Source organism: Myiozetetes cayanensis, unplaced genomic scaffold (assembly GCF_022539395.1).
Source record: "Myiozetetes cayanensis isolate MyiCay16 unplaced genomic scaffold, myiCay2020 scf4, whole genome shotgun sequence".
NCBI lineage: Eukaryota > Metazoa > Chordata > Aves > Passeriformes > Tyrannidae > Myiozetetes > Myiozetetes cayanensis.
Window position 1 is genome coordinate 34,705,729 of NW_026087631.1, and position 576,716 is coordinate 35,282,444.

The 576,716-nt window shown below is 40.0% G+C and overlaps 12 protein-coding genes and 1 pseudogene across 29 annotated transcripts in view; 6 read left to right on the forward strand and 7 right to left on the reverse strand.

The window, feature by feature from the left end:
* The first annotated feature begins 27,043 nt into the window (after positions 1 to 27,043).
* SSBP2 (single stranded DNA binding protein 2) lies at positions 27,044 to 159,107 on the forward strand. 4 transcript variants are annotated; one of them, XM_050328738.1, is made up of 17 exons: positions 27,044 to 27,206; positions 57,859 to 57,931; positions 61,911 to 61,972; positions 63,603 to 63,687; positions 115,649 to 115,738; positions 128,263 to 128,322; positions 129,727 to 129,793; positions 129,947 to 130,017; positions 132,021 to 132,112; positions 136,218 to 136,266; positions 137,342 to 137,377; positions 139,294 to 139,348; positions 140,808 to 140,878; positions 141,594 to 141,672; positions 142,865 to 142,893; positions 145,495 to 145,593; positions 147,931 to 159,107. In XM_050328738.1, exons 1-17 carry the CDS (start codon positions 27,148 to 27,150, stop codon positions 147,958 to 147,960), a joined length of 1,107 nt encoding a protein of 368 aa, XP_050184695.1. In that variant the 5' UTR covers positions 27,044 to 27,147; the 3' UTR covers positions 147,961 to 159,107. The 4 variants fall into 4 exon arrangements, with proteins under 4 accessions (XP_050184695.1, XP_050184696.1, XP_050184697.1 ...); XM_050328739.1 differs by having other exon boundaries at positions 132,045 to 132,112; XM_050328740.1 differs by lacking the exon at positions 115,649 to 115,738.
* Positions 159,108 to 162,991: 3,884 nt separating this feature from the next.
* Positions 162,992 to 186,460, forward strand: ACOT12 (acyl-CoA thioesterase 12). 6 transcript variants are annotated; one of them, XM_050329741.1, is made up of 15 exons: positions 162,993 to 163,129; positions 165,772 to 165,841; positions 169,033 to 169,093; positions 170,074 to 170,175; positions 172,115 to 172,247; positions 173,819 to 173,969; positions 176,397 to 176,516; positions 177,118 to 177,268; positions 178,275 to 178,330; positions 178,724 to 178,791; positions 179,660 to 179,763; positions 180,992 to 181,125; positions 182,123 to 182,251; positions 183,213 to 183,339; positions 184,126 to 186,460. In XM_050329741.1, exons 1-15 carry the CDS (start codon positions 163,021 to 163,023, stop codon positions 184,258 to 184,260), a joined length of 1,650 nt encoding a protein of 549 aa, XP_050185698.1. In that variant the 5' UTR covers positions 162,993 to 163,020; the 3' UTR covers positions 184,261 to 186,460. The 6 variants fall into 6 exon arrangements, with proteins under 6 accessions (XP_050185703.1, XP_050185698.1, XP_050185699.1 ...); XM_050329742.1 differs by having other exon boundaries at positions 162,994 to 163,129; positions 178,724 to 178,784; positions 179,680 to 179,763; XM_050329745.1 differs by lacking the exon at positions 165,772 to 165,841 and adding an exon at positions 165,630 to 165,712 and having other exon boundaries at positions 163,023 to 163,129.
* Positions 186,402 to 191,814, reverse strand: ZCCHC9 (zinc finger CCHC-type containing 9). The gene is made up of 5 exons (XM_050329787.1): positions 191,440 to 191,814; positions 189,961 to 190,111; positions 189,647 to 189,739; positions 188,686 to 188,754; positions 186,402 to 187,380 (listed from the first exon to the last, which is right to left on the reverse strand). Exons 1-5 carry the CDS (start codon positions 191,716 to 191,718, stop codon positions 187,265 to 187,267), a joined length of 708 nt encoding a protein of 235 aa, XP_050185744.1. The 5' UTR covers positions 191,719 to 191,814; the 3' UTR covers positions 186,402 to 187,264.
* Positions 191,815 to 194,451: 2,637 nt separating this feature from the next.
* Positions 194,452 to 208,631, reverse strand: CKMT2 (creatine kinase, mitochondrial 2). Its single transcript, XM_050329773.1, has 9 exons — positions 208,480 to 208,631; positions 207,579 to 207,777; positions 206,459 to 206,554; positions 204,767 to 204,988; positions 202,389 to 202,474; positions 200,345 to 200,468; positions 198,216 to 198,350; positions 197,744 to 197,869; positions 194,452 to 194,625 (listed from the first exon to the last, which is right to left on the reverse strand). The coding sequence occupies exons 1-9, from the start codon at positions 208,629 to 208,631 to the stop codon at positions 194,506 to 194,508; spliced, it is 1,260 nt and encodes a 419-aa protein (XP_050185730.1). The 3' UTR covers positions 194,452 to 194,505.
* A 10,739-nt stretch (positions 208,632 to 219,370) lies between these two features.
* Positions 219,371 to 335,382, reverse strand: RASGRF2 (Ras protein specific guanine nucleotide releasing factor 2). Of its 2 annotated transcripts, none has more exons than XM_050329700.1 (27): positions 335,046 to 335,382; positions 299,238 to 299,344; positions 291,950 to 292,097; positions 291,238 to 291,327; positions 289,608 to 289,861; positions 288,638 to 288,717; positions 288,015 to 288,208; positions 286,792 to 286,901; positions 285,684 to 285,802; positions 277,824 to 277,984; positions 275,687 to 275,753; positions 274,721 to 274,857; positions 272,640 to 272,722; positions 270,381 to 270,629; positions 269,695 to 270,083; positions 267,042 to 267,167; positions 265,661 to 265,750; positions 247,194 to 247,300; positions 237,524 to 237,636; positions 230,326 to 230,386; positions 229,722 to 229,825; positions 229,298 to 229,382; positions 228,196 to 228,393; positions 226,568 to 226,647; positions 225,483 to 225,600; positions 224,658 to 224,726; positions 219,371 to 224,017 (listed from the first exon to the last, which is right to left on the reverse strand). In XM_050329700.1, the coding sequence occupies exons 1-27, from the start codon at positions 335,328 to 335,330 to the stop codon at positions 223,925 to 223,927; spliced, it is 3,717 nt and encodes a 1,238-aa protein (XP_050185657.1). In that variant the 5' UTR covers positions 335,331 to 335,382; the 3' UTR covers positions 219,371 to 223,924. The 2 variants fall into 2 exon arrangements, with proteins under 2 accessions (XP_050185657.1, XP_050185656.1); XM_050329699.1 differs by having other exon boundaries at positions 267,042 to 267,170.
* Positions 335,383 to 355,174: 19,792 nt separating this feature from the next.
* On the reverse strand, positions 355,175 to 452,589 carry MSH3 (mutS homolog 3). 2 transcript variants are annotated; one of them, XM_050329713.1, is made up of 24 exons: positions 452,464 to 452,589; positions 449,626 to 449,746; positions 448,414 to 448,637; positions 445,855 to 446,067; positions 444,479 to 444,595; positions 443,591 to 443,710; positions 442,906 to 443,049; positions 441,766 to 441,932; positions 418,898 to 419,010; positions 415,799 to 415,913; positions 408,738 to 408,822; positions 408,064 to 408,173; positions 398,712 to 398,844; positions 391,252 to 391,439; positions 388,668 to 388,836; positions 386,430 to 386,494; positions 385,012 to 385,128; positions 383,270 to 383,377; positions 381,284 to 381,398; positions 377,176 to 377,333; positions 362,786 to 362,972; positions 362,464 to 362,593; positions 361,416 to 361,590; positions 355,175 to 359,443 (listed from the first exon to the last, which is right to left on the reverse strand). In XM_050329713.1, the coding sequence occupies exons 1-24, from the start codon at positions 452,575 to 452,577 to the stop codon at positions 359,335 to 359,337; spliced, it is 3,297 nt and encodes a 1,098-aa protein (XP_050185670.1). In that variant the 5' UTR covers positions 452,578 to 452,589; the 3' UTR covers positions 355,175 to 359,334. The 2 variants fall into 2 exon arrangements, with proteins under 2 accessions (XP_050185670.1, XP_050185671.1); XM_050329714.1 differs by lacking the exons at positions 388,668 to 388,836; positions 391,252 to 391,439.
* Positions 452,590 to 452,624: 35 nt separating this feature from the next.
* Positions 452,625 to 464,034, forward strand: DHFR (dihydrofolate reductase). Its single transcript, XM_050329788.1, has 6 exons — positions 452,625 to 452,770; positions 453,209 to 453,258; positions 454,690 to 454,795; positions 455,674 to 455,800; positions 462,141 to 462,256; positions 463,851 to 464,034. The coding sequence occupies exons 1-6, from the start codon at positions 452,685 to 452,687 to the stop codon at positions 463,936 to 463,938; spliced, it is 573 nt and encodes a 190-aa protein (XP_050185745.1). The 5' UTR covers positions 452,625 to 452,684; the 3' UTR covers positions 463,939 to 464,034.
* An 11,130-nt stretch (positions 464,035 to 475,164) lies between these two features.
* ANKRD34B (ankyrin repeat domain 34B) lies at positions 475,165 to 480,107 on the forward strand. Of its 2 annotated transcripts, none has more exons than XM_050329751.1 (2): positions 475,165 to 475,231; positions 476,438 to 480,107. In XM_050329751.1, exon 2 carries the CDS (start codon positions 478,005 to 478,007, stop codon positions 479,508 to 479,510), a length of 1,506 nt encoding a protein of 501 aa, XP_050185708.1. In that variant the 5' UTR covers positions 475,165 to 475,231; positions 476,438 to 478,004; the 3' UTR covers positions 479,511 to 480,107. The 2 variants fall into 2 exon arrangements, with proteins under 2 accessions (XP_050185708.1, XP_050185707.1); XM_050329750.1 differs by lacking the exon at positions 475,165 to 475,231 and adding an exon at positions 475,331 to 475,511.
* Positions 480,108 to 485,117: 5,010 nt separating this feature from the next.
* FAM151B (family with sequence similarity 151 member B) lies at positions 485,118 to 493,976 on the reverse strand. 3 transcript variants are annotated; one of them, XM_050329784.1, is made up of 6 exons: positions 493,917 to 493,962; positions 493,518 to 493,643; positions 492,214 to 492,379; positions 489,857 to 490,074; positions 488,218 to 488,353; positions 485,118 to 487,244 (listed from the first exon to the last, which is right to left on the reverse strand). In XM_050329784.1, the coding sequence occupies exons 1-6, from the start codon at positions 493,933 to 493,935 to the stop codon at positions 487,094 to 487,096; spliced, it is 816 nt and encodes a 271-aa protein (XP_050185741.1). In that variant the 5' UTR covers positions 493,936 to 493,962; the 3' UTR covers positions 485,118 to 487,093. The 3 variants fall into 3 exon arrangements, with proteins under 3 accessions (XP_050185741.1, XP_050185742.1, XP_050185743.1); XM_050329785.1 differs by lacking the exon at positions 493,518 to 493,643 and having other exon boundaries at positions 493,917 to 493,976; XM_050329786.1 differs by lacking the exons at positions 493,518 to 493,643; positions 493,917 to 493,962 and adding an exon at positions 493,234 to 493,434.
* Positions 493,977 to 494,978: 1,002 nt separating this feature from the next.
* Positions 494,979 to 519,150, reverse strand: ZFYVE16 (zinc finger FYVE-type containing 16). 5 transcript variants are annotated; one of them, XM_050329687.1, is made up of 19 exons: positions 518,984 to 519,125; positions 516,851 to 516,958; positions 513,734 to 513,842; positions 511,385 to 513,555; positions 508,322 to 508,418; positions 507,337 to 507,510; positions 506,372 to 506,523; positions 504,082 to 504,457; positions 503,253 to 503,375; positions 503,015 to 503,170; positions 502,183 to 502,407; positions 501,229 to 501,311; positions 499,531 to 499,635; positions 498,926 to 499,076; positions 498,657 to 498,737; positions 497,976 to 498,138; positions 497,602 to 497,707; positions 497,027 to 497,191; positions 494,979 to 496,780 (listed from the first exon to the last, which is right to left on the reverse strand). In XM_050329687.1, the coding sequence occupies exons 3-19, from the start codon at positions 513,801 to 513,803 to the stop codon at positions 496,619 to 496,621; spliced, it is 4,560 nt and encodes a 1,519-aa protein (XP_050185644.1). In that variant the 5' UTR covers positions 513,804 to 513,842; positions 516,851 to 516,958; positions 518,984 to 519,125; the 3' UTR covers positions 494,979 to 496,618. The 5 variants fall into 5 exon arrangements, with proteins under 5 accessions (XP_050185644.1, XP_050185645.1, XP_050185646.1 ...); XM_050329688.1 differs by having other exon boundaries at positions 516,825 to 516,958; XM_050329689.1 differs by lacking the exon at positions 516,851 to 516,958 and having other exon boundaries at positions 519,081 to 519,150.
* A 1,817-nt stretch (positions 519,151 to 520,967) lies between these two features.
* LOC126647511 (coiled-coil domain-containing protein 125-like) lies at positions 520,968 to 538,868 on the reverse strand (annotated as a pseudogene).
* Positions 538,869 to 546,372: 7,504 nt separating this feature from the next.
* Positions 546,373 to 556,066, forward strand: LOC126647479 (fructose-1,6-bisphosphatase 1-like). The gene is made up of 7 exons (XM_050329778.1): positions 546,373 to 546,577; positions 548,921 to 549,083; positions 550,734 to 550,826; positions 551,859 to 552,002; positions 553,238 to 553,375; positions 554,573 to 554,692; positions 555,654 to 556,066. The coding sequence occupies exons 1-7, from the start codon at positions 546,408 to 546,410 to the stop codon at positions 555,843 to 555,845; spliced, it is 1,020 nt and encodes a 339-aa protein (XP_050185735.1). The 5' UTR covers positions 546,373 to 546,407; the 3' UTR covers positions 555,846 to 556,066.
* A 4,772-nt stretch (positions 556,067 to 560,838) lies between these two features.
* Positions 560,839 to 576,716, forward strand: part of LOC126647482 (fructose-1,6-bisphosphatase isozyme 2) — a 16,379-nt gene continuing 501 nt past the window's right edge. The window contains exons 1-7 of the mRNA XM_050329781.1: positions 560,839 to 561,011; positions 563,604 to 563,766; positions 564,669 to 564,761; positions 570,321 to 570,461; positions 571,679 to 571,816; positions 573,941 to 574,060; positions 576,461 to 576,716. The exon at positions 576,461 to 576,716 is cut by the window's right edge and continues 501 nt beyond it. Of these exons, the coding sequence (XP_050185738.1) occupies positions 560,839 to 561,011; positions 563,604 to 563,766; positions 564,669 to 564,761; positions 570,321 to 570,461; positions 571,679 to 571,816; positions 573,941 to 574,060; positions 576,461 to 576,655 (1,023 nt within the window). The 3' untranslated portion in view covers positions 576,656 to 576,716. The remainder of the gene's footprint in view (positions 561,012 to 563,603; positions 563,767 to 564,668; positions 564,762 to 570,320; positions 570,462 to 571,678; positions 571,817 to 573,940; positions 574,061 to 576,460) is intronic.

The following is a 576,716-nucleotide window of genomic DNA, read 5'->3' on the forward strand; positions in this document are numbered from 1 at the left end:
AGCACGGTATGAGACTTCAAATACCTAAGAAGTAGCTGTGAATCTACCTCCACTGTGTCATTTTGCTTTGGGTTAATATAATCACAAAGCACTATAGTAACTGGATAAAACCCTTTCCAGACCTGCCACAGACCAATGAGTGCTGCAAGTTGACATTTTAGAAGTTGTGTAGTCATTTCTCCCCATTCATAGATCTCAAGGTTTTAATAACTTTACCTAAACAAATGCAGGAATTTTATTTAATCTGGTTTTTTTAGTCTCTGATGAGTGCTGCAGATCTCTAGATCTCATTGGCTTAGTACATTAGTACATATACTAATGAAAAGCAAATTGATGAGCTTTGATCTCCCTCCTTGTGTTCCTTCCTCTCTCTGATCAACTCCACCAATGAACTGATAGAAACAGAGATTTTCACATCACTATCTGCCTGTCTGTTGCAGAGTATAAAACATATGGATAGGCTGAAGAACTGGATGAGGTGCTGCAAAAAATTCCCAGGTGCAGGGAATGCATGAAAGGAGAAAACCATGTTTGCTGTTAAGGAATCTGATTGTAGTATTTGGTATTTGTGATACTTTACTGAGGTCCAGCATTAAAACACATTTAATCACTGGCATCCACAAAACAACATATGACTTAAATTATTTGAGCAAAGGCATTTTGCACAAATATTTAGTCTGTTGCCTTTCTTGAGTCAGGTAGTAGCTGAAGTTTGTAATCCTACAAGTTTTGTCATCAAGGAAAGAAACAGATGCAGGAGCTGTCAGCTCCGACAGGATCCAGTTTATTTACCAACAGTGTACACAAGATGAATTAAAAAAAAAAAATTGTTTCTTTGCCTTTTTTTTTTTTTTCCCCAAAATATGTGATGCTGTGCCTGGTGTTTTCTTGCACCCAGCTTCCCTGCCTTTTTGTTTGTTGCATTCCTAGGCAGGAAAGCAAAACCCAGGGATTTCTAATGCCCAACCTCCATCATTCCCTGCATTACATCAGCTCCAGTGTGGCCCTATCACAGATCCTTGTTCCTCACAGTGGTCTCTATTTTACCTGCACAGCCACAACTGGTGACTTTAACAGCTTTTTTACATTTGGACCACGTGGAGGATGCCTCCTGGACTGATGGGGTTCAAGTGTGCTGAAACAAACCAGTAGCACCATGTGTTGCCTGCACTGAGAAGCATCTCAAACGTATTCACAACAATTATGGGAAAAACGTTGGGAATTGTGGGGGCTCAGGCAAATACACCTGCACTGTTTGCCCTGGGCCTGATCCAAACCTCTCTGAACTCTATAGAAATATCCCCACCGATGTCAGTGGGCTTTGGATGCGGACTAAGGCTGCTCCAGAGACCTTCCTCTGGCAGTGCTCCCATTGAAGTTGACGAGATTATTTCCTGGCATAATAGACCTCACTGTCAGGAAGATTTTAATGATATTCAACCTGTGTCTTCCATGCCTTCTGATCACCCCATTATTCCTAGTTATGGCTCGTTATCTTCCTTTTCCAGGGACCCAATACTAACCTCCTTACTCAGGCACAACTCGTGCCAGTTCCGATGAAGGAAGCAGGATTTCACTGACACCTTAACATTCAGAGGCTGCTGCAATGCCCTCCTGTGATGTCATCACACAGGCAAAAAACACATGGTATTTTTGGCTGCAGAGACCACAGAGCTGAGCCTGTGGCCATACTGAAGAAAAATGAAACAACTTGCCAGTGCAATTTCAAGACATAAAGCAATATGAATTTTTAAATAACATTTGATCTTATAAAAACATTTCATCATCTTTCTATCAGATATAGGTCCTCATAGCTATGTAAAAATCTGTAGCAAAATTATCGAGGGTAGTTTTCTTTGGTTAAGAACTCAACATTTGTGGTTTAGAATAGCTTTTTAATTTGCTGTGGACAAGACAGATAACAGGATATTTCTCCTCAACAATCATTTATTATATATAATTTAGCCTTTCTGGATAGTTGGAATGGAACGCATCCTAAATTACCAATAGTTAAATACTTCTGATACATACTTAAAATTGTAATTTCCTATAAAATTGTATTCAAATCTTGGATTTTATTTAGAATTGAAACATTACATATCTCCTATGGTGTTGGGACAAGAGTCCTCTCTTTGTGCATGATTTTGCAGCAATGGGCATGCAATGACAGGGATTTTGTGGCAGTACAATAACACTAAGGATAATATTTATTGTAGATAAAATAATAATACCAGGTAAAAGGAAGTGTGTATGGACATTACACAGTATATATTAAATACTGCAAAATATGTTACCATCCCTGACACCGTGGGCTTCCCTACTCTGTTCTGAAGAAATGGCATGAATTCCTCCAGCATGGATACTTGGGACTCCCTAGTGATTTTTCCAGTTAGGGATGTCATTGATAGCAAAACACTTTTTTTCCTCTACGTGCTTGATTTCATCTTTTTTCTTTCATATCTCAGTGATTAGTCATTGTAGATTTACATGTGCATTCCCTTTGCTATCAGTTATAGTCACTTTTCAGTAACTGCCCAGACATCACATACATTAAGAATTAAAAATGTAAGGTATTATTTCTGCTCCGTGTCCATCACTGTGGCCCTGACTTGCTCTGCCCACCCTAATGTTACACTGGATTATGGCAGATGGAGCTCCTTGAACCATTCAGGGTTAATGAGATAAACAAAAACACCCTCATGTTTGTGCAGTTATGGAACAGTTCTCACTGAAATTCAGTGTATTCCAGAGCCTATGAGCCCATCCAGCCTGCTTTCAATACAGCATTCTGTCCGTGGGAGCAGAGTTGGGTTAGTTTTTAAGTGAAATTAGACAGTCACATTAACCATTGTGTGAAAATCTACTCGTTATTCTAAACACAGTCTTTTGTGACATACTAAAAACTGTCCGGTTAAATTTAGACGTATTTGAAAAGTGACTGGTTTTGAAGCCAGTGTGACATGAACACCATTTTTATCTGATATTACATGGATTTCACAGAATAAATGTTGGGCTGCCAGAATCTCCTATTACCATTAAGCTTCTTTTCCTCATTAGTAACCAATCTGAAGCTGAGGGAGCCACCCATGGGTTCAAGCAAACCAACCAATCCCCTTCCCCAGGCTTTGAGGCTGAGCAGAGTAAGAAGAGATATGCCTGCTACAAACTATTTACAATCCACAGACAACAGCTTTTTACTGCATTTCTTTGGTTTCACCCATTTAGCCATTTCATCTCTAATAGAATAACCTAATCCATGCATACCAAAAGTGCTGTTAATATCCTGGACCTGGAAAATTAGCCAAAAATCCACAGAAAGATAAGCATAATAGGACATTGGTGATTAACATGTACATTTAGCATAATGGATCCCAGCATCAACATCTCCTGTACATTCTTCCCAATTCAAACCAGTTTTGTACATCTCGACAGTGGTGGTTATATCTGATGAGACAGCGGAGCTACAGCAAAGAAACAGTGCACAAAGAATGTTTGTAATGTAATATGAAAATGGTGTTCAGGATTTTAATACACTGTAATTGACCGCACTGATTTTTTTTTTCTGTGAAAAGATAATTTGGTATGAAAATCGTGCAGTACTTAAATAATGTAATTTTGATAATGACAGTGAAATACAATTTCTGTAAGGCAAGTGAATCACAAACTTTTTCTCATTCAAATGGAGTGTGTAATATGTCTGAATACTGTCACTATTATACATTTCAAAAATAACTCTGCCATGAACTATTATCAAATATCATTGTATTTCAAATACATAACAAAAACTAGCGAAGTCACAATACAAACATGTTGAAATGCCATTTTGAATTTATTGGGGAAGTAATGAATCCTGCAGGAGTGCGTCAAACTTCTTCTTCTAGACAGTTTTATCACAGTTTTTTTAAAGAGCTGAACCTTAGCAGCACCTTCCCCATGTTGAGCTGAAAACTGAACCTGGGATAGGTTTTGACCTTCCAGAGATAAACATGAATTCCTATGGGTAGTCAGGGTTCCTATTGCTTCTTGTGTTGTGCCAGACTTTGAGGACATAGGGGTTTGATCTATTAGGGGTGAAATTGCACTACTGATAAAAATGGTCTTTATCTGTGCCATCCGTCCTGAGACTCTGGAGGAAGCGGCATCACTCCAATTCTGGGACACCTTAAAGGAAGTTGGCGGCACAGAGAGGTCAGAATGCAGGAAGGTGTCTGAGCAATTTCTGCAAGTTAGTAGCTCATTTAGGTTTTTAATATCTAACATTCTTGCCTTTTTTTTTTTTTTTCTCAGGTCTCCCTCCTCCACCCCCTCACTGGAGACCCACACTGCTCCTGCTTCTCGAGAAAAGGCTCTTGGAGGAGGCTTGTGCTGTCCCCACACATACTTTGATGTTTGTAACTGATGGGGCTCCTCTTTTTGCAGCTGGGAAGAGGAGAGGAGCAGAGAAGCTGCAGCACATCACGGGGGTCGCTGTGTAAACTAAGGTTGAGTGTCGGGTGGATGATGAGTTGGTTGTGCCCCCTTTGATCTGTGCTCGTATCTGACCCCTGCACAGATCAGCCCTTCGTCCAAGGCTCCTGGAGACACTGGGCATCCTCTGCTCTTTCCTCCAATGTGTGTTTAAAGTGGAATATATATATGTAATGTTCCCTTATGCTTCTCTGTTCCACTCCCAACAATGTATTTTATATACTGCAAATTTTAGTCCTTACCAAAAATACATCGTCCTGGAAGCAAACTGAGTCAAGTGTTGTCAATGTGCCCATAATTCCTTTGCAATTGTGTGAGGTGTGAAATTCGCTCGACTGTTCTCACTGGAAGATCTGAAGGGTGGGAGATAAAAAAATTGTTTAATTTCTGCCAAGTGGGCAAGGACAAATATAGATTATGTATATCTTATTTCTCTGGAATGAAGATGGAGGAGTTGTGGTTCCAAGAGGTATTCTCAGAAGAAAAAGGAAAGGAACTAGGACAAATATTTTCTTTCCTTTTTCATCATATATATGGTACGTGCAAAGAGACAGTAACGGTTTATTGCACCAAAAGGGAAAATAAATGGTTGATTCAGCTAAATTGAAGTTCGAAGTAGAAAAAAAGATGCAGAATGTCCACGGTACAAACTTCTTAAAACAAGGTGTTTCTCTAACTCATGAAGGAAACCAGAAATAACATTTTTTGTGGTGGATGGATGGTCTTTTTGATTTTTTCAAAATGGTTTTAAGATAATTTTACTCTTTACTTGAAAATTATGATCCACTCATAAAAGCAGGCATTCATAATGAGAAATTTAGTCATGAATGAAAGCTGGGATTCACAATAAAACACCCACTGGTGTTGGTGATTTTTTGCCTCTCAGTCATTACCTGAGCATGGCACTAGGAGGCAATCTACTATTAGAGGTGTCACCCCTCAAACATCAAAGTCTGGGAGTACCAAGATATTTCAGCACCAAATGGTACTGTTCGCGACCAGTTGAATGGCACACTGGTGATTAAAAATACCTTCCTGAGACTCTGGTCACACTTTTGGCCAATAATTCCAATTTCTAATATCCCAAATAAAGGAGTGAGGTTAAGTGAGGTGATATTTAGACTCAGGTGGTGACAGGGCTGTCACAGCCAAGCTGCCTGAGTTGACAAGACACAGGTGTTCCCAGCTACAGCCATAAGCAAACCATCTCAGAAAACCTGTACAAGGAATATTTATACACCTCTCTCTGCCGTGGACATCTCTAGGGCAGAAAGCAGCCAAAAAGTGGCTGGGGTTGAAAACTGATAGTTTGGATTCAGGTACAAAGGCAAGAGCCATGTCAGCTCTTCCTGGATGTTGACTGCTTGACTTTTCTGTCTTACATAATCTTATTTTGATAGATGTTCTTTTGTTGTTGTTTGGGAGCAAATGTATATTTATATACTTTTATTAATTCTGTAAAGTATTGGGAAGTTCTGAAAGTACCAAGACAGAGCTGGAAACATGCTTTTAAAAATGCTCCCACAAATGTTTACTAAGACAGAAAGTTGAATTTGACTTGGCTGTGTTTGTGCTCCTTTTGTTTACTTTATGTGAATATTTTAGCTAATAGGTTTACTATTAAGATTGTTTATGGGAAAAGCACATTTTAAGCAAATATTTCAAAAAAATTCATGTATATTTTAGACTGACAAAGTCAAATGCTTTCACTAGAAATCTAATTGTAAGCTTTATTGTTTCCAATGTATGCTTTATTACACAGGCATTAAATCGGAAAGTATGTCTATGGACACGTGGGTTTATGTTTAGTCAGAAACTACTAACCCTTGGGTTAAACAGCAGCTACACAAAAGACATCACAGATCACCAAGGACTCCCCAGAATTCTAGATATTAAGCACTTCCATTTATTTATACATTTATAAATGTATAAATCCCCAGAACTTTCCATTCCCTCTAAAGCTTCCCTTTGCATAAGCCACTCTTAAAGTTTGTGTTCCAAGTGCTGGGATGTGTTGTGGTATCATTGGGTACATCAAACAATGCAAGAAAATAGATACTGCACAGTTTCCAGACAAAACAGAGAGTTTTGAACTGGGACCATGACAGAGTAAAAACTCACAATAAATTCATTGTTAGTCTGCTTAATGCAATTCTTCATCTGCAAATTCTCTGGCAGCTTTGAAATCTTATCTGGCATCTTGTCTTTTAAAACCACTCCCTTCACATTTTGGAAAAAAAAACCAAAACAATCCTGTTTGTGTGTCTGTAATATAAACATAATTAACATAGGTGGTATATGGAATTAACACTGCCTGTAAGTAAAGAGCTTCACAATTAAATCAGAGATTTGCTGCTATGCAGGTTCAAGACATGAGCTTGGCTCAGCAGACAGTGGGTTTTTTCCACGGTCCATAGATTGTTGTTCCATGCCTTGTGTCAGCACAAATTGCATTAGGAACATCACCACTTGTATCAGCTCACATTAATATTATTTTTAAGACAAAATGGTCCTTGATATGACACTGCCACCCATCAACAGAAACAATTGTGCTGTGGAATGTTAATATGAAAGTTTATATATGATAACATTACCGTTTGTTTTTAATAATTTTTCCAATGGAAACAACTACTGTTTCAGTGAGTCATTTTATTTTCTTGCATTTCCTGGCAAGTGCTGCAGGACTGTTTAAGGAATAGAAAAACAAGCTGGCTGCAGCTCAGCAGAGAGGCTGATTCCATGGGCTGTGCTAGGTGGAGAATTCCATTTAAACCAGTGGTCTGGACTGGGCATACAAGATGGGCTGCCTTTTTGAGCTTCTAAACTATGCCCTTCTGTACTGAAACACTGTAAAACAACATTAATTAAGACTTCAAATTCAAACCAGAGCTCTCAGTGAACATATGTATTTCCAGATCATTCCACGTTATGTAATACTAGAAATATTGAAGCTTACTTACAAAAGGAAAGTAATGGAAAATGTAATCATGTTGGTGTATTTTGGGAAATACATCAGATTTTGTTAATAGTTTGAAGAAAATTTTAAACTGAGGGATACAAATCTAGTTCTATTTACTACCCTATCAAGGATATGTTGGGGAAAAGAAATTAATTGCAAGCTTTTATAAATTATTTTTGGCCCATTTTAATGCATTTATAATTGGCCACTGTGATTTAGGACAGTAAACATTTTCACTGTTATCTCTTCTCAGAAAGAAGCAAAACATTCTGACCCAAAATTGATAGGTGTTTTTACTCTGTTCAGATCTGAACAAGAATGTGAATGTTTTTTTCTTTCAGCTCTACTGTGCTCATCTGGTCTATATTTCCACCTAAACTGGACAAATTCTGCAGCCATTTAAATCCACCAACCCTATCGACCTCAACCATACTCTTATCCTGATTTACAGCCTCATTAGGATTTTAATGATGTAAATGGAAGTAGAGTTTGCTCCTAAATCTTCCCTCTAAACTGGAGAGCGTGTTCACCTCTGTGTGCAGGATGTGCCTCAAACAGGGAATGCACAGTTAAAACTTGGCAGGCCAGGCCAGGGGTAGAGGGTGGATTTCTTTTTTAAAGCTGAGCTCCCACCTTTCCCAAGATAAGCAGCCGCACATTCCCGTGTATCTTGTAAAATCTTTAACAGTCCTACACATGCATGTACAAGTGTAGCACTGTTTTTACAAGATAGACTACAATTCCTTCTCACATATCTTTGTGATGAGGGAATCGAGTCATCAGTCTAAATATATTTGGGGTTACTGAAGCTGCAAGACTGCAGGAAGAACAGGCACTTCCCAGCTTCTGGTACCTGTGGAACAAAAACAGGTTCAGGCATAAAATATCTAAATGGGTGACAAATAAGAAAGGACAGAGGGGCTTTATCTATCTATTTATCATCTATCTATCTATCTATCTATCTATCTATCTATCTATCTATCTATCTATCTATCTATCTATCTATCTATCTATCCATACATCTTGCCTTACAACTTGTTCCAGAGCTCAGAAAAGCAGAAGTCTCATTAACGTCAGTGGCCCGAATCAGTTCCTGAAAAAGAAAACAGTGTATCACTTTCAGTATCTTCTATAAATTTAACCCAGAGAACCTTTGTGACTCCTAACACCCTGTATATTAAACAGTGTTGTGAAAGATTTAATATTTATGTTACACAAATCCCCATGAGTTTAAATTGTTTAAAGGTGCCATAACCAGCACGTTTATTCTGACCCAATGCTCGCTGTAGCTCAGATGTGTAGTTCCTCATAGAGACTCACATTACCCAAAATCATTCTCCTCCCACCCTCAAAACTGCACCAGAAAAAAACATTTGCCAGAACTTGCTCCAGAAGGCTCATTTCCATATAGCCTTCTCTTAAATAAAAAACTAGGAAAGCAGAATGATTGGGGATCAGAATGACCATGGGCCACTGGTTTGATATGTTGAGCCTGGAGTTTACTCAGCCATTGCCCTCCCAATGCCAATAAATTGTAAACAGTGTCACATATGTTATATATCATTAATGGAGAACGATACACAGTTTTATATGCATAAAAGAACGATATATAATAATGCCCCCTCTATGGTTGGGGGGGTGCCTGACCAGGGACACAAACTCACAAGATTATTAGTGCAAGATCAGGCTGTGCATCACGTGGACAGATCCAAATAATTCTGCCCAAGAGGAGGGAGTTAATAATTTCTTCCTTCTATTAAATTAGGGCTGTTTGGGTTTTGAGTTTATTTTAAAGCACATTGGAGCTTGATGACTTTTAGTCACAGGTGAAGTGCTGCGAAGTCAAGAAGCAGAAGGATTTTTAAAGATCTTACATAACTTCAGTGATATTTTTAAGCATATTAATTGGCAGGTGCTTCACACAAACACGGAGGTGACTTTCTGAAAATATAAACCTGCCCCTTGAGTGCAGCAATTTTATTTTGTGGCTTCTATAAACAACCAAATTCATCACCTGTAAAATCGAAGAAGGTGGCACTCGTTTTTAGAAAGAAGTAATCAGGTGGAAGCTTTTCTCCCTAAAACAAAATGAAGCTGTGAATAGACCAAATCAAGATGGGAACATGATCAAAATTAGGCAGTTTATAAATATACAGTGCACAGGAATACATCAAGCCCGTAGGTGGTGGGCAGCCCCATCACTCACCTGCCTGTGGATCTCACAGCTGGAAAAGGCTGTGGAAAGAAGTGGAAAAAATCCAAGTGTTTAATAATAGTGCTGTGAGTCGCTGGGTTTTATTAATTTTCACTCTATTGCTGGGTGCAGGCTTAATACCAACACAGAAACCCTCAGCTCACATGGGAGCTGGAGGAATCGGGTGCTGTTACACCTCACCTTGAAGGTGACAGGCAGGGCTGTGCAATACCCATGTTTATGCATTAAAAAGCAGAAACCTGATTTAGTAGGTTTGGGTTTTGGGGCTTTTTTCTTTTTTTTTCCCTGGATATCTTAATTCTGCTGATGCAAAGCGCAAGTGAAATTACAGGTGCCCGTCTGCGGTGCAGGATGCTGATAAACAACTCACCACTTCGCAGTGGCTGGTCACATCTGGAGCCTTTTGGGATGCAAAAAGTACTGGAGGATTATTGCAAAACTTAGAGGCACTTGCGTTTGTCATAACTTTTGTTTTTAACCTAAATTTGTAGTCCCCCCCACCCCCTGTTAGAGGATTTTTCTTATTATTTGTATTATATTATACTTATTTAGCTAACCAGCTCAGTCAGCAGCGAAGCAGAGAGTCAGACCTATAGCTCTTGTCAGGAAACTTTTCCAGTTTGACCTTAGACTGAGACAGGCTGGTATAAAACCATGGATCGGTGGATTCTGTTCCATTAATTCCAGCATATTTTAAAACTCCACAACCCTCAGTCCCCAACTCTGACTGAGTTAGCATACAGTGTTAGACGCCACTGTTCCCTCGCAGGAAAAAAAAAAATGGCATGATAAATTTGAAATTTTTTCCACCTTTAAGTTGTCATAATACTTCCATAACAGAAAATCAACACACAAAGAGAGATGGATAGGTGGATCCACAATACAGACTGTGAAGTCTGTATGGATCTGGAGTTCCTTACTCTGGTATTTTCTTCTTTGTATAGTTATTCCTGTATGGAATAGGTGGATTTAACACTCAGTTTGATGCAGTCTTCCACCATTTTCAAAGCACTCAGTCTGTCTTGAAAAAATCCCTGCTGCAATTCAAGAGGCTGTAATGAACTAACACCTATTTATAATATTTGCCATTTCTACTTGCCAGTGTGTGCACAGAAACACAAAGGGGGCTCAAGGAAGGTTTCACCTTTCGCGTTCCTCACACACATTTTGAAATCCTTGCAAAATTTCCATCAGGTCACTGTAGCAATAATTATGCATGTATGCAGTTAATGTTCCCTGACTGCTTCTGATCCTCTGTGTCTGTTCCCTTTCTGTGCTCTCCTGTGGAGATCATACAGGCAGGATGGAACACACAGACTGGTCAGAACTCCACACCCTGGAAAATCTCTAAGCCCTGCTCCTGGAGGAAATATTTCAACCAATGCAAAATAATAATAATGATTAAAAAAAGAAAAAAAAAACACCCACAAACAAACCACAAAAACCCAACCCTAAATGGTCATCTGCACATTTATTCCCCCCCCCCAACATTTAGTACGTGTTGAGTTAGAAATATCTGAAATGGCTTTGATGTATTTTCTGTGATTATCCACAATTTCCTGTTATGTAAGGTATCTCTCAGGAGACTTCAGACTCAAGAATAGGTTGCACTGGGAATTATCACTAAGATCTGGCCCAGTCCAGCTTTTTAGCTCACTGAGCATTGCTGTTGTGCAGAGCACTGTATTTTTCCTATACTGTTTAGTCTGTTTATATAAAATATTCACTCTGAAACTGAGAATGCTCCAAATTTATCCTCTTGTGGCACACGTGATCTTTCATGAGAATCCAGTTAAATATAGGGTGTTTTATGCTTTTTTGCTTCAGAGAAGATATTGTCAAGTTGGGTCTGGCTTTCTTCCCCTCCTGTTTGAAGGTCAGTGATCATTTAGGACAGATTTCTATCATGCATTTCAGATGCTAAGGCAGTGTCTGTAGCAGGAGACAGGCCAGTGAATCTCCAGCTGTTCTCCAACCCCTTCCTGGAGAGGAGGTGCAGGGAAGCCTGGTTTCATTAAAGCTCCCACTTGATGATGGTAAATGTCTATTTTAGTCTTCAGTCCTACATGTTAATCCTGACCTATGAGGAATTATTTGCCTGCACATTGACAGCTGTGGGAAGAGAACAGATCCTTCTTCCCCCAACCATGTGCTGATGTCACCTTTGGGAACTACCTTGGGGAGAAGTTGGACATGTGCCTTTGAGAGAACTCCTCCATCCAAGCATAAGACCATCCTTCTTCCACTTCCATGTGTTTATTGTAGCATCCCCTTCTCACATTCACACCTGGCAGTTTGTGTTCTCTTACTGTCCTCTCACAGCTGCTGCATTCCAAGTCTGGTCCTCTCCCAGCTTCATCCTGGTGTACTGCTCTTGCACAAAGAGCGCATGTCTGTGTACATGCTTTTACAAAGAATTATATGCATATCCAGGGCTTTTTTCCCCATTGTTTCCCACACCTTCTTGCCTTTCTTGACACCTTCTACGCACAAAACATCACAAGACAGCTCCTTCCCAGCTCCACAGCTCAGTGCAGAAATACCTATGGCATTCAGATCTCGACAGTAAAATGTTTTAAGAGATATTTAAACTGTTAAATGAGTCAAATATATGAAGTTTTTATTAACCAAGCTGGCTACTAACACATAGATTTCCTTTGTGATTTTTTGTCCTACCTACCTGCAGACAACCAGGACCCACTCAAGCTCTGCTTTTAGTCTCCATTCCTGCATTCCAAAAGGAAACAAAGAAACTTTCACATTCAGTCAAAATCGACTGAAAAAACTGTATTTCTGGCTGAGACACAAATGCAAACAGAACAAAAACAAGATGTGGGTGCCTTGTTGCACCTTCAGGGGAACCAGGCACCTGTGTTGTTGTGCTGTTGGCCAGTGCCACCCATCCCACACACCATTACATCAGATCTGACCTCTCCGAGGAGCCCTTCCTGACCCTGGCTCCCATGGCTCTGATCCAGAACTCTCCCAGCGAAGCCCTGGCTCAACTATGTCTCCAGCACCATCCTGCACTGTCAGCAGGCAGGGAGCAAGAACCACCAGGATTTACAGCTCTCCAAATTCTGCTGATTCATGGGCACGGCTGGAATTGAATTGTGCCATATCAGTGCTATTCATAGCCCTTCCACCCCTGGAGCAGCCTGCAATATTTCTGAAGACACTGCTGCTGGTGACAGGGGCTGAGCATCACCTCTGCATCTCCCTCACCACACAGGACCAGAAATCACCACCAGTTTCTCACCCACAACTTTACTCTGGTTCATAGTTGGGATTTTGCCATGGAAATGTGGTGCCTGGGTAATCTACTGAGTATGGCATCCAGATTTATGGATGAATGTAAGAATAAAAATATAAAAATTGAAGGCTGCTGTTCAACCAAAATGCATTTTGGGTTGGTGTGGTGCAGGAACTTCATCCCGCAACATGAATTTCCCTGTTACTATTCACTCCAGAAACTCCAGGGCTGGATGCCCAGATGTTCCATTTGACCCTCAAGTCTTTCCTGACTGTGGCTGTTGCACCTCTGTGGACTGGTAAATGATATAAGGACCATGGTTAAAGGAGGAGGATATGACAGTTAACAAGCTGCTGGCATTTCTCCTCAGCTTTGTGATCTGCTGAGTGCACAAAACAACCCCATGCCCAAGTAAGTACGTTTGGGGGTCCTCATCAGGAAGGAATCTAAACTTGGGCCTAGAAGATTTATGGCAAAATGGGGATCCCTCTGAAACACGTAGCTGCAAAGAGTTCACTGATACTGCTATTGTGACAGGGAAACAAAGATCTCTGTGGCTTCCCAGCCCCATCCCCAAGAAGGGAGTGTGGGACTGGTTGTCAGCACGGGGGTTGCGAGCCCACACCTACCAGAAGCTGGAAGGGGACATTTTAGACCATAGTATCTTACTTAGCCCTTCAGTTCCAAACAAACACTTTTTTTGGGTACCTATGTTCAACCTTTACCGAATGGAGCCCAACCAGTGTACTTAAAACTTCGAGCAATTAAACTGCAGCGCAATTAGTGCTGGTGTTGTGATTGTTCAGGCAGGATCAGGGCTGAGTTGTGTTAAGCTCTTCCAGACGGGTAGATAAAAGTCTCTGATCCACAAAGTAGACAAGCATTAGTAGAAATACAAGAGATAAAGCTGAAAAAACAAAAGAAAGCCTTGACAGCAGCTCATGCTTGTCCAGGCTGAGGGACTGGCATGGAGAAGAGGGCAAGGAGAGGTGGCTCTGCTTGGCCTCACAGAGCACTAACTGCCATTACAGTCACTATCAAAGTTAGAGGAAATTGCATCCATTTTACTGTTGAAATGTACAAAACATACAAAGCTTTCCCAGCATCCATAAAAAGTTAAGTATATTAGAAAACAGAGGACATGAGCTTGCTGTTGTTCTTCAGCCTCAACTTGTATTGCTTTCAGTGGCCATTTCACCTCAATAAAGACAGAACACAGGCACAATGTTTCTAATTACAAGTGGCATTTCTAAGCCTTCTGTGGTCAGTGCCCAATCCAAAAAAGTGACTTCACTTTTGACTCTGGCAGTACAGATGCTCTGTGCAGGAGACAAGCTGCAAACTAGTTTCCATCCTACTTCAATAACAGATTCATGATCCAAAAAGGAACTTAAAACACTTTACTCTAATATTCAGACTTGAAGATTTCCTTCTGCAAAGGGTTTTATAACCCAGCCATAAAAGACTGCCTTTGGAAGTTGACTTAAAAGGTCTTAGGAAAGCTGTGGATTTTTAGATTTGAAGTTTCCAGTACTTAACTGTTAAAGGAGAGATAAACAAATTGGCAGCTTGCATGACCAAATCTGCCCTGACCAGTTGAAATGAGTCAGAATAGAGTCAACTTTGCACAGTCAAAATGTGCAGGATGCTTCAATGCAGAAACTCTTTCAGCTGTGCTTCCTGCAAGGTGAAACAGGTGGGGATGGATGTTGCTGGGAGGAAGGTTTGTGGAGCATGACCCCTGGCCCTTACCTGTGGGGCAAGGGCACACAGAACAAGAGGGGAAAGACAGATAGAGTGCCAGAAATGTAAAGAAAGAACCAGAATGAACGCTGAGATCTGTTTTCTGCGTGGCAGACAGCCAGGAGAAATATTTCTGTACTGGGTGGATAAGGGCTCGTCTTCTGCTGAGGTGTAACCAAACCCCACTGAGACTCCTGTAAGCTTTCAAGGAATTGGCAGGGGCCAGGGGAATCCACATGGAAAAAACTCCAGGTTTTATCCAAATGAGATGTAGATGTTCTCATGGATGAGTTCTTCACCATTTCCTTCGAGAACACTGTTGGATGTTCTGTTAGGAGTTCTCCCTTTACTTCAATGACTTATTTATATTATTGATTTCCACCCAGTTTGCCTAGTTATACCATTTTCTCTGCAGTCAGCTATTCTGTGTAAACCCCAAGGATCCATCTTTCCCTCAGGAAGCTCCTACTGGAGTCAGCTGCAGTATCCCTGAATTGACTGGTAAAAGCCATTTGTGCTTCTATTCTCAATTCTCATGGCCTCTAAATGCTGGTACCTTGCCAAACTCCCATGGTTGCCTTTTAACCAAGCTATTTTTTTTTACAGATATATATATATATATATAAGACCCAGAAATTCTATCGCATCAGCATCTGGACATTTTCCTTTGTTCCTTCTCTGAAATTACCTCTGTTTGTCAATATTTTTTCTAAGGTTGATGCCTTCGGAAAGAGATGTGAAACCACAGCAGAATATTTTATGTAACGCTGTAGTGTCTCTTTTCCTTGACATGCAGGAGAAAACCAGTCTTAGGATAGTTTGAAATTTGAAAAGGGCTTTAATGAGAGTCCTTAATGCATGTAACTGCTCACAGAAGGGAATTCTTAGGACTTGTTGGGAACTTAGGCACTAAACTCAGGATTCATAAAAGATTATTTCTGCAGAAAAAAACTGCTGACAAATAGAATAGTGGGACAGAAATATAACTGGAAAGGGGTTTAAAAAAAGGGAATACAACATGTATTATTGAGTGAGGGAGGAGATTCCTTAAGGATGAGCCTTCTGCATGCAGGAGGGAACGTGCCCACAGCCTGCCTTGTTTACTTCTCTCCAAACACACTTGGTCAGCAGCTGCTTCTTCCCTGCCAGGTCCTGGGAAGTGAACGGATGGTCTCTGATTTGCAGTCAAGCAATTCCTCAGTGCCTTGGAGAGCCATTGTATCCATACCCAAACACACAGGCAGCCCTTCTGTAGAAAAATGGGTACGTAATTGTATAATCATTTCTATGGTGACGAGTGAGAACATAACTTCGAGACGTTCAGAATAATAATGTGCCTAAGCAAGGGCATATTTTAAAACCCACTTCTTGTGTATGAAAAGGTCCTGTGCAACTTCTGGTAGTCAGGAGAGACGCTCTGCCATAAACCTCCTCACAGTAGCCTGGAAATTAATTTCCAAAAACACAACTGACCATGGAGCAATGTTAGCAGTAGTTTCTTTGCTGAGCCTTTTGTGGTAAACAACACTGTCAGCTTAGCAAGGAGTGACTACACTTCAAAATGAAGAGCCAGGCCTAGAGGCAAGTGTGGAAACACTGCTCCAGCATCCTTCATTCTGGGTTACACTGACCCTTGAATCCCCACACCAAAAGCAGAACAGGAGAATTTTACATGCAGTACCTACTCAGGTTCATCTGCTTGCCTGAATTGCTTCTGAAAAATAAGTCCTAAAATATTTCTAGTAAGTCGGTGTAAAGATGGGCTTCAAGCCCGCTGTCAACAGATAATAAGAGTTTACAACCAGTAAATAAATGCTTTTGGTAACTTGGGTCTGAGTGTGAAACTTCCTTGGGAAATCCAGTTGATTGGATTCAAACTCAAAATGGAAGACAAGGACTAAAACATACATATATATAATTTTCAGGGTAAGATGCACCAGGTTATTCTTAAAAGGAATAGCAAAAGGAATAGAAAGGAAAAAAAATAGAAACAAATATGAACGAACAGAGTGAATATTGCCTTCCCCGAGTTTTTTTTGCTTTGGCCTAGTCATTTTAGCTCAAGTCTTGACATGGCTGGCTCCTAATGTTCACTGAAACAACAAATATAGCACATATCTTAAAGTCTAATGTGCTTTTCATTAAGTAAGACATTCTCTGTGTTTCAGATAGCTTGGACAATGTCACTAAACTTGTCAGATTTCCCTTCTGTTTCTCATAAACTCACACAATACTGTTGAGTTAGGCTTCATACTGATGCAGAGAAACATCCAGATCCATCCAAAAAATTGTTTACATTGACATCAGAGGAGATGGAAATCAAATTATGACATTTGTATTTGTATTACGAGCCAGATACTGCTGGAGACTCAGAAATCAGGAACAACATTCTGATTGGATGCTTGCATTTGTAAATCCATTTTTAATTTTTAAGCAGACCTAATCTGAGAACCTTAAACCAGTTTATTAGTCCCCTACTGCTCTGACTTCCATCTGATCCACGTACTTCTTGAATGAGAAGAATGCTGGGGAATGGCTGTTGAAGATCTGTATATATGTGGTAGATTCACTGGAAGGGGTTAAGAGAAAGATTTTCTTCATAGTTTCCCTCACGTCCACTTCCAAAAATTTCAAGTTTGTTGTTTCTTTGTTCCTTAGCAATAATTCCTATTATTGGACAGTCCTATACACTGTCCCAAATGGTCCTGGTTTCAATGGGAAACATGATCAGACAACATGATCAGACCTGCTACATCTGAATTTAGAGTGTATTGTTTCCCCAGACATGGCAAGCACCTATGGAGGTGAAAAGGCATTCAAAAAAGTCAGTGAAAGAGGAAAAAAAAGTCCCGCTGGAAAAAAAAAGGAAATTTCTTAAAATTGATTTTAAACAATCAGCATGCAAGGAGAAAGAGAAATATAATATAAACCAGCCTCTCTTTATTATTGTGTATTTCTTTGCAGGATTAATTTGTCATTTCCATTAACGTGAAAGTTACCTTTAATACTGACAGCTTTTTAAAAAAAGGGCTGTGTTTGTCAGGATTGAATATGCTCAAACCACAGAATCAAATCCAGAACAATTTGCAGGAGCAGCCATTGATTGAGGATGGAAAAGTGGAGTGTTAGGGAAGTCACATCACTGCCTACTCCTCATTCCCCTTAAGGACACAAGAAATCAAGACCAAACTCTTTAAAGAATGGTAGTCTTGCAAAAGGAAGTTTAGTGTTAAAGGCTCTCTGATTCCTTGGTTTTCCAGGCAACTGAGAGATCTTCTCCTAGTGAAACATTTTTATGCCCTCAGTAAGAGATAACACTTTTTCCATTCTAAGGTGGGCCACTTCAGGCTTACAAGAAATTTGAATATGCTGAATGCTTAAAACCTGAGGTATGGCCCAGATTTTTGCCAAGAACACATAAAACAATGCAGCTCTTCAGAACCACAAATATACATCTCACCAGTCTGGCATGTCAACATGCTGGAAAAGGCTCAATATTGGGACTGACTGAAAAATGGCATCAGAAGGACCAGCCACGCAGGGAAATTAAGGTGGTCTCTTTAAGAGAAGGCTCACAATCAGAGATGCCAGTCTCAGGATTTCTACAAGGGTTTTGTGCTGGGCAAAGAGTAATAACAAACTAAAGAACTTTTGGCATTTCAACTTTATTGAAAAAGGGTACAAAGGAACCACCTCTGGATATTGTAAAACTCACAAATAAATTCTTTACAGCTGCACGAAGAAAGATAACAATGAGAACCTGATATTTCATTCCTAGCACAGTAAAAAATCCTATTATAGCCAATGCAGTTACGGGTGCACCAGCTGTATTCTGGGAATTCTATATAAATCCTGCCTGTTTCTGAACCAAAACCCCTGAGGCCAGTGTGCAAGATTAAAAAGCCCCTCTCTTCCATACAGATGCCTTTCCACATCCCTGGTTTGTTGGCCAGTGTCTGGAATTAAGTAAGTTGCCATAATGGGACATGATGCCCTCCCAGGTCACAGAGGTGGTTTTCCAGACCTGCCTTCCTGCCCTGCACTCTTGTCTGGTAGCAACAGTCACATAAAAAATGCATGTCTGCCTTCCTCACTGAAATCCATACCTTGGGATGCACTAGTCAGACATATCTTGTGCTGCTGGAAGAACGTTTTGGAGTTGTTTGGGTTTGTTTGGTTTTTTTGGGTTTTTTTTTAAGAGCAGAAGAAAATGAAGGGAAAAATAGGAAAAAAAACGAAATGGAAGAAATAAAAATATCTCTGCTTCTCAAGGTCACTTTTAAATCATCAAGGGAAAAATGCTACCACAGGTCAGGAGGCAAGCATCACAAAGCTGGGCTATAAATTTTGACCATAAAAGAAGGATATTTTAAATCACACAATTTGCCTTAAATTTCAGGCCCCTCCCTCCTCAGATATCCTAGGAAAGCACTATGCCAGGCAGTAAGAATGTGGAGAACTCAACAGGAGAGAACTTATGGGAGAAGGCTCTGTTTGTTACACAGCCTGAAGGCATCTTTGTTCCCTCATTCAGGACCCGGTTTTGTGCCGATCCCTGTTCCAGCCACTCAGACCAGGCCTTGGTTCTCCTCACAGACCCACAGTACCACATTTCTTTGGACAGAAAGACCACCTGGGGAGAAACCAAGTGGCTTCAGCCCTAAGAACCACACTCGGCCGGTGTAAACAGATCTCTCACAAGAGGTCAGAGGATTCAGCTCCCTAAATACCAATACTGGGCTTAGACATGGGAAGCACAGCTCAAACACCAGCAGAGAAGTCATTGGCAAAGGCTTTTGTTCAAATATACCATTTACATGCATAAGTGGAGAAGAAGAAAGCCTTTCGGAACTCTTAGTTGAGTCCCACAGCTTCTGTGGGCTCTCAACAGGCTCTCACATCCCTTTGCGTGCCAAGAGCTCCTTCATGCTAGAAAGCCCAAAAAGGGTTAACTTTATGTTTACCTTAGACCTAGAGATGCCACTTTGGGGTTGTCCTCTCTTATCCATCATATCAGATTTCCAGCAGCTGGCTTAAATGAAGAAGTGTCCTTTAACATAAAAAAGTGGTGATGTTCTAAATCTCAGTAGTTAACTTCAATTTCTCGCTGAACTTGTTTGGGAAGTGAAGCCAGGATGGACCCGGAGTAGATATACACCACATTACAGACACTGTGCTGCTCTTTACTTCTCTTAAAGTTCAGTCATTTGTGCCAATTCATTCTCAATAAACATTTAATCCTTTTCTTCCCTTAGAAGCCAGAAGTGATTATTTCTATACCTTCCCCTGGCATGGTGCTGGCATGGCACTTAAAAACTATTTTAGAAGGAAAGTCTGCAGATTCATGTGGTATTAGTTTCTCAGTTAAATAAATAATTATGGATACATCAATGTATCTGATTTTTCCTATCCAGAATATTCACAGGTTGGTGTCATATGACACTCACTGCAGTCATTAAATGGGATTTTGAAAAACTAGGCTCTACTCCTGATTTTGTAGTTCATCCCAGACTTCAACAAAGGCAGTTTCGGGATAGGGACCTTGGAGAAAGAAATGATGAAGAAGAAGTGTAGATAAGAAAGGAGAGAGAAAGGAGAAGAGTTTGTTCTTTCCATTAATATTAAACTGTCCATTTCCCAGCTGCAGGCTCATGAAAAGGAGACTTCTTGGTGATTACCCAGTAATTCAAACCTTACAAACCCACCTCGGAACACACAAAGACAAGGTAAAAAAAGGATTTTTTTTTATTGCAGTTTCATGAAATCTGATCCCCAGCAGAGCTTGAAGAATTCACTAAGCTTTTGAACACATATGCACACTGGTATCAATTTCTTTTTTTATTTCTTCCTTACCAGATGAACAATATATATGAACGATGTCATGTGTGTGTCTGTGTGTGTATGAGTTAAGAGAAATAAAACATATATAAGTATAAATTAATGAATAATGCTGTGATTTCCTTCCTTGCTTTTAACACTGCTATTGGCCAGCTGGTATATCTGATTTGATACATATCAGAGTTTTTAATCATCACCACCCTCTCCTTGGGCCACAGGTCCAAAACAGGGCGAAATTTTCTCACTTTTCAAAGTGTCTATTCTTAACTGAAACTGAAAAGCTCAAGTAGTTCACAAAATGTAGAAGCTGCAATCTTGGTGTTGAAAACAAATGAAGTAACACTCAGTTATCAAAGTCCACCGGCACATTTTGTACTCATTGAGAAGAAAAGCAACACCACAGACAATTGTTCTGTTTTCTATGATTCTTGAGATCCAGAGAAACTAGCTCCTTGGAATATCAAGCCCACAGAACAGGCTGAATGATCTCCATCTTCTAGGGGGTACACACCTAAACGAAGGTAGAAAAGCTGCACAAAGCAGCTGTAGTTTGGATGGGCTGATATAGTACAGCACTTAATTCACCAATATGTGCTCAGTAAATATGTGGAGAGAGAGAGAAAGAACCATTTTATTCATCTTTTGAGTTAAGTATGAACTTCTAATGTAAAGACCAACCCAGAGAATAGAACATCACACATGTTTGTTTTATAAAATTGTGTAAAGGTTTGCCAAGGCTGTCATAGTATGACAGGCTTTGGGCCATTTGTTTTCCCAGATCTTCACTCTGAGCATTGCTGCTTGCCTTGGAATCTCTTTTTTATGAACAGAATTCAATATATGTAAAAATCTTGAGCACTCTGAAGAGGATATTTGCCCTAATCGTGGCTAACTCTTGGCTAAAGTCAAAGTCTTTCTGCTGTTATACTGGTGCAACCTAAGTCCTGCCAGGCCTACAGCCCACAACCGGCAAGCTCCTCAGTACAGCTTCACAAAATTGCATTTTGAGTAATCCTAAACCCAAAAGAAACAAATGTGTTAAATAAGCCTGTTGAAGTCGACAGCAGTCTGCATATGTCAAACCAACTCAGGAATTATCAGCAGCTCTATACTGTGATCAACCTTTTCCTGCAACATATTGCTGAGGGTAGTGACCCTGAAAATAAAAGCAATTTTGATTTTGCTAATGTGATTTCTGGTTGTTTTTGTTTTGTTTTGTTTTTTTGTTGTTGTTTGTTTTTTTAGCACAGCACTAACTGCTAAAAGTGGCAGTGAAGGCAGTGTAGCAGAGAAGTCCTTTGTCACAAATCCCTGCACCCACATCATGTTAAGATAGATCTGCCCATGTAGAGCTTCGTGTGGAATTGGGGTCCCATTTAGCCTCACATCCACTTATATCCCCAATTCTCAAGCTGTTTTTTTTCTGGCCATTGCCACACAGAGCACAAAGAATCACATTCCTGATGTGACACATCACTGAACCAGCAATGGTGACTTTCATCTATCCTTCAAATGATTAATAACAGAGGCTATGTACTTTTTTTTTTTATTACTTTTTTTTTTTTTCCCACAGACTGGGTTGTCTGGTAAAACACAGTTTTAGTCAGATGGCTTAAAACCACCAGCTAAACAGTGACCTCACATGCCACGGGTGTTTATGTATATGTCAGAAATAATTTTAATCTCATTATTAACTAAATTTGAGGAAAAAAAGAGTGGCAATTACAGTTCTAGAAGTAAAAATATGTGATTGGAGAGAGAAGGGAGACTGTTTCTGAACTTTTCTTCATGAGAGACAACACGAGTTTTCTTAGCAAGCCCCAAAAACACACACGTGAGTGTCCATGTGTAAGAGCCCCTCCAGTGGAAACAGCATCAGGGAGAGCTGAAACCACATGAAACACCAGACAACAAAGTCGTGACAGCTAAAGTGGAGGAAACCAGGACACACAAATGTGAGGTTTTTTCCACTGTAGGGTTCAGACTGTGTGCCCTTTATAGATAATTTCCCTTATTCTGAATTGCACATGTTTGCAAACTGGGAGCTTGAGCACTCACGTGTAATCAAACCTTGTATCACAGCCAGTGAGAGCAATACAGGTTTATTCTCACCAAGTTTTGTTTCTAAGCTGGTCATATTTGTGTGGGCTCTTAGTGGATGAACTGTGTAACAGGAGTAACTGTGTAACTGCTCCTTCTCCAAAGCCAGAAGAAAATTTTGGTCTTCGCTGGAAAAAGAAAGTGAAAGAGGCTACTGGGTTATTAGTAAGCCTTTCTCTGAGACTCAGAATCACAGAATATATGGAAGGCACCCATAAGGATCATCCATCCCTACCCTGAGCTATAAGGACTTTCATTTCCTCCTGAGTAGAAAAGAGGGGCAAATAAAGATTTTGTTTGGACCTACATATTCCTCCTACCTTCATTCTGCAGTAACAATTGAGGACTCATCTCACTTACCTGAGGAATTCTTACTCATCTGTATGGCAAAGGAATGGAATTCTCAGAGTGAGTCTCATAGTTAGACACTCCACAGGAAGATTAAACATTCTACAGAAGGAAGGAGGATTTTTCAGAAAGGCTTCAAAGCTGCCTCGGTCATGTATCCGTTGAAAAAGACTAAACAAAAGCGTCCCTTTTCCATGATATCTTGTCCAAAAAATCTTCCCAGCTACACAACAATAAGTATAGATAACTAGAATTAAAATAAGGGAGTACCATTTAATGACTTAATTTCCTGAATAGCCCTTTGTTAGGAGCTGTGTGAAACCTGCCAGTTAATTTAATCAATGATTTTGAAAATCAACAAAATGGACAGAAATATAAAGTAATTGTACATATTATTGCACCAGGAAAATCATGATTCTGTAATATAAGTGGCATTGTTTAAGTGAGTCCTACATAGCCACACAAGTAATGTTTCACTGCAGATATCCTTAACGTTAATCCATACTGTAACTAGCTGCAGCAAGACAGAGGGGGAAAAAAACCCCACCCAGTTTGTAGCTATCCTATATCTCAGACAGGGTGATAACATAACATAACATAACATATGCTTTAAAATGATAAAGACTTCCAAGAATATGATGCAGTTTCCAGAAAAATATTCATACACACCCAAACAAAAGCAAAATCCTGTAATAATTGAATAATTGCAGCTTTCTGTATCCAAAAGAAAGTTAAAGGGGAAAAAAAAAATCCAGCCCAAACCAGCCCTTTTCAGTGGCTTAGCTGGTCAACACTCTTATACACAAAGCCTAGCGCTCTTCCCTAAAACCTAAGAATTAATCAGCATTATGTAAGAGATTTTTATAACACTCTAAAAATACATTGTGAATTCCTTTCCAATGTCGGTTAGAGAAGCTTTAAAGTACTGCCACCCCTTATCCCCTTTTTTACCAAAGACTGGATCTTCATTTCTGATATTGGAAACTTAAATTTTGTCTCAGTAGTTGTGCCTCAAATCTCATTAATTACAGGGTTGGCCTCGTGATATACAACTGCTGCTGCTGAGAGCAGTGTTTGTGCTCAGAATGACTGGAGCAAGGGCAGGCATACACGGATATTACACGAGTATCCACACTTTGAGAAAGAACCAATGACACATCAAACTTGGTTAGACTCTTTTGGTGTTCTTTCTTAATTTACCTGCTTATTAAGCAAAGTTTTGCATTCACTTGATGAGATTTTGTTAGTGTGGTGCTGGTAGATAAAACTCCATGATATCATTCCTCCAAAGGCAGTGGTAACATCAGCCAGGCAAACCCACAGCAGTGCCCTGCAAGCACCTTATTCCTTTTTGTGCTCTAGTTTTCATATGCATAATAAATAACTGTTAGCACTATTTCTGCGTTTTTCCACTGAAGGATCTCTAAGCAAAATTACAAAGTCGTCACCTGAATTTTAATGGCAGCTTGGGAAGCAGAGAAGGGAGTTTTACCAGCCTCACTGGGAAAGGGGCCATTCTGATCCTGTCTCAGCGTCCAGCCCTGCCCTCCTGAAGTTCCTTCTGCTCTGCCCCAGATCACATCTTAATCTGCGAGTCATTTGGGGTCCTTGAGACCAAAATAAATCACAGAAATGCAAATAAATCACATGAAAAACGGGAACAAAGCATTTTTAGCTGTGCCGCATATCGAAAGGACATTAACAGCTATCTCACCATCACATTTTTGGGAAACACCTCAACATTGTCCTTTTCAAGAACAAAACTACTCCCCTTCCAGGGCTGACACAACACAGATACAGCCACCTTCTCAAAATATCCCACTCCCCCGCCCCCTCCCCCACCGAACCACAAATAAATCAACCAAAGCTATTGAGGCAAACAAAACAACAGATTTCGAGGATTGTCCTGCCCGGGAAGGATTTCGCCAAGGTTATCAGTCTGGTGTGAAAGCCTTGCTAAAACCACGGGTCAGGGTGGCAGCATAAAGCCTTGAACAAGAGAAACTCATCGTATCTGATGGGGTGATAATGGCTCTTCCCCAAGGGCAAGCAAATATTCGGATGGGAACTGTATTCTGGATTACGATGATCTGTACTTGTGTCATTTACCTTTGTAGTTTGGCCAAGGGCATCCACGCTCACTCCTTTCCTTCCCACACCCAATCTTTCTTATGCCTTACCTACAATCCAAGTCTTTTTCTTGTTCTATGCCCTGATTCTTTCCCAGCCTTTCTTTACACCATTTTCTGCTGCCCACGGTCACCCTGAATGCCATCAGCTTCATGTCCAACCTAAATTCCATGGTACAACACATGTAAGCATTATTCTGTCTAAATGAGGCCAAAACTCCTCCCATCGGTTCACGTTTCATTAACTTCTCATATTCTCTTCCTTGTCTTTCCCCACTTTTATCACCCAAATTCCTCGTGCACTGTGCTTGGGCTTTGCTTCCTCATTTCCTCCTCCTTCATTTCCTATGTGAGCTTTCCCTACCCTTTTCTCCTTCCCCCCCTCTTTTTCTGTTTTCCCTCTTTCTCCTCACACCACAACACACTGTTGCCACCTTGTTCGTTGTTCTTCCTCTGGTCTCATCGGTGTAATTTGGGAGCCTTGATCTCACCAGGGTGGCTGATGTCAGCCTCATTTACTTCTCTCCCTAGATTCACTCCAACCACTCTCTCCACTGTTAATAAAAAAAAAATAAATAAAAAAATTAGGTATAAGCTTAAAACAACCAACTTTAGCACAAGATGGGATTTGTGGTGTGCTCTAATCTGATGAATTACTGTGGCGGGTTGCAACAGCACAGACATCCCACACAACCCACACCGTGTAGGGAACTGCTACAAGCACCTCGGATTCTCCAGCCTCCCTTGCTTCTTCCTGTTGTCTCTGCTGACATCGCTAATTTGTTCCAGTCGCTCATCAATACTCTTATTTATCCCCCTTCCCCCCCTCAATTTCACCTCACCAACCATTCCCTTCGCTCTGGCAGCTCAAAATCCAGAGGATGTTTTTTTTTCCCTTGCAGCTCCAGCAATGATAAACAGATGCTGGTGGTCCACGTCTGGCACAACTTCCCTCCTCCAATCTTGGTTGGTTTTTTTTGTGGCGCTGGTTGCCCGTGACCTTTGCCTGCCGACAGGACGTGGAGATTGGCACATTTACAACCTGGCCCGACCTGAGAAAGGGCTTGACATTAAATACAAAACATTAAAGCACTAAAAGCCCCTACCCAGGAGTTACGCACGTGAGTGGGTTTACAAGGTTAGTCGCACTTTAAACATAACCAGGTTATCAAAACCTGCACAAATTCAAATTGGGACTGTGGTTTAGGAGGAAGAGCAAAAAAAAAAAAAAATTCAAGCAATAAATGGCCCCAGTGGCTGCTCCCTTCCTACCACCTCTTGTGAGCACGCAATTATTGCGATATAACTCTAAAGAAAAAAACCAAAGCATTTCCTTGAATTTTCTTTAGAGAGCGTGGGGCAGTTTGGGGTTTTTTTACTTTTTTTTTTTTTTAGCCTCTCTAAAAGTCACGCTGCTTTGGTTCAGGAAACGTTTCCTCCCCACCTCCTGCCGCCTAAGGCCGGTCCCGGCACTCGCCCTCCCGTCGCAAAGGAGGAAGCTGTCCCTCCCCCCGTGGGGGAACAGGGGGACCCTCGGTGGGGTGGGACCCGCTGCCGGGGGAGACCCTCGGGGCTGTGTTTGGCCGGGGTGGGGGGTCCCCGTGAGGGCTGAGGGCGGACGATGTGAGGGAGGAGAGGGCAAGAAGTGCCCCCCGCCCTGGTGGGGACGCGGAGGGTGGTCGGGGGTCTCGGTGCGCGGGTGGGAGGCCGTGGACACGGGGCTGGCATCGAATCCGGTCCGCAGTTTGCGTCTCTCCTTGGCGCTCCCCCATCGGCGGCGGCAGCGGCGGCGGCAGCGGCGGCGGGCGGGCGGCCGGCGCCGGGAACAGCCGGTTGTTTAAAAATCCTTCTAGAACCGTTTCTAATTCCCCCTTGCGCCGGGGAGAGGCGGTGAGAGCGGCGCGGAGCAGGGGCGCGGGGCGGGCGGGGGCGGGGGCCTGCTCGGCCCCTCCGTGCGCCCCGTCCATCACGGCGCCGGGGGCGGGCCCGGCCAATGGCGCGCGCGAGTGGCGCGGTCGCCGTGGCGACGGGGCCGGTCCCGGGGAGGCGGTGATGGGTTGACAGGTGCGTGACAGTCGGGAGCTTCTCCGCAGGCATGTACGGCAAAGGCAAGAGCAACAGCAGCGTCCCGTCTGACAGCCAGGCCAGGGAGAAGTGAGTACGCGCCCTGCGCGAACCCCCGCGCAAACCCCGCGCAAACCCCCGCGCACCCCGCAACTAAACTTTGCGGCGCAGCCCCCTCCCTCAACCCCCCGGGCCGGACCCCGCGGAGTGCGAGGGTAGCGCCCGCGCTCGGGGGTCCCGGCCCTGCGGGGTCGCTGAGCGCCCCGTCCAGGGTGGTCCCGCGAGGGTCCCCGCCGCCCCATCGCCGGCCCGTCAAGGTGCGGGACAGCCCCGCTAACAAAGAGCCCCGCGCGGGGGGCTGCGGGTCCCGCCGCGTCCCAACTCGCCGCCTCGCAACTTTTGGCCGGCCCCGCATTGTCGGTACCCGGGGGACTCGGGCGCACACAAAGGGGGTGCGAGCATCGGGGGTGCCTGGCGCGACCCCTGGCCTGGGTCCGGCCGGGCCCCGCCGCCTAACAAAACTACTGTTAGTAGTAGTATTGTTATTATTATCCTTTATTTGTAATCGCGCTCAAAACCCCCCATCCGAGCCGCGCTCTGGGAGCTCCGTCCCCGCTTCCCGCGGGGATCCCGACGGGGAGCGCTGGGGATGCCCCCGCCCCGCGAGGGAATTGGGGGGAAGACCGGGTTTTTCGGAATGGACGGCGGCTCCTCAAGTTGTCCTGTGGTGTCGGCGACTTGGCGTGACCGGGGCTGGTTTGTCACCGCCGTGGAGGGGGAGGAAAAGCTCCTTGCGAGGAGCAGGAGGAGGACAAGGAGGGGGACGAAGTGTGTCGGAGGTGAGAAGGTCGGGGGCAGGCTGCGCGGGGTGTCCGGACGTGCAAACCTCCGTCGAGAGCCCGGGTTTGCACCTTTCTGGTCCGAAAATCGCATCGCTCCGGAGGTGGTTCAGCACCGGGATCTGTGCTCCGGGCATGGCCGCTGACTTTCCCTTCAGGCAGTTTGCCCTGAACCTTCACCTAAAAGTTTTTTTGTTGTTGTTGTTAGTTGGTTTGTTGTATTTGTTGTTTGAGATTTTGTTTGTTTGTTTGTTTGTTTTTCGTGGGTTTGGGGTTTTTTTTTTGCTTTTAATTTTCTTTTTTTTTTTAATGCTGGATTGGGTTAGTTGGTGGGTTGTTTTTTTTTTTTCTTTTTTTTAAGGAAGTTCCTAATTCCAGAGGCTGGCATGCACGCTTCCTGGAACAGGAACAGGCCAGGCATCTCTCTTGCTGCAGGAGAGGGAGATGGTGGGGGAAGTTTAAAGTGTCAATTTCGCACTTAACTTTTCTATTGGAAAGTGGAGATAGGCGGAGGCCGCACTGGGGAAGCGTTAATTGCTGAAATAGAGCGGGAGACACAACTTGGGCATTAAAATCTGATCAACTAGTGGCACTTCTTACTCCCAGTGTAGGGATAATTTTAAAAATAATTGCTTAAAAATAATTGCTTAACTGGCTAGTGCAAGAGTTGTTTATTTCCTTTTACAAAATTAGCGAATTAAACCATTTCCTTGTGCTGCGTGTTTGCTGGTGTTTGTTAATACACTTGGTAAATCACTGAAGGGCACAGTGGGACCTCGCAGTGGGACTAAAAACAAATCCATAGGACTGCTGTGTGTTGGATCAGATGAAGATCATGTCCTTTTAGTTCTGCTCTGCAAAAACTACCTAATACCAGCCATATACACAAGTGCTTCGGTCGTGGGGTTGAAACTTCAAACTGTTTTCAGTCTAATTCTTTCACTGCAGCTGATTTTTCTTCATGGTTTTTGGTGTCCTAGAGGACGTAATATTTAATGTGGTATGAAAATACTTAACAATTTTCAGGGCAAGCTCGCTAAACTGACTTACTACCAAGTAGCAACTGCCCTCCTAAGTAAAGTTGTAGGGGACCTGCTAGATGGTGCTGTTCGATTTAAATACACGTTGTCTCCCATTCGTAACTAACAGCTGGAAATGTGGATTCTTCACGTGTAGATTATTTTATGCAAAACACTGAAATGGTGTGTTTTTACACCATGGACTTGACAGATAAGAAGCTTTACGGTAGCATCTACTTGAAAATGAACGGAGCTGGGAATTCAGAAACATCCTATTTCCCCCCTTTTCCTTTACCGAAACGAACAAAAGAAAAAAAAAAGCGTTTAGACTTGGTTTATGATGTGGAATACCATTATATAGACAACATTTCAGATTTTTATTGTATTACATCTATTAAAGTTGCTTCTTAGTAGATAATACCACATTCTGGCTATTTTCTTATGCTTTCTTTCTGACATAAAAAAAGCAGTGATTGCTTTTTTTTTTCCCTGTAACTACACTGTTTTACAGCTATGCAATGCTTGTCCCAAGGTAATGCGTGAGTTTTTGCTGTGCTCAAAAAAAAGTTTGCCTTCCAATTAAATATCTCTACAAAAATATAGCGCCGACTTCTGCGTGAGATTGTGTTACTTTGTAAACAACACAGAAAAATATGTCTGTTGACTGATTCATTAAGTACTTACTTAATCAAGAGAGGAATTATAATTATGTTTAGTTTCAAAGTTTTTTAGAACAGAATATGCAGCTAAAGGCTGGTGTGTCTCCTCAAGCTTGTAAGTATCTAAAATGTGTAGCCAGTAACATGTCTCCAAAATACACTTGCAATAACTAAGGAAATAATTAAAAAAAATATTACACTACTTCAAGTTTTGTATGGCCTGATTGTGTGGAACATGTTTATTCCCCATGAGGATGTGTGCCAGTGACAGGACTACAGTGTGAAAAGAGTATTTATCAAGTGTGGAAAAGATGTGTGTTGTTCAGATGTTTGCAATATTTATCGTCATGTATTTTACAGAACAGTGCAGTGCCAGGTATGTTTTGTAGTATGTACATCTCACTGTATTCTGCCTTTAGTTTATGTCCTTTGAGGTTATGTAATTGCCAATAAAATGAACCAAGTTTTGCCAGTCATTTATAGTAGCCCTTGGCAAACTTTCAGTTCCAACATGGCATTTGTTTTATGGTCTTTGTCCCTTCTGCTTGGTCTCTGGGGCAAATTGTCTGTATTATGTAGCTTAAAAACCCGTGTGAATTGTGGGTAGATGAATTTAGGGGGAAAAAAACCCCTAATTCTTTGCCAGGGAGGCACAGTTGGGGAGCACAAGAAATAAGGTTACACGATACCTGTGAGGCATGAAAAGATGAAGAGACAAAAATCACAAGAGTTGTTGTACCCCCTCCTCTCATTTGGTGCCTTAATTTTGGGCTCAGGCCTCCCTGTTACATAAAGGATGGAATAGTTGTGTTAAACAGTAGTTCTTCCGCACTGTGAGGGCACCATATAAGACCATCTACATTGTCAAAGGAGAAAAGCCCTAAAAGTTTTCTATGCATCATCTTTTGTTATCTCTTCACAACAACTGGAGATACTTTTTTATTTTTATTTTTTGTCCTTATTCCTTAAAATGAGACTGTTTCAGATTAGGACCTATTGACATTTCATTGAATGGTGAAACTGTAAACTTCTAATCTTGGAGAAAGGAGGACCAGACCATGGAGGTTCCATTTGCAAATGCAACTCTCTGTTTATATATAAAAAAATATTTTAATTTGAAAATATAAGTAGTTGAACATATAAGGCAAAACTAAGTTCTTACTGGATTCTGTGTTTTCAGTTGTCTTGATCTTCCAGTGGTCTTCTAAACTAGTTATTTTCCCAGGATGCCCTTAACCCTATTGGGGCTCAGCAGATTTTGGTAAAAAAATAAAAGGATGACTAGACTGTGATTTAATTGCTTATAGAAGGAGATGGGATCAAAATGTTGGTTCTCTTTAGATCTCTTTTGAGTGGTTAGCTATTTGAACGTACAGCTCCTTTATATGAGTGATGTTGTTGTTGTGGGGGTGAGGGGGAGTGTTACATGGTTTTTGGTTGTTGTTTCCCCCCCCCCCCTTCAGATTCCGAAAGACTGCATTGCATGAGTTTACATAGTTAACTTACTTTTCCCCCACTAGTGTTCGAAGACTACAAAAAAAAAAAGTAAGGTACAGATAAAACTTAAGTGTTAAATTTGTTGCTCTTCTCTAGGAAATGGTGAGCATCAGGTTCAGATGCTGAAAGATACATTATCTCTTTTTTTTTTTTCCCCCTTTGAAAACAAAACTGGTAGTTTAATCCAGCCTATTTTATACCATGATTTCATCCATCAGGTCTAACTTGTGAAAGTTGAGTTGTACTGATCAGGGAGTCTATGAACAGAATATTTCTTGTCATTTTAGAGCAATATACTTTTTAATGAAGTGCACAGAAGGGAAGGTTCTGGAAATAAGAACTATTTGTCAGTATTTATTGTTGACCATAGTGTTTCAGGTGCTCCCTTACAGTAGTGCACAGGTGTCTTGGGCAGCACGTGAAGGTGTTTCAAATAATGTATGTACTGTAGTTCAGACCACTGATAGTAATGGCCTTTGCCCTGGAGATCAAACAGAAACTATTAATTCTGCTTAAGTATTAAAGTATCTAAAAAAAGATTTTCATAACTTTGACGAACTTCTACTGTTTATGGGGAAAATTTATAATGGCATACCTAAGCCTTGTTCTAGTTTATTTAATTTGTGTGTAAAAGTTCTGTTGAAGTGTGGCTCGCTTTGAGAATTAGGCTGAGAAAAAAACGTGTTTCCCAATGCTTTAAAAGTTTTTGCAACTTTTACCATGTGCCCCTCTCCTTGAAGTGGAGTTGAAAAAGAATGAGGGATTTGATTCCAGGGATGTCTTTCTTCCATTTGCATGACAAAGCATCTGTATTTAGCCAGGATACAAGCCTTTTCAAAAAGATGCATTTGCATATGCTTAGGGCTTACTAACTGTAATCTCTGAATATTTCATCTTTCCTGAGAGCTCAGCAGATACCAGGATCAGAGGGGAGAAAAACTGGGACTGGGTAGATACTGGGATCAGAGGGAAGAAAAATTGGGAGTGGGCAGATACTGGGATTACAGGAGAGCAGAATTGGGACTGAGCAGATCCCGGAGTCAGAGGAGAGAATTGGGAGTGGGCAGATCTTGGGATCAGAGAGGAGAAAAACTGGGACTGGGCATGCTGGTGGTAAGGAAAGTGTAAATATGAGCAGTTGGAGGCTGCAGCTGTGAGATGCCAGGACACAGAGATAACCGGGGCTCGCTCCTGAAGGAGGATGGAAGAAGGCAGGGTGGAAATGGCTGGTCTGGAGAGAGGAGACAAAGAATTGCTCCCTAAGGGAGCTGGCATTAAGATCAGAGATCTGAGTGGGGGCTGGTGCATCCAGACAAGGGAAGCAGACCTGGTGCAGAGCAGGGAGCAGAGCCAGGACAGCAGAGGAGGCAGGTCAGGAAGTGGAGGGTTTTTGATAAGTTAGGAGGAACATTCTGTCCCTCTAGGTGCTGGAAAATGACCATTTCTTTGCTGTCCGTGGGAGACTGAGAGGTAAATTTCTTATCTTCAAGGCAAAACCTACCAACATGTATTGAAATACTGACTGACCAAGGTAGTCCTGAAATCTGCAGCTCAGAGATGTCAGAGCTTTGGAAGGGAAAGATGGGATTTGCCATTCTAAATCAGCTGGAACAGTGTGTCTCTGTGTCTGAGTGCAGTGGCTGGGTGCTGTGCTTGCATTCCCAATAAGATTCTCTTAACTTGGAAAATGCGAGTATATACCAAGCTCTGTTCTCACTTTGCCCTCATTTGCATGTTCACTGATTTTTTTTCCCATCTGGAAAAAAAACCCCCACACCAACTCTAGGGTTTTTATTGTGCAGAAAAGAGCATTGTTTTCATAATGAGTAGCTATTTGATAATTTGCTATTTCTCTGTCATGCAGTATGTGCCTTATGGCTGACTTGCTGTTTCATAGTACTGCTGTACAGGAGGAATATAGTGTTTCTTTTGTGCCCAGCACCATGGTGTCTGAGCTTCACCTTAAAAATAGGTATTGAGACACTCCTGCCCAACAACCAGTTTTAGAATTGGCACTAAGGTGCAAAAAGTGAAAGGCAAACCACTTCTCAATTATTGGGTACTCAATTTGAGCTCAGTAGCCCTGATTTTTTTTTATTTTTGAATATCACATAAACCAGAAGTCCATATTTACAACTTCCAGCATCTCTCTTGCCACTGGTTCCAAGGACAAGATACCAAAGGAACTTAAATATAATGTTTTTTGCCATCTTTCTTTTGGACACATTGGAAATTGGAAGATGCACTCTAAAGATATCCAGCGTGGACCGTTCATACTTACCTGCAGTGCAGTCTCACCAACCTGCTGTACTTATGGAGGGAGGCTTACAAATCCATGATTGTGCGATTCAGGGTGGCACTGTAATGGGGTAGAGCCACTACTTGAGAGGGTCAGGGTCCTGCACTGCCTCAGGTGATGCTCTTCGAGGGCAGGAATCAGCAATTGATCAAAACACCACACCACCTTTTAAGAGTTTTCTGCTGAAGCTCCTCTTTAAAGCTCCTCCTTTAATGCACCATCAAGAACACAGTCAGGTTTTTCTCCATGAATGTTCAGTAGCTGCATCTGCAGGGCTATCCAGCTGCCTTGCTTGGGGTTGGGAGCAGTTGTTCTCTGCTTTTATTGGTGTACAAACAGTCCAGGTCACAACTAAAGTTTTTTTATTCCTAGTGTCTGATTAGTTAAACCACAAACCCCTAAGTCCAGGTTGTTTAGGCAGTGGTCAGGTGGTGTTTCAAATCCTAAGAGAAAATCTTTCTCAGATAGCAACTAACATATTAATTCAGAAATCTTGATGACCTCTGTCCCTGCTTCTCTCTAGTCTCTAGGATATTTCGCACTTCCAGGCCCAGGAAGGTAACAGGTGAGAACATAAAATGTCGTGTTATGAGAAACTGAAAGATGGCACCAAGACAAGACCATTGTGTCTCAGCTCTTCTCTTTCCAGCTTTATCAAATGTAAAAATACTCTGAAAATTTTTGTAGTGGGTAATTTTTTCCTCCCCTTGAAACCTTCTGTGATTCTTGCCTCTGGATCATTTTTATTTTGTCCCTATGTTATTAGTAGCATGTCCAGATCATGGAGTGGAGCAGAGATAAAACGTATATTAACCGGTGCTGATAAGACTCCCTGGAACACTTGCCTTTTTATTGTTGGTTTTGTTGGGGTTTTTTGTTTGTTGCTTTTTTTGTTTTGTTTTAGTTTTGTTTTGTATTTTAAATAATCCGTTTTGCAGTCCACATGCCCTCCAGGTTCTTTTTACAACACAGCTGCCTAGCCAATTATTTCTTATTTCATATTTGTATATTGTATGTTTGATTTCTTATTTCTGAGCACAGTACTGTACATTTGCCTGTATTGAATTTTCTTTTATTAACATTCCTTATTCTTTTTGTGTCCCAAGAATGTCTTATAATCTTTACTCATTTATCACGTATGCTTTTGTTTTTCTACATACCACTCATTAATGGAAATATTTTAGTGGAATTGGCTCAGGGTAGCAAGAACTTTCTTGAAACATTCTCTCGCTTGTAGAAACATTCTGTTAATGACTCTTGCATTATTTATTTCATGTGATTGTACACTGTTTTTTCATTTCATGAAGGTGTTAGGTGACATAGATGGGATGTGATAGGCTAACAATCAAAACTCTTAATACGTTAACTTTCCCCGTGTGTTCCTCCCTACCCACTGCACAATCTCCCAACTGAATCAGAGCTGAAACCAATCACACTTTTCCCCCCAATTTATTTTCTATGTTAATATCAGTTAGGAAATGACAAATTGGGAAAATCCGGATTTCAAAATCACATTTCTGATGGCAGGTATAGTTTGTCAGATGTGGTTGCAAACAGTGAGGGTGGTTGGCTCCTCTGTGCATTGAATTCATGGGCTTCTCCATCCCATCCTTTTAGGCTTTATGTCTACCTTTGGACTTGTCTTTTGGTGTTTTTTTTGGTGTAAGTTTATATGGATCTGGTTGAACTATAACCCTTGATATTAACCCCAAACTCTTGGGGTTGATCAGGCCTAAGTGGCCAATGAAAGTGCTGGTTTGCTATTTACACTTGATTATTTTGTTTCCTGTGTCCCATTCCTAAATAAAATACTGTCTTTGAAAGAGAAATTTCAGTCTTGAAGAAGAAATTAGGAAATTACTGATTACACGGTGTCCCATGTTTTATATTAATTTCCATTTTATTTCAAATGGTTTTGATTTTTAGTGAAATTTCACCTTAAAACAAGCCCTCAACCCCCTATAACTTTTACAGAAAGAAGTCAGTGTTCTGAAGATACAGGAGTAAGTAATCAGTAGTAATAAGTAGTCAGTGTCTGTAAACTCCAGTGCATGTAATTATTTTTTTAATATTGATACTGATAATGTCTTGTTACCAGCAGATGCATTTTTATATTGATCTTATAAGTTTGGAAAAATTGATAAGAATGTTTCACTCTTGGAATTAAATGCCTTTGCGGCTAAACAGAGAAAGGTAAAATGCTATATTTTCTGTAATAAACAGCTTAGTGCTTATAAATGTCAGTCTTGAAAACCATTTTTATAGTTTAAAAAAAATTCCAGCAACATTAGTGGCAACCTGAGGTAGCCTCTGTTGGCCTTCCTCTGGGAGGGAAAGGCCAGCTCTGAGAAAGATACTTGAGTACAGGAATGGAACTATATAGTTCCGTAATAAATATTTTACTCTTGACAGCGTTGGGACAGAATGCATCATGGGCTGACAGGCTGCAGGATTGTGTCGTTAACACAGTGATTTATGAGGCTGAAAGTGAAGATGTCACCTGATGCTTCTACCACAGAGCATTTGATAAACCAAAGCCCTTTGATTTCTCCATGCTAAATATTCTATTTATATTCTTCTCCCAGCTGACCCTCAAAGGGTGGGGTCCAGTCTTGGATGGCTCCAGTTGCTCCTGTTAGGTCTGCCCTTCAGTTGAGGTGGTGGTGGTGAGTTGCAGGAGGTTTTTGTGTGGATGGAGTGTGGATGAGTTATTGAAATTTCATCAGTTGTATCAAGAATAATGAAGCTCATTTGCCAAATCTGCAAGTGCTGCCCTGGAAGTGAAGGTTACAGCTTCCATTGTCTGTCTCTTGAACTGTTTGATTCCTTAAGTTACTGCTAAAATCCTTTTAAGTCATTGTAACCTGTTAAATATTTCTTGAATATGAATCTGGAAAGGATATATACATGTGGAGATGATATTTTAAAAACCTAAAGGCATATATCCCAGCCTGAGGAATTAAGTTTGGTTTTCCTCTGTGTTTATGTAATAAAAACAAAATACTACAAATGAAAGTTGATTTTCTACATTGGAATAGAAGTGTATGATGAACAAATAAACATCCAGACCTTGCACACAGGACTGTTTGTTCAAAGTACTCCAAGCTGTGAAGCATGAAGGAGAGTTTCTGATCAGAAGATGAAGAGCAGTGTTGGAAGTATGGAAATGTGCCTCTGGTAATGGTAATGGGCTTGACAAGCAGATCTGAGAGGTGCAACACACTGGTGTTTCTGACTTGTGCTGCACCTCCTCAAATGCAGTGTCACTTCTCATTTTACTATCTGCACATCTAATTCTTTTTAAAATAAAGATGTTTACTCTTACAAGACCAAAAACTATAGATATGTGCAATTTCAAGCCTAGTTATACATACTTCAAAATATTTTTAGAAATAATATAAGGTACTATATAATATATAAGATAATATAATGGCCAGTCTTCACGAGTGAAGATCTGGGGAAGGTCTTTCCACCTTCCAGCCTGCGCATTGGATTTTTTAGGTGAGACACAGTGTGCGCGGAACTGAGCCCACCCTTTAATCCTAAGGTTCATCTGCCGGGGCCAAGCGAGCTTGGACGGTGGCAGCGAGGTCCTCAGGATGTAGATGGGTTGCCTTTAAGGGCTAATGAGCTCCATCTGCCCCGGGGAGTGTCCCTGACTGGGAATCGAACCCGGGCCTCGGCGGTGACAGCGCCGCGCCCTTAACCACTAGGCCACCAGGGGCTCCATAAGGTACTATAATGCAGCAAAAACAAACCAACCAACCCCCTCCCCCAATAAAACTGTGTCTTATGCTTTAAAGGTGCAAGACTTAAATAATTTGTCCAACTGTAGCTGGGGAACATGAAACAAGTGATTGAAAAAAATTACTTTGAATGATTTCACAGAACATCTTAAATAGATGTTTAAAAAGAAAAGCAGACTAGAGCACTAGATGCCGGTGTTTTCGTAAAAATTCTAGTAATTGAGAAAATTATTTATAAATTTTTACGAGTATTCCCCAAACAGATCTGTATTTCTGTAGTTAATTATTCAAAATTGGAGAAAAAGAGAAAGGTTAGAGTTGCTTGGTGTCAGCCTCCAGTTCTGTGTGGGATTACTCATTTGGAAAAAAAAAAAGGGGTTAATAGAAGAAGCTTTTCTTGTCATAAAACCATAAATATTTTTCCTGTAAAACAATGTAAGGGGATTGAACAGTCTTTCACTCATATCACTATCTAATAAAGCTGTTATGCAATACTTCAAAAAGGTCAAAAAAGTACTCAATGGTTTTAATATTTAGACTGTGAGCCAAAGAAATGCATTTGAAAATGTAGGGTCATGCCTACATTGTGGGTGTACCTGTTCCGTATTTCACAGAGAAGGTTGTGCAGGAGGGGCTGGGGAAGATAATCTGTTTAATTTCTCTTTGCACAGTGTATACATTCAGTAGACAAAGCACAATTAGAGGGGCTCTCTGGTACAGTGTGTTTTTATTGAGAGAGCTTTGACTTCTGTAAGTAGTTGTGGGCTTGTAGTACTCTACACAAACATCAGAAATCCTCAGTAATTTAGGACACAAGTGAGAAACTGAAGAGGTAAATGAAGGGAAACCTGACCTGTGACAATGTCATATACGCATTCACACTTTATTTTGTAGAATTCCAGTGGTGTTGTAAAGGGAGCTAAGAAACTACATTGAAGAGACCATTAGTGGAATTTGGCAAAGTAGTTGCTATGTATTCTGCAGTATCAGACTGGAAATGTTTTTTGTGTTCTCCCTGCAGTTGTGATTCAGTTGTGGGTTTTGGCTGAACTTAGGGCCTGATCTGTGGATGTTACTTTAAAGCATGCCCAAAACTTCCTTGGAACTTTTTGTTTTCCAATATAGTAGCATGCTTTAATGATTAACATAACTGAAGAAAGGTGACCATTACATTCTCTCAGCACTGATAATTTTCACTGTGTTGTCTGTGTGTGTTTTTATGTGTATGTTTGTATAGATCCATGTATGTAACTTGGAAGGGAGGGTAGAACAGACAACTGGGCATCACTTGCACGTGTTGAAGCGCACAAACAGGTTGATGAAAAAAACCCCCACAAAATAAACAACAAATAGTTTCGATTCAAATATGGAAGAGGAGAAGCCTCTCTGAGAAGAGGCTTTCTCAGAGGTAATAGACTGTACTCTTGGTCCACTTTTGGCGTTATTCAGTGTCACCCTTACATCTGTTGGTGTTACTGTGTCCTACCTGTTGAGTGTGTAATAATTGTAGTTACCTCACCAAGGCTGATTTTAAATTCAACACCGGCATTAACTCCTTTTTAGGAGCACCCAACAACCAAACATCTTAAAGTATTTCTTTAGATCAGTGTCAGTGAAAGCATCTGAAAACACCAAAAGTAGTCCATATGTGTAATTTCTTTCTGCCTAAGAATGTACTACTCCCCTAGTGCTTATCTGGTAAAAAAAGCTTTTGATTCATCCAAAAAGCTTCCATCCCTGTTTCTCCCTGGATAGAACCCTTAGCCATTAACACAAGCTTACCCAAAAAAAAAAAAGAGTTTTTTCTTCCCTTTTGGCAGCCCAAGTGACCTGAAAAAGCTTTTGTGCCCAAAGGGTTTATTCCTTTTTTGATTGTCTGTTTTTGACTTCCCAGCTCTTTTGGACCTAGGGAATGATAGAACCCCACAGTTGGTTCTGTTCTTGGGGGAATTCTGAAAGCAATGTGAAAACCAGGATGAAGTATGTGGTTCTGTTCTGTTTTCTTCCTGATGGGGCTGGAAGTAGAGAACTGGTGCTTTGGGAAAGATGAGATTAATGTATGGACATGGGGAACTGGATCACATGAATGCAGTGGGTCTTCTTCTCTTGAACTACCCACAGGTATTTTAGCTAGACATAAATGTTTGAAGAGGTCAGGCCACTTTTTGAAACAATACAGAAACCGTCTTAAGTATCAAGGTGTGTTTAAACTCTCTTTGCCCCACAGTCTTATGGCTATGATGATAGTAAGATAAAGATTCTGTGTGTTAGTGTTCTACACTAATGCATGATGTGCCTGGATACTCAGAGGGGCTTCTTGGACCAGTATTACTGACTCCTCTTCCTTCAACCCTCTGTATAGCACAGGGAGCTTTTCAGCGTCTCCGTGTTTTGCATGTTTTCATTCAAAATGTAAAATTGAAAAGTGAGTGGTATAAATTGGTAGAAAAAGATCATTCAGTGATGTGATATAATCCACGAGTTACGCTGTGACATTCCTCAGGTGTCCTTACATAGTACTCAAGCTTTCTGTTGTTTACATTCAAAGATTCAAATCCAGTAAACTCTTTTTCCAACCCACTCTTAATATTCTGTATTTGTAATCTAGAGTCCGAGAATGTTTTTGCCTGAAATGACTGCAATATCACTATTTCCCTGTATTTTTTTTTGTTTATGTCATACAGTTTGTAAAAGTAAGTACATTGATCTCTTGGGCATTCGTGTAGGTGATATTCAACTACAGTATTCCCAGGATTCTGCTTTCTTTAGTATTCTCTTTCTTCTCTGGGCTTTTATTTCTCCAGATAATGGAGATTTTGGTGGACAGAAGCATCCTAGTCTTCTGTTGGATGCTGTGTGAAAGGAGGTGCTTGAGATGGTTCTGAAAGATTCAGACCCTTTTGGCTGTCTCTGGTGTATGACCCAACATGACGTAGAAGTGTCAGTTTTGTGATTATGAAATGGTGAGACTGTGTGAATATGCTTTAGCTCATTATGCGGTTCCTCCAGCATTTTAAGAATTTTCCATGCAAAATGAAGCAGAGGGATGTTGTAGTCCCCTGTTGTACCATTATTTGCTGCTTTAGTTGTCCTAAATTGTCATGGTTGCTGTGTTTCTTCTATAGTTGAGACAAGACTACCCTGCTGGTCTCCTTTACTTTCCTGAGTGTGGGAGACTGTTAAATATAGGTGGTTTGGCCTTGCTTTGGGATACCCTTCCTGGCTCCCAAAAAACCAAAAGAACTGAATGGTATGCATGCAAACCAAAACAAAGCTGGCTCTTCTAGTTCTGGCTTTTCTCATTTGACTGTGCAAAGGTAAATGTGAGAAATATGTAAGAACTAAAAAATACAGCCCAGGTCTGGAAATCTTGATGTTCAAGAAGTGAATTTAAAATATTCATAGCATTGCAGTCCTGCAGTAGGTGTCAGCAGTCTTCTGGAGGACCATCCCAGTAACCTCTGAAGGCTCCAGGAGCGATCATTTATTCAGTTTGGTCTTTTACCTGTCTCTGGAGACCCTCAAGAGCCACAGGTCATCTTTCAGGGCAGGAGTGGTGTCTGTATTAAAGAACACTCAATGGTGTGGGGGGCTAGGAATTGCTGTTCTCCCACCAGGACTTCATGGTTGGGTTTGGATCCCTGTTCCCTCTCCCTTCTTTCCAGTGCATGCTGCATGTTGAAAGGGGTGAGTCACCTCTTTTATTATTGTTTTGAATACTTTCCTCCCAAATGTAGTTTTATTTTTTGCAGGGAAAGGAAAGAATTTATACTGCCCTGGTTCCTTATTTTTATCAGAGCTCTTGCTAACAGCTTCCAGCTGAGGGAGTTCTTAGTATTTTTAGCCCAAGATATTTTGCTATTTGAGCCTCTTTACATGTTTTCCCCCTGATATACATTAACTGGAATGGGGGGATGGTTCTTGTCAGTTAATGTAGTCACAAGCATGCTTGTCAAATTGCCCACACTTGCTCCCAGGAATCTGAACACTTCTGGAATTGCGAAGTTTGAGTCCTGGTCTGAGGTGTTTGATTCAGCTTCATTATTCCATTCCCTGACTGATACTGTTGTCACTGAATTTCCTTTTATATTTTAGAAGGGGTTTGAATTAAAAAGTATATGTAATTGATATTCTACTTAAAAACACAAAGAAGTAAATAAACTGAAATGCAGAGAATTCTAAAATGGAATATTACATTACTAAATATAATTTCTTTAAAATCTCTGTTCTTTTTTTTTTTCCAAGCAGCAGAATCCTCGAATCCTCAGTCTTATTACTAATGTTACTATTCTGTGGGTTGTCTGGCTTACGGTCTGATGAAGTTCTTTGATATTGCAAATACTTGATGGCACATCTTGTGTACACAATATCTTCAAGTTTCTGAATAAACTTACCCTTCCATGAAACCCACATGAACATTGCTTTGAAAGAAAAAAAATAATTCTCTCTGACCTTCAAGAACCGTTTCAACCCGTTTAGGCATAATTTCACAGATCTCACTATCATCAGTTCTTTTCCCTTTTTCTAACGAAGTTTCAGACTAAAGATGAAAAGTTACAGTGAAATGTGGTATTTCCAGCAACTACTCCAACACTGTGTCTCTGTAGGGCTGGGGAAGTTGGGGGTGAGAGGGGCAGATAGTGGAAATCATGCACAGTTTAAATTGAGGATTAAATGGCATTTGCTGTAGAGTATAAATTGTCCATAGAACCTTTTCTCTGTGTCCCCTCCAGATGTGACAATACATCACATTTCTCTGCTCCTACTCCCTTAACTCCCTGCTCTGCAGAGTGAGGAGGTGACTGTGCAGAGTCTTTGTCTGAATGCTCTGGTTTCCAGCCTGGGCTGTGGCAGAAGTTGGAGCCTCTTGGAGGCTGCCAGCAACCACCAGGATGGATCCTATTAATTGGAACCAGCTGGATACAAGTATGTGTTGGCAGGTCTGCAGCAGCTCTCCACCACCCAACTGTAAATGTATATGTTCATGTCAGTCTCTACCTCATGATGAGTGATGCTGCTGAGAAGCTGTGGAGCAACATTACCACCTCAAGAATGCTGTCTGGTCTCTGTTAGGACTTCTCAGTGGGACTGAAGGATTAACTAAATACTAATCTTAAGCTTCTTAACACTTAGTGAGAAGTCAGAATTTCATTACTTTTAATTGTTTTGTAACAGGCTAATATAATTATACTGTTGGCATCTTGGATGGGATTTTCTTTACCTTTTTTTCTTTACAAATCCAGCCCTAATAAAGTTTTTTTATTTCACAGATTGAATTTCCTGTATAACTTGTTTTAAACTACTCTGTGAGTGCAGGGATCCTAAATAAACTTGAGCAGCTGACTCATTATTTTTGCCATTCGTACAACTAATTTTTCCAGTGATCCTCGAACATGAAAAGTTCAGTAAAATCCTTGGAGGAAAGGGAGATGTTGCAGAGAAGCTGCATGGAGTGACTTCAACTCAGCGTACTGCAAGTTTCCTAGTCTTGTTGCAAGCTTATCTCTTAAATCTCTTTATTCTAATAATGATCAAGGCTAACTCTTGCTTTGCTGATGAGATATGACAAGATCACCGTCCATGTGATTTCATTTGTTGTATTCATGGCAGCCCTGGGGAGGGAAATAACTGGAGCAGGAATGAAGCTTTGCTCTTCTACAGAGCTCTAGAGCAACTTGGGCACTCTGAAACAGTAGAGATTTTAAACAGATAAAATGTATTTATGTAAAATGCACACTTAACATGCAAGCATCAGCCTGACCCTTCAGCACAGGTAGGATAAAAGAGAGATAATAGCTCTCCCAGGTACCAGGTGGAGCACCTGAGCTGGAATTTGGGAAACTGTGAGTGCTTTGTCAAACCAGTTACCAAGCGACTCCTGATAACCTTCATCTCCACAGTTACTGGGTTTGAAATTTAGTCCTGATGTTGTAAAGTTTGCGCCTGCCCATTGTTCACCTTGGACCAAGTGTGAAAAGCACCTCAGGGGGCTGATCTCCTTCTTACCTGAAAGGTCATAGAATGCATGTGAAGGGGAAATGCATCAGCCTGAAGAGCTTCCAGTTGGCTCTGAAAAGTTGTTTTTAGAATTAGCACACAAATACTTGGAATAGAAGCATTAGGGGAACATGTTCCCAGTTTAGGGTAGCCTGTACTGAATGCTTAAGTTTGAGATTGAAGTCACAATCAGTAATTTGGGTGTTCAATTGCACAATTTTTTTGTTTGTTTGTTTTGGTTTTTGTTTTGTGTTTTTGATTTTGTTTTATTTGTTTGATTTTTATTTGTGTGTGTGTTAGCTTGATTTGAGAATGGTGATGCCACCTTTGCATGTCATTATGTCGTGTTCAAATCACTCAAGTTTTATAGTCCCATCTATGCACGTGATGGATTCTGCTTGAACAGTGCAGGTATATTGAATCTGTAACTGAGATTAGTAACTTTCTGAAACAAAAAATCACATACTTTGTGAGCATTTCTTGCAGGAACAGATGATACATCTTGAAATGAGAAGTGATAGTATTCTTGCATTTGTTCTACTGTTTTAAATGAAGTTCTTTTAGGGGCTTTTGACTGGAAAAAATGGGAAAGCGCGTTCTGATCTGAGGTGAATGATGAAAAATTTCAGCATCTAGATAACATTTACTCTTGCATTCCTTATAATTATTTCAATAATGTTGTCTAAGGATGAATATAAAAAAAATTGTTACTCCTTATATTTTCCTTTCATAGAAAAAAATATAGTATTTCAGTGGTTTAATGAAATTGTCACTGTAAAATTGTGATCAAACTCACAGAAAAGCAACAAATGTTGCTACTTTGAATCTGATGTGAGGTTTTCACAAACAAACAATGGCTTATTTTTCTTAATATCATAGGTAAAATTACTAAAATAGTTGGGCACTGGGAAAAGTTTTCTCTGAATTAATAAGTGTCCTCCCAGTGGAATGAAGCAGTGGCAATGACTTTTTTTTTTTGCATGATTACATTTTCAAGTGTTATACCGAAAATTCATCAAATGAAATGTAAGTCTTGGCTTCCTGAGGAATATTTGAGCCCAGTGCTGGTGTTCCCAGCAGGTCTGGAAGGGACATGAGTTAGGGTTTGCCCTCTGATCTCCACTTCTTTAGGATCCTAAGTCTTTAGGATTTGCTTTCCGTGGAACTACAATAGTCCCCCCTGCCTCTGGGTGAGCAGCATTCAGCAATTAGCTAGTATGGAACAAACTACTCCTCCAAAAAATGTAGCAAAAGAAACATGGGATCCTGGTGATAGCAGCCAGGATTTATCTTTCTGTGCACCCCCAGTGCTGTCTGTGTGTGGAGATGGGGTTGTGTGGTGTGGGCTTTGTGAGGAGATACTGCTTCCCTTTGTTGGCCATAACGGATCTGATTGGTAAAAGGTTTGGTTGTATTTTTTTTGTGTGGTTGTCAGGAGGTCTTGATAAAAGTCCTAACAGAAGATAAGCATTGTAACTTTGCTCACCACCAATCCCAAAACTTTCACAGGGCTTAAGTTCAGTCTAATGGTTGATGCCCTTAACAAGATACTTTGGAAAAAAAAATATTTCAGTAAGAATTATCCTTCTATTCCATGCCCATTGCACCTCCAGGGAGATTAGGGAAATTACAGGATTTCCATTAGAAATACGTTATCAAGGTAGGCTGTGTGGAGCACAGACTTCTTTTGATTTCAGTGTAGCAAGACTTGTGTATCTCCAGGTACTCCCTTTACCCCTCATGCTACTCCCTGTTTTCCACATTTCTGGGAATGAGGAGTGACCACACAGTCTGACAGAAAGCGCTGTAGTGATTAACATGTTTTCGGGTGCCTCTCCCCATCTGTTGCAGTTTCATGCCTGATGCAGGTAAGAGGTTTACCTGCCTCCTGTTGTCCCTCATATGCTTTTCACAGGCATTTCATTTCAGAGTTTTTCCTCTTTTTTTTGAGACATAGCTGAGTCCCCGGGTTTGGGTTTCAACCCCTTTACTGTGATTATCATAGTGAGGCTTGTGCTCTCCTGGAGAGAGGGAGCAATGAGGAACCACTGAGTAGCCACCTTCTGAAAAGCAACGGCGTTATTGTTATTCAGGTCAGATGCGCTGCAAAGGGAACATTTTTGTAAGGGAACAATATTGCAAAATAATGAGCAGTTTTTAACTGTGCTGGTCTTGCTAGGGTTGTCTTGAGTTTCCCACTGAATTTTACAGATTTTTATCTCAGGCTTGCTTGTTCATTTGTTATTCCCATTTCCCCTCCCCCCACCCCCATCTGATTGTTGTTTTATAGTCTAAGGACACCTTCAAAGCCGATCTTCAAAGGATTAGATACCTGCATGAGAGTCCTGAAAGAGTTGTATTCATCACTCTGAAGGGTGCTTAAGACCTTTTTAGTGACTCCAAATTCCAGATGGACTTGGCTTGTTGACTGAGCATTAGAAAGGTTACATCACCTATACAGACATGGTCATCTGTGAAAATAGTCTGCTGTCTTTTCCTCACTAGAAAGAGACCAGAAGATGCTGGGGGTGTTGGAAGTTCCTTGCACCCCAGTGTTGTTTCTTGCTAACCAGTGTGGTCACTCTGCAAATTCCCACCTGGTACCTCCATCCATCCAACCTAGGCTGTCTTGGACCAGGGATCTTGAATGCCACCTATTGTGTGTCATGCGGGAGTTATTTCCTCAGAAAGTGTAATTCCTAATGTTTTCTCTTACCTGGATGTACATGGTTATTGCCTCCTATGTTTGCTCTGTTTCGTTTTTCCTCACATATCTTAAGAAGCAACGATTATTCAGTCTTCTTTTTATGAACTTCTTTTTTCTTTTATTCAAACTATATAGTTGTTCCTTTGTGAACTTTCCTGCGAGCTTCCTAGGGCAAGAACTTGGGTGTGTTTTACTGTTTGTGCTTTCGTGTTGAAATGCCACATAGGAGGCATAATTTAGGTGTGAAAAGGACATTTTATCTTTAAGGACAGACATTTTTTCAAATGTACAAAGAGCAGCCTTGACTGTGACTTATGTTTCTCTTTGACTTAAAATCGATGAGTAGTTTTGAACTGCACGAGTTAATTCTACACTATGAGCCTTTTTTTATGTGTGTGTATTTTATGTTTCCCTGGTGCAGCGTCTCTTTCCTGAATGGATCTAGACTGCTGGGATCAGGGAGTTGAAGGCTGTACTGTGTTACTTTTGGTTGGGGAATTTTTTTGTATATGGTCTTACTTGCAGTTGATGTTTGTTCTCCTGAACATGCTTTCAGAGATAACCAGCACGGGTGACACGTGTTGCACCACTGATATTTGGGGTTGATGCTCCTTGTGTTGTTCTGAAAATATCTGTTCCATAAGGATAATTCTGATTTTAATCACAAAAATTTTTAAGCAGTGTTACAAAGCTGTGGTTAATTACTCACTGAGTTGGAGAAAAATCCCAGGGAAAGGAAGTGCAAACAGCAGACTGGAAAACTTGTGGAAGTGTTTTTCCTTGTGTCTTGCTATTAAGGAACTTTTCTTGTATTTTGCTGAAAGAATTTGCTTTAAATTTAATGCAGCTCTCATGTGAGAGGAATTAACATATATACAAAAAACCAGAAGGAGTCAGAAAACATCTTATACATACTAAAACTATTATCTGATTTTCATACTAAAAATATAAAGAACGCCAGCCACTTTGAAAAAGAAGACTGACACTCAATTAACATTCAGTATTATTTCCAAAGTCTTAAAACCTAGAGCAGCAAAATATACAGTTTTCCTAAAATTTTCACTCCCATTTGGGCAAGCAGGACACCATAGGCAGCCTTGGCTGAGGTATCTTGTTATAAAAAAATACTTATTAGGACACTCCAAGGTGAAAAGCTAAACTTATCCAACAGTTGCATAAAGTTGGAGAAGTTGCAGAAGTATAAAAAGTATAAAAAGTATAAAAAACTTCTTCTATTGCACCTAAACATGACTTCCAGTTTTGCTAACTGTGGCATTGTAGCCAATTCGGATAAATATTTTGGGAAATCCACTGCATAATACTGAATTCTGACCTAAATGTTAGGTTATACTATTTGGTTATGGTTTTGTATCACAAAATGTATCTCTGTTAGGCTCTTTATGAGAAGGGTTTGCTTCTTAATGCAGCAGTTAAAATACTGCAGACACCTTCGTTGTGGGAGCAAAGGCCAGTCCAGCCATGCTTTATGGTGAGGGTACATTTATAAATTGTTTATAGAGAGGCAATAAATAATTAATGTCTGTTATTAAATAGGTTACAGGCATGAAGAGTGTGTATTATGTATGACAGCAAGCACACTGTAGAAGGTGTTAAAGACAGGGTTTTGTCTAACTGCTGCCCTAAAATCCATAACAAATGACCCTTTTGTTAAAATATATATTAAACATTTGATTTACTCGATGCAGATTTATAAATACTTTATATTTAGTACTAAATATAATTCCAGCACTTGACTCCAGCCCTCCAGTAAAATCCTGCTGAGGAGGCAATGGAGCAGGGTTGGCTTTTTGAGGTGAAAGTGAAATCCAGAACTGTGAATGCCTGGTGCTGTCTTTTTGTAATATACTAATAAAAGGATATTTTTAAAAACTAATTGATGTGTTTTCTAAATAGACATAAGGCCAGGTTGATTACCACAGGCCATCAGTAATTTGGAAGATAATGCAGGGTATTATAACTTGAGTACAAGACTTAGTTTCAAAGCTCACTTTGAGTCATGTCGAGGGTAAGAAATGGTGTTCCTAATGAAAATCACTTTCTGTATTTAAACAGGTAGTTGAACATTTTGTTTATCTTTGGTTTTAATGCAACCATCTGCTGATGCAAATAAAAATGTTGCATTTAATGCAGATTTGTGTATATGTGTCAGTTTCTTGTGAGATATGTTTCTAATTTCTCCTTTTGTTTCAAAGACAGAGTTCTGCAGATACATTTTGCGTAACACTGAATTAATATGACAGAGGTATCATGAATAGTTTTTTCCTAGTCATCAGTGTTTGTGGTACCCCTTCCCAAACATCTTTAATGGTAGCTGGTTGATTTTGTTCATTTCAGGTACAGTCTGTTTTTTTCTCTATTTTCAGTCTGTCTCAGCAAAGTGTGAGACAAGTCTGAAGGATATTCAGCACTTACCTGAGAACTGAAGTTTTTGTGTTTATTTATTCCATTCAATATCAAGGGAACAGTTCATACAGAAACATGAGAGTTCCTTAATAAATCACAGGTGTTGCCTTTCTTTCACTTTATTGCTATTCAAGTTTAGTGCCTTTTTCTTCCCTCATAGTTTTTGCAGTTATTCAGAAACCTGTATCAACACTTTTCTGAAAAAGTGTATACATGCTGCAAGAGAGTAAAGTTTGAGTCATAATCTTAATTTCTCATCATAAAAGTTCTATATAACATAGTTTCATAATAATTTGAACATTATGCCTTGTAAAACTTAAGTGGTTGTGTCTGGAAAGACCTATCTTCTGCCTTTCTGTATATAAAAAATGAAACAGGGAAGTCATGAATTGATTTATTTACATAAGCTAGTAAAAAATCTGTAGGTTGGTAGAAACAATAAAGAATGTCACAAGTCTTTTTTCCATCAGCTGTTACTGGGAGTGACTTGTGCAGTATCTTTGGTGGAGTCTTGCAGTGTCCCCCTCCTCTCTTTCCCACCCATTGTAATTTCATTACAGTGTTTGGAGATAATGCTGTTAGCCTGTAGAAAAAACAGCAATTAAAAATAGTATTTTGCCCTTGCTTCTGCAGGTAAATCTTACTTGGGATAAGGATCAGCAAGGGCAGGTCCCCTGCTCTCTGCTATTCGTAATTTCTGTATGCTGAGCAGACTCCAGCTTCTTACACTGGAATCTGCTTCTAAGAGTTTCCAGAGTAATTCCAGATTAGTTTCTCTTTTACTGATGAGAAACAGGAAAAATGAAGAAAGGATGATGAAGGTAATAAGTGAAGAATTAACTATTGAAATGTCAAGGAAGGCCAGGTTGGACGGGGCTTGGAGCAACCTGGGATAGTGAAAGGTGTCCCTGCCCATTGAACAAGATGGGTGTCAAGGTCCCTTCCCACTCAAACCAATCTGGGATTCTTTGTGTGTAATTGAGATCCAGATCTCTTTAACACCATATAAATATCTCAAGTCCATTTCAAATAGCGTGAAAACAGCATCTTAAATACAAATATTTGCTGAACCTTAATATTCTATTCATATTTCACTGAGAAATGGAAAATGCATGGAAGTTTTGTAAGTTTCTTTTAATCAACTTTTCTGTGTTCTCAAGCAATTTGATCAGAATTCTTCAAAATGTCACTGAGAAAAAATGAGAAATGCTGCCTAGGCAGGAGTTTGAACATGAGCAATAAGAAAGTAGTGTTTATATTTAATAAAACATTTTGAAATACATTTTGAAGCCTTTTTTATTTTATTTTTGGCACTATTATTGTAGAGGATTTTCACATAAAATTCTTTATCATTCATTGTTTATTGGAAAATGTTTTCTGAAATCTCCTAGCAAAACTACTTCCACACTTTCTTTTTTCCCTCCTCTTTTCCCCCCTTCTCCTCTTAATTTATTTATTTTTACTTTTACTTTTTAGTACCAACTCCTGGCATTTTTTAGTACCAACTCCTGGCATCTTAAAACCTGTCCACGCCCTGTTGAAGTCTCCCATTTGTCCGTTTACTGTCCTGCTGCAGCAATTGAATCTCGACAATGTGACATTGACTTATATCCTGTATTTACTGACTTGCCTGCCTCTGAAGTCATCCATGAAGCTAACTCAAAAACTGGTTCAAGGATGGATTATAGTATTCCAGTAATACATACTTTAAAACCTTGTAAAATAGAAAATTATCTCTTTTCCAGAGTAATTGGAAGACAACTTTTTCTGAATTGAAGATGCGCTATACAGGAATGCATTCGTAATTGCTAAGAGCAGAAGAGCCAGTCTGAGTTATGTGCTGCACATGGTGGAACTTCAGTCTTTTGAATGCTCAAGTCCTTGAAATTTTGATTTAGAAATAAGTGCTCAGCCAGAGATGGTGTGAGAAGTGATTTTGCCTATTTCCCCTGTTTCAATTATGAGCAAATACATGTTTGGTTCTTCTTCCAAACATCAGCTGTCAGTATAGAATCAAATTCTTTCCATCCTTTTTGTCCAGTACCTACTTTCTGCCTTTCAAACGCTATCCAGTGCAAGAAGTTTGGAGAGTTAGAATTCAGATATTCTAGAATGACAGTCAAACATCTGGCACTATAGCTTCAGTACTGCAAGATTTTATTGTTGCTGGAGGGGTTTTTTTGTTTACATTTTTTTAATGTGTGGGTCAGCTCTTTGTTAGCCAGATTTTCAAACATCTTCATTCTGTTGCTGAAATTCTTTCTGCTTGGAAAGTATCCTCACTGTAAAAATATGGTGGGAGGATACAGAAACCAGTATTGGGGGGGGGCGGTTTATGACCTGCATTTAAAAAGACGACATTTCTTGTAACTTACAGTCTAGAGTCCAAGCAAAATAGCTGTAAAGTTGTAAAATATGTGTATTTGGGTAGTAGACCATCCCCTGGGCAGTGTGAGAGAGGAGTGAAGACTCAGCAAACTTGTAATACAGGAACTGTAGCTCGAGGCTGGTGCTCCAGCTAATCTGGAGTGGTAATAGAGACTGAGCTGGGGGTCTGGGCTGGTCCGTCTTGGCTGTGGACCAGTCTGGGAGAGCAGCAAGAGATCCCCTCCAGTACCTCTCTATCAGCAGTGGCTGGGCATGAATAGCAGTTTTTTGAGGAGGAACACAGTGCTTCAAGTTCTGTACCATCAGTTCAGGTGTGCTGAGGATTTCCGTAGGTGTATTTACATATAACACCTATGTTTATAAAGACCTCCTTTTATTTGGGCTGGATGCTCTTGTTTTGTTTTTTCTTTCTCTTTAAGAGAAATTCCATGAGTTCTCGCACGTCAGAACCAGTACAATGCCCCTTTTGGAAGGGGAGCTTTATGGCTCAGGCAGATGCTTAGTTGTCATCTACTGGACCCAAATACTTAATTGGGGCTAATACCATTGTGTGTCTTTACTTTCTTCATTGTTGTTGTAATTTTTTCTTGAATCACTGAGGGAGTTACCTCATATTGTTTTCTGTCTTGTCTTCCATTGATATTTGCCGTGAGTTTTTTAATATAGCCTGAAGCACCTGATGTTTGTCTTGAGTTTCTTTTCTTCGGGTTATCTCTTTTTTTGAAAAAACTCTTTCCACCAGTTCCCTGAATTTGTTTGACTTCTGAGGTCTGTTAGCTTTACTCTGATCTTTTCAGGACTTACTCTCTCCAGAATAAAATATTATTGGTTAATAATAAGTCAGACAAATTACTTTCACCATTACTTTTTAGGAAGATACTCAGAGAAATTCATCTTCTGTTTCATCATCCCATATGATTCCCATAAAATTTATGAGGTGACCCGTTACTACTTGTCTCTTCAGAGTGCCCTACCAAGGTATAAATAAGGAGTTTGTTCTTAAGAGAGAACACAGAACTGCAGCAAGCAGTGAGTGGGGAGGGATGATACAGTCTTTATTTAACTTATTATCTGCAGCTGGGTTGTCACCTGGTCCAGGTGACCCTACCTTGGCAGGGGATTGGACTGGATCACCTCCAAAGGTCCCAAAGCATTTTGTGATTCTGTGAATAGGATATTCAACCTGTACTTCCTACAAAAAGAGAGGAGCTGTTTTTGCTGTTGGCAAAAACATGGATCCCTGTAGGAGCCAGATACTCAGAAACACTGATTTATTTGTATGAATGAAAATCAAATTACGTGGTGCTTGCTTTGTGAGGCTGATGGGCCCTGCATGATCAGTCAGTGCTCATTTGGTGTAAGTCACCCTTGGGGATCTGAGTGTATTATATTCATGCTTCCTCCTCTTTCTCAGCCTTTTCCAGGTGATGCTGTAGACAGTTTTTTCTACTCCAAGCAGGCAGCTGCTTTAGGAACAGCTGTAATGTTTAAGATGTCATACACCACTTGCGTTAAACACCGTGTGAAAACCCATTGCTATCCTGTTGAAAGCAGCAGGGAGGACCAGAGTTACCACCTTTGTTATCAGGAAGAGGTGGAACCTCATGTATTTTTATAAAAGTCTCAGCTTGCACTTTAAAATATATTTTGTCAAATAACTGGTTTTTTAGCTGCCATTTTGGAATATATGTGCCAAACATAGTTGTAAAAAGGACAGAGTTATTTGTTTGAAATCTTGGAGGTCATCAGGAAGATCCATCTTTTGATGACGTATTTGGAAGTGGATGGAAATTATCCCATTCCAGATGAAGTCTACAGAAGAGTGTTTTGAGTTTGGAATACTTTGAATCTGTACTAATTTCTACAAGCTGAGGCCTGAGACAAAAATGAATATTAAATTCAACCAGAGTCAGATGATAAAGTGGGGAACATTGAGCAGTGTGACATCTTAACACAAACCAAGACATCCTTAGCAGATGAAAATATGCAAAACCATGCAATTAAGTGCCTGTGGGAGAGACTACAAATACCACCACTGCACACATCTTTAATCTTTTCCAAGAGATCAATGGATACCAAATACCTGCTCAGTTATTTACTGGTGAACGAGTTAATGTGTTGTTGAGAATAGTCGTGACAGCACTTGAAGCTTGCAGGAGTTTAAGTAGGAAAAGCATGTGAAATTAGGACACAATTTGTGAGCTGCAAGTGTATGGGTGGCCTGAAAAACCCTGCCCTTGTTTTTAATGCTTTTAGAGTAATAACGGAACTCAATAGATGGCAATTGTTTTAACACTTGAAGCAATAAATGAAGGGGAGGGTGACCAGACTTTAAGAGGCATTGTCTCAGGGCGTCTTGCAAGGAATCAAGTGGAGGAGAGACTAGAGGTGAGTCTATCCGCCCAGAGTTGTGGTAGATGAAGGCTCTTCCTGTCTTTAAAATGGGGATAAACAGAAAGGATCAGCTTACTTGGGAAGCACCATCAACCTAATGCAAGGCACCAAGGCCACTGTTCATTGTAGCACCAAGTGTAAACCCCACATATTTAGGGGCATGCAGGAATGTTTTCTGCTGTCTACGGAGAGAGGGAGAAAGAAATGGGTGTGAGTCATGTTGAATCCATTCACTTTTTTTCTGGCTGTGTTTGCAGGGGTGTGCAGGAGCTCTCAGAGCAGTCATTTCACATTCCCAAATGATCATTGAGTAACTCCTCCGGGACTTACTGTTTCCTCAGCCAGTGTTTGGGTTTCATTTCATACCCAGGTGTTTCCAAGAAAACCAGTCACGTTTTTGAAGGCGTACAGAGGACTAACATTAACATAGATAATGTTTTGAGCTGTAAAAAAAAAAAAAAAAAGGCAACAGACTGGCATGATTAGAGGCTCTTGGAAAGGGCAGCCTGCTGGACTCAGGGTACAAAACCAGAAATATCAGTGGTGTGTAGGTGAAACAATGTGTCTGGGAGAGCTGGTGTGCTGGAGGGTGTGTGAGGTGAATCTGTGAGGGGAAATTATATTAGCATATTATTAATACACTAAACAATATAATATAAATAATATATACTCTCAGTATGATCAAATAGGCCAGAAAGAGTGGTTTGGCATGCATGTTAAAAAAAAACCACACCACACCTTCCTTGAAAATATTGTTTGCCATTGTTAATTGAAATTTAGTAAAACCAGCTCATTATCAAGAGCTTCAGAACAGGTTTTAAAATACTGGATCATCAGATTCAAGAAAATTTATTCAAGAAACTCCCAGTTTTAAGATATGGATTCAGTGCTACACTCTCTTATTTCAGAGAGTGAGGTTTGTATTTTGATTATGAAATGAGCGAGATTCTAAGGAGTCTCTGGATTTGAAATGGAGTCTATATCCCTTTTTGCAAATAACAAAATAGCTGCTTCTCTGCATTGGTCAGAGTAATGATTTTAGAATACTTCAAGTCTTCTGAAATGTGGATAGGAATTTAGGATTTTCTATGGAGTTATTTTTCACTGTTGTTCACTCAAAATTATATATGAGTATTGATTTGCTAGTTTTTAAATTACTGGTAAAAAACCAGGGGTTAAAAAGACAGTGTACCATATGCAGAACTTTCCATGCATGTACAGTTTTTTAAAAAGTAAGTCTTTCCAGTCCAAAAATGTTAAATGTATCATGATGATGCTCAGATATAGAACATTCTAGGTACTTTACATTATAGGTACTTTATTTTTTTTACATCCAGCATCAGATGTTAACAGCAAAATATCTGTTGATGACAGAGGAGGTGCTAGCATCTTAGGGACATTTCTGTAATGTGCAGTTGTAGTCTTCTGGATTGGAATTGAGTGAGTTAACCACCTTTTCATCTATGGAAATACTGCGGCAAGGCTTCAGTTCTAAGCTCTTATTAAGCTAATTGCATCTTCCCACCTTAACACGTAAGAATGTCATTACCAAAGCACAGCAAAAGGGATTGCTGTTTATTTCCTGGTAATATTTATAACTGGTTGACTCGAACCACTTAGATGGTTCATTTCTTTGGAATTCAGTAGGTGCTTGTAGGATGTAAAAATGCTTTGTCCAATTAGAGCAGAAACTTCAGGCAAAGTGCACTAGGTTAGCAAAATGAGGTAGACAGTAACCTTTTTTGTTTGTTAATGAAGTGAATGTTTCATCAGGCTACTGATGAACGTGTGCTCTAATTGTCTTGGCCGGGAACAAGGAATTCTGGCCTATATCATGTCTTTAAAAAAATTCCTTCAGCATTGTCATAAATTGATAGGAAATATTTTTTCCTCACATTACTTGTAGTATGTCAACAAGTATGCAAATGTGAAAATTTAATATATGTCTGCTTGCTGCTTTTACTTGGTTTCTCACACCAGTTTAATGATTAAAAACTGTCTTCTAAAATGTCACTTCAAAACCCAGTCCTTTATTGTCAAAGACCACCTCACAGTTATTTTCTGCCCAGATGTTAAGTAGTTTATTCATTTCTTCATTTTACACATTTGAAATGTAGCCTGGTTTTTATCTTATTCTGGTCTGACCCTGTAGTTAGTGTATCTGGTATTCCTCCTTGTTACACAGTGTTGCATCTTTTGGGCTGCCTTTTCTCAGAGCATCAGTTTGCATTGATCCTTTTTGCTGCAACACCGTTAAACATTAGTATCTTTCTTTTGATCTCTGTGGTAAATGCATTTATTTCTGAATGAAGCTATAACATTGTTAAATTCTGTAAAGACTTCCTGACAGCATAATAACAAGGGATGGACCAGAGATACAGATCTAATAAGACTCAATCAGGTTATTTTGTGTTGTGCCTTCTGTCTCACAGCTGTTCGTGGAAGGTGGTCCTGGCTTTCCTGGCACAGGAGGTGGGCAGTCCCCTTGCCAGCATGGGTTTTACCACAGGTGGATCAACTTGGAAGCCTACAACCCAGCATATTTATTGTTTACCTGAAATCTGTCTCGTTTACCCGCACACACACACTTACTAAACACCATTTTATTTCACTGCTAGTATGTTTAGCACAAGAGGTAAAGGGCGTATCAAAGAGTTGGAGATGTTAGAGTTACATAATGCTTAATTAGCACATTCTGTATGTTTAAGTCAAAGTTTTAGGTCTGTCTTTTTTGCAGTGTTAAAATATCTTGGATTTTTGGACCAGAGATGATGGGAACAGGGTGGGGGTGTTGGGCTGTGCTGAAGCTTTTCTGTGTTTCACAAGTAGCCTCTGGAGGCCCTGAGGTGAGAGTCACAAATCTCGCTGGCTATTACAGTCTTGTGCTGTCAGTTTTGGGCATCGTGGTGCTGTATTTGCTAAAGCTTTCAATGGATGGCAGTCTTGTGGAGGTGGTGAAAACCCCTGCAATAAACTCTGGGGTTTTGTGCTGTTTTACTTTCATTTGCAGGGCAGAAAGGATATGATCACACAAATCCTTTTATCTGGACTGCAGGCTTCATGCTTTGATAAGAAAAAAAAAAGGAGTCCCATAAGACAAATGAGGTGCTTTAAAGCATTACTGGGTATTCAGGATATCTTGGCTGTGGAAGAAAAGTGCTTCCTCTCTGCCCGTTATGTCTGTCTTAGATTTCATCTACAACCATTTATTGCTTAAAATTTGCGTGACAATCAAACTGGGAAGAATTGAGTCAACTTTTAAGAGATCCTCTCTTCCCACAGTACTCACAGAGTGCAAACTACAACCAGTCATGTTTGAATATATGTATTTGTTTTAAGTGTCAGGAAAAAAAGTACATTCTTGCTTTTGAAGTTAAACAGAGAGTAATGTGTGTGTGTGTGTGTGTATTGCACGTACAAAGTATAAACAACAAACAAAAATAATTTCTCTGGAATGCCTCTCAGGTTTTAAAATTTCACACTTAGTAGGTCACTGCAATAACTACTGCTCTGTCAGTACCATGATGACAGTGATCACATCTAGCATTGCGTGGGGTTTTGAACTGTAACAGGAAGACACATACTCTCCCTCTCTGCTGTGTGTAATTAACGGCAAGTTTGTGAATATGATAACTAAGAATGTTTCAAATAAAAATAGCCATGTATCAATAAGTGCATACAAGTACATTTTACTTAAAAGCAGTTCAGCTAATAAAGGACAGTCCCTCTCCCTCTTCCTTCTCTTTTTCTTCTTCCTCATCATCCTCTTCCTCCTCTTCTTCCTCACTTTCCTTTTTTCCCTTTTCCCTTTTCCTCCCAAAATGTTTTATAGACCAATTCCAATCAGTATTATTAAATCATTCTTTTACACAGCATTTCATTTTGAAAGACTTAGGTGCACTGACAGATGGGAGCCCCTCTAGAGAATCAGAGGAATAGGAGGTGTTATTTCTTTTGTTTTCTAATTTAAATCTTGCCTACATGGCCTGTATCAATTGGATCTGGTTGCTGTTCCTGATCCACTGTTCCTGAGCTGCTGCACGGGCCTTCCCAGCCCAGGTTGTGGTGGTTGGTTGTTCAGGGAATGAGTCCCCTTGCTGCAGTGAGATCCTTAATGCAGCTCTTTGTCCTTCCTTGGAGATGTGTCTGGAAATGGCTCTTTGGGAAGCTCCTTTGGGAGCTGTGATAGTTGTTTGTAGCTCTGTTGTCATCAGAGCACAAGTTCGAATGAATCTGAAAGCCTGTTTGCGCTTCACTTGAGAGATGTGGTGGTACTGCATTGATGCTGAGATTGCTTTTCCTGATGTAGCCTGAGGTTTGTGTGTTCTTTGGATAAACACAGGCTATTTTTCAAGTATGCTAACAACTTGACACATTCCACTTGTAAAAAAATTTGCTCTGGAAAAGTCATCAGTGTTGCTGTACGAATATCTTGTATTTACAGTAAGCATGCTCCCAGAGAGCAGTGGTGGTCGGTCAGTTGTTAGCTCACTGAGCAGTTGTCCAAATATCATTAAAAATGTTGACGTTAAGTAATTTAGGGGTCTAATAATACTTAATTAACTACTATTTAAACACCTCTGGTCAGATTGACCTACATGTCTAGTTTAAAACTTCTGGTACAGGTGATAGGTTTGACACATTCATTACATCGTGGGCTGTGGGAGGCAGTGGGGTGCACCTTGTGCAACTTGTGATAATCCTTTGTCTCTATAAAGAAGAGGAGCAACAAATGCACAGTACTAAATATTGTCCTTTCTGTTTGTTTTTCAGATTAGCGCTGTATGTATATGAATATCTGCTCCATGTAGGAGCACAGAAATCAGCCCAGACGTTTTTGTCAGAGGTACGTTTCCTTGCACGACTTCCCAGCGAGATAAACTCTATTGGGTCTAGAACAACAGTAGTGAGAACCTTGAATACCAGTTTGCCTCAACCAGCACAGGTTTCTCATTCTTTGGAAGCCAGTTTGCCGTGTCATTTTACATGACTTTGTGTAACTGCTTTTGCTATGGTTTGTTATCCCCATTCCATGTTGGGGAAAGATTAATCTATTTTCTCTAATAAATGTGCACGTTACAGAACACACCAATGGTACTCTCTTTTTATGACTTTTCAACTTACTATTGATATCTCCAGTTGTGAATGATGGGCCCTTCCAAAATACACCACCATAATGTATTCTAAATCCTACTGTCACGCAACTGTCAGTTCTCCTGTTGAGCTTCTCTCTGTACTCTTACCATGCTTTTAACCACTTCAGTTCTTTTCATCTGTCGAATCAATGTTGCCTACAACCATTTAGGTCCCGTTTTTTAAAACGTTTTCAACTGTTAATGGAATTTTTACCTTTACTTAATAAGGTTTTTTTTTTTTCATAGTCTTTCAAAGGCTTTGTATGCATCTTTTGAAGATTGAAGTAAATTATGTCTCCTTATCATTTTACATTTGACCTAGGATATAAATGTGTGCCGAACATAGTGAGGTCTTTTGGATTTATTGTTGTTTTTAATCTTTCTTTGACAGGAATATTTAAGATAATAATAACAGTTGAATAATGAGCAGAAGTCATGAAAAAAATAGGCAAGTTGTATTATGAAAATTTGCTGATTCAGCCAATCCTCCTCCAAAAGCTAATAAAATCACTATGCTGGTGATGCCATTTTGGAGGTTGAAGAGGGAAGGATGAGAACCCAGAGTGTTATTTGTGATGTTTATACAAAATTCATGGAGCAGAGATAAGGAAAAGGGGCAGAATTGTGGTAGTATCAGTTTGAGTTTATAGTAAAGTATATTTTTGACAATTTTTTTCTCTTTGGTAAAGCAGTGGAAAAATAAGAAAGAAAATAATGTATCATTTTGACTTTCCCAAAACAGCTGCCATTTGTAAATACTACATTGCACAAGATAAATTTTGCTCACTTTGTTTTTATGATGTATTTGCAAAATGAGCACTTGGCAGAAGTGTAACTGGTATGACATTTGGATTTCTAGAAAACATTAAATACAGGGTCTGTAAATGTAGCTTTTAAAACTAATTCAGTCTTGAGTTCCAAAGGAACTCCCAGGTCTGAACAGCGTAATGTGAGGATATAACAAATCTTTCAAATTAAAACTGGTACTATCCGAGAGTTACCAAATGTGGGTCAGGGACAATTAAAAGTGTATGGAGTTGATGAGAGCTGTGAGTTTATTTACCTGATTAATTAGCAGTGCAGAAGGGTAAATGTGGTGCTGACAATACTTGTGAGTGGTTGTGTGGCTGTTGGGGCTCAGTGCCCTCCTGCTCTGTCATTTTGGGTGGATTTCATTAAAGATTAAATGGTTCAGAGTAGCTCCAAAACTGAATGTATACAGCAGTCAGTGGTATGTATATATGTATAAATTACAAAGGTTAGGAGCCCTTCCTTAAAGATCTACCAGGCAGTGTGGCTCAGAGTCATGGAACCAAATTAAAGGAAAATTTAAGTTGGGTATCATGGAGTGCACTCTGATACTGGATAACTTAGAGATAGTTGTCCTGAGCATCCCTATATTTTTGTGATGCTTTGTGTATACTTTGTATTACGTACATCTCCCTTGAGGATCTGATCCTTATCCCATGTCTTGTCTATCCTGAAAGTTAGATTTTAGCCTTGGAGGAATAATTCCTTTAGCTTGGACCAGGAGGGTGGGCATTTCCCAGTTAATTATTCCCTGGCTATGAGCTTAACCAATACAGATGACAATGAGGGATTTTTTTTCTAAGGTTAATAATTCATTGTAAGTGTCTGTGGTCAGACTGACATCTGCCATGTGAGGCAAGTGTGTGAATATTTTGAAAAAACAAAACAAAAGTCCTTGAAAAGAGCCCCAAAACTTCCACATTCCCCTCAGATTCCTCCAACTCAGTTTCTCTAGGTGAAATATGTCCTAGGACGTAAGAGGAATTGGGTAATTTCCTTACTAAGCCCTGCTTTGAAGAGCACAAATACTGCTTAGACATAGGGAGGGTGTCCTACAGAAAAAATTTTTACTCCTAACTGAATCATTTTTCGACTTCAGAACCCCCTTTTCCCTTTGATTGTGCAGTGCATCTCTTCATAATGTTATTTTGGAATTTCTCAGAGTTACTGTGCATTCCAGATTATTAATACAGGTCTTTCCAAGCCATTCCCAGTGTACATGAGGAGCAGTCCTGCCTCAGATAAGTGTTTTTGAAGAATGTGTAATACCTTTGTAGTAGCTTTGGCCTTTATCTTAGATTTTTATTATTTTTTTTTTCAGCCAGCACTTAAGCAGAAGCTTTTTTAATTATGTTTTTTATATATTAGCTGCTAATGTGTGTGAGGGGGGTTGGTTCATTCTACCACCTTTACCAACACAAGTGATAGTGCCTCAAGGTTATCTTTTCAAAACAATTTAAACCAGCAAAATTATGTTTGAATAGTTGTATTCGTGTAATATATCAAAATTGTATTGGGTTTCTTCACGTGATTGTTAGATTTTCTGTATGTATTTTCTTATGAATGTGAACAATATTTTTGGGTGTATGAACAACATAGTCTTCTGCAATCTATTGACAGAACTTGTATGTGTTTAAATTTCTCAAGAACTGGATGTAGAAATCAAACTGAAGTTAAGAATCAAAGTTTTAGTCTCCTTTGGAAAATTAATAATATCAAGCTTTTATATACTTTTACATATATGTATCTTTAAATATATGTCCTATTAAGGCTGTTTAAGCATATAACCCTCCTTTTGTCTGCCACTACTTCTGTCCCTAGAGAAGAATACGGTTTGAGTTTTTAACTTTCTCTTTTTAAAAAAAAACAAACAAAACAAAACAAACAAACAAAACAAAACAAAACAAAAACAACAAAAACCAAACCAAACCAACCAACCAAACAAAAAAACCCACACCAACCAACCAACCAACCAAAACCACCAAAATTGGACAGGAAATAGTGCTGTGTGTCCTTGTAACTGGAGGAATTTGGAATGCTCACAATGCCCCAGTTTCCACCCAGTTCTGACAGACATTCTTCTGGACAGTGCGGTGTGGGCTGTGTTATAGCACAAACTACTTAATTTTGGATTTAAGGACAAGTTAATGGCTGGTGTTAATAAGATTGTGTTATTATAGTTTAGGTACAACATTTGGGAAGTCTTGCAGAACACAATCACTGCGGAAGTGTGAAGTCAAGAGTTAAGAGTTCTTAAACTGCATTTCCTTTGAAAACAGTGCTAAACAAATCAGGTTTCCTGGGTGGGAATGAAGTCACAGCCAGTATAGGCATTCAGGAGAGCTTGCCAGTACAGAAAACCAAGCCAAAAGAGCTTTACATTTTCTTTGTGTGGTGGGAGCCTGGGTTATAACTGTGATGCTACTTGTAATTTCCACATTGCCTCTGACTAAAGCACTCCTTAAGGATTATAAAATACTGGCTGGCTGTGGCTGTGGGGGGGAACACTGCCACCTGCTGAATCCGTAACACGAGTTCTGTGCAAATTGCAAAATATTCAAGATTTTAAGGGTATTTTATAATCACTTTTTTTTGGTCCTGCATTTTTCGCCTTAAAATAGCACACATTGTATTCATAACCCCTTTCCCCCCCAAAAGACAACCCCTAAAATATGCTTCCCTAGAATAAAAAAAACCCTAAATTTAAGTATCAGCTGTATCTATAGGTGTAATAAAGTAATATGGCTATCCAGATTGATGATCATAAAGCCTTTAGTAACTGTGAAAATTGTTTGTCCTTTTGATACCTGAATTATGTAGTGCCTTTTAGTCACAATGATCACAAAAATGTACATCTCTGTCTTTATTGTTTTGTTTTAGATAAGATGGGAAAAAAACATCACACTGGGGGAGCCCCCAGGATTCTTGCATTCTTGGTGGTGGTAAGTACCAATTTTCTTTTCCTCTGATGTTTTAGGATATGTTGAGTTGATTGCTGGTTCCAGCAGCTGGAGGCAAGAAATTCAGGTGAACGTAGTAAAAGGAATGGGAGGATGAGGATTAAGAACCATTTTCTTGTAAAGGAATGACATAACAGAGAATTAGATTTATCTTTAGAAAAAGATACTGATATTAGATACAGAAAAAAAAGAAATACTGCTTGTGTACTGTTAAAAAAACATCTTCTGGAGAGAATGGCCTGCATTTCTTTCTTCACCTTCCAGTAAGTTTTGCAAGTAAGGAATTATTCTGCATATCCTAAATAATTGAATTTGGGAAAAAAAAAACCCAATATACAGAACCTCTGCACAGGTGAGAACTTTCTCAGCCTACAGTCCACATTTGTGTGTGTAGAATTCTCACAGTCACTGCTGTGTAGCCTTGGCATTTATTCATTGTCACATGGTTTGAATATATCCAATATGCCTGTGTTTGAAAGAATGCATGTCCAGCTGTCAGCAGCACAAGAATTTACAAGTTTTAAAATGGTCCCATTTGAACCCAGCTGATCTGTACAGTTGCATGGAAGGTGGCATATTTTTCACTGACCATTCTTTCATAGCTTTCACCTGTGTGATGGAAGCCTGGCAAGAAGAATGTGTCCCTTTTATCTCATTTCTGCATTATCCCTAATTCTGATGGTCTGCAGCAGAGTGCTCAAATTGTCCACAAAGCCCTGGACTGAGTTATAAATGAAGGATTTATAGGATTATAAAGCTGGTGCTGGACTAAGTTATAAAGCATTAAGTCTAAACCATTAAAGAACTACTATGACATATTTTATTATTTTAATCATTCTAGCATGCATAAAGTTTCATTCCAGAAACTTTGTGTTATATCTGATTTGTGTATAACTCTGAAGAGGTTTGGGGGAAGAGCAGTGGGAGTAGGTACCTTAATTTCCTTTCTTTATGTCCCAAGAACTTGCCCATCTATTTTCTACACTTGTCCAAACACTAGATTCTCTGGAACTTTTGTTTAAGGACAATATTGGACATTTTCCCAGAGAAGCTGAGACTGCCTGATCCCTGGAAGTGCCCAAGGCCAGGTTGGATTGGGCTTGGAGCAACCTGGGATAGTGGAAGGTGTCCCTCATGGCACGGGATGGGACTGGATGGACTTTAAAGTCACTTCCAACCCAAACCATTCTGGGATTCTATGAACCTTGACTTTGGAAGGACTCCCAGTTATCTCTCCAGTTTCTTTCCTTTCCGTGTTATTACAAATCCATCCTTGTGGAAGTTAACTGGAGCAGTAGCAGAGGGGTGAGGTTAAATACAGACTAATACACATTACATTCTTAAGCCGTGTATGTTGGACTACATTTTTGGTTTGTACTACAGTGCTATTAAAGGAATAGCACTACTTGCCTCAGAGATCAGACAGCAGGACTTGATTCCTCACAGGTGTTTTACAAAGCTAAATTCTTCCTCAGAGGTGTTTTCATCCCTTGGAGAGAAAGTGATTTGTCTGTTTCTACACAGGGACATGCACGTGGGGGGAGGTGTGTACACCATAGAATGTACATGAACATTACAATGACACTGTCACCATCTCTGTAACTTCTTGCAGTGTATTTTGGGATCTCTACTGTGCAGCTCCAGAAAGACGAGAAACATGTGAACACTCAAGTGAAGCAAAAGCCTTCCATGACTATGTAAGTTTTGTGTCTTTATCTTTTTTGTTAGTTGCATATGATAAAATGTGTTGGAGAAGTATTTCTACATCAGAGTGGCTCAGAAACACGGGTGTCAGTCCTGTGTAAGTAATTCAGTTTTCTGGGAATTAGGCCTGCCTAATTCTTTGATTGTCAGCACAACACTGGTAACTCCTTGAAGCCATCTCAGAGGTCAAGGTGCTGTCCCAGGTGTTTCTGCGGAATAAAGAATGTCCTTCTGTGCATGGACGTGTCAGGCTGGTCACAAAGGCAAATGGAAGTATAGATGCGACCTGTCCAAATACCCAATTAGCTCTGCCAGTGCTAAAGAAAAGGCTGTTCAGCAGTTAGAATTGATCCCCTGGCTTCTGTCAGGACCCCACAGCCTAAGAGTGTGGTTTTTCAGATATTTTTGTATCCTGGAGTAACTCTTTTTCATCCTAATAAACAATTAAGCATCACAGAATTAGTTAAATGCAAAATCATGTGGTCCAAGAGAATGGGAGTATTAAAGGGCAGAAGTTTTATGCCAGCTTTGCTGCCTTTGAGACTTGGTTTAAAACCCAGCAGGAAGTTCGGTGGTGTTTTGAGGGAGAAAAATTCTCACAGTACAGTTGTGAAACCTCTCTCCTTGAGTCTTTACTAAGTCTGTCTTAGAAATATTTTCTAGGTACTGCTGAAATACATTTCTACAGATAAAACTGAAATCAGACCGACACAACTCAATGTCTTACAAACACAGATTTGCAACAACAGGAATGAATCAACCAAGCCATTACCATTTTCTTTTGTAATGGTTTGGTGTCTTACAGTATATAAGCTAATGGTGATCTTGCCTTATTTGTAGTAAACAACAGCTTATATTGTAAATGCACCACAGATCTGTTCAGCATATTTTACCAATGCCTCTTTAACACCCTGTACTTTGTTAAATTATGAGGGTAACCGTTAAAGGAGCTTGGACAACGTTGCACAGTCATGTCCAGGCTACGTTAATCCTTAGACATAATTAATGACAAAAAAAAAAGGTATCAGAGAAAGGAACAAAGTTTCAAGGAAGTTTTGCACCCACAGAGATGTTAAGGTCAGCCAACTTATTGAAACACATTCTCAAATTAGAAATTAAGTAACTCTTGCATATACAAGTGCTGTAATCATTTTTACCTGATCTATTTTAAATATAAAATTGTTGGAAAAGTAAAATATTTAGCTGTATGTTTTGAATCCTTGTTTCATTCCTCACAAGGAGCAATAGTTTTACAGGAGTACTTTAATACTGGGGAATGACAGTAGAGATTTAAATTTGGGGAGATCAGAATCCACAGCACAGTAGTTGACTTTAGTGGGGGACATTGTGCTCTCAAAAGGTACTGTGTTTAACAAAAGCCAAAAATTCAAAAACTGTAAATGTTGTGAAACAATTGTGAAACAGAATGATCAGCAAGAGGAGATTTTCAGTGAGAAAGTACTTGAAAGTCTAAAGAGGAGGTGAGTCCACAAATCTTTAAACTCAGGAGAGTTTCACTGATCAGCAAGTTCATTACTGAATTAAATTTTGAGGTATACTAAGCTTTTGAGTAAGTGAATGAAAATAGTGTAAAATCTAAGAAGTTGTCTTAGCATCACCCTTTATGGTTTCTAACTTGTACAGGTCTTGGACTATTATATGGCTTTACTGCTCAGTTCTGTTGCATTATGATGTGTATTATCATAGTTCAAGAAAAGTGAAAAAATACGAGTTCTGTGTGCAATACAATTTCGAGATTTCTGAATGTTTAGGTTAGTGTATGAAGTCGTGCTGGGGGAAAAAAAGATAAAATCGTGGCATGATTCTATGTGCACATCCAGACAGGATGTGTACTTATTTCAGAAATTAACTCACCAGTTATTTCTAAAAACCTTTCTCTCAATCTTTTAAGGTGGCAGGGAAAACTTTGCATTATTTTTGTCACAGTAGGGATAAACTCATTTAACATCCTGCAAGACTCTAGGTGTTCCTAAGCATCACCTGCTTTTTGCTTAGCAGGACAGTCTGCATCATATATTTGTGTGTAGTATTTTATGAGTGTATTGTATGCTCATGTTAAAGAATATGAAAAATCATTATAAAATACGGCCAAACAAATTTCACAGCAGAGGAAGATGAACATTTATTAAGTGAAATCCTGACCCATGTAGTGTTTTGCAACTGACTTCAGAGGGGTCAAAACTCCACCATCAGTGAAGACCCATCAGGAAGCTGCTTGTTGGATTCAGGCTTCTCCACAAGGTTGAGGGGTCTGGTAAATCAAAACCCTGCTGGTCACGTTGCAGGTCAAGTGGAGCATTTGCAGCAGTGCTGTCATATCTGAAGGCTATAATTGTAAGTACAAAACAGCACAGAAGGCTTGTTTATTAATTCATATGAGCAATTCAGAATTTTTTATTAGGCATGTGTTCCACTTGAGCTAAGAAAAGTCATTCCTGCTGAAGGGGTGTGTGGTCTGGATGCACCAGACATGTCATCTCTAACAGTGAGTGGGCTGTGTTAGCTGAGGGAATAATCTTTTCTGTCTTTGCCTTTGTGGAGAGAGAAAGGTTTGAGGATGTTTGATGGAGGAGGAAATCACTTGCAGATGATTTAATGGTTTGTGAACTATTGCTGCCTCCGAGTCAGTCAGGAACACATAGGTTGACTCATAGAATGAATATACATAAAAATGTAGTTTCTTTAACTTTATTTTAAAGTTCTACAGTATCTCAAGTGCAATTGTAAAAATAATGCCTTTTGAGTTCTCTGTCTCCTTCTCAGACAGCGCTTTGTTGCTTGCAGTGCTACAATGCTCATCTTACTAAAAATACAATAAATAGAAAAGCAAAGGCCTGTTCGGGCTTTATAGAGAAGATTTTCTATGCTCATTCCAAGTTTTTGGAATTTGCAGCTTCTCTGTGTTTGAAGTGGATTATATGTTTATTTTTTATTGAGATTTGCCATTGGATATATTTTGTTCTGAGTGAACAAGGTTCTGAGCTCATTAGGTACATTCATGAAATCTGTTTTAGGCTTGAAAAGAGGGATGCATGGATAGGTTCTGCCTGGAAGTTTTAACATATATGGCATAAAACTGGAAATGGTTTATGTTTCAGGTAACTCAGGAAAGAAGGCTGGTGCTTGCACACCCAGCTTCTAAATATTGCAGGTGTTTCAGTAGGAGTAGCTTTATTTGGAGGAGAAAAATCCCCATGATTATTTTCCAGGTTCCTGTTACTTTTCCTGGAGGAAAACTTCTCTACACTTCGAAGTCTTGTGAAAAATCACATACGTGAATGCTCTGAGGCAGAATTTAGTCTTTGCTGTAGAGTAGGTTTGTCTTTCTTCACAGTATCCTAAGGAGATCTCATCATCTCTCTAGTTCAGAGCTCGTTTTTCTAGGTTTTGAGATCTTCTGTTGAGAGAGGCGAGTTCCAATGTGCATCTTCTTCCACTTCTTCCCAACCTGAAAACTTAGTGAAAAGGGGAAATAAAACATAAACTGGATTTTTAACAGCACCTCTACTTCAGAAAACCACAATTGATCGGGCTCCTCTTCCTCAGGCTTCTCTTCCTTGAGCCTGACCACTTATTCACATCTATGGACCTTGCGTTTGGAGGGGTAATACCTGAAAAGTCCTTTCTTACAAGATGATTTCTGTGCATAACAGTTAAGATATTGTTACTGCCCAGAAGTTCCTGTGCCTGTCTCACCTTCTTGGCAGTGGAAGTTTTTTTCCGTGTGGCATTGGTGCATAGAAGGTATTTGCTGTTTCTAACGAGTAGCTATAGTCAAATGTTGATTATTTTCCAGGTGTGGTTTTTACTGGTATCTTCTCCATAGCTCCTTGAAAGACCACTCTTAGTATGAGCAGGGGTCTCTTGTTTGTGTTTATGTCTCCCAAAAGAGTGCCACGTCATTTATAGGATAAGAAAAAAGCGACATTCATTGTCCGAGAGACCATCCGGTCTCATGAGCTGGTACCACATTTCCATCTGACTTCTTAGCACAGTTTGTGGTGAGCTTTGTGACACAGAGTTGGGTTTGTGTGAAGGTTGTAGAGTGTATCAAAGGCAATGTTATAATCAGTTCTGTCCAGATTATGCCTTTTACAGGTTATAACTATATAAATCAATCTTTTCTAGAAGTTACTGAGCGTAATGTTTGGACATTTGAGATGGTTGACCAACCTGTTTGTGAGATTTTCTTAAGGAAAGTTGGGTGCCTGCATTTATTGCTGTGTTTTATGGGGAGAAAAATTACCACTTTCTTTCCTTTCTGTCTTCATTCAGCAGAACTAAAAAAGCACATGCATTCCCTAAATGCCCCAACCCCCCTTAATTAATCATTATCAGTACTTAGAATTTGAGGGATTATGAATATTTTTATGTCTGTTTTGGACTAAAGATTACCATGAAAAGCCTGTGTGACTATTTTCCCACAAGGACTGTTTTTTTTTCTAGTTTCATTAAACTTCTGTCTTCCCTCTCTACCTTTTGTTTATTGGGGATGGAAGAACTTGTTTTCACTTTTGGTTTTCTTGCCTTCCCCATCTCCTGCTGGAGAAGCCTAGTTAGGGCAGCTTCTGGGTCCTCACAGGTTTCTTGATGAAAATGGAATTCTAGATCTGTTTTCCAGCTGCCAGTTTCTGTGGAGAATGCACATTAAACTCCTTCTACTTAAAACAGAAATAAAAATTAAACCGCTGCTTTGCTCAGGACTGTTGTGCCAAAAGCAGTGCTGCTGGTCTGAGTAACCTATTAATTCCATACCTGAGTTCCACACAGATGTGCAAGACCCTTTACATGTTTACTGATCATCACTTAATCTGCAATTTCACCTTCAGAGTATGTTCTTCCAACATATGATTAATCTTGCTATGTAGAAATTACTTGTGTCCATGTAGACAGTGAGTTATTTCTTAAAACTGGAAGAAATTAAGTGACCATGGCATTCTTTTTGTAAGTAATATGAAAATAAAAAGCATTTCCTTCCATACATTCATTGTCAAAATAATATCCTTTGCTTTTTGTGTAAATAGCATGCATTTTTAAATAAAATACCTTACTTTACTGCCCTTTTCATTCCGTGGAGATCATGCCTTACACTGTTCAGGTATTATATATATAGAAAAATGTGTTTGTACTTATGGAAGCTTGAAGAAGAGTAAGGAAGCCTGACATCTGCCTTGAAATCACATACCTGAGCACATTATATGGTTAAAAATTGCACAATAATGAACAATTAATAAATCATATTTTGTGCAGAATATTCTTGATATGTCTCACAAGATAGTAGGTCCTTGGCTCTCTCCAATGTGCAGCCAGAAAGCTGTAAATGTGAAAAAACGTGATAAATGTTTACCATTCATATCTTGTCAGTCCTGTAGGAACATGTTTTGTCTTGTGGGAGGCCAGTACTTACTGAGAGGTTTGGAGAGGACAGTGTGGTTCAGAATTCCAGGGTCTTAAACAGAACTGTACAGAGGCAAGCTGAAGTTTTTCAGTCTCTTCAGCTCCTTAATTTTATTACTTAGTAGCTGTTCTTAAATGCAGTTGTGTGGAAAGGATTAATTAAAAGCATCCTCCAGCCCCCATTCAAAATAGGCATCACTTTCTGCAAACAGCAGTGACTTGTGTCACGTATTTATAGGTGTATCTCAAAATATTGCACTGGCATCTCCAAGGGTGTGAAACTCTTGTTGTTTGCTAGTCAGAAATTTTCAGAGTTGAGAAATTGGTACTTCCTTTGGATTGTAGAGACTCCTTTTGCAGGAAAATAGGGATTGATTCTCTATTTGTTTCCTGCTAAGAAATTCCCTAAGAGAATTCTCATTCACACATTTTCATGAAGAAGGAAGATGTGCTTGTTCTGCATATCACCACTATCCTCCTTCATCATTCCTTTCCATAAATGGTTGGATTTGAAATACTCTGTGTCACAAATGTTAATTGAAAGCTCCAATACAGAAATGTGTTGTTTCTTACGACCAATATAATTTTTCTCTTCATAGAGGTGATTTCCCAGGTAATTTTGTGCTGTGCTTCTCTTAACGTTAGGGCTAACCCACTTGTTTCAGAGAGCACAAGCAGCATTTCCTCCCCAAAATTTCAATACCACTTCTTTGAGTGGATATTTAATTGCCTTAGTATGTAGAAGTAAAATGTTTAATTATTTTAGCTCAGCGGAAGCCTATGACAGGATAAGGAACCACCATTTTCCCAAAGGTATTTAGCTCCTCTTTCATGGTTCCCAGAGAGAGGCACTGGACATGTTGCTTTCTTTTGCCTCTCTTTTGAGAACCATTATAGGTTCGTTTTCATTGAAAACAATAGGAGATAACAACCGTTTTAATTAGGGGAGGCTTTCCAGGAATATTCAGTGTGAAAAATAGTATTTATTCAGAATGGAGCACTAAAAAGATTTATGTACACTGTGTGTAGAACCATGCCAAATTTATTAAATGGGGCAAAATCTGGTTTTTCTTTTGGGAGAAGAGGAGGAGTGTGCAAAAATTCAGCAAGTAAGGAAGAAGTCAGTGGATTAAGAGATAATGTGGAGGGCACAAGAGGAGGAAGAGGTCAAATACTGAGAGAAGTGGCTTGGATGCTCAAACTGCTTCACAGCCTTCCAGTGTAGTTTATTATTTTGCAAAACACAGGTAAAATCTGGTTGTAAGATTATTTTTTAAATTGTTGATAGACATACTGTTAAATTCATAGTTGCTTTAGTCTGTGGTATTTGTCTCCATGGATTAATTTCTCTGTGTTCTGAAGTCAAGGGCTTTCTTTATAATTAAAATAAAGCCAAGGCACTCCTGCTCTGAAGTTGTGATGTGTCACTGCCTGTAAGAAGGCTCCAGTGGAAATTTTTGACCAGTTCAGTGGAAATCCCAGGATAAAGTTTCTTTTCCTATTTTTTTGTCCTGATGAGCAACTGTTAACTTCAACCATTTCTCAGAGTAATGTTGTTAAATGTGTCTTGTGCAAAATTCCTTGCAACTAGATGAACTCTGTTCTTTCATATTTTATTTTTTTCATTTGCTGTAATGGATTTAATGGATTATTTATGCTACCATAGTGAAAGCTGCATTGCAGTTTAAATTTTAAACTTTATAATTTGGATTGGACACAAAATCAAGGTTTCAGTGGAGAGAGGGTATTTTTCCTTTTACAAATGAAGGCACTTACACATTGATATGTAATTTAATAATTTATTATGTAGAATGGTAAACCTTCTAGACTTTGAACATTCCCTCAAAATTTGTAGAAACTTTGTTTCTTTGAAATTTATTTCTCTTCTAAAATTGAAAAAAAAATCCTACCATGAATTTAAGTGTAATTGAGAAATGCTGTGTTTCAAAACTTTTGTTTTAGTAGTTGTTTTTAAAAACAATTTATTTCTTGCTGTTGACATACAGATCATTCTCATTCATTGCATAATGTACACAGTATGTTTTTACAGCACTCCAGAACATTATTAAAGGAGGTCGAGTTGTAGCTCGGTTACGCTGGGAATATTAAAATGACTAACAAAGGCTCTGGATTTAGAGTTAGAGATCTTCTGACATTAATATTTAACACTGATTGTACATAATGCTTCACATCAATAAAGTGCTGCACAAACATTTGATCAATCGGAGCAAATGTTGCATTAAAGCCTTAGCATGACGCGTTTCCTCCACGCTCCTTCCTCCTGGTGATTCATTTTCCATACCAGGATTTCACCTGATGATTATAATGCCAAATGATTCAGGTATCCTCCTGTCAGGAGTTTGCACTAAGTACGTCCAGTTTATCCAGTGAGCTTTCTCTCTAGGCTAACGGTGAGGAGGAGTTCTGGAGCTGCGCAAAGGTTCTCCTGTGCGTGGGCATACCTTTGTCTCCAGCAGAATAGAGTCATTTCTCTTTTCCTGGTGCCAGTACTTGGTTAGATTTGAGGCACTTTGCCTAAATGCATTCTTCTCTAGCCTCATAAAAAGTAAAAGTGAAAGTGAGAGCCTTATTTCTGCACAATATACCAAACACAGATTTTGTTATCGGCTCGACTGCTCCGTTAATACGTCTAAGTGACTCATTTCAGACTTGCTTAACACATGCCTGGAAAAACCGAAGACTTACAACTTCCATCTGCTCTCTAATATGATGAAAGATGAATCCTGAAGATCACAAATTGCAGGAGACATGCAGCTCTTAATAAGAACAGCTGAACAACAAATGTCTTATGAGAGGTGGTGAAAAATGAAGTAATGAGGAGGAAAGGCAGGCAGGCCTCTGGAGGGAACAGGAATATCCATGGCTGACTAAAACTGTCACATCCAAACACGGCACTAAATATGAAATGCACATTATGTAACACGAGTCACAGGGAACAGATAATAGTCTTTTTGAATTTTCTGCCAAATTGATGCTACAAGCAGTTGTACCAACATGGGTTCTTGAGCCTGCACAGAATGTGTTGCTTGAGAATAAAAGTGCAGATCTGCTTACTGGAATGCATGTAGAATGGGATTTTAAAATCTTGTTTCTAATTCTGAAATCTCGGCATCCCAAACACATTAACTTAGCCACTGAAAATAGCAAACCTTCAGTGTATACAAACAGAGAAAATACATCCTTTCATCTCCATTTTCGCTCTCCCTAGAAAAGAACAGAGGTTGTGGCATAATAAAGGAGAATCAAAACCAGTAAGCTTGTCTTAAGGTGAAAAATCTGCGTTGTACATTTTCATTGCAGGCTCTTTTATTGTGACCCCTCCTTAACTTAAGTGTACATCTTCACAGTGCTGTCACAGTAACATCCACAAATCAGATTTACCCGAGTTAGGGAGGATATCTATAACAAAACTCAGATGCACCATCTGCAACCCATCAGAGGCTCATTTACCCTGCCAAGAAAGTAGTTCTCTGCATAATTCACACCAGAAGAGATGCATGACCTGTCTAGTTTACTCCGACATAGGAAGAGGAAGAAAAAATTCTTTATAAGGTGTGTAATAAATATTACATTCTGAGCTGTAAAGAGTCTGGAAAACGTTTTCCAGTTCTGCTTTCAGATCTGATTTCCATAAGCATATTGCAGACCTAAATTTTTAGCGTATTGCATGTACAGAGTTCTTAAAAACTAAATAACTAAGAGAGTAAAGTCCAGGAGGTGAGTTTTAATATCTTTTCTGTTTTAAGAGAATGGCAGAAAAATATACAGAGTGTGTATATCCATATAGTTGAGTATGACATTGTACTTAATAAAACAATTTTACATGAGTAAGATTTGCAGTGGGATTTGTAAAGGCAGGCACATGAAAGCCTGCGGAGCATGACCTTATTGGCTTTATCACAGATCTGCACAGATGTTGAGATCTGCCTGTGCAGATCAGGGACTTTGGCCCTAATCTGGCAAACGGTTTCATGGGCGAGTGGCATTTCATGTGTCAACACTCAGATTACACTCACAAGTGTCTGCAGTGCCAGGGTCATAGAAAATGGTGCTAATACAGTGGATCATTCTTGTTTACTGTCCAATTTCAGAGTTATTTCTCAGTACAGGAACCAAGTATTATTATTTAGTCTGCTTTTGTCTTTTTCTTTTCTGCGTATTTGCGGCAAAGAGACCTTTCTCAAGTTCTTTTCTCTTGTGAAGAAAATACCAAATTTTCTGTTTATAAGGACAAAACGTTTGAAGGGGGGTTCAGTGGACAGCTCTCAAATATCACTGCAGAAAGCTTTTCACTCCATGCTAGTAGTGAATTTAAAAAAGGTTTGATTTTTTATTTTGCCAGTATTTTGATGGGTTTGTGTTACTTTGTATATAGCAACAGGGTGTTTTGTGGCACCCATTGCAGTTTTTCTTGCTTCAGCTGCTTTCCCCCCATTGCTCTGTGCAGGACATGACTTGGATTTCCCCTTAATAGGGACAGAGGGAGCTCCTTGGCATTCCTACTGTCTTATCCTGATAATTTGCAGAATTTCTTCTTCCTGGAATCACAATTGGTATTGTTATTTCTTTTTGAAGCACTACAGTATGTGGAGGGTTTTGTTGAAGCTTCTTCTGTTCCCTTATATCATGTTTCTTAAATTGTACAAGGAACCAATCTTATCATTATTTTTAAAAGTTATGTTTTTAGATTGATTGCTTAGAAAGCATGACCTGACTGAATGATGGAAAATATTTAAGTACCAAAAAAAAAAAAATCCAAATGAGCACAAGAAGATGATACTGAAGGCCAAAATATCACAGAGAATGATTTCCAAAAAGGAATTTAATAGGTTTTTAATGTTGCTAGATGTCATCTCACCCCAGAGTGGTAGTTCTGGAAGGTTTATTGTTAATACATTTTTCTGTTGCCACTAAAACACAAGTGTAATTTTCCATTTTCATCCAGTATGGGTAATAATTTTACAAAGTGGAATCTGTAATTTAAGATTCTTCTTAAAAGCCTGGTTTTTAGCTGCTTAAAGTTTTCCTGAATTTCAACAGTTGCAGCTGAGTTATCTGTCCAACAACAGACAAGTGTTGACTCTCTTTGACCCAGCCTCAGTCTTTGCAGTTTTTGTCAATAACAATTTGGGTTATTCCATGTTTCTGTGGATTAGAAACCTCTAAAAAACAGTACATTCACTACCTGTGACTTTGGGAAAAAAAAAAAAAAAAGATAAAAAATTAACAACTTGGTATGTTAATTTTCTGCTTTCTTCCTAATTTGTCAACTACCCGATTGCAAAACAATGATTTGTTAATAGTGTTAATTGGAAATAGCCCAGTTAACATTATTAACATCAAACCTAGGGTTGAATGATGGTAAAACCTTTTGTTTTGTTACGTGGTGTCTTAAAATTACATTTAAAGAGAGCAAGAGCTGAAAGAGCTGGTGGTTTGGGCTGAGATGGTTTTGACATTAGGAATTAAATCTCGGACCTGTGTGCCTAAAGATTAACTACAAGTTCTTATTAATATGTTAAGTACCCTGGTTTTTTTTCTTTCTTGTCTGTTTTTTTACCTTCCAAATCTCTGGAGATAAAGCGGTTGTTCCTGATCTGAGATGAACTCCAGAGGTGCTCCAGCTGCCATAAATCCAGTTCCCTGTTCAAGAGGCTGAGTTAGGATATTTATCCTTGTAAATCTCAGGGTTAATACTTTCAAGCTTTCATACCTTTGTCTGTAGTAATAATCTTTGTTCTTAACAAAGAGGTTTTTTTTTTTGATACAGGGCTAATACTGGATTAACCAAACTCTATAAACCACTCACATAAAATACGTGGAATATCCTGATTTTGTCAGGAACTTATTAATTGAAAAAAGTTACAGTAAAACACGGTAATTCCAGTACCTTTTCTGTTTCTGGGTTGCTCACAGTTTTTAGGATTTCAGGTTGAGGTCAGAGCAAATATATCAAGAAACAAACAGCATTTGCATACTATATTTATTAGTGACTAGAAGCTACCTCAGAAAATGTATCCCAGCTTTATTTAATGGGGACTGGAAAATGTTGCAGCTGTTGAGATATATTGCCTCGCTAGAAGTTATGTTGATGTGTGTGTGCGGTTGTAAGCAATTATACACAATCATTACCTAAACAGGAGAAGAATTCTGCAAGTGAAAATTGCCTTTCTTTTTTTTTTTAGTAATTCCTATGTTACACTTCTGTTGAACAAGGAAACCAAGTGAATTGTGTCCATTTTTTTCTTGTGGATAATACCTTTACTGGAACATTTTAAATCATGTACCATTGCACAGCCATGGTGCTTTATTTCATATTTAGGTGTGGTGACATTTGATTCCTCTGGAGAATCAGAGGAACTTCAGAGGAACTTCATGTGCCCCAAGGCACAAAATACTTTTGGAGTTTTTTGTCCTAAAATGTGACTTCCATGGGAGATACAGAGGCTTGGCAAACCTGTGGTGGTGCTGGTGCAGAAGTTACTTTACACATGGTCAGGAGTTGTGCTGCAGTATTTGGTATTCTAGAATTCTTTGTAAAATAAATGTAATTAACAGAGCTGGTCATGAAACTGGGTGAAGTTGAGAGGTGCAAAGGAAAAAACAGTAACAGGACAATGTTTTTCAAGTGCCATTTGTGATTTGTTTTCAAGACCAACATGTAGTAAATAAAACTTTGAAATCTACAAATTGGTTTATTTCTTGAGCAGAAAAAGTAGAAGACTTTCATAAAAGGTCTTTTCCTGACACAGAAGAAGTGTCCTAGAGACTCCTCAAGTTTTCCCCATAATTTATCTGAAATTTTAGTGCTGCTTACCTTTAAGAGTCCTTCCTTAGTATGAAGGAGAAGGAAGTGTTGAACCTGCTGCTCCTGGTAGCCCTGTGGCTCACAAGCTCTAACAAGCATTTGGCTACTCCTTAAAAAGGCATTTTCAGGCTGGTTAATTGGTATTTCACCAGTTGCCAGAGTAAAATGGGGTGGTGCAGTTGTGGCATGTCTAAAGCTGATGTTCTGGGTTTTAATCTTCCACGTGTGAAGAATGTTTTAGAGTAACTGAGTCAGAATCTCACTATGATTATCCTGCCTATTTTTGGGAAATCAGTTAAATACCTGTCTCTAGAGCCATCATTTGTATTTGTCCATAAATCAAGCAGCAGGAGGTGGTAGAAATTACCTCTCACCCTTTGGGCTTATGAAACACAGTTTTCATTAACCCAGGATCTGTCGGCTTCGAATCTCCACATGGGTGGAGGAAGAACACACATTATTTGGAAATGCCAGTCCATTAACACAGTTTTCCACTGTTAGCTTTACCTTGGTTTAGCTTTTTGTTGCATCACTTAAGGAGAAAAAAGTAATTATGTGATAAAATACACAAATGATAGCATGCAAGCACACTTTATTATTAAAAAGTGTTGATAAGAGTGCTACACTGAGCAGAAGTTTTCATATTTGTTAGTGCACAGTAGTTGCAAACTTTAATGTTAGCAGTCGTGCTTCAGGACCTTTTTACTTTGCAATATTTACTTTGAAAGATTTGCACAGAAATGGTCCTTTTAAATGTGTAGTGGAGGAGCACAAAAGAAGGCTCCATAATCACAAAATGACCAATATTTTTTCTTACATATTTTATTTGTTTTAAAAATAAATCGAAAGCAGTGGACCAAAACAATGTTCCACTTGCTCAGTATTGATGTTGTTGAGAAGACCAGGAGTGCTACTTTTCAAGCAAGAAGGTGTTTGGTAAAGCTCAGGAATTGAGCTGAAATTCTAGTTTAACTAATTAGCATATATTGTGTGAATTAGTTTTGGTTTCCCCTTCCCTGATTCCTACCAACCTATGAAACACTATGACCTCTTCTATAGATCAGGGAAATTTAAAATGTAAATTTAAAATTTATTTTAAATATTTTTTGAAATTACTGTTTTTATTTATTTGAATTTAAAGAATGTTTTGGGATGCAGAGATGAGGTGATGACTCTGAGCACTCTTTTGTGCTTGCCTTAGTAAATAAGCCAAGGCACAGATTCTTATTTTACCTGTGTTTTACTTGCACAATTTTCATTCTTAAACCTGTGCTTTTATTTTCCTTTGTTTGAGAGCTTAATCCTGACTTCTCATAAATTAATGTAAGTTAGTTAATAGCTCTATATTATGTCAGCTTTGCTGTGTGCAGACATATATACCATTTAATGATGTAGCAATCCACTTGTATTTTTATAAAAAGAGTAAAGAAAAGTCTGAAGTATTACTCTCAGGCATTCTCAAATGTCTGACTCAAAACTGGCTGTCGGCCTTGTCAAAATACACAAATTTTCTTCCTTTTCTCACCCCACTGTCACCATTGTGGTGATCGTCTGCTGATCAATGATTCTGCTTTTTAAATATATGCTTACCTTTTATCGTCCCCTTAATAACATGAATCCCTGATATGGCAAGACCTCTGCTTTAATTTTTAATCCTGACCTGACAGGCATTCAAACTCACTCCCTGTAGCTGCACTGAATCAACATACTACTGAGTATGTTTGATGAACCATAGAATTGGTTCAAGTCTTGTTTCCAGTTACTTGGTTTCTAAATGTTCTCTTTGGGGACCCAGCCAGTGCTGTCAATATTCTTTGTTCCAGTTGCTCAGCAGTTTGCAGCTTAATTTTGTCGAGGGTTTTTTTTGTATTGCAGCAGCTGTTGAAGTTGAAACTTGTTACAGACTGGAAGAAATTTAGAAATGGGACCCATATCCAGTGTCAGAGTGTGGCTGACACTGTGGAAAATGGTTTTACTGTCATTTTTTTGCTGGATATAGGTCAAGTACAACCATATTTTTCCTATCTGTGGTCTTCTTGGTAGTTTCCTAATTAAACAGCACCCTCGAAGTTAATCAGTTCCTCAGTATATCCAGAAAGTTGTATCTACTTCTTAAAGTAGCTGACATTTTTTTAATGTGTTTAAGTTTTTCCAGTGTTTTTTTCCCCCTTTTATTTCTAAAGCCGTGCAATCAGCACATGCTGTACCACTGCAGTGCTTTTGTATTTTTAGTTGCAAATTGGAATGGTGAATTGTGTTGAGTAATTCAGGTGCTGAGATACTTTTGTACTGTGTGCTGGAATCAACTTTTCATTTGCTGATGAGTATAAAACCCCTCTTATTAAGTTGTACTGTGTATGTACCTGGTCCTGAAACACTGCTCCCAGTATGAAGTCTATCTAATATGTATAAATTAGGAAATTAATTCCTCTCCAACATAATCTGACTTCCTGTACTATAGCAAAATTCTTGGGAATTTCAGGAGGAATAGAGAATAAATAAGGACCTAAATTATCAGGTCCCAATTTGCATGTCTGCTGCTTTAATGCCACTGTATTGGAGATTTGGAGAGTGCTGCACGGTTGCTTCAGAATTGGGAGGTTTCAGAAGAAAGGCTGCAGTTTAGACTCCCAGAACAATTGATGACGATCTAAGATAGTATTTTTCATAGGATAATGTATGGTCTCCTTACACAAAAGATCAGTGTTGCTGCACCTGAAGCTGAATTTTCAAGGTGACTACTGAAAAAGTAGTTTTTAGAGATGGTTTTAGAGAAGCTTTTTTTTAATAATTTTTTTTATACTTTTTTTTTTACTATTATTATTTTTCCCCAGTAAAGATAGCATTGGCTGCTGGACTGTACTACAGTGAAACTGGAATTACATTTCCAAGATGTATAAACATACATATGTATATATATCTGATGGATGCAGGCATTATAATCTATACGTCTCACAACGGAGCTGTCCCCAGTTCCAGTTTTTAATTGGTGAAATAATGTCAAGCGCTATATGTTTCAGCAGCACTTGTGTTGGAAACAATCCCATAATTTCTTTCATATTACTCTTCTCAGGATGAGTGAAGGAGGAGGAGCAAATATTTAAGTGTGGTTGATGGGAGCAGAAACTGCTCGAATGTTGACATGCTGGTATGTGAAACTGAAAGTTGAAAATTCACTGTTCTTGGTGAGGACTTCTTGTAAAGAGTGTGGGATCAAAACCATTTCTGCATCAAGGGACAAGTGGCTTAGACATGCTCATAAGCCTCCAAATCCAAATGTAAATATTCTATCCCATTGGGAAAGTGGGATTCCCCAGATCAAAGGGGAGGTTTTCTGGAGATAATTGTTATTTTAAGGTAATTAACATTTCAGTTTTCTGCATGCTCATCCATCTTTTTCTCCCTTTACCCCTCCTATATGTCTCAGATGCCAAATCCCCTGCAAATTTTGCACTGCAGGAGCAAACACTGTGGGTCCTTGCTCCTGTTTGCTCCCACTCCTGGGTTTGTCCTCCTTTAAACACATATTTGAACAGAGCGCTTGGGTAAACTATGCTGTTCTCTCTCTTTTTTCCCCCCCCTCTACCAACTGCTGGTCCTGGCAGCCTCCCAGCATCCGCTTCCTCCAGCCCTGCTCTCATGGAGCACAGAATCCCTTGCGGAAATCCTGTGACCATCCCCACTTCCCTTGGCTACAGACTCATCGCTTTTTTTCCAGCCCTGCCATCTTTGTCCTGGAGCAGATTTACACTCAGACATCATCAGATTCACATCTCTTTCCCATCTTGGTGGTCTGTTCCCTGTTTCTGGATCCTTGCATAAGTCTTTACCTTCTCTATCTCATGCTTCTCCATATGTAATCTCACAGAATTTAAAAAAAAAAAAAAAAAAAAATAGCAGCATGGTACCATACAGTGTGATCTCTACTCTCCTTTGGTTTGCCTTCTCTCCTTTCCTTGTTTAGTTTTATGCCATGGCAGGCTCAGGAAGGGGTTGTAGCTCTCCTGCTGCTTGTTCCAGTTGTTCAGTTCCCTTCTTTTTCATTCTCTCTGTAATTCTTTACCTTTCTCTTCTTAATCTCCATTCTCACCTGATTTACAGCTAAAGGTTTTCAATCCTCATTGTCTTTAGGAACATGCATGAAAAAATCTTGATTTCATTTTCCTTGAGCCACATCATTGTGTGTCACCAGCTTTTCAGGCCTCACTGTATGTGTGGGGTGTCTCTCTCCTTCAGAGGCATGAGGGACCTTCAACCCAGATGTCACCTGTTTTTTAAGATGGAGTGGAATCTTATCCACTCTGGATTTGATTCAGCCCATCCCACCTTCAGTGCCATTGATGGCTTGGCTGTGCTCACCTCATTCACCTCCTACTTGTCAGATGCTCCTTTCTTTTTTTTCCTGTTTCCTGTGATGACTTTTCCTCATCTTTTTACCTCTGTTATCTTTCTGCCATTTTCCTCTTGGTATATTCACTCTTAGGTCAATTCCAAACACAAACACAAACTCAGCTATTATCTTCATAACTCTACCTATTCATTTCTCTAAAAAATTATTTTCTCCAAATCAGCATCTTGACTGGTTTTTGCATCTTTACAAGCTCATTTTGAAGGAAGTGGGGGAATTAAGATTCCTGTTTTCATCTTCTTCTTTGCCGATTTAAAGCAATAGACTGTTTGACCCTCGGGCTTTCAAACTTTGTGTCCTCTTTGCCTTGTTCTTTTCATAGCCAGATATGATTTGAAATCTGCAGGTGTTTTTCAGTTCGCTGCATATATACTCATTTTAGTATTCCTGTAGAGCTAAAATCACTGTCTCTGTACTTAACCAGTGTATTGATTACAGAATTGTTCTTTTCTCTGACCTTCAAATATTTGGGTTTGCTATACAAGTATTCATCCAGAACACCTCTGTAAAGATCCTGTTTCTGACTTGCTACTCACTTCCCATCCTACATGCTGCTGGTTGTCAATCCTGTATTTCAGATAATAATATCCTTCTTACCATTCTTCAGATTAATCCTTAAAATGTGATTGCAGTGTTTTGGTTGGGTTTTTGTTTGTTTTCCTTTTTTAATACATTATATATTTTTAATATTTTAATTTTAATTTAAATAATATACATTTTAATATATTTAATATTTTAATAATTTAATAAATTTAATATTTTTAATTTAATAAATTTATATTAATATATTTTTAATAAAAATTAATATATATTTTAAATATATAATTTTTAATACATTATATATTTTTAATATATATTTTTAATTAATAATACAATATATATTTTTAATAATTTTAATAATAATTTATGTATTTATATAAGCCTTGTACAGACACCTCAACCTTCTCCACCATCAGTTTTTAAAAAAATGTTCATTTTGCTATCATCATGTATATCAATCACCAAATAAGTCAATAGCAAGACAAAAACCTTTGACATAATTATATGTTAGCTCTTTTTAGCTTTAAACCAGAAGAGTACACACTGTTTTCAGTTTTGCAGAAAAGTTTGTATTTTCCCAGATACTTACACCTCTGTTAGTTGCAAATATTTAGGCCTTGTAATTGATTATATCATAGGTACTAAATGGGGGTAAAAAAATAAAAGCTGTTAATAATCAAATGGAGACTTCTGGAGTCTAATATAGTTGGTCCTCTAGGCTGGAGAAGGAATAAGACCTTATGACCAGAGGTGGTGCATGGAAAATGGATAAACCAGTAAATTGAATTAAAATAAATCAGAGGAGTCAAAGACATACCCTGTTATATTACTGTGTTTTTTGAAAACAAACAAACAAACAAACCACTGAATTGCCAAATAGCAAATCCTCAGTAGAGGTGTGATCAGTAGTGTCTTTAATAGTTCAAATAATGCTTTTGAAAATGAGGTACAAACCGAACAAAAAGTATAAATCATACGGAGAGATTGAGACAGCTATGGAGAAAGGGCTCAGAGAATGATACCAACCCCAAGGGGAGATGATTTTATGAGTGTTGTCATAGCTAATGTAACTTGAATTTGAAGAATTTTAGCTGTTACTCAATATTCTGTTTGTGTTAGGAACTTTCTTACCAATTCACTGCTGAGTGCTGTGTGGTTCAAATATGGTAACAACATTGATTTGGAATTTAACATAGATCCCTGTTTGTGATTTAACACCTCTTCTGTTTTTAATCCTATTAAGTGTTGTCAGGTTTCCCAAGAAAGTCTTGTTAGTGTCATTAACAATGCTATTGGAGAATACAAAGGGTACCATTAAAGGTATTAGATTTTTTCCCCTAAAATTCATAGATTTGCTTTCAACAGTCTTTGTTTTGTTCATTCTTTGCAGCTGCAAGTGCCCTGATTATGAGTCGGCTCCATCAGTCCTATCTAGACAAACTGGTTTTCTCTTCTTTCTCTTATGACTCTTTACCTGCCACTTTTGTACCAGTTCTGCCACTTTTATACCAATTCTGCCAGTTTCATACCCATTCCATGCAGAGGAAGCGAGATGATCCCTTAACTCCCAGGGATGAAAACCTCTAACCAATCAACCTATCACATTCCTCTTCAAGTGCAACTTAAGTGGGTCTCAACCTTCGCAGAGATAACACAAAAAATTAACATTAGTTTGATTTGCCTGTCCTTTCCAGCAAGGATATTGAGGGAAAATTAATCCCTCTTAGAAAGAAGAAGTTGGAAAAGCCTATTTTTTTAAGGTTATAGTTGAAACTCCTCAAGGAATTCCAAACATCAACTGAAAATAAATGAGAAAACCCTAAACATGAAGAATCAAGAGTGTGTGCATCTGTTTCTCTCATTTGTAGGAGAAGAAGAGTTCTCAGAATTGGATCTGGATAGATCTAAGGAAGAAATTCAGGAAGGATTATTCCCCTCGGGTGCACATGTTTGTTTTTTAAAACAATGATTGAGTTATTTTAATACTCTGGATATTCATCCTCATGTACAGCACAGGAAAAATAGAATAAACAAAGGAGAAAATATTTTCCACTCGGCATCATTAAAAAAAAAGAGTTGAATCCTTCTCTATGCAGATTTGGAAGAGCTTGTCTGATTAGAATAGGAACACAGTAAAAATAGAAGCCCTCAAGCTTTTATATAATAATTATAATAATAAAAATATAAGATAGAAAAGATTGTTTGAACATGGCTTTAATCCCTTTAGTTAACCATAATACAGCCTGAAAGTCAGTTCTCTCCCAGAGATTCAACTCTGGAAGAATAGATCTCAGGTAATATCTTATCATCAATGTATTTTAGGTGAGACATTCTCAGATTTTCCTGCTCTGTGGCCATTGCTGTCTGTTTCCTCTTCAAAGGCTTACTTAAATAGCAACAAAACTCTGTAAAGTTTTCTCTTGCTACACTGGAGGGTGAATTAAATTTCTGTTTATCCTAATATAATTCTAATTACTGTTCTGCAACAGAAAAAAACCCAGCATTTTTTAAAAGTTAAAGTGGAGTCATGTTATACAGAGACTTACAAAGTCCTCCAGGAAGCTATTTCTGGTATTGTCAGTGACACTTTTTTCCAATTTCAAAATCAGTCACTTCAGTGTGTGTGTGACTGATTTCTTTCATAATTCACAATCAGATTTTTAAGTATCAGCATCACTGTGTCTCATATATTGCAGAAATTGTATTGGAGACGGCACACAGAATGAGGAACATGGAATATGATTGCATTTATAACATTTAATCAAAGAATGTGGAAAGAAATTAAGGCAGTAAAAAAGGCAAGTGATTGTTGACACTGGTCTTTTCAAGTAGTCTGGGTATAAGAGATTCACTAAATTCTTGAAATGGCAAAAGTGTAAATGTTAAAAGCCATAAAGGAGTGTACTCAGATGTTGTTATGTGTAGTTTTCAGTTCTTGTGTATGTTAATGAACTTCTCCATTAGAAAACTGCTGGTTTAGAGGTAGTGGGAGGACTTCCAGTGATTTCATTTTATTCCTTCCCTTATAATGCAGAAAGAAAGCTTAATCTGTATTTAAATATATATAAATGTATAGGAGTCAAGTGAGGAGGACTGAAGAAAAAGCCCAGCTTTGAGGCAGAATTATGTGTAAAGAGAACTTAATTTCTTTGCTTCAGTTTTTGATCTGCAAACTAGGCACAACTGTCTTTTTCTCAGATCTCTTGTCTCTAATATTTAAAGTGTAAATTACTTGGGGTAAGAATTACCTCTTCCTCTTTTATTATACAGCATCTCTAATCAAATTCTGTTTTGGCTGATTTTTTAATTGAAGTGCAAACAGTAAGAAATAATAGGCATAGGGAGCTCATTGCATATTAAAAAAAACCTTAAGAGAGGCTGAAATATATTAGCCCCTGGAGACAAAGATTATAGAGAATATACAGGGTTTTGGCCACATTTTCATCTGTGGAATGCATGTACATGTGGGAATGAGAAGTGAGGAGTGGCAGTCAGTCCTGTAGCTCAAGAAATACTTATTTTATTCAGGTTTCACTTATTTCTTTACACAGCTGTTGTTAGCTGGTGGATTTAAAGCTCTTGGTTTTCAGATTTTCATTCCCAGCTAAAAGAAGCTGCATAATTCAGACATGAGCCAAGGAAAGGGTTTTGATATACCAGCAGAGAGAGATGAAGAGTCTGTGCAATGTTGTCTAAATTGTTACAGTAATGCAGGACTTCAGTCAGTCAGAATTGAAGCTCAGAAACTTCTGGTATGCTCTTTAGCACATTAAAGAACTTCTCCAGAACAGTTAGTTGCAGAGCCAACATTATTCTCAATTTAATATTAAATAGCTAACTGAAGTTAATTTGAGATGGAATGGCTGAGCCACCAATAATAATTGCAGTATAATTAAATTCAACATCCTAGGGGGAGATACAGAACCAAAAGGCAGCAGAGAGGGAGACTAAGCTTTAGAGGAAGTGATTTCAATAAAATGAGATAGAGAGACACTGAGGTTAAAAGTTAAAAGGGAAAAAACAACTAGAGGCGTGGTCTAAGAAGAAACCAGTTTCTTAGAAGTCTGTTCCATGGAACAGAAAGGAAAGGTGAGGTGTTCAGCTCAGCCAGTAAAGTGTAAAATGCTTTTCAAAGAAAAGCATGTGGAAATTTGAAATATTTTCATGAGATAAACACTGAGGAATGTTAATTTCAGCAAGAAGTGTTCAGGGAAAACAAGAAGAGAATGGATTTTCAGGATTAGGTGGGAAAAAATTGAAAACTAAACCAGTGTTTTACATTTGTTCAAACAACCTGGAAAACAATCAATTCTTTAAAAATTAGGATTAACAGTTAAAGTACTAAACTGTCACAATAAGGTATAGTAATAGAGAAGAAGGTCTGGACATGGATGTTTAGTATCATAAATACTTGTTTCATAACCTGTGTGGTTCAACATCTTATAATAACAACTTTTCATAATTTTCCTTGAAAAGTTCCAGGATTCCTGAGTGAAGTATTTTAATTGTGGCCACACTGCTGTTAGGTTTGCACTTCTAACACTGAAATGTGTAATCTTTCTTAGATTTAAACAATTGCATGTTAATATAACTACTGCATAAATTAATATAGACAGAAGTTATTTTCAGAAAGTTTGACAAAACACACCATCTGAGAAGAAGACTAGTTAATTGTTCACATGATGTATGAACCCAGGGCTCAAATTAACCAGCGTTTCTGACACAAACCTTTTGTATTTAATGTTCTCATGTTCTATCTGTGAAACAGTTTTTTCACTTTCTTTTTTTCCCCCCACAAATAATATTTGTGAAACTCGAATTTGAGAAAGTTTGCTCCTTATATATTAAAAATAAATTCTTCAGTTTGTAATCATTTTTGAGAACACAGGAAAATAAGCTGGTGTAAGGCATAATAAACAGAGGGGGAAACAGTATGGAAAATTTATAACCTCATAATGAAAAATGTATGTTATGGCCTCATCTGGGTTCTCTGCAGTAGTGGTCACTGCAACCATGAGAAATTTTCTTCCTTCCAACTCCCTTGTACATACTCTTATGATAAAGTAAGTCTTTTTGGACCATTCAGAATAATACAGAACCAGCTTTGATTTGGGATTCTTTTCCAGAAAGGATTCTAAACAGTTATTCCAAATGTTACATTTGTTATGGGAAATAATTGCACAATGAGCCAGATTTACAAAATTAGATGTTAGCGAGTTTTTTAAAAATTGAGAGTAATTTTGATACTTTTAGGCTGGGTGGGTAATTGGATTTTGAATGGTGAAGGAGGATGTTAATTTTCTCGAAAGTGTACATGCAGTGCCTGTTCCTGCTGGTGGCTTAGCTCATTAAATTATTAATGTTGGAGGGCTGGAGTGTGCTCAAGAGTTCAAGTTGCCTGTGTTCACACAATGGGATGCTCTTCAGTGGAGAGACTAAACTCACAGAAGCCATGGAAAGGTTCTGATACCCAGGCACGACCATATAATTTTAGCATAAGGTTCATTTTTTAATGCCCACAGTAGGAAAAGAAATTTTCTAGTTTAACTGTGACACATTTTTTCATTTAACCCTTTCTCTGATGAGTTACTTGTGCCAACAGTTGATAACCTCTTAAAACCTATCTTCTATAAAGATAATATTTTCTGTTCAAAACCATTCCTTGGCATACTTCTGTGTAGCAGCACACCAGGGTTTTCTTCACTGTCCAAAGAAGTGTCTGATTATTTTGTTTTCACATAAAAATGTTCTTAAGATATTCTTTGCATTTTAAAATACTCTTTTATATTTGATACTTGCAGCTGGCTTTGGGTGGAAAATAAATAGTGCGATTTCTGGCAGTGGAAGGACTTTGTTTTTCTTTAAGGTAGTGTTTGTGCCCCAAACCCCTTGTATAAGGTAATACTTAAGGTAAGTGCAGACAGTCCCTTCAAGAGTGAGTTTTCTCCTGAATAGAGGTGCGGTGGTACAGGGAGAAGAGAAGAAGAAGGAGAACAAGACGACGACGACGACGAAGAAGAAGAAGAAGAAGAAGAAGAAGAGGAGGAGAAGGAGAAAAAAACCATTCTTGACTATTATTGTTTGGATCGTTTATAGGAAATTGTACTTTATTACAAGCTCAGGTATTACAAGCTCATCAGGATATTATGGCGGGGATTTTTGCTGTTCCTTTACTTATTGTACTGTAATTCTAGTATTTAGGGTTTGGTTTTTTTACCCTAAGAAGAACATAAGTAGGCATCTTTCCATGTTTTGTGTCTTATCTTTTAGAAACAAGTAACTATTTAATTGGAGTTTATTTTCTGTTATTATGTAAAATAAATAGAAGCACAGAATCAAAAAATAGTTTGAATTGGAAGGGGCTTTAAAGCTTATCTTACTCCACTATCCTAGGTTTCTCCAAGCCCTGTCCAGCCTGGCCTTTGACACTTACAGGGATGGGGCAGCCACAGCTTCTCTGGGCGACCTGTGCCAGGGCAGCATGAAGCCATTCCTCCTTGTTCTGTCACCAGGCTCTTGTAAATAGTCTCTCTCCATCTTTCCTGTAGCCCCTTCAGGTCCTGGAAGGCCAGAATTAGGTCACACCAAAACTTCTCTTCTCCAGGCTGAACAATTCCAACTCTTCCAGCTTTTCCTCACAGCAGAGCTGCTCCTTCAGGTGTGTCACCGCACCCTCAGCTTGAGGTCACCTGCAGACCTTCTGAGGGTCCCTCACTCCCTTCATCTGTGTCATTAATGAAGATGTTAAATAACACTGCTCCCAGTACAGACCCCTGAGGGCACCACTGGTCAGTGATGTCCATCTGACTCTGAGCCATTGACCACTGCCCTGCATGTGACCATCCAACCAATTCTTGATCGACCTCGCATTCCACCTATCAAATCCGTCTCTCTCCAGTTTAGAGAGAAGGATGTTGTGGGGGACCCTGGCAAAGGCTTTTCAGAAAGATAAATGATGCCTGCAGCCCTCCATCTTGGAGGGCCACTGCATTGGTCAGGCAGGACTTGCCTCCGGTGAAGCCATACTGGCTGTCCCAAATCAACTCCCACTCCTCCATGTGTCTCAGCAGAGCTTCTGGGGGGATCTTTTCCAGGGTCTTCCCAGGCACATAGGTGAGGCTGATGGGGCATTGGTTCCCAGAGTCCTCCTTTCCGCCCTTTTTAAAGATGGGTACAATGTTTCCCCTTTTTCCAATCACCTGGGACTTTCTCTGGCTGCCAGGACTTTTCAGATTTCCCAGGCAGTGGCTTGGCAACTCCATCAGCCAGTTCCCTCAGGACTCTGGGATGCATCTCTTGGGTCCCACAGATGTGTACTTATGAAACCCCGTTCAGGTTTTTCAGATGGTGGTGAATCTGATCTTTACTCTATGGATGGCTTACTTAAAGATCCTTAAAATACTCATATTTAACATTGAAATACAGTTACTGGCATTTCCAGCATATCAGCTGTAATATTTTATTTTAGAAGACAACATTATATATTTATATGGGAATTCAAGAGTATTCACTGGATTTTGGAGCCTCAAATTACTTAAGTGACTTTCACTGAAATGGAATTTTCTGCTTCTCTAGGTTGGTATTAGGAAAAAAGTAATTTTGTTTTTAATACCTTCCACTCCTGCAAAAGGGGGGAAGTGATTATTACCACTTCCAGAGGTGCTTGGAATTTTTTACTAGTCTTAAATATTAAAGAACAAACATTACTAGCATTATATATAAGTATTGATGGAAATAATCTAATTTGAGGACTAACTTCCAGGAAAAAGTGCTTGGGTTTAATTTTCAAAAAATACCGTCCCTTAATTATCTCAGACTTCTGGTTTTCTTTTCCCTCTCTGTTCTGTGCTGCTGGAAACAGAGTTTGACATTAATATTTTGGGGCAGCTTTTCAGCCAGGGTAATGCAGTGTAGTTTGATCAAAGTCAAAAGAAGTACAACAATATTTACAGTTCTGTTTGCTTGGAATGTATTTGGAGTTATTTTGGTCACAAGAGCCTGTGACCATATTTCACAAGAGCGTTACAAAATCCTGTAGTATGGGAACACAGGCATGAGTGTCTTTAGCATTTTTTTCAACTTAAAGGGAAGTGGCAGATGTGAAGGAGATGGAATTGTTCATGCTACCCTTTCATGCAAAATATGGAAGCTGAAACAAACTTTTCTGATAGTCTATATTTGTTTTCATTTTAATTGCTGATTTTGTAATGTCCTTTAGGTAAACCTGTTGTCACACTCCCACCTAAAGCAAGAAAGGGGCTGCATTTGTTAATTTTTGTTTGATTTTATACAGATGTTTTGCTTCAAAAGATGTCAAAGTAAGAAGAAAATTACTCCATCTGAAAATGTACCATCTTAAATTGGTTCTGCCAGGTTTCTCAATGTACATTGTGAAAATAGTCATTGTTAATAAATGGCCATATAAGCCTGATTATATCTCAACCACCACTTAATGATCAGCCTCTTCTCATTGTGTTTCTTTGATTCTGTACCACCCCAAATTAATTCTGTTTAGACTGAGTGGTCACAGTTTTCACACTGCCCCAGCTGGCATCTCCTTTCTGGATTGACATCAGTGTTTTCCTGTGCTTACCAAAGGGCTGTAAAATTTTAGATTTCTATTTGATTGCATTATCTCATAATCAATTTTTATTATTACAGGTTTATCCCATTATAGTTTAATGACTGAATCAAAAAATACTTTCTATTAATTTGTAGGTGTGCTATCCATCTTCAGGTTTCAAGTTTACACTTATTAAATTTTATCCCTTTGAGGGTCATCCTGTTTATCTGTTTCCTCACCTCTGTTCTTTCATTACTGAAATGTCCAGCTTCGTGAAACTGTGCACTCAAATTGTCCATAAATACATGAATATTTTTCACATTTCCTGTGTTTTGCAGTGTTTGATAAAGGGTTTGCACAGATCTCTGAGCTGCCATAGGCTTGACCTCCCTTGGGAAGGAAGAGTTGTGACAGTTGTTTGAGTTTTTAATTATGTGAAAAATTTCTTCTTGAGCTATAAACTTAAAATTTCCTGAATAGAGAAAATATTCAATGTTTTCCCAAGCTGAAAGACATAGTAAATAAAAGGGAATATAAGTAAGGGAAACAAAGCTTTTCTTTCTCTAAAATTGCTCACATACTACTCCTCTGAAAGTCTCAGCCATAAAGCAGACTGGTTCCTGTTGTATCAGTAAATGACGTGCTTCAAAGCATGAGTTGTTTATTTTATTAATAATAATAAAAATCCATTTTATATACTAGAAGAATCTGAATAGTTTGACATTAATAATCTACATATTCAGATCTGTTGCCAGAAAAAAAGTGTATTACTGTGAATTTTATTTTTAGTTCAGTCTTGCCTAATATTTACAAATAAGATCAAAAGGAAGGTGCCATTCTTAATCCATTTATTTATTAGTCCTAGTAAAATGGTAACATTTGCCGGTTCTGGCATGTCCATCTGCCTGCATGTTCATACTATACTTTAATCTCCTTTTTTAAATGCCCACCTACAAGTTTTTCACTCAAAGCAGATTTTTAGCACAAAATCAAGAGCTGAAGTCTTGACCAGGCTCACACCAGAACTTCTCCTTACATCCATGAGTTCAGAATTTACAAGGATTTTGTACTGAATTCTTGCAGCCCTGTCCTTATATAATAAAATCCTTAAATATGGGAAGATAAGGTTTTGAAGCTTTTCCTTTACAGTATATTTTCATGTCTGAGCCATTGAATCAGTTCCTTGTATTTAATAATCTAAAAACCAACAAGAAAAAAAAAAAACCAAAACACAAACCCCATAAACGTGCCTTCGAAGAGGATAAAAAGAGAATTCCATTTAATGTTGGCAGATTGTGGGAGGTGTAATGGCCACTGGGATCCTGTGTCAGATGAGCTGCACTGACAATGGTTGTCAGGGAGCAGCTGCCAAAACTGACATATGATGGGGCAAGAGGAATCATTACAGGATGTTAAAGCTTCTTGGGAACAGAACCATTGGAGATTTTGGTGTGCACTTCATTTCTCGGCACCATTTTTAACTTATGCAATTGCTACATAGTTCAAATATTTTTCTTCTTTCACCACGTAAAATAATCAGTTATTTCATTTCTTTGTGTTTTGTAATGAGATACTTTAGTTCAACAGTAAGTTACCTGAAGAAATCATATTTGTTAATTACTTAATTTGGAGGTGTGAATTTTAATAGGTGTTTTTACCTTGTTCCTTTCTTCCCAGTGAAATGGGATTTTAAATTCAACTTCCTGTATCTTGGATGGAATCAGTGCAGTTGAAGCCTTAAGTTAGTTGCATGAAAACATAAGAATGGTTTTGTTACACTTTGCACCCTGAAACGCTCCCCTCTGATCTCTGCTCATATTCTTGCCTGTCAATTACAGTGTGTTCAATTAGTCTAAGATTCTCATAAAGAAAACTGGAGTGTAAACTAAATACTCAGAGAATATGTTTTATATATTTTCAGGTAGTATAAATAGTGAAAATTAAGTGGGCAAATTATTTGAAGAATCACTCCTACAAGGTGAATTGACTTACATAAGGTTTTACTGGAACATAAGACATTCTAGATAAATATAAGGAAAACCTCTTTTACAACAGCTGTGATAAAACACTGGCACAGGTTGCCCAGAGCAGTCCTAGTGTTGCTTTTTGAGATACTCAGGACTTGTCTGGGCAAGTCCCTGTTCAGCTGAACCAGCTTTGTAGATGAACTCAACAAGTGTCTTCCAACCTAAATTACTTTGTAATTGTATAATAAATCTTAAGATGGGGATATTTCTTCTCAGTAGCAGTAATGCTGCTAGCACTGCAAGTTTTGCAGGAATCAAAAATGTATATATTTTAAGGAGAAGAAGAAGACCAATTGGAAGAAACTTGGTTTCAAGTGATAGAAAATTTATGGAAGCAAAGGAACTAGTTACTATTTTTTTCTTAAAAAAAAAAAAAAAAAAAAGAAAAAAAGGAATCCATGTAATATTAATTTTATTTAGATTATTTCATTCTGTGTGATAATTTAAAAGAATTAATTTCAGTTTATTATGTGCCTTCCTGTTGTCTGAGGCTACCTCATATTAACCAAACTACTGGTTCTGGGCTAACTCACCCAGTCTTGAGAGATTTTACATGATATGCTTATCAGAAGAACTCTGACTGGGCAGTAGCAAGAGTTCAGAGCAGGAGACATTGAAGTGGACATTTTTACAGTTTATGTGAGGCATTAAGGACAATTAGGATAGTAAAATTCTACCTGTGAATAATTCAAAGACAGTTACTGCCAGTTTTCAGTGCAATGTGTTATTAAAAGTAAAGCATAATGTGATTGAACTGTGTGTTATACACACACACATATATATGTGTATTCATATGGGAATTTTAAAATTTGTTTTGGCTATATAAATGTAAAGGTGTGCATCATAAATCACATTAAGTGAAAATCATGCTATTCATACAGTAGTGTTTTATATAAGAATGGCAAATCCTAATTGAGATCGCTGCAAATATTTGCATTAGTGCTTCTTGCTGCCATCTGCTTGTAATCTCCAGCTCTGTAAACTATTCTGTTTTGGTTATGATGCTCCTTACCTGTGTTCTACTCAGGTGTGATGCTTAGGTTCAACTTTTTTTTTTTATCTGAAAAATACAAAATAATGCCATGATTAAAAAACTCAACCATTTTAGCAATTTGGGATAGTTATTTACAGAAATCTGAACTTTGACAAAGGGATACCTTGGTTTAATTAAAGATTCATGTTTTTTTCTTAAAAGCCAGTGATGTTTCATCTACTCAGGTAGTACAATTTAGCAAAAATATAGCATGTTGTGGATCTGCAGGATTGTTACCATGACATGTTCTCTTGTACTCCTGTAAAAGTACGGCTGCTTTATTGAGTTTGGGTTGTAAGATTTTTTTAGAACCCTTGGAAGTACATGTATTTGTCAAAATCTCGCATTTAGCTGATGTTGGAGAATTTTTCCTCCAATTTAAATCCATGAAAATTTAAAGGGAACAGAAGCAACAGCATCTGAATGCTGGTTTTATGAGCAGCAGTTGGATATTTCTGCTTCTGTGCTAAATGTGTTCTGTTGCTCTGCTGTCGTGGCTGCTGAAATCACTCTGAGGTCACATCAAAAAAAGTATTTGCTGAGTTTGATACAAAATCATCTTGGATACCAGAACATCAAGTGGTTAAAAGTGTCAGCGGGGGTTTGCTTATTGATGTGATCTTGCAGTCTTTTCTGAAGGGAACTATTCCTACCACACTCACCTTGAAATGGAATTATAAATCTTCAGAGTGATCATTTATTATGGAAATAAGCCCCAGAAAACAACAATTGCAAAACAAATTGTTGTAACATGGTATGCTGACTTGCTGTCACATGATCTGTTATTTTGGGTGACGGTTTACATTATTTTCATCATATTTTGTCTTATGTTCCTTATGTAAAAATACAGATGTTAGAGATGCGATCAGCTCATGATTTTCTTAAACCTCATCAAGGGCTGTAATTTTTTTAATTAATAGGTGATAGGTAGCAGAGGTATAATTAATTTTAATTTCAGAAGACACAGTCTCTAAGTACCATTTAAACACGTTATACTGCCATTATTATGACAGTAATGAGCTTTAATTTATTTTCACTTTAAATTTTGGCCATCTTATCCAGCAGCACTAAAAGAAATCCTCTTGTGTTTAAAAATACGCAGCAACAGCTGTTGCTCTACCAGTATGGTAAAAAAAAAAGTCACAAAGAATCTGACAAGAAGAGGTTTAGATGCTGGATTTTGAGTTTAAATTTGTTCTTTTGTTTGTTGGGTGAAGGCACAAGGAGGTTCAGGTTCAATACTTTGTTAAATAGTGAAATGTTGACTTAATGTTTTAAGTAGTGCAAAGAATACATGTATGGAAACACAACCTGAAACAAAAAGAAGTGAAACAGAAACAAACTGGGAAGAAAGTTGAAAATATAGAAGGAATCAAATGCAAAAGGCAGAAAAATAAGAGGAAAGAAATTCCAACCATTTAAATAGCAGTAAGCATAGAGTCAGAGGAATCCTAATGTATCTAATTGCCATCAATACTCCCTTTGCTTCAGATAATTTTCTGCTTTTCTCACTGTAACTCTTTTCTATTTGCTGCTTTTACTGAATTTGTGGGGGAATGACACAATTGTCCATTCGCTGTCAGTCAGTGTGGACTCTGCTACATTTCAGTGCTCAGTGTAGAGCCGTCAGAGATGAATATTGAATGTTGTTGAGCAAACAATTACTTTGGGTTTGGTTTGGCTGTAATGTAAATTTGATAGACTGTGTATTCCCCAATCCCACATTATTCCAAGAGTAGAAATGTGCTTGCAGAAGCTTAAATATCAGCAAGTTAGACTCTAATCCATGTGACAAGTTCTGCGATCTGGCTGTTTTCAGGTCTTGCTTATATTAATAAATAGATTATCCATATGTGATTAATGGTTTTACATGCCTTGGACTGTGCATGCTTAAATTCCGAAAAAAAAAATAAACAAGGTTATCTATCTCTTGCTTTTACAAAAGGTTGTAGTATTTATAACTGCTGGGCAGTCCTGAGTTGGAACTTTGTTTTCCATAATTCTAAGAATCAAAGTGTACTTATCTTAGTTTAGTTAATAGGCATTACTTAGAAACAGATGAAGGATATTGGGGAGATTTGGAAAAAAAATGTAATTTGTTTAAATATTACCTAAAGAACATCCATTCTGGATTGTTAGCAACCACAAACATGACGTTAGCTGTAGTATGTCAAACCTTAGGGTGGAAATTCCAGTGAGTGAACTTTGCAGACTTTAGAAAACTCAGTAGAAATCTCGAGTAAAATTTTCACCAGTTTCAGATACTTCCATGACAGGCTTGTGAAATTGCAGACTGTATGAAAAGTTTTATTTGAAACTCTGTAAGCAATGCTTGGGTAGAATCTGTAGGTTACTTGGGTATGATAAGTCTTACAGTTTAAAATTTTTATTAGTCTTACAGAAGTCAGCTGTTGACAGTTTGACTGTCAGGTTTTAATCTTTAAAGTTATTTAAAATTACATTTCTGTTCAAGTTCTCACTGAGCATCCAAAATGCTATTTAAAGAATAAGTTAAACCATGCCCACACAAAGTATATTACTTCTTTTACAACATCATTTGGGGTTTCTTGAAAGTCAGTAGAGAGGGAGAAGAGTGTGGAACAAAAAACCACTATTATTGATTCTGATAATTGCAGTTATTGTAAAAAAAAAAAAGTACTCTCTGTTTCTAGTGAACACCTTCAATAAATTGTTGTTTTTTCTTGCCTTAGAACTAAAGTTCAGAAGAGGTTCCCCGACAAAATCATAGGCAACCTGATGCAGTTCGGTCACTTCAAGATGATTTTGAAAGGAATACCCTTAAAATAACCACAGGCTTGGATTGCCAGCCATATGTGGCATTTTAAAGTTTGAAATGGGGGCTCAAACTAACCCCCAGATTGGCAGCCACTTCATAACCATCTTGATTATTCATTTCTGGGTAAACAGATGTCAGTGGAGCAAAACCACTGTGTAACTTTTGGCACTAATTGCCTAAACTCTCATGGAAAAGCACAGTGAAATATTCATGCCCTGGGAGGGAGGGTGTTTCTTTGTAACTGTACTACCTAGTGACTTTATTTTTGTAAGAAAGGTAGGATTCTTTGTGGCTGTGGAAACTGAATTACTGGGAACATCAGATTGATTTCCTCCTTTAGGTCATTTTCAGCAGAGACGTTCAAACCATTGTTCCACAAAAGCTCCGAAAGCAGCACGGGTCACTGAAGTAATGTTACATTTAGATATATAAATATTATCTGTTGAAGTAAAATAATTTCTAGAGTTGCCTATCCATGTATTTCACAGTGACTACTAGGTGTTTCACCACCAGGAGTTCAGAGGCTTTCAAGGCTCCCCAGTCCCATCACCACTGCTTCTCTACCAACGAGAAAGTTCTTTTGTGATGTTTCTGTGGGATTTTGGCAGGTTTTGTGCAAAATTCCTGGACTGGGACATGCCATGCAGAGGTTGACCACGTCTAGGTGTACTTTTTGAGCATTCTGGTGTCAGCCAGTGAGTCAGAAAGAATTAAAACTTGACCCTCAGAGTCGTCTTCTGCCTCTCTTCTTATTTTACCTTTTTGGTTGCTTGGCATTTTGTCTTCCCCTATGGAGGCTGAAACTACTGTCCTTCAGAGGAATGTTTTTTGAGACTATGTCTCCTGGAGCTGGGAGTCGAGCAAGCAGACATTTTACATTTTCACCAGGCTCTTAATAAATGCATTGCTGCACGAATGTTCTTGACACAGTCTTTAATTAAAATATTGTATTAATTACATTAAAAATAATTTAATTAAAATATTTGAGAAGCTTCTTTTTATCTACTCAGTAGTCAGGCTGGTATTACTTTCCATCAGCCTGCTTCCCTGCTTAACCATAATTTACCTGGATTCAGGAAGCTCTTCTGGTATTTTTCTTTCTGTGGTACAATGGGGCATTTAGTGTCAAATATCTGAGGGAGAATAAGTCTGAACTAGGATGCCATGTACTGTCCAAGAGGACTGAAAACCTCTAAGAATGAGAATTTGAGGAAAGCTGTTTTGTTTTGTTTGAGAGGTAATATCCTCCTGCAGAGCCTGCACTTGCTCTAGGTTGATGTAATCATCACCTCAGGTATCAGTTTTGCGCAGTGCTTCTTGAAGTGCAAAGAAAAAACTTTATTTTTGCTTTAAAATTGCATGATCTGAGAAAACTTTTGCCATTTGGAATGAATCTTGAGTAGTGTTCGTAGTACTGGGCAAAGCAAGTACACTGGGCACTCTTCAGCTTTTGTTTTTTCTTTTATCTAAAGATTTTGAATTGGTGCAACAAATGCATAGTATTCTGTAGTAAATATAAGCACTGAGGTCCAGAAATGAGTCAGAACAATGTGTAAATTTGAAGGTGGTGGATAATTAGCCAGAGGCTAACATCAGCACTCGGAGTCTTCCCAAATTTTTTGAGATTTTGTAATTTTCCTTTTGTGATTTTTCAGTTACTTGGTCCTTTCTGTCCTCTTCTATGGTTTGCCATTCATCATCATATTTACTTGGAGATTTTGTAACTTCACACATTTGCAAACTCATCATTTAAATAAATTTCTTACCTTTACTTAGTAATTTGTTTTAAAAATTTGGCTGGTTTTTAGTGGTGTTGAATGGTGGCCATGCTTGGTGTGATGTGGCAAAGAATTTGTCTCTGCCGTTGAGGGAGTGTGGATGCTAGTATAATTTGGATCTAGCAAAATGCAGTATACCTTTGGGATAGACTGGTTTCCATGACATTTTCTTTTGTGTTTTTTTAGGCTACAAAAGATGGTCAGAAAGTTCTTTATTCAGCAGTGATTAGGTCAATCTCTGATTTCGGTTAATAAAACAATGCCAAAATTGCTTCCTTATGGCCTCCCTTTAATCTGGCTAGTAGTCGGGTAGATTGGAAAGGCCCAGTCTTAAGGGGAATTGATTAAATATTGGCAATTCTTTTACACTGATCATTGTTTAGCTTGGAAACAAATGGATAATCTTTCTTTTTCCAGTTCTTTAATCAATCTTTTCAGTACGACAGTACAGGTCAAGGTGCTTTTAGTACTGTAGTTGCTTTAAAGCACCATGTAAGCCTGAGATTTTAATTTCTAATATCCTAGTGACCCATATTTATTTTTGTTCTTTAACATTTTAAATTTTTTTATCTTTGCTTACCTACTGTAAATTGTTGTCATATCCTGTGCATACACAGATATTGCAAAAACATAAAGTACCACAGTGAATTTTCCAGATTCTTGTGACTCGATGTATTTCTCCCCATGGATTTGAAATTCCCGTTGTTGTTAATGAGATTCCCATATATGTATAGAAAGATAATGATAGTACGTAGTTTCCTATATAGCTGTAAAATAAATTGAATATAATGACACAAGTGACCTCATTTGATGAGAGTGGGATACTAATTTTCTGTATCAGTTAGACTTGGAGAACTGCTTTGCCATATTTCAGAAGACTTTTACCTAGTGTAGTTTTGTTACAGATCCATAATTTCTACAGCTACAGAGGGTGTTCGCCACCTATACACAAGTGACTCTGTGGACTGAATTGCACAAGATTCCTTTTGTAAAAAACCCAAGTTTTTTAGGGTTATTCCTTCTTATTATGAAGGTTCTTCAGATGTTGTCAAGGGTTCAGTTTCTTTCCTTTTAAATCTGATCACAGAAGGTGTAAATTGCAGACACAATGTTAATAATACTTGTTCAAATGGTGGTGGTGGGGGGGGAAGCACTCTTTAGATTTAATGGATTCTATCCATGATTTTTGTACTTGTCCCCATACAACACCTTAGCATTGATACATGATAATGTTTTAGCATCAGATGAGACTCTGATTTTAGTTGTTTCTCAGGGAATCATGTGCTTCCAGATACTTCTGTAGCCTTTGAGGAATAAAGGTACTGCATGATAATTAAAAGCTACTTTTTAAAATAATCTAATAAACAGTGTAAAGTTTTTTAGTTCTGTTTTAGGACTTCCTTTGCATAACTTCAGATTCATACCTGTTCAGTTAAAGACTTAAACATGTCTTTAAACACTAAATTAAGTTTAATTACAAAGAAAAGGCACTATTGATGATGTAATAGTCTTAGGCATGCTTGTACTTTCCTTTGTATTTTACACTTCTAGGGAGTTCTTCTTACCTTTCTCTCTTTGGAATTGGAGAACTTTGTTTCATCTTACTTTCAAGCTTATGTAAACTTCACAACTCCATAATACTTTCCTGGAAGGTGTTTTTATTTACCAGCTGGTTTCTTCCTGCTGTGTTTAGATCCTCACAGCACAGCTGTGAGGAACTGGAACTTTGCTCAGTAAGATTCTTCTTTTCTTTCCTTTGCTTGGATTCAGACTTCTGAGCTGGACCACCAGCCCTGGAAGGGCTGGTTTGTTGTCTTTGTGAGGCCAACAAAAATGCTTTCTTCCCTTTCTGTTTGAAGTTTGGTGAAAAACCATCTCTTCTCAAAACTCTACGTGAATTGTACTGGTTACCCGAGGAAACTCCTTCAGGACTGTTTATTTTACTAGCATTTGACCACATTTTACTCTTTTACATAAGATGAGAGCTATTCATGTAGAATTTACCGATTTTTTATAAGCAATGCCATGTGGAACATTGGAAACTCGCAGGAGTACAGTGTTTTAATTTATTTGGATGCATGGTTATTGTAACTTTAATATTGGGCACAGATTAATGCAAAATCTTGCTAATTGAGGTGAGTTAATACACAATGCATAAACTGAAATACAAGAAATTCTATTTAGGCAGCACAAGAAACTGTTTTACTGTGGCAGTAGTAGAAATTGAGCTTGTCTTCATCTGTTTCTCCTAGAAGAAGAGCAATCTGTTGTGGTGATCATCCAGAGCCAAGTTTTGGTAAAATTCTCCTTTGTCTTTCTATCATTTCATCATAGTCTTTGAAGTTTATCCTTTAATCCTCTCAAATTAGGCTACTTCCAAGTTTTCTTGAATAAAAAAAAATCTGGAGAAGCCTCTGTGGGACATGTAACATCTTTTAATGGTGACAAAGTCCTTCATATCCTCATTGATTTTGCAGAGAGAACCATCAAAGATTGATGGTACTCACACCTGGGCACAGCCACAGGTGTCAGGTTCCCAACTGAAGGTGCTTTTCATGGTGTAAAGGTTCATGCCACAGAGGTTTTATCCCTTCCATGAACAAAGACTTCAAGTAAATGTCTTTGAAACAAATATGGTCTTTAAAATCTCTCTTGAAACCCTGTTGTGAAAGGAAATCTCTCTGAAATTGCTGCGAAACCACCACCGGCACGAGCTGCTGCCTGGGGGCCTGTGTTGATCTGTCACAGACACATTGACTTTGTTAAAACCAGAGTGAAAGTTTACACCAAGAATCAAATGTTTCTCTTAGACAGTATCGAGTTGCTCCTTGGACCTTTCTAAAACTGTCTCTCAAAATTCTTAATTTCACTCACTCACTTTAGGGAAAGTAAATATCTTGGGAGGTCAGATGTTCTCTGCTTTCACTCTTGTCTCCATAGCACCTGTGACCTCAGGAACTATTTGACTTGTAAGTCATAAATTAAATCATTTCAGATCAAGAAGTTCCTTTTCCAACATAACTTAATATTGAATGAAATTGACTTAAATCTCATTAAGTGAGATGTAGCTGGCACAGATGTAAGCACTGTGTATGGTTGTAAGTCCATTCTCTTCCCTTAAATTTTGGGAGGGTTTTTACTCTTCAAGTTGCTCCATTTCTTAGAAACAAGTTTATCTTAAGGGTTTATTTTCCCCTTTGCTACCAAGCAGTAAAGTTGAACGTATTTATATTTACATGGTGACTGCATTTGCTCCACCCCTCTCTTCGTTAGCCATATTGTAATTACAGGACTTTTATTTTTCTCTCTTCTGAATAAAATAAATCATTTCTGGTCATGATACAGGTATTTTTTTCTGTCATATCTCTGATCCCTGGCATTTTTTTGTAAGAGAAGTAAGTGATGTCCCACCCTTAATGTTCCTTTCCTACTGCTGAGGTAAGAGGAAGGAGTTGACAGTTTACACATAAGGTCTCCTCAGTCCCAAGAGAAGTTATATCCTGCTTGGTTTAGATTTTTATTTTTCCCAAGTACAGACTGCTGATTTATATTAAGATACTCCTTATTGTTATTAGTACACCAAAGAACTGTTATTTATTTAAATGCATAATGGATGTGCAAGGTTGTAGCTGCTAGAAACCATGTAAATAAGAAAGTGACTTCTCAGGGAAGCTTGGATTGCTGTTTTTGAAAATATAAAAAAAGGCTTTAATTTCTCTTTAATGATAAAGGTTTTTTATTTATTTATTTATTTATTTAAGTCTTAAATAGCCATTGCAATCATAGCCATTGCTATGAAGCTGAAATAGTCATTACTATTATGTACCACTGTCTCAAAGTACTCGATTTAGCTTCAGAGCAACCCTGTAAAAGGACACTATTAGCTGTAAATATTAGCATTGCAGTTTCAGTGGTATTATTTAAAATCTTAACTGCAGTAGCTAAGTGCAATTTGACTCAATTTTTCGGGACTGTTAAATATCTTAGTTCTGGAAGTTGAGTTCACAAGGTTTTTGCTGTATCTTGTGGCTCTGAAACAGTGATTTAGTTCTGCATAAATCCTGTGTTTATGCCTTACAAAGCAGTTGAGGTGACGCAGAACAGGTGGGACTCCCCCTGAGATGGAGTAAGAAGTATGAGGACAAAATGAACCTCATGTTAAAAAAGGGTTAAAATATTTTCTGAGCTTTAATGAAATCATTGTTCAGTCTTTTCCATCTTCTGAAGTAAAAACAGTGCACTCAGAAATTCAGAAATTCAAAACTGCTATCTCCGGAGTTCAAAATATACAATGGGAATGAAACATCACTATCTTTAGGTTCAGTGTGGGAGGTAGCTATTTGAATATTCGCATTTTAATTTCAAAAATGTTAAATACCAGAAAGATAAACAGAATTCTGTGCCCAGCTCTTTGGGGTTCTCCAGGTAAAAGGAAACTTGCTCTTCATATGGGTATTAGGTGAAAATGTCAGTATAATAGTCCAAAATGAAAAACCTTACTGAATTAAAAATGGACTTGGAAGCAATTCAGATTTTTTTTTTTAATTTTTTTAAAAAAATTTTATTTCTCTTAGCAATACTGGAGCAATTTTCTCAACAAAAAACATGACAGGGCATGTGAAATGATTGATAATATAAGGGTGCAAGAGTAATTACAGCTTCATCACTTTACTATTAGGAAGTACTTTCTTTCTGGGGGGAACAAAAAAAATCAGAATAAATTTTTCTTACTGCCCTCATCTTTTTATATACTCATAATTTATCTGTATCTGGGAATGCACAGTTTCTGTTTGGACTCCAGAGTTTGTGTTTTGGGCTGGGGCTGCAGGCTCAGCGTCACCTGCAGGCCAGGTGAAGGACTATCCTCTGGAGAACAGAAGAGTTTAAAAATCCCTGTGCTACTTAAAAAGCCATTCTTATTTTGGGATGATCTGTAGTTCCTTTTGCTGTTTTTGCAACATGGGGGGGGGGGTGAAGAATAATGAACCCAACCAAAACAGAGAAATTGAATGGTTTAGTACATTCATTTTTTAACATACAATGTTCATTGGCTTTTAAATGAAGAAAAAGATGGTTGCTAAGTAGTGGAGGTAGCAATTTGGGGGCCCGTGTGAAGGTTAGATTTTGTTTTTGCTTAGCTGCAACTGATAAGAAAAATTGTGGGTAAACGTTCTGTGTATTTACAGTTTAGTCTGGTATTAGGACAATATGCTGGTATCGGGAACCACAGATGCAGAGGGTCTGTGCTGTGAGAAGCTGTAAACTCTGAGATGTTTGGCAGGTGATTAGTGACAGGCTTTATGAGGAGTGTGAAACAACACGCTTAAACAGATATATTTGCGTACAAATTTAGAGTATAAAACGTTTTGAGTGATGCAAACATAAAGAAAAAAGCAGTCCGTTTCAGAGGGAAAGAGAAAATACAATTTTTGGTTCATTAGTTCCTTACAGAGTTATCGTGGGTTTTTTGTAGAATTAACATGTGCTGAAATTTAACTCTTCACTAACATTTAATTTTTGGAGAGTAAGAAACATGAAAGGTTTTACGCATGTATATACTTTTAATTTTGCTGAGAGTGATTTATTGACTCTTTTTGTCCAATAATTCTGAATCTGCAGGACTCCAGCTTAGGCAGGGTGGCCGTGATGAAACGTGATTAGAACTGACCAGTTTTGTTGGTCCAGCTTGTCTTTCTGCTTCACAGAGGATTCCTCTTCAACAATTTAGACTTGTTTTGTTGTTCAAAACACTGTAGATATGTTTAGAAGAGTAGCCGGTTTGGCCTAGAAGTCGTAGATGTGCTTCTTAGGATGGGTGAACAAATTGGAAGAAATATTTTGGGCTTTTTTTCTCTTTTATTTTTGCTTTTTTCCCCCCTTTTAAATGTTGTACATTAATGTCACTGGCACAGTGTTGATCTGCAATGAGTAGCAAAGGAATTTAGTCAACACGAGTTAAATCACACATTTCTGATGCTTTTAAATGTGTTGTAGGGACTCGTGTGGTTTTTCTTTTAAAAAATAAAATCATATAATTAAATCTTGAGGCTCCACACGCTCCTGTGTCGTGGTGGAAAATTTCCAAATTTTATCTTAGTTTCCTCGGAAAGACAAAAAGCCAGGTGTCTCAGCTACTGGTGAAACATGAAGATCCCAGTGTGAGACACACTCCAAAATGCCTCAGTCTGATTATGAAATGGTCCTGCTTTATAGTTAGTATAAGTAGAATAAAATAATGTGTGTATTGTAACAACAGGGAGAAGTGTAAAATTAAAATTACGTAAGTTAAGCTCTTAATTATTTTCTTTTCTGCATTTTTAGGTCTTGTTTGAAATGGAAACTTAGCTGGATGGCACGTAAAATAGTTCTGAGCCAGTGTTTAGGTACAGAAGAAGAGAATGCAAATACCGGGAGGAGCTGTGGCAAAAAACCACTCTCTTACTAATTTTATCTTCTTTTATGATGAGGCCTGTGTGTGTGGCCCAGAGTACCAGTAGTGACGCTTTTATTCATTTTTGCCAGTAGGAGTTAAAACTCAAAAAATGTGGTTCATTTTTCGAGAATCATGTTAATTAAATCTTAGCAACTAAACTCAGTCAGAAGAGGTGAAAGGACTAGTGGATCGAGGAATTGGGAGGAGCAAGAAAACAAGAAGTTTTAAAAGGAAGTGAAAAAATAGTAAGCTAAAGCAGAAAAAGTGGGTTTTGCAAGTGCTGTAGCCTTCACTGGTCCTGCTGAGGTGGTCAGAAAAGCCCAACTCTGCCGAGTAGCCCTAAACTCACATATTTTGTGTCTGGTACTTCGCTGCAGGGAAGGTTTGCTCCTGTGAGGATTTTAAACAGGTGCAAAATGTCACTCTTTTAGCTTCAGGTGGTAGTTGCTTACTTTTTTTGCCAAATTACCCCTTCAATTACTTACTGTAACCTGATTTTAAAATGAAAACAGCATGCCAAGAATGAATTGAAGTAACTGCAGTCCAAAATACATTATACAGATGAACTGTGTGGAAATTTGGTGATTTTGACACAAGTCTTGATATAATTAAATATAGATCGACACAAAAAGTACTCACATTCTGTTCACTGAAAAAGTCGTGCTGAATAATGCTGAATGTTAGTAACACAGTGGGGTCAGTCACTGAGCCTCTGTAAACGTGGCATTTGATGTTTTGTTTATTTTTCAGGCTTTGGATGTTTCCCAGGTTGGGAAATCCCTCAGACCTAAAGAACATCCAAAACAAACCAAACAACAAAAACCCAGTTTTGGGGGTTTTTTGAAGCGGCCTCTAATTTCAAAACAATAAACTAAATGAATAGAGTAAGTCATGTGAGTAAGCGCATGGAAAATACTCCTTAAAAGGAGTTGTTTTACCTCCTGCACGTTCTCCCAGAGGAACTGATGAAAACATGTCTGATTTTGAGATGTTTAAAAGCAGAATGGACAAAGCACCCTGGCAGAGGCATTTTGAGCTGGTGCATCGTAGTTGCTGACCTGGTATTCGTCGTCCATCCAAAGATAGAATGTGCCTTTAACTGTGAAGCAGCTCAGCCCCTGGTCCTTCATATTAATGTGCTGCTCCTTTATTCAGGAAGTGTCTAATGGCGTTTGGGGGAGGGGAAACTCATTAACTTCCTTCCTGAGTAATATAATTTTTATTTCCTGTTGTAACAGCCGCCTCAGCCAAAAGCAACAGCCTCAGAAGTGCAGGGGGAAGGGTTTGCCTGTGCAAAACGTTCCCATCTATGAAGGGAAATCTTGGTTACGAGACAATTTTAGGCCCATGGGCAGTTTTAAAATACCCTTTGCAGGGGTATTTTGAACTTTCCATCCTTATTTCTGAAGTTGTGGGGCATGGAGGTGACTCAGAACTGCACTTATGGGAACGTTTGCATTCACCTTCCATTCTGTGAGCCCTGGTTACCTCCCCATTCTCTCCTCCTCCTGTGACCCCCAAATGCCACCCAAAATAATTCCCCCCTCAGGCTCCAGGTGCTCATGGGAACTGTTGGGTCAAAGCCTAGGCAGGAACACCCCAAATTTGGGGTTTTGGATGTGCTCTGAGCCTCCCTGCAGACAAACGCATTGTTAGCTTTGCATGCCGACTGTGGCACAATTTAAATCAGAAAACTTGGAACAGCCCATCTTTTCCTCTTGTAATGTTGCCTTGACATTGTATCATGGAAAAATCACTGTGTTTTTTTAATTTTAAAACCTTGCTTACCCCCTCAAAGTAATCAATACATTCACAACTTGAGGGCTTGAGGAGTATCACAAGAATGGACACTGGGAGAGTTCAGGGGTTTTGACACTGAGGAGGATTTAACAGTTACACTGAATGAGGTAATAAAATACTGGGGTTTTTTTACAGTGCTTCATGAAGTGTGCCTATGTCATTGTCATGCTAAAACTGCACAGTGTTCTGGGCATAAAGGAGGATTTTAAAAATAATTGGAAAGCTGTGTAAGTTCGTTGCTGTGGCTGATAAAAGTAGTGACAGTGTTACCTCAGCCTGAGAAGTTAAGAATTTTGTCCACGCTTCATATTGTATATGTTTAAACCCAGACGTTTGTCACCTTTTCATACAATTATTACTGTGTTTGGGACTAGTTTTCTGGAAATTACAGTTTATTTCATTCAGTCTGCTATAGCAAGACTTACACTAATCTGAAATAATTGAGCTGAATGTGCTACAGCCATAAGTTTACAAAGGAACTGGGGCCACTAACAGAAAAAAATAAGGCATGGATTATCCTTTACTGTACAATCTCTGCACCTTCTCTTGGATTCTCAGGCTTGAGTGGTAACATTTTGATCAGACAGCAGATGAAACAGACCTGAATAGGAATTAAATACTCCAGACATTTTAAAGAGGTAGCAAATGGAGTGCTTAGAAAGTAAGAACAGGCTTTATTGTATTTGATTTTGATTAGCAAGAAATCCATGCAAATAGCAATCTCAAAGAATAGCAAAAGAGGCTGTTTTCTGGAAACAGAACCTGGAAAGTCCTTTCCATGAAGTGGTGCATTACTGTTGGGAGTGGTGCTTACAAAGAAAATTATGTTAGCTGCTCATTTCACATGAAGTTGAGGGATGAGGGACATCAAGCACATGGGTGGGCAAGTTTAAGGTAATTTGGAGAAGAACCAACCTCACCATCCTGAAAATCTATGTCCTTCCATCAGCACTTGCTATGTTGAGGCTATTAGGGTAGATTAAGCAGTTAAATGAAGTAATAGTTAATTATCCACTGTTACCTGACACTTAAGTTTTGTCAGCTTTTGTAGGAAGGCTGGGTATCCCTCCCATGGGACCCTCTACCTGCAGAAAATTGCTTATTTTTGTGTGATGGGCTGGATTCCCTGGAGGGTGAAAAGCCTAGAGTTGCTTTGAGGGGTTGGAAGACTTAAAAAAGTGGAAGTGAAGAAGAAGAAATGGTGGGATAGGTGAGGTTTAAAGTTCTATGCCTTGGCTGTTGCTCAGGAAACCACAATAAATGCCATGTTTTCCTCATCCCACTGACAGAACACCTCGTGTCTGGAGCTCTGTCTCTTTTAAATGGGGGTCTTATTTTGTCATAGCCTCCCCTGTTTCAAACTGAGGAATCACTGGGTTTTCTCTCTCAGAGAGAGGAGAAACAGAAGGATGTGCTGGAGCTGGGAAAGAAAAGAGAGGAAATGGCTCTGCTGCAGTTTAGAATGGGAAGAATGCTTCAAGTTATTTTAATTCTTATTTTCTCTTGTTTCCAGCCTGTACATTACATAGTTCTCAGACTGCTGTATTTTAACCTGAGCTTAAACTTGTAATAGCACCATAGACCAGGAGGTGTTAAGGTGGCACTCGGGTGTCTCATGGCTCTCCTCCATTTTAGATCTTTTTTTTTTTTAAATTAACAAAGCTAAACTGGGTCTGTCTGTACTTTCCTTTCTGCAAGCCTCTCTATGCTAGCTGAGAGTTTTTTTAATACACAGTGAAATATGGATTATTTGTCTCTAGTCTTTTAGGTCAGCTTGGACAAGGTGCTGAAGCGAAGGTGACACTGGGAGCCTTGCACTCCCAGACTTTGTCAGGGACCTTGGGTAAACATGCTTCTTTTGTTTTGGTTTGGTTTGGTGTTAGTGCTGTCTTATTTATATAAATTATGGGGTTTATACTTGCTTTACTTTATAAAGGTTCCTTCTCTGCAGTATGTGCATTTTCAGTGAAGATACATATACCAATAATTCACATTTAAACCCAATCTGTGTCTATCTGCAATCTGTGCCTGTATAAATGTTTATTAAGGCAATTTTTCATACTGTATTTCTGGTTTTATCTGATTTTCTTTTTTATCATGAAGTGCAGTGAAAGATTACATGGTGAAGCAGTTTTGGTGATCACTCTTACATCAGCTGAATTTTGTTTCTTGTTCCCTGTATAGCACAAGTATTTAAAAATACCAGTTTTGGTGTTTTCCTGGTGGGTGACCTGGTAGTCCATGGACCAACCAGGTTGGATTGTTGTGCATGGATCAGCATCCTCCCAGTGCCTGCGTGGGCACAACCTATCAAGAGGAATGAGAATAAAAAAGCAAAGTATTAAGATATTAAAGATGTGTTTAAGAGATGTAGGAGGTAATTAACCCTGAAAGAGTTGAGTTCTCATTATCACCACTATGGATTTTCACACCAAAGGGTGTAAAACAATTGGTTCTTTATGGAGAAGCCACCTGAGACACCCCCTTGGGTTCACCTGTTCTGCCGTGTAACTTGGAAACAGAGAGGGTTTAGTCTCGAGGGTTTTTCGTCTTTGCTCCTTGCCCAAATCCTCAGCCAGCCATGGGCATCACTGGTTTTGTTTTCTTTCATGTAATTCCCAAAGAAAGGGAAGGGTTTAGGGTTTTTCCCAGCAGGACATCCCAAAAAGCCTTCCTGAGGCGGTCCTTAGAGGACTGAGCCCTCCTTTGCTGTCACTGGAGGATGGATGGATGGGATGGATGCATGGATGGATGCCAGTTTCTTGAAATCTGGTACCCCTTGGGGTACCATTTTGTAATCCAGTTACCCACAGACTACTCCATTTAACTACTTTATAGCAAATAAACACCAGCATGAAAATGTTAGGTTTTCATAAGCACAGTGTCTAATTATGTTTTAGCACTTAGAGGTGTTAACTCTCTGCTCAACAAGTTACATTTATCCAAAGATAGATGTTCAGGCAACTTGAGAAAAATGAGATACTTTACAGGACAGCTTTCCATGAGTTTTAAATTTATCATGTTTTTTCTTCAAATGAACACGTACTTGTTATGGAATTAAGTATTTATTTTTCAGCACCTGCATACACAAGAAATAACACTGGTTTTAAAGTTATGAAATTCAGGCTAGAAACTCTAAACTGTGTGTTGTTCTGTGTGCCACTAACTTAAGCAATAATAGAGCCAGTGTTAAAAAAAAAGTCACCAAATGGCTGCTTCAGTAAGTTTTCTCTATGGAAGTGTGCTGTCAGTATTACAATATTATGAAATCACATATTTTCATGTTTTGGGGCAGAGTAATAACATTTAGAGCACAGCCTTGAAAAGCAGTGATATATATGTATTTGGTGTTTTAGTAAGTAGTTCTTAAAGAAGAATTTCATGACATGAATGTACAGACAAGGACACACAAATATGAAATTTCTTGAGCGGAGGAAGAGGTTTCTTCATGAAGTAAATTCTGCAGTTCATCTCCCTCTGAAAATTTTGGTTGGGGGTTTGTGCATATGACTTTTCCAGCTAGCTGCTTATGCAGACAAAAATCCATTTTGAATAGAGAGGGAATTACTAGGGAGCTTTTTTTGTTTTGTTTTGTTTTGTTTTGTTTTGTTTTGTTTTCCCCTGAAGTTGTGTGTATATTGCCAGCATTGCTGAATCACTCCCGGGCAACCCAAGGATAACCCTTAACAGGGCTACTTTCCATTTCATAATCAAATTTCAGTCTTTCAGCTCACAGCATATTTCTTCATTGGTTTCATAACTTGGAAAGAACAAAGAATACAGATAAACTTTTATCTTATTAATCACTATATTCCTAAAATGGGAAAGCACTTGACTGTTGTGTGGAGTGCTGGGGCATGAGAACTGGAATAAAACAGTCTGGAAATCTCAAAAATCTTTGGAAAACAAAATGGATTTAACAATTAGATTAATTAAATGATTAAAAGACACTGTGCCAACCACTTAATTACTAGAGAAAGTCAGGGTGTAAGATAGTCTTGTCATAGCAGTCCAATTAGCACAATTGTACCAACTGTGAATTTTCCATAGAGCATCAAAAAAAAAAAAATGGAGTGTGTTTGGAAAGAAGGGAAAGATAAGTAGTGATCATAGTGCTGCTTTGTGCAGCATGCCATGTCTTGAGCGTAGTGAGTATCTGGGAATTCAAAGATCCAGCGGGATATATGTAACAGGTTGTGGTCATGAAAATCCAACAACTCCGGCCAAGTTGGTTTGAGGAGAAGCATCTCCCATCCCCACCCAGATTCCTTGTGGTGAGGGGAAGGCAGAGGGTTAAACCTGTATTCTGTGTTGCCAGTGGTTCAACAGAGACATGATCTTGGGGACGAGACAGCACGCAGAGTATTTTGTGGTTGTCAAGCGGTGGGATAGGAGATGCCTCAGTCCCTGGGGGAGCTGGAGGGAGGGTTGTCAGTGTCACTGCTGGAAGAGAAGTCGTTTTGTTGAAATATCACTGCAGCTTGGCCCTGAGCTCTGACAGCAGCGTTTGGTGTCCTTAAGTGCCTTTTGTTGTCAGCAGGGTGGTTTTTGCTGATGGGTCTGATGGTGCTGCAGGAGCACCTCAGCTGGGTGGCACCCAGAGCTCCCCCTGTACCCAAACACACATCCCTGGATAACACAGGACTGAGCTGAAATGAACACTGCTGCTCTCACAGAACACAGTCAGAAATTATTATCTGAAGTATCATTTTTTGAATCTTCATAAAGAAGCGGGAAAGCCCAGTATTCTGCTTTTAAGGGTAATTCTGTTGTGGGGGGAAAAAAAAAGATTGGGCAGAAATTCAAAAGAATTTCATACTTTTATCCCATATTTAAAACATAAATTATTTTTGCTCTTTTGTAAGTGAACATTCTGTTGCTACTTATGTCTAATACTGATCTTAGTAACTTCCAGTCAGTAATGCAGGTTCCTTTTAAAATGACTTGTCCTTATAACCATAACCAGACAACGAAAAAAACCTTTGTCTGGAAGTTATGTCCTAAATAATCCAAGAAGAAGCAAGCAGCTGAGAGACAGGACTGAAGTGCTGTCTTTTGACAAGAATTTGAAGTCCTTTTATTCCTTGATGACAGAGCTTTCCTTACAGATAATTTCTGTTCAACCCAGTACCTGGTTTTCAGCACTGTAATATAATTTCACTGGGCACCGGGGTACAGTCAGACAAAGTGTGATCCTGCCTCAGATATGGGGAGGATTTGCTCAGAGTGAGTTTGTTTTGGGGGTAGATTTCTTTGGAAAGGAGAAGGGATGGAGTCCCAGAGTGTACCATCAACATTAACAGGTCTGTTCTTCCTTAAGTGAAGAGCTCTCCTGGTGCAACTCTTTTTTTTTTTTACCCAAAAAAACGATTATGTGTGATTTTTTTCATCTACATTGATTGCATTATTATTCTTTATCACTCATAATAATGTGTAAGATGCGATGGGCGGAAATACAATGCCAGAGTCCCCATCAAACCATAAGAAGCTGCAGTTTGAGGAGAACTGAGAATTTACAAGGAATGACCTTCCACAATTACACTTCTCAGACTGCTGCTGTCATGTGAATGCCTTCTTGTTACACAACAGAATTACAAAGTTTAGACAAATGCATAGCAGTGGAGCTGCGCCAAGGTTTAATTAGGCCTTGTGATCAAGATCTTTGTAATTACTCGCTTCTTTCAGTGTGATGAATTCACCTTTTTGGGCACAACCTTACAATTCAATTTTGAGTAAACCAAGGCCACTCATTTTATGGCTCTTTTGTGTACAGCTCAGTGTTCAGAGGCTTTGTAAAAGGAATGGAAGCTTGTTTAAATTTTTTTTTTTTAAATTTAATTTATTTTTTTGTACAGAGTGATGAGTACTTTTGTGTTCTATATTGAAGAAAATGAGGTTTCTAGTGGTTATTCATTGAAGTTCCTCTTGGTACTCTTTTCTCTAACTTGTGGTAGGTAAAAATAGTGAAGGACTATTACAGTAACTGGCTGATGGCTTAGAAACACTTGACAAGTTACAAGTTGAAGTGTTTACAAATGGAAATTTGCCTTTTTTTTTTTTTTTTTTTTTTTACAATATTGACTACAGTATGTCTGGCACTTCAAAGCTGTCAATGATCAGAAATTAAGCAAGTGGTAAATATGATTAGAAATAGTAATCATCCATCATTTGTCTTTCTAGAGGAAAAAAACCCCTAGCTTTAAATTCCTTAATTCCCATCATTTCCTAAATTAATGAACTTGAAAACGTAATACTGAATATTTACTCTTTGTCCTTAGGAAAAAAAGGAGAAACTGCAGTTTTTAAAGTGCTCTCCTAAAGAAGACAACATAGTTGTATCAAAAATACTCAGTAAAATGTGATACAACTGAATTAATCATGTCTGTGTCTGTTCAGTTAGTTTCCTGTTTGTTTGCAGTAAGTGGAGAGGGCATGAAGTACTGTGAATTAGAAGTTATTTTTTAGGATAACAGCTAGTAAGTTAGAAATATGGATGTAGGGCTGGTTTAGGAGGTTTGTGGAGGGTTGGATGATGAATTGAGTGGCCAGCAGTGGCCATAATAATTTTTACGTATAGGGTCCAACTTCTCCATCATCAAGTAGATGTCATCATTTTTCTTCAGTCAGACTTCTTAAAAACAGAACTCTCACTTGACTGGACAAATTTAGTAACATGTGAAAAACTGCTAACAGGGGATAAAAATGAGGATATCTTACTGTAGGCAAATTACCTGGAATTAAATGCCCTGATCAAAGAATGAGCCAGATAAGGATTTCTGTAAGTTCAAGACATTTTTTGTAGCATTCTTTGGTTTCAAATCAAATTCTTCTGGGAGCTTCCATCATAAAGAACTTCTTGTGATGGCCTCAAAAATGACCTGTATCTTGCAGACTTCTCTCTGGATTTTTATACTTTAGATACTGTACTAATGAAGTAGCCAAATGATTCTGTTTTTTATTTATCGTCGATTTCCGTATTGTAAAATCCACCCTAAACCATATCTGGTTTTATTTTTTAATATATTCATCTACTTAAGCATTGTGGAGAGTAGCTTGGGTAGAGCAAGGAGTGACCACAATAACTTTCATTCAAGCACACCATTTTAATTAATAATTGTAAATTTTACAAATTCTGTATTTTAGCTACAAAAGCAAATAAAGTTTTCCATTTTTAAGGAGATAAGATACTGTACAAAAAGATTATACCATTTAAATTTTCCTATTTCATCATTTTATGGAAAGAAGGGAAACAAATTGCAAAAATTTAAAATGTCAAACTAATGAAGTTATAAATGATGAACAACTTGTAAGGCATGCAAACGAAAGCCATGGTTTGCTGTGGGACTGTGAAAAAAGAACTGAATAATTCATCAGGATAGAATAAATAAGAATATTTCCATACAGCAGTTGCAGGTTTGTTTATTGATCTATATGGTATAAGTTCTTAAAAGAGGCATTATTTAGCACAAGGGAGAAAGTGTAATGTACCTACAATACTGAAAATACTTTATTTCTGATTTTGGGACTTCATTGCCTGTCAGGGAAGAAAATCCCAGGGAAACATGAAAACTGAAAAAAACCCACAGTACATTGCATAATGAAGGGGGGAAATGGAAGTTTCTGTAACACCCGAGACTGGACTGTGGCAAAATTTTTGCAACTACAGAATTCTAGCAATTATTAAGTAGCACCAGAAATGTCAGTACAACTGACCTGCTGTTATGGCCTTGTCCTGTCCTCCCTCCCACTCAGAAATACAGGGAAGAGAAGGTTTTGATCAAGTGTCTGTGAACTGCATGGTGTAATCAAGTCTCAAATAACCTGGTAAACAAATAATTAAACCCAACACAATGCAGTATCTCCCAGGGAATCCCTGTGAATTCACCAGGGGTCAGAGCTGTGTTCCTCCGGGATCAGTGCTATGGCAAATTCAAAAAAAAAAAGGAAAAAAAACCACCCCAAATTTAAAATTCTGAAAAACCCACTTCAATTGAGACAATTATGAAAATGTTATTTTTAGGTATATTTCTTATAAGGTCGTCTTAGGACATTTAATGGCTAACAGTTATAACTGTAATCCTTTTCACCCCCTGTTTTGGAATAATCGTTATTTCTTTCTCTGTTTTTTAAAGTACTGAGTATATTTTGCCATTTTACTTTTTTAAAGTTGTTTTCTAAGTGAGGAAGAGCATGAACTCATCAGGGGCAGGTCCCTATATCCCTGTGGGAGCTCTGCATGCCCAGAGGTTGTTCCCTTCTAACAGAGACCTCAACCTGCTGGGACATGTTTGTCCAGTGATTTGTTGGATTCTGTTCCAATGCTTTGTGCTCCACTGGACATCCCACAGTGCACATTCCAAGGCCATCAGAGGTAGGCTCAGCTTGGGCAGCACAGGGACAATCAGGAATTGCAGTGCAGGGAGATGTGATGCTGTAATAAGGCTCATCTTTATTAGTGCCCTTTAATGGGCTACTCCTTCCTGGTCAGGGACTGCAGCACAGGCTCTGCTGGACATTTTAAAATGTGCAGGCTTTTAACATTTTTCTCCATCAGTGATGCCACTGCTGTCATCCTTCACCTAGAAAACTTGCACGTACAGAAATAACATGCAACATACTTCACTCAAACTGTGCCTGTCATGGTTTTATTGGACATGGTTGCCTGATGCTCAGCTTAAACAGGTCGTATTTTGCTTAAAATAAACCCAACAAACCAACCCTAAAAACTTTCTATTCTGTTTTCCTTTGGAAATGGAGATAATCTGAAAGCAACTCTTGGACATGAATGGCCGTTCCTCTTGGAGAACCACATTTATTTGCCACAGCTCCACCGTTTGTTTGGTTTGTGGTGGTCTCTCTCATAAGGAGTGTATTATGATTGCAAAGTACTTGCTATACGAAATTCACCTAGCTGACTTTCTCTTGTCAGTTGCAATTATACAGTGTTTTAACACCGATCCATGCATAAGTTTTTTTATTACAGGCTTTTTAATGAATCAAAGCCTTACACTCATATTGAAAGCCAGCACTTTCTGCAGGTTTTACATTTAAGTGGTATTTCTAGACTTTTCCAAACAACTTGGAATGGAATCCAGTCAGCTTGGATGCTAAATATGCTGCTGCTAGTTACTCATAACTTTGACTCTAAAACACAGTTTAAGCCATTGAAAAAGAAATAAATCTGTGGTAATTAACAGAATATTTGCTTTTTGCTTGGTTTCAAAAGGTCAGCCCTCCTTTGTGCCAGTTTTCAGATCTTTCCAGCACTATTCCTTAGTTTCCTAGGTAGTGTACCAAACACCTGGATTTCCATATCTGCATCTTTTGGACATAAAGTGTAAGCACACAATAAGTGGGGTGATAATTTAATAAGCATCAACCATGTGTGTTCTGCAGGGCAGGTATTGGCGGGTCATTAGTAACCTACCAGTGGCTCAGGGTGCATTTTGTGGGCTGGAGTACTTTCACAGGAGATTTTCAAGCCTTTATAGGTGTTTCAGCCTCATGCCCTACAGAAACACATTTCAGGAAGGAAGACTGCTTGAAATTAAAAGTAATTGAAGTTCCAACACATGACAACAGAAACAGTTTGGCTTTGCTTTTTGTGTGACAATCTCCTGCTTTGTAAATTGCCAGGAGCAATATTCTTTACTTGCTTATTCCAGCTGAAGGATTTGCAAAGGTAACTAATTTCATCCTCTGATTCACTCCTTAGAAATCCCTTTTTTCTTTTCCCTTCCAAAAACATAACCGAAATTCTTCTAATTTGTCATGGTGTTTATTTTTGGGGTTGGTAAAATCCATAGGCATTACCAGCAGAATCATGAGCATCCCTTCTTGTGCTGTTTGTTCCAGAATCCTGTTTTGGAGCTTGTTGTTTTGAGGAAGTATTACAGTCTGATGAAATTAGAGTGCTTGAAAATCATTGATAAAATACATAAATTACTTAGTTTATGCTGTATGTGTATCCTTGTGCATGTGTGAGGCTGTTTATGCACGTAATACGAGAGAAAGTGTGCAAGTTGCACTCACAGTTGTGTATGTAGTCACACTCAGGTACAATATTTCAAAAAAATTTAGTCAATCTATTTAATGGATGCATGCAGCCTCTGGCATCCTTCCCCTCATTTGTTATTTTTACAAATCATGATACTTGTATAGGCGAAACTAAACAATTTTAATTCAGCTTCAGATGAAACAATGACAAAATGACATATCCAGAGAATTACTTTCTGCGCTTTGGTGAGGTTTTGGGGTTTTTTTGGGGCGGGGGGTTTAATGCCTACCAATGCAATGACAAAGGTTTATTTTCCCTTTGTTCTTTTCAGAGTGCTGCAGCAGCTCCCAGTCCAGTGCTAGGAAACATTCCCCCAGGAGATGGCATGCCAGTAGGTCCTGTACCACCGGGGTTTTTTCAGGTATTCAGAAAAAATTACGATTACAGGCATTTCAGGATAGCACATCCTCTGTAATACTGTTTGCAAGTCTGTAGAAAAGGTTCTTTCCTAAACTATGTCTCACTATATGGTGCAATATTTGAGTTTATTTTAAACAAGAGTGAATAGGTGGAAAGGAAGGGACCTGACTGTAGTTTATGAAATAGTACAGCACAACTCCTCTCAAGAACAAGAAACGGTGCCATTTTATTAGTAGAGATTGAAAATACTTGAGTGAGTATAATATTAAAATAATTTCTTATGATAATATACATGACATTACATGGAAATTTTAAAGTGAGAAGGTTGTTGGTTGTATTCAGCTCTGTGCTAAGCCACAGGCCAGATCTCTGAGGTCTTCAGGCTTCAGTGGGAATTAAGCCCGGGCAATTAATAGTATCCCATTGGGCATCTCCTTGCATGTTGAAGATGCCAACCCCAGTGCCCAAAAAAACAAGTCCAGGATTTATACCATGTGTTGCTTTTATTATGTTTTGTCATCAGTGAAACTAAACACCCAGTGAGGATTTCGAGCATTGATAGTGCAGAATATTATGGTGGAAAAAATGGCATCTTTTAATGCTGGGTCAACCTGATACTTGTAATCTGAGTCTGGACTTCTCCTGGGGTGAGGTTGTGTCTCCTCTTCACCAAAACTCCCTTCGTTTTCTCCACATTGGCAAACTCGGGCATGATTTTTGATATGTGAATGAGAAGATACATGCAAGTGAAGTGGAAAATATCTGACTACTGCCAGTCACAAAATCCTCAGGAGCTGGTAGAACTGATTAATTAATTTATTTCTACTTTTCCTGCTTTCAACAGCTGGTTAGGTATATTTTTTTAACACACAGTTTTATCTTACTTTTTAGAGTGTATCAATACTTTGCTTTTTTTTTCTTTCTTTTTTTTTTTTACTTCAGTCACCCACTCCAGTTGTGATGTCAAAGGAATTAATTTTTTTTCTGTTACTGTCTGGGATGACAATTAAGTGGAGGAAGGGGCACCAATAGCACAAGTATGTGAAGTGCAGAGGAGAGAGTAACTATTTTAAAGGTTTTACAGAAGGAGGATGTGGGAGTTTTGTTTTTAGAAGCATGAAAAGACTTCCAGCCACTCTAGATCTTTTAAAGATGTCAGAAAGACAAGATGACAGAAAGTTAAGTGTGGGTAAAATTTCCTTGTCTGCCAGTATCTGACTTGAGTCTTACTTGAAGCCACAACAACAGCCTGCTCTTTTTGCAAGGCCTGGGATTGAAAATTAACCTTTTTTTTTTTTTTTAAAGATTATTAATTTTTGCTGCAGTCATCTTCTTAAGAATACGCGTAGGTTTGTAAATCCAAGTGCGGATTTGATAGTGGGTGTATCGATATGGTTGGGAGCAATCCCACCAAAGAATTGGGAGCTGAGCCAAAATCCAGTCATTTACATCCCAGTGTGCTGGAAACTGTAAGGTGTGTGTAAAGCTGATGAACGCAGACAGCCCCTGACAAGGTGTGGTGGTGTTGGAGTGAGTGTTGTCAGGCAGCAGTTTAATACCAGATTGCGAAACCCTCAGTGGGAGCTGAGTCTCACCAAGGTCAATTCATCTGACAAGAAAATGTATTGGCAGACACAGCTCTGCCTGTGAAACCTGAAAATTGGGGAACATCATCTGCTGCCCTGAAACACAGGTGAAATCACAAGCTAGACAGGGAAACTCATGACGAAAACTTCCTACTTCCTTCGTAGGTACTGTTTTCCTTGTACACCTTTAATTAGGCAGTGCATTTTTCTGTTCTCTCCTTGCCATTTCTCTGGTCCCAGCTGGTCCTGAGGTCAACCAAACCACAGAAAACATCTTCATGTGCCTTGATCTGAGTACTGACAAACTCCAGTCCTCTTTCACCAGGAGTTTGCAGTTCAGACCTGCAGCTCCCTCTTGGATGATGAAAGCAAACAATTTTGTTCTTCGGGAGAGGGAAGATTACGGGGAGAGCAGAGAGTGGTGCTTATGTCTATATTTAGTTCTCTGAGACTTTGCACTACAAAAGCGTTGTAGCACTTCAACTTCTTTTAACCTAAAATTTATCTAGAAGGTCATCCTGGAATGATAAGGATGCCTTTTGTTGCTTTCATGAGTTGTTTGGATTGGCCTAAGCTGAAGCTTTCGACAGCCACTGCTGCCCAGCTCTGCTTGGAGAGCTCAGATGATTTAGAGTAATTGCTTTTCTTTTGGTTTTGCACTGAAACTGTGTTTCAAGTGGTCATAAACCACTCATAGTGATGTAACCAAACTGGAAGTCATTGCTGCTGCAGTGGCTTCTTATCAGACAGGTCAGGGGAACATGGAAGTCCAGATGGGGACTGTGCTGCAAACAAAGGATCGTTACTGGGGCTCCCTTATGGCTGGCTCTGATGACCATTAACATTTCTGAGAACTTTGGGGTTTTTTTTTAATAAAATAAATATTTTTCTTTTTTTTTTTAAGAAAATAAATATATTTTAATTTTATAAAATAACATAGTGTGTTAGTGTAGCAGATGGAGGTAGCTAAATAAGGGAGAATTATGGTTTCTCAGACAGTGTGTGGTAAAACTCTGCTCTTTGTAAAGCGAGGTTTTCTTGCATATTTAGACCACCAGCACTGAAGTTAATTAGCAACCTCAGGCATTTCTTGCCTGGTCCACAGAGGTGTAGTTTCTGAAGCCATCAGCTGAATTTTTCTTGTGTCTGTGTGTACCTGTACTTTTATACTTCAGTTCAGGTGATGGATGATGGCCACTACAGTGCTGACAGTCCGAAACAATGATACAGTGAAGGGAAGGTGGTGGAATTGAACACTGCTGTTTTCAACTAAATGACTTCTTCAGTTGAAGAAGTTAAAGGCTTTTTTAGTTCAAAAAAAAAAAAAAAAAAAAAGAGAATTGTTTACAATATCAGTGACATTTGAGAAGTCAAGAAAACAAGTTTATGTGGTGGAGGTAGGATGTGCCTCAGTTTCCTCCTCCTTTGTATGTGCTTTAATGTCACAAGTGTGTATTTTTTGCCCTCATCTTCTTTTAGTCTGTACAGTAGTGAGACTCTGGAAATAAACAGGTGTGATACAATAACTGAGACTGTTCTTGGTTCATTAGCAGCAAAACTTGAATGTGTGGGACTACAGGAGCAGTGAAGGCATTAGTTCTAGGAGAGCCCAAACAGTTACTTGGGCAACATAAATCGTAAAACTATATTACACTGCATAAGGTTAAGATGACATTACGTGTTTATGAAATGCTCATCTAACTCTGATCTGAGTCTGGAAATCATTTTAGCAGTTTTCCCTTGGACCACTTCCTGTCTATGGAGCTCAGGTGTGAGGAAGGCACTTTGCTACTGTGTTAGTAAAATAAAGTCATTTGGGAAATTTTCTGTGTAATTTTTTAGACATTTTTTAGTCTGTGTTATTTGTAAGTTTCTTCTTATGTCTAGCCACAGAGATCAACATGACCTGGTCTGCGTTCCTCTCTTTGTAGCCTGATCCTGACATGGGGCAACTGAAAAACTGAATAAAATTGTAATAAATAATTACCTTTGGATCTGGGTGTTAGTAGATGCATAAATTGTCGCCAACCAGAGCTTTACACGAGGCTCTAAAAACTCATTTGCAGTGAGTTAAAATCTTTCACCTGTGATCAGAGAGGATTTGGTCATAGAGTTCAAAGACTCTCATACTTTCACATCCAGTCCTGCAGGTGCAAACTGGTGCTCTTCAGGTCCTGACCTGTTTACATCCATCCCTTCATTGATATTTCAAAGTTGGCTAAAACACTTGAGAAAAGTTACATTTGGGTTTTTTCAGAATATAACTACATATTTAATTGTATATATTGAGAGATATATATAGCTACAGTATATATAGTTATATTATAAATAAAATAAATAATTATTTCTTTGATCTTTGTGGGCAATATTCGTCTTAGTAAGGAAATAAACAGAGGCCAGAGATAAGTTTCAGGGTGTGCTTTCACTGAAGTATTTTGAATTTTTAAAAAGAATGGAAAGTATTGATTTCTCAGGATTTTATTTGCCTTTTAGTTAATTTTCCAGTTTTAGCACGCCTAAATGCTAACTTGAAAACAGAGTAGCCTTTTAAGTGTGGAAGGGACCTTAAAGACTGTAGGGGGAAGCAGGTTGTTTTATAAATTGACAGTCCACTTGTTTAGTTTGGTAATTTTGTTGAAAGTGAAGTTTACCACTGTCTATACCTTTTCACATACTTTTTGTTTTAAACTCACTAATTTTTCAGCAAATCTGTTAAAATTTGTTCTAAATGAGTTTACCCACTAAACATTATTTCCATGGTGCCTGTGTTTTCTAAAGGGATTTTCAAGTGGTTTGCCTCATTCACCAATTTAAGATCATCAGATAAACTTGGAATGTCATGGGAAAGAAGTGTCGACACCACGTTTGAAATACAAATGTTACATATTCCTCTTATATAAAGGGGAAAAAACCACCCAAAACAGACCAAACCAAGCCCTCTAAATTACTGTGAGCCTGTCTTGCCATCTAGTGGCAGCTGTTCATCCTCGTTTTAGCTCAATCCATGTTATTCTAAAGTATTATTTTTCACCTTGTTTGTCATAGTAGAACTGACATAATGCTTCAGGAGAGCATCATTACATGAGGCACATAAGCAGAAAGGACTCTTCCATTTATCTTTCTACCTAGCATTACTATTTATATAAATACATAAATATATAAATATATATAGAAAAAAAGAAATATATGTAAAGTTAAACATTTAGATAGTGGTAATAAGCAAAGTCAGTGAATTAAAAAATCAGTAACATATATCTCTTACATTTTGAAACAGAAATAGTGAACTACTTACCTATGTAAAGGAGAGAGGTTTCTAAGCTGCAGTGTAAGGCTGTAAAACACCTCTGTGATGTTCTGTTTTACCTCACACTTAACACTGACAATATTTACAGTGAAGTCATGGCATGATGCACTTTTAAACAATAAAGCTGCTGTTACAGACTCAGTAAATGCAGCATTTGATGAAAACAGTTGCAGTAGGGAAGATGAGAAGGGAGGAGTCCTCCAGCACCCCTTTAAAATCATTTTGGAGTGAATTGTCCACAGAAGGGATCGTTGTCTGTGCAAGGGGTGAGGATTCCTGTTTCCAAATGTTTAAAAACATTTTGTTTATTTTTAACCCCCTGTGATCTGTTCCAACTCTTGTCTTCCCTTTAACACTCAAGAAGTTTCCTGGTTTTCCAGGAGTTTCTCCGTATTTTGTCTTCAAAATACGGAAAAACTCAACTTCAAAATACAGTTTCAAACAGAAACACGTCACTGTCCTCAGATCCTGGTCCATCATTCACCTCTTGAGTGCTGACCTTCATGTTTTCCCAATTTTTGCAGCATCGCCTATGCCTTTTTTCTTTTAAAGCTAAAATCCTTGAAACGAACTGGGACACAACTGCAGAATTAGCTGGATTTGGCACATATCCACTCCCAGCCTCAGTTCCAGTGGAGCAAATGGGGCAGTTGCAGGTGAAGGAGTGAACAGTTTTAAGAATTATGAGCAGAGCAGGGACAGTAAAGTCCCAGAAACTTTGAAAAGCATCCTGGATATTGTGAAAATACTGTTACAAAAGAATGAAACATCACCAAACCTACAAACACAGCTTGTGGGCAAAGATAGCAGCTTTGGTAGGCCTTCAGAAGCTGTGAATAGAATTTAAAGATTTTTTTTTTTCACCCTGGGTTTATGTAATTATAGATGGTAAGAAGAATTTTATTTTATTTTTGGCATCTCCATTGTTTGTAACTGCATCCAGCTCAGTGTATCAGACTGGGAATACCCAAGTACATAATAATATTGGTATGCCTGATTTTTGCAGAATTTGGATCTGTGCATTTTTGTCCTCACTAGTATCATGCTGCATTTTAAAGTATCCAATTTTTAATATTATGACTTCTTAGACTATGTGAGAGGGTATTATCATTTGGCAAGATTTTTTTGTCTTTTTTATGTGTGTGTGATGGTTTTTCTCTAAAATACAAGGAGTAAAGTCATCTTTAAAGAGATAAAGATACCCAACATCTGCTGGCTTCGATAATTCTTTCCTGCAGTTGTGGTAATGGTTTTACTGCTCGTAACTGTTGGAACAAATTAAAACTGCTCAGCTTGAGCAGCTAAATCAGCTGTGAGCCCCCACCTCCCCTTCCAGCAGTAGAGGGCACAAGTCATCTTCCCAGGAGGTCTGTTCTCAGCTTTGTAATTTCAGCCTGAAAATTGAAATTCTCTGTAAGATAAATCTTAGAAATCTAAGGCTAGTGACCATACATGAGAATTAGTCTTGTATTTGCTGCTGAAGTGGTGCTGGAGAGAGCAGGGGAAGGGTTGTTGTTTGTGAGTGATGCTCCTCTCTGCTGAGGTTGGTTCAGTTCCTGTCATAATCTCACTTTTTGCAGGAGCCACAAGTGCTTGGGTTGGAAGCCAAAAGGGATGACAGTGCTTTGGAATGTTTTATTTATTAAATGCAAAAGCAGGAGTAACAAACCTCAACTTGTCATTGTCAAAGCTGCTCCAAAAGATCAATCGTGTATCACAATCAGGTTCACTAAATTTAAGGAAGTGCTTTCTCAAGCTCAAGTGGTCTGTCTGTGTGTTGTCTAAATTTTGAAAATGCAGGGTTTTTTTATTTTTAAATTTGATACATCTTGGGATGTTCTGGCTTGACAGGTTTGAAATACTGTATTTTCTGTAGTATTTGCATTTATTAAAAATTAAAATAAAAATATTAACTTGGTTTAAGGTGCATGTAGATAATAATAACCCTTCTAAAACTTGCATTTCTTTCAAAAATTCCTTTAAGTCTCGTGCAGAACTTGGCCACTTCATCTCTCAGTTACTAAATCTTGAGCATGAGATAATGATGTTTCCCATAAAGTGAGACAGGTGTAATCACCGTGCAATTCCTAAAGATTATCAATTCCTAAAGATCATGTAAGAGCACACCTGGCTTTAGGTTTGTTTCTTTTAAATAAGGTTTTGTTTCTTCATTTTTCTATACCTAACAAGGTATATATTGCAATATTCTTCCATGTGGTGGAAGAATATTGCAATATATAAACTCCTGCATTTCTTGACAAGGGATAAATCATGGAATTTGTTTGAAATGCTGGCATTGCTGTAACTTGGAATTTGAGATGTGGAAGTTCAAATGTCTCTTGAAGGCTTTTCAGTTCAGGAAAAAAATACTAATTTTGCTCTATACTCTGAATTAAATTAGACCTCTTACCTCTTCTTGTTGCTGTTCATAGGTTGTCATTCTGACTTGGAAAACTATAAATATGGGAATGAATTTTCTAAGGGATCTTTTTCAGAAGGACAGAGAAGAACTTGCTCATAGTAGTAGGTTTGGTCATCAGGAAAGGCCAACATAGACAGAAATCCTGTGTGAGTGCTGAGAAAACACAATTTTGTGGAAAATAGCAGAGTTAAAACCAGCTAGTTTGGTTTGCACTGGTAGATTGCAAGATGAGTAGTATATAACCCAAATTTCTCTGCTGAAATGCTTCAGTAAAATACAAACCAAAGCCCTCTAAAACTGTGGTTGCCACTGGGGGAGCAGAGCAGGCCAAGAAGGGTACTGTAATTAGCAGTGTAATTAACAGTAAAATGCAGTCGAATAGGAAAACAACTTCTGGTTCAGATTGGTGATGGCCTGTCCCAGCCTCACAGAGGGTAAGTTACATGTTTGCACTGATCTGATCTCAGAATGTGTAGTTTTGGGAGCTAATTGAGTTTAGTCTTGGTTAGAATTAAAAATGTGTTAATGACAAGTGTCTTTAACACTGTGGTGACTGTTCTGCTGATGGAGATTGCACAAAAAAAACAAACAACCACAAAACAAAACAAAAAACCCACGGTGAAAAGTTCTCCACTGGTCCTTTTCAGGAGTTCAAACTCCATTCCTCTGAGAGGGGTTTAAATTTCCATTTCAGATGGAAGTAGTAGTTGTAAAACACCTCGAAAGCATTTTCTAAAATATAGGAGTCTTAAGGAGTTACATCATTCATAGATAGATAGATAGATAGATAGATAGATAGATAGATAACCTAATAAGAAAATTAAATAAAAATATCCAGCAGTCTTATTTTTTATCATTTGGATGGAAAAGAGGAGGAGGAGGAGAAGTAAAGGAAGAGGAGAAGTAATAATAATAATAATAATAATAATAATAATACTGTAATACCAAACCTTTTAACCAGGAGTAGAACTTGAAAACAAAAAAGGTGAAGGTTAGTTGTATTTTCACAGACAGAATGTGTAACTTGGTAAATTCATTTTTTAACGGGGGAGAGGATAACGAAGATTTTTGGCTTGTTTCACTTGTTAAAATGTAGAACTTTAACTGAAAAAAGGAAGAGATTGGGTCGTTTTCAGAATTCCCATATGGGATATAAACCCTGTCTCTGGCAGCTTGAACCCTATTCCAGTATCTGCTCTTCAAGTAGCTGCGCAATTAATTTAAAATTATTTGTTGTAGTGTGTACAAATGAAGCCTGTGTTCCATTTTCAGCTTCTAGTGATAAGTAGTGTTTACTGTTTGTGCTGGTAGTGGTGACTGAATTACACAAACCAATTAATACCATTTCATACCAAGTGCTAAAGCTCTGTCTCACTGTGTGTTTTTTAATTTGTGGTGTGTTGTTCTCCTGAGAGATGTTTTTCATTTTAAAAGCATCATCTATCTCTCAGGGTGTGTGTTGAAACATGTAATCTGAGGAGATAGATCTCAATTTGATAATTGAGCTTAAAAAAAAAAAAGTATTATGGTCAACGTCAATAGGAATTTAAATATTCAAGATTATTTATTTGGCCATGGATTATTGTACGTGTTGCAAGTTTACATGAATGAAAATATGATTGATAAAGGTAAGGATATGAGAGCAAAAGAAAAGATAAGAATGTCAATGCAAAAAACACCCATGTCTGGAAGTAATTCCAGCTTCTGGAAGGGAAGTAAATTCAAAATCAGAATAGATTTATTGAAATCTGCTATGCTTAGTAGAACACCATTTTTTAAATCCTTTGTTCCACCACTGTTAGGTAAAGATGAAAACTAAACCACACCATATTTTGTAGCTGCCTGAACAACTAAGAGAGAGTAAGAATTGGCAGAGAAACATCCCAACTTCTGTGCCTTTATGACATCAGCTTCCTGCTGGATATTTTTTTGTGAAATTACATTTTCTGCCACCCACACATGGGCAGTGAGACCACTGTGCTGCAACATTGATTCTTCAAAGACCCATACTCAGAAACTTGTTTTCTGTTCATCCCCTTGTGTTGTGAACTAAGACAAATAGAATTTTACAAGACTTTCACATTGTATATGCACACACAACTCATAAAATTGCATTAAATACACAGATTATGAGATACCCTTTACTGTGCCTGTACACAGTTGGATTGTTCTTTAGCAGAAAGATAACAAAAAAGTTCTGTAACTTCTGACACATCATTCATGTTCTTGAATTTGTCCTCTTTTAAAGTATCTTTAAGAATTCAACATTACAGGATTCCGTAGATAAGAGCAAGGTGATTACTAAAGTCAGCATTTCACATCTTGATTTTAGCTTGTGTAGTCTCTCTCATTTTAGTATTTTTTTTTTTTTTGTATTCTAATTATTTTCTCCTTATAGGTTTTTGGGTTTTTCTTTTTTCACTTTAGGTTGATAAATACAAATGTTCTGTGGTGATTACACAAAAGGTTTTTCCTTTCTGGCTTCATTTTCACCCAGTTAAGTAGAAGCTCCTGCTCTCTTTGGTCTTAATTGCCTGATGGCAGACTAGAAGATACTTTTTGTGGTGCCAAATTACTGAATTTCATACCTGCAGGCAAGAATAATGATATACTGGTGTCAGTAGGTGTGTTGGTGGCATCTCCATCTCATCCATGACTTAGATGTGGCATATCATAGATATTTTGGTTTATTCATATTGTTTGTGTTTTTTCCGTTGTTTGGTATTTGGTTTGGGGTTTTTTCCTATTTTTCAGTTTGGTTTGGGTTACTTTTGTTCTGCTTTGGGGTTTTGTTTGTGGTTTTTTTTTGTTTGGTTGGTTTTTGTTGTTGTTGGTTTTGGTTGGGTTTTTTTGTTGTGGTGGTGGTGGTGGTGGTTGTTGGTTGGTTGGTTGGTTGGTTGGTTTTAGTTTAGAGGTTTTTGGGGGAATGGCCGGTCATTTGTGTTTGGGTCACAGGTGTATTGTGTTTGGGTCCAAGTTTTCAGTGTGCAATGAATTAATTTTTATCTTCAGAAACAAGTGCTTAGAGACCACTTCAAAGTCTGTGGCCACTGATTTTGGTTTAGTACCAGGATTTTGGACCCACTGAGTTTTGGAGTGTTTGTGCTGCAAGAGGAGGGCAAGACAGAGTTAGTGAGAGAGGGATTCCTGTCATAAGAAATGTAAAGCCTCCCTAGACCATGGTAGTGTCACCAACTCCTAACAAAGAGCTAGCAGAAGCTAATTCAGAGACTAAATGTCAAGTGCTCTTATTAATGACAAAGGAGGGAGTGAAAAAACATGTGTCACAAACTTTCTCCTGCTTCATGGCTTCTAGAATCCTGGTGCTTAATAATGTGTTTGTGGAGACTTCAAAAAATGTTCCCACTGTAGGGAAAAGCTTTAATATTTAATATTTTCTTTAAAATGTTGGACAGAATTTCTTTGTTGTCTCGAGACATCTTGGTAGAACCTTTTTGTGGACAACCATGACATTAGTGGTGGAGAGGAAGAAGTTCAGTACAAATGACAAAAATGAGAATATTTAAGTTTTTAGCAGTAAAATTTTTGGGGTAAGCCAAACCATAGGAACTATTTGAAATCTCTTAGTTATTGAGGGTGGTTCCACCTGGGTTCTCTTGTTGAAGATCAGAAGCCCTTCCACAAGCATGTTTAAGAGGAATACACAGATAAATGAATATTTACAGTATATAAACCTTCATGTAAGCTTGGAAGGATCAGATTTTTTGCAAATCACATAGTATTACGTAATATTAGTAGTGTGGTTCTACTCTAAGACACAGTTGAGTTTAGAGGCACTTCTGATTTCCCCTTTATGAGCTGTAAAGAAAGGTGAGTTTTGTTTGCTGGATGAAGCAATCCAAACCCAAGGTCCTCACTGGAGTGGCTGCGCTTGGTTGACCTTTGTAGAAATTGTTGAAATTCTGATTTCCTCACACTTTTACTGTTTTACAAGGGCCTGGCCACATGCACAGTCCTTTTCTCTTTCTTTCTTTCTTATCAGAGATTCTCCCCATCAGATGGTGCACAAAGAAGTCTCCCTCTTCTACAGCACATCAAGTGCCTTTTCTTTAATCTTTTCACAATTATTATTGAACTTTCTTCTCCAGTTTGTAAACACTCTGTACTTTTAATTGCTTTCTCCTACTTACTTTGTGTGTGTGTTTATGTAGGTTATACTATTTTAGCTTTCATCTGATTCCAGGATGTGAAAGGTTTCATTAATTTATTTATGCAAGATCATAGGAAAAATTCCAGCAGTAATTATTGATGATGTGATGGCATTTTCTCTGCTTAGCTGTTGCTGGACTTTATAAGTCTTTTTGTCCCCGTGCTCAGTCAAATCAGTTTTAGCTCCTTATTTTCTCCTGGAGTTACAGGTACCCTGCCTGCCAAAGCCATCCTCTTCATCATCTGTTCAGTCAGATGTTTGTACCTTTCTCCTGTAGTTTTCACACTTAGCACTAATCTTTGTAGATTTCTGGATTATTGTCGCACTTTGGGATGGAATAAGCAGAGACGTTAGATGTGTTTGCTGGCAGTACCGTTTGTTTATCATGGGGGACTGATGGGGACTGACATTGATCATGGGCCGTAGGGGAGTTCAGGAGTAGCCAAGAGGCTTTAGAACCTGGTGGGATGGTACAGCAGATTTGCATATAAATTTGGGTTTGAGAGACGAGTGTGAACATGGAGGGATAGGAGGAGTGCAGCACTGAATTTATAGGGTTGATGAAACCACCAGATTCTAAGTATTTGCAACAAAAACTTGGAGTGTGTGTCCTTACAGGTTAAATTTTGTGGTTTACACTATTATGAAAAAATGAATGAAAAATATTAGTGAATTATTATACTGTTCTTTACCTCTGGATTCTCCCAAGAATACTTTTCTATTCCAGGGTTCCCATCTTCCCCCCTTCTCCAGTATAGGTGTCTGATTATATGATCTGAATGATTTGTTATTCTTCCTTGTAATGCATTAAGTTACTTATATTCTGCATTCACAGCTGCTTAATGAAGTTCTAAGCAACATACCTTGATAGATGTATTGGCTAAGAATTTTTAAATTTATTTAATTCTGCTAAACACTGTGGGACAATATCCTGAATACTCTATTTAGACTGGATACTCCAGCTGTGAGTGTAACAATGACCCAGCGTGGTATTTACAAGCTAAGTGGAATTATTTAGCAGTATTTCTTTTTTTTTCCACAGCCTTTCATGTCCCCTCGGTACCCTGGAGGTCCAAGGCCACCTTTAAGAATACCCAATCAGGTAAGAATTCATCACTCCAGAGTGAGTGTTTGCTGTTTTACTTAATTCTGTGTAAAATGCATCAATCCCTCTACATACAAATTATATTTACTTCACAGTAAATATGGAGATTTTTGGTGAAAAACAGATACCATGAAGTACTCTGTGGCTCTTACAGACACTCTGAGGACTTTATAAAAGCATTGAATTCCCAGTTTACTCTCTCCCCTACGAAAGGATGCGTCTGCCAGCAAGACAGGGATGAGTAATGAGCTGCTGTTCGTCAGCAGGGACCATCAGTGGCCCATCTGTGACATGATGGTTCTGGAAGTGTAGAGAGCATTTGCATTTTTAAGTTCTCCATAGTGCAGATAGAGGAGCAGGAAGTCATCAACAGATGAGAAGTTAAAGACAAGGAGACAGAAAAATGCCAGTGGAGCTCTGAGAGGAAAACTGGGTCATTTACAATATTGTGAAAGGTTGATAGGATATATGAAATGGGTGTTTTTCTTCCAGGGCTACCTTTCTTTTTGTCACACTATACCCCAATGTCATTTGTGGCTATTTTTTATATCCGTGTGATACAGTGTCAACAAATTTGTCTCTATTTTTGGCATAATATCACCAGAAAGGATGAAATTTAAATAGTGTCTTAGCAAAGGTATTTGAGTCCCTTATCCAAGTATTTGGGTTCCACATTCTCTGTGTTCCTGAGCACTGCAAATCCTGGCAGCTGGGAGCTGGACATGCTCAGTAGAAGCACTACCAACCTGCAGGTTTAGTTTCAGGAGTGTTGTTTTGTCTGCACACTGTGATATTTTCAGTTCACAGCTGGAATGTAATCACATAATCTCAGTGAATAACAGGTCTGGCTTCATTCTCATTATGCCATGTTCATGAATTGCTTTTAGCAGCACTACCATGACTTGGGTTACAGTGTGGATGGGCAGTGTGTGAAAGCAATGAACTATTGTAATGCAGCTTTAAGGCTCAAATGAGGTGGTAGTTTGGTCCTGGTTTAGTGGGAAGTGCCCCTGCCCATGGCAGGCAGTTGGAACAAGATTATCTTTAAGGTAACTTCCAACCCTAACCACTCTGTGGTTTCCTCATTCTGTGATTTACATTTGTACTTGAAAATGTGGTGGTGTTTTGGAATGCTAAATAGCACCCAGTGGATCAGCCATGAAGATCCCTTAATAAAAACTTTTTTCTACTTGGCCAAACTTCAGTTAAGATCCTGTGAAAATGAGCCTTAACCCTAGTTCATCAAACCCAAAGGGCAGATTAACAAGTGGGGACATTAAAGCACATTACTCTTGGCTCAGAAGAAACAGACAGGAATTAAAAAATAAAATATATGTGTTATGTCTTTAAGATAAATTTCTAAGCATTAAATGGTTTCCCCTGTGGTTCCCCTTCCTTCAGGCCCTGGGAGGTGTCCCTGGAAGTCAACCACTCCTGCCCAGCGGGATGGACCCCACACGGCAGCAGGGTGAGTTCAGCCACTCCAAATTATTACCCTCACAAACTTGCATATTTCTCCCTGTATTTCAAACCCTACTCTACCTCTTAAAGCTTTTTTTTTTTTTTGCTAGAAGTTGCTTGTGTATTGTGTAATTTTTAATGTGATGTGATTTTATTGCAGGGCATCCAAACATGGGAGGGCCGATGCAGAGGATGACTCCTCCGAGGGGAATGGTGCCATTAGGACCACAGGTACCCTCTACAAATGGGTTATTCTTACTTGACAGACCTATGCTTATATTCCTCTCACTTTCCGTAACTTGAAGGTGCTCAGGATTTGTTTTCATAATCCCCTTCTAAAATAAACTTTCAGTTTTACAAAAAATATTTAGCTCTGAGTTGCAACTCTGCAAAATCCAAAATGAAAAATCTGTCATTTTTGTTAAGATTTGGAATTAAAAGGGGAATCCCTTCACTTGCTTATTTCAGAAAAGTGTGTTCTCATCAAAGATGACATTGGTAAGGGAGACCAAGGGTGTTTCCTCATCGTCCTCATGGATAATTATGCTGATCAGGATGAATAATACTTCTAACTTAGGAAAACTCTTTGTACCAAAAATACCCCTGGAAATTCTGTGAAGTTTTTCTTTCAAACACTACTGATCTAAACTTTTGGTGCGTGCTGGAGAGGTTTTAATGTAAAATGAGATTCTCCTGTTGCCATTTCTCACCCTTGTCCATCTCGAGCAGATCTTTGGCTCTGTTTCAGCAGTGGACCAAGGCAGGAAACAAATGATTCTGGTGCACACCTGAAACACAAACCCAAAATACTGTTCTGCATTTTGTCAGCACTCTCAGTGAGGGAAAGTGTAGGTGGTGGTGTTTCATGTTGGTGCTGCCAGTGTTTTGTTTCACAGTGTGCTTGTTGTGCCTACACTTGGCGTTTTCACTTCCCCGTTTCAGATAATCTCTTGTGGCTTCTTGTTTGAATAACAGCTACATTTTTAATGATTTAATAGCTTTGCCTTTCCAGTTCTGTCCATAACTGTCTCTACAATTTTGGGTTTTCTTGGTACAAACCAGTTGTGCAGTTCTGCACATCTGCTGTGTGACCAACAAAACATTATTAAATACATTTATCAATTTTTTCTGTAGCACTGAAATACATTTACCATTTTTGGAGATAGAAGGGCAAGCTTTACTGTCCTGCCATATGAGATGGAGCTGATCCTTTATGCAGCACCATTAGTCACACAGCAGGCAAATCTCATGCCAGTTTTTTTATGAGGATAATTTTTCCATTTTTGCTGTTGCTTAAAATCCAGTGGTTTTGTAAGTTTCTCCTTTCTTGTGCCAAAATCCCTCTTACAAGGTAACGTACACCAAGCTTAAGTTCACAAATCATTCTATAAATGGGAGTGCTCTTATTTTAGGGCAAAGGAGTATATTTGTTTAGCAGTAGCTGTAATTATAGTTAAAAGTTAGAGTGTGAGGTGGGACAGACTATTCTCTTGTATCCCACTGAATAAAACCAGGCATAGTTCACATTTTTGTGTAAGTAGTAGAGTTCAACTTCTGTCACGATATCAGGGCAGAAACTCAGGCTTTATGGGCATCAGGTAATTAATTTATTAGCATTGCTGTGATATTAAGTATCATATGAAATACTCTTGATATTGATTATTGTAAACCTGGCTTAGTGGAAGGTGTCCCTGCCCAGGTGGTTGCAACTGGGTGGTCTTTAAGGTCCCTTCCAACACAAACCATTATGGGATTCTATGATTTATTAGAATGGAATAATTGGAAGAGAGATGTAATGATTATGCTGTATGTTATTAAAGTTATATCACATGGTATAATTTTATACAAGCATAACAAAACCTAATTTAAGAGACTACAAATTGACTTCCATAATATAGAAACCTCAGAACCTTAGACCAGATTTTTGGTTTTCAACTCCCTTTGTTTAAAAGTCGAATTAATTATAAAACTTTCTTTGCTGGCCATCAGGTTGTCCTCAGCATGTGTAAATAATTCCTTCTGGAACAACTTTAACCATTCTTAGCCTATTTCTGTCATTTGTAAACCTTCCTCCATGGGGTTAACAATATCGGGTTTTCAAGTCAACAATCAGGGAACTCCTGAAAGCATGAAAGGCACTGGCGTGTGCAGGCAGGAGTTCCATGGGGACATCATTAACCTGCTGTCCTTTCTTTCCCCCTCCTCTTTGGTTTTGTTTTTTTGTTTTGTGGTAGTCTGACCCTTGGTTGTCGTTGCAGAACTATGGAGGTGCCATGAGACCCCCACTCAACGCTTTAGGTGGCCCGGGGATGCCTGGGATGAACATGTAAGCACAATAATAACTCCGTTACACTATCTAGAAAATATAATTATTTTGCTGTAGAAGTATCATTTGGGATAAATCAGGCAAGGAGAACATGCTTTGATAACTAACAAATGAAATTTTATGAAATGAGCCCATAGTCTCTCACAGGAAGCTTTGCTGTCCCAATAAGTCTGTACAAATACTCAGTTTCTTTCACAGACCAAACTTCAAATATTGGGAATATTTTGTCAGTATAATCACTGAAGAATGCTACAACTAAAGTTCTTCTCTGCAGAATAAATCATTACTTAATTTTAGCAAAATACCCATTGTCTGGAACTATTAAAAAAAAAAAAGATACATTTGAAAGAAGAAGTGGTGATGATTTTTTCTCAATTGCTGTTTTAATTTCCATAATTACATTAATTTCCCCTCTAAACAGAAGAGCTTTATAGATATGAGTGTACCTTTTCAGTTTTTCTGTGTAGTTCTGGGGGTGGATCATCATCTGGTAAAATTAGGAAAACACAGTGATATACTTTTTATTGTTATATTATAGACATGCATTTTTGCTCTTGTTTTTATAGAAAACATAAATAAATTATAATTTTCATTTCAAGTAGAGCTACCATCTTGAAAAAGTAAAAGAGGTGTTGAGATTGATAATAACATCGTAAAAGAATAAACCTAATCCACCATATTCATAATTTATTCTGGTTTCCAGACATACCTTGAGTTTTTGAAGTAAAATCTAAAGTTGTGTGTTACTCTAATCATAGACATTACATATCAGACTCACTAATTCTAGGAGCCTTCCCAAGGGTAGGCATTTATGCTTTTAAATTAAATTGACGTAAAACAAATATTTAGATATTTGAAATTCAGTGTGAGTGTAGTATAAGCACTATAGAGGATTTCCTCAGCAGAAGTCTGAATTATAAGGATAGAAAATTAACTTCCCAAAATAAAATGTGGTAGAAGTAAAACTGAGGATAGATATTTTGAAGGTATTTGTCCACATAAATCAGTGTTTATGTAGGAAAAATAAGAGGTTTCTGGATGACAAAAAGAATTCCTGGCCTACCAAAAGAGAGAAGATGAACAGAAATGCTAATGTTGCAGCATTTAATAAGCATGTTCCATCAAACAACAAAATTGCTGTGATCCGGTTTTCTTTAAATTTTATTTTCAGGACATGAGGGTTTTTCAGAGTTCAGTTAACACTGAAATTTCAGTGAAGACTTGTTGTCTGGTCAGTTCCAACATTCAGGATCAGAGTTCATCAGGGATGGCCCATGGGCAGTGGCAGTGGATGGACTCAGCTGTGCTAAATGTGTTCTCTGTTTTATCCCTTGCAATTTGTCTAATGCTCAGTTCAGGAAACAACAGTGTGAATCATTTAGGGAAATTAAAATTCCAGGAAACAGGATAACTGCACTTAAGGGCTGTTGACTTTTTGTAACCTACAGGCATCTTTACATACCTGTGTATTTTCTTTACATGACAATTTTTCACTCTTCCATTCATGTTTTTGGACCAAAAATGTGTGCCTGCAGAAGCAGCTGCCATTTAATAATCCGTCTTTTTCTCCTTGAAAGGCTCAAAAGGAAACTGCTTTGGTTAAGAGCAGACCATCTGCCAAATATAATTGTGCAGTTTTCTAGGTGAAAACATCTCCTTTGTGGTCAGAAATGGCAGCCTGGGGGCTCATAGGCAGAATTTCAGTCCATGTACTCCAGGAGTGCAGCACTGCTAAGTAATTCTCTCCCAGTCATCAGTAATACTGTCAGATTTCTGTTTGAAACAGCTGATACATAACCCATGTTCTTCTGCAGAATAACTTTATTTTAGCTCTAGGTTTTTAAGCTAAGATTTGGTGTAGCCATTTTTGGAAAACGTCCTGTCTTTATGGGAGAAGAAAGCACCATTTTTTGGAACAAAGAGGCAGATTTCAGGGAGCAGTGTTAAATTTCACTGGTGCTTTTTAACACCCTTTGTGACCTGTAGTGCTGTCTCAAGCACTAAGAATATCTCAGTCATGCCTCAAAACCAAAAAAAGTATGATTTTATCTTTTGACTTCAATTCACAAACTTGTGCCTGGATGTTTAATTGTTTAATTTCCTGATGGAATATATTTGCCCCTTGGGAAACTAAAATTTCAGATTTTTATTTTTCTAAGCACCAGGATTGACATGACAGGACAACTAAGCTGAAATTGGTCCTAGTGGTAAATACTTCATTAATAATAATATATAAATATATTATTATTATTATTATAATATTATTATTATTAATGACTCTGTTGATGCTTGCAAAATAAACATTTATTGAAAGGCAAAAAAACTACAAGTTGGGTTTTTTCAGGTGTGTTTTATAAGCATTTGGCTCCAGAAAATCCATATGGCTTTACAGCAGAATCTACTGCAGTGATTTTTGTGTCTATTCTGAGAGCTGGCCAATAAATTTGAAAATTCTAACAGCTTTTTAGATTAAAGGTGAGTTTCCTGATCTCAGGGTAAATTCCTAAATTTATCTGAGTTACTTAATTGGCACAGAAACAAGTGCAGGGTTTTGGGGTGAAAACAGACTTTTAAGTGTTGTTACAGATATTCCTGATTTCTTTCTTGGAGAGGACGCAATAAACTAAATAATTATAGGAAGAAGAACAATGAGTGGGACTTAAAGAACACTAATATTTCACCGTTTCATGTTAGCATTGGAGAAATTTCTGAATGTTTGACATGCCAAGTATTTCCTCCCAATGAATAAAGCAGAAAAGACCCTCACCAACATTCCTGATTTCCAACATTCCAATAATAACACCAGTGGAAATAAATCAGTTTTCAGTTGATTTTTTTTTTCTTTTGAGCTAATTCCTTTACAGTTTCATCCACAGTGTAATATATAAAATTATAAAAAATGTAAGATTAAGTATTAAATCCTTCAGGCAACATAGGCACTTAATAGTTTTTAGTTTCAGAAGACTTAAAAAAAGGATAGGAAGCTCTATGAAGTCATTAATCAGACATGATTTTTTTTCTCTCTGTTTAAATCTCTCCCCCGTGCCTGGTGAGCTGTGGTGGTTAATGTTGCTTTTCTGCTGCTAATGAGACCAAAATACCATTTTAAATGTGGAAATTTTGTCATCTGCTCTGTTGTCAGGGCCTTCAAGAAGTGATTCTGTCTTGTTTATAAATAACAAGGAGCTCTTAATGCTCCCAGAAATAATTATCGTTACTGAGACACTGTAACTGTAAATATGGAGATTTTACCTCTTGTATGGCTTTGGTTCCCTCAGGATTATTGAGAGGTGAAGCCTCACCCCCAAACTATTTTTCTGAGCTCAGCTGAGAGTGAGAAACTTAAAAGAACAGCAAGAATTGTAGAAAAATGCGCTCAATCTGAAGAGTTTTCTGGTTTTAATAAATGAAATTTATTATTGTTGTTATGATTATTACCATTATTACTGGGTAATTTTTTTGATGTTTTTATCATCATCAACATCATCATCATCTAGGGGTTATAGCAACATATTTTTCATGGCCTGTTCTTTTATAAATTAGATGTTCTCAAAACATGTCTCATATAGCATAATTTTATATTTTATTTTTATTTTTATTTATTTACATTTAATTTATATATTTATTTTTTAGTTTTACTTATTTCTGTTTCCATTTTATAATATATTATCATATATAATATATAATAATGTAATTTTCTCTTTTACGTAGCATATTAATAGCATAATTTCTACTGGTGAAACGTTACTGTATTGCAGTGTTCTAGATCCATAATGAATTGCCTGCATCCTCAGTTCTTTAGAGAGGCTTAATTATGTGAGCAAGATTACTTGTTTTATGACTGAAAGTGTATTTATTTTATGACTTAATATTAATTGCACAGTAAAAAAAATTAATGAACTCAACAACTAATTAAATGGCAGTGCAACACTGAGAGTTCTGCTCTAGCATTGTAACTTGGTGTAGTTATGGTTTATAAACTCACTGTACTTTGAAAAGAACAGACTTCTTCCTTCCCTGGAGACAGATCATTTAGATTTTGTTCCCCAGAGGTGGTCAGAGGACAAGCATGGTTCTGTGTCTCATCATTCATCTTCTGTTACAGGGGTCCTGGGGGTGGCAGACCTTGGCCAAACCCAACCAATGCTAATTCTGTAAGTAAATATTAAACATGTATTTGACATCTTCTTGTATTTAGAGAAATATCCTCGTGTCAGGTCCACCACTTCCATAGCGTAAAGGTTATCCTGGGATTCCCACATGAGCAGCAGCACCCGGTGTTTCTTCAGAAAACACAAAATTTTCATTGTCATTCAGGGATCACACATCATTAGTTTAAAATGTCCATTTTTGGCATTTGCATTTGGATGAGGTGAGTCTGGCTTGTCCTGTTAAACAGTTCTTCCTGTTTTCTCAGTTTTGTTATTTTAATTCTATTAATGACAATTGGGGAAGGGGAGAGCTGAAACTCTTTTCTTTTTCAGGTATGTATGTGATTAAAATGGATATTTTTCAACTGATAGTTGAAATACGTTCGTTCTCTGAAATTAATTGAGTAGTCCAGTAATAGGTGTATTTGTAACAATCAGTGGATTGACAAGTTGTCTATCAAGAAATGTGTATTTGTCAGTACAATTGCTCCTCCTGCATAAGCACTGCCTGGAGCTGCTTTGGAAAGAATAATTGCAAAGGTTGTCATAAAGAAGAAAATCAGATTATTCACAGGATTTCTCCAGATATCCTCTTTAACAAACACCACACTTGAATTTGAAGTGAAAACTGTCCTTGGGGGAAAAAAAAAAAAAAAAAAAAAGATAATGCAAAGAAACAGAGGTGTCTTCTGGGGTGAAAGATATGATAGTTTTCTTTCCTTTTATGGTCAAGATTTTAATCAAAATTATGTATCTATAAGAACGGGCAAATTCATTTCATGCTTGGATGACTCTGAAGTCCTGTGGACTGAAATGCAAGTGTGTGCTGCTGAAGCTTATAAACCTTATAAAGTGTATTGCCTTAATAATATTAAAGCTTTTGATATTTTAATATTTTTATAATTAATATTTTAATAGTGCTGAATAGTGTTTATTTTGATGATGGAGTAATTTCCCCCATAATTTTAACTGTGTGCTTTAATTACCCCAATTAAAAAAATAAGCATTAACCTGCAGCTACGGGGTCTCCCATGTTACTGCAGAGGAAATCACTGTCTTATCTCTGTTGATATTACAGATACCTTATTCTTCAGCCTCTCCTGGGAACTACGTAGTAAGTACATTTGTGTGTGTTTGTTTGTTTGACGTCACATTTTATTTGGGCAAAAAACCCCAGTCCAGATGTTGAGAGGAGCCTCTGTTCATTGGTTGGGAGCAGCACATCTGATCTGTACCGAGGTGTTTTTTCAACCATTCCTGGTACAGATGGAGGTGTTCCTTAGTAGGGCCATTATCAATCTGGTCAGAATTGCCCTGAGTGCCTTTTGATTCCACCAGACCTTTTTGTAACTAATACAAATGTATGGTCTTCAGTAAAAATGGGCAAAAAACCGCCTCAGCTTTCCAAGTAACACAGCGTTTTGTCTGAGCTTCTGAACTTCTCCAGGAAAAGAATATTTATGTATAGCGCTGATATTTGTCTCTGTCTCCAGAGACTGATTTTGTTTATTGTTTCAGGCTCTTCATTGTTGTAGTTACTGTTGTGCTTGGATTATTTGTGTGTCTGATGAACTTTCTAAGGAAGATTGTTTGTATTGTTTTTATCACGTGTATAGAACCGGTGTCACAGGGTAATGGGGCAGAATTACATATTTAAAAGCAATTTATCTTGTCCTTTATTTATGCAGTTAGCTGTGGGAAAGATTATGATTCCCACAAGTGTCCATAACTATGGTCCTCCTTTTGCCAACATGTTTAGGGGAAACAGCCCAAACCTGCTGATCTCCAAAGCAGTTCTTTTAACTCAGAACTTCACAAATTTCTTTCTTTGTGGAAGAGGTTTGTGGATTCGCTCTCAACATTAGTGACCAGTTATTATTCGAGATTTTAAAGGTATTTAGGGAATATTTGGCTTCATGGAAAGCAAGTGTTTGGGGATGAGGGAAGGCCAGAGAACTCCTAAGAGAAGGCTTTTTGTCAAAGGATTTGTGATCTGGAAGTACACACTTCAAGAACTTCATAAAAATAATCATTTTACAATATATTAATATATAAGAATTTCTAGAAATATATGAATTTATATAACATATATAAATGCACAAATATAGAAAATATATCAATATAAATATATTCTCAGGGTGAAAATAGTTGATACCGGAAGGGTTTATAAGAGAAGAAAATCAACAAACAATGAAAGTACATGCAAATTTACAATTAGAGGCAAAAGTTAATGAAGACAAGTAACTTTTCTGATAAATGGTCAGTGGTTTCCACATGTCTTTATGTGATGTTGAAAAATACATAGAGAGAGAGACATTAAAAAAATCAGTGAACTTTATTGCACAGGTATATGGATAAAAAGCATGTGGGTAGCATTTCATGCCTAGATATGGATAAAATATGGATATATTTGTATGGATAAAAGCTTATGGATGAAAAGTATAGGGATAGATACCCTGAAAGCAGACAGGAACAACCAACCCCTTATATTTGCTGCCACTGAAAAAAAATATTCCCCTCTGAAATAGTGTATCTACTGTTTTGAATTATAACAAAATATATAAAGTAATAGTCACATGGCAATGGAAAAATAATGTATTACTAGAAATCTGACTGGTTTTTATTATGGAAAGGCAGTATTTAACTTTTATTGACATTTTTACCACAGTGGAAGTTGGTAGTTTTTCATGTTACTTAAAGATATTAGCTCTGCAAACATAGGAAGCAAAATGTTATGGTTCTGTTCTTACTAAATGATTAGGATTATTAGAATAAAATTCCTAGAGGAATTCTGTAAGAACCTTAAAACTCCTGTTTAACAAGCAGAGCGGTTTGTGTTCTTAGTCCTGAACAGATTTGTGATCCAGCTTTAAACAGGTGTTCCTCGATGTTGTGGGTGTGCTGTTTTGGTTTTTTTTTGTGTGGGTTGTGTTTTGTGTGTTTGTGTGTGTGTGTGTGTGTGTGTGTTTGTTTGTTTGTTTGTTTTTAATCTTTGATTTCAGGCTAACTGACATTTTTTACTGTCTCCAGGGTCCCCCGGGAGGTGGAGGGCCACCAGGAACACCCATCATGCCTAGTCCTGCAGGTACTGAAATGTACTTGGAAATTATAAAACATAAGAGATTTTTAGGAAGCACACAAATTATATTTTTTAATAAAGAAACAGTTAAAAATAGATTATTTGATTTATATTTTCTGCATCAGGTTTTTCCTGCTTGCTGTTGTCTGCAGCACTAGAGGGCAGGAAACTTTCTTAACTGGCCATAAAAACTTACCACACCATAATATTATTTCCATTAAATACAATTCCACAGATTTTTGTTTTTTAAGAAAAAGCAACCTAAGGTAAAGATGTTTTGAAAGTTCTATTTTCCAAAGTGTGAAGACACTTAGGAATTGACCACCCATGAATTTTGCCAAGATATTTACTCTCCCCTGAGACAAACAATTCAGGGATTCCCACAGCCCATCCATCCCATATGTATTTTGACAGGAGCCAGCAGGACATGGGCAGAGCCAGGGATGTATCTTGGATAAACTTTTTTCCTACCTCATTGAATATTAAAATATATAAACTTAAAATGCTAATTAATGTAAACTTAAAATGCTGATTTTATTTTAGACTGAAAGCCTTTTGTTTCCCCCTTTTCCTTGGACAGCATGTTTGAATGTTCTAGTGATATACAATGCTCTGTATATAACTCAATCATTTGCTTTAATTAATGCTTAGAGAGTTATCTTGGGAAGATGAAGCCATAGATAAAAACCTTGATTTAAGTTCCCTGTGTATACACAAATGCATTGGACGTGGAATGGCCTTGTGCAGGATCTGGGTACAGAGTGCTGAGCTCTCTTTATTCTCTCTGCAGAAAAAAATTATTTTCCAGGATTGCCAATATTTTCTTTTAAATCATACTGTGCCCTTAGGGATGTATTTTGACTTCCTTAGGTTTTCAACATTTTGGGGTTTTTTTTTGAAGCATTACACCACACTGCACTGTGAAGATCCATCAGACAAAGCCTCCTTCAAGACTGAGGATTGTTGCACAGTGTCCCACTGAGGAGCTGGATATACCCAAAATCAAATAGACTGACAGGCATGAGAGTAAAAAACTTTCACTAACTCACAGTCTATGTAAGGAAGAGTTGTTTATCTTTTATTACAGATGGAAAACAAATTGCAGGAGGCATTGGTAAGAAACAAACTGCTGTTTTATAGAGAATATTGAAGATGAGTGAAGTAATTTAGGACTCCAGGAAACAGCATTATGGAATTAAATAGTTACAGATACTTGGTGATTTATAAACCTTTTAACAGTCACGCATAAAAACTAGAGCCCAGAAGTAGTCACTGAGGGACCGTGGCAATTTTTTTCTTTTCATAGCTCTGTTGTGTGGCAGCAATGGGTAGAAAGGGAATAAAATCTTCCATTATATTGCCACTGTGTTTCAGGGATCCAGGCATAGAAATTACAGGAAATGTATTAGGTGAGTAGTTTTATTGAAAAGTGTATATTAGCGCTTAAAATAATGTCTTATTACAGATTCAACCAACTCTGGAGACAACATGTACACTTTAATGAATGCTGTACCTCCTGGACCCAACAGACCTAATGTAAATATGAGTTTAGCTGTATATTTCTTTGAATTATGTAGCCCTTTGTTTATCCAAACATTGCATTTCCATCAGGTGTCATTATTGCTAAGTGTTCCATTTTTATGGGTGGGCCTTCAGTTGCGGACCTTTTGGGAAAAATCACCAGTTGAACTTAAAAATAATTTTCTATAAATACTGATAAATCATTATGCAGTAAATTGTAGATTGTTTGGCATAATGTTAATGTCTTTAATTTTGTGAAGAGCTAAATTTAAGGTTAATATCTGAAATTGGACAGCAACTCAAGTTACAAAGGTAATGTGGCGCAGTCAGGGTTTGAAAGCTGTTAATTAATGATTTAATAATTCAAGGGAGTAATAAAGTTCCCTGTAACTTCAATGGGAGTAGGGCTGGGTCAGCACCAGCAAGTTGGAAAGTTGTACACATAGCGTTGAACTAAATAATAAATTATTCCTAAGTTATAGACCAGCCTACAGAGATGACTATCTCCAAAAATCATTAAAGTGACCAAAAGCAGTGATGGTTTTCTGGCTTCACAGGAAAGACCTTCTCTTAAAGGTCTGAATGGAACTTGAGACTCCCTTCCCATTCAGAGTTGAGACTGTAAATTTTTCCTTTACTGTTTTTTTTAATTCCTCTTGAGGAACATTTTCCCTTTATTAGGTTATCTAAAAAATATTTGTACGCTTTTTAATGTCTGCTCCTTTTGTAGTTTCCCCTGGGACCAGGGTCAGATGGGCCAATGAGTGGACTGGGTGGAATGGATTCACATCATATGAATGGATCATTAGGTAATGACAGTAAATATTGACAACATGGTGAATTCAGTGGCAGTGTTATTTTCAGTGACTGGTTCTTGGAGTTCTGTGGATGACAGTGTGTAAAAATCTCCTGAAAACTGGAAAAGCTGAAACAAAGGGAGAAATTTAAAGATAAGATTAGGGGGAAAAAAAAATCATCACCTCCCTTAGCAGACTTTTTTGAACAATTAAAATTCATCAGTATGCACCTATCTGCTAATAAAATTACATCTTTTTAAAGAATGTCTGTGAAATTATAGATTACTTTGCAGCCTTTATTTATCTATTTCAATACTGAAATGGATTCTTGGTTTAATTAATATTGATGCACATTGCATTCAGATCAATGAAAACCTGTGTAAAAGGCAGCCACACCTTTTTTTCTTTCACTTTCTACATCCTGGTTGCTTAGCTAAAGTGAAAAATTAAATTGAAACAGTTGTGGAAGGATTTTACATGTACCTACCACGCGCTTATTATTTTCATGGACCTCTCCAGCTTTTTGACCACAACCCTTTTGTTGGATATCTGTTCACAGCTCTTGATGATTAGAAAGAAATATTTTCCCTATTTCCACCAAAAATTATCCTTTGGACCATGAGAAAAGAACTCTTGAAAACATCTATGTATATGATGATTTTATAGAGAGGAGAAATTGTTCTCCTTCTCAGCTTTAATTTGCCTGGCTGTATCAAATAGTGACCTATTTCAGTCTTCTCCCTCAGCTCCATTTTTTGATTGTTTTCCTGGGATACTCTTCTAGTTTTGCATTCAGTGGTCTTCCAGAATTTGTCTTTCCTGAAAATAGGTGTCTTTTGCTGCTAAAATAAGCTTTTCTTGCTGCATCCATCCTAAAGTTGCATTTCCTTTATTCTTGGCTTTACCTGAGAGCTACAGCATGTGAAAAAAATTGTCATACTGATTATATTTAATTTCATTTGGTTTCTGTTACTGTAGTTCTCAGGATCATCTGGTTACTTCTAAGAGATACTGTCATCAGTATGTGTAATGCAGCAAAAATTGATGTAACCCCAAATTAATTGATTGAATTGATTATATTGACTATAAACTTTTACTAAGTGGGTATGGTTTAAAGTATTTCTGATACACTATATATTTTCTATGAAAAAAGTACAGGATTAACCTAATTTCAAAACTGATTAATTGTCTGTTTTAATTTAAGGTTCAGGAGATATGGACAGTATTTCCAAAGTGAGTATCAGATCAAATATTTGGAATTTTTAGAATGTTCCACTCTAAACTATTTTCCCTTGTCTTTGTTATGAAGCTCTTTGTAATGCACCTTTATTTTATTATATCTATATTATATCTAAGTGTACCCAGTCCATAATCTGATTTATCATGTTGTAGTCTTCAGTACTATTAAGATAAATGAAAACAGTTCTGATAGTCAATTCTAGTTAACTATAAATTTGGGACAGTGTCTTTAGGATGTTGCAGGATTGCTTTTGTCACCTCTGTAAGGTAGTGTTAACATCCTTATCATTAGGTTAAGTTCCCAAAAGCTGGATTTAGTAGTTTCAGGAGAAGTGCTATTTTGATATCACAACCATTAGTTGAAAACGGTTGTGAGTTTAACCTGCAGGGGGTTTGCATCTACAGAAATAATGCTGTGCTTGAGTGCATCACTTCTGTAAAAATAAAACTGTTACATACGTGATCATCATTAACTTGGGAATTAATAAGCTTGTTTGGTAAAGTGGCATAAATAACAGGGACCCTGTATTCTTATATTTTGTTACATCTTCAGACTCTGCAAAAAGTTAAATGATGGATGGAAATGACCACGTTGCCCTGGTTGTGCTGAGTTGTGCAGTGATGGATTCAGTAAAATCCTCCACTGAGATAATCACCATACAGCACCTTTTTAATTAATGCCCATGGTTTTTCTTCAGTATCTGATTGCAAACTGCAGCATTTTTAAGGAAAAAAAAAGCCCAAGCAGTTCCGTTTCCATGGGATCATTTTTAAAGCTGTTATTCAATTCACAGGTATTAAGTATGTGCTAGTACAGGTGGCAGGAGCCCTGAAAATTTGGGTACAAAAATTTACCTGGAAGTCTCTTAACGTGTTAACCTTAATGAATAACGCATGGGAATCACATTTGCTCCATGTCTGTTCCACATAACTGAAAGAAAAATGCTGCTAATTTCAGGTGTAGAGAGTTGTCCATGGAAAATTAATTCAGTCAGAATCAGTACAGCTCACAGAATCTACAATTTTCTACAGAAGATTTTGATTTAACTGGCTGAATGGCAGAACATAACGATTTTATGAAGTAAATTGGAGGGGATGGGAATAAATTAAAGGAAATTATGCATATTAAATAAACATTAATAACCAGTGTTTATTGCAAGGCCCATGGAATTTCTGCAGGCATCAAGGACACACTTCGTTTGGAAAAGACCAGTTAGTGCTCCTGTGCTGGACCCCAACTGGCCATAAAAACAGCCTGGAGTCACTATGAAAGGGATTTTGTGAGGAATTTGACCCTTTAAGACTCCTGTGCTGTAGCAGTGGCAGAATTTCAAAGCTTAATGCCACACAGAGCAAGATAAAATAGGGGCAAATTCCCCAGGAATGAGCAAAAGTGCAGGAGCATCATTAAAATAAATGTGACAAGGCCTTAGTGGGATTTAAACTTTATATTCATGGATTGTAAGTCCAGAGGGACTGACGGTTTTGTAGTATGACCTCCTGCATCACATAAGCAACAGGGCTTCCCTGAATTAATTCCTGCTTAAGGTACAGTAACTGTAGTTGAGCTAAAGCAATAGATATCAACGTTTTTGATCTGTGGCTTCCTAAATATTTGCTATATACTGGCTTCACTCAATAGCAGACTTAATTGTCTGATGTTAATAAACTCATTAGGCTCTTAATTGTCATGTGCGTAATTAATTTTGTATTTATATTGATACTGCATTCGAGTTTTTCTGGGTTAAAAAAAAGCCAAGGGAAGAACTATGATAGATGTAAGCACTTGATCATGAAGCTCATGACTTCACTCCTCCCTTTCTCTGACTTTTCTTTTTCCATCACGATTCTTCTAAACATCCCTGTCTTTAACAGGCTGTGCTCCAGGCATGGTAGGGGACTGCAAATCAGCTTTGTAAAGGCACCTGACTAATTGTAGTGTGTGCAATATGTGAGCTGTTGACTCAGAATAATTTCTGTGACAATTATCTTGTTTAACCCATTCTCTTCCTGAATGTTGCAGAGGTAGTTGTGCACTTCGGTAAGAAAAGGAAAAAAAAATATTTTCAGGAGTCTTTGGGTTGTTATTATTTCAGTAAATTATGACCACAGTGAGCAAAGACTCCAAGGACAGGCCCTTGAAAAGGTCTGTGCAGACCAGATCCATCCTGTGTCTTCCTCTGAGTACCTATTTCATAACTCACATGTGTCAAGGCACACGCTCACAGACATGGCTGCATTTAACCACATGATTTAATGTTGTGGCAGAATTTCCTCATACACCTGCTGCAGCCTTTTATAGATTTTCCTGACTTCAGCAGAAGCGAATGCTGGCTATGACCTGAAAACAAGAGTTACAGGTAAACAATCCTTGCTTCAGGGAAGAAAATATTACTTTACAGGCTAAAATTAGTGAGTGAATCATGCAGAACCCTGCAGGGGCTGATTTTTCATCCTTGAAAGCCCTGTTGCATTTCACAGTGCACCTGAGTGCACCACAATGCTGAGTGAAACATGTTTGGTACATGTGGTGAGGCTGAGAAGTGAACTGGAATCTTCAACACTTTATATGTGCTTTAAATTCTTATTTAACAGAACTCTCCCAGTAATATGAGCATGAGCAACCAGCCTGGCACTCCCAGAGATGACAGTGAGATGGGTGGAAACTTCCTAAACCCTTTCCAGAGTGAGAGCGTAAGTATTTCATTACACTGGTCAGTGGCTTTTTTTACTTTGTGAACTTTTATTTCTGACTTCTTGTTTTAGAAAACAGAAAAACTACCAGTTTTGTAGTGTGCTTGTGTTGCATGTTTTTTAATAGCTTCTAAATTTGAATAAAAAACAAAAGTTGGGAGGTGTATGTTTACTGCAGAAACCATTTTTCTGGGTTAAGAGGTCAGTTGTCAGTGAAAGAGCAGGGTTTACACTGAATATGTGATTAGAGCATCAGTAGATTCTGTGTTGTAAAGATGCCATGTGCTATTAGAGCCATAAAGGCAAAGGTTCCCTCTAGCGTTCGTTCTGGGGAAAATTATGCTTTTTTTTTTTTTTAATGAATAATGCTTGAGGCGGTAAAATATATATATATATTTTTATATATATATAAAAACACATTACAGACCAAGACTGTGGTATTTACATATTCATGTGCCTGAAGCTGGGTTTCTGTATCCATGTTTAGGTCCCTAAATAGGAGTAGGTCACTACTAAGTGCTGACCTGAAGCTCAGGAATTATAGCGAGTAAACAGCTTCTGTTAGATCTCAACACAGTTAAACTCCAGGGCAGATTTCATGGGAATCAAATTTAGAGGGTTTTTTTTGGGTTTTCTTCTTTCACTAGGGAAGAGTTTCTGCATGTTAGCTGTTGGTGGGCACACATTCAGGTTGTGTGGAGTGTTAGAGAAAATTGTCTTGTACAACCCAAAAAGACCAGTGTTTCACTGTCTGCCAAAACCACAGAGCCTCCATTAAATGTGATCCCCCTTCATGGTAGCCCCTGACTCTCAGTTTGGCTGAGGTTGGTGTGCTGAGGGCAGGCAGGCCAGGTCACCAAGACCTGGGTCATGGGAAGAAGAGGACATCAGTTTTGCTCCAGAGGAAATCAATGTTCTCAGACACTTACTGGATTCTAGGTGCTCCTGGATGCTGTTTTCCTGCCTGGAGGAATCAGAGACCCAGTTTTCTCAGGGTTTGTTGAGTTGTGTGCCTACAAGGCTTCTGTTACACAACCCAGGTGCACTCTGGTTTGCTCTAGGTACTGGTTCCTCTCCAACACAGGTCACACTGTTGTCCTTGGGAACTACCTTCTTTCTGATTCATATTTTGCCACCTGGCCACTCATAAAAGGCATTATTATAAAGTCCTTTCTCAGGCATATTGGCTGTTCCCTAAGAGTTTTTATTGGGGTGAGGAAAAGTGCTTGGCTAATAACAAGTTAAAAATCCTAAACACCTTGAGACTGTCAGTTGATTCCTTGTCCAAAGTGTTTCCCCACTTGAACAGGTACTTTGCTTTAAGCCCTTTGAGCTGGAGTCCATTCAGTGTACACTACATTCCAGTGTACACTACATTCCAGTGTAGCTCACATGACAGAGAAGACCCACCCAAAACACTTTTTCTATATACTTGGCCACTTGGAAATGGCCAGCTTAAAGCTCAAGCATTGGCAGGATATTTATGGCATACCTCGTTTTACAAAAGCAAATTTATCTTTGTGTTTTTCAATTACTTTTCAAAATGCTGATTCTTCTTGCACTTGAACATTTTCCTCTACTTAGAGGATTCTAGGCCAAATTAAGTGCTTCTGCAGTCCATAGCTTGCAATTCAAAAACAAATCAGGTGTGCAGCTTTTCTAGGCATTGTGGTGTCCCGTTGATTATTCTAATGAAGTACTGCTAACCTGAGGGCAGCTGTAGCTTGTGTGAGGGCTGCAATTTAATTTGTGTCACTGTAATAATGTGACTGTGTGGTGATTGAATTTTTGGTTCACGCCAAGGAGAGTGGCCACTGGTCCCAAAGTCAGCATGGAATGACCACTGGTCCCTGATGCAGCTTGCCTCTTAAAACTGTCAACACAAAATAATACAGACTAAAAGCCTAATTTAATCACAGTCATACATATCTTTAATCCTTTCTTCTCACAAAGTAATGAAAAGCTCCCCAAAATATTTCTGTGGTTCAGCTAACCATAAATGCAGCCAGTCTGCCCAGCTAAATTCCCCCAGTAGCCAACACAGGCCAGGAAGGGGTGTGGAAGGCAGCAGTGATGTTTTGGTTCATCACATCACCCAGTTAACACCAAAACAGCCTCCAAGGGAGTTGCCTTTATCAGCAACAGCTTTATTTATACATGAGAGAAGTACAACGGTAGTTATGATGCCACAAAGTGAACTGCAGCCTTAGCAAAGGCTGCAGCACAAATTGAAGAGGAAACTCAAGGAGTGAAACCATTGCTGTGGTGTGGACGTGGTTTTGGTTCCCTGGGGTGGGGGAGAAGAGGTTGTTAAAATGTGGATTGCTCTCTTTGCAGTACTCCCCTAGCATGACAATGAGTGTGTGACCCGCTCACCAGTGTCACCATGAAGACCACAGTGAGTTGGCCCTCTCCAGAGAGCTACTGCAGAAGAAAATTGCTCGTCCCAGTGTACAGTTTAACTAAAGGATCTCAGACACAATCAGACCCACCTGGCTTGTTTTTCTTTTCCTACCATCTCCCTCGTTTTGTCAAGGAAGTGGGTCCCATGCTTGAGACAACTGTAAAGAGTGCTGTGACAGACCTGCCCAAGGTGGAACTGCAAGATTGTCTGTGTGTGACACATGTGGGTTGACGTCGTGTGTGTGTGTATGTGTGACACAGAAACACACACACACACATCCAGACACCCACAGGACATTGTAAAATAGTATCACATCACATCTTAAGTAGAAATGAGAAGTAGGGACTTCTATTCCATCTTTTTTTTTTTTTTTCACATTTACATTTTAATTGTTAAAATTTGCTTTCCCTGTCCCCTCTTGAACTGTTCTACATTGCATATATCACTGCTTTATAAGTTATTTTTTAAGTTGAACTCAAATGATAAATTCTTTTGATTTTGTTAATGTCTGCCATTATGGATAGGAATAAAATTGCTTATAAGAGCTTTCATTAACTTGTGTTTGATACCAGCTACCCTGTGAATCACAACTTGTACTGTCTCAAGAAATAGAAGAAAGCTCATCTTAATTTTTTTGAGAAATTGAATAACTTTCACATAGTTTGGGGATTTTTTTTAATACTTTGCCTTTAAAAAAAAAAAAAAAAGAAGCACTGAAGGTTATTTTCTTCTTTAATTGAAGCCTAATATCTGCAATATCTATTTTAAATGGAAGCCTGAATTTGATACAAGCTTCTCAGTTTATATAGAGTACTATAAGGTTACTGTAAGTGAGCTCCAATTGCTTTAGAATCTAGCAATAAAGGACAGGGCTTCCCCTGCCCTTGGAAATGAGTTTTCTATTTAGCATGGTTTTCTGTAGGGGTGGTAGTTAGTGGAAATACAGTAGAGTCCTTATCACCAAAACCCTTTCTAACAACTTACAATTATGTTTTCCGTTTTCAGTGATTCTCAAACAAATAGTAACAGTTCATGCTCCTAATTATAAACAGCATTTCACAAGCCCATTCAGTGAATCAGGTCACCATGCTGCTGCTTGGGTGTGTGTTTTCCACCATGTCTGCCAGAATTAATTCCCCCAAAACTTTCCAGTCAGCAGCCTTTTTTTGAGCCAAAATGTTGCAGTACTTTTTGCCACGAACAGAAGAGGAACAAAGGTCTGGGCCATTTTAAGAGTGGGACAGCCTGTTTGGTGTGAAAGCTGGGAACAGAAAGGTTTAGAAAAGGTCCTAAAGGAAATGCTTCTGGAAGCCATCCATGTATCTTCAGGCAGAGCTCTGAAACCAAGATTATGGTACATATATTTAATTCCTAGTGATTCACAGCTCCCCCCAAGAAAACAGAAGTTTTCAGTTTGTAGTGATCAAAAGGGTGATGATCAGCAATGTGGGCACAAAGTGGCTCAGCAAAAATTCAGGCTACAGACAAAAAGCAAATTCCCCTCCTTGGACTTAGAGATAGAAGAGCCACTTAGAGAGGAGGAGCAGTTTTGGGGTGTGGTATGTCCATGTGCAAGGGGATTTTTTTTTATGAATTGTGATAAGCATATGGGACGGGCTTGTTGTGATGGCAGCTGCATGTACCGGGATGCGTAAGGAATACTACAATCTCCTAACTCATTTTTATTTCCATGTGTATATATGTGTATATAATATATGGAAATAAAAAAGATATAACACTTCACTCTCTTGTTAGGGCTATTCAAAGATGAAATGCTCAGAGGCTTAAAATTATGTTAAAGTATCAAAGATTCTGGTAAGCTTTACCTTTTGGTAATAAAAACTGCTTTGATTAGTTGAAAACATCAACTATATAGTCATTTTATGGTTTTGTAGACTGTATTCCCAGTGATTATGAAGGTCATATTCATCTGCTTCTCTTTGGATAACACTTTGTTGTGGTCTCCAAAGATGGAGACACTACTGACTTGAGTTAGAAACACAAAATCAAGTGTTAATTTCCTCAGACCCTTTGTTGTCGTCACTCACACCACTGGTGTGTTCCCAGAGTCCAAGTGTCCTTGCAGCCTGTGTTGACACCTGTATTATCCATGGTAGCCTTCCAGGAAGGACCTGGGGACTCTTTTCTGCCCAGGTTCAGTCAAGTGATGTCACTGGCTCCTGGACTGAGGTAGATGGGGGGCTGTGAATCAGGTGCCAAAGCCTGTTCACACCCCAGATAATTGTCCTCTCGGACACCTTTGAAGGGTGAAAGTCTGACCACCAAAGCTGTCAGGGAAGCCCCTTGAATGGAATTGCCAACGTATATTGGATATTGCTATCAAAATATGGTATCCTCATTTTTATACAAAAGTAAAATGTCCTTTCAGGCACCTAATTTACTTGGTGTGTCCCGCATTTCTCATAACCACAGAGTCCCACAGACAGCAGCTCTTTTTTTTGTTATTGTTTTAAATACGCAGTGGGCTTTTTGCTTGTTCGTTTTTCTTTCTTTTGCTTACAAATCCTTGTAGGGTTTTCATCATATCTGGAGTATCAGTGTGGAAAGAAAGACTATTCCCAAGCCCTGGGCTTTTGCTCCTATTTATGTTTCTTATGCTCTAGATATCAACAATGTAATTCCTGTTTGTATCTGTCCTTGTGCAACAGCATTATTGGTAATGTCAGAACTTGTCCAACTCTGGGAGCAATTTTATTTTAAGTGGTGCAGGATAGTGTTTTTTTCTCTCAGCTTTTAGATAGATTTTGCTCTTTAATGTAGAAATAAATAACGGTGAATCTGTAAATGGGTCTTTCAGACAAGGTTAAAGAAGCCTTTTTAAAAAACAAAGTGATTAGAGCAGCAAAAATAGGGAGTAGGGCATCTCTCATACTGTGAGAACTCTGGCAAGTATTCTGGCCTGAAATCAGCTGAAATTGGGATTCACTTGTGAACTTCACAGTGAAACCAGTATTTAACATGCAGCATAAACCAATGAAAATGAGTATTCTTACCCAGATCTATCTGCACATCACCCAGATTTTATCACCATGTCTAAACCTTGTACAGGCAAGAACAGAGCTTGGGGCAAGGAAGAAGCTGTCTGAATCACAGGTAAAAGCACATGGCCTGACATGTGCATCAACAAAATACCCAGATAATTTGTTAACTCAATAACTCAATGTATGCATTGAGTTATTTTCTTAATTGCCTGAGCAAGAGGAAGATCTGCAGTTGCACTCAAAAAAAGTGCCATTTTTTATTTGGTTGCAGAGCCCTAGCAGGTTCAGTATTGAACTATTTATTCCTTTCTTTCCCCCCCTTACCAGTCAAAATGATTTTTCAGCTGATACCTGTTGCACCTAATTTCTATTTCTCATATCAGTTAATTATTTTGGAGTGTTTTCTTCTGTTCCCAGTCAGCCCTGATCTGTTGTTATGATGGCTAAATATGGACTGAATTCTTCAATATTTGACCCTACACATTAACATTTCAATAATGTAAGATATAGCTTAATAATGTAAAAAGAACGGGTAAATTTTTTTTTCTTTAAATTCACTGCAAGTGACAATATAACTGTGGCTCCTGTATTGCTTGGACCTTAAGGATAGGAATCTTGACAAAGTACAGTTCTCAAATAAACCCCAAAGAATTATTTCAGCAGTGACATCTCACACCAAGGATGTAATTCAGGATTTAATGATCCAAAACAACTATAAAAATTAAAAGAGAGATGAGTTAGTTTTATATTTTACTGTATGCAGCTCTCTTTCCAGTTATTATTGGCACAGTCCTATAGGCTGCTGCTCGTGCTGCTGAAACTTGGATGAAACCACTCACATAAGGTCATTTTTGGGGTAGGACTTCACCCTGATCTGGGTCAAATCTATAACTTGCCTAAGCTGTGGCATTATTTGGTAGATGTGTAAACTGAGTACTTTGAACAAAATACAGAGGGTCTGTTGAAATTACTGAAATGATGTTTCAACCTGAAAAAAAAAAAAAGGAAAAAAGTATTTAAAATACTGCTTTGAGTGCATGTTTGCATATTGTCTATATACTGGGAACAAATTACAGTACCAAATTTAGAGATAAAAATGGTCTAGAGCTCAAATTTAAGTCTTTCCTAAGCAGACATTATTTTAAAGATGTCACCAATGCAGGAGCATGTTCATGTGTCAATACTGACATGCAGTGCAGATTTGGCTTTCTTCTGTTTCTTACTTTGTTAGAGCTTTGTTCACTTTGTTCACTACTACATTGACTGTTTTTGTGAATTTGTCCTTCCACCTTGTTTTCAATTGTGCAGCCATAGTTTCCCCAACACAGCCAACAGCTTTGCAGTTTTAGTCCAAACTTCTCTTTGGTCGCTGTTCTTCATTTAAGCTTGAAGTGTTTAAGAAAGCCTCTCATGTAATGGGAAAACTTGCCATAAAAATGTATAAAGGTTTTCTTGGGTACATGTTTTCACATTTAATAAAAAGGCAGTTTTTGATTATAATTTGAAGTGGTCAGTTTCTAGCCACTATTTAATTTTTGTGGGCAGAAGAAATTGAGAGAGGAAAAAAACCACCTTTTTTTGGTTTTTGGTTTGGTTTGGTGTTGGTGTTTTTTTGTGGTTTTTTTTTGTATTTGTTTGAATTCAGCATCATAAATGTTTGCTGAAAGATGTGTTTTTTGGGGGAAATCAGATCAAAACCACATTTGCTGCCTAGTTTTAAGTAGTACAGGAGGACTTGGTCTTGAAAGCTCCTGCCATATCCCCAAAAGTGTATCTCTTGACATCTGATTTGTGTGGCTTTGTACGAGCCTGATTCACAAGCAGTGATTTAATTTGTCTGTCCTGTGTTTTCAGTATGTCTTGTGGGAGGTCCAGGGTTCTGTGGTCTCAGGAGAGCGACTGAGGGGTCGAGCAGGCTTGTTCCCAGGGTCAGGGGGTTCAGGACCGGGGGATTATCCACCAGAAACAAGATGTTCGTTCGCTACCTCGCTGTTCTTTTGAGAACTTGCACAACTCTTCTTGCCAGTAGGTTCTGGGGATCCTTTAAAATTTTACATTGCTGAAACAAGAAGCTTAGTTTTGCTAAGAGAAAATCCTGGCAGTTTTTAGCAATGGTTTTCGTAGGGAAACAGCTCAGAACATGGAGATTTAGAAAGGTGATGTGTTTTCTCAGTATCCTGGGTGTGCTAGGAAATAAATAGTACAATTTAGGAGTTTGGGCTGTTACAGAGATAACTGAAATCATCAGTAATTGCTTTTGATGGGAAAAATTATTGGCTGTGGAACAACTGCTCTGATCCTTGAGGAGTGAACTGGATGTGAACTGGATGTTTTAGGCTTTTTTTTCTATTGTTTAACCTTCATGTTTTATCCTCTCTCATTTGGATTTCCCATTAAATGTACTGTGCCAGATCTTTGCACAAAAATAAGAACATTTTGCCCAATAAACATATAGAAAGTTTTCCGCATCTGTAACTACAGCTCTGCTGTAGAGAGTTTATTTCATTATAGAGACTTTTGAGCATAAAAACAGATAAGGTGTGGCAGTGCAGCATCCAGAGAGCTGTCACTGCTCCAGATCAGGAAGGCTAGCATCCCACAGACTCCCAAATTAGGTGAGACGGTTCCTAAAAATGACATAAAATAGCTTGAAATAAAAACTGATTTTTGGCATGCGGATTGGAGGAAATAAAATCCCAAATACAGGATGTATTTAATTGAGGTAGAAATTCACTAAAGCCATCTCTAGCAGGAGCACAGAGCACATCGAGCAACTTAGAGGGAAAGCAAAGCTAAATTGTGTTGCTAACGTCTTGTCAATAAGCATAACATTCAAAAGCAGGTATAAGCTATTTTTTGTTTTCATTTTTCAAGTCTATTTTAATTTTTCTGATTAACTCATAGTTTTGATTTGATTTGAATTTACATTAATGGATAAGGAAGAGAACACAAGTTCCTAAACTAGAGCTGGAATTACAGACATGAAATAGTGGCTTGAGTAAAGCTGGAGCTTTCTGTTAGTTAAGAATCAAGTAAATTTTTATATTATTCTTTTTCCAGGTCAAAAAGCATCCAAACAATAAACATTTTCAGCCTTGTTGTGGCTGTCTAAAGAAATGTGAATCAAAATGCTATGCTCAGAGACCAGTTTTCAGGGCTTTTTTTTTTTTTTTTTGTGGCAAGTATCCCCTTGCAGTGCATCTATTTTGTGCATGTTTGTCTAAAACTACCAAAAAAACTCACCTTCTTTTTTTCTGAATTTCTGTACATACATCTGGTTCTGGTGGGAAGAGCAGGAAGATTTGGTAGCTGGTGGGTTAGCATATTTATGTGGATTACTTAAAGCATTAGTAAACTATTAACAACTCTGTTCACATTGCACAAGATACTCTGTGTAGTCTACTGCTGGCATTATAACCTCGGTGATCAGTGCATATTCTGTAAATTCCTGTAGGTTTTGTGTAAGAAATCTTGTCACCACTGCTTACTACTGTAAATTCTTGTTTTGAAGCAGGAGGTGGCATTTAATTGTACAGCCATGTGTATTATATACTACAGCAGTCCTTTGTTCTGTCCTCTAGACTTGCTGTCCACATAGAGTTGAAGCTCTGTTAAGCACGTGTAGTGGTTTCAGAATTTATTTCAGACAGCAGATCTATAAGCCATTTACAGGAATATTAAATGTAATGTAAGAGAATCCAACCCAGTTTGTACCCTTTCTTGAGAGCTGGGGGTTGGATTTTGGCAGGCAGCTGCAGGTCAGCGGGCTCCGTGGCATCCCTGCTGCGGGTGCCTGCACACCTGGGAGGTGTCACACCTGGGCAGGTGTCCCCTGGCAAAGGGGTGCCCCAGGCACAGTGTCTGGGCAGGCTGCTGCCTTACAAAGACGTATGAGATGGTGTCTTTGTTTTTTTCCAAAAACTGCATCAGTGCCAAGACTGAAACCCATCTTTGAGGGCATGCAGGAGGTGCGGTGCTGCCTCCCTATTGTGTCCTCCTCCCCACCCACCACAGGCTCCACCTGAGGTGGTGTTTTAAGGAGAATTTAACTCTCTGTCTGTTTGTCGAGAGAGAAAAATAACCTGAACTCTTGGACTGTGGATTCTTTTTTATAGTATTTTATGATGTACAACAAAGACCTGAAAATGTCTGTGTGTTCTTCGCTGGTTTCTGACATCAGAAATTCAAGTCCTGTCTAGTCTGAAAGGCAGTGATGGGAAAGGTGGAAAAGCTTGGAAAGTTGAAGGGGATTCTTACTTGGATTATTTTAAATGTTTTTATGGATAGTTTAAATGACTAGGTTAATCTCTTGAATCAAGGCAGTCTTAATGACTTTGCACCTTCACCGTTTCATGTAAGACTTTGAGAACTTGCAATAAATATTCCTCACACTTACAGTCCAATATGTAGATAAATTCCCTATATTTCTAAAATCAAAAAATATTTCTACAGTAACTTCAGCCCTTCTACAGAGAACAACAGGGCAATTCCAATCCCATAATCCCAAGTATTTGTAAGTGTATTTTAGACAAAGAATGACTTTCAACATCATAAATGAAACAAATGTTCAGTGTTCCAGTCTCTGGAAGTAAAGGAAACCTCAGTAATTTTGCAAACCAGCAAGAATTAAACTTGTCAATATAAATATTAATGTAGAAAGTGCATGCAAAACTTGATACTGCCTCTGACCTTAAGCATTAATATTGATAATATTGGGGATCTCACAAATGTTGTGTGTTTCAGAACCACTGTATTTCTCTTCAGTGTGTGCTTCATCTTCATTACCGACAGCTACTGCAAAGAGCCAATCTATGCCATAACCAAGGCATGGAGATACAAACTTCCCACAGCATCATAAATACGTGGACATGTGTGTGTGTTGTGTTAGGATGAGTAACCACTCCAGCTACAAACTCCTCCAGACCTTGTGTGTGTATTTTCAGAGCAGCCTGTGGGATGGGTTTGGGAGGGCAGCAGCCTGTGTGGATGCTACCTGCCAGCAATCCCATCCCACATGGCTTTGGGTCTGGCTTTGGGGGATCGTCATGAAGTCAAGCCTCACTGGTTTATCTATGAAAAGTTCCTTGCCAGACTGGGAGCTGTAAAAACACGGATGGTGTGGGTCACTGACCCAGAGTGTGTCTGCACTGGAGCCTCAGGCAGGACTGTGACAGACTGTTTGTCATGGTGATACCGTGCCGCCACAGCAGACTTGTTTCCGCTCCACACCGTGGCCTGATTCATCCTGCCATAATCTCAGCTGGCTAAAAATTACCATCCTGGGTCTCCTGTGTATGTCAGAGGAGGGACAGGAGAGGAGATGCCTCTGTAAGATTGTATGATGGCATCAGCTGCCCCACCACTGATGAACAGCTGGAATTAGGCGGGATGAATCCATGGGTTTATGATCGGCTTACATACCTCTGCACAAAAGTGTATTTATTTGAGCTTGGTAAGGGCAAGAATAATGCAGGTCCTTTGAACCCAAATCCAAGTGGCTTACAGATGAGTTTCTGAATTCGATCTCAAACATTAGATTTCTGCCCCATAGTTGCTCTTTTATTTTTACTTCAGTTTTTATGAACCAGTGTAACGTCAGCTAACTCGTTGGAACATTTCCTCACCTTTACTTGTTAAGTGGGCTCCCTCGTTGCCTGCACCAATTCATTTATTGTAAGCAACACATGAAGAAACCTTTGCATAGATCAGTCAACACCACCAATAGCATTTGCAGATTTTAAATTCAGCTGTGAGCTCGGAACTAAGGTATTAATGTTCATGCTTCCCAGGTGTGGCTAAAGATTCCTTTCCTGAGAGCTTTAAGGAATAAATCTAGGAGCTCCTGATTGAAGATTGAGAGAATACATGTAGCAATGGCAGTTTATGTTAGTTTGTTTTCTTTCTGTAAACGTGTGATAAATGCATTGCGATTTCATGTGCTGGTTTGGAGACGAGGGAATATCCCGTGCCAGACAGAGCAGATCTCTGCAGGCAGCATTACGGTGGGTTGGCAAAGCCTGTTTACAGCAGGTTCCACCTCAGGCCTGCACCACACTTCATTCTAGTTCACTTTGATACCTTTCTTCACTCTCTGCCGGTACGAAATCCTGACAGCAGTTGTACAAGTTCATATTGAGAGCTGAGGAACAGCTGAAGTTTAAAAACAAAAATGTTGTAGCTTGCACTCTTCTCCTTCTTGGAGTGTCCATGTTCTCACAGCTGGGCTGGGACAGCAGCCACCTCCACAGTTGCCATGCAGCTCCATCCCACAAAATTGGGTCTCATTTTTTATGAGTTTAACAGGAGCAGTATTGATCCATTCACGTTATTTCCTAAGTTGTGAGTCACTCGGTGCTGGAAATGATATGCATCTTGTGTAACTATGAACAGAAAAACTGAGAGTTGTGTTTAGGATGTGCTGGTACAATCCCTGCTCTGCTGTTCAGTGTTTTGAGTGCTGAAGTTTACCAAAATGTTACCTTTGTGGATTATCTCAGCTGTGCGTGAAAATGGGTATGAATTTCCTATTGCTGTTCCTGGTTTCTCAGTGATTTCTGAGCCAAAGGTAAAACAGTGGGAAAGATGGTTGTGGCAGCTACTCATTGACAGCTTTTCAGACACATAAGGCCATTCTGTCTGTCATCCGACACTGTTCCAGTTTTTTCACTGGATCACTGTGCTGCTGTATATCTCGATGGGTGTTGTCAACCAGTGGAGGGAAGATGAACAAGCTCAACCACCCAAGAAGGGTAGAAATGTAGCAAGTAACAAACTGTCTTCTCCAGCAGTCATTTATTTGTAGTGCTTCATTTTCAATTAACATTTGTACCTTCAATTATTACTGTACCGTTCAGTATCTTGAGGTGGTATGAGCAGAAATATATGAGTATATATAATTTACAAGACATATAGGCTTGTATTGTGCCTTTGTAATTCTCTTCAGCTTCAATATCTAAACGCTACAAGCAGACAAACTTCCCTCTTTTGGGGTGTTCTTTACTACAACAGTAGCTGATGGCTTCATTAATACTGACTATTTTAGTCTTCTGGGGCTAACATTTATGTTTTTCTGGGTGAAAATGCCATAGTGCCCTCAGCAGACATAAGCACAACAACATAACACTGCAGTGCATGCTGTCTCTTAGCTTCTCTCTACATGTGCTTGCATGTTGGAAATTCAGAAGTGCTGCTGTATAAAATTGCTACATTATTTACCCAGTACAGGTGTTCTTCTGAATCCCTTTTTTGCTTAAAACTCCCGTTGTCTTGGAAGTGAGTGATGGTTCAAAAGGGGGTTTTGGCTGCACAAAGGATGCAGGGAGCAACTCCTAACTAGTTTACAGGATGCTGTAAATGTCTTTTCTGCAAAGAAATGTAGCATTATAGCTGTAATTTCCTAGTGAAAACACTGAGCGTGCTTATCACTTAATATTTTAAGGGAAAAAAAAAGGGGTCAGACTGTGTAATTGTATCTCATCTAACTTTGACACTTAACCAGTTTTACCTGCGTGTTCATGCTACACCAACCAACACAAAGCTGAATGGTGACAGCCTTGTTTTACTACTGCAGCTACACAAGAAGTCACAGTTTTCCAGAGGTTCCGTTTGGATTTTTTGTTCCCTTAACACATTTTCACTGCAGGCTTATTTTTCTGTAGTGACGTGAGGCTTGCTTTCACCAACGCAAGAGTCTGTAGCCCTCTGTACTGTGAAAGGCAAGGCCATGTGGGGACACTCGGGCTTCGTGCTTGCCCAGCAAATCAGCAGAAATTTCACCCAAGCCATAAAAGCCTCTTATGTTAATCTCTAGTTATATAATTAAAGCAATTAGGGGTAGGAGCTTCAGGCATAATGAGGTCTCTCTATCATTCATTTACTCTCTCTCTGTACTTCATAGGGATTTAAGGGTTCTTTTTCCAAGGCTCACCTGTGTCTCTTAACAAACCAGTGCAGTCCAAGCATCGTGTGAGGTGCAGTTTATGGAGATAGCATTGGAGTGTGAAAGATTTACTTTTGGTAGCAAGGAATAACCTGTGTCCCTGTGGACAACATGGACACTTGCAAACGAGTCTGATACCGAGAATTAAAAAAAAAAAAAAAAAAAAAAATTCAAGATGGTACCAGTACATCAGACGCTGTTCTACAGTGGGGTTTTTAGCTTTTGTCATTTGTATTTTATTTTGTGAAAAAAGGAGTTGGGGGGATCTCAGATCACATGGGGAATATTAGAAGTATATCACTCAACAATCATTTTATAAAGTCTAACTTCAAAATGCACTATGATTTATTACAAAAGTATATTTTCTTCTGTTTGCCGACATGGTGGTTCCATTTTGTGATAAGTTAAACTCAGCAGTTAATTTGTTGCACTGCCTGGCTGCATGACTTCATCCAGTGTACATATGTACCTGTGCAGCATTACTTTTTGGGGTTTGTATTTGAATTTGCAGTATTGATTATTATTTTTGTATTTTACTTTGCCTCTGTTATTGGGATTGTAGTAAACATAATTTATACATATGATTTTACAACTGTTTTGCAACTGAAAAGTCTCCTTTAAATTGTAAAGTTTTATTGATGGATACTCATTAAAATGGTATAAGAATTATATTAACAATTGTTTTGTGTTTTGATGCTCTCTGTACATAAATATATGTCTATTTATCTGTTTAATGGTGCTTGTGTCTTGCAATTTTGGATACATTTTAGAATAAAGTTTCATTTTACAAGAAGTAGTTGTATTTTCACAAGCTGTGTCAAAAAAACCCCCCTCACCTTTTTTCTCTTACTAACTAGGGTTATGAAAGACGCATACATAAAATATTCGTAACGTCAGGCAGTTATATATTTATGTCAAGAATATAGAAGTATGCAGTCGATAGAGATGCACAGCTGTATGTTGCAGTTGATTGCAGTTACTGACATCTGTATTTAAAATGTTAACAAAAGGATGCATTTTGGAGCACTTCATACTAGCTCTCATGGCTTTGCAGAAGATTTATTCCTGTCTAATACTGAGCTCATCTTGTATTAACAGGAAAAGGAGCACAAAGATGCTTCGCAGAGGCTGCCTTAGGTCCAGCTACCTTGACCTTTTGGTATTGCCACAGGTGCTGGTGTAACTGTGCCACAAAAGGTACTTTTTCGACTGGGAAACCATTGAAAAGCACAAATCCGCTCTGTGAACTGGTGCCAGTAACTTAATTTCTGTTAATTTTTCAGCTGTGAAAGGAGAACAGTATTGACTTTGCCGGTTATCTTCTGAGCACAACTGCACCAAAGGTTGTAAAATACTCCATTACTGTAGTGGAGACTGTGTAAAAAGCTTCAGTGGTTCCTTTGCAGTCCATTGCACTCCTTTACCTTCTTGCTCCTTGAGCTGGAGCACAGGAGAAATGCAGCTTAGGAAGGAGAGACTCATTTGGGAAAGTTTTTCAAATATCAGCTTTCCCTTGCTCCTAACAGAAATGAGAGAAGTTACCTTTCCTGTTTCTCTAAAACTCCTCAACCCCAGCATCTGCTCCTTCACACACTCTACATAAAGTTATGAATTTGGATTTATAGAGGAAATTTAAAGAGCAAATTTAGATTTTACTTTACTTATCTGTGATTCTAGAGGCTGTGTAGCTCCTCATCTCACAGCAGAGAACAGATCTATACTGGGCCAAACACCTGATCCCTGGGACAGTGTGAAATGGAGGTGAAAGCCACCTGTGGAAGAACAAAAAATGAGCATTATCTTAGAGAACACCTGAGTGTGACAAGGTAAACCTGAAAACAAATTTTAAAATTACTGGTCCAGACAGGCGAAACACAAGTTAATGGGTTTTTTAAATAGGAAAAGGTTTATTTCTGTTTACAGATTCTTCCATCTGGCATCCAGGATCCGTGGTGTGAAAAGCTGCTAACTTGAGATTTTGTCATCTGGACTGAGCAGATGAGGAAGGAGAAAACACTGGCTGCACACCTTTCATAAACCCTGTTCAGGTAGTGACACTGAGGTGTGCCACTGCTACTGTCAACAAGGTCTGTTTCTTCCCTTCACAGAAGCCAAAGGAAAGATACCCGTACAAACTTTTCTTTTTCTGAAGCAACAGAATGAAAATAAAGGTAGAGAATAGCACATCATGCTAATTTTCACAGTCAGGATCCTCTGGAATGCAACTAGTGTGATGGTACAGCCATCTTGTTGCTTGCTAAAAGGGTATGTGACAGAGAAACAGAGCTTGCAATAGCTGTGCAGTGATAGTAACAAGACTGTGTGGGAAGAAAATCCCTACTGCACTGAGAAACTCTCTCTTGATTGGTTAAAACTCACATTTTCCTGTCTGTTAAGGTTAAAGCTTGACATTGTTAAAGCTGGATCTTTAACATTGTTTAAATGAACAAGTGTTCACAATATAAACTCATGTATGTTTTTAAGAAACATGGGAAGCGTGTCATTGGAATAATAACTACCAAGAGGAAAGGCTGTAAGGAAGGGCTACAGAAAGCAAAGCCTTGCTGCTGTATTAAAACCGTGCAGGAGCAGAGAGTCATATAAGCCCTGCAGTCTTTCCTGAAAACCATTTACAGTTAACACCCTCTCCTATGTTGCAGTAACACATCAGCCCCATGGACAACCGGTGACAAGCCCAGGGCATCCCCAAAGTGGTTGAGTCCTCAGTAGCAATAGAACTGTATCCATGCCAGTGGTAAAACGTTGACCCTCCTGACTGGTCTAAAAGCAGTGGCTCTGCTCTTCCTCAGGTGGTATTTTCACGGTGTGCAGCAATATCTATACAAGCCGTGTATAGAGAGGGAGGTAAGAGAAGGATCTCTCTGTGAACTCTCCACTATTACTCCTGCAGGAATAGGTGACTGGGGCCATGGTTACTGAGGTGGGCATTAAAACTTCTGTACCAGCACTGCCAGTGGCTCACCTGCATGTGGAGAGGGGAACGTGTCTTCCCTGTACACAATGTGCTGGCTATCAAGTTGGTGACAGTGTGAGAGAGTAAGACTTCAAAAAGAGGAAATAAAAATGAAAACACGAAGCTGATTATTACAGAGATTTTGGTGGCAGTGCACACACCAAATGCACTGCGGGCTGGTGCCAGGCCATGGGTGATCCCAGGGATCCTGGAGCAGGAGTGGTCCATGGTGCCCCGAAAATATCCAGCACCCCTTCACTGGACTTGTTCAGCTTGCAGAGCCAAAGGCTGCAGGGAGACCTTAGACCACCTTCCAATGCCTCAAGGGTCTACAAGAAAGCTGGAGAGGAACTTTATACCAGGGCATGCAGTGATAGGATGGGAGGGAATGGCTTCAAACTGAGAGTACATTTAGATTAGATAGATATCAGGAAGAATTTCCTCCCTGTGAGGGTGGTGAGGCCCTTGGCACAGGTTGCTCAGAGAAGCTGTGGCTGCCCCATCCCTGGAGCTTGGAGCAACCTGGGATAGTGGAAGGTGCTATTCATGCTCATCCATGGCAAGGGATGAGCTTTGACGTCTCCCAATCCAAACCACTCCACGATTCCCCTCAGCCCCACCACGTCATCCCCTCAGCCCCAACACCCCCTCTTCCCTCATCTTGGGCATCCCTTTTCCCTCAGCCCCATCCTCCCATTCCCTCCCCCCCGGGAAGCCCTGTCCCCTCATCTCCGGGCACCCTTTCTCCCTCATCCTCATCACGCCGTTCTTCTAATCCCAGGGGCCTCCTTCGCTCATCCCCGGGCAACTCTTTTTCCTCATCCACAGGCACTCCCTGCCCTCACCCCCGCCCTCCCTTTCCCCTCACCCCGGCCTCCCTTTCCCTTCACCCCGTCCCCCGTCTGCCCTCACCCCTCTCCTCTCAGCCCTGGCCCCCTTCCCTCACTTCCTCACCCCTGCCCCCAGCCCAGCATTGCCCTCCCGCAGCCAGAAAAGGCGATCCCGGCCGATCCCGCGGAGTCGGGGCGGGCCCGTCCCGCCCACCGCGGCGGGCGGCGGTGATCCCGCAGCTTGGAGGCTGCTGGTGCCGGGAGAGTCGCATTCCCCCATGGCTGTGTGCATGTGCCAGGGGGTCCTGCCGGCCCACGCCGACCCCCGCGGGGAGCTGAGCGCCGGGCAGCTGCTCCGCTGGATGGACGCCGCTGCATGCCTCGCAGGTACCGGGAACCTCGTCCCGCTGTTCGCCCAGGAGGCGGCGAGATCACTTCCCGCCTTGGGGGCCGGGGAGGCTTGAGGGAAGGTTTCAGACGGTGGGAGGAAAGAGTGTTCGAGATTTCCCAGTCACGGGGGGTGAGGAAGGGACCGCACAGGCTCACGTGGCCCTGCCTCGGTGTCGTCCCCGAGCACATGGCACAGCGCTGTGTCCGGGCACGGCGCTGTGGACGGGCGCTTCTGGGATGTCTTCACAGCTTCTCTGGACAGCCTGTTACGGTACTCACGGTGAAGTTCTTCCTCATGGAATTATATAATCTCATGAGCTGGAAGCGACCCACAGGGATCATCCAGTCTTACTCCTGGCCCTGCCCAGGACACTCCAACAATCCCTCCCTGTCCCTGAGAGTGTTGTCCAAACGCTCTTTGAGCTCTGGCAGCCTTGGGACCGTGACTACTTCCCTGGGGAGCCTGTTCAATGCCGACCACCCTCTGGGGGAAGAACCTTTTCCTGAGATACAGCCTGAACCTTCCCTGACACAGCTTCCCATTCAGGTGGAACATCCTGAGCATCAGTTTCTGCCCCTTGCGTCATGTCCTATTGCTGGGCACTTCTGAGCAGAGCCTGGGCCATCCTCTTGGCACCCACCCTTTAGGTATTCCTATACATTCATGAGGTCCCCTCTCAGCCATCTCTTCACAAGGCTGAACAGCCCTAACTCCTCCCTCAGCTTCTCGTAAGAGATGTGCTCCAGTCCCTTCATCATCCTTGTCACTCTCCACTGGACCCACTCCAGGAGCTCCCTACCTCTCTTGAGGACTCCACTAGGTTTGGGGATCCAGTTAGGAACAGGAACAATGAGAGTGAGGGAGCTGGTGGGGTTGGGGAGGAACACCAGATCTCAGGGGAGAGCAAAAAAGATAATGAGGATGTGAGGGTGAGGACAATTAAAAAAGAGAGCAGCAGAAGTGGGGGAAAGGGATGGGAAAAGAGAACTAAGAGGAGAAAGAAAAGTACTAATTTAAGAATATTAGCGCATGGATCAAAAAAAAAAAAAGGAGTGACCCTGCCTTGGCAGGGTGTTGGACTAGATGATCTCCAGAGGTCCCTTCCAACCCTTCACAATTCTGAGATGCTGTGGTTCTGTGAAACGACCACAAATCCAGCCAGCAGAGCATTCTATGATCTAACTCAGCTTTGAAAACCTCTAAAATCTCCTATCTAACTTCTGGAACTGACTTATGGAAGCACAAGCCGCCTGGGAAGCACAAAGAGAACCCCGGGCTGTGCCATCGCTGCTGCCAGTGATCTCCATTTCCAGTGCATACGTTAGCAGCCCATAATGAACCATGTGGGTATTTCTGGGGAGCTCATGTCTGGGTGCAGCTTCATGCCATCCACTCTTTCTGTGTGGAAAAACTTGGGATTCTGGAGAACTTGTCCCACACAATAATCACTTAGCGTGTGGCAACTTCCCAATATGATCACACTTCTTTTTTTTTTTTTTTTTTTTAAGATCTATGGAGGGGAGATTTGATTTCAGCCCATCAGTGATTTACTCCTAAACAGTCCTTTTTGGGTAGGGACTGTGGTTTCCCCTGATATTTTCAAAGGGAACTCCTCAGATACTGATATAAATCCTCTAATTCCTTTTCTTTTGTCATGCTTACTAAAAATATAGGGCTGCTTAAGAATGAGAAGTCCTGCCTGTTGTACAGTGCTATTCTCCAGGTTTCCCGCTGCTCTTCTCCTTTGCCTCTGTCACTCAGGAAACTTTGTGGAGCACAGGTTCCCTACCTTCATGCAGCTCCCAGTTCAGTGGAGATTTAGCTTCTGACTGGAAGCTCTAGGTGCTATGGTCAAATAAATAACATATCACAATAACTTGCTATAAGAGCTATCAGGCTATTAACAGTAAAGAAAATGTTTACCTATTCCAGATTGATTTTCATAATTAATACAAAAAGATTGCATTCTTTTCCACAACCAAATGCATCCCAGGGAGATGAAGAACACAGTTTTGGTAAAAATATTTTACAGTACGTAAGTAAGTACTGGTTTTGATTTTTTAAAATCTCGTTTGCGTTTGTTTTTATTTAATCCATGAAGTTTTGGTACAGGAGTGAGGACATGTACTTACCTGCTTTCCACTGCTGTGACCATGCTAATAAGGCAGCGGATTTTTCTCCCGTATCTGAAAATCCTCAACTGTCATAAAACTTACATGCTGTTTAATCCCAGCTGATATTAATGACACACTGTTTTGAGGGAGAATGCTGAGATTTCTGTAAGCTGTTTAACACTTTTTGACTCTTTAACAAGCTTGTTAATGCTTTCTTGGAGGATGTTTGTTCATTGTTAGAGAAGGACATTTAAATATCAAACTGAGTAGCATCATTGTCATAATGTAGTTTCATTTCCCAATGTTACCCTTAAATATGAATACCCTTTACCATGAAATCGTAGTAAATACTAATCTTATTTAGCTTCTGTTTTTTTCTAAGGGGCCCACTGCAGACTTGCATTTTGGTGTTCACACGAAGAGCTGGGATCTGCTATTTGTGATCTCTCTGTCTGAAGTCTACAGGTGAATAGCTCACTGCACATGCCCTGTGGTAACTGTGTGCCCCTGTGTCTCTTTTGAAGCTGAGAAACATGCTGGTGTGTCCTGCGTGACAGCGTCCATGGATGACATACAGTTTGAGGAGGCTGCCAGGTACAGAACCAGCTGACAACAGTCAGGTGTTTTCATTCCAGAGATCCTTGCCTGGCAGAGATAAAATTACAAAATCAGAGATAGCAGGCTGATGAACTCACCTGAGTTACAGGGCTAAGTCCTAAAATTGCTCCTTTCTACCTGTGATAGTCTGCCCCACCTAGAAAACAGATTGATTTCATAGGTCAAAAATAAACTGTTGTTTGACTTGGTAGCAGAGATGAGAAACCTATGGCATGGTGTCTTTGGCTCTAGTGAAAGTGAATGATGCAGGGCACTACATATCTCTGTTAAATGAGGAATGCATACCTATAAAAGTTACTGTATTAATGTTTGTATTGCTGCAAGTGCTCTTTTGGTTTATTTCTTACTATCTCTTTCTTTCAGTTCTTGTAGAAAAGGCAGAAATGTTTTGCATTCCTTAATCATTGAATTGTCTGACTCTTACAAGATAACACAGGACTTAACTTGTTTTAAACATTTTTCATGATTTTCAGAGGGATAAAAGACACTCTAAGAAGAAATAGCACCTTTATTCCTAAATCGTGTCTTTACATTAACTTAAAGCTGTTATTTTGTATTTTTTGTATGTGTTTGACACGTTGTAGTCTGGGAATTAAGGAGAGCTTAGATGGGATAGACCTGATTGCACAGACCAATGCCCATGTCTTGGCTGTGAACAAAAGCAGCACTGGCTGTCAGAGGTACAGCTGGTGTCAATTTAAAACTGTTTGCTGTACAAGTGTAAAATCAGCATCCACTCACACTTACGATTTTTACAACAGTGGCCATTAGGATGAGAACTAGAATCAGTGACAAAGAAGAGAACAGAATCATATCAGATCTAGAACCCAGAAGAGCATTTCTTGGTCTGTTTTGCAGTAATGAAGTGTTTGTCCTACCTGTTATTGCTCTATGTTTTTAATTTTGCCCTTAGGAAAAAAATCCTGTTGTGAAAACTAATCAAAATTTCTCTTTTAGGCATAATACTTCAGACTTCGTAGCTTCATAGCAATTTCCTGTCTTTCTTCTGAGAGCAGAACAGAGCTTCTGAAATAAAATGAAAATACTTTTCCTTCCAAATTTGTTTCCAGTTGCATGTCTAGTTCTTCTTCCACCTGTGACATCAATATTTCATTCTTACAAGAATTTAGAGCACAAGTCTAGTAACTGTGGAGTAGTTAAAGAAATTATTTTTCAGTGTCAGGTCATCCTTAACATCCTGCAGTTTCCTAAATTGTGCCTGATCCAGTTGCTTATACAAACATCTTACATAAGTAACAGAGCTGTTGCTGCTCTCTCTAGTAAATTAATATGATGTTTTGTAAGTAAGTGACTTACTGTAAGGTTTCATTTACCTAACTCCAGTGACTAAATGTTCTGTAAGAATTAAGTCTTCTGTGCTTCTTTCTTTCCAGTTGACATGGAAACAGAAATTTCCACAACACTCTGTAGTTCAAAACTCAGTTTGTGCCATGATATCAAGTAAACCCCTCTTCCTTGTCTTTTAATATGCAGCAGTTCAATGGTACTGATTTTCAATTACATCTAATTTTAAATTACATTAATTTCAATTTCATTAGTGTTCCATGTGTAAATCATAATCAGTTCATTCTGTTAAGTTTCTGGCAGTTTTAGGTGTAAGTGTGGTGTTCTGTGACTTCTGCCCCTGTGTACCTATTGTTACTGTTCTGAACATTCCCCTTTCTGAAAATGAGCTATGCAGCTGAGAACTGTTACCTTAGTGATTGTGCTTTTTCTTTGCAGTGAATAATGGAAAAACTGTTTCTGAATACCTTTTTCAAAAGCTAATAAGGGCTGTGTACCTGCAGATGGTCTTGATTTTTCCCACTGACCATTTTTCCCCTTTGTCTACTCAAAAACTTCCACTTGTGCTCTTAAATGTGAACAAGAAAGTTGCTATGTAGTTTGTTGCTTCCTTTAGAGGAAGAGGTTTCCTATTTCCCATTCTAGCGTTTGTCAACAAAATTTTTGTAGTTCTGGCATTGAAAAAAAAAAACAAATGACCAAACCCTATTTATTAAATTAGGAAGAATTTTTTTTTTTTTGGTATGAACCAGAGTCAAAACTGTGCAAAATACCTGTTTCACAGGTACTCAAGTGCTCTGAGCTATATTTTACATCAGTCTTGGATGTAGTTAGCAGCACTTTGCCTGCCCCAGGGCGGACCTTTAGCAGTTGTAAGTCAGTTTAAATTTCCTGGAGGCAGTGGCCTGATGCCCAGCTATTTTGGCTATGGCTCTGACTTACCATACACAATGTGTCCTTTCACTACTCTGCTCAGTGGGAGAACTGAGGCGAAACTGCCTTCCTTCCACCTTCCCAGCACTGTCTTATGGTAGGATTTTAGGGGTTTGGAAACAAGATTTATTCCTGGTATCAACACGTAACAGGTACTTTAGAAATCCCAGAAGGAAAACAGATATTTCTTCATTAAATTTGATTTGATGATATAAGAAGAAGAAAAAAATAGAATAAATAATAAAATAAGTAATACAATAAAACATTAATAAATAATGTAATAAAATAACAAATATAAAAGAGAAATATGCAGTTCTGTTTAGGTATTTTATGCAGGTAGATGGGGAAGACTGGTTTTTAGAGTTATACTGCTAGGACAGAGGGGACATGCTGCAGTCCTATTCTTGTCCAAGACTTGGAATATGAATTCTTTCTCCATCCTTTAAAGATGTCAAAGAGCACTTTTTGACCTGGGATTATTTCCTCATATACATCTATCTGGATGCCAGAGGTGCTTGTGGAGTGTATCTGTGTGCTTTGCGGCCAGATGTAATCAGTGATTTGATGTAACTCACAGTAGGATTTTGAGCAAAAGCAAAATCTAAGCCAAAATTTCTTAGTGTATCTGGGGCTTGGAGCATACCTGGGTCATACAGACATCAGCAAGGAGAAGGAATGTTAGCATAAAGGCTATGCAGTTCTCTGAGTAACTATAATTTTATTGAGCGTGAACAAAGTCTGACTGGTGAATAACAGTGCTAACCTGAAAACGTGAAAAATTAACTTTTTCAGTGAATTTTCAGGGCAGCATGGAAGACACCAGGTGATTAATGAGATTTTCTTCACTTTCAGGAATACCCAGAGAGGCACATTCAAGCCCTTACAAAGCTGCATGTTTGCATTCTCTAAGGTGTTATTCTTCTTAACAGGGTGGGACAAATTATTACCATCAAAGCAAAGGTGAACAGAGCATTCAGAACCAGCATGGAGGTAAGAGATCACCACTCTTATTTCCAATGATATCGAACGAATAGAACAGAGGTGGGAGCAGACATGGGTGCACATTTGTTTGTTCCATATACCTGTGCAGGTATCTAAACGATAACACTGTCTAATGAAACTCTGGTTTTGAAGTATTGTAGTTACATTTCCTGGAGAATAATCAATGTCAAAGTAGAAACTGGACCCTGAAGAATTAAAGTCTTTGGGTAGGGTTGGTGGTGTTGGTCCAGTCCAAAGCTGTTGACTTCCAAGCAGCCTTTAGGTGAGATGCACTGAATAGGTGGAGTTCTAAGTATTTTTGAAACTTCTGGTACAAAAATAGTTAAATCAGGTGTAAATATGTTCTTACGCTTCATATTGTAACAAGTATGCAGTGCATTGTCAAGTGACTTGAAATCAGAATTGAAAATCAGAAAATTGGAAATAAGAATTGAAAATCAGAATTGAAATCAGAACATTAGGGATACTTTTTCTGCACTGTGCCCGAGTCCAATTCCATTAACAGGAATGATGCATCTCACAGAGAATGTGTTCAAAAAGGCTCTAAAAATTAGGAAAAAACCCAGAAGCTTTGGTGCATGTCAGGTCTATCCATGGGAACAAATACAGTGTTTCATCTTCAAGTGTTTCATTGTGTTTTGTACATTTAGACAGACGTCTTAGCCCATACAGACCTTAGAAAGATTCAAATGGGGATTCCAAATGGCACACAAGTAAATGGAAAGAAGTATCTATAAAACTACATCTAAGTGTCTTTCCTGAGTGATGCTAAACAGTGATTGTACTAAAAAAACCTTCAGAGCTCAGCAGTGTGATGTTCTCTAGTGTTCAGAAGTGTATCAGTGATAGCAAAGCAGTTTTTTACCTTTTCTAAGTGGAGAGACTGAACGTGATTAATTTAATAAAAACTGCACCATTTTGTCTCAACTGACAATGATGTAGATACCTTTTTTTCTCCTTCCTTTTAGGTTGGCATCAAGGTTACAGTACAGGATGTTTTTACTAAGGTTGAAAAAACTGTCAGTGTGGCATACGCAACATATGTAGCCAAACCAGTTGGTTCTGGAAAGGTATTCTTTCAGTTTCCTTCTAAGCTTGAAGTGACTGAGTTTCTGTGAAATAACCCAACTTTCTTGCTTGTGAAACCCAGTGAAAACATTCATACCTTTTTATTTTGGTCAGTAATAGGAAAAGAGCGTGAAGTCCAGACTTTATACAGATGAAGTTGTTTTGTTTTGTTTTGAATTCTCTGCTCTGAAATTGTTAGGGTATTACTTTTATTATTATTACTACTACTATTATTATTTTTGCACTTTCTTTTGCACATTTATTTTTCATAGAACTGTACTAAGGGGTGCAGTATTGACAGAGGCAAGCACTGGAAGAGATTCCACAGTCTCCTTTTCAGAGGCTGATCTAAATAAACCCTGAAACTGCAAGGGGGTGGGGGTGGGGTTTCTTTATCCTTTGCTTCCCCTTCTGAGGAGGTTGTTCAGACATCATTGTTCAGATAGAAGGCGTTATTTTTAAGCTAGCTTCCAATCCAAATTAATTCTTTGCCACTTATGTTAATTAGTTTTCATGCCAATGTTGTTTCTTCTCCCCAGTGTTTGGCTCCCTGGAGGTATTTAGAAATCAGTTACGGTACTTTCGGCCTTCACATCACTGTACCGTGACAGGCACAGTCCCTTTAAAGTTTTCTTATGAGAAAGGCCAAATATTCTCCAGATTCTCTTAATAAAATCCCTCTGTACATAGAATTCTACTTTCTTGAATGTGGCCAGAATCATATATCTGACTTTCTGGTCTTATTGAACATGTTATGACAGTGCATTTGCCTTTTTAACATCCACTGGAGGCTGGCAGAGTCATCCCATGAGCCACTAATATATCCAATCATTTCTACTTTCTCTTCTGTGATGGTATATTACCATTTGCAGAAGAAACAGACTGGAACAGTTTTACCAGAACTAAAGCCCAACTTGTCTCTGAAAGGCTAATGGTCAAATTGCTTCCCTGAAAGCACTGAAATACTGTAAAGTAAGAATTGTTTATTACTGGTTTGATATCATACCCATGGCATCAACGTGTTTACCTTTTGCCCAAATTTCCAGGCAGATTAATTAATGATTAAATTGGTGGTGATTAACTAAGATTAGGCTTAAGGCAGGAATGTCCCAGAGGGAGTTTGAGAGCTCAGTTCAAATTCCACCACAAAGTCTTGGAGAAATTAAAGAACTTTTTTTTTTTTTTTCCAAATCCACTTTTCTGAACAACTGTTTCTAAAATTGTGGAGAGAGAACCACTATGCACCCACCACCTTAATCTGTTAGCTGGGCCATCTGAAAGAAGATGGGAAGTTCTTGAGGAGAAGCAGAAAGAAAGCAAGGAAATGGCAAGAGGGTTTGAGGGAAGAGTCAAAGGCTGAGAAACATTAGCAGCAAGGCAAGACACAAAATGTTGAATTTCTGTGTGTATTGCAGTGCTTTGTGCATTATTTCTGAGGCTAGATCTTGTAGAAAAATTACACAAGTGACTGTTCAGTGACACCTCTGCTGTACTTAACCAAATGTAATAATTTTCTTAAGCCAGCACATATTTGTTATCAGCTTGTCATTGAACTGACGAACATGGGAATTTGCACTTACACCACTGATCAATGCAACTGGATTAATTTTATAATTCAAAAATTCAATACTCAAACCTTCATATTAAGTTTGTCTTTTTTTTTTTTTAATTAAATGAGAACTGTTTTAAACTCTCACAGATGTTTGCATTTAAAAGCTAAAAGCACTTTGAAATTGAGTTTTAATGAATGATTCTGAAAGGATAATGCAGAATCTCTCGAACCTTAAATTCTGTACTTGTTTGTATTAATAAGCTTGTCATCTTGGACAGCTGATAGCAAAAGGTTGTAGAAAATTCTGATGCCATTCTAAGTTCTAAGTTGACTTTGTTATGATTGTGAAATTAAGAACTGTTGGGTTTTTTTCTTTTTCATCTGCATAGGTTGAGTTAGAACCTGTAAAGCTTCTGTCTGCAGAAGACTGCCTGGAGCACAGCCTGGCTATTGAGAGGAGAAGAATCAGGCTGGGCTATTTCCAGGCTTTTCAGAACCTAATGAAGAGGAGTAATAAGGAAGGTGATTGCCTGAAAGATGGAACAAAAGACTTGTGGGCAGCTGGTAGGGAGTAAAAAAAAGCAGACAAAACATGTAGATCTCCTTGAGGTTGTGTTGTCAAGTAGAAAAGCATGTGCTAGATTTGTGAAGGTAAGACAGTTACCCTAATAGAGTGGCATTTCTTTGTCTTTCAGAAGTTCCAGATTTAAAATTGCAGGATTGAAGGCCATGCATGCACTAAATAGATGTGAAATACAGATCTTCACCTAGGTTCCATGTGCAAGGTTTAACCATTCACACAGAAATTTACAATGAAGTAATAAAGTCCTGTGACACTCATTGTAGTGTAGATGGAGGGATAAAATTTGCTCGGGTTTATGACCATGTATTTGAGGAAAGCACTAAGAACTGTGTTTATGTCCTGAGATCATTCCCAACAAGCAGGAGAAATTTCATAACATGGGTATCAAAACAGGTAAATAAAATTTTTTTTAAACACCTAATGATCAAATTAGAAAAGCTGAGCTAAGAAATAGGTTCATCTTTTATTCTGACGGTAATTTCTGTTCTTCAAGAGACTTGTGCTCAAAAGTTGCTGTCTTCCCCTGCAAAAGAAATTATTCCCAAATACACTGGTATTTTGAAAATGTACTCCATGTATAAATAACAGGCATTATGTGGTTTTACTGAGGAGAGATTAAACCTGTTGTAAACATAGATTCTAGTCTTAACTTTTTAAAACTGAAGAGTCTTATTTGCTACAAGCAAAGAAGCTTAATGGTAATTGTTTCACAGGGTACAGTCAGATACCCTGACAGACAAATCAGAGGTTGATGGGTTTTATCTCCACTGCATTTCCTGGAAACTTCCTTCAAGAGTATTTGTTGTAGCACTAATTCACCTTCTTACAAGCGAAATAGGGGAAAGAGAGGAGAAAACATTTCATGGAAAGGCTGCTAGGTAGCAAAATAGGTACAAATCATACCCAGGAAATGATGCTTATCTGCTGAGTGGATCTTGGGCAACAACTTAAGTAGGTCCAAAGTACAAGTTAGTCATGCATTTCCACACATTTATGTAATCACAAAGATAGTTAATTATGCTGAAAGTCAGAAGTACCATTCAGGTCAAGCAGCCCTAGCACAGATACGCACTTGTAAAATAACTGATGTAATGTCGTGCCTAAGTGTTCCTACAAAACACTACTGAGAAGAACAAAGATCAGAGTGAGGATGTAGGGCTAATCATTTGAAAGTGATACTGGGTATGCTCAGATAATGGAGGGTGATCTCTGATCCAGATCCTTTTTCTCTCTTTTGTCTGTTTTGTGTTGTCTCAGATAATCACAAGATTTGTAACAAGTTACGACATAATCATGTCATACTCTAACCTTAATTAGACACATTTGCACATGTGCCAGTCATACACAGTGGCAAAGTCTTTGAAAGACATTTGAATAACTGATGAAGAGGGCTCTTCTTTTTCTCTGTCTTTCTGGTTTTTTTTTTCTTGCCTGAAGGAAATGCACACTTCAGTAATAGGGTGCATTTTCTTCTGAAAAAATTCATTGATACATCGCTGCCATATTTCAGATACTTTTGAAGAGGAAGATGCAGTTTCAACTGAACTTACTCATGTACAGAGTATTGAGCTTGTCCTGCCTCCTCATGCAAACCATCATGGAAACACTTTTGGTGGCCAGATCATGGCTTGGATGGAGACAGTGGCGGGTATTTCAGCAAGGTACTTCCTACACCACAATCTTTGCATATGATTCTAAATAGATGTGCTTTGGATATTAAGGGTTTCTCAGGGATTTATTTAATGAAGAATACAGATCCAGACCTTTGTGACTTTTCTTCCTCCTCACGTTGCAGGAGACCCTTGAACTATTTATATGATACAAATCCCACAGCCACTGTCAGAGTCAAATATTACACATACAGACCCTAAGGCCAAAGAGACTGTGTTATCCTTTGAATCTCTGCAGAAAGTCAGCACTGGACACAGGAACCAAAACTTGCCCTACTTGTGGTTGGTACAGGGTTTAAAAGCAAAGTTAGTTGTTAAATCAGGATAAAACCCAGTACAAAGTATTTTTTGTGACACTGCTAGTCAGTGTGGCCTCATAATAAAATCATTTAATTCCTCCTCTCCTGGAGTCAAAACAGTTGTTTTTCTTCCTTCCTGTTCTTGGACACTGCACAAAGCTTCTTTGTGAGCACCGCTCAAGTTTCAGTTTGAATTCTCCTTGCACAGCAAGTGACCTAATTCACTGCAGGGATATTAGATATGTCTTTGCTTTTTAACTTAAATAATTAAATGGCTTCGCCATTCATTATTCATGTGGTTTTGATTTGTAGTCAGTAGTTGTACTGATAACAACAGATTTTCTGTAGTGGTTGGGTAAACAGCTTGTTTTAGTAACAACAGTGCACTGGCCTTACCCCAGTGTGCAGCTCCATTAGTGTGAAGGGATTGTTGCAGGTTTTTGCCATAATATGACCCCAAATATTTACCTGTTTTCATCTGATAAGTTTTACCTATTGAGAGTCACATTTAGATTTAAAAAGGGAAGGAAAATATCAGCAAATGGAGTATTGAACAGATTTGCTTTGAGCTAATGATTGTCAAACATGATTTGGCATACTGAAAAATTCAGGAATAATAGCTACTGTCAGAGGCTGGTTGAAAACAAAAATTTTGTATTTTTTTGCTTGAAAGATAACTAGTCTCACTATGAATCTTTTGTGGGGCCACTCAGTGCAAGACCTGACCTTTGAAGGTGCGAGGCAAGAGTTGCCATGGCTGCAAACTCTGATGGAGGAATGGAAAAGGATGGATAACCCTTGACAAATTAATTTCTAAGGACATTTTAAAGTTTAGTCATCTTCCTTCTGTCCTCTCCCATCCCCACCACTTTTGTTTTTACTGACAATACATGAAAATCTTGGAGATAGAAATAAAACCAGTTGAATGTTAGTAGTATTAGTTGGAACTTGATACGTATTTTCTTATTTTTACACTTGCAGTAAAAGCATTCAAAGCAAACTTTACCATGAAAAATTGAATATTTAGACCAGATTTCTATTTTGTTCTTCTCTTGTTTTCAATAATATTATGTTTGCATCCTTAACATTGTAAATAAAATCAGTGTTTAACATTTTAAATCAGAAGAGCAAGTTATTTTTAGTTTCATAACAAAGTCATTTGAGTGTATTAGGCTGTTACATAGATGTACTAGTCAATTAATTAGCTACAGATAATTGTGTGCATTTAACAATACTGGTACATTAGTTTTCAAAGTGCAGTTGAGTTAAAGGTTAGGAGTGCTGCAAAACTGTGTTTTCAAATTTAAAAGGTGCACAATGAAAAGTCTATTTTCAGATGTGCACATGGGCTTCTCACTGAGAACAGCGTGTTTTTTCAGAGTCTAAAAATAAATGGCATTATTGTATATTGTTCCCAATTTGTGTAATGCACAGAGATCCCAGTAGAAAGAAAGGGCTTTGACTGCATTTAGAACTGATGAAGAAACCTAATTTTTGCCCACTCCAGAGAGCTTACAGACTAGATCCCATTTACACAAACTGCATTTGGCAACAACATGAGTAGTTTTTTATTCTTATTTATTATCACACCAGCAGAAAGTGTCTAGCAAACAAGCAAAAAAAAATACAAATATTAAAAAGAATACACAGACTTACATTGGTTTGCTTGAACACTGTTTCTGGTACTCAGCTTTTCTGCTCAGGTTTCTTTTAATTGTTCAACGGCTTTATGATCTGGCATTTTTATGTACTTCTTATGCATACAGAAATTAATGAAACAGTGAAATAAGTGGTTACTCTCTAGGTAAGAGATTCATGGTCTGGCTCTGAAAGAGGGTAGTATCAAGCAGTGAGAATTAATTGGTGTTTGTAAAATGTGTTGAAAAGCAAACAGCTTGACATAAGTGGCATTATTATGTTTGAAGCTCAAATTATGTGCTCTTGGAGCTGAACATGGTCAGTGTATTCGAGTGGGTTATGGAGTAAATTAGTGTAATGTAGTGACCTTCTGGGTTGTGCAAACCTTGTTGCTCTAATCCCTTCCCACCCCAGACCTAACAAAGGAGGTTCTTCAGTGTGGCTGTGTGTTTTGCTCTTTCTCTCTCGCTTTCTTTCCCAGTCGCCTTTGTCATTCATACCCTGTCCTGAAATCAGTGAACATGTTTAAGTTCTGGGGACCCTCCTTTGTGGGCGACCGCCTCGTCTTCAATGCTATTGTGAACAACACCTTCCAGAACAGGTGAATCTCCTTATCTGTTTGTCTTCCTTGACTTCTCTAGCACCGGCCTAAATTGTGTTTCAGGTTTCAGCCTGAAATCCAGGAAGACTGTGTTCCTAAATGAATTATTTTTTCAGCTGGAACTTTGAAGAATGTATCTGTGTCTAAAACTGTCTGTATATATGTGGGATTTTTTTTGCTTTTCTTACTGGAAGTTTTAAAAAATTTATTCCCTGACTTTCATTTTAAAGATCATTTGTAACCAAATCCCACTCTTGTAAATGCAGTCACTAAATATTCCTCTAAAATTCATGGATTTCCAAAGGTTCAGTTGGTCCCAGAGCTCTCATTCTTCAGAATATTCCAGCTTGCCCATCGTGACATCTGTTGACAGATCTGGGCTCTATTTTATTGCTTATTTTTGTTAATGCTACTTAGCTGCTACCATTTTTTATTTTATTTCTGAAATATGTCTGTCCAGATTGAGTAATTTATTTGGTTTGTTACACAAGATATTTCAGTCAGGCACACCTAGGTGCACAGCAGCCCTTTTTAGCATGTCTCAGGGCTTCTTCTGCACCACTTGAAGTAGTTCAATAATTAATATAATCTTTTCTTTCAGTGTGGAGGTTGGTGTCCGTGTTGAGGCTTATGACTGTGAGGAGTGGATCAAGGACCAGCCACGGCACATTAACAGTGCATTCCTTATCTTTAGTGCTGTGAATGACAAAGGAGAGCTGCTTCCCTTCCCCAGAGTCAAACCCAGGACAGAGGTGAGGTCACATCCTCAGGGGCAGCAAGGATGCATATTTGAGGTGCTGTGGTCCAGCCCAGCACACTCTGTGTGCCACAGACTATCACTACAACCAGGACAGGGAAGAAAAATCTGCTTTTTGGAGATTTTTCCACTTGTCTATATGTTTTATGCCATTTTCACTGACTGTAGATGAAACTCTATAGTGTCAATAGTTATTTTTAGAAATCCTTCACAAAGGTGAGAAATAGAGTTAATAAAGAAGGGTGGAGGAATCAAACAAATCCCATGATGTGGGTGGGCTTTCAAGTCCCTTGGACATGGAGGTCTCAGCATGTGTTTCCCTGAAAGCAGTTGATGAAGCAATTGAAGCAGTTTGAATACTTTGTTAAATTATTTGCTGTGATGTCACCTGTCACTAACCTTCCTGCTCCAATTAGAAGAATTTTAGAGAGCCAGTATGAGCAGAAATGAAGGAATTGTTTAACATCAGGGATCTTATCTTTTATAGGATGGCAACTAGACAAATAAATCAAGGTGTCCCAAGTACTAACTGAGGCAGTAAAGTTCACTGCACACTTTACAGGCTGTTCCAAGAGGAAAAACTGACTTTAAAAAAATAAAATAAAATTTTTCCATGCTTCCGTTGTACTTCAGACACCAGATGATGATGAACTGGGTTGATAGTTTATTTGGTGGGTGGCACATTTAGAAAATGTAAAATGTTTGGTTCACTGCCCAGCTGCCACTAGTTTAGGACCACAAAGCACTAAGAGCAAGCAACTGTGATACAACTCTTTTATCTCATTGTTTTCTGAAATTTAAGGGAATATTTCTAAGCCAGAAGTAAACCACTGACTTGGGTTAATCTGGGGAAAGGTGAGGTACAGAGTACAGTTTTTTACTTGCCTGTATTACTTCTCTGGCATTTGTTCATCTGTAAAAAAATAATTTTCAGTGGTCTTTTTTTAGACTTTATTCTAAAATAATCATATGTGTTACTGTCTGGTTTACTTTTGATGAAGGATGATATGAGAAGATACCATGGAGCTATAGCCCGAAGGAGAATTCGTCTAACCAGGTATAGCTGGGTTACAAGGAGGACTTGGTTTTGAAAACTTAATTTTATAATGCATCCTTTAAAAAATCTGACCATTTGTTAAGTAACCAACTCTCCTTAATATATATATGATGTTATAGTATTAAATTTCCAAATAATTTTGCTTCAGATGCACTGAAATTATTAGAGGCTACTTGTTTCAAAATTACTTTGCTCTACAGGTTATTTTGTCTCTCCATCTTCCTTGAGAAGAAAAAGGGTGTTATTGCATGTCTGTATTGCATCCAAAAATTGATATAATACCTGTATTTAGAAGACACTTAAGCCTACAGAAAACAATTGCTTTTAGCATACGTAGAAGTAAGTGTAAAGAACCAATTCATGCTATTATTGCTCTTTTTAATTGTGTTTTAGAAAATGCATGCTGTCTGCTAAAGGAGGCAAACCTTCTGAACTGTGGGAGAGAAGCAACCAGGTAATCTGTAGGTGCATAAAAAGGTGGGTTTTTTAGACTTTTGGGTGTGTAAGACTATGCCTGTGTCATGCAGTGAATAGTGATGAACTTGAATTTAGGTGGACTTACAGTCAACTTTTCAGTGCCCAGTTTTTGTAGCTAAATTTTAATTGCATTTAAGATCTCAGTGGCTCACAGAAATTTTCATTCATCTACTCCCATTAAATGAAAAAATAAGTAGTTGAGAATTATAATGCAGGAAGGGAAATGATGTTTGAAGCAGCATGTTTATTTTTCTGAAAAACAGTGATTGTAAACATGCACACACTGATAAAAATGGCTTATCTAAGATTTATTTACTATGAAATTAAAACCTGTTGTGAAAGACTCAAGGCTGTATTCTCTTTATATAGTGGTTAAATGAGAACTCCATCCACTGTAGCCAAGCATAAATAATGGATATATTTGCACTTTCTCTACTCTGAGCCTGCTGTGTAAAGCAATTGCCAAGATGGACCACAGCTTGATAGCAAAGAAGAGGTTAATTTTCTAGTAGATTCTAATTACTTAGGAAGAAGATGGACAAAACCATTAATTTAGTGGTCTGAGAGGTTGCTTGTGTTATCTCCCTGGTGGTCACAGTTTTTCTGCACTGCTTTATAACTGCAGAAGCTGAAAGTAGTATTTTGCTGTTCTTTAATTAAGGTTGCTTTGCCAACAGCCATGTGAGCACATAATCTAGCCATTGGAAGTGTTTAATTCAGAAACTACTGGGCTGTGTTTTCACTTATAAGGAAAATAAACATTTGTTTGCAGTTGAGAGGTAACGATAGGAAAAAAGAGCATCTCCTTTCTACAATGTTTAGTGAAATGTGCTTTTACCCCTTCATTTTCAGACCTGTGTCTTACGTTTCAGGCATATTTGAGTTATAGCAATGTAGCAGCACTGACACATCTGGCAGCAAAACCAGGATGGGAAATAACCAGGACACTGGATGATGTAAGTGCATCATTGTGGAGTCACTGCACAGCCACTTGAGCTGTGCTCCACCACAAGAGCTGGGCAAGGAAAAGCAGTGTTTCACTTTATGTATATCTGTAATACACTGCCTTCACCAGCTCTGCAGAGGTTTCTAAGCAGCAGGGCACTATCTTATGATAGTTCCAAGTGGACACTGTCAGTCAGACAGCAATTTATATACCATACTTTTCATATATACCATATTATCTGTCTTCTCAAAAGACCACTTGAGGCTGTTCCTATTCATGATTTTCCTCTCAGATATTCTTCTTCTGACCTTTTTTCTATTAAAAGATTACAGAAGTCTGAAAGCAAAGCATCTCTCTGTTCACCTACTATTGTTATAAACTTAAAATCAGCAAGAAAACTTCTATAAGCCACTTCTAATAGAGGAATATCCTGCTAAGAAAACCAGCAGCAAGGCAGCTGAGCTGGGAGAACTTGGTGTTAACGCAGTTGCAGTGTGTATTTCCCAAACCACTGAGAGGCATCACATATATGTTAAGGTTGGATTTCTGAAATAAGGTTAGTGACTGGCAGATCACTTTAAAATCATGTAAATCCAGAGATGTTTAGGGGCAAGAAAAGGTAGTTGCAGTATTTTAGTCTGACTTCCTGCACATCGCAGGCTATGAAACTTCACTGAGACGTGCTTGCATCTGGTCAATGAGCTGCTTGAGTAAGAGCAGACACAAATAATAAGGAATTCTAGTGCTCTGGGAATAAAACCTACTAACTCTAAGTACTCTCTTTTACCCGTCTTGTTCCATTTTACAGGGTTTATGGAATGTGCCCAACCCTTCATTGTTAGGTACAACTTGTTCCTTTTGAATTCTCAACGTTAGGGTTTAGGCCTATGACTGGAAATAGACCCAAAATAATCAAGACGAGATACTACAAGTGTGGGACAAGAGAGGCAAACCCATGTGCTGAAATAGTTTTTCAGTATGTCATTGACTCTGGGTGCTCTGCTTCACAGAAAAGAGAAAAGTAGGGTATTTTGGAAAGAGAAATGCTGAGTCACTTTTGTGGAAGGGGGCATAGGCCAAGGTGTGTCTGATTTGCGTGGACAAAGGCATCTGGGATTTGGTGTACATTGGGTACTCTTGAGAAAATCCGCTGAAGTTCAAATCTGTAACATTTATAAATCTTAAAATATTCATGCAATCATTCTTTGGTTTCAGTACGTGCTCATTTTTTCTTTCAGATAAAAATATGGACTCATGAGGAGGGTGATGCGTTGTCTTTCAAGGTTGAAATGCAGGTGAAGATCCCATCCCATGTGGCTTTTTCCCTTCTGTCTGACTTCACGTTGCGCCAGCAATGGGACAAACATTTCCTGTAAGAATCTGCCTTTCTTCAGGGCCTTGAATCCACTAACAACTAACCCTTTCTAACACAAATATTTCCTGAGATGGTGGCGCTTTTCTACCTAGTTAAGAAGAAACTGTTTTAAGAAGCTGACATCAAAGATTCTTTAGTTAAAAGTGTGGATTTTGTTTTTTACATTAAAATTTGGTTTACACTCAATCTGATTCCAAATTATAGGTGCCCTGGACTGTCAAAAGAGAGGGATGGGACAGAGGTGACCCCTTTCTAAAATGAACACAATTGTATGCTTAGAGATGTGTGTTAAAAGTGACAAAAAACAAAACAAAAGTGAAAAAAAAAAGTTGCTAGTAAAAACTTCAAGTTGCATACAACTGTAGATGGATATATTGTGCATGCTGTCTGTGAAAATTAAGGAAAACTCTGGATTTCCTCAGGTTTGTGCTCTTAAGGACACAGATGCTCAGATTCAATGTACAGTCAAAGTGAAAAATCAAGAAATGGTGTTCTTCAAAAATGTGTATTTTCAGAAAAAAACCCATCTTTTAAAGTGTATCTGAAAAGGATAAGATTTTGGAATTGCTGTAAAAGGTGTTTGGGGGTTTTTATTTACCTTATATGGTGTAAAATAATTATTAGAGACAGTTGAATTAATATGATATTAATTGGTTTTGGTGGATACTTTCTTAAAGGAGAAGCACTTTCAGCTAATTATTTCATCCTGAAAGGTTTTTATGAGGTAGAAGCGGGAGTTTAGGGATATTTGAAAAAGTAACAGTCTCTACTGAATTGATGGCTTGTAACAAGTGAAATCTAAAGAAATACCGTGTTGATGAGATGTTGCAGAAAACCTAGATTTTTTGGTCTGTGTTCCTCTCTCTCCCTTGCCGCCTGACTGTGAAAATCAAAAGTTTAATGTTAGGATGAAACACATTTGCCCTGTGGTTTTTCAAAAGGGATGCTGTTGCACACATCAGGGCCTGCATGTGTGTGCTAAATGTATTTGCAGGACTTGTGAGGTCCTGCAGGCTGTGAGTGAAGAGGAGAAAATATATTATGTGACGTCACCTTCCACAAGGGGCCACGAATCCAGAGACTTTGTGATTCTCGTGTCTCAAAGGCAACCCTGCAAGCCATGGTGAGTAGGGCTTTTGCATTTCACTGTGAGCACTTTAGGGCTACAGTTTTGGGTTCTGTTGACCTTCTCCTGTCATTGGGGGACGAAGATTTCATTTTTTAAGAAGGTTGATTAGTATGTTGACGCCTTCATTTGTACAACCAGATTTTTTTGGCAACATGAACGTGCAGTGAAATAAATCCAGATTATCGCAAATTTGCAGCATAGTCCAGTATTGCTTCTCTGATGTTGACTCTTTGGGAGTAGTCTTATCTACAGGGAAAATAGGCCAGAGTTCCAAATGGGCAAATTAGGAAAAAATACCATGTCCCAGAAGGCCTGTCAGTGCGCTGAGGCACCGAACTGGGATTTTGTCTTGTTATTTAACTGACTTTGTAGTCCCATTCAATGTGTTTCTGGAGATCTTATTCAAGGAAGTGCTTGAAACCTCACACAATTATTTTATCTGTAAATTTTGCCAAGTCCCTTGATCAGTTTAACATACACTGCTTTTTATTTCGTTTTTTATTGGATTTCCTTTTGGTCTTGCGTAATGAAACATAGGACCATTTGGTGTAACTTATCCTTGTTTAGTCTCAATTTCTTTTCTTATATTCATTTATTCTTCAAGGTAACAGTAAAAGGCAGTGTTCTGCACTGTGCTTGCTTTCTACGCTCACATCAGGGAATTTAATGAATTTGAATACCTTTGTTGGGGCTGCTTCTTAGTAAGAGCTGTTCTGTAAACATGGGTTGTGGAGAGCAGGATAAATTAAAAAAAGGACATTCTGTATGTGGGTGCTTGTTCTTTGGCTTTCCACAGAGGTCTGATAAAGCCTCAGTGAGATCCAGGAGAGCCCAGCCCTTTGACAAGTACAGTTGAACACACAGGAGCTTGTTTACCTTCATATGAAAGGGACACAGCTGTGTATGTTGTAGTCGCTTCCAAGAAGAAGTGTTTGATGGTTGCCCTTGCCCACAGTGAACCCTACACCGTGGCTGTGAGGTCGGTGACCCTCAGCGCAGTGCCCCCATCCCCAAAGTTCTCCAGGAGTGAAGTCCTTTGTGCCGGGTTCCAGATACACAGCAGCACCAGCAGCTCCTGTACTGTGAGTAGCTCTGAGGCCTCAGCTCTGCGTCCCTTCCTGGGGCATCACCTGTGCATGTCACTGACAATCAGTGAAGGCAATAGCAAAATACAAACCAAAAAATGGGTCTGTTCCCCTAGTCCGGTTGTGTGGAACCTGCCCTGCCCAACTTTGGCCAATCTGACTGTCAGGAATGAGATCTAAACTAGGCACTGGAGGTTACTGTGCACCTCCAGAGTAATTCATTCACTTCTAAAACACATTTCTAGAAGGTGTGCATTAAACTGGTCTCTGGGGGTGTCCATCTCTTTTCACTGACTAAAGAGGAAGTCTATGGAAAACAGTTCAGACTAAATTCCTAATTTTAACTGTCATATGCCAGAAATCACACAATCTGAATCCCATCTCTGGACGAGTGACAATGTTCTTTTCTTATTCTTTTCCATGGGAAGGCCAAAACTTTTCCATTTAAGAAAACTGAAAATATTCAGTAGCATTCAGTGGCTGTGATTGCTTTTTTCAGGCAACAGCTTTGTTCACAAAGCACATATATTTAACAGGGTATGCCTAATGTTTCTTGCTGCACTGCTCTGTACATCTACCTGCAGATGCTTGGGATCTGAGAGCAGCGAGGATACTGAGATCACTGAAGTGCTGTGAAAAAGACACCCTTTTTACAAATTATTGCCTTCAGTTTCAGAAGCACTATGTGTTTCTATTCACATCCATAAAAACTTTGATGCTCATCTAGGCTCTGCAAAAAAAAGGCTAACTCCTGCAATCCATAGGCTTTTTTTGTTCAAACAGGTGTGTTACTTCAATCAAGTGACATCAGGAGTGATGCCTTACTTAGCTGCAAATCTCGCAGGCTCATCAAAATCCATTGAAGACACTGCTTTGGAATGTATAAAGTTCTTGGAGATGAAAGGCTCCAAGTGCTGAAGTTAAAAACAGATTTCTGAAGGGACATCTGAAGATTATCCAGCAGTTCTTGTTTAAATTCCTGCGTGTTGATAATTTTTCTACAGGTTACTTACCTTAGATCGTGTAGCCAATATTGGGCTTGAACCTGAGAATACCTAGTACAAGCATCTGCTATCAAATTGAGCTTAGGCCTTAGGCTCCAAATTCAGTTTTTAATTTAAAAAAGATTAAGGGACAGATTCTGATTTTGATTGCATTAATTTTGTATAAATGGAGGCAGAACGTGGCTCAGTGGAGCTGTAGCTCATGAGACTATTTCCCCATTTTAATGTTATACTGCATGAAAAGGCATCCAGGCAGTTTTAAATCTTGTAACCTGCAGAAACCAGTGTTGCCAAGTAGCTTTGCCTGTGCTCTGACCTGGCTGTCCAGGTCTTTGCACCCCCATTATTTATGACCTGATTACAGCCCATGTAAATTAGAGTTTGCTGCTTTTAATACTTGTCTGTTTATGTGTGACTTCCAATAAATTATTGTTTCTGAGGTTAAAAATTCATCACAAATTTTATTACAGGATCTCTGGGCTGCGGAAAGGCTGCTTTGTAGTGGTGATGGGGACTGCTGGCAACCTCAGTGCCTAGCTGTGGAGTAGAACAGTAACTCTTGGATCCACTCCCTCGCAGATGAAAAGGGGGGATGGTTTCAGAGGTTTGATTGTGGTGTGTGTGCTTTGTTTTCTGCTCTTATTTTTGCTTAAAAAAGCCTTGTTGAGAAAAATGAGTGTGCTCATCAGCAGTTAGATCCTGGCATGGACAGGGGTGTGAGGGGGATCAAAGCATGAGCTGCAGCAGGGTCACTTGATCTCTCTGCAGAATCACAACTGGTACAGGGAGAGCTCTCAGGGTCTGGCACAGTTCCCACTTTAACACATCCTCAGTTCAGCCTACAGCTAAACCAGAGCTCTGTTCAGGGATTCACAGGATGCAGCACATTTTGCATATGGGAAGTACAGCAGGAGAGACACCAAGGGAAGCCCTGGAAGCCCTCAGGGTGCCACAACACCTGAGTCACCTGGGCTCTCCACAGCTCTGGCTTAGCTTGGGTACAAAGTCTTTGTGGAACCAGCTCTGTCTGCAGGGGCTGGCTACTCTGAGCCCCACACAGCTGTTCCTTCCACCTGGAAGAGGGGCAAGGCAGGTCCTGGCCTCTGGCTCTGGAGGAGCAACCATAGACCCAGATCCTGATTTTGAATCAGCATTGTCATCACGAGGGTGAAGTGCAGCCTCTGATTCTGGGGAGCAGGGACAGCTCCCCCCAGGACATGGGAGCCACTGAGGCCCTGCTTGTCACCTCCTGGCTCAGCTGGCCCTGGGAAGGTCCAGATCCCTTCTGGACCAAGAGCTTAGCTCCCCAAGTCCTGCTGGGTGCTGATGAGGGCAGACAGGCACTGGACTAGGCAGAGAAGCCTCCAAGATCCCAATCTCTGGTGAAGAGAGACATCTAATGTTCGCTCTGAACATGGGCAGTGGGGACAGAGCCTGCCTGGATGGTGCCTGCACCAAGCACTGTACATTTATTTACACCTTTACATGCAGCACCTTTTACAGCTGCTTTTCAAACACCTTTCTTCATCTACACCTGCCTCTGTGAAATCATCAGTGGGTGCATTTAAGGTGTAGTTTTGTCCAACAATTACTGAGGATGGCTCTGAGTGAGCTGACAATTGACCCACAGCTCACCTCCAACTGCCTACACCAGCCCTCACAGGGATGTATTGGTAACACCAGGACAGTCAAAGTCTGTGGCTCCAGGTTCCTATGCATAAAAGAACATGTTACAAAGCCAAAGACTTGAGAAATTACTTTAAAAGATCCTTTTTGGACAATGTATTTAATTCATAGAATAGAAAGGGAAAACACTGGGATGCCTGTTGCAAAATGTCCACATAAAAGTGACACTGCTTTGAGTTTTAATCCAATAGTTAATTAAAACTCCATAATTAATCCTTGATTTCATTCACATCCACTCTCCTTCCCCATTTAAATGCGTGCTCCGATGAATACAAACTGAATATACAGCCCCCCAGCTCAGTCAGCTTAGTGTGCCTTTGTCTCCACAGCAGAACTAGGAAACCTGAAATAAGAGCTCTAACCACTGTATTCTTTAGCAGCATTTTTATTAAAAATAATTAACTTGTACAAATATAAAATATATCCACACAAATTAACTCCCCGTATTTGTTTTTTTGCTTCAAGAAAAGCTTGTGAGAGAAGCTCAGGGTGCTCTTCTCTGGTAGCACAAGATGCTGCAGGAACTCTCTTTTTAGTCAGTTTCCTAGATTTTTTTTTTTAATATGCCTCAGTTTTTTTAAGGCTGTAGTCTCCATTTAAAAACAGTAGATCTCCCAGGTAGTAGGAGGTGTACACATTCCCAACTTGCCGAGGGATAGAAAGAATGAAGATTTTTGAGCATTTTCCTTGGAAAAAAGTAAAGAAACTAAGCAAACTTCTCACTTGTTCTCCAACTCTTCTATGGTGTTTTTCACCACAGCTATCAAAGGCAGGGCATGATTCTGTTACTTTTCGTGAACAAATAAACAATCCAACGTGCACAGTCAAGTTAATGATTGTTAATTACAACCACGAGTAGCAGGAATTGCACCCCCAAGCTCAACAGGCTGTAGAGTTTACCTGTAATTTCACCACAAGAAGTTACATATGTGCCAAGCTGGCACATATGGAGGAATAAATCGATTATTCCTAAAAGGAGAAGGCAAAACCATGCCAGAACCCAACAAGAACCTTTAAAAAATATGCAGAATCCCTTTAGTAAAATACCCACTTGCTGTATTTGTGTTGTTCCTAGCTTTTCAGGGAGCTAGGGGAATCTGGGAGGCAAACTGGAAAAATGAAGGGACACAAAAAAAAATAAAACAATTCAGCAGCAGTCTGCTTGATTTTCTGGAACAGCTCTCTGTAGTCACTCTTCTGCAGCAAAGCAGCAGTGAAGAGCCAAGAGACCTTCAAAAAGTCACAACTTTGGGTACTTTGGCTTTTGGCTTCTGCAGATTTGGTGCTTCAGTGACTTCCTCATGGTCTGCGCTCATTCCAGCGACCCATCGCCCAACTGTGACCTGGTCTGCAGGGGGACACACAGGGTGGGGAAAGGCTCAGCACTGCCAGAATCAAACCTTCACACCTGGGCAAGGCTGGGCCCACAAGGGCAACAAATCATACGAAGAGTATCGCACAGATAAATCCAAGTTTATATTAAAGCAGGCCCAATAAATCCACATGAAAAAATTAGACGCTGCAGTCCCTGAAGCTCTTTGCCAGCTGTAATTCTTCCTGTAGTCTAAAAGTACTCTGCATGGTACAAACTGATTTCACAGAATATCACAGTTCTTACCAACGGTGTCACAGTTCCAATTAATTCAACTGTTTTTAACGAGCAGTACCAGTTTTGAAATACCACTGTAGGGACAAAGATGTCCCTTGAGAAATTGAACAGCACTAGTCAGTCTTATTGTGGATGTAAAACTTAACCAGAAAAAGGCAGAAAGGAATTGGTTACAGGCTTTCAGTGCAGCAGTCACCGGAGTGGGCACTGCCCAACTACCTGCTGATGAGTTTGGGGAGATTTCAAGTATTTTTGTGTCAGAATCTTCTCTTCAGACTCAATCCCACCCACTCTAGGCCGGCTAAGCAGCAGGTACCTAGAATGTTACATTTGGTGTAACAGATCTAACAATATTATATAAGTAAGATTAGAGACAGAAATTGCCTCTACTGCCTCCATAAATATTTCTTACATAAATTTCACCAAAGTGGCTTATTATTAACCCAGAAATTCTATGCACCGTAAAAAATAAGTAGAAAAAAATCACACATGTTGTCACCACTTCAGGTGGTAACAGAGTCATTCTTCAACCTTTTGATGCTTTTGCCTTCCACCCACACTGGAAAACTGAAGGACATGTAACAAAGCAGCTCATTAGCTGTGGATCCAACTGGACACACATCCTGTCTCCTCTTTCTCCACCATCCCTGACACACCTGCCTGCACACACCACCACCTTGCACCTGACATTGTGTTCACTTCCACCACCTCACACTGGAACTATCAAAAATCAGCAGCCAGTTTGGTTGCACAGCTGCCAAGGTATGAAGAGCAGCACAAACACTGGCCAAAAAAATACAGATTATCTCATATCACCTTCAGCAATACACAAGATAACTTTCTGTTAAGCAAGATCTTAGTTTTGTACTGCAGTTTACTGCCTTCCTCCACACTCCCCTGAATATCAGCACTCGCTGCCAAAGAAAGGTCACCTTTGCTGTTCCAAGTTCTCCTCCCAAACCCCTTTTCCTGACCTAGGTCAGGCAAAGCAGTAAATGGACACTGCTGGCCTCAAACTTCACCGCACAGTTCCCTGCAGCTCACCTGTGTTCTGTTTCTCTGGACAGTCCTTTTTGAAGTGCTCCACAGACCCACAAAGTTTGCAGCCTCCACCTGTTCACAGAGAAAGTTGTTCTTCATGAGGAAAACAAAAACCAAACCAACCAAAAAAATGTCTTCCTCCATGTCTCTGAAGGATGGAGCTGCTTGTGATCTACTTGTGTACTGCTCTGTACAGCATCACATACCATTTCTGATTTGTTGGAAGCTCTCTTTTTAAGAAACCAGCTGCATTCTGCCAAAATTCATACTCAAAGGAACTTTTGAAGTTGACAGGAGCTCCTGAGAGGCAGATAATCCAACTGCAGGAACTGAGATATGAAATTTAAATTCTCTACTCCTAATCCAAACATTTCAAAGTGAAGTGATTCTTTTCCCCCTTTCACCGTGCTGCGAGATCACCATTTGGAATTTGCCAGACCCCACATTTGTACTGGGGAAACAGGTTGCTGGTTGTTGGTGCCAATGGGGAAGTCAGGAAGAGCAGAATCTGAGCAAAACCTTCAAACTTAGATCCCATTTCTCATTAAAGTCACTCAAACTGAAGATATCCTTCTTCTAGTGAGAGCCTGTGATTTGCCACCTCCCAAAATCTTAATAGGGTGACAGTACGTTTTTACCACCTAATTTGGTGCATGTACATGTAAATAAACACTGACTACAACATGATTTTGTTTCTTTGTGTATCTCTTGATATTGAAGCACAAGCAAACTCTCACGCTTTGCACCTCATCTTGTTGTTTAATGCCAACCTTACCTTTAAAACAGAAATCCCCAGGTAATTAATTGACAATGAATTCCCTAGAATTCCCTGCTTTCACCAAAAAAGACACAGAAATTCCTTTTAGCCAAGTCTTCATTCACTTGCAATGTTACTTTGCTCTGTATCAGGTAAGAACGACACAGAAATTAGATTTTACTTAATTTAGTAAATCAGCACACTCACCTTCAGCATACAATCCTTTTGGATTATCCGGACACGACCTTGACAGGTGCCCCATCTCACCACAGATGAAACATTTTGCATATGGAAATGGCCCTGCAAAATCCCACGGGGTTTATGATGCACATCAAAACCTTTGTGAAGCCGCAGACTGAACACAGTGTAATGACAGTATCTTACTTTATGTACAAAACACATGTCAGGTTTCTCATTATCATAGTGCAAGAGTTAAATTACTAACACAAAAAGCTGATGTTTCAGTAGTCAGACAACTCAGACCAAAGCTCCTCAAAACACCACAAATTTCTGAGACCCACCAGTGGCTGGATCCACTTTGGCTCTGCATTTGCTGATGTCGTGTTCCGTGGATCCACACCGGTAGCAGATACCCGTCCCCATGTCTTGGCTTTCCAGGACTGCAGGACAGTCAGCCACACCATGCCCAGGTTCTCTGCAGTGGAAACACACCTTTGAAGAGAAAAATTCAGTGATTCTGTGAATGGCAACCAAAGACCTGTAAATCCCAGCATTACAAGGCCTAAAAGGCAGATGCACCAAGGGATTTTCTCCTGAGGGAAAGACAGCCAGGAAAGGAGACTCTGTGGTCTGCCACAGAAATAACTGTGAGTGCTCTGTGCCATCAAACTACATTACCATGGGCATTTTTCTCCTTTTACTAGCAACACACTGTTTGGGGCATTCACCCACTGACAACTGCACACCCTGGACCATGGAATCATGGAATGCTTTGTGTTGGAAGGGACCTTTAAAGCCCATGTCATAACACCCCCCACCATAGGCAGGGACACCTTCCACCAGACCAGGTTGTTCCAAACACCATCCAACCTGGCCTTGGACACTTCCAGGGACTTCGCTTTATTCACCTGAAGCCTCACCTGACACACTGGGTCCCCTCAGGAGATGAGGGCTGAGCTCCTCGCTAAGACCCCCTGGCAGCACCAGCACCAGGAGAAGGGTCTGCACCTCCCACACGGGGGCTTTCCTGGGGGTTTAACAATGCTGTGAAAAATGACGGGGAGTAAAAAGATAATGGTATGGAAATTATAGGGGAAAACAGGATTGCTACTCCCTGGACTGAACCTCCCACACACACAACACAATCCAAGGGGGACTAAAGGGAGGGTGGAGAACCCACGACTCCACTGGAGCCCTTGCAAAGGAGGGAATTTGATGGTTCAGCCGCACAGCAGCTGCAACGCAAGAGGGATAAAGGACCACGTCTTGCTGTTGAATTAGCAGCCCTGGTTCAATCCCTCTCCTTGGGCTGACCATGTTCCCACACCAAGGCCACTTCAGGTGAGATACCCTCCCAAGGTACGACTACCACTCACTGATTAAGATGTATGACTAACATCACTCAAGTTCCCCCTAAACATAAAGAAGTAGTGTAAAAGTAACTTAAGAACGGGGAGAAGTTTGGGAAGACTCCGGTCTAACTTTTGGGATCAGCCGATGGACCGAACCTCTCTCTGCCTCACAGGGACTCACTGGGTAAGAACCATGCTCTGTGCGTGCAGAATCATTACCTCGAGCCAGCTCTTATTAGTAACTGGAATTTGCTTTGCATTCGTATATTGTTTTGAATTAGTAAATTGCTTTGAATACATCTCTGCAGCGAGACACTGTCACCGGCACTCCCCGAAGTTGTCACAACGATATTAACAAAGGGTTTATTCTGCACAGTGTTGTTGTGAGCCCTCCGAGGGCGCTGGCAGACTGATCAAACACTTAAGAATTTGAGGGAACGTCCCTCTTCTGCGTGGCACAGGACTCACCATGGCGTTCTTCCTCCTCTCCTGCCTCCTCACCCTCCTGCTCTCCCGCCGCCGGTCCTTCCTCAGAGCCTCCTCCTCCTCCTCCTCCTGCTGCTGCTGCTGCTTCCGGTGTGCCAAGAACCCGTTCACGTCCTCGCTCACATAATCCTTCTTCTTCCTCCTCTTCCTCCTCTCCTTCTCCTCCTCCTCCTCCTTTCCTGGCCCCCTCATCTCTTCCCAGGGGGTCGCGTCCAGCGCTCTCGCCCCGGGCGGGACGTTCCGCCGCGCCCAGCGGGTCATGGATGGAGGGCAAGGAAATGGGGGTGGAAATGAAATGAGGGTCCCGCAGGGTTCCGGTGAAGGAGCGGCCTCTCAGCAAAACCCGGCGGCGCCGGGTGATGACGATGGAAGAGGGAATAGGAAGAGGAGGAGCGGAATCGAGATCAAGGCGGGGGGGAGGAGGCGGAGTCCCCGGGGTCGAGCGGAGGCGGGGAATGATGAGAGGGGAGGGGGAGGAGGAGAAGGGGGACCAGGACCAAGACCAAAGAGGAGGGGTAGCCCCCCAGGACTGAGGGAAGATGGAGGTGGAGATGAAGAAGCAGGACCCGGACACGGGGGGAGGAGGAGATGAGGATCGCGGACCGAGGGAGACGCGCCGTGTCAGGGGGATGGGGGCTGCGGGCGGCTCATCCCATCCCACTCCCTGCCATGGGCAGGGACACCTTCCACTATTCCAGGTTGTTCCAAGCCCCCTCCAACCTGGCCTTGGACACTTCCAGGGAGCCAGGGGCAGCCACAGCTTCTCTGGGGAATCCATTCCAGGCCCTCAGCACCCTCACAGGGAAGAATTTCCTCCCAATATCCCATCTAACCCTGCCCTCTGGCAGTGGGAAGCCAGTCCCTCTTGGCCTGTCCTTCCATCCCTTGTCCCAGGTCCTTCTCCAGATCTTCTGGAGCCCCATTAGGCACTAGAAGGGGCTCTAAGGTCTCCCTGGAGCCCTCTCTTCTCCAGGTGAACACCCCCAGCTCTCCCAGTGTGGCTCCAGAGCAGAAAGGCTCCAGCCCTGGGAACATCTCTGTGGCCTCCTCTGGACTCGCTCCAGCAGCTCCATGTCCCTCTGCTGTGGGACCCCAGAGCTGGACGCAGCTCTGCAGGTGGGGTCTCACCTGAGAACTGGGAGGAGTTGCAGGAGCTGCTGCCCCTGTGCAGGTGTGGCGAGCTCTGCTCGCTGGAGGCTTACAGAGCACATCTTCAGGACTGTGTTGTTGGAGGATGCTACTCAACTGTTGAAATGTTTATAAACGCAAAACTTTTTCCCCTCAAGTCAGTCTTCTTTTTCTTGTACTTTTAGCGTTGCACTAGATCTCCATGACGTATCCTGGTGGTCTTGAGTTGATCTTATAAGGATATCTATATTATATATATTATATAAAAATATTATATATTCTTCAGTAATTATCCTTAATACTTTCTCTCCCTGGGGAAATGGCCGTATTTTGCCGTTTTTCCGTGTCTTTGAGCCCACTAGAGGGAGATGTTCACAAAGTGTGTTTTAAACTGCATCGCTGCTGCTTAGAACGAGCACTGGGCAGGGACATCTTCCACTATTTCAGGTTGCTCCAAGCCCCGTCCAACCTGGCCTTGGACACTTCTAGGGATGGGGCAGCCACAGCTTCTCTGGGCAATCTGTGCTGGGGCCTGACTGCCCTCACGGGAAGACTTTCTTCCCTATTCCTTCTTTCCTTCTGTCAAACTCCCTGGAATTTCCACCAGCTCATTTCTGCAGTGAAATGCCCTCTGAAGAGCAGCCCTGCTCTCCAGCTGTACAGCTGCTCCCTTTTGTTGAGCCCCAGCAGTGAACTGACTGACTGTGAGATGCACTTCATCATCCAGGTTGTTAGTAAAGACATTACAACAGAATCATCAGCTCCAGTACCAGGCCCTCAGGAATTCTGGTAGCAAGTGGCTGCCAGTGGATGTCCTGGTGCTGCCCATCAGTAGTTTGCAAGCCAGCAGGGGAAAACCAAATAGAGGATGAAAACTGAGCACGTTTGGCTCACAGGCAGATTTTGTGTTAGGTTTAGGGTTTTGGAGAGCTAACACTGAAATCTTTCCAGGTTTACTTATTTATGTTCTGTGTAAAATCAGCAGAATTCTCTTTGCTTCTCCCAGAATTACAATTATTAATCAGCACTTGGAAAGCCAGTAGCAAAATGTAAGGAATGTTCCCAGCATAGATGAGGAAGAACCAGCACTCACATGGAAGCTCCAGTCTACTTTACACTCAACAGCTCTCACCAGGCTCCTGATTATCAAGAGCTCCTGATTCACCATCCAGCTCTCAATTAGCTCCCAATTGTGATTTTTAAAGTTTGTAACCAGTTATGGCCCAGCTATCCAGTCACTCTGCAGATATGACTCACTGAGAGACCTTCCTGTGAACTGCTGTTCTGAATGTGGTGGCTGTGAAATGCTGAGTATGTTTCAATATGCAAAAAGAAGTAATCAAAGGGACTGTCAGCATCTGCTGGTTTTCCCTTTCCACAGAGCTGCTTCACACATGAAATTGTGGTGAGCGTGGAGATGTGTTAGCAAATCCCCAGACACTTTGAGGAGTGACAGCTGAGCTAGGTCCCCGTTACCTGGAACAGGCCATGGTGGACAAGGTTATGGGGGTTGCAGGATATCAACAAACTGATTTGCCTGCTGGTTTTTGGGCTGCAGCCCAAGGTCATGGGGTGGAAATGAATAGGGTGCTTACAGGAGCTGTTGTAAATATGGCCAGAAGTGCAAGTGCAGCGTACAACTAAACTAGTACTACTGGAGTAGTACGTTTCTTATCACCAACCAAGAAAGAAAGCGAAGCAGTGCCCCAAAGAGAGCGTAGGGGAGGTGGTTGTATGGGTGCAGCCCCGTGAAGCTGCACAAAGACCGGTTTCTGCCAATACAGCAAGACATGGAGGAGGCCTCAGGTATCAGGCAGTGTTTTTATTACACAACATATTTATACAGACATATACAGAGGTGCCTTCCCATCAGAATGGCAGCCACCAGTTTACCATCAGTTGCCACCATCAGCAGCAACATCATTTCCTGACAAACTGAGGCAGAGGAGGTGGCACCCTGATGTCTTGACCTCTTTCCAGTTTCTTCTCACAGTCAACAAGGTAATTGACCCCGTCGATGACAATCTGGACCAGCTCCACCTACAAAAACAAGAAGAAAATAGTAGTAATAGAAGCTTGAGCTCATCTGTTAATAGAGGAATAGAAAGTTGGCTTGTATTGCAATGACAGCAGGTAAAGCTGTGAGGTAAAGTGACCCCTGAGGACAGTCACAGCATGGAGATCATACACCCTCTGGCACAGGGAGAATGGGTCATGCAAAGCCATAGTAATTCCCTTCTCCTGTTTGCCCCAAGTTTGGACCACCAGAAACAGAAACTTTTAATTAGGTCCCCAAAGTTATTTCCACCAAACTCTTCTCCCATTGGAACAAACCAGACAAAAGCCCTTACATAAAATGTTTAGGCATGAGCTGAGAGATCTGTGACCATGAGGGTCTTTCCCAGGTATGTGCTGGGAAGGGATGCCTGGCACAGCTTGTTCCCCACACTCCATGTAGGAGGATGAGAACATAACCATGTTGTGTGTACTCAGCATCACCAGGCAGGTCTTGCTGAAGCACTGAAGTCCCTTGCTGGGTCTCTCCAGCTCCAGGCCCCTAACACCCTGTGCTTACAGGAATATTGAGCACAGAGACATAGAAATGAATTAACATGGATGTTGGTGCAAGGAGAGGAAGGCAGAGGCTCATTACCCTGGTTCTCACTGGACCTGGGAGCTGCTGGAGGCAGAGGGTGGGTGTCCTTCATGCGGCTGGGACTGGGAGGATGTCAGCACTGCCATGGCCTTTTAGGCTGCCTGAGGAAGCTCATCAACTCAGGGACAGGTCCTTCCCCACCAGATGTCCTTCCCAATGGATGTCCTTCTTCACAGATACCCTTTCCACAAATGTCCTTCCCCTGTCCTTCCCCTAGAGATGACCCCAGCCCTGGTGGGATGAATGTCCTCCCCCTTCTGCCAGGCTCAGCACCCACATCTCTGGAGAAGAGCAGGCTGGCTCTGCATCATCCAGCACTCATTTTTAGCTCCTGATTTACACTGGCAGGGATGGGATCAGGTCCAGGCCAGGAGCAGCACCAAAATTTGTAAATCTATGTGCTGGGGGCAGAGGAGGGGTAGGGAGAGTGGTGCCTTTGTAACCTGTTCCAGAATTGCTGAAGAATACCAGGAGCCTTGTCCAGAAATTCAGAAAGTCCCCAGCAGACTTTCTGCACAGGCTGTGACATGTGAGGACCACAGGCCCTGTGGCATTGTAAGCCAGCAAGCTATAGCACTGATATGTCTTAATCTTCATGAAATGGTTCATTAGCAACCTTTAATGACTGGCTTGTTAAAACTGAGTGCAAAGACTAAATCCCATTGTCTCTTTATTATGACAGTTGCTGATTTTCAAGGGATTTGTTTTTCCTATAAAGCATTTCAGTGACTTAACACTTTATTTTATTGCCTTTTACAGACCAGCTGTTTGGGGAAATCAGAGGTCTGAATTTGCAGTCTCCAGGAGAAAACAAATTTCCTATTAAGTTTGCATTGACCGGTAACTGAAACATAGCAAAAATACAGACAATTTTATCTTGCAGCTTTGGGAACATAATCCAGTTCTGCAAAAGCATTTACCACGTAATGGAATTTATTTTATTATGTACTAAAAAAATTATATCTTATAATAAAACATTTCTATCCCTTTGAGTATGTCCTGTCTTATTTAGATTTCAGATTCTTCAAGGTAGGGATTGTATCTTATGTGTTGGCTTAATCCTTTGGATCCTTGCTGTAGAAGGCATCACTGACTAGTGGAAATCTTCATATAAGAAAGAATTTTTAGGCTTAGGCTGTCAGTCAGTAGGGCTCAATCAGGCTGTGTCATCCTTTTGTATTACTGATGTTATTTTAATATAAAGCACAAGTGATGATGTTTCAGGTATTAATAGATGTCTTTGTCACAGACTGTTTGTGCAAATAATACAGCTTAATTGTATTTCACTCTTATTTATTTCATTCACTGTCATTTGTTTTGTTCTAGATCCAAAGGAACATAGATGCCTACATCAAACTTCGAAATTTAAAATTTCCAAACCTCTCTCTATGATTGTGGAGACATTCAAGGGCACCTCTGAATAAGAAAGCACAGGGTACCTGCCTTGGCTCTGTCCCAGTCATGAGTGAGAAGGGAAACCACCTGGCTGGCTGTGGACTGAGCTGAGTTTAGTTGTGACCACGTGCTTTGTCCCTGGGTTATATTTCTGTTATGAAAACCTACCCAGAATCAGGCTGGGTTTTGGGCTGCAACAGCAAGACCAAACTGCATACTAGCTGCCGCAGCCTCTCAGGGAGGGTTTGGCTCAGAGCTGGTGGGAAGAGGCTGCAGCTCTTTGACATGACTCTTTCTGCCCCATCCTCATTAGCTTTGCTCTTGGGAGCTGTTCTGCTTTACAGAACACCTGAATATTAATCTGGAATGAGGTGTGGGACACAAGCCTCCTAGGAGGGCAGCAGCAGTACCAGGCTGCAGGGTCATTTCCATGCTCTGGTACAACAATTGCTCCTTCTGACTGAAATGGCTTCAAAGCAAATGTCTGAGACAAACCCATCTCATCACCCTGCAGCCCAGCAGGGAGGGCTCATGGTTGGTGATTAACTTTGCCTTGATTTAAACTTAGCTGTCATTTAAACCTAGCTCTCCTCTGTCCTCTGCTTGGAGCCACACAGGACATGTGAAGAAGGCACCAACTCCTCAGTAACTGTGGCGTGAAAGCCTCGTCCTGCTGTGTAACTGTGGAGGAAGTGCATGACTCAATAGTGAAAGGAACACAACACCCTAATCCAAGCCTTGCTTTAGTGCCTGATTCCCTGGATGGGTTAGGACTCCGTCCTTGCTCATTTCCAGCACCTGCATACTCACTCACGCAGAGGTCCTCAGTGCATGGTGCAAATCACATTTGTGCAACTTGAGCAGGGTTGGTTTCTTTCATTGCCATAACAGGAGTGTTTATCAAGCCCTTCATGTGCATTAATATTTTTTTCTTTCAGTAAGTATTTCCATTGGACCAGGTTCATCAGGAGTAAAAGCTGACGTGGATCCACTGAGGTCAGCAGAGCGAACTCAACCGCAGGGAAACTGACTTGTGTCAACACAGATCTGAGATAAAAGGCAAGGGGAAAAAACAAGGAAAAAACCCACAAAATGAGGGCAGGTTACCTCTGAGCGGCCAAGGCGGTCCAGGTTGGAGATGTCGTACACATCAGCCACGGCTGCCGTGTCTACTCCGCCAGTGCCACGCTTCTGCAGGCGCAAGTTCTCCAGGATTTTGGGAAACCTGGGGTCCTGTCACAAGAAACAGGTTTGAGCTTACTGCCTATCAGTGTGTGTGTCATGCTGTGTCCTTGCCATGCTGTGATCCATGGATTAACAGCATTGCCAGAGGGACAGGCAGCGGTGGAGGTGGAGAGTTTTCTTGTCCTTGGATTACCGCCAGTCCTGGCCGCTTCCTGCTAAGCACATAATTTCCATAACAAAGACAATGATTTGCAGAATTAAAGCGTGCTCAATTAGACCTGCATTACACCCATCCTGCTAACCTGCAGTTGCCTTGAGCTGTCATTTTTCATCTATTCCTTTATAAATCAGAAGAGCTGAATTATGTCACTGGCTTTTTAAAGGACTCACATACCTTGCTCAGCCTGGGCAGCTTCACATGGACTCCAGCTCTCAGACCAGTGCCCAGGTTGGAAGGACAGGTCAGGACATACCCGAGACGCTCATTCCACATAAATTCCCAGCCTCGTTCCTTAATTAATCTCTCCACCTATGGTGGCAAGACAGAAAGAAAGCAAAAAGGACAACATGCAAATATCTCATTTTAAGATGTCTGTTGGTAGCTGAGATTCTTGTTGCCATGCGTTTGTGTTGATGATCTTCACTAACACCAGTGGAGTGGCAGGAAGTCACACCTGGGTCCAGTCTGATTTAGGTGTGACACAAATGTTTGCACTCACCAGGTACCAGAAGGATTTCTCTGTCGTTTTCTCACGACCGCTACCTTGCAGACTCTTTGCCACTTCATCACAAAGCTCCCTGTCCTGGTGTTTTTGTAAAGCCTTAGCTCATGAAGCCATGTCTGAGATTGTGGCTTTTGCCATTTTTTTCTAATTTGGTAATTTTGGAGCTAGTTTGCAACACACAATCCCAAAAGACTCAAACACTATGAAGCAAACAAGGAGCTGAATCTGAGTTTTGTGTAATTTTCAAGGTGATGCCCTGACTCCTGGGGGAGGACACTTGGCCTCTAAATGACCAGTATTAACAGTCACACTTTCTTTATACGGAGACAACACAGCTTGTACATGCTTTTCATTAGTAAGTCTCTGACCAGATTAGACAGGAGAGTGAAATAATTATCTGCAGGAAAATCACAAGGGTCTATTGACCTTTGAGTAGGCTTGTACTTTGTTCACCCATCTGCTTTCCCCAGGTTTACTTGTACAATCCAAATACAATTTCAGTTCAGTTCTCTTCTCCTCCTGAGGAGAACTGGATGCATAAACCAGCTCATGCTTACAAGACTTCTGCAAATATAGTTGAATATTTCTGTTCTGCAGAAGGATACAGACTAAATGGCCTCTAAAATCATTTCTATACTGTGTGAGCACAACAGAACAGATGGTGGGAAACTAGACCTGATTTCCTGCCCCAGGCACCTGTGCTGGTGATAGTTCCCAAAGCTGCCTGAACCCCTTTGCCTGGCCAGGTCCACAGGTGCTGCTCTGCTGACATGGGCTGAGCTCAGTGACAGTCAGAGCTGGGAGCAACCTCTGCGAACTGTGTCCCCTGGGCCACCCCCTGTGCACTGCTCAGCCCCAAAGGTGTGCCCTGGGAACCAGCCAGGACTCAGTCACCTCCCTGATGGCATAGGAGCACCTGTCAGGTGACTTTGTTTTTCTGTGCCCCAAAGCCCACTCCATACTCAGACTTCCCCATGGATGCTCTGAGCTCCCTCTGCTTCCACAGCAAAGACTCTGTAGGCCCTGCAGTCCCTACTTGGCCTTGTTTTTTTTGACTGAGAGCTGTGAAGTGATAAAAAAAGGGGTGCACAGCCATATTAGTCCATGGCAGGGGCTTGGAACTAGTGGGTCATTAATGTGCCTTCTAACCCAAACCATTCAAGGGTTCTATGATATTGCCCATGGGACACAGTGAAGTCCTTTTTCTCTGTTAAATTGACTTTTTCTGTGCCAGAGCAGTACACAGGACTTCACTGGGCCCAGAGGCAACTTGAGTTGTACCTGGACTGTCTGGCCAAAACTGTTTTAAACCACCATCTCATGAGACCTTTTTTATCACTGTGAATAGCTAGACCAGAATAAAATCCAGGATTCCTGGCTATCAGTTCTTAGTATTTTAATCATAAAGCCCCATATCTCCCCAAAAGTGGTCATGGGTCCCAAGTCTCGAGTCCTGTGCGCAACCTCAGCAGCTTCCACCCATCTCCCAGCATCAGGAACAAGAACCAGGAGGCTGAGCTAAATAAACTTTTCATTCAGGCAAATCAAGCAATCCAAGTAAAATGCTTGATTTATGAACTTCCGCAGTTCACAGGCCCAAGATGGCAAAAAGGGGAATATTTATTTGTTTTCCCCTACAACTCAGTTACCAATTTGCCCATATTTCCTCCTTTAACTGCTGTGTGGACTGGTGTTACTCCATTTTGCCGCTCCCTGAGATATCAGCTCAGTGTGAAGCACAGGGAGCAGTGCTGACAGCAATAAACAAACAGGAATAATAAACTCACTGAGATACTACCTCTTTTAAACCGCGGCAGAACCTCTCAAACACCCGCTTCATGTTGCCACCCTTCTCCATGGAGATCACCCTGGTGTGGTCCTCTTCATTAATCCAGACGAGAAATGTTTTCTCATTGTTATGCCTGGTTGAAAGAGGAGGGAAAAAAAGAGTGTCTTTAAAAAGACAAGCCCTGAAAAATAGCTCTGAGTAGTCTTGGTTTTGTCATAGACTTTCAGTGCAACAGAGATGTTAAGTGTGGAGAAATAGCCTTGTTCTGTGTGGTGAGGGATTTGAGCTGATTTCACTGTCAGATCTCTCATGCCAGTAGCAATACACAGGTCTCTTGGGCACAGCTGAAGCAGTTTCCTGATCACATCATGCTGCTGCAGTGCTGAGTGAGGGAAAATGTGTTGTCCTCTAGTACGAGCACAGCTGAGGGGTGCAGCCAAGGGAGAAGCCAAACCCTGCATCCTCTGCCACCAGGGATGGGGTTTATTGTTCTTGAAAAAACCCAAAGACCTACATGCTGCTGGGGGCCAAGCAATATGTCCTTACTGAATTGTGTTCTCCCCTAAATCAAATCCCAGTGCACTAGATGGCTGCATCAATCAAGTGCCATGTCCAGGGATTGCAGATGCTGCTCCCAGATAGGGCTGGTTTGTCAATAAAGGCAGAAACACCTGAAAACCCTCTCTTGCCCTGGGCAGTCATAGCCAGGTTTGTTAAGTGCTGTGTCACACCCGAGGTCACTTTTCCTGGCTTCTTCTCCACCTTCCTTGTCTCCTACTACAGCCTTTCTACAGCACGAAGAAGGTGATTGATGGGATCAGACTCATTTGTGCCAACAGTGAAATACCACCAGGCTTGAGACACATGAAAGTGGAAGTTCAAGATCACTGAGAGCCTGACTTTCAGCTGGTCTTTTACAGTGTCTCCTTTTCCTTTTTGCACTTGGAGTTTGCCAGTACAACATGAGGAGTTATAAACATCCTGTGCCCTGACACTGGGTCACTCAAGGTACAGTCACCTCATCCTCAGTAATGTAAAAATGCTCAGGGGAAGGTTTTACAAAAATTCTGAGATTGGCCTGGCTCCCCTCCCCCTTTAATTAATCAAGTCGCCCCACTGTTTTAAGAAACATGCACTTGCACTGTGCCATTGCTGCTGGTGATGTTGGTGGGAATAGTCCTGCAGCTCACAACAAGGACAGGATCACAATCATTAAAAGCAAAATAATTTCCATAACCTATAATCTTTTTGACAACGATTTCTTTCAAAAGATGAAGTTTTTCAAAATATTACTTACAGAAATACTTTCCAATCACACTAATTTTTTTTTTAGTCTGCATGATATTTCACATGTAAAAGAAGCCAAACCCAGGTCTGTTTTATTCAAGAGATCCCTGAATAGAAATTAAATTGCTGGTCCTCCTGTTTGTAGAGACAGTGAATGATGTGCTTCAAGCTTTATCCTTTTCCTTTCCTCAGATTTAGATGGGGACCAGGGAACCTGCATCTTGTTGAATCTAGTAGGAAGCTTGTTGATGTAAAATAATCCTTACAGATTTCCAGCAGGTCATTGGATTTCATGGATGATCAGGTTCCACAGCTAGGTGATTCCTCAGAATCCTTTCTGCCCCATTTTTCAGCATTAAAGCCTCTGGTAATGCCTAGAAGTACAACAGGATGGATGCAGATGCTGTGCCCTGCACAGCCTCCTCCAAGCTCTGCTAGTGGGTGTGTGCACTCATCTGGGAGCTGTTATCCCTTTATCTCCACAGAAAATATGGCATTTGGGCACAACATGCATCAAGTGTGTTGTGACAGTAGAAACAAACCTAGAACAAAGCAGGAAATTCAACTTCCCTGTTTCCTTTTTGTTCAGATTATTTGGAAAAAAAAGAGTTACTTTCAGCCCTGGGAATTAAAACTCTTTTTTAAAAAAGCCAACTGGACACACAGTGAGTATGGGGACAGAGTGGCAGCAAGGTTAGGACAAGCAAGGAGGTTTGTAACATGATCTTTAAAGCACACACGAGCTCCTGCACGTCACACAACATACCAGATTCCTCTGGCATCTGGCCAGTCACGTGCCATCCCAGCACATGTTAGCAAGGGGGACACTGGCTTGTCAAAGAGAAAATGATCCTGGGTGCCAAAACGGGGCCGAAGGGAGAGAGAGAGAGGGAGAGAAAATAAAACAAAATTCAAGTTTATTCAAGGCAGCAGTGCAACACTGTCCAATACATTTTATGTGAAGGCAGTTGAAGCACAAGCAAATCACAGGGTACAGCTTGTGAACCTGGTTCCTTTGCCAGCAGCTGAAAGCACTTTACCCAGGTGATTTTCTTGAGTCTTGCAGATTCTCACTGATATGGATAAAGTGACCATGTTTTAACAGAAGTGTTTTTCAAATATAGGCAGGGGTGGAAGGTGGGACCTAACATGATGTGGGCACACCTAAGGGTACTCCAGAGGGACCTGTATGACAGATCCAGAGGGGTTCTCTACACACACATATCTCAGGGTAAGAGAAGACAACGAGTTCTTAAAGACTGAAAAAAAACCCTCACAAAAAGTGCTAGTTCTGAAAAGATGCTTCTCTGGCATAAAGATATTTATTCTGAGCATGAAATCAAGGTAGGAATTAAACCAGTGCTAATCTTGACCTTTTGGAATCAGAAACTCATTCTGTTCCTTAACAGAGATGCTATTTCTGATTTAATAAATGTAGCACTTGCTGTGCCACCAACTTGCCACATTCCAAATTGCTTAGATTTTTTTAAAGTAATAGTTGGATCTTTGTAGGGTTTTTCTCCTCTAAACCGAATAACTATTTGATTTTCATGTGTATCCTGAAAAATTACTAGTTCTTAATTATTTGAATACTGCCATATCAAATGTTGTGTGCGGGTTTTTTTGCTTGGGGTGTTGGTTTTGTTTTGTTTAAATCTCAGATTTAAGTAAGAATAGTGAGGCAAGCTATCCAGAATACATATGACTTGGTAGACACATTGATATGCGCTTTACGTCTTTTTTGCCTTAATGGAGAATTTTAGGTTTCACCTTTGAATACCCTGTGATGGACATGGTGCAGCCAGAACTCCAACCATGCAGAAAGAAAAGGTATAGAGATCTCTTTGCTCATCACAGGGACACAAAATTTTCTTCCTCAGTTGGCTCCACTTGACGTTTTTTCTTGGAAGAAAAATTCCCCTTTTTGCAAGAAAAGAGCTATTAGTTTCCCTTATGTGCATCTGCTCAGATCTGCAAAATACTCAGCCTTCTGGGCTGACAGCCAGTCATGTAGCACTGATTTGATACCACTGAGATCAATTTGATCTCACTGAGATCAAATGGTATTTATGAAAGCCTGGCACAAAGTGTGATCCCACAAGGGTTCAAGGTCCTAAAGCACTGGAGGGGCTAAGGAATGGTGTGAATTAAGGGACAAATCTGAGCTTATACACTCAATGCTTTGATTTCTATAAATTTTTATGAGCATAAAGCCAAACAAAGCAAGGTAAAATGCTGAATCTGTGAAGCCTATTCCACTTCCCACAGCATTTAGCCTTAAACTATGAAGGAATTACATTCTGCACACTCCTATTTCAACCTCTCCTTTCTCAGCCTGTCCTGCTGAGACAGGCAAGGAAATAAAACCTGCAATAGCTCATCAACATCTTGTTAATAAACATATTAACAAGGACATTCAATAAAAAAAGTTATTCACCTTACCTAAATTCTTAACTGCTGTTTAATCCAGACTGTGACACCTATTTTGAGGTTATAAATAGTTATGTTACTTCATCAGCTCACTTTTGGTTGATGTTATGGATTAATGTACCATGAATATAGCTAAGAAGGTACAGCCATTCCGTTGGATATTTAAAAAGCACTTTCAAGCTTTGTTTGACATGTCATATGCTGTGACAAAATCCATGGTGAAAATCCTTGTGTTTCAATCTGTGTGACAATGAAAACTCTTGTTACGGGCCTGAGCCTTCAAATTCTTAAACACAGTGACAGGACTGGGAAAAGGTCATCTGGGTGCAGTAGGCTACAGTCATTTTAGGGAAATAAGAATTAGTGTAGTTTAGCTTGATGAAATTACAGCCAAATTTCGGGAAATTAGAATTAGTGTAGTTTTGGCATAAAGAAATCTCAGCCAAAGCCCCCCACCAGGACAGTCTAAAATACAGATACCATGTATTGTACCCCAGCTGTCTGGGGTACAAGCCCACGTTTCAGATCTACACAGCAACATGCTTCACAAAAACACAGACCCTGGATGATTTGCTATCCCACTGGAAATACTGGCAGGCCATTAACTGTAGGGGTAACGCTGTGATTACCCTCCCTGGTCATGCAGGACAGCGAGTACCCCGGAGGAGAATGAAGATGGAGTGAAGGTGGTGTTGCCCCTGGGACTGTACTTACATCGATGAGCTGCTGCTGCTCCCGCTCAGTCATGGTGGTCAGGCTGTAATACTTGCCCGAGAGGTCCCCCCGGAGCCCAGAGAGCGCAGTGACCACGACGTTCTCCACTTCCCTGCGTTCGGCCCGGGTGCAGGCGGGAGGGAGGCTGAGCCCGCGGATGCTGCGCCCAGTCCGCACCCGGGAGGAGAGCACGTAGCGCTCATCGAACTGCCCGTGGGTGATCTGCGGGAGGATGCTCTGTTAGTTCACACACACACACACACACACACACACACACACACACACACACATCTTGCAGTCTGCTGCTAAAGCAATCCAAACCCCATCCCATAAAAAGAGGGGCATTTTCCTGCCCGAAAGTGGTAGCTTCTCCTCCAGATCACAAACACTTGGGGCACCAGGAGCTCTTCAAGAGTTTCAGGCACCAGGAGCTGTTTTATGGAGCAGTGTGGTTCTTTGGCTGGATGAACATGCTGGAGTAACCAGCTCATCCTTTGTGCTCCCAAAATATGAGGGAATCTGGGTAGCTTTTGGACATAAGGATATGGACAAAGGCAGGAAACCGGGTGGGGAAGATCCTCTGGAAGAGGGAAGTCCAAAATGAGGTTGTAGTTGAACTATGAAGGAAATATTAAGAAGCAGTTCAGGTTTGACTACATGTATGTGGGCATATTGGATTACACTTCTTTCATTTCAACCCTTACACAGATGGTTATCCAAGGATTTCCAGCCCAACAAATTGCATCCAAGTCAGCCAGTATGTCAACTTCATCAGGGGCCCAGCTTAAATGTCTCTGCAAACACACTGTGGCACAAGGAGTAAACAGGAGGACTCAGAGGTGTGCCAATGCCTGCAGGGCTGTGACCTTAGTGGCATCAAGGTCATGTGGTGGGATGGCTCCTGTGACTGGACTGTTGGAATGAAAGGATACAGGTTCCTTGGGAAGGAAGGCAGGGGAGCTGGGGAGGGGGTGTCACCCTTTACAACAATGATCAGCTGAAGTCCAAGCTCACTACCCTGAACTTCAGGAGACCAGATTTTGGCTTCTACAGGGATACGCTTGTTAGAGCACCATGGAATAAATCCCTGGGGCAAAGAGGGGTCCAAAAAAGCTGGGTAATGTGCAAGGATTGACTCCTCCAACCTCAGAAGTGATGCATTCCAACAAAGAGGAAGTCAGGAAAAAACACCAGGAGGCCTCTGTGGATGAGCAAAAAGAGCTCCTAGTCTAGCTCAGACACAAAAAGGAAGCCTGCAGAGGGTAGAAGCAAGGACAGGTATCCTGTGAGGAATATAGAGAAGCTGTGGCTCCCCTGTCCCTGGAAGTATCCAAGGCCAGGTTGAATGGGGCTTGGAGCAAACTGGGATAGTGGAAGATGTCCCTGCCCGTGGCAGGAGGTAGAATGGGATGAGCTGTAGGGTCCCTTCCAACCCAAACCATTTCATGACGATTCTGTGATTTGTAAACTCATGAGCAGACCCACAGTGCCCAAAAGCTTATTTCCACTGGGACTGAGTCCCTGCTATGGACAAGGGATGCAGCTGACAGGGCTGAGCGGCATCCCACTTTCCTTAAAGCTGCTGTCTTCAGAGCTGGATCAGGAGTAAGAAAGGTACTGTTGCATACAATACTACCACTGTAATAAGCAGCTCATATCCTTTGTTGTCTCATTGTTTTATTTCAACCCTACCTTGGATGCATCCAGGTCAGTGTGATGCCTCATTGTCCGTGGATCGTAGCCATTATGTCTTGATTTAATGACAGGGTCAAAAATCTCAGCAAACACCTATGGAGTCAAGAGAATCTAGAAAGAGTCTGCACCACAGAAATGCTTTGATGTACCACCTCCAATCAGAGCAGTCCCTGCCTGTAGTTACCACAGATAGGGACTGGACATGATGAAAACCTTATTGGTTTTTGGGGTGTATTACCAGCCAGAACATACACCCAGAACTCTCCAGCCACTTGCCTCTTGGCTTTGGGTCATGCAGGAATAAATACTCTGTGTTTTACCTGCCATGGGATACCAGTCCTGGTCAGAGTCACTTGTCTCAGGTGTGCCAGCACCAACCACCACTTCACCTTCAGATGAGGAGCAGTGGCAGTGGCACATCTGGACAGGTAAAACAAACCCCAGGAGGGGACAGTCCAGAATGGCAGGTATGCCAGTCCACCCTCAGCTGCCCTGAGCTCGGGATACTGTTAAGAGGCTGTGTAATAACAGGTACCATCAAAGTAGACTGAAGGAAGCAGACTACAGAAGTCAATAAAAATAAGCGTTTTTTCTGTTTTCTTCTTGTCGTTGCAGAGTTAAATAAACTGTCCACCCTAATGCTGTTGGTCTTCATTTTTCCTCATGGTCCAAAAGCTGTGGCTTAATGATACAATGTCTGGAACTTTCCAGAAGATGTTTCTGGTTTGCTTGTGCCCCTGCTGTTTGTTCCACAATGTGATTTCTACATTACATTCATTTTGTGCGTCCTAGAGTTGGACAGCTTTGCCATAAACTAACTTTAACTGTGGGAAGGAGGGCAGCTGCTGGAGGCAGGTAGCAGGTGCCAAGTAGGTATCTTTGTTAGCATCAGTTGCAGCAGAGAAGACACCTGCAGCAATACCTTATGTTCACGCTTTTCCTAATATGGAAAAGTAGAGAAAACACCATCTTTATGCACATGCCCTGGCCCTTATGTACCCTCTGGGATACAATTTGTCTTAGGAACACGTAGCCTACTGGAAATCTGTCTTCACCTAATGGGGAAGGACACCATGAAAACTGACCCAAACACAACAGTGTTGTGGAAACCTCTTACCTCATAGGACTCCTCATCCCCTGCCACCATTCCCACCGTCTTAATGAAAGGGTGGCCAGGATTGTCCACCCCAGTTTGGATGCACTGGTCCAGGGTGTACCCATTGGGGGTCATCTTGTCCCGAAGGCGGGAGTAGATGCCGGGGGTGAGGCACTCGGCCATGCAGTTGTTGTGCTTGCGCAGATCGGGATAGTCCGCACTGGGGGTGAAAGAGCCTGGAGACATTAACCTGTTCCCTGTGAACAGCGACCCTGGCTGCTTTATTACGGGGAACACGACACTCAGAGTACATTAAAACTATAGTTATTCTTTGTTTGTATGTTGCATTGAATTTTAGGAAGGAAGGAAGATTCTGGCTGCTGGAACTGCCCCACAAACTGCCTTCTGCCATCAGGAAAATGAATCCCAATGAGCTCTGAAACTGTACTAAGCTCCACTGAAGCTCTGCTAAAACACCATTATTCAGGAATAAAAGAGCTCCAGCAATGATTAGTTCAAGCAGGAAGGGAATTCAGTTTAGCTGAAGTGCTCTGTAGTTTGGAGCCTACTTGCTCTCATCAACACCAGTGGGCCTGTCTGACGTGCCGCTGGGCAGCTTTTCTTCTGCAATACCAGGGTTTGGTTTAATGGCGTTGTATTTGCCCAAAGCTGCATGGTGTACTAAGCCAGGGAAAATAAAGATGTTAGGCTGGTCTTGAAGGCCATTGCTGGTGCTATCTGATATTGGAGATATTAGGACAGGGTGCCTGGACAGAGTGCCCTGTATTTCAGCCCCTGGACAGACCACACGAGGACTATGCCACTTCCACAGGCATCCCCTTCCTCCCAAGGGCCAGGTGTTTCTCCTACACCCATGGCCAGGGCACTGTGCCTAGCTCCCTGCCTGTCCCCCCATCCTCACCTCGGAGGAAAGAGCTTCCTCTTCTCATGCACGGCAGCCTTCACATTCTGCTGGTTTAGGAGGTAGCCCGTGGTCAGCACCCCTGTGCCCGCGGCTGCGAACAGTGCGGTGGAGGCACGGCCAGCCAGCAGACGGCAGAAGGTGCCAGCCATTCCTCTCTGAAAGAGAAGGCAGCCCCGGGTCAGCCCACCAGGCCCTGCACAGTGCCAGCAACAACTGAACCCTCACCTCACACCACAGCCCTGCAGGAGGAGAAATTTGGTTTTATTATTGGTTTGCACTTACCCAGAGTGTTCATAAAAATTGCTGATATTCACAGGTGTATTTTCCCTATTTAATTCTACTGGGATTATGTCTGGAGTACAGGAGGTCTCTAAGAAGAGAGAGTTCTAGCAAAGAAAGTGGCATGTTCTGTGCACATTTTTTCCTCCAAGAATCAGAATTTAACTACTCTTGCTAGTGATTGTGAGTTCCTTAGGAAGATGTAACTCCATTCTAAATAAAGGACACAGATTCTATGATTCTACAAATCTAAATTTACAATTACAATCTGTGTAATTGACAGAAGCTTAATCTTAAAACTGGACTCTGGTAAATCATCTCGGGGAAACGGGCATGGAAGCCCTACAAGTAAACACGACCCTTCCCCCAGGATATGCTGTTTCAGTTGTTTTTGCAAAAGTTTTTAAAAATGTGATTCTTTATGCAATCTCTTCAACATTCTTTTGAAGGCAATAATAAACACTTCAAAGCATCTGGTTTTATTTCTAGTAAAACAAATGTTCTAATTTCTGTGTTCTAATTTTCATTGGGTTAGTTATATCCAAACCTTTTACTTCTTCGACTTTCCCACTCCTGTCTACAGACAAATGCATCTTTATCTTTTTGTTGCATTTTTATCTTATCATTTGATAAAAAACTCTTCTCCTCTTGAAGGTTTTTCTATTGCAAAGCAATACCTCCTTTCTACATCAGTAATATATGTAAGATGAGAAACACAGATCTATTCTAAGTTTGGAGTAATTTGTTTCATGTCCTCTATTATTTTGAAGCAGTGTTATATTTTAATTTTTTCATTCTTTCTCCTTCATGCCTTTGAAACTCAACATACAGTTAATCTAACTTTACTTCCAGAGAAAGGTGATGAGTGATTGACAGAAATTTCAGTATTTTTTTCACTGAAAGAATTTCCCTAAATCTATTAATTCATTTAGGTAAGCTGCAGGACAGGCTTTCATGACTGCAACAGGATTTCTCCCTCCCAAAATGTAGTGGGAGAATGTTTTACTGTAAATAAAGGTCAAATAAGGGGGTTCTGATGGAGATTTTCTGATTATTTCTTTTCTGTGTGTTTAGCAGATGGTTCTTGTACCTTTTCATAGTACAGCATCCCTGTCCTACACTCTGGAAATATTTCCTTATGACTAATCTGCACAGAACTATTGTTGTTACACCCAAGTGTCTGAGAAACATCACATGTATTTTCACAGTAGCCCTGTGTATTTACAGCTCTGTTTCACTGATGCATCTTTACAGCAAGGAATTGGCTGCCAGTCAAATTCCTGTCCTGAAAACTAGAAGCCATACAAAAATCCCATTGCAGATGATGATATTATGACTTTAATGACCCCAGGCACTCATCAGCATCTCCACCAGCTTGGGTCTTTTTGGAGCTTCTGAATCCTGTGTCACTTTAAGGGACATTGCTGCTGCTGAATGAATAAGAGAACTCCCTCCTCACTCTGGTTTATGCCTGTCTTTGACTGGGTGTTCACTCCTGGGCTTTAATCCCTAAAGCAAACCCTCTCAGCTTTATTGTCCATTTTAATAATGTCCCTTATCACAAGTATTTTTCTTGTTGGTAAAGTTGTCTTCCACTGTGACTGTATGCCTTGTCCCCAGGACAGTCTAGCATTGCTGGATCACACAAAAGGTTTCCCTTACCCTGGGACAGGTTCTACTTTACCTGGCAGATAGTTCTCTGGCAGCTCTTAAAAGCCTCCAACACTGGAGACACCACAGACCGTGCAGGTTGTCTACCTAAAAGAAATAAATCAGAGTAAGACAGGCTTTTCCCCCCTCATTTTTAAAAAAATATAGTGCCTAACTAAATGTCCCTTCCTGCAAATGAAGGTAGAACCTTCTGACTGGAGCATGGCGTTGCCATTATTTATGACTGTCACATGCAAAGGACCTAGGAAAGTTAGAATTCCTTATGAGAAGAAAAGCATCATCTCAAATACTAGGGAAAGGTGACTGTAATAGTTTTTACCAAAGTGATGTGACTCCTAATTCAATAAACACCTCTTGCCACAAGGGTGGGCTCTAGTCCTGAGTATAAATGTATGTAGTCCTGCAGCACAAATTGTTGTGCCTTGCACAGGTAGTCAAGTTCAGCAAACAGGTTCTACATAATTGGGGTATAAAATTAATACGAAACTTTACTTAATACGAAACCATTGGGGTTTTTTTTCATTTTTTTTTCTCTTCACAAAATATTATGATTTCTAAGTAGTGCATTGCTTCAGAACAAGCATTTTAAAAGTTTCATTTTAAAGGAGTCTGAATGGGATGGTTTTAAAGTAAGGAAAAAACCTCATCAAAGCCCTTTTTCAAATCTAACCTCAAATCATTAACAGATTCAGCTGTCTTTTTCCCCACAGAAATTTTCAACCTGCCCTTACAATAGCTTTGCACCATCAGTACCTCTGATTAAAGGAGTATGTTTTTTCTAGGAGCACTTTACCAGAAATACCCTGCTGTAATTCAGGTTTCACCACAGACCATCTTTAGGCCTCCATTGCAAGGATTTCACTTTCACCAGGGAAATTTAACCACTGCACAGCCTAAGAAATAAAACTGCACATTTTTTTTTTTTTTGCTGAGTGTCTTCCTGTGTGCTCATGATAGAAAACTCATTTTCTCATGGTGCAGCTGGAAAGGGGAAAGAATATTGTCTCAAGATCAGAAAAATTTTGTGGGTATAAGTTTTAAACCTTGGAAAGGAATCTAGTACTTTCCTTAGCTGACCAGGTGCACTGGAAGGAGAACACCTGCCTTTGGAAAGCATCAACCTAGAGAGAGCATGGTCTGGAGGAGATATAGGAGTTCTGAGGATTAATCAATCCCAGATAAAAAATAAATAAAATTCTTATTTCTGTCCTAGGTGTGTGTTCAGATTGACTCTCTGGCCTTTGTTATTGCTTTTAACAGTTTGTTGCAGAAATATCTACACATTTTTATACCACGTGCAGCTACTTAGTAATTCATGTCTCCATGTCAGGCTTTCTTAATCAAGTTTTGTATTTACTAATTGTGCTTTGGCTCTGCCTTGAACTCTTTCCATTGTGTTTTATCATCAACATCCTCACGAATGAGTCCTCACCAGGACCCAGCATGGGAGCAGCAGAGCATCTCTTCATTAAACAGCTCCAACATTTGAAGGCCACACTAGCCCTGGGGACCACAGGTCATTTTTAGTTCTGTGAACTAAACCTGCACTGATTTTTAGTTCTCAGTTTGTCCAAATGATGTCTAATTTCTATGGGATTGGACACAACACCTTTTTTAAGGTATAAGCTTTATTTTTTTAATAGATTTTAAACAATATTCCTAGGATTCATAGTACAAGACCTCAATCATGTGTCACTCAGATAATATATATGATATATAATAATATGTTAAATGATATAATATATAGTAATATATAATAATCTTTAGTAATAAGACCATTTTTCCAAAATGTAATGGATAGGCCCATTAAGAGTTATTAATAATTTAATGACATAGGGGCTTTGGCACATTCAGAGATGTGGTCTAAACTGAGCTGTTTCTAAACTGTTTCTAAACTAAACTGTGCAGGTCAGGGCTGAGCTGTCACTTAGCATGTGCACTGTCTGTGTCCCTCTCCTTTGCAGGTAGCACAGCTGGGCACTCTTTCAATGGTGGAGGGTCAGATACACATATCTTGGCTCATATTCAGCATCAGGCATGTTTTCTACAGCTAAATTTATGGATGGTTTTGTGGTTTTTTTCTTATTATTCAAGTATACTGCAAGGCATTTTGAAGCCTCCAGGTATCTGAGCATAACATCTTTATTTTTATTTATTAAAGTGTTTGGACGACTTGCCTAGCACGTTTTCCCCTTGTTGTCTCAGTCTGTTCATGCTTTGAATACTTGCCACATAATTACTCATTTAGATGCCTTTTGTGCACCCCCAGGATTAGAGATGCCTCTGGCCCAAGACCAGGACATGGAACACAGCTCAGTACCTCCGGGACTGGATTTTGTCACTGGCAGAAAGTCCTTAAAACTTTCACTTCCAAGGTCATTTGTACTTGTGATATCACTTGGACAAAGCACAAATACTGTTGTACAGGAGAGGACAAATACAGAGCAATTGTCCCATAAACAGTTGCTGTGTGTCCTCCATGCATCAAGTTTCCTCCAACGGGGCACAGTTTTGGTTAATTCTGTATAAGACACTGACTCAAAGAAACAGCTACTGCAGCATTCTACAGCTACTGTGGCATTCCCTGCGTGCAAAACCAAGGTTTTCTCATTCCACATTCCTCGTTCTCACCTCATCAGCACAACAAAGGGTCAACAAATTGAGAGTCAAATCAGCATTGGTTTTTCCAAGGAAATACTCCCATATACCGTGGTTAGTTATGGCCAGTGAATCAGCAAAATGTGTCCAAAAGGTCACAGAGGTCAAAGCCTTTATCTCCCTGCCCTGCCCCAAGACCCAAGAAGGGCTCAGTGACCTGTAACCAACATTCAGGACACTGATAGCCTGCCAGGAGCGTATTTTTGGTTTAAGACTGTACTTTAACTTGTGCATCAGCCACCTTGCACTAAAAGTGGAGACAGAAGCCATCAGCAAGGTTTAAAAGAAGTCACTGCTGGAAATCTGGTGTTGGCTTAGGAACAGCCCAAAGGACTGCAGGTACCCCTAAGGTGGAGGAGCAACCCCAGCTCGAACTCTATGAACTCATGAACTTTGCAACTACTTTTAATATTTAAGAAAAAAAAAAAAAAGAAAGCTTTTGCCATTAATTCTTCACTTTCTTGAACTTCTTTTAAATAGGAAGCTGTCTTTCTCTCTGGATGTATTTGAGCACAGGTATTGGTTACCCCAAATTTCACACTTGGCATTACATGTGCTCTTAACCCAGAAGGGAGGAGGGTACAGAGGGTTACAGTGACATTTCTAGAAATAGAACTAGATTAAATATTTGAGCCATGTCATGAGTGGTATTAATTGCCACACCATGTGGTCCTGAGTGACATTTTGAAGGAATGGCAGAATCATAGCTAAAGTTCACACAGGCTCAGCGCCACAGATGATGTAAATGCATGTCTTAAACAACTAAGCTGTTTAGCCAAAGGTATCCTGCAGGGAGCTGGACTTCCACTTGGTGGAGAGAGAAGGAGGCTGGCCTTTTATATTTGAGAAGTAATTCCTGTAAGCCATCCTTAGCTCCAGCTAAACCCTACAGGTGCCATTGGAAAGTTTTCTCTGCCCATCCATGAAAGGTTCTGGCACCTTAGAAACATCTGCAATAAATGTCATGAGTCACTACACGCGTGACAGACCATTTTTAGATGCCCAGAAATCAGTTTACATTGCTCTTGTCTTGCTGTGTCACCTTACAGGTTCAGAGAATAAGATGCAAATTAAAACATCAGGTCTCATAAAGCAGTATTGGTGAGGTTTTTTGTAGTTTCACTCAAACCTTTCTGACTCATCTGGGTTTGAGATACAGCCTCCAAAAGTGCAGAAACAATGCTCCAATGCAGACATGATTCTGAGTGTGCCTTAATCACAGCATGGAATACCTCTACCAAAAAAATCAACTACATTTCAGTTTCTTTCTCCTTGCAATGCCAGAGGTCAGTGAATGGTTATAAAAACATATGAATTCGGAAAAAAAAAATTCCAAGCTGTGTATCTGTGACTAGATTCATATGAATAGAGAAGACATGGTAAAAGCTGCAACTCTTCATAGGTCAGACAATGACCACTTGGTAACAACATGATCTTTGATTTCTGTCAGCAGAAGAGCTGGCTGGTCAGATCCCAACTTGTGAGACCCAGCAGCCCAAATTCTCCTGCCAAAGCCCAGCCAAGGTGCAGGCACTGCTCACCCTTCTGAGCCCATCTGATGCTATTTTGCAGTATAAACCTCTCATCTTCGCAGTGCAGAGAGCTACAATCAAAATCACAAAAATCTCATGTAATTGGAGATGCTTTCTCTGAACTTATTACATATCCTATTTTTCCCTTACTAAAATTTTTACTTAAGGGTCAGCATTAACAGATAGACTTGATGATCTTAGAGGTCCTTTTCAGCCTTAACAACCCTGTGACTCTGTAATTTGAAGTAGCTGCACAGTGGGGGCTGACCAATATTTCCCTGCATCAAGTAGTTATACAAGTCAATAAATTACAATAAATCATAGCCAAATTAACACCACCTCCTCTGGCACTTTGAATCCATTTTTAATAACCCTCGTACTTGAAATGCTACATTTTGAGGCTACAAAACCGATACATATGTAGTTAAACTGACCTTGAAGCTGGAGGTAGGGACGTCCTGCTGCCTGCAGCGAGCCCAGAGTGTAAAGGGAGTAGCGAGTTGGTGCCCTGAGAGGAGCCCAGGTAATACGAGACGGGGAAGAGGAGGTGTGGGAAACAAAAATAATTGCTGCAGGGGCCAATCCTGGTTTGCTGGGCTACGTGAGTGACATGTGCTGGAACGGGTGCCCTTGAGGACGCAAGGAGGATGTAGCAGCAGTGGGATGACAGCAACATCACCCTTCAAATGCTTCTCAAGTGGAAAGTGTTAATGTCAGCAAATGGTCGGGCAGGTGGGAAACGGCAGGAGATGCTACTCCACCCCCATAGTCCCACTAAGGAACAGCTGAAAGAGAAAGGTCAAGTCCTGCCTGCCTGAACATCTCCAGAGAAACATCCAGAGCAGGGAAATTCCAGCTGCTTGGATCCCATGTGGAAACAGGCCAGAGCAGGGAACCAGACACTGAAGGAGCTGAGATCACAGTGGGTGATTCTGGCTATTTTCCCCTCTTTATTTCTTAATTTACAATATGAATTCTCGACTATTTCTAAGGCAGAGAGGCCCATGAAGTGTAAAAGGAGGGTATCTAAAGCTTCCCATTCAGAATTACTATTATTTTATTACTCTATTGCATTTAGAATTATAGATACATAGCAGTAAAGTACTGTAAGAAATAACACATAATGGTTTGGAAGGCATGAAAGAATAATCAGTGTCATTCACCTAGCTCTGCTCCAACCAAAGCTGAACATGTACCAAGGCTGACAGAGGAACAAAGAGGCCAGCATTGTGTAGCTTTTAAAAATCCAACACTTTAAAATACTTTTTCCTTTGTACATTTAATATTCTTTGAATTATACATAGCAATTTCCTAAACCTATGTCTCAGATTTTTGAAACTTTACAAAACACAGACATCTCTGCCCCAAAATGTTGTGGTTTGTTTGGACTAATGAGAGCTGTGCACTCCCACCATAATTAGAAATGAAACAACCAGTCCAGATCAATGCATCTGGAAACACCCCCTCTTTACCACACATGCTTTTTATCAAATCAACACTATATTCTTGGTCCTGAGAGAGGGAAAAAAAAAAATCCACTGAGAATCTCCTGAGGTAACACGAGTAAGGAAATATGAGCACAACAAATCCGTCCCTGTGCAGGAACTGGCAACGGAAACAGAAACAGAAACCAGCTTTCTGTGTCAGCAAACAGCCCCTGCACACCAGTTCAGTACATACCTAATTTTAAATTTTTTACTAAAGGCAGCCTTCTTTGTAAAGCCCTTGAACAGACAAGGACCCATCAAAGTAGGGGAAGCCATGAAGTGCCTCGCTGGCTTAGAAAGAGGTTTAAGGTAGAGCTCAGAGCCTGGAAGAACAGCAGATGCAAACAAACCCCCGACTGTGAAGTAACACCACAAACACCTGGAGAACACTGTTAGCAAGTTCCCTAATGATTTCTGGAGAATATATCATTAATACTTCAAAAATAGTTCAGCTTTACTTCTGTTCTGTGATCTATTTGGCGAGGAACTCGGGTACAAAATAGTTGGGATGCTAAGAACCCCATTTTCATGTCTATCTAACATACTTATCTAACAATTAAAATGCTGCCATGGTTTCATTGCTTGTGCCGGGGAGGCAGCAGTAGCTGAGTGTTAATTCAAGTGCAATTAATATTAATGACACCAGTCCCAGCACAGGGAGTTCAGCTGGAATTCAACACTAATTTGTGTCCCATTAGAGTTTGTCGTGGGAGCTGCTGAACAGAGTTACCTCTACGGACCAGACAAAGGTAATTATGTTTTAAGGGAAGGCCTTTCCAATTCACACAATAATTTCAAAGAAAATTTATTTTAAGTCAAGTTTTCCACATGTGGGACATAATTTATTAGTAATAAAAGGAGTGAGGACAGAAATAAGCCTAGTTTTTCTTACAAAGTCTGTGTATTGAATTTGGAATTAGAAGGTACTATGTTTGTTCTGAGGAGCCTGCAAGGACACTGATCACTCTCCTGCTGTTGGAGTCAGAGCTCTGCTGTAGTTCAGCTGCAAAGAGCCACTGGCATCCTTATAAAGCAGTAGTTGGATTGTTACCCCAAAGCAATGGCAATCCCAGGTTTTCAGGTTGGATGGGTCTTTAATTCTTACATTCATAACAATGCAGTGAAGCACACTGTCTTGGCAATACATTTGATTGCTTACCAGGTGCTTACCAGACCTCTTACAGGGGTGTTCTCATGGCTGTAGATGTTCAATATCAATATCCTCTTACACACAGCACATGCAGTCACTGAGATCTCAAAACTGGAAAAACATTCCATTTTGAGGGGGCACCCAAGCCCTCCATCCCACAGAAGTTGGAGTTAAATCAAGTACTTTGTGTTAAGCATGGGAACCTATTGATCATGATGAAGTGGACAAGGAGGCACAGAACAATTGTCTACACTTAATATTACTTCACAGAAAGGCACATTAAGGTGCTATTACATGTCTACTAAATAAAGAGCTCAACAAGATCCAAATGTAGTTTTAAAAATAACCCCAGTTATTTTAAATTACTGAACTCACTCTTCACAGGACATCCACCACACAGCGTAGGAAACGTTCTCTATTATTAGCAGTGTGTTTTCTGGCCAAACGGAGGAGAAAAGGTTTTCCTAGAAATGGAGCTGACCCTTTGGACAAGCAGGAATGTCAAAAATTGAAAAAGTAGTCACTTTTTTTTTTTCTTACCAGATGTGTTGCCAAGACAAATGAATCAGTTGAGATGGTGATTGTGAGGGAGTTCAAAACAGTAATGACTGGAGAACCACATCTGACAAACACTCAGGTGTCTTGAACTATAGATACATTTCCATCCTGCTGATCCAGTGCTTCTTTGTCCTGGAAATTCTAGCAGGAATGGTTAGAGGAGGAAAAAGGTACTCTTTTCCAGATGGCTTTCCCATTGGAGATGAAATTTTAACAGCAAATAAAAGGGAATAAAAATATTTGGATTTCAAGCAGTATAGAAAGTCTTGATAAGACTTTGTGTCTTTTCCGGACGGACAAGTTACTACTTTTGGTCCACATAAAACACATATATCAAGAATGTAGACATGATTACGCAATTGTCACCAATTTGTATAAATGCAGAGCTTCCAGGAAATGTAGTGGGGGAGAACACAATAGTAATTAAACAGTAATAACTAGGTCAATGTTTCTGACCTATCTGGCCATTTGCAGACCATGAGCATTAGTGCAGCAGGGTGGTGCTTGAGTTGAAGGGAGTTACACAGTGGAGTTTCTACCTCTAGGAAAACAAATTTGAAACTACTTCTGCCACTACTGCATTTACAAACCCACATGTACAGGTCTGTCTCCAGCAGGAGAATCAGAACAATGATGGCCTTAGAATAAAGATGTAAAATCAGCCAACTCTTTGGCATAAGGAAAATAAAATGGTTCAGAAAACATTGTTGGGAAAACAGCTTGAAATTAAAAATACTGTGGTACTTTTTAACAGCTTCTTGGGAAGTATTTTATTTTTTTTATTGCACTGACAATATCTGACAACTTCAAGGGTAAGGTGCTTTCAGTTAATTTCAGTTTTTATGTGAAACACCAACAAATATAAGCAAAATTGAAAAAATGTGACTGCAAGGTCACAGAGTACTGAATAGATACTGATTTTAATATCTTGTTTTATCTCCTTCTTACATAGATCTGATGGGTCATTGCTGTTTACTTGCTAAAAGTATGTTAATTCTAGAAAAAAATGTAACAGGAATCTTTCTGTCTTAATAAAATTAGTGATTTCAACACAGGACAGTGATTAAAGTACGTAACACAAGCTGGAGACCTGTTTTCTCAGTCTCAAACTCTGTTAACTATTTTTCTTCAATTTGCCAGTCATTTATCTCCATGTGACTTGTTCCCTTATCACAAGAGGAGAGACAGGACATACTCACAAACCTACTATGTTTTCTGTCATTTCTTGAATACAAAATATGGCTTTATTACTTCTTTAAATCCAGGGCAGGACACCAGCCAAGAGAAGGCAAGGGATAATTAGACAGAAGTGCAAACCCAGTGTCAGTTATTCCCAGGGATGCCCACAGCAGCTGCAATGCATCATGAGTAGAAAAAAATAATAAAATGCAGTAATTCAAACCATTCTTTCCCAGTACAAACCCAGAATTTTCCCTGATTTTTTGCCCTTAATGGTTTGCTTTTCTAAAAGACGTGTTAAATCAGAAGGAGATTTAATTATTCATGATCAGGGATTAAAAAAAGTAACAAAGTCCAGTAAAGACCCTTGAAACTCAGGAAATAAAAGAAAGTTTAATTAGCATAGAGGCACAACACCTTGCCTGATATGCCTTACTAACAATACAAAGCAATAACCTCAGGTCAAAATATATGTTACAATACATGCAAAAACATCTGGAGTGTGCACTAAGTTATATTAGTTATAGGTACATCTGTCAAATAAACACAGATCTACTCTCCTAAGTAACAAAACATCAGAGACTATTCAGGAGTAAAGGTACAACAGAACAGCCATTGCTGAGCAGCGTATTGGACACGAAGCATCCAGGACAGAGACATTTGACCTTTGGAGGCAAAAACTGTAACAGGCAAATAGCTGAGAGCCAAATCCCCAAATACTTATGAAAAGCTCTCTGTGAAGCCTAAGGTATTATCAGAATGAGGTCTGAAGGGTTTTGCCCTTAATGAATAACAATTATGAGTGGGTAAAAATGTCTCTATAGGTGAGAATTTTTAATCATCTAAGCTTAATGTTGCTGTTAAGACTAAAAGGAGGAAACACTGAGTATAAATACAAATAAAACAATAGTTTTTTGTAAAACCCTTAAAATAAATATAAGCAGGAAGGAAAATTTGGGATAATGAACATGTTCTGAAATCAAAATCAACATGGTTTAAGTTAATAAATAATTAAAATAGTTAAGTTCCTTTTTATCCTAGAGAATAATAATATTAAAACCAGGAAAGCAGAAAGTAGACACGGACCTCCTCCTTACTCTTAAATAAGGGTGATCAGTCCCAGTTATCACCTCTCACCATGAACATGTGTCTGTGTGTTACAGGACTTGCCAAAAGAAAGGGGCAGAACAAACACTTACTGCCACAGGTGTGGTTTTCTTCCACAGGACAACCAAGTCGTGGGCTCAGTCCATAACAACACTGATGAATTTGGAGGGGGAGAGGGATGGGGGAGCAAAGGCTGGGGTGAAGGCAACTCTAACCCTGTATCAGCGTGTGACAAGTGCTCAATGTCACATGAAGGGGACGTGTCTGTGCTGCTGCCCAGGCCCCCAGGTCACTGTGGGCGCAATCTGGGCTGCTACTTATGCAATAACAAACACTGCAGAGCTCCCCTCAGGCATTGCTGGCAGGTGCACCCACTGCAACCCAGTGGGTGAAATTTGCTATATCCCCATTGTTGCCAGCCAGCCCCTCCAGTATGTATCTGGAGTGTTCCACAGGGAGCAGCCCATCCATCCCACTGGCACAGAGGGGCTGAGGAGCTCAGGAAGGCAAGTAGAGAGGTGCTTCAGCCCTTCTCCTTCTTGTGGATCCTGAATCAGCTGGGCTTTTCCAGCTCCAGTTGCAGGAGAGTGAGTCTGTTTTGCTTCCATGGTGTAAAAGCTGTGATGGACAAGACCCTAAAAGACAGCAAGACCCTAGTGACAAAGCCCTCACTCAGGAACATGCTCCCTAAAATGCCAGAGGCAAATGGTGCATGTTTGATGACTGAGATTTCTATCCCTATGTGTTATGTGGCTGTGGTGGAGTGGCACAGAGGAGCTGGTGGCAGGAGCTCCACGATCCCTGTGTGCCCTACAGGGAGAGCACTGGGCTGGCTGGTTAAACTGGGACCAAACAAAGCCTCACACAAAGCAGGTTGCTGCTGCCTATGGACCACGGCCACAGCCCACACACAGCAGCAGGACTGTGGCAGAGGCACTGGGGCCACTGAGTGGTGAAGCACAGCCCAGCACATGGCTCTGCACTTGCTGTTCCTCCAGAACAGCTAATCCCAAATGTGGTTATAGGGCTGCAACGCTGGCGAGGGTTGTGGGTAAAAAGGTGCATCCTCACTTTTTCAAGCACTCACCTCCTGTGCTTTAACGAACATATTGTATCCCCAAGCAAAAATAGCAACATTAACCATCAGCAAATCAAACATTACTGTGACCATAATATATTTTTTAATTTTTCTTCTTGTTTTGCCTTCTTTTTTTTTTTTTTTTTTTTGTGGTGGTGGTGATGTTGCTCTGAACACACAAATCAAGTATCTAAGCTACTCTAATGATTCTAACCTTGATTGTGCCACTGACCCAAGAGGCAAACTTTGGCATATGAGTAGTCTGTGCTTTTCCAAAGGGGGCTGAACTATCACACTGTCTTCTGATTTTAAGATAGGGCTGATTTTAAGATAAGGTTCAGTACCCTTGGAAAAGCCCACGTCCAACCCTTTGTCTTCCTCTCTGTCTATCTGCCAGGTGAGCACGGCACCAACCCTGCATGTCACAAACACTAAAATACATCATTGAATGTTCTGAACCAATACACACACAGAAAGTACAAAACAACCAACTGTGAACAGAGCAAGATGAAGAATTGTACCCTGTAACCCTAAGAACATCAGGGAAATTTGGTAAAATGGGGTACAGGCAGATAAAGCAGCAGTTAAAAGTGTACAACAAAGATGCCCATTGATACAGACAGTTGTTAAACATTTTCTTTTGGACAAAGAAACAATAAAACAAAGTTAGGAAATCACTTTCTGGACCACGTTTTCCCTGTTGCTCCATTACTTCAAAGTGTTTTATGAAACTACTAAATGGTAACTGCCTTTGTACAGAAAATACACAGCCAGTTGGTTCTGTGATCCAAATAAACCATGCTTTTCCTCATATCATGCACTGGGATGCAATCAGCTTCTTGTCAGTCATTAGTGAAAAGAAACAAACACACATTTCAAAAGGTTTCTATAAGTAATATTTTCCGTGTTCATTTTCACAGCAATCATTAGCCAGAACAATCTAAAGTGTTTCTGGCATTTCCTTCTCTCTTGCTGTCTGCTCTTCTAATGAAGAAATTCTCCAGTATTTGTGACACCTCCCCATGCAGTTATTTACAAAGAGACGGTCCTTGTGGATAAGAACCTTAACGAAATTTACAGTTGCTAAGGTACATTTGTAAATGCTGGCAGTTAGACAGAACAAATGGAATTCATTGTGCAGCTCTGGGCTGGGCCAGCAATATAATTAAAGTGCAAATAAAGACAAAAACCACAAGCCAGGCAGGTCCATTTTTCACCTTCAGCATTGAGAAGCATCATGACTGTATATGTCAGATCAAATAGGCCTAGGTCACAATATGTTTTAAGCATCTGTCTCCCTGAGAGAATTTAAGGGAGGTATACGGTGATATAGCCCTATTTCTTCAACTGGCTGAATATCATTGGAAAAGTAAGGACACTTTTCCAGCCAATTTTTTTTTTTTCAACAGTGCTAACACCTGTGTTTTATACTATGATGCCCTTTACAACATGCATTTGAGCTCACTTTCCATGCAGCTACGACAGGCCACTCTTGATCAGGGAAATATAAAAGTACCCACTAGCTGTAGAAATGACATCTATCTACCTGGTACGTCACAAAAGCACAGGTTCTGAAAACATTTACAAATAGCACATTTTCTCATACGTGTGCCCATATGCAAGTGATAGTTACTAGCTCAGATAAAAATACATATTTTGTGTTTGCTGGCATTCAATGTTTGCCACTGATATGTATGATTTTAGAGCTAAGTTAGTGCCAAATGGCTGAAGAAAAAAAAAAAAAACCGACATTTTTCAAACTGCTGATGCCAAGTGAAACGGAACTGTCGCTCCAGCTCTGAGTGTTCACTGCTGGTCACCACCCACTGCCAGATCAGATGTGTGTTTCTCTCCACAGTGTGTCCAGAAAGTGCTCTGTAGCCCAACTTGTCAGAGAAGTTGCAGGAGGTGCAGGGAAATAAAGTGCCTTTTCCAGGACTGTGTGCAACACGACTCACCATCCCATCCACTGCGAGTCCAGAGTTCTCACTTTGTGTTTCCCAGTTGGGAAGGCTGGCAACTATGTACAGCTATTCCACTAGTCCGTTTGCTTTCCATGCTGCAAATACTCTCATGGATGAAAAAAATATTTACAAATTGTTTACAGGTACAATCAGTCATCTTAGAAAAGGCTGATGAGACATTTAAAGAAGAAGGTGTTTTATAAAGAGTAGCATTAAATGTACAGCGAGTCTTTTGAACAACTGCAGGTCTGAAGTTACTAGATGCTCTCTTATTGTCACTCCGAAATAGTAGATGACTGTTAAAATTCTGGTTTCTCAATGAAATTAACAGTATATGAGGACACCACCACCATTCCTGCCTCAGTGGACACACAGTTAGCCATCAGCCCAACCACCTCATTTTGCTTACTCATCTTAATATACCTGAATATATTGCCACCATTTAAATCTGTACCCTTAATTTGTCACATTAAGATGGCTGCAATGAGAGCCAGTTCACAGTAAAGTCTCCTATTTTCCATTACATCATAGTCCCTGCTGCAAAACATTATCTTTGCAAAGCAGCAATCACTTAATCCGGGTAGGAAGTGTCTTTGTCTTCCATCCCCAATGCTCGTTTTTGTTGCCAGAGAGGGAAATGCTGTGAGACTCTGTATCTCTCATTGGAAAAGAGAGCTGGCATTCTTCCCAAAATTTCCCTTGCTGTCTTTAGGACATGGCATGCATGATGCTGTTCACTGTACTAAAGCTTTCTGTAGACTCTGAGGCAAAGCTGAGTTTCAGGCGGGGAGTCTGGGCTCGATCTTCAGGGAGAGCTCATACAATGTATCTTCATCTATAATGAGTGTCTTGTCAAGTAAGTAGTGAGTGACCTGGAATGGAGAAAACACAGATGGACACACTGCATAGAACAGCCACAAAGATTTCTCTGCTTTCCTTCCCCTTCCAGCCCATTTCAGATCCTGAGATGCCTTTATGTTGTTTTCTTGAGAAACCCAACAGCTCATTTGGATGCTGCACCCACCTGCAGCGATCTGGGAATTAACTACAGCCTCTTAGGAACGGACAAATCATTTGCCATGTTACTTCAGCCCCAGGCTCCTCTTCTGGAGTATGAGATGAATCTTCTCTGAAGCCACAGACCAGCTTTGGTCAAATTTGCATCACTCCCAAGAGGGACAAAGGAAAAAAGAACTGCAGGGTACCTCAGCAGGTGCTTGGGGCATCACCACTAGACTCTCAGGGCAGTAAGAACACATTTCCCTTTGAACCCCTTACACCCTTGAAGGCTGCAATCCCCAAGACCTTCCAGAGAAAGAGCAAAAAAATTCTCTACAAGGCATCAAACAACGAGTTTCTGCCAGAGTGAGGGTGTCCCAGCCCCATATGACCTGTATGTCTAGTGTGTCCTCTCCTCTATGTGTGGGAGCTGATTTTGGCTTTCAGCAACAGCTCTATCTGACAGGTAATTGCTGCTACAGCTCCGATTTCAGTATCAGGTGAGAGCCTTACCTTCTGCTGATGATCTATGCGGTAGGAGGTCTGCTGGAACTGCCGTATTTCCCTGATAATATGTGAGATCTTTCAAAAGAATACATGTGTTTAAGTACAACTGCAGTTGACTTCAGCTAAGCCACATAAATAAAGAATTTTGCATGAAGTTATTCAATTTATCTGAGGAGGAGGGAAAGCAAGGGCAGAGATCATCTCCTGACAGCTTCCAAGCACTTCAGTTTCTCAAATCAACCATTTATTCTCCAGTCAGCCTCAAGTGAACAACTATGACTCTCCTCTCCCCACACTGAAAACACCTCTTTTGCCTCGAGTGACTGCTGCAGTGTGTATCCCTAAGAAGGGCATTAAGCTGAGATTAGAAGAGAAATTTCCATGCTTCCCTCTGAGGAGTTGTTACAAAAAGCATTACATGGCAGTGGGAGAGAAATCAACTTTAAAATGCTTTTTAGATAGACCCTAGCATACTTTGAAAAGAACATTCTGATTACTGCTTCCTGGTGAATCACTGCACTCCTATAATTCTGGTTATTTAAAAAAAGCTTTCTGTTGCTCCTTCACGAGCTCCAGACAGCTGCTTTTCTTGCCATTTCTCAGAGGAAAAACTGGGGGCAAATTCACCATGTAAAGATACCCAGTTTACCAGAAGGTGGTGATAGAAGACTGGGTCGAGTAATTGCTCTCAGATCGCTGCCTATCTTGCACAACACCAATATACCTGTAATTCTCTGAAGTGAAATTCAAAGGAGTTATAATGAAATCGATAATTAGCTCACATAATTAAACAACACCTGTTGGGAAAGCACACAAGAAAGTGAAAATTACCATTCTCATTTTGGAAAAATTGACAAGTCCTTCCTCAGTGAAGTTGGGTGTTCCTTCTTCAATAAAGGCCAGATCCGTCAGGTACATCCCAAGGTAGGGAACAGCAGGTGGGTTACAACTGAAAATCAATAAATCAGCATATTTGCCTGTAGCTACACTTGCAAACTCACTTTTTTCTAACTCACACAAACTTTTATTACCTAATGCACTTCTAGTCAATGGACTGCATTTATTTCCAAGACAAACAGCTCCTGCTTGAGTTGTATTTGCTCTGCCTGTGACAAATTGAATGTATTCTGTCCAATATCTAATATTAATGGAACTTTTTAAACATTCCAGTAATTATTCTAGTCTTTCAATTCTTGGCTTCTCTCAAGATAATTTAAAGTAGTTGTATCATTCAATCCTGAAAAACCTGCTTCCAGTTACAAAACTTGCAAAAATTCAGGTCAATACATAAACTGTAGAATCCTTCTGGATACCAAAATTACAGCATGTCAGACACAATCTGGCAAATGAATTAAAGAAGTCAATACTCAAGGACTACTGTACAAAAGAAGGAGGCTGTTTTCCAAGGGGCTTGGAGGTCACAGGCGAAGAAATATCACTGTGCATTTGTCCTGTCCTTATGTTCCTCTCATCATTTACTGTCTAAAACAATATGAATGGATTCATGATCTGACTCAGGCTTAGTCCCAAGCCCTAAATTTCTTATTTAGAGCAAGAAGTCTGTGGAATCCTGTTTCTCATAAAAGAATTTATTTAACAAGCTGACTTTACACTTACTGAAAAAGTTTATCAGTGTAAGCAAAACCCCAACAGGGAACATGCTCAAAGAAAAATAGTGTAATTTGTTTCAGTAATTCTATGGAGCTATTATATTTATATATCAGGGGAACTAAATCACAAGATATTCAGGAAAACAGTAATGCCATATAGAACCAACCTAGGATTTAAGAGATTTTTAGGCAAAAACATTATCCAGTATTATATTAATTATTAAAGCTTAATCAAAGCCAATTCTTCTTTAATATGTACGATCTACTGCTTATAACAAAACATTTGTATATTGTAGGAAGGCATACTTTTTGAGCATTTCTCTAAGGTTTTTAAATCTTCCTTCAGATGATACAGTCTTCTGAAGCTTGTCCATAAGAGCCTTTGTCTAGAAAGAAAATTCATTACACATGTCATTACTGGTACACACACAACTGGGATTAGATTTCAGAAAAGGTGTAATTCACTTAGCATCTCCACTTCACTTTCAAAAGTAATAAAACAGGCGTTAAGATTTTAGCTTTACTGCTTGTTAGTTCCTCAAGTATTTCTGAAAATGGAGACCAGGCAGCATTAAAGATTTTCCTAGGAGTGATACACAGAACCTGTGTCTATACTAATACTATTAGCCTGCAAACTGGGGAAAAACCATGAGTTCATTAAATTAATGGCCAGGAATTCAATTTTACTGTTACACGAGAATATAAAGGACTTGATCCTACACATTGCCGAGGATCCTCAAGTGCATTTACTGAAGTTGGTGACAGTAGAGGGTGTTTTCTCTCTTGTAAGCTGGTCTTGCCTTCCAATTTCCAATAAAATCTGCATATGTATACAGAAATGTATTTCTGTTTTACACAAGTCACATTCAGTAGGCATCATCAGAGCCCGGTTACTTCGTAAATGAAATAAATTTGCTTTTCAGCCTGTTTATGCTACAGACTGGAGACAGTGTAGAGAATGATGAGAAATTCATCATTTTTGAAACTGAAATTCCAATTAAGAGAAAGCTGTAGGCAGAAACAGTCATTTTCTTCTAAATAGCAGGTTGATGAAAAATTCAGATTACATTCCCAGTAAGTACCAGAGAACTGTGCAACCACATCAATCTGCTGGTTTTGTTTTTGTTTTGTTTTTAACTAAAAAGTTTAAAAATCAAACAAATTCTAAACATAAAACTTCTCGGACGTGACCTCTTTTATAACAATCTGCACTGAAAGGATTTTTAACATATTTTTAAATAAAAGAACTAGAATTTATTTTTAAATAAAAGCATCAGCTATGAAACAGCTGGGAAAATCAGTCAGAATGTATTTTAAGTGGATTTCCCTGAAGCATTTAAAACAGAGAACATAAAAGACAGGATACTCTTCATCCTGAGAGGTTTTTCCTGTGTGCGTCTTATTTTTGTGACTGGCAGGCATTCCCACAGCCTCAGCCATGCTGCTGACACTCTCAGAAGCCAGGTCAGGGTTAAAGAGAGGCATTCACTGCATATAAACCTGAGCCCCCAAATTAGAAAGAACAGTGGTCGTCAACAGTCTCCTTCTGGGTAGCAAAAACCTCACCCATTTCAGAAGTGCTGCCCTTCCTCCTGGCTTTCTGCACAGTCAGGGAAATGCAGTTCCTATTTGAGGCACCTGACCTGACTTTAGCTATGGCTTGTAACCACTGAGGTGTATATATCTGAAAATATTTAAATTCACTTTACTTGAGTATTTCGCTACTGTAGGCCCAACAGTCTTTGGCATCTGCTAATTCTGCTGAAAACTGTTTGTTCTCACTTATAAAAAAATACATACAAAAGACCTTGACATGAAATACCACTTGGTGGAGAAGCAGGAATATTTATAGGAGGAATATTATCTGAACGTGTTGTCTGAACATACTGACTGATGAAATCTAGTAACCCTCCTCACAATTGTGTCTTTCTTACCTGTTTGGATACTTTACCCCAGGTTTTCTTAAGCCTGTAGATTGCACTTCTGTTCAAGGCTGAGGTGATCTCTAACACACCATTATAATTGTGCAAACATCTGCAAATATCAGCAACAGCCACCCACTTCTCAATGGAGTTGGCCCGGGAGCTGACATCAGCATAGTTCATGATCTGGGAGGCCACCAGGTTACTCATCTGACCAAAGAAACAGGAAGAAAGTTAGGAAATTTAATAAAAAAAAAATCTTACGTAGGTATTTATTTATATAAATAGTATTTATTTATATGACTTACCTATAATTACATTATATGTATTATTATATTAATTATATTACTTTTGTATTATTATATGTATTTATGCATAATCACAGCATTTATAATATTTATATAAAAAAATAAACTATATGTATAATTTAACATTTTCACTTATTACAATACTTATTTCTATTTATATGTAATGTTTATATATTTCTATGAAATAATACTTCCAAAATAAAGTAAAATATTTAATAATTTAAATGAAATCCTTTTGAATGCATAACTATTAATGAACGAGGCCAACCTCCCCAACTAATGCACAACAGAAATTATGGCTCCTAATAAAACCAGGGAAAGTACATTGAAAACATTGCTTTAGGGAAGTGAAGAGGATGATGAAATGAAAGAAGTGTAAGAGATGCAAAGGGGAGCACCCTCAAGTCATTAGTAGTAAAATAGATCAGGAAGTCTCAGTAAAATTCAAGGAAAATGGTAAAAAGCAGAGACATGTTTGGGGATACAAAGAGCATTCATCGAATAGAATTGGTGTTATATTTCTCTGGAGAGAACAGAGTTTCTTCTGTAGGCAGGAAGGTACTGTAGTACAGTTTAAAATACTCTGCTGTCTTAAATTCCCATTGAAATGCTGAGAACCAGTTACTGGAAAGGAGAATCTTCATCTGCTATGATCGAAATGGTTAATCACAAGAAGCCTGTAACATTCAGTCACTGCTAGATAAGACATTACATCCCATTGTAACCAAATCCAGTGTTTTCGTTCCAGAGGTCACAGACAAGTCCATATACTTCTCAGAAAGCAACAGACATTTTAGAGTACTTACATCATTGAAATGTTGACTAGTTTTCATAATATAGGGTGTTCTCTCATTTTTATCCACTTTCATCCAGCCCTGCCCAAGAAACTCTCTACACATTGAGGGGAGAGAAAAAAAGCAAACAAAAATGCTCTTAGTAAACACAGGGCAGTGCCTCAGCCCTAAGTAGATTTCAAAGATACCTCAGTTTGTTGGAAGCTAATAATAGCTTTACACTAATTCCAGAATTTCACTACACCATTTGTAACACTGACTGAAATGATAACTTTTATTAAGAAGATTTATTTTTATTTTCTTCTCTTTTCTCCCTATCACCCCATGCTAATTTTCAGCATTGTGATACTATTTATACCCACGTTACCCTTTTATGTGTGCAAACCCTCTTGCCAGTAGTATGAACTGGGTGGTCCCTGAGGCTGCCATCACTTACTCGTAGGGGATGCTCCGGAACACCACGTGGTCAAGGAGGGTGATTTGCTCCGCAAGCTCCATGGCTGACAGTGTCTCAAAGCACTCTGGTTTTGGACAGTCCGACTGCAAAAGCAAGGACAACGTTTTACAATGATCCCTTTTTCTGTCACAGCACAGGGCATGGAGACCTTCATGCACACTCTCAACAGGGAGCTGTAATTAACTTCTTTGCTACAAAGAATTAAGAACAATTCGTAATAACGTAAAGGTAGGCATCAGGCCGAAAACTTGTAGAGAAATAGGTACACACCAAGTCAGGACCATGAATGTTGGTTAATTCAAGTCTGTATATTCTGTGCTTATAATTTTATATATATTCATATCTTTCCATTTTTTAAAATAATGAGATTTAAATCCAAATCCTGAAGTTTTTATGTGTTCATTTTTGATAAGGGCTCCAAATTCTTACTTTTTCTAAACAGAAATAGACATTCTTGATATAAAAGAAAATATTTCTGTCCAGAAATACTTTACAATAAGTCGCAACTGTGCTACATTTTATTGACTCAAACCCACAACATTTCTATAGGAGTATATATGTTTAAATTTCGAGATGAACTTACCATCTGAATGATATCCTCTATTTTCAAATGGGTATCATCTTGATCATCCTGAGAAAGAGTCCTGAAAAATGAAGTAGCAGAACACCCCATATAAATGAAACTCTCTACATGGTTATGAGAAAACCTTATCATAGATCAGCAATATGGTTTATCTAAACTAAATCCTAAGACTGCAGAAGAGGTAAAGAAAAAAAATTTATCCAGTACATAAAAGCTCATGTTTGTTTTAAGTAAAAGGGTACCAACTGTTACATCATCAGAGACATGTAAAGCAAAATATTTCCATGGAGGTTTAAGATCTCTGAGCTAATGAATCCTGAACAATCCTAGGAAATCTAAAGGTGGAAAATGACACCACAAGCCTTTTCTCTGATTTCAAACTAAAATGGTATTTTTGGGGATATACCTGAAAAATCAATATATGAAAAGTGAAGACAGAAAAACAGGCAGGCATAAAAGAGTGCTCTTGTTTATTGGCACAACACTGTCCTGTTCAGCGTCCCACACAAAGAGCTGAGAGTGTGGAAAAGAACAGCAAACTGCAGGTTTTACCTGTAGCAAAGACATGATTTGCTTTCAGTAATACAAGCGTTAATTAGTGCTTCCACTTCTACTCCAGAAAAATCATGATTATTATGGTTACTTCAGAGTAATGGGTCAAAAATTAACCCCAAAGTAAAAAGTGTCCATCAAATGCCATCTACCTGGATGCAGCATACTGGCACATAATTATAAGCTCTTACCCCTTCATTTGGAAAATATAGACTCAGGGAAACCTTGAATAGACTGGATTAATCTAATATATGAAGGACAAGATTTAGGGAGAAAGAATGTAAGTAGTATGTAAAACACTGCCTAAAAAGACACCAACAATGTGGCAAGAAGTCACTGGGACGATTTGCATCAGAGGAAGTTTAGTTTCCACATCAAGTTGAAGGTGCAAGTACAAGTGAGCCTTGGTTCAGGCTTTCTGCAGAGGGTCCTCATCAGCTGACTTTCCAAGAAAAGTTTAGATGACCATTTTCAAAGAAAATGCAGTTCTACTGGTGATTCCAGAAGGCACAGCGACAGGATCTGGTATTTTCCCATGATCCCTCCAATTCTTCATTTTTGCACCCTGTATTAACAGACTTTCCACATACCAGCCAGGGAAAGGGTTAAAGGAAAAGGATCCCATTCCCTGGAGACTTCAGTATGAGTCTGAGTCTCGGAATTTGTACGATGTGGGTGGGGAAGAAGCATTAATGCTCAGTACACCAGGTTCCTCTGTTGTGGGCTGTTGTTGTTTCCTCTTGGTTTGCCAAATTGGAGGGCTTGGCTAAAATCAAAAAAGCAGATAAACACAGAATCTAAGAAACCTCCTTCCCTCATTTTTAGCCTACCAAATCCACAAAAATGCCCTTTTTCTATCCATAAAGGTTGGAAACACCTTGTTTGGGCGAGATGTTCAATGTCTTGAACATTTTACCTCTTCAGGAGAACCCTAAGCTTCTTCTCCAGATAATAGCGATGTGCAGCCCCAGTGACTGTAAACAGAGTGGCGATCTGTCCTTCCTGAGCAGCTTATTTTGTGCTGTACCTCATGGATGATTGGCTGCACAAAGGTATTGTTTAACCTATGACACAAGCATGTGCCTACTGGCAATAAAAAACAGACAGAGCTTGTCCCTCTGCCTTCTCTCTACCCCAAGTATTTTTATCAATCTCTTAAATTCTTCATCTGAGTTACTTACATGTAACTTTATACTGGTTCGCCTTTGATACAGAAATTATTGTGTTTGCCTAATATGAAATAAAATATGAAACATGAGGTTCTTAAAAGGCGGAAAATAGTTAACCTTTCCACATCCTTGCTGCCTGATACTGCCCATCATGACATCTCATGTTTTACGTAAACTTTCAATTCCTCTTTCTAAATAGACACTTTTTCTCTAACACAGTGGTCTCATAAAAAAAACCAAAAGAACAACAAAACAAACCCAAACCAACAAGCAATGTTCCTTTTATCTGTAAATGCTCTACGTTTAAACTGCAGAGGATAACAAATCTCTGCACTGGATAAAGCTATTTTTTTGACAGCATCAATAGCAGCTCTCATTCCAGTCTGTACTGTTGTCAGCTTTGGGATTCCCAGCTCCAACAGGGGTCTGGGAAGACGTTTCGGGCTCCTCAGTCCTGCTTGGGCAGCTCCTTTTGTACTCCTTGGAGAGCTCCTGGAAGCTGAGAAGCACAGATCGGTGTGAAAAAGGTCACAGGAGAAAGCAAAGGCATGGAGAGACTCTGCTGGACAGAATCACTCTCTGGGAGGACTGAATGGGGTGACACCTCCATCAGTAACCTTACAAATGAAGAAAGTAGATCAGTAAGAAATATCCTTCCAATTCTTAGAGTCAGCAGCTAAGATTAGACCTCTCTCACACACACTATTCTTCATGCCTGACCAGTCTGAATACTAAACTAATTTTCTAGTGAAAATATTAACATGTGTCTCCTTACTGGTACATAAAGCATTTTGAAAATATTTAAAAACTGCTATAAGTTGTAGAGCCTGAAATGTGTTTGGTGAGATCATACATGGCAGAAAAATTGTTCATCCATGAAATTTTGACACCTGCATATCCTCGATTTTCATTTATGTTTAGTCTGAGGAAGAGGAAGGAAAAAGTGTTTCTTGAACCACCCTGTTTTTCTCCAGAGAAGACTATTTATCAGAAATATTCATTGCTGCTCAGTCTGAACTTAACAACTTCCTGGTTCATTATCAATCATATTTTATCTAGATTTCAAGGGTTAGTAAATAGGGCTGATAAAATTGCAAGCAAAACATACATTGATAGGTTTCAGAACAGATACTGATTTAAATAAAGCTTTTTTACCCTGAAGAGAAACCCTGTCAGTCCACACAACAAAAATCCCATCATGCAAGAAATACCAGCTGCTTTGTTTGATGACTCAAGGCATGAAGCAGCTCAGTATCTCTCATCAACATTTTCCTTGTCATTCATATTCTAAACAGAGCCTCTACCAGAGCTGACCATGATATCTTTGCAACACAAAACATCCTTTCCTCCTCCTCTAATCTCTGCTAACAAAGGGATTGATTTTCCAGGAAATATTAATGCACATTAATATGTGTACATGCACTCAAAGGCTGGGGTAGTTTGTAAAGAGACCTATTTTTATGCAATATCCTTCAAGGAGACACAGAAAATACCAATCTTTAGGCTTGAAAAGCATGAACTTTTTTTCATGAATGTTCGAACATTGAGTTTACAGTAAGAAATGCTTGTCCTAGCCTCATCCTGCATTCCTCTGCTTTTCAGAGTTGAGAGTACACTACAAAAACTGAAATGTGGAGAATCCAAGGCCTACAGTGACCACTGACAGGCAACCCAGAATTCTGACAGAATACATGTTTTGATATGCCATGGCCTTTTAGATAAATGCCTGAAGAAAGCACCTCTTCAGAGCAACAAAAAAAAGCCTGTTTTACTCATCTAGCAAATGGGTGAATGACTATTTTCATGAGGGGCACATCAACTGGCTCACTCCTTCTTCCCATTTTCATCCTGTCCCAGAGAAGCCTTTTGAATGAAAGTTTCATCAAAACTTCTAGTTTTGACAGATTTGTGCTTTCATATGAAAAGGATGCTGTCAAAAATCTTCAAACAAATCAATTTCTAACAGCAATAAAAAAGCCCTTCAATTCCAGGTGGGTAATTTATATTTCTCCTCTAAGTAGTATTAGGTGAAAAGTCTCAATTTAAAAGAAAATCAGAAAGTTGACATCTTTCCAAGGAGGTGAGTGTGTGGCAGTGATGGACTGAGCAGCATTTCTCCAAACCAGATGTTGATAGTGAACCAAGAGAAGGACACAGTATCTGAAAACACCCCCACATCTCTACAAGAATACAGGCTCTGGGTATCTTTAGGGCATCCAGGGTGGGATTCACATCCCCCCACTGCTTGTGTTCGGCAACTGGGGAAGGAAGGATCTCGATCTCTGGAGAAGCAGCCAAGATGCCTAAATTCAGACAATTTTGGTGAAGAGAATCTCCCCCATGATAGGGAGTGACTGTGGAAAGAGTGTTGCATTCCCTGCCTGCAGCTTGTTTTGTGATTTGGTTCTTCAGGTACACACAGTGGGTCCCACCACAGAGTTTCTTCCAAGTCAATGCAGACCCTTCACCCTGTCATTATAACCTAAAACTAAACACCCTGACAGAAACTATTCCTCCATTTTATATTCTGGATTATTGCAAAGTTAAGTTTTCAAAGAACATTTGGTTTTGTGTCTGAATCCACTGACCAGCTGAGGAGTTGGAGGACCAGAGGGACCCCTCCTTGATAGCCCAGTACCTGAGATGGTTCCAAAACTGTGTGTTCAGGCTCCACAGGACAGCAGGTCACTCCTTAGACTAGCAAGTCATTCAGGTTTTTTTAAAGCTTATATATATATTCCTATTTTAATAATGTGCAATAAAAATTAATAAATAACATAAATAGATTTAATAAATGAAAAAATAAATGTAGAAGAGTAAACAAATGGGCAAACAAACAACGGCATTCATATTATCCCTTATATCCTATAATTCCCTCTTCTCATTTAACTATATACATTGCTGAGAGTGTAGTATCTCCAGTGCTTTGCTAAACTGTGGAAGTCACTCTTAATTAACAGACAACCCAGTCCCCTGAGGTGATTCAAACACCAAAGCTCCTCCTTCCAGTGAGAGGGTGTGAAAACATACAGAAATTTAATTCAAATTAAAATAGTATTGACATTTTTGACTCAGATTGTCCAGCATCCATATATGTTTAGCACCATTGCCAGCCTAGAAAAGCAATAAAGGAGTTTTGACAACCAGTGTTAGCAAAAGCTAAAGAAAAAAAAAGCCTTTTCTTTTCCCCATTTGTCAGCTTTAAAAAATTTAACTTTTTCAGAATTTTCACTTCTTACAGCATTTCATTTTTTTTCCAAGAGAAACACAGAGTGAAAATTCACAGAATTTCAAGTCTGACAAAAACCTCTGCAAAATGGAAATATCTGATGAACTGTATTCACTAGGGTATTATATAGTGTGCTCAGATACTCAGTAATACGTGCTAGAAGGGAAGAGAGGAGAAACAACACCTCTCATTTCATAGAACAGCAGTAAAAAGACTCATAATTAACACATAAATACCACAGTCCATTTTTTGATGCAACAACTAATGGAAATTGGCTAATTTAAAATGGGATACAGAAAATTGCTGACAAACTTGTATGTTAAAGTCCTGTAAATATATCCCATTATTGCCAGGAACAGCCAATCCAGGCTTATTTTCTGACATTTTCTTAAGAAGCTGAAAGTCTTAAGGTAATTTTCCTCACTGTGAGCAATCTGACAGAACCTATGTTGTCACACGTACTATTAAAACCCATTAGCCTCATAGTTTTTTGCTCTCTGGCTTGGTGTTTCTTCCAAATAAATACATGAAACGAACTTAATACTTTTACTTGGAAGAGCAGTACATGTAGTAGTATTAAAAAGGAGATTTATTTTTATTTATGTAAAAATAAAGGTGTTTTAAACAAGAATTTATAATCGTTTCTTTTCATTTGTTTGACATCCCCCCCCCCGCCTTCACAAGTTAAAAACTTTTCAGTCATTTTGTTTTTTCATATATCTGATGGGGAAACCTGTCCAGTGGTCTTAGGAAATTCAGACAACACTACATTTATTGCACTGCTACTGGCTAGCCTTCAGAATACTCACAATAATGTTAAAACAAAGCAGATCTTGAATTCATTTGCGTTTTTCATCATATTTTATTTTAATCACTTCTTAGTCCTTAAATGTTTTAAGTGATTTATTTATTTAATCATGGCTTAGCCTTTAAGTGTCTCCTGCTCCTCAGTAATGTAATTCACATGAAAACCAGTATGTCATAGGTTTTCTTGTTTTAAAGGAAAAAAAAACCTGCTTGGAATTTTTTCCCTTTACCACTGTGAAAGAAAAGCGTTGAGCAAGCTAGGAGGAGGAGATGCCCAGAGTGAGCACACATACAAAAGGACTGGCTAATAGCCCCATATTCCAAGCTGATGGCTTCAGGAGACTGTAGGGGGAAAGGAGTTCTTGTTTTATTCTTCTGGTGATGGCCTTGCAATTTTGCCCTGGCTCAGGGAGGGTATGTGAGAAGAGAAAGAGCTGCAGGGTCATCTTGCTTTTGGCCAAGTCACCCAGCTGCTTTCGGCCCCGGCTCGCCTCTGTTCCCTCACGCCCTGTTCTGCCCACGGCCCGGGCCCGCCTCGGATTTCGCGGAGAGGCCGGTACCAATCTGCAGAGGAACTTTCGAGAGGAAAGGCTGTTCTTCCCCCCACCAACTCCTCCTTCTCCGTGCCGGTGGCAGGTTACACCCGCTGAGGAGGAAGGGGAGTTCCAGCCAGAGCCTCGGACAGCGTGAGTGCCCCGGGGGAATCGCCCTGGGCCTCGGACAGCGGGAGTGCCCCGCAGGAATCACCCTGGGCCTCGGACAGCGTGAGTGCCCCGCAGGAATCACCCTGGGCCTCGGACAGCGTGAGTGCCCCGCAGGAATCACCGCCGCCTCCTCCCCTCCCGCTCCGAGGGGCCCGTCCGGCCGCGCCCCCGCCCGGCCCCACAGAGCCCAAGAGCGCCCCCTGTTGGCCGCGGTCGGAGCTGCGCCGGGAGGCGGGAAGGGCTGGGCTGTTTCGGTGGGAGTTTGGGAGCGGGACTGGTGTTTGTTTTCCTCTGCCGTGCTACCTACACACACACATTCTTTAGTAAAGAGCTGGTATTTTTCTTTTCCACACCTTTTGCACTGGAGCCTCTTAATTTCGGAGTTAGAATTGCTTAGGGGAGGAGCTTGGTTTTCCTCATATATCGCTCTCCTTAGCAAACAATTTTGTCTTGGTAAACTGAGGCAGTGGCTATAAAATATTCCCACTTTGCAGGAGTTATTTTCGCTGATACACGAAGACTGAACTCATGGCTGGCTGATGTTCTGCAGTAAAATTTTCTAATGCAGGTATTTTTATGAATGAAACTTAAAAACACACTTCATTTTATGGCTCATAAAATGCTTAGTAATCCTCAAAATTAGATACTCTGGAGAAAACCCAAACCCTGTGAATTCTTTGATACACAGTGCCCTATGTCACGTGCTACAGTTGTTAAATTACTAGAAATGCATTTACCTCAGTATGTTTGCAGTAGCTTTCCTTTCTTGTGGAAGAAGGTCAGGGTCTCTCAAAACTTCCTCCAGCAAATTGAACACGTTCATTTTCAGCTCGTTGTTCAGATCAAAATCCTAAAAAGGAAACCAGTTTTATTTCCTTTTGTCTTCATAATGTTGATCAAACAACTGAAAGGGTATACTTTTATGAGTTTTGATTTTTTTTTTTTTTTGCTATTAGGTTTCAATTCTTTACCTTTAATTTTTTCTTGCTTATTTGTTTGTTTTTGCTATTAGGTTTGAGAATACTTAAAGAAACCTGGAAAGCTGTAGTAGTGAACAGGCCACAAAATTAGGATGTCCAAAAGGCTGTGATTCATCTCCTTTCTGATCTTCATCTTCTGTGTGGAAGTGGGAAAATCAGTTAGCCTTTCTTTTCTGAAGTAAGAAATCCAATAGTGCCCCCAAAATCCTCTCTCTTCTCCTGTAATGACTCTAAAGGCAGAAAAACTAACTGCAGTTCTGGGACCACTGCCTAGCAAGGCAGGACATTGGGATTCCCTTCATTTTCTTGAGTTTCTCTGCTTAACTGCCTCCCACTCTGGTATTTCTTATCTCACACTCACCCTACTGGAAACGTCTACTTTTAGTGGAGTACCCAAACTAATAAGCTCATTAAACCAGGCTCGTGCTCTCTGACACTGCACCTGAAAGCTTCAGCATTTTCATTCCCTCCAAGGCAGACTGAAACCTGACACAGGACTGCAACGCAAGAACAGGAATGTGCAACAACTATTTATGTTGATCTCTGAATTAGGAGAAAATCAGAGAACAGAGTATGAGATGTTCTGTTGTAATAGAATACACAAGCATTAAGGTGGGAACTCCTAGACAAGTGTTGGAGTAGACTCTGGGAATTCTTCTATTTAGCTCAAAGCTAGCCTTTTGATAAGAAAACTGAGCTCAAAACCTTCAGTTGCCTAGTGCATCACAGATCTTCCTTTATAATCCACAGTTACTTGCAAGCAGGACCATGTTTGTGGCGAGCGCCAGCTTGTTTCCATGGGAACAGAAGGCACAAAGTTACTGAAAATGGGAAATATTTGGCACCTCGGTGCAAGAGCGTTGTATTGCATTTTCAAATAATCTGCACAGCCCGTCCTGTTGTGAGAGGCTTCTAAACTGACAGGATTTCTGGAGATGTTTGCTTCTGGGAAGAACCAGAACCACCCCTGGTGAAGACACACTCCGGGTTTCACTTGAGGGAATGTGAGAGCCTCAGAACTTCCAAAGTCACAAAAAATAGTGATGCTTAATTTGTAAAAGGGATGAAACACTTAGGGCAAGTAGGAGAACGCACGGTCATTACAGGAGGAAGTGCCACAGCCTCCCTTATAACACTTTTTGGGAATGGTTACTGCTCAAATGTCAGCACTCAGAAATTACCTGTCTTGGGCATTTCTCTTCTGTCACAACATCCCCTTTTCACTACTCAGAAGTCTTCTCAACTGGGCCACAGCTAATTAATATCTTGAAACCTACTATTATCTGTCTTTTTTTTTTTTTTTTTTTTTGTAATGTTTTTCCATAAGTCAAGGATATTGAAGAATGGGAAGCCTGCATGCAGTGTTGGGCTTTGGATGGGGTATCAGACACACAGCTCAAAGCCAAGCAAAAATTATTTCTGGGTACTGCATTGTGTTGGTTTTCTAAATTAATTTCTTAATTTTCTATAGCCACTGTCTGAAATGCAGCCAGTGTCTGAAATGCCTCCCTTAGGAGCTGCCTTAGCCTGTTTGCAAGAGAAGACAAGAGAATATTTAGGGTATGGAAATGTGACTAATTATTGAAAACATGAGGAATGACACTGCTGTTCACTCCAGTGATTTCTAGAAGAAAACCATTTGAAAAATCGAACTATCAGAATTTAGATAAAGGAGAAACCTTAAGCCTGCACAAGCTTGAGCCACCAGTGTAATTAATATTAGTAATGTCTGTCCTATCTGTAAATGGCAGGCACTGTATAAAAGAAGTTGGGTATCTTTGCTAGTTGGGCTACAAAAATATACTAAATGAACAGAAAAGGTGTCCAACACCTGACAAATATAACACCCCAGTTTAGCACTGTTGGGTAAAATTCTCATGCAAATCACATCAACGTGATTAGTATTTGATCTCCAAGTATGGTTTTCAAACTGCAACTGGTTGATTATTTTCATTGTAAGATATTTTCTCTCAAGATGTCTTGAGATGTTTATTGCTACCAAATTTATGACCAAAAAACTGTAGAACTTTAGAAGTTATTTCATTTGCAAATAGGATGGGGAAGCCTCACCTATGATTATCAAAATTCAGCAAAACCAAAGCATTTCCAGGTTTTGCATGTTTATAAGGTCATTCTTAGAGTAATAAAAATTAATACATTGCTCATTAATAACAAAACTTGTTTTACTCTCCACAAGAAAGCAGTCTTGGAATCACTAGTAAACTCACATTATTGGTATTCTTTTTTTAAAGTAATGTGCCATCTGCTTCTAATAATGTGATGAGAAAAAAATATACGGAAAAAGGTGAAATTCAGAAGAAAACTGGAGAGTGAATTCTTTTTCTGTTGAAGTTCATTATCTAATGGGTACAGAGATTCCAATGTGATGAGCAATATATGAAAAAGTCTAGGGAAATCATTGCACTAGTACACGTACTTAACATATGTAGGAAGGTTAACATAAGAATTATACAAACACCAAAATACTTAGCAACAAAGTATAATTTATAAATAAATAACTAAATACATGCAGATTATATTTATGTATTACAGGTGCTATATATGAATATATACTAATAAATTACATATATATCTGTTTATAGTATAGGACACACAGGTAGCTATATATAGGTCTAGATAGATGGTACTCGTGAATCATACCTATACATATAATTTTAGACCACTATTGTGACTTTTAGTTGCAATTTACACATCACAGAAGGCATACAGTCAGTCAACCACTCAAGCGTCCAGCAGGCACATTTCAACTTGACAGTGGTCTAGTCCTTCATGAAAAGGCACAGGGATTTGTAATCGCTGGCCAGAAGAAAAGAGATTGCAGCAGAGGCAGCAGAAAGCAACAAAAAAAACACTGTAGCCATGCTAAGGTGTCCTTTTTTAACTAGAAACAGTTGACTTTACTATTGGTGGTTTGTTCAGAGTATGTATATTCAAGGTTTGACATGAACTCAGTGAAATCCCAAAAGCATTTCCTCCCCTCTTTCTTTAAATCTTTCCAAGTGGGAGGAAACATTCTCCATGTAAACAGAGTGGTATCTGCTCTCATGCCAAAGAGTAACCAGATAATTGTTTCAATGGCATCAATCTAGTGACTCCTAATCTTGTACACAGCAGATCAAACACTATCCAAGTAAAGTGAAGTTACTCCACTGCTGCACTCCTCTACAACTCTATTTAATTTTGTAACACAAAACCACACTTCAGCTATTAGTACACACAACTGTGCTGAGGAAAATCTTCATAAATTCACCTGCAACAAAACATTTACACAGGTGAAAGGCAGAAATAAAAGTTATTACAACTGGTTATCAGGAGAACTCATCACTGAGCTTGAAGTAAGTCTGGCTTACTTCAAGCAACAAGAGAAGGACAACAGCATTGTCTTCCAGTTAGTTTCAAGTGGAAAGAATGGGGAGAATGGGGAAGAATGTCAGTCCTGGTTCTACAGAATCAGTGTTTGCCTGTCACTCCTGATGGAGTATAATCAGGTTAAAAGTACAAGCTACATGAACAGAACAACTAACTCCCAGCACACACAGTACAGAGCTCTCCTTGTCCAGGCACTGTGTAATGCTGTAGTACACAAGAAACCTTGAGAGGAGAGTCCAGCCACCATGTATGGTCAGATTAAAGCACTCAGGACAGAGAGGAAATGTGACATCCCTGCCTCTGAGTCCTGGGATGCAGTACATTCCTGAAGGACCTCAGTGGGGAGGGACCTGTCAGGCTCCAGCAGAAGTGGGTGCAGAGAACTGTTAATTAGTTTGACTGACTACAGGCTTGGCTCCTGTTCTGGGGGTGACTCATGTTCCCTGAAGGGTCGTGGTACAGCAAAGTCTTGTGCTCCTGCAACATTTTGACAGAGCACAGCAGCAATTAAGTGTATTATTATTCACTGCACAAGTTTAGACAAACTGGACTTCCTGGCCAAGAGCTGGGAGGCTCACTCCAGGTTCCCCTGCTCTGCCTCTCTGTGGTGCTACCCCTCCGACTCTTCATAGTTTGTATCATGATGTCTCTTTGTTTCAGACAGAACCCCAGACATTTCTTTGCTGTCTCAAGGCAGGGGCCACAGCTCCTCGGGGGCATTCATTTGAAATGTAGTTAATATACAGCCCATCTTGCTAAGTGTGGTGTAAGTGCAATTTGTTCACATTTCTATAAAAAACTTACTGTAAATTTGCCATATTATTTATCATTTTACATCCATAAACATGAGACAAGTGGGGCTCATATAGAGGATTTTGTATCTACTCTTTTTTTATTCCAATGAAATGGAATAAAAATAGAATTGGCCAACTGATGTGCACTAAAACTATTTCTACCTAATCAAAATTATCTTTGCTCGGACAATTGTCTGTACACAGGTGTTCTTCCTAATCCCTAAGTGCTATCAATAACTACCTCTGCAAATCCTTCTGTTGAAAACTCACCACAGCTTTGCTGGTATAACCAAGAGAATGACTTGTAGTAGGTAATTCACAGCTGGAGCTAGGCAAGCATTGGGCACAAGATCAAGACCTACACTCTCAAAATTCAAGCCAAGGTCCTCCCCCCAGGTCTTGTGGTCACTCCGTAGCTCGCTGACACTGTCTGGCACCCAGAGAAGTTGTGACAAAACTAAGATCTGCCAACTCATTTCAGCTGTACTTCTAAGGGAAACAAGGCTGCTAGACCTCACTGGGATAATGAAAGTCATACTGAGACTTTCTCCCCTTGGCCTCCTTTTGCCTTCCAAATTTCCACCTCTGCAGGAGCCAGTGAGAGCTCTATCCTCATGAGCCCTTTCTGTCCCCATCAACACTGTCTTCACAATGATCCTCTGCCTCGTCACTTGTGTTTTCATTGTTTACAACAGGAGAATCCTACGCTGTTCTTCTCAATTACATTTCAAAACCAAAATGTAAACAGGAACACTCTCCTGTTATTTTAGGCAAAAATAAAGGTTTGTTGGCTTGCAGGTGGCTGAATAAATAAAAAAAAAGGAGGGATATGCAATGAAAAGAACAAAAATGTACAGAAAACAATCTGGAATACCTAAAGCCACCTTTCATGCCGTGCTGATTCTGGCTGAGGAGTAACACAGGTTTCATTATTCTTGCTCAGGGTGGTAAAACCAGAAGGATGTGTCACATCATCTGGGGATGTTTTTTTCCCCAAATATTTATCAGTGCCTTGCATGTTCATGGGGATATTAATTAATTCCTTCTGCCTTCCAGAAAGGGTTGCAGATCTGGCACTACTACCACCATACATTTTCTCAAAATTTAAATGAGGCTTCTACAGCGTATGACCCAAGTTTTAAAAATAATGAATTCTTTTTCTAAGCATTGCTTTGCATGATTTCAAGATAACAAAACTGCTTTTTGAAAGCACATCCTCACTGAATAGGCTGATTTGTTAATTTTAATGATTCTGTTTCCTGGTCACAGACAATTTTACATATTAAATGTACATATCCTCAGATAAATTTAAACAAAAACAAAGCTGATTTTGACACAGTGACAAAAGAGCATAGGAAGGTAATTGATTCCATAGCACAGCAAAGACCTTCCGAACCCTGGCCAAAGATTTTCTAGAGCAAAGTGAGTAAATACAAGGCTCTGAACCATTTGTTTGCATAATTCCTCCATCCTTGAGGTCATGCACCACCCTGACCCATTGTTATTACACACAGAGCAGAGCAGAAACAAGCCAAGGGCTCCAGAGCGATGGATGGAGGGCAGGGAATAACGAAGTGGGATGATATATGTAAGAGGCCTTTAGCATATGAGTCTCTTTACGTTACACCAGAGCACAATAGATCAGGACAATAATTTAGGCAGACTTGTACATGTCACTGGTGAATCAGAGAGCACCAAGACAGAGTCAGTTGTGCTGCAGAATTTTTCTCAAACAGCAACACTAAGCACGTCTGCAGTAGCACCTCACACCCAAAAAAGAAAGCTCTTCATGTCTCTTATTGTTGCTTATCTTTGCATCTAGTGATAAGGAAGTGGCATTTTGGCAGAAAATAACTGTGTAGTAGGTCACATTTTATAGTGGTGCAGGCCAGTGATGACCACAAGGATTTAGGGCTGTCGCAATGGAACAGTCTACCAGACAGAGAGAAATAGCCTATTTTGTGCTGGTAGTTTTTGCACCAAAAGCAAATTCAAAGCCAGGTGGAGGGAAAAAAGTATCAAAATCGTATGTTAAACTTTGCAAATATCCACTGGTGTTTGTTTTTTTTTTTTTTTAAATTAATAAAACCTACCCTCTTTTTGAGAATAAAACCTGCTGTTGGCTGCTCATGAAGATGAGGGATGTCTCAAGAACTGTTAAGGGTTAAGAACTGGCTGGAGGGCTGGGCCCAGAGAGTGCTGGTGAATGGGGCTGCATCCAGCTGGGGGCCGGTCACCAGTGGTGTCCCCCAGGGATCAGTGCTGGGCCCAGTCCTGTTAAACATCTTTATTGATGATTTAGATGAGGGGATTGAGTCCATCATTAGCAAATTTGCAGATGACACCAAGCTGGGGGGGAGTGTCAACCTGCTGGAAGGCAGGAGGGCTCTGCAGAGGGACCTGGACAGAGTGGAGAGTTGGGCTGATTCCAGCGGGATGAGGTTCAACAAGGCCAAGTGCCGGGTCCTGCACTTTGGCCACAACAACCCCTGCAGCGCTACAGGCTGGGGACAGGGTGGCTGGAGAGCAGCCAGGCAGAAAGGGACCTGGGAGTTTGGATTGACAGGAGGCTGAACATGAGCCAGCAGTGTGCCCAGGTGGCCAAGAAGGCCAATGGCATCCTGGCCTGGATCAGGAACAGTGTGTCCAGCAGAACCAGGGAAGTGATCCTTCCCGTCCTCAGTGCTGGTGAGGCCACCCCTGGAGTGCTGTGTCCAGTTCTGGGCCCCTCAGTTCAGGAAGGATATTGAGGTGCTGGAGCAGGTCCAGAGAAGAGCAGCAAGGCTCTTGTGAAGGGACTTGAGCACAAGTCCTGTGAGGAGAGGCTGAGGGAGCTGGGGTTGTTCAGCCTGGAGAAGAGGAGGCTCAGGGGAGACCTCATCACTCTCTACAACTCCCTGAGAGGAGGTTGTAGCCAGGTGGGGGTTGGTCTCTTCTCCCAGGCAGCTATCAGTAAGACAACAGGACATGGTCTCAAGCTGTGCCAGGGGAGGTTTAGGTTAGATGTTAGGAAGAAATTCTTTACAGAGAGAGTAATCAGGCACTTGAATGGTCTGCTTCTCCATCCCTGGAGGCTTTTAAGATGAGACTGGATGTGGCACTTAGTGCCATAGTCTAGTAACTGTGGTAATAGTGGACCAAGGGTTAGACTTGATGATCTCAGAGGTCCTTTCCAATCTGGCTGATTCAATGATTTTATGATTCTGTGATTCAAATGTAGTAGTCATGGAATCATAGACTTGTGGAATGGTTTGGGTTGGAAGGGACCTTAAAAGTCATCTTGTTCCTGCCATGGCAGTTCCACTAGACCCCATTGATGAGTAGCCAGAGAACAAAGCAAATACCTCAAAATGTATGGAAGTTTTTGGCAGGTCTGTTGCTTTTAAAAAATTTTAATGCTTATATTGCTTTGTCCTTTTGGAAATTGAGTAAGCATTTTTTCAGCAGACACTGGTCACTCAGGGTCACTCAGGTTTGCAGTTTGTGTTGTTATTGTAAAATAAGCTCAGAGCTCCTGCTCTCCCAGGATTACCCATCTTGTACTGCTAACCTTTCACACTTTTTGGCCAGACAGCAATTTTTCACTTGTCTTCCTTGAAGCAGTCCTGTCCCATAATTTTCTGGCAGGAACTAGACAGTCTTTTCTGGTTTGCTTAGGTCTGCTGTCCTTTCTCTCTCACTAGTCTCGCAAGTAAACAACACAAACTGCTCCTTACGTATTCTGTTGCTGCAGCATTTATAATTTTCCATGCCAAAGCCCTTGCATTTTAAAATATTTAAAATTTTTAAATATTTAATTTAATTTTTTAAAATATTTATTTAAATACTTAAAATATTTGCTATACTGGAATAACAGAAAAAATAAAAGGCAGTGGGAGACTAGGGAGTCCAGGTAATAGCCTCTCCTTTGAAAACAGACAGTGTTGAACTATTAATCATTATCTTTATCCTCTTCATATTTCTAAAAGAATCGTATTAGTAAATGTTAAACAAAAGGTACAAAAGTATTCAGGAGAATGTTACATTTTTGCATATCATGGGTACTTTTGAAATGGAAACAGAACACTTGTATTTTTAAGGAGAGAAAGTGTATTTTTGGTAAATTACCACAATGTAGAGTATACTTGGACTCTTCATAGGTTACTTTTTGCTTATAAAAGAGAATTATCACAACTCAATCAGGATCAACTCTGAAATGTAAACTTTAGTGAAACTAATTGTAGATGTTGCTTAATGTAGATAAAAGTCTGATGACTCCTAATATTTTCACAATCACATAAATTAACCATCTTTTATTTAGCACAGCAGTTATTTAATGGGCACTGTGGCAGGAACACAGCAAGTACAAAACAGTAACACAGAACTGTAATAACAGACTACTGCCACTCCTGTTACAGCTCAAGATGGGCTTGATTCTGATTTTAATTTTAATTTAATAGGTAGTCAAACAAAACTTGGTGTACATAGGCTGTTTCCAGTAACTCAAAATGTTTAATCACTCCCATGATACCACAAGAGGTTTTATTAATCTCTTCTGGGCTGTTCAGCTTTTCAAACAATTTTCCCACTTACACATCTCTTACTGACTTCATTCTCTAGGAAACAACCCCTATGAAAATTAAGCCCGTTACATGGGAAAAAGGGAATTGATTTCATATCAGACAGTTTGACATGGGTACATTTAGCTCTTGAGATGAAGTACTCTTTATTATTAGCATGTATTAACAAGGCAGTTTGTATACTGCTTGCAAAGTGCCCTCACTTTTTCCTTCCTTCCTTGCTTCCCGTCTTTCCTCCCTCCCTCCCTCCCTCCCTGCCTTTTCCTTCCTTGCTTCCCTTCCTTCTCTTTCATCCTTCTCTCCACCCCACTTTGCCTTCCCTCCTTTGTTTCTTTCAACAATTTCCCTGGTATCTTCTGCATGTATGCCAAATTCTTCCAACATTTTTCCCACCTGGCATCTTAAAGGACGTTTCAATCTATGAAATTCCACCAACCACTCAGATTCCTTCCCTTCCCTCCTCTGCAAACAATTTTATATTTACAAATCAGACCCAAAGTCTCATCATGGTTTACAGAGGAGACCAACATGAAGAACTGGTGACTCTTTCCATGCACGACTCACAACAAATAAATAAATAAGTATCTGTATGAAAACTCAAGAAGCTTAACACAGTCAAATCAACTCAGCCAAGCTGCTACTGTGACAAATCAATGCAGAGTATGTGTTTGAGGGGGAGAATACCTGTGAGTGCTTAGAGACCCAGTGTCGCAGGACGTTGAGGACGCGGTTCGTGGCCGCTCTGCGTATGATGAACTCCTTGTCACACGTGCGCTCGGAGTTGTTAAACCCTGGATAGGAAAAAAACACACTTTGGAGTTCGTGGAGGTGGAAAAAAATCTAATAGGGTGTGAGTAACTTTGATAAACTCAAAGCTTATAGAATATCTGCACGCAATAAGAGGAGAGGTGCCTCCCAGGCTGTGAAATGTGGCCATTTAGACTGATGAAATTCTGCAAGATCAGTAGAGCACAAGATCAGCAGAATACAGCCTTGCCCATCATAATACAGACTAATGCAGACACCTCCTTGGGTCAGCATTCAGTTTTAGAAAGATGAAGAATAATAGGCTGTGTCACTAAATATCAAGGTCTCCTTTCAGCATAGAAGAAACAAAATAAAATTTCTAAAAAAATAAAGTGAATTAAAAAAAAAAAAAAAAAAGTTGTTCATTGATTTTCCAGTATGGAAGAATTTTACAGTAAGAACCAGGACTAGGCCAAAAATAGGCCTGCAATCATGCAAATTACAGAAAGTATGTATGATTTACAAAAGGGAAACAAGTAAATTTCAGAACTGGGGAAGAGAGTAGTTTAAACAGAGAGGAGAAAAACATCAAAATAATAAATCTTCCTTCGTAAGAGCAGTACTGTACAGGCTCTACTAACGAACACTGTTCATATAAGTTATTTGGTTTTTTTACCACTGGGATGACAGGAAGGTGGGAAGGTATATGGAAAGCACATTTACAGCCACTACTGCCTGAAAACAAACACATGCCAACTGCAGCATTTCCCCAAACATCTTTTAAAGACAACTCTTTTTTTTTTTTTTTCTGGTCAGCATTATTTACTTATAAAGAAATAGTTTTAAAAACAAACAAGGAACTTTCTCCCTACAGTCACATTATTTCTTCTTTCTCTTTTCATTCTACTGCAGCTTTAACATAAAATCTGTATGATAAAATTATGATTAAACTATTTTAATGTCAATAAACTTGCTACATTAAACCCCTGAATTTCTTTTAGAAATTGGTAACTCTGAAGATATACAAAGTTTACATTTTTAAAATGAGAAGTTTACATTTTTAAAACTTTCTGTTAGATTTGATCTTACACTGTGCTCTCCATTTCACTCAGTGCAGAGACCAGTAACAGCTGGAAAGATCCTTCCATGTGACCAGTACTTTACTATTTTTTGGCATAAAAGCTGTTTGAGAGCCTGTGTATTATTATAAATAGCAAAGGCAGATTAAATTTCTATTTATTCTGTGATAAACCCACTGGAGGTATTCTAAAGGCAAGTCTTAGTTTTGCTCTATTTTCATTGAAGACAATCCAGAAAATCCAAATTGTTGCTCTACATTTTTGGAAAGATGAGCAAGAAGGGAAATGTTTAACTGCAGTCTTACATCTATTACTACCAGTTAGACCCCAACCCTCAAAAGTATTTACTACATTTATGCTCACGGGCATTTTTTAAACCGTGGCATATTACGCTGTGGGTGACATCTAAGATTCAGTATCAAAGAAAGTTTCACAGTGAAGCATTTTCAGGAGTTTCACTGCCTATAAAAAGAAAAATAAAGAAAATCTCTGAGGCTTTTCTGAGTAAAAGGTAACACAGGAAAAATGTTGTGTGTTAATTTTCTATGCCTTTCACAGTTAACCTATTGCAGAAGCAGTTAGGAATACGCATTATAAACTGTTCAATTAGTCACTTAATTGCAGCAGTGAAAGTCACAATGAAAATTACATATTAAAGCAGCAATGTCTTTATCAAGGTAACATTAAGGAAACAAAGTTTCAGTGAGCTAGAAGGAAAAGAGAGAGATCCCTACAGAGAGTTTCCAGTTGGCTACAAAAAGAATAAAATGAGGAAAGAGAAATATTAAAGCCTCCAGAGATCACTTCAGCAAAATTTTACAGTCCTCAGAATTTCATCAGTTTTTAAGTAGTAATTAGCTTGTTCCAGAGAATGAGCAATACATTCACTCTGATCCATATTCTCAGTACTTAATGTTGATGCCTCGAACCTATAAATGGAGATCTCCAGTGATGTAAGAAAAGAACTCAGGTGAACACAGATGCACATGTGAATTTAACTCTGGGAGGGTGATTCATTGCATATTTTCAGGTGTAAGACTTCAAATAAATCAGCAAAATGCATTTTTTTTCAAAATAAAACTGGAAATCTACTAACTTCATTCTGATCTCCTTCTTAAATACCAAACAACTCAGAAAGATGGGATATGTTTCCTTCTTTGTAAAGCATTTATAATGTACTGTTCTTTATACAAACAAAAAAGAATTCAAAAATCCTCAAGCAACACTCACTGTCCAAGACTTAAACCTGCAGATTCTTTTTGAAGAAAATAATATTTATGACGTTTTCTTGCGGAAAGGGAAAGGAGTGGAATACCCGCTGTTCTCTGACTTAAGAGTCCTCCCATTTGGGTGCCTGGCTTTACCCCAAGGTTTTATGTAAAGGTTTTACCTCAGGACTTGTTCTGAGTAACAGCAGAACCCAGGTGGGCGACAGATTCAACAGCTTTAGCATCAGCTCAAGAGAGTTTGGTTGAAGACAGAGCCAGTTATGCTGAAGAATAATACAGGAAGTCCTTGGACCTTCCTGAAGCAGTTGGATTTTTTCACTAAAACTATAGAGTCACCGCTTTTACCTATCCACGTATATTTCAGAAGACTATATAAGTGTAAAGGTATGCATAGATATGTATCAGCAAATCTATTCAAAACTAACATGGCAGCTCCCTTCCAGTCAGTACAGCAACAGCTAACCCCCCAACATTTAAAGCATTGGATTATATCACTCCTGATTCTATGAAATTATGTCATATTATTAACCTAAAGAAAAGTTGGTCAATATTGAAAGTGAAAGCAAAAGAAATCTCTAGTTCTGACAGACACTGAGCAGATTTTTTCATTAACCAAAAGTTGAAGACATTTAAGAGAAAACTACTCAAGGACTGTGAAATTGCTCAGAAGACTGGTGTTAATTTCAGGGATTACAAAACTCAGAGAAAAATAGAAAAAATGTAATATGAAAAAAAGTAAGATAAGTAAGTATTGTTACTTTTTGGTCTTCTAACTTTGACAAAAAGCTCTAAAGAAAATCCCAATAAAAACTTACTGCCCCAGATGCATTAATGTAGAAGCAGAAACATGCAAAACCAAGTCCATCGCTACCACTGGTTTTGGTCCTCATAACTTTCAAAGCCACATGGATTTTGGGACAGAAACTGCAAAGGGGATGACCATGGAATAGGATTTGGTGAGGTCACTACAGACGTTCTCCAAGTAGCATCAATGGACTTTAACAGTGCCACTGGTGTTCCCAGCACTTTCCCACTGCAAATTCCTCCTAATGGTTCAGTTTACTGCTGCTCATCTCTCCTCTGTCTCCCCACCTAATCCCCTCCTAATACCCCTCCAAACAAAAACCTGATCCACCATGACATCTGCAACAATTCCATGTGCACAGACCACTCATTCATGCATATTTCAGAGTGCACAACCTGACTGGTTCTGAATGTTCATGTCACCACTGATGGATAACTCATGTGTCACCTGCTGTCTACACTGCAAAAGACGTCCACAGACTAGAGTTGTGAGCCAATGCTCAGCTGCTGATTTGCAAGTAACAAGGATTTCATCACACCTCTGACAACATCTTTGACAACATCCTTCCAAACAGGTTCCATTAACCTTTTAGTAGTGCTGCATATACTCTGTTACTCCCCACTTACTTTTCCCGCCTATCTGGGGCTAGGAGCAGTTTTTAACTTTTCCTATAAAGTCCCTGGCATTGTATTGGTCCTGCCTCTGACTTGCCTTGGAAGCACTTTTAGCTACCTGAGCTATAAATCTGTGTGGTTTGAAACATTACCAAATATAATCAGAGAGTCACAGAATCATTTAGGTTGGTGAAGAGCTCTAAGATCATCAGGTCCAACCACTCCCCCAGCACTGCCAAGTCCACCACTAACCCATGCCCCCAGGTGCCATATCCACAAGGCTTTTAAGTCCCTCCAGGGATGGCCACTCTACCCCTGCCCTGGGCAGCTGTGCCAGGGCTGGACAGCCCTTTTGTGAAGGAATTTTTCCTGCTATCCAATTTAAGCCTCCCCTGCCATACCTTGAGGCCATTTCCTCTCATCCTGTCCCCTGTTCTCTGGGAGCAGAGTCCTACCCCCCTCTACGTCCACCCTCCTGTCAAGGGATTGTTGAGAGTGAGAAGGTCCCCACCAAGCCTCTTTTTCTCCAGATTGAGCTCCCTCAGTCCTCTCCACTTCACTGTAAATCTGAAAGTGCACACTGATAGCAAATAATTAATTTAATTAGGATTCTGGATGGACCTACCCACATCCAGACCCCACAGTAGAATAAACTGAAGCACTCCATGGTAAATATCCATTCCTCTACTGAAGGAAGCAATCTTTCCACATTAGAAATATCAGCGGTATTTCTAATCATTAATCATCTTAGTGGGCAGCTGCTTCAGTGAGTGCCACTTTCAAGTAATGTTTTTCACCATTATCTGTTGAGATTAATACATACTGCTTCTACAAATAGTATCTGCACATAATGGTGACGCAGAACTTCCACCACAGGCTGTCAAACATGATATTAACCTGCTAGCATTCCTAGTCTCACCAAAATACCTCTTTCAATATTATTTAATCACTCTGGTCACATACTTGTCTTCAGATTATGTTAAGCAAAATGCAGTTTCACCTTCACATCTTTTTCTTATGTCCGCTTTAATAAAAAACCTAATATTTTTACAGCTTCTACTATCATCAAACTTTAAAAAAATAGGTGCTAAATAGACATAGATCTCAACACCTGTGGACATAACCAGATCAAAGTATAGCAATACCTTATACATAAGACCAGAGCATATTTTAGTGGTAGATGTCATTATGTACTCCATTCATAAGGAAAAGTGATGCCTACAGGTAGGATGTGACAGTGATTCCACCTTTGGAACTGCTGCCCTCGGGACCAGATCCAAACATCTCATCACATGTCAGTGTGAGACAGAGAGCAGACCCTCCTCAAAAGCTACTAACAAGTCCCTATAGCAAAATCCTGCCCTGCTTTTTCTTGTTCTACTGGGGAAACACAACTCTATCAGCAATTTACATTATCTCACCTTTAAAATCCACCTCACCCAAAAGGAATGTTTGTATTACATTAAATTCTGCACTGGATACTTTAAAGAAATTAAACATGAACATTTGCTTTTCTGTTTCGCTCAAGATGTCAGAAATTCTCACTCTAGTTACAGCAACTGTATTCTCTGCACTTTGTATTTCTGCACCTAGTGAAAGGTGCCCTGCCCATTGCAGGGGGTGGAACGGGATGGTCTTTAAGATTCTTTCCAACCCAATCCATTCTGTGAGTCTAAGATTAATACAGCAGCACATAATTCCTGACCACAGTAATTAGCTTGACAAAAATTTTGATGATACATCCGTTTGCAAGGGTTTACCTACACAAAAAGAACTCCGTTCACAAGAATTAGTGGTAAGTAGTTTGAAGTCATGAACAGTGACTTAACGAGTTTCTGGTGTCTTTCTCAGCAAAAAAACCCCCTAATTTCAGAAGTAGATTTTATACATTAGTTTCAATGAACTACCCTGAAATCGCGCACTGAAGCTCTGCTAGCACCTAACGTGGGAGAAAATTGCACTCCAGCCTTTGGGGAGGTCCCAGCAAACCCCATAATCCCAAAGAGGTGGAAGGAGAACACTCATGGCTCACCAGACAGATGACAAATAATCAAAAAGAGTCTCAAACAGAATTCTCTGTCTTGTGTTTTTTTTTTCTTTCTTCTGATAAATATGCTCAAGTGTTGTAGGCCAGTTTCATGATTCAGCCTGGCTTGAATCCAGAAAGCTTAGGCTTAGGAAACATCAGTGCTACTTTCTGACCTCAATAAATACAAACCCCAGGCTTGGAGCAGAACAGTTTTCATCTAAAGATTAAAACTGAAAAAGCCTCTCCAATATATGCAGGACTAAAGAAAAGCCTTTCCAGTACATAAGCAGCGTAAAAAAACTAATTATATTTTTTTCTTTGATATATCTAAAAAGTTTTGATGTTCATAGATACCCATTTTATTGGTCACACATTCTCAAGCAAATAATCGGGTTTCACACATTTTACAGATAAGTGACAGAAAGTATCTTAATGTTGATAAGAAACCTAAACTACCAATGATTCTACTTTCCTTTTAATTTCTTTAATTATGATATCAGGTTGTCATACATTTGCCAGCTGAAGAATGGCAGACCTGGAAAAGAAAACCGCATTAACTGAGATGAAAAGAAGCGAGAAGATGATGAGATCCCATTCACTGCATAGAGTACAGCATATTTGATTAATAACACAGTCCTTTGGTTTTTTTGTAGTTACTGTTAAATGATCTCAGAGGTCTTTCCCAAGCTAAACCATTCTGTGGTTTTCTATATAACCAATCTGAGGCCTGAAAGCAGGAGCTATAACATCGAGCCACAATGTTTTGGCTGCCTCAGTTTATAAGAGTGGAATGTTTAACTGTTCACTTTGTCAGGCTTTGAGTTTGTTTCACAAAGGAGTTATAAACTCACAGAGTCAGAAATGACTACTGAAACCCAGGAGAAATCCAGAGTACAACACATTTCAGGCATTTAATTTCACTTTCACTGGTCCTTGGGACATATGAAATAATTTTGTTCTAGGAAATATGCCACTGAAAATCCCTGCTGTAACCACCCACGTCAGAAATAATTCCAAGTATGTATTTGATTCTTCCGCCTAAAGCCTCTGCCACAAATACTATCTAACTATCAAATGAAGTCAAGGGATTATAGTCTTAGTAAGGTAAATCCCATGGACTCACATGCACCAGCTGATGTACAACAGTGTAACACAGATAGAGTTGTAGTGACTGTGTTTAATTTCTGCAAAATATTTAAGGGAAAGGTTGGCAAACTATTTTTAAATGACCCTTGCTTTAGAAAGGCTTTTTCTAATCAGAGAAATATAAAGAACACAGCACTGAGATAAAGCAGTCATGTCACGATTACGTGAACTTGAACTAAATCCAGCAGTCTAAAAATATATCAGTCCAGCAAAACAATTTGAGTTTAATGGACGGGAGAGAAAGGCAAGAGGCTAAAGAATACTTTCAAGATCAAGAGACTATTTTCTCTCCTCACAATAACACCAAGGTTGCTCTGACAATGATGATAATCTATGAGATTATATATTTATAACATGACTACTACAAAGAATGAAATAATTCCTTTTAACCCAAAGAAATATTCAGATTTGAAAATTTGTCATTTAAAAGATCTAAAAAAAAGGATTACTGCTATAGGTATAACTAGCACATACTTTTAAGATTCTGGGGTTTTAATGTAGATATTGTCTCAGGAGACAACATCAGAGTCTCACTCTTGAAAAAGAAACCTTTAAAGACTGCTGAAGACTGAAAACATACTTGCAGTTACAAGTTATACAACTTCTTATTAAAAATCAGTAACTCAGAGTAAAAAAACACAAATAATCTGCATTTTTAAAAGCTAAAATTCAGCAGCAGTACAAGAACATCATATTCTTTTCTTCTTTTAGCAACAGCAAGGAGACAGAAAAAGGAGTCAATGTCATCACCAAATCAAATTCTAAATTTTGGTACATCCGTATATGTCTTCAAAATTGTATTTCTTTGCACACAAAGCTATTTGTGTGTGCATGCATGTGTAAACTCCCAAGTCCAACTTTTCTAGTGAAATCTTAGGCAAAACCACCCAAATCTTGTGCCTTTATTTATAGATGTATCTCAAGGAAAGAATAGATCCTGAATTTCAAAGGCTGTTGCTGCCAATTGTGTTTTCAGATTTCAGAATATCATGATAAATGTACAATGTGACAGCAGAACTTTTTCCTATGACTTATATAAAAGAACTATTGGGAATGACTGGCAAAGAATAAAAGCCTTTTTGAACAGCCTCCCTTAACAATTATATTGGTAACAATTTAGTACACCTCAGACACCTTCTTTTTTTACTGCAGCAATGTTTGAATTATCTTCCATGAATAATTACAAGAATGGCAACACTGCAGTTGGTATTTCTTTGAATTTATTCATCAGTCAAGTGTGTTTGCCTGTGTTCCTGCTATGTCTCCTTGTCTTCAGGGAGCATATAAGCAATTTTTAACCTGTTGATGTATTTCTACATTGCAAATGATCCCTGGCTCTTGATTTCCTTAATTACACATCATCTAAACTCAAGACTTGCTCTGCCATCAATATGAAGAGTATAGCAGATCTTTATGGCATAATGCTCATGGTCTTTTCAAGAAATATTCAAAGTAAGCTTTCAGACCTTCAAAATGCTTAGTGTTGCCCTACCACAAAGAAAGACTTAAAATAAAGTCAATGTGCAGCTAGAAAGAGAAAATTACCAAAAAAGTGGCTTTTGAAATTTTACCTTTGTTTCCTCTGGGCTTTTTAAGTTAAAGGAAGTAGTTCGTGAAATTATTCATGTTATTTTTAATGTTAATAGGAATAAAGGTTAAATAGAAAGGAGGCGATAATTGCTAAGAGCCAAATGTATCATTTTTCATACCATCTGTGAATGGGTAGTTGACTGTCAGGCAAAATAAAAATTGGCAGGATGCATAACACGCACCAAAAAATCTCTGAACAAAACATCCATCTCACAAGCAGTTTCCAGACCATTTAGGATTGGGCCAGAATGGAAGCCTAAACAAATATTAATGATTCAAGCAACACTTAGGCTCAAGGGGAAAAATGTTAAAAAAAAAAAAAAAAAAAGGAAGAAAAAAAAAATCATCCCAAAACTTCTCTACCCACCCCATGCACAGCACTCCAGCTGCCTGGGACTTAGTGCAATAGGTCAGGAAATACAGACTTCACAAATCTGTAACTCAGGAAATGTCCTGAGAGAATGCTTATTTCCTGGTTAGTCAGCTCCTCTAACAAACTAGAATAAGACAATAATTCAAAATAAAGGAATACATAAGTGGGACACATAAACTTTTGCTAAACGGAACAAAATAAAATTGCCATTTTCCCGTTTCTTAACTCCCAGGGCAGGGATCACATGAGACAAACTATCTTTCATTTTCAAGCCACTGTTTCAAAACAAAGCTATTGCTCTACGAAAAATGCAAGGGAAGATTCAACTCATTTTGAACATCACAGCGTTAGCCCTGGTCACTCTGCTTTGGCAACAATACCTGATACCCCCCTCCCCCCCCCAGCCTCAGGAAAGAGTCATGGCTGGGTCTAAAACAGGGGGGTTTTGTCACAAAACTTTTTTTCAGTGAAGAACAGTGTCAGCTGTGGAGTAACTCAATGAGTATTTCCCACTTGGAGTTTTTTAATTAAAATGGGAGCGCTAAGGAAGTTCAATGTTCAGGTCTCAACGCTTCTTATACCTCCATGCAGAAGTCGGTCTGGCAATCTCATCAAAATGTGTTTCCAAGAGGGAATAAGTACTCACTTTCCCAGTTCCTGACTAGAACCATTAGTCAAACAAAAATGACAAGTTAAAAAATCTTGGTTGTCCTGAATAAAAGACCAGAGGACTTTAACAAATCCTACACCAACTCTTCTCTTTCTGGAAAGTAAGTATCTTAGATCCCTGCCAGAAAGGGGGGACTGGTGAGGGTCAGAACACAAGCAGGATTCATAAGTATGGCATGATTTGATGGCACCCTGTACCTCTGACACGAGTCAGGTGCCCCCAAATTCAATCTTGGAGTTCCATGTGGGAATCCATGACCTGAATATGCACAGTTAAAATTAAGATCTTCTTCCAATTGCTTAGAAATAGTCTCATCTCAATCATTATTGGGATATCACCATCACAATTGCTTTATTTTTGGTCTGGATCCAAAACGAAGAAGTTCCACAAAGCTTTTCCAATACAGGGAATGAGAAGTTATAATCCAGAAAATTCCTGGAGTGCAAAATTACTAACAGTAAAGTTTATGGCATTATACTGGATATCAACTAGAAAAAGATACACATTTTCTGGTTTTGCTTTAGACACAGATACTTACGTACAAACTCAGGAGGAAATATACACCAGCATGTAACCACTGGTGCAATTGGAAGCATTTAGGTCAGCACAGAAGTGGATTAGACAGCTAGCCACATAATATAGAATCCAGCTCGACATCAAATCAGATATTGTTTGCTTGCCTTTCACACAGCATTCATCATAGGAAATCTCTGTCTGCCTGTCCTCTCACAATGAAAAAAAGAAAGCAAAAATTTCTCCTACAAGCCCTGCTTTGTTCCAATCTTTACCAAATTCCTTACTAACTCAGCTGCCTACTCTAGAACTTCTGTCTCAGGAAATGTAATAGTGTAATGCCACTGTTCAGAATTAGGGAAATGCTCCCTGAACAGCACATCTGACATCCCTGAATGCAGAACTATATACTCTGTCTGCAGGACGGCGACAACTGAGGAAATACTGCATCTGTTTAAAGCATAATGAGTGTTTTTACATGGTTTCCATCTCGAGGACCAACAGGACCCCACTGGGAGGGCATGCCTGCATTATTTTGCATGTGCAGCCCCCATGGCCCCTCCTGGCACAGCCACGCCCAGCACACAGACCCACTGGAGAGCACACGGGGCCCTACATCATTTGGCACGAGTTGCATCGTTCCATTACTCCAATTAGTGCTTCTGCCAGAACAAACATAACAAAAATATTGTCACACTGGGAGCTGGCGAGTTGTTCAAAAGACTGCGGAGCAGCTCCACTGGTCACAACCCAAAATAAACCAAGCAGCTCTCCCTGAAATCTTCTTTGAAACTTTCTCATTGTAATTTTTATCTTTGAAAATAAGCAGTCAGCCTTAATCAAGCTGTGACTGATTTATCAGAAGGGAAAGCCCAACACATGACCCACTGTGGCTCTCTGTGAAACATGAATTACTACTTTCAGCTAATTTGCATCCCTCTAATATTGTGCCAGTAAGAAAACAGGGGTAAAATGTGTCAGACTGAGAGCTCACAGGACCCATCTGGCTCAGCTTCAGCCCTTATGTAGCTTTCTGCAGATTTGTCATTCCAGAAACCATACCTGTAATTACAAAAGTCCATCTATACTTGGGGTATGTTACAGCACCTCCAAGAAGATGAGGACCTTCCATGTTCATTCCAGTGGCTCCTGAAGTTGACACTTTCATGAAAGTATTTCCACACTCTTTATCCTCAACTGCACTCAGCTGCTCTAAAATTGAGGTTTGGCAGCTTTTCATCACAGAAAGTACAGAAAGGGCCTACAGAGTTTCATCGCAGGAAGTGATCAAGAATACAATAATAGCCAAGTCAAAATAAAGCAGACATTTACACTGTAAAAGGTTTTACACTTCCCTTTGTGCATCTTTTCCATCACTTACGCATACTGCTAATGCACTAAAAATCAGTGATAAGTAGCATATGACTAACTTTTTTTAGGGAGTTTTAGATTAAGAAAGGAACTCGATCTCTCCATAGACAGAGACATGATGACAGGACCATCAGTCCAGAATTCACAGGCTCTATTAAATGCTTTGTCAACAGAGAGAAACAGGCAGGGGAACATATGGCAGTGGCACCAGAAGGTATTTTTGAGAGCCCAGGTGTATTGAACTAGCTCTGAAGGGGACACCAATTTAATTTAGCAGCAAATGAAGGGAGCAGGATTTGCACTGACTTCAGGGAGAATCTGCTGCAGGTGCAAAGGATGGTCTGATTTCTTCTGCAGGCAGACTGTGACAGCTATGGAAAACTCGATGATGCCAGAAAACAGTTTGGTAAACAGTCAGATCAGTTCTGCTAGCCTAAAATTGAGGGCAATTTAGAGTAAGATTGCTCCTTTGTGGAAAGAGAAGGAGCTGGTGTGCTATCCCCATGTAAGAAACGATCAGCAGGCTCTTTGTTTGGGACATCTTTGGAAATGTGATTTCATAGGGTACCAGCTGCAAAATGCAGAAGCTTTAGGAAAAATTCTCTCTCCTGAACAATACTATGGTAAATAACTCAAGCAAAAAGTAATTTAGCACTAGAGATATGTTCACTCAGTTAACTGAAAGGGATAGTATAGATGTGATTCATTTTTGTGTAAATGCTTCAAAGCTCCATGCTGTCATTTTAATTGCTCCTTTAAATCACTAAAATTAGAGAGATTAAACCTATCTTGCCTTCCTGCCAGCATGGGGCATTTTTTCCTACGTGTAAATTGTATTTGTCAGAGATATTCACCCAAAGACACTTTTTTTCCCTTACTTCTTTCTCCTTGTCTCCTCTACCTCTAATATGTGGTTTAAAAAACAAATGCTTGCACTAAAGAAGCTGTGCCCTCCTGCCAACCCCAAGCTCCCATTCCACTCCCATCCTCTTCCATAATGTCTTGTTCTTGTGAGAAATAGAACATTCTCTACAGTGCAGATCAACACCCTGGAAGAGGTGGAGGTGAAGGAGGAGAAGGAGGAGGAGTAGGAGGATGAAGGCAGCTTTGAAGCATGCTGGAAATACAATGTACCCAGCTAAAATCTGGTGACAGAGCTGTTGAAATAAAGCTGCTGGGTTCATTCATTAGGGAACAGCTTGTTTGGTTGGTTTAAATATTTGCTTCTTGTGTAAGATTTATTTTTCATGTTGGGAGGTCTTTGGTCTCCAGTTTGAGCTGAGGAAGAAATAAGCTTCTCAAGGTTCTTTTAATCTATATGTCTCAAATATTTAAAAAAAACACCTAAGATCAGTTTAGTTCTTGAATTCAAGACTTTGTCAAAACAATCCCCTTGAAGCCCATGTTCAGTAGAACCATTTCAAAATAAAACTACTGATTTTAGAATTAACTATTTTTATTCACTTTGTGTCAGATATTCTTAGTAGACAACAAATCTGTGTGTTTGTTAAGCTTATGTAGGTAATGTTAATAAAAATGGCATTGTTTTGTTAATTTGGCTTCATCCATACAACTATTCAGAGATTTTAAGCAAAACTTGAATCTGTTTTACTCACACAGAACACCTTCATAATTTATGAGTATTAACAAGTATTAGGGCCTGCACAGAGAGCAGTTTCAGTAAATGAACATCAAAAGATGTTTTTTCTTTAAAAACCAGTGCGTGATATCTTGCTGATCCTGACACAGTGCTCTCATTCTGCCCATAACATACATAAATCAAAAGGAGGAAAAAAAACCCCAAATAATAACCTGTTTGAAAGAATTGTACAAAAAATAAATCAGCGAAATTTCCAAGTTCTACAAAGCCACAGCTGAAAGAAATAATTTTCCACATAAATTGTTTTTTATCCAGTGCTAGGGTTTGTATGGGTGCTGTGTAGATTTTATGCTGTTACTTAACTCCTGCAACATCTGTAAGATTTTTGCAGCTAAATTACAAGTGATTGGTGAGTATTTTGGCAGGAGGTTACTCTCCCACGTTACCAGTCTCACTCCTTTTTTTGACACTGGTTGTGTGACAGACTCTCAGAGAAGAGGAGGAATTCACTCCCAGAGAGATGGGGCTTGCTGCAGCTGGAGCTCCTCTTGAGGACTATTCATGGCAAAGCTAAAAGAAGAGATTAGCAGGATACCCGCTAGGATGAAACCATTCGCATTAAAATTTATGTAGAACTTTTCTGTGTTACAAGACAGACATCAGAGCAGATCTGCTGGAGAACTTCTGTGTGGATTTGGGAAGATATCTCTGACTGAAGCAGAAATCAAGAATCAGTTTTGCAGAGGTGTATGAACACAGTGTGAAGAAACTAATAAAACTCTTTCCTATGATAGAATCTATTAGTATTATTATCCTAGTTTTATAAATTGGGAAAAGAATGAAGGAGTGCAACAACCTATTGATGGTGACAGAGCACTTCACCTGCAGCAGGCCATGAACCATCCAGCCATCCTTCACATCCCTCAGAAGAGAAAGGACATGAAAAGACAGAACATACTCTGTTTATCCCTACTGTGCATATTATCATCCATACAGGATCCAAGCTGTGCACCTGGGGTGCTTTATTTAACTTTCTGTACTTTCACTTTGTAGTTCTTTTTATCTTTATCATGCTGTTAAAATAAACAACTAGTATGCAAATTTTCTTGGAAGAGAATAGACAAAAACATCTCTAGGATATGTAGAGATTAATATTTAACCAGACAGATGAACTAAACAATACGACAAGCTTGCCATCATCAAAACAACTGACTGTAAAATAGTAGAAAATAATGGCAAAAAAAATCAGTAAGTTAGAAAACAACTGATGAAGGGCATAAGAACCTGAACTATCCTGATTTAGAGAAAGGTTTCATACAGAGTTCAGGTCCACCGCAGTGCTCCTCTGTCTAAAGAGAAGCAAAGCCAAGGTACACTATGGGAGAGCTGTTCAGGGCTTTGCATAATTATCAGTACATAAATTGTCATAGCATGGGGACAATTCTAAAATGTTATGGCCAGCACTCTTCACAGAAGATAATTAAACGTTCTTCATGTCTGGTTCTGACAGTGTGTAATTACAGGGCCTTCCTGTGAGTCTGTTACCCTGCTTGCCTCAGTGCATCCCTGAACAGTCAGAACTGGGAGATGGGAAATTGAGAAGAGCTAAAGGCATCATACCCTGGGAAAACAACAGTAAATAACCAGAAGGAAACCTCAAAAACCTCTCCTCAAAACAAACAAACAAGCAACTAAATAAACAAACAAATAAAAAATAAACCTATTAAAAACAAACAAACAAACCAAACCAAATGCCTCCCCCCCATCCAATCTAAAAAAACCCCCACAAACCAACAAAACAACCCTACCAAAATACAAAACATCCAGAGGGCTTCAGGCAACAGTGAGAACAAAAGACACACAGGTGACTTGTACCTCCTAATACTCTCCCACAACATCCAACTCATTTCAAATCCTGGACCTGTTCTCCTCTGCCAGTCTAGTAACCTCAAATGACTCCTGCTGTCCACTTTTGAACCTTCACAATGTCCCTCAACAGAATCTCACGAGGCTTCTATTCATTACACAAATTCTGGATTTATACTGTGGTAGCATAATAGTCTTCTCTGTTCCCTTCTTAATAATTCCTGATGTTTTCTGTACCTTTTTGGCTTCTGCTGAGCACCAAGATCATTTAAGGAAACGACCTATTGTCACTGTCAGATCTCAGTTCTGAGCCAATCCTTTCAGGTGAAGAGCTCAGACTGTTTTTCTTTGTGTGCATCACTTCGTATTATTCAACACTGAATGTCATCATATTTTCATATATTCATATTCCATACAGGAGTATATTAAAAGGCACACATCAGAATGTCTGCAACAGGGAAGCCAAGGACTGACTGAAAAAAAGGAAGAAACCCCACAAATCTCATTCACTGCCCAGAACTGATTAAGTCATCACGCCCATCCTATAAAGTGAATGAGACAGGAGACCACAAGGAGAAAAAAAAAAGGCATTATTTAATAAAAATCTTGTAATCATGGTAACATATACATGGAAAATAAATAAAATTATTTGGTTTACCCAAAAGTGAACTTCATGACTCTATAACTTTAATACCATCTCTACCATGATTAATTGCACTAAGTTACAAAACAGATGATTCAACAGTTCAAACCGTGGTTTGTAGCCTTCAATTTTCGTACTGATTACAGGTGGACAATGGATTACTCTAGTTCAGTCTCCTGAGACTCCCCACCACACATTTTCTTGTCCAATGTGCTGCATAATCTTCTCTCACTGTTTTTTATATCACCCAGGAGAATGACCTTGAATGAAGAAGCTTATGAATAGCTTATGAATATAAGGGATGCTGTTTTTCCCTCTTCCAGCATTCCTATGCTTTGATATTCCTCCAAATGACTGCATAATTGTAGATAGTATTTTCTCTCATTCTTCAATGTTATGAATATTGAAAAGCTGTGATTTTAACAATACAAAAGCAGTAATTTTCAATTTAATTGGTTCCTACTGGGAAAACACCGTATTTTTCACTCTTATTTTACTTTCCAGACAACTGGTAAACACACTGGAATTAACTCACAAAGCAAATTGTGTCAATGATTCCATGGCAGTGTCTGATTACAAAGGCAAATAAAAATTACTGAATAGATGTTTGCAACAGGTTCATCATCTTGAGTGTGATCACATGGCATGTACAGGACAACCAAGTGATCAAGCCCAGCCAGGACGCATTTAAGAAGGGCAGGTCCTGCCTGACCAACGTGATCTCCTTTCATGACTACGTGACCCATCTAGTGGGTGAGGGACACGTGGACGTGTCCAGCTGGACTTCAGTAAAGCCTTTGACACCATCTCCCACAGCTTTTGCATCTCCTGCAAAAGCTGCAGCCCACCGCTTGGACAGGTGCATCTTCCTGAGTTAAGGACTGTGTGGACAGCTCAGCCCAGCCCAGACAGTGGTAAGAATGGTGCCACATCCAGCTGGTGTCTGGTCACTTGTGGTGTCCTCCAGGGGTCAATGCTGGGCCCAGTCCTGTTCAATGTCTTTACTGATGATCTAAATGAGGGGACTGAGTGCACCCTCTGCATATTCGTGGATGATACCAGGTTGGGTGGGAGTGTTGGTGTGCTTGAGGGCAGGAAGGCTTTGCAGAAGGATCTGGACAGGCTGGATCCACAGGCTGAGGCCAACAGAATGAGGGAAAAGGTCAAGTACTGGTTCCTGCCCTTGGGTCACAACAACCCCATGAACATTCTAGGTAGGGAAAGAGAGGCTGGAAAACTGGAAAAGTCCCTGGGTGTGCTGATGACAGTGGCTGGACATGAGCCCAGGTGAGCCCAGGTGGGCAAGAGGCCAATGGCCCCTGCGCTGTCCCAGCCATGGGGTGTCACAGGCCCAGGGCAGTGCCCGGCCCTGTGCTGGGACTGCTGGGGCCACACCTCCAGTGCTGGGGACAGTTCTGGGCCCCTCAGACAAGAGAGACATTGAGGGGATGGAGCGTGTCCAGGGAAGGGAACGGAGCTGGGGAAGGGTCTGGAGCACCAGGAGCGGCTGAGGGAGCTGGGGGGGCTCAGCCTGGAGAAAAGGAGGCTGCGGGGGGGACCTTCATGCTCTCTGCAACTTCCCACAGGACGGTGGAGCCAGGGGGTGGTTGGGCTCTGCTCCCAGGGAATATGGGACAGGACAAGAGGAAATGGCTTCAAGCCGTTCAGGGGAGGGTCAGGCTGGAGATCAGGAGGAATTTCTTCTGACTAGACATTGGAAGAGGCTGCCCAGGAAGGGGGTGGAGTCCCAATCCCTGGAGGTGTCCAAGGAATGACTGGACATGGCACTCAGTGCTCTGGGCTGGGGGACAAGGTGGGGATTGGGCACGGGGTGGCCTCCATGGGCTGTGAGGGCTTTCCAATCTCAGTGGTTCTGTGATTCTGTGATAAAGTTACTAAAAGTGAACATTACTGTCTTGTAATCTAAAGATCACAGGAAGTGCACAGGAGTAACAAGAGCACTGATCCATGTTTCTGCAGAAATTATCATGATGCTTTCTCACTTATCAAGCAATGACCACAACTTCAGCCACAGTGAGTACAAAATCCACTGACATCTATGGTGATGATTTACTGTCTTGCACAGAATTTCATGAGTAAATTTGTGACTGAGGTCTTCAAAGAAGTTTCTTGACGTTTCAGGGGTTAGGATGGAAAAGAGACAGGTGTGAATTTACAGTCAGATTGTGCTTTTTCACACATGATCAAAGTGAATTGTGGGTTTGAGCATGTCAAGGCAAAGTGACATTGATTTTGTAGACTGTAAGAAAGTTTTTTATTTGTAACATGACAGGACTTGGCTAGTGGAAGATATCAATATGTTAAAGGGTATGCAGCAAGGCAGTGAACACACTCAAAACTTAAAACAAGTATTTTATGTTGCTTTAAGTATCTCCAGTCAGTAGACTACCATAGCTGCTTTCCAAGGAATTTACAGTATACACTTGAAATAATTTTGTTAAGTAAAACTGTTCTTGTGTATACCAACCTTGAACATAAAAAAAGCTCATTTTCAAAAATAAAATCTTAAATTGTAAGTGAATAAAAAAAAATAAAACCCAAGAAAGATATTAACTGGAGGTTTAGCAGACCAAATATACCAAATATTAACCTTTCAGTAGTAGGCTGTGCTAGAAATGTTAAGGACAAATTATAAGAATTCAACTAATAGAGCTAGAAAGGACCCTAAAGATTATCTTACTCCAACCCCACTGCCATGGGCAGGGACACATTTCACTAGACCAGGTTGCTCCAAGCCCCATCCAACCTGAGCATATGTTCTTCAGAACATACAGGTAAGTTCTTGAGAAATCTTGAGCTTTTAGAGAACTCAGGTATCTCAGTGTTACCTCTCTTGCACAGCACACTTTTCTCACCTGGTGGGCTTCCGTGCCCCGCTGCAGCCGTAGCAATAGCAAAAGCAGAAGCAGGAGAAACTGAGCAGTGGCTGTTATCAGCAGCTTGCACTGTAGAGGGAAAAGACAGGGAAAAGTTAAATTCCACATACTCTTCATTAAACAACAGTAAGATTTAAAATCTTCACTAACGTTTATACTTCATGGACACTTTCTGCTTTCACCGTCAGATGACTTTATGTTAAAGACAATAAAAGTATCCTATTTGTGGTTTAAGCTTTATTTCCAGGTCAGGATAACTAATGCTGCTACTGAAACAATATCTAAGGAACTGCTGAGGTGAGAAACAAGTATATTAACCAAACAGAAAAAGAAAAGAACAAAACACACACACTAAAAAAACACAACAATAACAACAAAAACAAAAAAAACCCAATAGAGTAGAAAATTAACCTAAACAGAGAACTAAGCATATTAACCCGTTTCTGACAAGTAGGTTCACATGTTTTTTCATTGCTTCCCTGGATGAGTAGAGTTTTTCAAAATTAATCAAACTTTTTTCCAAAGGGAGTAGAAAACATTGCCTCTGACTAGTACTCAAATAATACAACACTGCTGCTCACAGTTTCTAACTCCAAAATCTTGCCATCTCAGCACAAACAGGCTCAATCACAGAAAATTACTATTCATTTAAATCTAAAGTGTCTCAGCAACTTACTAACAGGTGAAAAGCCTGTTTGTTCTAGTTTTGTTCTAGTCTCAGGTACAAAATACCTGCTCAGAAACTTGGCTCAGGAGCTGGCAGCATTTTAAGTGTTCATGGACACAGCTCCCAGCTCTGCTAATGATTTCAAAGAGCCACGTGAGAGCTATTTGAAGAGTTCCAGCTCTCGCTTTTTCCTCTTCAGTTGAGTAGTTTATTCAAATTTTGAATTGAATAATATGACACCATCTGTAAATGTTCAGTGTTATACAAAGAACCTGACACAGTCACTCCCCATTGACAACAATGGGTGTTGTGTGTTTTGTGATTACAGATGGTGCCTGAAATACGTCCCCTTAGTAGCTGAAAAAAATCTGTTGAAGTCTTGAGAGTTTTGTAAGAACAGCACTGATTCAGTATTAGTCCCAAACCTAGGCACATCCTGCTCGAGCTATTTAAGAACACTGAGTCATACTGAAGTCCCAAAATGTTTCCAAGTCTCATTACTGATACTCAAATTTAAGAGGCAAACTTCACATTTTAATGGCTTTATTATTAATACCTGAGAAATAAAGAAAATACAAGCAAAACAGATTATTCAAACATTATTACTACTTTCTAATATCCTTCAAAGGTTACAGCCACAGTGATTTAACTCTCTAAAGTGACTGACAGAGCTGAGGCACATCAGTTTCTCACCTCCTGGCTGGCGGTAGCGTAGGTGACGCGGTGTTGAGGGGGATCTGCATGGTGAAAGCTCTGTGGTGTCCACTACTGAGGTGCTTTCAGGGATTGTCCTATCCACTGACACAGAATCCAGAACTGCTGCTTTAAAAGAGAATTAAATGTCAATACTGGTGTGATCGTGCATAATTTGGGTTTATAGTTGTTTTAATCAGTGCAGCTTCTGGAACTTGCTGTAAAATTTTTCCATTAGCTCGGCAATAATTACCCTCCGGATAGAGTTAAAGGAGTGGGAAAGTTTTGTACCAATGATACAGACACACGAAATCTCATAAATAAAGAACCTGGTGAAAACCAGTGAGTTTTCAGTTTTAAAAATAGGTTGGGTAAAACCGTAGGAGAATGTGCACGTGTAATAAGGAACTCATAGGTTTTGTATGAGCTAGGGAAAATAATCCTTGTTGGATAACTGTGTAATCAAAATCTGCCCAATAAAATGGCCAAACTGGACTGGAGGACAGACTACTCCATGGGGGAGTTGTTCTACCAGAAGAATAAAAGAGGAATGGAAGAAATGCTACTTCCAAAATGAGGGAAAACAAGCTGACAAAACATATCCTTCTTTTGATATGAATGACAACTCTCCCTGCAGCATCAGCATTGTGTATATAAAAATAAACAAAAACTTTGAAAAAATAAAAACTTTGAAAGGGAACAACTTTGAAAGTAGTAGAGGAAGTGTGAATTCCAGCATGCAAATGGACAACATTCGTGGAGAACAACAATCACCATAATAATATGTCCTGTGGAACAGGATTTGTGCAGTTGTACTTGATTTGGAGTAAGACACAGTTGTCTTCTTGGAAATCTGGCAGCACCAGAGTAACAGCATTACCCATTTCTATTCCCCTTGTGAGAATTCTTCTTAGACTTACTTATCTTCCTCATGTTGCATACAGCTGGGTGACAAAAGGACTCTCCCTGGCAGAACAACACTATCTAGATGCAAACATCTTCAAATGAGTGCAAGCTGTTCAGCAGGAGATCCTCAAGGGGACAGGAGACACCACTCAGACATCCATTTAGCATTTATATGAGCTCCTTGCCATTTCCAAATGTTCCTTGCGCTGTCCAGGTAACCCCTCCAGCTTTGACAGACCAGAATGAAAAATCTGAATAACTCTGCAACAATGCCCAGTGTTTACATAAGGCCAGAACAAGCTGTTCTTAACCAGTTCACTCTACAGTGTGTAGCAAAAACCACTGCACTTACAACTGCAGTTACTTGTCTGTGATTAACTTTAATGCATGGCTTGTACTTTGGGACTGCCCTGGGAAGCCTATTCCAGATCCTGGCCACTCTCTGGGAGGGTGGGGAGAACCTTTTCCTGATATCTAACTTGACCCTCCTCCTGCGCTAGAACCCTTTTTCCTGTCTGAGAGGTGCATCCTGTCACGTGTCAGTAGATCAAGTGTTCTATAAATCATCCTGTGGTCAAAAATTACAAAATTTTTCCAATGACAAAAGTCTTTCCTATAGAGAGACAGACTCCTGTAATGCTAAGGTGGCTCACTTGTCTGTTAAAAAAGGGTTTTTGTTAAATAGGCTACATTCTGTAAAAACAATCCCTCTTCCTAATGCAACTTCAAATCTGTTACCAGGGCACTTGTTTCAATTTATCATTAGGAAGTAGATATACATTTCGATCATATTTTTCTTAGTTTATGTTTGGTAATCCTTTTCTTCTTTCCTCTTATTAATTTTCATTGTTACAGTACTAGCAATGAAAACAGGGCTACATTTTGCTCATACTCACAGATCAAATTCCTCAGACTGCAAATCAGGCCATGTACAACCATTTTTAAACATTTTTTAAACGAATTTTAGGAATAAAATAGCATTTTTTAATGGCATTATTTTCTGTTTAATGTAACAATTGAAAATAATTACTCTATGCTTTTATTCCAAAGATCATTTCTCCATCCCTAAAGAACAAATAACGCCCATTTATGCTTCCTATGAGACTGGAGCTACTTTCTTGTTTTGCCTTTGTATAAATACAATGATCTAATTCAAGATGCACATACTGGGGTTTACTTCAACCAACTTTAGCCCTCTGGAAGTGAAACCTGTTCCAAGGTGCCTTACACAATCCATAGAGGAAAGAGGCATTTGCACAGGAGCAACTGATCTATTTTAGACATCCACCTTCTGCATGGAAAACAACCAGGTGGTGTGAATGTCACCAGTGTTCCAAGTACATCACATAAATTATTTATTTGGATTAGTGACAGAATCTCCCTGGAAAACTAACCCTGTGTGCAAACGTTAAAATCTTTACATCCCTTCTTCTTTTTAACTTGATATTTTACTTCCTCTAGTAATGGTACAAATCAAAAATCTTTCACCTCAGGAAATACAACTGGCATCATGTATTTTCTTCTGCCTTTCTCCTTAACACTCCACTGAAGTGAAAACAGATAAAGTATGGGGGGTTGGATCTAGAGGAGTGTTAAGGCCCCTTCCAGCCCAAACTATTCTGTAATTCCATGATTTTGCCATACTGCCATTCCTGGAAGGGAGCAACCAAACGGTAGGATCAGACCACTTGTCGCAGCCTCGACTAGAGAACAACCAGAGGGCAGGATGTCTGTGGGTATTTAATACCTCTGCGGATACTCCTCCTCAGCTTGTTGCAGAGGTCCACGCGGGGGTTCTCCAGGCTCTCCTCGATGGATCCTGGACTCTGCTCTGGGGACGAGAGCCCTTTGCTCAGGTCCAGGGGCACTTTGCTGCCCGTGGGCGGGGGTGAAGTGGCCGGGCTGTAGTTTGAGGTAGGACTGTTGGCTGCAGATGAAGCAGAGAGGTCAAGGGCACCGATCCTCGAGTTCAGGGGTGAGGTCAGGGACAGCTTTCGGGTTCTTGCGGGCGAGGAAGTCCTGGAGAGTGACAGTGGAGGAGGAGAAGAGAACTTGCGGCAGAGATGTGGTGACTTCCCATCAGCCAGGTACTCCCCTCTGTTGTTCTGACTGGTGGCAAAGAACAATTCCAAAGACCTGCAAGTGAGAAACACACAATCGAATAGCAATATTGTGACAAGAAACACAGAACAGGTTTAACTGAAAACACTTTGTGCAAATCTGCACAGCACTGCAAAATCTGTCTAACACTTAAGTCCTCAGAGCCAAAACCTGAGACAGACTTACCTAAAAACTGATCTGCTGTAACAAACTAAAAAGTTTCCGCTTCAAAACTTTTTTTATAACTTCCTTCCTATAAATAAGCAGAAAATCACAAAACTAACAACAAATGACACTGTGATACTTCTTTCAGAAAAGTATGATATGGCTCACCTGACAGGAATGGAGGTGAAGGGCCGTCTGTAGATGTCTGAGAGCTTTTCCAGGACAACAGCTGCCGTAGTGAATATGCGGTAGGTGTGCAGGAAGGTGTTCAGGAAATCGATGCTCAGAAACCTCAGGTCCGTCAGTCGTTCCAAGAGGCGCTCGACGCTCGCGTAGCGGATTTGGGGCACTTTGCAGGAGTTCAACGTTTTGCTGAAGCAGATGTCAATGTCATCTCTATGAAGACGAGCATCAGATCTACACACAAACCCCAAATTTGAAACATTTTATCAACGAGTGGTTATGGCAAAGGAGCTCTACGACTTTACCTGCTCCTGTCAACACAGAGGTAGCAAATATATTTATATTATTGTATTTCATTGATGCAATAAAACTCTTAATCTGTGGTGATACCTGCTTTCATAACTAAGAGAATTTTAAATTTATTTTTGGTAGGTAATTAATTTATGTTAAAAGCCTAAGAAATCATTAATGATGCTTAAATTTCTGAAATGGAACAGATGGCAGAATGGTCCCCTCTTGTCTCTTTCAGGCTACTATGGCCTGTACTTCAATATTAGTAGAATCTTGCTGTAGAATAATAGTGAACTGATTGCAATGTTTTTCTGCTGGGATAAAGCTTTATCTAAATTAGAATAATGGATCCTAAGAGAAGGCAGCGAAATTAATCCCTTAGCTAAGTTTAAGGCTCACCTGCAAATTAACACCTGCCCTCAGCCTCCAAGAATTACTTTTTGTTTTAAAAGAAGAAAGAGGGAACAGCATGAAAGATCTCAAATTTCAAAGCAGTAACCAAGAAGAATCTTTGTTTCAGTGAAAAAGAAAAAAAGGACCAATTTTTGCTTGGTCATCAAACCAAAAATAATTCATATAACCCTACTCAGAATGGGCTTTTTTCCCCTCAAATTCAATTTTCCTTAATTTTATCTAGCTGAAAGCTTAGTTTGTAAAAATTAATACTAAGTATAGCATCTTTTAATACACTTGTTAAATTAAAAATGATTGAATTTTCTCAGAATACATATCAAGATATCTTATACAGTTCTACACTGTATCACATAAAAGAAACAACAAAACATCTTCTTTCTTAGGTTGGGCTCTTGGAAGTGTGGCATTTTTTTTTATTTCATTCAATGACATCTGACTCTGAAAGACAATGTGTGTTGAAAATCAGACAAGTAAAATTTAAGAAAGAGAATGCCAAAGTTGTGTCTGTTGTTAGGATCCTGTATGGTTTTTAGAATTAAAATTTCCTTCTCTTGACAATAGGATTAAGATTTTGCTGTACTCATGTACTTTTAAAACCTGGCACGTAACAGAAGTGTTTACACACACTGGAGAGTTGCTGGAGTAAACCAGAAGACTGTAAAATGCCTTACTTCCAGGGATCAAAGGTATGTGCCCTAACAGTCTATTCAACGATGTTTTCTTTTTCCCATTTCTAAGCACAAAGAAAGGAGAGGAAACAATTACAAAAGAGGCATTTGAGAAACAAAGAGATGTGACAGATAACAGTAGGAAAGGAAATAGATATCTGTCTATCCCTATGTTTTATTCATTAACACTTATATGGGATAATAGTAGGCAAAACTCATGTCAACTGAGGTAGATAGAAGGTCGAAGAGGTAAGGTTTTGTTGGAAACTTGGAATCATGTACTGAAAACTGCTCTCTAGAAATAAAAATTATGTATTACAACAAATCACTGAAAGAATTTAAAGGTAAATGGGGTAGGTTTTAAAAAAAATTACCTTGGTGTGATCACTCAAAATTACAAGAGAAAATAATTTTTTATCAGAAATAGCAGAAACAAAGAAAACATAAACTTTGGCTAATATAACAAAATATCTTGGAAAATGGCACTTGTCTTCAGTCACATAAATTCTCCAGACATTTTAAAATATATTCAATAAAATTATGAGTGGTATGACAGAGGAAAGCTAACTGAGAATAAAATCATTCATCTGAGGCATAACTGAAGCCAACTTCACAAATAACAGAAAAATCCAGGCTGTGATCCAACACCATGAATTAGGAGTTTACCATTCTGAGTGATCCCTACCATTCCAAGGAAGGGATTTGAAAACATATGTTTTGGGACATAAAATTTATTCCATTCAACAATACTAGGGAAAAAATAAATTAAACTCTTGTATTTTCAGAATACACATTTCCATTGTTAAAACTTCTACTAAAAAACTACAACAAGCTATTTTGTTCACTGAGGGGGGAAAAATGTTGCACTTACTTGATCATATGTGGCACTGTGACTTTGGAGTTTTCTTCAAACACTATTGTCATTAACCCATTGCATCTTATATTATCAATGCACTGTGAAAATAAACATTGAGAACTGTTAAAATGAAAATACAGAGTAAGGAGACTTATTTCCACACTTTTCATATCTCTCAAAGTGTGGTTTTTAGAGGGTATGGGCTGACTGGCACAAGGTATTTTCACAAATGAAAGGCAGTGATGTAAGAATTACAGTGGGCATGCTTTTTCAGCCTTTGCCTCTCAAAGTACTCAGCTCAGAATCCTTTTTTTTCTCCCACAAGATAAGCATTTTGAGTTGGAAGTGATATTTCCTTTGAAGTTCCTTTGAAAGGGAGCAAAATTCATTATCTCTAGTGTTTCCTGAACGAGTGTAAGCTTAAAAAATCAAGACCCCAAGTCAAAATACTTCGAACAGCAATGGGTACACTAATTCCTTACCCTTTACTCAGGGTAAAAGACCAGAGGGAAACACAAACAGTTTCTAGAAACAGACTTGCACATACAAATTGAAGTGATGCTTATTGTCAGACATAAGTGTGAAGGCACTGTCCAAGCCATTCCCAGCAAATTCTTGTATAAACGTTTTGGGCAAGGAATTAGGAGGTGGTGTTCTTTTACATAGTTCAGATGTATCCAGAGAAGGGAATGGAGTTACATCTCCACAGCTATAAATTTAAACCATGATCTACGTAGCTATATGTGGTTTTATTTAAATTCAAGGTTTTAGCATAATTTGAAAAGTTCAGCTGTAATAACTAACCATATGATTTGATCAAACTGTTGCTTAAAAGCAGTGACAAAAACACACCTAGCAAAATACCTAATTTCCCCATTTTAATTTTAAATATTTCAAAGGAACCCTTTAGCATCAATATGATATCAGATGGCTTTTTAAATTTATTATAATTTAGGTTAAAGATGGACTTATTCCTGGCTGTCCCATGTTCCAGGCCAGTTCTTAAACAGTCTTTTCTCCCCAGCAAATAATTCCAATAATTGTACATGTCAGTGGAACACCATAATTCACTGAAAATCTATTTTGTCAAAAATTCTCCAGTCATGTCTGTCTGTAAGACAGAGAGTTGCAGCTCATAATGTATATTGAGATTTTTATTTTCATAGTTTTGTTCTTTCAAAGATGTTATTCCAGCAGAGAGTAACTCAGAATACTTATTTTTAAGCAATTTCTACTCATTATGATGATGATTCATCTGGAGATGTTGCCAGCAATGACAGCAGCTTTAGAAATGCATCACACTCCACACTGATATTTCTCTAATCAGCTATTACTCTTTAAATTAATAGAGGATAGGACTTGAATTCAGGACTATGAGAGATCTATGTACTTGTTGTCCATATGCATACACAGGCACACACAAAAAAGCCTATTTAGATCAGCTTAGCTGAAAGTTCAGATTTTCTATAGTGCATTCAACTTCTCTCCCCAAATAGACTCCTGATAAAATTTTGTCTACTATATTTTTAACTAAAAGCACACAAAAAAAATTCCTGACATTAAAATACTTTGAATAACCTTTTTTCTTCGTTTACAATATGGACACTTCCTGCACACTGTCAGAATGGTCAACACTATTTATAATAGTTTGTTAGTATTCTTTTTGGTGGAAAGTTTATCTTGTTTTCTCACAACATTATTGATCTGATATGGCATCATTGTCACTCTCAGGACTCTCAGGTGCTTTTTGATTTATATAAAAGTCATGAATAAACCAGTACTATCCTTCTTCTTAAATCAAAACTTGTATCTGATGGGCTCTTCTTAGACATAAAAATTATTACCATTAGCATTATGTTTGTACATGGACGATTTTGTAACTTATATCCCATCTCTGTCATTGAGAAACATATTTCACTGGTGACTCAAATGCAAAGACAGAATTTTGACGAAAACAGGCAGCACTAAGGGGTTTTCATACAGAACACAGCAAATCAGCCCTCAAGAAATCAGCATCCCTGTCGTGGAATGGTTTTCAGAAACACAGAATAAACTAAGATCTCAGTGCAAGCAGGAAAAAGAATGCATTGAACTACCTGACTGATATCACTTGTCCATGCAGCTTTCTCCTGTCGTGATGGGGCTAAAAGGACAACAGTAAAAGGAGGAGCATCCGCAGGTTCAACTATAAGTTTGAAATCAAGGTGTCCAAATACCTGTCCAGAACCTTTTGCTTTACAGCCAGAGGAGGAAAAAAAAGTCAAAATGTGAAACTTCAGAGTATAAGACAAATAAAAAAATGGTTTCATTTAAAACAAAAGTTGCTTTAAACATCACCCAGACAAAGAGCAAATCCAGCTGAGGATCCAACAACTCATTTTGTTTTTCAGATACAAAAGTAGTGGAGTTGCTACACTAATTGCTCCTAAAGATATCAAGTAAGGCTAAATTACTTCTAACACTTCTATGTTGATATATCCTCAGCATACTAGAAATACCTCTGAAATTAATGAAACTACTTCCACAATTCAAGTGCAAAAGCTGAAAAACTGCAGGCTGGAAGCCAAAATGAATAACAATAAAATCAGCTTGAGCCTGTGTTTTGTTGTTCCATTTGAACAAGCTCGCAGTTCAGACTTGTAGGGAGTCCCAGATAAAAAGTTTTCATGAATTCTGCCATTTCATTCACCTCCCCCATATATTTCAGAAATCCAATTATCTGCTGCTTGTTTTGAGGCTTTTTTTCTTTCCGAGATCCTACGGGTGAAGTCGTATACAAAAATCATCAAATAATTTGTCACATTCCTTCAGCCCTTCCTCTTGAAAATCCGATCTGGGATGTCAACAGCAAGAACAAATATAACATAACAAACCCTTATCTGAGCCAGCATGTCCATTATTGAAATGTTCATTGTACTGAATCAGTTTAACACTGTATTCCTCTGGTTTCAAGCAGGGGGAAAACATATCAGTTTGCTCTTATGAAAAACAACAAAAAAAAAAGGTAGCAATTTTTGGAAACTAAAAACCGTAATTACCACAAACAGCTGAATTTAACTTACAATCATCATCACTAGCATCTGTCTCCTCGATCAGAGTGCACTCTATTAAAGACAGAACACCTCCTGTCTATGAAAACAAAGAAAAATTTTCACAAATTTTGTCATCTGTTCCCATTTGACATCATAGTTATTTTTAAACTTTGATACAACTTACTTAACATTTTACATTACTCAGAGCTGTCAGGAAGACAGAATCAATTTCATGACTGTAGTGGGTTTCTGTGTCTGGGATTTGGTAGCAGGGGGGCTACAGGGGTGGCTTCTGTTAGAAGCTGCTAGAAGCTTCCCCTGCCCAATGGAGCCGATGCCAGCCGGCTCCAGGACGGACTTCCAGCTGCTGGCCAAGGCTGAGCCAATTAGGAGCAACAATAACACCTCTTTGATAACATATTTAAGAACAGACGATTGTTGCGCAGAAGAAATTCCAGCCAGGGAAGAGAGGAGTGAGAACATGGGATAACAAGGTAGACACCAAGGTCAGCGCAGAAGGAGGGGCAGGAGGTGCTCCAGCCACTGGAGCTGAGGCCCTGCAGCCCATGGGGCAGACCATGGTGGGGCAGCTGTGCCCCTGCAGCCCATGGAGGAACTCTGGGGTGCAGAGACCCCCCTATAGCCCATGGAGGAGCCCGTCCTGGAGCAGGTGGATGCATGAAGGAGGCTGTGACCCCGTGGGAAGCCCACGATGGAGCGGGGTCCTGCCAGAGACCTGCAGCCCAGGGAGAGGGAAGCCCACGCTGGAGCAGGTTTTTCCTGGGTAGGACTTGTGGCCCTGTGAGGACCCACGTTGGTACAACTCATTCCTGAAGGACTGTACCCCATGGAGAAGTGACCCACGGGACGGCAGTTTGGGAAGATCTGCTGCCCAAGGGATGGACTCATGCTGGAGAGGTCCATCAACGACTGTCTCCTGTAGGAGGGACCCCACGGGAGCAGCAGCTGAAACAATAACTGACTGTAACCACCATTTCCCATCCCCCTGCACCTCTGAGGGGCAGGAGGGAGAACATGGAAGGAAGGAGGAGTGGGGGAAAGGTGTTTTTAAGACTAATTTATTTCTCACTCTTTGGCTCTTACCCTGCTAGCAATAAATTTAAGTATTATCCCCACTTTGAGTCTGTTTTGCCTGTAAAGGTAATCAGTAAATGACCTCTCCCAGCTGTTATCTCAGCTTATGAATCCTTAGCTGGTTTTTTATCTTTTCTCTCTCCTCTGTCCAGTTGCAGAGGGAGAGTGATAGAGCAGCTGGTATCTAGCTAGGGTCAACCCACTACAATCATGCACATTTTTTCTTCAAGACCTAAACCCAGACAGATTAAATATAATGTTTTTCTTAATCCAGTAGTACAACACACATTTCTTTCACTTTTACCACACTGTAATTCATGTCACATACAGACTTGTACAGAAGTTCCAAAAAAGTTAAATAGAATTTCATCTTCTCCTGCATTTAAATGAAATAGATACACGATTTTTTTAAAGGTTCTACTATGGTCTAATTATTTTGCAAAGTGCTTGAACTATTAAGGATGTGCAAAGAGAGAAAGCACACAAACAGTCTTCATAACCTCCCAGAATGTGTAATTAAAATTCTATTCAACATAATCCATTCTGTAAACTACCAGCATCTCTTTATCCACAAGCCAGCCCTATGAAAGCCTGTTTCTCAGCAAGCCTAACTAGATTGTTCTCAGATGACATTTCAGTGTAAGAGAATGTGTTGTCCAGGAAAACAGAACTGACTTTCAAAATTAATTTTATTAGAGTTCTGGAAAATGTTCTTTGGCAATTCTGCAGGGTTGTACTGGCTGATTTATGCACTGAAAACTGACTTATATTCAGTGCTACATACACTGAATTTATTCACTGCTTCATATGATACATCAATGCCTTACTCCTAACCCGCAGCTTGTTAGAATCAACTGCTTCTAGAAAAAAACCCCACAGTTAGTAATAACATTGGCTGAATTCTATTATTTGAAATCAAAGGACAAAGCAGTTCATAACTGTGTATCACCCCACTTCTGTTTATAACCCCATACGCAAACTGCAGTGTAAAGCCATAAAATAACAAAATATTGACATTTCACCAAAGATGCATTTTTATTGTGTATCTTAAATCATATTGTAAAGTCCATACCTTGAGAAGATGCAGTTTTCCTCCTGAACTTCTAGTACAAATTAAAAAATGTTTTGTAAACAAGAAGCACTGCCTTTCTCCTTCTTTCTTCAAAGACAGTGAGCCCAGGCGAACTTTACTAAGCTTTCCCCTCTCAACTGAAGGGACTTGGATAAGGGAACCTGATAATAAAGATGCAAAATTTACTGTATTAAAGTAATATTTGGTAGGTAGTGTTTAAGTTAATGCATTCAATATTATTATGTTAATAAATGCAACTCTTCATTCTAGTATCAATGTATATCAGTGTCTCTCTGAAGGACAAGTCAATCATCTTTTTTTTTGCAAAAGTTCCCTTTGTTTTTTATCATAAATAGATTCAAACAAGTACAACTAATACTTAGGTGCATGGCAGGATTAGATCTTGGTCTAATTATGCAATTAAACACACTAATAGCTCACTGATCAGAAAATGTAGCTGAGCAGCAAACAGCACTTTTCACAGCTACTAGATCTGCAAAAGACAAGTCACAAGTCAAAGAGACAGAGAATGGAAAGAACATGTTTTGAAGGAAAAGAGTTTGTTGTATGTGTGTGAGCCTGTGTGCAAGAGAGATGGAAAGGAAGCAGATTTCTTCCGATTATCTTGTGCTGCATAATTTTCAGTGCTCCACAGCTCATCTAAAATGTGTTACCAGTGAAACACTTCTGGACTAAATTGAACCTTCTTATGTAAGTCTCAATTTGTGCTTGCAGAGCTCCAGGCTTGGGACAGCTCTGCTCCTCTGCTGTTTCATACCTCAGTCTCTGACCCGCTTTTCTGGATTGATACCACCATGTGTATCACCTCCAAATTTGGAACTGGAGTTAAATTTGGTGGTGCAGTGCAACTCCTCTACATATCAAAGGGAGAGATTTCTATATCATACAACTTGCTGTGAGCAGACAGGGCAGCCAAGGGACCTCCTAATCTCATTCCCACACATCTATCCTCACTATCACCCTTACACTGCATCTTATTCCAATTTTAGCCAGCTAACAGAGCTAAACCAGCAGGAAACTAATGTACAAAGAGGTAGCTGACTTAGCTCCTTTGTAGGAGCAAGGTCAAAAGGGCACAAGACAACTGGTGGTACAAAGGCAGCAAGGCTTTGACCTGCCTTTTCTGGAGGCAAGAAGACATGGACCAGCAGAGCTGCACCAAAGCTCAAACTTAACACAATGCTAGCCTGAAAGAATCATCCATGAAATATTAGATTAGTAATTCTTACTCTACACTGTCAAAAGAATTATCCTGCTCAAAGTTCTTAAACTAGCAAATGGAGAAATTGAGGTAACTGATAAAGCTGATAGTTATCTACATTTTTCTACACTTCTCTCCCTCTTTATGTTTAATTAGCTTTAAGTTACTGATATATAAACTTCTACTGACATGGGAAAACACACAGCAGTAGATCTGCCATGGAATAGTGTTCTCTGAAAGCCATTTCACACTTAAACTGAATATGTATAACATGAATTGTGTCACCATAACAAAACAGTGGAGTAAAATTGTGCTCTAGGACTGTGCAAAGGAATTTGGAATATTTTAGGTTCACTTAAATTCTGACCAAACACCATAAATACTTATTGGTTGTTGTGCATTTCCCCTGGAAAAAATACACTCTACCTGCCTCAACTATGAGAGCAAGGAAAGAGATAATTTCCACGTGTTGGAATTAATATGTTGGAATTTACCACCGTACACTGACCTCAGAGAAGCTCTGCCCCCCTTGCCATCAGGCAGATAGAACAGATCAAGTAGATGGGAAGGAATGCAAAGAGGTCCCTGGTCAGAGAGGTAAAAGAATCCCCTCTTTACCCCCTTCACGTCCCCAGGTGGCCTTAAACAACAGGTATGAGGCACTGGACCCAGAGAGTCATTCAAGAAAAAGATCTATCTGGAGGGTCGCCCTGGTTGCACCCTTCTCTAGATGGATTAACCACAGCTATTAAGAAAAAAAGAAGAGTAGTTGTATTTGGTGGTTCGCTTCTGAGGGGAACTGAGGGGCCTGTACGCCGACTAGACCCATCCTACAGGGAAGTCTGCTGCCTTCCTGGGGCTGGGGTGAGGGATATTAGCAGGAGACTTTCCGAGCTAATTCAGCCCTCTGATTATTATCCACTGTTGGTAGTACAGGTTGGCAGTGATGAATGAGATCAATAAAAGAGGTACCAGGACAATTAAAAAGGACTTTAACGCTTTGAGTCAATTAGATGCTGAGACAGGAGCACACGTGGTGTTCACCTCAATTCCTGCGATAGCAGGGATGAAAGAGGAAAGGAAGAGGAAAACCCATCTTATCAACAGGTGGCTAAAGGATTGGTGCCATCAGCAGAATTTTGGTTTTTTTGATCATGGGGCAAAATTTATGGTACCAAGCATGCTAGAGCCGGGTGGCCTTCATCTGTCTAGCAAGGACAAAAGAGCCCAGCATATAAGTTGGCAGGGCAAATCAAGAGGGCTTTAGGTTAGGTTTGAAAGGCGAAGGGGTTGAAACCAGGCTCTCAGACATGAGCCTGAGGGTGGAAAGCCAGAGTTAGTAGTGAAACCAGCAGCCCAGCTGAAGTGCACATACACCAATGCATGCAGGGTGGGTAACAAACAGGAGGAGCTGGAAGCCATCGTGCAGCAGGAAAGCTGTGACGTAGTCACCATCATGGAACGTGGTGGGATGAGAGGCATGACTGGAGTGCTGCCATGGATGGCTACAAGCTCTTTAGAAGCGACAAGCAAGGTAGGAGAGGTGGAGGAGTGGCTCTGTATGTTAGAGAGTCTCTTGACTCTGTAGAACTTGAAGTCAATAATGATAAGGTTGAGTGCCTGTGGATCAGAATCAGTGGAAGGCCAACAAGGCTGACATCCTGGTGGGAGTCTGTTATAGACCACAACCAGGACTAAGAATTATTCCACAAGCAGCTGGCAGATGTCTCAAAATCACCAGCCCTTGTTCTTGTGGGTGACTTTAACCTGCCGGATGCCTGCTGGTAACTCAACACAGCAGAGAAGAGGCAGTCTAGGAGATTCCTAGAATGTATAGAGGATAATTTCCTGTTACAGCTGGTAAATGAGCCTACCAGGGGTGGGGCCCTGCTAGACCTGCTGTTCACAAACAGAGAGGGGCTGAGGGTGGGTGGAGGCCATCTGGGGTACAGTGACCACAAAATGATAGAGTTTTCAATACTCAGTGAAGTTAAGGATAGGCGTCAACAAAACCTCTACCCTGGACTTTTGGAGGGCAGACTTTGGCCTATTCTGGAGGCTGGTTCAGAGAGTACTTTGGGAAACAGCCCTTAAAAACAAAGGGGTCCAGGAAGGATGGACATACTTCAAGAAAGAAATCCTGATGGCACAGCAGCAGGCTGTCCCAGTGTGCCGAAAGGTGAGCCAGTGGGCAGGATGACCAGCCTGGCTGTAGGAAATTTGTGAAAAAAGAGAGTCTACTGCCTTTGGAAAAAAGGGCAGGCAACTCATAGAGCATTTAGGAATGTAGTTAGGTCATGTAGAAAGAAAATTAGAGAGGCAAAAGCACAATTTGAACTTAATCTGGCCACTTCTGTTAGGGAGAACAAAAAGTGTTTCTACGAATACATCAGTAGCTAAAGGAGGGTCAAGGAAAACCTCCATTCTTTATTGGACTGGGGAACACAGTTACCAAAGACAAGGATGAGGCTAAGGCACTTAACACCTTCTTTGCCTCAGTTTTCAACAGTAATACGGGTTGTCCTCAGGACAACTGGCTTCCTGGACTGGTAGACAGAGACAGGGAGCCAATCAGACCCCCTGTTATCCAGGAGGAAGAAGTTAGTGACCTGCTGAGCCACTTGGATCCTCTCAAGTCTACGGGACCAGATGGGATCCATCCTAGAGTGATGAGGGAGCTGGCGGAAGAGCTTGCCAAGCTGCTCTCCATCATTTATCACCAGTCCTGGCTCTCTGGCGAGGTCCCAGATGATTGGAAGCTGGTAAATGTGATGCCCATCCACAAGAAGGGATGGAAAGAAGAAGTCAAAAACAACAGGCCTATCAGCCTGACCTCAGTGCCTGTCAAGGTTATGGAGCAGATCATCCTAAGTGCAATCACATGGATGGACAAAGGATCAGACCCAACCAGGACGGGTTTAGGAAGGGCAGGTCCTGTTTGACCAACCTGATCTCCCTTTATGATCAGGTGACCCACCTGGTGGGTGAGGGGAAGGCTGTGGATGTGTCTGTCGGGACTTCAGCAAAGCCTTTGACACTGTCTCCCATAATATACTCCTGGAAAAGCTGCAGCCCAGGGCTTGGACAGGGGCACTCTGTGCTGGGTTAAGAATTGGCTGGAGGGCCGGGACCAGAGAGTGCTGGTGAACGGGGCTGCATCCAGCTGGGGGCCGGTCACCAGTGGTGTCCCCAGGGATCAGTGCTGGGCCCAGTCCTGTTAAACATCTTTATCAATGACTTGGATGAGGGGATTGAGTCCATCATTCGCAAATTTGTAGGTGACACCAAGTTGGGAGGGAGAATGGATCAGCTGGAAGGCAGGAGGGCTCTGCAGAGGGACCTGGACACACAGGAGAGTTGGGCTGATTCCAGTGGGATGAGGTTCAACAAGGCCAAGTGCTGGGTCCTGCACTTTGGCCACAACAACCCCCTGCAGCGCTACAGGCTGGGGACAGAGTGGCTGGAGAGCAGCCAGGTGGAAAGGGACCTGGGAGTTTGGATTGACAGGAGGCTGAACATGAGCCAGCAGTGTGCCCAGGTGGCCAAGAAGGCCAATGGCATCCTGGCCTGGATCAGGAACAGTGTGGCCAGCAGGAGCAGGGAAGTGATCCTTCCCCTGTACTCTGCGTTGGTGAGGCCACAGCTGGAGTGCTGTGTCCAGTTCTGGGCCCCTCAGTCCAGGAAGGATATTGAGGTGCTGGAGCAGGTCCATAGACAAGCAACAAGGAGAGTGTCTAAAGAAGGGCAACAAGGCTGCTGAAAGCTCTGGGGCACAGGCTCTATGAGGAGAGGTTGAGGGAGCTGGGGTTGTTTAGTCTGGAGAAGAGGAGGCTCAGGGGAGACCTCATTGCTCTCTACAACCACCTGAGAGGAGGTTGTAGCCAGGTGGGGGTCGGTCTCTTCTCCCAGGCAACCAGCACTAGGACAAGAGGGCACGGCCTTAAGCTGTGCCAGGGAAGGTTTAGGTTGGACATTAGAAAGAAATTCTTTACAGAGACAGAGATTGGCCATTGGAATGGGCTGTCCAGGGAGATGGTAGAGTCACTGTCCCTGGAGGTTTTTAAGATGAGACTGGATGTGGTACTCAGTGCCATGATCTAGTTGGCAGGATGGTATTAAGTCATGGGTTGGACTTGATGATTTTGGAGGTCTTTTCCAACCTGGTTGATTCTGTGATTCTGATTTGGTCCCTTACATCCAAAGGGACATTGCAAGGCTAATAAATGTGTTTAAAACTTCAACATTGCTCAAACAATTCCCAGCACAAAGCAGTCTGTTTAATTTTTCTCCTAAAACTCTATCTACACCTTTAGGGTAGAAATATTCAACCTGTACATTTCATTTCTGCTTTGCTTATTAGAATAGCAGTATCTATAAATATGATATGCTTACACACGTAACTTCACAGGTAACTTTCATTTTATTTATTTATGTTTATTTCATTAGAATGCTTCCAAGACTAACATATTTTGTTCTGCTATAATAGGCTGAAGGTTAAATGATGTTCTTAGACAGAGGTGAAATATTACTTTTTAAGAAGGTAAAACAAAATAAACTTTTTAAAAGCAGGAAAGAGAGACTACATTTTCTCTATTTCATATTTACAGAGAGAAACACATCTCCTATACATACAGCAGGGCTGACATCAAGGAAGGATCTTGTGCATTCCCATCAGGCTTTTGTGATTAGCAAAACTGGGCACTGGCTCACTGTGCACTCCACTACAGATTTCCTCTTAAGGAAAAAAATGGTCACAATTGGCCAATGTACAGTTGCAATAAGCAAGTGAAGCTAATTTTAGGACATTCATTAACGGTATAGTTTGGACAATAGTGTAATCTTTTATTCAGCTACAGGCCTAAGCACTTTCAGTACTTTTGTGCTGCCAGAATAATCCCACTGTCAGCCTTTGTCCAATACCAGGAATATAAGATTTTAGCTACATTGAGGCTACATGTAACTGCCTAATTTAGCAGCTCAGTTTGGCTTTCTCCATTTTGGAGTTTGGGGGATTTGTTCCTTTTTTGTTTGTTTTTTTTACTGTTCAGGTGGTCAAACACTGGGAGAGGTGGTTTATTCAGAGAGGCTGGGGAGTCTGCAACCATGGAAACAATCAAATCCTGATTGGACATGGCACAGAGCAACCTGCTCCAGCTCACCCTGCTTTGAGCAACTGAGACTAGAAGGGATCTTAAAGAAAATTTTCCTTAATTTTCCGTGTTCCTGACAGTAAAAACTGCATCTATGTATGAGACAGGGAAAATCGTGATCCTACTGTCATGGGCTCCATTCAGATTTCTGCACAGAAATCACAGGCAGTGGGTGTTCCACAAGATAAACTGACACAGCCTTCTGTAACATACACTTTTGTCCACTGTCTTTTGACTGTATGCCTAGAAATAAATCTGAATTTACTTTACTGAAACTATGGGTTTAAGCTGGGTCTAACACTCCAACAGTAACCTTGTTCAGACTTACTCTCACAGAAAAAACTGCCAGTTTTTTTGGTGAAACAGCGGGTACACAGACACAGACAAAACATTACCAGTCAGTCTTAAGGAGGAAAACCCAATAAATATATAAATATAAAATATTGTAATAATACTGGAAAAAAATTTAAAATTTAATTAAATTGCATGGTACAAGTCAATCTAGGCTAATCACAGTCCTATAATTTTTTGGCTGTGGATACAATAACTTGATATTTTCCTCAATGCCATATTCATAACTCTTAAAATATCTCAGAGATAACGAATGAACATATTTAATGAAGAAACAGGTAAATTAATAGTGATTGTTGTGAGAACGATATTGGGAGTTGTTATAGAAAGTTTCGTAATTTGACCACATAACGACAGAAACATAGATACTTTTCAGAATATATATACAAAGCCTATTAATCACCAACTGTGATACCATTAAATACCAAATGTTCTGCTGAGGTTATTTGGAAAAGGTTTAATGAAGGGATGCACCTAAATTATATTCCTAATCTTTCCTGACCATACTTAATGTTTTTCAGTACAAAGGAGCAAAACCCAGTTGAAATTGTATGTCGTTACTGTGTACAAATCCACCAAACTGTTTTAAGAGATCCAGAAGTAAATTACTGTATAAATGGAAAAAAAAGAAACAGTTAAAATAAACCCCACCAAATATGAACTGTAACCAGTTTGCAGTTCCTGGTAAAAAGTGACTCTTATTTTAAATGGAAAAGTTATTCTATCACAGTTTTGTGGAACTTTACAACAAATCCCACCTCTGCAATAACTAGTTTTGGTAGAAAGGGTTTTCAAAACTGCCATCAATAGACAGAAAGGAAAACAGTGTTTTCCTCCATCCCTTTGAAGACCACAGTCCAGGCAGAATGTATGTTAGTGTCCCGTGGGGGCTTTACTATTCATGTGCTGCTGTTTTCCAAGGTTTCTAAAGACAACAGCACAGAAGTGATGTCCAAATACAGCCCAAAATTACCTGGCTTCAGGTCATTTTGTGGCTTACCCTCCATGGACCACGAGCAGGTTTAGTATGCTGGCTGTGCCCAGTGTGGCGATGTGGCTGATGATGGCAATGTGAACCCTGCTGGTTTTAATGCAGTTTTTTCCATGATAATAGAGAGTTAAAGAAGAATGCCTTACCTTGGCGTATAAAAGTTTGGCTGGTGTCCAGTAATATGTCACAGCCTTCTACTATGGTTCTCTCTATGGCCAGATTCTTTCGGATATTCTCCGTGTCACTCACCTCATCGTGCATCACCCTGTTGGACACAATACAAAAAGGCATGATACATAATTTTTTCCTGAACTGGGCTGGACTGCACTGCCTGGAAGCTCCTCCTCCCTCAGAACTACATTGATGGAATAGAAATGAGTCACAAAATTTCGTATTTACCGTCTATACAGTTTATGAGCTGAGAAGGATCAATCAGCCTACAATTCTAAATGTTCAGTGATGAATTAGTCGGATCAGCAATGAACTCTGACTTATGAGATAAAGCCAACCCAAAGCTGACTTGTGCAGATCTTTTATAACCAAATATTCTCCAAGAATATCTTTGGTGAATAATCCAGACAAACAAGATTTATATCCCAGAATTCACTCAGGGTTTCTTTGTTCACAGCAGAAAACGTTGTTTCTCAGGGATGAGAAGCACATTTCCCTGATGAGAGGCTGATGAGAAGAACATCTGGGAAGAGTCTGCAGGGTTCAGGGAAGAGCTTAATTTTGCAGGGAGCATCAGATCTCAAAATATATCTGTAATTCCTGATTATCTGGCATTATTTGAAGCATATGTGAAAATCAGTTATTACATTAATGCACAAAAACTATAGCACAGGTTGAGAACTTGGGACTTTTCAAGTTTTGAAAATGTCCTTTTTCTTTAAACTATATTAAAAAATATTTCTCTGTGTAAGGAAAACTGCTTTGTTCATAACCCAGGAGTAGGTGATTTCTATAGTGATTCTGTTCTCCCCCAACCAAAACTTATATATTTATGTTAGCCAAAAAAAAAAAGAAAAAAAGAAAAAAACCAACAAAACAAAACAAAACAAAACAAAACCCAGATAAAATATTAAATTAGGATATTTTTGTTATTTTTCATTATCTAATGTTTTGATTTTGGTAATTTTCTTTAAAATACTTTTTTTTTTTAAGTAACAAAACCAAATCAAAACAAAGCAAATAGGTTTTTCACTTCAAAACCTTTGATTCAAAATTATCAGACATAATGTAGAAAAATCTTACCTTGAAAGTTCTTCTAGTTTAGATTTAGCAAATTCAAGGCTTTTTCGCTCAACGTGTTCGTGTGGTGTGTGAGCCAGAAGTTCATGAAGTGTTATAATATATCTGGGAATCTTGAAACAAGTAAGGTAGAAAATCAGTAAATTAATACATACCTTCCCTCAATTTTAATAAGATATGTGCATCTAATTTTGTTGTGACATTGAAAGTGCCAGCTGACCTGTCTGTATTTAGGTAAAATTCACACTGAACAAAATTCTTCACTGAAAAATATGCAGTATTTGACTATTAAAGGTTACAGAGTAGGACAGGGACCCTTCAGAGCTTTTAAGCAGAACTTGTCTGATATAAGTTATTTAAGAGAAGGAGACACAACATGGTGCCCAAGTGAAAAGTCATTAGCAATAACATCACCCAACACTTATGAACAGGACCCCCTCTCTCCCTCCCGTGACCTTGTTTCAGCTCAACCAAAAACTTTAAAAGATACCAATTCAAAGATTAAAAAAGCATTGTTGCAGGGGCTAATGACTCCTTAGGCTAACATGAATAACTGGCACTAACCGAAGTGTCACCGATGTCCCTTTTTAAAAATTTTTACCCTTTTTGCCAAAAACTGAACAAACTGAGGGTGTTCACTATTCTCCTGATGAGTAAAACACTAGGTTAAATAAAACAGACATGAAATTATCAGGCCACTGTTTCACATAAATCCTAAAACAGCTGCACGTATTAATCCGGGCAGACTACAAAAAAAAAAAAAAAAAAAAAAGGAAAGAGAAGTTTTCACAACTTTTTCAATATTATTTTTCATTTTCCAAAGACCAAGTCACTGGAGAACAAAGTGAGGGAAAAGTTGCAAATGTATTCCTGGTAAAATGTTTGTGGTTGCTCTAACTTGCTATTTGAAGTGTATCATCCTTCTCTGGACTTAATCAGAAGGGAAAGTCAAGCAATCGTTTCTCAGCAATTTTCTTTTGGTGCTAGTCCTTGTCTCACACTCCCCTCCAACTTATATAAGATTCTGAATAAAGATGAACCACTATATTTGGAGAAAAGACCTTTTGGTATGATAACAAAATAAATTATAACTAAACTAATTTGTGGGAGAGTATTTGTAGTTAAGCAAGAGGAACCTTCAATCTATTATAATGTCAGCAACACAAAATGATACAACTAAACAGTAAAACCAAAAACAGTATACACAATAAATACACAGAGACTACCTGAAACATGGGGTAAGTAAGGAAAGTTTCCAGCATTCGCCCCTCACATGCTGGGTTGGCTTCATATTGCTTCAAGAGTTTGTCAAAATCTCTGTTTTGCTTACAGTTTGCCAGTACTTGTAGGCTATATTGATGATTCCGAACAAATTCTTGATATATGTTCAGCATTGGCAGCAGAATGTCAAATAAGTCAGCTAGAAAAAGCAGAGAAATGTGCTTTTTTCCCAACTAACCATCTCTGGAAATACATTTTTAAAGAAAGTACTACTTTCTATGGAAGTAAATTACTATAATCAGTTATGTTTCCAATATACTGACATTTTAGAAGCATTAAATGTGGCTCTTTCACCTGCCAAACCATGGTTGTTCTGATTAGCTAATAGTCAGATACATCACCAAAAAATAAGGGGCCCAAGTCTACTCAATGCTTAGGGCAGGGCAGAGTAATTCTCATATACAGTGGGGGACTCCCACTACACCAGATCTTGTGGTTTTAATTCTGCAAATGCATTCCCTTTTAAAAAGTCATGTCTTCTTTTTTTTTTTTTCTTTTTTTAAGTCCTTACTGAATTAAAAAAAAATAGTATGCAATTTATACCCCAAGAGAAAATAAAGTAACTTACCTAGAATTAAGGTAGGCCAGTTAGCTATTCTTGCTTTTAAGCCTTGGTGAAATATCTCATGAAGAAACATGATTGTTTCACTGAAAAACAGGTATTTAAACAAACAAAAAGACGATTTTGATTTTATTTTCTGATTAATAATTCACAGAGAAACATGTCTTTCTGGTTAATAGTACATTTTGCACTTTGCTAGGAAAAAAACAGAAGATAGCTATTGTTATGGAAATAAGTGCTTCCTTTTATTGCATTGTTTAAAAATTTTAGTTTACTACTTCTAAAAACACTTAGTATTTGCTGTAGAAAGCATATTTTAACAGTGAAAAGGAAACCTGTCTCATAACTAAAGGAACATGTTCTACTTCTTAGAAGTTCGGGGTAGACTTGGTTGCAATCCCTATCCCATATCCAGTGTGAGATGCCTGCTGGCTTATTTGTACATGGTCATTACAATAGTACTTGGATGCTTAATGAAAGAACCATTCTTTTTTTATAGATATGAAAAGACAAGTGAGAGCAAAGGAGACTCCTTAGGCAGAACAACAGAAAACAGAAGATTGACCATATTAATCTTCAGAGTTTTATCAGGATCCTATGAGGTCACTAAGTCAAATTTTGCACTCTTAAGAGGAAAAGAAACAGGAGGGTGACAGAAAATTATGAGAAGCTCCCCAAGAGGCACAATTTGTCCTTTTTTTCCTCTAGTAGAAGAAGACATAGAATGTAAGAAGGTAAAGAGATTTTGCTGGTTTGAAACAGCATCACCAACAGCATCTTTGCCTTTGAGAGCCAGAAAACAAGGGCCAGACCTCACTAGTGTGAACTGAACCAGAATAGGAAGAAGCAGTCAGAGAAACCAAAAAAAAATCCAAATAATAATAATAATAATAAAATAAAAAATATTAAAATTAAATAAATAAAAAACCCAAACACAAAACAAAACAACACCACCACCGAAGGAAAGCCCCTGTACCTGTTGAGGAAAATGCTGCTGACATCATCATGGCTGATGGGTGGCTTCTTCGAGCTCGCAGCCATCCTGAGAGGCCTCAGGAAACAGTTCACAAGCACATAAAGCTGATGCACATACTCAGATTCAGCCTCCACCATGTTGAAAACGATCTGATTCCTTTTCCTCATGCTTTCTGCATGAGGAGAACAAATGTAATCTTGGACAATAGTTTTCCATTTTCTTCTACATAACCAGCCCCGCATAAAGCTCTGAACCTAAAAAAGGATCAAGCAGAACAAGAAAATGAGAGAAAAAAAAAGTTACACAACTTATCACAAGACCTTCACTGCAGAAATAATCCTGAAAATTAAATGCCATTGCTTAAAAATAAAAATATATTCTTTTATTGATCTATAATTGTTCCAGAATTACATACATTTTTCAATTTCTGTTTGTTAGGGGTCGTATTTGTTGCCAGGAAACAGACTGTAAAGATATTACACATATATTGGGAAACCTTTTACTGCTAGCTCAATGATTGTACCGTTCCCATCAGCACAACATGTTTTTCAGCTCCTTTTACCTCCCCCTACCCATTTCTCTCATAATCCCAAAAGTATTGTGCAATTCTTCCAGGTAACACACTTCAAGACATACTATCATTATAGACAAAATTCTGAAATAATTGTTAAACTCAGTTTGCTTTCTGTTTTGAATAGATAACCCCTATCATGTGTATTTAAAGCTAAGTATCAATATATTGCTTAGCATCCGACACCCATGCAACAAACTTATTATCCAAAAAGGCAGATTTTTGGCATTCTTAAAAAGCAGCTTTATGTCATGGAAAAATCTAGCTAAGCACAATACTATTGAAGTTTCAAGTGGATCAAAGATTACAGAAGAGGTCTGCATCTGGTCACAGAAAATTTCATTGTGTCTGTGCCCTGATATGTGAAGATCATTCATCTTGAAAGAGGACTGCAAAATCTCACTGGTAGCAGTTTACTCTGAATAAAAAGGACCTAACTGTCTAAACAATCAACATGAAGAATGAAGTGAATTTCACATGAATTGAAAGCACTTTTTCCAGCTTCTATTACAAAGGAAAATTCACACTGAGTTACTAGCTCAGTGCTGACCCTGGCTCAGACTGCACAACCCAGAAAAAGACAGGAACTAGGTCCACATTCCATAAAGGGAATTTAAGAGGCTGAATATGGTTAGAACAGGAGTAAAACTTAGGGAGCTAAAGCTGTACTTAAAAAACTGAATTCCATTCATGGTCATGCATTAGTATTTGTGGGACTCAGTGATGCGCACAGTTCTGGAGGGTGGTGATATCCAGCCTTAAGCAATATCCCCAAAAGCTGCACATGTAAATGCCATGCAGGTTGGGAACAGTTGTGTCCCTGTTATTAAAAACACTGGCTGTGGTACCCCAGAACAGTCACTATCCTACAGTGTGGCTGACAAATTCACCAAGAAAATGCCTTCTGCATTTTCAGTATTTGTATTCCAGCTGCCGTGACAGAATGTAAGTCATTCTCTTACATCATCATAAACATTTTCATGAGAAAGGAGTACAAACCCCAAGATACAGAAATACACCCACCCTTCTCTCCTTAAGGACAGAAGACTCCACATTTACCTTTTTAATCTTTTTAATATCTGGATCCTCATCTTCCTGGTTGCCTTGATAAGGTCGCATTTTTTCCTTTGTTTTATTCAGTGCTACAATCTGATAAAAACAAACATTCATTAAATGTTTCCCTGAGTTAATGAAACCTTTAGTTAGGGAACTGATAGAAAAATATTTTCCCCTTGCTCCACCCTGTTAAAGCTGCACAGAATGACAAGCACACATTTGGTCACAGGGACACGAACACACTTCTCTTCAAACCATTATGGATCTTGGTCCAGGTGGAAGGAGGAACAGAAGAGAGCAGGTTCTCCCCTCAAAACCAAGTGTGTCTTTTGGGCTTTATCACCTCAAGACTGATAAAGTTCAGTGAATCAGAGAAGTTTGGAATAATTCTTAATACTATCAAAACCAAAGACCGCATGTTGGGGACCAAACTCCTCAAACCTGAAAGCAGGCAGGAAATAAGGCAATCGATGGTTCTGCAATGCAATGTGGCATCTTAAACCCTCTGACAAAAAAAAAAGGTAATTCACTCAGCAAACAGTCCCCAATATTTCTAAGAAAAATATTTATCCAAGGGCTCACGGAGAGACTGTTACATATTAACCTTACAGGGTCCTGCAATTTTCACAAAATATTACAGAAATATTGAATGTTATTGCAAAGCACACAGCAAAATCTTATAACTCAGTCAACGCTTGATAGGTCTGGAACACACCTCTGACTTCAGCCTCTCAATTTCCGTGTCCTGGTCCTCCAGCTGGTGCCGGAGCTGGTTGGCTGCAATCTTCTCAGTCTCCACGATCTGCACGAGGTGGATGTACTTCTGCATCAGCACCTCCCGCTCAATCAGGATGTCTGAGTAGCTAAAAGGAAACATGTCCATATTAGCTAAAATAGCCAAGTACTGTGTTTCATCTCCCTTTATGACATATGGACAGACAGACATTGCACCAGTGACAAGAAACCCATGCTTGTTTGCCTTAAGATACAATGCATAGGTTGATGATAAGCCACTCATATCAAAACCACCAAATCATCCAAACTTAGAGTGTTTAATATCCTTTTTAGACACAGGTGCTACTAGTACCCAGTTTTCAGTATTCAGTTACTAAGAGCAAGATAACTGCACTTTTTATGAGCTTCTAATTCTCATGCTAAGCCAAGGAATTCTATAAATCAAATTTATTTTATTTATTTATTTTATTTATTTTAAGGGCTGCTTTTCCCCCATCTTTTGGGAGGACCTGGGGGACTATGTGGCACTTCATCAGGATTTTCTCCATCTGCCAAATCTCCTTATGGAAGAATTCCCATCAAAGCTGTAATTTTAGGGTGCTAAGACATGTTTTATTCTTTAGGCCATTTTAACATTACTCAAATAAATACATTTAATCTAATCAGTAACAGGAACTATGGTATCAGTCTTTTTTTTTTTTTAGCTCTTGGGATTTTTCCTGAAAAGGGACTGTAGCCCTAGAGCAATCAAGTGCCACAATCACACCAAAAGGGAAACCTTTTCAGCTAAAAGGGAAACCAGTTTCTTCCTGTGCAACATCTTCATCAACTGGTCTTGAAGCAACAAAATAGACAGACACATCACTCACTGCCTCCTCAGCTGGATTTCAAGAAGCTTGTTCCTCTGAGAGTTAAGGGGCCCCTAAATCTTTGACAAGGGATCCCTCGCTATTTTATATCACATCTTTTTCCATTGTGGAGTTAGCACAGGATTTGACAAAAGGAATTTTTGAATTGCACATCTCTCCCTTTTAGATTTCCCTCTTGTTACAGCACTCACAAAGTAATGAACGTTTGCTATTAAATACTGTGAAGCATTTAAAAATGTAATAATGTACATACTCCACAGTTAATATTTTTTGGTAAATATTTACTTGCATTTCGATCAGTATTAGTGTACTTATACACTGGAGGGGAGGGCCAATATTAAAAACAGCTATTAAATTCAACACCTAACCTGAAAAGCAAGTTTAGATTTAAAATATTTAGAATAAGCTCCCAAAACTATCATAAAGTTTTTCCTCCTTGAACAGATTATGAAAAGAATAAGAAGTCAGTTCTATTGCACTTACTGTTATATTTTGACTGCTGCATTAGTAAACAATACATTGGAAAAAGAAAGTTCAGGGAATCTCTTTCAACAAGTAAAACAACCTATATAAAGAAGTCTGTCATGAAGCAATACACTTACGCCTTAACTGTGCAATAAACAGTAATGAAGTAAGAGACTTAGTTCTTTAAAATTGTTCAATAATACTCTTTTTTGTTTTCCAAGAATTCTGGTTTGGGTTTGTTTGCTTTTTTTTTTCCAGAAACCATAGTACTTAATCTCTTTGCACTGTAAAAGGTGTTTGCACATTACAAGAAGTGTCTGAGTTAAAATCATACTTAGCAGTAGTTGTTTCACAATGTTATGAAGATAAAAGTATATGTAACATATGTACTAAAATGCCTTCCTTGATTTACACTTAATGTAAACAGTCTTTTATACCTAAAACCAGGTCCAGACAGGTAAAAAGGCCTCTTTCTCTGTTTATTCTTTTCAAAGATTTCTTAAATTTTTGCTACCAAATATTTCCAATACAGAATTTGGCAGATTCGGCTTTGCTTTTATTCAAACTAAGGAAAATAGTAGTATACAGAATCACAAAGGATGAACTGCTGACATTGTGATATATGATGTTTTTCTTCCACTTATTTATTTTCCTCCTGTAGGGAAAGAAACTTCATCTATATTTTTCATATTCTTTAAATGCACTAAGCCAGACTTCCACAACCTTGTTTTACTTGGAACGAGAAACTTTGCTATGTAAGGTTGAAGTTTTTGTTCTTTTGAGATGTACTCAGAGTAATTCACTGAGGCGGTGGCTTTGGCTGTCTAAAATGTCAGTCTCAGCCTGGAAACCAAACAACATCTCCTTCACTCCCATAATTAGCAGTATGAAGAGGAGTTAATTAGAAAAGCTTGTATACACCTACACTAACTTAGAATAGGGTATCCATCTTCCTTCTCAAACCTGCTACTGGGAAAAGAAAAATCATAGGATTTTGGAATAAACTTCATGCACTTCCTACAGCCCTTTTCAGCCATCTCTCTGAATGTGTGAGTAAAGATCATCCTGCCTAAATCTGCCAAACTGAATATCCAGGTAATCCCAAGGGGACATGAATACACATCTATACAACATCCTTTGTTAAAGAAAATTGTACCAAAGTGTTCAAATGTCAAAGGAACACAGAAACATTTATAAAACAACTTGTAAGCAGCCAGCCTAGATTTGATTCTCTGGCATGGGTATCATTTAACAGAAAAAAACAACTGCTGCAAACCACAGACTCCATGAACTGGTTATTAACGTTTTGTTGAGAGAACCAATTCTACAGTATGTAGTAAGACCCAAAGACAGAGTGTCCTGAAAGTTGAGGCTGTATCTACCCACTACTTTGTAAAGACAGGCTCAAACCAGGTATTTCAAGAGCCTTAAGCTCTAACTGACCACCACATACCACATGGAGATAGGGAGAAATGAAGAAACTCCTGAGACAAAATGCTGCATCATTTAGGCCCTGTGAGAGCTGAAGGAAATGCTCAGGAAATGCAGGAAACCTGGAGAAAGTTTAACCAGAGCTTTATTACTAAGGTCTCCCTGTGGTAGCAAGCCAAGATAAAAGTTCCAGTAGTGTTACCAGAAAATATAATTAATTTTTGTACGGAATTGAGACCAGAGTTAGGGTTCATTGGATCACTCTATACTAATTGTAAATTGGGTCTGGCCATATCAAATCATCCTCTTGAAATGTAGAATGCACAACCTAATTCAGCTCTTTATGAAAACCAGGCTCTCGCAGTCTGGAAAGCAAAAGAAATTGCCTACATCTGTCCATACCACCCACCTTCAAGCAGCTAAAGAACTTCTTAATAGAGGAGAAATAGCCTCCAGACAGGTTTTAAAGTGGCACAGTGACAGCCACAGTAAAGATGGAAACAGCAGAAGTTCCAATAGAACTTCAGCACTCTCCCCCTATGACTCTTAGCAAGGTGACTTGGGAAAGTGCTTGGCGTGCACAAATACCATTGGCCTTTAATGAATTCCTGTGTTATACAGGATTTAAAAGGATACCAGTGGCTGCCACAGTTACGGGGCAGCATAAGAAGTCCACACCCAAAATGATTTTTACTATATTATCCTTTTAATTGAGATGGGGAAATGTCAGCTGGAATAAAGAGTCTTTGGAAGGACGGACCCAACAACCAGGACACCCAAACCATGTCACTGGGAAAGGGTTACTCCAGGGCCATTCATGTGTGAGGAGGGGAATGCTGCCCTTCCATGTGAGAATGAGACCATGCTGTAAGCATATCTCATTAGCCAATGTGTTACCCATCAGACTCAACCCATGATAAAACCAGCTGTTCCAATTGTCCCGGCACTCTATCCAGGAAAACCTGACTAAAAGAATTCATCCACAAACAAACCGGAGCAGAGTGGCACCTTACCGCATTATGCAAAACTGAGACAGAACTGAAGGGATGAGCAGTTAGGATTCATAGGATCATAGAATGATTTGGGTTGGAAGGGACCTTAACGCTCATCTAGTTCCTGCCATGAGCAGGGACACCTTCCACTATCCCAGGTTCTTCCAAGCCCCATCCAACCTGGCCTCGGACACTTCAGGGACGGGTCAGCCACAGCTTCTCTGGGCAAACTGTGCCAGGGCCTCACCACCCTCACAGGTAACAATTTCTTCCCAATACTGAATTTAAATCTCTCCTCTTTTAGTTTAAAACCATTCCCCCTTGTCCTAATGCTATCTCTCTATGTAGAAAGCTGTTCTCCCTCTTTTTCATAAGCCCCCTTTAAGGGAAGCTTATGAGAGTTCACCTGTGCAGTGAACAGGCGTGTGTTGTGTGGATGTGCAGTGAACAGATCTGGAGGAATGAGATGGATTAAAACTAAGCTGGCAAAACAAATAAACAAAGCATAATTCCTTTTCAAATCAATTTCCAAATTAAGTCTGCACTTATGTTCAAGAAGGGTGTTCAGTCCTACACCTGGTAAATTTAGGACTGTGAATAAGTTAAGGTAGAAAAGGCCAAAAAATTTAATGAATACTGCAACTATGTAGAAAAAAAAAAGGCATTAAAAAAAAAATCCCTCAAAACACAGCAGAATTTATAAGCAAAAGTCAAAAGTATACCTCAGTGTATTGAGGGTGAAACAGAATTTTTCATAAGAGAACAAGTTCTGGAACAAAGTCAAAAACAGGACTTCCAGATGCAGTCTCTGATAGAGGAATTAGGACTTGCCAGGAATAAATCCTCCAGCCCAGAAATGTAACTTAGAAGAAGCAAACCATACGTTGCCACACTGGATATTACTGAAAAACAAAAATACTGAAAATTCAAATGAAATGGAAAGAGATGAAACTCAAGGATGGATGTGGAACAGATAATGGAGTCCCATTAAAATATACTGGATTGAATATCCCATTTCCAACTCGGAAGCCAACGATCTCTCCCGAATGAGGAGAGGGCACTAAGGACAAAAACAATGGGCAGTGTCACAGCAGAAAATCCTGTAATTGTGTATTTGCATCCAAATAAAACATCTGTTTATCCAGAGTGGGACATGGGGTGCACTGAGATTGTAGCATCCTTTTTTGCAACAGTCTGTTTATAACTTGCAAAGTAAACAAAACACGGAATGAATTTTGATGGCCTCAAAGATTTATTTGGCAAAAAAAAAATCATGAAAAGCAGTACAAAATTAGATTTTCAGTATGTCAAACTAAGCAAAGAAAAAACCTCAGCTACTTTGTCTCAACTAAAACATGGATTTCCATAACTACTCAGAGGATAAGACCCTCTGGAAAGCAATTAAATATTTCCCTTTCTCTAATGTTGACATATTCACATAGAAACGGATGTTCCCAGGCCGGTTTTCAATTTAAGGATAGTGGAAATCTTCTCAATGCATCCTAGAAGTTTTAAATAATTTTTAACCTGAGATACTACAAACTGGTACCTTTCAAGGGCTACATAAAATGTCATTCAGCAACTCAAAACAAACACCAGAGAGTAGGGTCAGACACATCTTAGGCTGGACTCAAATGAACAGGGACACTGAAGAAGCTGCCAACACTCATCCCATTTGTCAAAAATACAAACGAACTCAAGGAAAAAGGTCTACATCACGATGCAGGCAAAATTTAGTCCCTGAAGAAAATCTGTTCTGTTTTGTTTAATTAAACTGGCAAAAAAAAAAAAAAATCTTAACAGTAGTCCAAAACTATTATTTTAGCTTCTTTATTTATGTGAAAAGACCCAATGTGTGACACATTTATGGACTGAACTACTGGGAGAAAAATCTTAACCCAGTGTTACGAAGCTTTTCTTGCTTATGCATCTTTTATACCAGGCAACAGAAAAAGAATCACAGAATCACAAATCACTCGGGTTGGAAAAGATCTCCAAGGAGTCCAATCTGTGACTGACCCCTACCTTGTCACCCAGCCCAGAGCACTGAGTGCCATGTCCAGTCGTTCCTCAGACACCTCCAGGGATGGGGACTCCACCACCCCACTGGACAGTCCCCTCCAATCCTGACCAGCCTTTCCAGGAAGAAATTCCTCCTGATATCCAACCTAAACCTCCCCTGGCACAGTTTGAGGCCGTTTCCTCTTGTCCTGTCCCTTCTTGCCTGGGAGTAGAGCCTGATCCCCACCGGCTCCACCCTCCTGTGAGGGAGTTGCAGAGGAGTTGCAGCAAGTATAAATTCATCCTGCAAAGAAGGAACTGCAAGATCCTGCTTCTCCTCAATGCCATTAGCACAATACAAAAAGCTGTGCTCCTTTCTTCACTTGCTGTCAGTCACAGTCCACAAAACAAACTGACCCAGATCCAAGGACAAGGTGGGTCTTCCTCCTCTCCTCCTCCCTCATCTACACAGACATGCTCTCTTGAGATGGGCTGAGTTCCAAGCCTCAGAACTGCTCAAGACCTGAAATAATGTGTTCACGCAGACAGATACCATGCAGAAAGTGGTTCACCTGTTACCACAACCCAGCAGGTGTTCCTCCTGGCAGAGGACAGCAACTCATTCAGTCAGGTACCAGCACTAAGAAGAGGATGCAGATCCAAAGGCTGGATGACCAGGTGACACAAGACCTGCAGCTCCAGGACCTCATTTCACAAGCTCTAAATTAAAATCTACTAGCTGCTCGTGTTCATTTTTAATGAATATAAAGCTAAATCAGTTCTGTTTACATGGCTCCTGTCCTGAGCAATTCAGAAGCTGCCTGGTTCCTTCTGCGTTGCCATGGCACTGCAGATTAGCTGAGGTGACTGTTGATGGGGGGAGGCTGGAGAAAGTGCCTCTGCAAACCATTCCACATACCTTCGTTAGATGATTTTCATTTAGATTATACTGTAAGCCTTGACCGTTTGCCACACAGACCTTTCCTCAGGCAAACATTTCTGCATGGCTGGAAGTCCTATCACATCCTTTTTCACAAGAACGTGTTTCAGGTGTTCAAGACTTCAGTTTTGAAGTCAAAATTACAATTGTTGTCCTTTAGCATCATAATGGTTCGACTTCCTCTTACATTTATTTCAAAATCAGAGTTTTTAAAGAAACACTCCTTTATTCGTTTGGCATATCATTAATTTCTTCATTCATATAACACATTTGTCTCTAATGAAGGGCTAATTCTAGGGTTTTTTTCTAATAAAATAGTATTCTTTCTGTAATCAGTGGAACACAACTGGAATCAACTGGAGCACAACTACTTATAAAAGGTAAAGACAATGAAATAAGCATGAATGATAAAGGTAGGTTTTCCTATAACCCCCCCATGAATTGCAAACAACACACAACTAACGCACTGTAACATTTATTTCTGTTTGGAGAGTGGACTTAGGTTTTTGAAACTATTATCAATTTATTTGTAATAAAAAGGAAGCAGAGGATTCAAACTGAGTTTCATACCTTGCTTGGTGAATAGCTTCTACCCACTCATCTCCATCAACTTCATCCTCACAACGGAGCTCCAGTGGCTTCTGCCCTTCATGGCCAAAGAGAACAGTGAAGTAATGCTGCAAATAAAAACGAGGGAAAAAAAAAGAAGTTCAGAAACTCTTAAATAAAACAAATATATAAAATTAAGGAAAAAACCCCAACACAAACCAAACAACCCATATAGCAAAAAGAAAAAAAACACACCAAAACAAACAAACAAAAACACAAACAAAGAAAGGGAAAAAAAAAGAGGAACAAAGCAAAACAAAACAAAAAAACCCCACCAACCACCAAAAGAATTTTTATATTCAAAGTATTGTGAGCCCAAGGAAGATGTGTTTTAGGTTTAAGTCTTGAAACAGAGATTGAAGTTGAAACTATCCTGAAAATATTGCCCTGTGTATCAAGGTAATAGCTTTCACGACACTTACTGTTAAGTTATTGTTCTTAAGTTTCCACATACAAGACAACAAAATACAATTCCCTAAACAGCTCCTACAGTCAAATACAATAACAGAACTACAGTGAGGTGTCTGTAGCTCTTTCTTTCGTTTTTTTCACATAAAACTGCACCTGACTCTACCTTATTCCTCCCTTTTCCAGAAGAACAAGGACCTTTCTCAGTCATCGCACTCCCAAAACTTTTTTGCCCTTCTTTCAAGAAACCTCACCCATAACTGTCATTGCTACAACTTTTTGTTTTCACAAGAAAATCTTATTCACACAAAAACTCATATTCTTTGACGGTATTTCTTGCATGAAGGGTCTTGCCCAAGGTGTGTTCCGTAGAATACGAGATTTCAGGGAAGTTTCTGCTTCTTTCAGAATGTAGTATTAATACTATTATGTAGTGAGGAGGGAAGAACCCCCCCTCATCTACCTTAAATCCCATTTCACAAGGTTGCTTATTGACAACCTTATTTTACATAGCTTGCATACCAACTTACAACTGGGTAGCAAACAGAATTCTTCCAACTCTGGTAAAAATAGGTGAAAAAACAGTCTAACTAAATACACATCAGTAATTGCCACAGGTCCCCTACATGCAACCATTAGTAATCCAGATGTTTCACAGGCAGCAGGACCAGTGAGGGACCTGCCCACACATAAAACTATCTGGTTATTGGGTCTGATGTTTTTCAGAAGCCCTTCTAATTAAACCAGATCTCTCACTTCTCCTCACTACCTAGAACTGCTCAACCCCTCTTCCACCTGTGAGCAGGGAAACAAGCACAAACACACACGGCCGAGATTCCTGTCTGTGGTATAACAGCAAACACCCAACTCACTCCAGTCAGCCAGCAAGGTGTATAATCTATGTGATCTGCATTCTCACATGCCTTTAGCATGTTTACAACAGTAAGAAACCTGAAGTGATGTCAACAAACACCCTTCTTTCCTGGGGACATCACCTTTATAAAACGCAGTTGTCTCTCAGAACACTCACACGCTTTTTTGGGTAATGCGAGTACAGAAGAGGTAATTCCATAAAGATAAAACTATTCATTTGTGCATGGTATTAATTTGCTAAACATTATTACACATATACAAAACACCATCCATGCAGAAAACCACCAGCACTGCAGGACTGCAGACAGACACAACAGAAACAAGGCCAAATAAGAAGCAGAATTCACATTTAGCAGACTTTAAATAAGGAAGTTCAGAGGCTCAAATCCACTAAATTTCAGAAATAAACAAACTCCAGGGCACAGACAAGGATTAGTAAATCAGTAAAAAGACAATCTTATAAAACTGTGGTTTTTCAACAGTGCATATCACTTAAACCTGAACAGAATAGCCATGAATAGGAAAAAAACTTTTAAACAGGTTCACAGGATTTTTCATAGCAGTGAAAGATAAAACCTTCTGTAACAATATAGTGCAATTGAAAACAACCTACAGCACAGTGAAAAGTGCAGTAAGATTACACACAAATGCACTCTGTTTATAGAGTGGAGTAGTCTATTTAAAAAAAGTATATTTAAAGAGAAATCACACTGTTCAGTACTGCATATTATGTAACAAGTTATTTGCATTTCTTAAAGCTGTTACATATAAAATTAGAATAAAGACACAAGTGCAGAAAAGCACTGAATTTAATCTCATTGTGTGGGGATTCAAGTTAAAGGGAGAGACAATATTACAGTCCTCCCTACTTTTAAAGTGCCATAACTCAGACCTCTTTTGAGCAAGACTCGCAGTGATATTGTTGCAGAATTTAAACTTAGAGGTTTGCAGTTACTATGGTGATAGTCAGGCTCTAAACACTTAGTTAGACCAAGAAAATGCATACATTTAAACAAACTTAGGGGTCTACTACAGTAGAACTGGACCCAGTGGCAAGTGGTAAATTCTAGAAGACATTTGTTTTCTGAAACTACTTTGGAAATCATCCAAATCCTTCACCCCACACATTTTGCACTCAAACATCAGTAAAACTACCACTTCATTTATCCAGAAGCAGTCAACTCTAGAACAAGCAAAATATAAGAAAAATATCACAACATGCCTCTGAAAAGAATCTCTAAGTCATCTTCAGATTATTTTTTTAAAAATGAATGTTGCTCATTTAAAAAAACTAATTTACTAAAAGAAAATAAGATGGTATCTGTAATGCACTATTACATTATCCAGTAAATGATGTATGTGAGTGGGCCTATATATATATATAATTATATAGAGACATATATAATTTTAGCACTGCCACTCAATACTACACAGTGCAGCTTCCACATACTGCAGTACAATACAGGTGAAAAACACCCTTCTGCATACACAGTAGTTTCTTGAGGTGGTAACACTAAATATTAAGAATTAAAAATTAAAGAATTATAGCACATATGTACATCAACTGCCTTCATTATCATCATCATCACTCATCATGTCTGTTGGATTAGCAGGCAGGCACCTGTGTTTCAATTTCAGCCCACAGTTCAGCTGGACAATTTTGTTATAATTGTTTATTCTGAAAATCCCTGGACTCATAGAAGATAAGATGAATATTCTGTACTTTGACATAAAACAGAGGAATTAGTTTCATTTTAAGGTGTCTTTTCAGTATTCAGGTGCACGCAACCAAAACGTTAAGTCTTCATTGGAATAAAAAGATCTTTGGCTGAGTTCTCCAAGGTAAAGCTTGGGGAACAAAAGGAGGGGAAGTTTCAAATACCTGGCACAGGTATGAAGGCATGACTGACACGCAAGGAAAGCACAATGAGATTAGGGTTTATCAAAAATATTGTTGTGTATCACTCCTCTGACTTGAACCCAGGGCTAATCCGTTCCTTCCTGTGATGAAAATGAAAGAATAAGGAATGAGCTGATGGGCATAGCTGCTCCAGAAACAAGACTGGAGCAAGATGAAAACCCTGAGTGAAAGAAGTCCAGTACCAGAGCACACCAACTGTGACTCTGGGCTCCCTCTGACAGCAGCTTGCACCATAACTCTGCCCTTGTAAAACTGCCCAAATGATGGTAAATTCAAAATAAGACAGCAAAAGCTCTGAAGGTGACATACTTTCCAAGGGCAAAATCAAGCGTTATTCTGGTTTAAAAAAAAAAATTTAAAAAAAAAATCGATCAATCAATCAAACTCCCACCAATAAAAACCACAACAAACAAACACACTAAAAAAACAACAAACTGACCAAAAAAACCCACGGACAAACAAAAAAACCCCCAACACAAATGATACATGCTCTGTAACAGAAACACTATTTTAAGACCACTGAGGAAGAGCCTTCACCAACACAGACACTTCTAAAACTGAATATCCTGGCAGCAAAATGATGCTCTCCTTGGACTGTCCAGGGCATTTGCTGTTTATGGAGTGAAGGCCACAGGGACATGGGCAGCACTCTCCCCAGGCACGGGGACAACCCACAGTTCATTCTCCTCCCTCCACCTCACATGAAACCCCAAAGGATATCTCTCCTGTCCCTCACCTCCCACCTCCTGATAACTCCATGTCTCTCCCTTGATTTTTCCACAGCCCAGCACTTGTAGAAACCGAACGTGTCTTTTCCATGTGTAAATTAGTGGTGATGCTTTGAACAACCCATTACTGAAACACCAGAGAACCAAGAGGACCCAGGACTTCCCACAGTGGTGGTGCTCCCTGTCACAGGCAGAGGAGTTGCTCCCCTGGACAACACCACTACTTGACAATTCTGCTGCAGCTCCTGCCTTCAGCTCCTCCTAAATTTGGTCAGCACCAGATGTCCAAATGTAAAAGCTTACCCTGGAGAAGGGATGCCTGTGTTGACAGTGGTTTTGTTATCGTATCCTCCCATCAGCACATATCAACATGTAAATCGTGCTTCCAAGGGCACCAAGGTGACAACCAAATTGTGTTGTATTGTGGGCCTGCAAATGATTATCCTGTGGTAATAATTACTTTCACCTGAACTACTCTTCTCTAGACTTTTCTTACTAAACTTAATACGAATTTAAAATAACATACTATAAAATTGCCATTTTTAAAACTTAATTGTGGCGGAACCTCGTTAGATACCATTTCCTGATTTTTCAGTGATTTATTCCACGCTCTTGTTTTTTTCATTCAGGCCAGGACTTTGAGAGTAAGTTAAATAGAAAGTTCCAAACATTACTATTGGTAAGAATGGAAACTACACATGCAAAGAAGTGGTGAAAAATTTGCCTGTGTACCAAGATTGCCACCAAAACAAAATTAAGAGCCTTAACAAAAACCTGTCTTCAATGTGAGGCATGAGGAACCTTAATCGTTTGCCGTATTTGCTACCTGGTGTTTACAAGGGCACGTTACAAACCTTTGATGCTGAAAAAGGTGGCAGAAGTGATTAATTAAAATTCAAGATGACAAGCTAAAAATATTTCTTGTTCTTGACTTCTAAAGACATTTTAATTTCAGAATCTGGAAGCCTGTATGCAATCTGAAGTGTTAGTAAATTACCGGGCAAAAGAGAACAATCACTGCAGCAACTGAAAACTCAGTAATTCCAGAAGGAAAAACAGCAAACTGCATTCTAAATCAAAGCAACTTATGTTAGTCAAGGACACATTAACTCATCAAGTTTTCAGATGTGTTCTACTGATGGTATTTCATCAAGCTTCTCAAATACAAAACATGACATGTATTCTGTATCTCTTACATCCTGGGGAAAGGGAAGGAAACAAAGGGAATATGCTTGGCAGAAGGCAGAATCTCTAGAAGTGAACAAGTGCAAAAGGATGAGGGTATTGAGGTTCGGGAAATGTTTGAGGGAGAAGTCAGCAATCCTTCAGGGAGAAAGACTATTTACAAGAGCGTGTAATGATAGGATGAAAGGAAATGGCTTCAAATTGCCAGAGGGTTAGATGGAATATTAGGGAAGAAATTCTTCCCTGTGAGGGTGGTGAGGCCCTGACACAGGTTACCCAAAGAAGCTGCAGTGGCCTCATCCCTGCAAGTGTCCAAGGCCAGGTTGGATGGGGCTTGGAGCAATATGGATAATGTCCCTGACCATGGTAGGGGGTAGGAATGGATGGGTCCCAACCATTCTGTGATTCTGTGATCACTGGATCAACAGCTTGTTACTGGGAAGGAGAGTGCTGTATCTTGAGCCAAGGAGGATAAATGCATGGGGTGAATTTTCCAACATCTTGAGACTTTCTGTGCCACTGCTACTGAGAAGAAATTTGTAGCCCATTGCTGTTAAATGAGCATGAGAATGGAAAAATGACAGGAGTAGCAATTCTTGTAAAAAGTTTCCAGGGAGATCTACCGAACTAGTACACCAATTGGTAGAAGCTATAATAAGAGTAGGATTAGTGGACATCAGAATTAATATGATGTACTAGGGAACAGTCAGAATGGCTTTTGTAAAAGGATGCCATCTCCTCTAAATCCAGAGGAGTTTTCAGAAGCATTTGGATTTTGACAATAAGGTTTACAAAATGCTTTTGAAGATACTTAGGGAAACACTTAAGCACCCAGGTCTTACAAGAAAAATGTCCCTCCACACATAAAGAAATAGAAAAAAATGATCTGATCACAAGCTAAGAAACAGAGCTGGGATACTGGACCATCTGTCAGTTCTTACAGTGCAATAAGGTCATCAAAGGACTTCCTCAGGGAATTGTGTTGAGGACTGGGACAGGCATTACCAAGGATGACAAAGTTTGTTAATTATTCAAGATGGTAACGATGAGAATCTATTAAGAACAACTGCAGACTCAACACAGACGTGTTACTGGACAGGAAGATGGCAGATGAAATTAATAGTGCACAAATGTTAAGGGGCACATGTGAAGAAAAACATTCCAAGCTTCACATGTGAAATGATAATACCATTCAGATAATACCATTCAGGAGTAAGATCCTGGAACAAGTTCCATGAAAACACCAACCCAATGCTCAGCATATGCCCAAAAAAGTGACAAATCAGGGTAAGGGATGATTGAGAAAGAAGCAGAACAAAGAAAGTGGAAAAGGCTTTTATGCTATGAAACATCCTTAACACTGGAAGTAGCTTTGGACCTCCCATCACAGAAAAGGCAATATAAACTGGGAAAATTTCAGAAGATAAAAGTGGTGTGGAAAGGTTTTCAAGTGTCGAAACAGGATAAGTCAAAATTTAAGCTGAGACTCTTCCATGCGAAGAATGGACAAGGGGTGATGGCTTTAAACTGGAGGAGGGTCAATTTAGATTAGTTACAAGAAAGAAGTTTTTTACTGTAAGGGTGGTGAGGCCCTGGCAGAGGCTGCCCAGAGAGGTGGTGGATGCCCTATCCCTGGGAACATTCAAGGTCAGATTGGATGGGGCTCTGAGCAACCTGATCTAGCGGGGAGATGTTACAACTCATTGCAGGGAGGGTTGGACTAAGTAACCTTTAAAAGGTGCCCTTCAACCGTTCTATCATTCTGTGAAAGGAACAACTTTGGGGATACAACACAGGTTTGCAAACTCAGAAAAGATACGGAATGGATGAACAGAGTTCCACAAGTCTATTTCTCTTCTAATTAAAAAAAAAAAAAAATTCTATTAACCAAATGTCAGAGAAACCAGTTTCGAAACAAAGAGAAGGAAGTGGTTCTTCATGGAACAGGCAGTGACCTGGTGTTGCTCCTTGGCAAAGGAAGTGGTAAATGCAGTGACAATGGGAGACTGGAGATCTCACTGTACAGAATTTCTGGGCAACTGAACACACAGTATTCACATATGAAGAATTCAAACAGTTCTGAAGCTGAAAATAACTGGAAACCTAAAGTTGTCTCAGAGGAGACAGAAAGGAAAGTAAAATACGCACCTGAATTCATGCCTTGCCCAGCATGTCCTCATGGCCAAGGTGCAAGACAGGTTATTAGACTGGTTGGACCTTTGGTCCACCCAAATAAAGTAATTCTCATAGTCTTGTAGGAGCTATTTAAACTTTCCTTGGTGGTATAAGAGTCTTTTAAATCCTTCCAGTTGCTCTGCATTTTATTATAAACAAGATACTTGCACTAAGTGCTGGCTCTTACCAGTTGTCTTGGGGGTTTCTTGCTTATTTTGGGTTTGATTTGGGGTCTTTAAAAAAAAAAAAGAGGTAATTTTGCAAAACTGGTAGACAGCCACTGGAATATTTCAGGTTCTGTGTTTCTTTGTGGTGACACCTTGGGATTAAGGGATTTTTTTATCACCTTAATGTTACGTGACCTTCCCTCGCAAGTAGAGATCTGGTATTAAACAGAAATGCAGAGAAGACATTTCTAGAGGTAAATGAGAATAGGGTTTTTATCTGCTAAGAACACACTAGAAGACATTGATTTGGATTTCCATCTCTGACATTGTGGAGAATCAAAGGTGGGATTTAGGATCTGCTCTGGCTTTGGTTTCAATCTGGACAAATAGATACTACCTTATATTGGGTGGCAAATGAGATGGCTTGATGTCGTCTCTCTAACCAATGCTGGATTAGTCAAGTTACAACCTGCTCCATAAAATCTACTCTGACATCTGACAGTGAATTGCCTTCCTGAGCCATCCTGCAAATATTGCCTGGGCGGAGAACAACAGGATTCTGAGGTAATTATGTTTAAATATGCATACAGCAGTTTTTGAATTAGGGAGATTACACATAAATGTACCTTGTTTTATAAACTCTTAAAAAATACCACACCCAACCTGAATGCAAAACAGAGATCAAGGAATACATAAAGGTCACTGAAGACCTTAACTGTCAGGCAACTCTGCTGACTTGCATTGAAATTACACCAATTACAATAGTTATAGCATTTGTTTTCATGGATGAGAGAATAAGGCTAATATAGTCCCATCTGCTCTATTTCCATTGCAGACCATTTGTACTTCAGCAACAGTTTATCAACAGGGAAAAAAATTCTACCATATAAAAGGGAATTTCACTAAGTAAAACCTACAGAAAAGAGATACAGCAGAGTAAGTGCAGCTAAATTATTCACAAATAATAAACTGAACACAGGTATCATCATCTCAAAGTGCATTTGACAGTGTCCAGTGGGAATTTCCTGCCAGAAACCACAAGCCACTTGCTTGTTATAGACTTGAAAGGCAATGATAGTTTATTCACCAGTAAACACTCACAGTGTTCCCAGAACTGCTGCCTTCCTGCACATTCTCTGCATCTCCTCTCACATGAACTGAGGTCTCCTGGGACTGACACTCATACATCTCTGCATCTGATTTCTTCAGGTGACTGATGCTGTGCCCTGAAGATACTTTCTACTGAGTTCTTAAAAAGTGAGAAGTGTTTTCTATAAACCCTAGCCAAATCAAACCTGCCTAAACTAGGAGATGGACAAAATTACTCCAAATACCTAATGGTATAAGTAGGTACCCTTCTTACCACTCTCAGTACCATTCCTAGGATACTGATTTTCCCAGGCACTTTGAAAAGGACACAGCACTCAGGTCTGCAGTTCACACTTATCAGTAAAACATCTAAATTTTAGCTACAACTTGTTGCCGCAGATCCCTTCCAGTCTTCAGTATCCTTATAATATATTCCTTATGCTGGCAAAGGAAAAATCACTTCCTGGGAAACAGTTAGTTTTAATCATAATTTGAGACATTTTCAGGATACACACCTGTATGTGGAGAGTTCAGAAAATGGTCAGGTACATGTTGGAACCTTGATCTCCTGTGGTGAAATGTTTGCAGTGCAAATGATGGAAAAGAAGTACGTAAATCCCATTATCCCTCCTGATGACCTACTTCTGCATTAAGGGGTACAGTCCCTTATTTCTTGTTCCCACCCCCATTTCAGTGTGTCAGTAGCTTCCATTGGGGCCAAATGGTTGTGAACGAACAGTCAAGTCAGTCCAATTTCTGGTCCGTCCTCAAGCATAGCACAGCTAAAGAGAATCAGGACTGTAGCCCTAGCACAGTGCCGCTAGATCAGCAGCAACAAGTGATGTTTAAAGCGACAAAGGATGGACTGATGGGAGAAATGGACAGAAAGAAACCACGGGTAGTACTGTAATCAGTGGCACTGTTATATGTTTTTCAGGACTTAAACTTTCTGTGTTTTGTTGTGTTTTTTTGGTTTTGTTTGGTTTGGTTTTTTTTTACCCTGCTTCATTAATTCACCATTCTTCACAACCCTGACCTTTCTCAGTGTACTGACAGCCATTCCCTCCCTGTCCAAACAACAGCCAGAATCCCTGCTATCTAGCCTTCTCCTCTAAAACTCAAGTGATGCAGAGATCCCCCACATTAACTCAGCCATAAACTACCTCAGCATTTGGTCTGTCCTGCAAAATCCCTGTATTTTAATTAAAAGATCAGACTTTAAAGGCCAGAAGGGACATTTATAAACTTCTATTCTGATTACTTATGTAATATAGACCTGAAAAATCTCTCTAGAGAGCTTCTGCATTAAACATACAGGACCAAGGTGAGACACAGACCCTCCTTCATCAATCCCAGTAATGAAAAACCCTCCTGAGACCAACTTCAATTGTTCTAGATAATACATTACCCTCACTGCTGAAAATATGCAGCTTCATTTTAAAAAATGAATAAACAGGTAAATAAATAAATTACATAAAGAGGCTGATTTTGAAGATTGCATCCATAGAGTGTGCAATGCAGGAGTGGAGCCTGGGTTCCTCAGTAAACACCATCATATATGCACAAAAATAAAAAATAACCCCCCAAAAATATGAAAAAGGTATACTTACCCTAAGTCATGCTCACAAACAATTTCTATAGAGCAAGTAATTTTGAAATATTAATTTCCAGGAAACAGATTATTTGGCTATTATTATATTCTGAATATATGCAAACACTGGAATTGACATTTTTAAAACTCTTTACAGACAGTAACTAATCTTCAAACTCCTCTACAAGGTAAGAATTATGGTGCCCATTTTAGACACAAGAATATGTGCAAAGATGCCCAAATATAGATCTGCTGAAAAGAGTTCAACTCCAGACTGCTATAAACAGAGCTTCTGTCCCTGAAGTGAGCCAACACACGATAAGAGGGAAGCAAGAATAAGAAGTCAGCACATCCTAGACCTTGTTACATCTGTGTTATATATAATAACTTCTATCTATAAACATTTTCAGAAAAAAAAAAAAATACTCAAAATTTCAAGAAACTGCAGTATCTGTCAGATGAGGAACAAGACCGGAACAGTCACACACCAGCACCAGAGATTGCCAGGGCTCTGATGGAAAAAAAAGACCACTGCAAAGAGCCACATACAATGTTTTCGTGAAACCTGAATGATTTTATGTGAAAATGTCTTTTTGTTGCCACCATGCTCTCTGACAGCCATATACTCTGCCCTAAGGAGCTGGAGCCTGGTTATAACCTTACGAAAAACTGTCAAGAAAAGTGACAGAATCTGGTTTAAAGCAAGAGGTTATTCCAACAGCAGAAGCCTGGACCTCCATCTTCCACTTGCTCACATTGCACCAAAGGGAGTACTGGCTGGTCTGCCCACTGGACTGAACTCAGGAGGACTGGGAAGGACATTCCAGAAGTGCATGAAACTCCACAGAGCTGAACACAGTGCTCTGTAACCATATCTCACACAGAAACAAGTTTTTCATTAAAAATACATTTCCCAACCTTGTCCCTAAGGACTGAGAGCAGAAAAGTCGTGCTCAGCAATTTAGGGAACTAGAACTCCATCTACTAGCACATTCAAAGCCACCAGATGATAGTTTGGGGTATTCTACTAAACCCCTCAGTACATGAGGTTCACTGAGATACACGGAGAGATAAAATGTCTGAGGACACGAAAGATCCACTGACTGAGTCCTGTCATACCTCACCCACTAAAAACTGTTTGGATCAAACTTCTGTGACATTTCTGCACACACTCCTGAGACTGCTATTCTTTAAATTCTCCAAGTTTTCAATTAAACAAAACAAAACAAAACCCAAACAAAAACTAACAAACAAATAAAAAATCCACAAACAAACAAAACCAAACCAACCAAACAAAAAAGCACCTCACCTTGGCCAAGCAACCATTAAGATGATTCAGTCCTTATGACAATTCTTCCCTAATGCTCAGGAGTATTATTTCAACTTCTGATTGTCCACTGTCAACCCCTGGTTTTGTACAAGGATTCACAGAAATTTCCTTAACTTTTGACACTGTTTTAACAGTAAGCCAAAAATACTCCAAGCAACAAACCCACCTTGCATATAATAACAAAAGTCTCACATTGACAAGAGTGTTAGAGCCACCCATGTTTTATATAAAGGGTAAGAACTGAATTGTACTACACTAATGAAGAGCTGAAAATCAGTTTTCAAAATTTGGCTGGAGTTTGCAGAAGTGTGTTCATGGTTTGGGTAAAATACAAATTATTTTCAGGCTATAAAAGCAATAGAATTACACATGGAATCCACATTTTATAGTATTTGCTGTCAAAGACCCACATTTAGTTTTCAATAATTCAACCAACTGGAACTACATTAAATGCTTTCTTTTCAGGTTTTTGCTAATATCTCTCGAATTACATTAGCTGTGCTACACTCAATAGATTAGTAACAGAGACTTTGAAGTTTATGCAGTATGAAGTCCTTTAAGCACGCAGTCATTATAACTGATTTTTTACCCAAATTAGTGTCATGCATATAGCAAAGGACATGTTGAAGTTCTCTTTGTAAGTAATTCAACAATTACTCACGTTCTCTAGTAATATGATAGAAGCATTTCACATCTTTTAGAAAATGGCTGGGTTTTTTTTTTTCCCCTACAAATTGGTTGTGAATGCGCCGGTTTTAATCACGCTTGTCATTCCACCACTGTTAATCAAAGAACAAAGTTTGTATGAGAAAGTAATAGGAAGTTACTTGGAGTAGAAAACATAACCTGTTCCTTACTCATTAAACGCGTTTCTGTTCACACATGGCCAAGGTTGTGCTGGACCACTGCTGACATCCGCTGGCAGGACCTTCCACTCATTCAAACACCAAGATCACCTTGACTGAATGCCTGAGCATGAGATGTGAAAGGAGCTTAAAGCAAGTATACCAAAAGGAGTTACAGAATCACAGAAACAAAGAAATATGGAATCATTTAGGTCAGAAAAGAACGTCGTGTCCAAGCCTTAAGCCAGCACTGCCAAGGTCACCACTGAGCATGTCCCCAAGTGCCATGTGCACATGACTTTTAAATCCCTCCAGGGATGAGGACTCACCCCTGCCCTGGGCAGCTGTGCCAGGGATTGATGACCCACTCAGTGAAGATATTTTCCCAGTATCCAACCTGACCATCCCTTGGCACAGCTTGAGGCTGTTTCCTCTTGTCCTGTCCCTTGTTCCCTGGGAGCAGAGCCCGACCACGCCCTGGCTCCACCCTCCTGGGGGGAGTTGCAGAGAGTGAGAAGGCCCCCCCTGAGCCTCCTTTTCTCCAGGCTGAGTCTGCCCAGCTCTCTCAGGCGCTGCTGGTGCTCCAGACCCTTCCCCACTTCCATTGTTGAACTACTTTCAGACATCCATTTACTGATAATACACTTCCACGAACTCCTTTTCCCCTGGAGCTATAACAACCCTGGGTGTCTAGGAATTTCTGTCATACTAGTTTTTTGCACAATGTCTTTACAGAAGGATTAATAACAGAAAAGTTGAAGAACCTCTTTATTCATGCTAGGCATGAGTTTTCTTTCTATCTGATGAGCATATTCTGGCATGGCATTAGTTAATCCTGATTTCTGGAAGCACCCTTCTGATAACGGAGAGATTTCCAGATGATCCAAAACTCCTAGGTGACACCAGCATTTCTCACTACTAGCTCTTCTGAGATCATGCTCAGGGTAAGGTGTTGTGCAGCATGATTTGATTCTCTAAGCAATGCAGCTCATTAGGGCATTTCATATTACATGCATTTAAATAATACCATTTAATTGGTATTATTTAATGCCATTTTCTTTTACAGACTTTCTGAAATACTTTCTGCAGTGAGTTGACAGTTACCAGTGCAGATCTGTAACAAAGCTGGCAAGGGCAAAGCAGGGCTGTGTTTCAAGGGTTTTGGGTGTTCTCAGGCTCAGTGACCATGGTCGTGTCACCTCTTCCCACAAGTGTCCTGCACACTCTGGATATCAGCAAAGCCTAATCCTGCTGTGATTTGACATGTGATTGAGGATTTCAAAGCATAGACATCATGGTCAAATGTCACCTCCCTGCAAGGCACAGGTGACAGTGAGAATCAAGAGTGATTCTGAGATGGCATCACCATTTTGGGGAAGACAGAATTAGAGAAGGGAGAAAGTGGGAGCAGAAATGTACAGGCATCACTTTCACTCTCCCGGAAGAGAGAGCAAATTGTATGCAGAACAATGGGATTTTCTGTTCATTTTCCACAAAGAGAATACTTTATGTTCCTCCTTCTTATGCAACCTCAAAATCTGCTTTCTATGTCAATACACATCCCCAGCAGCAATAGCTTTCTCCAGCTAACCTGAATAAATAAAGCAATTTTGATCTCCTGAGGGACATCATCTTTGAGCAGGAAAGCCTTCACATTGTTGTTATTCCACAACAAATCCTATGAAGCCCTGTCTTGAGAGGTGCGGAACAGCATCCTCATCTTTCTTTTACAGCAGGAAAACTGCTAAATTTACTGATTTCTTGCCAGTTTGACAGTGATGCGGAGTTCATTAGGTCTTGAACTTGCCATCAAAGAAACTTTCAAGTGAAGATCTGCCTTCCAGTTGTTTGTTTCACAGCTCTTTTCATAACAAATTGCTGAAAAATCCAGCAAGTAAAGCAGAGTGACCAAAGCAGCTTCAGTTTGGATACAAAGAGAATTATTTTGGGGGATGTTATTGCACTTTGTTTTAGTGTTGCCAAAAAAAAGGTTTAGAAGTTATGATCTCTGCCCTCCTAAGGGAGTTTCGCTAAACTATATTAAAGATTAATAGGGGTTTTTTTGTAATATAATAGTAAAGCCTGAATGATCAAAGAAGTATTCACATGGCAAATGTAAAAATTCAATTTGCTACACATTTCTTTTTTCCATTCACACATCAAAGTCTCACCTGAAATGCCTTTTTATGTCACACGAAGTATACTGCTTCTCTTTTATTTTAATTTTAACCAAAATACATGTTTTTCCTCTTTTTTTAAATACACACACAACCCATCACATCTTAAAGCCATCAGTTTCCATTAAAAGATTTGAGAAGCAGTTTATCACCAAGAGCTGCATTTAAATACAAACAGTCCCTGTTGTTTTTTGTTCTTAACTCACTGGAATGTACTGTGGGAAGACTATGTCAGAAATTCAATTTCTCTTTTCAAAATTGTCTCTTTTTTTTTGGAGCTTTGTAGCCCACGTGAATATTACCCTTTTCAAAGGCACAGAAATTTACAGCAGTGGGTAAGGATGGGAAAGCTATCCACTTCTGCTGCCAATAATAAGAAAAAGAGGCATTGTCTGTACTAAGAAAATCATAGAGAACATAATTTTCTTCACTAGCAGGCATAGAAGGCATAATAGTAGGAAATCAGTTACAGCTTTCATATCAGTTAAAAGCCTCAACCAGTTTCTTACTGAAAACATTTTTTTTTCTGAAGTGACAAATAAAATATTCTTTAAGTCATCTTTTCCTGAGGAGTATTTCTAGTAAAACAAAAAATGCTACTTATATCTTCTACTTTGATCTACACCAGAGCTGGGCAAGGGAGGAGTGGGGAGTAGTAATCCACACCTTTCTATCCTACAGGAAATTCTAATGTTTTATCAATCAAGAATTATGTAGAAACATAAAATCAAAGCAAAAAAAACCCACTTTGTGTAGATTCAAGCAGCTGTGATGGTCTGACCAAAACCTGCCTTGTTTGAAACCTGTCCCAGATCAACCTGTACATTCCTAAAAGACACTTAATGGGGCATACTCCTTACCCCAGCTATAGTTCTACAATGAGTAGAAGCCCCAAGGAACCAAGATATAGAAGAAAAGGTGAGAGCGCTTCTTTGAGCCACCACAGCACTAGAGACCAGTAAAGCTTGATACAACTCAGTACTAAGCCAAACATTTTGCTGTGGGTCAGTGGATAATTCCATTAACTAAATCAAACCAGCTGCTCAATTGCATGGGGGGAAAAAAATGCGGAGGGAAATAATGAGGTTTTTTTCAGGTATTTCAGAATGACCTTTTTCATGCAAAATAATTTTTTAAAAAAGTTGAATACCACCATCCAAGGAAACCGTCCATGGATTCCTACACTTCTTGCCTTTATTCTTACAATCCTATTTCTGACACTTACTCTCTAACTTTTGTAATGTAAAAAAAATAATAAACTTCTTTGTTCTATCAGTTGCATAAAAATTGGATACTACTTCTATTGAAGGAGTTGTAATAATTACGGAGATTGCCATCCTACTGCCTGACATGGTGTCAGAAAGATAACCTAATTCAGGTTTCCTAAAGAGGAATGAGAAACCCAGAAAGCAATTTCTGTCAAGACCTTAAAATTGTCTTTCCTAAAGACAAAACAATGCAGAAGTGCTTTTGATAACTGAAGCAAGAAGTTCTGAAGTTCACATTTTGAACACAACTGGAGAAACATACCATCTTGTTGCATTATAGATTTTATTCCCATGTAAAAAAAAAAAAAAAAAAAAAAAGGCAGTCAAAAAAGAATCACGTCAAATTACTCTTCTGCTACAGAAACATGAATGATGTAGCCAGCTTCAGTAAGGGAGAAAAATGAGAAGAGGAAGAATACTGTTCAGCAAAATTCTAATCTTCAAAGTGACATTCCCATTACTATCATCACATACGGACAGATTTCCATCCAGGAGTTAGTGAGGAAGTTCTGTGGGATCCAGCCACAGAGAGCTGACCTGGACAACACTACCCAAAGCACAGGTACTGCTCTGATCTTGGAAATTTGGGAATAAAACTTTTAATTATGTCTTAATTCCTCACTGCTTAAATGCTGTACAGAACTAGAAGAATGAGCATTCACAACCCCCAGCTGTGAATGAAACAGGAGGGGTGCACAGAGAATCACAGAATCATCAGGGTTGAAACAGACCTCCAAGACCAGCAAGTCCAACCTTCAACCCAAATTTGGATGCAGATGGAGTGATCTAACTCTTGTGTGATCCTGGGAAAAAGATGCTGTAAGCAAACAGCTCAAGCGTGAACTTTGACATGTGAAAGCCTGCTTTATTTGCTCCACCAGTGCTGAAAGGAGATTATTCTTTTCTTAAAGGGTAGGTACCTAATTTTTTCTTGCAGCGCAACTAGCCATGTTTACTTGTCAATCATTAAAAAGTTATGTTTTTCTATTACAAAACAACCAGCTTAAATAGTTGAACGAATCTTCACACTAAAAGGAGTGTTACTTTTCTCTTCACTTTTAAAGGTTTGGTTTATAGATATTTCAAGTTACCACCACCACCTACCTCTTGTAAATATTTCTGTCAGATTAAATTTCCACAAGTACTGTTCTATACCACTGCTCCAGCTAAACAACTACCATTTAAATTTGTGATGCTAAACTGAAGAGCAACTTGTTCGTGTTCTTCAGCAATAATATCATTAAGCTAAAGTAGTTATATATCAGAGTACTAATAAAATCAGCTGCGAAAGAGTTCGCAACACAACAAAGTGACAGATGTCCCAGCACAATTTGGGGCTTGTGTACAGGAAAACACTAAGTCCTGCTAAGAAGGTCAGTAATCCAAATACAGCTATTTACACAGATAGATGGAGGGTTGCAATGAAGATCAATGTGCTTTCGTAAAACTCTCACCATACAGCTCTATGGGCTCCACTAGAATAATTAAGGACAGTGGGTACTTAATTCAAAGCAATCTGTCCTTTTATTTGTCATGCAATGGCTGAATTATGACCACCAGGTTGAGACCTTATCACCACCGAAATAAGTGGAAAAACTTAAACTAAATGCAGAGGAATCCGTGGTCTTCAAGTCTGACCCTGATTTCACTTACACTGAGATTAAGATAATGCAATTCCAATTTGCACCACACATTGTTCTCAGCACTTCCTAGACACTGATAATGCACCACATGCTGAAAGCTCCAACACACCACAGAACCAGGTTTTTGGCTCAATCCCTTCTATGTTCCACCTCTACTCTTCACTGTCTTCATGTTAAAGGGTTTAAAATGTATGTAGCAGATCACGATGTGCTCAATTGCAAAACCCTCAAAAGATACAACCAAAACTTATCACTCATTATTTCTTCAGTATAAAGAAGAGAAAACCCATTATACCAAAGTTTTTATCTATCACCTCTGGAAAAAAGAAACCACAAAACATAAAACGTGCAAACACAGGTCAATAGATGTGTTGTAATCATGATGCCTTAGAAAACAAAAAACTTGTATCTTACACCTGTTATCCTAATTTTTTTCCATCCTTAAATATTAAAGAAAATAAATAAATATTATAGGCTACATATTAGTCACTCATACAAGAAATCTAAGAATTGAAAAAAAAATTTGGTATAATTTATGGAGATTTTTATAGTCACAAAAAGTATTAGAAATTTATTTTTTAAAAAATATGGGAACTTCCAAAGTCAAAAAATCAGAAACTGTTTATGGGGTACAGGCACACAGTTTATAATGCTGGTGTGGCAAAACCCTCTCTCTCTCTTCACCAAAAACATGGTTAAAAAGAGCTTGTTTCGGGTGATCAGAGCATAAAGTTCTTATAGCAAGAATGAAACAACAACTGAAACAACACAACATGTAAAAAGCAACCTGAGGCACCGGGCTCCTATTGCTAAAACCATGTTGTATCATTTGTTGGAACACAAACGATCACTGTTCATTAGCACTGCAGCTAATGAACTGCTTGTAACACGGGATCACCGCCACTCCAGTGTTTGTTTGCACAAGCGGGACTGTTATTCAGAGCTGCAGTGACACACAAAAGATTTTTCGAAATAATTATGCCTTTTGGATACGTAGTTTTAGAAGAGCTCTCCATTAAAATGGCCATTTTTCTTCTCAGACTTGGCCAAATGCTTTTTTGAATCCCTACATAATTACTTCTAAAGTCTTCGGGGGCTTTCTGAGGTCTCACTACAAGTTATCATAAAGAAATACATTTTGATTTTTAATCAACACCTCAACATTGTATTAATTGATTGCTTGCAGTTTGGAGTTCAAGGCAAAACCAGGAGACACTCTGGTGATCAAGTACAGGGCATGAACAGGCAGTTGTACTGGCCAGACTGGACCATTTATTAAGATTATTCCTTTATTTTTTCATGTGTACTCATCCCTTTCCCTGCCCTTGGCTCTTCCTCTCCCAAAATGAGCATCCCTATTAAGTGCCTGAGCAAACATCCATTGTCAATATACACTTTTCTTACAGATGGCTATTCTAAGTATTTCATATTTTTTAAAGTATATAACCAAATTTGGCAGGAGTCCACTGTGAAATTTTCTTGAGCCACAAATAAAAAATCTCACTGCTAAATGAGAAAACTGCCACCATGTAGTTTTCTAAGGTTCTCTTTCAGTAAAAGAAAGGTTAAATGCACCTAATGCACACATAGACAAATTAATTTTCCCTGAAAAGTAATACCCTCTTTTGTTGTGAAACTACTGTGTACATTTAAGTCATGTTGTGGGACAATAATTCTTTGTAAAACTGACATATTTCTGTTGAATGCAAGGTATCCAAATCGCATAATCTGGAAAAATCTTTTGTGTGTCACTGCAGCTCTGAATAACAGTCCCGCTTGTGCAAACAAACACTGGAGTGGCGGTGATCCCGTGTTACAAGCAGTTCATTAGCTGCAGTGCTAATGAACAGTGATCGTTTGTGTTCCAACAAATGATACAACATGGTTTTAGCAATAGGAGCCCGGTGCCTCAGGTTGCTTCTCACATGCATCTGAACACACGGGCAGCAAAGCCCTTTTTTTGAAGGGAATAGTGAGGAACCTTGGGGATTTGGAGCAATGGTGGCTGAAAATATAAGACAGCATCAAAAAACCTACTATTTTCTTCAAGTTCATGCAAAGGCATAAAGTTCATTTCAGGGTAGGACGGCTGCAATTTGCCAGAGCCCGAGACTGCACCTGTGGAAAGCATCACACACAACTCACACCACCACATTTATCCATCCATCTGTTGTTGAGCCCAAGAGAGAGAGGAGACTGAACTTTTAGTCTATGGTGGTTGAGCCGTGACATAATCCAGACTCAACTCTTGCTGTTGTTGGAAGAACCAAGGCATCAGTCTGTAACATGAATTACATAACCATTATGAATTGTGTGGAGTTAAACCTGACTTACAGCTCAGGGTTGGTACTGCAGTGCTGTGCCACCGCTTCAGAAGTTACCTAGTACTCTCTGTTCCTAAACATGTTTACAGAGGTATTCTGTGCACCACAACAATAAACCTCCTTGTCCACAGACCTCACCCAAGTGTTTTGCCTGCAGCCCTGCAAACACAACCAAGCTCTGTCGGTATTTTTGGCCTCACTCGTCTTTCAGGGAAGGAAGTCAAGAGGCAAACATTGTCTAGTAACAAAAAACTGCAACGCATGACATCACTGCAGAAACATGGCAATCCCTTACATTTATTTAACCAAAAAATACCCTAAAATGAAAGATCTCCAGTCATATACAAGCATCAGCATTTAAAGGCTCTCAGATAAGCTGCAGGCACTTACATTAACATCCTGGATATCACCACTATCTCAAGAAAACAGCAATGGCTCACACTGAACTAAGAGAATGCAGCAGTGTTCTCCATATAAAGACAAGGATACATCACCAGAATACAGGAAATTGGAAGAGGTACCTCAGAAATTTATTGTTTATTGTGCAAAGTTTCACTGGGTAACAGAGCTGTAATTGTCAGTTATCCCATGTCCTGCAACCATCAGGACAACTCAAATGAGGCGTATTTGAAGGCAACTCCAACTGTTTCCAGATCTGAGTTTGGTTGTCTAACTAGGAAACCAATTTTAATGTGAGTTTTCAATACCTTTTTTCCCCTTTTTTTTTATACATTACATAACAGTATATACTTAAAACATTCATATTATTCCTACTGGTTGTCATGTGGTTTGCTAATAATGTGGCATCAGGCTTGCTAATAATGTGGCTAACCCTAAAGGAGATGTGCAAGTATTGTTTTTAAAACACAATCTTTGTTAGGGATGTGAAAGTTATATATCAATTTAAAAAATATTGTGTGACTTTGAGTGCGTGAGGTGTGATGGGTGCCAATTACAGTAAAAAGGAATTTTTACTACCACATTTGGAAGACTTTGATGGCAGGAGTTATGTAGGCAAACTTAATAAAATACATTTTAACTAAATACTTTTAGGAAGTACATTTCAGGCTTGCAAGAAGGAGGTCATCCAAGTGATGAGAGAGGGTTAAATAGGTTTACTTTGGAAACACAACTTAGGAATTTTCCAAACTTTGGGGTATCTTGCTCTAAAAATTAATATATTTAACATTTAATAACACAAAGTGTATTCAATTTTGTGTAATATTTAATAACACACAAAGTAACATTTTTAAAAGATTTGAATTCACCTACAGACACCAGTACGTTTCAGCTCCAGAAACAACTTAAAACAAGTATTTGGCAAATGTTTCAAAAAAATAAGCTTATGTTGTGTAGCCAGTGCATAAGAACAACTAATTCAGCATATGTTTTTAAAACAGGCATTTCAACTGCTGAGCTTAAGGACATCCTCACAGCATCTTTCAGTATCAACATCAACAGCAAGAAAAGTGCATCTCTCCATGCTTCTAAGTCCATATTGCACATTCTATGTTACTAATCTCAAGAGCTTTTGCTATCTACTCTGTTTATTATGCTAACAGGTGCCAACATTTCCATTTAATCCAATCTGGAATGTCTGCTGTATCTTCCTGTGCCTATGTATGGTAAGCTAAGCACGCCCAGCTCTCAGACGCCCACAGCTCCTCCACACACAAGCAGCATCTTCTAATTTAGCTTCTCTGAGTAATTAAGAGAGGGCACTGGAATTGGTTAATCCTTTCTGTGCACCCAAATGGCTGCTACGGGTTTAAACACATCCAGCCTGCTGAATAAATCTGTTCCTGCTATTTCTTTGCTTGGGGTACTTGGATATTTTTGATGACATAAATACAAGCAATGCTGTTCCCACACCCCCCCTGCCCAGGAACAGGGATAAACTTAGAGGTTGCCTAGAGGCAACAGCACGGGGACATCAAAGCACACAGGGGTGGCCCGGCTCTGACCCACACGTGGATCCATTCACTGCACAGTGACAGTTTACAGCACCACATATTTTCTATGTTACTCTCGGGAGAAAGCTTTAGGAACAGCTAGCGTCATCTTCATAATTAAAACCTGCAGCTATTTCTGCCTGTCAGAGAGAACTTTATCAAGGAAGGGAGAGATCAACGATTTCCAGCACAGATACCTGATAGAGAAGAGTCAGACAAGGAAAATAAAAGACGTATTGAGACTTTGTAGTACCAGTCTCAATGGCTGGTAGAAAGGGGCGTTATAGTCCACTGGCAGCCATAGCCATAAAAATTTTTTCTATGAGACAGCTTTTGTTCAACATAAACACTGTAAGCAGCTAAGTCCACCCCCACTTGCAAAATGGGTTTGAAGTTCCTCACTAAGTTACTTGTTCCCCTTTCAGACTTTAATGAAAAAAAATAAAACAACAAAACAAAACAATGTTATGACATACTCTGTTGTGCCACACTGTAATCCCAAAGTTGAAAACAAGAGAGGGTGCCAACAACTCCAGGCTAAAACTTTCCATAATTTCACCTTAGTAACCTTGTGCTTCTCTCAAATAGTTCATGGAAAACTGCTGGTGTTTTAAGCTGATTTGACACACTCCAGTTTCCCAAATAACAACTGTAAATTAGCATACACTGACATTCTCAGGACATGAGTAATCCACAATAAAACCTGCAGGTTATACATACAGTCCATGAAGAACTGGTTACTGTTATTGATAAAAGTATTACTATGTGATAATTAATTTGATGGATTCATAATTCAAGGGGTTTTAAGAGGGTAAAGGGAGCAGCCTGATTCTGGTAAGTGTTTTTAATCAAATTAATCAATTACATTTGAATACACCTCTTTGGAAGCTTCCAAAGCTCTCTTCCAAATATGTTTTCCATTAATTAACCACACTTCCCTCAGCACTCCACCCCACTCATATCCTTCCTGACCTGGGTGACTTAAAAATAACCTTGAATCAAGAAAGAACATCAGGAAATATAAATGGAAATGGCAGCTGATCAACCCTTAATAAAAGGTACATAGTATTAAAGCAGATCAGGCACCTCGTCCCACTCGATATATTTAGAAGAGACTAAAGTCTGAAGTCACTTAGATTAAATAATCCACTCCAGTGAAATTACATCACACAAAGGACAGACATGCTTTTGATGTAAGAAGCACCATTCATGTACTTTTATAAAAGAAAGTGAAGTAGGAATAAAAAAACCCTCATGATACTGAGCTGAGCTTAGGGGTGTTCAGTTTTACACATGATGCACCTTCAACAGGTGATAGGTATTCCCCAAATACACCCCAGGGAGTGAAGATTAAACAGAAGAAAAAGCCATCTGAGTAAACAGTAGGGACAAGTAAAGAGTAAGGAGAAAATCAGGCAGAAAATGGGTAAAAAAGTGACACACACTAGAGCCAACATGAATCCTTCTGACAGACTCTTGAAAATACTAAAGCTGAACAACCACTTTCCCCTCCTCACTTCTACCTCTATAATAAACACAGCCTGAAGAAGATCCAAAGTTATTTTACATTTCCCAGAGCAGCAAAACTAAGTATTTTGTAAATAGTATTACTGCTCAGCACAAGGAGAATACAAAGGTTGAATTACTGATATATTCCAAGTAACTCAAGACAGGGAAAAAAGGCTTCAGCTTCAGTTAGCAACAGTTATATCACATTCTGTTCATTAGCACAAAAAAGTTTAAAGTTAAGTTTATTCTAGTTGCACAATTTTTTCCTGCTACAATTTAAACGTGAGCCAAACCAGAATGACTACTTAAATTTAAATCAGATGGGAAATGAATAAAAAGAAAACAACCTCTCTCACTCCCTCAGCAAAAAAAGTAGAAAATACATGACACATACATGCTGCACTAATACATGCAGAAAAAAAAAGGCATATCACAAGCACAAAAGGACAGTTTTTATCTTTTTCCTTTTTAGAAAACTCTAAAGAATTTTGAATTTTTATTGTGGTTCTCAGTAACACATCAGCTAAGATGCGAAGCCAATAGTAAATTTATTCCAGAGAAAGACAAGTAAGACTGATCACTGTACAGCAACTTGAAACAATGTCCTGGCATATATATTTCTCCTCACACATGATTTTACTTCCTGACAACAAGCAGAGAGGAAAATTTAAGAAAGCAGAGTGGGAAGCCTCGCTGGTTTTCCTTACAAAGAAAATTCCTACTATTTGGGCCAATAGTCCTGTCTTAGAACTGAATGTCCTGGGTGAAAGTTCAATATCATCTTTTGCTGGTCCTCAGGGCCTGGTTGCTCAAAGACCTTTCAATCCACACCACAGCTGAGGGTTGTCAGGTTGGTCAAGCATGATTTCCCATCTGTAAATCCCCACTGACTGCTCTCAATCACCTTCTTGCCCTCACACATGTGGAAATGCTTTCCAGGAGGATTTTCTTCAACACTTTCCTAGGGACTACAGTGAGACTGACTGGCCTGTACTTCCCTGAATCTTCCTTTTTTGCCATCCTTGAAGATATGAGGGATACATCTGCTGTCTTCCAGCCCTCAGGAACTTCTCCCAGTCACTATGAGCACTCTGCAGCCTTCCAGGTTCACTCAAGGAAAAAGTCTGGATACTACTCAACTGCATTAAGAAATCATTAAAGACTTCTGATGGATTCAAAGACAAAGAGGTTTGTGTTCCAGAGCCACTCAAGAATTAAGAAAATTCTGAGTTTTTATATTAAAGCAGAGTAATTTAGAGAAAAAAAAAGTCTGGTTTTGCTACATGTAACTGTCAAATGCTGACAGTGTTGTAAGGTAGAAAACATAATAGGAAAGACAAAAAAACCCCACAGTTAAAAAAGATGAGATGCCTTGGATGGTGAATGTTTTTATTATTCTTAACAAATCTCACACTCTACCACAGAGGTCAAAAATCAACGTTAGAAACAGAAATCAGAATTGCCTTAAAAAGTGCTTGGAACTTCTGTGTTTCCTTTGCAAAGCAAATCGTCTGAGCTCCTTCTGGACATTCAGATTATTCTACAAGCCATTTAAAGTGATCCAACATTTACTGTTACACTTGCCATAGAGCCAATCCACTTGGTCTCCACCTGAAGTATTACACATTCCATTCACCCTAGAAATCCAAAGGTATGGAAATCTGGCAACATCAGGACTAAGCTTAGCCAAGAGAAGAGTTAAGGAACGGGGCTGAATCACAGAATGGACTGTGAGTGCAAGGAGGCCCAAGCAAGGGAAATCATCCTGTAGGAGTGAGACAGGTGAGAGGCCACCTGACTGTGAAAGCCTGAAGACTCCCAGTGAGGCTATGAAGACTCCATCTGTGCTCTGTTGGGTGTGCACCCTCCACAGCAGCTCTTTGCAGTTCACACCACAGCACTGTCTCCCATGACTGTGGCATGGAAGGCAAGTAAAGTGACCTCTTTTGCTTTTTTTTGAGTGACCACCTGTGCACTGCACCACTGTCACAATAACAGGGTTTGGACACCACCTTGAAAATAACCATAGGAAGTCATTATGTCAGCCAAGAAGAGGTTTCTACACGAAGAAATTAGGTATGTTTGTCCTGGAAGCTACTGAAGCAGCTGCATGAGCAGGACCGGATGCATTGGAGAGGCCATGAGAAAGGACACAAATGATGAACTAAGTCCTACATAGGCCCTTGGTTCTGTTCATGTCTTCCCTCTCACATACATGGAGTGATCTTCTGTTATGGTCCAAAAGGGAGGAGCAGAAACTTACCAAGCTCATCCAGTCCTCCCAGCACTCCACACATGAGGCAGCCTAGAAGCACCACATTAATATTTGTGGGGCAGAAACCAGGCCAGGAAGAGGAAACAAAAGCATTTTGAAATTTACACGAGGCAACCAACACTGAAGGAAAAGGCTCAAAGATGAAGCAAAAATGCGAACAAACATATAATAGTATCCTAGCAATTAATTTCAATTATTAAAAAGCTCATAAATTCACCCATATAGCATAAACGGTATTAAGAGGAACTGCTACAATTACAAATAACTTATTCACAAAAGAAATATGAGGAATAAAAACTCTTTCCAATTTCAGGCAAGTGCACCAAAACCCAACTGCCTAAAATAATATGTTGTACAATTGAGCTCAACAGGACTAGAGAGAACATTTTGCCTTGAAGGACAAACCTGCAAGGTGCACCCAACAGATCCCAGTGGGAGAGGGGGAAGTAAGCCATGAGCTACAAGAGGAATACACCAGACGAAAGTTTGAGGATCTGTCACTTCTCAGGTCTTGCCATGTGCTTTTCCCCTGTGCAGAAACTTGCATATGACACCTCATGACAAACGTGGAAACCACTTCTGTGCTCACCCATGGAGCCACAGATGAACACCCTAAAAGACTGCAAGGATAAACAAACATCGCCATGCAGATGGTGTCACCCATATGCCAGCATATGGGATGGAATTCCGTGTATTAAGCTGTTTCACAGAACTGCAGCACACAGGAAACTGATTCACCAGGAGGCTCAGGAAGCAAATAACCCCAAATAACCATCCTTCTAATCTGTGTCACCCAGTACAAACAGACATGCGTTCAAATGTCTTCAAAAAAAGGTAAAAATAAAATACAAAAATCAAAGATGTATTTGCAGAAAGTCAATGATCTTTAGGTAAACCTGTTTAAATCAGAGCTGGGAAGAGACTTCCCCTCCACCTTCTTTCTGTGGAAGGTAAATTAATTTCTTTATTTCACACAAAAGCACTTGGAATTACTCTGAGTTGTCAAGTGTATCCAGGTGGCTGCAGTACTTCCCTCCAGTGGCTGTCCCGCAGCCAGACTATCACCTGCTGAGCCACAGGGATGCAAAACAGAATGCAGGGAAGATCCTCTCTCTTTAAATTTCAGTATTGCTGTCTGTGATGCAGACATGACCCCTGGTAGCTCTGCAGCCCCTCTCACACTGTGGATGACGGGGCTCTCTCAGGTCACTGCCCATTCTCCACTGTGTAATACTGGACACCAGCTACCCTGGCTTCCCTCAGGCCAACTAGTAATGCACTTACGAAACTTCCATCTGCAGCAGGCAGCAAAACAGGAGAAAAATCCCTTGTCTGGGGCCTGAAAGCTCACACCTATCACAACAATAAATCTGCACCAAAAGAAGATGTCTCTGTTTGGTTGTTTCCACAACATAAATCATGAACTAATCAAAATTAATCAAAAGCTTCATTTTTTGCAGGCATTTGTACATCAGTTTCATGTTGGTTTTTTAGTTGGGTGGTTTTGGTGTTTCATTTTTTTTTTGTTTGGTATTTTGGTAGTTTTTGGCACTAGGTTACAAATCCAGGTACAGGGAGGTGAGGAAGGAAAACTATGTTTGAGGCTGCCTGGTGCATTGTTAACTCAGTCCCACGAGTGCAAAAGCAGTGATTGCAGCCCTTTATTAAACCATCCTTCTCTCAGGAGATGCTAGCTCCTCAGCCACCACATTTAAGTGAGACATGATTTCATAGTTTGTTTTATCATGATTCTTGGACGCACATCTCCCTGCACATTAATCAGCAGAGTTCAGAAACTTCTCTTATGATGTCATTCAGATGCTTCCTTAGTATTAACACTTTCATTTTCAAAACAGACAATGAGATAAGAAGGAATTACTGCACATACAGCAGAAAATCACCGCAAATACAGTCTGCACAAAACCCAGCAGTTCTGACACAACTAAATTTTGAAGAATAATGAGAAAAAACATTGACCTGCAGTATTTAAGTGCTGCTTTTATTTTTCAGCCACTACATTCACAGAGATTGGTTCTACCTCTACATCTCTTAAACCAAGCTGGGTCCCCAAAACAAGGAATGATTAGTTACTGTAAAACACCTCATGGATGTGAATTGTGCAATTTTTCACAGGGATCCCAGAAAAAAGGCAGAATCCAGACCCCACGAGAAGTGTTCTAATTTTAACAGAAAATTATCTTTTATTCCTTACCATGAAAGCTTCTAATATCTCTCACGCTGTAGATGCTTGGAGAAGGAGCAGGTGGAAACAGAAAAGCCCTATAGAAAATGATCCCTCTCAGAGTATTCATCACAATTCTTTTTCTGAATACTTCACAAGAAAGGAGTCCCTGGTATTTCCCTCAGCCATCGTGTACTTCTTGGGCCAGGAAAGCTACAACCAAAAGATCTCAGTGATACAAACCCAATATATAAACATGGTACCACCCCAGGAGCCCTCACTTGGCCTGATCAAGCCCTAGGAATAGGTAAAAATACTTCAGATATCAAGTGCAACAAGTCACCTACTGCCTTTGGTATGACAAAGTGCCATTTATTACTGCTCCTTTATTACTGCTCCTCCTTCACTTGCACACACAAATACCTGTGTGACCAGTGCTGATATTGCACAGATATCTCTGTTGGAGATATCTCTCCACTCTTCTGTCAGTTCTTCTCCCACCTTTCTCTCAAGAGAGCTTTGTGGTTGCCCTATACATTTTTAATTGTCCCCAACAAATTTATTAGGAAGAAGCACTTTTAATAGTTCACTAAAATTATTCTGTGAGTGCCAAATTGAAGAGAAGATGAATAGTGCAAAAGAAGGTTTCAATTTTCTTGTCATGCCTGGACCTCCATGAATGCATGGGGTTAAAAATAAAATCTGATTTCAATCTGGAGGACACTAGAGACACTCTGTGAAATGGGTTGAACATGGTCTCCACAATTCCAGAGAAGTTCTGCTGAAACAGGAGAAACAACTTGAGTAAGGCAGAGGAGGGAACAGAAATCAGAATGAAGAAGAGAGCGTGGTGACCTGCAGCCTTCCTAAACTTCCAACAGATGAGGACCCAGCATGTGACCAAAACAGCCAAGAGAAAACACCAGTGTGTGGGAAATGTCAGAAGAGATGCAAACACCTAATTTAGGATGGGGTGACCAGTTCTCCAGACTGTGCTGACTCCACTGGCCAAGGATTCACTGTCTGCCAGAGGATCCAGCTCAGGTGGGGCACCTGAAGGCACATGAGCAACACCCTGTCTTACACTCCAATACTGCACAGATATAGACATTTACAGAGAATTTATGGCTTACTCAAGGAATGTTAACTAGAGGCAAAATATTTTTAAAGTGCAATCTAATGAACTAAATAAAATTATTTAAAGCAATCTAATGAGCTTGCTGAGTTCAAAAGATTGCAAAGGGCACACTGTACTGCAGTAGACATCTTGCAGAATTTAGGAACTTGAATCACACTGATTCAAGCCTGCAGAATGATTAAGCAACAGGTTACTCAGCCATTATATCACAGTCAAAAGCCTCAACAGGCAAAAGATGGACAAAAGTCACTGTTCCACCATGCCATGAGAAGAAAGAGAAGAATATAATCCCAGATTCTTTTAAATAGTTACAGCATTTAACTCTTAAAATGCAAACCTTTTTTCTTTTTTTTTAAAGAAGTGGTGGAGCTGATCAGATCTGCCACAAAAAAATTGTTCCAGAAGTAAAATGAAAAATGATAATATAGTTCAGTTCAGAATTGGCAGTTTATAAACACATCCTAGAAAAACTCAGTTAGTTCTGAGCTCATGACAACCACCAAAAGATATTGAAATGGCTGGATTGACTTGGGGAAGCCTCTGCTTCTATATATACTGATTCTGTATCTCAAACGGAAAACCTCAATTGCAAGCATATATTCCTAAACATTTAGAGCAGAGGCACAGTGTTAAAAAAGAACCATCTCTGGATCAATCCTCAGCATCAGCAATGGCTGGTAGACAGAAAAAAATGGAAAGAGTACTACCTAAAATCTCACTTTCCTTCAAGGGCAGGGACAAGCTTCCTTCTTACCTTCTTTGTGCATTGGTGTGGCTGGTCCACACAGACAAACATCAACACTGTACTCAGTCCAGATAAAACCTACCCACTCCCCTCTTCCCCTCAGCAGGTCTAGGGAAGAGCACCTTAATTCATCGAGTCCAGCCAATAACCCAGCACTGTCGCATTCAGCACTGAACCACGTCCAACTAGTTACCAATCTGCTTAAATGATGAAGAAAAAAAGCCCCCAACCAACAAATCAATTATAAAAGTTAAATAAAGGCAAATAATTATAAACGAAGTACAATTATTCAGTAGATTAGTGACTGGCTTGCTATTTTTGTGCTCAAAATCTGTTTTAATTTGTAGAAATGTTCCTCTTACATTTGAGGAACAGAACAGATTAAGCCAAGTCGGTGCAACTCCACCAACAAAGGAGATGAAATGAAACAAGTGGCAGCACAGACTATAAGACCAATGGAAGAATGAAATTCATGTTCAACTGTTACGATGCTTTATTTGAAATTTAATTTAAGTGTTCCTATAAACAGCATGAGCTACACCAAGCTGTGTAGGTCCTGGTCACCTTGTACAGCCTTTGTGTCATGTTTAAGGTTGGGGCTGTGGGACACATTATTCCTACATAGTGTTTATGAGACAGTTTTGGTCCTTATGCCTTGGGATTTATTTCCAAATTAGTTCTAACCTGTGCTTCCAGTCATTTGCTTGCTGACATTTCACCTGTTAGCTAAAAGGATTTCCCAGCAACCCCACAAATAAGCCTTTGCCAAATGTCGTTTGCCTTGGGATCTAATTATTATCCAATAACTTAATTACAGATGATGTGCTTTTGTTGTAATATTTCAGGATCTTATGATACCTTGCAGGGAAATGTTGAGGACTTAACCCTCTTGTTTCTCTTCAGTAATACTTTACCTCACCAAAATCTGGTCTTATTACCATCAGTCTCAATGACCTTTCAGTTACTCTCTGAGATAGATATTCAGGTGGTGTCCTTTGTTGCCTTTTGCCCTCAAGGGTGACAGAATAGAAATCTGGTTAGTGACCAAAGTCACTTGAGGTGGATTAAGCCGCCAAGGGTTTAATATTAAATTATTAAATGTCATCGATATTCTCCAAGTTCTGTCTGTGTGAATATAACCAACATTTCAGGAGGAAAGTATGTCAAAAATAAACATCATCTACCTGTAACTCAGTTATCAGCTGCGCATATTCCCCTCAACTGCACAGTTATAAACAGCCCAATTGGTAAAACTATGGAAGAAACAAACATTTACTAAAGCTAGGAGGAAATGCCTCAATTTTGGCAAAATAGCGATAAAAGTGGCTGTCAGATTTTCCTGTTCTTTCCTTTGTTCACAAAATGTGCTCACTACCAAGGAAGCAGGTAAACACAAAGCATTTATCAAAGAGCAAAGTTCAGTCCCTGGAGAGATCAGAAGGGGGGGGGGTGTTAGTTTGTTTGGGGTTTTGGGGGGGTTACTTTTTTTAAATTTACCTTTATTTTTCCATTTATTTACCACATGTTGTCTGAGGTCAGATGGCACACTGTAAACTCACTTTTCAATTCTTCATGAAGAGAAAGGGGTAGCCACTTGGCTGCAGATTTCCTGAAGTGCAGAGCCAGTGACCTGCTTTTCAGTTACCCCTTAAATACAAAACAAAATTTTTTGAACCAGAGTATTTTGGTGAATGGTTATCTAATGACAGTGACCAGACAACAGCGAGAGACAGGGATAACCTAGGAAACTAAAACAAGAACAGGTTACCCAAAGTTGTCTTCACACAAGACTGTTTCATGAGAAGGCCTTACAAAAACACCACTCCCAGGAGGACCAATAGCCGTCCTTTTTAATTATCTCGTTCCGTTGAAGATATTCCATAAAAAAAAAAAAAAAAAAAAAAAAAGGAAAAAAAAAAAAAAAAAGAAGTTTGGAGAAGATGAAAATCCAACACATTTTTTTTCCTGTCAGATGCTGAGAAGAAAAAGTCATCTATTACTTTTTAAATACTACAGAAAATTTCTAAAACATGGTCATTTCTGGTGGACATTTGCACTGGAACGTCCCAGGGAGCTATTTGCCCACATGCAAGCAGTAAGATTTAGGGACAGTGCAACACCTGAAGGTGCCAAAAAGACCCCCCACCACTCCTCAGCCACCTGCTACATAAAACAGGCATGGGAAGGTGAACAACATGGGGCCTTTTGCCCAATAAAAGTGATTAACAATTAATTCATTATATCTTCAGAAAAAAAAAAAAGCCCTTTAGATGCTGTTACCAGGTTATATATATATTAAACTATCTAAGAGGTACAGCAAAATCTGTTTGTAGCATTTGCCTGCCTTAGGACATCAAGGAAAGTATGTAAAACAGAGAGGTTCCAAACATCACAAAATCACTGTGTCCTCTACAAAATCAGAGCTACAGTAAGCAGAAAAAAAATTAAAATAATTGGATTCCGTTAATCTGTGGGGACATGGACTTAATACTGCATTTAATTTTGCTAAGTGGAAGGAAGATTATTGCAGGCAAGATACAAAGAGTAGTCTCTGCTAAAATCATGTAATATTTGCAAGCTTTAATACTCCAAGACAGTTATTAATAACTGTATCAGAACATTTCCATGTATTCAATGCACAGTTATGAAGGAATCTAAACATACAGGCCTCCTCCCAATGCAGACAATAACAATAATGATAATATTTACATTCCTCTATTCAGTTGTTTTCCAATAGTATTTTAAAAAAAGTATCTGTGAACCTACTGCATAACAAGTGCCAACCTCCTATGAAGCACTGCAGATAGTGTGGTTTTCAGCATTTTACTTCACTTTCAACAGAGACTACCCACTCACTGGGGCAGAGCCATTCTCTTTTCAGAGTATTTGAAAGAAAAGCTGAAATTTATTCTCTCTTGAGTCTCTCAGTGTCACAGTGAAGGACTTGGTCTGACCTACCCTTGTTCACAACTCACAGTTCCTACGGGAAGAAGCCGTTTAACCAATATCAGAAAATTTTCATATGCAGTATTTCCGTATCTTACTTTGCTCTTTCTAAACTCAGCTTCTTCCACATTGTTATTCTTTCAATAAATTGTTAGTGGGGTTTTTTTTTCTGTCTGAAATGTGAAATCAGAGTGTATAACAACACCACTTTGGTGTTTACAAAAACTATTCTAAATTCTGATGGAGAGCAAAACACTTTTCCATAAAAACAATTTATTATCTGCAACATACTCAACTTGATCCCAGAATATCAATTGATTCACTCATTATGCAGTTATTACTAGTAAAGGTGCTGCACTTTTAAAAGAATTTCCTTTGAAGTAAATATTCTTCTGGAGATAAAAAAACCCCACATACTAATATGTTAATGGAAAAGACAAAATAAGCACATTGTGTCATTGCAATTTTTTTTAAGCTCTTAGCACTGTAGTATTACAGCAAATCTTATGAAGGCATTTGGCATCTTCCACACAATGGTGGTTCCTGTAATACTTTTCTCTTCCTTCATGATGGGCTGTTGGAGGGGCCTACCAGCACCAGCAGAGGTTAAATGTGGAATTATCCAACTGCTGGGATTGTTGGGAGATAACCCAAACCTAGACACATTTGTTTACCAAAATTCAGTCTCCTATGCGGAGTAGTAGAGCCGCAACATTCCTCCCACTGAGCTCTGACAACTTACCAGCACAGTTTTACCTGGCACAGGACATGACAATCAATTCCAAAACAACTCAAAACTAAAATTAAAAGGATCTGCAAGTTAAGGAAAACAAAATCTATTTGTCCTGCAAGCATTTTCCATAATCTGCATTACATAACTTGAAGAAAATGCGTTGCTTTTTCAAATATCTACTCAAAGTATGCTGATGGAGGTCTCTCATGTGATTTTCTTTCTCTCCCTCATTTGTGTAATTCTATAGCTCATATCTATATTCTATAGCTCATATCTATAACTCTAATGTTGAAATTACCTACATAAATAAAACCAAACTGAAAGAGTCTTTTCTTCTCTCTCTCTCTCTCTCAAAGAGAGATGATTCTTCAAACACTGGCATGGAGCTTCTCATTTTTTTTTCACTCCATTAATATGTTTGTGTGGTTAAATCAAAGCGAATTAAATCTAGGCAGTATTTTTACACTAACTAATGCACAATACTGAGTTTTCATTATCATCTGATTGATTAAAATAACTTTGTGTGCCTCTGTTAATTAAGGTTCCATGAAGGTTTATGGTTTATTACTTCACACGTGTAAGAATATGAGCATATTTTCTGAATAAAAAAGACTGTTTAATTTTCCAATCTTTCTGTTTTCTTCTTGTGATGGATCAGTTTTAGTCACTAAGGGAATTTCCTGTATACCTTAGCAAAAGGTTTGTGTCTATATGTATATACAAACAAGGGTACACTTTAATGAAAAAACATCTGTAAAAACTACTAACACTGAAAAGCTTTGAGTAAAGGTTTTGAGTGAAGCAAAAGATGAACATAAAAAGATATTTTCTGGTGATCTCCCCTGACAACCAAAACTAGCCTCCCATAAGAAAAACTAAGTGTCCTTCTGCCTCTTTAATAGCAGCCTGATATTGCTGAAAACCAGCATAGTTCATGTTTAAACCAGTGCAAAGATCAGCTTCATGACCTGTAATTATATTGTCTCTGCACCACTAAATGCAATTATGAACAACTCATTCATCAATACAAAAGCACAGCTTAAGATTCCAAGAGAACAGATATCGAAAGGATTTGTTTTCACACAGTTCTCTTCATCAAGATGTAGTTTAACACTACTCATGAGCAAGTGTACTAAGCCAATCTAAAGCAGGAAGGGCTTTAAACATCCACGTTTAATTTCATCTGGGGAATCCTCCAATATTCCATTTATAATGCTATAAAAACATGTCTCAAAACAATGAGCGAGACTGTGAAGGGTGAATATGACAAAACTACAGCCATCCCAACTTCCCAAAGTTCACTCATTAACCACGTACCATCTGAAGGCTGCTGAAGCGCACAAATATTTGCACTAAATGGGCAAGAAAGCACCAAAGCTCTCTTTGCAAAGAAGCCCACTCTAGCCAAGCACAGCAATGTGCTGGGTTTCAAAGCGTGGCTTTGGTCTGCGTCCCTTTCTCACAACCATCGGGAAACGCGGGCGGCTCAAACCACGCTCCTCGCAACCACCCAAACTTCCCCAAACCTAACACCTGTTGGGTTTCTCCCGTTCCAGGAGAAAGGCACGAGGGCATGGCAGGCACAGACGCAAACACATTTCAAACAGGCAGCAAGTAAGAGCAGGAATTCAAATGAGGCAGCCGGAGGTGTGTGGTGGAGATACCCGCTCTCTACCTACGCTGAACAACCACGGCGTCCTTCTCCCCGGGATTATGTAATGCACGGGGAGTATTTAAACACCCGCCTGTTTGACACAGTCATGTCAAACAGATCAGCTTTAGGGAGGATCAGCTGGGGGCGGGGACCAGGAATTCAGCATTTCATGGTTATGAACCGTCACCCCCTTGTGAAGGAATCCCACCACAGCTTTGAGGGTCCTCCCCCAAGAACAGCCAAGCGAGACCCGGCTCGGGCATTGTGCCACCATTTCTATCTCAAGCAAGATCAGCTTCACAACACCTGCCTGGCCAAGAACCTGCCCACTCCTGCGGGATTCTGCAGGCCGCAAATCAGGGCTCGGACTCCCCCCTGCAGGGCGGGGGTTCCCGAGGAGGAGCTGAGAGTCTATTACCCCTTCAGAGCATCGTTGGGAGAGGGGCAGCCCCGCAGGGGAGGGCACGGTGACTTCTTAGAGTGTCTCTGTGCTCTTTTGGGACTTTGGCCCCTCGCACCGTCTGTTTGCTGAGTTTGGTGAGACATGCATAGCTGCACCAAAGAAGTGTTGGCATCAAGATGACACAACACTTCGTTTGCGGGATGCTGCTCTCCGGGCACCCCACTGAAATTCGGCTTGCAGTCACTAAGGAGAAGAAAGAGTCAGGGAGGAGGGAAAAGCCATCGGAGAGAACACAAAAGCCACTGGCTTCGCCTGTTTCTGAGTGGCCGCTTCTCTTCCCAGCGCTCCGAGAGCGGGAGGGAACTCCCCGCGGGGGCCGGAGCCCCGGGTGACACCGTGACCCCTCCGGGGTGATGCGAGGCGGGCGGCAGCGCCCGGCTTACCCCCACCTTCCCCCCCGCCTCCTCCTCCATCCCTCGGGGGCGCGGGGCGGCCGTCGGGGCGGTACCTGCTTGTCCAGAGCAGCATCCTTGGCGCTGCCGGCCGAGCATCCCTTGGGAGCCGGCACCCGCTCGCAGTTGCAGCCCTCCAGCATGTACATGCCAGCGGGGCGGGCGCTCTGCTCGCCCTCGAAGTAGAAGAGCACGTTCTGGTAGAGGGCGAACCACTTCTCGTGCCAGCGGTTGGTCTCCGCCGTCTTCTTGCTGAGGTAGCCCCGCTTGGTGCCCTCCTTGCGGGCCAACAGAGCCAGGTACAGGGCGTGCCCCTCGTTGTACCGCACGCTCTTCTGCATCGTGCCTGGACCCGCGGCCGCGGCGCAGCCTCCGCGGGCGCTCGGTGGCTCCGCGGCCGCTCCTCATGGGCTCGGGCAGCACCGACGGGGCGGCCCCGACCCCGCGCTCCGCCCGCCCCCCGGGGGCCGAGCCGTGTGTTCCCCGGCCCCCGCCCCGCCCCGCCCCACAACACCTCCCACCGCCCCGCAACAGGAGCCGGAGCGGGCGCCGGCGGCGGGAGCGGTCCCCGGGCAGTGACGTGCGGGATCAGCCGTAAATCCGCTTTGGAGAGCGATTTAAAGAGCAAAGTCGTCGCCGCCGCAGCGCCCAGGTCCCTGCCCCCCTCCTCCCCTCCCCCATCACTGCATCCCTTTCTCCCTGCATCCCCCTATCCCTGCATCCCTGCATCTCTCCATCCCGCTATCCCTCCGTCACTCCGTCCCTCCCCGGGGGTGGATGGAGCGGGGGTTCGGGCGCTGAAACCCGCGGGCAGCGGTGCTCTCAGCCGGCCGGGACGGGCCGTGAGCCGCGGGGTGATTTGCGGCCGCCCGTGGGTTTCTCGACAGTTTCCGCCTTTTCCATTCTTCGAGCGAAAATCTTGGAAAGTGACAGGGCCGGGCGAGCGCCGATGCCGAAGCCGGCAACTTCGCCTTCGAGCGAATTGCGGCGAAATGCAGCAGTGAAACACAAGTGAAGCACCAGAAAGCCGTCACTTTTAACCCGATACTCGCGCTGGTTAAAGGCGCGGGGAGACGTCGCGGGTGTCCCCCCGGGGAACTGCATCCCCCCGAGCACCGCGGGGCGCGCAAAGACCACCCCGGCTCAGGGTGCGGGGGGCTCTGCTTGTGCTTGGGATCGCTTGAGGCACGCTGGGACCATTTTTAGATCCCAGCTGGTGGCTGTAACACGCAGCATCGCGGGCGGGGACGCGGGTGCGGGAGGAGGGTGCGTGGGGAACGCCGAGAGGAGGGGGCGGCTCAGCACATGCCGAAAGGAAATTGTGCGAGGAGTTACGCGGGTTTGTTTTCACACCGAGTGAGTCAGGGTGGCAGCAGGTGCGGTCCGGTCCCTGCACTCGGGACAGTGGTACCTCAACACCTTAATTCCAGCAAATAAATTTTGGAGAGGGAGCCGGCAGCTAAAATTGTTTTGCGTAAAACATAAGCGGTATGGAAATGTCTACCAACCAGAGCATCCTGTACCTTTGATTTAGCAATTTAAACTTCCTCATAAGGTTCTTTCAGGAAAAGGCATGTGTAGCTGTTTCATCTGAAAATGTGTTTTTTCTTCCATAGCCTTCTATCTCTTTGGCTTTATTGAGCCTTAGGAGTCAAAAATTAACAGAAAATTCATTCTGTTACTGACTATCAGGGAAAAAAAAGTGAAAATTACGGTATTGCTGTATAGTGCACAGAGTTAGAAAATATTTCTTGTGTGATCTGTGTCAGCAGTTGTGGTTTTGAGTATTATTTACAGGATCTGTGCACCCATGCAGGGGTGTAAGGCTCTCGTCCTGTCAACAGAAAATTTCATAATAGAAAAAACAAACATACACAAATCCTCCTGGAACTGAGCTTCACATAGAAATTTGAGCTTAATAGGCCATTTCTAGGGAAGTCCAGGTTTTGGAGAAGAATTAAACACCATTTTTGTGACTGGAATGTGTGAGATTACTTGTGTTCCTACATCTCAGTGACTGGGGTCTTACTGGCCTCTTCCAATGCCTCAGTTCCACTAAGTTAGTGTTGTCCAAGTCAGTGGATTAATTCAGTGTGTAAGATTTCATGGAATATCCTGTGTCTTGATGAAAGCAAATGGCAATGCAGCAAAATCAAGGGAGAGAAGCAGACTGCCACTCCAGAGAGCGTTCAGATGTTTGACACCCAGTGAATACTCACAGCTTTCCAAAACAAGCACGTCGTACATCACGACCAAATGCTGCAGCAAGAACCCATCTTTGCCAAGATAAAGTTGCAAGCTTTTGTCCCAACTTACATAATTTGTGCTTTAATAAAGCTTTTGCATAAATCACAAATAAATGATCACACATCATCTATTCCACCAGACCACCTGAGACACACACACATACACAGAAATGACAGGAGTTAATTTTTATCTATAAATAAAGACAGGATTTTCTTTGAGTACATCATTTTCTCCAAGACATGTAGGCATTTTTCCTAAGATAAAAATGTTGAATATGTCACTGCATAGCAATCCATAGGAAATACAGGGATTCTAATGTTCCTGTTCACTACAGTGAACACTGTTCATGTAGCCATCAGGTTGTCCTTTATCGTTCGAGTATGATTTAGTTCTCTCAATGATATTTTCTTTATTACTTGATCATTCTTATACGAGGACAACCTAGGTTTTATTGCTTTAAATACCTACTACATGTCTATGAAAAGTATACACTAATACCTAAATATAACTATACATGATTTTTAAAGAATTCTTCATTGACAACAATAAGGAAGAGGTTTTTTGTGCTTTTTAAAAAATAAAAATGCTATGCCAAATTCATATATATGAACACGACTGAGTTATATGTGTAAACAGATGTAAAGGAATCTGTAATTTATTCCACAGGGCTCTGAAGAAAAAGAACATACAAATAAGCACACTGATTAACTTTATTTTACATCCTAACTTTAATTTTAGTGTATTTTAATTCCAGAGGATTCATTTACAGAGCAGCATTCCCAAGTGTTGTCATCATAGACCTCAAGGAGCTTTGTGTAGAACTATGGTGATAAATTGTGGTCCTGTCTCAGCAGAGATAATTTGACCCCATTAGTCCACATTTACCCTGAATTTTCCATTGGGACCTAGTCCATTGCAAGGTGTTCAAAGCTGTCATAAACACAGAAATATACGGTGTTGTACAACAGTGGAATCACTGAATCTGATGCCCAGAAGTGCTTGGGGGGCAAGTCAGTGAGTTGTCACTCTTCTGGGTGACAAGAAAATCTATATTTTAGAAACTGCATAAAATGCAGGCCTCTATTCTGAAAAAACACTTTAGAAAAAATACTGTTAATGTAATGGTAATAAAAACTGATTGAAGCAATGGAAAAAAAATTAGTTATGCTATTATTTTCATGTCTGGGTTTGTACATATTTGCTCTATATCTCCATATGCTTATTTGTCACTAAATTATTATTTACATTTTCATGTCAAGGTATCAAATACAAAATAAATTTGTAAAGCTGATCTATGACTTATGGGGAAAAAAACCCTAAGTTTCACTAAGAATATACCTCTATGTCTCTTCTTAGAATCATAGAATCAACCAGGTTGGAAAAGACCTCTGAAGTCATCAAGTCCAACCCTTGATCCAACACCGCCGTGGTTACCAGAGTATGGCACTCAGTGCCACATCCAGTCTCATCCTAAAAACCTCCAGGGACGGAGAAGCCACCACCTCCCTGGGCAGCCCATTCCAATGTCTGATTACCCTCTCTGTAAAAAATTTGTTCGTAATAACCAACCTAAACCTTCCCTGGCACAGCTTAAGGTGGAGCCCTCTTATCCTACTGCTGGCTCCTGGAAGAAGAGACTGACACCCACTTGGCTACAACCTCCTCTCAGGGAGTTGCAGAGTGTGATGAGGTCTCTCCCCTGAGCCTCCTCTGCTCCAGGCTAAACAACCCCAGCTCCCTCAGCCTCTCCTCACAGGACTTGTGCTCGAGTCCCTTCAAAAGAGCCTTGTTGCTCTTCTCTGGACCTGCTCCAGCACCTCAATATCCTTCCTGAATTCTTCGTACAGATTTCCTGAAAAGTAGAACTGAACTAATATCTTCTCTGGAAGTTTACTTGGACAGTTTTGCTGATATAAGGGTTCATTCCTCCAAGCATAGAGTATAATTCGGCTGTTTGAAAGACAGTTATAATATTCAGCTATTATATATATATATCTCTCAACAGGAAAATTTTCAAACCTATGTTATACATCATTGGTATAATAAGTCCTGAATATCTTGAAATTAACAGGAAATACTCATGTAAGGAAATGCCATTTACCTTTTTAAATCTCCTTTTGGCTTACTACAAACAATTTTGGGCTTAATACATCTCCTGATGTGGCTTGAGAAGATTTACTATTCCTATTTTGTGTAGATATTTTTTGTGGAAATCGCCTTGTTTAACAAATTTTAGGTCATTATAAGCACCGGTTCATGGTATTTCATTCTGCATGAAATTACTTGTGACTACAGTACCTCTCAGTGGTATGAGAAAGGTAAGTCCATGAGATTCCCTCCTTCAGGAGTCTCAGGCCAATACTCAGTGGGAGGTTTCAGCAGAAGGCGGGCAAGTGTAGGTCATTTACCTGTTATGCAGGGTAGGGTGTCACCATCATCATCACCATCATCATCATCAAAATTTTTTATCACCATGCCTAACCTCTTACTCCTAAATGCTGCATAAACACAAGAAAAACATCCAAGCCAGGAACAATTTAATCTAAGCCCAAGATTAGGTCCCCAGACCAGTCAAAAACAGTACAAGGACTAGTCAACACACTGCCTGTTGTGACAGGCAGCAGCAGCATCCTCAGGACACAACTGGCATGTTTGTCGCTGGGATTTAGGGAGAAGAATAGCAAAATAAGGTTTTAGAGGAACTTTTGAAAGAAACAGTTTGGTGTGTCTGCAGAGGTCATTGGGGAATTATTGTCTGTGGTCAAGGACAGAATGGGAAAATACAAAGGACTGTTGAAAAGAAATGGGGGAAAAGAATGTGTAGCATAAGGTGTCTCACAGGCAGGCTGGAGAAAATCAAAAGCAGAAGGGGGAAAAAAAAGGAGAAAAGCTGGAATCAAGGGACTCAATTAAATTGAAAAAATATTGCTATTTAGGCAGAAGGCAAAAGCAAGTGGGTTGAAGAAGAATTCAGCCTGGCTGGTAGAGTGAAAGTAATGAGCATGCAGTGCAGAGGAAACCAGTGTGAGTGAGCAATGGCTGGGAATCGCTGGGAATGTCTGGGAGTTAGCAGGACACGCAGGAAGAATAGAGGAAGGAAGAACTGGGACATGGTGGTGGGGAGGGAATCGTGGAGAAGACGAAGTTGGGAGCGACAGCAGGAGAGCCATGGGTACTGGGTAAGGCTGGAGAGTCAGTTGATAAACAGGTGAAAATCACCCAGAGATGCCGGGGAGTGCCGAGAGCACGACTCTGAAATAGGAAAAGAGACCAACACAGAGGGGGTAAATTGAGGAGATTGGTGGGCAATAATGGGGAGAGAAAGAAGAGGGTCGTGTAGGGTCAGTTCAACACGGCACATCCACTGAGAGGATTAGATCGAGGGTAATGCTGGGAAAGGAAAGGGCATTTCAAACATGGAAATGCCAGTAGTCCAAATCAGCACTAAAATCACTGGGGAAGAAAAGACAGGCAGCTTTTCTCCTTAAGCCTGTTTTCATCTGGTTCCTCTTCAGCAGAGGTTTGCCAGCTGGGATTAAAGTAGAAGAGCCAGTGTTCAGCTTGTTGACCATACATATTAATTAAAAGCTCCAGGGGTATTTTATTTAATACAAATAACAAACAGAAGCTAAGCTCTAGATGCAAGGCATCGTGAAAACGACATTTTAAAACTTCCTTCTCACAGCTGCAATTTTCGTACTGAGATGACACTCACTTAAGTGGGAATATGACTGTCAGAGCTGAGCTCCGACTTTTAAAGTTAGCAGAGACTACTCCCTTTTCCCCTGCTCTGGGAGCTGTGTAACGAGAATTTCACAGACCCTGTGATTAGTGTGGTGCCCTTAAGAAGAGTATTGTCCTACAACTCACAAATTGCCAAGGCATGAAACTGTCTCGACGTTCTTGGGAGATATTTTAAATTAGTACTTTCAGTGTTCCACAGACACTGCTGTGCAGTAACAGAGATTCTATAATGTTCTCCTAATATGAGTCAGGAGAGGCAGCCTGATGGCTGAGCTACTGAAAGCAAAGGGTTCAGCAGACACAGGCTGTGATTACTCTAAGTTTCAGAAAGCCCTTGGTAACTGGGAAAATGGCTTTAGAATTAAAAAGACGTAGTAGGATAAAATTTCCTTTCTTCTTTTCTAATTCCATGTGAACTGAGTATAAGTAACTCTTTGCTTATTCTGTCAAGATACTCTCACATATTGGCATAGAAATAGGAAAAATGTGTAAAATATTAAAGCACTCTTATTTCTTGGGGAAAAGTAAGCCCCCCAAATTGGAAGAAAGCTACAGAGAGTGCAGTGGGTGCCATTTGGAATACGTAAGTAAACCTGGGAAGAAATTGTGGTGTTTACAAGGCTTGATACTAATACAGAGAATTCTATCCATCTGGCATGAAGCCTGCAAATAATCTGCCACAGGGATGCATAATTCTATAGAAACAGGTTTAATGGTCCAGAAGTTGCATTCCCCACAGTCACCTTGAAAGAGACATTTAATGTGTTATATATCTGAGCAGCTTTCAGAGGTGCAGCACCTGACTTTGAGGGAAGGCAGACCCACAGACCATAAAAATCAGCTTTATGGGAAATGGAATCCACTCTTCTCTTAACAGAATCAAATGTTGCAAGGCACTAGATCATCGTCTCCAGATCATGTAAGAATTCTGACTCAATGCCTTTGTATAAGAACATTGCATTTATTTTTGATACAGATGCAGTACATTGAAAACCATTTTAATGACTCCGTTCAGATGCAGCTGGGACTGTACAAATGCCTGGAGAAAATGTGTGTAACAACAGGAAAAGATAATCTTAAATGGCTGTAGGCAGAGCAGCCCTGACAACAGTGATCTGAGCCAACGTTATCACCCCTCATATGCAAGCAGAGATACATCAAACGAGACTTGTTTAACAACAGTAAGGAAACTGAGTTTAATATCAGTCCCTCTTTATTTTGGGGACTTCTGGACAGGTGGGAAGTGGATACCAGGTGTCTGTAATTGCCAGCCTACTGTTGATAATGAACATTCTTCCTGGTCCATGTCTATGTTGCTCACATTCTCAGCTGAAAACCTTCAAGCTGCTTGGATTGCAGTTTTCTGGGGAAGGAAAAAAGAAAAAAAAAGAGAAAAAAAAGACAAAAAAAGGGAAAAAAAAAGAAAAGAAGAAAGAAGAAAAAGAAAAGCTAAGAGAAACATAATAAAAAAACAAATAATGAAGACAATATCCATCTACAATTACATCAACCTCTTACAGAGAATTTTTCAACTTCATGATTAATAATAGAATGCTTTCCAAGGAAAAAGTGTATTAATTGCACTTCATATTAATGCATACATATTTTTAAATGGAATATAAAAATAACATTTATTGTACTTTCTAGAAAGCCCCTACTGTTACATGGTAAAGTGAGCAAAGGCCTGAATCCATACAAAAATTACACCTGACCTTTTTAACGCATTAATATGATCTATTTCACGAGTAGGTTCCTCTTGAATTCATACTAAGAATGTAAAATCAAGATAATTTTACCATACTTTAGAAAGTAAAATCTGTGTTCATCCCTTTATTATTGTTTTGTCTTCTTTGGTCAGTTGTATTGTTTTGGATGTTAACACAAACTCGTTGTTAAATACTGGTGTGTTAGCAAGGGGAGGTAAAATGCATATTTGCTCCAATTTGACATCCTATTTATCAATAATAAAGTTAGATTTTCAATATTCAAGAATTTTTAGTAAGATTGTTCCTTGTTTGAGTGGTGGGGTTTTTTTCACCAAAAGAGAGGTGATCTTTACTGGGTTTATTTCTTGCTGTGGTTTTTAATGGTTGTGGGGAAATAATTCTAAATTTCTGGCATGTAGATATAAGATCAGATATAGCTACTGCACAGTGGTTTTGTCAGGTATTAGGAAAGGCTAATTAGATAATGCCTTAGAGTATTCTACAAGGAGAGCAAAAAATATCTGGAATTAACAGATCCTATAGGTACATGAGCCTGCAATACATGTAAAGCATGGATGTGACACCCACAGTGTGTGACTGGGTGAGAAACATCATCTCAGTTTTCAATTTTTAAACAAATTTATCCATCATTCCCTGTGCTTAGTGCAGAAATCTCTAAAAGAAAGGTTCTATAAAACTCTGGCAAAGAAATGAATGAGGGAAATTGTATTTTTCAACCATTTGTCCTATTCTGATGGAAAATACATCCTGTGTACTTCTCCATGGCATCTCCAGTGCTCTCACTCTGATGAAGTTTAACTTGTATCCCAAAAAATCAGCCTCTGTTTCTTTGACAGAAATCTTTCTATTATACATGTGTATTATACACACTTTCTTGATACAGACTGTAGTTACCTTCACTAACTGCTCATCTATATATTTCTCTTTTACATGTTAATTCCATTGAATGTAAGGAACATTTTTGGACACTGTAGGTGTTATCAGTTACTGAGGCAATTACTATGAATGATTAAGCTTGTTCATCCTATAAAACTGACTTTTTACCTCCAGAGGATCTGTCGTTATGTTTCAGTGTTTCTCCCCTGTAATTGAAGCTGTCAGCCAGTATAATCCAAAGGAGGGAAAATGAGAGGTCTGGAGTAGAGGGCACTTTCCTGGCAGACATAGGATGTACTAAAATAGTTTTGGGGAGTTTTGGTCTGTGTTTCTCAGGTACCATGAAAAGCCCGGAGTTTGGGGTCTGTGCAGGAGGGGAGAACAACTCGGGGTTATTCCTCACAATCCCTCCAATAGCCATGTAAAAGGTTTCCAATCGCCTTTTCAGCAAAGCTTTTAAAGTGCTCTGAGTGAGGTAAGTGAATGGCACATGGAATTAGTAATGGAACGCAGAGCTTTATGCCCTCGAGTCACGGGTTCACATTTACTAAAAGAGCAATTAGGACAAATCCTGCTCTAACTTATAAAATACCCGCTGCAGCATGTGGTTGCTCATTTATCTCTGAGTTTTTCCTGAGTCTTGTCTGGACAGTGGGGGATGTAAAAGGGTCAGTCTGTGTTCACTGAGTGTGGGAACAGCATCTACCTCTAGGTAAAGGCTCAAAAAAAGGGAAGAAACACCCCAACAGCCCCCTAGGGAATCCTCCAGGTGTGCACAGGCTTTGCATGTGCATTTTGCATCTCCTTCCTATTCCAGCCCACCTCTGGGATTCTGACAGCACTTAAACGTACTCAGAAAATGGCATTTTTAAAAGCAAAAAATGCTAAGCACTTTCCTGCTGGTTTCTGCTCCTTCCGCTGCAGGTAGGAATGAAATGGATCCTGTGTGATTAATCCTACCTACATCCCTGCAGGAGCTCTAGGCACCCATCACAGCTGGACTAATTTTATCATGTTGCCTGTTCATCTATGGCTGCAAGAACACTTTATAACTGTGATAAATGATTGACTCACATCTGGATATGTCACATAATACACAGACACCTGAATATAAAGGTTTTATTGTTCAGTGCCACTCTGTCTCTTTTGCATAACAGTTATAACTGTTCTCCATAAGATAAAAGATACTAATTGCCTAAAATTAGAGCCATCAGATAGGACTAAAATTGAGTTATTACATAAAAATGGATATGAAATACAGATGAAATGTATATAATTTATATTAAAACTATTGTTCTGATTTCATTTCTCTTTGCACCAATTTTATTCTCTGCTTTCTTGGATTGTTGCTCCAGCTTGAACTGAGCCGTGAGCTGTACCTTGTCAGCCTGACTGGTATATACTGTATAAATTATATAAGTCTATTAACATATATGCATCAGAATAGCTATTAAAATTAGAAGTACTAGCTCAGCTGAGGAGCAGTCAAGGAAAGGAGTTGGGTAAAGGAGCTTGGTAGACAAGGATGAAACAAAATGATGCTGGTTTCATTTGGATTTCTTAGTAATATTAATTCACTGTTGTTGTTCTCTTTGCTGTTTTCTTCCCAGATGGACCAAAACACTTCATAAAGAAAATACTCAGGAAAAGAAAGTCTCAAAGTACTTGTTTATTCTGCTACTGATAAAACACCCTTTTCTCAGCTAATCGTCTTAATTAATCAAACAGAAATACAGCTAAGCACAGAATTTCTGAACTGCTCATCTACCGAAAAAAAAAAAAAAGAGCAGAAATATGAATCCATTTGCATTAGAAACAAGAGTTTATTCCCCAAACACATTTTTTATTATAAACAATTATGTTGGAAGTTTTGACCAAACACAGCTTGTGGTAAAAACAATCACATACTCAGAATAAAAACTCTTCAAGAAAAAATAAGCCAGTGGAGATGTAATGGCATAATGCAGCAAAGCATGTCATGTACAGGTGGAAGAGTTGCAGCAGTCTCCTGCCTCCCCCAAAGGAACTGGCTGGGGTATGGTGGCATTTGGGACCATGTCCATAGTTTTCAGTGCTCCCCTTGTCCTCAAAGCACAAAAATCATTACCAAAAACAGCCCTTAAACGACTCTGCTTCAAATTCTTGAAGTGAGGGTGAAACTTGTGCTGGGAAGACCCAGGTAACTGCTCTAGTTTTGTAATTTAAGTGGAGAGACAGAGAAGACAACGAGATACTTGTGTCCTACAAGCACTAACACCCTCTGATCTTTTTTGTCCTTAAGCCGTTTCAGATGCTTTTTTCCTATTGTGACAAAATAGAGAGAAGGGGCTTTGCAGGAATCCAGTCTCTCCTGACTCCTGAAATCATAGGACTTCTTTCAACAATTGCTAAAACCCAGCGATACTTTGGTACATGATGCAGCAATATATTATCCAGTCCTATGTGTATAAAACCTCACACTAAGTAGAGAAGAGCCTGGAAAGACTTGAACAGTTAATCCCCTCCCTTCCTGGGACAGGCTCAGCAAAGCCTGACTGATGTTTATCTCCCCAGATTCAGGGATCTCCAAGACTTTGGATTTTTCTTCCCAGATGATCCACACCATCTCTCCAAGGGATTAGCTCACCTCGCCCTTAGCAGTTTTCCCTTGACCTATGGCAGGGGGTAGGAACCAGATGGTTTCTAAAGTCCCTTCCAACCCCAACCATTCTGTCATTCCAGATTTAGTTTTGGGGACATGAAATAGTTTCTGTCTGGAAGGGACACAAATGCATTTAATGAAAGTAAACCCTTACCTGCATCAATTACCAACAAAACCTCACTAAAAAATTTAAGTTTTAAAAAACTGGGTGACCCCAGTTCACAGGACTTAATAATGATCCTTGTGAATCCCTTTCAACACAGAATATTCTGTGATAAGTCCTTTCCAGAAGAAAGTTGGCATTTCTATAACATTGTTTTAGTGCTTATTTCTCATGTAGGAAATATCACAGCAGGAGTGAGAGGGCGTTTATGTATGACCTTCCTTTGCCAATAATGTTGCAGGTGACTTTGAACAGCAAGAATAATCAGTTCATAGGTGTTTTGGATAATGACTACTACTTCAGAAACTATATATATTTATTAACTGATTAAAATGCCTTCCTGGGAGAATGGCCAATAGCCAACACAGACTACAAACAATTTAGTAGACATGTGCAGAGGAAAACATTAAACTTACTAACTTTTGTTCAGTTAGTTACCTGCCTCAGAGGAGAAAGGGAATAGGGGAAGAGGACCTCAGGCACATGAAGAATTGGGGGATGACACCAGAATGGTTCATGCAATCTTTTCTCCAACATATTTCGGGTAGTAGATGTGACATGGACACATGGGTTTGGGGGTGTGAAATAATCCCAAATAACTAATTTAAAGAACCTGAGGGATGGTATCTGTCTCCTCCTTGCAGCCCAGCAGACACTTCTGACACTCCTGCCAGTTGAAGAGCTGGTACAAAGAGGAGGCAGGAAGAAGCAGCTGCACTCTCCAACAGCTTCTCTTCCTCATTCTGTGTGGGAAATTCCCTAAACACATTGGGAAAGCACAGCAGGTACTTTGCATTGTGCAGGAGACACCATTTCCATGCTGTTTCTCTGCTCAGAACCCCCCACAAAAAAGGATCCAAGTGCTCTGTGCTGTCAGAATGCAATAGGGGCTCTGTCGAGGTTTGGTGGGTACAGCCCCCTCTGAGGGGCTCTGCAGCCACGGGAGGGGCAGAGGAGGTGGCTTTCATCAGCACAGGCTATAACTGCTCCTTTGCAGACCCTGGGCAGCATCAGGAACAACAAAGGCATTTCCTGCAGGATGGGCCCAGGACTGAGCAGGAAACACTTGTGGGCTGGGTCTGCCCAGGGCTGTTTTCTCCCATGGAGACCCCAAGGAAACCAGCCAGAACTGAATATCCCATTGCTTCCAGAGCTCAGGGTACAATTTGTCCCCAAGCCACAACCTGAAATTTCAATTTGGGAAACTCTAAGGGAGGAAGTGTGGTTTGTACAACTTATCTGAACCTACTTCCCAACAATAACTATTGTTCACTCCAGCAGCTCAACATAATATAATTCGAAATAATACAATTTGCAGCCTGTAACCGTAGTGAGACATACTGTGATTTTATTAGCAAGAGTAGATGGATTTTTTTCATTGTTTCTGAAAGAAATCAACATGATTCTATTTGCAGAATGCATTAAAAACTCATCTTGGGACCCTTGAAATGGTATTGTATCGGCTGATTTCAGTTCTTAACAACTTTAGCTGAGTTATAAGATGCTGTGGCTTCCATATGCTGAAAAAAAGTAAGTTAATATCCCTTTATTCACTGTGAAAACTTCCCCCCCTTCATGGTTCAATAATGGCCAGTCTTCACAAGCGAAGATCCAGGGAAGGTCTTTCCACCTTCCAGCCTGCGCATTGGATTTTTTAGGTGAGACACAGTGTGCGCGGAACTGAGCCCACCCTTTAATCCTAAGGTTCATCTGCCGGGGCCAAGCGAGCTTGGACGGTGGCAGCGAGGTCCTTAGGACGTAGATGGGTTGCCTTTAAGGGTTAACGAGCTCCATCTGCCCAGGGAGTGTCCCTGACTGGGAATCGAACCCGGGCCTCGGAGGTCACAGCGCCGCGCCCTTACCACTAGACATGGTTCAACAACACCAGGAAATTTCAAGTGCCCATCTTGCACTTTGCTAAGTGCTAAGATTCTGCTTTGAAACCAGGAGAAAGGGTAATTTTTTTCATTTGTGGCCTTTATAATGAATCTCTGTATTGTGTCTTTTATAGAAATAATCCACCTGCAAATCAGCAGGTTAAGCTGATTTGTTAATCGGGGGAACACAGTTTCGGTGTCTGACAATCTGAGAAATAAAGCTTTGCCAAAGTAAAAACTCAGAAAAGTAGGGGGAAAAGAAAAAAAAAGTCAACATATATTCTTGTAGCAGAGCCTGCACTGTGCCTTGAAAGTTTATCTTCATCTTTCATTTGTTACATAAATTTCCATTACGAGTGCTGTAGACTATTTCAATTTAATCTCACCTACTTTTGCCCAGCTTCTAGCCCTTCTCCTCGTTACTCACCACATGTCTTCCTTATGACTGATTTTATCTGTACTTTTGAATCACAAGTATACCTCTGCAGAGAAAGCAGTGTAGTTTGTAACATCACAATCCAGACCAGTATCTTGAATCAATTTCTGTCTTTCCTACAAAAGCATCCACTGACATGTAAAAATCACCCAGCAACAGAGAATTACCCCAGATTCCCTTATGACTTTGGCTGCTCCTTGTGGAAGGTGTCCCTGCCCATGGCAGGTGGTGGAACAAGATGATCTCCCATGTCCCTTCTATCCCAAACCATTCTAGAAGTTTATGATTCTTTGCTTCCTTGTTGAGGAAGATGCAGGTGGCATCAACCTGGGTTTTTTAACTTCAGGGGCTGATTTTGCCTGAGCCTCTTACCCAAGCCTGGGCAAGGGTTGGTGATTTTGGTCTGGCTCAGCCTGAAGCTCTTTCCACTCCACAATCCATTTCGTGATTTACCTTGCACTGTCCACAATTCATGATTGAGGGGTGAGCAGATGAGAAGTGATACCATTACCTATTGCCATGGGAAGCTGCTGCTTTATGCCCTGAGTGTTCCAAAAATCCAGAGAAGTGACTTCATTCCCAAGAGGCAAAAAAATGGTTTTTTTTTTAAGGTGTGAGATCAGAGACAGGCTTTATCTCATTCATAGGTATAACAACATAAATAACAGCCAGGCTCTCAAGATTACTAAGAACAAAACAGATAATACTTCTAATTATGTAAATTAGAAATGAAACAAACTATCCCTTATTCTTATGTGTTAACAGTGGTACTTTCTCCCTCATGTAAAGCAATGACATTATGAGTTTATCATTAACTTTCCTCCAGCAGCACAGAGCTGTGCAGGAATCCTGGCTGCCAGTAGGGTTTAAGCAGCATTTGGAACTCTTCTTTTCCACACAACTGCAGGATTCGGGACTGCCCTGATCCACCTCCTCCACATTATTTTGTCCATGTTCACACATTTCTACTGGCACAAAAATTACTCAGCATAAAAATTACTTGCCGCATAAATGGACTCCTGTCAAAACCCCTGCAGCAGGTGGAGAATCCCAGTCCCATCAGCGGAACCAGCCTGAAGGATGGATTTGGGAGCTCCCTGTGCAATCATGGCTGTCACACCTCCCCCCATCCTGAGTGCCCCCAACTGTTACAGTCCGCAGTATTCACTGGAAATAAGTTCTGAAAGAGATAGAAAGGACAGAACTTAAAGGCAGGGAACATGACCTGAAGTTTCTTCTAATATGCCACTTACCATGATCCCCACCTGTGACTGATTTTGGGGAAGAGCAACCTTTTGGAGAAGGTTGTTGGGCCTCTGGAGTGTTAGACTGGGCAAAGCACACTCTGCTGTATCTGTCAGAGGAAAACATTTAGTGGAGAAAAGGCAAGAAAGGGGCTGGAAGAGCTGGGGGTGTTCAGCCTGGAGAAGAGAAGGCTCTGAGGAGACCTGAGAGCCCCTTCCAGTGTCTAAGGGGCTCCAAGAGAGCTGGAGAGGGACTTGGCACAAGGGATGGAGACACAGGACAAGGGGGACTGGCTTCCCACTGCCAGAGAGCAGGGTTAGATGGGATGTTGGGAAGGAATTATTCCCTGTGAGGGTGGTCATGCCCTGGCACAGGTTGCCCAGAGAAGCTGTGGCTGCCCCACCCCTGGAAGTGTCCAAGGCCAGGCTGGACAGGACTTGGAGCAACCTGGGATAGTGGGAGGTATCCCTGCCACTGGCACGGGGTGGAACAAGATGAGGTTTAAGGCCCCTTCCAATCCAAACCAGTCTAGGATTTAATGATTCTAAGAGCAGACACTCAAGGACCAGGACATTTTCTCCTCCCATGTCCTGCCCTTTGGCCTTAAACATGTGCTTTGGCATGGGAACCTTGTCCTGTTTTTTTACCATTCAGTACCTGAGAAGTGATGTGGGAAAATGAGCCCAGCAATAAAGATTTGGTATAACATGTTTTTATGTAAGGGAGATCTCAGCTGAGTTAGGTGGGTAACCTCTATCCATTCACCACTGGCTTTAGAAGCTGCCTCTTTCCATTTTACAAGGCATGTCACCAGAAAGCAAATACTGAACATTCACTGCATTGCCACTCTGAATCAGACCTGCATTGTCTCCCTTTGGGAGATGAATGAGCAGCAAAGAGAACCTGGAATTCTGCTGGCAAACCCCAGTTCTGGGCTGTAAGCAGTGGATAATCCTGTTGCTTACATGAATGTTTAAAATACTCATTCTGTGCACCTAAGAGAGATTTACCTTGACAAGTTTGCACAGACATGAAAGTGATGTCAATGCTATACAAACAGTGTCTGCTCTTAAAGGAGATGACTGACAGACTTTTACCTCCTATTTGTGAGGTGAAGGTTTCTGCAACAGTGTACTGCTGCAGCACACAAACAACCCTCAGCTGAGAGCTTCATACATTAGTTTTGTATTTTCTACAAAGGTCATAATAAACTGCCCTCTTGAAAGCTCTCACTTTGCACATAGCAACAGATTGTTTTCCATTCAGAATAAAAATAATAAAAAAATAAAAAAAAAGTCCTTGAACTGTGATTTGTTTGCAGCACAATATGAATTTCTACTGAATGTGGGGAGGGTGGAAAAAAAAGCTTTGGTAAGAATCAAAAAAGACAAGCTGTCTCTCTGTGAGAATTACTGTTGGTCACGTTTGAGATGGAGGAGGGATCTTGGGCCTCTAAAGCCAAAGGGGTGGATTTTATCCATGATCCAGCAGGAGTGCTCAAAAATGTCATACCCTATTGTGCCAGGTACTGAAGCTCCTTGCAGCTCGGCAAGGGGGGGACAAACAACATGATGGTAAATTCATGTACATGGAGGTCTGTGGGGAGCAAAAGGACCCCTCAGTTCTGTGCTTTTCCTGGGATGAACATGGGAAGCAGGAATGACTGACTGGTGCCACCTCTGGCTGCTGTAACATGTCATGACACTGGAACTGAGTGGTCTGAGTTTTACTGCATAAGTGAATCCATCAGTGTGGTATAGTCCAGTTCAAAGCCTACTTTTTGAAAAGCCAAGTGGACCACAGCAGTGAAGGTAAGTTCATCACAGAACCCCAGACTGGTTTGTGTCAGAAGGGACCTTAAAGCACATCACACCTAAAAGCACCCCCTGCCATAGGCAGGGACACCTTCTACTATCCCAAGTTGCTCCAAGACCCATCCAACCTGGTGTTGGACTCTTTCAGGGATCCATTCTGATGAGAACTTTTAAATGGGTGCCTACAGAACAAATATAACTTAACAAGAACAAGGCATATTCAAAATGATTTCTTCTGAGAGGTGAAACACATCTTTCAGAGTATGGACAGGTGTGGATCTGCATAGATGAACCACACACTGATGGCCTTATAGAAATTTTGGTTATCTCACAACACAACTGTGCTTCAAGGAATGATTTCTAACATCATCCCATTAACAAGGGGAAAAGTAGAGCTTTCCTCCCTCTGGCTGAAACTGCCCAGCCTCATCTATAAAGCAGAGGCTCACTGAGATACAAAAACATCCTGTTTTCATGGCTTTTGGATGGCACTACCTTAAAATATTGTACAGTCTATAAATGCAATCCTACCCTCAATTCATTTATAATCCCATTTATTTTTGGAGCCCTTCCAATCACAAAATTGTAAATTCCAAAGCAGTATGGAGGTCTGACTACCCAAGGCAGTTTCTTCATAAACGTGAGGTAAACTGGAGTTGAAGTGAGTCACAGGGCTTGTCCTGGGACAGTCAAAAGGCATGGGCCACACGCAGCCCTTGGACTCTGAAAAAAGAACAAGGTCAGGCAAAACCCGCACTTTTCCAAACAGTTGAGTATTTCCATAACTTTCTTTACAACAGCTTGTAAACCTGAAGGCAAGCACTCACCACACTGTTTAGCTCATAACCTGTGTGTGACAAGACCACTTTGGCTCTGGTGCAGGACCAGGATTTGGTCTTGCAAATAATTCATCTCCTCTCCCTGTGGGGAACATTATAAACTATTCTGACACTCCTGCCTAGTACTGCCAGCAAAGAAAAGGTTATATTGCCTCAGGTCCCATAACAAGCATCATTTGCTCACTTGCACACCCAGACCAAATGCAGTGCCTAGATTCTTACCTGTGAAGTCCTTGGCAAGGCAGCCCTCTATAATGTGAAAAGATAATGGAACAAGAAAGGAAAGGAAAAAGTTTTAAATGCTTAATGGTGACCACAGAGGTCTGTCAAGCTAGTGTAAACTGACACACAGCACTGGGCACTTGGTACCAACTCACTTCAGAATGCCATGGATCTAAAATTGAGAGACCAGATGAGGTTGAGGCCTCAAATTAGGAAGTCAGATATTCCTTTAGTCCAATCCAGGGGTGATAAGCAAAGCATTAAAAGATTATTGTGTAAAGGTGGGGGAACAGTCAGAATTCTTCTATCATTCCCCTACCTACATTTCAAAAATACAAAAAGCAGAAATGATTACATGTGTAAGTTAAAAGCAAAATTATACAGAGGATGTCAGCTGAGATTTGATGAAACACAAGGGAAATAACATACCAATTTCTGACCCTAAACAGACTCTTGCTGAAATCCCTGGGAATATTTTTAAGGGACCCTGAGGATGAAACTGTTAGAATTGAGGGTGTGGTACAGATCAGGGTGAACTCACTCACTCTGCAAAGGGGAACACACCTTCAGGAAGGGATCTATGCAGCTCAACAGCTCACTTACAGTGGACTGGTGCAACCAATCCTGCACCTGACTGTGAGTGAGGGGACAGGTCCATACAGAAACTGGGGGAGACAAGAGAGATTGCAGTACACACGGGCTTAAAGAACAGCACCACAAGGAATGTAATGGAACACCTTCACACTCACTTTTTGGAAACACAAAATCCAGAGCTCTGCTGAAGCTTTCACTGAAGTAGCTGGACTCCTGAGGGAGAATGAATTAGTTGCAAGGAGCTGCTATATGGAGAAAAGCCTACTTTTATTTTAATTTTTATTTAAATAAAGTTTAAATTGATAACATTTATTTATTTATTTATTTTGTTGAAGACCCTCCATCTTTTCAGGAGGAAGAAAAGGGCAGTGATAAATGAGATGGTTGCATCACACATCAGCTGAGAAACAATCAGTGGATATGAAGAACAGAATACAGAACTTGTTAGAACAGTTAAAAAGGGGAGAAAAGCTACATCCTGAAGGAATCAGGTGGAGATTTTTGTCCTACTGCTGTGGAAATGCGGGGAAGGAACGCTGCAGCTTCTCAGCCTGATGGCTTGTGGGACAGAACAAACATATCATCAGGCACAGATCACTTCTGAGACTTAATTGCTACTCAAATAAATGTGTCAAAAGGCTTACACAGATTTAGTTTGTAATTTAATAACAGGATTAGCAAAGTTTTCTTTTCCAATGTAGGAGCTATTAAGAATAGGAACTTGCATAGAAAATGAGCTCATTTAACACTTAATTGCATTAATAGAGCCGGTGTTAGGTGAAGTACTGCAAATAGAGTGCAGTATTTCACTTTATGCAGAAATAATTCACTGTCCAATGAGAAAAACTCAAAGTGTGCACAAATCACAAACAAGGGGAGCATAAACATGACAGACACCAGCTGTGGGGAAGGAGGGTGGTCCCACTGGACACTGCTGCCTAAGAGCTAGGAATATCCTTAGAAAAGCCAGCTCGGCATACCTTGGAGTTGTGTTCTTAGCATTATTAAAACTTAATTGCTTTGAGATCAGTTTTGAAAGAAAAGTCCAAATTACAAGTCCCATCACTCCCCCGCGATGCACTTTTTGGGTAGACTGGATTAAACTCGGACAAAAATGCTGTTTCGAGGCCTTCTTCTTGATTATCTTGATTATCCCCCACTCCCCTCTTTCATTCTCCTCCCGAAGCCCTTGTTTTTCCACTGAGTGAGTGTCCCAGGCACTCGGGGTCTGACCAGCTGCTGGAGCTGTCACATGCCAGGACACACCTTAAGAAGAATCCTCAGCCTTCCCACTGCAAAACAAACACCTGCCCAGTGCATCCCACCTGTGACCTTGTCCTCTGTGGTGGATCATCCTGGAAAAACAGACCCTTCTGTCTCCCCTCCTCTCCAGCACTGGGAATCCAAGTTGACTAAACATCCCAGACCTCCAAGGGGCACGACAGGTTCCTCTGCCCCGGGGTTTGTTCCCTCCTCCTCCTCTGAATAAGAACTATAAATGAGTGCTCACACAATGCATCAAATGTTCTGGAATGCCCCAAGACAAGAGTCAATTTCTAATGCAATATGCAGAAAAAATATGCAAAGAGGAATATTTCAGTATGTAGGCAGAGGGAAAAGCTCAGTACTTGACTGAAACTTTTATTTAGTGTTACATAAGACTGAGATAATTATATCTAGTAATCTTCCCAGTATTCAGGAGACTCTGCGTTTTAAATTACCCTAGATATTTGGATTATTATGATAAAAAAAAGTCAACATTGATTTCTACTTCTTTATTGCAGATTGTGCATTTGATACTTTCTGTGTGTTGTGTTTTCCAATCCCTTCTTTCCCAAAAATCACCCATTTTCTTACAGTATAATAAAGTCATAAAAAGAGAACACTTGAAAAATAAAAGAAAAAGGGCTAAAAATTCTATTTACATCAGAAGCATTTTTCATTATTATTACTAGTGGCAGCTACCAGTATTCTAAATAAAAATGACCTTATTTTATAACACCTAAAAAACCACTTTTACTTACATGGAAACTTTTGGAAGAAGGGCAGTAAAAAAAAATAAAATTACAGATTCCTTGCAAGTTCAAAGAACATAAATATTTGAAAACTATAAATGTCTTATGTCTCTCCCCACAGTTCACTTATGGCTTAAACCAGTCCAGTCTCAGAGAAACATACAGCATAACCTGCAAGGCCTTGCATCTTACACATCAAGACAATTGTTTCAGAAATTGCTTAAGATTTTTAAGAAATTAGGAAAATATCCTTTGCTTTCTACCTGTCTCTGAGTCTAGGTAAGGAAAAAAATCTATATTGTAATTAGGGAAGTCCCACTTCTCTCAGTGCAACACAATCCACCAAACCTTTATTTCCCTAGGAAACATGCTTTTATATCAGAACTAGCAAGGTATTTCTACTAAAAGAATGGAATCAAATTCTCAGTAATTTTACATTTAGTAGAAATATTTGTATAATTTACTTTCAGACAGATTTCATTAACAAACATTAGCTTCACTGCAGTAAACACACTTTATTGCAATACCTGACCAAGCTGACATTTCAATGATCTTTAAATTGATTTATACACTTTGTAAACATATGTGGTAGGCAAATTCATGTAATTTCTATAAAAACTGCTGGAAAACTTTGCAACACAAAGAGAAATCCTCTAGAGAATTACTTCAGTGAAAGATGTCTGCCAGCAAAAGAGGTAATTGTACTGGTAATGTATTTTACCCTGCGTATTCCGTAATGACTTTTTTTATATAACCAAACACACAAAGGCGTACACACAGTGACGGTGTACCTAGCCCTCCCTCTCCTTCTCTCCCATCAAAACTCTCTGCCAGTTTTGCTGCTCACCTGTGGCACTGTGATTTCTGAAGGCAACACCTTCAAGACAAGATGTATAAAGGCGTTAAAATTTTTCTGTTAAGAACAGAGAAAAGAGAACAATGAAAAAGTTTAAGAAAGTGATGAACACCATCTTTAAAAAAAGGGGTAAAATCCATGAAGTCCAAAAGTTTGTCAAGCAGACTGTACCTTCATGTATAGCAAAAAGCTGTACTTTTCATATGAATGTTAAATTTTAACCACATCAATACCATGCTGGCACAGCAGTAGGAGCTAATGCCTTATGTAGGTTTCCAAGAGTATTAATATTTAGACAACAAGATTTAAACATTCGTTTCTTGAAGCAAACCCAAACCTAGCATGAATTCCCACTGTGACAAAGACCCATCTAAGCACAGGCCACTCTTCTTTAACCTTACACTTATAGAATCAAACCTGCTGACTCAGCACACACACAAAACTTTGTTACTCTGATTTAAAAACAGAGCACATCTCCAGGATGATTCCACTACCAAAACTGTACTTCAAATTCTTTTTAGGATGAAGCCTAATCATAGAATCATAGAAACCGCCTAGTTGGAAAAGACCTCTGAGATCAAGTCCAACCCTTGATCCAACACTACCGTGGTTACTAGACCATGGCACTGAGCGCCACATCCAGTCTCATCTTAAAAACCTCCAGGGACAGAGAAGCCACCACTTCCTTGGGCAGCCCATTCCAATGTCAGATCACTCTCTCTGTAAAAAATTTCCTCCTAACAGTCAAGCTAAACCTCCCCTGGCACAGCTTAAGATGGAGCCCTCTTGTCCAAGTGCTGACTGCCTGGGAGAAGAGATCAAACCCCACCTGGCTACAACCTTCTTTCAGGGAGTTGTAGAGAGTGATGAGGTCTCCCCTGAGCCTCCTCTTCTCCAAGCTAAACAACCCCAGCTCCCTCAGCCTCTCCTCACAGGACTTGTGCTCAAGTCCCTTCACCAGCCTCGTTGCTCTTCTCTGGACCTGCTCCAGCACCTCAATGTCCTTCCTGAACTGAGGGGCCCAGAATTGGACACAGCACTCCAGCTGTGGCCTCACCAGTGCTGAGTACAGGGGAAGAATCACTTCCCTGGACCTGCTGGCCACACTGTTGCTGATCCAGGCCAGGATGCCATTGGCCTTCTTCGTCACCTGGGCACACTGCTGGCTCATGTTCAGCCTCCTGTCAATCCAAACTCCCAGGTCCCTTTCTGCCTGGCTGCTCTCCAGCCACTCTGTGCCCAGCCTGTAGCGCTGCAGGGGTTGTTGTGGCCAAAGGGCAGGACCCGGCACTTGGCCTTGTTGAACCTCATCCCACTGGAATCAGCCCAACTCTCCAGTCTATCCAGGTCCCTCTGCAGAGCCCTCCTGCCTTCCAGCTGATCAACACTCCCCCCCAACTTGGTGTCATCTGCAAATTTGCTAATGATGGACTTAATCCTCTCATGTAAATCATCGATAAAGATGTTAAACAGAATTGGGCCCAACACTGATCCCTGGGAGACACCACAAGTGACCAGCCGCCACCTGGATGCAGGAATGTGCTGGAACTGCAAATAAAAGAGTAATAATAATCTAGAAATATAAAAAGACAAGAACAGCTTCTTATCACTCTCTGAGTATAGCGAATAAAACAGTAGCTTTAGTAATTGGCTTGCATGTCTAAGAAACCTTACTGGGATAGCAAGATAACCTCCACTGCTGGATTCCACAGGGCTAGAAACAAACAGTTGTTTCCAGTGTGATCACAAACATTAAAACCCTGCTGTGATTGCTTTGTTCTCAATAGTATGAGCAAATAGCAATACCAACATCAGCACTTAATTGTATTTCTTCACTTTTTTCACTGCATCCAGGTCTTTTTTTTCCTGTCAGAACATAGTCTGAATGCTCCCTTGAGGGAAAAGACTAAAAGCACATCTAGCACATATAGGAATTTACCAATGGCTCATTTATTCTCATTGATGACTCGGGTCAGAGGCCTTTAGATCCAAAGCCCTGCATCTGCGCACATTAATAAAAGAGTATTGCATTCATTATGCTCCACAATGCCTGGTTTAGATAAACACACGTGTGTAATCACACCTTGAAAGACTAATTTTCCTCTTCAGCTCTTGCAGTTTAGGTCAAGGCACTGCAGGGTCTGGAAGGAGGAGCTCACATTGATCGCTGCTATCTGAGTGGCAGACAAAGTATTTGTTTAAATGATGTTTTGCCATCTGAGGAACCTGGAGAGAAGTGTTTGGTTAAGGTACAAGCTGCTCCAGTGTGGGTCCTTTCACAGGGTCAGTCCCTCAGGAACATGTCTGCCAACATCATGCAACATATTTAACCTGGTTACTTACAAGGGATAAACAATTTGGATATCACGTTCCCATGTGAAATTTGGCCTTGATAACTGAAAATAAAAAAATTAAAAAGCATTTTGTATTTTTCAGTTTTGCTCTGTCCTTGACAGAGCACTGGCACAGAGTGCTGCACCAGCTGCACAGTCTGAATTGCCCCTTTCACTCACCCTAAAATACTCCAAGAATATTTTGGCATTAAGTCTTTATCCAGACCATGCCAGAGAGGGACAAGATCAGGAGCAAAGGGTGCTCTAAAAAACCAGTGAATTTTAAATGCATTACCACTAGAACAACAAAAAAGGTCTTGCTATAGTGCCCACTCTTACCACTTGCACAGCAATACAGCACAGTTGGGACTCAGCTACATTTTCTAACAAAGAGAAATATTTCTTTAGAAATTGAAGTACAATAAAGATGAAACACATTATTTTATTTATAAAATATTTACCTAATAATTTACCAGTAATTTTTTTCATGTTTTCTAAACATATTCAATCCAATGCCAGTTGACATTTTGCAATTAAGAAGAAGGGTGAATAGGGATGTGGAGAGAGAAAATTACACACAATGCAGCATCTCTTATCTCTCAGAAGGCAAAAAGTCAACTTAGTGCACTTAAAACTACACCCTGATAGAATCTATTAGTCTCCAGACCTATATTTTGCACCTCTGATATCTTCCATCTTTAACCATGATCTGAGGATTAAAAACTGTCCTTTCTTTCATCTTCAGGTTCACACATACTTTTCCACTTCTGCAGTTCCTGAGAATCATTTATCTTCCATGCTTCAGCAAAAGACTTCATTTTCCTTCTGAAAGAGTAAAAAAAATTAATCAAAATACAGGCACATTTTTAAGTGAAGCACATCAAACCTTGAAAGCCCTACAGTCATCTGCAAAATTTTATACGTGGTGAAAAATAGCACAGCTTAAAATGTTATGTGATCTTCAAACAACCAGTTAATATTTTCTAAGATACATGTTCCTGCTCTAGGACAGCCAACAAATTAATTTTATAACTAACTTACAGTACAAAAAGTATTGACAAAATGATGACAACACACTGAGCAAGACTAAATTGTTAAAGGAAATAAACAGCATTGTAGTTGGCACTGTTTAATTTTCATCACTCAGTCCTTACAAATTTGCACTTGTAGAGTCATAAAGAGAAAAGGCATTTTCAATATAAACAAGTGCACACATCCTTCCTATTTTTGTCTTAGTGTTTTTTGATTTATAAGAGCTGTGACAAATAACAAGACATTTAAAATGGGGTAACACACATTCCTGACGACAAAGATGTCAAAACTGGATGAAATTACCCAGTGGATTTTCTGAAACAATATGAAAGTGATTTAAAAAAATAAGACAAGGCATCTGGCCCGTGGGTATTGTGAGAGCACAAGTGCACTGCAGCGAACAGGTCTGAGGTTGACTCGCAAGACCATGGTTATTTTATGTACCATACCCACTTTTAGCGTTGTTAATATCTCTTGGGAAGAAGGCAAGGGACTCCCTGGCCCTAGTGATGAGACTGGACAAAGGGTTCATCACAGTTTTAGAGTAAGTATTTGTCCTTTCTCGCTCTGAGAATACAAGCAAATTACCTACCGAAAACTAAAATAGAGATGGCAGTTTTTATATCCAAAGGCTGATAAATGGGACACAATCAGGTCCTTTGATTACTACTGCTCCATCAGCCCTCACTTCCCCTCTCTGGCCACTCTAAATAAGGATTCCAATTACATCATCCCGTACTATTTTTACTGCTCATGGGTTTTGTATGCAATTAACTCCCTTTTTAGAAATGAAGACATGCTAGAACTTTCTTGTACCCTGTCCAAGTAATATGCTGGTAGAATTTTTACAGGAAAAGATAAATGAAAGGGATATATTACATTATTTCACATTTTAGCTTTATTACCAAGTAACTCTGCCCTTCCAGCTCTCACTTTTCTGAAAATTTTTTTCTTGATTTTAGAACTTTATGTGGCCTATAACAACAGAGTTAAGATTTTGCTAGTAATTTGTTGTTTTACTTATGTCAATTATTATTTCCAATGAACATAAGCTAACACATTATTTCTCCCATAAGCTGCCATTACCTTCAAATAGAATGTTTTTATTTTGCTTTATTAAAAGGGTATAAAAAACCACTGTTAGGCATGAAGAATTGTTGAGTTTCAAAATAACTTTTTGCACCTATAAGAAACTAGTAGTCACAATGTTCTCATAGCAAATTATTCTGTCAGGATTAGCTACAGTTACAGACAACCAAGATCCTGATTTATTATTTTCCTAGAGAGGCTATTTGAATTTTGGTCATAGAGCTGCCACTGAAAATAACAATTAAAAAAACCCCAGTGAAAATGAATATGAATATAGCAAATATTTATATCTAAACTGTGTACATAATATCACAAGATTTAGAAGGATTATTGTTATTTGATACATATGCAAATTTTCATAACTAGTGCAATATATAAGATACATGCACCCTAAATGAAAACTGGATATCAGAAAAATGTTAAAATCCCCAAACTTTCAGTAAAATTTGGACTGCTTAGGGAGCAACCAAAATATATTATAAATATTTTCAAGTTAAATCAGATGAAGAATATCCATGTTCCCTTCTACGTTATAATGTACAAACACAGTTTCAGGTTCCAAAGTGAGTAAGATACTTCCTAAATTAAATTCATTAATATTTTCAGGATCACTTGTGAGAACAGAAGTAGGCATTAGAGAAGGAAATAATTTTCAAACAGTAACAATTGTTCTGACCTTTTCATATTCACTATTCTTTCCAACTCCTTTGATTTGTGAGCTGCCTTCTTCAAGATTTCTTCAGGAATATCTGCCAGTTTGGCAACATTTAGCCCATAACTCCTTGCAGACATTCCTTTAGTTATTTGATAAAGAAAAGTGATAAATTCAGGATTCTCTTCAACTTCAGATCCTAAAAAATTAAAACCAAAGTCAAAACCTCCTCTGTGAGGCAAATACAGAAGTTCTCTGTCCTGATTAGCTCAAAATATAAGCACATAATACAATAATAAGCATTATTTAGGGGAAATGTTAATGGCAAATTCCATGGCAATTAAAAAAAAAAAACCACAAAAAGTTCCAAGGATGACTTGGGGAACAAGCCTTTATGATGCCTCCTATAATTCAAGAATCATAGCATCACAGAATTAGTCGGCCTGCAAAGGACCTCTGAGATCATCAAGTCCAACCGTTGATTCACTACCACCGTGGTTACTAGACCATGGCACTAAGTACCATTAAGTGAAGGCACGTTTGAAAACAATGATGTGTTTTGATGTCCACAGACCACCAAATTTTGGATCTCCTTGACACAGAAGGATGAAGACAATAAAGATATAAGAATAAAGATACAAGAATAAACTGGGCAGTCTCACTGAAATGAAATCCAAAACATGAAATACAAAACAGCAGGAAACACAACTTGCTCTTGAAGACCCATAAATAGCAAATGTTTGCAGACAGTGAGATCTTTCAGAAGGAGCTGCCATATGTTTGATCCCTAATCCATGCTCCCTAATCCTTTGTGTTTTGCTGCTCTGGAAAGTTGGATGCTGGGCTGGTTGGATCTTTCACCTTGCTCAGTCATCCCCATGTAAAACATGAGAGAAATGGATGTTCAGTTCCCAAGCCCCGCAAAACGTATGCACTGCACACATGCCACGTGAGGCTGACACTCCAGTGAGCTTGGATGCATCCAGTTCATGCTGAGGTGTCAATTATCACAACAATTTTGATTTCTGCCCATACCTACAGTGCCAGAGACTCACTCAGGTTTATACTGTACCTTTTTGTTCACCGGTTTCCTCCTCACTCACCAGGAAAGCCATGTGGTAATTACCAACTTTGCCTGGATACAGCTTCTCCAGCTCACAAACCGAGGGATAGTGAGTGACAAACAGGGTCAGGGACTCCACCTACAACAACAAATAGACACATAACAAGGTTTGACTCTAATTTTTTTTTAAACACAGAATCACAGAACTGGTATTTTTTATCCACAGTACTTTGCTATGAACTAAGTCATGCCACATTTTTACAAGGAAATGACAAAGTCAGCCTGCCAGGCTGAAAAAGTGTTCACACCCACGTGCCAGATGAACACTTACATCTCTAATAAAGTGTTCAAGTGTAGCATAAGCGATGGCAATTCCATCATGTGTGCTCGTCCCTCTGCCCAACTCATCCAGGATCACCAGGGATCTTGGAGTGGCTTTTCTTATTATCTCGGCAGCATCTGTCAGTTCTTCCATGAATGTACTTCGGCCTTTGTAGATGTTGTCTGCTGCTCCCATTCTGCATTGGGACACAGAACACACCAACTTGTGAAAAATGCCAGGTAATGCTGGGAAAAAAAATCATGATGATGAAACCATTTTGACATAAATCTCCTGTTGCTGCTCCAAGCAGAGCAGAACGACCCAGACAGAACATTCGCCTTCCAGAACAGCTGCTTGGCACACAATTTTCCCACCTTCACAAACAGTCCAGAAAGGACCTTGGGAATTCAGGCCAGGCAGCTCATGAGAAGAATTCCAGCAAAGATGGCTATAAAGATGACTTTTACTTCTTTGGTTTAGTTTGATCATCTAATTTGTATGGTTTCTAATGCTAATAATACCCAAAAATATCAGATACTGGCATTTCCATATGGAGTGGGCACTCATGTGACCAGGTATTTGGGCATACAAACACACAGAACAGTTATTTCCTTCAGGAAATAACAAAAAACCCAATAACTTCTCCTAATTACACAGGTGTACAATCTTAACCGGCATGCTTAAACATGATTTTAAGAGATTTTTAGATTTTTCCTCCTCATTCTTTTAAAACGCAGCTGTCCTTGGGCTCAGAAGCCTCCAGCAGGTGAGCTCCCCACACACAAATTCCTCCACATTTCATATAACTCTTTTATCCCTGTTTCAGACTCATGTAACCCTCAATCCTCAAATTCTACCTCAAATTGCGAGTTTGCAGTTTTCATCTCAGAAACCTGATGAAGTTTTTAATCCACGCTCTTCTCTTTTTCTGCAGCTTTTCTTACTTGTTCAATTAATACACTTTCAGCTGGAAGAAAGAACATTTTCTTTTTCTACTTATGCTTTTTAATTACATTAATCGCTTTACAGCATCCCTTCTGAGACAGGTTATCACCAGCCACTGATTAGGGATGTAAAACTGGATTTATTCAGTCTCATCAGCCAGTATATAATTACATACAAACCACACTGATTTAAGGAAAACTGACTCATGGGTTTAGTATATTGTATCTTCTAAATTAAATATATAATTCAGGATATTGAGGTATTGTGAAATAACATTTTATTAAGCTACTTACTGCTGTAATCCTTTTAAATGCTGGGTTAAGAACGATGTACATATTAAAGAATTTAGTATTATCTTAAAGAATTTAAGGTCCTGCTGTAAAATTAAACAATTCCCCTTCCTGCACAGATCTAAAGAGGACAATATAACTGGTCTATTTTAACACTATTAACTACAAATATGTTCACCAGAATGACAAATACTTTTTATGTTTGAACAAGCTCTCTCCATAATAAGGAACTTTAACCTTAGTTTCTAACCCTAGAATTATCAGTATTATTATTTTCTCACTATTTGTTTGTCTTTTCATCACAGAGGCAGCATCTGACAGGCTGTGTGTGTTTGTGGTGATTACACTGAGAGCTCTCAGATCTATTTATCTCTTGGATTGCAACATTTCCAGAGTCAAATAATTTCATTGTTTTGTATCTAATTTGCATTCACAAAAATAATTTTCAGAACTTCCACACTAAATGTTCAAGATACAAACAGAAAAAGAAATAAGCATTATCTTTCCCTTGTTGTTAGAGACAGCTGCAAAAGAAGCCTTTCTTTTCAGCATCCTAAAACATTAAAATCTGACTAGGGCTTATCTACAGATTAAAAAAATATGTGTAGTTTTAAATGACATAAAACCTCCTAAATGTCGTCCTTCGAAAATGGGTAAAATTGTTCTTGCTGCCTCTGTCTTTAACACTAAAAGAATTATACTTGTTCTTTAAACATAAATGCTAAGCAATATTCCAGAAACAAGAATAAATGTTTTAATGTGGATGATAGCATTTATAAAGACAAGGCATTGCTCCCTAACTTTATATTTCCCGATACAATAAAGTATTTGACTCAAAACACCTATTGCTTAAACAACTTTTTTTTTTCATGTTTAAAACAGCCATAATAAATCCCAGTAAACTTCTACAAGATTCAGTCACTTTGAATTTACATTTTGATGTATCTTGCCTCCTAAATGTTTCTATACATTAAAACATTAAACTTTTCCCCATAATATTCTGCCCACAAGTGCCTCTCTAGTGCTGGGAAGAGATCCATCCCTCCTCAGCAGACTCAATTTGGCTGGAAACCACTTGTTATAACTTCTCCTTGACAGCCAAGCAAATTTTATAAAATTAAAAGCTCTTCATCTTATGATGTTCAACACATTTATTATGTAAACTGAAAAAAAAAACCCCTGTCTCTTTTCAGTGACAGGTTCAAGTAGCAAAGATTCCTGTCAAAGGCCTCAGAAAAAACAACAGGGAGACCATGTTTTCATAAATTAATTTTTGGAGTATAAATTGATGATATACCTTTCTAAAGAAGTTATCCAACATGTTCTTAGATAGTTTGGTTATCAAATTAAGAGCACAGTGTGGACTTCAGGTATTTTATTATACTTTTATTTTAGTGAGAATCTCTCACACTGCTTGTGAAAATGACAGGCAGCCCAGGAGTTCCCACTGATAAAAAACCCAGCCGCATATCACCAAATTAATCCTGGAAAACAAGACTGCAAAACCATTATTTTCACACAGTTATCAACATCCTGATGCTATTTATTGATTTGTAGTTTATAAAACACTTAATGTTGGGGGAAAAAAAATAAAAGCATCTTAAATTACATTTTCACCTTGACTTCAGTAACACACACTTGAGTTTAGAAGTTCATCTAAAATACTTACTGGAGAAATAAAACCAAGTGTCCGTTACAGAAGAATAAACCCAATTCAAGAACAATTAACATTAAAAGGAAATTACTCTTTTGTTTGAGAATAAGGTGTAGAACACTCTCAGATTCAACAAGAATCACCTTATGTGATTCAAAGATAACACTGAAAACAACACAAAATAAATTCAGAACGTAATTTCACAATTCCAGTCACTTCCTCACAAAAAACTCTCTGAAATGTAATTTCAAAGATCACTGCATTTGAACAGGAGTAATTTAAATTTAAATTAAAATAGCTAGAAAGGATTAGATTTGCTCCTGCCTTGCAGTTTATCCCTTTTCTGACATGGAACTGTTCTCTACAACCAGTTTTTGAAAACAACGTATAGTTTATTTTTTTAAAAATCTCACAACAATTGTTTTGCATCCTTTTTTTGTTTGTTTGTTTGTTTTGTGTGGTGTTTTGCTTCGTTTTTTTTCCAGAGAATACTCTTCCCAGCTGTAGCTTTGTGTTGTCTCTGCTGAAAACAAATGGTTGCAAAAGTGTGAGTATTAAGATGTGAGTGTAGATATTGTTTATGAGAACAGAAAAACTTTATATTGATCCTGACATGAGTGGAAGGATGATAAAAATATTTCATTTCAACACTTAAACTTCTCCCATTGAACTGGATTAAACAAACAACACCTACTGAGACTTCACAGATTAAAAAAAATCAAAATTTTCAGTTTGGTCTGCCAAGAAGATTGTAACAGGCATCCCAAATGGAGGAAGAGCAGGATGGCTGCTCCAGTCCCGAAGTGTAACCAGAACAATTGTTGAGTTTTGCCCACAAAAGTGGCTTGAAACTCAGACTTCTAACACGAATGTCCCATGGTGAGTATGAAGGCAGTCCAACTTGGATTTTGTAACTTCTGGCTGCTTTCCACATACAATGAACATGTATTAAGTAATTCCTTTAAAGATTCCATGTGCAAATTTATAACAGTTTACTGGCAAGAAACTAATGCTTCACACTCCCCCACAAAATACTGGAACGTCATTCACTTCATACCCATCAAGATCTCACTGATCCAAATGAAAAACTGACACTAAGAAAAACAAGGTACAGAAGCTGTAATTACAAAATTAAAAAAAAAAAAAGGCAAGACAAAAAGCACTGTTATCAGGATAGTTATTATTTTTTTGTTATTCATGGTGACTTGTAAATATATGTAAAGTTACATGGATGAGGACAGGAAATCAGAAGATGCTCATGACAGTAACCTGTTTACAGTCAACATACACACTTGCTCAACCATTTCTACAACTGCTTATTTGCAAATTTTAAATGAAGAAATACCAATGGCATGTTACCCAGTTTAGAAGAACAGTTGCTGAGAGACCTTACAGAATGCATTTAATATAAAACACATTTTTATTTCATACATTATTGTAGTATGTGACCTGCTTGCTCAGTGGGAAATTAACGAAGCTACTAAAATCTCAGATTCCTATGGATACAAATTTTCATTTACTCCGGAAAGAAAAGCAAGTCCAAAGTGATCTCAAAACTCAAGTTTCATAGCAGTTTTTACATTTTTCTTCCTTTTCCCTATCACTGGGTAAATCCTTGTTTCCTTCTAGACCTGTCCCACAGGGGAATCCTGCACACACGAGTACCCCAGTATATTAAAAGAAACAGATCTAACAGGATTAACTTTCAAGATGTGAAGACCATTGATTTTTTTTGGTGAAAGCCAGAGGAAAGAAAAACATCCATGGATTCAGTATTTTTAAAAGCTTCACCTTGACTAGTAGGACAATATGAGCTGCGAGGACAATAACACCAGTAAAGTCAATACAGTCACTAACAAGGAGTTACCAGAATCCCCTCATTCCTAGTGCTTTATAAAGTAACAAAAATTCAGTTGTTTTATGAAAGCTTATGTTACCTTACCTAGTGAAGAACACCCAAGAAAGTTGTTTTCAGCAATGATACCCTCAATAATAGGAGAACTCTTTAAAAATACCTGTTACATAACCTGGGGAAAATACATCACTCACTCTTGAGATTATCTGTATAAATGTTACTGATGGCCCAGAAAAAGACCAACACTATGAATACAAACATTTTGCTGAGGGATAAATTATAAGCTTAGACACTCAAATTATTAAGTCTTGATTTGAGAGTCACCAATATTAGCCTGAAGAAGATGAAAAAATGAAGACAAAGAAAAACCCAACCCTAAAATGTATGCAGGTTTTCACTGTACTACTGTCAGATATCAGTGAGGGAACTCAAGGTAATTAAGTTAATGTGCATATGCAGCTGAAGGATTGAGGCCAAGGGGGATTAAGGAGCAGAAACTATAGCAACAGAGAGGGACAGTGGCTGAAACACTCAGCACAAGTGAACTTTTCCCCTTTAAACCTGTGGACAGCAAGGAAAATCCAATTCAAATTGTTACCAGGTTAAAACATAGGATGGAAGACTTTTAGAAAGGTAAATATGACCATTCAACTTCACTGTAAAAGAACTGGGAAAATCCTCTCAATCCCTGTCAGGAACACTGAAATATGCAGCAGAAATTGTCCTATAAATCTGTGTATATAAAGAACTGCCTTTTATTGAATTTGAATGAATTTTCAAAGCTGATTTAAACCCCTGAAAGCAAAACAGTTGCTTGTATTCACAGATTTCATCAAATGCCACGTATGTAAACCAGAGACTGTTTTGTTAAATATTGTATTATTACCATGTCTAAAAGATACAAACATAACACTGCAGATGCATGTTTCTATGAAATAAGCAAAGACATGAAACTAAATTAGCTACAGATATATGCAAAGCACAGCTTAACTTATTTGTACAGAGCTACAGAACACTGTCAGAAATAGTTAGTTTAAATGTACTGTGAAATGTCCAACACATAACTTTTCCAGAAAAAAACACAATGAAATAATTTTTCAATGTAACAACACTAACTACAACTTTTACTTATTCTTTTCTTATGAAAAAAGACCAAAAAACCACTTGTGTCCATGTGACAAAAAAAAAAAAAAAAAGTCCAAAGAATTTAATACAGCATCCTGTTTTTCTCCTGGAAGCTCGGAACAATATACCCCAGAGGTGCAATTATATGATGGATTGTGAGCATAAATGAAAGACTTAAGTAATTTTTGTTATTCTGGCAGTAAACACAAATACAATTAAGGAAGAACAAAATGAAACAAATTACTGTGCCATAAAGGAGCAACAATTCAGAAAATTACTTTGGAGTTATTGACAACTAAAAAGTTCTGTTTGTCTGACTCACTGTGCTTTCCAGAGCAACACAAGCTATACTTGTTTGGTGTATCAGTATAAAATTCTCATGTGGATTTGCCATTCACTTGGGATATGTGAACAGTGCCCTACTTTTCTGCACAATACATAAATCAATGTGCATGGCAGAACCACTAGGCATCACCACTCATACACAGACTGAACAAAGATGAGAAGAAGTGCCTCTGATTTTTTCAATTTCTGACCATTATGTCTCAGAATCAAACTGCACAGGCAAATTCAGAGACTTCAAATTTCCGCCCCCCCCCCCGATTGATTTAAATTTAAACATTTATTTTCAGATTTAAAGAACTTAAAAAAAAAAAAATCCTCCAAAGTTCTGGTCAAGACCAGGTGATGCACAAACAAGTTGCTCAGCTGAGATAAACTCCTCCAGTTTTGACTCAGCACTCATCTCCTGGTGATTTCTGCGCACACCTGCAGACAGCCCTGCCAAGCACTGCTATCACCTCTCCACGCAGATTTTAAGGATAAAGGTAGGAGGAGGCTGACCAGCCAGATTCGTGACAAATTTTGTGATATTAACTGGTATTTCTAGGAAAAAATTACCTCCATCATCCTATCTGTTAAGCTTCAAAGAAATGAATAACCTTAATAAAAAAATAAATGGAAGCAAGGAATTTTCTAGTTTAGTAACTGGTCTTCTGTGTTAACAAGACCAACAAATTTCGCATGTCATATAAAAATGAGAGGTAATATTTCTCTATTTCTATGCAAATAGGACCATTTCTGCAGTGAAGTCTGAAATAATGGAGATTGTTACTTATTTATTATTTTAAATTCAAAATTTCCACCCTCTGTGCTCCTTCTGTGCAGCTCCTTTGTACCAATAAACCAGTAAAACTGGAATGAAATTAAGTGCAACGTGACTTGTCTAGTCACAAAAAGTTGGGATTTTTTTCGCTACCAGAAGTTAGCTCAACGGGATATTTGGGCCCACTAATATTTACAAGTATATTACTTTAATTTTATTCTCATGTGATTTACCCCAGATTTCAATTAATTCTGAAAAGCACTTGGAAAACATCTACTCCATCTGCACTCTGACAGAAACATTCTTTTCCCTGCTTCACATACCACTCCATCCTGTGCTTTCTGAATTTCTCAAGATTTCTTAGAAAATAAATTCTTAACAAGCTTTGGAACATTTTCATCTGTTAAGGTGCATTGTGAAATTTTAAATATCTTTCAATTTTTAATGATGGTGGCATTCAAATGAAGAAAAGAAAAATTAAAGTACAAGCATCCCAGGTCAATTGCCAAAGCACTTGGAAGTATTAGCAAAATATTTGCTTTCCATTGAGACTTTAGACCCTACTGAAATTTGTGATAATGCCATAAATATGTACATTTCATTCAAGTAAAATATGTTTGCGTACTTGTTTGTTTCAGCTCCACACTCTTGACAAAACAGTAACCTGAGTTTGTCAAGTTGTCAGGATTAAATAGCTGTAAAAGCATTTAGGGAGGTAACATTCACAATACATCTCTTGTAAGACCTGACCTTTTTGAAAGTCAATTCCACCATTTACAGATCAGAAAAACAGCCTGAATAAACCATTGAGAAGAAAGGACCATGGCTTATTGACACACAGCCTTTGCAGAAGCCTGGATTAACTGGGCTGAGTTCCCTTGGTTTTTTTTTAGTTTATTTTGAAGAAATCCTTCATCTCTACACTGACCTCTAAGCTTTAACAGCATTTATTTCCAGATTACAGGAAAGAGGCTGAGGTCTCCACATATCCTGCATTCTTGCACAAGCCCACAGAGGCACAAACACAAACATTCCCTTATTTTCTGCCCTGTAAATCCTCTTTTAGGTGAAAACAATCAAGACATAGAAAAAAAATGGGTGAGAGGATCCGTTATGCCTGTAGTGAATCATACAAGAAATGTCACTTTGGGATACATGAATGTCCTTTCCTCTTCCATCTTTGTGGGTCCAATTGCATATAACTGACGTGGGTCCTTCTGCTCCTGGGATGATGGAGATGAGGGGTGCCAGGCACATCACTCAAGCAGGCACTCAAATACTGATGTTTTTTGATATAACATCATGCTCTCTCCCATGTGAGTGTGCAATGCCTACAGATTTCAGTGCAATGGGACACGTCTTGTCTTTGTGGGTTTCAGGATCAGCTGAAGATACCACCTGAGCAGTGTCAGAGCAAGGGAAGCACAGCCCTAGCTGGCAGAGTAGCACCGAGTTTCTCCCTTAGAGGGACTCTGTGATGAAATGTCTTCGCCATTAAAACAGCTTCCTAAAGACAAACAGACTTAATCTCACCAGTGCCACCATGCTATGCCAGGCATATGTATAAATAATACCATTTCTTCTTTAAACTGGAATACATCATATGTTAAAAACATGCATGGGCACTTCTGTCCAAAAAAAGGAGAAGACAGGAGGAGCATGTTTTCCTTGCACTTATTCTGTTTCTCAAAAGAGAAAGAAGAATTAGTTGATGTCCTAACACTCCTTGAGCTCCTGCAGCCTTAGTGCTGTGACCACTGCTCTGGGGAGCCTGCTCAGTGCCCGACCACCCTCTAGGGGAAGAACCTTTTCCTGGGATCCAACCAAACCCTTCCCTGACACAGCTCCAGCTGTTCCCTCAGGTCCTGTTCCTGCTCACATAGAGCAGTGATTGGAGCTACTCACATGGGTAGGTCCCCAAAAGCAATTTTCAACTCAGTAGTTTTCTCTCAGTAGTTCTGCTATCCCTTTCAGTGATCAAAATCCCATCCTTTTACTGAACGCATTGATCAACTCAGAGCTGCCACGCCTTGGCAAGGTACATGGCTGGAACTGGATCTAGGTTGCTGGAAATAACATGACCCAAGCTAAGGTCAGGTGAGGGGAATGAAACTCCTCCATTATTTCGGTGGTCAGCTGCCCAAAGATTTTTGTGGTCTAAGTTTTAGTTGTATATTATACATGTTCAAAATCATTATGCAAGGATAACATAAATACCAAAACAGCTCTGTAGCTTGAAACCTGGAACAGAAAGATTTGGGATTCCACCCATGGCTGTGTCTATCTGAAAGACTCTGCATATAGACATGTAATACAAGCTAGAATAACAAAACTGTCCCTCCTTAGTTAAGGTGAGCAATCACCATCTGTTTTCACAACATTTTCTGATGTAAGTGGAATTTGAAGAAAAATAGTATCTCCTAACTACAGACTTAGCAATGAGGAGTGCCTTCCATGTTAAAAACAGCTTTAAAGCATCTGTTACAAGGAGAAAATGTAGGACAAAACTATGTACACCTAAATGCAGATCATGTGAGGTGCAGGGACTACATGCAGACAACAGCCTCGAAGTGCAGGCAGCTGTATGTCTCAGGCAGAGTGGGAACACCGAACTGCTGCTCACCTAGGCAACATACCACCCTCACCTGTTAACCTGTACTGCCACCCTCCTCCACCCCTCTGTTTTCCTAATTTACCTTCACAGAAAATTCAAACTATGTTTGATACAATGAGAATTCAAGTCATGCTGAGTCTGCAAACAGCATGGTAACTCTTTCAAGAGAGACAAAGTGCACAAGAGAATAATCTATACGCATCTTACTGATGCCTCTGTTCAATCCTTTAACCTTTAAGCATGTGGTAGATCACTTGCAAGAGGCAGTTTTGAAAGGCACTTGAAGCACAAGGCACTGTATTAGTGCAGATAACTGTATCAGCAGCTTTAAAAGCATTCCCAACCTAGCTGATGGGATAAAACTTCACTGCAAGATGTGGGTCACTGTATGTGACTGTGCTTTCTCACATCTGATCACTGACACAAGAAGAGAAAGCCATGCAGGTAAGTGCTCTAAGATGAAATTCTTCTTTGTCCCTGTAGCATCACGTAGTATTGGCAGGAGTTCCTCTCCTTTGCAGTATTCTTTCATATGGGAGCTTGTGATTTAAAAAAATTGATCTCAAAATCTTGAAATAAAGATTTAATGATTAGAATTATTAAATTATTTATCAAGATTTAATAATTTGAATTATTAAATTAGCCTGGTTATTTGAACATGTTTTGCCTTCAAAGTGCTATAGCATTCTCTCTCAATTTTGAAAATTGAGTCATGAGGAGCTAGTGCTGACCTACAGGAACTAGGCTGAAGTCTTCCGGCTATAAAAAATTCCATCAATAATAGATTTGAAGTGGAGCCTCTTTAAAGGTCAGCTTTCTTCAGCAGCTAAACATCACTGTTTCTGAGGGCATGACTGGGCCAACAGAATTCCTTTCTTTAATTCCTCCATATAGGCATGTCCACCCTTGCTTTGTCTTTCTACTCAAACATGCAGAGAAATGACATGTTAATTTCAATGTCTGAACAACTGTATTAGAACCAAAAAAAACCTGAAGGTTAATTTAAAGCAAAAACTGCTTTAAAATTTGCTGCAAGGAGAAACTTGGATGGGAATTTTCAAACATCAAAGAATTAAATACTCAAATCAATATAGATTAGGTGCTGACCTTTTCAAGTCCCTTCTAAATTTTTTAAATATAAAGACACTGATTAAGTTAAATTCTTTAAGGAAAGGTGGCAAGAAAACATTATCCCTGATTGGAGAAGGGCAAAAAAAAAAGAAGCAAATATCAACCAGCAAACCTCCTCAAACTACTGTGTCCTCCCTCTGTATTACAAATGTCTAGACTAGCCTTAGTCTTGTGTCTACACACCAGTAATGAAGCTGGATCATTCCTGTTTTCATTCCACCTGTAAGAAACTTCTTTTGTATCTTTAAAAATGTTCAATATAATCCAGTATTTAAAATCAATCTAGGGAAGATACCATACATAAATACAGTATATCAGAAGGAATAACCATAGTGGCAACCTTTCAATTTCCATGGAAACCCTAGTGGAACACAACTCACAAATCCTAGAGACACAAATCTCTTAAACCTATATAAATCCATGGTTTGAAGATGCAGCCTATGAACAAAAAAAGAGTATAAAGCACCAATATTCAGACAGATCTATCAAGCAGAACTGCTGGTGCTCCTGATGCACAGAATCCCTTGATGCAGAGTCAGCCTGTACAGCATCCTCACAGCATCCCAGGGGTGCCACACTAAGAACAGCCCCCACAAACAACTCACCACAGCAGTGACAGAACTAATTTGTAAATCTTCTTATGCAAAGTTTTTAAAATATAAAAATATACCAAAGCTATTAATAACAACAACAACAACAACAAAATTTTCAGCAAGACACTTAGAATCATAGAATCATAGAATCACAGAATAGACTGGGTTGGAAAAGACCTCCAAGATCATCAAGTCCAACCCCTGATCCAACTCCAATTACTATATCATGGCACTAAGGGCCATGTCCAATCTCTTTTTAAAAACTTCCAGGGATGGTGAATCCACCACCTCTCTGGGCAGGCCGTTCCAATGCCTGATCACCCTCTCTGTAAAGAATTTCTTCCTAACATCTAACCTAAACTTCCCCTGGCAGAGCTTGAGCCCATGTCCCCTTGTCCTGTTGGTGGTTGCCTGGGAGAAGAGACCAACCCCCACCTGGCTATAACTTCCCTTCAGGTAGTTGAAGAGAGTGATGAGGTCACCTCTAAGCCTTCTCTTCTCTAGACTAAACAACCCCAGCTCCCTCAGCCTCTCCTCATAGGACTTGTGCTCAAGTCCCTTCACCAGCCTGGTTGCTCTTCTCTGGACCCGCTCCAGCACCTCAATATCCTTCCTGAACTGAGGGGCCCAGAGCTGAACACAATACTCAAGGTGCAGCCTCACCAACGCAGAGTACAGGGGAAGGATCACTTCCCTCCTCCTGCTGGACACACTGTTCCTGATCCAGGCCAGGATGCCATTGGCCTTCTTGGCCACCTGGGCACACTGCTGGCTCATGTTCAGCTTCCTGTTGATCAGCACCCCCAGGTCTCTTTCCACCTGGCTGCTCTTGCGGGCTGGGATGGCAGTACAGAAAAGGAGGTCCACACAGCTGTCACTGTGTTATTAAAAAAAAAAAACAAAAAAACCCAAAAAAAACCCACAAAAAAACTAATAAGAAAAAAAAATCCAAGCAAAACCACCCCCAAAACAAAACACAGAAGATGAAAACAAAAAAAAGCAAAATTGGGTATGAGTTGAGAGAAAGTCTCTGATCTCTTCCACGTTATTCCCTACCAGCCCAAGGCAAAATCTGAGACTTTAGAAAAAGAGCATTAAATCTCAAGGTGAGACATTACATTGGCAGCTGATTTGTTGATTCTTTCCTCAAAGCAGGCATTAAAAACTGTTTCAAGGATAACTTCCTAGGGCTGAGAAATATCCTGAATGCAATACCACATTAACCTGGCCTGACCGACTTCCATACTTTAAGGCCTTTCCAGAACCCCGAAAAAACCAAAACCAATCCCCAAAAAACCCCCAAAGAACAAAAACAGAGGTGCCTACTTCCTGCAGTCTCTGTACATCTGATAAGCTACTCCTTTTCCCTTTTGCTTCCTGCTACCTTTCAACTAATGCATGACTACTTCTATCTTAATAATGTATTTTCAATTTCTTCTTGATTAATATTGAGCCAATTAGTTTACTCTTAATTGCCAGTGCAATTACATGAATTTCAGTAATTCTTCCGTATATTCATCTAGTGTTTGACACATTTCACATTGAATGAAGAGTGGCATATGCAGCTGAGCATCCAAAACTAATACAGACAGGGAGGAAGAAAAAAAATCAATCCACTGTTTTAGGGTGTGAGAGGGTTACAAATTAAATGGTCTGAAACCTCACACAGCAATATACTCTAGGTCTGCTTCGTTTGAAATCTGAATACATAACTTTTACGTTTGACCACACTACTTTATCAGAAATGCTGTGAAAAATACTTGGTGTGGAATCAGGGAAATACACTGGTGAACGGGCGGAACTCAGATAATACCCCAATTTGTTCTCTTTCAAGTAGGCACAAAACAAAATGTCTCTCCCAATGACTCTGTCACACTTCCTAATGTTTTGTGCAGAAATCACCCTGTTACAATGACAATGTAAGAAAACTAGAGGAAAGCAGATACCCAGCTTTAGAGTAGCAGACTTGCAAGTGTATAGAAATTCAGTCACTGTGAACACAAATGAAGTTCAGCTACAAGACAGAGAGTAAGACAAAAATCATCTTCGAATTGTTAGTGACATTTTAATGTTTGTTCTGTAAAGTAAATCAGATTCTGTGTGTCTCTGTGTTCCCTTAAGAAAATGCTCATCCAACCAACCAGTTAATTCCTTTCAACACAAGGGAGGGAAAGAAGTGAACCATTTTGAATTCTTGTCTCCAATGAATTTTGGAAAGATGATACAAATGTCTTCTAATTTGCTTAGCCCTGAACAGCATCAAGGTGCAATTTCATTCATTTTTGTAATTACACAAGAACACTTCACTTCACTTTACATGATGAAGCAATCCCAGGTGAGAACTACTTCAGGTTCTCTGTTAAAATTTAACTCTGGAATGCTTACTGCCATCACAGAACTAGAATTTCAGGAAATTCTAGCACAGATTACATGACTGCTGTGAAACTCAAAACCACAGATAAAAATCCATCTCAAATACCATCAGTCAGTAACACAGAACTTTTGCTCATTAAAAAAATTATTAAAGAAAAAAAGGGAAAATCAGGGGGATAAACCTTAGTAATTTTAGATTATAAAATACAGAATTTCGACTGTACTGATAATCTTTACAAATTACTCAGCACTGTCTCAAAAATGAGACTGAGTGAAATAAACTCATTCTCAATCTCAAATACTGTGAATGTATACAACTGAACTTGACAGTAGAAACTGTGACAGGACTTTCAGAGGTGACAACATTCGTTTTAGGGGAAACACCATTTGGCTGCCACCAAGCAGAATACATTTGGCTGACATGTCCATTCAGGCAGATGATTTAGATATCTGGATGTTAATCAAGACATACACATTAAAATTGTTATCCTTCGAAGATTCAAAGATTACAATGCAAATACCATGAGCTTTCCAGAAAATTAGAGTCAAAACTTAACAACGAATACGTGCCTTTAAAATGAAAAAGTTGAAACTTCAGGTATAAATTCTGTAGTTCTAAATGAAAAATGAAATTACACTTTGATATACAGACACACACCCACACCCTGCCACAGTAACATTTCTATATACATACATCAAGTTTTGAAAGATTACCTGGTAAAAATACCATCCACAATTCCAATTGTCGCCTCCTCTGCGGGAACATAAGAACCGATCTGTGCCATGACTGTGATCAAGGCCACTTGCTTTATGTAGGAGCTCTTTCCTCCCATGTTAGGCCCAGTTATTATCATGACCCTTTCACCATCTCCCTGAAAACACAAAAGAGAAGTCAAATATATTGTCTTGCATGTGGTGCTTCCATAAGAAAGTTTGGTATGTGCATCTGCTTAGAAGGATGTAGGAGAAGTCTGCAGGACTAAACTTCCTGTTCCTCACATTTGCTTTTCCACATATTATGAAATCCCAGATGCTCTTGAGCAAAACAGACACAGTGAGGGGAAACCTTCCTGTTCTCCATCAAGGAGTCAAGAAAGCATCCAAGAACTTGGTCCCCAGCACAGGAAGGACATGGAGCTGCTGGAGCGAGTCCAGAAGAGGCACCAATGATCAGAGGGTTGGAGCAGCTCTGCTGTGAGGAAAGGCTGGGAGAGCTGGGATTGTTCAGACTAGAGAAGGCTCCAGGGTGCCCTAATTGCGGCCCTGCAGGACCTGAAGGGAGCTGACAGGAAAGATGGAGAGGGTCTATTTAGAAGGGTCTGCAGTGACAAGACAAAGGGGAATGACTTCAAACTGACAGAGGACAGCGTTGGATGGGATATCAGGAGGAATTTATTCCTTGTGAGGTTGGTGAGGACCCAGCACAGGTTCCCCAATGAAGCTGTGGCTGCCCCATCGTGGAAGTGTCCAAGGCCAGGTAGAATGTGGCTTGGAGCAATCTGGGATAGTGGAAGGTGTGGAACTGGATAAGCTCTGAGACCCCTTCCAAGCCAAACCATTCTGGGATTCTGTGCAATTTTCTTTGGAGAAAAGCAGAAACTCATGACCTCTCAGCATAGACAGAGCTGTCCTAATTTGGCTGTGATCTGGACTCCTCTCCAGCTGCAATTCTCATTGCCAAATGGAGAGATCTGACAAAGACCTGACCTGGATTTCACACTCATAATTGCCTGCCTTGGTATGACATAAGTATACTCAGACTGGCTACAACAAGAAATGAAGATATTGCTGAGTTTGGCAATATTTGACTGCAACACAAATACTGTCAGCAGACTGTACCAGATCAGTCTGTGTAGCTGACCACTGAAACCACACAGAAAGTTAAATCAGATGAAAGAACTCATCTCAGCTGTAAGACTTCCTACTCCAGAATAAAACTGCGCTCCTCTAGTGTAAGACAATTGGTGACACAAAATTAAAACTCACCAATGAATCTATAAAGCTTTCTCAGAGCCCAAATACAGACTAGGAAATTAAGTTATGCAAGGATATCACAAAGGTACTCTTTTCCTTTCCCCTGGGTACATCCAAAGAAATGCACCAACTGAGGAACTGCACAAAAGTCAGCACACTCCACTGCCCCAAGGGAGGGGCATGGACGGCAGGACAAGCTGTATTAGTCACACTGCTTGGGAAACTTGGAACTGATCAGGCACTGTGAAAACAACCACCAAAAAAATCTCTATGGAAAAAGTCTCAGGATCTATACAGATTTGACTCTTGATGGGGCTTTCATTCTGTTTATAGAGACACACACAAAGTTCAGATAGGACTGTCACTTATGTCATAGTACAGAAGAAACAGAAGATATAGGCATCCAGAATTAATTATATGTAAAAAGCTGTTCAGTTTTTGCAAAGCAAACCTCATCCATACGGAAGTTGTGATACAGTGAAAATTCAGAAAATGTCACGATTGGGAATAAAGGATGAATGTAATAAAATGCACATGACTACATGAGAACAAAATGTATAACATTCTAGTCTACAGGGTACAGTTTTAGTGCTGCTACTAAAACTTTGTCAGTGCTCAACCCAACACAACTTAAAGCCAGAATGAGTTCACGACTTCATTTGTTAAAATCCACAAATCTCTTGCGTGTGTTTGGTATCTGTCCAGGCTCCCTCCAACCATGCTGTGACACTGGTAGCTGGTTTGCAAATCTTGTGGTTTTCAGAAAGAACATCTTCTGTAAAATCAGGGCAGAGAACACATTGTGAGATCTGGGATCCGAATCTCACTGAATTATTGATATGGGTCAGAACCAACTCACTGTGAGTGTGTGTGAGTGTGTGTGTGCATGTGGGAAGGGCTGGGCCTGTCCCTGCAGTCCATGGTAAGGGCTGCACACCAGGGCTGTGCTGAGGGCACAGGGCAGAGCTGCAGGCCCTGCAGGGCTGTCAGTCAGGGCTGAGCTGCCTGGTAGCCCACCCACACCACAGCCCTGCAGCCTGGGAGTGGTTATAGCACAGTGGTTAGAGCACGTTGCTCTGGCCTGGAAGGCACTGACCGGATATCCTGCCTGGGAGGGAAAACTGAACTCTATAAATATACAGAACTTCATGTGGTCTCCCTGTCTCTCTCTTCTCTCTCTCCAGCCAGCATCATGTGAATCATCGAATCTTGTCATTAACTGTTCTCCTCTCCTTTCTCTCTCTCCTTCTCTCTTTCTTCACCCTTTAATCTGTTTTCTTCTGTTGCTCTTTTCCTTCTCTTGTGGGTAACTTAAAACCAATGAACTGTGTTTTACTAGAGCTGGTACATGGATAGTTTTTAGTGAGTGTTTCCTGTTGAATGGGTCATTGTGCTGAATGTTTTAGTGAAATGCTTTTTTCTTGGTCGTATTTTACTCCTTTTAAACCTTTTGCCAAAATATCGTACTTTTCTCACTAAATTAAATAGAATTTCTCTTAGAGAAGAGTGTGTGACTCTTTCTCTGGATGCAAATTAGAGGTTATAATGAGCCAAAAGGCTTTTAAAAAGTCTTAAATAAAAATATAACTGCATTGGGCAGTTCATAACTTAATCCAGAACGCAACAACATCTGCCCTTACAACTGCACACAGCCGTAAGCCAACATCTTATTGGAATTCATGGCTGAAGTTAAAAGTCTAAAACAATCCCTGAACATTTGGAGAGGAGAAGGGGAGTGGAAAAATAATATGTTTATTTCAGAGCACTGCAAGAAAGCTTTTCCTCAAGTTAGATATTTGACAATATTTCATCCGAAAACATGACAGGAGATGTATTTTCCTGCTGGTTCAAACACATCAGTTGAAAACTAGAGACGTTTTACCACACTAGTTCCCACCCACCACCTCTCTCAAGAAAGAGAAAACTCAAACAACAGTAGAGGCAAAAGTGATTCTGCTGTGATTACTTGATTTTGTAATATTCAGTATTTAGAAAAACAACATAAGAATGGGGCTAAAGAGGGAAAAGTGGATGATGATTACTGAATGAAATGCTGAATTTTTTTGTAAGTGCCATCTGTCACTTGTTTGGAGTTGACAAATAATTTTGAAAAAATTCCCAGCAGTATTGCAAAATATCTGTATCGTTGTTCAGTATAGAACCTCATTTAAAAATATCTTCCAAGAAATATATACAAATTTGAATGCTGTTTATCACAGAAATGTCCCACACTGACAGCTGTTTCATACCTTTTCCGTATTAACTGTATAAAAAGGCAGAGAGAGTTCAGTGTTAACTTGCAAGGATATCTTTAATATTCATTAAGAACAGATGTTTATTATTTAAAAAAAATATATAGACGGGAGGATGTAAAACCTCCAATAGGTAATTTAAAAGACAGATTTTAGTTTATCAGGAAAAAGAAGTCTGCATCACATTAACACTTTCAGAAAGAAAGGAAAACACTTAGTAGAGAAATAATTAAAAAATACAGGAACAATCTTAGAATCAAGGTGGAAAACTGAGCCTGTCACATCTGTTTTGCATATTAAAAACTCCACAATTCTGAGAAAAGATTTTGACAAAATTAAGACTCCTTCTGATTACACCATTAAAACCCCTGTAATTATTAATTTGTTTTCAAAAATAACCATTTAAAACATATATTTTCCTAATTTTGCGATACCTGTTATTTACGCCATTAAGGCTGAACAAGGTTGTAAAAAGAGTGTCTGAAATACAACCAAGCAGACAGCTGTATGATTAAATTACTTATTCTAACTTCCTGACCAAGAAGGTGATCCGAGACTCCTTCCCTTGAATGATTTTGGAGTATCTTGGTACTTACTGAAAGGTTAGTGGTATTTGGAACATACTGATCCTGTTCCCCCAGAAGTACATCAATCACAGGGTGCCTCCCATTTTTTATAATTATTTCTTGATGATTATCTTGCACGATTGGTCTGCAAAAAGGAAAATATATTAATTCTAATTTATTGTAACTAATAATTTACTGAAACTAAAGCCTGCAGAAGGGTCTTCTATGATGTAGATTTTTGTGGAAAAATCCCTCAAATGATAAAAATTAATTATTGCCATTAAGTATTTCTAAAGACTTCCTTAGTTTCGATCAGTTATAAAACAATATATTAGCAGATTGGATAAGGAAATTCCACCTTAACTGCAAATTTGTCTACAAGTCTACTAACATAACATTTCTAATTCTTCACTACATATCTCTATGTCTGCTCCATCTCCAAATACTGAATGTTCTTCACAGAACAAAACCTGAAAAAGAACCACGTTCCACTGAATTCTTTTAATTTGTTTTGTTCTCTGCAACCTACTTTTTCTTTTCCATTGTAAACTGAATTGCAGCACTCAGTGGAGATGTAAATGCAGTTCCATGTCTCAGCAACATTTTCCTAACCCAGAAGTACAAGCACTCTGAAATAAGAGCAGCAACTTATAGGGAAAGGGGCAGGAGCCCTGAGAAAAAGAGGATGCAATTTAGAAGGAAAAAAAGAGATGAAATAAATGCCATATTAGAAACACAAAGCACTGAGGAAAGAAGTGCAAACTGATAATGATGGGTTTTTTCCCAGCAGTTGTATAGCTGAGATGAAACCAATATATAGACAGACTGGGGCCTTGCACCACCTTTTCAACAGCATCCCTTAAACCACTCACAGCCTGGAGAGTGGACACCCAAACATTAGATGATGGTCTCTGGACTACAAACACCATTACCTTTATGTCTCTAACACTGATGCCTGAGAGCCCTGATGCTGTAAATCATCTGTGTAAAGGGAGAGTGTCCCAACCCAGGGATCCTCAAATGCCTTTGGACTGTGAGAGGCTCTCCCCCACAGCTGTGCAGAGCACCTGTGCTTCTAACCTGGCTCACTCACCTACCTCAGGCTGGGCTATAGGAAACAATCCTCACTGAAACAAAAAACATTCCTTAATTCCTTAATATTACAGTCCTAATCTTTCCTTCAGCAGCCCTCCAAAATTAATTAGTGACACCTTCCCTACAGCTGAAGTTTCACAGACAAGTCTCCTTCCAGCCAGTTTATAAGCTCTAAGCCACTCTAAAATTCAGTTAATTATTTAAACCCGGGCATAATGAATTAATCAGACTTCAGTTTGTTTTCTCATTTGAGTATACAGAAGTAAGTGAGCAATTACTTTCAAAGAGATTTTAACAGAGGCACACATAATCCCAGGAGTCCAGAGGTGATCAATATTATGTTTAAAGACATATAACAGCAGAAGTACATGTAAATTGAGTTCTCTTCATTTGCCTGTCTACGTGTGGGTCTTGGGCAAGGGCAAGTGCACAGCTCAGAACCCCTGATCCCAGGTGAGGCACTCTCTCTCCTCTGAAAGCTGGAACTAATATTTACCTATTATTTATCTGAAATACATCACTGAAACAAACCTCAAATACCTGAGAAACGTAGGTATTAGAAAGATATTATAAATTCAGACCTTGCTGAGAAAAAAAAAAGGATAAAGAGAAGTTCATGCAAAGTCCAACATTCATTTATATATAAGTGAGATATCATCCACTAGACTCAGGTCAAAAAATAAGCATAATTTGTTTGTTGATTTGTTAATCTGACATAACATGTAAAATTTGAACTACAATGTTTACAGATTTGTGTTTTGCCCAGAAGTGTTGTTTTGCAAAATCAGATTAAGTTGAAACTACAGTAAACAGTTTTAATAATGCATTTTATCATAGTACACATATTAAAATCTAATCTATTTTAAATACCCTCTTATAATTCCCTAAACAAATCCCAAATAAAAATTAAAAATTGATTACCTGCAGTAGTCTCCTTGTTTAGCCACCTGGGCCAGAGAGAACAAGCAGTCGACAGTTGCTAGGTGACCAATAGCTTTAGACACAGGGTGATAATGTTCACTGAAATGGCTGTACCAAAACAGGGAAAAGTAACAGAAGAAAAGGGAAAAAAAATAATTCTGCACAGATACAGAAGGATTGTCAAAATACACCCCATGCAAGTTCTTCACTTCACTGTGATTGCTAAATCACTCTGAATTCAAATCTCCCAGCAGTGATTTAGACTACAACAGGAGGACACAATCAAGATGGACTTTACGACATACTAACAATGAATTATTTTTAAGTGCAAAAAAATCAGACAAAAATTAAATTCATTACGTAGCATATTAAGGTCAGCAGTTGCTTCAATGAGGTCCGTAAAAATGCCACAATTTATCACAGTGGCAACTGAATCCCAATTGCTGGTTCAACTTCAACCGTAAATTACAATCAGAAAAGAACCAAACTAAGAGTGTCTGACACAGGAGCTGTCTACAATTTCAAAAAAGTATGGTATCTACAACAGAAAATTCAAGAATTAATTTTCATTTTATGTATTCCTTCCCCAGCACAATAATGACATTACCAGGGGAACAGAGTTTTCAGTAAAGTTCATTCTGTTCATCCTCAAGAATTTGTTTTTTCCCCCTCTCCTAGTCTCAAAGGTACAGTATAGAATATAAAACCAGCAGGGAAGCAAAGTTTAATAAACAAAGACATAAATGAATGGAGGAGTGGGAAAGGAGAGCACTTTCCTACACCCAGGTCTTTCCTTGTTGTCTGCTATTATACAACATTGAAAACAGCCAAGGGAACGTGAAGAGGACTATAGCACTGCACAGGAAATACACTCGGAGAAGTGTGAATTGGAATGTTTTTTTAGTTTCTACCAAATTTAGAGAATTGCTGGGTTTCCACTATGGGGCAAATCCAGTGAAACAACTTCAGACAGGACTTGCTAAGCTTTTGCAAACTCACTGCATGACAAGAGGAGCAATTTCACCAGCTCTGCAACTCATGGAAGTAAAAAAATAACAGATAACTGGACAACTGAAAAATTAAAGGCATTCAGAAGTTCCAGAAATATTTTTTAAACTCCCATTTTAAAGATCCTTTGGCCAAATAGTCAAATAACACCATTGAAAACTCTGACCTCAGACAAACAGATGTGCCAGATGTGAGGGACAATAAAACTCCCACTGTTTTCTAACAAATAATCATAATCAATCTCAGGACAGCGTAAAAAAGATAATTATTAATAAAAATACTCTATAATATTAATAAATAATACAATAAAACCACTTTGTACTACTACTTCAACAATAAAACTACTAGATTCAGTTTCACTATGCCAGCTGTACTTTTATATTCAAAATAATTAATATTAATTTATTTTTATATTTGATTAATATTTTTATTATTTTTATCTTAATAAAATTAATATCTTGGGTGATATTAGTTTTCAAACTTTGAGAGACACCTTACATAATTAAAAGTGTATTTTCATTAGAATGTTAAAATGCAGAGGTATCACTGCTGGTCCCAGGACTCAGATTTCAAGGTCCTGCCTTCAAATGCTTTAAGTTGACTACCTGTAAGGTTGTTGTGGACAATGTAATTATGAACTTCTTTTCAAGATAAACATCTTTCTTTTTTCTCCTCTTACAGCAAACCCCAAACCAAATACAATGATGAGGACGGGCTGTGTTTTGCAAACTCACTCTAAGAAGTTCAGCCACTCAGCACTGCAGTCAAGGACGAGCTTCTCCTGGAGCTGATTCAGATGCCTATAATTTTCTATGATAAATGGGGAGTGGAAGCGGCTCACAGTTTTTGTGCTGGAAGGGAGAGAGAAGCCAAACAGGAAATCAAGGTCACCAAGCAATCAGCTACACCATCTACATGCAAAATTGGACTATTTGTCTTATTGGGAGCCTTGAAAATGGATGATTAAAAAAAAAAAAAAAGTATTTCTGTTGTGGTACCAAACCCTATTGATTCACTGGTATTTATTGGGAATAAAGTGGTCAGTTACTGAGCCACTCAGAAGGCTTCTGAAATGTTTTGCACAACGTGGCATGTATCATCAAAATATTACATATTTCACAAAACTCTACTCACAAAACACTGCCTAAATGGATGACTTTTTTGTGGCTGGTTGCATATACAATGAACTACACACACAAAAAAAAATCACTTTAAAAAGGAAAACTTTGTGACAAGCCTGAAAGGAACTTTGTAAATACAGACTGCCTTGCTAGTTTCCACTTGCGGCACTTGGTATTTATTTATGTATTTTCATTAAAGACTTACTTTGGGGTACCCAGGCATTGTTTTACAGAATCCAGATTAGCTGCAATTCGTTCACCTTGTTAATTCTGTCTAATCTCTGCACTTTTAATACTGAACTCTTGCGTAAGTGAATAGAACATCCCTTCAGAGTTCACCTGTGATGTCTGTGCTCGCATATTACAAACTGGGTCTTGTAGAAAATTCAGCATTTACATGGACATTATAACTTTAAGGTATTCAACCCACTTAAATCATAAATCAAATTACTGGGGGGGGGGAAGTCGACTATATAATTCAGGCCATCTCTGTTTCACCTGCTGGAAAAGTACCCAAAACTATCTAAAATCATGCTTATGCAGCACCAAGTACTACAGCAAGAAATGCCTGTCTGTATGAGTAAGTAAAATGACATTTTAAATGAACTGAATTTATTGAGATGTACAAACAGATGTTTGCACAGCTACTTTAACCCTTCTGAATAAAATAAGAACAATCAAAATTTTATGAAGCACTTGCGTGTGCAAGCTACAGGCACAACTGAATCAAGACCATGGTTTTAACACCAGTACATGTACTTTGAAAGGTTAGGTAAATAATACAGTGCTCTAAGGATCTACTGTGTAAAAACAAATGCTTTCAGCACTCCATTTTTTCTGCTTGGTTTTGTTTGCTTTTAAGCAATAAATTTACAATTGTGGTCAGTTGGGTTCAGCTAAAAAAACCCAACCAACAAATATAAACAAATGAGGCAATGAGAATGTGTATGTAATCAAGTGTAGTACCAAAATACTTTGCTTTTACTTCTATATTAAACTTCTATATTAAACTTCGAAGATATTTTACGTACCTACTAATCATAACCCAGTCAGATGGCACAGATGATTTATGGGAATTCTTGACTTCTATCAGAAACTAAAACAACAGAAATGTAATATTACACATCATGGGAAGTCAGGAAGGCTAGAGAATCATAATCATTATAAATCAAGAAATTTGCATGCATCAAAGCAAAACAATAGTCATCCTGAAGAGACTGAGTAGACCAGAAGTTAATGTTCTTTCTCCCCTGAAAAAGCAAGGGTTATGACATACATAACCCTTCTGTACCTTCAGAACCTTGCTTGAGGTTTGAATCAACTCAGGGGCAGAGAAGGAGGAACAGGGAAAAACAGCAGTAATGGCAGGATGCTCAGTGCAGTGAAATTTAAGTGATGTGTTTATTGTAGTAGTTTATATGATTCATGTCAGTTATCTTTATAACATCAGCCTGAGGCCCTGGACATCAGAGAATTGAGGTATTCCCAGTCACAGAATTCAGCTGGAAAACGAATTTCCTGCTGAGATTAAGTTAACACAGACTATGTCCACATTTACAGAAAGCCACAAGACCTTGGTCTGACAAAGCTTTTCCATTATAGTTAATATTATTTAGATAAAACCTTCCACAGCTCACTGGAATAGCCAGTCATCACCCTCAAGTACAAACAAAAATAACAATCCTGACACGGGCACAAAAAAAAACCAGCAAGGGTATGGTGGACGAGTTCTCCATTCACCTAAAACCCTTCCAAGATATTTGTCTTGAAATACCTCTTATTTCTCTTCTCTTGTGAAGAAGCATTTGAATTCTACATCTATCAGCATGCAAGCAGAATATACTACACTGATCTGAGGAAGAAAGAGCTCAAATCAAACAGACTCCTATTCTGTGTTCTTCTCCTCTCTAACAGTTCCCTTTCCATTACTCCTACTCCTTTGGTGTCTTTCCTTTCCTCACTGACCATCTTCTCTGACCCTTTCCCTGTTGACTCTTTTGGTGTCTGTGAGACACCATCACCAGATATCAGGAAATAACAGATCCTTTTACAAATACACCGACATACACCTCTGTCTGCAGTGGTTTCTGAGCTGTGCCCTGCTTTCTTATATGTCTGCACTGACTGGTGGTTTTTAACCCTCCTATCAACTCCGCATTTCTGTACCTCCTCAGATGCTTTCCTCTCTTTGATCAGTTCCTCTCTTTTCCTTTCCTTCACACAGCTGTCATCATATATTCTTAATGCAGCCTCCCTGAGAGAAACTTTTCAAATCCTGGCTCTTTCCTCCCTCAGACAATACTCAAACACACTTTTCCACTTTCCCGCTGAATTTCAGTATCTCTGCTGACAACCTGCCCAGCTCTTGGGCCTCGTGTTTGCTGTTCTCAGCTCCATCATCAACAGGTCTTTGTCAAAGGCTGCTGTTTCTAATTCATACCTTCCCACATTCTCCCTCACTTCAGCAGTGCCTGTTTGCTCCCTCCTGTGTCTCTTGGGTTTTTCTCACTTTCCAAAGTCCTCCATGGACCACTTCCAGCTCCTTCCCTCTCTGTCCTCACCCATTTCTCTCCCCTGCTCTCAATTCTCATTCCATTTTCCAGCTCCTTTCTTTTCCCAGTTTTCTATAGAGTTTTCCCAGCCTTCCTACTCTCAGTTCCCAAAGGACAGTGCTGAGCTGTGCTACCTCACTGAAATTTGGCAGGATCTGACATCTCTTTTTTCACCACTGAACTTCTCAGCTCGCAGGAGCATGTCCTGCCCACACTTGCACAGCACCTACAAACAAAAGCCCCAGTCCAAAGCACTGTTTCTAAGAATTTAAACAACATTTATCATTCTTTAATACTTTTCCTCTTTTCTCACATCTTTTAAATTACAGTCTTACTCAGTACTTACAAATCCTTCCACCATTCTCCAAGTTAACTACACGCTGTGCTTTCTGGTCCTCTGAGAGCGTATTTCAGCACTTACTAGTCACAAAATTAACCCTGGAAGTATGTGAGTGCTTTTACATACAGAGAAAAACAAAGCATCACTGAAACAAATTCAACTGCACTAATGTGTGCAGTTTCTATTATTTAAATCACTAAAGTAATTGACTTAACAAGTAAGAGTCATACTGTAAGAAAGATGTTCTTTAAAGCTGGACAAAAGATTATAGTCAAATGACCTCATCAAGCATCATACTAAGCTCTAGTAGGTCTCACTTTTAAGCTGTTTTCTAGACAAGAATGGGTGCAGTCATATTGTAATAAATACAATATTACCTCTTGACCTGAAACTGTAACATACTCAGCAGAAGGATTCTTAATCTGTTTACGAATGTCTGGCAGATGCAATTGGATTTTAGAAAGCACATCCTGGATGTCCTCTTTTTTCTTTCTGATGACAGGGAAGTCTGTAAGGTCCTTGAACAATTGCGTTTTATCTCCAGTCCTATCCATAAGAAGCATAAGATAAAATAATGGTAAAACCAGAGATTGTGTTTCTGTTGGCTGTGTCCTTATTTTAATTTGTTATTCTCATTTATTTTAACAGTAGTTTTACTCCCTTCTAAATACAGATTTTCAGGTGCTTGGTCATGGTACAGCGTATTTACCAAAAGCTGCCAGACTCATGACATGAGTAGAAAGGCACTTTGCATACAGACATCCCAAGTGCTGACAACATCTTTATCATGATTAAATATGAAGCTTTAGATAATTTCTCCATAACATGGACACAGATTTTTGACATATTTATAATTTGGTCAAATTTGGGCAGATTTTAATGAGAATTGCAAAGAAACCCCCCCCACACACACACACAAGGCCCTCATCAAAACAGAATGCCATCAGGGCTTTCTCAGAGCAGCTCTGAGAAAACTCTTCCTTGTTTTTTCCAGAAAAGCACTTTTAACTACATGCAAAACTACTTTTTTCTAGTTTCAATGTCAAAAAAATGACAAAATTATTTTGGCTGCACTAACTCAGCTCAGGATTGAAATCTGAAACAGAGAATGCCATTCAAATGGTTAAAATTCGGGAGCTGAACTAGCTATTAAAAACACGGTTGTCAACCAAAATAACAAAAATTTAACTTACCCTAGTAAGTATCAGGCAAAGCATAAAAAGCAGTGCAATCAACCCTAAGTTAATTGGAATATAATTTTGTATTTTAGAGCAAACACAAAACTCTCCCGATTAATTACATAATTACCCTGAAAACTAATATGTGGAGAGCAAGTAATTAGCCAACTGAAAGTATTAGAACATAGAAGTAATAAAAAAATCTAATATTCTACTTACTCTGCTACCTCTTTGACTGAGAATGAAACTACAACTGGAGCCAGTGAGCAGGCAGGTAACACAAAGCTGTGCTTTGGCTTTGCATTACGTTTTGTTGGCATTATGTAAGTGACAGTAAAGATGCCATTTTAAAATACAATACTAATTTTTAGAAACGATTTTGTGCTAATTAGACACGTTTCCATGGGAATGCAAGGGGAAAAAAAAGATCACCAGTAGCCAGCAGCTGATTGTGAAGACTGTCAGTGCTATGTGATGCCTACAAAAAAATTTTAAAGTTGACAGTTTAAAAATAGAAAAAACACAAACCCAAAAACTCCAACTCCCCATAAAAAAAGCCCTGGAGCAGAGGGATACTTTTGAAAACAGCTACAGGATTTTATCCACACCTCATAACAAAATTAACGTGATGTAGTGTCTGCACAAGTGTGTGTGCTCATGTATGGATATGAGTAGTATTAGTGATTTTTATGAAAGAAATGTTTTGGAGTAAAAACAATACTGGTGCATAAAGCTGAGATAAATAAAGGTTGAAAGATATGTTATTTTAGTCATCTTGAATGAATGCAAATACAATATATGTAATCTGTAGATCAGTGATGATATCTTTCTACTTACACCATTTTTGTATACTATTCTACCCACGATCAGTACAGTGACAGAACCCGCCCCCCCCCCGGTATTTCAAGTCTACAGTGGTGTGATTTAGATACAGTGAGTTTTGTCATAAACTGCCACAACTATAATTGGACACCATACATCAGCAGAAATCTCATAATCCCACCTGTGAAATGGGCAGAGCAAATCCTTCTGCCCTTCTCAATGTCTTTAATCTATTTAATTTTAATTCAGCATCACCTTGGATCTCTCTCTAATTCAGAAGCAAATGAAGTTAAGTTCTAGGCTTCAGTTCTTAAATCTAACTTTAAATCCCAGTTTGGAAAAGAAAAAATATGTTTTATGAATAAGGTGAATGTTCATTTTTAGTCTGTGATGCCCCAAAGTAACTATATATTAAACTATATACCACATCTTTCATCAAAGAAACAGTACAATTACTTGAAGACACTCTCCAATATAATGCATATTAAGTCCATCTTCTTCCTCTACCTTTTATTTTTTGAACCAACAAAGGACACAATAGACAGCTTTAATGAGTTGTCACAAAAATAGTAAAAGGTTTATTCCTGACAGCAGAGCCGCCACTCTGCTAAAGGCTAATTCTCCCTTCAAAAAGGGATGTTAAAACAAATTATTCTAATGCAAAACACATTTTGCTGTAAATTTGTTGCCCAAAATAGATGAAAAACTTTCAAAAAATTATTTGGCCTGAGGCAAACACCACTAGGCAAAATGCTTGCTCACCTAGTTTAACTTCAAAAAAAGGAAATTTAAGCCATAGATAACAACAATTTTGCTTTAACTAAAAGATACTGTACATATATACAAAGTAAAAAATTTAAAACCAACGTGTACTAAAACAAGATGCATAATTTGCATAACTGAATACATTTTGTCAGAAAGCTTATGAGGCACAGAATATTCATCTATTTTCTCTACTTACTTGGCTGCTTCTTCATTAAGGATCTTTAAATAATGTTTTACTGGGGAGAGAAGCTCTGGGACTTCCAACAGTGCATTTTTTAATAGCGGAGATTTCACATGGGAATGCAGGACCGGGACAAGAGCTTGGATTTCCAAGTGCAGGCGAGACAGGGTGCTGACTATCAGGAAGAACTCTTGGGTTGAGCACTGAGAAGGGAAGCAACAACTAAATCATTCCAATGTACGGTATTTTGATTAACTCCTAGAGGTTCTTTTGCTTTTTGAAAACATGACCAAATACAACTTAACATGTATGGACAGTAACATAGCTGCACCATCTTGGCTCATTGATGAGGTTAATTAAGCATAATTAAGCATGCCAATTGTCTCAACAAACATTGTTAGGAATCAGCCAAGAGCTGATCTTCAGTGCTCCTGGTGTTGGAGGGAGATGTGCATACAAAAGCAGAAAAAGGGGCAGTAATGTGCAAAAATAAAAAGAGCAGGTTGAGTAACTTTAGGAGCACCACACCTTGTTCACATGTGCCTGTGAATGTGTGTTATTTGCACCTCCATGGTGTTTCTTCCAAGAGAAGGTTTGGAAAGACAGAGTGGGACACAGACAGGGAGAGTCTTGGAAAAAGAAAGGGAAAGAATAAAGAGAAAGAGAAAACCAGCAGTCCCTGTTTAAACCACTAATATTACTTGTGCTGTAGTTCGGGCACTTCGCTGTTGGATTCCAGATGCTCTTCAGTGTCAGCCTAGTTTGTTACCTTTAGCTCATTCTCAAGAAAGACTTTGTAGTTAACAACCCTGAGGAATAGATTTCCCTCCTGCCACACTCCCAATCCCCCACTCAGCTGCCCCAGGTACCTGAGGTGCTCATGCCCCGCCTACAAATCAGTTAACTGATTTTGAAATGGCCTGTACAGCACTGAGTTTGCATTTGTGCTGCACCAGATCTACAAACCAAATGGAAACCTGGCTCTGTGGGACACTTAATGGTCTCAAACTGCTGAATTTAGTGACACTCCAGGACATTTTCTTTTCATAAGGTTTGACAAAAGTTGTCCATAAATAATTATGCTGATATTTTTCCATATTTTACTGATCTGTAGAAACACTCCTCCTTTAGTCTTCTGAAATTCTCCTATCAGTCAACTGACAACACTGAAAAAACTAGTTTACTTTCCTCACCTGAGGATGCAAGGAAGGCAGTAGGATATTTCCCCTTTGTGTGCCACATCCTGCTCTTCCTACATTTTTTTCCTCTCCTACCCCAGCAGTCTATAATTGAGTTACTGGTCAGGATTTGGTGGCGATCAATACAACACTGATTACAGAATGCGTAGGTTTCAGTGAATCACTATTTCACAGAACATATCTACATTTTCATTTTGTCATCCTTTCAGTATACACCCAGAAGTAAATTTTTCTTTCTCTTTCCTTTCCACACCCATATGCAAGAACTAAGACAATTCTCTCATCTATAACTCTATAGTTATTCCTCTCAAATAATGACTATACCCAAACACAGAAGCAAGTATTAACAAAAATGCAATTTAACCATGGTATTTCATGACATTCAGGAAGGCCACGGAGATTATATTCTGAATGTTTCTGGAACACCTAAGCTCACCTCTTTTACAGAACCACTGAGTTAGGGATAGAAGAGACCCTTCAGGTGGTTTCCTGAAACTGCTCCAATTTTTCTGTGTTAGTTTTCTAACTATGTATGCTCTTACCTTCCAAGAAACCATGTGCTTTCCACTAATCCATAAAGCAATAACTAGCATCATGTAAAAGTGTTATCAGACAGCCTAAATTTCCCTTCCATTAAATTAATCAAAATATTTCTAGTTTTAGGTTTTTGTAGCAGTTACTCAACTGCTTCTTTGCTGTTAACACCCTTCAAATACCTTTAAGCCTTCTGTTCTCCTTCAATCATCAATTTAACCAAAAAAATGGTTTTTCAGTCTTTCTTTATAAGTCATCCATTATTCAGCCTCATGCAAACTTTGGGTTTCCTCTGCACCTGCTGCAATTTATAATCATCTTTCTGATAATCTGGGACTTACTTCTACCTTGCAAAAGCTCTGACAACAAAATAAAACAAAATAATAGAGCAGTAAATCTGCCAATGGAATTTGAAGTCAAAGCACAGAGGAAAGGCCTAAAAGACTAAATAAATGATAAACTCAGGCTTGGACTGAAAGCCAAAGTAAAATACAGTATGACTGATGGCATCAGCAGCAGCATTGATGCAGATAAGGGATAAAATTCTGCCAGACTTCCCTTGACTACAAAATGTACTCAAGGAGGCAAAGGCTGATTCATGGGAGAGCAATGTCCAGAAAAGATTGAGGAAATACGGACAGTACGAAATACATCTGTTGAATAGGTGGTGTATATCTGGGTGGGTTTTATTAAATGTTCTTTAAGAAAAAAGGAATTAAAGAGGGCCTTAATTAATACATGATATGTAGAGGTGTGGGAAAGGGAAAAGTGTTTGAGAATATATGAGAACACCTGTCTGAGGAGTTTGGCAGTGAGGGTGATGAGGCTGATGAACATGAACCTTCAGTAAGAAGAGAAAGCTGGATTTCAATTCAGCATCACCTGAAATAACCCCCAGAGTTACCATGAGATATGTCAAAAGATGCTTAATGAACATGCTGAAGTTTGTCACAGCAACTCTGATGGCCTACACGCTGTAACAGTCACCTAGTGAATTAAAACCTATTTGATTCTATGACTACGGTCAACAGCACCTTTGGATTAAGGGAAACTCAGCTTTACTGCAAATAACCTTGTCAAACAGAGCATTCCCAAGAAAGGGGTGGGCACACTCCTTTTGTGCTTATTCAGAGTATTACTGTTTCCCCTGGCTCCAGGAGAGTCCTAGATGCAGGACTTTGCATCTAAAATTTAATGTTTCCACTGCAGAAATAATTCAGTGAGCAAAGAGATAACTTGGAATAGATACATAAAAATAACTTTGAAAAGCTGGGTTCCATTAAAGTAGGACTGATTCCATTAAAGTCCCAAGCAACCTTACAAAAGCATACAACTGTGTTACAAATTAGAAGCTTTTAAAATACAGTAAAAATGGTTTACATAAAGCAGGATTAACAGTCTGGCATTCACAGAAGATTCTCACAAGCTTATTCAATGCTATTTTTGAAGTGTAGTTTTGAGATGCCACCAATAATAGCTATAGCTTCTCTGGCACTAGAAAAATAACCTCAGAGTTGACAAGGATGCCAAACAATAGTTTCAACCAGGAGTTTACTGAAAATGGCCTGGCTGCCTCTGAGGATGCAGGAGAGATCACAGAGATCCAACACCCTCTCAACAACACCGACAGCAATTCTGCCCTGTTTGCATTAGTGAAGATGTTTCCAACACATGTACAGGGCTGACAGCCACTGACCACTCACTGCAAGTTAAAAGCATTTCAAATAAAAAAAATATATATGGGAGTTGATGCAGCACACATTTATCATGCCTTTCAAGCTGCAATAGACACTTTTATTAGTATAGAGAACATACTCTAATTTGAGAAAAATTAGGTATTTAATTTTAAGGTTTTTGTTCCCCTTGTTATGACTTTATATTAATCAGCTTAACGTGGAACAATTTGCTCAAATCACATTTAGTATTGCAAATCTAAAAATATCTCTGATGCAGATTCTTAAGAAGTGCAATATATGCAAGATGTGCATGCTGTTATTACAGAAGGGAAAAAAAAGGCAAAAAATACAAGGCATATGTTAGCCAATGTCTACAAAAGATGATGTTATGGGAAGAATTGATCTAAAGCATTCTGTACAAATAGTAACTAATTTCTTGGACATATATATATAACAGGTATTCATTTAATAAAAGAAAAATCAGAAAAACAACATTTTCCTCTGAATCCTCTGAAATCACACCCTCTTCAATGAAACATCAAACATACCTTCCAGAGAAGGTTTTCAGCATCATTCTGCTGGACAAGCATATGTGAAAGATTTTAAGTCCTGGCACGCAGCTGAGCAACACCCTTGTCCTCTGAGGACTCTGTGCCAGTGAAATAGTGAAATACTCACTGAAAAACTGGAGGGCGAAGTTTTGGCCCTGAGGAGACTTGGGCAGTCAAACAGCAAATCCCCCCCTTGTAGCACCTGCCTGCTTTACTCTGCACAGGTGCCTGAAGGGGCAGCAAAGCTTTGGTGACTCATTCAGAACTGAACAAGTTTTCCCAACTGCAACAGCTTGTAAGGAACTCTGAATGAGGGAGAGCCTGTGGCTGAAGTTAGAAGCAGAACAAACTGAAATGACATTTCAGCACATGTGGTGGTAAGGTTTGATCACTGGTCACACTCCTTCAGCGAAACAGCTTCACTTTTATCTGCTCTGTAAATTTAATGATCAGTTGTTATGATGATTTCTGTCCACTTTGGTGACTATGCTTTAGTCACAAAGGTTACAAATTTGTGAGCAAAGGGTACAAATAAGATAAACATTTAGGAATTGAGCCTGTATAAACATTTACTTTCTGAAACGCACTGCATGAAATCAGCAAGAAACATCAGGCTGGCCCTGTAGGACACATTTCTAAAAGTACTAATGACTTGTTTACCCTGTAATAGTTTTAAACCCTGTTCAAATATTGTCCACTGACCCTCTTTTGCCATTCTGCATCTCCAAGGCAAGGCTGAACACTCATCACTCAACTGAGATAAAAAAAGAGGTCCTGTCATTCATATCTGCCACTGATCACAGAAGGAAATGCATGTGGTGTAAATTTTGGTGGTTCTCTTAAGGCTCTGGAGGGCACGGCTGAACTAAAACACCATCTCAGCAGGACCTAATTCTGCATCAGCTCCAGAACTCTTCAGACAAAGCTCTTGAAAAGTTTCTGTCTCTCAGGTTTCTTTTGAAATCAACTTCTGAGTGCTACCAGGAAGTCTTCAAACGTCTCCACTCCAGTCACCCTTGTGTCTGCACAGAGAGCACCGAGGACAGTTTGCCTGGTGACTGTCAAGTGCTGGAACTGCACCAACTAAGAACCACCAGCCCTTGGAATGTAACTCCTCTCTCCATAGCAACAGCAATACTGCTCTTGTCTCCTCAACCATTCCAATAGTCCTTCTTCAGGCTAGGGCAAACTTACAGCTGGAACTGTGACCTCCAAGGCACAAGCTAATTCCCACAACAAAGATACTGTCCTAATTCCAGACTGTTTATACCTGGGGTAGATCAGCAATAGTTCTTGGTGGTGTGGGGTAATGGGAATTTGTGAAGGGCCAGGTTAACAACTGCCAGGTTGAGTTATGGTACCAGATAAGACTTATTAAAAAAAAAAATTAGTCAGACCAGCAAAACAGACAATGATCTTATTTTCCAGATGAATTCCCATAAGCATGCCTTGCCTTACAGACTATTGTCTTGCCTTAATTGTTTTCTGTCTTCTCTAGAGGTCACTGCACAAAGTGCATTCCAAAATAAAAGTTCTCCAGTGACTGATCTGAATATAAAAAACATTCCAAAAAATGTTTGGAATGACTGAGACAACCCAGCCATCTCTGTACACTCTGGAGTCTCCTTGTAAAACACAGCTCTTCAAATACTAATGTCACTGAAGTCTAAAGGGCCCAAAGGATGAAACACTTGTCATATTCACCTATTTTTCCTGCAACTGACAGTGAATTAACAAGCACATTCCTTCAGTTAAGCCATCAGTGAGCTCCACTAGGAGTTTGGATCACTTAAAGGGGAAGAAATTGCGGGGCACTTGACCATGTGGGAGATGGACATCTGGAATTAACTGAACTGGGAAGGCTCCTGTAGTGGGAACTAAAATGGCAGCATTCACTGGTGGGAAAAAAACCACAAAAAAATCCATAAAGACCAGTTATTCCATGTTCTTGAATGATGCTGCTTTGCAGGGACCTTTCTTCAGGCTCCATAAAGGGAACTGTCTAGACTCCAGAACCACTTTCGCAGACTCTGCTTTTGATTCTTTATTCCAAACAGACCCTGTCTCTCACAGACACTGCCATCTCCTCAAAGTCCTAAGAATCTAAAGGGATTATTCAGTGCTCCAGGTCCTCACCACAGTGATGATGCAATGGATGACAACCCAGCTTTTCACCAAGGGAAGATAATTCATCAAATGAAAAGTGTGTGCTTGGAGCTTTTCCCCCCTCATTTACTCTTTTTAATTATTCTGCTGCAGCTTCTTTCCAACATTTGACTCACTAAATACCTATCTTCATGCTACAGTGGCTGTTGTTATGACAAACTACATTGTCACCTCATTTCAAAAACCACACGAAAGTCCAGGGGCTCTGCACGGCTATACCTAAACATCAGCTTTAAAGCTGAGAAAGGTAAGCAGCTCTACAGCCGGAAGAGACACCTGAAGAAACAAGTACATAAAAAAAAAAAAAAGAATGTAAAAAAACCCAAAAGGAAACAAACCAAACCAAAAAAACTCCACATAGTAGCAGTAGAGCACTGCCAGGATGTCGTGAAATACAGATATACCCCTAGAGACAGTATTATGTATGAAACCTGAAATGAGTTTAACCATTAAAAAGTGAATTATCTAATTCCTGGGCAGTTGTTTGGAAAAAAAATCCAAACAATATCAGCATGTGAATATGGTGAATTTTAGAGGATGGGCAAATTGGTGTACACTCCCTCTTTTCACAACCTTATGGTTGAACCTCTTTATCCATTCACTGAAATACACAAGCTTTTCCATGTGCCAAACACTGCAACACTACAGGGCTTTAAAAAACTGGGTTTCAGATTTTCAGAGAGAGGAAAACTTTGTGCTGTACCATCCAAAAAAATTACAGCCTGGCTCTTGTTCTACCCACCTATTCCTTTATCTAAAACAAGCTGACAAAACCTCTAAATAGAACAGTGAAACAAAAGAACATAAAGTACTGCACAGGTGCTATTAGCACAATAATCTGCTTCAGTATTGTCAGTGTCTCACTACAAGTGATTCTTATTAAAATGTGGAAGTGAGATCCAAACTACAGAATTTATAAACAGATTAACATTCATTTGAAAAAGGCTAACTAAAGCCAAGTGGTTTCACTTGCAAGTGTGATTTTAGATAAGCATACAGATGCAATGCTGTGTTTTAAAGGGAAATAATAATTTATGACACAAGGGCCTCTTGCACCATCTCATCTCACTGAATCCAGCCACTAAATCATTAGTACCACAGATGGTTTTCCTTTTAGCATTAGCAATCCAGTGTATGAATACTAGAACCCTACGCATACTTTCTTCTATCAGCACATCACTAATAACAAAGTAAGATTCTATCAAATCTAATTTTTATAAACTTGCATCCCTTTATCAGTTTTGCTAAGAAGAAAACATTTTTAAACAAACATGCAAACCCACAGGAAACACTCTAGGACACAATGATGCTGTTTAGAAAACAATAACCCATGGTAATTATGGTTATACCTTTTTGTGAAAAACACTGCAGAGGCCTCTCTCTAAATCTGGCAGTTTACAAAGAAGATTTTGAATCTGACCAAACACGTTGGATTCTGACAGCAGAATTTCAGACACAGCATCAAGCCGGGCATTTATTTCACTGTAAAAGAATAAGACAATAATTAACACTTGTGTTTCTCTAGTAGAAGGCATACATCTAGTGAACCAGTTCCTCCAGTTTGTTTTACGGTTTTTAACCTTTCACTAATGCCATATCCTCATGAGAGGGTAGGTAGAAGAATTAAGAAGTGCAAAGAATTTTGAGATTTTATTAAAAATGTAAGTAAGATCCATTCTCCTCTCTGTGCTCAAAATAGCCAAATATATACTACAGCGCCCAATTCTACATGTAGTTCTGGTGGTAAATAATATGACTAACACTGAATCCTGAACATCCAACCTTAAATTTACAGACAAATACCTGAAGGATAGGCAGACAGAGTTTACATTTGAACTCTACACAGCATACTTTGTTCCAACAGGTTGCACATACTACTTCCCATTTTACCCCTCTGCATTTGATCCAGACCACTGATTGGTAATTATATGGATCAAACCACCCTGGGCTTTTTACTTTTTCTTTTTTTTTTGTTAAAACCTGTAACATTAATCTCTGTATTTCAGGACTGAAGTAAATTGATGAGAAAACATTTTTTTATGTGAAAAAACAATTCTGTGGTTCTTTGCACCTTCCTTTCAATCATATTCTTAAAGCCACTGTAAGAAAAGAGCTGTAAAAATGAACTACTGTCAAGTTTCACACCAAATCTACATCTATTTCCAACATATGCATGGACTGGCTGAAGAATGCAGAGATAAGGTAAATTTTTTGTGTAACCAAATTGCCTTATTGCTGCTTTCTAGAAAAAGACTGAGAGTAGGGGTAAATGGGTGTATGCAAAACATGTGTGTTCATCCCCACCATGCAGTTTACAGAGAAATCAGTCTTTTGATACCAACACTTCATACACCAGCCAAGAGTGTGCAAAACACCCCCACACCTGTTCTCCTGGACCTGTGAGATGCTCTGAGCTCAGCCAGCATAGAGGAATAGGAAGTAAGGATGCAATCAAAATGTAAGATTTTGGGGAGATTGTCTGTCTTGGCCATGGCTTTTATTGCAGAACTGCTGTGCCACTTTCCACTGCTACCAAATGCTGCCCATGAGGAAATCAGTGAAATCAGGCATCTCCACCGGCTGCAGACATTACAACAGCCTGGCAGTCAGAGGCCTCTGGCTCTGAAGACAGCTAAATCTAAGAGTTCTTGAAATTTTATTCCACTGCATGTAAAATGGTGAACATCAGGAATGAGTGGGCACCCAGATAAACATAAATGTAACAGCACTTGAGTGCCGGGATTCCTCCAGTGACACATTGCTTTATACCACAGGAGCCAAACCATCCCCTCCTCTGCCAAAAATGACACACCTTCGTCCCCAGAGCAGCCCTGCTGTACAACACCAGGATTTGCACTGTCCCGCCATCCACCTGGACCACAGGTAGATAGACCTTCCAGTGCCGCTGTGTGAACTGGGGACAGCCTCTGGTGCCTGGACCTTGGACACCTTGGGAGCTCACTGTTATCTCTGAACTGCACAGCAGACTCCCTGATAGCACCAGAGCACCAAAAATACTCCACTAACCTAAAAGACTGCTTTTTCCCTCAAGCCTGAGGAAAACAGAAGGGTCAGACCTCATAGCCAGTGCCTGGCAGCCCTGCTGCAGGTCACAAGAACACCACTCCTCCAGCAGTGCCAAATGCACACAGTCAAATATTCTCTGTTCCTCTGGGCAGCCAGGAGACCTGGAAGCAGCAGCAGCACAGGACAGAGCCAAGACTCGAATCTGATCCCAGAGCTGCGATCACGGATCTGGTGTGTGCTGACAGTCACAGTTATGCAACCAAACAATCAAACATCAGGCTCTTGGCACCCCCATAGGGCATTCCAGGCGGCAGAGATTTAAGCCTTGTGCAATAATTAGTAAGACACTCTCAGCAACTGCTGGATAAGGGAGAGGGAATGGAGAAGTGTCAGTATCAGCGACAGAGTAATAAAACACCCAGAGTACACAGCTCTAAAGGCAGCAAACAGTTACACTGATACCCTAAAAGGTCAGTGTAACCAGCCACAGTTACACTTTCATGGAAAATTATTAAAGTTTGCTGTACTTGAGACCATGGAACACTCCTCTGCGCGAAGGAGTACTGAACTGTTAAATTATAAACATATGTACCTTACAGAAGATAAAAACTGGTATTTTTTATTATAAAAAGCATTGTAAGCAGCACAACTCTGTCACTTGATTTAAACAGTACTATTATATCTATGTGGTCAACTAAAAACTTGCAGTAGTATGTAAAATAGAACAAATATTTGAAAAACTTCTCCCTACAAAGCTTAATCTGCACTTAATCATCCTCACATATGGCTGTGTTACTGGAGATCCAGTAATCTAAAACTAAGCATCCATACAGTTTTTCTGCTTTAATCCTACAAACAAGAAAGGGTCAGGAAAATGGCATTCCATACCAAATGACCCATTTTTTTCCCACCTGTAAAAAACATAGTGGGGTTCCTATTTGAAACAGGAAGTACAGCAAAAAATTGTGTGAAATATGATGTCGATAAGGAAGGGGGGGTTGGGATGAGATGATAAAAACAGATGATGAATTTCAAAGTATGCTTTTAAACTTTAAATACATATACTTAAATTAATGAATATTTTGTTGAGGTCTAGTATATGCATATTGCACTGATCAGCTACTAAACCTTCTCAAAAGAAATCTTTTCTGCATTGCAGTTATTCAGCATATATGAATTACAGTCTGGGGTTTCTAATCTCTGCACGGTCTGGAAAAGAATTTCACTCCGAGAAAATCTGAATCTAATGCTATACAAAGAAACTCAACAGCCAGCCAAACTGGCTACTACTTCGTGCTCTATTTAGGTGCAGTATTAGCCTGTTCTTTCTCATCTGTATAAAGCATGCCAGCAATCTGAGCTTTATCCAATTTTCCAAACAATCTTCAGTGAAATAATGTAACATAATTCAGTTGACTAAAAGCAATACACTTACTTCTGCTGTACTCCCCACCTAAGAATAGCATCATTAATACAATACTAACATCACTCTGCAGTGTATTTAAAGAGAACAAAATCTAACTGCAGAATTTTTATTCTAGTAATTTAAAAGAACTACTTGAAATGATATAACAAGATACTCCCCTGTGTTATTCTGCTGCTAAATATCTGGACAATACAGAAAATTAGAAAATACAGAGATATTTGAATCCCAAACTAAAAATTATTTTGACAAAGCAGAAGGCTGCAGATCCAAAAGCACTATGCTGAATTGACATCTGAGCAGTCTAAATAGGATTGCTTGTTGCTGGAGTGGTAACAGATCTGCTGATCTCCTGCAGCAAAGCAAACCTGACATTTTTAGATGGGATAATATATCGTTACATTTGAGGCAGAGTGGAACTGATAATGTAGCTGCTATATAAAAACAACAGAATATTTTAATTCATATAACGTTTTATTTTTATACAAGGTAAATAAACACAAATTTATCAGAAGTCTATTAACTTACAATAAATGCACACAGTATGAGTCCATTCATCGTGCTGAGGACATAGCTCAAGTACAGTGTGTACAAATGAAATTAATTCTATTAAATCTCTTTAGAGACCACAGTGATAGGCAGAACTGTCAATCACAGGAATTTAACCCTTAAAAAACATAATGAAGGGTATGAAACAATAAACGCTACTTTACATAAACTATATTATCTAAACCAAAGCCTAGTAGCCTCCTAACTACAGCATTGTAAAGAATGAAAATATATTATTTAAGTTACTCACTCACACATTACGCTTTTTTTCTGACCTTCCTTCAGAACACACTTCATGACTGAAGACTTTGGGTGAGTTGATTAAGTTAAAGACCATGTTAAACTGTACAGAGGGTTTCATGCTTCAGACCACTCCCTTTCACAACAAGCAACTAACGCCATCAAAACCCAAGGCTGTGGTAGAATTACCACAGTGCAATCTATAAGCTATGTATGTCTTTTCAAAGAACGAGGAGATAAAAAACTGGCTCACTGCAGAAGCTGGAAGGTCAGGGGGATAAAGTGTGTGTGTCAAACACTGACAGCCAGCTGGCTCCAGAGCCAGCCAAGGACGCTGGTAATGCCAGCCAGGGACTGTTGTGGCTGGAAAAGGGGCCATGCGGAGGCAGGGCAGCACTTTTTTGGACAAATGTCCTTGTTCTGTCTGTTGGAGAGAAGGACAACAGAGCACAGGTGCAGGAATGATGCCAGAAGGTGGACTGTACGGAGGGATCAAGAACACCAAATGCCCCTGAAGCCTCCAACCTATCTCCAGAAAAGTCTGGAACAGACTGTGTATGAGAACTAATTTGCATAGAAAGCAAGGAACTGATCTCCAGGACAGGAAAACTTACCTGTAAAGAGGTGCCCCCTCAAAGCTTGGGCACCCCAGGACCCCGCACACCCCACCAGCTGCACCAGTGCTGGAGCCAGAAGCAGTGACCTCTCTCCCTCTTTCTCTTTCTCCCCCTCTTTAATCCATCTCCCTCTCTCATTTCCCTTCCACCCTACCTCTCTGTTCAAACCCTACTGCTGTGTGCTTAAACAGGAGATGAGGGACTAACACGCGATTTCCCTGCCAAGTGTGTAATTTACTAATAAAACTTTATTAACTTTTGCAGACCCTCTGACTTCTGTTGTTGCATCTACACATCTTGGGTGCTCCCTTCCCCTCGAGGTTTTTTTACCCAAGTATCAAATTAGACACTGGCTAACTTCATAGGATGAATCCAGATTTGTTAAATTTTGCTGTGACCACTGGAATTTCATGCATTGGCACCAATGAAAAAAGTACAAACAAGGGTAACTATATCACATTTACTAGAGTGAAATTTAAGTGAAACTTAAAAAAAATTAACATCCTTCTGAATCTGCTCACTTGTTTTTCACTTTTTACTCCTCAAACTCCTAATGTCTCAAGCCTCTCCAGAAAGGTCCAGTGTTTCCTTAAATAAATATGCAGGACAATATTCCTGAATGGATCTCAAATACTTAACAGCAATATACAAGTACTCTAAACTTTATCTTCACATCTGTTAAAAGAACATTCAAGATATGCAAATGGCAATCAAACACTTTTGTTTATGTTAATACACAATGTTTTTCAGCTATTTGTGCCAAAAAAGGGAATGGTTGGCCACTTTAGCCACCGTGAATGAAGGCCTGATTGCTCCATTGATAAGGAATTAGACATAGCATTCAGTGCGACCAAAACACAGCTAGCAAAAATGAATGAACACATGTGATGATGCTGCAATCTTTTTCTTTTCTACAACAATCTTGAGATCTCAGGCATATGCTGTAACCTGCATTTGTGCATTATATACTGGCACTGATGCTATAAAATCATTATTTTTAGGAGGAAAATTTAGCTCTGCTGTAGGATTGGTGGATTTTATTCATAAATCATTGCTGCAAAAAAAGAATTATATTCTAACCCTGCTAAGGATGATGATGGTATCAAATGCCAACCAGTTTAACTCTGAATTAAACTGGTTTCTTCAAGGACCTTTTGAAAGTTTGTTTTACTGCCCCAACATTTTAATTATGGGAACAAGACCAAAGTCAATCTTGAAAGAATCTCCTTTAGGATTGTACTTCATGTGTAGAAGTATGAATAAAACAGCACTCATTGCATTCAAAGTGAGAGGATTTAGAACAAGATAATATTTTATATTAGAAAAGATATCATTGCCAACATCACAACAAAAAGACCCTCTTCTACCTCATTCTACAGCACATATCCTCCAAATAAAAGTCATGTTGCATCAGTAATACCAATTTATACTCTTCCTCTTCTTTAATAGTTTAAACTTTAATTGTCTTTAACTGTCAGCAGTCCTGAACTGTGCAGTTCTGAATTTCCTAAATTTACAGTCATTCTATGCTCTTGCAGACAGAGCATATTCAGACTAATGGTAATTATCAATACCATCCTACAAGGCTTCAATTCCACCTCAATAAAATCATCATCTCATCCAAAACTGGAGGAAATGGGGAACAAAATATACTGGAACCACAGGGGAGAAAAAATCGAAATCCAGTTATTGAGGGGTGATTAAAATTTTGGCATTTGTAAACCAAGAAAACAAAGGCTGAAATGTTTTCAGCAACTCTCTAAATGCATACAATTTTTTTCCTTCCTTGAGATTTAAATATCAATTTTGAACTCTTAGTTCAACTCCAGCGAACCCTCACGAGGCAAAGGAAGGTGCTTGATCTCAAGAGAGCAGATTTCCTACAAATTTTGCAAGAAACAGCAGCTGAGCAAGACACAGTCAGAGATTAATACCCAGGACACAGTAGTTATTTGTCTGTTCTCTTTGCACTGAAGATGAGCAAGCAGCACTGCTGTGGCTTGGAGACAGTCATAACACCTAGGTAAGGGAACTGCAAAGAGGAGGGGGGGAGATGGCAGCCATGGATGTAACAGAGACAAGGAAAGACACATTTCGCAGAAATGAGGTCTCAGATTGTTCATGTGCAGGGCAACAACTTTCTCGCCCTGTCCTCTGTACCATCACCACAGAACAACATTCCTGTGATACACAACAAAACAAGAGGTGCAAATAAGAGCCAGGTTTGCTCAACAAGGCCTATGTGAAGCTTTTCTTTCTCCTCTCCTGTAGCCATTGAAAAAACAGTGACTTTCATATCTACCTCAAGGGTTCTGAGATCTATTTTGCATTAGGAAATAAACTATTTGCAAATATTGCACATAAACAAAGACACAAAGATCACACTGTGCTACAATACTGTATCCTGAGGCCAGTCATGAGCCCTGCTAAGTGTGATAATACAAAGCTCTATTCCTTACCCTGCTGAAACTCCACTGCCTGACTGGGAAACTGCACATTTAATTCACTCAGAAATGTTCCAAGCCTTCCATTTTCCTTTCTTTCCACTCTCTTTACAAAATCAGGCAAGGAAGGCACTGGATGGAACTTGAATTTCAGAGGTAAGATAAGGCTTTTGTAATCCACAAATACGTAACTTCTGCAAAAACCTACTTTCCTGATTCCTCCTAAAAAGCTCAGTCATCAATGACTGATCTACTCTTGCCTCATCATCTTTGTATAGACAGGTGAGTAAGTGAGGACATTATACTTTTCCCGGTTAAGCCTTTTTTTGACTTCTTTTAACAAATGTACAAATCTTGTCTCTACATGTACTACATTACCAATCATCTGAAGAGTATCTTCAAGTTTGCCCAAATGAGCTGTCTGTACACATTTTACCTTTATTCAACCTAAGGTATGGCTTCTCCACAGGAAGTTTAGTCATCATTCCAAGTGATTTTCAACTCTAAGGCATAAAGCAGTAATTACACCCTCTCATTTTTTGATACACCTACCCACAGACTGGGAAAGATGCAGTACAGAAACCTGACTTCCTTTGAAAATGTCTCTCCAGGAGGCTCAGGTGAATTACAATTACAGAATGTTCTCTAAGTGCATTTGTGTGCATTACCGGGAACAATATTACCGGATGTCTGATGCACTAAGTACATGAAATTACAACTTAGAGTCAGAAAGGGAGAAATACACAGAGTAAAGTAGCTTTTCTAACTTCAGCTGAGGAGTAGTCATCTCCAGCCACAGAAGCCTGAAAAATGTCAAGCATCACTCTCTAGAGGCAGGAAAGAGAAAATGAATAAGACAAGAAAGCAAAACTACCAACTTTTAAACTGGTTCTGCACTGAGGCAAGGGAGAATTTATATTTAAACTAAATATACTGGTTAAAAAAGAATGCCTGGAGTCCTCAGGCAAGCAGTTTTCTACCTGCTGTGCCCAGAAAAGGACTCTGTTTTACTGTGGAATGGTATTTCACCTACTGCATCACACAGGGGATGATTTGGGGGCAAAATGGCTGGAGGCAAGTCCTCCCCAGCTCTCCATCCTCAGAGCTCTGGCTCCCTCCACTGACAGCTCCACAAATCCCAAAAGGTCATAAGGGCAGGAAGAGAAATAAACTAATTTATTTCCATTTGTTCCCACAAAGTGGCTCAGAAATTCTGCCTACATGCTTTTAAGGTGAACATAAGGCCCTAATTAACTTCCATGAAGCCCAGCACTTTTTAGGATAGTTACATCAAAAGCCTTTTGGAAGTGGGTAAGAGATATGAAAGAAGAATTAAAAAAAGGCACACTGAAATTAACTTTTTACAAAAGGTTAATAAGAAAATTAAGCAGTGATGCTTCAGAAGTACAGTGCTTTCACATACAAAAGTTGGTCAAGAAAAAAAATCCTTCTGAAGAAACATTTGTAAATTACCAACAACAGCAATATGCTAAAACACTGAATTAACTCACCATTTAAAACTGGTGAAAAATAATAAACACTAAAACTGTTTAATATTTACAAAAGTAAAACAGAGGGGAAAAATATTTTAGACAACCAGCCTGAAACAATTTTCTGTATGCTACAGCTGAAAGAAACAAGAAATTATTTACAATTAAGTAAATTCTACATAAACAATGCTGAGGAAAGGCACATTTGAAAGAATAGATCCAAAAACTTAAAATGTAGTGAAAAAACATCCCATGGAGACAATACTGTCAGTTACTACACATTCAGGTACAATACTCCAATAAAGTCTGCAAAGAGAAACCACGAATTTGGAGTCCCTTTCAAAACTGAGGCAAGTGAAAATTTGCATGCCACTGTCATAAAATAAAACATTTCTAAAACACTGATAAATAAGGGATAGGTCAAAACACAGGAGTGACCACACAATGATCACATTTCATACTTAGTAAAAAGGAACACTTTCCCATGCCTTACATTGTATTCAGGGATAACAAAAACAGCCACAACTACTTTAGAAGAAATTAAACACATTAAGGATGTAAATACTTGTGAAGCAAGGAAGACATCCATCATTTATTGGCAAGTTTAGAAATAAAACAACCTCCAATAATGGGTCATCCTCTTTTATTGTCAAAAAGGATACTGAATTAGAATGGTACCAAATCTGACTTCTGCAAAAGAATTTCTAACCTGGTCCAAACCCAGTACTATTTATCTGTGCCCAAAACAGAGCAGTTTAAGCCTTTCAAACTGATCTATAACATCCACATCTTCTATTGTATAATTTCCTGAACAAACTCTCCTGCGGGTCTCAGGCCTTCCGGACAAACAAATACATTCAGCGTCACCATTGTAAAAGACAGATTTAGCCCAGGATAAAGAACTATCTCACCTGGATTTCATGAGAGGTTGGGTCACCCATTTCTTCAGTCTTCGACGTCCAAAGGAAGTTCTAGTATGATTCAAGACCCAGAATAGACTTCCTTTTGTTTTCATGTCAGTCTAAAATAATAAGAACAGTTTCATTATTTTCAGCTGAGCAGTCAGTATTGTAGTGGAAGGATCTCCACCGTGTTACATAGACCATTTTGTATATTCTTTAAGATATGCTAACTGTATGTTCATTTACCAATCTCACCCACCAACAATGCGTTACATAAAGTACCTCTGAGAGTCATAAAATATTTAAGTATGTTTTTCCTTTAGCCAGAAAATCATTTTAGTAATTGACTGGAATAAATTAAGAAAGTGAAGTTCTCTGAATAAAGCTCTCAGAAGGAGCAAAAGAACAGACCCTACTATAGACATATTCCTCGACTGCAGTTCTTGCTCAAGAACTTAAGTTGCTCAAGTAAAGTTCTTTGCTAGTCCAAGTACAGTAAGGTTCCCAAGTCATACTAAAAGCCAGTACAGATGACCTTTCATTTAGCCCTCTGAAAATGTGATCCACCTTCAGTCTGATCCCATTTAAAGTAGTTTAAGCTTTATGGGTGAAATTTGCAAAGCAATTTAATCAACTTCATTGGGAAGGCAGCTTTTATTTAAAAAAATTATGTTTGTCCTTACCTGATTCTGCAAAATTTCAAGATTTTTCATTGTTGTCCCATTAATTGTCATGTATTCAGTTTCACTAGACAACTTTTTGAAATTGCTGGGGAGAGGAATTTCATATGTTATATCTTTAATTCAGGCACAAACAGAACAGTGAAACACTGCTAAATTCCTCATGTTAGATAATTCAATAGTTATGCAAAATAAATTTTAAAAAGTCAAGTAAGAAATCCAAATCTATTTAAATAAAAGAACTAAACACTAATAACTTTTTTAACTTACTGTTTGGAAAAAACTCACTTTTTTTGTTTAAGACTCACTTTCGAGTTTCTGGGCAATGACTCTGACAAAGCTCAGAATAAAATCCAGCTCTCCTGTTATCTAATCCTTTGACACTAAATGGCTAATTTATTCAGTCTGCAACTAAGCAGAGACAGGACTAATAATCAATACTTCAGGAGTGGAACAGACTTTTAACACAACTCATCATCAAAAAAGCATATCAAAACACATATTCTTTTTTTATTACTACTGCAAATTTAAACATGCTACCAGTGCAATTATTTAGGAAAATAAATATACACTACATTTAAATTGTTTGATTTTGGTTTTGATGTGAAATAACCATGACCAAAATTACTTGACTTTTTGATACTCCTTAACAGAACTGGATGAGAACAACCCAAAGGCTGGGTTGCTTTAGAGTCAACACCAAAAAAACCAATTGCGTTAGATGTGTAATCTTATTAGATATGAAAATTATTTCAGTCTCAGACACACACACGTGGTACTTTGAACCATGAAGTGCAAGATCCTCACTAAATGCTTCTGACAAACCAAGTCATGATTGTCTGGGTTAATCATACTGCTGACTGCCCTTTGCACAGAATCTAGGACACTCTTGTCTTAGATTAAGCAGAACAATTTGCTCGACAGGATTTAAAACTCTTTTCTTGACCTTTCACAGAATTTTTTTCAGTGTATTCAATTTTAAACCCTCTAGAGAAGCATGTGAATGCTCAAACTTTTCTGTTAGGCACACACAGCTGCTATATTAAAAACAAAAACAATACCAAAACTTCGAGAAACATGAAACGTTCAGAGACTAATGTTATATATTTATGTTGTATGCAGGTGTTTGGGCCTGCTGTCAAATTTCTTCCTAAATAATGGGTCAAATGTGATGTATTTTTCACAGAATTGAAAAAAAAAGCAGATTCAACTGAGGGCCCTCAAGAAGTTTAATGGTCTTTTGGAAGTACAGCTGACTCAGAACTGTACCCATAGTTATAGTTATTCTGCTTTGTGTGCTATTCCAGCAACCAACAAAACTGACCAGGAAAACAAAACACTGGAGGCAATACTTTCCAAAGTACACAAACTTGTAAGCAATAAAACACCACTTCCTTTTATTATCTTTAGTCACAATTGCTGATGCTGGCAAAAATTAATTAGGAATGGTTTCTGCTTGGTTCCCCATGCCTACAGCCAACAACAAATCCTACCTGCTCTTCTGAAAGTACCTCTTCTGCTCCCAGGACTACCTAAACAACAGTTTTCCCATTTGCCACAACTCGAGTCTGTGATCTCTTATACCCAGCTGGGTGAGAATCAAGCCTTTCCACGTCTTCTCAAAAGTGAAAAGGATGCTTTTGGGTGGATTTACTGGTTCTGTTGCTTTCCCACTTCTTCTGGCTTTAGAGCACTTAACACACACCACACTGCTCCCAGCAAGGTTGCTCAGGAGTATTTGAAGACAACTCACTCTGTTCCACTGCACAGTGTATTTACTATTCATTCAGAATCAGACAAGCAAAAGTTGTTTTCACAGCATAAATTATGTGTGTCTTATATTATCCAGGTGTTTTCTTTATCTGAGTTACTTCACCCTGCTATTAATCATGGCAATTGAGAGTTTGGAGTATACGAATAATAGTCAGGATCAAGTGCAGTATATGCCCAACCAACAATTCCAGATGTCACAGCTCAGAACATGTTTTGCTTCCACCCACTCATCTTCCTTCAGCTTGGGATCAGAACTTGGTAAAATGTGAAAAAAAACAGACTCTTTGTAGGGAATTTAGAGATCAAATGGCATAAGAATAGGCTGTAAACAACTATTAAGTCAGTGCTGGTTTTGCAGCAAAGGTCTCAACACAATCCTTGTGTGAAATGCTAACGCACTGCTATCAGCCACCTCTTGAACCATTAGAAATGACCCTTCAACGACCACTTGGACTGGATCACAACGACATAACTCTTTCTGTAGGTGACAGTGTGACCTGAGTTTCAAAGAACAGACCTGCAACGGTCTCAAGCACTTCAAGAGCACAAAACACAAGTGATGGAAACAGATGGCAACTGAGGAGCACGGCATTGTAGGATCATGTCATTTCTGGGCTTGGAAAAAGGAAAAGAGGAAACAAACACAAACTTCCAGGAAAGTTTAGGAACCTTATGGGGAATACTCATGACAAGGAGCTTCCTACCATAAAATGACTTTTCAGAGCAGAACCACACAAGAAAATGAGTATGAAAGGGTTGCTGTGACTGCTTTAGGACAGTAAACTACATCCTCAGGCTTCAATTCTTATGTGTTACTGCTGAAACTGGATCATCTTGGTCATTCTGGCCCTACTTACTGGGGGCTTATAAAAAAAAGAGTGACTGACTTTTACAGGGGCAGTTAGTGACAGGGTAAGGGGAAACAGCTTTAAACTAAAAAAGGAGACATTTAGTTTTAGGAATAAATTCTTCCCTGTGAGGGTGGTAAGGCCCTGGCACAGTTGCCCAGGGATGCTGTGGCTGTCCCATCCCTGGAAATGTCCAAGGCCAGGTTGGATGGGGCTTGGAGCAACCTGGGATAGTGAAAGGAATCCCTGCCTATGGCAGGGGGTGGAACTGGATGGGCTTTAAGGTCCCTTCCAACCCAAACCATTCTGCGATTTTGCCTGCAGAGAAGCTTGCAGTGAACAGTCTTTTTAATGCTTTCTTCATTATTCTCTGCACAGAAGATATTATATGTAATTTCACACTCAGTAACCCAGCCTAAGTGAATGCATGGTATTCAGATCAGTAGTTTTCAACTACTTTAATTCTGGAAATCTGTAAAATTTCTAAGTGAATATGCAAGGTACTGTACTGAAAGCAGATCCTCTTTGCTCAATTACCTTTTACAGAGCTTTAGAGTCCATGTCTTCAAGATCTCTGAGGGTGAATAAACCACAGAATAAACCAATACAGACAAGAGTTGCAGGAACCCCTAAAAGCTTTAAGAAGTAAAAACAAGTCTCTCTACTTTGTAGAAGCATAGTTTTTGTTAGGTATTAACGACATTACCACAGTCTAAGTAGCAAAGGACATCAAGTCTAGACTATGTCTTGTGTTTAATTAACCAGGTTTGAAAACATTAATGAATAGTGCCGCAAGGCTAGTTTTGGCACTATTCTGTGTTGTGTACCATTCCCTGCATTTCTTTAAGTTCACTGTTCAAAGTCTACAAACTCTCTCTTCCACTTCCAATATGCTGGAAAACATATAGGTAAAATCAAAATACACTGAGACACATCTTCCCAGCAACTGCTGTGCAAATGATGATTTTTCAAGCAAAACTGGGTACTCAAATGTATTTGAAAACCTGTCCTAGATGTGCACCAACTTCCTGACAAAAGCCTTTAATCAAGGTCTCTCATTATGCAAAGGTATTAGAGCACATTGACTAAAAACACCTTGTATCATTCATTATTAAATCTATTTTTACTTACTGTTAGAACTCTAACACAGTCCAGTCATACCCTGAGGTCCTGCTGTGACAGAAATCTTTATTTCTTTTTAGTATTTTCCCTTACTTAGGATCTTAAAAGCAGATTTAAAAGCTTCATCTACATATTAGAACAAAACTTGTTTTCCCCCCATCACTGAGGTTTCGTTGTCCCTTACATGATGTTTCATAACTCTTACTACTAAATAGAGATGGAATTCTTTTCAGTTGTGAGAAAGAGTGTTTATCCAAAGAAGGTACAGAGGTGTAATGAATTTTTCTGTCATTCTTCCTGAAACAGGAAGGGTTAATCGAAACACTTTTACTGTAAACCCACAAGAGCCCCCCTTACCCCCTGTATTTCGTTTACTGTAAGTTGTACTTTTACAAGAAGGCTATGTTCTGTATTAAGAGCATTAGACCTTAAAGGAACCACAACAAACACTAGACAAAGAACTCAACACACATAAATCTCATCCAGAGGAGCCAAGGTAGACATTTGAATAGGTAAAGTAGGCCTAGAGCCAAAGGTCTCTTCAAGCCTGGACGATCAGGACACGAGAACAATGGATAGAACAAAAGGTCACGGATGTCACCCGAGGAAGATGAGTAAAATGCAGACCCTAGGATGAAGGCAAGACTGGAACTACCCTAATTTATTCCTCAAAATAGAGACCACGCCTCAATCTCCACCTCGACTCCACCTGCTATGAATATTGTAATCTAATGATGCAATAATACGAATATGCATATGATTATGTTGTAATCACAATTAGAAACTGTATAAATTGCTTGTTTTTACTGAACCACTTCGGAGCTTTTTGTCCAGCCTGAGCTGCAAGCTACCCTGACGTCGTTAATCATTCAATAAATACCTGCTGTTTATGGGCTCAAAATTCTGCCTTTAAGCAGTTTTTTTATCTGCCTTTTTTTGGGGCACCATTCCTATCAAATAGGTCTTCATCCAGATCTATGTCACTTACTGTAAAAAACCAAAAACTATCTCACAACTCCAACTTCATGCTCACTGACCTGAATTCTTCTAGGAATTTTAAGTTGCTTGATAGTGCAGTGGAAGTATTTCTTCTCTGTTTCCTAATTCAGAAGATTCATGAGCCTGACATGCTTTGCTTAGAAGTCTTTCACTTTTCAGTTTTTGGATAGTATTTCACTGGCATTAGGAAAAATATTGGAATTTGCCTCAGCATTTGTCTCACTATGTTGATACCTGTGACATGCTAAAAAACAGCAAGTAGAACTCAGTATCAGGTAGTCAAAGCATAAAGGCTTTAGGAATAAACACAGAGGATTCCAAGCTCCCAACCACAGATTTCTCAAACAGTGTATTTTATTTCTTCACAGAGCATCACCAGGATATTGAGTAGTTCTTTGCCTTTTCACTCAGATGCTCATACATTCACAAAAAATCCATTAGAACAACCTTCAGCAGGCAAATGTCAATGCCAAGAATTAGTGCTTTTCCTTCCCAACTGATAATTGTACTTGATTTTAGGATGCAGCTGTTACAAATGTGACTGATTGCTGCTACATAAGCCTTCACACAATGAGGTTTCTCCTCTAGTACTGAATACTTCTACATAAAAGGTGGATTTTGCATTTCCTCCAGCTGAAAGAACATTCACCTCACATGTGATTGCACAAAGGGCACTGTGACAGCAGTGACCTGCAAGTGTAACAATGAAATGGCATTTCCTTGGATTCCACTTTCTTCTTTGGAAACTCTACGAAAAGATTTCTTAACCCATGCAAGTATATTAAAAAATAAATAAAAAAACAAAGCCCCCACCAAAACAAACAAAATCCCACAAAAACAAACAAACAAAAACCCAACAACAACAACAACAACAACAACAAAACACAAAAAACCCCACAAACAAACAAACAAACAACAACCAAAACCCCACACAGGATAAAAAAAAGTCAACCAAAGAGGATAAGCAGGAGCACCACAGATCAGCTCCTTGATGGATGATGCAGTGAAGATGCCACAGGAATTCTTTCCTCATTAGCTCTATAAGCCCATCGAACTTTTTGTTAACATTTAAATAGTACTTGGAGTGGATAAGAGCAACTTAAGGAAGAAAATCCACCCCAAAATCCAGAACACCCATATACATATAATTTCCAAACATTTTAGCAGAAACATGCAAAAGTGTTTAAAGCTGGCATCTGCAGTTGATTTTTTAAATGCAGCTGCATTGTAACAAAACTAGCAATGTAGGGAGCCCTTCAAAATCAGACTCAGACAACATGTGAATGACCCACAAATGACATATTTCTAAGTTTCCAATCTGCAGCCAGACTGACTTCACTAAATCCTGCCTACTTATGGAACAGAGGAATACTGGGACAACCAGGAGAATACTTTGCACAGGATCCATGACAGCTAAAGTTATTTTATTTAATAAGCCCCAATGGTATTTTCAAAGCTCAGTCACGTAGGATACCAGTGTTTTATGCCTGTGCAAGGTACAATAGCAGTGTTTTATACTCAGTGCAACACAGGAAAGGAGAAGCTTGAGCAAGGATGTCTTTCTGTTTTCATTTGCTTCCACCTGTATAATCCTGTCACAAATTTTGAGTGCTCATTTAAGCATATCTAATAAACCAAAGGATTGGGATTGCCTAAGGGAAGACAAGGTATACCCATGTCTGTGTGGTTTTGTAGTAACTTTGCACAAATGGTGACAGTCCAGGGATTTTCCAGAAACCTAGGATATGCTGAATGCATGTTTTCTTTATAATTGATAACTAGATTTGCCAACTCAAAGAGGCCTGCTGAGTACTGCCTAAACTTAACAACACACTAGCATTTGTACCTGCTTCCAGAACTACAGAAAGAAAAAATTATTTACACACTGCTGGCAAAATAAAACATCTGCAAAGCAAAGTTACAGCACTAATTTTTTTTAAAGCTGCCCAAAAAAGCCCTACATTTGGTTTACTGAGGTGAGATATGATAGCTGATATAAACAAACTTTAAAATTTCCTCCCTAGTATTTACCAGTTTTTGCACCTTGTTTGTTTTCAGTAACACTTGGCAGCACTACATATTAATTCACATTACTGACAGTCATATCTACACAAACACTTCATGAAGATTTTCATGAAACACCACTTAAAGAAATCACTTGATTCTTTCAAGTTCTGATTAGGAGACCAAAAGTAAGGTATAATTTTTACAAAGACTATGTTTATCACTCTAGTAGGTGTGTTCATTACAGTCAGGGAAGCTGCCTGCTAACACTTATAGGAAGTGGTGATTCAAATTGGAAGTTTATGTAAGGCAACTTACCTTGGATCGTAAAGCATCCTTTCCAAATTAAATTCTTTAAGATATGTAATTACTGCTGCCAGAGAGCAAATAATAGGCTTATCCAAGCTTAGTATTACAGATAGTTTCTGGGAACCTAAAAAAAAAATTTTTCTTGTTACATTTTTATTTTCCTGTTAACTCATTGTCTACTACTAATGTATTGTAGAAAAAGCACAATCTGTTTTTCAATTTATTATAATAGAAATCTGCAATGCATGTACAGTGTTTTATGAGATCTACAAATCAACATAAAGCAAGGCTCCGGAATAACACTTACTGTTCCAAAGAATGTAGAACATTGCAGTAGTGTAAACACATTACGAAACAGAAAACATTTGACTCCGTGGGTTTTTCTTCATAAAAAATGACAAACTGTTGGCATAACAAACATCTAAATATACAAACTAAGAATGGAATTCTGACACTTTTGTGAGAGAGCCATTCATATTGGATAGCATTTTGCACAGTGCCCTACTACAGTATTCCAGCTGCAAAACCAGGAAAACTCACTTCATGATATCACAACATAATACAGTATTTTAAAAAACCCCTCATTTACTTAAGTTTTTTCAGAGATGTTTTGTAAAGCTGCTCTTCTGTTCTTAGAGAGTTCACACACACAAGAACTTTAGAACTCAGTGATAAGAATGTTCCCCCCATCTTCAAAAAGGGCAAGGAGAAGGACCTAGGAAACTCCCATCTGGTCAGCCTCAACCTCTATCCCTGGAAAGGCGGTGGAACAGGGTATTCTGAAGGTATCACCAAGCATATAGAAGAAGGTCATCAGGAGCACTCAGCATGGACCCACCAAGTGGAAATCCTGTTTGACTAATCTATGATGACATGGCAGGATGGGGCAATGAGGGGAGAGCAAAGAGTGTTGTCTGCCTTGACTTCAGCAAGGTTTTTGACACTGTCTCCCATAATCCCCTCGTAGGAAAGCTCAGGAAATGTGGGTTGGATGAACAGACAGTGAGGGGAATCAAGAACTGGCAGAGCTCAGAGGGTTGTGATCAGCTGAGCAGAATCCAGCTGGAGGCCTGTAGTCACTGGCAGCCAGGGATCAATGCTGGGTCCAGCCTGATCCAACTTGTTTATCAATGACCCAGATGAAGGGATGGAAAGGACCCTCAGGGAGTTTATCTGCTGGAGGGTAGGAAGGCTCTGCTGAGAGATCGGGATAGGCTGAATGAATGGGCCAAGAGCAACAGTGCGAGAGTCAACAAGATCAAATGCCAGGTGCTGCCCTTGTGACACAACAAATCCCATGGAACACTCCAGACTGGGGAAAGAAGGGCTGGAAAGCTGGATAAGGTCCTGGGAGTGACAGCAACTGAAAATGACCCCAGGTGCACCAAGGTGGGCAGGAAGGCCAGTGGCACCTGGTTTGTATCACAAATAGTGTGTCCAGTAGGCCCAGGGCAGTGCCTGTCCCTGTGCTGGGCATGGCTGAAGCCTCTCAACTCCTGTGTTTCAGTCTGGGCCCCTCAGTTCAAGAAGGACATTGAGGGACTGGAGCATGTCCAGGGAAGGGAATGGAGCTGGGGAAGGGTCTGGAGCACCAGGAGCAGCTGAGGGAGCTGGGAGGGGCTCAGCCTGGAGAAAAGGAGGCTCAGGGGGACCTTCTCGCTCTCTGCAACTCCCTGACAGGAGGGGGGAGCCAGAGTGGGGTCAGGTTCTGCTTCCAGGCAACAAAGGACAGGACAAATGGAAATGGCCTCAAGCTGTGCCAGGACACGGTCAGGTTGGACATCAGGAGGAATTTCTTGCTGGAAAGGCTCGTCAGGCATTGGAAGGGACTGCCCAGGGAGGTGGTGGAGTCCCAGTCCCTGGAGGTGTCCAAGGAACTACTGGACTTGGCACTCAGTGGTCTGTGCTGGGTGACAAGGTGCGGTTGGGCACAGGGTGGACTCAATGGGCTGGGAGGGCTTTTCCAACCTCAATGATCCTGTGATTTGCCAATGATTCAGAACTGGGGCAGTGGCTGATCACCTGAAGGCCGTGTTGTCATTCAGAGGGACCTGGACAGGCTGGAGAGTTGGGTGGAGAGAAACCTAATGAGGTGCAACAAGGGCAAGTGGAGGTCCTGTACCTGGGGAGGGATGACCCCAAGGACCAGCACAGGTTGGGGATGACCTGCTACAGAGCAGCTCTGTGGAGAAGGACCTGGGGGTCCTGGTGGGTGACAAGTTGGCCATGAGCTGGCAGTGCCCTTGGGGCCAAGAGGAACAATGGGATCCTGGGGTGCATCAGGAAGAGCGTGGCCAGCAGGTCAGGCATGGGATCCTGCCCCTCCGCTCAGCCCTGCTAGGGCCACATCAGAATAGTTTGTCCAGTTCTGGGCTCCTCAGGACAAGAAAGACCAGGAGATACTGGAGAGGGTCCAGTAGAGGCCACAGAAATGATGAGGGGTCTGAAGCATCTCCCTAATGAGCAGAGATTGCAGGAGCTAAGTCTGGAGAAGACTGAGAAGGGATTCCATCAATCCACACAAATATCCCCAAGGAGTGTCAGAGGATGGTCCCAGATTGTTCAGTGCTGCCCAGTGACAGGACAAGGACCAAAGGCCATAAACTCAAACACAACAAGTTGCCCCCCAACATGAGGCGGAACTTCTTTCCATGGAGGTGGCAGAGCCTGGAACAGCTGCCCAGGGAGGGTGTGGAGTCTCCCTGTCTGGAGACATCCCAAACCCACCTGGACTTTCCCTGTGCCACCTGCTCCAGGGGACCCTGCCTGGGCAGGGGATTGGGTTGGGTGGTCTCCGAAGGTCCCTTCAACCCCAAATATCCTGGGATTCTGTGAACTTGAACAAACATTTCAGATGTTGAGTAATTCCCCCCAGTTGCTATATATCTGTGAATTTAAATCTGTCTAAACACACATCTTCAAGCTATGAAAAATCGCATTGCTCGCCCTATATTCATTTCTATTTAGATAGTTCACTTTCAAGGTTCACATCTTCCAAGCTCAAAAACATATCCCACTGCGCAGAATATTAAGCAAAAGTGGCTGAAAGCCAGCGTGGATATAATGGTCAACAGGATGTGCACTTCAAAGCCATGTGGAATGACATACCTGTGGTACCAGGCACTTCTTTTGCATAGAAGTCAGTAATCAGCTGGAAAGCATGGCTGTATTCAAAATTGAGGTTTTGCATCCTTTCTATCCTAATTCTGTCATCCTGTAACCTGCAAAAAAAATCATGTTACTTTCAGTTTGTTATGCTCCCTTCACCAAGAACACTGAAAGTTACAATGGTGCGCTTTCCTTTGTCTTTCCTTTATTAAGAATTGAATGGGTAAAGAATGAAGAGATGAGCTATTTAAGTGGGTTGAGAATATTTCTAAGGGTGTTTTTTTAAAATGATCCTTCTAACCATTGTAAAAGTGTAAACAATAATTAAAAACAAAACAGCAACAGTGAACAAGCCCAAAAGAGACTGCAAGAGGTTGTTTAGTATACCTGCAAGGCAGATACAAACATGATTTCACCAATCATAACAAGCATTTGCCTTACCTGTTTTTAAAGACTTATGTTGATCAAACAGTTAAGCAATTCTTCTATGCTACCATATTTAATTATCCTTTACATTTAAAGATTTTGTTCCATGTGGTAGAACTCGTCACGTGAATTTACTTGCATTTTTCCTGTATGCAGCTTAAATGAAGTGTTCTGTCCTTTACTTCCTAACTATTTCAAGACCTTTCCTTACGCTGAAGGACTTGATTTCTCTCAGTCCTTTAGCACTCCAGGCAGTCAATGATGATATTACTGGCAACCTAGTCCTGCCAACATGTCAGCAGTTCCTCCCAGTTTAACGCTGCCAGCAAACTCTACAGGATGCAACTTTTCTACATTGGCTGCTCTTCCTAACTGCTCAGTGAAATTAAGTTCAGATGCTGCATTATCAATTCAATTTTTACAGCTGTTAATACAAAATTAAACAGATACAGTGATTAACAAGAAACAAAAAAAGAGGGCACACAGTGTCCCTGCCACCTGTGAGCACAATTACACAGCTACAGAAGGAGAAGGAGCAGCAGCCAGTAGAAAGCTGCCAGTAAAAGACATACATAAAACCTACTTAGCCACAGAGTATCCACTCTCAAACCACCGCGGGACGTCAATTAACCAAGTACTTCGAGCATTGGAATCATGCCAATGAGAAGGATTGTGTAGGTATTATAGGATGGAAGTTAATCAATACCCTTTTTGCACGGCTTTCTGACCTCACAGGAACAAACAAGCAGACAGATTCTCTGTATTACATTCTGCATATTCCCACCTGAAAGGATTAATACATCTCTGAGGCTCGACTGATAAATAGAAGAGTTAATTTCCACCACACATGTCAACCTAAGTGAGTCTTAGAGGTCTGACTTCTCTCAGTGCATCCCAGATGATCCTTCCAGTGCCTTGGTTTTAACTGACTGATCCAATTAAGTTTTCAGTCTTTATACCCTCTGGGATTCCCCTCTTCCCAGCCTTTCTCAGAAGGAGCAAACATTTTAAATCAAGTGAAAAGACAATTGGCCCGTGTTCCTCAACCTCCAGTAACAATCAGCTGGTTTCTTGCTTGTGTTTCTTCACTTGCTTCAACCTCCACTAATAATCTGCTCTAACATATTCCTGCCTTTTGCTAAATTAGTATGTGTCCTCACTACAGCCACTCAAAAAAACACCACTTCAGCACTAAACTATTTACAATGTGCTGTATGGTACCTGGAGGTGAGCACAAACCTTTGGATCAGCCCTAAAAGACAGCAGGGCTTTTCTGTGGAACATGTCTGAGTTGGGACTTGGAGAAGTCTTTCTAAAAGAGGATTTTTTCATTTCTACCTCTTTATGTTTTAATAACACTGACTTCAGAAAAGCAAGGCTTAATAAGGTCTGCAGAACTCATTTTTAAAACCAAAGTCAAACAGAGGAGGATCTGGGGGAGTATCTCACGGGATAGTTCATGCCACACCTGTCTGTTCATAAAGTAATGTTTAAAAATCAGTTGGTGTAATTTCTTTAATTCCTTTGTGTGTTTTTTTCATTTCATAATCATATTTATCCAACTCCTTAGCATAAACTTTGGAAAATGATAGTTACAACAATAAAACAATATAACTTGTGTGACCTCTTATAGCAGTATTTATATTTGCCAGCTATATCAATGGGAAATAGTTGAAGTTAGAATTGAACAACTCAATGATCTGCAAAAAATTCACATATTTTGATATTTATATTCTATATATGTCAACATCAAATAAATAGGACACTTCTTCTATCTGAAAGTTTGCATCTGATATTCTAAATAAGTTAAAAAATAGGAATTTATAGATCCAACCTATGGAAAAATCTGAATTTTTATCAAGATGTATGAAAATAAAATTTTCTGCAGAAGGATTTCATGCCTGTCCTTTGTGTCGCCAGATGATCACCCGAAGGCCATTTTCCTGATTATAGCCAGGATGAGATGTTGATGCTTATCTCTCCAGCTACCAATGCCTATTTAAATCAGAAGTCAATTTGCCATCAACTTTTGTAAACATCATTCCTGTCAGAACATCTACAATGAACTGCAGCTCAACTCATATTTTACTGATATCCTTTCCAGCACTCTGAGAACAAGCAAACCTCACAATCCCATGACACCAATAGGGTTGCTCAGGGAGGAAACTCAGTTTCTCAAAGCTTTTCTACTTCCTTTGCCCAGTTTCTCCTGCAACCACCCTTATCTGAATACTGAGAGAACAGAGAGGTTTCAGGGTTTCCAGCTGTCAGCTGATGGTACAAATGAACCCACAGAGCTCCTCATTAAAATTGGACTTGATGTAGAACTGTCTCTCCTCACAAGGTGAGTTATGGAAGTTGCTCCAAAGGACTATTAACAGACACAGTTAAGAGCATGAAATCAGTGTGTTCATAAACAGATGCAAAAAGATCCTAAAATACACACATTTACACATTTTTGTGTACATAATGTAATATGTACATTCTAACCTATGTTGTTCTATGATTCTGTTATCAGAGGGACTAATTTATCTGTCACCCTGCTGGGAAAGTGAAAAAGGACCAACATTGCTGGGTTTAATCCCTCCATTTATCTGACAACTTGATGTATCCAGTTAAACACTCATTGCTTACCAAGTGCTGCAGGAAAGATATTTAAAAAGAGATCACTCAATTTGGGGGAGGGAAGAGGAATCTCTTAAGAAAAGCATTTATAAGAAATGCTAGAAGCTAAAAGAAAACAACATAAATAAAAATAATTTACAGAAACTGACTCCAGATATTTAAAAAATAATACAATCTTTTATTAAGAATGAGCTTGCATTAAGCACAAGAGCTAACTGCAGCGTTCTAAATAAAACAGGAGTCACTTCAATAGTGCTCTACAATTCACAATTAAACAGGCATAAAGCTCAGGAAGTCTTCCTAAGGAGTGCAAATAAATCCAGAATTCTACCTTTCAGCTACTGTTCTGCTGTGCTCATTCTGCTTTAGGGCTACTCAAACGCAGGGGCACAGGCATCAAAACATTACTATACAGCCCTGTATCATATAAGGATACAAGGACATGATGCAGAATTTGTGAAGCTCTCTGCTGCTAAAATTTAGTGTGGCATTTTTACTTCTGATGCTAAGCACAGACCTGTGAAGGGCAAATTATTTATTTAGTTTTTCCTATACAATATATTCCAATTGCTCCTTTCTCTGCTGGGACGACCCGTCTGTCACTACAGGGGAAAAAAAGCCTGCACTGCCCAGCAGGGCAAGGCAACCCAAATGCATTAATCGTTTCAGAAATACAAGCACATCGTGTCATTTTCCCTTATTAAGGTGCTTAGCAGAAACTTCATTTCCTTTACTTGTCATCATTATGTTACCTTTGCTTCTAGCTCAGGTTTGAATTTGTCAGTGGGAACTGGACAACAATCATCCTTCCTTTTTTGGGACATCTTGGCATGAAACTCCAGTAGCTTCTCTGGCACAGCCTCAATGACATTTCCAAGCAGTTGCTGTTTTGGCACTAAACACATACATTTTTATAAGCACAGCTTTTGTCTCCTGTCAGAGTAAAGTACTTTCCCACATTTGCTTCAGGCAACCTTCAGATACCAGAGATGGAGACACTTGTTGCAAGAAAACAGCAGCACAGTCACCCCCTCTGAGTATCTGATACAAATCTCTGCTGTCCACAAAAACCAAACAGCAATTACCACATAGATGTTATCAATATATCACATACAACACATTACCCAACAGGACCTACAGCTTTTCACATGTCCCATCCCAAAACCATTTTTTGGGGTCAGAGTTGCTTCCAGGCTTTTCAGCAACACTGACACACTCTAATATATATACACACATACATATATGTTACACACAAACATATACACACAAGACAAAAAACTTGCTTTCCTTTTTCTATCCAAACTTCAAACATTTTTCAATATCCTCATTTTCTCAGGAAGAACTGCAACTGAGAAGAACTCCAACCATATCAACAAGCCTAGGGTCTGGATTCAGGGAATTTGAAGAAAACATTCCTGTAGCTTTAGGAACTCCTGTGCAAGAGCTGCCTAGGAAATGGAGCAGAGGCTGTCAGAAAAGCAAAGGGCAGAGGGTTGTGTAGGCACTGTGTGACACTGCATCCCTTCTGTGAGGACAGAATTAGGTAGTACAGGACAAAACACAGACAGTTGTGCTGCAGCAGCTTCTGCATCCATAAATAGACACAAATCTTAAGGTTCCTTCCATCTGCCTGTCCAAAGAAAAGGATGAGACGAACTGCACTCATGTCTTGGAAAACCTAGTAGAAAAGACCAAGAACTGCTAGGAAAATATTTCTAAGCACACAGAAAAAAGCAAGGTCTCATAACTGATCTACAGAAGCTTGATTTACACAAAAGTGCTCATTTCAGAATGGGTACAAAACCAGCTGGAGCACAATACTCAGAATGGTACCAGGGGTGCACTGCCAAAATGAAAGTATGCGGTTTGCAAAGCTCCACAAAGCTCAACTGTGCCTGGGACACTCAGTTCTTCAGTGACCACTCGGGCACTGCAAGCGGGCACAACTCCAGTCCATTTGCACAGGGTATGAAACTGAAGTGGCTGCAAAGAACTATAGAAAACCAGAACTGAGCTCAAAACGGAGTAGAGAAATTACTTAAAAGTTACATGTTTTGTCTGTCATACGTGGCTGTGAACAAACAATACGTGGGATAAATTAATCTCTAACCTCTAACACAGTAGCTCTTTCCAACAGACATCTCTTCTTACATAGTTTCAAGCAAATTAAACAAGGAAAAAAACACCATCACCACAGATGAAAAAACCCCACAATTCTCAACAAACAAAAAAACAATCCTCAGCAAACAAGAAAAAAACCCAAGAAAAACCAAACAAAAAACAACCAAACAAAAAAACACCCAAAATACAATAACACCCTGCCTAGTATTGCCATCCTGCATAAACACCAATGAAACAATGCTCCCCCAGTTACACTCCACCATGGAAAATAACTCTTTCTTAATCAAAGTGTGAGTGAGGAGAGAGTGAGGACACAGATCCAGTCATTTGCTCATTGATAGCCTGGGATTACTCTTGTGGGTAAATGCAAGTATTTCCAAAATCCCAAACAGTTACAAAGATGAAAAATGTACAGGTGACAGAAACAAATGAAACTCCAAATTTATGCTGCAAATCCTAAAATCAGATGTGGAACAACCCATCTCCCTTTCTCTGCATTGAGCTGACAGGCTATAAAACATATAAGCACCAAATTGTGCATTTAGGATCACTTTCCAATTCTAAACTACCCTCTCCCCCTTTTTTCCCTCAAGATTGGATCATTTCATACCACTGTGTTGCCCAAACTTTTGCTAACTACTAATTAAAATGTTAATTATCTGTGTTCTTTCCTACCAGACATGGTAATTTTCTGTATTTTCTTCTAACATAGGGTCTTAAACTTCATACAGCAATGTACAGCTGGACAAGTATTTTTTATAAAAAGGGGATAAATACTCATTTATCTCAATACTAGCTCTTACTACTGTGTCTGGTCTTGATTACTTTGTAGCTGCAGCTCTGTGCATGTCTACAGCAATGCACCTACTGACTGTCAAGGTTCCACTCTTATTCCCACTCCTTCTGCTGCTTATTCCCACTGCTTCCTCTGCAATGCCTGCAGAGCTTTTCTGACCCTACGCTAAGCAACTGGAGCATTCTAAGACAGAAAAAATTCATGGTGGGAAGGAAAAAATAAAATTTTTTGCTGACTTAACTTTGAATCATAGAATCAACCAGGTTGGAAAAGACCTCTGAGATCATCAAGTCCAACCCTTGACCCAACACTGCCATGGCTACTAGACCATAGCACTGAGTGCCACATCCAGTCTCATTTTAAAAATCTCCAGGAACGGAGAAGCCACCACCTCCCTGGGTAGTCCATTCCAATGTCTGATTAGCCTCTCTGTAAAAAATTTCCTCCTAATATCCAACCTAAACCTCCCCTAGCACAGCTTAAGATGGAGCCCTCTTGTCCAAGTGCTGACTGCCTGGGAGAAGAGACCAACCCCTGCCTGGCTACAACCTCCTTTCAGGGAGTTGTAGAGTGTGATGAGGTCTCCCCTGAGCCTCCTCTTCTCCAGGCTAAACAACCCCAGCTCCCTTAGCCTCTCCTCATAGGACTTGTGCTCAAGTCCCTTCACCAGCCTCGTTGCTCTTCTCTGGACCTGCTCCAGCACCTCAATATCCTTCCTGAACTGAGGGGCCCAGAGCTGAACACAATACTCAAGGTGCGGCCTCACCAATGCAGAGTACAGGGGAAGGATCACTTCCCTGCTCCTGCTGACCACACCGTTCTTGATCCAGGCCAGGATGCCATTGGCCTTCTTGGCCACCTGGGCACACTGCTGGCTCATGTTCAGCCTCCTGTCAGTCCAAACTCCCAGGTCCCTTTCTGCCTGGCTGCTCTCCAGCCACTCTGTGCCCAGCCTGTAGCGCTGCAGGGGTTGTTGTGGCCAAAGTGCAGGACCTGCTACTTGGCCTTGTTGAACCTCATCCCGCTGGAATCAGCCCAACCCTCCAGCCTATCCAGGTCCCTCTGCAGAGCCCTCCTGCCTTCCAGTTGATCAACATTCCCTCCCAGCTTGGTATCATCTGCAAATTTGCTAATGATGGACTCAATCCCCTCATCTATGCCATTGATAAAGATGTTAAGCAGGACTGCACCCAGCACTGATCCCTGGGGGACACCACTCTCTGGGCCCGGCCCTCCAGCCAGTTCTTAACCCAGCACAGAGTGCCCTGTCCAAGCCAAGGGCTGCAGCTTTTCCAGGAGTGTGCTGTGGGAGATGGTGTCAAAGGCTTTGCTGAAGTCCAGACAGACACATCCACAGCCTTCCCCTCATCCACCAGGTGTGTCACCTGATCATAAAAGGAGATCAGGTTGGTCAGACAGGACCTACTGGTTAAATGGCTCATGAACAATCAAGTGAGAAGACAGTGATGGTGACAGGACCAGAGAAGTCACTAAGGGGAAATGTGGGAAACTGCCACCAGAAAGTTGCCGGAGCATAGACTCTTGTCTCAGGCTTCTATCACAGTCCTCTCCCAACGTTCCACACAGCCAGAAGCTTTATTTCACTATTTGCAGCTGTTCAGCAGTAAAACTCACCTCTCAGAGACTCTCAGTGCCTGACTCTTCTGCCCCCTCCCCCTCCAAGTTTTCCTATTTTCCTTGCTTAACAACAGGGCTTGGACTTTCAGCGAAAATGAGGGAGCAGAGCAGAACCACAATCCCATAGGAACCACTGGCAGAGCTCCAGGGGTCAGGCTGTGCAGTCCCCGAGGCAGGGCCAGCACCAGAGGGATGATTCCACTAAACTGCACAAGTGCCTGTCACTGGTGTAACAAAGGCTGACAGAAGTGGGAAGCAGGTTTAAGAGCAACTCCAGGGCCAAGCCAAAGTAAATTTTGAAACTATGAGCTTTGAATTTTGGCTGTGGGATGAAGCAGCCACAGCTGCAGGAGCTGCACCCTGAACTCCCAGAGCACAGCACAGGACAATAGCACAGTTCTCTGCTCACACAGCCAGAGACACAAAACACAGCTGTTCCTCATGGAACCAGGGCGAGGAGCTGAGCCAGACCTTCCCAGGACAAGACATGCACGTAGGGAACTGCTGCTCTCTATAAAGTACAACAGGACTGATACTTAGGGAAAAGTGATCTAACCAAGAGAAGCAATGTCAAGGTCAAAAATTAGGAGCCCCATCTATACAACTTTTTGGAAAAGAAAGCAGAAGTGTAATCCAGGAATTATATCATCATTTTAGTCTGATTTTGACACGTTTTCCCCGAGAAGCCACTTATGGACCATTCTGAAATATTTATTTCTATAAAAACGATGACCTACTGCAAAATACTATTGAGTCTGCTCATTAAAAATAAGTACTTTAGATAATTTCATATTCGACCATAAGACATATACAGCAGTCACTTAATACTATTTTAAATTCTTCTCAAACATATTGATAATTGGCTCTCAAAATTCCCCCTGAAATACAATGCTTCTTACCAAAAGGGCCCTGTAAAAAAGTCTACATGACCAGACAACAAGATGGCAGACAGAAAAGTTGAGCTCTGTATTACATATTATATAACTGAAAAAATATTACATTATCTTGCATCTCTTAGGAAAGAAACAAGCCTTCAAGTGCTTAAAAAAACATTACCAATAACTTAAATGATAGGAAGAGAGTGATTGCTGCTAAAAGAAACTAAAAAATTCTGGACAGGCAGAGTGAAAGAAAAAATGACAGAACAGCCTTGAAATACAATTAGTTTTGAAACTCTACTACAAAAGCGTGACTATCACCTTGTCCTAAATAGCAGTATTTTTACCACCTCTTCACAACCCCACAGCTCCATAAGTGTTTCACACACCTTCCACTGCTCTTTGCTTCAGGAGGACACAAGTTGTTTGATCATACTTGTGCTGACTGACAGGAAAACAAAACGTTCTCATTTTGAACAGTAGAAGCTTCAGAGCACAAAGCACTTTTCTCTGTCTCTCTTATAATATTTTGCAAAGGCTTCCCACCTACTAGATCTTGCAGCAAAGTCATAACCATTGTGTTTCTGTCAAATCACTGCCTACTGTCATTAACACTCACCATTACAACACCTCTCTAGGATCAAGCTGATGGAGAAAAAAATTTGGTAGAATACATCCTGTTCAAAGACACATCTACCCAAGCAGCAGAAGCAGCAGCCTAAATTCAGCTTGAACAAAGTCAAGCTCAATGCTTAGCAATATTTCCCAACTATTTTAATCATCTCCAATTTCCTTATGCTGTGCCTGAGCAAAAATCTATATGTCATTTTTAGTTCCATGTATTTGAAATACCACTGGCCCTCAAAACATTTGAAGTTATCTGGATCATACACATACATATGCAAAACATTTAATGCTTTGTCCAAGAAAGAAAAGCGTTTCCTAGGTGAGGCTGTTTAATTAAAAATTAAAAGCAGATGGCTGCAATACAACATAGTTCTGGAAAGAATCTTGGATTCAAGTTAATTACTTCTTTACAGGATTAAAGAGAACCCCAAAACAAAGCTAAATACTGCAGGATGTATCAACCACAGAAAATCCACTATGGTTAGAAAGACAAGGAGCCACTGGAGAGGATCCAGCAGAGGCCACAGAGATGGTGAGGGGTCTGGAGCATCTCCGCGATGAACAGATTGTGGGAGCTGGGCCTGGTTAGTCTGGAGAGGAGAAAACTGAGAGGCGATCCCATCAGACTGAGAGGACATCCCATCAATCCACACAAATATCCTCAAGGGATGTCAGAAGATGGTCCCAGATTCTGTTCAGTGCTGCCCAGTGACAGGACAAGGACCAAAGGCCATAAACTCAAACACAACAAGTTGCCCCCCAACATGAGGCTTAACTTCTTTCCACGGAGGTGGCAGAGCCTGGAACAGCTGCCCAGGGAGGGTGTAGAAACATCCCAAACCTGCCTGGACACGTCCCTGTGTCACCTGCTCTAGGAGACCCTGCCTGAGCAGGGGATTGGGTTGGGTGATCTCCAGAGATTCCTTCCAGCCCAAATATCCTGGGATTCTGTTCTAAGAAGTGCTACTTAAGTGTGAACTACATTTGACCAGGTAATGGATGAAAGGGTATTCTACAAGCACAGATCTACAGCATAAATAGGAAGCTGAATGAAAGTCATCATCAGCTTATGAAACATCATTTCCAATGATTATATAAGAAATAATTGAGATGGTGACAGACAGAGTCCATCCATGCCTCTGTTATAAATCAATGTGAGCTCACCTCCCACACTGCTACCACTGCTCTACCTGCCAAGAACTGTCAGAAACATAATTCTTGTTCTTCAGTCAGCATAAGAACTGCAGTGGAAATTTACTGGAAGCACTGAACATCCAACACAAACCTCACTGAGAAAGCATATTGCCTCTGCAAGCTGGAAGGCCATACCTGTATTTTCCACTCATCACTGCACTGAAATGATTTAATTTAATGGCTCAAAAGAGGGGATCCACCTCCTATTCAGGCTCTTACACACTTTCCTGTGGTCTGCAAAGACACAGAGTTCCCACAGCGTGGATTTCAGCTTTGTGCAAGAGAGGCTCAGGACCTTTTATGATCAACACACAGACAATGACAATGGAGCAAAAGCAACTCATATGAGAGCTGCTAGTTGGGCTGGAGAGCTGTACTAGAGGGGGAGAGAAAACGCAGAGGTCCCCCAGGGACAGCCTGGAGGAGGGGGAAGGCCAAGGAGCAGATGGTTGTACTTTCCACGCAGATGTCATGTGGGAATGGAAGAGCTAAAAGGCCTCCAGGAAGAATCTGTCCGTGCCTTGTCTGCATTATAGACATCAATATTCTGACCCCTGTCTGGAAACTGATCAGCACTCAGAATCAACAACACGCCACAGGCTCGTGCTCACAGCTGAAGAACACCTGACACTCCAAATAAAGTGGAGGATACTGGAAATTTCCTCCTTTTAGTTTACTGGGAGTGTAGGTCATAGTTCAGAGCAGAAAGAGTGGCCTAACATTTCTCCCATACACTCCTCAGCTATGTCCTGTCAGCAGAAACCCACTGGTTCTCAAAGTGGGTTTCTCTGAAAAAAATCTCCCATAACACAAAACAAAAACCCTCCACAAACTCCTCCCAAAACCTCCAAAAAAAACCCAAAAAAAAAAAAAAGACACAACCACAAAAGCGAAACAAAACAACGAAAAAAATGTAAGTCTCCACCCCACTGAATCCTCCTAATAAATACTCTGCATGATCCTGTAGGATTAAAGACCAACTTAAAAAAATAGGAAAAAAGGAAAATCAAAATTAGCCCAGCGTATCTCAGTTTAATTTATATTTGAAAAGGAAAGTATGCATATTATTGTGTTTTCAAACTATGCTGGTAGGTTATTACACCTGGCATGCAGGCAGAAGACCTGTATTTGTTCTTAAATTCTTTGTTTCAAATACCACATTATTATAACAAGTATAACAGAAAGGAGAAAAATTCCAAAATATTTCTGCAAGATTTGGGTAATTTTATCCAGATATTTTTGCACAACACTTGATATTCTTAACTAATATTTTTGAAAGGTGGAAAATACCTTCATCCAGGCTGCAGAGGAGAAGAAAAACAGCATGGTGATTGTATTTCATTATTAGGGGGCTAAAGCAAATGAGGACAGACTAAGGAAACTGAATTTATTATGGAGAAGGCTGAGGAGGCATCTCCTACTACCTAAGGGGCATTTAGAAAAGTCTAGAGCAGATTAGCAGATTCTGGTCAGAGGAGTACAATGAAAGGACAAAACCAAACAGTCACAAGTAGCAAATTGTTCAAAATTCTGTGCAGACTTGAGGAAAAAAACATTCTCTCCCACAAGGCCAATTAAACACAAAAGCAGGTGGCACAGTAAAGCTGGGGACTTCCCTTCCTTGAGGATTTTCCGAACTGGACAAACCTGCATGAAACTAGAGCTCCAGAAAGCTCATCCAATCCTAATTTTTCCAAGATTCTGAGAAAAAAAATTATTTAAGAAACTGTGGAAGCTATTAAGAACAATTTAAAGTGGTTGTAGCTTTAGTTGCACGAATAAGAACAAGAACATATGGACTGGCTTCACAGCCACTGCTCCAGCAGTTTCTCCCATGCCATGAGATGGCACAGGATGTTAATTTACTGTTAATAACAACCCACTAATGGGCTCTGAAATGGATCTGATGCTTGGGGTAACTGGTCCCAGTGTTGGTCTGTGCTCACATAGTGGTCTCAGGTGATCAGCTGCCATAAGGGGTTTCTCACATTTCAGGAACTCAAGATCTGTGCTTGGAGCACTGAATGTTCTTTGCAAAACTAAGGAACCTTCCATGAGGGAATTCACTTGACATGTCTACATAAAGGACTTCAACCATCTATGAGCTGAGATTGTGGCACAAAGTCTCTCTTTTTTTTGATTCCTGGCATGTTGAACCTGCTGTTCACATTTCACTTTTACACCACCGACGGCACCACTTGAAATGACTCCAACTGAAAGGATATGATAGATTATGCAACTATTAGGGTTTTTCCCTTCTTCCTCCTCCCTTTGAAGGTTCAGCATCTGGGACACTAACACACCCAAGCCACTTCTACACTACAGAAATAAAAATATTAAGCCACAAGATCTTCCAGCCATTTGTAACCGCAGATGTCATCAGAGACCATAACAAAACCAACCATTAAGCATCTTCATCCTAAAAACAAACCTACTTTTGAAGATGCTTCAACAGTTAACCTAAGTTTGCCTTTGCACATGATCTGTACCTTGCAAAGCCTATTAAGGCTTTCCCAAGGAAGATCCAGCTGTGTGTTGCTACAGTGCATTGTCTGAATGGCTGAAAAATTGTTACCTATGATTTTCTTCTGAATGTGTCTCCATCTGAGCTCTCCACCTATGACTAAAACAAAAATACTTCCAATTCCAAACTTAGAGAGACACACAGTGAGATGCTAAATACAACAGACAAAGTTCTGCTCTACCCCCACTCTTTTTTTCCTTGCTGTTACTAGAGTTATTCTCCTTCATTGCTGTCAAACCATGGCTGCACCTGGAACAAAACTTTCTAATCTAATCTTTCAGTCACCCAATGAAAAGAGGATGACACTGAATAAGGGGGGAATGAGCTGACTATAACCACAAATCCTAGTAAATAGTGAGCAAGAAGTTTCTGATGAAGTAATTTGAATGAAAGCAAAAAAAAAAAAAAAAAAAAGAGCAGGAATCTTTATTGTTACAGGTGTTAACTTGGGAATTAATACTGCTTTCATTCTCCACACCAAAACCAAAGGAAGTTTTGGGGGTTTGGTCATGTGAGGTTGTTATTTTTAGTAATTCTAACTCAAACAGAAATTTTGCTCTCATATATTAAAAAAAAAAAACACACACACACAAAAACCCAAAAAAAAAAAAAAAAAAAAGGCTTCAACCATTCTGTGTTAATCCCCATGGGCACCTTTACAGTTCCCAACCACCTCACAAAAGGAAAACTGAAACATGGAATGGTTTCCTGAGGCCCTTCCTGTACCTGGGGAGAACAATTTCCAAGCTTGGGAATGAACACTGTAAAACTAACAGACAAAACATGTTCTTCCCATGCAGAAAAATTCTGCTTAAAGCCCAACAGCCTGCAGATACTGTTCACCCAACATGCCTGAGCTGAGGAAGCACCATTTAAATCTCACTGCTTGAGCAGAATTTGGCATGGGGAACTTCTCATCTCTCATCTCTCTCAGATAAAGAGCTTTACATGTTTTATAATGATTTTAATAGAGGCTACTGGACAGAAAAGAGGAAACAGCTGGCTGGTCAATTACACTTTTAATTAATGTTTTCTTTAATAAGCTGATACAGATTTAAGAATCCATTAAATGTGATGAAATGAACTTGTTAATTTTTCATCAAATTATTTCAGCCTTTCCTGTGAGATGTACAAAGATGCTTAAATGCAGTCACATTTCTAATAGAGTAAATACAAATACTGTTAATAATTATGCTGTCTATACACTTTTTTTTTTACTGCCACATTCCTGAACTTTAAGAGTGGCACATTTAACCATAAATGGCTAATTACCTTGATTTCCCATTTCAGGAAAAGTTAATACAAGTCAAAAAGATGGGAAGTGGTCCTTCCCATGGTTTAATTCAGCATGCAACATATAGATGCTCTACAATATGTATTTTTCTTTCTTTACAATCAAGGAGTCAACTGTAAAAAGCTACTTTACGAATGGAAAAAAAAACATTTTAAGGAAACAGGTGAAGGTAGCGTGGGCTAAACAGTATGCTTTTAAGAAAAACAAAAAAAAAAAGCAGACCAGAATTAAAAAGTGAAGTTCAGTTTATCTCATATTTACACTTTGATTTGAGTGGATGCTCTCTCTGGCAATGTTTCATCTCAAAATATAATTTTAAATACCACAAGACTGCATACCATCTCTGTAGAAGTGAACTGAAAACAGAGGTGGTAGTGTTTGTTCTGTTTGTTTCTTTTAAATAAGACAAAAAGAGAGAAAAAAAAATCTTAATTCTAGAGGCCTAGATTTTGTAAGTCAAGACCTAAGGAAACTGAATAATAAATCTTCTATTATTGCCAACAAGTGAAATGCTTACAATATTAGAGGGAATAGAAGGAATAAAGCTGCTAAATGAAAACTGTTTATTTTTGTCAAAGAACAGATTTTTGCCCAGATGACAGGTGGCCTTTTTGCTCAGGTACAAATCTAGATTCCTCTCCTAGGCAACGATGAGAAAGAAGCACCTGAAAAGACATCCCTATTAATACGCATTAATTTCTTAATATTTCTGAAATAATCCAAGTGTACAGACTGCAATAAAGGGGCTTCGTAAAAGTTCCGTACTCAAACAAAATGTTCCATTTTATTATGTTTTATCCTGAGTCCTCTCTCAACAGCTGACTTGAAATTGTACAACTGTCAACTTAGCCACACTTCAAGACAAATTCTACTTCTCTTAATAAGGAAAGCTATGTCAGAAAAAAGAGGGTTCTTGGCATTTGTGGTTTTGGGTTTTTATCTTTTTTCCCAGTTGTAGTTCACTATGAAGCCACAAAAACTTTTGCACTGATCATATGGAAGGAGCCACAGAACAGTAGAAACAATTCCTTAACCTACCAGTATCACTGCAAAAGCTACTGAAGAAACTCCACTCTCAGGTTCCTTTTCTCAGTATGTTAAAAATCAAATGTGTTACTTTGCAGTTAATAATATTTGATAATATGCTAATTCTACATCACAGGGCGACTGTTTTGTACTGTTGGTAGATTCCACCCTGCTATGGCTCACAAAATTATGTCATGATTCTAAGTAATGAACAGCAGATTTCAAAATATGCATTCAAAACATAACTTAATGAAGGTTAATTGTAATTGGTTTTGATTATGATAGCTATGAAAGCACTTCTTTACCTAGGCAACCCAAAAGCATTAGCATTCAAACTCTGATGCCAGATCAAGGCTGTGGTCTGACTGTGGCTGCGTCTGAAAGACATGAATTTCTCACATCCAGCCTGCTTTATCACATGTTTATATTTCCACCCAGATTAACTCAAAGCACAAATCCTTTAATTAAACTTCAAGACACAAACCAAGTGGGTTTTTTTGTCAAAGCCATGAGAAATGGGCTCTGCAGAGGGATCTGGACAGACTGGAGAGTTGGGCTAACTCCAATGGAATGAAGTTCAACAATGCCAAGTGCCGGGTCCTGCACTTTGGCCACAACAACCCCTGCAGCGCTACAGGCTGGGCACAGAGTGGCTGGAGAGCAGCCAGGCAGAAAGGGACCTGGGGGTGCTGATTGACAGGAGGCTGAACATGAGCCAGCAGTGTGCCCAGGTGGCCAAGAAGGCCAATGGCATCCTGGCCTGCATCAAGAACAGTGTGGCCAGCAGGAGCAGGGAAGTGATCCTTCTCCTGTACTCTGCGTTGGTGAGGCCGCACCTTGAGTATTGTGTTCAGTTCTGGGCCCCTCAGTTCAGGAAGGATATTGAGGTGCTGGAGCAGGTCCAGAGAAGAGCAACCAGGCTGGTGAAGGGACTTGAGCACAAGTCCTATGAGGAGAGGCTGAGGGAGCTGGGGTTGTTTAGTCTAGAGAAGAGAAGGCTTAGAGGTGACCTCATCACTCTCTTCAACTACCTGAAGGGAAGTTATAGCCAGGTGGGGGTTGGTCTCTTCTCCCAGGCAACCAACAACAGGACAAGGGGACATGGGCTCAAGCTCTGCCAGGGGAAGTTTAGGTTAGATGTTAGGAAGAAATTCTTTACAGAGAGGGTGATCTGACATTGGAACGGCCTGCCCAGAGAAGTGGTAGATTTACCATCCCTGGAGGTTTTTAAAAAGAGATTGGACATGGCCCTTAGTGCCATGATATAGTAATTGGAGTTGGATTAGGGGTTGGACTTGATGATCTTGGAGGTCTTTTCCAGTCCAATCTATTCTATGATTCTAAATAACAAGTACACTGTATTTCCAATATATACAATTGCTTCATGGTGAGGCTTAACTTCTCCACTTGTAGATGCAAATGCATGTGCAATCTTTTCAGATAATTAAAACAGCTTAACTATCAATTAATACTGTAAGTAAGGATTTTTGAAAACGACACAACTGTTCCCCGTAAATTAAAGGCTTTTTTTTTCAGCCTTTCCCTCTTCCTAGCTCATTTTCTCTCAAATGAATCAATTTTCTTTGTATAGTAAATGCAACAGTGGCCTGGGAATGGATTTGATGGATGGAGTGTTCAGTGGATGAGGAATCAGTTGGATGGTCATATCCTAAAAAGGTCCCTAGCAACCCAAACTCTTCTGTGATCATCTGAATACCACCTTGCTCTTCACAGTGTTCTCTTGGTTCTTCCTCAAGCCCTAACAAGAGCTGTCCAGTAAAATGCACAGCCAAAAGCAATATAAAGACACGCAGTGAGACGGCATGAACTTATCCAGGAAGCTGTCCAGGAAAGTTACCCTTCTTTCTCAGAACCCTACACTACCCCAGTGAATATTAAAGATGAAGAAAGGTGGAAGGGTCCTCTCTGGGACAGGAGCTGCTGCTTCTCTCTCCATCTAAGGGTCCCCATCAACCATAACTTTGTAGAGGGGTCTGTAGAAGCAGGACAGTGCCAAGAGATTCAAGTGAAGAAGAGAGAAGTGCTAAGAGATTCAAGTACACTTTGCTACAAAGTATTTCTAAGTATATCTGTCTCCCTCTGCAGAAACAGACTTTCACACAAACTGAAAGGAAGCATCATGCATGAAACCTTTTTACATTAAAAGTACTGTATTACTAAGCTTTGTGCTTAGTTCATTACTATAGTAAGAACTCAGAAAATACCCATATAAATTTTGAAAAAAATAAAAAAGTACAAATGTCTAACAATCATTTTTACTATTCCAAATTACCAGAGGAAGAGTCCATGCCTAGAGCACACCCTTCATAAGTCTTTACCAAAAGCCTCTTACCTATGCCATACATAAAAAAGAACATCTGTTAAAAGAGACAAATGTTTAAGCCAGTCAAAATTAAAGTACTAGAAACGGCATGGAAGATAAATCTTGTTCCCTTCTGCAGTTCCGTAGATTGACGGCACATAAAAACCCACTTCAGTTTAATTTCCTTCAAATTTAAGAAAACGAGTATATTCTGGGTTTATGAAAACTAAATACTTCATGGGCTTTCTCTCTTCCCTGGGAACCACCACTACAAGAACGTTATTCTTTTCCTCGCTTTGGTATCACTCTTATCTGCATGTCAAACATGCAGACAGTTTAGTCTTTCTGTCTCATCCTTGTCTCATTTAAATCACTACATTGTTTTGATTAAAGCTGCTGAATTTCTACCTCCTAGTGCTAACAGTGAGGGCAGGAAATGTGGGAGGAAGTAGTGTCGGAGAAGGTAACACATCTAAGGTATCCATGGTGCCACTGTTTAACAGGGAAAAATTTATGTCCCAAGTCAGCTTCAGAAATGAATAAATTATGGGAAAGTAGTCATTATTAAAAAAAAAGAAAAATGCTAGGACTTAAACAAATATGCCAACTAGCATTCACAGACTATTAAAAAAAAATTTTAACTTGCATGCCAGTTTTAAGAGGTTAAAAGTCCTTCGCCATTTGAATGTGTGAAAAGTCACAGTATATGAACACATACTGAGAGAAAAAAACAATCAACATCAAAACCAGAGAGGACAACAAAAATTAGAATTATTTACATGTTACCTTGTACAGTTTCTGATCTATCCCATAACAGTAAATCAAATAGGTGACAAAACATGAAAGCAAAAAGCTTTTCCTGCTTCTTTTAATAAGGTAGGGGGCCCTAATTAAAAAGTTAACTTTCTGATAGCAAGAAATTGGACAGGCATCAAACCAATTTATTCTTCATCAATAATTTCTGGCTCAAATAGTGATGGGGGGAGGGGAAATCCAAATGCAAGAATATCACTAATCAGTGCAAAAATGCCACAAAGACAGCTACTGAACACAGCATGCTTTCCATACTATTTGCAGTCACATGAAAAATAATGCAACTCTGAACCAGAAAAAAATCTGGGGAAGCTGATCAGGGCACATATCTTTGCTTTTCCCTTGGGCCATTAGGGCAAGACAAAGGCCAGCTGCTGTTCTAAAAAGCAATGTTAACTTTTTTTTTATCTAATTTATCATCCGGGCTAAGAAAATCACAGGGTTTTGCAACTGCCTCTGCATGTTTCTGTAGCAACAACTCTGCATGCACAGTGGGACAGTAATTCCACCCAAAGGATGTCATGTACCTGTGCTGTGTCCCAAACTGTGAAGGGCAGTCAGACACCATGGAAAATATCACTTTACCCATAAGCAATTTGTCAAATGAGATTTAATCCCCATGCTTCCCTCACCTGCAGTGCCATAGAAAACAAGAATCAACTCCAGTACTGAGAACAGCATTTTTCATGACTGCAACAGCATTAAATTGAAAAAAAAAACCAAACAACAACCAACCCATCCAACAGTTCTGTTGGGTCATTAAATGAGGTGATAATACTGTTGTGGAGTTTTTTGCCCTGTCTGTTCAAAAGGAGTGAGCTACGACTTGATCAATACTCTCCAGGCAGCTTCCCCACAGCTGGGTTGCCCCGGTCATGAATTAGATTCCTAGCAGAGCAAAATGCCTCCTTAGCCAGTAAACATCTGTTCACTGATGCACTTGGGTTTTGTATTTGCAGAAAATAGCTCACACGCTGGTTTTGTACTTTACTTGCCTTTTTTTTTTTCCCTGCTGCAAACTGCTGGTGGCTTCCACTTATACAAAACATTCTCAAGATGTTTGTCACAGCTTGCCTTTCACTTAAAAATCCATGAGAATATTACAAGCTAGTTTTTATGATTGCCAACACTTTAGCTATTCTTCAGTCCTTTGCTCTGCAATTTAACTTGTAATAGTGTTCACTCTCACTGTAACCCTTTGGGATCTCGTTTCTGCCACTACAAGCCTTCCTATCCCTGCCCATCTACAAAAAAAATCCCTCAGCATCAACTACACGAATGCGCCCTCTGATCTGAGCAACCACCAGCCACACACAAAGATCCACAAAATTAAAAGCATTTTATACTCATTTATGAGACTTCAGTGAGTTCATTCCAGTAGAATTTCTACTCCTTGACTGACAACATAAATCCACAACTTTATCCATGAGAGCAATTAGCAATGGATAGCACTATTGACCAATGTATATAACAAATCAGCTCTCTATGAGAGACCCCACAGGTCACAGGTCAGTTGTCAGATCACCCTGGTTTTAGATTGTTGGCCAGACATCAAAAAAGACATAAAAAAACCAGAACAGTGCAGACCGGGGTGAAATGATCTGGATTAAAAGTGAAGGACTGTTGATCAGTGTGTTTTTACACGGTATCCAAGAACATCACAGAACAAGACATTTCATAAAAAGGGGCAAATGGAAAAAAATACAAAAAGAGCAACAATGGAGCACTCTAAAGATGCACTGGATTTTTCAATGAAACAAAGAAGGGGCAGATGGGAAGAGCAAAAATAACTAAAAAGAGCCTCAAAGACACTGTCAGGAAGATCAGCACAGGCCAAGTTCTAAAGCAACGAACATGTTGAGGAGGGTGGGTGCTGACTCTTGACTAGAAAGAACTTGGAGTACAAAACACAGTGTTCTTCTGTAAAAATACATATATTTTCTGAAGGCAAGACTTTTTTCTTGGTTTTCTAGAAAGAAGGAAGCTGAAAACACTAAAAGATTTTCCCCCAGGCAGGTCAGCACTTACAAACAGAACAGTATGTCCTGAGCCAGTTTCTGCAATGTACATTTAATTTACACTTTGCTTTTGAAGGAAGGCTCTCCATCAAAACTGACCTCCTGTTCAGTATCCTTGATTAGTACTTTTGAGTTCATTAAATCTGCCCTTGAATAGTATCTTCTAGTTATTAACTTCTATGGACAGTGTGATGATACTGGTAATTAGGAGCATTTCCTTTACCACATGAAACAGTAAAGTGTGAGATTCAAACCAGCATGGAACCATGACGCACTTTGACACATTTGCTTCCAACAAGTTTTAAATTACTGAAAGAGAAAGTTTCTAGTTTGTAATACAAAACCACACCACAAGTTAAACTATTGTTAAAGTTTGTTTAGGTTGGCAAACTTCTGTTTAAGCCAAACGGCTACAAAAAAGTCTTTACAAAAAGATGTTTGGGTCTAACTTCATTTAAATTAGTAGTAAAATTACCCATTTATCCACTTTAACTAACCTGGCTTCATACTAACTGAACTAAAGCTCCACTTTATGAACAAATCCTACAAGGAGTTACATGATCTTACTACAGTAGTATTTGCCTTCACTTACTGCTCATTAATGTCATCAGCTTTAGACATGGAAAATTTCTAGCAACTTACTTGGCTCTTGTTTTTTATAAAAACAGATTTAGAACAGCAGAATTGTGCCACTCAGCTGTTTCTTCCTTCTTTGCTGAAAATATGGCAGTGAAAATGAAAGCAACACGAGATTGGAAGCACCAGTGAACAGTGTGAGTGACACAGTTGAGTCTGGACATAGTTGTGGTAACAGGAAGAGAGAAGCACAGCATTCCATAAGCAGGAATTACGTGGTGTACTTTGCAGACTTAAGGCAGAGACACACACCCCCCAATACAGAATATTCACATGCAGTCTCTGTAACCAAGCCCACATCATTGTGGCTGCTCAGTGCCAAGCTCAAACACCCAACACCAAATCACCCCCAAGTTACCCACACAACCCCTTGTGCAATTCTCACACAACACACAAAGACCCTTCTCTCTCCTCAACCTCTCCAAGTTCTTCCTTATGGGACTGTTTTTCTCTCCCATCTGTGCCCTTTGCATTCTTACAAATTCACTGTTTTTCCACCGCATTACTAATACACAAAGAGATGAGGAACCTTCTTGAATCACAACCTGGTTCCCATGGTTTTAGTCAGAAAGGTCTTCAAAATACTACAGAAATTAAACTCTTCCCAGGGGTTTTTAGCAAAGAGCAGACAACGAATGAAATTACCAGGCAGTGGACCAACAACCAAACCTGAATACTTCAGACCTCCCAATATGGATTAAAATTAAATTCCTGCCTCTGTATAAAAGCAACTATATAAAAACTGAAGCCCAGTTAAAAGCACATGAAAGCAGCATATTGGAATCACTTAAATTAATAATAAATACTTCAGGGCCCTCTAGTGGTTTCCTCTCTGGTACAAGAAAATTCATGAAGAATGGTTTTTGAAATAAGGCTACAGAAGCGTACTGCAATATTATGTTTTACTTTTGACACTCTCCTGTAATTAAGAACATTTAGGCTGGAAAGCTGCCTAGTAAATTACCAGAAAGGCAAAAAAAATATACAAGCTAATATCCATTCACAGAATCAGCTAATGGGTAGCATTTTTGGTTCTTTGTAAAAATGAGAAGTTACTCACAAACATTTTGAACTGTGCACAACCAGGAGAAAAAAGATACAACCACTCTCCCAAACCTGCATCACAATGATTACTGAAATGTCAAGCTCTGAGCTAGCTCAAATCTGCATGGTTTAAAAAAAAAAGTGGAAAACTGATATTTTCTCACAAAAATTGCATCTGCAAGATTTCAGAAGCCTACACCACATGTTCAGAGGATTGCTTCATCCTTCATCTATCACCCTACCACTTATATCCTCTTCTGGCTTTACTACATGGTAAAACTGATACAGAAAACAGGTAACAAATTTCCTATTGAAACACACAAAGACAACTCAAAACGTAAGTAGATAATCAGTCACAACAGTCCCAAGTCTGTACCCAAGTTCAAGATAGTGTAATAGGAGAAACAGAATGAAATACCAGTTGCAAAGATTTTTTATACCTACCTACATTAATAGAAACAAAAAGAAAAAAAAAGAAAAAAAAAAGAAAAAAAAAAAAAGAAAAAAACTACGACAAATAGGAAAAAAAGCCACGTAACACCTTTTTCAGGTCCCAAAGGTAAGTGCATGAGCTTAAAAATTATTCCAACAGATCCTACAATCAGGAGTGTGGTAGCAAGACTATCTAAATGACCCCGTTTAGGCACATGAATCTTTCTCAAGCCAGAAAGAGAAGCCACAAATTTCAGTTTAAGTACAATTCAAGAATAAGAGGGAGTTGGGAGATTTTTAACCCAGCAGCAAACTACAGCTATTCTGAAATGGGCCTCTACAGAACTACACAGCCATACCTGCTTCTGGATCTAAACTCCATCAATAGCTGTGCTGTATCTAAAAAATATAAAGTAAAAAAGCCCCAAACAACAAAATCCCCACAGAACTTACCTCATAGAGGTTATACTGCTGATGAGCTTTTCAGATTGATCTGATAACCTGGATGGAAGAATTATTTCAACTGGCTGCAGGCGCAAAACTCGACTCTCCAATTCTGAGCGAGAAGCAGAGTCCCGAAAACAGTCAAAAATTACTTCTCCGGTAGTTGGTTGGATCGCCTGTCAAATAAAAAAAAATACATATATACCCACTGGATATTTTCATTTCAGGGAGTGCTTCAGTGACTTGAATTGTTAAACCCAGAACAAAAATCTCTGGTGTACAGCACAAAATTGTACAGCACCCACACACACAGTGAACACAGCAGATCAAAAAACATAATTGTGTTTTTATCAAATCTATAGTATGGTAATTACTTCAAAAGACTGTCATGACTTCATCTTGGTAAGTGGCAGCAACACCTTAAAAATATAAATGTGCTCTTGTTGTCATCAATCCCCCACTGTACAACTTCTCAAAGAATTCAACTCTATGTAATTGAAGTCTATGAAAGCTACATGTAATTCAGCCTGGAATCTAAATGTGCTTTTGTTGTTCTCTCACATCTGCAGTGTGACATTCAAACACAAGCACAATGAAGATGCTTTAAAATTAATTAGTTACCAGCTGACCAGTCTTCAGTTATCACCATGTTTTGCTGGTTAAACAATCTTGGAGTTAATTTTCACCATAAAAGAGAATACAAACCTGAAGTGTAAATGGTAAAATAACCCAAGTCTTTGCCTCTAAAGAAGAGTATTTTATAAAGGAAAAAAGTGCTCACAAGCTTTAAATACTGACTCAAAAAATGTTGAAAGATAGTAAAGCACCTGAACTAATGATTTCCCTGTATTTGGTTAAAATATGTTTTCAAGTGAAACAACAGCAAATACAGTTTCACAAATAATCATCTATCAACTCCTTTTCTGATGTAAAGCCACCACAGTTCACATGCAGATGAGATCCTACCTAAACTGCCCCTTTTTTGCAAAAAAATAGGAAAAATAATTTTAAAAAACCAATTCCCCACCCAAAATAAAACATACAAGACAGATCATGACTTTTAAAACATAATCACCCACCTTGCAAAACATCAACAAAACCACCCCCCATAAACCATAAAATACTGATTCCCCTGTGAAACCAACTTACCATAATGCCTATAACAATGTCACCTTTCTTCCTGCCCCTTAGGTTTTCCCCATTTTCACAGCAACAGAGGAGGTAGTTATCAGGGACATCTGTTGTTACCTCTTCGACATCTACAGAATCATCCAGCTTCAGCAAAGGGTTCACATGTAACAAGTGTTAAAAAAAAAATAGTACAGAGATTTGTGTGGATTGTTCACATGTTCCTTCTGGATCTAAGTCCTTCTCTATTCATAGGCTCTAATCTAAAAAATCTTTTTAGCTCCTGGTATCTGGTAAGTTAGTTCAAGAATTTTAAGGAAAAAAAAATGAGATAGGTAAGGCAGGAGACTGAAAAATGAAAAATGGAAGGGAAGAAACTAAAGTCACTGGTTAAAAGCTGTTTCTGTCTCATTTTTGCATTTTCTAGGCAGGACCTGCAGAACACTGCAGACTTGGGAAGTCCTCTCTCTGCCTTCAGAAAGCAACTACAGAAAACATAACCTCTGCTGTTTCACAACAAACCTACAGCCCTGAGGAGATTAAATTTTTTGAAAAGCCAGCCAGATGTTTTACCACAACACAAAATTAAAAGAATTTTGTTTCCTGCTGCCACTCACTACTCGTGTTCCATCCAGGTGATAAAACTGGAATCAAGGCCTCTCACACACAAGGGTTAGATCTGAAACCAAACTTGTTTGAAAAGGATATCTTCTCCAATAAGTGTGGACTTAGTGTAGAGGGCAGTCAGCTTACGGCTGAAGAGAGAGCTTTTGTTTTCTCCAGCAGCTTTCAGCGCTGCAGTTTCCATTTGTTTTATTACTCCAACCTACAGGCAGACAAACAAGAAACAAAGTTAGATCTCTGATAATAAGTTATTATTTTTACTGTTCCATATAATTGATGATATTTTTAGATGTGCAAAGAGCAAATGTATGATTCAAGCTCGAGTGCATCATCAGCAGAAAGGGCAGAGGCAAACATCAATCCTACTAATGAGAAAGGCACTCCTTTTCCTGACCCTTTGTCTACTCCTAACTGCCCTCTCAGCTTCTGCCCCTGCACTTCTTGTCCTGTTTTGAAACAGCTAAGCTACAGTTCACTGCTTATCAGAGAATGGTTGCTGCAATCAATTTAGATTCAGCATATGCTGTGATCCTGTAACGTTCTTTTCCTAAAACCAGAAAAAGAGGTATCAACAGAAAGCCGTAGAATTACAGGGATCAAGGAGAAGAAGGAAAAAAAATGGGCTGCAATAAGGAAAACAAACATGTGAGGAAAAATAAAAGAGAGAATACATAAATTTCTCTTTACCAGATGCAAAGACTTGATAGAAATACTGAGAGGAAAAATTGTTCCAGAACTGTTCCTGAAAACATGAAGATACTTTTCTGCAAAACAGAGGAAGCCTGCATCTACTTAAGGCTCATGACACCTCCCAGAACAGAGGAATTGAAACAAAGGACATTTTAATTGCAGAAGCAGGTGGTAATGAGCTACCCACTTCTCAGCTGAAACACGACCCTGGTTACAATAGGTACGAGCTATTTCAATGCTATTCTGTGCTCAACAGGATTTAATAAAGGTCAAAGATGACCTTGTGTCCCTTTGCCACGAGGCGCCGCACGTGGACAAACAGCCGGTGGCTTGGAATGCTGGCAGTCATAAAGTTGTGATCCAGGTGGCAATAGATGTTCAGTTCTCTAGCTGCAATCTGCAAAGTACAAGAAAAGTCAGCCAACAGGTTAGAAAGTAATTCAGGAGGGTAAGGAGCTTATCTCTATGACAACAGTGATGCACAGCTAAAATCTCAGTGTCAAAGGGAAACCATTCCAGAAGAAAGCCTGGAGGGACTGGGCCCCTCCACCTACCTGTCCTGGCATTACCACAAAGCAGGGGCTTCCCTATCACAGATTTCACCCGTCAGATTTTCAGGGTGCATTTTGATCTTCACCACTGTGAGGCAAACCACATATGCTGCACACACAGAGTCTGAAACACAGCTCAACAGATGGTCAGATAATTTTTGCACTCCTAAAACCAACAGGAATGGAGGTATTTAATTTGTGGTTAAAATTATGGGATTAAGCTGGCTAATCAATTAAAATACTGAAAAATCAATATCAAACAGCAGTAGAAACTGAATACTTAATAAAAACCAGTAAAAAAAACCTACTGAAATGTGACATTATCATGTGTGATTTGTATTTGACTTTCTGCCCTTTAGTTGTTCACTGACTAAACAATGTGTGTTAAGCAGGAACTGCAGCCAAACACTGACCTATCTCCCTGGACCACGTACTTCTATTTCTGGACTATGAGTACACCAGCAAATGAGTAGACAAATTATACAGCCCAAATTTCATGGGGAAAATTAATTCCCAGTAACTAAGCAACATTTCTCACTGGTCTTGAGTGTGGAAATAGTACCAATCAAAGTTTGGTAATAAAGACTTTGGGATACATCACACACACAAAAAAACCCACAACATTATGAACCATTAATGAACCATCACTTCAAAATTATGTATGTTATCAAGTCCTTTTCCATTCCTACAGATCTGGCATGTGTAGGTGTCACATTGGAACAAGCATTCAAGATACCCTCTGCATCCAGACTATACTTGCTATGTTCAGCTCTTTTACACCACTTGTTCTACTGTCTTCCAAACTGAAATACTCCTGGTAGAGTTTCAAGCCAATTCACCTCTGAGAGTTTTACAGCTTTAGCTCTGACAAGTAATTATTCTGGGAACTCACCTTAAATTCTCAGCATGCAAGACAGCAAGCACTACCATCCAATTACAAAATAATAAAGCCTATTTTGTCAAAAATAGTATACAGAGATTTTTTTCATCTTGATTTCAAGTATTAGAAGAACCCACAAAGAAGCCTCCCTTCTGGAAGTGGTCATAGACCAAGCAGGACCTCAGCACAATGCAACAATCTTTTCATAACCCTGGCAAATATTACCTCTGCATCTTCTCCAAAGAAGCGGTATTTGTATCCACATTCCACACACAAAACAGCATCTTTATACTGTTTCTTCATTTCTATGAACTGAAGTTCTAATGGAGTGTAAATGCTTTTGGTTCTTTTATTAAGATTTGTATCCAAAACATTCGGAGTATTTTCATGGGATTTAAGAGATGCAGAAAATTGACTCAGATCACATCGTACCTCCTCCTGTAAATAAAGGATGGAAAAGTATAGTTAAGAATCATCAAACAAATCAACTGCCCCCACACACCTTGGCTTGCATTGACCATAGAGCTAAAGACTCTTTTTGCGTTAAATAGCCCCAAGAGCGGCAGCGAAACTATTAAAGTAGGATATACAAAACACAGTTTATTTTGGCATTAAAAGGAATTAAAAAGTCATGAAAGTCACAGTTAGTTGACTTGCTTTACAACAATCCTTAGACACCTCAGGTGAAATCATAAGCCTATTGTATCATAAGTTCTCAAAACACAGATCAAGAGCCATGCAGGCTGCAAAGACCGGGCAGTCTAAACTGCCCCGATATTAAAATAACCACTTCAGTTTACAATAAGAAACTCCAATGTAGACAGATTAATGATGTTCCAAAAATCCAGAAATAAAACAATTTGAGTCTCAGTTCACTGTCTCAGCCACCAAAACTGTATTTATTCTCCAGTCTGCCCTTACTACATAAGTTCAAGAAACCTCCCAAAATAATTTATACACAAAAAATCTATACTACAATTTCTAAAATCCTTAACGTGTAAGACTTTGAGCAGCCCAGTCTCTCTGCGATTTACCATTCACAATGATATTATGCAGCCTATTTTTGCCAAGCAACTTCAGCTCTACAACTCTCCAGTGTTCTGTGTAGTCAGTAAGGTGGTGGGCTCAGTCTTTCATAAGCGCAGCGAATAACAATGATAAGGCATATTTCACTTACAGCAAAGTTCTTCTTCACTCAGATCACAATATCAAGTACCAATAACACTGGCTAAAAAAAAATACTACCTCAACACCCTCCACAGGTTTTTAAAGCCTATGATCATGCAAAACACAATTCATTAGGCTGTGCTGCAAAATTCTGTATCTGCAAATAAATAAATCCATTAGACTTCCATCTCTAGCAAGTGCCCCATCCCGATGAAAAGCAACCGAGTGAACAGACTGTTCTGCAGCCATGATAACTCAGAATAAACACCAAGATGGCTTAAATCATATACTCTGGGTCATAGGAATGTACAAAGAGTGCAGTCAGAGAACAATCAGGGAAAAAGAACATTTAACTCTAAGTTCTCACAACTGCACACCATCCAGCAAGACAGCATAGCCCAGGACAAACAAAGCTGCACCAGAACTCGGGTGGCCCAAGGAGCTCAGATGTCTCTACTGCAAAATCCTCAGCCCAAGCACTCAGCAGTCCTCAACCCAAGGTCTGTGCCAGCCCAGCAGGAAGACCTTGTCTCACGTCAGGGGAAATTGTAGTGACAACAACATGAAAAAAGGTCATGAAAGGAAGTAAAAGAGGTAAAAACAGAGAGAGAACTTGAATCATTGGGATGGTCGTAAGTTAGCAGCTTGAGGGATTTAGAGGAAAATCACTCACATAAAAAGGTTAAAACTGCAGGAAAAAAGCAAGATTCAAACATCTAAAACTAGTTGTTCTAAGAAGGCAGGCCAGCCCTGGAATCAGTTGTCTGTGTTCTCCAAGGGACCACACCTCAATCCCTTATCACAACAGAAATCTCTTGCCACAAGCTGTTCAGCATTTTGAACTCACACTGACACAAAGCAGACACCCCCAGTTTAAGTTCATGAGCTTCAGGCAGGGTTAAAGTAACTGTACAACCTTCTATACAACCTCCTTCCCTGAAAGAGTCAGATGTAAAACTTCACTAAAGAGCAGTTGCCACAATAAGCCAGGAGACACCTTTAAGGACCTGACACCTAAAACAATGAATTAATTGAAGTTAATTAGACCTATAATTCAAAAAGAGGCAAAGTACTATTACTCTGACAAAGTACTATTATCCCAGTCTTATTGACTTCTATCATACATATAATAATGATAATTTTTCATGCGAGCTGTCCATATCTTCTGCCGATGAAAAAGCAGTGGTATCTTTTGTAGTTAGATTTACCAGCTACTGGATTAAGCTACATCTCAGCAATACTACTAAATAATATTTATGTAAGGAAAGACTGGTAGAAATTTGACAGCCCACATCAAAATTGGTAGAATTGAAAGAAAGATGAACAAAGTACCACACTGAACATCTGTTATTACGATATTACAGCTTCACTCACAGTCACAAGACACACTGCCAGTGTTTCTGCTCTCATTACTGCTGTTTTTCAGTGGCATTACTGAAGAGCTAAAGACGCATCCTGTTCACTACGAGAAGAGCTTCAGGAAAGAAGGGTCTGTTGTGTCTGTTGGGTTCTGCTGCACTATTTCATGACAGAATACAAAAACACAAAGGGAAGCTTCTGGAAAAACTTGCTTTTTTAAACCACGACAAGCAATCTACACACCACAGCTCTGCATACCTTCTGAGCAACCTTTGGGTCAGTGTCCCGAGATGGAAGAGCGTTCTTCAATTCTGAACTTCTCCCAGTAATACTGGGACGTTTTTCCAAACTGTCAGACTTTTTCTCCTGAAAACCATCCTCCTGGACTCTGGTACACTGCTGGTCTGAATCACTGCAGAATTCTCTCAGTTTGTCTAGAGTTTGCAAACATATACGGGGCTTTTCATGCTTTTGAGGTTCTTCTTCAGTAAAAATACAAAACAAACACATTAGCAACTTATTTACTAAAGCAGAATGTCTATTAGAATAACATCAGTAAGCACAGGACACAATCATTTTGCTCCATCTCTCTCTCTACGTTCCTTCTCCTCTCCCATTGCAATAGTTCTGCCAGACTGACAGAGTCATGCATGGAACCAGCTTGATTAACTCCCTGGAAAATCAGTATTCCTCACTTGTGTGCTTGGTCATACATGGGAAAAGACGCACAACTATTTTATGGGCTGGTAACTACAAAGCCACTAATTTAGCCAAGAACATTGGAAATCAAGTAGAATTTTTGTTGGTACAGTTTTTAGCAGTATTGCTACTTGGTGGTGTCTTAGTAGTACTTCAAATCATTGCACTCACAAAACTGAATATAGTTCCCACTTCAAAACCTTAGGAGGCCAATTCTTTTAAATGAAGTGCAATGAACTTTACATATACCCATTTGTTTTTGTACCAGCATTATTTTATCAAACTCTTGGTTCAAAGCCAGATGGAAGTCAGGTATTTTCAAGGCAATGGAGTGGCTGCTGTTTCCCAGGTGAGAGAACTGCATTGGGACGATTTACTGTGGGGTAGCCTTTAGGTACACCAGTTACAGACCAGGCTCTACAGAGCTCTCAGGTGTCAGCTGCGCTTCAGAACAAGACTGTTAAACCAACACAGGAAGAAAAGTTGCACCATTTCTGCCTCAACATCTGGACTTCACTGACTGAACAACCTGTTAAAGTTGAGTCAGCTGAAGGGAATTTGCAGAATAATTCTGGAGCAAGGCTCAAATTTCTAGCTCCTGTGTCACAGTAACATTCTTGAACAGTCCAGGAGTATGCTCATTATGGCTCTTCAGAGTTGTATCTTACACTCAAGAGACACTTCCCAAAGTATCTGCCAAAACACTTTTTTCACATTTGACAATGAAAAACTGGCTGTCAGTGCTTGGAGGTTTGTTTACAGTCAACTCACTTTTATGCTGAGTCTTCAACGGGTTACAGATATCTTCTAGAGTGATTTGTGCCCTGGGCTTCTTTTCACAGGGTTCATTGCCTTCAGTTGATGTGCTCCTTTTTGTGCCACATTCAGAAGCCTGAAACGTAAATTACACACGGAAGTTCAGTTCCTTTTTCTCTCTGCCATCCTCTATGGAAGACAATAATGCAACCAAGCATTTCACAAAGAGATAATGCAAAATTATTGAATAACCCATCCCTGGAAGTGTCCAAGGTCAGGTTTGACAGGTCTTGGAGCAACCTGGTCCACTGGGAGGTGTCCCTGCCCATGATGGCGTATGGAAGGAGATGAGCTTTAAGGTCCATTCCAACCAAACCCTTCTGGGATTCTATGAAAATAATTTACCATATACAAAATCCCTAACTATTTTACGTATCTACATGTTTTGTTTATAAAACAGTTCTAGCACTTGAGGCTACAAGAGGAAGAGGAACAGTGCCTTCTGTGATCAGGTTGGCTGTTGTGCTATAAAAGAAACACCTGCAGCTATTGTGGCTTCCAAAGGCAGCCTAAAGCTACTTCTTTGGCAGAGAACTGAACCAGCATTTAACAGACTTTCCCACAACACCACAGCCACCACCTGTGCCTGAACCAGAGCTCTTCTGCAAATCCTCACTCCCACAGTCCAAAGCTCTCTCCTTGTCAGACACTGGCTGTTCAGCTCCAGGAGACATCATTCCCTACGGACTGAATCCCAGTGATGATGGGATCACCACCATCCTGCAAGTGTCAGTCCAGGTTTAAAAAGGTTTTCCTAAACTACCTGTAAGCACCTGGGTTTGTATCAAATATAGCACTTTAAACCACTGCTCCTTAGATGTCATGTGCACTTTGAACACTACGTAAACCAAAAATTCGTCAATTTATGCTGCTGTTTCATGACTGATCTATTGCTTAACAGCATGCAAGAAGTTTGACTAAATATAAAGAAGTAACTTACAGTTCCAACAACATATAAATACTTCAGAGATAAGCACACAGCAGATGCTTTCAGCAGCCTGCAGCCATATTTCATATGGTAATCTCAGACCGTTTAATTGGGGAATTTCAATTTCCTTACAACTAAGCAGGAGCTCCACCCCCACCAACTAAGTTCATAACCTCTACATAACTTATCCATATGTACAGCCCATACGAAAATCAAAGCTTCTGAACCCATTGTTAAATACCACCAAATTAACACAAATTAGGAAGCTTTCTCTGCAGGGGCAGAAGGCTGCAATCACACCTTTAAAAATGCATTTGGACCAAAGGTAACCAAAAAAGTTGCCTTGAGACACAGGTGGAAAAAGCAAATGACCATCCCAGGCTAGAAGGGGCTGGAAACTTTAACTACAGAGAGACCGGAAAACATAAACTCAGAATGAAGACCAGTTGCTAAGAAACAGCAATTTTTAACAAGTGGTGATAAAAAAGAGGCTGTTGGATCATTGTAGGCTCTTTTGGCCTTGCACCCAACAGCAAACACACCTGGAGTTGCCTGAGCTCCGTCACCTGGGCTATGAGCTCAGCCTGCTGCATGCCAGTTATCCACAAAATCTGATTTGTCATCTGGTGTGCAACAAGCCAATAATTACACACCTGAGAGACACTGAATATTTATTTCAGAACTCCACAGGCCATCGGTTCTCAGTGTGTTCCACACACACAACTGGACTTTCTGTGCCATCATTTATACACAGGAATCCAGAGTTAGTAACTTGCCAAGCACAGTCCCTCTATCAGGATTGATTAGTTATTTCCATACAAGTTACACAACCCAGCCAATTTCTACAGGTGCTCAGGGGAAGGGTCTGCACCCGGGCTGCTTGTTTTCTGATCTGTAGGTGTGGGGTTTAGTACTGTAATGAACACAGTTCAGCCACAGGATACACACACCTTGAGTATTTTGCCAATTAGCAATGTGTACACAGGCACACATCAACATCTTCATTTCTCCCTGAATGCTTGCTGGTTCTAGGGTGTGCTTCCCTAAGGAATGCAGCTGCTGCCTGTCCCACTGACCAGATCTCTTTCCTTGCTGATCAGGAAACAATACAAAGATCAAACATCAGAGAACATCCTGATTTAAGACAATCTCAACATATTCCACATTTTGCAACAGCATGAGGCACAACCTATGCCAGGGGTCCAACATGGCAGCAAAGTCCCAGTGACACGGATCAGCACCCTGGCCCTGCCCAGCTCACCAAACCTGTGCAGAGCTCCAGCTCCTGCAAAATGGGACATCCTGGATCATAGAATGGTTGGGGTAGGAAGGGACCTCTGGAGATCACCTAGCACAACCCCTGCCCACGCAGGGTCACCTGGAGCAGGTGACACAGGGATGTGTCCAGGTGGTTTTGGGGTGCCTCCAGACAAGGAGACTCCACACCCTCTCTGGGCAGCTGTTCCAGGCGCTGCCACCTCCATGGAAAGAAGTTCTGCCTCAGGTTGAGGGGGAACTTGTTGTGTTTGAGTTTATGGCCTTTGCTCCTTGTTCTGTCACTGGGCAGCACTGAACAATCTGGGACCATCCTCTGACATTCCTTGGGGATATCTGTGTGGATTGATGGGATGCCCTCTCAGCCTTCTCCTCTCCAGCCTAACCAGGCCCAGCTCCTGCAATCTCTGCTCATCAGGGAGATGCTCCAGACCCCTTATCATCTCTGTGGTCTCTGCTGGACCCTCTCCTTTCCCCTGTCTAAGGATGCCCTCAGGTGCCCCGTGTCACGCAGGTGCTGCGGTCGGTCCCTCGCCTGCGGCAGCCCTGTCCCGCCCGCCCGTCCCTCCCTCCCTGTCCTGTCCGGTCACCGTGCTCCGGTCGGAGCCGCGCTCGCCGCCGGTCCCCGCCGCGCCGAAGAACCTGCTGAGCACCAGCTGCCTCCCGGCCCCGCCGCGCTCCCGCCGCCGACCCCTCGGCACCATGGCCCAGCCGGGCCCGGCACCGCCTCCCGCCGGATGGGGCCGCTCCGCCCGCCCCCAGCCAGCCAGCCCGCCCCGGCGCTGCCCCGGTCGACCCTTACGGCGCGGCCATGGCGCGCTCGCTCAACTCCATCGTGGCCGTGAGCCAGAACATGGGCATCGGCAAGGACGGGCGGCTGCCCTGGCCGCCCCTCAGGTACGGCCGCTCCGCCGCCAGGCGGGAGGGAGGACGTGAGGACTGGCGAGCGGACTACAGCTCCCGGCGTGCTCCGCGCCACACCACCGCCACTGAGCGCTGCGGGGCCGCGCGGGGTGCGCCGGGAGTTGTAGTTGCTGGGGGCGATGCTCGGCGAGGCGGGAAAGCGACGGCAATGGCGGGATAACGATGTGAGGTGTTCGGGTGGTTGCACCCTCACGCCATGGCGTGGGTTGTCCCTCCTGAAACCGAGGACAAAGGTCCCGCCTCGGCCATGGCATCGGCCAGGCTCCGTCTAGCCGCTCCTTCCCGGGCTCCAGCAGCAACCGCTTTATGGTTGTTGTTTGTTTGTTTGTTTTTTAATTAGAGAAATTACAAAAAAATATTAGAAATTAGAGACCTCATTCTTAAACCACGATCTTCGTGTTTTCTCGCCAGGAATGAGTACAAGTACTTCCAGAGAATGACTAGCACCTCTCATGTGGAAGGTAATGTGGAGCTGTGTGTAGTGTCAGGCACGGAAAAACGAGGATTTTACGTTTCCCAGGATTACCAGCCTTATTTCTGTACACACCCTGCCCTCCCAAGCCTTCCCTGTACTTCACCCCTTGGGAAATCGTTCGAGACAGATGAAGAAATGCAGTGATTCAGATGTTTTGAGGGTGCAGGTGATCTTCTAATAAAAAGGATTCCCAAGTCCTGTTTACCCAAGAGTAGAAAACTTAACCTGAAGTTTACCTAAAACATCTTTCCCCGAAACTCCATGTTAAAAATGGAAAGGTTTTCACATGCTGATTAACTAGCAGAGATGGTTTGTTTTGTTCAGGCTGTTTTAGCTTATCTAACTTGTTTGCTGTAGCTCAGCCTTGGTCATTTGTTCCAAGCTTCTGACCTTTCTGACCGTAGTTTTGCTTGGTTTTCTGAGTGCTGAGCCATCCCCATATGCCAGAAAACCTTAACCCTCCTGATAATACACAGCAGCAATACTGCAAACATTTCCCACCGTGGTCACTCTTTTCCTATGTTTTTTTTTTTTTTTTCATGCTCCTGGTCAGCCTAATGTGTTCCCTTGTTTTGATTAGGTGACCTATGCCATTTTCTGATGTAAAGGTCTGTTCCATAATCCACAAGGAATGTCTAATCTCACTTTTCAACAGTGTTAAGGGAGGATTTTATTTGTGTTTTGGAGACCTCAGTCATCCCATTGCAACTTTAAATGTACAAAAAAAAAAAAAAAAAAAGGACACAATTGTAAGTCTTTTTAGATGTCTGTAAGTTGAATCTTACCTGGTACAAATAACCTGTGATCAAAAAAAAATGTTTAAAATACAATGAAAAAGAAAAATTTTTCACCATCTTGCCTGCAGATCATTTGATAAGCTGTGACCTTAGATGTTAGGCAGGTAAATTGCTTCATAACCAGACTTCTTAATGGATTATGCTGCCATAAATCTTCATAGCAGGGATGTCACCATTGACTCTCTTGACTCTCAACCTCTGTGTTTATTTTTCTGACAACTCCATTTCCTCATAAAGAGAAACCTTTCTCTTCTTAGGAATGTGTATATAAGAAAATAATCTTATAAAAAGAGATGTGTACATGAGGTTATGAATGCTTGGGTTTATTCAGAAATTATATTTATGGGTGAATTTTTGGAATATGATTGAACACCTGATGTACTTCAGCTTTAGATTTAATTTTGCTGGTTCTTCTAAAAAATATTATGAGTTTGGGTCTGCATGAGACTTCTTTGGTGTCAGCTGACTGGCTATGCTTTGAGGCCACAGACGTGTGACTGGTTAGTGAACCAGGGCCTAAGTTTGTGCTTTTGTTAAACTGCTGTTGTGGAGTTTGAAAGGGGAAGTCCAGCATTGTCATTAAACAGTAAATTTAAGTAAATGTTTCCTCTCATACTCAGGTAAACAGAATGCATTGATAATGGGTAAAAAGACCTGGTTCTCTATTCCTGAGAAGAACCGTCCTTTAAAAGACAGAATTAATATTGTGCTCAGCAGGGAGCTCAAGTAAGTATGAGAATATAACAAGTAAAAGTTCTGCACCTAAAATTACCTGTAGCAAATCAACATACAGTAATTCCAAATGTATCATTTCTGGTATTTGGTTAGAAAGAATTTCTGCTCTTGGTTCTGAATGTTATAACTACTTTACCTCTATTTTTTTTTAATTAATTTACAAGTAATTGTCATTTTTTTGCATTGTAAGTACAACTTCTAGCTCTACTCACAGACCATCTGACAATTGTCAATAGTTTTTCCGACTCATGTATTCAACTGCATTTCTCTAGTTCCTGCTTGGATTGGTGACTCTTAGTCCTTTTTTTTGATCTTATTTTTATTAGGATTCTGGATTAACTGCCCTTTTTCAGGGTTCATCTTGAACCCATCACCCACAGTCACGCAAATATTATTAAACAAAACTGTCCACTTAGAGTGGTTTATTGTTTTGGATGATGTTGGTAGGTTTGCTGATCATGTGGGTGGGCAGTGGGTAGGCAGAGGGGCTTTTCAACTATTTTTATTGAATGAAATATTAATGTTTTGGAATTCAGGTAAAAATCAGTAATTTCTATATTATCTGTATTTAATTTATAGATTATTTATATTACAGATATGTAAATTTCTCCGTTATGCTTTTTCAAAAACGTGTTATAAAATTTCAGATCTATAATTTATAATGCCACTTAAGTTACGATGAAGATGAGATCTGATAAACAAGCCTGCAGATGAGAATTCTAACGTAGATTTGCAATAAGAGGCATTTCAAAACAATTACATTTAGTTATTTGTGAATTCAGCAAAACGCATTGTGTGTCTAGGTTGTATTGATGATCATGATAAATTGCCTTCTATGTATTTAATGATAAAACTTTGCCTTTTTCTAGGGAAGCCCCAAAAGGAGCACATTATCTTTCCAAAAGTCTGGATGATGCTTTAGCTCTTTTGGATTCACCAGAGCTAAAAAGTAAAGTAGACATGGTTTGGATCGTTGGAGGCACTTCAGTTTACAAGGTACATTCGGCCTACTCCTGAATTATTCGTTCTCTCTGATGGGATGAGGATGGCTCAAGTCCCTGTTAGTTCTGCATTAGGAAGTCCAAACTGCAGTGATTCTAACAAAGCAAGTCTTGGAAAGTGAGATTTCAGCTCTCAAATTTAAAATGGCTGCCCAAGTAACCAAATGTTGGTCTTGCCAATGGGCCACTGCCATACAGTTGCTGTGCTTTTGAGAGCTTTACTTTAAATATCTAAATTGCTCGTTTTTTCAGCCCAAACCCCGATTGCCATGCTTATTTTACTGAGGTTGCTGACTGACTCTGCAAACGGTATGAAAAAAATAGTCCAGCATTTTTAGGCAGAGTGTGACCCTTTTTGCATGTATACAGGTGAGAAAATAGAGTTTAGAGAGAGCTGCCAGGTGATGGTGTCAGCAATGAGAGGAGATAATCATACGACAAGAGGTTGTACTCTCTCTACTTTCCCATCCAACAACCAGATGTCCTTACTGCTCCCAGTCTCTGGATTCTTAATTGAATTGTTAAGAACTGTAAAGCGATTATTTTTTTAATGGTGAAGGAAACATTTCTACTGTCCTTTACTGTCCACTTGTTATTTGGCATTTGGACTTTAGGTGTGTGATGGCAGTGCTGTCATGCTCCTAGTAGCAAATTGGGGCTGATACTATACCTTGTATGGAGTGGGAAAATATATTTTCTGGTATTTCTTGCCTTTGCAGTTTATGCCTTTCAGCAGCCTCTTCTCTGTGTCTTGGGAATGCATCTTTTACAGTAAAAAACCCGAAGGATTTAGATATTGCTAAGGCTGTAAGAAAAATGAAGTGTATGCACAAATAGCCTGTAAAACACTGTTGTTTCTTTACCCCTTTTTTTAAATTTCTGTTTTATAATAATTTCTGAGTGTGGTGAAGTGTATATCATGTATTTGATATTGCAAATGCATTCAGTCTATAATCAGGTATTATCCTATAGGAGTAATCTGTCCTTCACTCTCAGTCTGCTTCCAGGCAGGGAATTTGTGGGGACAGCTTCTCTTCACAGTGGGCACAGCTGCCCAGCAAGAGGCCCTGCCACTAGTTCTGCAGCATGCAGGTGTGAGCAGAACCATTTACCCCTTCCCTGCAACAGCCACAGGCTCATCTAGTGCTGTAGAGAGTGATTAGTTTTGCTTCTCCTTCCAGGAGCACCTATCTTGTAGACTCATATTTTAACTATTTTTCCAGTGTCTGACTAATATTTGGTAGAGAATAATCTCATTTTTTAGACTATTACTCACCAATACTTACATTATAAATTGGAAGCCTTGACCAAGAGTAACTTGGAATATACTATTTGTGCTGATCAGTGTAAGGGAATATGTCTTAGGGTAATAGGACCCCTGTTTACCCTGGACATGGAGAAGCACTAAGAGAACTGAGAGTGTTCAACCTGGAGAAGAGAAGGCTCTGGGGAGACCTCAGAGCCCCTTCGAGTGTCTAAAGGGGCTCCAGGAGAGCTGGAGAAGGACACTGGACAAGGGCCTGGAGTAACAAGACAAGGAGGAATGGCTTCCCACTGCTGGAGGGCAACATTAGATGGGATATTGGGAAAGAATTGTTCCCTGTGAAGGTGGTGTGGCCCTGGCACAGATTACCCAGAGAAGCTGTGGCTACCCCATCCCTGGAAGTGTTCAAGGCCAGGTTATATGGGGCTTGGAGCAACCTGGGATAGAGGAAGGTGTCCCTGCCCATGGCAGGGGGTGGAACTGGATGGGCTTTAAGGTCCTTTCCAACCCAAACCAGGCTTGGATTCTAAAATTTCAGCTGTTTTCCCTCTTGCAAGCATCTGCTCAGGACATTTCAAAGGAAATTTTAATTCATTAGAGAGAAATCTTAACAGTTTTATACAGATTCCTACATTCAAACTGGGCTTATGATCTTAACTAAAAGAGTTTGATGGAAAACACACACCTCTACCAAAACTGCAGGTCATATTTACAGTGTCTGTATTGAAGATGCACAAGGGGTTTCACAAGAGTATTTCCATTATACCATGTACAGATGTGTGGGAAGTAAAACAACAATTGGTAATTGAAGTGAATAATTTTATTTAGTAGTTACAGGTATTTGGGCTTAAAGCATTATTTTGTTCTTACCACTTTGTGTGACTCAAAGGTTTAGAACTGATTATGTTTATTACTATGAGCCTGTATTTGTCCGTATAAAGGGCTACCCCACTTTGGTTATTCAAGCTATTATAGGACTTTCTTACAGGAAAATATCATTTCTGCTGTCAAACAGGAAGGATGTTCACATGGGAGCTTCTTGCTGCTCTTTTAGGTCAAGGGAAGGACGTGCAGGTGGTACAGTCACTGGTTCCAAGGGGAAGGGGCCTCCAGGCTCCTCTGTTACAGTTCTTTGTCTAATCCTATGGGCAAGGAATATGCAAAGCACATGCCTGGCATGTTCAGGATAGTTGTTCTGTGGATTGCTAACTCCTTAATGCACAGAGATCTTTCAGCTGAGTTCACTACAAAAGGAACACCCCTGGCACTTAACTTTGGGGTAGGCTGCTTTGGCAGCCTGTCATGGGCTGTTGTGGACATTAGAGGATGAGTAGGAACATATTCTTGGGGTCCTCACTGGGGATGCTCTGCCCTGGTTGGTCTATGGTCCTTGGCACAGTGAGCTTAGCCTGGTGACATCCCACTGGTGTGGGATTCTGGGGAATGAGAATTAGATGCAGAACATACTGTATGTGATGGTGCACAACAGCAGCAGCAGTTTTGCCATTGCCAGACAAGAGGGTGGCTTATTGCGCTGTGGAACCTTTTAACATAGCTCCCAGCCTTAGCACCTTCTGATCAGTTTGGCTTGGGGAGGTCCCCTGTGGCCAGGGCTGTTGTTCCCCAGCTCCCAGGAGCAATCCTGCAGGCCTTGTTGCTGTAGATGGTGTGAGCAGGGAGCATGAACATGATCTTCCAGGCCTTTGCTGCCTTTGTTTTCCCACACCCTTCGTGCGTGTCATTCACGATGTCTGAGCACCTGACTCACCTGAAACAGTGCATCCCCTCTGTGCCTCATGTCAGCCCAGACACCTTCACACTGAAACACTAATCTGACCTGCCCTCACCCAGGGAGTTGTGCCACATCAGCACCTGCCCAACTGCAGGGTGAGGGCAGGACTGATGCCTCCAGGGAAGCTTTTGGACTACTCACAGTGCAGGTTTACAAGCTTAATTTCTTTGGATCTTAGCATGGTGACATACTCTGTGGATCCTCTGCACTGCTGGGGATCTCCTGAGTTCCAGAAGGAGTTGGGGGTGTTGTTGGTTGTGTGGGTGAGGAAGGAGGAGCGGAACAGCCCAGCAATGGTCAGTAGGTTACAGCAATTACGAAGCTGTTCTGTGTAATGACAGGTACTCCATGATTTTGTGCAAGCACTTCATGTTTAAGGGCTGTCTGCTGACCTGTGAGTGCTTCTTGTGTGCTGGAAGTGGCTCACTCATAGGTTCTGGCCCTGGAGTCCCTGGTAGCTGTTAGAGCTCATCAGACATATCCCTGGAGCACATTTCCTCGCTTGGTTTCACCCTCAAGAAATTTAGTTTGTGGGTGTCAAAACTGCTCCCAAGTACAACTCAAGCTTGATGAGTGGGAGCAATTGAAAGATTCAGTAACAGTTGGACTCAATGGTCTTGGAGGTCTTTTCCAACCTCTGTGATTCTACGGTTCTGTGATTTCAAATCTACGTTTCTCTTCAGAGTTCAGACACTGATGCTCTCTGAGTGGAGGTATTGTCTCCTAACTGAGAGGTTCAGGTCTTGGTTTTGACTCTGAAAAACAATGCTACCTGGACATCTTAAGGGAGTCACAGAATCATAGGGTGGTTTGGGTTGGAAGGGACTTTACAGACCATCTCATTCCAGACCTTCTGCCATGGGCAGGGACACCTTCCGCTAGACCAGGTTGCTCAGAGACTGCTCAGTGTAAATTGTATCAGTTGTATCAGTTTAGATTTAAACTATGTGGTTAGACTGGTTAGAAACAGCACTCAGGCTTTACTAGGCTGTTCCTAGGAATAGGATCTATGAGTCCAGCACATCGCCACATATGAAATAGGATCTTCTTAAAAAAAAAAATTAACAACACACACAGGTATTAATTTACTTACGTGGATGGTATGGTCTTGTGACATGTTGTTTGTAGAATGAGTATGTCAGCATTCCATCAGCTCAGCACTATTCCTCCTCTAACTTCTCTTCAGTCCCAAAAAAAGGAATGGATAGAACGGGCTGGCCAGGGCGAGAGTGAATTGAATGTCGCCAAGGAACCACTTTAATCCCCGTGGAAATGAGAGAGTTATGATAGAGCTCCTTTGCCATCCTGCCAGGTCCATGGCAGTAGTTGGCAGAGGCAGTGTCAAGAGTCCAGTTGTCACCAAACAGGCTCATGTAGAGGTTCCACACATGTAAGGTTTCCTGTTTGATCAAAAATTTACTTCTCTGAAGATAATGTGAGAGAACATGGAGGATTAGGTGCTCCCAAAGAGTCATGAGCTGGAACCCAGGAGCAGTAACTGGGATGACAGGGGCCACATCAGCTAGGGCTGGAGGTGGTGAGGCAGGTCCACGGAACAGGATCAGGCCCCATGGAGGTAACCTTGAGAGTCAGGCACAGCCCTGGAGTGACCAGACAGGGCCATGGGCACAGGCCAAGGCCAGATCAGAATGTCAGCCTGTGACATGATTCAACAACTTATTTAAATCCCAATACAGGGAAAATTGCACTTATCAAAATAAAACAAGTGAAATGGAAAGTGGAGTCACTTTACAATGTGTTTCTCCTTGCCCACTGCACTCTCTCTGCCATGGCACTGGGCATTCCCAACTGCTGAGGAGAAACATATGGGTTACAACCACCTCAAGTCTGTTGCTTTTCCCCCAAGTTCTTCTCTGTTTGTTGTTTACCATTCATGGGCCACCTCCACACACAGACTCCAGACCTGGTCTGGTAACTGAGGAAGCATTTGCACTTCTTTTATTAATAAGGGGTTACACAGCTGTTTGGTTCACTCATCTAATGAAACCATTTATCTAGAACAGAGGTCATCATCTGGTCCCTTTGGACTAAATTCAGCTCTCTTTCCAACATCTGTGGTCAGTGTGCTCTTCCCTGGCCTGTCCTGGTGGTAGAGAGTTCTTACTGAAGCTGAATTTCCAGAGCTAGATAGGACATAATTTTGTTCTTCTACTACAAAACAGAAGTATCTCCATTTGCAAAAAACAGTATGTTTTTATTTGTGAAGCAGATTATTATTCTCCTCTCATTTTGCAGGTGTATGTTTCTCTTCTTACCTGCCACACTTACTTAACCAAATAAAAATACTGGTATTTATGTAGAAACTGGACGAATACTAGTTCAGTGGTCTTGGATGCTAGTGTGCTGTGAGTTACCCCTTCCATTTTTACCTGTTGTATAGTAATTGGGCAGCTTTTCTAGAAATTAACCTCTCAGCAGTGGCAACAATTACTTTTATTGGTTTCCAGTTTTATGGCTTGGTTCCTGTACTTGTTGAAGTAGTACCTAATAGCCTGCTGCATGGTGAGTCACCTTCCACAAAGAACATTGTGCATTGCCAGTTTAAGGGAAAGGGAGGAATGGTTGCAAGCTTTTCCAAAATATATTGTAACCATCGGCACCAATGTAGCTTTTGATAGGTTATTTTAATGCCACAAAGTCTGGGAGAAGCTTCTTTCCAGCCTGATCTGGAGACAAAATATCTCAAACTTTTAATTCTTGAAGTTGTTAGTGACACCTAACAAGTGTCATTTTAACCTTTTTCATCCAAGGATCTTGGAAACATTGTTAAAAACTTTCAATGCATTTTATCACTTTGCCACAATCCTGAGATAAAACTTTGAAGTTACGCTGATAGGCAGTTGGATCTTTGGAACTGCAAACTAATGCAGACTAAAAATACACTGCAAATCCTTAGTGTTGATATTAATTAATCATCAGAACAAACAACCTTGAGGTGAGGGCATCTCCCACCAGCTAAACCTTCGTGTTTCTCAAAGAGGTGTGATTCAGAAATTGCTTGTTGCAACTAGGCCACACTGTTCCTTTCTCCTCACAGGGCTATTCAAATTTTTTTTCTTAATTTCTATCAGATAAACCAAACTCTGAGAATAAGTATTACTGCCAGTTACCAGGTGGAACTGACACAAGGTGAAATTAGCCCTTTAGAAAGTGCTCTTGAGCAGAGTCTAAAAGAGGAGATTTAGAGTGTAATTTTCCCTGCTTTGCTAAAATCCTGTGGTACATAAAACAGTGACTGAGTTTCTATTGTTTTTAAAGGCAGCAATGGAGAAACCGATTCATCATCGATTGTTTGTGACAAGAATCTTGAAGGAATTTGAAAGTGACACATTTTTTCCAGAAATTAACTATAAAGACTACAGACTTCTCACAGAGTAAGTATCAAATTGCATACGAGGCTTGTCTTCAGATTAACCTAGTTTGAATGTAAGGGTCCTATTAAGGCCATTTTGGTTTGAGTTAGAAGTGATTTTTTTCCCCTGAATCATACTTTACTTACAAGCTGGAGTTGCACCATGCTCTGCACAGAGGTTCTTGAAACTCACTGTGTTGTTCAGCCTTTCCATGATCTTTACAGTAAAGAATTGCACATGTCATTTTGCTTCAAAAGTAGCTTTCTTGCTGTTTCTTGGTTTAGAATTACTCAAATATTTACTAAGCTTTGTAACTCTCTGTGTGTTTTGAGTAAATAATATTTGGCCTCTGAAAGTCTTTGATAAATTGCCAAAGACAAATTAAATGGTTTGGAGGGTTGAGCTTTAGAGATTTCTAAGGTGATTCCTTTTCTCTTGACAAAATTACTTATTCCTAACAAACATAGTAGGGAAGGGCATCAAACTGTGAGTTTGTGCCATTCATTGTGGTTTCTTCTATATTATCGTTGTCATATCCAGTCATGCTTTTATGTCCTCTCCAACAAGACTACATCCAACAGGCAATAAGAAGGCAGCAAAAATTCAGATGCCTGCCTCAAGAGCCAGGAAGGACAGGACCTGTTCCTCCTGCTGTGGTTTTGGCTCCCAGCTGGTTACAGACCAGCAGTGGAAGAAATATGAAGTGTGGGAAATTAAGGTCTCTTCAGGGAGCACAGGAATGAATTAGCACAGCACTGGGGAAGCTAGGGAAGAGGGATGCAGGAGAGACAAACAAGGTGGTGGGTGAGGAGGATGAGTCACCACCTCCAACTCCAACATACACTGAGCTGCTCTGCATTCACTTCAGTGTCCTGAGGTCTGACCCAAAGCTCCCTCTCTCCATCGTGGCAGCTCCTCGGGTGTACAATGGTTTTGACCAGTGAACTGAAATCAAAGTTTGGCCTTGGAACATGAATTTATAAAGTCTGAGGCAATCTCCTCACTGAAGTGGAAATCTGACACCATCACACTTAGCAAAAAAACTTAAAATGTACTTCTCCCTCAAAGTCAGTATTACTCATACAAAATTCTTGTTCTGTCACAGGGAGATGAAAAGATTTTTGAAAGTGTCTATTAATAAAAACTGGTTTAGAAAATCTGGTATATAGAGGAACTCTTTCTGTGGTAGCAGTCAGCTGCTTTGAGAATGCAGACTTTTAAGAAACCTTGTCCATAACATTTCTTCTAGACCATCTGAAGAAAAGCAAAGTGAAAAAAAGCCCCAAAGTGTTTTGTACTTTGGCAGACGTTTTGAATAACATGTTGGAGGCTTTAATAAAAATGTTGGGAATTTTTTGATTAAGCCGAAAATGGGGGGATTGTTTTGCATCAGAGTATGCTTTCTTAGTATATAAGATGTGTGTACAAGTTGCAGATAATATTAATATGATTCCTAAAAACAGTTTTTATGTAGTATACCTGTTCTAAGGACAGTATTTTCACTTCCCTTTCCAAACAACTCACTTTTCTAGTTGACTGGATAAATTACAGGTGAATCATCATGGCATTTTTATCTACTTTTTGGCTTTTGCTTTTTCCTCTCCTCTCTCCCCAGGTACCCAGGTGTCCCTGCTGATATCCAAGAAGAGAATGGGATCCAGTACAAATTTGAAGTGTATGAAAAAGCTGTTGTGCCTCAGTAAATGAGACATTCTGTACTTCTGTGTAAGGATAGGCATTTTAAATCCAGAAGTCTTACTGAATGTAAATATACATTAAATTTTTGAGAGCAAATCATATTGGATAGTACAACAGTTCAGTGGTGAATGATTCCAAAAAACACCCCCCACACTCTGTAAACCCTGCACTGGAAATACAAGGGTGGTCTGCAGCGTGAAGAGGTAGGTCTGAGCAATTCCATAACAAAGGTTGCGTGAGACCTTGCACTGATCTGACAATCCTTGGCAGCATCCCTGACACTTCCCTAATGAAAGGCATTAGACTATGTCAGAGCATTTCTACTGAAACCAAGGTTTTGGGTATCTCGTGGTTCAAAACGTCCAATAAATCCTCCGGAGTTTGGCTGGGGTGTTGTGTACCTTTATAGCACTCTTTGAAGTGTGTTGTTATAGAGGAAAAGGTAAGCAAGCCCAACAGGAGAAAGGGGATGTGGAAGTCTCAGGCAGCAGTTAAGGGATGCACTGATCCTTCCTACCACTCCAGCGTGTGTCACCACAGGGTCCCCAGTTCTGCCACCAAACCTACTGCAGTACGGGCTCCTCTCTCCATGGGGCCACAGGTCCTGCCAGGAACCTGCTCCAGCAGGGCTTCCCTCAGGATCAGAACTTCCTTCAGGAATCCCCTGCTCCAGTGTGGGGTCCTCCAGGGCTGCAGGAGGGTCTCAGCACCCCCACGGACCCCCAGGGGCTATAGGGGCACAGCTGCAGGGGAACCTCTGCTCCGGCTCCTGGAGCACCTCCTGCCCCTCCTGCTGCACTGACCTAGGGCTCTGCAAGGCTACTCACTCCTCTGTCACATTCTCACTCCTCTTGCGACTGCTGTTGTTCCCCACAGGCTTTTCCCTACCTTCTTAACTTACCCCAGAGGTGCTGCTCCCATGGCTTATGGGCTCAGCCTTGGCCAGTCGTGGGGCTGCCTCAGAGCCGGTTGTACGAGAGCGAAGCTTCCAGCAGCTCCTGGCAGAAGCCACCCCTGCAGCCCCTTGGGACCAAAACCTGGCCACACAAACCCAGTACAGTCTGATAAAGAGGTTTTAGTGTCCCTCACTTCACACCTGTGAGGAGGCTTTGCTGCTCTCATAAAAAGTTGCCGTGCCTCTTTGTCCACCACCACCTCACAGTGCAAGAACATACACATTGATTCCTTAAACAGTCTGTGTTCCTACGTCCCTGCCAGTTGTTACCAGTAAAGATGCAGTTAATTCGTCACTGTGTTTTTGAACACTCTATCTGACAAATGCAGATTATAAACAGGTAGTCAAGTCCGGTTTCATCTTCATTAAACACAGCCAGTATAATAATTTGTGCTGCTGTTCCTTTAGAATATCAGCTATGAGCACCCCCTGAATTTTTCACAGCAATTTATAACAGCTGATAAAAAAGATAATTTTTGCAGCATCTGCTCTGGGTTGTCTCAGTTTTCTCTGTTTCCTTTGAAACTGTAAGTACTTACCATCATTGATCTTCTTGTTCCATGTGTGCTGATATTATATCAATCGATAAAAGCAAGTTTATGCTTGCATAATGCGGGAAGAAGTCTCCTGAGTTTTAAATTGACAGCACATTGTTGAAGGGGAGGAAAGAGACTGTTACCAGGGAGATGTCATGTTTTTTTTTTTTTAAATATAAGTCATTGTGACCCTGGCAAGAGAATAACTTCCTGAAAGCATTTTAAATGTACCAGTTATAGGTCAGTGTTGAAAGCTCTGCATAAACACTTTGCAAAGTACTGTGTTTAGGACAACTGACATTTATTAGAAATGGAAGAAAAGACTTCATACAATGTTGTATTACACTGTGATGCTGAGACCAACATCCATTAGGAAATTTCTGCCTAAGCATACATTGCAGGAGATACGGTTCATTTTGTAGAATGATTTTGATTGCAAAGAACTTAACCTGGATGCAAAAACAAGCACATAAGTGGTTACTCTTGACCGTTTGTGGACTGACTTAGTCCTCTCCACATTTAACTATGTTCTTTTGTCAAATTCAACAACAAATTAAGTTAATTTGTGATTCGTGGAAATGTGAACTTTTGAGTTTCCTACTTCAGTATGTCTCTCTCTACCAAAGAGATGCGTTTTTGTTTGGTTTGGTTTTTAGTAGAAGCACTGCATATTGACAGCACTTTTTGTACCACAGCTTCTCAATACACAGATCCCAGCTGAGAACTAGGAAAATGCATTTGACTACAGTGAAGTTCGGTCCAAAATAAGTGTATTCACCCCACTGACAGACACAGTGACCACTACAAGTTGAGATGCTGATGTTTCAAGACGGACAGAGGCAGAAAGGTGTGAGTCTGCATGCTCAGAAAGCACATACATTCTGTTTGCTGTCAGGAATTTATTTGCTGAGGATAGTTACCTGGCAGCTCCTACATCCCCATTTATATTTTCTAAGAGAAAAATAGATATTTTATACTCTGGCTTGAGGCAGAAAAAAATCCTTGGTTCCAAATACAACTTCACCATGTTTTGTTTATCCCTGTACTTCATTGATGAATGATTCCTTGAAAAGCCATAGATTCTCATTATGTCTAGTACAGGGGGAAATGTCATGTTTTTCCCCAGTTCCATGCAGCTAAGTGCAATGAATAGCATCATGAGTGACAGTATAATTACCAATCACCAAGAAAAGTCTAGTACAGGTATAATTTAATCCCCTTCATTCATGCTTTCTCGGGAGCAAACTGTTCTAAACAGATTAAAATTTTGATTTTCAAGAATAATACTAGTTTTAACAAGATAGCTGAAACCAGAGGGTCTTCATAAAATGTGGAAAACAAACCATAAATGTTTTTATTGCTTGTCTGTTACTCATTATCTCTTATCTGACAGCGGGTAGTGACTTCCATCTGGCAGTAGAAAGCTGATGTTTTTAGTAGTTTTACAGCCACAGTGTATTCAAGGTCAGAACTGGGAACATTCCAACAACAAATCTCTACCATGGACAGCAATCCATAGAAAAGAAAGGTACACTCTGAAAAATAAGTTTCCTAATTTAGCAAACAGAATACTGTTAGTATCTATGCAGAAGACCAGGGGAAAAACAGGAAGGGGAAAATTACAATGGTTATCTTATTCAGGTTATCTGATGAGAGCACCAAGAGCTCTTGACATGAGACCTTAATGGGGAACAGCCAATCATGTTGTCTTCATCAGACTACAGCTAATTTCCTGAGGACTTAAACCCAAACTAATCCTGGTTGATTTAAAAGTTGTACTAAGAGAAGGAGACAGGAGCAGAAACAGGCAACAGCTGATTTGGAAAGGGGAGAAGCTGAGGAGTGGATTGTATGTTAATCAGGGCAGAAAATGAGGTGACAAATTAGGTGAAAAAGCTTGGTTAAGTACAGAATTAGGAGATGGTTCCCTCGTTATTCAGGTGTTCATTAGCTGTCACTGCTTGCCCAGGAGGGCTGCAGGAATGAAGCCGACAAAGTCAGGGTAGGCTGACCAGAAAATCTGAAGAGGCAGATCCTGAAGCAGAAGAGCGGAAACAGGAAAAGAGCTGAAAAGAGGAAATTGATGTTTCCTAGAAGGATTACATGGCTTATCGTGTTAGTTTGCCCTGCAGCTATAATTACTAAGGATACTTTCAGAATGCTGCAGGGTTTAGCACCAGCAGGAATGCAGTGACAAAGAAATTTGTTAGTGAAGGACTTCCAGGATTTGGGTGTTTATGTGACTGCCTATGTCAGCTGTACAGAAATCTTTAGCTAGAATTGCTATCCTGAAGTGCCTGCACTTCATCCCAGAGCCAGAGCCCCATTCCAGATCATCCAATGCCCGAGGCTCTCCTGCTTTCCTCGGTGGACACAGTGCGGTGTGGGTAAACCTGCTTGGTCCTGTGTCTTCAGTTGTGAGGACATGTTTCCTGCTGGCTCTGGGGTGATCCTGGGTGATTCTGTCCTCTGTTCTCTGCAGATCATTCTGTCTCCTTTCACATAACATCAAAGCAAAATCCATACAAGAAGCCTTTTGTTAGATTAATTGACATGGTTGGAAAAAGAATAGACAAGCTCTCAGGCAGAGTACTGTTCTAGTTACATTTTCAGGACTTTTTTCAAGTGACTTGGACAAGAGCTTACTTTGCAAAACTTGCCTATTCATCTGCAATTAAATTGGGTGGGTTAAAGTAGGTTATCTTTTCTTATAAGTCTAGTTTTGCTCTTTTTATCATTTAATGGTCTTGGCTATAGCATTGGTGTATCACCTCCAGTCCTCAAGCTGTGGTCCTCTCCATTCTGTCCCTCATCTCTTCAGCTGTTGCATTGGATTGGAAATTTACAGAAATTCAGAGAATTGTGCTGATCAAGAAAAGTGGGTATTTCAAATAGAGGTCTCTTAAGTATGTGCTTGTTTCCAATGAAGTGGTGGTGAAGTGTTTTTCTTGAAATGGGACCAGATGTTTGCCTAATTAAGGAAAGCTTTAGGTATAAAAACAAATATTTTGTTAAGTGATGTCTGCTGTGAAAACAAAAAAGATACAGAACTTGAGAGGGCAGGAAATAGATGGTAGGCCACTACCCATGAAACCCTTCATCAATGTCTTTTCCTTCCTTGCACCAGTGCTGGTTCCTGATACCAAGCAGTCTTTTTCAATAAGCAAACCATCATACAGAAGCCATTGTCTATAAGTTATGTCATTGATTTAATTGAGATGGGCACTTAAACAAAACACAGAACATTTTAATGTTCATCATTCCTCCAGAATCACAGTTTTCCACACAAAGCCCTGCTGGGCACACTCACGTTGGTTTTGGACAGCTGTACCAGTTCATGAATTACCAGTTGGAGATCCCAGACAATAGGTTGGGCCCCTGCATTGCGCTGGAGCTTGTTCAGTTGTACTAAGGAGCACTTTAGAAGCTTTTAGGCTTTTCAGTGCTATATCAGTAACTCATCAAACATGTCAAAAAAAGCTCTTGAAAATGATTTCTTGTGAAATCAGCTTGAAAGAAAGGTTCATTTTCACAAGTACAAGAAGGAACTTTTAATCACTCTATCTCCTCTTGTTAGGCTCTGCTTAGAAAGGTTAAAATTTAGATCTGTTCCCATCAGGAGTCCTAGCTGGAAAACCTCATCAATTTAGCTACCTAAGTTTAGAAATAATTTTTTTTCCTAATTAATTTTACATAATTTTTTTCTCATGTGCGTTCAGTCATTTATTGTATAAAAAGTCAATCTGTTCTTCTGGAGTTCTTCACTCACTGAGTACTTTTGTGCATGTTGCTATTTCACTCAGTCAAAATTGATTTCTTCGGAGTGTTGACTCTCAGTGTCTTTCATCAAATTATGGTTATCTTTCTGATGGAATCACGTAGATTCTGTTCCTTTTGTCGCACAGCAGTTTCACCATTTTTACTGCATAATTCACAATACTTTTTTCTAGTATGTAATTCATATTACTTTAGAAACTGCTACAGTCACAAAGGGTACGGACAACTTTCTGCTGTAATCTAAACAACAATTTGTGAACATATTTAGGAGAAATAATAAGCTCAATGAATGTTCATAGAGTGTAGGAACCGGCAAAAGGGGGTTATCCTGGGAGCCTCTGATTCACAGCATCAACAAAGCACTTGTGTATTGCAGCATTGCCAAAGCTTGTGCCCACAGAACCAGACATTTATTTTATAAAATTGTTTGAAGAACCCCTGTTCTGTCACCAGTCATTCCTGCAAGTATCACAAGTGCAATTCACACACAAACTCAATTTTTTAATCAAAGCAATCAGCAATAAACCACCAAACACTTCAGAGAGCATATTTTTCCAGACAGAAAACTGTCTCAGTAGTCTCACCTGGTGTGATTGACCCCACAGACTCTGTTAGCAAAGTACAGTACCAGCTATGCCTCGAAATTACCCAAGTAAACAAACCAACAAAATAATAAAGTACTTTTCTACATTTTACACTGCATGCATGGGGTTTTTGCGAGACACTTCACAGAGCCTAATTCCTTCTGTTTGGTTTTGCTTATTATTTTTGAAACAAGAGATAGCTCTTCTCTCCTAGACCTCTACATTAGTGTTTCTCCATCACTACCATAATCCTCTTCAAGATTCTGAACAAGCGAGCAGCTGCGCCTGCTACATTTAATAGAAGTATTTTTAAGAACGCTCTTGTTTACAGCATTACTGCATTTTCTCTGCAAACAGTTGGAGCAAAAGCATCTGCCTCTATACATTAATGGTTTAGAATGTATTTAAGGTACAAAATCAGTAGATAATAATAATAACAATAATTTCAGGGTTTAGTTGGGTCTTTTTCGTTCACCACAACTAAACAAAATTAATGATGCTTTTATATTTTTCCATTTATTTCCAGTTTTGAAAAGAATTCAATGCACCAATACATAATAAAGCAATTAAATTACTAGAATGACTTGTTACATTATACCATGTTCAACAATTTACACACCAATGCATTAATAGGTAAGTAATTACACATATAAGCAATCATGGCTCCTCCTCCATTTGAATCAGTTCTTGCTATTGTAGGCTAAGGCTGGTCAGTGCCAAACAGACATGACAAAGTGTTTACATTTTCCGTTGGGAAGCAAAATCTAAAACGAAGGGGTTTTTTAAGATCAAATCAAACTCTTCCTGGTTTGGGGTTTTGTTTTTTTTCTTTCCTACAAACAAAGTGGAACAGCTAAGAGTTGATTCCCAGGATCCCCAAAGGCAGAGGAAACATCCTCTGGTAGTGCTCAGACACCCTGGCAGTGCCAGCAGAGGCAGTCCAGGCTCAGGTGTGCACAGCCTGAGGCTTCAACTCCTGAAACAAGGCTCCTGGGCTCCAGCTCTGTTGTCCAGCTCTGGGCTCCTAGCAGGTTACTGAGCTGCCCACCGGGAAACTTAGCACGTTCTTTAATTTCACTGTTTCACTGGTTGCCTGTCCATGTTTGGGCACAGTTCATCAAGAATCTGCACACACCCCCACCCACCTCAGCCACACTGTGATCTCAGAATTGCTCGTTAGGATTTGGCCTTGACAGATAGCACCTGGGCTGAGCTGCTCTTAACCTCATCAGAGACTGCCTGCTCCCAGGAAGGGTGCTGGCTAATGAGCTCCTGCTTTTTAATGAACTGCCTTGGAAATTTATTTTTCTTGCCTGACCCAAATGGAGCAGCATTTTTGTTACTGAACTTTCAAAGAAAGTCACCTACCTGAATTGCAGTCAATGGTAGAAAGTTACTATGATTAAAACCCACTCTTGTGACCCCACAAATAGCGTCCTAAGCGAGACCCTGGGAGCTCTCGTGGAGCTCAGTGGGCTGTGCCCAGCCCAGTGTCCCCCTCAGAGCAAGGCCCATTGAGGCCAGGAATGCTCCCTTTGCTGCACTGGAAGGACAAAGGCTGGAGCCTGGGCTGATCCCCAGCTCCTCAAGGCTCAGCCCTTTACCCCTGTAGAAGATGCAAAGGCACCTGTATCAGTCCTTTGCTGAGCTCAAGGGGGATTTTTGGCAGAAATAAACCTGTTAATTCATCTGTACGTACATGTACAGACTTCAGGTCTGCGTGCAAGTGAGAATGTGCTACAGCAAATGTGCTGGGAATGCTGCTCTCAGATTCTTCTGTATGTTAGATCAGTAAGTCAGGCCTGTAGGTTAGTTACTGTTGTGATTTTAGTAAATTTTATAGAATCTTCAGTTAAATTGTTTAAATTAGGCTATAGATTCAGTGCTGTTAAGTTTAAGTACTGTCAAAACCTTTAGGCCTATACTCTGGGTCAAGTCCGGGGCTAAGTTTGGCAGGGGAGTCCATTCTGAACCTGTGACTCAGTGGGAGGGTCTTCCTTATTGCTTTGGATCCTTACCTGTTCCCATACTTACCCTTTTCCCTGACCCCAGCCTCCACATAGATAATTTCTGGTTGATCTTAGTTTTAGATTGATTGATTTTAGATTTTGGTCCATTTTTTCTCTATGTGCTTTAATTATCTAGTAAGTAGTAGAGTGAACTTCGCCAACAAACTTTGTCGTTCTTTCACTTTTATGTTAAACCTGATTTTGCTGATATCTTTGCCAGTCACTCTTTGAGTGACCTAAAACACTCACTTGTGGCAAACATTTCAGTAAATTAAAATGAATGTTAGAATTCTGTGAGCACAAAACTTTCCCCTACCAGATATCCATCTAGCCCAACTCTCAGTGAAATGTAGGAGAAGAATATCAAGGAGTGTGATAAATACGCCGTGTGCATATGCAAACATCTTCTGTGTTTTATAATAAAACTTGTGCTGCACCGATGTGTTCCCTGCCCTGGTTTTTCACCCTCCTCCACTGTTAATATAAATTTCTTGTTACCAACAGTTGTTTTTTATATCCAGCCAACAGCAGCCATGGTGACATTTATAAGAAAAAAATCTAATTATCTTCATAAAAGTAGTCTTCCAAGGGCTGCTTTAATACACTTTTGTGGTTTTTTTTTTGGTCAATGATTCATGTTGGCTATCATAAACACGACAGCACAAGGATGGACGGAGGAATCAGGAAGAGCACACTGAGAGCTGCAGGAACTGCAGGAGTGAAGATGTTTCAGCTGCACGAGTGCTGACATTCAAGTGTACACTGCCTCCGTAATTCATATAATTCACCCAACAACAGGTCTGAGAAGAGCAGTAACCTCCTGCAGAGTGGATATTCAATACACATGCCTTTCCAAGGCTGCATGGCAAAGACTGAGTATTAAGAATGTGGATGATGTACAGAGAGGAAAAGAAAACAAAGATAATTAGAATCTTACCACAGGGAAAAAACCTCTGTGGACATTCTCCCAACTTAGTTTTTGAAATAGAAGGTTAAAGAGTAACTGAGGAACCTGCTCTTGGAATGTTGTTTGTCTTAGTGGCTTATTCATACCATTTGTCTAGCTCTTAGTCATGATGATCTCTCATTGATCCTGACATGCACTTTAAAAAAATTGCATGGCACAAATCTCCTTCACATTCCTCCTGGAAACTTCTCTCTCCTAAAACAGCCCTTTGCAGCTGGGATGCTGCTCATTGTACTGGCCATGATGGCTGGGTTTGCTGTCAGTTTGCCCCCCACCTTCCCACTTGGTTTGCTGCATTCACCTGCTGACTTTTACTGTACACCGAGGTGACGATGTGGTGGCAGCAGGTGCCTTTTCAAAGGGAGAACAGGCCCTTGCACAACAGCAGCACAGCAGGCCCTGCAGTAAACAGTGTTTGCAGGCAACAGCACTGCATTGCAACAAAACACCCTTGGAGTCCCTGGGATACCATCAAAAAGTCCTGTCACGGCAGGGTCATGGGGATGTCAGGCTGGCTGCTCCATGGGGAGTCACGCTGGAGCAGCCCCATGACCTGCGATGAACTGACTGGGCTGTGATGGGAGAGTGTGGGTAATGTCCACCTGGATTTCAGTAGAGCCTTTGCCACTGCCCCCCAGAAGAACCTCACAGGACCTTTGTCAGAACTGAAGAGACTGAGACAAGCTGCTCCTGGTCAGCCTGGAGAAGAGAAGGCTCAGGGGGAGTCTTACCAACCTGAAAGGAGGATGCAAAGAAGACAGTGCCCTTTCCAGCAGTGACAGGGCAAGAGCCAACAGGCACAAATTGGAACAAGGGTTCCCCTCTGAATATCAGGGAACATTTTTTCAGTGAGGGCGACCAAGTGCTGTCACAGGTTGCCCAGAGAGGCTGTGGAGACTCTGTCACTGGAGACAGTAAAGAAATGTCTGTTCCTGTTTGTTAAGGGGGTTGGACAAGATGTCCCTCAGAGATCCCTTCCAACCTCAACCAGTTTGTGTTCCTGTGAAGGTGTCCTAAACTTGCATTGAAATCAAGAAGGTTCTTTGACCATGCTTTGAAATTTCTCAGGATTTTAGCCAGTGAAATCAGACCGGAATTATTGAGAAGTCAAACTGGGGCATACCTGAGGGAAGCACCTCCTCAGGCTCAGCTTCCTCTTATTCCTGATAAAGCCATTAAACCCATGCCCCGGGTGGTGAGAAGCAGTGTGGTAGTGGAGAAGGTCTCGGGTGGGTTGTTTCTACCGTTCACTGCTCCTGAAGGAGATGCCTGAGCAGAGCAAACACAGCTTGGTGTTGTCCCTGTTACCAGGGGGGTGGCCACACTCCTGTCCAGGAGGAAAATGACCCAAGGTGCAAGGTGGGGGGGACGGGGCATGGGGTGAAAGGGTCAGGGGTTAGGAGGTGTGTGCATGAGGGGGTATGTGGGGGCTGTGATGCTGAAGGAGGGTTTGAGGGGTATGGGTGAAGGTGGATGTGCAGGTGTGAGGAGGGGTCAGGAGGTGTGGGGAGGGGTCAGGAGTGGGGGTGGGGGTAGGAAAGAGCCAGGTTGTGTGTGGGAGTGGGGTACAGGTTTGGGGTGAGGGGGGGCAGGTATGGGCATAAGGGGTTGTGGGACTGAGCATAAGGGGGTACTGGGGGATATTGGGGTGTGAGGGGATATGGAAGTGGTTTTAAGGTGATGGGTGTGAGGGTGAGCAGGTGTGGGCATAAGGGGGTGGGGCACTGGGTGTGAGGGGGTATTGTGGGTCTGAAGTGGGGTGCTGGGGGAATGTAGGACTGGATGTGAGCAGGTGTAGGTTTGAGGTGATGGGTGTGAGGGGGAGCAAGTGTGGCCATAACAGGGTGTGAGATTGGATGTGAGGGGGGGTATTAGGGGTCCGAGGGCGGTTACTGAGCGTCTGGCTGGGCTGTGGGACTGGGTGTGACGGGGGTATTGGGGGTCTGAGGGATGTCCCTGGGGGTGTGGGGGGGCTGTGGGGCTGGGTGTGAGGGGGACACTGGGGGTCCGAGAGGGTACCGAAGGCGGGGGATGGCTGTGTGGGGGCTGTGGCCGTGCAGGGGGTGGGGGCCTGGCGCTGCCCCCCCGCCCGGCTGTGCCCGCCCGGGCCCGAGGGCGGTGCCGGGGGAGGTGCTCGGTGTCCCGGTGTTCCCGAAGGTCCCGCCGTCCGTCGCTCCCGGCGCTGCGCGAGGAGCGGCCGCTCCGTCCCGACCGCAGGTAAGGGCGCTGCCCCGGCGGCGCGGGGGGATGGCGGGGTACGGCTTTTGATAGCTGCTTCGTAGCCATTTTAATAGCGTTTATTTAGTCTTTGTCGTGTTTATGGTGTTACAACGTGCGCTGCCACTTCTCCGCAAGTAGTTTCCTTGCTTTTCCCCGACTGTCCCTCAGGGAATCGCTTGGAGCCTTCGGGTTACAAGTTGCGGTGGCAACTTCGGGGTGGTCGTGGAATAGTTTTGGCAGCGTTGGAAAGGTAATTTTTTTTTTTTTCAAATCACAAGTTATTAATTTGTGCTAAATTTCAACTAGGGAAAGAGCTTTTGCTATCCCAAAGAGAATTTGCCAGGGTTAACGTGGATGCAAAGAGTCATAGAAATATTTAGATGCTTGTGCTCTTCAAGCCTGTAAGCAAGTCTTTTTTCAGAGATGAGAATCGATGGCAATTTTACTGGAATGATTCTAGACTCTCTAAACACAACCGTGAGGGCTTGATGAACTCTGACGGCAGAAAATCTGGCTTTCACATTAAAAAGGTGAGGAGCACTATGCAAGAACTCCTTCATTCATATCATGCACTCATGAAACTGTTGGTTATTTTTATATTTGTCTATACATTTTAACATTGATGTGCTCCTTCCCCCCTCAGTGTTGTGATTATTTTGACTGTTAGATTCAAAAACATATTTTCATAGTAGGAGGTACCCTGTGCTACTTTGTCTCAGAGCACTTTTCAGGACAATACTACTTTTTGAAAATAAAATTCAGCTCTTCCTAGACAGATAAAGCATTGCAGGAATATTTTTTGTACAAGGACAACAGGAATTTTTGGGTTATCTGAAAGACCAGTCCATGATTCAGTATCTGGATTTGTAGTATCTGGGTTGCATCGTTCCTCATTTCCTTAAACTGCTTTAAAACTTTAAACTGCTTTTGAAGTTTACCCTCACAGGTGAGAAGTGACTGTTTCCTTTTAAGAACACATGGTGTCATTCTGACATTGCAGTAAATTACATTTAGGAATATTTTACAATTGCAATCTGCTGAGTATCCATCTGCGATGTATTATCACAGAATTACTCTTTTGGGGTCCAATTACTGCTTGGACTGTGGTCTTTCACTTCAGCTGTGAGGTTTTTGGAGCAGGTTGTACCCAGTTCAGCTGTGGCACATGTATTCCCAGACTCCCACATGAGAGTGTGGGTCCTGTGAAAGTCTAGCTGCACTTTGTTCCCACAGTGACAAATTTAGGATGACACAGCCCCAGGCGCCCTCCTGTGATTAACAAATGCTCCAGATGAAGTTGTGGTTGTCATCCAGCACTCAGAAACATGCTCTGCATTGTATTGTTCCCATTGTGAATCTGTAACACTTTCTATTGTTCGTTCAGTGTCTGATTCTGAAGTATTTGTAGATTTTTGTTCCCCACTTCATGTATGTTTTTGCACTTTTCTCTGCACAGAAACATCTCAGGCTTTCTCCAGGCAGGTTCGTACCTTGCAACATCATCTACTCCTAACTCTCCAACTTCAGCTGTTGTCTTAGGCCAGCCTTACGCTGTCCTCACTCACATCAACAGTCCTGCTAAAGTCTACGGAAACAGCAAATTTAAGCAACAGGAGGCATTAGATGAGATGTCAGAAAAACAGCCTCACCTTCATTACTGACCTGCTGCACGACCTCAGGTAGCATTATCCTCTTTCCATGCCTGTTTAACATTCAATGTTCTTTTGGCCATAAAAGGTATCTCTGCAAATGAAAAGGCTCTTCCTATGTAAGAAGAGCTATGTGCCATTGCGTAAGTAATGTGAGCAGTTAAGTGTCAGAGGAGCTCTAGATAAATAGGAAAGAAATGTAAAAACACCAAGGACTTCCAGGTAAGTCAGAAAAAACCCAAGGGAGAACACAATCAGAATTCCAACATGTCTGCTATCTACAAGATATTTCTCTGCAGTTTGTTTCTGGAAACCTACGCGCACAGATTGATCGGATACTGCATACGTTATTTGTCAAAAGTACACATAAAAATCGTAACAATGATTTGCACTTCAATGAAAGCTGAGATAGACAGTACTGAATCCTGTAATTTCAGTATAATGGAGTGAATCCTTAAAGTAATTTCAGTGCAATTACCTTTAAAAAATGTTTTATCAAGACAGAGGGGGAAAAGCCCAACCACCAGTCAAAGTGAGATTTTCTCCTCAGATTTCCAGGGAGGAAATCTGACGCTTTTAGTTTTGCTTGTTGTACTTCTGGAACAAACTACATTGAGATCACATTTTGATTTTTGAATTCGAAGTAAAACAGAACGAACTTACTGCTCTTCAGTTAATTACCAAAATTTTACTAGTGCTTTCAGTGATGAATAAAAATGAGTCTCTGTTAATTCCCTTTGCAGTTAAACATATTTATTTCTCTAGAAATACACTGTAAATAAACAAATGTAACTTTCATATCCATGTCTAACCTTGTACTTGAATTACTCTGCCAGTTGTTAAATACTGATTTTTTTTTCTCTAAAGGTTTTCTCTACACACGGGTAAGCAAGTACATGTAAGAATTGTTAGTTGCATGTATGCAGGTATACATTCATACAAGGCCTTTTGTTATTTATGCCACATTAAGTTCTTAATTTTTTGTGTGAAATCTCCTGATTTACTTTCATGCTCTCAAATGTTTCTTTTGTTGTAGAGCTGATACAGTCTGCTCAGGCAGAGGACTGTGTAAAAGAGTGTCAGAAACTAAAAGGTGACAGCCATGCTCTAACTTTCTAGAAATGTTATATTTATATTTGAGTATTTTTTAAAGTTTTTAATGTATTTCTTGAAGTCTAGAGGGTGAGGACACCTTTCTTTTCTTCTTCCCTTCATACTCTTTTCTCACAATATGATGGTGTTTGCAGGAGCAATTTGTACAGTTAAACCTTCTCTTTTTTTTTTTTTTTCCCTATTTTCTCTTCTCTGGGGGACCTCTTTGCTTTCTACAGAAGGTAGATGTTTTTTTGCAGCCCCTAGGAGGGTGAAGGTGAGATGAGCAGGATGATGGAGGCGGTGGAGGTGCCACCAGAGGGGTATTCCCTGATCAAAGCCGTGTACCAGAGACGCCTCCGCCTCACCAGGCTGCTGATCGATGGGGGTGCCTACGTCAACGAGAGCAACAGCAGAGGGGAGACCCCCCTCATGGTCGCTTGTATGACTGAACATGTGGACTTGCAGAGTGCCAGCAAGGCTAAGATGGTTAAGTACCTGCTGGACAACAAGGCTGATCCAAACATCCAGGACAAATCTGGGAAGACGGCCCTGATGCATGCATGCCTGGGCAGAGCGGGCCCAGAGGTGGTGTCTCTGCTGCTCATGAGTGGGGCGGACCCAAGCCTGCCTGACCACTCCAACTGCTCTGCTCTTGTGTATGCAATAAACTCTGCAGACAGAGAGACCCTGGAGGTTCTGCTGAACGCCTGTAAGGCGCGAGGGAAAGAGGTGATCATCATCACCATGGACAAATCCGTGTCGGGGAGGCAGGAAACCAGGCAGTACCTGAACGTGCCTCCCCCAGAGCTTGGGGAGTGTCAGTACCCAGCTGCCTGCACCTCACCATCGGAAATAGAACCCAGTGAGATTCCAGAGGGACCATTCAGCTTCAGAGAGCTGTATTCTCCACAGCAGGGGGACAGCTTATCTCAAACAGAGTCACTGACGATGAAACCCAGCCCGACACAGGGGCGGTTCAAGCTGACCCATGTGCAGCAACTGGAGTGTGAGCCTTGGATAAACTGCTGCCCAGCAGTATTTCACCAGAGGAAAATCACTTCTTCACAGGAACTTCAGAGTATCACTCCAATAGAAAAGCTCTCTTGTAAAGTCAGTGGCCTCGGCTTATCAAAGAGAGTCAACACCAGTCCCCGAAGTATTGACAGGAAAGACACTGCTCAGGTATTCAAAACCTCTGATGAAACTGGGTCCAGGAAACCACCACCTGACAAGATAAACTATCAGACTCCTTTTGTTGAAGAGAAACATAACCCAAGTGTGATTCCCATGGGTCAGAGTGTCAGTTTTGGACAAATCAGCTTAATTTCAAACCTCAGCAGTTTTTTCAGGAACAAAAATGCAAAACCAGATCATGAGAGTTCTGATTCTCAGCTAATTGCTAGTTTAAGTCCTGCTGCTGCTGCAGAAGACAGTAAGTCAGCAATAGGAAAGAAAGAGATTATTTCTCCGTCTCACTCCTTGTTACCAAGTTCCAGAGAAGTTCCGGAGAATATGCCACCTGTTAATGTGAAACGCAGAAATCAGACTTTCCCAGAAGGACAAGGGTCAGGAGCCTTAGCATTGGATCAGACACGGCCAGGTTATCTGCCACCCCTGAATGCGAACCCTCATTCCCAAGTTGAAGAGATCACTGTCATAAACACAGTTTCTGGGATGATTTCTTGTGGGCAAACACAGTTAGGGCCAGCAGCACCCGCTTTTCCTAGAATGACCAAAAACACCAATCTGCTGCGCAGGAGGCCATATGAGCAGATTACAGTCTGAGCAGATTAAGCAATTACTGAATTTTTAACAGGGGATAAGGGGCTACAAACTCTTTGATATGTAAATATTCACTGCACTACCTGATTGTAATGGTGCATATCACAAAGTAGAGCAGGTCTGTGATGTAAAGCTCTCTGCCTTGGGATGAGTTGAACAGCTTAAAGACTACATGAAAAGACACACTTAATGAGACTGCTTTCTGCAAGCTGAGGAATATTTATTTTCTTGGTTTTCTAAGGTTTTCATCTTATCTGTGACAGACTGAACCCACAACACCTCTTAAGCACTGCAGCTGCAATTGTAGGTTGTAAAATATGACTCCTAGATTTTCCCAAACAGGTACTCTTTTTGCAGCCACAGAGGTCATACACGTGGAGTTTGAAAACCTGAAACAGCAGACTGTGATGCTGAACACCAGCCTGACTTTGTCCAGGTTGTACAATACCCAGAAAACCCACACACATCACTGTGCAGGGGCAGGTGTACACAGGCAGTATTTCCTGCTTCTGTGACTTCACTCCATGTAAATAATCAATAAAACTCATGTTGCAGAGCTGTGCTGCCCAGGGAATTCCAGCTAAAGACTGAGAGCGTGTTTCAGATGCCTGGCTGGCCCTGGGGCAGGTGGTGCACAGCTCTGGGGTACTGCAGGTCAGCACAGAAAGCCTGGCAGCCCTGTCAGGAACCCACATGGAGCACAGCGAGCCCCGAGTGTGACACAAAAAAACTGCTCACACTCTCAACGAGCCGTCTCAGCCACTTTGGGCTGCTCAAGCTTCTGGCCTGCTGGAATCTGCTCCTCTCAGAAGAGAAAGGGTGGGGGAGGCAAAGCCTGTATCTAAACAAGGGTCTGTCACTGTCTGCAGCTCTGCACTCCCCCCAAAAGAGACCTCCAGGTCACACAGGAGCTCTCTGTCCCCAGTCACAGCCCTTTTCACCAGGGTACAAATGGTGGGGCACATCAAGTGTTCTTCAGCAAGGGCACTTCACACACAGGCTTGGGAGTAGGGAAAAGCTCTCTCCTCCTGCTCAGACAGACCTAAAAAAAGACAACCCAGGGGTGGGGAGGCCTTGGCACAAGTTACCCAGAATATCCATCTCGGGAAGTGTCCAAGGCCAGGCTGGACGGGGTTCAGAGCAACCTGGTCTAGTGGAAGGTGTCCCTTGCCCATGGCAGGGACGTTGGAGCAAGATGGGCTTTAAGGCCCCTGCCAACCCAAACCATTCTGTGGTTCTAACTACAAAACTCACCTGGGAGATGGAAATCCACATTTTGCCTAATTAGAAGCAGAGAACTGAATGTGTTAGGGGTAGAAAACACTCCTCTGCAGACCCCAAGCTACTGTGTTATTTTTTATCATCTCTATCTAAAAACCCATCTTTCTTTGCTTTTATTGTTCTACAATTCCGAACATTGCTCTGTCTTTGTGTGCATCCCATAGATATTGGATTGCATTTAGCATTTTAGATCTCATCTTCTATTGAGAAAAAGTGAATGTGTTCTATGTTGTCATAGTTTACAGAAAGTAGTTGTGTTGAAATTGTGTCTGTGTAATGTGAGTTTCTGTATACTGAAATACTTTTTTTCTGAAAATGCTCAGTCAGTACTATGTCTGCTTGCAGCTTCAGTCAAAGTTCACTGAATCTGACATTGCCTAACAAATAACTGCGATGTTATTTAGCTTTGCACTTAGTGTATGAAAATTTAAAGGGGATGATAAACATAAAACAATTTAAAGGGGATGATAAAAACAATTTTAAGGGGATGATAAACATAAAACAATTCAAAGGGGATGATAAATATACTCTTTGTAAATATCTTTTTTGGAGTATTTGTTGCCATTCAGGTTCTGCCTTTTCCTTCAGATGTTGCTGGATCAGCCCCCATGTACACCAGATAGAAACAGGGATTACATGGAAATCTTTTCATGGCAGAGAAATTACATGAAACAGAGTATGTCAGTATTAACTGGGTACAAATTGGTCCCTACACACAATATACTTTTCAAATGTTTTCATGGCATTAAAAATGGAAATGGCAATTTTTCATCTCTTCATCTCATAATGAAGTTACATATTTGCAATGGAAAATAAATCTTTAAAAACATACAAGTTATTTTTCAGAAAAAAATCTACCATCACCAGATGTTCTATCTGGTATCTGTGCTGAGGGTATAAAGCCCAATTTGTTTTGATTTTAAAATTAATTATGTACATGAGACTATCTCTCCCTTAAGTGAAAGAGTAATTTTTCTACAAAATACTTGGACAATGGAGGAAAACGGCAAGTGTCTTGAAAAAGGAAGTTTTTCAATAGTGTTGTCAGTATTTTGTGATTAATTGTGGTGTAGAAGTAATGTGAAGGGTTAATATTACTGTTTGTTTTTGCATTACTGTTACAAGTGACCTTCAAAGAAAAAGCTTTGTTCTCTTGATGTTGTTACAATGAATAAATAAAAGTTATTTTTTTTCCCCCACCAAGGGAGCATGGAAATAAGCACATGCTTTTATTCACCACTCAGTAGATGATGAGTCACTGCCAAAGGTACTCACTCAGAAGTGTTTCTCAGGCTGCCTCTATGCAAAAAAATGGGCACAGTTACTTAGATTTAATCCAATATAGCTCAATTTGTGCAAAGCATGGTGTGAGAGAGGCTCTCTCCATCTGCCGGAAGCTTCCTGTGGTTCCACTAGTGGAGATGCTCTTGTGCTATCTTTGAAGCCCTTAATCCATGACATTTCCCAGCCACCCCTGATGTTCTTTTCAGTGAAGAACGGTCAGCACGACCGGAGTTGCTAATGTTAGAACCCCTCACTTCCTGAGGCACCCGAGATGAAAAACAACAGACCTTTCAGGTTCCCTTTTTGCCTCTGGGCACAGAAAACACCAGGGCTGAGAGCCTCCCCTTGCTCGTGTTGGAAGCTGTGGCTTCCCACCCCTCATCTGCTGATGAAAAAGCAGCAAAACTCATCTGCTCTTACTCTCAGTCACTGTCACATCACAGTCATAAAGCCCTTCAAACATGGAAATTACACAAAATGGCAGTGACACTGATGTGATCAGTGTCCCCATGGATGTCAGTGACAGCTCCACTCAGGCACACAACTGATAAGAAAATGGATTTTAAATCCACATGGTAAGTTTAGAAAAGTGAAACACTTTTAATTTTAACTTGTAGTTTTCATTTGCTCTGCAAAACGCTGTGAAACTCTACAATGAAAATGAAAGTAACTTCTAAGCAAATAGTGGCCGCCTCTCAAAAGGCGGTGATTATATGAAAACTCCCATTATTTTGGTTTGAGAGATTTAAGAACAGCAAGTCACTACACAAGAATGCCGTAAAACAGTTTTCAAGGTTGTGGTTAAGGTACAATGTTCAAAGTACAGTTTTCAAAATATCCTTCCCTGTACATTTTATTTGTCTTTGCTCTTAAGGAGCAATTGCTTTGTTTTGATCTTTGTCTTTTACAATTACACAGCACTTCCAAAAGAATATTGCCATAATTTGATGCAACTACACAAGAAAAATAGTAAACTAAAGCAGTCATTGAAGTCCCTCTTTTTCCTCATTAATCCTGAGTAAGACCTTCATCTCTCTGCATCTGATATGCAGCTCAGCTAATTAATTTTCCAACTAAACCCAGGCATTTATAACTAAATGGATTCTTACATTTTCAACCTAGAGTAACTGGCACTACAGTATCTTCAAGATCAGGTTGCATAAGGAAACACCTTAAGAAAATTCAGTGTTTTTCAGAGGGAAAAGGATAAAATTCCAATTTTCATCACTAACTGTTCTGACAAAACACCCAGGTATTAATATTTTGAAAGACAATATGTCTTTTAGCCCTATACACAAGATAACCTTTTTAAAACCATATATATATGCAAAATTCCTGTTCCTCAGAGGTCACCTGTTACCTGAGACAGGCGTTTCCTGGCTGATGATGCACCACAGCTACAGATCTGATGTCAGTCCAGGACTTTGTCCCAAGCAGAAGAACCCCCAAATTTCTGTTCAACCATTTAAAAATCATGCTAAGATTTTACACAGAACACCAAAGATTTTTTTTTCTTCTAATTGTACACAGGCCACTTTATTCCCCAAATTTCTGAAATCCAGACAAAGAACCATGTCAAGGAACTGTAATTAATTCCTGTATTTTGCCCCAAAGGCATCAGCAGTTTTTTCAACCCTCTCTCTCAAAAATGAGACCATTGTAAAGTATAAACCTGACCTGTAAAGTATTTTAAAAACACGATAATGAGAACACCTTTTAAAACACACACTTTAATTCTGCTTGGACAGATCCTCACTGAGATTATGAATCTCTGCATGCAACTTTTTCCAGTACAATTATGAGAGAAACCACAATCAGGAAGTGGAAGCAACTATGACAGAAGGATCACTACAAAATTCAAGGGAATTAAGCCAAAGTATCAGGATATTAAAAACCAACACAGAATTGCCCCCAAAATTTAGATGTTCACATTTCAGAAGATCATAAAGTACAATAGTTGGAATTTTACTGGAAGCAAACAGACACTGCTGTAACAAAAAAATGAGCAAATTGAAAAATAAATGTCTGTGAGCATCAAAATACAACAACACTGGTTTTCAATTACAATTTCAAAAAATTAAATTTGTGATAGAAAAAGAAAAAATTATCTAATTAATACAAGTTTATGGATAAAAAATGTTTCTTTAAAAAATTGTCCAAACACTTCATAATACTCCTTATTATATTAGTAGCTTTAACCTTATCATTTATATGATATTAAATGCTTATTAAAATGCTCTCTGAAAATTGAAATTTTTAATCAAGACATTTTAGAACACTGCAATCTATGGAAAAGCCCCATGAATGTTGGAGTTAATGTAGGGTACAATTCATGATACTCCAATAGGTTCTCCGTAACCTTTAAAAACCAACCAAATAACAATGATTTTTCATTCCCCAACACTGCAATTTTTTTTCTTTTCCCTTAAAGAAAAGGACAGGACCATTCAACAACCAAGTTATTTAAAGAGTTAGAAAGACTCTCAGTGTAATTTCAGTTTTCATTTGATGTTTTCAATTGAAAAAAAGGATGGGTTTTGTTGGGGGGTTTTTGGCTTTTTGAATGAATCCTGAAGAGGGAGAGAACATCAGATGGAGCAACACATTTGAAAAATGTGCCTTTGGGGGCATTTTCTTTGATTCCACAGTACATTTAAACAACCAGAAAATAGCCTGTGCTTTGCTCCCACTGCTTCTGTGTCATGACAGGACACAGCTGGGTCACTGTGCAGGACACGGTGACATCTCTCTTCCGTACCATGTTATTTTATCTGTTTACTAAGGTCCTTCAAATTCACAGAGAAACACAAAGCTTAAAGTGCACTTGCAGTAAATTACAAACGTTTGTATAATACAAGGAACAGATCCCTGACAGAAAGTAAAAAAAAAAAAAAAAAAAAAGAGAAAAAGGACAGCCATATCTAAAACAACATAGACCTGCTCTCCAACCAGAATAAAACCCGGCTTCATCTCACCATTACTGTCTCACTGCAGCCTCACAAGTAAATAGTTTTATTTTAGGAGAGCATTTGAATAAACACAGAGTTACAAATTTAAATGAATTTATTTATGTGCAACTCAGACCAGACTGACATAAACAACTTCACAGGGAACTAGCAGAGATCCGTGGGTAAAAAATACATACAGAAATATAGATATGTAGGAAAATCCATACAGAAATTCACCACATAGCCAAACTCTTCTGTCTTCACAGCAATGGTTCATAGAACTGATTCCTAGTATTTGTTTAATCTAGTTTTACATGTCTTAAATTAATGCTGCCTACATCAATTTTCCTGGTAATCCAGATGTCTTCTTTTAATTTTATCTGAATATCCCTGTTTATTCACATCCTCAGATATTACTCAGAGATATTTCTTCCTTAAAAATACTTCTAGCAATTGCTGACATTTTTTATTCAATAGTTTACTGAGTTTTAACAAATCCCAGTACTTTAGGTGGGAACTGATCAGTGGGAAAAAGGTTTCTAAATAACAAAAAAGTCTGTGTGTGTAGACCCAAAAAGGCCTAAACACTGAGAGATGAAATTCCCTAAGTCAGTGAATGCAACTGCCTGCAAAAAACTACAGCTGAAAAATAAGTACCTTCTCTGAACTCGTTAAAGGAATGGCAGTTGCAAACCTGATCCTTTGGTGATTATGGCCACTCACTTTGCCTGGTGGAGTACATTCAATGAAGTACTTTGTTTAACTGTCCCAAGTAGAAACAGATAGTTTCTTCCTTAAAAGGAAAAATGTTTGCTAATTTTACCCATGTATGCCTTAGTAGGTAGCAAAAATGAGGAAGGCTCTACTCCTCAATAACACAGAACAGTTATTAGATGGAGCTGTCAAAGGAGCCATGGGTAACAGCAGGGAGTCTTGAATTTTAGTGACTGTGTGAAATCACCATGTTTCAAAATTTAGGATTAGGAAATGTAACTAATTTTTCTATCACAGCTGTACCAGGGCTACGTAAGAATCAAAAACTGCTGTAATTAACTGCAGCACTAACAGCCTGTAAAGTGTTGCGTTCAACGTCCAAATCAAGCCAGTTCCCACAGGAACCATGTGAGAGGAATGGGAATAGGAGGACAAGAAGACACAGCATCAGGGCATCAGCTTTTAGCCAGAAATCAAAACCTCCTCTGTCACTGTGGAAGCAATCTTTGTTTTTGTTTGTATCATTTGTAATGTCTGGCAGAGGCAACAACACAGAGGTGGTGCCTCAGTCCGAGTGAATTCTGAGGGCTGCAGAAGCAAAAGGGGCAAAACAAATGGTTTAAATGAAGCAGGTCAGGCTCTTCCTGCAGTGGTCAGCAGGGTTTTCGCTTTTCTCAGAGAGAACTTCCACTTGTGAAAATTTGTGAAGTCTTGTCAGTTAAAGGGATGAACAAAAATCAGGACAACACACAAAATACCTGCAATCACAGAAATGAGCTGTTTTTGCTGCAATCACTGATCTCCCTGCAGCTCCTTTGCTCTCTGGCTGCCAGAGCCACAGCAGGGGAACATCTCACACACAACTTCTGAGATTCCAAGCCCTTGAGAGAGGCACCAGCACTGCTCTGTCACAGCTCAGCTCTCTTGACTGTGTCCGACATGCTCCTCACTGGGACCCCTCCCTGTGCTCTGGGCCAGGTCAGGATCCCCCCGGGGCTGTCCCAGCCCATCCTGCAGCCCCCTCCCCACTCCCACCCAGCCCTGCTGTAGGGGCACAGTGACCACAGGGTACAGATCCCCACCAGGGCTAATTCAGTACAAACAGCCCTTCTCCCCTCCTGGGTTGTGGAGCCCCCAGGATCCCACATGGGGAGGAAGGAACACTGAAGAAAGCACTGGATTTCTGTTTGAGAAGCCTTTTCCCTAGTGTTGTACAAAATCTCCTCCAGTAACCAGAAGTGTGCTCAATACGGTTCCTCTGGCAAGGAAAATGCATTTCTCTGAACAAGAAATCCTCACATTTAAAGGAAATTACAATATAAAGCATTGTAACGTCAGCCATTGACTGCTTTGCATTTACTATTCTATTCCAATGACTTTTTTGAATTCAGAATTTTGTGGCTCGAAAATGTCATAATAAACCCTACTTTTATCAAAGTTTTCTCGGATGGAAAGTAAATCCTCCACAGAATATATATCATCCTTTCCTGTCCAAACAGTGAGGCTGTACCTACATGCAAAAAAAAGGGAAAAAAGCAAAAGAGAAAAAAGAGTGTATTAAGATAAAGCACATAAATCAGAAAGACATTGCACTAATAAGCTCCTAAAAATATTCACAACGATGATATCTCAATTTTAGAAATGTAATTAAATACGAAAAACTGCAATCCCTAGAACAATTTATCTTCAATTTATCTGTGTGAGTGTTGTGCCAAAACAAGCAAGTAGTTAAATAAAAAATCTTGGGCAGATATACAGCAAAGACATTACCAGGCTGAGCATTTAAGGTCTGGCAAAGTAATCAATAGTCACAGGCTGAGCTGCAGAACAGGAAACAGGATGCAGTCCCAGACATGGGTGATTGTCATGCTCTGTTCTGCCGCCTCAGTGATATGCAGTGATGCCATCTGATTAACTGAATTGTCATTAATTGCATGTAACTTTTAAAAAAACCTGAAAATCTCCACATCAATCACAGAGAGCATTACTCTCCACAATCTCCTCATGACATATACTTAATTTCCCCCTTTGTTTAATAAAACTGTATTACTTTAAAATATGGGTAAATCAGAATTTAGTTGTATGTCAGCAAAACTGGCTCAGGAATTTCTGTCTTCTAAAAAACCTTGAGTTTTATTCTGAGGTGAAAGAGAAAATCCTAATATTTCAGTGGGAATACTGCTTGTATCCAATGTGGACATATTTGAGACTGACACAATTCATAAGACATACTCTTAATGCAGTAATGTTCTGAAATTAATTCTTACTGTAGGTAATGAAAAAGAAGCCTTTGGAAACTTACTATTTTACAGAAATTAACAATGACCAATTCTGTCAAATGAAACAAAAAGAATGTGAGAGCTGAAGGAATTAAAGAACTGAAAGAGAAAATATTTCCAATGTCACTGGGATAAGTGTTTTGTATTTAATTTAAAAGGGGTGTTTATAACAGGAGAGGTGGGAATGGAGGGCCCCAGACCAACCTGTCCGACTGCTGGATCAGCCAGCGGAGAGCAGGGAGGGAGTGCGGCACTAGCACGGCCCTGACTGGGAATGTCACTGGCTGGGACAAGGACTGGCACAGCCGGGACATCTCCTCCACCATCTCCCACTCGTACCCTGCAGGGAATAACAATGGATTGAAAAAACCCTTCACAAACAACCCCTACCCAACCCAGAACTTGAGAGTGACACAAAATGAGCAAAGTCAGGGACTGGCGAAAATCATGGAATTCTGAAAGGAAATTTCCAGATGATTCTAAGCAAAAATAACCCCAGAGGAGAAAGGCAATATTAACATGGGAAAATAAAATGATTATTAAAACCTTCCTCTGCAGTAGCTGCACTGTTATTTCACATATAGCTATAGAATATGATGTGTTTAAATTTGCTGCCACTGGCTCCGGTATGGACTGGTCTGACATTGACAGGGAACCTCTAGAAACAAAAACAGGAAGGGAAAATTAGGGAAAAAAATTGAATTAACCCCATAGGACTGAGTTATACACAAACAAAGCACACAAAACATTCTGTGCTTAAAAAATGTGAACATCAAGCAATCTAAAACACTCAAAGTGCCTCTGCTGAGATTTTTACAAGCACTGCAGTTACTTAAAATATGACTTAACTGTTCTTTTGTTTCCACAGGTTATGAAAATCTTATAAACAACAGTTAAAATTTTTTTCTCAATTACTCATAAGCAATGTGTGATTGGAAAGAATAAAAAAGCATCAAATATTAAAAAAATAGGTTTTTTGGACAGCAACCTTTTGTTGAAATCAGTCAAATGAGCTGTTTTTCCTAAGTCTTACAGTATACCCTTAATTAGTATTACCGTAAACTGAAAATTAGAATAAAGAGAACATTAAATGAATTTTAAAATGTTACTCAGTATTTCCAATGCATATTTCCACCAACATTTTCCTGCGCTGAAAATATTTGAGAGAAAGCACTGAACAGTTTAATAAAATTACTGTGTATCATACAACAAAATACTAAATCTTGCTAAAGAGGAAGCAGCAATTGGAACAGCGCATAATTCTGCCTTGGTGGCCACAGACAATACTGGTGGGGACCCTGTTGATCACAATGAAAATTACAAGAGGAATCCTGTGAAAAGGACCCAAAAATAATGAAAACTGGAAAATTCACTGCAAAAATTCAATTATTCAACAGAAATGAAGACAAGTTTAACTAACAATCTGGTTTCAGCAATCAAAAGAAGCACAACCAGGGTTTTAAATTCCTGGATAGTCTGTTTTATCTCAGGAAACATGCCAGAATTCCAATTACCAAACCAATCCTCCAAGGATTCAGGGAGAGACCTATCTGAAACGGGCTAAGGAGTCTGTCTCCCAAAACTCCTCAGTGTGTGAGAATGAGCTGAAGAACAAAAGAGTTTATTTTAACAATAAAAAGATCAGATTTTTACACAGCCCAGTTGCCAGTCCAACACTGAGGTAATTGCAGGATTGTGCCGCATCCCACACACCAGCAAAGGAAACCATTCTCATGTTGTTCACTATGAGTTTCAAACAGAGGATGTTGTGGAGCTTGTGCTGAGTCAATTAAGAGACAAATGTGAAGGAAAGCAGCAGGGTGAGGCCCGGCTAGAGCTGTACCTTGGCTGTGGTGGTGGCCATGCCAGCCTGTGGTCCAGCCCAGGGACAGGGTGATGTCAGGGAAGGTTGAGGTGACGGTGCTGAGGATGCTCTGGGCGTTCAGTGCTGGGCGGCTCCCACCGGGCCCTGCAAGGATGTCCCCGTTGATCCACACGGGTCTCCTCAGCTGCTGCTCCACCTGCCCCAGCAGCTCCAGGGACGGTCCCACGGCATCCAGGCTGTGCAGGAGCACAGGGGGAATCAGGGAATGCACAGCATAGGCAGAACCGTCCTGCTCAGACACTGAGTGACCTAACAACCCTCTGCCAGCAGGGGACTTGTCCTGCACCTCTCAAAACCCCATTTCACCACCCCCCTGCTCCCAGAACCTCCTGGTGAGGAGGGTTTTAACAAAGAAAGCCACCACAGGTTCCAACAATTCTGTTTAATGAGACCTGAAAGCCACACATACTGTAAATATATTTATTTTATTTATATATATTCCTGTGGTTTATATCCAAGGGGTGAAAGTAATCTCTTCCAACCTTAACCACACTCAGTGTTACAAAGATTTCATCACTATTTCGGATCCAGACTGAAAGTTACCTTCACACCTGTGCAAGCCAATGCACCCATACTAGGAGAATAAAAACCCCAAAACGGAACATTTTCAGGCAACTAAAAGAGTGAAAGGACACCCATTTGAGCATTTTATGCCTGGTCAGGATTTTCCCTACAGTTCAAAAGTGTGGCAGCACAGAAAAGTCTGCCTGTCAGATGTTCACCCTTACACCTAATTATTAAATTATTCAATATGAGTTGTCATTATTTGAGAAACCAGTGCAGCACACCTCGTAAGCATTTAACAAAATCTAAAGTCATGTATTCTGACTGTTCTTTCAAATTAAAAGAAAAAGCACAAGTAGCTTTTTCTATCTCTATCCCACAAAAACTTTCAAAGCACCAATACTGTGGAAAGGAAGGAGATGTGGAACAGTGCGGAAAAGGAACGAATGCCAAGAAAACCTTTTTTTTCTCTTACAGCACATGAATTAACACTCTATAAAACATTCAGAAATTTAAAATCATTATAGCCAGAGCTCTCATATTAGGTCAGCTCTAAAGCCAACAACTCTCCCCTGAGCTGCTTGTATAATAATTTTGTATATTTTGTATATTTTAACTTTTGCATAATGGTAGGAATTCCACCCAATGCTTCCAGCCGGGATGAGCTCAAGTCTTGTAGGAGAAAAATTAGCAATGGCCTGAGTTAATGTGTGGGCTTCAGCTTTTCTCACACTGTCTGAGGCCAGGACAGCTCACATCTGTCAAGGACAGTGAAGAACCTTCCTTTATACTACAAAGTATAAGGAATTGTAGAGAGAAAAAAGCCCAAAGCAGCATCTCTTGAAATAAACAACAACACAGAAAAAAAACCCCAAAGCAAACATCAAATTCTGTTATCACTCATTTGACTCCACCTGCACTGTGTAATGTATTTTTAAGTGCTTTTATACAATTAGACTTTTATAATGCAGCATACTTTTAAAAGCTTTTTTTAAATCATTGCAATTGGCTGTAAACTCTTTGTGGAAAACCTAAAAATAGGTGGTTTTAAAATTAATTTAAACAATAATTAAAATCGAAAAAAAAAATCCTCAAACCCACAAGAAATAAACCCAAATGCCTACTTCGCTTTTTTCTCTTCCCTACCCAGAGGGACATACACAGATTCTGTAACAATAAAGAGATTTAGCCTGCCCACATATTTTGCATTTTCAAGAACTTTTACATGAAAATAGTGACTGTGTTACAGAGAATCACATTTTACAACTATCTATTGGAGTTTTTTGCACTTCTGTAGCACAGTTAGGCCTTGATGAAGCATTTTGTAATTTTGTGCCAAAACAGACTTTGCACATGGAAATTCAGACAAAGCCGAAGTAAGGAGCTGCAGAGGTGAATGTCTGGAAATCACAGCTTATTTCCATCTCTTCCAAGGCTATCTCACAGTGTAGTTTCCATTCAAGACAATGAAACAGCTAATGGTTAAAATTCTGAATGAACCTCTGAAAACCTAGTTAATAAATGAGGCCAAAGATAGGAGCCTTCCAGAGGGACACCACCATTTCCCTCTTCCCAACAGAAAAATTCAGCCCAAAGTAACTAAAAAAATCATTATTTGTAGTTCAAAACACTTTCAAAGCTTTTGTTCTTGTGAGCCATTTATTAACAGGGATGATGTTTCCTCATTTCCTGCTCAGGAAGGAATGCATCACACAAAATGGTGCAATACGAAAAAGTCTGGTCAACCATCACCTGTTAAACTGTTAACCAGTAAGACTGCAAACAACATAAAAATCTTTTTGTGGAGATACCTTTTAAAATCCAGCTTGATGCCTTTATTGGTGTTGACCATCTGTGTCAGCCACTCCTTCAGTGTGATGTCACTGTCTGTGTCAGGGGGGTGAGCCAGGATCGGGTCTCCCTTCCCTCCCTCCCCACCACGGAGGAGAACATCAGCTTCCACCATGTGCACATCGCCTGTGGAGGGTAAAATTGAAGCTCTAAGGTGCAAATCCAACAGTTTCAGTGTCTGCTTCACAGTAACAATCACTCAGCAAGTACTTCCCACACCAGCCTGTGTTCACTTACTCCACACAGGCCAACCTCAGTGGGAACTGCTGTCCGTGACATGAAAGATGCATTTCTCTTGGTACTTCACTCACAAACTCTTTAGAGATTTACAAGCATGTGAAAATTGATTTTGTAGATACACTTGGCCGAGTAATCTCATGGACTTTGTTTCATCAGAGAAACAGAAAAACGGATATCCGGCATGTGAATCTACTCTTGTTAAATTTCAGATCTTTTCCTCTCAAAACAGGGTTCCACACACATACTTTCAGGGTAAAGATGAGCACAGGATTTAACACTGGCAGAGACTGAGCACTCCCCTTGTCTCACTCTCAAACCTGACCAGCCCACCTCAGCCAAAACTTTAAAAACAAGTCAGCCAGCCAGGAAAATGGGAGCTGAAAGACAGAAGAGTGGGAGTCTTAGGAATGCTGCAAACTCTAGACAGTAGCTTTGTATAACGAGTCTGGGCAATGCTACCAGCTTTGCAGAGAATCTAATGCATACAGTTCCTTAGACTGGAATACTAATAGAAAAGCTAGTAATGATATTCAAGAGAATGCCCATTACATATGGAATTACATAAATATTTCCCAAATATTCACACAAATTTAGATAAAATTCCCTGCTGCCCGGACTGGGACATCAGGGATTTTCTTATTCTACAATTCCCTTACAGGAGGGTGGAGGCCGGGGTGGGGGGAGGTGTCGGGGTCTGCTCCCAGGGAACAAGGGACAGGACAAGAGGAAATGGCCTCAACCTGTGCCAGGCGAGGTTTAGTTCAGGCCTTGGAAGGGGCTGCTCAGGCCTTGGAAGCGGCTGCTCAGGCAGGTGGTGGAGATCCCATCCCTGGAGATGTTCAGAAGGTGCGAGTATGTGGCATTTGGGGACACGATTTATTGGGTCCGGTGGTGCACGGCCGAAGTCTGGATGCGATGGTTCGGGGGGCTTTTTCAACAGTAATGACTGAGCAGGGCAGGAAAGCGAAAGCAGAAGGGAGAAAGGGGAAAGCAGAAGGGCTGGCAGGGCCAGTCCCGCACTCACTCCGCGCGGCCGCGGCCGCCCGGGCCCTGCTGTTGGCGGCGTGGAACCAGCGCACGGCGGCCCCGTCCCGCGCCGCGATGAGCCCGCAGCGCAGGAAATGGTCCACGGGCCACTCGCTCCAGGAGCCTGCGGGGACAGGGGGCGACCCTCAGCACCGGGACACGGGGGGACACGGCGGGACCCTCAGCACCGCCTGAGACCGCCCCGGCCCCGCCTGAGCTCCCCCACTGCGGGGCCTGGGGCAGTGCAGCCCCTGTGCCCGCTCCCCACCGGCGGCTGATGCAGCCCCTGTGCCCGCTCCCCACCGGCGGCTGATGCAGCCCCTGTGCCCGCTCCCCACCGGCGGCTGATGCAGCCCCTCTGCCCTTGTCCCCCGCCCACAGCGCCGCCATCGCTCACCTGCAGCCCCGCTCGCCATGGGGGATTGGGCCGCTCCGGCAGCGCCACCGCCTCAGCGGGGCGGGACCGGGCAAGGCAGGGCGGGGGAAGGGGAGGGAAAGAAACGGGCAGCACGTCCTGGGCCGCACCCCTGGGGCCGACAGTGTGCCTGCAAAACGGGAGTATTTCAACGTTCCTCTAAATTAGAATGTTCTTTGGTGTTTGGTGTCCGTGTACTTTCCTGATCAGCAAAAAAAGAGACCGGGTCAGTGGGACAGGCAGAGGCTGCATCCCTTAGAGAAGGACATCCTGGAACTCACCAGCCATAAGGGCGCAGTAAAGGATGTCCTCAGGACGAGAGCCACAGTCCTAAAGTGCGCCAGGGAAGGTTGTACATCAGGAGGAATTTCTTCCTGGAAACGGCTGTCAGGCATTGGAAGGGGCTGCCCAGGGAGGTGGTGGAGTCCCCATCCCTGGAGGTATCCCAGGAACGTGGCACTCAGTGCTCTGGGCTGGGTGACAAGGTGGGGACCAGGCACAGGATGGACTTGACGGTTTGGGAGGCCTTTTCCAACTTGATTTGATTCTGTGTGAAATGAAGATGCTGATGTGTGCTTATGTACACGTTGCTAACTGGCAAAATACTCAAGGTGTGTGTATCCTGTGGCTGAACTGTGTTCATTACAGTACTAAACCCCACACCTACAGATCAGAAAACAAGCAGCCCGGGTGCAGACCCTTCTTCCCCTGAGCACCTGTAGAAATTGGCTGGGTTGTGTAACTTGTATGGAGATAACTAATCAATCCTGACAGAGGGGCTGTGCTTGGCAAGTTACTAACTCTGGATTCCTGTGTATAAATGATGGCACAGAAAGTCCAGTTGTGTGTGTGGAACACACTGAGAACTGATGGCCTGTGGAGTTCTGAAATAAATATTCAGTGTCTCTCAGGTGTGTAATTATTGGCTGATGACAAATCAGATTTTGTGGACAACGTCAGGAGTTCCAAGAAAGCTCCAAAGACAGGACACATCCACCAAACCATGTGTTTTTTTTCTGTTTTACTATAAATAACAGACAGAGATTGCAAGCAACTGTAGTTAACTTTATTGATCATTACTGAAAAGGAGTTAGTAGACGGTAAGTGCCAAGAGGCAGCTGTTGGTTTGGGTACCCCTGCAGATACCCGTGGGGTGCAGGGTGCTCGTCACAGCCACTTTGGCCCCACCATAGCCCTGAAATGCTGCTTGGCCTCGAGGGCTCAGGGGCAGCCTTTTTCCAACAAGGGCATGTTTTGTTCCTGCTGTGCGTGGTGTGGCTCCAAACCCTTCTCCAGAAGGGCAGTGTCTCTGAAGAAGTCAGCACAAAGTAGCTGAAATGCAGCTTAGTTTCCTCCAGGGTAAGATCTTGAAGCCTGAACCCTTCTAGAACCAGTGTGTTAAAGCACAGGTAACAGAAGAGCAGATTAGGTTAAAGGTTAATTTACAAATTGTTTTTGATACAAAAACATAAAATATCCCCTATTAGCATCAAGAAGGCATCAAAGTTTTAATACTTCCATTATAAAATTGTACCAGCATTTCTACTGAAAACAATACAGATGTTGTATATATTTAGTTTTGGTTCTGTTCCTGATAAACAGTTTTGTGGCAGTTACCAAACTTGCACTGTGGTTCCACGAACCTCAGTACAAATCACATGCATCACAAATACATAAATAGATCTAAGTGACCTAGTATCAAAAATACATACTATGCAAGAACTCAAGTATACTAAAAATCCCCGAATGGTTGGGGTTGGAAGGAACCTTCCAACACCCCTGCCATAGGCAGGGACACCTTCTGCTAGAATCGATCAGTTCATGAAAATTCACACTTAATACATCTATGCTCCCTGAAAGTAAAGGTGTCTACGAGAAGGTGGCAAAAGCAGCAGACAGCAGCAGAAAAAATATTGCAGAGTTCTTGTCTGACTTATTGCTACATGTAGATTACATCAAGGCTAATCTTTTTTTTATAATCCTTGAAAGGTCAAATTGTATCAGGACTTCTAAACCGCAGTAAAGGAAAAAAAAGCACTTTTTATAAAAATAGCATCCATTTAAGTTAGATAAAACATTATAAATACAAGAAAGAAATCAGTTACTCTACAAAACATTAATTCAGAGCATATGTTTCTGAAGCACCAGCATCAATCCCCATGTTAAGGAGCTCACCCACAAAGTCTTCAACACACCTGCAGAGTTCTCCCTGCCCTGACACACGGGGCTCACAGTCAGCTACAGAGGGTCTCATGTTTGCACCTCAGAGGGCAGGGGAACAGTTCTGGGCCAGCTTTGCTTCAGCTTTGCAGGTGGGAAGCACTCTCTGCAGAGATTACATTTAACCGTAGCAACTCATAGTAACACACTTATCTGAGGTTGAGGCAAGGCAGTATGGCTTGGAGTTACACTGGCATTGTCAATGCTACAGCTGTGTAAAGAATAACAAAACCTGCTCTCTTCTGCACCTGTATTAAGTGTAAACTTTCAGAACTTTAGGATACATTACAAACTACAATTCCTTTGTGGTAGAGTAACCAGAGAAGGATCTGAGGGGGTTAAAAAAACAGTTTGAAAAGCTATTAAACATAACAGGTTTAGAAACTAACATTTTTAGTGTTTGTGGCATTACAACTTTGGTGTTCAGATCTAGCAAATCAGTATATTGCCTGTCATCAGCCTCATCAAAACAAGTGTTCTGTAATGAAAAATATTAATTCCATTTTCAGTGGTAGAGTGGTAGGATCTGACATTCCACCATGAATCACAGGAATCAGAGCACTGTCCAAGTCATTCAGATAGTTCTGTGGAAGAAGGTGACCTCCAGATCCAGCTAAGTATTCAACCTAGGAGGGAAACACATTAATATTTATATTAATTAATACTTTTTGTATCAAAAAGACAACACTACAAGTGTAGTATCTCAGTAAAAGAATATTTCAGCTGGCATGATGTGAGAAAAGCCACTAAAGCAGCTTCTTCACCTGGGGTATAGCAAAATATTTAAAACAGTCAGGGACAGATCGAGGGTCTGTGCAAGGGAACATACTTCAGTGGAAATGGGGAGTCTGCAATGAAAGCTGAAAGATTACCATATCTGAGTCAATGGAAACTCTCAGGCCTATCTTATTCATCCCGTTACTTTTCAGGGTTTTGAGGTGAGGGCAGAGAGCAGTGCTGCAGGCAGTGGCAATTTCTTTAGCAAACTGGTGGGGAACAGCACTGGAGAGTTCATTGTCCTTCACAAAATAGCAAACCTGAAACCAGAGAAAGGGTAAGAACAGTGAGCAGCCTGGTTACATTCCATGTAAGAAAAAAGAGTAATTCAGTGTGCACATAACACAGAGCAGAGCAAGCACTAGTGCTTATTGGCTGCCAAAGCAGCCAAGTGTTTTGGCTATTCCATCACAACACCTCAGTGCCCATAGAATGACTGGGCTATGCATTTACAGAGCTGTCTAGCTAACAGACTTCCAGTCTTTTTCAGGGGAGAAAAATGAAAAGTATGTAAACTCACCACAGAGCCACAGAGAACATTCTGCCTGTCATTGTGGCTACACATCAAAGCAGCCATATTTTTTAGTAGTATCACTTAGTACAATTCATTTTACCCCTTAACTATTCAAAAAGTAGCAAAAAAGGCTCAAGAACAATGTAATTCACTAACTTCAGTGCACTTCATAACTTTTCCCTCTCTTTCGAAGTCTCTGCCTTGTGGTGCTTTTTCACTCTGAGTTCCTCCAATTGATTTTCCGTCAACTGGGCTTAAAATTCTATGGAAGACAATAGTATGATTAATAATTAAAACAACATTTTATGGTTTAGATTGAGTCACTTGTATGAAATAAAGAAATAAATAGGGAAGTAAAGCACTTAATATAAAGCAAATCTTGCAGTTTTAAAAAGCTATAAACCATTTAAGGTATGGATCACTGTCTTTCAATAAAAATACTTTAGATTAATTTCAGGAAACTAAAGGCAAAAATCTGAACACTGGAAAGAAGAATTCTCTAAGATGTTCTGCTTTGGCAGTACATTTACCCTTTGTTTGTTTTCTCTTCATTTTCTACCCAGCAAATATCCACGTATTCTTTTACATCCCCCGTATCTATTTTTCCACAGGTAATTCTGAAGTCCTTCTTGTCTCTCAATGCCTGACGTAGGCTTTCCATAGTTTCTCGTGTTATTTGTACCATTAGTCCATCTAGAACAAATCCAGTTAAAATCCCAAATTATCTACAGGAAGAGCAGCACAGCTTTTTAGTAGAATCATGGCTTAAATTCTAGTGGGATCAACTCACCCCTACAGCTCATTAATAAAAGCACCAAAAGACTCCATCCGTGAACTACATCATTAAATGTTACATGAAAGAGGAAGAAAAAAACCCTTTTTGTCAACAGAACGAAGGCTAAATCATTCTTGGACTACTCTTAGAATTTTTTTTTCGTTTATGTGCCAATATATGTATTTCAGCAATATGGCAATGAAAATAGCTCCATAAAGGAAAGACTTGCACTGACTAAAGAGAGTGAAAACTTTGTATGTTTATAACAAGTAGCTGAACTAACGTATTTTTTTATACGGCATTTTGTTTGCAACAGGTTTTCTATGAAGTTAAAAAAACTTGAAGAGTTTAGCTTACTGAGGCATACCCAAGACTGCTAGTTTTATTTTTTTTATAAGTTCTCTAAAGAGGAAAATACACAGGACAAAATTCTTACCTTCAACTATACTGGATTTAGCTAAAAATCCTGAAGATGTTTTTAAGGCTCCATTAAACACCACAAAACTTGCACCTGTAACTAGAAAAAGTAGAAACAAAGTGAGCACCACTTCGTGTCACTCAAGTCAGCCATTACTAACATTCCACTTACACTCCTTTTTAAACACATTTCAGTGTGACACCAGAGTTGCATTTTCCTCGCAGCCTAACAGTGAACTTACATTTCTGCTCTAGAAATGTGATTTTTTTCTCCAGTAAAGCACTTACCTTTCCTGGGATGTCCCATGGCACTGACTGCCTGTGTGTGATAGAGACCATGCTTGTTCTGCACACACACCAGATGAGAATCTGCTTCGGTATTAAAACTTGCTCCAATGCTAATTACATGTTCATTAGAAGAATTTATCACCTTCATTATCTGTCAATACAAAATTTGTCATTACACTGACAAATTGCACTTACTATTCAAGTAGGGTTTTTTTTTGGTTGGTTGGTTTGGGGTTTTTTGTTTGTTTTTGGTAAATTTTTGTTTGTTTGTTTTTTAAAGTCTTCAGCAAAACACCATCACCATGAAATGTGTATGAGAGAATCCCTGAAAATACTAAAAGATTTGGAAGAAACTGCTGATTTTTCAGCACTTACCAGTTATCCTAAATCTCAACTCATCATTTTCCAACTTTCAGCATATGCAGGAAGGAAGGGTGTGTGCTCAAGTAATTTTATACTCCCCCCATTACATATTTAGGTCAATATAACAGTTCAGAAAGGTTTTTTTAAAGAAGAGCTCATGGTAAAGTTGTGACTGGCATTATATGAAAAATAATGATTAAAGCAGCTTGGATTAGAAAGCTAATCAAGATGACTTTACTCACCTCATTATACTTCTTTAGGGGTATTTTAATACAGCTTCTACCCATTTCCACATGAACAAAAAGGTTGTCTATGGTATGCAAAGTATACTGATAATTTCTCAGGTCCTATAACAGACAAAGTATTTACATTAGGAGACAATTTATTGTTTTCTTATCTTTTACAACAAAAACGACCTAGATAAAAATACATCTCTGGGACTTCTAAAAAGTAAAGACATTAAGAGTGGTTAAAAACTTAGTGATTCCTTTTTTCCTACTGGGATGTATGTGACAGGTACCTTAGTGAATGTATTAACAAACTTGTAGCATGACAAGGTAGGTCTGTTTACCAGTGGGTTATTTAGATCATGGCTACTTCGTACACATTAGGATTTTACTCTTTTAGGGAAGGAAAAACTTCAACACCCTCCCTCTCTGATAGAAAAGTGAAGCATGGAAGCCATCATCTAAATGAGTTTGTTTCCAGGCTCACACCCTGTCCCCTACAGCTCCAACTGGCTGACTTATTAATTGAATATACTGCACCCTTTCTTACACCTTTCTCTGACATCATCCATCATCTCATCCACTTCTGCAAAATTCTGTTTTTTTCCTAGAACAACAACATTAGGTATGAAATGGTCTCATTTGCCTTCACTAGCTCAGCTGAAAAAAAGGTATAAAAAGGCTCTTTTCACCAGCTGAGCCAGGCAATCAGTACCTTCCTCAATCAGCACAAGAAGGGCATTTACAAACACATCTCAGTGCACTCCAGGTTGCCATGGAACAGACATAATTTGAGCAACAGTAAGGATGTAAATCACAGCTGCCCTTTGCCTCCATCAGTTACGACAGCCTCAGTCACTTGTGTGGTGAGAGGTTTTGTACGATCTTCAACTGAGGATCTGCATCACAGATACCAAGGCACCACCAAGAGAATATTTTGCAGTCATCTAGTGATAAAAACTTGTGCCAAGGAGAATATTCCCACTGCCTGCTTCAAGCTGACACAGCTGTGAAGGGGAAGCCCAGTAGAATTCCACAGAACCCCCCATCAGCAGCAGCACAACATTAAGATTCCTCAGACTCTGAGAATGCAGTTACACATTGGTATCGTCACATCACCAATCACGCTGGGAGATAGCTCATGGAATTACAGGGTAAGATTCCTACATTAACAAGGAACAGGCTTACTGGAAGTTTAAATCAAATTGTCTGGGTAACAGAGGAATGCCACAGGGAACACCATGAATTCCAGACTTGACTTAGTCTTACGATTTTGCCAGAAACTCCTTCACAAAAGTCACTCAGGCTGGTTAATTGTGGTAAGTAATTCCTCCTACAGTTACTCCACAGCATCTTGCTTTACATTTAATATTGTCAGACTTAAGACCAGAATTGCTGCACCACACTGATGCTTGGAAGAGAAAAATGCACCTGAACAGTGATTACTACCAGCTTCAATGCAAATGTCAACACTTCTCTCAATCTTTTAAAGCCATTCCTCACCACCAGAACTGATGCATAACAATACCAGGTGAAACAAACAGTTTTCCAAACTCACTCACCCTCTGCTTAAGAAAGTTTCAAGTCAAGTATGAAGAACAAAAACATTTGCTTTTTAAATTTACCAAAACCCACTGCTTTCAAGGTTCAGAATTTTGAGGATATTTTACATAATTTAAATTACAAGAGGAAGATAACAAAACATTTACTCACAACAAGCAGATTCATAATTGTATGCCCAATCTCTCCAAAAAGTGGCTTCCGGTGCCTATAACTCACCAAAGGAGTTGGATAGGCTGGGAACAAGGAAGGAAAAAGGGGATTTTTAATGTATTAACGTATTTTTATGATAGGTTGTTTACCTATCAACAACTCTAAAACTTCCTAATCAAAGTATTTATATAGCATATTTTCAGCTATAACCTGTTCCTTAATCTCATTATCTGCCCAGTCAAAGCCAGCAGAGCGCCCCTCTCATTCTCTGTCATGGGCTGTCCTTCAGCCACCTGGTGATTTTCTCACCTATGGTTAAATCCTACAAAACTGATCAAAAAAACCAAAACACAATGAATAGTTTGGTAGGAGAAAGAACAAAGCAGCTACCATCCTCGTCACTACATAGATATGGGCCTGGCTGGAAGTGTTCCACCGTGGACTCCAGAAGTCCTTGAACAAGGCAGTGGTACATAATGACAGACTTGCAGCTTCTAGAAGGGTGGGGTCCTGCCTTTTCACAGGCCTAGATGTTTCCAGTGTATTCTTGTAGGTAATCAATACCTGCCTCAGTTTACGAACCAGTAATATTTTGCCAATATATTTAATTTCAGTAATTAAAAACCCCACATTCTGTCAGAGTTGTAAACTGGGCTTGTGAACGTCCCTTCAACCCTTTTTCCTACAACAAAAAAAGTCAGACATTTTTACATCAGGGTTTTTTTCACATCAGTTTTGGCTTCTTAGCATTCTCATCAGCTAAGAAAAGTCAGTCCAGCATGACCATGAACATTCCCAAGTATTTCAATAGGTGCCCTTCCGATGTCAGTCTTACCCAGGTGTACCATAAAATACTGCTAAGATGATTTTAAATATTTTACTTGTCTAAAAAACCCTTGTATTTTCCAAAGGGAACTTGACATTTATACAGCTATTGAAAGTGTTAAAACTTACCCCCATATTCTGCTCCCAATCTCAACATTAAACGGATTGGAAACACTTTAGCCCAGGGTATTTCCAGCTTATGGATGAGAATACCAAAAAGAAAAGGGTTATCTGGTAGAATCTGATCATCAAGTTTCTGAAAAGTTGGTGAAACAAACAGGAATCCTCCATGCTCTTTGTTGCTGAGAAAGTTTTCAGTAAAAGTAATGTTTTCCATGTTTCTTACAAACCTTCCTGTAGAAAGAAGGACAGAGAGTTTGCACATCTGGATCAGCCAAACGTTAGTGCCAAGAGAACTGTTCTAACCAGTGACCTCTGACAGACTTGCAGGTGGATTTCAGACCCTCCTGAAGTCTGTGAGACATCTAAACCCACAGAATAAGCACTCTGTATTTTGTAACTAAATGAATTTGAATATGAAACTCGTTTTACTTCAAACAAATTCCAAAAATCCTGAAGTGTTCAATGTTCTGGCACACAATAGGTGGTGAACGTCCATCAACAGACCTAAAATGTTTACATACATCAGCACTGCACTTCTACAAAATACCATGCCAGATGCTCTAAACCACAGACTCGAGGGCTTATACCCAGGATCTCCAACACAATGTAACTAAACAACAAAAAGAAAACCTGGAAACAGGATGTTTACAGAAGTATAGGAAACAAAGAAATTCTTTTATTTCTGTTATTTAGAACCCAAGCCTAACACTGCAGGGTCTTTCATCAGAATCATTAGACAGTTAAAAATACTTCAAGAAAAATTACATCTCAACATTCAACTTCAAAGATCTGCAAGAAGATACTATAAATATAAAGTTGGACATTAAAAATTACACACCTTTCATTGCATCCTTATAGATGTTAAGAAATAATTTGAACATTTCACTGGGGAAAACATCTTCATCTGGCAAACGCTGCAACAGAATGACAATTTCTGCCTGACCCAAACCATGCAGTCCATTGGTGGAGAAGCACCAGCACCTTTCTGAGGAACCTTTAAGAAGATAAGACACCACAGTAATGCTGTTTGAAAAACAAAGCTGGATTTAATGGAAAAGAAAATGTGCAATACTTACATGTTACTAGCTTGACATTGACAAGCAAGTTTGCATTTATGATAAAAGTTAACAGAGTAGGACCTCCTTCCCCTAGCAGCGAGGTGATCTTTTGGTGAGATGGATGTTCCTCCACCACAGGATCTAAATAAATAAACACAGAATTTAGTTCAACACACCAGCCAGTGACCCAAACCAAGCATTAGTTCATAGCATATGACCCTTAAGAGAGTGGTAGTTATTCCCAAACTTAGAACAGCTGCAGATCAACCAATGAACAGCTCACCCTAAGATTCAAGGAACATGTAACACTGAAGTAGCAGCTTCTAACAAAGGTGCAAACTGGGGCTACCATTGCTTTGGAAATCACTGACTGTGTGTGCTGGCTCCTCATCCATGCACTGATACTGTCAGGTACCACTGGTGAGCATAGACACCACTATAATGTATTCAAATGACAAAGTATCCTTCTCTTAACACACAGATCCTGTTAATAACGTGTGTTCAGTTATCCAAGAATCCAGTACGCAACAAATAAGTGACAGCAGAATTGTATTAGAACACATATGCTTGCGAGTTCATATTTAGAAATCTTGCAGCAGGTGATTTAAACTTCCCTGTGACGGGGGAGGAGGGTGAGGCCCTGGCACAGGCTGCCCTGAGAAGTTGTGGCTGGCCCATTCCTATAAGTGTCCAAGGCCAAGTTGGACAGGGCTTGGAGCAACCTTGGATAGCGGAAGATGTCCCTGCCCATGGCAGGGAGTGGAAACAGATAGGCTTTAATGTCCCTTCCAACCCAAACCAATCTATAATTCTCTGACTAAATATTAACAGTTTTCTCAGATCTTACCCTTCCCTTTTTCACCCACTGCCAGCAGAAGTGGTGGCAGCTTATCCCCATCAGGAATAAGGCTGATGTCTCTTCGCACACACTTTTCGATCCCACACAGTGCTCTGTAACTTGAAGGGCTAATAGACACATGACGTGCAGCCTGATCCACTGCACTACAACTTGTCTTCTCGGCCTCTGCGGTAGAACACTCTTCAGTTCCTGGAGTTACAGATTTGTAACTAGGCACCACCTCACTCTGGCCTGGGACACCCTGCTGTGCACTGTCTGAAGGAACAGAAGGATGTGATTCCTCCATTCTTGTCATAATATCAATTTCTTCCTTCTGTTTTTGATTTACATCAGTTAACATGTCATCTTCCTCTCGGTTTGCAGCCTAGGAAAAGAAATAACAGAAATTCCACATTGTCCCACAACCAGCTAAACTTTCATTATCTGCATTCTAGATGCAAAAAGAGAAAGCAAGCTCTCACAAATGCTGAGGATGCATTTCCTCCTAACAAGAAGAAAGCCACCAAATCACTCCTGGATCTTCTTTTTTTAATGTTTAAGAGTTACACAGGTGAAGTTGCATCATTAATTTGTTTGTTTGGCAACACAAATCGTTGTTCTAGCACAGACAGTCAGATGTGACATAATCAACACACCAGGTACCTCTTCAGGAATCTGTCTGCTATTGATGTTGCCACTCACACCTACTGAGTGTTGCCATCACCTGGATCAGCAGTTCAGTACTGCAAACGTACTTCTACCCTCTGTACATCTGATTAATTTTGAGTCAAATCTATGCTGCTTCTCCAGTGAGACAGGTGTGACAACTTGTGAACATGGGCACATCGGGATATCAGCTTTCATTAAAAAATAAAACAAGCAAAAAAAACCCTGAGAGGTGCGCTATCAAGTACATTAGACTGGCATTCTGTCTCCATAGGGAAGACAAGGAAAACACCTGACAATTCTATGCATGCCCTGTAGGAGCTCTCCTGATGTCCCATCAACTTCCAGCAAATCCTCTGTTTATTGAACACACTACCAGAGAACAAAAAATAAAAGGGCACCAACTCCACAAGTACCACCCCAAAAACACACAGACAGAAACATGAACTACGCTGGCCAATAACAGACTTCTTCCCCATGCATTTCTTGCTGGTGTTTTACCATATCACTTCGTATTTTTTACCTTCACAGTCAGAATTTTGTGTTACCTTTGCTTTAGAGCTGCACTGTGGCAGTTTTGTTTGAGCTTCTGAAGCTGCTTAAACCAAGCATCGATCAACTGTATCCCACTCACTTTGTCCATGATGCTTTTAGTTTTAGACATTGCTCATATTTTGCAAGTGAAAATATCCTACTCTTTCCCCAAAATGTGAGACAGGCCATACCTTTTAATAACTGCAACTCCTTGGAGTCCTTTCTTGTTCAAAAGAATTCACATCTACTATTATTTGCTCTTCATGAATAAAAGCTGATTTACATGCTATGTACCTGTTAAGTGTCCAGATCCTCCATATACAAATAATAATGATCTGGTCTAGGATTTTACCAATGTATTTTAAAAACTCTTGGGTCACGTGAGAATTATAGACTTTATGTTATCACTTGAGACAGCATGTCAGAGCTATGTTTTACCTTAAAAAGGCTTCAGCTGAGGAACTTCTCCAAATATTTCCACAGCAAACTCAGACCTCTTCTTTGGGCTTTTCTTGTAAAGTGTGGATAGTTCAACACCATGAATGTGATCCATGATAAAAAAAGCCAATCCCCCTCTCAGTTTAATATTAGTTCACGTTAGAAGCAATACACAGACTTTGCTGCACCCTACAATGGAGTATTCTGGGGCATTAAGCAAATTCTGGCTAGTCTAATCCAACAGGAAAACTACAGCAAACCACTGGGGAAAAAATAAAACCCAAAAGCAAACACAAACTTCTACTACAAGCCTGTTGTTAGTGACAGGTTTAAGAACTGTAGCTGAGGTTACCTTCACAAAACTAATTAATCAAAGGCTATGTACAAAAAGGACCTGTTTTGGAAAACTTTCTGCCATACCATTTTTGAAGTTCACAGACACCCCAAACCAAAAAAGATTTTCCTTTGAAAACCTTCCTTCAGTTTTCCTAGAAATGAAAATTACTACAGGGTTTTTCAATGCAAGGACTTCAAAAAAATACTCAAATACTGTCTCAGATTCCAAAAGCAGAACTGTTATGGATGTAAGAGGCCCCATCAATAGCAGGCAGAGGTATTTAACAGGTAATTTATGCACATTTACACACTTCCACACTCCTACCGGGTGAGTCTCTGGCAAGTCAGGGTTCACTGGACTTAAGTCCTGCGACGATCTCTTGGTTCCAGAGGACAGTTTTGTTGTGTCTGCCACTTCACCATTGGGCAAAATACCATCTGCAAACCAGACCCTCCTCTGCTCTTTGGGACACAGCCCTGGGAGAGGGTAAGAAAACAAAACCTGCATGTTATCGCACTGTTCCAGTGCCTGAAAGGGATAAAAAGTAAGTCCCTTCTCCTCGTCAAATACATGGAGAATCTGTTCAGTGGAATTAAGCAGAGGTAGAGTTTGACACCAGTCAGCCTCCAGTCAGGCAAACACATGCAGAAAAATCTCCTACTTGGGACCTACCATGTTACAATTAAATCTATTAAGTCATATCTTAGTAAGGGAATACCTCAATCATCCCTCTGTACTAAGGTAAGAATGAAGTGCATATTACAGCTAAAAGATTAAATGCACTCTAAAAAAGTTAATTTATCACTTTGTTAAAAAATTTATTTTCATTGAAGAAGGTCAGATGTTTAATAAAAGTGGAACAAAGACACTACTTAGCCACTAATCATTTTTATTTACACAGAGAATGAACCTCTACAGCTCCTTTTCAACTTTCCCTAAACAGCTACTGTTTGTTTTTTACTGTAAGACTGGCAGTCACAACACAAGCCAGAGATCTCCCAAGACATGTAAAAATTATAAAAGTAACAGTTACACAAAAGAGAAGGCAATGAAAAAAGCAACATCCAAATTTCATAAACAGAGATTTAGGACCGACTTGCACCTGGCACCAAAACTAGGAAGTGAAAGTAACTGTCCAGTGTCCCATTCATGGAGTTTGTATTTCCTACAAAAAATACCACCAAAAAATGTATAAAAAATATACCAAGTACAAATCCAACATGCAATAAGCAACTCTTTCCAAAGAGACCCTAGAAGCGTTAGATCTATACTGTTTATAGCATCTGTACCTTCAATACTGGGTTGTTTAAGGGCTGAGATAGGCAACAATGCAGAAGGTGAAGGGGAGCTGGCACTACCAGGTATCTGGGCTTCCTCTACAGGTGGAACAGCAGAATGTTCAGACGAGACACTGGAACTGGGAACAGGACCAGTTGGACTCATCATCCTTTCAAATGCCTGTGCTGAAAAAATGTAGTTAATTTTTAAGATCTCTCGATTATATTTCATTTGCAGTGTAGTACTTTGGGTGGGGTTTTTTGGCAAAAGCAGTGCACAGTTTGTGATCTGCACACTCAAGACTATTGCAGGGAAGAAAATTTACATTTATTTTCTGCCCACATATTTGCCGGATTGGTTCTCATGACAGAAACCCCCTGTACCTCCTGGTACTGCTGCAGTGCATACCTTGGTGCAAACACATAGATCACATTTATCAAGTCAAATTCCATTCAGGAGGCATATTAAAAATCTAGCATGTTTTCAAGTTGTTATTTAAATATGAAACAACAAAACCTCATTTTTTTCTCCAGATGTTTCCATAAGCACCCATGCTTAGCTTCCAACTAAGGAAAGGATATCTGATGGTTCAATTACTGCAGTGCTGTTATGTGACTTGTAAAAACACCAGGACAGGAAGCTACATAAAATGGGCAAATAACATGTGAGAACAAGCAGGGACATGGCCTTTAAACACCCAGAAGGCTACTGTGGAGGCAGGATCACTTTTGTCAGAATCCCTGTCACAGATGAACCAACAGTATAGCTTCATATTTAGTCTTACAGAGTTAAAAACTACTTTTTTTTTTTTTTTAATAAAAATCACCAACTTGCTACTCAAAGTTTAACACAAGAACTGAAATCCAATTCTCTTCATCCCTCCATCTCAGCAACAGGAAAGCATACACCAATTAAAGTAATCAAGCTCCCCAAAAAGAGCAAAGGTTAAAGGGATACTTTACTAGTTACTGCAATTACTCAAAGAAAACTTTTTACCTTTATTAATGTCATCGTAACAGCCCGTACAGACTCTTGCCTCCTTCTCCATGTACTGTAGTTTGCATTTTCGTTTGCAACAGCTACCACAAAAAACCTGAATCAGAAAAGGACTGGATTAAATATTATAGACATATTGTGTGGTCTACAATTGCACAGGAATTGGAAAACTCTTCTGAAAAATATACTTGTTTCATTTGAAACCATCTGCAACCTTATATTCAAGCTAAGAAAAAAAAAACAAGAACAAAACCCACAACATGTGCACAACAAAAAGCAACAACACACAGGATACAAGTGGCATTATATTAAAATTCTTATCTGGGGTGATGAAAAGAATTTCAGGTTGCAACACCTATTCCTAAATTCACTCCTAGTTCTTCCCGTAACTATTTTACATTAAACAACAGCAACAAGCCCCAGAAGTGGGTCAGATTTGCTTTACTGCTTTAGGATCGTGACTGCAGCTGCACCAAATCTCTCCATAACATGTGTTACTAGTTTGCTATGAAATTCCAAGCTGCCTCTTCCACCTCACAGACAACAACGTAAGCCAGAGCTTCCCGAGCTGCTCACCCAGGCTGGCTCAGGTGCCATATCAGCTAAGTAGGCTCTCCTACTCTCTCAGGAAGAATAAGCACCCTTGCCTTCATGTCACAAGCTCCCTTCAGCAGGGTATTTGAAAAGAAAGCTGCTTTGAAAGAACAGAACGTGCTCTTCTACTCCAAAAGCATATACATCTTGTCTATTTTTAAGCAGAGATGGGGAAAAAAGTGTGTCTCATTAGCCTGGACCACACCTGCACAATCCCCTTCAAAAAGTTATGTCTTTAGTAAAGCTGGGTTTGTACAAGAGTTGACATAAATAACTAGAGCTTTTGTTGCTTTTCCCTTATGTTCTTTCAAGGGTGATCTGCAAGTTTTCAGAATGTCACACCATTTTTAGCCATAAGCAGACTCTAGAGTATCAGCCTTACAAAAGGTCTCCTGAAACCTTGATCTGACAGAACCCTTCTGCCACTGACCAGAGTTCAGTAAGTGGAAAGAACATTCAAAGTTTTTTCTACTCCTAATTACCTCTAGGAAAACAAAGTGGATCAACTGAAAAAAAAACAAAAACAAAACTAAAACTAAAACGGTGACAGAAAAAAAATCAAGTTTTACAAGTGAACTTCTTTAAGTAGGAAAGGTCACTATAAAAACAGTAATAGGTGCAATCTGAGCTGAAAAAAGAAACTATTTCAAGTGCTGCTGCATTAGTGCCACACCTAATTTACCTCAACTGAAACCACACATGCTCAGTAAAGATGTTAACAGTGTAACTGATAAGGATTAATTGCTAATCAGCCACAATCCATTTTAAGGTTTCAAATGCTAAGACAGCACAATCCTCTGCAATGCGGATTCTTCTCATATCCTTGGTGACACTGGGACCCACAGAGGATAGCAGGAAAATTAATCCTAATGCATCTAAAAGGTGAAGACAAGCTAAGGGACAAGGGAAAGGAGGTGAAGATGGGGCTGCTGAGTGAAGGAATTGATCCTGGTTGAGCTAGAAAGGGCACCACGAGAGACAAACACCTCAGTAAAGGAACTGCAAAGCTGTTTGGCCTCACAATTGTGAATTCCTACCAATTTTTCCTTATGTACCAGGTGGCTGAAAAAACAACACACAACATCTTAACAAGGAATGTTTGTTTTTTTCTAACACAAAAAGTTATATTAAAAAGACAAAAAGTCTGTCAAAAAGTTAAGCTGTTGGACGTTCAGAAAAGCTAGGCCAGAGTTACAACTGCATAGCACTATCTATACCTTATAGATATAGTGCTTCATTTGCTGTCCTAATGAACACAGATTGTGATGCTCCCTCTAATTACACTGTTGTTGTGCCAAAAGTCCCTCAGCTAACACACTATAGTTATAAAGAGGGATGTGTAGTGAAGTGTCTTCCATTCCCACTCCAAACAAGGTGCAAGGAACTTCACAGTAAAATGTAAAACAGGAACCTAAAATTGGTCAGTCTTATGACTAAAACAAAACTCACTCTGAAGAACTGAATTTTAAACCATTACAGAACCTCAACAGGATATTGTGGCAGTAAGTTCAACATGTTCTAGGTTGGCACAATGAGTTCTTCCTTATCTTGGCACTCAAGATTCAGACCTACATTTTAGTTCACACCTACTGCAATTGAAATAAACGAGTACCAAGCTTTGAACACACAGTGCTAGAAGTGGGAAAAAAACCCTACCTAGCCTCTCCAGATGCTTCTTAGCACCAGGGACACAAAAAGTTAGTACTGACACTAGTCCTTCCTCTATCACCTCATTCCTAAATCCTACAGAGCACCACTGAGCAATAAGTTCATTAGTATTGACAGTATTTCCATTTATGCATCACTACAAGTGTTAGCCACAGGAGCTCACAATGGAATTCTGAATTAAGGATAAGATGTGGCATCACTTACTCACTGCAGGAGACCATAGGCTGAAAAATGTTCTACAACTATTTGCTTTGTTGGTGAGTCACATATTTTCCCCTGAGATGACCTCCCTGGAAACTTATACATCTAAACTTGCAGAAGGACAGATTTAGGCTATAAATCCTTTACACTTGTACTGCTGTTACAGCTCCTGAAAGAACGCAGTCCTTCCAGGTTCATGGACAGTGCTTTACAGATAGTATAACCACTTACCTGAATTCTCAGCATCACCTCAACTTTTTAAAAGTTACTTTACTTAAAAGCTGAGCAAAAAGCTGATTCACTCTGACTACTATGAAGTAGTCCATCACCTTGTCTCCCTTGTTCTATGCAAAACACTAGACAAGCCAGCATTTAAAGAACATTCTTCATACTTCCCTTTAATTACAATTTTCACAAAAAATATGACAAGATATCAGTCTTGTTCAACAGTTTTTAAGTTTCTATGAACGGAAAAAAAATTAATTTTTTAAAAATAAAATACTTTGAGCATAGAAAAACCACACCCTGCTGTGCTTTGGTTATCCCTAAATCAGAATCCATTTCCTTTCAGCAGCACAGGACCCCTCTCCCATAACTCACCTTCCCACAAGCCCGGCAGTGGTGTCGTCTCTTTGTGAATGTGAACTTCACTTGGCAGTTCATGCAGTTGGGGGCCTCTGAATCGGGGACCCACAGTGGCTGTTTCCACAACAGAGCTGCAGGTGTTTTAAGTGACTCCGTGTTTTCAGATGTCTGATTTCCTCCAGCTTCAGAGATGCTTTCCCCAGGGTCAGAGTTCTTACCTACACTTACACTGCTGCCTGAGAGGGGAACTTCTGGGGTAACAGAACCGTGTTCCTGGTTTTCTCTCTCAAGTACATTTGTTCCATCTGGTTGTTTCTGACCAGCAGCTCCTTGGGAAAGGCCAAGCAGCTGCTTTGGTCTTGCACCTTCAATAGGAACATCAGAAGCCAGAGCTTCACTGCCACTCTGAGTCACGTCCTGACCATGAGACACAGCATCTTCTGCTGCAACTTCCAAATAGTTGGCAGGAAGAGATGCTTTAACATGACTATTAATGCTCATTGTCTTCTCCAGTTTTGCTTGCGTAAGTTCTTCAGTGACCTCTGTGAAATCCAGGTTGTTCACATCTGTTACGTTCCCTTCATCTGCATCATTTTCTATTAGGTTACCATCGTTGTCTGAAGACTTCAACACCTTGGACTGCAGACTTTGTCCATACAAGAAATCATCAAGCTCAGCGTCGCTGACTAGTATATCACTTTTAATAACACTCTCCTCGACAGTAAGATCAGCCACAACTGAGCTCATACTTTCATCACAGAAGCTGTCCACACCAACACCATATGGCTCAACCTCAAGGTCTAGAAAAGCAGAAGCAAAAGCTTCGATTTCCTGAGAGTCACCACCAGGAATTACATTCTCAGCACTGCACTGTTCTCCATCCTCACTGTTTTCCACAATACTTTTGCTGATTTCAGCTAAATATTCTTCCTGCTCATGCCAGTCAGTCTTTTCACGGGATTCCCTGCCAGAGGGATCAGTTTTAGATGCTCCAGAATAAACAGCCACAGTGCCACTAATAACCTCCGTGACTGCACTCTGAGGTAGAGGATTAACCTTTTCTTCTGTTACAACTAATGAACCGCACATGGACACAGGGAGACACGACAGAGAGGTCTGGACATCCTCAGCTGAAATATGCAAACTGGAAACACTTCTTAGTGTCTCACTGCTGTTAAGTTCTTCACTACATACATTCTCTTCTGTGATTTTCTTTTCCAATTCTACTTCAGCTCCTTTGACACAAGTTTCAGCTCCAGTTTGATACAAGGAGCCTGGTGCAACACAAATTCCAGGTAATGCGTGGGTTTTGTGCACCTGATGCTTCTTGGGCAGATCTGAAAGCATGGATTCAGCATTACTCCCATCTTTTAGGTCTCCCTTTCCTATGGCATTTCCTCCATGCATCTCTTTGCTTACTGCAGAACATGCACTATCATCTTTTGGTTCACAAGGCAGTTTTTCACAAGCTTTCTCATCTTTGGGACCATTTGCATTTGAATTCTGTGTTGTTACAGGAACACATTCAGTATCAAGGTAAGCAGCTTGTTCAGGCTGATCAAGTACTTCACCGTACTTTACAGGTTCTGTCCTGTGTTGATCATCACATGAATCCGAGATCTCTCCTGTAGTGTAACTGTCAGATTTTAAAGCTAAATGATTCATCTCCTCTGTTGTAAGACATCCTGAATCTTGAAGCATTGAGTCCCTATCACTTTGCTCTGTGCTGGAAGCACCCCTGCAACCAGATGATGACACACACATAGGAACAGGTATGCAAGACAGGCCAAAGCCAGTTGACCCTTGGCTGCACTGGAAGTCATCTGGCTGTGACTTCCGAGAACCTTGGTGAGCATGGATTAAATCAGCCGTGTCATTAACAAGATCACACACAGGTATGCCACACCTCCCCAGGCTGGAAGCCTCCATTTCATTTAAAGAACCACTATCCACAGTGGACAGAAGATCAGGTCCAGCAACACTCTGCTCCTGCGGTGGTGAGTGACTGAGCAGCATGCCCCTCGTCCCAGTGGGGCTAATCAGACAGGTCTTCTCTGGGGAGCTGTCAGCATCCTCTGGCAGCTCTGGTGCTGGGAATGCATGTTGTAAGCACCCCAGGACTGAGGAGAGGGAATGGTGCTTTGAGTCACACGGGTTTTGAGGTGTTCTAAGGCAGTCATACTCATCTGTGTTAAGGAAGAAGAGAACAAAGCAAAGTTTGTAAGATTCCTCTCCTTCTACAGTGTACACCCTCTAGATCCCCTCTGTTTATCTATACAAGCTCTCACTTAGCATATGCTGTTTTCGGATTCCATGGTAAAAGCCATTTGACCACTTGGAGAACAAGCCAGTGCAGGAACTAACCTGTGTTCTGCTCGAATTCATCGAGCAACTTGTCCAAGTCACACACAGCAGCTTTGAAGTAACTGTCCATTCTAGTCTCAGTTTCAGTGAAGCTTTACCCTTCTTAAACCTACAAAGAAGAACAACAGCATCTCATTCACAGCAGTTTCCTGTCTACAAAGCCCAACTGTTAGTATCAGAAGACAACTTCTGTAAGGTATTTGTTTCTTTTTATTAACACCTTCTTCTCTCTCTCCGTGTAAACAAAACCTAAGTACAAATAGGGTTGCAGCCTCTACATACTTTGAATATGCCTTACACAGTGTACCCAGCACACTATGAACAATACACCCAAAAGTCCACTTTAAATCACGAAATTGATGCACTTGTTTATAAAAAACAAGTGCATCTGAAAGCATGTACTATGGCATTATGATGCCAGCAAGTTTAAAACCAGAAGGCATATTATGATCTTCTAGTTTGTCTCCATATACATTTGATACCACAGTTCACAGGCAAAAACCAAAATAAACCATTATTACCCTTCAACACAACTGAACTGCATAAATAATAATAAAAATTAAAAATCCAGCATGGTTATTCAGCTTATCATTTCTATTCTACTCAAAACACAAAACCAATAAAACTTCTGAGACCCCAAGAACATAAAACTCTTTTTTTAAAAAAGACTTACCAGTTCATCAGAGAGCTACTTGTTAATCAATCACATTCCCCACTGTAAAACACCCTGGTTCATTTGCTTAATGAACCTTTCCAGCCACTCAATTTTATGCCTTTTTGGTCACTCTGAATTGCTTTCTAAGTCCACATCTATTTTCATGGATGAGCACTCACACTGTTAACTCCCTATAAATAAAATCAATATTTACACTTCCTTTGAGCAAACTGAAGGGACTCAGATCCATTTAGTCTAATGTCTGTAAATTACACCTGTGGAGGTCTCTCTAGTTTTTCTTCTGCTTTTATCAGTGCACTCAGTCTCTGCATTGGCTAACTTCATCTCTCACCCCAATTCAATGTATTTTGACCATCTAGTACTGGTGCTTCTAAAAGTGTAGAGACCAAATACTCAAATCCACTCTCATCACTTACGCCACACTGCAGCTACAGATTCACACTCTACACCTTAACCTCGTCGGTTGAGGTGTAAGATTTCTTTTTAGTGAATCCTTCAGATCAGGTGCATTCACTTACATTAATATGAAATTACTCACCACATGTGATATAATTAATTATTCATCACATTTATGTGCATGTGACAAGAATACTTCAAGGCAATGTGTAGTTCAAGTAGAGATTTGCAAGGCATAAGAAAGGTGAAACAAATAGTATGCAGCAGGGCAGCACTTTGTGCCCATGCATAAACCAGAAGTGAACAATCTGAATATACCATTTTTTTGATATCCACTGGCAGTATATTAAAGGTCTTCACACAGCACCATAACCCAGGTCTCTCACAGCTGTCTAGAGGGCATCAAACAGCAGTAGATATATACTTAATGCCACTTCTCCTCACTCATTTGAATGCAACCCTTGCCTGAACAATCACCTCATTTCATGATCTCCTGGTAAATGGACACATTACAACATTTCATTTAAGACACTTACAAGATAACCAGCTTTTGGTGATCCACTGAGAGATATCAAAGTACAGACAACAGATATCTTAATGACACCAGAATTTCTAAAAAATCCCTTTCATAATTAAAAAAAATATATAGGAGAGTTAAGTAATTATTACATCTATCTTTATCTTACACTTTAAAAGACCTAGATTCATTGTTTTGCACTCTTGAGTAGCACATGACAAATTCTGAATTAAGCACAAGTGCATTATTAGATTACAATGCTAAATAGGTAGATTAGGATGCATTTGCATTGTCCAGCGTTGGCCCACTGGATCTCTGAAAAAGGAAAGAAGTCAAAATCTACTTAACACAGAGTAAATCACTTCTACAGACAGCTCAGGAGACTATCACATCTCAGTCTACTGACCCAATAATGTTGTTACATTTTGTTAAATCTGGTTTAAAAACAGAATAGTTCCATTTGACTTAATACAGCATTTTGAGTAATTAACCTGACTTTGAATAACTAGCATATTATTCCTGTGATTTCGCTACTCTTTCTTGAAGTTTTTGATAGGTTTTCAGCTTTTCTACAACAGACCTACAATAAAAAAAAAAAACCAAAAAGCCCAACAAAATCAACCCCCCCAAAACAGAGCAGACTAGATCAGCATAAAGTATTCTTTTAAGACTCGTACTCCTAACAACAGAATTGTACTTCTAATTATCAGAAATCAGGAGCACCACCAGTACATATGGTTTTAAGTAGAAAGAACTGTTGTCTTCCAAACATGTTTTCTACAGCTCTGAATCTACTCACTAGATCATCTCCAAACTGGTTCACAGATCAGCATTTTTTAAAAATAAGCTATTAAAACTTAATGCTTATAACTTTATCTGAGGCATTAAGTCCCTAACAGTGCAGGGAAACATACAAGTTCAGGCTCTCACCAGCTCCATTTTATAGACTTTTTTTTCAAAGTAGAAGTAACTTTTAAACAATAATTAAATCACTTTCTGTTAAAGACCACATGCTTTGAGATTAAGATAAATATTTATGTTCAAGAAGACTTGAAGCTAAAACGTCAGTCCATGATGAAAAGGGAAAATAAAATTAAAATCATAAAATGTACTAAAAAAAAGCACCCTGGACGCGTCACTTGTGCAGGTAAACGTTTGGTGTGTGTCTGAACAGACTCCTCTCAGGGCTCTGACACATGGTCTGACACGCTCCTAACACAGCACTTCAAACTGCACACAGAACCCACTCCACGGAACAGAGGCAATAATTGTGCGACGTTAAAACTGTAACAGAGTTCAGAACCAACATTCCACTGGGGATTTCTCAACACACTCTCATTTAAAGGAGAAGATAGCACAAAGCTGCTGGGATACCAAGTGGCCAAGTTGGATGTCAGGCGTTCCTTTTTACAGATAAAGTCTCTCTATATGGAGGTAGTTAGCAGTTTTCAATGCTGATAACTTGTAAACCAGAACAAGTAAGTTAATTATTATCAACTAACCAGTTCAAGGTCTGAAGACAAGCTACCTTTTGGAGTTTAAGAATCCCTGAGAACCACTCTCTGTAGTGTCAGCACACATGGGCACCACCAGATCTCCAGTTTGCCACAGCTGATCTCCCCTGCAGAGGCCAGGCCTGCTTTTGCATGGAACAACAGAGGGTTAGAGACAGAGAAACACACACACAGGTCTGCAGAGAGCTCACCACAGGAGCCATCTCAATTCTGGTCGCCAGGGAAGTCTTTTCACTCACTGCTAAGTCACGTTACTTCAGCTCCACCATCGCTGTGTTTAATCATTACACTTAGCCTGAGCAGAAAGCTGTATTAAAGCTGTTATCCTCAGGATTGAAGTGGATTTTTCCAGTAACTACCACAGCCACAACAAAGCCTCTGGTATAAACATAACCACCAAGTTCACAGTGCTCCAGGAGGGAGGAGCTCACGGAGCACAGGGTGCCTCCTCTCACCTTCAGGGCATTTAATGACTGAATCACCAGCTTTTTCCTTCTCAGCCCCCTCCCAAACCCCTACAGCTCAACCCACCCATAGGCTTGAGGCCCACAGACAAAACATTTAAGCTTACAACTGCACATGGAGCTCACCAACAATCAACCTGATGGAGAAGTTCAGTACAACTGAACACACGCTGTGTGGAAAATGCAAATAAAAACTAAAATTATTCTTGCTGAGCAAGACAACTTACTATCCATCCCAAAAGCTCCAGCTGCTGCTGCCACAGCAAGATTATGAGCTGAATCAAGGGGTGAAGACAAAAGTTGCAGAAGTTTTCAGACACATAAGGAAAAAAAATATGTGGCACACCGCAGAAAACTGCCATGCTTGAGGCGCAACGTTCTGTTAGTTCAACACAGACTTCTCAGAAGGACAGAACTTCTTCAGCACCACTGTGACAGCTCTTTCCCAACATCACCTTCAACTCCTGGGGATTCTCTTTCATTTCCACTCAAAGAAATTTGCCCCCCTGAACTGAAAACAGCATCACTCATACCACACAGAGAATCACAGATTCAAAAAACAGCCGGGTTTGGAAGGGACCTCTGGAGATCACCCAGTCCAACCCCTGCCCACGCAGGGTCCCCTGGAACAGGTGACACAGGGACGTGTCCAGGTGGGTTCTGGGATGTCTCCAAAGAGGGAGACTCCACACTCTCCCTGGGCAGCTGTTCCAGGCTCTGCCATGGAAAGAAGTTCTGCCTCAGGTTGAGGGAGAACTTGTGTTTCAGTTTATGGCCTTTGCTCCTTGTCTTGTTGCTGGGCACTACTAAACAGAGTCTGGGACCACCCTTTGACATTCCTTGGGGATATTTGTGTGGATTGATGGGATGCCCTCTCAGTCTTCTCCTCTCCAGACTAACCAGGCCCAGCTCCTGCAGTCTCTGTTCACCAGGGAGATGCTCCAGACCCCTCATCACCTCTGTGGCAGCTCCTTGTCTTTCTTATCCTGAGGAGCCCAGACCCGGACACAGTGTAGCGGATCCAGAACGCAGTTATGGACTGTCAGCAGTGCTCCAGTGCCACCAGCAGCAGGCAGTCCCACCAGTGCGGAACCCCCAGGCTCAGCTGGGCAGACACAGCCCCACACACTGCCCAGGGTGCCACCCCCACCATCTGCAAGTTATTGTTTCACAGTTATTGTGAGCATTACTCAGCCTTAGAAAATGAGCCACGAGAATGGGATTGCACCAGGCCTGGCACATTCCCTCAGCATTCCCATCTCCTGTGATTTACATTGTTAATGAGCAGACGTGCATGAGACAGCCCCGGCAGGGGGATGGGTTCTCTTCTTGACCCAGACCCTGCCCAGAGCCCACTGGTGGTCAGTGCCCTGCAGGGACAGCTCCATGGAAATACGGAATGTTTGGCAACCTTTTAATGCCTGGAAGTGCAGGGGTAAGATTGTCCATTACACTTTATATATTCTATATAATCATCTCTTTCTCTGTATTATACTCTATATACCATATAAGTCAATCTACCCTAAATACACTCTCTATATATTATTCTCTATGTGCCCTATATATACCCTACATAATACTGTTTGTATATATATAGTACTCTACACACCCTGTATAATAGCCTTTGTATTATACACTACATACCCTACATAACACTCTCTCTCTATATTATACTCTATATACCTTATATATAAACAAGCGGCACAGCAGTAAGCAAAAACACCGCTGATACGCCCAAACCTCCGGGGGCAGCCTCAGATCGCACCGCGTCCCTCCTCACCGGCGGCTCCGGGCCGTGTCCCCTCAGGGCCGCCGTGTCCCCTGCTGGCCGTGTCCCCTCCGGACCGTGTCCCCCCAGAGCCGCCCCGGCCCCGCCGGCCACTCCGGCCCTGCTCCCTCAGCGCTGCGCATGCGCGGGCACGAAGGGCGCGACGTCACCGTGACCGGCCGTGCCCACCCCGCGCCTGCGCAGCGGAGACTCTTCCCGCCACGGCCGCTGGGGGCGGAGCCACCGGGGGTGGGGGGGGCCTGGCCGTCTGAGTGAGTGACAGCGCGGGGGGCGGGGCGGGGGGGGCGGGGCCACCGTGTGATTGACGGGCGCAGCTCCGCTCCGCGCGCTCTCCCGCCCCCACCTCCGAGGGCACGCGCTCCCTGCGCGGGGTGACGTCACCCTGTTCCGTCACTCCCCGCCGCTATCGTGACGTCACACGCCCCCTCACCTCGCGGTGACGTCACTCCCGCGCAATCAGCCACCCACCAGTTCTCGTGACGTCACGCACACCCCCAGCCCGTGGTGACGTGGATGTGACATCGCGGGGTCAGAAACGATTAACAGTTTGCCCATAGAGGGGGCTGATGGGCCGGGATCCTGCCTGATGCTGCAAAACGTGGAATGCGTCCAACTTTTCCTAAGAAAGGACATTCTGTGGTTGATCTTTGTAACTTTCAAGACCAAGATGCAAGAGAGGCCGTGAAACTTGTTGCCCTTGTTGCCCTTGTTAAGGTTTAGGGCTGGATGTGTCTCAGTGATTTCAGCCCTGGGGGAGGGTAACAAGGCTGGGAGGAAGGACTTCCACTGAGAGTAGGCACAGGGAATGCAGTATTTATGGGGCACAAGGACAGAACTCCCAAAATGAGGAAGGAACTAATAAAGACAGCTCAGGACCTGGGCTGAATCAGCTCCCACTGGATACAGGGTGATTCCAGCAGGGGCAGTGTGTGACCACCAAACCCAGAAATCCCCCAACCCAAAGGAAGAGAATGACTGAGCGTGGGATCAATTAGCATGAGAAGCAATAGATTATAAACCCAACAGAACATAAAATATATATATAAAGAAAGAGTGGTTGGGCGTTGTAATGGGCTGCACAGAGAGGTGATGGGGTCACTGTCCCTGGAAATGTTTAAGAAGAGACTGGATGTGGCACTCAGTGCTATGGTCTGTTGACAAGGTTGTGCTGGGTCTTAGGTTGGACTTGGTGATCTCAGAGGTCTTTTTCTAATCTAATTGAGTCTGTGATTCAGTAATTAATAGGAGAACTATGTGACTTGTAGCCAATTGACGTTAACACCTTTGTTTGCTGAAGTGTATAAACAGTGAAAGCTTTTGACAGTAGGTGTACTGGATTTGTGGAAACATCCACCTTCCACCCTGCGCAGAATAAACAATGTCTCATTTCTAAACCTGACTGTCTGTGTTTAGGCACAATCGTCTCTCTTGCTCTGTCAGCCCCCGTGGCCCTCATGACAGCACATCCCCACCCTACAGTGACACCACTCTCGCTCTGTCACCATGCGGGGGCAGGGGAGGGCTCAAGCAACCCACAGATGCTCCATCCAGTTTTAAATCACCATTAAATTGACCACCCCTGCCCCTCTCAGGGGGCATCACAGCAGTGATGCAATCACAGGGCAGCTTCTGGTGTTTCCACAAAGTGTTTCTTTTTTACAAAATCCACCTGCTCCTAAGTGTGGCTACATGGTCCCACTGTCCCCCTAAAAACACCCAAGGGCCTGGACAGCAACTTTCACAGGGGTTTTGCTGGATTTCAGTGTGTTTCCGTGCTAGGAACTGAGGGGACACTGTTCTGGGAAGGGGGGCTGTGGCAGCAAGTGTGAGCAGAGCCTGACAGCCCCTTCCCTTCATCCTGTCCCAAAACATCCTCCTTCACCTTCCACTGACATGTGCCAACATGTAGCTGACCTTCCTCTGACGGGCCAGGGACGACTCCTTGTCATTCACCTGGGGGTTGTTTAACACAGAAAGCAGAGAAAGACATTCATCAGCTCAGAACAAGGCACTGTTTGTAAACCAGCAGCCGAGTGTGCTACCCCAAGGGTTCATGATGAACAAAATACTGAATAAATCTATCAACATCTTCAGGATCTTGAGGGGATTGTCCAGCTCCTCGACCCTCCTGCAGGCCCCACCCTATGAGAGTAGGCTGGACAGCTTTTGACCCAGATTGTTCTCCTTCCCTTGTAACTTGACAGGCTCCAAGGAAAACAAAAGTACAGCTGTGGAATTCATGGTAATTAGTTTTTAAAGAGTAAGTAGCCTGAAAAAAACCAAAGATTCTCCGACGCAGGTAATTTGTAAGATTTCTAAAAATATTAAAATACGTTAAAATTATAGGGTGTATGCACCAAGTTACAGAGCTTGAAAGCAATGATGTTGCTATAGAGGAAGTCAGGGTGTTTGCTCTTGTAGTACCACATCCCAAGAGTGCTCAAAGAATCTGGGGGACCCACCAAACTTCTAATCCTGGCAGCTCCAGGTCAATTACCAACACAAATATATCCTGATGTCCCATTCCTAAATTCTGTGACGGTTTTGACCAGGACATAAGAACTTAAATACTTCTCTTTATCCCTTTTTTTAAAGAATAAAAGGATTATTAAAATTTGTCCATTTTACAGATTTGAATTCTTCCTCTTTTATTGATGGCTTTGTAACTGTGTTACATATTAAGTGTCAGAATAATAATAAAAAGTAAAATAAAAAGCTAGACATGTTTTTAAAAAAAATCCAAAATAACAACAACCCCTCCATCAACAACAACAACAAAAAACCCCCAAAAATTCCCCACAAACCTTAAAGTTCATCCAGTCCCCCCCCTTCCCCTAGACCAGGCTGCTCAATGCCCCATCCAGGCTAAAAAATTGTAGTATCTCTATATTTATCTGTATTTTATATATTTTTGCATTTCTCCTGCTTCCCTAATTCTTTCCTAGAGCTCATTTGCAAAGAAAAACACCCAGCACATAAGCTGCTCATGACATTCAAAATGGCCAGTTCTTGTCTTTTCTCTGCTGTTGTTATAGCAAACATCTTTAATATCGAGAATTTTATTGACATCCCATGTAACAGCTTATTTCTTCCAGCATGTTTTCAGTCAGATGGTATTGTTCATGCATGTCTAATTTTAAAAAGAGTACAGTAAAGGCCTGGACGGGGTGCTCCAGTGTCCTACAGGACCTGTATATTCCATTTACACACACACACACTCTGCATTTCACATGTGAAACTCATGGCAGAAATTCTTCAATTACAATACACACTGTTTGATATTACACTGTGTATTCACAGCTTTGACATAGCTTTTTTGTTTCTTGACTCTTCATAAAATCCCAGTCAGCAGCTGAGCCACAGGCACACATTTCACACAGTAAGAAGGCGCTCAAGCCACATACTCCCTCCTTTTCCAGACCCTTGGCTTGCCCAGGTACCAGTGCCCCTCAGACATCTCCAGTTCTCAAATTTAGTTTTCTTCTTCATCTTTGTTCTCTCAGCAAGTCTCAGGGCCTGGTCCTTCCTCTGCATCATCTGCTGCTCAAAGGCAATTCTGAAGACAGCTGCTATGAGAAACACTTAATCCTTACTTGTATTTGGATTTTCAGTCTGCTTTTAATTGAGGGAAAATTTAAAGTACTTTGAGCAACTTCGAAGCAAAAGCAGATTTAAAATGTATATCAAGATCCAGACAGCTTGTAAAATAAATATAATCAAGGAAGTGGTAGGAACCAGATGAAGAGTTTTCCTGACATGTTTAGAAAATATATTTTGACATGTGTATTAAGTCCTTACTGTACATATGCACAAACCACTGGCCATCAAAACATACAGTCCTCTCTGTGTATTTATCTCTGTCTCTGCACATGCAGAAGAGATTGAGGGGGGAAAAGGAGCAAATACAATAGAACCTATGTTGGGGATAGTATCTGAGCTGATGTCATATGGTATGGAATATCCCCCAGTCAGTTTGGGCCAGCTGGCCCGCTGGGGTGCCCTCCCAGGATCTTGCCCTCAATTGAGGAAGGAATGTTACAGTGCTGGTGCTGTGCTCAGCAGCAGCCAAAACACCGGTGTGTTATCAACACCCTTCTAGAGACCAATGCAGAGCACAGCACTGTGAGGGCTATTATGGGGAAATGAACTCCAGCTCAACCAGACCCAATGCACAAACATCACAAACTTTACATATTTGTGATATCCCTTCTGGCTTTAAAACACCCAGGTTTGTGTTAGTGCTGGCTGAGTGTTTCTGGGCTTGTTTGGGTTTGAGCACGAGTGTAGCAGTTATTAATATAATAAATAATAAGTCCCATGGGGACCATAGCGACACCAACGTGGTGTGTAACAAGAGAGCGAGTTTATTCAAGGAGTCCCAGCTTATATAGCAGTTTCAAATGCTGCCACGTCACACAGGTAACTTAAGCCAATCCCATACAAGCATTCAACAGAGCATGTGTGACAGAGTACTTAGAACTACAACTCCCAGGATGCTTTGCAGCACCTGGTGTAACCAGACCCCACACACGAGTACTTCAACCCCTGCTTTCAGCCTGCCAAGCCTCGTTACCTCTTGCTTGAGATGAAGGAAGTGCTTCTGAGTGTGCCACCTTGGCACAGGGACACAGCTGCCCTTTGGATGTGCTGCAGGTTCAGGCCCTGAGAATTACCAGCTGAAAACCCAAAACAAGCCACCAGTTAAACACCCCACAAACATCCCACTGCACCACCAAAACCACCACACAAGGAGGGTCAGAGTCAGGGACAGCAAAGGGGCAAGAGATCTGGGTGATGGCATCTGGCTCACAATGTTTTTCAGGCAAAACTTAACAGCCTGGGTATGCTACTGTCCACAGGCCTCACTAGGATATTTTTGTGCTCAGTAAAGTAAAGCATGAGGAATTGGGGTTTACATGTCAGGAATTAAAAAAACAAGCATCATGGCTTGTGAAATTTGCTTGATGTTCCTTCTGTCTCTTTCTTTGCAAGGCAAACCACAAAGCAGAAAACTGATTAACAGGTATGCAAAGGCATGTTCTAATTAGCTAAAAATGGCTCCAAAGAAAGAGATACAAAACAAGTAAGAAAATTTTCTCTATATGTTTTGAATACAAACATATCTCTGACCCAGTCAATTTAAAAAACACATAAACCATACTTACTTCAAGACCTGTAAAAACAGTAATGTCGCTTTTATTCAATGATATGTTCTCCTGAACAACTTTCTGTTGTTTCACGTTGAGCATTGTAAGGAATTCCAAGCACTGCTGATTCAGGACTATGAAATAAATCAAAGAAAGAGATAACAAAAATTTGCTGTTCTGATTTCTTAATTTCTGAGTTTAACTGCACTCAAAGGAAGCCATTCTATAGTTCAAGCATTTGGGAACATGATGAGACAAAGTAGAAAATTATATTCCTGTTGTTTTTCCTTCTGTGTTTTCCAGAAGTAATGATCCACTTAGGCACCTTTTCACATATTACTGTGCCTCAGGTCTGAGTTCTCATCTCTTTGTACACTTGCAAGTCAGCCAGTTGCTCTTTTAGAACATTGGGAAATAATTATATAAATCAACTATTTTAAAGCTTTTTCAGAGGCAAAAATAAGGGAAAGGGACTTGAGCCCTCTGACTCTCCTTTCCAGTTTAAGAAGGGATTCTGCATATCCACTGATATCAGCTGCCAGTAAAAACACATCCCCACAAGAAGCTGCCTTCATAGCTAAATCATTAATTGCTCCTGAGAAACAGTACATCAAGAGGAACAGCTGTTGGTGGATTACTTGCATTTTCAGCTTTAGGTGTTTTAACTTCTTCTGTCCTCAATTTCAATTCTTCCTTAAAAGCTGTATTTTCACAGTATATCCTGCAGAAGTTAAAAAAAGGCTTTATTATCTTGTAAAAAAAAAGTTTTAAAATGGGCACTCAAATAGTTTAAAACTCCCATCCTATTAAACATCATTTCTAATATTTCTGCAAAATAAGATTACAATTACTGAAAAGATGGAAGAAAAAAAAAATCAAAAGCAAAAGGAGCTATTTGTTTTGAGAAGTTTTTATCTGTAGAGAATTGTTCCAGTAGTTTTCTCACTTGTAAATTTTTTTAAGGATAAAATGATAATAGTTTCCCACAAGAATATTTGTACCAGCAATCTGTAATATGTTGTTAGAAGTAAGTATGGTAACCAGAGGCCAAAAAGCACCCTGGCAGTCCTCCAGAGCCAGGCTAATAGAGCAGGTTGTTACACCAGTGTGTGTAATGTGCTCACCTCATGTTATCCAGGTGCAGATGAGGGAGCAAAACCAGGAATCTACACACTCACACTTAGGTTTCTTGGGTACCACAGGCTATTCAAACAGGCTCATCTTGTTCATGAAACCACACCCTCACACAGCCAATTTAATCCAAGTGTGTTCAAGGGAATGAGAAAAAAAATCATTCGTGTAAGTCAACGTTACCAACAGCTTCAGAGTTTTAACAAGAGGTGAGTTTAGGTGCCCTATTCCCATTGGAAACTCAAAGAAATTGATAATTATGAACCTCTGAAACACTTGCTAGAAATATCCTACTTCTTGAAAGAACCAAACTGATACTGGACATGTGACAGCTCAGCTCTGGTCTGTAAACTTCCTGCAGTCTGAACCCTGTTTTCAAGAACAGCTGTGCCTACAGGACTGGCAACCTGAGCAGATACAATATACACTGATAATGCTTTTTTCCATGAAGTATTTTAGCATTTCCCTCTTGAACAGAGCAGTGGCAATCTGAAGACCTAAATACGAAAGCAGTACAACGTATTTGAGAACAAATATCATGTCTGGGGTGCTCCTATTAGCTCTGAAGCCACACTGGCTTTCAGGTAGAAGGTCTTCTGTGATAGAGGGTATTAATCTGTTCAAAAGAATTCTTGTAAGGATTTTACCAGCAACAGAGAGCAAAGTAACCCCTCAGTAATTTGAACAGTCTGATTTATCTCCTTTCTTCTTATACAGAGTGATGATGACTGCATCACGAAGATCTGATGGTAATTCACCTAGTTCCCAACAGCGCACCACAAACTTGTGAAATTTAGCATTGAGTGCTTGGCCTGCATGTTTCCAGACTTCAGATGGAATTCCATCAACTCCAGCTGCCTTGCCAGTTTTCACCTGCTGTATGGAGGTTGCTGAGCTTTTTGGGCTGGAAGTCAGCTTGAAGAAAACAGATGTTTTCTACTAACCTGCACCTCAGGAAGTCTTTCATCATCCCCATATCATCATTGTCAAATCAGAGCTCAAGTCAATCCAGCTGTTTAATTATTTGGGAAGCATCATCTCCTTGGATGGTAAAATTGACAAAGAGATAGACAACAGGTTAGCAAAGGCATATGGAGCTTTCAGAAAACTCCATAGGAGAGCTTGGTGTAATAAACAACTGAAAAAAAGTACAAAGATCAGAGTTAACAGAGCCATTGTTTTGTCTGTTCTTTTATATGGGTCTGAATCATGGGTCATTTACAGCCACCACTTGCGACTCTTCAAACACTTCCATCAGCGCTGCCTCCGTACAATGCTGTGATGGTTTTGGTCTAGGCTTTCCTGGTAACCAGCTCATAACCAAGAAAGTGGTGTACCCAGTATTCCATACTATTTTCACATAAACCAGGGTATAAATAAGTGAAAGATTAGAGACCTTACTCTCTTCTCTTCTGGTGAGGTCTAGGAGGTCCTTGTGTTGGTCTTGCTTATCGAGAGCCTGAGGCCTGCAGCGACCACTTGTCTTCCACATGGGAGATTGGAGAGTACTGACCATGTCTGGTGATCTTGTTTTTCTGAGGGACATGGTGAGATTTGTTTTGCTAGTTCTTTATTTTGCTAGTTCCTGTGTTTGATTGTGTATATCTGTTCTTTGTCCCTTTTCCCCCTTTCCCTTCGAGGGGGGTGTTTAGATTCCCTTCACTGTGTACATAGAATTTTAATTGCATATAACTGTAATATATGTAAAAAAATTATATTTTTATATAACTAGATTCATTTCAGGCTCTTCAATTTTTGTAGTTTTTTTCCTTTACCCTAAGAGAAGAAGGGAGGCGGGAGGGGTTGTTACTGTGAGTTTGGGCATTTGGCAGGGAGCCAGGTCAGAACCATCATAAATCCTAAACATCCACTGTACTATGACTGTTGCATCTGTTCTTGAACCGGCAGTTCTTGAACAGGTTACAAGCATTGAGGCCATGCTGCTGAGAACACAGCTGTGCTGGGCAGGGCACGTCTCCAGGATGAAGGACTACTGCCTCCCTAAGATCGTTCTCTATGGGGAACTTGCCACTGGCTGCCGCAAGAGAGGAGCCCCGAAGAGGAGATACAAGGACTGCCTGAAACAATCCCTTAGCCTTGGCCATATTGATCACCACCATTGGTCTACTTTGGCCTCCAATTGGGAGACATGGAAATACTCTATTTATAACACTGTTGCTTCTTTTGAGAACACATGTAGAATCATTCTTGAGGAGAAAAGACAATGCAGAAAGAACCATGTCTTGCCAGTACTGCCTAAGGAGTCTTCCTGTTGTGCCTTCTGCAACCGGAATTGTCTATCTCTTATTGGCCTTTTTAGCCATCAGCACACTTGCAGCAAGTGCAGGTAGAGTCCTTCTCAAATCTTCATTCACAAAGCCCAGTCATGATGATAATGACAATTTATTTCATCCATCTCCTCTACTGTCAATAAATGCAACCTACTGTAAATGCATAGTTTTGTTCAAAAATAAATAGTCTGGATTATTTCATTTGAAAAAACAAAGGTAAATACACATTGTTCTCATCCTGCTGTCTCAGATATGAGAAAACCATTTTGTAAAAAAGGCTTAGCCACTGGCTTTTGGTTTTCTGTCATTATGTCTCTATCTTTCAACAGTCAACACCAGTTTTGTTGTTCCAAACTGCAGCTACACTTGAAAACTCCTGTCCTCATTTAAATGAGACAAGGGTCTTTTGCCGAGGATGAGTTAGGAGAAAAGACCCAAACTTCTCTTTCTAAGCAATTATAAATCCAAAATTAAGAGGCTCCAATTGAAGAAAAACAAATTATGGAAAAGGGAAAATAACAGCCTTTTATTAAAAGGTATGTGTGTATTAACAGAAACACGAAAAAACCACAAGTAAAACAACCAAGCAATACTCCTATACCCACCAATAATCCCCTTCAAGAACAAAACTGATAAACTGGCAAAAGGAAAAATAAACAGTTCAATTTTTGTGCCCCTTGGTGCAGTTCCAATCACAGTCAGCAGGGGGCGCCGTCGGGTCACTGGAGATGCAAAACTTGTAATGTCCTGTACCATTCACCAGGTGGTGCTGTTGGGTCACTGAAGGTGCAGAACCTGTAATGTCCTATGCCGGTCACCAGGCGGCGCTGTGAGATCCCTGGTTACTGCCACGTGGAATGGGGGAAAGCAACACCCTCCAGGATATGTCGGGAAAAAAAACAACAACAAAAAAAACTCGATTCCCCTTCCCTTCCCACACTGGGAAGGAAATAAAATAACAAAAAACCAGCAATAAAACAGAAAGTTCTCCCATTGGAAGAAAACTCACAATCTTCAGTTCAGGCAAAAACTGCAGCTGGCAATGGGTCAGGGCAAAAAGAGACAGCAGCGAGCTTCTCCTCTGTTGATGTGTCCTGCCATCCCCAGCCCTAGCCACACACACCAACCCCAGCCACACCCCACAGCCCACCAAAATTCCTCCTGCCCCTCCCCCTTCCCCCCTTGCCCCAGAGATGAGAGTAAAAAGTAGACTTTAGCTCCTTCACCTGCCCGTTTCCTAGGAGACCGATCTCTCAGCCATTAGTGGACCGGTGGATTCTTTTGTCCACCTGACAGCTACCTGATGGCCTATACACAGGGCACACATGGCAGGGGGAAGGGGAAGAAAAAATCCTTGCTAAAATCGGAACTATGACAACTCCTCAGTCAGGAAAGCCAAAGGCTTTCTCAGAAGGTATGCCTTCACAAGTGTAACTAAGTCAACCATAGAAAAGTTTGTAAACTTTGGGCTTATTCTCGGATTCAAAGTTGAAAAATTTTAAATAAAAATCTATACTGAATAATAACAACGTCATCAATAACAAAAAAAATAATAACAATAACAACTTGGATGGTGAGACTTCAGAGATATAATTTCTACATTTTAAAATGGGAGTCTGGTGGTCACACTTTCAAGGTTTGTTATACATTATTAGTTTTGTGCCTCTGGCACATTCTTGCCCAACCAGACCTGTTGTTCACCCAGAGTGACTCTTATTTAAACAAAGAACCAGTTGATCAACCTCTCTCAAAATCCTTCAATTTTACCTGTACTTACGCTCCAATCAACAGTGCAAGAAAATAAAGCAATGATTAACCAGGAAATTATATTTCCATGTGCACAAGACCACCCCCCCCCCCCTTATTTTCTATGTTCATTTACATTTAAGGTAAATAAGGATTATCTGTCTCCATCTGTCTGATGTAATGGGATGGAAATGAAAGCTCAGGCTGGCAAAGCCAGCCTATAGACATGCTAAAGATTCAAGATAACAATTTTAGTGGTTTTAACTGAAAAGTATAAATGTGACTAGCATGAAAATGAAATAAATCTTCCAAAATTTGGAAGAGAATTAGGAAAGCACAAATCCCCCAGAAAACCTAATGAAACAAGTTTGGAACACAAAAAAAGACAACGCACAGAATTCAGTGCAATTAAAAATGAAAACAAATACTCAAAGAAACACAGTGCAAATAAAATACCTGTCATATTTTTCTGTCCATGTTTCTTCAACGTTTTTAAATCTATCCTGATCAAATTTAGTTTCCGATTGCAAAATATTTATTTCCTGTGGAAAGAAACAAACCTGCAGTAGCACATTACATTTTAAATCTTTGAGAAAATGAACCTTGATAAGTCCTTGAGCCTCTGCTGTTCTGGAAATGCAAGTAAAATTTAATATTTTAGGAAAATCTACCTTGATGTAAAAGCAAGAAACAACATTTTGACTTGAAGATGGCAGAATAATTAAGTAGTTTTATTAAACTAAGTGGCCTAAGGATGTAGGAAAAAAAAATCTAAGAAAAAGGAAAAAGGTACAAAAGATCATATTTTATTTGAGATAAATAAAATACAGAATGAAGCAAGGCAATGCTGATAATTTAATTTATTGAGGGTCATGGTGTAGGTCATTCAAGGTTTAATTTTCACATGCTAATCATAGATTCACTGACATTACATTTGTGATGAAATTATTATATCAAAATGTTTGTTAAATTAATGTCTCATCCTTCTCTATTTAAAAGTTAATTCCCTATGTATAGAAACCACGTTTATATCACACACACACACACACATACACACAATTAATAGCACTTTTAAATCTGTATATAAGTATGTACATTTATAGTAAATACAATCAAGTACAGCTCAAGACCTACAAATCCTAAATAACTCAAGCTGGTTTACAACATCGATTAAACTATTAGAACTGTGCACTAAAAATCATGTTATCTAATAATGAGATAACTAATGTACTCTAAAATATTAATATTGGGAGAGCAAATTATCTTCATCTGTAATGCTTTAGCTAAGTGTTAACTTGAATAGCAATCCACATAAAGCCAAACAGCAGTACTGTGCCCTGGGTATGTATTAATAGCTAAAGATCCTGTGCTGCCTGCTGGATAAAGGCAATAGCAGTCATGGCAACTCCGAAACTTCTAATTTATTACTAAATGTTTATATTGCAGCGTCATGCTGTGACTCAAACTACAGGAAGACAGTGCTTTTCCACCTGTTTCTAGATTTTTACCTTTCAAGGGGACAGAAAGCTCACATATGCTATGTGACTATAATACCAGTATTGAACTGGTTTTAATTGCTGTAAGAGTGAAGATATAAACAAATAAATTAAAATAATATGTCTTTTTCAGTAAAGCAGTGTTACTCTACTGCAAGTATTGTAAGAAAATAAGAGACCAAAGCCTCAAAATCAGGTTTAGCTTATGCAAATATTCTACGTATTTATTTCAGAAATAATTATAGCCACTTAGTTGTGTCCAAATTAAGCCCTATACAGTAAAGCACAGCTCTGAAAAACTCAGCTTTATAGCTCCGAATGTCTGCTTACATCTGTGGTGAATTTGTTTTGTTGCTCTTATATTAGCAAGTGACAACTATCAAATTACTGAGAACTTGTCATTTTACCAGTAGTTCTTCATGGGATCACCCACGTGTCATAACACAGATATATTCACAAAACTAGTGGTTGTCATAATAACTCAAAATTGACGTGTTTGCTTGTTCTTTATTGCCATAACATATATTTATTTTTTCATCTGTCTTCTTTCCATGAACAAAGACACTAATAATCTCCTTATTTCTTTCTTCCCTTTATCTTTCCTGTACACTGGATTTTTTTTGTAAAACAAACACCACAGATATCTGTGGGATAATTGTTTCATTAATGGAAGTGAATTTAATAAATTACTTTAAAAAAGAACATTTCAAACCTTTCCATCTGCAAACAAAATTCAAAACTGAGTTTTGTGGAGTTCCCTGTAACATTTAACAGATATCCTTCTCTGAGTTCACATTTCTCTGATGAGCACCTCCATATTCCTCTAGCAGAAAAAAAGATCTGTCTCCTCTAGAACTGGACAACACCTTGAACTTTTGAAGGTCTACTCTTTTCTCCCCATACAAAGAAGAAAAAAGTCACTTGGAAAGGTACAGAGAACTTTTCCTGATGTGTTTCCTCTCATAATTTCTGTTGGCTTTAATGACATAGGAACTTGAACAAAGGTGAAGAATGAAGCTGACAAGCAGCACAAGATCAGAATGACAAGATTCCTTATCTTGCAATCCCCTGAATGTACATTGTTGTCAGCAGCAAATCATTGCAAACACTGAAGTTAATGGTGGGTTGGATTCATATCCAACCTTGGCATGTCAAAGCACATCCTGCCCCTCTATTTTTCCACTGCTTAGTGACTTCATGAGATACATTTTTCAATATGTGAGGGAATTAGTGAAACTGATGTCTCTGTTATATTTAAGTTCCTGAATTTTCTATGTTCAGTCAGGTGACATTATGTTTGGATTTTTTATCTTTCTCCCATCCATTCTTTTCACTGCTATCCATGTCCCAGTGGGAATCAAGTGGGCTGTGTTGTCCTTCTCCACAGTACAGGCAATGGTCTATACTGTGAGGCCAGGAGAGTGTTTTTGCCTCCCCAGACCTCTGCTGCTGCATCAGATGGCACATCTATGCCAGTTGCCAACTTCATCTTTCTGTTGAAAGCTAGAAATGAGCATGTGATGAAGGTTGGTGTCAGAGCAGGTATTTAAGGATGGTTCTGCATTTTATAACTGATATATGTGGTGTGTAGCTGTGAGGCAATTGAATCTGATCACTCAGGCAGAGTCCTTTTAAGTATTAAATTCTAACTGGGAAAGTACTTTGCCTTAGGTATCCCTTTACACCAGGGCCCATAATTGGATACATCTGGTACATAATCTAATGTTTGTCTTTTTAGATCAGTGTACAGCCATGCTGATGGAATTTGAATCACCTTCTGTATAAAAATCTTTTCAGTGGGAAGCAAGAATACACTTGCGAAATATTTGTGTAATTAACATAAAATCAGGGCACACACATTTGCTGATAATTTAACTTCCAGTAGAGGATATAATCTCTACCAGCAGGGTATACCTGCAGCAAAATTCGTTTGTGTTAAGCAAAATAACCATAGCTCATGCCCACTCACAAATTCTGTACTTATTCAGATAGGCCTTTGTGTGCTGAATTTGCATTCCCTGGCACTAATGGTAATGTAAAAAAGTGAATTAAATACATGATATTAGTTGGAAATGAAGAGATTATTGGTGGAGAAAAAAAAAAAAAGGTGGAACAACACAGGCTTTTTCCAGGCCCAAAGCTACTTGTTTTGGATTGTAGGCAAGAAAAAGCTGAATCAGTGAAAGAAAAAAAATAGCCTAAATATGAGAACAGGGTTTATTTTACTTTAAATATATCATTAAGCATTCAGAGACCTGAAAGCTGCCAAAAAAGCAATCAGTAGAGTTTTTCATTGCCACTGCAGTCTATGGCTCGTTTGCAACTTTTGTCTCGAAGAAGAAAGCAGGAGGGCAAGAAGTCTGTCTGTCACTTAACTCTGTTACAATCTGACATGTGAGTGCTGCTATGTCTCACAGGAGTTCTAGTGTTCAGCTAGACTAAACCAAAAAAGTTCCTATACAGAGCTGTGACAGATGATAGCAGAAATCCCACAGATAGTTTTATATGTGGGGCTTTCAGGAGTCAGTGCATAAATGTTAACATGAGATCTGGCTGAGTTGAAGTAGGATTGGAAACTTCACATCTTTTGCCTTGGATGCTGAAACTTCCTGTTTAAAAGATCCACTTAATGATTTTTGTTGGTAACTAGAATTTGACCCCAGGGAAACATTTTCTATGGAAGATTGTTTCTGCATGACAAAGAATGAGAAGAGTTAAGGAGTACAGTATAGCGTGATAAATTATGGTTAAATATTAAAGTTTTCAAGTTTAGGAGCTGAAGAATGTATTACATAAAATTGTTATATAAAATCAGGAAAATAAAGTTCTCATGTAGGGTTGTAAAAAAAATATTTTATAAGACACCATTAGGACTAGAGAAATTACCAGTATATTTCAGCGCTTCCTGTTCTAAATTGCTACAATAATATTTTTCCTCTTTTCTTGCTATTCTGCTTCTTTGTCCTCAACCCTTGCCTTTTCACTTTTTTCTTCTCAGTATCTAAGTTAATTTAATTAATTTTTTTTTGTTTCTAAAAGCACTTATATGTCAAATTTCAAATTGAAGCATTCCCCAAAATGCCATAAAGAAACACTTGCATGAAACTGGTTTAATGAACAAATACATCATAAACATATATCTTTTTAGTCGCTCGAAACCTCTGCTGTCTGATGCGTGAGATCCCAGGATCTTAATAATCTTTAGGTGCCAGTCTTGAAATAGCTCTTTAAGTCCTGTTCACCTATAAACATCTTTTCCTTGCAGCCACCCACATACATAAAGCATGTTAAATGGATACGGAGAAACACCTCACAACCTGTGTTAATCAGAACAGAAGTATCCTTTTGGATATGAGACAGTGGATGTTAGACCTCACAGCTTTGCTCTGTAGAGCAGTTGCCTCCAAACTGGGGTTCCTGTACCCCAGGGGGTACCCAAGGCAATCCACTGGAGTGGAGGAAGTATATTTCTACTAATAAATAATAAAATAAAATTTTAAAATATTGCTTATATTTATGCCATACTTTTAAAAAATTTCTATTTTGTTTATATTTTATTGGTATACCTAACATTAGTGTAGTGTTCCATGTATGTAATTTATAAATAAGCATACTTATACTGGAGTGCATATTCAAGAATTTTTCACTTGTATGGCTGCACAATGAAAAACAAGTTCAGAGACCTCTGCTCTAAACCATCTGGTTCACCTTGAGCACTATGAAGGTTTTACATCTATAATGAATAAAATACATGTATAATCCTCTACTTAGGCCTGTATTTGTGGCATGAATAAGCAATCCTATTAGCCATGATAAAAGCAAGAATCTTCTTTACTCTACAAAAATAAACTAAATCAACTTCCAGCTGTGCCTGGTTTTGCTGGTCCTTTGCAGTTTTGCAGATCCTCTGCAGTTAACACACAGTGAAAGTTGAGAGCACTATGTTTTGAATTCTGCTGTCTGATAAGGGTTGCATGTCACAAAACACACATGGGACCCATTTATTGGTTTTAATTCAAAATTTTAAAGAATTAACTAATTTCAATTAAGTAGTTTTAAAATATTTATTTATTTATTTATTTATTTTTAATTCAGCCTGTAAATGGCTGAACCTGTGATTTGGGCTTACAAACAGAAGGAAGGCCTGAATGAATGAGGACAGTCTGCCATCCTTTCTTTTTGTAAGCTGGAAGAGTTAGGAATGTGTTACTCGGCAACCTCAATCAATTTGAGAACTGAAAATTATTATTTCCAACCAAATATATTATATTCTTGCAAGTTATTTTTCTTTTTTTTCCCCCTACTTTTTTTAAAATTTTTTTTTTCTTCTGAAGGTGTTATATTCAGCACACACTAGCAAAACGTCATTCACAGAGCAACAGTGGACTGAAACAGGCAGAAAGGAAAAGGTGAATAACTGACAGTGAAGTTTTGAATGGCAATAGAAGTTCTGTCCATACAAGTATAGCAGCAGCTCATCTGTAAAACCAGGGACATCCTTATTTACCTGTTTTTATTCTCAGACTGTGGACTGTGTAGGCAAGGACTGTGTTTTATTTCTCTGTCTGTACACTGTCAGTAATTACTTCTATGCTACAAAATCATGCTCTTCATCCTAAACAAGAACCGTACTAAAAATAATAATCAAAGCTATTGCAACAGCAGTACTTAGGAATGTCAAATGCAGAACTGCTAAACCACTAGAAACTGTATGGAAGCAACCAAACTAGGAGGACTGACGCAAATGTGGGAGTAAAGTATTTGATGAGTGTGAGCAGAGACCTTGGGGTAATGAATACACTGTTTCCAGTAGAATTTAAATTATGGTTTTTGTATTAGCAGTAGGTTTGAAATAGAGTATCAGTCTCTTCTCCACAGGTATAGAAGAGAGCAAACCTTTCAGTTCTCCTCTGTTTACTTAGTCACCATCAATGCTAAGAGCTTCACCGCTTCTTTTGAAGGGAAACACGCATGAGGCTGCCCAGACCAGCTTCTACCTCTAAAAATCTGCTAGGCTCTAGTTCTGCATAAACAAGCTTGTCATAAACAAGCATTGCCATCTGATGACAGAGCCTTGGTACTGCAGAGTGACTCTCTGCCTGAGGAAAGCTGACATTACAGCAGGTGACTTTTTCACAAATGAAATGTCTATGACTAAACATCTGATTTTAGGGTTTTTTTTGAAACCATTTGACAACGATTTTTGAATTATGAGAAGCCTGTTTTCCTAAACTAAGAAGGATTTAAGCAACATGAAAGAGATAGCTTTAATGCTTCTACATTAAAAACCCTAACTCCACAATGATAACATATCTGTGTTCTGGGGCAATGGGCTAGCAACCCTGTTTGGTCTCTCCTGTCCATGCTGAGAATGCCACAGGCAGCAATGTGCAGTCTTGAATACTACTTCCACCACAAAATTTCTGTTCAGTGCTATGGACTCCAGAAGCCTCACTCCATCATTACTTCAGATGCTAGTTTGGCCATTTTACTACATTTTGTAAGTTGTTTCTAGGGGCAGAAGAGCTGGCGGAGGCCTCATCTGGAGTACTGTGTCCAGCTCTGGACTCCTCTGTACTCCTCCTGGATGGAGTCCAGTGGAGAGCAACAAAGATGATTTAGGGACTGGAGCATCTGTCCTGTGAGGAAAGGCTGAGGAAGCTGGGCCTGTTCAGCCTCAAGAAGAGACGACTGAGAGGGGACCTCAACAATGCCTATAAGTATTTGAAGGGAGGGTGCCAAGATGAAGGAGCAAGACTCTTCTAGGTAGTGCCAAACAATAGGGCAGGAGACAACTGGCAGAAAGTGATGCACAGGAAGTTCCACCTGAATATGAGCAAGAACTTCTTGTTATGTGGTGACCGAGCACCAAACAGATTGCCCAGAGAAATTGTGGAGTCTCTCTCACTGGAGATATTCAGGAACTGTTTGGTCACAATCCTTTGCAATGCCCTCCAGGGTAACCCTGCTTGAGCAAGGAGGTTGGACCAGATGACCCACTGTGGTTCCTTCCAACCTTACCCATTCTGTGATTCTGTGATCTCAGAGTCACAATAAAAAAGTGCCTCTCTTAGCCATATCCTTGGTATCCTTGCTGACTTCTCTGTGTGTTCACACTGCTTTCCTCAGATTCCCAGAAATTTGCCTAACAATAATATCAGGCTCCTAGGATGGCAGAACCATACCTTGCAACATACTAGTGTTTTGGGTTGTGGTTTCCTATTAGGTTATTGATAAGAAAAATACCTGGATAGTGAACACTAAAGCAACAGACAGGGATGCACCTTATAGCACCCCTAGTCCAGTTACTTAATGAAGGGATTAGGAGGGTAAAGGATACAGACCAGGCTCAGACATTCTTCTAAGCTGCTACTGCAGGAGGTGGACCCTGGGCTAGATATGCTCCTCAGTTCTAGAATCAACTGGGAACCAGTACTCCTGGATACTGGAGGGTGAGCAAACAGAAATATTTTTCACAGTGATCAAAAGCCTGATTCTGCATTGACATCTAGACTGGTTCCTCCCTGTTTTAACATACACTGTGTTTTGTGTATCAGCTTTGTGTTGTATGATGAACTGGCACTGGGACCTGTTCTAGCACATTCAAAAGGTGAGGGCTGGGGTTTACCCTACAGAACCCTTTCACATGTGCATGAGTCATGAAATTAAATTCTCAAGCAGTCTTAAAAATTATCCTTTTCACATGTACTCATGCACTGGTGAATTTACTTTTACAATAGGTTGTTTAATGAGAACAAAAACATATGATGTCAAGACAAAGTTGCTCAGCATGCATGTCAAGCAAGACTGATGACTGCCTTTTCTGTATTGCGCTATGACCTACAAGATTCAGTTGTGGACTAGATCTCTCACATGCTAAAGACTGAACAAAGAAAGCACTAAATGGCCATGCATGTGTAATATTGTCAAAGGAAATGTTTTTGCTACTACTGCTTTCAATAAGGAAAGTCTACTTGCAGCAGTGATGAGAAGTTTTATAAGATCTGACTTTAGAACTGGATTTTATAGTTATCTTACTAACCAGTTAATGGAAGAGGATTTTGAGCTACTATCTATTAATCCTACCACAATCAAATGGATTCTGTAGCTATCTAAAGTATAGATTTATTTCTACTCATCTCTCCTTCCTGTTTTGAAAGTTTTGTGGTTTTGCTCTGGGTCAATTTGCTTTCACACCCCCCCACACAATTATTAATCAGTTGAGAGAAAGTTTATGCAGACAAAAGAAACTGGACTGGGGAAAAAAGTATGAACATTTATTATTAACAAGTTAAAACTAAAGACTATATCTACAACAATTCTACTTAAGTAAAAGGTACTATGTATTTACAGAAAATACTTCCCCCCCCCCCCTTTATATCAGTCCAAGGAGGAGAAGCAGTTTCTGTTTCCATTCTCAGAGTTCCAGCTCTCTGTCTATCTCTCCAGTAACTTTGCAGCACTCTCGTCGCAGCTGGAACTCTTCCTCCTTCTCTGTGTCAGCCTCCAGGGCTGGGCCTACCCCCCTCCTGGGTTAAGACCGGAGGCTGGGGGTTACCCAGGTCCTGAAGGTCTTTTCTTCCATAGGCTTGCAAGGGGTCACTTGCTTACTATGGATCTTCTTCCACAGGGCATAATGGCTTAAGAGTTTACTCCTGTTTCCCTATGGAGGTCCCTCCCCATGGGAAAACAGTCCTTGATAGACCTTTCCAACATGGTCTAGCACAGATTCCTTACTCAGATCCCAAGCTTACCCGAGCCGTCTGCTCCGGCGTAAACCTCATCCCTTCAGGGTTATAAATCTTCAAAAGCAGTATGGATCCCAACATGGATCCCAACATCCCTACCCGAGCCGTTTTTCTGCTCCAGTGTAGGTTCTCTCAGGGTCACAAATCTTCAGGACTAGTAGCATGGATCTCTCACTGAGAACCCAAGCTTATCCGAGCCGTCTCGCTCCGGCATAAACATCGTCCGCTTCAAGGGTCACAAAGTCTTCAACAGGACTCTGCCTCACCCGAGCCGCTTCTGCTCCAGCATAAGGCTTTTCTCTTTCTGTCAAAGTCACAAATCTCTGGTACATCCACAAGCTCCTCTGTGAGCCTCATGGGGGGTCTCTCCACCCCAACAAACTTTTACAAGTGGCAGGGATTACTTTTCAGTCTTTTCCGTGCTGAAGGAACAGAGAGCGAAAGGGAGAAGAAAGCAGCTCTCCCCTCTTCGAACTTTCTTCTCTCTCCTCCGTCTGCCAACTTTGACTTGGAGGTCCCTTATGTCTTCACTGGAATTTCTTTGCAGTGGTTTCTCGTTCAAGCAAGTAGTTCTCTAAAGTTTTTTTTTCTTCACTCTCTCACAAGAGAGAAGGGAGGCTTCAGTGCCGCACCTGCCCTCACCTGGCCCAGCGCTGGGGGAGGAGGAGGCCTTGGCCCACTTCAGGGCCCACCGCCGCCTTTCCTACATGGCTGCTTAATTTCAACTGCGACACAACCCTTCTTTTCCGTTTTCTTAAAGATGTAATTAGCAAAGGCATCACTGAAAGTTTTGATTGTTTTTTTTGTCTGGAAATCACCTGGACAAAACCATCCTCAGCCCCAGGGATGGGCTGGTGGGCAAAACCATGACAGAAAGTCATACCATCTTGCAGTGGTGTTCTAGCTATATGTGTTAAACTTTCTTTTCAGACCCAGTATGTACTTGGTGTGTCCCTTTTCCACTTTCTTCTGTACTGGCCACATCAAAGAAAAACCAAATTACTACAGAAAAAGAAAATACATGTAAATGCAACTCCTGTTTATTTGAGTTAAATGCTTCATTTTCCTATTTTCTTTCTCAAACTGTGTGAATTCCCAAAGTAATCAATCAGCTTTTCATGCTGGCACAAATTTCCTCTGTGGCCCAGGATGAAGTTTTTTTCTTTGATTTTGTTTACTTGCCTGCCTACGTCACAAAGCAATTATAATGATTAGCTAATGCTTATTCAGAAATCAGAAGCTGTGACAAACTATGCAAACTATGGATAAAATGAATTTTAAAAATGTGATAGTTATCAGTAATTCTAAATAGGTTTATTGCCTGTACTTCTGAGATGGAACAGAATACTTAAGGTAAGGATCAACATGGAATGACCATATAAACAGTCATTCAGACTCAATTATTGGCCATATTTTTCAAGGGCTTATACAAAAGGAGTCTTCTGTGGATATTATGTTGCATTTCTGCATCATACTCTGTAGTATGTATCTCACTACCAGGAAAGTTCAGACCTTCTTCACACTGTCAATAAACCTGGAAAATCAAACCACTCTTTCTTCTGTAACTTGTTGCCTAAAGATCAGGAGCAGAAAAAACTCCAGCCAAATTTAATATAGAGATAAGATAAGAGAGCAGATCTTTAATGAAGGGCCTTCTGGCCCCAGGAGTAGAGAAAAAGGTGAACACCTCGGTGTCCAGGGGTTCCACAATTTACAGGATTATCCATCCAACCCCAGAACAATCCACCCCTCAGATCCTCTCCCTGGCATGTCTCTCTGGAATTGAGCTGAGGGGGTCCTAAGACCCCTTTCTTCCTCATCTTCCTCTTCATGGCATGTACTGGCTATTGAGCTGCTCCAAGGTTCTGGGCTTGAAGGTTGCTTTGACTATGATGGTACCTTGTTGTTCGGGCCTGGAGTGCAAATGTTCTTAACCAAAATAAAGGCCTGCCTTGAAAGGAGTCTTAACGAACTTAAAGAATTCAGAAAATTCAATATGACATGGGGGTATAGAGTTTGGTAAATGTGTAACTACTATTCTAAAGTGACAGATTATACAGCTATATTAAAAATCTGTATTTACTACACAGCTACTTTAAAATCTACGAAAAGCAAAAAATCCTAAAAATTCAAAGGCATCAAACTTTATGGAAGAAGATACTTTTAACTTAACATTTGAGAATATCTGGTCTGAAATGGATCATGTACAACTGAAATTACCACAGCTGAAAAATGCTGAGTTGGATCTTCACAGCTGAACCTCTGTGGCACTGTCCATGTAACTCATCCTGAAGAAAAGCCTGGACAGACTGTACTTGGAATTATAGCAATATAAATAGGTATTTGAGCCAGCAAATAAATCTGCAAGGACATTAATAGAAGACCTGTCCTGGCAATCCAACCTATGATCAGGGTTTGAGAATGGAGTTTGACTGTTTATACCAACCATCAATCATGAATTTTGCAGGTTCCCAATTTAAATGCAAAAACCAATTCTTCCCTTTTTTTCCTTCATTTGATTGTTACACTGACAAATTGTATCATGTAACCATGACACGTCACTCACTGTTGACAGAAGTTATTTATTTCTGCAAAGTGAACTGTTAAGAATTTTAACTACACCTTGATTACCTTCTTAGCTTAGTACTGAGTGCACTGAAATCTCTGAATATTTTTAACAGTAATTTTCGGATTTGTTTCTGTTTGTTGTTGGTTTTGTTTTTTGTTGTTTTTTTTTTTCTTGGAGTGATTACTTAAAAAACTTTTAATGTGCTTTTTACAAGATGAGAAGTGGTAGCAAATGCAGCATTGAGGAGAATACTCTTTGCTCTGCTTGCCTGGTAGAATATTGTGGATAAACAGAAAATACAAAGATTTTTATATTATAGTTCAATATTTATCTTTGTATTTCAGAGGCATGTCGACTTCTTTTCTAGGATCTACTGTCTGCACATTAAGTGCTTTGTCACCCTACAGAAAACTGCAAAGGTACACTCACAGAGCTGGTCACAAAGGAATGCTGTGAGTGTCCCCACTCCCACAAGAGGGCACCAGGCGAACACGGCACAGGAAAATCCCTTCACGTTACTTAATATCAAACCTGTAGTTCAATTCTACTTATTAGTCAGTCAGAGTCATATAGCGCGTGGTATCAAATAAAGCCCATTTTACATCTGCTACATGGAGAAATTATTTTTTATCCAATTTTTACTCATAATTACCGAAGTTTAAACAACAGTTTATGCCACCTGGTATCTTTCACTCGTGACCAGAGACATGGAGTGCTTTGCTATCATAGTCATAAATAAATGTTCTATTCTATCTCCTATGTGTGCATACTGTTACAAAAGTTCACACAGATGAAAGGAAGCACTTTATGAAACAGTGAAGACAAAATATTGATTGTTCATCTAGAAATCAGCTTGATAATTTCCTGTGTGCAATTCCTCCTCATGCAGCTATTGCAGCAGGCAGGATGAACTGTTTCAGCCCTAGTCATCATAGCATTGCAAGATAGAGAGCATCTTGTGAAGTGACATGGCCTTGCAAATGATTTCAGTGTGACTTATCCTCTGTCCACCCAGATAGCACACAACTTCTGCAGTTTTGTGACCTTTGCACAAAGAAGATTCTTCTTCAGAAAAAGTGGTATGTTTCAGAAAAATGTCTTTCCCGCATGGGCACTTTTACTTCAGGGGGAAAAAAAAAAAAGGCCTTTGTGAAGGAGTTTCAGACCTGTTGTCTTTTTGGCTGTCATTTGAAACTATGAGGTGCAACCTTTGTAACAGAATACTTGGGGATTTCTCATCAGCATTTGTCTTAGTTTCAAAGTAATCACACATTTTGGATTTTATGTGCTGGATGAAAAATTTGTTTCAAAGAAGTTACATGTCTTTGGAAGCTTAGAGTTCTAAAACTGCTGTGAACAGTGTCATCTGGTTGACGTCACCTGTGCGCAAATAAGACTGTGTTTTCTATGTAGAAGTGAGCTGTTTCAGCAATGTTTAGTCAACCAGCACTGACCTTCTCAAATCCACAAATTCATTTTCAATAAATGTTTAACTTCTGTTTTCTAAAGGGACATGTAGAACGTACTTTTAATCTTACACTGATTTTACTGTTACCACACAGCATGATTGCTGTAGGGCTGCACAGCTTGTCTGCACTCTACCATCGGATAATTATTTAATGCAAAGTCAACTTTCTGCACTACCAATGTGTGCATATAGTCTAAGGTGAGAGGTGTGGAAATGGGTTCATCTACAGTACAATCAATTGCCTTGAGTACAGAAGATTAAGAACATACTCTGTATGCTAAAAATAATTATTCTGCTTCCACAGAAAATGCCAATCTGGATGGATTTGTAAAAACCCAGAATCTTCTCAAAGAATTTCTGTTTCAGTTCACGGTTTACTTGTTTCTACCTGGCTTCCATGGTAGGAATGGAAGAGTAAAACTCGTCCCACTCATCTCACAAACTCCAAAATTTCTCAGCTGAGGTTTCATCTTAAAACTCAAGGAGAGCATGCATAGCTCTGTGACTAAAATGAATCAGGCACAGGTATTAAAACTTTAGGTTTGTCCATTTTGAACCGATCTTGACTATTTGGAAATGAAGTACAGCTCTTGCTGCAGATTACTGATGTATTTGTTAGAGTTTTCACATTTAAGATAAATTGTTCCTAATCAGAAATTCTAGAGTCTGTTACCATGACTGTTCTGTCTACTTGCTTCTACCCAGTTCAAGTGCACTCATCCAAAATTTTATGGGATTTTTGCTATTAGTTTTTCTCAACTATTAAGACTGAAGTAGCTGCTGTAGACGGTTGTAAAGTATTGTTTACTCTTAAAAAAAGAGCTATTTTCCATGTTTTGTAAATTTTCCAAAATCCACCTCCCACTCCATGAGCATTTTTATACTGGTGGACTGGTAACCACTTGCCAAAGACTGAAATATCCCATTCAGAAGAGCATTAAAACTACTCATACCTAATATCTTTAGGACTCTGTACCTCTGGGCATGGCTAAAAAGCTGTGTACACTTTAAAGAGAAGATATTTATGCATACTTTTGAAGTATGTAATGTGTAGACATGCAGTGTGCTTTGGATGAAGATAGAATGTATATATATATGCAAAGAGGTGCACCTTTTAGAAGATTTTTGCCCTGTCTTTGACACAGCCTGTAAAGATTTCAGTCTGAGGTTTCCATTTAGAATTTGAGACTGTGCTCATTCAATTCATGGATGTATTCTACTGAAAAGAATCAAGTTTTTTAAATTATTGATCTCCTTAGATAATGGAAATATAAAACAGTGGCTAGTACAACAAATCTGCAATGTGTAGAGTAAATCACCCATATTCAGATTTGTGTTTGTCAAATTATTGTGTTAAAGGGTGTATCTAGGGTCAGGTGTTGGGTGAACTTGGTTTCCCATACTAGTGCTTGGATTTTTCTGATCAAATATTAGCAGCAAAACATATTACTTGATTTTGCAGCAAAACCAGGTATCAATCAATCAATCAATCAATCAATCAATCAAAAGAGCTTAAGGAGAGTCTAGATTCCCTTACAGCAGTATTTGTATGAGGTACATTAATTTCTGACTTTTGAATTGGGACTCAACCTACATAGAATCACAGAATCATAGAATCATAGAATCATAGAATCAGATGGGTTATAAAGGATCTCTGAGATCATCAAGTCCAACCCTTGATCTACTATCACCACAGTTACTACACTATGGCACTAAGTGCCACATCCAGTCTCTTCTATAACACCTTCAGGGACACAGAATCCACCACCTCCCTGGGCAGCCCATTCCAATGTCTGATTACCCTCTCTGTAAAGAATTTCTTCCTAATATCTAACCTAAACCTCCCCTGGCAAAGCTTGAGACCATGACCTTTTGTCTTATTGATAGCTGCCTGGGAAAAGAGACCAAACCCCCACCTGGCTACAACCTCCTTTCAGGGAGTTGTAGAGAGTGATGAGGTCTCCCCTGAGCCTCCTCTTCTCCAGACTAAACAACCCCAGCTCCCTCAGCCTCTCCTCACAGGACTTGTGCTCAAGTCCCTTCACCAGCCTCGTTGCTCTTCTCTGGACCTGCTCCAGCACCTCAATGTCCTTCCTGAACTGAGGGGCTCAGAACTGGACACAGCACTCCAGGGGTGGCCTCACCAGCACTGAGTACAGGGGAAGAATCACTTCCCTGCTCCTGCTGGCCACACCATTCCTGATGCAGGCCAGGATGCCATTGGCCTTCTTGACCACCTGGGCACACTGCTGGCTCATGTTCAGCTTCCTGTCAATCCAAACTCCAAGGTCCCTTTCTGCCTGGCTGCTCTCCAGTCACGCTGTCCCCAGCCTGTAGCGCTGCAGGGGGTTGTTGTGATCTAAGTGAAGGTACCAACACTTGGCCTTGTGGAACCTCATCCTGTTGGAATCAGCCCAACTCTTCAGTCTATCCAGGTCCCTCTGCAGAGCCCTCCTGCCTTCCAGCTGATCGACACTCCCTCCCAACTTGGTGTCATCTGCAAATTTACTGATGGTGGACTCAATCCCCTCATCTAAATCATAATAAAGATGTTAAACAGGACTGGGCCCAGCACTGATCCCTGGGGGACACCACTGGTGACCGGCCCCCAGCTGGATGCAGCCCCGTTCACCAGCACTCTCTGGGCCCGGCCCTCCAGCCAGTTCTTAACCCAGCAGAGAGTGCCCCTGTCCAAGCCCTGGGCTGCAGCTTTTCCAGGAGTGTGCTGTGGGAGATGGTGTCAAAGGCTTTGCTGAAGTCCAGACAGACACATCCACAGCCTTCCCCTCATCCACCAGGTGGGTCAGCTGATCATAAAAGGAGATCAGGTTGGTCAGACAGAACCTACCTTTTAAACCTATGCTGGCTGGGTCTGATCCCTTGTCCATCCTGTAAGTGCTGTGTAATTGCACTCAGGATGATCTGCTCCATAACTTTGCCAGGCACTGAGGTCTTTCTATTGAACAGTTTTGGAGAATTTATTATAAAAATAGAATTTATTATAAAAATCTCATTGGCTCTAGCTTCCAGTGGCTGTTTCCTTGCAGCTTTTTTAATGTGTGGGATATTTTGGGGCACATGGGGTTAGCTTGATCTCTGTACACAAACTAAGTTAATACTTGATGGAATAGATTACTAAATGTGTGTTTTTCCTGTACTGATGGGTCAGGATAAGAGCATTCCTGTGTGGCAGAAAATACTAACCTTACTCTGTAGATTGTGTGCAGTTCACCATAACCCACATGCTGCATGCTGTTTTGCAATCAAGTGGTGAAAGAAACGGACTTCTGAATTTTTGGGCATGCTTCCAAGAGCGTTAGCATTGAAGCGTGAACATTGCAAACACTGAGAGCTACCAGCACCACTGTCTCGATTGACTTTCTGTGCCGTTCACATAACGGATACCCAAAGCATTCTTCCTTCTCCTCTACCCCCACAGTGTATAGGAGTGAGACAAGACTTGGATAAAAAAAAAAAAAAGGTATACTTGCGGGGATTGAGGTTTCCCCGCCGCGGATCGTTTAGAGAGCCGGGGTGGATGATGAGATGGGCTCCCCCTTGTCTTTCTCACCCCCGACCCCGCCTTCCCCCAGCCCCGCGGTGTGTGGGGTGGTGGGGCCGGGGCCGCTCCACGCCCACGGCCCCGCCCGTGTCCCCGCCCCGCCCCGCCGGCCCAAGTGGCGGCGGCGGCGGCAGCGTCGCCAGTGTCGCCTGCCGCCACCATGACGGACCGCTCCACCTTCGATACCGATGTCATCACCATGACCCGCTTCGTGATGGAGGAGGGCAGGCGGGCGAAAGGCACGGGGGAGTTCACACAGCTCCTCAACTCCCTCTGCACTGCCATTAAAGCCATCTCCACCGCCGTCCGTAAAGCGGGCATTGCCAACCTGTGAGTCCCGGAATGCACCCCGCACCTTCCCGCATCCCTGCGGTTCCAGGGGTGCCTCCAGGGTGGTGGAATGGGGATGGGAATGGGGATGGGAATGGGGAGGAGTGTTACCAGGAAGGTCTGTGAGTGGGGTCGACCTACCCAGCCGTAACTCCATTAGCATCTTGGTTTCTTGATTTTCTCAAGTAAGACGGATGCTATGACTTTTTGTTAGTATTAGCATGCAGTCTGAGCGATGTCTCATGATAACAGAACTTCATGCAAACCTTCAGCAAGTTTGGGTGCTTTGCACCAAACAAACAGACTGAAAGACAAAGCCTGTCAAAATGTAGCTGAATTGTTGCTCATTGCATATTACATAGTATCAAAGCACCATTTTATACTTTGACGTGTTTATCAAATTCAGAAGTATGGCTTATTTCCTACTGCATCATAGCAAACAGAGTTTCTCTGTGAAACTTTGGATGTCTAAAGCTTTTAGAAAGTGCACTGGTTAGGAACAGTAGTGTCTGTAGTCAGCCAGTCAGAGGGAAGTTGTTCTGGAGATGCTTCAGTAGGAAATTCAAGCTCTTGAAATGTGAAATAGCTGAAACTGGTGGTAGGTAACTAATCCTCCTAAGTATTTTACTTATTGTTCATATGCCCAGTTGTATGTTAATCAGGGCGTTAGACATGGGCTGCTTCATCAGTTACTGGAAACTGTGAATACAAAATGAATTCGCGTCTACAAGGCATACAGTGGAAAATATAAGAAAAAGGCAACAATCCTACGCTTTATGCATGCTTTAATTATTTTTCTGTTTTGACTTCAGACTTCACGTAACTTTGATAATTTTTAATCGTTATGTGTTAGCCCTTTCATGTCTGTTGGTAAAGACCAGGGTTTCCCAGCTGTAACCTGATTTTTAAGTCTAATGTCCCATTCCTTTTGTGTCCTACATGTGAGTCTCTTGACAGGTGCCCACAGGTTCAATACCTGTACAAAGACTTGCCTTGTGATATACAGTGGGTTTGACTCTCCAGCAGCGCTGGGGTACCAGGCTTCAAACTCATAAGCCTCCTTGAGCAGTACATCTCCCACTGTGGGACTATGTTTTATGAGCAGGACATTGCTTTGCTCTTGGGGAATATGAACAAATAAGGATCACTGGAATCCATTTCTTTGGATCATCCCCAGGCTCAACTGTATGCTTAGTGCTGCCCAGCAGGGAAAATGTGGAACAGCTGGGAAGACATATAGACCCTTCCCAGCTTCAGGCTCAGCAATGGACACTACCTTCCCCACCCTCGAATCCCCAACAGGCAAGATGTGAAAGCTGTAGCTGCTGCTGTGCCTCCACTCCTAAAGCATGGTGTTCAAAGTACATTTTTTTTCTAAAAGAATTTTCACAATTGCAGGAAAATGTTCAAGTCACTGTAACAAAGAGAGAGAGAAAAAGAAATTTTCCTTTGTCTTAGCATTAACCTGAAGAAATGTAATGAATTCTTTTCAGTGTTATTTAAAAAATCCTGAAATAATGGTGTTTAGTGTAATCAACGAACCACAGCTGAAGTGCATAAGAGTCACCTGAATGTATGCTGGCTATTGTTTTTCTCTCCTAAGAACTAAGCTTCCCCTTTCTTGGTTTTGCATGCAAAATCACCTATCGTATGGTCTTTAGTACTTCTGAGTGCCAGATTCTGTTTAGCTCACAGTGTTTTATTTGCGTTTCTTATTTCTATTTCTCAGTTCTTTTTCCAAGGACATGTTTACTTAAAATCAAAACTGAAAACAATGAACCAAAAAAAGCTGACTTATCTGTGAACAAAGTTTTCCTGCTACAATTGGCACATCACATTGCTAATCAGGAGTCTGTATATATATTACATACAGAAGCCATAGCATAAGTTGTGTCGTCAGATTCACACATATATTCGTATACATATATCATATATATGTTCATATACTTCTTAAGTGTAAGTTTTCTAATGAAGTCTTAAGAGCCTAGGATTCAAGAACAGTATTTAGATATTGAAGTTTAGAGGTCATTAAGAAGCAAACTGTAATTCAGCCTTCACAGCCTGCTCCAGTTGTGTTTGCCAGCAGTTTACAAGCTATTGAAAGGTGATTCTTTGTTTTGTATTCACATTCACAGTCAGCAACTTCTAGATTTGCCACCACAGCTAATGTTAACAGGTCTCAGCAACAGTTTACTGGGCAGTAAATAGAAAATAGGCTTAGAGTGCTGAGATATCATCCATAAGTGCTCTATGTTTTACAAGTATATGTTTACCAGAAACAGCACACTTTGGAAGACACAGTGCTTCGTTCTCATAAAATGCTCTCTCTTGCCGTTGCTCTAGCTATGGAATTGCTGGATCTACCAATGTAACAGGAGATCAAGTAAAAAAGTTGGATATTCTTTCCAATGACCTGGTGATTAACATGCTCAAGTCATCCTTCAGTACATGTGTTATTGTGTCAGAAGAAAACAAAGATGCTGTGATAGTGGAAACTGAAAAACAGGTTAGTAGCTTTAAAAGTTCTCCCTACTTGATTTCAAATCAGCCTTTAAAGCTGTATTGCTTCAGATCTGAGAAACTAAAACTATCAAATTTTCAGAAAACAAGTACTTTCCTGTATTGGCAAATGAAGGTGGAGTGGGTTGGTAGAGAGAGCATCAGTCAACATTTGTCCTTTCTATAATTTCTGCTCTCCAGACTGATGTTTCTTGTTTTCATTTTTTTTCTCTATTGTTCCTCCTCACCTTCCATTTTTTCCCACCTTTTACTTATTGTGGAAGAAACGTTTCTTTACACCCCATCTCATCTCTGGAACTATACTCTGAGTCAAGCCCTGTTGTAAAGTCACTTTGTCAGCAGGACACTGAGGAGCTGTTCTATGCAGGACAAATCTCGAGGTCTTTAATTCATGCAAATTCTCTTGAAACCCCTGAAAAAGTTAGAAACAATGAAAAAAAGTAATTTTTGCATATTTATTATTTATGTTGACAAGTCTGCATGCACTTCTTGAGGGATAGTTCCTTTTTCCTATCTAATATTTTGGTGTGATAATGTAAAAGTTTGAGTAAAAAATTAGTAAAAATAATTGATTAAAACATAATTTGAAAAGCAGTTCTTTCCTCCTCTCTCAGTTGAGAAATCTTCAATGTTGATTTTATAGGCATTGGATGAACACAGATTGCCTTAGATCTGAACAAATATTATCAAAAATTGTCAAAGAACTCTGAGGGAGACTCAGTAATAATGCTTTTCTAAACTAAATGTGAGCTAATATGGTGTTTTTATCAATTCCTACCCAGAATTCCTACTTGCAGAGTAAAACACTCTTGGACTTAAATAAACTTCTGGCATACAGGGTAAATTTAAATGAAAAGTGAATAAACACTCTTGTTACACATTATTATTAACACTGTGAATAAAATAAAGGAGGAATGAGATACTTAAAAGGTACAGCTAATTCAGCGCTTCCCCTTATACTGGCAATTTCCTATACCTACAGGAATCCTTAATCCAACAATAGGCAGGGACCATTTTTTTGAGTCTCCAAAACCCAGGCCAAGACCAACCTGACTAAGGTAATTTCTGACCACATGTCCTTCAGAGCACAGATAAAGTGAAATATATAGTTTAGGCATGTCACCTGTTAAAGGTCTTTTTATCATCTCTAATTTTTAGTTCTACTTGAAAAAGGCTGATCTTCATTTGTCTTGTTCCTTATGGTTCAGAAAGCCATGTTGTTACAGAAGAACAAGTGCAGCTTAGCTTAGATGGTAGATATTACAGGATGTCTATTAAAATGGATTGGCTTTAATTACATAGATGAAGCTAAACTAATAATTTTGAAATATTCCTATTTTTTATTTCATATTAAAAATTGTGTAGGAAAACTTCACCTTTCCTGTGTCATCATCTGCTACGTAATTTAAAAATTTCTCAACCTCTGCTTTGTTACAAATCACAGTTATAATCAAGAATGAAATTGGAGCCAAAGAATTCCTAACAGCTGAATTCAGTTTCCCTAGTAATCTATAAAAGCCTTTTAGTTTATAGTGCGTTGTAAGTCTTTGAGAAAATTTATCTCCTGGAATGTTTGTATTTGGGGAAATTGGGTGAATAATGTCACTAATATAGTTCACTCTTTTGTATTTTCTAGGGTAAATACATAGTCTGCATAGACCCTCTAGATGGTTCTTCCAACATTGACTGTCTTGTTTCCATTGGGACCATCTTTGCAATCTATAGAAAGGTAAAATGCTTTCACGTAAGACGGGAGAAACTGTTATTGTGCATCTTTTGGTGAAATATAATTGTGTGGGAAGACTTAATAAAATCTAACTAAACTTGTTTGTAAAAGAGGCTTTCAGGGCCAGCTTTAAGTTAAATCTGCTATTTCACAGACACTTGTATAAAACGTTCATGAAGGATTTGCATTAGTCTCTTAGAAGATGAAGTACCTACATGTACACAGAAGCCTAGCTGATATTTAATTAGCCAGCTAAAGCAACTACCCCTTGAAAACAGATCACATCTTAGGTTTCATGAGTATTTGTCTTGAGACAAAATACCAAGTAGTTGTCCTCTACTTGAGGAATGTGCTTTCAGGTTTTCTTATGCTCTGTACTAATAGTCCTGTTAGCCTGAGGAGAGGCTTCAAACATAAACCAGAGCTGAAACATGTCATGTGCATTTGAAGTGTCTAATTCAGTATGAAAGGCAGAACCCTGTCTGGAGAAGCTTGAAATACCAGACTTTCAGGTCACAATATGGTGTAAAAATTAAGTCAGGTAAAACACACCCAACTGTCCATTTCAATCATCTTTTTAATGTTGTCATATATCCCAAAGTAGCTATTTTTCAACTTCATTATTGTATGAAGCAAAAGAAAACAAAAAGGAATCTAAAGTACCTTTGGTCTGCTTTGAACTCAGTGAGTCATGTTTCATTTCTTGCTTTTCAACTGTGCCTCAGAGTTTTCCTCTGAGCTGTGTTCATCATCACCTACAAGGAGGAACACAGCTCTTTATTATCTCCTTAATCCTTTCCTGCTTCCTGCATTCCAGCTAGGCTTATACAAGAGCATTGCTCTATCAATGTGTTTGTATTCTCAATATAATTTGTGTTAGTGCATCCAATAGGAATCTCAGCTGTGGATCATGGAAGCGTTTGTTCTACCTTGTGTATGGATGTGCAGTAGAAGACCAGTGCCTATCACAGGTAGTGTAGTTTTGTAACAACTATAGAAATGAAGTAAAGTTGACTATACTCCTTCTTATTCTAGGTGTCCCCTGATGAACCTTCTGGTAAAGATGCTTTACAACCTGGGCGTAATCTTGTGGCAGCTGGTTATGCCCTCTATGGGAGTGCCACAATGTTGGTACTGGCCACTTCTGCTGGAGGTGTCAACTGTTTCATGCTGGATCCGGTGAGAATCTCTTCTGTTTCTTTGCTTCTGCATTAGGGGTAACAAGGTACTGTCTATGAGAACTTTTTGTCCCCAACAAAATCAAACAAAGGAGCAGTTTTCAGGCTAACATGAAGTAATGAAGTGTCAATGTGCTTGTGCTTGTACTTGTAACCCATCAGCAATAATGTCAACAGACCTACATTGAGCTGGCTGACTGCAGCACTGCTATGTGTGACTCAACAACAGGAAGACAGCTGAGCCAGCGAGGCAAATACACAGCGTGTATAGTCATGTGATACTGAAAATGAGCTGTTTTCTGCATGCAAAATGCCCTTTAAGTCTTATTTGTCTTTTCCTTAATGCTAGGGCCTTAGTAAACCAGAGGAGCAGAAATATTTAACCTTTTCTTGTGTTTTCAGATCCCACCATGATGTGTAAAAGAGTAAGTGACGTTTGTAGGTGTGTTTGACATTCTAGCATGCGTTTACCATACGAGTTTTAACACAAAAGTCCTGTTGATCACAGCAGAAAGTAGTTTGTTTTAGTAGTTTGTTTTTTTTTTTTTTTTTAATCAGTCAGGCTCTGCCACCTGCTGGTCTTGAATTTTTATAACCCACAGGGAAGAAGCTGCAGGAAATATCACTTGGTGCTCTTTGTTTAGTAGCAGCTTAAGTAGATGCATGTATTTATGTCCATACTCAGGTTACAGATTTAACTTTGGGCATGCCTGCATGTTATTTTGCTTACTCATAGCACTGACTTAGAAATTTACTATAGAGAAAACTAAACAGACCAGCCCTGGGTCACGGAGACTGGCTCTCTTGGCCACAGTCTTCCAATCAAAAACAAACTGGAATTTTTTAATATCTGCAGCTATTTGAAGATGCTTATGTGTTGGTTCAACAAGCATGCTCAGTTTCGAAACTCCTCAGAACTGTGCATTTATTATAAGTCTAACAAATGAGTGGACAGCTAAACAAATTTACAGAGCAGGATTTTTTTGGCATAGAAAAGGACTAGAGAACTTGGAATGGTAGAATGAAGAAACTTGCATGATCTCAGGATTCGTGCTCTGTCTATGTTTTATGCATGTGGATTGCAAAGACCACTTTTTTTGTAAGTAACAAATTATTTTTAAAAATTGGCAGTGGTAGTAGATTTTTATTAAATTCTGTGTATTATTGGGTTTTGCCTTTGTTTGTAAATAAATGAGTAATTAATGTTAACAAATAGTTTTTCTTTCTTATTGTTAGGCAATTGGAGAATTCATTTTGGTGGAAAGAGATGTGAAAATAAAAAGGAAGGGAAATATCTACAGTCTCAATGAAGGCTATGCTAAATATTTTGATCCTGCGGTCACAGAGTATCTCAAAAAGAAAAAATTCCCTGAGGTAAAAGATACTGTTTCAGAGAAATTTTCTGATGACAAGCAACTCTCATGAGTTCTAACTTTATGATCAGTCGCTCTCTCATGCACTGTTCAGAGCTTGTTTTTCTTTCCTATCTGTTTATAATGTAACCTGATGTAGGATGGATAATGACAGCAGTAGTTGGTGTGGCCATTTTTCAATACTGCACTGCACCTTTTTTACTTTTTTTTTCTCTTTCTTTCTTTTTTCTTTTTTTTTTTTTCTTTTTTTTTAATCTTCCTTCCTGGAGGGGGCCTGGATAATGGTCCTGGAGTCAAAACTGGGCATTTGGTAAAGTAGAGAGGAATTCTCATCTGGTGATGAAAAAATTTGATTGACATGTGTTAGATTGCTGCTTCCTTACAGCAACATACGAGTTGGAGAGCTGAGTGGAGATGGCAGTGGGTTGTTGCTCAGTGGTAACACAGGCTGGGTCCTAAGGGTACCTCTCACTTGGAAATCTGGTGTAGTTTCAAGGCCTACTTTGTGGCTGTGCAGCTTCCTGGTGTCAGGAGGCCCAAAGCTCCACGGAGTGCCCATAAAGGCATGTCTGCTCTCATGCCTTACATATGTCATCACTGGAGTTATCACATTGACACTTATTATTGTGAAGTGTAAGTGACCCTTCCCGAGTTCCTGATCTTGCTTTTGAAAAAGACTGGTGTTTTCATCTAATATCTTTCCAGGCCTAAGATGTTCTTTATTTAGAAATTAAATTATTCTCTGGAGTATAATAATTAAATAATACCAGTATTTCTTTACAAAAAGTTGTAGAAACTGGCAAAAATGATTGGAAGAAGTAGGAAAGATCAAATCTTTTGCTCCTTGTTTTTTTTTTCTGCTATAAAAGACAAAACCCCAACATCAATTCCTAGCACTTGATTTTTTTGCTACTGGAAATGCAGAGTTTTCCAAGGGTTAGAGCTGCTGAAGAGCTGAGATGCATTTTCTGTTGCTGGCACTACTGCTCATCTATGCTGAATTCTTCTGTCAGTCCTTTTCCTTGGATTTTCTTAGTTAGAAAGTGAGGATGATACTGACATATTCTCCAAAACTACTTTGAATATTATCAGTCAAGAACAGTATGGAGACATTAGATGTTAGGACTGCTGAAGGGGAGTGTGGGAGAGGCTAACCTGGTGTGCTCACAAGTTACTTTCTTTAAATGTCTTCCTGTAGGATGGCAGTTCACCATATGGTGGGAGGTACATAGGATCTATGGTGGCTGATGTGCATCGCACGTTGGTGTATGGAGGAATCTTTCTGTATCCTGCTAACTCCAAAAGTCCCAAAGGAAAGGTAAACCTGAATAAACCCTGTTACATTATGTAGACATTTCACTGTCAAGATCAATATTTTTATTGCAGAACCTGTGTTTTGTAAGTGGTAACTTGCATTTCTTATGTGCGGATATGGCCACCCTTTGCATGCTGTCATTTGTCAGACACATATTTTAAGGCTGCTGCTAACCTGTTTCAACTGCACTGACTGTTCTTTATCCACGAACATATCTGGATTATGGAACATACCAGGAGACGTGCTGTTCAAATAGGCTTCTCTGAACCATCTGAGCTGAAAATGTACTGGCCCCAATCAAGCAAAGTATTACAGAGCAAACAATCCATATAACCCTGAGATTCCTATTATGAGATAGTTTGTAAGAAGCCTTAATGTAGTTGGCCCATTAGGAGAAGCTCTGCCAAAGAGAAAACCATCTGCATCTTGTGCTTGGTAAGAGGGCCTCATCTGGAGGAACTGTGCCTGGCTGCCTCTGCAACAGGTCAGTCAGGGAAGATCACATGCTTACAGGCTGATCAGGGGACTGTTTATTCAGCAAAGACCTTTCATCTGTTTTGTAATTGTCCGTAAATTATTACTTCAGGTTGCAGATAAGATGCAGTTATTCATTAGAGAAACCTAGTGGCACACTCAGGGCCAGTGTTTTCCTTTCTTTTCACACAGACCTGTGTAGTCTGCTTTCTTAATGGCTATGTCAAACTTGCAAGCTTTATCTCTATGTAAATAGCATAGTGCAAACAGGAGGTATGAAGAAAGCACTCAAATTCGGCAAATCCAGCATTCTCTGTATTTTGTTTAAAAGAAAAATCCACACAATTTCATTCTTGAGTCAAAGTTTATGTGAAATAAAGAACACTTGTAACATGGAATTAGTTTAAAATCAAATGCTAAATATATTTACATTTCACGATTTTCAACATTGTCTGGGCTGACTACTGACATTTTGACTTTTGTCTTCTAGCTGAGACTGCTCTACGAATGCAATCCTATGGCTTTTGTTATTGAGAAGGCTGGGGGAATAGCAACAACTGGACATCAAGCAATATTAGATATAGTGCCTGAGGATATCCACCAAAGAGTGCCTGTTGTCTTGGGATCTCCTGATGATGTAAAGGAGTACCTTGAGATAGTCAAGAAGCATTCAGCTAAGTAAAAAAAGCTTGCTGGAATCACTGTGCAAAGGGGATGAAAGGTCTTACAGCTGAACCAAAGAACACACTGCAGCACTGCAAAATTGAACTGTTTGACCTCTGTAGCAAAAGAGTAAATAAACCATCTTTTCATAAGATTTTTTTTCAAGTGAAATCTTGTGTAATTGCATTGTGCAATGGAAGGCATTAAAATATTGCATTAAATAAAGCAGTAAAAGTTAAAGCAGTGGAAAAATATGTTTTCTTTTTCATTTATCATATGTGATTACGTGAGAGCCACTATGTTGCAAGGAAATACTGTGTTGCATTCAGTAACCACGAGGAAAACACTCCACTTACTCAGACAAGTTACAGACTATCACCAGTGTATCTGACTCTGTCCTCCTGACTCTGTCCACCTCTAAAAATCTTGTGAGGAATACTCAGCAGCCTCTTACAGTGAGTGACCTTTCCTAGACTGACATCTAGGTCCCAGAAGTTGCTCAGTGTACTTCAGTCAGGTTTGCTCTGACCAGAAATTAAGATTTGTGAAATGTGTGCATTAGTATATGTTAATTTTGACACACACTTTTAACATTGTCAGTTGTCACTCCACTAGATCCAGTTACAGAAAGATGGAAAATGACATTTGGGGGGGTGGGGGGGGTGTTAACTGGATAAGGAGTATGTGTAGACAGTATGTACGTAGACAGATTCTGCTGTGGTGAGCTGGATATCTTTTTGCCAGAAATTAACCTGTTTACTTGATGAAAACATGAACCTTTGTGTTGCTAGCAACCCCCACCAGCTGTTCTTTGTATTATGTTGGGATTGTGGATTATCATGGAAAAGGATTCTGCTGTGCAAGCAACAGGAAGGTGCAAAATCACCACAAAGCGTACTGATGTTTAATATGCTGATTCAGAGCATGCTGCTGGGAACAGGACTCTCGTGCTTGGAAGCCAGATGCCTGTCCACCTGTCTGGATACAGTTTATGCTGTGACTCACAAGCCCTTTGAATTAATTTCTTTGCCAAACTCAAACTAAGGGACATGTGAATGTTTCTGTGGGTAGACTGGCACCAAAGAGGGACTCAGTCCATGGTCTGGGAAGCCCTGTGTATGGGTGCCATGAGCTATAAACCTGTCTGCTTGAGGATTTCGCATACATCCATGTAGATAGCCTGACTGAGCATGGTTCTTCTTGTAAAACAAGGAGGGAGTGTGGGGGAACCTGGAGTCCATTGTACCAAAGGCATGCTCTGTAAGGGCTCACACAGAAAAAAACTGGGGACCCTTGTTCTGACAGGTCACCTGAGACATTTGGAAGTGTACTGTCAAACCTTAGACAGTTTAATAAATGCATCTCCAAATTGACAAGGGACAAGATGTTTCTGGCAGTGACTGAATGGCCTAGTGTCTGCTGAAAATGTTGCTTCTGATGAGGCTTTGCTTGTGAATACAGACCTTTCAGGGATCTGAGCTCTTAAAGGACTGTAACAGTGCTGACCATAGTCAGTTTGGACTACAGTGCCTCAATAGTCTATTAGCATAACTTGGAAGATAGTATCCACAGCAACCATTTTTCTCTAATTACAGTAATTCCTTGTCTGTATTCCACCCTCAAGCTTGATAAGAATCCCTGGACTGCATATGTTTATTTTTAATACACCATACTGACAGTAGGTAAAGGTTGTAGGAGGAGAGTTAATTACTGCTCTTAATTACTTGCTAGGTCAATTCCCAGTTTTGTTTTGGTTTTGCCTTTAGACTGACAGTTCATTTTCACATTTTTCACACTGTGAGATGGGTTTTTCTTCCAATCAATAATATGTAGCAGATCATCCTAGGTGCAATCACATGGAACCTATAGGATGGACAAGGGATCAGACCCAGCTAGCACAGGTTTAGGAGGGGCAGGTTCTGTCTGACCAACCTGATCTCCTTTTATGATCAGCTGACCCACCTGGTGGATGAGGGGAAGGCTGTGGATGTGTCTCTCTGGACTTCAGCAAAGCCTTTGACACTGTCTCCCATAATATACTCCTGGAAAAGCTGCAGCCCAGGGCTTGGACAGGGGCACTCTGTGCTGGGCTAGGAACTGGCTGGAGGGCCGGGCCCAGAGAGTGCTGGTGAACGGGGCTGCATCCAGCTGGCGGCCGGTCACCAGTGGAGTCCCCCAGGGATCAGTGCTGGGCCCAGTCCTGTTAAACATCTTTACTGATGATTTAGATGAGGGGATTGAGTCCTCCATCAGTAAATTTGCAGATGACACCAAGTTAGGGGAGAATGTCGACCTGCTGGAAGGCAGGAGGGCTCTGCAGAGGGACCTGGATAGGCTGGAGAGTTGGGCTGATTCCAACAGGATGAGGTTCCACAAGGTCAAGTGTTGGTACCTTCACTTAGATCACAACAACCCCCTGCAGTGCTACAGGCTGGGGACAGCGTGACTGGAGAGCAGCCAGGCAGAAAGGGACCTTGGAGTTTGGACTGACAGGAGGCTGAACATGAGCCAGCAGTGTGCCCAGGTGGCCAAGAAGGCCAATGGCATCCTGGCCTGGATCAGGAACAGTGTGGCCAGCAGGAGCAGGGCAGTGATTCTTCCCCTGTACTCAGCACTGGTAAGGCCACCCCTGGAGTGCTGTGTCCAGTTCTGGGCCCCTCAGTTCAGGAAGGATATTGAGGTGCTGGAGCAGGTCCAGAGAAGAGCAACGAGGCTGGTGAAGGGACTTGAGCACAAGTCCTATGAGGAGAGGCTGAGGGAGCTGGGGTTGTTTAGTCTGGAGAAGAGAAGGCTCAGGGGAGACCTCATCAGTCTCTACAACTCCCTGAAAGGAGGTTGTAGCCAGGTGGGGGTTTGGTCTCTTTTCCCAGGCAGCTATCAGTAAGACAAGAGGGCATTGTCTCAAATTGTGCCAGGGGAGGTTTAGGTTAGATATTAGGAAGACATTCTTTACAGAGAGGGTAATCAGGCATTGGAATGGGCTGCCCAGGGAGGTGGTGGATTCTGCATTCCTGAAGGTGTTTAAGAAGAGACTGGATGTGGCACTTAGTGCCATAGTGTAGTAACTGTGGTGGTAGAGGATCAAGGGTTGGACTTGATGATCTCAGAGGTCCTTTCCAACCCATCTGATTCTATGATTCTATGTAAGCCCACATTTGAACAACATCCCTGGCCACCAGTGGGGAGAACTATTCAGTAATGTCCTTCCACATCCCCCCTCCTAGAGCTATCCCTGCCCATCAGTGCAGGGCAGGAGGGGCAGTTTGCCACAGTATCTGCTGTCAGCCCTTATGGCAGTACTTCCTACTGCCCTGTTCAGAAGCTGCACCATGGCCTTTGGTGAAATGTCAGTGGCTCCAATTTCATCTGGTGCCATCCAAGTGACTAACATTTCATGTCTGTTAGAAAAGGTGTCACCTTTAAGACACATGACTGGACTATACACAAGTGGAAGTGTGAATTATCCCCAAGAGCTCTTGTGTAATATTTATATTAGAGGGTAAATCTCCCATTTGTCAAATGGATTGTCAAATTGAGGTTTTAATTTTTTAAACCTTTCTATGCTGTTCCAATCCATTTCACTGAGGGGTTCTCAGACTTAGAGGGACTCATCACACATTTTTGAAACCATGTGATTTCTTCCGCCTCCCCAAAATGGTAATTATTTTTATTTAATCATTAAATATAGTCATTCAGGTTTTTATTATCCAGTGGGATCACAGTATTTATCGAAACACGCCAAAGTTTTCATGCAATCCAATAATGTGCTTTTTTATTCCATGTTTTATTCTTTTATTTATCTTTGCTACACTGTTGACTGCAATGTTTGAAGAAAGCTTGGTTATAGAATCTGTGTCCTTTACATACTAGCATAAGTTAGTTAATTTCTTATTGAAGGAGTGTTACTTGAGAGCAGCTCAAAGCATTGTGCTTTATACATACTAAAAAAATCCAGTGCCTGTAAAAAATATCTGAAGAATTTTCAGTTAAAGAAAAAAAAAAAAAGCAAACAGTAGACTGACTAGCTCTGAAAAAAACACCCTTTGAACCACTAACTCTAAAACAAACCTTCTCTTAGAAGATGATCTGAACTTTGTCTTTTTGACCAATGTAAAACATCACTTGTAATCAGCAGAAGATCTGCATGTGGTGTTTTGATAAATGTTACAAGCCATAGGCCAACTCTCCCCTCCCCCTCATTTCTTATTTACTAATTTGTTTTGGTATGCTTATGATATTCTAGCTACACAGAAGAGAGATTATACATTAAAAACATTTTAGTACTGGTTAGGAGTACTGGTCAGGCTGACAGTCTAACTTCACCTCAGCTTTGTGCGCTCCAAGTACATTGCTTGTGAGGAGTTACTGGCAGCATAACTGCAAATTTGGACTTACCTGTATTTACATGGTGCACTATAATATGAAAGCCGACATAAAACTTTATTTTGTGAGTTATGACACTGACATGTTTTTATCAAAGAAACCTAATTTGTAAATTATTGATGACATAATTACTTTGTAACTAGTCTAGGTGAAGAAGCAGGGATTATAGGAAGGGAGCTTCACTGCCTTCATTTCTGGTGCCTTGTAAATTGTGCACTTTGCCTTGGTTATGTTGAGCCCATTGCTAAACAGCATCTACAGGAAAGTCATTTCCAGCTAAGCAGCCTACCAGAGTTTTGCATTATAACCAGTCTAACATACAGTGAGAATATGTAACTGGATCTGTACATAGCTAATTTCGGTGTGTGGGGATACCATCCAAGCAGTGGCTGCTCAGCTGTAGTCCAGCCTCAGGCTCCTTTCCTACATCCCAGTGGAGCCATGGGGCCAGCCTGGGGTGCTACTATTCTGAGCACTCAATCACATGGTCTCAGAAACATCTTAATAAATTCTGACCAGCAGCGCAGCCAAAAGCTTTGCCTCAAAATAAAACAGCTCTCCAGGATCTCAACACAGCAAGAGAGCATCTTGTCTGGCTGAGCAGATAAGAACCCTGCTACCTGGTAAAAATGACGGACAAAACCCCCTTCGAAACAGACATGCTGACTCTCACGCGATTTGTTATGGAAAAGGGACGCCGTGTAAAAGGAGCAACAGGAGAGCTGACACAACTGCTCAACTCCATGCTGACTGCCATAAAGGCCATTTCCTCTGCTGTCAGAAAGGCAGGCCTTGCCCACATGTGAGTCCTACCTTGTGATACAGGGAGGAAGAGGAGGTAGAGAGACAGCTACTTGCACAAGGCTGGGGAGTGGGCAGCAATTCATAAATACTTTGGAAGTGTCTTTTTTAAGCTAATTGAGGTCAGAGCCTGGATTATCAAGAGAGGGAAGCAAGAGATCTCTCTGGAGCTTTTTAATATTGGGCACAAGATAGACGTTTAAACTGACTACTGTTCTGTAATATTTTATTCTAAAAATGGAACTCAGAACTTCAATGCACTGCTCACCTTGTTATCTCTTTTACTTGTTCATATTGAACTGTTTTTAAATCTACTGGGAATTTGCTGAAAATCACACTGTGATATTTTTCATGTAGAATATTTCACTGTAATATTTTCTGCTAGCATCCAAGTCCTCTGCTGAACTGCACAAATCAGAGCTTTGCTTAGCTCAGGAAGGTGATTTTCTGCCTATCTGCCATACAAGTAATGGTCTAAAGCAAGAGCCCTGTGAAAAATGCCATGTGCTGCCATGTATTTTTCCTTCCTTCCTCAAGCAGTAGCCCTCAATCAGGATTAAGGGCAGGGAGTCTTAATGAGCCCTATATGAAAAACAAATGTAATCACTTGTCATCTAGGATAGGAAATGAAATAAAGAATTGCCTTAGCAAAGGCTGGAATGTTCTGAGCTGTTCCTCACAGCCAGGTGAATTAAATGTCAGCTTGAGTCTTTCAATATTGATCTATCTGAAGCTGTTCAGAGGAATGGACTGTGCTGATAAAGTTATGCATTTAAAACATAAAGGTTTTGGTATGTATTGAACTGTATGATTCTTGATATGCTTCAGTATGTATATATATGCATGCATGAAAGAAACAAGGAATACATTTGTGAAAGAAAGTCAACACATGTAATTTGTTCTGGGTTGTTGTTTTGTTTTTTTTTTTTCCTTCCCATGGAAACACCAAAGTGCCTGACAGTCTGGATTTTTTCCTTTTTTGTCCTCAATGCTGTTTGCAAATCATGAATTCAGTGTCTCAGCAGTATCACCCTTGCTTTACAGGTATAGACCATAATATGTAGAGAGGACATGAGACATATTCAGAGTTAACAGCAGCATTAGGCTCCTATACCCTTACTGTTATACTATGCTTTGCCCTTGCTAGGTGAAACTGTTTTTCCTCCCTGTCTTAGAATAACAGTTGCTTTTATGTAATTTTTATCTTTTGGTAGGCAATGTCTGAAGTATTTAGTACGTACAGAGAAACTATTTGGTAGATTAGGGATAGAATAGTCACATACCCTTCTTCCCTTCAGAAAAACCCCCATCCATTATGTTGAAGAGCAAATGTTTCTTTCTATAAACAAAAGCTTCAGATTTTGAATCAGAAATATCTAAAGTATCCAAACCACAAATAAGCAACTTGCATTGTTTAAATTACTGAAACTAACTACAAAATTTCAGAAATTCCCTTGGCAAACTTTCAACATAGGTAACTGGTTTGCATCCATCTGCATTTGTGCAGTAAACAGACCTTTAGGGTTTTTTAGCCCTTTTATCCCTCCTGTGATGTGTGTTCTTGAATGTTAAAGAGTTCAACATGAATTTTAACAAATTTTCAATTCAAAACTGAAGGAGGACTTTTTCTAAGTCATAGATCTGAGCTGGAATTGTGCCTGAAAACACACTGACTGGAGAATAGGTACTTAGCACTCCCTGGCAATCACGGTCCTTTCTAGTACCCTAAACTTGGCAATCAAAAATAGAATGTAGAGAAGTATTCAAAACATAGAATACCTCCAAAAAGCTCAGGTAGTTTTGAGTAAGACAAAACACCTAGCCTGCTCCCAGCTAAGACCTGCCACTCACCAGCATCATCCTAGGGACTAATCACTTGCCCCTTTCTCCTACGCGTTTTTTCCCCCTCTCCCAATGAATAAAAAAGTTCTTTCTATTCCCTGTATGGTTTTTATATTTCTAAGATGCCCAGATGATGCACATTAGGTTTAAGCAGTGCTTCGTCAACTGGAAATCTCAGAAACATATACTCTGTTTTCTGTGTCATTAGCATAGTGCTAAAATATGCTGAGGATCACCAAATATAAAAGACCTTGATTCTGAGATACAGTTCGGTATGGCAAACTACCTAGGGATGTCTCTAAACTTTCTGATTTGGGGCTAGCTGGGGACTGAGTGAATGTGGGTTAAGGATCACCACAGAGCTCTGACCAGCAGCAGAAAATAATGCAGAAGCAAACAACCCCTTCTACTTCCCCAAAGCTGCTGTTGAGTGCTTTGTGGGGCTGCTGGGGAAGCCTGGCCCCTACTTGTTGGGCTCTATGCTCTGTTTCTAGCTTGGAGAGCATCCAAGCAGAAGAAAAAGGACCTGGGTAAAGCCTTAAAATGATACCATTTCACTTTTTCATGCATGCTTTTATTTTCTAGCAGCAGCAACAGTCTTAAAATGCACCTTAGTAGTTTAATCCAGGGGTTAGATAAAGGGGTGGGAAGATGAGAAGAAGGAGCCACTCTGACTTGTTTTGGTTTTTTTTCCTGAAAACCTGTGACATTGGCCTCCCTCAGGTTTTCTGACATTTTTACTATTCTGTAGGTTTGGTATAGCTGGCACTGTGAACGTGACCGGTGATGAGGTGAAGAAGCTGGATGTATTATCCAATTCCCTGGTGATTAATATGCTCCAGTCCTCCTACAGTACCTGCGTCCTCGTCACAGAGGAAAACAAGGATGCCATCATCACTCCGAAAGACAAGCAGGTCTGTGCAATCTGACATTCAGGGGGATTATGGGCTCAGGCAGCAGCAGGTGGCACTCTTGCTTCAAGTATGAAACCTGGGCCTGGCCCCAAAATCAATGCTTCCCAGGGGAATTCAGAAAATTTGCATAATTTCTGTGTTATTTTGATTAATAACGGTGGTGGATGGTATGGTTTCAACAACTAAGAGACATGTGGAGGATAAAATTATTATTAAAGTTTTGCAAAGTGGGGAGAATAATTATTTTTTTTTAGTTTGTTAACATATCCCAGATTCCAGGTGTAAGTGTACTATTACAATGCCTGACCTGGTTTTGGATTACATTAGTACTTAGCCAGGATAAAATGAGATCAGAGGCTGGCAGAACTGGGTTTTATGTTACATGTCCAAAGGAAACACCTGACTAGTTCATCAGGCTTTCCCCAGGAGGGGATCCTATTGCAGAGGGATAGTGCTCATGCTGATGTAACCTACCCTTTCCCTAAGATCTTTTCTTTCTGCCTTCTTACCCTCAAACTTCACAACACAGGGAAATCCTTTTATTTGGAACTAAAAGTAAAAAAACAAAGCATATTTACTCAAGGAAGATACATACTTCCAGAATGAGTTCATCCTTTTGCTTTCTAACAGTTTCTTGCACTGCTTGGCAGCAGAGGATTGCTCCTTTCTATCATCTGATTTTGTGCTGCCTGAGCAGAAAAGTGTCTTCTCCTATTTCTCTGGCAGGCCCTCAGGGAGTCAGTACTGTGCTGCAGGGCCAGCTGTGTCAGCAGTGCAGAGTTCTCTGATGAGCTGTATCAGGACTAAATGAAGTCATAAAGACATGGGATTTGTCAAGTAAAAGGAAACAATAATGCAAAACAATATGTCATCTAATGCTTTCCTTGCCACTTCTGTTTTAGGGCAAATATGTGGTTTGCTTTGACCCCCTTGATGGTTCATCCAATATAGACTGCTTGGCACCAATAGGAACTATATTTGCTATCTACAAAAAGGTAAGAGGATGGATGAAGCACACATGGCACAATTGACTCAGTGAAAGCAAAATGTCTTGGTTTTATCATCTTGCCTAGTTTCTTTCCTAGGTCCTTTATATGTGTCTGGGAAAAAGGGAGCCTTAGAAACAGTGGAAGAGGTAACACTTGAGATTTGTGAGTGATAAAATGCTGCCTGAATTCCCATGAAGGGGACACCCAACTCCACAAAATTATTAGACGGCAACACTTCCCTCTTCCAGATGCACAGGCACTTAAATAAAACCGTCTCTCCTCCAGGACAACTGGTTAGCTTCAGTGATGCTTGGCTCGCTGTTATGGTGCTAATGAATCACAGTGTTTGTGCTCCTGGACACTGACTGGGGAGGGCTGGCAGATCTGGACCATCTTATGGTTAGCAGTGTGGTGACCTCCCAGCACGAGGGCTAGGCCTGTTACGGACGGGAGTTTATAAGCATGGTAGAGATGGAGGCTGAAGGAAGCAAACGCCTGCATTCATCGGGGCCCAGCCAGCACGTCTGCTCCCATGGGGCTGCACAGAACAGCAGCTGTGCAGCCAGCTACAAATGCTAATAGTTACAGTCATGCCAGGTCTTATGATTTGTTTGCTAATCTCCCAGCAGTTGGTGTTTTTCCCAAAGCCTGAGGTCATAGTCATATGACTGTGGGAGACCCTCAGGCATTACTATTGTGAAATAACATTTTACAATACTTGTGACTTCAAAGAAGTCTTTGCAGACTTAGATGCTACACTTCAAACAAAGGAAGATACGTTTTTAAAGTCTGTGTCATCTTTTAACTTATAATTTGCAACTAGCCATTCCTTGGGTTTTATATTTCTTGTAGGCAATACACTAGTCATTACTGCTGAGAATATGCATCTACCAGGGAATCAAACAGGAACAATCTCAAGAGGGTAGTGGCACAAGCCAAGTCCTGGTATATGGCAGGCTCTGTCATATGGCTTTCCACACTGTTAATGGTTAGTGCAAACCCACACCACTGATGCAGGACAGGCCAGACAGCACTAAGAGGATGTCTGGGTGTAGTTTGTGGAAAAAGGAGCCCACGAATTACCTGCAGTACCATCCAGTATCTTATTTTTTGCAAGGAAGAAAGCTTATCTGTGTGCATGCAATCCATGAAATATGCTCTTTTGATAAGCGAAGGAGCCCCCACCCTTTTCATTTGTGTCTCAAAAGATAACCTAAATGACAACAGCATTTACAGTAGGCAATAGCTGCATTGTCCACTATTCTTAAGGGTGGTAAGAACCTTCTTACGAATACTAAATACTATTTGTCTCTCTAGAAATGTTGTGTTAACTTGCGCTATGTAACTGTAATCACTCCAGTGATTCATACAGCTAAGATGGCTTAAACACAGATTAGATTTCTCTCCCATCTTGAACTCACCTGTAATATGTGTAAAGACTATGGAGTGCCCAGTTTTCCCTAAGATTCTGCTTCAAAATAGGAGCATTTGCCAAATTTCCAAATTCTTAACATTTCAAATAATTTTCTGATCCTTTCACAGTTGTTGTATTATATATTAACATACTTCTTGTAAATACTGTTCCTAAGTTACTGATCTCCATGTGGGTGGATACTTTTCAGTGCTTCCTAAGAAGGAAATTACATTGCTTTGTACGAATAGTTCATATCCCAATGAAAATGCTGCTGTTAGGATGAAGCAGTGTTTGTCAATTACAAGAACAACTCTACAAGAAAATTTTCAGTTTTCCCTGGAAAGTTAAAAATAATGTTGGTTTTTCATGGTTTTTACTTGCATAGCACTTTCCATTAGAATGCTAATTACAAAGTACATCTTAATTAATGTGCCTTCATGTCAGGCAACACAATATCATAGCAACACTATTACCTTTAAACACTAGTAAATTCAAAACCTTTGAAACTGCTGAATAATAATAAGTGCTTTAGTGATTGTTACTAAAGGTTAGTGTGAAAAATCTAATAGTGATATATTTGTCCTGGTGGATAAGTATCACTCAAGATAGAAGTCATAATCTCAGGACATTTAAGGTTCATGAACAACATTTTGGAAAAGCTGGAACAATTGTAATTCGAACGGATGAACCTTAGCACCTATCCGATATTTGGCACCTGCCAATTCTCAGATGAGTGCGTGACTGATTTTCTACCATGTCTTGTCTTACCTGCATTTCCAAAGGCACACCCTTCGAAACTGAAACATTTGGCTCATTTCAGGAAAAAAAAAAGAAAAAGATAAAAAAAGAGGTGTAATAAGCATTTTTATATAAAAGACAGACTTGGCCAATATATTTAAAGGTGAAACCAGTTCTCTGGCTGCTCCCAATCCAGAACATCCACCATGGTGTAAGGTACCATTCCCTCCTGTCAGAAAAGCACTGCATCAGTTTCTTAGAGAAAGCCACCAGGAAATACACGTCATCTCAGGTTTATTTAATTTTCCACCTGACTTTTGCTTTCTGAAACATGGGTGGTGGTGTTAAAAAGATCAGAAAGATCAAAAAGTGGGGCTGAGGGAGAAGCCTTGTTGAATCAGCAAGGGGTAAGTCCTTGGCAGTTGCTGCCACTGAGGGACTCTCAGTTGCTGGAGTATCAGGGTGTGGCAATCATAAATGTTTTTTTCTTCAATTCTTCTCAGCTTTTCAGGCCACTGAGCTGAATCTACAACTCTCAATTCACGCTGTACAAATATGCTGTGAAATTCTGGTGCTTTATTTCACCCTGGTTTCAATTTGTAACTTTGCCCAGTGCCTCTGATGTATTTTATTTGCTACCTTTCATTGTCATCAGGAAAATGTCCTCTCCTTCGTGTGGTCCCTCACAGATAAGGTGTAAGAATTCAGTCTAAAAGCAAAGGATACTCATAAAACTCATGATACAAATGGACACCTGGCAACCAAGTCCTTCTAGAGGTGCTCCCAGTGCTGATGAGAACTCCATGTGATGTCGGGCAAATCATACATGCAAAAATTTCAAGCTCAGATATCACCCGAGGGTACTCCCTGTCTGCAGACCTTCTTTCATCTGCTTCACACCAATAATGAGCGAAAGCGACTGTGTCAAGGCTTGGCAGAGCTTTTCTGCAGTCCATCTGCCTATTTCAGTCTTTTACTTAAAGACCTTCAAAGATATTTCACTACCTGCATCATAGTCAAAATATAGTAGAAAGGAAATCCGTCTGTGCACCAGAAAGAAGTGAAAATACTCCGCAGCACTCAGAGTGGACTGGCCAGTTAATCCTCTGGTTTGTTTCACAGTACTTGGTAGGACAAAACTCCTACAGTCCTAACAATGAAATATCAGCTGATCTGTAGTTCTTTCATATTAACAAGCTTTGCAAAATCTTTGTTTCAGATTGAAATTTCGTCCTTCTTTTTGGAAGCTAACTCTTGGAAACACAGTTGTGAATAAAGGCAGAATAACAATTGAATTCTGCCCAACTGCCTATCACTTGAGGGAGGAATCCTCTGTTTTTTTCAGGATAGCCAACAAATAAATATTTTTTCAGCCATATAAACATAGAAATTGCATTCAAGAAATAGGACTGAAAAGCTCATCTCAGAAAAAAAAACCATTTAAAATCAATATCATATATAAAAAAGCTACATATATTGTATACATTCCATGCTCTAGAAAACAAACCTCTTTGCTGCATTTATATAGAATTATTTTTTATTTAATGAGAAAAGCATACAGAAAGCTATGATAATCATATTATGTTTGCAGTTAGTTGTGTTTAATTCTGCATTTAATGGTGCAAATAATTTGTCTACCATACAAGCATTGTTTTTGATGCTGAGTTGTAAATACCATGGGGATATATTTTTTAAAGAGATGTAGGGCATAATAGTTGGTTCTGTAAAGATTGTTTAGTAAAGTATTAGCCACTATCAGTCAATATTAAAAGCTCTGAAATATACAAATAAAGTTTTAACTAGTTTTCCTTCATTATGTGCATTAGAACCTCTCTGAATAAGCATCTTGACATAATTTCAAGTGACTGTTTTTATACGAGCTGTATTTCAGCTCTCATGAAGGGCTGGTTGGCAACTGGATTTTTTTTTTTCCCACAGAAGAACTTGCAAAAGAATAGCAAAAAAAAAAAAAAGATTTTAGCAAAATACAGCTAAAAATTGTAAGTGAAGTAACAAAAGTAGCAAAATCTTTCAGCTGAAAACAAAACCATTTTGATGTGAAATTACTGTCTTCATGTGCCAGGAAAGATGTAGTTTCAGTGTCCCATACTTCAGTTTTCCTGTAGATGTTGGCATATAACAATGAATGGTATCACCTTGCCCTGACAGGCACCCTGATAGCTCCTTGCTGTGAGGCAGACCAGAGAATTTCTCTGTAGAAGGAGAGGGGTTTTATTTTGAAAAATATCTAAGGAAGGCATTCTTGATTTTTTAAAGAATTTACTCAATATTCATCAAATACTTTATTTTCTACACAAAGCAGTCTTCAATGATTTTTATTTTTTTAATCAGATATTCTGGGCTAGGCCTACCATTTCTACTGAGCTGCTACTCAATCTAATTAAGCCCATGCAATCACTGAGAAACTATCTGAGTTTGGAATAATAAAATACTAAACCAGGGCCTGAAGAAAGAGGAGGATTCATTTTAATTCCTCATGGACCACTGTCAAAACACCCACACGAGACCCACCACAACTGGCAAACTTTTAAGTAAATATTAATATGAGGCATACCCATTTGGTAGTTGCAGTAGGGAAAGGCTGGAACCAGCCTTCCCAGGTACTCTTGGCTATTCTCCTTACCCTGCCAGACAAACTCTTTCAAGCTGTGGCTGAGGCACAGCCCTAGAACTAGTTGGAAATACTTGCACTAGGTTTTCTTGGGCTAGGGGTGTTCAGTCATAACCAAAGAACCAAATCCAAATGTGAATGTCAGAAATTGAATAAAAGTGTGGAGTAAAATGCCATGTATGTGTTACATAGAGTTATATATGCTTATCTCCACACATGCACACTTCACATCATCAAATACATTTGCTATTTTATATACAATATGAACATTTATGTCCCTTCAGTTACCTATCTCTTCACTAGCAGAGACCAGTACACAAACTTTGTTCCATCATTTTGCATCTACCTCTTTATTCTGTATTTCTTTAAGCATTTTGTCTGTAATGTTAATTGCAACTTTTCTCTGTCAGTTATTCCCTCTGAGGCGTGTCAGTATGATAGCTTATGTTATATTTACAGAAAATTAGTACCTCTGTTCAGTCTCAGATTTCTGATGATCTGGAGTTATTAGTCTGGGCTGTAACACTAAGGTGTCAGTTTTGTTGCAGGTGTCATATTGATTGTGTGACATGTATAAAATAACAAACTCTAAGCGCCCTGTAACAGCATGCACATGTACTTGTACCGAACTTGCTCTGAACTAGCGGGAACAATCTCTGTTTTGTTGTTTCAAAGGCCTGCATAGACATAAAAATGATAACTGTCATATTATTATTGAAGTATTGTTTCCAGTGTCCATCATCAGAATTTAACCTTCAGTCCAATGGTAATTTTTCCTCAGGAAAGAGATGGTGAGCCCTCTGAAAAAGATGCTTTACAGCCCGGACGTAATATTGTTGCTGCAGGCTATGCCTTGTATGGTAGTGCTACGCTGGTTGCCCTCTCCACAGGGCAAGGAGTTGACTGCTTCATGCTCGATCCGGTACAGTAGTGCTGTTAATCACATTGCCACTACCTTTTAGAGTTTTCTGTGCTTGGCTTTACTTATTTTTGTTAGTCCTAGTCTCTGTAATCTACCCACTCTGTACAATTCTTTTTTCATGCCCTGGAGCATCCCATTTCCTGTTTACAAGTATTTTTTTAATAATACATGAATGACCATGTTGGTTGCAATACCTATTTGTTTTTTTTTCTATTCGATAGAAGAGAAATTAAGTTGAAGTCTTAGTTAAGCATTTAAGACCCTGTTCATTCAAAACAACACTTAAAAAAATTCAATCTGAAAAGTGCCTTTGCCTCCACTTTAAGTACTCCACTTTTATCTTTTTCTTGATTTTTCTGTCTGATGAAAAACATCAGCATGCTTGCTGTTTAGCCTGAGGCAAAGTCCATTTTTTTTGATACAGTTCATGCACGGTGATGTTTGATTTCCTGAATGCTGTTCAGTGTCATGGCTGCCACCTACACTTCATACCCCAAAATTTGCACAACCACAGCCATGCCTATACAATTGGACATGTGCCACTCCTTGGTGCCCAGCCCAGGAACCAAATGAGTATTACAGTGGGAATGCAGGAAGGCCATTCATTTGTAAAACCAGCATTAGATGTGGGCACTAACATAGGAGGGTTGGGATTTGGGGTTTTTTTTATGTAAAAGGATGCATTATTATCAAAACTTCTTTTAACCTTTATAAATAGTCTCATTCCAAGTAGAAAGAACTGGGAGATGAACTGTTCTGGTAAGAGGCAGGGCAAGAGAACATGGACGTTGAACTCAAACTGCAGACAGCGACACCTGGAGGTAGCTGGCCACATTCACTTTAAGATATTTAGACAAGACAGGCAAGAAGAGTTAAAAAATCAGAAGACAGTGTAATTTCTTAATTTGCAGCCTTATGAATTGTAGACAGAGATTCACGATCCATCCACTTTCAGAGCTGACTGCTGTTTCTTTGATATGCTAACTATTACAGTCAGTTTGCTTTTTGCTTATAGTACCAAAGTGAGAAGTTTTCATTAACTTAAGGCAGATCTTTTGGTTTCTACTCTTTTTGAAATACTGTGAGGTTATACACCAGACTGGTGCTGCAGGACCAAGCTGTTCTAACATTTTTGTCTTGTCCAGTGTGACAACTGTTACAGAAAGTCAATAAAATTTTCTGCTACTTGCTAAAACCTCATCTATCCTATCCTGCAGGGTCTTGGTGAATTTATTTTGGTGGACAGAGATGTTAAAATCAAGCCGAAGGGGAAGGTATACAGTCTCAATGAAGGTTATGCAAAATATTTTGATCCTGCAATGACAGAATATTTACAAAAGAAGAAATTCCCTGAGGTAAGACAATATTAGCACTGTACTCCATGTACTGGCAACCACTGCATTCCACAGAGTCCTGACAGATGGGAAAGGATTTGAAGGCCTCCCTAAATTCAGACCCATTTATCCCTTTCATGTCATCAAATCCATTGTGGGTATATGTCTAATTATTTTGTGTGTGTCCTGACATCTTTTATGACTTAGATTTCAATAAATAAAATCATAGCTTGTTCATCATGAGTGAACAAAAACGTGCTGAAGAACCAGCTTTTTCAACAAAACTCTGCAAATGTACTAGCCAAATTAATTCACACTTAAATTGTATAAATAATCTGCACTTGAATAGGAAATCCAGTATATTCCGAATATGTCTGATGATTTGTATGCAGGTGGAGCAGCTGTGCAGCTCATGCTCAGTAAATTTTATACCTGTGGGTTGCAGACTCCTTATCTGATAATGTCATAGAAGCAACCCTTAATAATCTCTTTCAGGGGCTGCTTATTTTTGATATGTTATGACTTTCCTAATGTTAAACAAACTTTTCTTAACACTTGGTTATTACCTGTTAAAACTATAAAAGAGAGTTCTTCCTTTGATAGTGTTTTTAAAGGTATTTTGAGACTGTAATCACATCTCTCCCAGACTTTAATAGCAAACCTGCTTAGGTCTCCCTCTTACATCTTGTAAGGTGTTGTTTTTTTCTGATGTCGAATTTTTACAATTGTAAAGTCACAAGTGCAAACAGTGTGATGGGGAAGCTATCATCTAATGTTTAAATATGCAATTACTTGAGTGTAAGCTGTGAAAAACTAGGGAGCAAACACTTAAAAATATTGTTCATTTGTGCCTTGAAGTAATAGGACAAGGTTTAAACAAAACTGAATATAAAAGCTCCAGGCTGTGTCTTATCCGTCATGTTTTCCACAGTTTGTATTGTTTTCCTCTGAATTTTTTATACTTCTCTTTATGTTCTCCTATGTTATTCATAGGTCTCTCTTCCAATTTTTCTATCAGCTATATGAAATATCTGAGTTGTATAGTTAAGCATCTTAGAACTCAACTTCCTAGTGTTCTGTTGCATTATAATGTGTGATTTCATGAGAATCTCTTTCCATTTTAAAAGAGAATAATTTTCAAAACTTCACAGTTGCATAGAACAATTTGGAAAACTGATTTTAAAACAGAACAATGTTTTTTTTCTATTTGTGTGTTTTCCTCCAAGGTGTTTTTTCTCCCAGCTAACCTTATGATTTTTTGGAAAATGTAAATAACTTACGATATGTGAAGGTGTTGGAGTTGGCATTGCTGAACAAGTTCCCTATGTACTTCTTTGGACCCAGTATCAGCACAGGCCGAACTTTGTAGAAAGATCTTTGTAGATCTTTCATTAGAAAACTGATTGAGACAAAAAAAAAACATGCAGAGGTGTATTCAACATTCATTTGGTCTACTGTATGTGCTTCTATTTGTTCAAGACAGCTTGTTTGTCTTCTACATTTCCTGCCTTATCATTCTTATGACCAGCAAACCTGAGACTGACTTGAATACTTCCCTGATAGCTCTTACTAGAATGACCTGTCCTTCAACAATATCAATTTCTAAGCTGAGAGCAAGGAAAACTACATTCTTGAATAAGTTGCTATCTGCCAAAGTAAGCTGCAGAATGAATGTTATGAGCAATTTCACCATTAGCAAACAAGCTAGAAGATAAAAGCTGGAGTTCTCTGGGAACCATCTGGACATGTAGTAAAAAGTGGCATCCCACTTCATGTTCTGGCTTAGGAACCAGTGAAGAATCAAAAATCAAATGTGTACCTTGTGCTGCTAGTGTGAAGAAGTTTTCACTTCCTTGTTTTTTCACAGGCTGGGGTTGATTCTAAATTGTGCACTCAAATCACAGGCACCCCAGTTTACACACTGTTAATGCAGCTCTTCAAAACATTTATTTGAGAACCCTGCAGATGATCACTATGTCTTACAAAAAGCTACACTTCAGGTTGGTTTTTGTATTTACAGTATCCATAAGCAGCCCTTGATTTAAGCAGTTTTGATTCTTGTTCCATAAAAAAAAAAAAAATAAAATTGCCATGCTACTAGCTGTCTAGCCTGGTAAATATAATGTTTTACTGTATGTTTTTCAGGATGGCAGTTCCCCATATGGTGCCAGATATGTGGGCTCCATGGTAGCTGATGTTCACCGTACATTGATGTATGGTGGGATCTTCATGTATCCTGCTAATAAGAAGAGTCCTAAAGGAAAGGTATATAATTATACTTCCTTTCTACCAACCTAATACCTCTGGTATTACCAGAGATGTTAAAGAATAGTTTAGTTAAGTTAATGGATAATAATTTTCCATCCCTGAAAAAAATTATCAATGGATATAGTGTCAGCAATCCAATCTAGGGAAGAAACATAGGCAATTGCCAATTTAGGCCGTAAATCTTCCTGTGTGCTTTTGTTTTACAAACTACTCAAATGTTTTTCACTGCAACCAATCCCCTCATCAATTTTTCTAAAGATAAACATCTGAGTACAATAGAAACCCACTGGCATACCTGTGCATAACTGGTGGATACAACACACACCTAAGGAAGACCTCTACACTTTAAATTGGCAACTGAAGTTATCCCACCAACAGATGGGTTATGCTGAACTCCAGAGAGGGTTTTGTCCTGGCAAAATTGTTTTAAATATTTGAATCATCATCCTGGGGAAAAAAATAAAACACAAAAAAAAGGGCCTTCATTAAACTGTGTTTGTGCATCAGAGCAAGAGACAGAAAAGGAATCTGCTGTGTGTGAGAAAAGTGGATTTACTGACTGGCCTCTTCAAATTAAACTTTTGGTTTTGAAATCTGCATTAAACCACTGCTGAAGAGAAAAAAATGAGAAACTGAACAAAAGAGCAGATTAACAAAGTACCTATATAATTTTATAGAAATTATTATTTCCACATGAGTAAGCTTATATTCACTCTTGAATTGCTCTAGCTTGCACTGCCATCATAGAGAGAGTAATGAGAGAAGCAAAACTGTGCTATCATTACAAAAAAAAATTTTTTTCTTTGCTTCTCAGAGTGTAGATCTATATAGTTCTTGTCACAAAGGTATTTTCTCATTGTTTGAATAAATAATGCCTTTGTGGCAGGTGCCCTGATCATCATTCCTCTGAAAGACATTCTATGCACTTGGTTAGAGAGCTGAAAGAAATCAAATGTCTCTGGAATTGATTGATGAAAAGTCTTTAGTAAGTATGTAAATGACATTCATGTAGGAACTGACATATACATCTCCTGCTCTAAGTTAAAGGAAGAGAACAAAATGCTCAATAAATAGTACAGAAATGGCCAACAAATAGATCCTCTTTTCAAATCAGGTATGCTGCATAATATTTTTTTATGAATTGAAGGCTTATAGTCCTCTATTAGGTGAAAAATTGTTAAACTTGTCTGAAGACAGGGCCCACCTGAAGATCCCTAAGTGCAATTGCACTGCTACCTGAAGAAAAACTGCTTTCTTTAAATTGCATAATCACAGTTAAGAAACATGTGGTTCCATGGTGATACCACTTTTGTTTTCTGATAATGATCTCCCAAAAGTGGGCCAAGCAATAAGAAGAACAGCAAAGGTTATTGGTCTTATGTTGCCAGTCAGATGGAGTCCTTGTACCAGAAGTAGCACTTTAGTGGGATTTAAAGATAAGAATGACAGTAATATGGCATTATTAAAGTTTGTGGTATATTATGGTTTTATTACAGTGTGTTAAAGGCACGATGGGTACTGAAGTCCTGTGCTCAACTCATTTCTTTTGATAGAGTTGCATTCTGTCACACTTTCTTTTCCTCAGAAAACATTCTCTCTTTTGCACATATGAAGAGTCCTTTAAACAAAATATGTACTAATATTGTTGTACATGAACACTTCACAAATAAACCTACAGAAATAATGGTTCTTAAAAAATAACCAGCTATCATCTATGCCCATTTAAAATCAGAAACTTTTGGCATATGTCCTGAATTAGTTCTCATTCCACCAGAGCGCAGTCACCTCAAGAGGCAATATTTTAAAAAATGTGAACAGATATCAAGGTCCAAACTAAAAGGGGAAATCTGCTTTTAATAGTAAATACATTTACTTCTGAAAACACAGCCACCATCTGTGTGAGTTCAGGCTACTAATATCTATGCATATTTCTGAAGAGAAGCACTCAAAACCTGAAATTTGAAGCTGGGAGCATCAAATGTCAAACTCTAAAATATCCTGACCAAACATAACTCGATTGTCCCAAGCACTGAGGTAGTACATAAAGGAAGAGATTTTGGCATTTTTTTCCCAGCTGGCTTAACTGTTTTGTTGGTGTCTGTGGGCCAGACATTTTTGACATTTTGACATTTTTTACAAAATAAAGCTTTCACTGGTGCTGTGCATCAGTATGCCAGCTTGGAAACAAGAGTGGTGATGCTTGGATGCAGGGTTGGTACATAGTGAGAAGAGGCAAGAAGGAGGGCCTGACTGAGAGGCACTGCTACGTAGATCAACTGAAGCTGGGTACAAAATTTTCCAAAATCACAAAAGGAAGACCAGGTTTTGATAAGTATTTTTGTATATTTTGGTATCATTTCCCCCACAGGTAATCATGTGTTTCCTCTTTCTTTCTAGCTCCGACTCCTCTATGAATGCAACCCTATGGCTTTCATCATTGAGCAAGCGGGTGGGATGGCAACTACAGGCACAGAACCAGTGTTGGATGTGAAACCTGAGAATATTCATCAGAGAGTTCCTCTTATACTTGGCTCTCCAGATGATGTGCAAGAATACCTTGCTTGTGTTCAGAAACACAAGAAAAGCAGCTAAAGGCTTTTCCACATCAGACCTTGATCATCCCTTTTTTCAGTCTATAAGAAAAGCCATACAT

What these genes read in the sequence shown, in the direction of transcription:
- SSBP2 (XM_050328738.1), top strand. Translation starts at nt 27,148, where the DNA reads ATGTACGGCAAAGGCAAGAGCAACAGCAGCGTCCCGTCTGACAGCCAG. An exon ending in CTTTAAGAATACCCAATCAG is followed by an intron (nt 128,323 to 129,726) that starts GTAAGAATTCAT and finishes CCCTTCCTTCAG; the next exon opens with GCCCTGGGAGGTGTCCCTGG. An exon ending in ATATGGACAGTATTTCCAAA is followed by an intron (nt 142,894 to 145,494) that starts GTGAGTATCAGA and finishes CTTATTTAACAG; the next exon opens with AACTCTCCCAGTAATATGAG.
- ACOT12 (XM_050329741.1), top strand. Translation starts at nt 163,021, where the DNA reads ATGGCTGTGTGCATGTGCCAGGGGGTCCTGCCGGCCCACGCCGACCCC. An exon ending in CAGTTTGAGGAGGCTGCCAG is followed by an intron (nt 165,842 to 169,032) that starts GTACAGAACCAG and finishes TCTTCTTAACAG; the next exon opens with GGTGGGACAAATTATTACCA. An exon ending in GTGGCGGGTATTTCAGCAAG is followed by an intron (nt 173,970 to 176,396) that starts GTACTTCCTACA and finishes TTTCTTTCCCAG; the next exon opens with TCGCCTTTGTCATTCATACC.
- ZCCHC9 (XM_050329787.1), bottom strand. Translation starts at nt 191,718, where the DNA reads ATGACCCGCTGGGCGCGGCGGAACGTCCCGCCCGGGGCGAGAGCGCTG. An exon ending in AGAGGAGGAAGAACGCCATG is followed by an intron (nt 190,112 to 191,439) that starts GTGAGTCCTGTG and finishes TTCTCTTCAAAG; the next exon opens with GTGTGTTTCCACTGCAGAGA. An exon ending in CAAAGTGGATCCAGCCACTG is followed by an intron (nt 189,740 to 189,960) that starts GTGGGTCTCAGA and finishes GGGATTTTGCAG; the next exon opens with GGCCATTTCCATATGCAAAA.
- CKMT2 (XM_050329773.1), bottom strand. Translation starts at nt 208,631, where the DNA reads ATGGCTGGCACCTTCTGCCGTCTGCTGGCTGGCCGTGCCTCCACCGCA. An exon ending in AGCAGCAGCAGCTCATCGAT is followed by an intron (nt 202,475 to 204,766) that starts GTAAGTACAGTC and finishes TTTGGCACCCAG; the next exon opens with GATCATTTTCTCTTTGACAA. An exon ending in ACCGCCTTGGCCGCTCAGAG is followed by an intron (nt 194,626 to 197,743) that starts GTAACCTGCCCT and finishes TTGTTTTTGTAG; the next exon opens with GTGGAGCTGGTCCAGATTGT.
- RASGRF2 (XM_050329699.1), bottom strand. Translation starts at nt 335,330, where the DNA reads ATGCAGAAGAGCGTGCGGTACAACGAGGGGCACGCCCTGTACCTGGCT. An exon ending in TTCACCTCCATTCCTGTCAG is followed by an intron (nt 270,084 to 270,380) that starts GTGAGCCATATC and finishes TCTCACTTGCAG; the next exon opens with GTCTTTGGAATTGTTCTTTG. An exon ending in CTAGTCAACATTTCAATGAT is followed by an intron (nt 228,394 to 229,297) that starts GTAAGTACTCTA and finishes TTCTTTGGTCAG; the next exon opens with ATGAGTAACCTGGTGGCCTC.
- MSH3 (XM_050329713.1), bottom strand. Translation starts at nt 452,577, where the DNA reads ATGGTGCCGAGGGGTCGGCGGCGGGAGCGCGGCGGGGCCGGGAGGCAG. An exon ending in TTGAACACTTTATTAGAGAT is followed by an intron (nt 362,594 to 362,785) that starts GTAAGTGTTCAT and finishes TTGTTGTTGTAG; the next exon opens with GTGGAGTCCCTGACCCTGTT. An exon ending in GGAAACCGGTGAACAAAAAG is followed by an intron (nt 361,591 to 362,463) that starts GTACAGTATAAA and finishes TTAATTTTTTAG; the next exon opens with GATCTGAAGTTGAAGAGAAT.
- DHFR (XM_050329788.1), top strand. Translation starts at nt 452,685, where the DNA reads ATGGCGCGCTCGCTCAACTCCATCGTGGCCGTGAGCCAGAACATGGGC. An exon ending in CTGCCCTGGCCGCCCCTCAG is followed by an intron (nt 452,771 to 453,208) that starts GTACGGCCGCTC and finishes TTTTCTCGCCAG; the next exon opens with GAATGAGTACAAGTACTTCC. An exon ending in GAGGCACTTCAGTTTACAAG is followed by an intron (nt 455,801 to 462,140) that starts GTACATTCGGCC and finishes TTGTTTTTAAAG; the next exon opens with GCAGCAATGGAGAAACCGAT.
- ANKRD34B (XM_050329751.1), top strand. Translation starts at nt 478,005, where the DNA reads ATGAGCAGGATGATGGAGGCGGTGGAGGTGCCACCAGAGGGGTATTCC.
- FAM151B (XM_050329784.1), bottom strand. An exon ending in GGCGGCCGCGGCCGCGCGGA is followed by an intron (nt 492,380 to 493,517) that starts GTGAGTGCGGGA and finishes TACCCTCCACAG; the next exon opens with GCGATGTGCACATGGTGGAA. An exon ending in CTGATCCAGCAGTCGGACAG is followed by an intron (nt 487,245 to 488,217) that starts GTTGGTCTGGGG and finishes TTTTGCATGTAG; the next exon opens with GTACAGCCTCACTGTTTGGA.
- ZFYVE16 (XM_050329689.1), bottom strand. Translation starts at nt 513,803, where the DNA reads ATGGACAGTTACTTCAAAGCTGCTGTGTGTGACTTGGACAAGTTGCTC. An exon ending in CTATAAGGATGCAATGAAAG is followed by an intron (nt 502,408 to 503,014) that starts GTGTGTAATTTT and finishes TTCTTTCTACAG; the next exon opens with GAAGGTTTGTAAGAAACATG. An exon ending in TTTCCATTGACTCAGATATG is followed by an intron (nt 496,781 to 497,026) that starts GTAATCTTTCAG and finishes TTTCCCTCCTAG; the next exon opens with GTTGAATACTTAGCTGGATC.
- LOC126647479 (XM_050329778.1), top strand. Translation starts at nt 546,408, where the DNA reads ATGACGGACCGCTCCACCTTCGATACCGATGTCATCACCATGACCCGC. An exon ending in TAGTGGAAACTGAAAAACAG is followed by an intron (nt 549,084 to 550,733) that starts GTTAGTAGCTTT and finishes TGTATTTTCTAG; the next exon opens with GGTAAATACATAGTCTGCAT. An exon ending in ACTGTTTCATGCTGGATCCG is followed by an intron (nt 552,003 to 553,237) that starts GTGAGAATCTCT and finishes TCTTATTGTTAG; the next exon opens with GCAATTGGAGAATTCATTTT.